A 575,506-nucleotide genomic window follows, 5' to 3' on the forward strand; every position below is an offset into this window, starting at 1 on the left:
AAAAAATCATGAAGGCAGGGCTCCTGGCTGGCTCCGTCGGAAGAGCATGCGGCTTTTGGTCTCAGGGTCATGAGTTCGAGCCCATGTTGGATGTAGAGATTTCTTAAGTAAATATTAAAAAAAAAAATTCACAAAGGCAGAACTTTGGTATAATTTTATCAGAACGCCACCAAAATGTGTCTCGCTTACTATGGCATAGATTTTCTGGTTTCCCTTAAGCAGTAGTTCGATCACTTCAGTAATTGGGAACACCTCCGTTGTTACATGCAGCGTGGGATGTGTGGTCCGTGTGATGGTGGGAAGAAGCTGGGAATGAAAACCATGGAAGTGCTGAGTATTTAAAACTAATTTTATGAAAACATTTTTAAGCAGCCTTTGGTCTGAATGAAGCCAAGATTAGGCAGCACTCAAGCTCTGAGAGCCCTGTGAGGCCCAGGTGATGGTGCAGGCTTTGTGGCACCCTGTGGAGGGGGAGGCTTGACCAGGCCGAAGGTTGACGGAGGTGTCAGGAAACAGAGCTCCTCTCCAACACCTGGCACTGTGTCCCCGCACGGCCAGCGGCCTTTTCATGCTCCACCAAACCCTCCCTTGAAAGTTTTGGAACCAGAACAAAGTTTGTATCTCTCCAGTCGCTTTGCTGAGCTTGAGTGCTGAGAGGAAGAAGCCAGATTGATGAGCTCATATTGATGAAGATGATAAAGGAGGATGGTTTTCACCAGGACTCCTTCTCTAACCTACCTTCCTGAGATGCTGTGGGAAGAAAAAGCCAGAGGAGTGCTTTCGAAATGGGCAAAATACCGGCATATAGCAAAATACCGGTATAGCAATGTCTGGAGGTAGTGGTTTAAATTTATATTTTCGTCTGGCCGGGGAATTATGATTTTAACTTTTTGTCTGTATTAAATAGAGTAAAATTTCAAGGGTGACCACAAAGGAAAAGAAAACTTAGAAAAGATAGAAAAAGTGATTAAAAGTGGTTTCTGTGGGAGTTGGGAAGTGTGGTAACTGGAGCAGGTAATTTTTTAGTGTTTTGTTCTGTAGGTTTAAAATTTTAGAACCAGCCAATTAGATTACCCAGTATTTGAAAGATTCCCACTTTATGCAAACAACAGAAACATAAAAGGCACGTAGTGGGGAAAATCTGATGAAAATAAAGGGACTTGAAATCATCCATGGAAATACTTAAAACTTGAACAAAGACATTAAAAAAGACAAAATGAGAGACCATCATGTGTGAATAGGAAGAGGCAGTATTGTAAGAGTGTCAGTTTTCCCCATATTGAAGTAGATTTGACGCTATTCCAGTACAAATCACCCCAGGGTTTTTTGTGGACTTGGACATCTGATTCTTAAATTTATTTGCGGCAAAGCCCAGGGTTGATGAGGTACTGAGAAAACAGGAGGAGGGAAGGGAGAAGAAAGCAGGGTTTCCCTTAAGCCCGGCAGGGCTGTAGCAGGTAGAATGTGGGACTGGCACCAGGATGGAGGAATTGACCTGTGAGGTTAGAGATCAGGTTGATTCAAGCATCTGTAGAAACGTGAAGTATTTCAGCTCAGAGAGCCATGAGTCTGGGAAGAAACTGGCCTGTGTAATTAATGGTTCCAGTGTTACTGGTTACTCATGCGGAACAAGACGACGAATCTGCTCCCTACCTCACACCAGAGACAATTCAGCCTCATATATGAAAGGACAAACGGTAACTCTTAAAAATTAAGAAAATATTTATATGATTTTCTGTTTATTAAACAACTCTCCAAAAATGCATTAACCGCACTAGAAAACATTGATACATTCAACCAGGTTAAAGATGAAGCTTTGTAGCTGTGTGGGATGGCTCTGAAGAGACAAAGTGACAGGGCACAGGTGACAGTCGCAGCCCGCACAGCCTCCCGAGCACTGATATCTGGGATAGCAGAAGTGAAGTCCGTGTTGCCAAAGCAGAGCCAGAAATTAGCAGCAGACATGAGTAGGTGTGTCACAGAAGGGAAACTTGAATAGTCAACAAAGAGGTAAAAGTGGAAATTAAAAAAAAAAAAAAGCCAAAATGAAATAGCGTTTCACAACTGTTAGATTTGGGAAGCTCTGTCAAGCGCTTACTGTTGGAGCTCACATGTGCTGTGGGTGTGGATATAAAATAACACAGCAAATGGGAAAGTGCGACCTTGTGATCTGAATGCACGAGTGCCCCCTTGTCCCAGCGATCATGAGGGGACTGTGTGGAACATGGTTTTCTAAGTGCGATGTGAGGAGGCCACGCATGTCTGTTGCAATGAAGACTTCTGGCCGCTGACTGAGGGTCGGGGTGGGACATGCGAGTCTGCATTTGGAGCCAGCCCGTGTGTGGTTCTGCTGCCCACTTTGAGAGCTGCAGGGTGTCAGGACGTGTCCTGGGGCACACGAGAAACCACTGAGCACCATCAACAGGCTGCAGCTTAAATGGTGGCACACCTGTCCCATGAAATACAAACAATGAGTGGACCAGACAGGACTGTGTGCGAGTGTGGATCTTGGGAACGTAGTGTTGAGTGAAACACCACTTGCGCAGAGCACAAGCAAGCATCCCTGTACATGGTTAGTCATGTATTTTGGACCTTGGGAGTGAAGGCTCCCAACTCTGCGTGGTGTTCTCTGGGCCAGGCGTGGAGCGCGGGGTGGGAGGTGAGGGCTGGGCCGGGACAAGTGCAGACCGAGTGCTGGCCAGCTCCCGAGGGCCGTGGTGAGTGCCAGTCCGTTCGAGCATCCGCACTTCGGAACTGCGGTGGCTTTACAGCAGTTTCGTTAATGTGCTTTGTCTGGTTAAATAATAATAAAGGAACAGTACGGAGAAGGTGCGTGCGTTGCAGAGGTAGACGATAGCGTGGTGATGACGGAGGGGATACGAATATTTTTGCCCGTGTCAAGGTCAGGCTTCTTACTCACTTCAGATATTAGCTCTCTTTCCACTTGCAAGCATGTAGTTTGATTACTCTGCAGTGACCGATTTTTCCATGGGGGTATGTGCCATGGGAGGAAAGACAAAGCCAATTTTGTTTCAAGATAATGTTCTTGAAAAAATAACTCACTAAGGAAATTGTAAAAAGGCTGTGTTACACTGTGTCAAAATTGTGTTGTTTTCAAATACATCTTGGAATCCTAGCTTTAAAGTGGGAAATGTAATAAGGGTTTCATTTACCAGGTGTGATCATAAAACAATAAAAGGAGCTTTCTTGTGTTGCTCAGAATCGGGGACTGAAGTAATTTCAGATCCAGGAGACGGTCCAAAAATTGTGCTGTGTAACGGCCACATACCAGAGTAAGAATGTTTACTCCCACAGTCTATTTTGCGGAAAGCATTTATTTGGTGGGTCAGTTTTGGTATATTTGTTTAATAATATAATCATCTTTAATAGCGCATGTGCATTACAGACGTTTTCCAGCTCTGAATTAGTTCTCAGTAAATAATAGCATCGGGACAGCTGTGTGGCTCCGTCCAGTGAGCGCCGACTCTTGGTTTCAGCTCAGGTCGTGGTCGTGGGGTTGGTTGTGAGATGGAGCCCCGGGCTCCCCACTCAGCTCAGGCTCCCAACCGCCTACATAAATAAATAAATGATTAAAAAAAAAACAATTAAATATCCTGCTGTAAACTTCATTCTTCTTCCGTGACAGAAGTAACTGTGTATATTCTGTGATCAGTCCCTCAATGTCACATGAAACTAGAGGCAGCTTTCTGGTGCTATAACTGACACAGTCTACCCCAAACGTGTACCGTGAGAAGTGAGGTAAGTTTTGGCGCATTTGTCCAGGAAGTCATTACCACAGTCAGGATAATGTGCCGGTCACCCGTTGGCTCAGGCCTCTCTGCAGCTCACCCCTCCCGCCCCCGTGAGCCCCACCGTCCCTGACCGCCAGGCTGCTTTCTGTCACTAAGGGGAATGTGCGTTTCCTACAATCTTACATAAACTCACTTCGGTAGTAGTGCTGGTTTTGGTCTTCCCCAAAAGCTGTTTGAGGTTGAGTCGTGTTCTTACGTGGCTTAGTCCTTTTCATGGCGAGTGTCTCAGCGTGTGGATGTGTCACATTGCTCCGCGTCCCTGCTGGTGGAGGCTTGCTTGTTCTCGGTTTCTGGCTATCACGGATGAGGCTGGTTGGATACTGGCGTGCTGGTCCTGTCTGCACGGACTCCGTCGTCTGCATCGGGCAGGCTCACTTGGCCGCGTGGAGGGAGTGTTTTTCTTTGTCAGAGACTGCCGTGCAGTTCCCATGGGGGTCCTACTGGAGACTCCTGGCTTCTGCTCTGACCCTCGGAAGACCTCGGAAGTTCTCTTCTTCCTTCACACCGAGAGCAAAGGTGGACAGACTGAAGTCAGTGACTCTTCTTAGATGCACTAGAGAGAGGGGAGGGCCAGAGACTCAGGCAGAGGTGAACAGTCACCCAGCGCGAGAGGCAGAGGTGTGTGGCGCGGGAGCCGGTCGGGGGCCTGAGGATGGGCATGCGGGAGGGCTGCAGCCCCCGGAGCGCAGGCCGCGGGCCCTCCTGGGTTCCTATGGTGGAGATGGACAAGATCCCCTCATGTCTGGTCGGGGAGGCAGGGAGGACAGCTGCCACCTGCGGTCTGACACCACAGACACTTCCTCACCAAGGGAAAGGCCTCGCCAGAGCCGTGCCCTGTCCCTAGCAAGGGGAAGGGGCCTGAGAAGTCCTCGGAGGGCACGGCTCCCTGAACACGGACAGGCCTGTGTGAGTCACAGCAGACCCGGATGTGGCAGGAGGCAGCTGTGGGTAACATGCCAGAGGCGCTGTGGGAAAGGCGGTCGCCCTGGAGGGACAGATGGGAAACGGGCGCAGAGCGTCTAGAGAAATCCTGGAGGAAAACGCTCACAGTGTGAATGGCTTCGACAGACCCAACCTGGCCGGGAATGAAACCCTTGAGACCCCTCTCGGGTACATCGATAGAAATGCTCCAAGCAGAAAAGCGCGGGGAAGTAAGGGTGGAAGAAGCGGAGTGTGGGGCAGCGGCAGGACGGGGTGGGGCGTGGGAGGGGAGGGAAGGGAGCAGGGGAAAGGCTTGCTATTAGAGTTGAGAATCTTCCAAAAGTAATGACGCAATCCGAGCCCCAGATCAAGTGAGCGAGTGCCCAGAAGTGCAGCCCTTGGCGCGCGGTGGAAGTGCCGGCTCTGGGCTGGGGGTCCGGTGAGAGCTCCAGCACCCGCGGGGTGTACGGGTGACCTAAGTATGGGTCCGGAGAGAGGAGGCAGACGTGCCGGGTGCTGTACGCGACGATGGGCCACCGACCGCGGCACCGAGACCAGCGATGTACCGCACGTCGGCTTCGTGAACTTAAGTTACAATAAGGCAGAGTCTGGAGGACACGGAGGACAAAGAGCAAAGTCGAGCCGCAGCGGGCGCAGCTCGGCCGCAGAGGAGCCACGCGCACTGCAGAGGCGGGGACGGCTGGAGGGGACGGAGCCCGGTCTCGGATTGATGGACAAAGACAGCCTTTCTGCTCCCGAAGTGTGCGAGGGGGGTTGTACACTTGTCCCGCGGCCTGAAGTTTTCCGAATTCACCTGTTTTTTATAACAGATTTTAAAATAGATTCCATTGAATTGTCTGCAGAGCGGCCCTGTCGCTCCCTTGTCGTGTCTTGCCGCGTTGGCTGGAGCCCAGCGCGGGGTGGGAGATGCTGGCGGACCCCCCGCCACGTGTTGTGCGGACGAGAAGACACTCGGCTGTGCCACGAGCTGCCACGGCGGCAGGGCTTACGCGTGCGCTCGCTCCGTCGGCGGAATTCCGCAGCGGTTGTTGAAGGGTTTTCGTCAGGAACGGATGTGGGGATTTTCTCTCAGTGCTGTCTTTGTGTGCTTACTGAGATAATCTATGATTTTCTTTCGTAGTTTGCTGATACGATGCTTTCTATCGATGGATTTATAGGACGCTAAACCAACCGTGCATTTTGGGGATAAACCCTGTTCTGTCCGTGCACTAATTTTTATGTTGCTGGGCTTGATTTGGTATTGCTCTGCTGAGGATTTTGGTGTCTGTATTTATGAGAGATCTTAGTCTGTACCTTGTGTTTCTGGACCATTGCCGGGTTTTGGCATTCGTGTAATGCGGGCTCATGGGATGAGTTTGGAAGATTCTTCAGTTTTCTGGAAGACTTTTTGTAGAGTTGCTATTATTTCTCCCTTACACGAACTTACTGCTGAAGTCGCAGCCTAGAGTCGTGTGTGTGTGTGTGTGTGTGTGTGTGTGTGTGTGTGTGTGGAGGTGGGGGAAGGTTCTTCGTTATAAATTAAGTTATTCAGATAAGAGGTTATTCCTAGCAGTTTTTGCCCGAGTAAGCTTTCATAGTTTGCCTGCCTGCCTGCCTCCCTCCCTCCCTTTCTTTCCTTCTTTCTTGGTTTATGTATTTGAGAGAGAGCACAAGCAGGGGGAGTGGCGGGCAGAGGGAGAAGCAGGCTTCCCGCTGAGCAGAGAGCCTGATGTGGGGCTCGATCCAGGACCCTGGGATCATGACCTGAGCCGAAGGCAGTCGCTTCACTGACTGAGCCCCCCAGGCGCCCCCATAGTTTGCTTTCCAGGGCTGCATGCCCAGTGCTGTGCGCCCTCTGCGCCCCGCCTTGTGCCCCCGCACGGCCGCGGCCTTTGCAGCAGCATCTTGTAAGTGGATCCCACTTGAAATGTGGGAGCACCGGCTTCCCACCGAGTGTCCCCCGTGCCTGGCCGCGGGCAGGTCACCATGGCCCGGCGCAGTGTTTGTGCTGTTACTGGTGGGGACGGCCTCATCTGAGCCACGGCCCCTCCCGCAGGTGAACGGTCCGCGGCCGGATGGAGCGGCTCTGACGGGGTGTCTCGGTGGGAGGAAGAGGTGAGGGAGAAGGGCCGGCTCCCCCAGCCACTGCCCGGTCCAGACCCTTGGCCCCGATGGGCTGCCGCATGGTCCCAGAGTCCGCGGATGAAGATGCGGAGGTTTTGGGGGCCATGTTGCTGCCTGTCGCAGCGGCTCTGCATTTCTGGTCAGTCCTTAAAGAGTCTCCTGTCCACGGCCACAGCTGGGCCGTGATTAAACTCCGTGTTTTAAAAGAGCAGCGTGGTTCTGAGCTGCCCCGAGTGCACAGCCTGCGGATGTCTGCCTGGCTGCCCCCCACGTTTCTGCTTTACAGTCTCTCATTTTCCACGATTCTCTGGAAATGTGCTTACCAGCCTGTATCAGCTCTCTTTTCCTCTACAAATGAGACAGACGCTGTTTGTCAAACATGAGTCAGTCACTGAGTGGGTCTCCGTTTCCTTATCTGTAAAGTGAGATTTTTGGATTTCCTGCTGGTTTATTATGCCCATCAGAGTCCCAAGATACGACGCTGTTTGTTCTAAGGGAACTTGCAGTACAGGGAAGGGGATGGGGGAGGTAAGAGATCTCTCCAGCTGTCGAAATCCCTAAATCCCGGGTTCCAGGGGAGTGCAGCGGCTGTGGTAATCAGGAATTTACCTGAAACCATAGTCTGTTGAAGGAGCCCCCTCGTGGGAGGTGCCTCGGCACGGGCCGGCGCAGCGGGGTCCTGGGAGGCCGTGTGGAGCGTGGCGGTGGCAGGCGCCGTCCATGGTGCGTTCAGCCACACGGGAGGGACGGAGCGGCTACGGGTCATTGACACTTCCGTGGTTTTCTGAGTCTTGCTGGGTCAGTGCCCGGTCTCACCTGGTCCTGGGTGGCGTTTGGGTGCAGGCAGCCTGCCAGTGGCCGGAGAGAGCCCAGGTGAGAGAGGCCAACAGCTCCCCGCGTGTAGCGGGACATCTTACAGATAAACAGAATGCTGCTGGATGCTGGCAGCCCGCCCGTCTGGGTTTGTGGCCAGAGGACTGTTCTCTCGTTTTGGTTTCTTTCTGTTTCGCTGTCTGAGGTTGAATGAATCCCTTGGAAACTCCTTGGTTGCGTGGGCACGTTTGTGTGAGCGACTGTGCCTTGTCTTCCAGACTGCACCCGTCCCTTCCCCGCTTAGTCCCACAGGTCCCGAGCTGCTTGTACCTTAGGTCCAGGTCCCCGAGGAGCGCCGGGCCGAGACAGGGGGTCCCATGTATGATGTTTGCACCTGGAGGCATGACAGGGAGCATGACTGGCCTGTCAGGGCAGGACTGCTGTTGGCTTTGAATGACGCCCATCGCCAGCCTTAGAACGGCCGGGAGTGAGCCCCCAGACTGTCCTGGGCCCGGGTCTCCAGCCTTGCCACCGGTACTCACGAGCACAGAACGGACCCATCGCAGCAGCTGGGGTTTTCTTCAGTTGGCCTGACGGCATTTTCATGATGTGATGTGTGCCGTGCAGCTGCCCCAGGCAGGGTCGTGGGGAAGGGGCGTCTTTCCATGGGTGCACCCGTGTCCTTGCCGATTTCTGTGTGTGGGCATGCCTTTTCGTTCTGCGAGGGGCAGAGCGCCGTGTCTGCCTCCAGACTGGCCACCCATATGTGATGCCTTCCAGGGAAGCAGCCCCTTCTGTTGTCTGTCATGGTGTGTGTGGAGCGGGCAGTACTGGGCCTACAGCAGGGACCCCAGGACGCCGTCCTTGTGTTGACCGGTTTCCCCTCTTCTGACTTTCCCCATAAAGATGGGAGCAGAGGTGTGTCCCGAAGGGAAGGTGGGGAAGGGCCGCCGCGTCTTCACGATCCCCGCCCCATGGTGGTCTCCACGGGAAGAGATCGGCGTTGCGCTCACCTGGCGTTTGAGGCCCAGGAGTGCGTTCGAGGGAAATGTGTGTGTGAGAGGTGAGACAGACAGACAGGATGATAGACAGACAAGGGCAGAGACGGACATGCGGGGAGGGGCATCTGAGCCTGGCGGGCTGGGGCGGCAGGTGCTGGGGGACAGGCACTGGGGGCTTGGGGAGTGGCCTGCCGCTGCGGGCACAGGACAGGACTGGAAGGGACGCTCCAGGAGAGGACATGTACTTGGCACTCATGGTCGGCTTCTGCTTCATCGCCTCAGCTCCTGGCACACTCCTTTGGAGGGCTTTTGTTTGTTTGGCATTTGGTAGGTGCACAGTCGGTATTTCCCCAGTTGAGAGTTTGTGCAGGTGATGGTGGGGAGAAACGGGTGATTGGAACTTGAGCAAAAATGGAGAGCAAGACCCAGGTGCAGCTCTAGGATGCCCCAGGCTCTTGAAAGGAGGACACTGTGTGGTGATTCGGGGGGGTGGTGTCACATCACTCATTGGGGTACAGGGCAGGAGGTCTTGTGGCCCAGAGCCTGGGCAGAGGCTCCTAATGCCATCCCAGAGTTAGGACGACCTGCAGGGGTCAAGCCAGACGCAGGGGAGGCAGGTCGGTGATGATGCCAGGACTCTGAGAATGGACACCCATGAGAAGAGGGGTGGGGTGTGTGGGGGAGGGCGGTGTGCCGTTCCCACGCCCTGGACCTCAGGCATGGGGGATGGTGCCCGTGGCACTGGGCTCCCTGCCCCATGTCCTCCATGGCTCAGAAGATGTCCCAAAGTAGAAGCAGCCCCCTCACACCTGCGGACTCCCAGGAGCTCCCGTGCCGGCGTTGCCCCGGGAAGGAGGGGCTCGGAGTCATGGCCCCCAATCGTGGAAATAAACCTTTCAGTCATAAACTATCAAAAAAATAGAGTGACATGCAGATTGAAACAGTCCAAGTCGAGGATGCTTACAAGTAAAACAGTTTTATAAAAAGTCAGTCTACGCCAGCATAAACTCGGGGAGAAGAATCCCTGTTCTCCGTACAGGCCAGCACATGCCCAGAACATTCTTTGTTGGGCTCAGAACACACACTTAGAACTTGAGAGACACTGGCCTGCTCACGGCTGAGCAGCTGCACCTGTGGAGGACACTGGGACTTTAGCCTTCCCGAACCTGCGTGACAGGTGGTTCCTGCCGCCAGGCTGCTGAGCCTCCACGCCTGATGCCCCAAGGAGGCCGAGTTACTGCATGAGAGCTGCCTGCATGGGGGCAGCTGCTGGACTGCCCTCCGTCCATCGGGGAAGCTGGGCACCCGCGGGGGTGGCTTTCGTCTGTGTGCACTCTGGTGACGTTGGACATCGGCGCACCCCTGGGAACTGTGATCCCTGGAAGGACAGTTCCTAGAAGCCGCTCCTGCCTACTGAGGTAGTGTCAAACCCTCAATGTGTGGTCAGGGCGCCTGCGGCTCCCCCTGAAACCCGCCCCATTTCCGCTTCTGTCTTAGCCCTCCCCCGTTCCCGGCCGTTTTCTCCTCAGCACGGGTCCTTCGTAAATCATTGGTACCTGAGTGCTGGGATCCGCGTCTGTGTCCGGAGCACCCCAGCCGGGATGGCCGAGGCAGACCATGGGGCACAGCCCACGTCAGTGCGTCAGCAAAGGGACCACCCCAAAGAAGGAGAGCACGCAGCAGGTGCCTCCCCTAGGAGGCCGCCTCTCCACAGGGCCTTGTCTGTCTGGCCCACTGCTTCTGGAGCAGTTGAATCTGCCCACGGGGCTGGCGGGTGACAGGGCCTTCCAACCGCAGGCCTCATCTTCCAAGGCGGAGTCGGATGCTCTGCCTGCGGGAGTTGCTGGAGTTCAGGTGATGTGCTCTTGGAGCTGCTCAGATGGGAAGCAATTGGTTGTTTAGTTGCTTGGCTTGTTACCAAAAAAGAAAAAAGAAAGAAAAAGCATTTAGTGGCTTTGGAGCATGCTTTCAGTTTATGGCTTGGAAAACAGGATTTTCATCTACGGAAATGTCTACGTGTGATTTCGTACATGAGGAGGTGGTGTCTTCATGAGCCCTGTCACCCGCAGCCACAGCCGGAACCGCGGGGTCTGCTTCCCCTGCGTGGTGGGGCTGTGCGTGGAGCAGGCGCTTGGCCGCGCCGGGCAGAGCGGTGAGAGCAGATGCGGGGGGAGGAGATGCGCTCCCCCCCGGCCGCAGATGACAGGACGTCACACCTAGGAGGCCAGACGCAAGCAAGATGAGCCTCACGGTCGGGGACCCGCATGGGACGCACCAGGCTTTGTGCTGGAGCCAGATGCTTTGAGTGGGTCAGAATTCATGCTTTCTGTTAATTTTCTAAGTCCTGGTGGGGAGGGAAGGGTAGGATGTAGGAAGTCTTGGGTTTGCTTCCCAGGCGCGCGGCCTGGCCGCGTGCTGCGTCTGCAGATGAGGTCTTATTCCAGTGCGGTTCTCCTTCTGACCTTTCTAGAAGGAAAACAGCTCACGGCTCTGTGGCTGCCGTGGCTTCATGCTGCCTGTGGAAGGCTTGTGGTGCTGTCATCGTCCCTGCTTCTGCAACACACTGGCTCCCGAGCCCACAAGGACCTGACAGATACGGCGCTGCTCTCTCTGGGGAACTGGCACCGGTGGAGGGGCCCCTTCTGGATTAGGGTGACTTGTGAGCCTGTTACAGGTCTTGCTCGATACCATACATTTCTGGAGCCGTGCTCCTTCCTCACACTGCGATTTCTAGATGGGAGCCGCAGGAGTTCATCCTACAGGGGCTGTGCCGGCGGGCAGCGGGGCTCCTGGGTCGCCCCCAGCTCAGTGGATGAAAGCGCCGACGCGTGTCTGACATGAGGAGCCCACGCAGCATCGTGTGGTGGAGACACTTTGCTCGGCATGTTTCCTGTGTCCTTGGCTCCAGGCTGAGTTTCAGGACTGAGTGTGGATAAGTCGGGATTAAGTGGCCTGCCCGCCTCCCTTCTCACTGAGCTGGGGAAGGGGCGCTCTGTGGAGATCTCCTGGCTTCTGTGGTGAGAGATGGTCCCACCGAACCCTAGACGACCAGGGGAAGATGGTCTCCTGGGAGATCGGCTGCTCAGGAGAGGGGCTGGGTACGTTCCAGTGACCCTGCCAGGCGACCTGGGGAACGTGCACCCTTTCAAGGGCTCTTGTGTGTTGTGGTAAGAGCCGAGCTTTGTCCCCGAGTCACCAGCAGAGGATGGCAACGTGTGTGAGTCTGGCTGGTGGGCCGCACGGGTTTTCGGTTCATCACCTGGTTCACACAGCGTTGCCACAGTCTAATACATTGAGTTGTTGGTCGGGTTCCATGGTCACTCCTGTACCCCTGATAGTCACGCGTATGCGTGGTTTCTTCTGAGATCGTCCTAGGCGTGATGGTGCCAATGGACGTGGAGTTCCAGAAATTGCTCCCTTGGGGACTCGGGTCATTGCTGACTGTGCATCTCCAAGGTGACGGGTCTTGCGAGAATCCCGTGTTCCTTGCATGTAAGTTCTGTGTCCCCGTACGTGTGTGTAAGGTGTTCCTGGTGCACCACTCTTAAGTCCCTCCAGGGGACTCCCTGGCCTACCACACCGGGCGGCTCACCCGGGCCGGTGGCTGCTGTGCTCTGTCAGCACACGGCAGTAACGGTATCTCGAACGCACTTGAGTCCTTGGTGTTAACCAGAGGCCCCCAATAGCATCTCTTTCTTTGCCTTCAGATCTTGGGCTCCCGGGAACTGCGAAGCTCTGGTTACAATACCTTTGGGTCCAGGAACTTTCTCAGATCCCTGTGTGGGCGAACCCTGGGCTCTCCCTGGGTCAGGAAGAGCGTCATGTGTGTGAGCTCGGGGGGCTTCTGGGGGACGCGTGGGTGCAGGGAGGAGCTCAGACTTCAGGGTTGGCACATCTCAGGCAGGTGAAGGCCTCTGGGGACTGGAGTCCTCATTTGTTGCTGAGGACAGATGCACCTGCCTCTCCAGCTGTGCGGTTTGGGAGGCACACGTGGGCGGCCCACCACTGTTGAGCAGTCGGCCATGGAGGGTTTAAGGTCAGTGTCGCTGAAGCATGACCTCCATTTCCATTCCTGTTGACAACCAAGTCCCGGAACTGTTCACGCAGGAAGCCCTGGGTTGGCTTGGGCACGGGTGTCCAGCGGTCCTTGCGTTTCGTCATTTCCGGGAACTCGGCTCCCCCTCCCCCTTCCTGGTGTTTGCAAGCAGACACCCTCACGCTTGCCGGGCGTGCGGTCTGTCCTGACGGAGGCCTTCCCTCCTCCTGGGGACGCGGCCTGTGGCCTTCCTTCTGTCTTTGCCCTCCGTCAGTGGCCTCGCGCCCTCGCCCCCGCTTTTCTCCGAGGGAGTTTGTTTCTCTTGCTTCTCCAGCACAGGGGCGGATCCCGTGAAATTCGATGCAATTCTTTACGTCCCACCGGTGCCAGCCTTACAGGCCCCCCGCACGGCGGGGTCGGGCGTGCCTGCGGCCGCGGGACCAGAAGCGCGGGCTCCTGACCGCGTGCATCGGGGGGAGCCGCGGGGTGAGGGCAAGCTCATTTCCGTGGGCGTCTTGGGTGCTTCCTCCACTTTAACTATATTTTCAAATAAAAGGGCTTAAAGTCTCCTGAAGGTGAGAGAAAAGTATTTTCCGAGAAATTGCTTTCATCTTAAAAAGTTACTACGCTGTCCCTCCCTTGGCTTGGTCACCCTGGGACTGATGTGAAATTAATGACTTTTCCTAATCACCAGTGGAACACGTGTTACTTACAGAAACACCAGGCCTGGGTCCCAACTCCGAGGGGATCCACGGGAGGGTTCCGTGTCTTCAGATCAAGCTAGACGTCTTGTACACGTGTTCACCTGCTTTCCACTCAGCAGCGTGACGGGAACATGGGCCTCGTCGTGACGTGTTCCGAGAAGGCGCATGACGGTGCCCGTTCTAGACACGTCGTGATCTGTCGCAGTAAATGTTGGTCCCTGTGTTACTGAGCGTCCCTCCACGCACACGTGTCTCTGTGTGTGACAGGCTTTCCCTGCCGTGATCGGCTTTGCCGCCGTCTTAGCGGCTCCCCAGTGGTCCCTGGGCTTTGGAGAATCCAGATCGCCCTCCTGGCAGGTGCTCACAGAAGGGCTGTGTGTGTCGGCGCAGGAGTGCGGTGGTGTCCTTGGTGCGCTTGTGCGTCTGAAGAAGAAATGGCGTGAAGGCCGTGGAAGGAGGGATTCCAGTGGTAATGGAGACGCCCGCCCCCGTTGCTGCGTGAGGCCGGGGCTGGGCGAGGCTGGGGGTCATGTCTTCAACTTTGTGCCCTTGGGTGTTTGGTCCGTTGGGATTCTCTTCGCTGTGTCACCTTGTGGAGGGGTCACATGCCTGTGCACAGCTCTCTTGTGCTTGGGGTCCCGGGTTCCTGCAGCTCCCAACGGAGACCCCATCATGTCTCCATAGATGTGGCCCCAGGCAGTGCTCAATGGCCACAGGGCAGTGTCTGCTGGTACAGCACCGGTCTCCTTAGGATGAATGAGGAGAGGCATGGCCAGGGCCATCGGGCTTACCTTTCTCCCGAGAGGAAGAAAAGATCCTTTCAAGTGCAGAACTCTTTCAAGGAGCACGCTGCGTCCTGCGATCACAGAGATGAAGGGCGTGTCCCCCGATGGGAGCTCCGCGTCTTGCATCCCTGTGACACCTGCCTCCCTGCTCCGGCGGACCTCGCTGTGCACGCGTGCCCCAGGCGGCTGTCCACTGACACCCGGTTATGGTGGGACGTGTTTTGAGTCTGGGGCATGAGCTGCTCTCGGATCTGCATCACTGTCAGGGAGGGGCGATGGGGCGCTAACACCCACGGTTATGATTATGCGACAGACGTTCCCCCCGGCGCCGGGGTCTGTCAGACCAGGGAGACACCTCCAAGGCTGTGGCAGGTGGGCAGGTGACGGAGCCCTGGGTGTACTCCGCCCCGAATCGCATCCGCGTGCAACTTCCGTGAGACAGTTGCCACCGGATGTTGTCGCTGACTGTGGCCAGAAAGACGGGTGCTGTACTTGAGTCCCGAAGTAGTTCTAAATGTTTCCTGTGCGGCACAGCCTAACGACGTCCGGCCCGAGGAGCCGCCAAGTGGAGTCAACTTCGCGGTGACCTCCGCAGGCCCGGCGTGTGGGCCGCAGAAGCTGTGGGCACTCCATTCATGCCTGCCTTTGTGTGGGAGACAGACTTGGGTTCGTTCCCGAGCGCCTTGTGCTTTTTGATGCTGTCCTAAGTGGGGCTTTGAGTTTGCTCGTCAAGGAGATCGCTGGTGGCGGGAAGAAACGCGACTGACTTCCGCGGCTCGGTTTGTGCCTATGAGTACCGAGTTGTTCGTTCTGTTGTGTTTGGGGGTGGAGTCTTTCTGGGGATTTTCTGCTATAGAGTGATGTCCTCTGACACACAGATAATTTTGCTTCTTTCTTGCTAATTCTGATGCCTTTTCTCTCCTTTTCTTGCCTGACTCTCTGGCTGGGACGTCCAGTGCCGCTGGAATGGGGTGGCGGGCGCGGCACCCTGGCCTCCTCCCTGATGTCTGCGGAAGAGCTTTCGGGCTCCCTGTTGCGTACGCCGAGTGAGACCAGGGAAGGCGCCCACTCCCTCAGTCCTCGCTTAACTGTGCAGTCGAACCGGTCGACTGAAAGAAGCACAGAGAAGGCTGGTTCCCGGGGTGGGAGGTGGGAGCCCGGCGGGGGTGCCCCAGGATGCGCGAGCCCAGCTCAGTGTGAGGGCGGCAGCCGCTAGTCCCGCACCGAACACCGGGCCGAGCCAAGAGCACATCTCGGTGCGCTCCCCATGCCCGCGGCGGCCAGCGTGTGAGGGGTGGGGTGCGAGTTACCCCGACTGCAGTGACTGTTCCACTACATGTACATTGAATCTCCACGTCCTACAGCTTTCACGTATTTGAGATTTATTAAAGAGCACGGTTTGGAGAGTTGCCTTATTGCTAGGCACATCAGAACATGCTGTCCTGCCTCAGAAAGACCGAGCAGGCCCTTCCCCCTCCCTGAGACAGGAGACCAGCATGTTTGTCATCCCAGCTCTGGGCTGGCCCGTGGGAGAGGGACAGGCCAGTGTCCTGTCTGAGCCCCCGTTGTCCCCCGTCTCAAGCGGAAGCACAATGATCTTGGCCCACGACGCTTCTCTGAGGCGTTGGCCCCGCCACAAAAGCGTCAGTGTCTGCTTAGACCTGCCCCTGGGTTGTGACGTTGAGGTGGCTCCCCTGGGAGTCTGGCCACCGTGGGCCATGCTTTGTACCCCCAGCAGCGACACCCGTCTCTCCTCCTGCAGGCTGAGCGGTGGGTGGGTCTGTTCCTCCGGAAACCTACCTGCCCTGGTCATCACTGTGCCCTGGGTGGCACCGAGCGCTGGTATTGGGTTCACACTCAGCGTTTTAGATCTGGTCCCCGTGACACTTTAGGGACTGTCTCCCCTCTTTAAGGAGGAGGAGCCATGGCTTGGAGAGGCCAAGAAGGCGGACCAGACCGCTCGTGCGGGGAGCAGCCCGTAAACGTCTCCCCTGGCACGTTCGCCCTCTCCCCGCCCTGGGTGCCAGCTGCACTACGTGAAGATAAATTCCGTTCAGCAGAACGGGCGCCTCCAGCTCAGGCTTGCCCAGCGCGTGACGATGTAGAACGCAGCGCCTGAGGCGGCGGCTCACCGATCCCGCCATGAACCCCATTTTAGAGAATAGGAAGCGGAGATGCACAGGTTAACCGATGGGGCCAGAGGCAGAATGAGGATGTGGCCCCAGCGCTCAGGTCAGCGGCATTTAAGGGACCCAGTGCACAAGTGTGAAATGGCAGGTCTCCGCGCGGCACGTGTGTCCAGGGACATGCTCGCTGCTCGCATACCCTGCGTCCTGGAGCTGGGCCTCGTCCAAGTTCACGGCGCAGAAACGAGCGTAGGGAGCTCTGTGACTTGAGAAAGGACAGGGTGAGCATGTGGGGGAGCGAGGCTGTGCTTCTGTGTGGCAGGCGTCCTGGCAGGTGCGCGGGTGTGAGGACGGGCAGCTGGCACGGGCGGCTCACGCAGGACACAGCGTGGGCTCCCAGGCGGCACCGTCTGGGGCACATTGTTGTCGGGTGGCACAGTCCTGGGCACCGGGCTGTGGTGTGGGAGGGAGGGATTGGGGAGGAGGGAACGGGGTAGCCCTTGGCGGCCTGGCATGCAGAGTTAGGTCGGTGAAGGTCCCAGAGGAACCTGTGGGAGGGCGTCCAGTCACGGGCTGCTCACAGCTTGTGGAATGGGTTTTATGAGACTGACGGAGGCAGGCTGTGTGGACCGGGAGAGCGTCGCACCCAGACCACAGAGTGACTGCCACAGAGCCAGGAAGGGGGGCTGGGAACCACACATGATGGCTTGGCTGCCCCGCTCTGTGCAATGCACACATGTGCACGTCCGTCACACTGGACACCTGCCGGCATGCGTGAGCACACAGTCTACATGCATGTGCACACGCACCACATGTACTCACCACACAAGGCACACACTGGACCACATGTGCACACACACGTGCAGCCACACAACACACATACCAGTGCACATGTGTGCATACACCACATCTCACCATACAGGGCACACAGCAGTGCACAACCAGTGCACACATCTACTCACCACACAACACACACACAAGTGCACACGTGTGCATACACCACAGCACACAGTTGTGTGCACATGTACACAGCACACACAGGCACACATGCCATGCTCACATCCCCTGTGCACACTCAACGCACACGTGCACCACATACTGACCGGAGACACTGAGGAGCAGCAGAAGTCGGGATGGGGCTTCCTAGGGGGCCCAGAAGGGGGTAACGGCAGCCTTGTAGTTGAGGAGATGGAGAAGCCCTGATCCCCGAGCCCTGCTCCTGGGCATACGCACCGCGACCTCCCGCCTGAGTCGTCAGCCTGTCCTGCGCCTCGGGGGGCCCTCTCAGTACTCTCCTAGCCCTTCCTTCTCTGACAGAGGGCCCCAGAGTAGTGCCCCCACTGCTTGAGACCCGTCCTCTTCCTCCAGGCCATGGAAAATACTTAATTGTCTGTTGCACGGGCATCAGTGTTCACTGTTTTCTCTTTCCTTCTTCCTAAACTGCTTGTGGGCCCGTCCTAGCACCGCACAAAAGCAAAGAGGACAATGAGCCCCTGTCCCCGCAGCCGGTTCTGGTGTCATCTCGTGGCCCGCGTCCTGAGATCTCTGCCCCTCTCTGCTTGTCTTGTTGCAGTTTTGTGTGCTGTGCCCTATTTGGTTTGTAAAATCCAAGTCTCAAGGAGACAGGGCTTGCAGCCTCCAAATCTACCCAGGGATTCAATCTCGTTTTTAAAAAGCTGTGATATTTAGAAGTGAGACAACTAAACCGGGGTCTAGTATAGGAGGACACATGTCTTCACGAAGATTCTTAAGGATTGGAAGAGCCAGTGTTGTGAAAATGTCTGTCCCACTCAAAGCAGTGTACAGATTCCATGCAGTCCCTACCAGAATTCCCGTGGCATTTGCTCCCAGAACTAGAACAAACCCTAAACCTTCTATGGGACCACAAGAGACCCTGGAAATTGAAAGTCATCTTGAGAAAGAACAAAGCTGGAGGCTTCATGCTCCCTGAGTTTCAACCATATTATAAAGTCAGAGTCATCAGAACAGTGTGGCACCGGCACAGAAACAGACACGTAGATCAATGGAACAGAATAGGGAACCCAGAAATAGACCCTCAACTCTATGGTCAACTAATCTTCGACAAAGCAGGAAAGAATGTCCCACGAAAAAAAGAAAGCCCCTTCAACAAATGGTGCTGGGAAAATTGGACAGCCACATGCAGAAGACTGAAACTGGACCATTTCCTTACACCACACAAATAGACTCCAAATGGATGGAAGACCCGAAACCATAAAACTCCTGGAAGAAAACTGGTGGTAAACTCCTTGACGTCAGTCTTGGCCGTGGTATTTTGTATTTGACTCCAAAAGCAAAGACAACAAAAACAGCAATAAACACATGGGGTGTCAAACTAGAAAGCTTCTGCACACAACGAAGGAAACCGTCAGCAGAGGGAAAGGCAGCCTGCGGAAGGGAGAGGGTATTTGCACATCATGTGTCTGATACGAGGTTAATACGGAAGGTATATAATGAGCTCATGCAACACAAAAAAGACAATCTGATTAAAACATGGGCAGAGGATGTGAAGAGACGTCTTTCCAGAGAAGACAAACCAAGGCCAACAGACACATGAGAAGACCACTCAACATCACTGTCAGGGAGATGCAAACGGAAACCACAACAAGATCCCACCTCACACCTGTCGGGACGCTGGAGTCAGCCCACAAGCAGCGACGGGTGCAGGCGAGGATGCGGAGAAAAGGGACCCGCGACGGCTGGTGGGAATGCAAGCTTGGGCAGCCACTCTGGAGGACAGTGTGGAGGGCCTCAAAAGGCTAAAAATAGAATTATCCAGTAATCCAGGTTTTGGGTATCTACCAAAGAGCATGAAACACTAAATCAAAAAGACCTCTGTCCCCTTTGCTCCCAGCAGCTATGATGGGGAAGCAGCCCATGTGTCCGTTGAGTAGTGACTGGATGCATAACTTGGGGACATGTACATAGTGCAGCATTTGTTTTATGTATATTGTATGTTATAGAGGATTAATAATGGGATTACATATATACACATACATAACGGAGTACTTGTATTATGTACATTGTATGTTATAAAGGATTTATAATGGAATTACATACACACACACACATATATATAATGGAATATTACTCAGCCATATAAAAGAGTGAACTCTTAACCCTTTGTGACAACGTGGGTGGGTTTCTTGGGCCTTCTCCTAATGAAATAGGTCAGATGAAGACAGATACTTTATGGTCTTACTTATACTGGACTCCAAGACCAAAAAACCCCCAGAACAAACTTAGAGGTGCAGAACGATGGGGGTGTAGGGGGAAAAATGGGTAAGAGGGGAAATTTTTTACAAAATTCGAATATACAGGAAGCATTCCACAGTTTTGGCAAGGAGGCTGCGTATCCAGAAGCCGTCGATGCCCCTAAAGTTAGTGTAAGTTTAACGTGATCCCTGCAGAAACCTCAGCAGGGCTCTAGACGAATTAATCCGGTAGTGAGCAGTGAGTAGGAGCAGTCAGAATGGTTAGGACGGGGAGCACGAGAAGGTAAAACTCGGTAGTAGTTGAAGCTGTGTGGACACGGGGAGGTCCAAGATGCGGGGACAGAGTCCACAGACAGGTTATGGAACAGGCAGGAATTTCACTTTTTTTTTTTTTTAAAGATTTTATTTATTTATTTGACAGACAGAGATCACAAGTAGGCAGAGAGGCAGGCAGAGAGAGAGACGGGGAAGCAGGCTCCCCGCTGAGCAGGGAGCCCGATGCGGGGCTCCATCCCAGGACCCTGACATCATGACCTGAGCCGAAGGCAGAGGCTTAACCCACTGAGCCCCCCAGGCACCCCAGGAATTTCACTTTTTTATAAGGTCAACATTAAAAGATCCGGGAACTGCAGGACCCGCGTGTCTCACCAGGTGAAGTTCTCGGTCATTCTGGGGTCCTGGGTCTTGTACCACGGGTGGGTGCGTGCGCAGTGAGCCCCGCCCCAGGCCCTGGGATGTGCGGTTTGTCTGAGCTGACTGCTGGGTGACGGCCCTCAGAGCCCGCCTCCCTTCTTGTGGCACACAGAGCCCCGGCGGAGGAGTCGCCCTGCAGGCCCGGGGTGGGGGTCTCGCCGCTCTGGGCAGCAGACGGCCCGTCACCCCGACTCCCCAGCGAGCTGTGTGATTTCTCCCGGGGCACGTGCTGCCTGAGGACACACGGACTTCTGTCTGTCCCCGAAGCAGCCAGCACAGGCACTGGGAGGAGGTAGGTGCTTTAGGAACTCAGCGGGATGCCTTCCAGCATGCGTCACGTGCCGGTCATCAGCTCCGTGACATTGGAGGTAAAGAACGAGTGACCTGTGGCACGGCACGCTGTGTCGGTTGAGAGAGGAGCGTGAGCTCCCGGGGGGGCTGTCTGTGTGTAATGGCTCCCTTCCGAGAGTTCTGACGCTGTGCACACCTCTCGCTCCTGCAGGAGCCCTGGGGTCAGTTTTGGCCAGGCCTGTCATGGAATTTCTGAAACCCAGCTTGGCCCCTGACTTTGTGTGGAGAACTGCGGCCGGTGGTTCCGTGTGTGGCGCTCCCGAAGGGCAAGGCAGCGATCGCAAGATGCCGTGCTGGGACTACGGTGTCCCCGGGCCCTGGAGGAGGGTCAGGACCACGGAGAGCAGCTCACCGCTCTGCACTGGTTCTGGGGTCAGGGAGCAGTGGTTCCCACATGCCAGCATCCTGGAGGGCTCTGTGCCTGAGTCCGCCTTGGTCAGGATGCGGGGCTGTGTGCCCAGGGACTGGTCAGGTGCTCCAAAGACAACGCCTGGGTCCAAGTGGACCAAATGGCACTCCCGCCACCACTTCCTGGCTGACTACGGATGTCTGGGGCCCTTCCCGCGCCTCTGTGAGTAGCGGCGTCCCGCTTTCGTCCACGGCAGAGACGCTGGTGCATGGAGGGAGAAGGACTCCCGAGACCTCCCAGTCAGGTCACGGAGCACAGGCAGACTCGGGTCCCGGGCTGGCCACTGCCCCAGGATTCACTGCGCATGGGACCTCCTGCTTTTTCCATCTGTTAATAAGATAATTTCAAAGGAACACAAAGCCCCTAGAAGTGGCATTTCTCTACGAAATCCTTGAACTGCTTTTAAGCCGAAATAGAGCACATCTTCAAAATAGTGCCTTTAGCGTCTGCCTGTGATTTAAAGGACGTGAGGACAGAACACGTTGAAGGGAAGAGCTACTTGTACTGCAGTGAACGCAGAACACGGCCAGTAACCTGCAGACCATCCGTCCTGTCTCATTTCCTTCCTCGTAAAGGCGGCCACTGTTCTGTGACAGTTCTCTGTGGGTTTCCTGTAAATACACTCCTTGGGTCATGACTGCGTAGACATGCCTGTGTTTGAACCTTGTGTGAACGGCTCATGCCGCATGCATCCATCCTCCCCGTACGCTCACAGGCTCGCTCTCCACGACACGGGCTGTTCTGGCCACGCGCGACGGGCTGGACGACAGGCTGTCTTTCTTGCTCAGGGGTCATGTCCCAGTGCTGTGTCCACCTGTTCTGAGGGTCCTGGCTTGGCTGGGCCTGTTCACTGGCTTTCCCATTCAGTGTCTGTCCCCTATGGGGCTGATGACAGGGTGCCTGCATCATGGCCACTGAGGGGTCTGGCTGTGGGCAGAGCTCACCCGTGCCGTGGACAAGATTGTCCACGAGCTCTTGGCCTGACCCCTCTACATTCGCAGGTGGAGTGATCTGGGAGACTCAGAGGAAATGACCAGTTCTATAGGCCCTGACCCAGCGTTCACAGGCTCGGCCTGGTCATGGGGAGGGGACAGCCTGAGGGCGGACACCCACCTGCAGCGCGGCTCGCCAGGCTGCTGTGAGTGTTCCCGTCTCTGGTGGGCGGGCACGGCATTTCTTGTGGGGGTATTCCTGGAGGCTGACCTGCTGGCTTGTCCGACATCACTTGTCCTAACAAGCAGAGCTGGCTTCATGGGGGGCCATCCCACGGGCCCCGCGGAGCTGGCTTCATGGTGGGGGCAGGCCCACGGGCCCCGCAGAGCTGGCTTCATGGTGGGGGCAGGCCCACGGGGCCCCGCCCTTAGCAAGCCTCAGGCTTGGTTCATGCTCTGCTCGAGAGTCTCCGATTTTTGGTATTTTCTCAGTAAAGATCCTGCGCTTTCACCTGTGCTGGGACATTTTGATAACGGGTCCTGCAGTTACGACACAGTGTTCTCAAAGTGGCTGACGAGGTCACCTTTTGCCTTTCGCCCGCCGTATGGGAACGTTGGGAATATTTCCCAGGCCCGTGGCTGTGCCGTAATGCGTTGTTTTAACCTGTACTTCCTTCCTTGTGGAGGTCTTTCCGTGTCTTTGCTGGCCACGTCCTGTTTCCTCTGTTGTGGGGAGTCCCTTGTCGATTTCATATGCTGTGTCCTTTTCCACTGTGCAGGTTTACAGAGTTTTGATGGAGTCAGACTTATCAACCTTTTCCTTGTAAGTTTGATGTTTGTATCTTACTGAAATTCTGCCCTATCTCAAAGTCACGAAGGTCGTTTTCTATGTAATCCTGCAAAAGGTCCCTCCCTCGGCCTTCCGTACACCTGGAGTTACTTCATGTGTAGTGGGAACTGGACTGCGCCTTCACATGTCTCCCACGTGCTTAGCCAGTGGCCCAGTGCAGTGGTCTGTAGAGTTGACCTCAGACACGCACCCCTGCCCGGCTATGTCTGGGCTGTCATCCTTCTGCTCTGCTGTCCATCCGTCCATCCCTGGGTCACTGTCTTGGTTAACCTAGCTGTGTAGTCTGTACCTAGTAAGGCAGACCTAGGGTTTAAGAAAGAAGAGTGATGGGATTTTTGGCTTGCATCTGCCGGGTCTGCAGGTCAGTTTGGGGAGAACTGGTGTTTTGTTTTTTTTTAAGATTTTACTTATTTGACAGAGATCACAAGCAGGCAGAGAGGCAGGCAGAGAGAGACAGGGAAGCAGGCTCCCCGCTGAGCAGAGAGCCTGATGCGGGGCTCGATCCCAGGACCCTGAGATCATGACCTGAGCCGAAGGCAGAGGCACAACCCACTGAGCCACCCAGGCACCCCATAGGCATTTTCTCTTTTTAAAGATTGATTTATTATTTTAGAGAGTGCGAATGAGCAGGGGTGGGGCAGAGCGAGAGAGAATCTCAAGCAGATTCCCCAGTACAGAGCCCAACATGGGGCTCAATCCCGGGACCCTGAGATCATGATCTGAGCTGAAATCCAGAGTTGGACTCTTAACTGGCTGAGCCCCAGGCGCCCCATGGCTTTAATTTTCAAGGGAGATGACTCATCTGTTCATATGGCAGGATTGTAGGGAACGTCCATAAGTCCCAGTGTATCTCTTGCATCTGTGCGGACATCTTTTATTACCCACTTTGATCCTCCGATTCTTTTTTTTTTTTAACCTTTTTAAAGGATTTTATTTATTCTTAAAATATTTTGTTTATTTATTTGACAGAGAGAGAGAGAGAGATCACAAGTTGGCAGAGAGGCAGGCAGAGAGAAAGGAGGAAGCAGGTTCCCCGCCGAGCAGAGAGCCTGATGTGGGGCTCGATCCCAGGACCCTGAGATCATGACCTGAGCCGAAGGCAGAGGCTTAACCCACTGAGCCACCCAGGTGCCCCGATCCTCTGATTCTTTTGTAAGAACCTTTGTGACTGTGTTGCGGCAGATTCAGATAACCCAGCATAATCTCTCCATCCCAAGATCCTTAATTTAATCACACATGCAGAGTCTCTTTGCTCTTTAAAGTAGCATAAGTTCCTGGGATTAGGATGTGGACATCTTTGGGAAGAAGAAGGCATTATCCTTCTCCTCCTTCTCCTCAAAGGACTTAACCCGCACAAAGTACTTAACAACAGATTTGAATTGACAGAATAAATGAACACTGAATTTGAAGATAGGTCAACTGAGATGATCCCATCCGAGGAACAGAAAGAAGTAAGAGTGAACTGAAGTAGAGCTTCAGAGACCATCATGTGGCCAACATAGCTACAATGGGAGTCCACAGGACAGGAGAAAGACGGGGCAGAGAGAATATTCGAAAAAATAATGACCAAACGTGCCAAATTTCATGAAAAATGTGAGTCTCCATGAACTCTAAGTAGGATTAACAGAAACAGATCTGCACCTAGGCACACCTTGATTAAACTGTTGAAAAACAAAGACAAAGAATCTTGAGCAGAGCAAGAGAAAAATGCCTCATCCCATCCTTGGTAGTAGTTGTAGCCGACTTCTGATTGGAAAGTGTGCCGGTCAGAAGGCATCGGGGTGACACGCTCAGAGCGCTGGGAGAAGGGCTCAGCCAAGAAGTCAGACATGAAAGGCCGATAGCCCTTCAGGAATGAAGGAGAACATTGGATAGTCCCAGATAAGCAAAGACTGAGGGTTTGTCACCAGCAGACCTGCCTTGAAAGAAACACGTCGGTCCTTCAGGCCGAAATGAAAGGACACTAGACAGTGACTCAAATGGAGTGCTCTGTCGGTGCAGGGACAACACTGGGCAAAGCCCAGCAGTCTCTCCTGATAAAGACACTCGGCACGCTACAAGTGGAACGTGACTCTTTCATCCCAACGCGGGGCACCTTGAACAACTTGCAGCTAACCTCACACTCCATGGTGAAGCCTGAAATCTTTCTTCCTGAGATTTAAAATAAGACAAAATGTGGGGCGCCTTGATGTATGAGCCTTGATGGTATGCTCAGTGGGAGAGGGCTGACCCGAAGGGCCACACAGCGTGTGAGTGTGTTACACGCGGGGCTGCGGTGGGCAGAGGGCTAGGCATGGCAAGTCCCCCAGGAGCCAGCACAAGCCAGTCGGGGGTGACGGCTGATGGCACAGCACGTCCTCTGCGGGGACCAGGGGTCTGGACTGAGATGCGGGGGACAGCTGGTGTGCTGGCACCGAGCACGAGGTTCACAGCGTGGAGGAGGTAACTTAAGGATGACAGACTGTCGACCCGGCATCGGGAGAGAGAACAGAGCGGCTGCTTCGTTTCCCCGAGCTGACTGCGTCTCCCGGGAGGGAGGGACTGTCTTTCCTGCAGACAGGTCCTGAGCTCCTTGCATGTGCCGAGACTTTGTCTCTTGCATCTCCGGAAGCACCTAGAAGGCGATCCTAGGGATTCTACAGTCCTCGTTTTGGACGTAACTGCCGTGAGCTTGAGAAGTGCCGTATTTCCTGCCAAAGGCTGCAGCCATGACTGTTGAACACTGTGGGCCCCGGGCCTGCGGGAAGCCTCCCTCTTCTTGGCCTCCTGGCCCCGCTCCCTCCTCCAGAGCTCACCACAGATGCCCCCACGGCAGTGAAGGGGGTCGCTGGGCCCTCCTCAGGGGTGCAGGGGTGCCCTCCGCCCGCCGCCCGGCCTGCGGGAGAGGGGTGGCCGCTGGTGGGGGCTGGCTTAGCAGGTGCGGGACAGCGCTTGGGACGGGCTCTGTTCTGGCGGATCCTCTGGCTTTGGCGTTGTCATAACTTGGATCTCTACGACGTTCTGTTTCCCTGATGAATCTGTCACCTCCTCGGGACCGGAGAGCCACATGTTTTTTATTGTCTCTCAGGACTGAGTGTGGTGGCTGAGTTGCCTGCAGCAGGGCTCCAGACATACTATTTACTGGAGAACCTGAGAGGTGGGGGGTCCCTGCGGTGGCTCCTTTGACTGCCTGTCTCAGTGCCCAGCAGAACCGGTGCTGTCGGGAAGAGGGCGACTCCAGGTCAGATGGCAAAAGGGAGCCACGCTCACCTGCCTCTGATGGTACCTGCTCGCTGTATCCCCTCTCTCCCGCTCTCGGCCCCCTTCAGTCCTCCCGGCAGCCCCTCCATTTAGGGTCGGTGGGTCTCCTTCTGGCAGATGAAGGGTTGGAACCCGCAGGCAGGCGTTGGGTCACCTGCGCTGGGCCACGCAGTGAAGGCAGGTGTGTGTGACAGCATCCCATGCTCCCTGGGAGAAAGCCACCTCCATCCCATGGCTAGGGCTGGCGGGGATCTGCCCGGGACCCGGAGCAGAACAGGGCACAGACCTGGCTTTCATCTGGGGAGCTTTCCTCCTTTCGTGGATCTCCCGGTGAGCTTTGGTGTGGCGAGGACTTAGAGCTGCGAGCAAGTCCTTCTGGAGCAGAGCTGAGCAGACTCCCACCTTCCGTGTTTCTGTGAAGCAGCTTGGAGGCTGGTGGGATGAGGGCAGGCTCAGGCCAGAAACAGGGGAGCCTTCGGAATCTGCATGGGGAGAAGGAGGCACGAACAGCAGATTCTGGTCACAGCGAAGGTGGGGGTGTCGCCCTGTCTGGGCACTGGACTGCTGTCTCCTTGACGATGACATGCTTTATTCTGCCCCTACTTGGGAAAGGTGGCCCCTTCAGATTCTTCCCGTGTTACACAGCAGGGAGGGGGCTCCTCGGTGTGTCAGATGGACGCTCACCTTTCCCACCGCCCGTCTGCGGCAGGGTGTGCAAGCTCGTCATGGGCCACTGCGCCCTCGTGCCCGCGACTGTCCCACCGCCAGGCCCAGGGCCGCCGCTCCCATGTACGTTTACCCTGCGCAGGCATGGCTTCTCACAGACGCGCGGGTCACAGCTGCTGGGGGTCGGAAGGGGACCATGTGTGTGGCTGCTGCTGGCCGTGATGGCCAGTACTCATGGCTTCTGTGTGCCCTCGTCACTGCAGCATTTCCCTCCCCCTTGGCCAGCTCTGTCTGCCCACAGATGGAGACCCGCCGTGGACACCAGGACTTGCTTGGTGGAGTGACCTGGAGGTCATCCATGGGGGGTCCGAGCCCCTGCTCACCGGGCTCTCATGAAGCTTCGGTCACTGTGCGTGTCCGTTATGGCTGCATGAGGCATGGTGTCACTGAGAGAGGCCCAGAGGACCCCCCCCCCCGGGGCCACAGGTACTCCGTCCTCTGCCTGTCGCAGCCCTGATGACCGTCAGGGTCCTTTCCCTCCCCAGTACGATCGCTCCCTTTCCTGCTGACCACAGGCAGACCGGGCAGCCACAGCCACTGTGAGACCTGCGTCCCCCTCGCCGGGTGTCCCCCCGAGTTGCAGGTTGAGAAGCACAAATCTCCTAAGCAGGGTCGGGCTTGGTTAGTACTTGGATGGGAGAAGCACAAATCTCGGAGAGCCCAGCGGGACTGCGGGAGCGGGCGCACCCCTGCCCCACTTGGTTCCAGAGGCATGTCTTCTGCTGGGTGGGGACACCCCCATGCAGTGGCCACTGGCTTCGAGGGTCCACCAGCTCCTGGAGGATGGCGCCCGCCCTGTGCCTCAGCTGCGTCTGCGACAGTCCCGCTTGCCACCCTGTCTGACCGGCTCTGTCTGTGGTGGGACTGGCGGCAGAGGGGGCCCTCGGCCCGAGTGCCCCATCCCGTGAGGCCGCTCCGCGTGCCCGGACGGGGTTTGGCTAAGACACCGCGGGCGGGAAAGGCAAACCCACATCCGGACTATGGATGAGCTCCCCTCGGGACGGATGGCTGCGCTTTCCCGGGAAGCGGGCTCTTCTCCCTCACCCTCCTTCCCGGTGGCCTTGCTGGCTCCTATGCCGAGGAGACCCCACAGAGCAGCTAGTGCTCACTGGGGCCTGGGGGCAGGCAGATGTCATCAGCCCTGAACCGCTACCTGGCAAGGCTGGGGTTCACTTTCCAGTACTTTCCTAAGGCCTGGGAATATGCTGGACTCCCATCCACCCCTTGCTAGGCCCAGGGTCACAGCAGGAGCACCCCCAGTCCAGAAGCCACCTGGATTGTTCTGGTCCTTGTAGGACTCCCTCGACATCTGCGGTGCTGAGGGCCTGAGAGCCTGCTCTGCTCTGGGGGCCGGACCAGCCCTCTGCCGCTGATACCGGCTCCACAATCTCCTTCCACTTAAGCTCTCCCCGCCCCTTCCTCTCCTCCCTCCTAGCCCCCCCACTCCTCCCCTTCCCCTCCCTCCCTGCTCACTCCCCATTCCTTCTGCCCCCTGCCCTCTCCCTCCCTCTCTCCTCCTCTGGCTTTCCATCCCCCTCTCGCCCCACTCCACACACTCACACTCTGCAGCTGCTGGACAGTCACTGCCCTGTGCTCCCTCTTAGAGGAGCACAGCCTGACCCTAACCCTAACCAGCTCAGCAGATGTCACTGTGCTTCCCCTTTCAGTCACGCTAAGTGTACGAATGTCCCTTGCGACCAGAGCCCTGTGACCTCAACACTGCCCCTGATGTGCCGGCAGCGGGTAGACGCCTCTGTGGGAGTCACCAGGTCATGCTCGTCGGACCACGGCCATCAGGTCTGATTTGTGCGGCGTTCACTCAGGCTCTGGGACACAGGGGCAGTAAGGCCCCTGGGAGGCTGCTGGGGTCTCCTGGGAGCCCCAGGCCTACCAGGCTTCAGGCCGCAGGGGCAGGGTGGGACCCTTGGGGCAAACCTGGGCTGCGGGCCACAGTCCACACAGGGCCTGGCTCCTTCTTGAGGCACTGCAGCCTGAGGTCAGACACACATCCCTACTCTGCTTAGCCTTTGACAAAGCAGCCTCGTTACCTTCAGTTTGGGTCATCCGAAATGGCTCGTTTTAAGACAAGTGGCGGTGTACCCCCCAGTATCAAGCACCAGCTGGTGGCGAGGACGGCTGATCAGCCAGACTGGCCAGGAGGGGTGGTTCCCACTGTGGGCTCTGCCCACCTCCCCAGGCATGCTGGCCGCGGGCAGCAGATGTATCCCCCAGGAGGCCAGACCCCCGGAACTGCACGCCTCTGGGAAGGCTCAGCTGCTTTACGCCCTCATGCCCCGGATGTTCCCGTGTCTGCTCGTGCCATTCTCCGCACTGTTCCAGCTTGAGACCTGGGGAAGACAGAGCCCGTGCCATGTGCGCGCACAGAGAGGCGAGCTGTGAGGAACGGGCTCCGGACATCCTCAGAGCAGGGCCCCAGCCCAGGCTGCAGGCAGCGGCCCTGAGACCCACCCAGTCTGGAGAGAACCCGCAGGATACCGAGTGAGGACGAGGAACCGGCTGGTCAAACGCCTGGAAGGAGAAGGGTTGGAAGTTCAAAGCTGGGACAAACAGGTCTGGGAGAAAGACAAGTGGATGGGCTTATGGGGTGGACCCGAAGTGACTCTTCTGACCCGTGCCTGCCAGAGACAATCCGCTGCAGGCCGGGGGGGTTCCAGCCAGCTGCTGCCAATCAGCACCGCAGGGCCACGCAGCGGGCTCTTGGGAAAAGCAGCCACGGTGGCAGAGGTGGGGCTGTGGTGGCCCAGCATGGGTCCCTCACTGCAAGGCTGGACCAGCCACCGCTAAGAACACAGGCCAGCTCTGTCAGCGAGAGCCCAGTGCACCGCCCGCAGCACAACCCCAGCACAGACCAGCCAGTGCTAGTGGCACGTGGGCCACGTCACAAGCCCGCTTCCCGGGAAAGCGCAGCCATCCGTCCCGAGGGGAGCTCATCCATAGTCCGGATGTGGGTTTGCCTTTCCCGCCCGCGGTGTCTTAGCCAAACCCCGTCCGGGCACGCGGAGCGGCCTCACGGGATGGGGCACTCGGGCCGAGGGCCCCCTCTGCCGCCAGTCCCACCACAGACAGAGCCGGTCAGACAGGGTGGCAAGCGGGACTGTCGCAGACGCAGCTGAGGCACAGGGCGGGCGCCATCCTCCAGGAGCTGGTGGACCCTCGAAGCCAGTGGCCACTGCATGGGGGTGTCCCCACCCAGCAGAAGACATGCCTCTGGAACCAAGTGGGGCAGGGGTGCGCCCGCTCCCGCAGTCCCGCTGGGCTCTCCGAGATTTGTGCTTCTCAACCTGCAACTCGGGGTGACACCCAGCGAGGGGGACGCAGGTCTCACAGTGGCTGTGGCTGCCCGGTCTGCCTGTGGCCAGCAGGAAAGGGAGTGATCGTACTGGGGAGGGAAAGGACCCTGACGGTCATCAGGGCTGCGACGGGCCGAGGACGGAGTACCTGTCCTCTGGGCCCCTCTCGGTGACACCATGCCTCGTGCAGCCATAACGGACACGCACAGCGACTGACGCTTCATGAGAGCACGGTGAGCAGGGGCTCGGACACCTCAGGAGCAAAGGTGGGCAGTCCTGTCTTCTAGCTTGAAGGAGTCTCCATGCTCCATTCTGGTCCCTCTCCTCCCAGAGTCCAAAGAGCTGGCTCCTGTGGTTCTGCAAGGCGAGTGCACTTTGTGGGCTTGAGACGCTCTGGAGCACAGCTGTGTCTGAGCCCGTGGAGGCCCGGCGGCCCCGGGCAGGAGCCCTGGGCTCTTGCAGCCGTTTCCAGATCCAAGAGGCTGGTGGCTGGGGCAGGCAGTCATCAAGTCCCCTCCTGCTCTCCTGAGTCCCATTCACTGTCCCTCTTTGTGGATGACACTCCCCTGGGAGAGTGCGTTTCTGTCACCAGTCAGTCCTGGGGAAGGAGGCTGCATGAGTCGCCGTGGCGTGGACACCGGTGTGAAGGGTCATGGTTCTCGCCCTTCCCTCTGCTCCTCAGACGTCACGCATCCAGTCACATTTTAAAGAAACAGAATAGCCTTTGGTTACTTTCCTCGGGAAACATACAATTAGTGTTTCCTGAGACAATATGCCATAAACTCCATGTTTTATAAAAGAAATTCTTACCAAGAAAGAGAAATGGCCATAGCAGAGAGCTGCCGTCAGGCTGGGGCAGGTGGGCGTTGGCTGGCTTGGAGAATGACCTGGGTGGACACACGGGATCCTCGGGTTTGAGGAGGTCACAGAGACCCGGACAGCTCATTTCCGAGGTGAGCGGCCCTTCTCTGGCAGGAGTGAGCATGTGCGTTGGGCACCAGCGGAGCGTCCCTTCTGGGGCACACCGAGACCGGTGCACGGTCCCTGCCAGCAAACATCCAGGCTCCCAAACTCAGACCACGCAGGACACGTTACTCTCTGATGCATTTGTGACTTGTTTGAACCTTCCTTACGCTCAGGCCTGCTGTCTTCCTTCCTGGTAACGGTGGCCCCCACTCTCGTCTCCGTTGGGGGTAACTTTCTGCAAGACTCCCTAGCCCCGACCTGAGGGATGGACTATGTCAGCGCTGCCCTGGGGGGTCCACAGACCTGAGATCCGCTGTGCCCTCCTGGGATCGGGCCCTCCCTGCGGTTTGTGGGAAGTGCGGGCAGAGCGAATACCGAGTCGGAAGCACGCTCCCCGCCGCCCTCCAGCCCCAGGGCAGGTGTGGTAGGATTTCAGGCCCCAGTGTGTGAGAGGAACACGTTCAAACAAGCAGTGTCATCTGCAGTCCCGACTAGCCCGCGGGCCCTGGCCCAGCCCACTGGCCGTTCTGCTCCACACCTGCAGGGGCAGTGGAATGTGCAGCCCCTGGAGAGAGATGGGGTTCCCGGATGGACCCTGCGCTGCTGAGCCCGTGCGGAGCCCTGCAGGCCCGAGGCCAGGCACAGCCCATGATGGGCCCACGTTTCACATGTTAGTGAAAATGTGGGTGGGGGGCTCAGAACGTCTTCAGTATTTGCAGTACTTTAACCTTCCAAAACGCTGGGACCCTCTGAGTGTGCGGAGTCCGCCAGCAGCTCCAGAGGCCGGGGCTGACCATTGTCCCCACCCTCGCCAGTCAGATTGTCCGTTGATGTGAGAGCCATAAGGGCAGCTCTTCACCCCGCTGAGCTTGCTGACGCACGTAATCGTAGGAGGACAAAGGTCGTAGAGGGGACGTGTGGTTTCTTTGCAGTGGGCGGGCCCTCTGGGAACTCTCCCTACGCGCCCCTCGGCACTCAGAGACCACCCCTTCGGAGCCCTGCCTGATGAAAGATGCGCAGCAGGCCAGGGGAGCACAGATCTACTCCGTGTGTTTATTCACTTAACGGAAACATTCACTTATCAGATACCACTGAAGGGCAATATACAGAATTTGGAGGCAAATTAACATGTAAATTAATACTTTAAGGTTTTGGATTTTTTTTTTTTTACAAATATTACAAATGTATATCCAGTATTGCCTTTCATTCATGCTTTTTATGTACATACCTTTGCTTAAGAATTACTATATATTAAGTTCATTTGCTTAAAAAATGCTGAAAATTAGCTGAAAACTAACTGGGCACTGCTGGGAAGGTGTGTTTTTTGTTTGTTTTTTATGGACGCATATACTGCAGAGCAGTAGAAACCCAGTGCCGGCATGAAACGAGGCCGTAGAATCCCGATCCTTGTATCTGTATCATCCCTGCAAGTCTGAATGTGCAACGAAGAGTTGGGAAAATAAGGTATTTCTTGCTTCGGGGGCTGACACGGTCTGTAGTCCCCTGCGGGAATGCTGTTATTCTAACTTTCTGGAGACCTGCCCATCAGTGTCCCTGTGGTGGGAGCTCACACTGATGGATGTGTTCCAGGAGTCCAGGAAAGGACTCCACTAAGTTCCCCTGGGCTGAAGTCCCAGGGACCTGTGAGGCCAGCACGGCTGCGCTCAGAGGTACCCAGGCCTGAGACTGGTTCTCGGCTATGCCGGGGAATTAAGAGTGTAGGGAGGAACAGGCACTGACACAGGAGAGGGAAGGGAGGGAGAGGAAGATGAGGGAGAACCCCAGAGGCGGCCCTGCTGGGAGGTACACGGTGGTGGTGATGGGTCACAGGTCTCCTTGCTCCAGGAACTGGGACGTGCCCCTCTTCTCCGGGCCCCTCTCCAACACCCTGTGCATTTTGCATCTGCCTCTGCTTCTACACCCCCAACCCCTCGCAATCCTTTATCTGATTCAGAATTTGTGGGAGACGTTTGACAGGAACGAGCAAGGTCCCCGCGTTGCCAGCACAGCCCTTTGTGCAGGACCACGGACAGCGGCACGCTTGCCCCAGCTCTGGCCTGGGGGGCCCCCAGCGCAACCCCAGACAGGCAGGTCTGTCCCAGCCCAGTGCCGCCGGATGGTGGTACTGCCTTTCCCGAGACACAGAGCTTTAAATCTTTCCCTCTGCCTGCGAGCTCCACAAGAGCCTGAAGCTGGGGCAGCCTTTCCAAGCAGTCCTTCTTGAGCCCGGCTGCGCTATGGCTGCGAGGGCTCCCACCAGGAGAGGTGGTGGGCCAGCCGGAACAGGGACACTGGTTTGCTGAGGGCAGCTGATACTTCTGTCAACAGAGGCCGTAGTCCTCTCTTCCCTTTGGTTTCTGTTAGGAAGGAGCATTTGTCATGTTTTGGGTCAGTTAGATGATTCCATTCGAATGGCTTCTCAAAAAAACAGTCGTAGGACATTTCCCTAAATTAAAAATGTCTAAGTTTCAAATATCTTTTTAAATTTTTTAAAACAAGATACTATAGACAAATCTTGAAATTTATAATCTAAAAATAGCATTTCATCAAAATACTCTATTCTATTCTGGGCATCAATATACCATGAATTGACTGTTTATGGCTCTCCAGACGTGGTAAACACTACACAAAAAAAAAAAATCCTCAAAACAACCGTTTAACTGTATTGATAAGAACAGCTTCTGGTGAAAAGGAAACTATATGAGAAATTACGTGGGAAAAACTCAACATGACGTTTCCGAGGAACAACAAGACTCACAAAATCAGTAGTAACGTGTAGGTATATACAGACTTAAAGAGACCCACAGGAGGAACAGGAGTTAGAGACCTGCAGACCCTCTCGTGGGCAGAAACCCAAACCAAAGAGACCCTCGATCCAGTCCCTGCGGTGAAACCTCGAGTGAGAACGGGCGGGCAGAGCTGCACGGGCGGTGGCTTGCCCCTCAGGCTGCGTGCTGCGGACTGAGCCAGGCGGGAAGCCTCGGTGGTGATCTCCCTGCTGGGAGTGTGTGCCTTGAGGCAGGTGCCAGTAGAGCCAACCTGATCGGGACTTGAGTAGCGGGGCTGGGTAGACATGTAGACGCGGCACAGGACGTGGGAAACGAAGGACTTGGGGCCGCCAGGTGTGAGGCAGCTCAGACGGGCAGCGCGGCGGTCAGGACAGCCTAGACACAAGCAGGCTCCTGCCTCTGCCCCGTGGGTCTTGCCTTTGCTGCCTTAGGGTGCCAGGAGGTGGCCCCAAGGTCACAGGCCCAAGCTTTGCTCTCCTGGGGAAGCCTCCGGCACTGAGGTGTCTGTGGGTACCTCTCAGGACTCTGACTGCCCCTGAAAACGCAGGTTGGCCTGGCCTCCAGCCGCGCTGGGTGTTCCTTTGGGCTGGAAGCAGAGTGAGACCCTCAGGCTCCCCAACGGCCTCGTCTCTGGGCTGGCGCCCCCTCACCCTCCAGCTACAGCACATGCACCAGCAGAGCCCTGCGACCTGGCCTCCTGTGGGTGACCCGGCCCCGCAGTCCTGCCTTGCCTGCCCCCTGTGCGTCTCCGTCCTTGCTCCTGGACACGTGGCCCCCGGCCAAACTCAGCCTCTCAACAGCTTTCCGCTGGCTTGGGAACGCCTCTGGCCCGACACAGTTGTTGTGCGGGGCCTTACCCTCTCCTGCCGGGTGTCCCTGCCGACCTAACAGACGCGTCCCCACGCTGGCGCCGGTGGCTGTGGCTTTCCCCAGGAGGAGATTGTTTGGTGGAGTGTAGGATTTTCTGGAAGGCCAGCAGCCGCAGCTGAGAGCCATCATGGCGTGTCTGGTGTCGGGCAGGTGGTACTGTCCGCGCCCCTGGGGTTGGTTCGTCTGGGTGGTCCCCGCGGTGCCATGGGTGGATGGGTCCATCTGCCTCTGTCATGCACGGTGCTGCTAGGCCGTCTCCTCACTCCAGAAGGGGCGTGGTTTGGAGCGCAGGGGAGAAGCGAGGGCTCAGAACGGGAGCCGTCGAAGGTCCTGGCGGCTGTCCTCTGTGCGTCCGTACTTTCCGGGGGTGGGCTTCAGAGAAGGGCAGGCCGAGTCTCAGCCAGCAGGTCCATCCATGTTTCATCCCGGTAACATGTCCGATGGCCAGAAGCTAATGTAAACCGGCCACGTGATTCCAGCTTTCGTGTCGAGCTAAAGATTAATGTGCATCATCTGTTTGCAGAAACATTTCCCATCTTTCATAACTTTGTTTGAGGAAACTGTGTGCTGTGTGCCCATGTTCTCTCCCAAGAGAAGGCGAATGAGATGTCTGAGCCGTGTGACGGCCCGGAGGAGCTGGTCCCCGCAGCGGCACCCCTGCTTGTCCACAGCGCATGTCTGCGACTCCTGTGGCCTCCTGCTGGTCTCCTTGTCGCATCCGCGATCTCGACGTGACGGGCGGCACACTGCTCCTCCGTTTCTGGGTCTGGGGCCAAGGGGCGGTCCTGCGCTCTGGTCAGGGTGTGCACGCAGGGCTGGCCGGTTGGAAACCCCTCCGGGACGCCCCTGCCCCAGGATGGGACGCTCCGGAGCCGGGCTGCGTGGCCTAGTGAGTTTCAGGAGTGGCTCTTCTGTGGGGAAAATGAGAGGCCTGTCAGTCACATGACAGATGTCAGAGATGAGTTCGTGGTGGTCCACGTGGACAGTTCAAGTACCTGGACGGACCGACGGCGTGGGAGAGGATGCCTGTCTGTGGCGTACTTGGCGCCCGCGGCGCTCCTAGAGAGGGTGCCATGGTCGGGATGTCCCACGCCTGCTTGGAAGGGGACAGAATCCTGCCTCTTGAGGCTCAGCAGCTGCTGTGTGCATTTTGGCCGCGCCAGGCGCTGATCTCCACTAAGCGTGGAGAGCTCGCAGCTGCTCGAGCCCCGGGAAGGGCTGCTGTGGACACTCCTTGGGCTCGCTCTCTGATGCACACTCGAGCTCTCGGAGCGTGGTCTGCGACGTGGTTCCCTTGTTACCTGCTGAGGAGATATGGGTGGTCGCTAACCCGGACGCGGCTGCCACAGACGTGGTCAGCGGCCATGGACGTCTGCCGTGGAGCCCGCGCTGGGTCTGGGATGGGTGTGGTGTCTGCAGGGTCTGTGGCACTTGGTCCTGGAGCCCAAGTCCTGCCTGTGTCTCAGCTAACTGGGTGCTGCTGGAAGGGTCTTCGTTTCTCTGGTCTGAGTTTAGGGTTCTTCAGTACTGCGCGTCTCCAATCCGCTTTGAAGGGAGGTGGAGTAAACACTTATGTGAACGATGAGGATGGTAGAGCGTCCTGTTGGCTTCTTTGGGGAGAGCCCATGGCTTTTCTCTTCGTTGTGGGTTATCCTGAAGTATCGTGCCGGCTTGTGCTACTGAGAACCAGACGCAGTGCTGGGGTGCGGGGCGGGTGGGGGGCAGACGCGGCACTGGGGGCGTGGGAAGGAAGGGACCAGACGTGGTGCTGGGGGTGTGGGGCAGGGAGACAGATTGGGGGGCAGATGTGGGGGGCTGGGGTGTGGGGTCGGGGGGGCAGTGAAGACACTGGAGGTGCGGGGACGGAGAGGGGGTGTGGGGAGCGGCACCCCAGGCACCGCGGGACCAGCTGCACCTACGACCCTTCAGCCTGAACGGAAACTTTCCTGCGGACACACCAGGAGAGATTGGGCCGTGCCCGGGGCCTTCAGGTCTGGGGGAGTGTGGGTCCTGGCAGCGTGGGAACAGCCACGTGAGAAGCAGCTCCTACTTCGAGTCTAGTTGCCCACGGAACACTGACCACGCGTGTGCTCCTGGAGCACCAAGGGCGAGAGCGCGGGGAGCCGGTGAGCACGGCCTGTTGCCCCCGCCGCGCGCGTGCGCGCTTTGCTCCAGGAGCGTGGTGTCCGGGGCTCAGAGAGTCAGTTGGAACTGGTCCTGCTCGGGCGGCTTCCTCACCCAGGTGCCCAGCCCGGCCTTCTGGAATGCCTTGAACAGCTGCTGTTTGACCGACTGGTAGGTGCACGCCCCCCGCTTGGCCTCACAGTACATGGACGGCGTGTCCCCGTGGCTCGGGATCCGCGTGCTCAGCTGGGGGCAGGAACAAGACAGCGGGTGAGCCCAGCAGACAGCAGTGCCGGGGCCTCTGCGCGGAACACGCTCCCGGCCGCCTGCCCTCGGCACCTGCTGTGAACGGAGAAGCCACACAGCGGAGAGAACATGTGTGCCCCAAAGGAGCTTCCTTAACTGCCCACAGCGACCGTCCTGGGCACACAGGCGGGCCGGCTCGTGGTGGTCCCTTCCCAGCATGCGCGTCAGGACGTCACGTTACCCACCCTGAGTCTGTCCAGCATTAGTTACGTGTCCGTCTGACCCCAGTAAAGGGGTGACTACTCCAGTGGGCACGTGCCATCTGGCAGCCCTGACGTGCCACGGACGCACCCGGGCTGCTCGGCAGGGATGTGAGGAGCGGCAGGCGACAGACGTGTAACTTGCCTGCTTTGAACAGGTATGCTGTGTCGTTTTCTTTTGCGAGAGGGTCTGGGACTGCTGTTGGGGTGGGGTTGGGGGGTCGGGGGGATGTCTGTGGGCACTAAAGCAGCATCGTGGAGGCAGGAGATGGGGGCATTTGAGTTCTCCTGCCAACCAGTTAGGAAACCTGTGGAACGGGCTGTCTCCTCTGTGGGGTTTCTGGGCCAGGACCAGGCCAGGCTCTGAGGCCAATGTAGGCAGGGATCCCCCGTGGAGAGGCCAGCAGGCCAGCAGTGCAGGGAGAAGGGCCAGGAGGCCTGGATTCCCCCCGTGGGTTCGGCCCATGTCCTGGAAGAGGTGCAAGGGGCCCTTTTGTTTAGGAAGACAGGATCAGTGGTGTTCTCTGACACGGGTCCCTGCAGTGTGCGGATGAGGGAAGTGTGGATGGTGCCCGGAGTGGGTGGGGAGGCAGCGGAGGCATTGTGCTCAGGAAAGAGCCAGGTCCCGTGGACTCGTGGCAGGCACAGAGGTCGTGCAGGTGAAGGGCCACATGCACAACGTCCAGGGTCCCCTGAACTGCAAGCAATGCTTATCTTAAGGGTGGGTGTGTCTGTCCCGTGCTGCGGGTTGACAGATGTGCCCCACACCCCGTTCCTGTTGGGAGCTGTTGCTGGATAAAGACGGGACAGAGGCACAGCTGCTTCTTGGGTTTCTGTGATCCTGACGCCCGTTCACGTCTGTCTGGTTCTGCCACAGTCTGCTGTGCTTTGGAAACGTGGACATCTAGATCTCAGCCTAAACTCTGGAAATGAGGTAACTGTCCCCGTTTATCGAGGAGGAAGCTCAGGACTGTCGTAGAAATGCACGGCCTTTGGGGTCAGGAGAAGAGCTGTGACCTGTGGCCTGGCATTTGCTCTTGATGTCATTCAGGGGAAACCACTCACCTTCCTCGGTCTCAGCCGGGGTCATACCACATCAGGAACTTTTCTGAACTTCCCTTATGGTGCCCTACGTGCAGCCGCCTGTGCCCTGTCTGTGAGGCGTCTAGGGCCACAGCCAAGTCCTCGGCTGCTGGCTGGGAGCTCCCAGGGCAGTGGCTGTGTCGCACGTCAGCGGGGCCCGGGGTGAGGGAAACAGCGGGAGTGGCTGGAGCCGTGGGTGCCCCTCGCTCGGACCAGTGCGAACTTCCTGGGGGCCCCTCCCTGTGCCTGCCGGGAGCCGAGGGCGGCAGGGCTGGCCTCCCCCAGAGCGGAGCCCTACCTTTCCGTACAGCCTCGCCCAGCGCACGGAGAACACGTGCTTGCAGAGCCGCGATGAGCCCCCACAGCTCCTCCTCCCGGTGGTGCCGTCGATGACTTCCACGTCCGCGTTGCCCATCACCCAGTTCACGCTGAAGTGCGGAGACTTCCCCGGCTGGCGCGCGGCGGCGTGGCTCACCCCTGCCGAGAGAGGAGCCGCAGCGGCCGGCGTCAGGATTCCGGCCCCGCAGGGCCGCCGCCACCGGCCGGCGGGAGACCACGCCTGGCTGCCGCACTGCTGGGAGGCGCCCACACCCGCTGCCCGTTTTCACACGGGCTTGTGGCTTCTGGGAGGTGTTCGTGGTACCAGACAGGCCCCGGGGCTTGTGATTTCGGGGAATGCGCGTGGAGAAGCGAGGCGAGCGGGACAGAGAGCTGAGAGTGTGGGCCAAGAACCAGCGATGCGATCCAGCAGTGGCTCCGGAAGTTTTGAGGCCTTTTCTGAAACGCAAACACGAGGCCCCGGGTTCAGGGGTTGTGCAGGATTTCAGGACGACAGCGGAGCTTTAAGTCGATGGCGGGTTTGGTCACTGGGACGGCACTGGACACTGGATGTCACAGCCCCGGGAGTCCCAGGTTCCTAGCGCAGATGAGAGAAGGGGGCGCTCAGCGTCCCTACTGTGGGGCAGCGGCGTCTGACCTCCGCCCGGCCTCTGTCCCGCCCGCAGCCTGTGACACCGGGTCTGCTGGGGGCCCTCACTGGCTTTCTGCCGGGCCGTCCTGCCTCAGCTGCTCTGCCCGCCATCCCAGCGTGACCTCAGGGAAGGCATGTGAGGCGCGGGTGGGTAGGAGGAAAGACCCCACCATGCCGTCGAGCCCCAGACTTCCTGGCGCAGCTCTGTGCCAGCGGCCGGGCAGAGGAGGGACGCGGGCTCTTGTTCTCCTCGGTGACGGTGATGCTGTGGGATAGTTCACAGCCCTGGACCTCTCCCAGCACCACTGCTCCTCCCACAGCCCCTCCCTGAGCCGGTGTGTCTGGAGCACCCCTCCTCCTGCCGCTCCTCCCCACAGAGACACCCCCACGCACCCTGGGCAGGGCGGCGACGAGGGTCCTCACCGGCGGCTCCCGTGTCAGGAGGGGGCGGCTTTAGTGCATTGTGCCTGCGCCCCCACTGGGCTGTGGGTGTCCCCGGGGGTGCCGGGGTGTTGCTGAGGCCGTGGCTGGCCCTCGGGGGCCTGCACAGATGTGAGGGACCAACCCCGTGTCCAGGGGCGGCCCAGCACCCCAGGCCCTCGTGAGGGCAGGCGTCCCGTCAGCACCGAAGGGCAAAGCTACAGACCCAGAGCCTCCCGCGGTGTCACCACCAGCCGGGGCGTCCCGCTGTCTGCAAACCCACTCTCCCGACTCTGCCACCTGCTCCTGCCACAGCCTGACCCCCGACCGGAATCTCCTGGCGACCTGGGCCGATTCCAGCCGACAGCTTGTCCTTGAAGCAATTCCCTGCGGCAGCTGCCCATGCCGAGAGGTGGGCAGGGGGACCGTCTGGCACAGTGGCCGTGAGACGGCCCTGTTGGGCAGAGGGGAGAGTGGCCAAGGTCAGGAGTGACCAGTCACCAAGAGAGGCGAGGGCCTTCTCCAGAGTGGCAGGTAGCCGTGTCCTCCTACCCGCCCTGCTCCCTCCCCTCTCTGTCCCTCCCTCCCATAGGGGAGGGTCTCCGAGGTCCACGTCACACCTCCCTGGCCCCCTGCATGTCCTCTCTGCTGTGGAAAGTGCCCACTTTGCCGCCGGCTCTCGGCACACGGACGCCTGCTTGGAGAGGCTCGGCTGCAGCCCTGGCAGGATGTCCACAAGCGGGTTCTCCGGCTCCGCACATGGGCGCAGGCAGAGAGAAGAGGCACTGGCTGGCGGACAGCCCCCCGACCGTGGGTGGGCAGCTGCCGCCCCCCCAGCCCCTGACCCACCTTCTCTGGAGCTCGGGTCCCAGATGGCCGGTGTGTGTTGAAGCAGAGAAGTGTGCACGGAGGGAAGTGATTTACGCTGTAAATCACAGTATGAGAATCGTTGATTTCCGAGTGTCAGGGCTCTGTCCGTGACCAGGTGCCACGGGAAATGAGATTTTCAGTCCAGCAACGATCTTCATGTCACCGAGCCTCGGTGACCGGTGGGAAAGGTGGGGTGCGAGCCGCGTTGACTCGGGAACCAGAAGCAGCCCCCATCCTGCCTTGGTGCCTGGTTTGCTGCTCTGCCCCCTGTTCCCTCCTGGGCTCTCAGTAGCGACACAGCGTTTTGTGGGAGGCCTGCCTTTGTCACAGGGAGGGATGAGGACCAGCGCGGGTGTGTGCAGAGTCCCCCCCCCCCCCCCCCGTCGAGGGGATCGCAGTGCCCCACTTGGATCGCACGGCCCTCTCCCAGGCTCATTATGTGCGGGCGGCCCGCCCCCTCCTGCTGTCCTGGCTGTGCAGGAAGTCGCCCGCGCATTGGGGTCGGGGTCCCTTCTGTGTGGAGCACAGGCGGCGTCATGCGTGTACGTCTGTGGGACTACTGTTTGTCCTTGGGGCTTCAAGGTTAAGGGGCCCTTAGTCTTGTCCTCGGGTGAACAGTTCCCAAAGCAACCCGCAGGAGCAGCAGTTTTCCTCTTCCCCCGCTCCTTGCCCTCTCTCTGCTTCCGTTGCCGGGTTCAGTCTGCTGAGGCCCCGCCTTTGCGTTTACAAAATCACGTGGGCGCTGACGACTGACTGCCGCGTTCACACGCAGGGTCGCTGACCTGACCGTGCGGAGTGGTCAGCGCACAAGGCAGGGAGGTCATCTTGCAGGACGCCCCCGTCGGCCTAACCCCGCAGGCCAGACGGTGCAGGCGGCCGGCACGGACTCGGTCGCTGCGGTCGTGGCGCCGAGCAAGGGGAGCTCCCTCACGATTCACATGCCCACGGGCCAGTCCCGCGGCCTGTTCTCCGAGGGAGAGACGGGCAGGCCTGGGCACACGGGAGGCTCCTGCTGCTGGTGTCCGTTTCCCCGCACCTCGGGGTGGCGCTCCCGCTCTGTCCCTGTCCCGCCCCACACGCCCGGGTGGGCCCTCAGCGGGGTGTTGGAACCCTTCGCTAGGTTCCTCCCAGGCCTGTCAGTTTGTCTTCTGCTCCCTCAGTCTGGCCGGGGGAGACACTTGTTTCTGCGGAGCCACATGCACGTGTCTGAGGAAGCTCGTTCGTCGCGTCCTGATTCGTGATTGAGATCTGCTGCACAGGAGCCAAGCCAGGCCTCGTGGCCGGGTGAGGGGCTCGTGCGTCTCCCGCTGGGTTGAGGACAAAAGTGCTTGGGACTCTGGGGATGCGTTGGCTTCTCCTTCCAGGAAGCCACCTCTGGCCTGCATCGACCTCCCCCGTCGGCTGGATGCTGTCCACGGAGGGAGGCATCAGTCCCGGGATCGTCCTTCTGGACGCAGACGTGCAAACCAAGCCTCACGTTCAAGTTCCGGTGCACAGGCTGCTTACAGTCCGAGGTGTCACCTGCCGCCACCCGCTTTCCTCGTCCTCCTGGAGATGGCAGCACTCAGGCGCATTACACAGACCCTCGCAGGAACACAGTGTTACCTTCTCGCCCGGAGTCCGCAGCCTCAGATACCTCCAGGGGCCGATTGGAAATCTCCGTCCAGAGGAAGATGGGAGCAGGTCACAGTCCGCCCCGTGCTCCTCCCAGTTCAGGGAGGAACTGCACGTTCTGAACGCTGAAAGCACAGGCCTGTGTCTGCTGTGCCCCAGGAGGGGAGGAAGGTCGTCTTAAGAAATAAATCCTGGGAAGACTCAGCCCTGTGTATCAGCGACCTTGGTTCGAGGTCACAGGGTCTGTTGACGACACAGACATTGGACTTGTTGTAATTCTCACCGCGGAGCACCTGAGCCCGAGTCTGCAAACCTGCACCTTGACATCCAGGAACGGAACGCGTCATAGTCACGCCAGCCAGCATGGATCCCGGGACTCCCGCCCTCACTGGGTGGTGACGGAGGCCCAGGGTTGCACTTTCCAGTGTGGTTCCCGCCCGTGCGGACGTTGTGCTGTGACCCGGGAGCCCGGTGTTCGTCTCCCGAGGCCGCTGCAGTGGAGCGTGGACACAGTTGCCGGCTCACAGAAAATCACAGAGACCGACTCCCTGCTCACTCTAGAGGCGCGCAGGTGTTGGCGGGGCTGCGCTCCTCCATCCTCCAGCTCCCAGCGGCCCCACTGTTCCTGGCGTGGAGATGCGTCACTTCTACCTCTGCCCGTTTTCACGTGGCTTCTGCGCCTCCGTGTCTGTCTCTCTCTCTTTCCCTCCATCAGCCTCTCTCTTCCACAGATGCATGTGGTGGGGTGTGGGACCCACAGGACATAGTTCAGGACACCCTCTTCATTTCAATATCCTTAACTTAATCACAGTGATAGGGACCCTTTTTCCAAATACAGTAATTTACATGTTTCAGGGATTAAGATTTGGTGTCTTGGGGTGGTCAGTAGTCTGCTTACATCAGCATTATTAGTCGTGAGTTTGGAGCTGGCCTCTGAAGCCTGCGTGCTGACCTCTGCACCACAGTTGGTGGGTGGGGGGTTCCCACTGGCCACAGCCACATACGTGGACATCTCTTCTCGGCCCCTGGCTGGGGAGGGAAGCCTAGCATGGCTCTGTTTGGGGGATGGTGTGGTTGGCCTCTGTCGGGGAAGTTCTCAGATTGGAAACTTGTTGACAAAGCCCAGGACAGGATGAGAGAAAAGGTGTCCCTGAAAGGTGGTGTGGCCAGGCTAGGACCAGACCCATGGCCACTCTAACTCAGTGATACTGCGGTACTTATTCCCACCATCTGGAAGGAAGCCTGATCTTCCCAAACCCCTTCCCCATCGGACCCATCGCCGATAAGATCTGTGCAGCCCGTCTGTGTGCCATAGCCCACGTGGTCATTCATCCTCTGCAGCATTCTAGACACGGCTGGTATCTCAGAGCGGACGTGTGGGAGACCAAGGTCTCCACCAGCATTGACACAGGTACTCTGCTGTTCTGACACACAAGAGTGTCTCCGTGAAGATCATCTGATGTTTGATTTAGTGACTTAGCGATTGACATGATTGTGTGAATACGGTGAACCTGAAGTAGGTTTTTCCTAACTTCGATGAGTTAATGCATCTGCTAACTGGGGCTGCCATTGCCTTCCCCACTGTGCCATTACTGCCACGGCTGCCACCATGGCCACCGCCACCACCACAACCGTTAGGACCACTCCCACCCACGGTGCTTCTGTGCCAGACTGTGGCCACGTTCGCACGGCTCCCATCACTGCGAGTCCCACCGCCACCACGACTGGCAGGACAATAGGCCTCGTTTTGCAAAAACCCGCATGCATCTCTTTTTAAAAAGCAGTGTCTAAGACTTTGTAACATTTCTTTAGATTGCTGGTGGGCCTAAAGTATTTAAAATTTAATTCAGTTTCTCTAAATTAAAGCTACACAGGACATTCAGGAACACGATTTTTATAGGGAGCGAGGCAAGTTTGTGTCTCAGGGCAACACTGCATTCGATGTTGAGAAACGGACAATTCAATACCGAGTCATACGGCGGCAGGAAGGTGTAGATGAGGCCTCTGTGTGTTCTGTGTGTGCCAGACACCCCGTGTGTTGTCCCTCACACACACACAGACACACATGTATGCACATCACACATGCACACACATCGCACATGTACACACACATCACATGCATGCACAACACACGCACACACCACACACAAAACACACGTGCACGTCACACATATACACACACACCACACAATCACACATGTACACACACGCCCACACATTGCACACACATTGCATACACATATCACGCACGTGCATGTCGCATGCACACCACATGTGCACACACCACACACGCATCACATGCACACACATTGCACACACATCACGCATGTGCACACACCACATATGTGTGCACCACATGCACATGCATCACACACGTGTACAATCACACACATGCACACCACAGGCACACACATGCACACACCACACACGCACACCACACACATGCCACACATGAATACACACATCACACATGTGCACACCCCACACACTTATACACACACCACACACGTGCACACCACACGCACACGCATCACACATACCATCACATGCTACACATGCGCACACACATCACGCGTGCACACACACAACACACATGTACACATGAACACACACATGCCCACGCATTGCACACATGTCACACACATGTCACACACACATCATACACAGCTCTGCTGGAAGCAGAGCTAGGGCTATTGTAACATGGACTTGCAGATTTGGAGTAACTAACTTAATTTGGCTGTATTAATGCCATTTTATTCATTTTCATTAGCATGAACATCATTATAATTGACTAATTTTGTAGCTATTGTCTTAATAGAGCACACTTCAGGGTGGCTGTGTGACGTGTGCTGCAGTTTGGAGATGGTGAGTGAGGACGGGCTTAGCTCTTTCTGCCAAGAGATGCTTGTTGGGGGCTCTGTGGGTTCCTGCAAGCTGGGGACACACTGTGGGGAAGACTGGGCTGAGGCAGCCGCCCCACCTCCTCTGCCCGGTTGGCAGGGTGTTGGCTGCCATGGCTGAGAGCTGGTGTCGAGGGCGTGTGTGCATGCCACATGAGGGAAGGTGCTGGGCACCTGCTTGGGTGGCTGGAGTCGCCTCCTCTAAAGACCATTTTCCCCACTGATTTTCAGGGACTTCCTTCCTGGACTCAGTACAAGCACGGCCATATCTGTGAATGTAAGTGATAGCAGTTTAAAATGCATGGGTTCATGCGACAACGCTGAAGGCGGCGAAATTTCCTCTGTGGCAAGGAAAAATCTGAATATTTCAGTTTATAACCTGATAGTGAAATGGTTCTTGGTCCCTGTAAAGCTTGCTGTTACTTGGAAAGATGTGGGACAGGGGGACTTTGGCACAATGTGGTCCTCACGCATTAGTGGCTCTGTCCCTTTGGGGCTATGTTCCTTATGCCCCAAGAGCACCGTTAATGTCTCCTTCGGTGCACGTCTGCTGGGCTTGCATTAGCTCTGCTTCTGTCTGCCTGGACTGTTGTCTTGCCCTCATTTTAATTGGTTAATTTTTATTTATTTTTTAAAAACGTTTATCTACTCATGATTTTAGAGAGAGTGTGTGCATGCGCACAAGAGGGGGAGGGGCGGGAGTGAGAGGGAGTCCCCAGCAGGCTCTGCACCCAGCGTGGAGCCCAACACGGAGCTCGATCCCACGACCCTGAGAGCACGACCTGAGTCGAAATCAAGAGTCGGACGCTCAGCCGGCTGAGCCGCCCTGGCGCCCCTTGCCCCGCTTGTAAAGGATGCGTCTCCTGGGTTGCGGACTTCAGGTCACGATGAGCTCGCGGCCGGCATCTCAGAGACACGGCTTTATTGTTTCCTGTTGTCCGAGAGTCGCTGGCGAGTCTGATTCGGACCCTTGGGAGCTGACATGTTAGTTCCTGACGCCTTTTAGGGTTTCTTCTGTCTTCTCGTCTGGTGACCACTTTCTTGCTGGGAGGACGATTTAAGAACGTACTTCTTGGGCCACACGGTGCCCCTTAGGGGTGATGACTAGTAACTCTGGTACCTCCTTCCCCTCCGCGCCCGCCACGCTCCTTCTCCTGCTTCTGGGGCACATTGTTGCTCGGGTCTGTCCGACCTTCTCGCTGTGTCTCTGACCTCCCCGTGGGATGCTTACTTTCACGCATCCTCCTGGCCGGTCTGTGGTGCCCAGCCGCTTCGTCAGACGTGAGCCGGACGTCCCTGGGAGGCACCTTCAGGTGTGATGGACGATTCCGTCGCTGCGCATGGAGCAGAGAGGTGACCCTCCACGAGCAGGGGCCTCGTACGATCAGTTGACGGCTTCAGGGGCCGAGACCACAGCTGCCAGAGAGGAGGGGGTTCTGCTTCTGCACTCGCCCCGGGCACGGCGGCGCCATCGTCTCCTGCCAGAATTGCCAGCCTGCCGACGTCAGACCGGTTGCCCGGCACACGTGTGAGCCACGCGCTTCAGCTCCGTCTCCTTCCTGTGAGGAGAATGACTGTCCTGTGCGGGTTCTGTCGCCGGAGGACCCCAGCCGGTCCACCATTAGTCCACCGTCTTTCTGTTTTGGTGCCACACTCGGGGGTTTCTTCAGGGGGGTGTTCCGGTTTACTGATTCTCTCCTCAGCTGTGTTTATCTTTATTTTTAAAAAGATTTTATTTATTTGTTAGAGAGGGAGAGAGAGAGAGAAGGCACGCACACACACAGAGGGAGCAGCAGAGGGAGAGGGAGAAGCAGGCTCCCCACTGAGCAGGGCGCCCGATGTGGGACTCCATCCCAGCACCCCGGGATCATGACCTGAACCAAAGCAGACGCTTCACTGAGGGAGACCCCAGGCGCCCCATCTTCAGCTGTTGAATGTGCTACCAACCCTGTCCTCTGGGGGGCGCCTGGGGGCTCTGTCAGTGAAGCGTCTGCCTTCAGCTCAGGTTGTGATCCCGGGGGCTGGGACTGAGACCCCCGTCGGGCTCCCTGCTCAGTGAGGAGCCTGCTTCTCCCTCTGCCTCTGCCGCTCTCCCTGTTTGTGCACGCGTGCTCTCTCTCTGTCAAATCAATAAAAATAAAAATAAAATCTTAAAAAAGTAAACCTATTCTCTGTCACACAAATTGTTTTATTTTCTCTGCAATTCCTATTTGGTTCCTTCCTTTCTTTCTCTCTCTCTCTCTCTCTCTTTCTTTCTTTCTTTCTTTCACTTCTATCTCTCCCCCTGCATGTTTGCTGTTGTTTTCTAAATCTCTGTTTTCCTGGTGAGCATGGTTGTTGGAAAGTCTGTGTCCAGGAACGGTGCTCGCCGATGTCATGGGTTTTCTCCACCGTGTGTCTGCTGGGGTTTGTTAACGTGGCCTCGTCTCGGCCTGTGCCTCCTTGGTTTTCGCTGTGTGCCAGGGCTGTATTTCCAAAGCTTTTGTAGCATTATCTCGATCCAGCTCTTAGTAGGATCGTCTCCATGTGAATCTGGGGACGGAGACTGCTTCAGGCTGCTCTGAGACCCCTCAGGGCCTGCTAATGCAGGGTTCAGACTGGGCCCTAACCTAGTCCCCGTGCGGCAGCTGCAGCCTGACTCTGTGCTGAACCCCGGAGGGTCTCCCCACGTTCTGCCCCCTCCTGGCTCCTGCCCTGCTCCCTGCCCATGATGTCCTTCCCTCTTCCTGCAGGACTTGGCCCTGACACCACCGCCCCATGGGGTCTGGACCCCTGACAGACAGCCAAAGGTTGCATGTAGTCCCTTCTGTGCTTTATTTTCTACGAAGCGTTTTCATTTTGTCTGTCTGTCAGTCTTCCCCGCAGGGTTTCAACCATTTTGTTTGCGGCTCTCTTCCCTGTGCATAGTGGCCCCAGGCACGTCGTCAGCAATCCACACACATTTGCTGAGTCATTAAATAAGTGTAGGGATTGTGTTGACCAGCTCAGTGTTTGGATAAATGAAATGTATCGACGATGAAAGTATTTTCTCTAAATGGTAAGAATTTCAAGAGCAAATTGATTAAGGCTGGTGTCCAAATACTTTTTTGCAACAGTTCCTTAAAATCATGGTAGAAATTAAGTGTAACTTAGCTAACATACAAGTATTGTTGGAAGAACTCTTTAGAAAACTAAAAGAGGTTTTTCTATAATTTTAAATTTATCATAAGCTATATGTCATCTAATTTGCATAGGGAAATCAGTGCTAATCTATGGAAATATCTTATTAAATATTTCTTTCTTGAATCTCGCATTTTAATCTTTGTGCAGAGATATTAGGGCTGTCTTTACATTATTCCAGCAGGATTTATAATGATTTTTTTCTACCAAAAATTCCTTCAAGGGCACAAGAGATTAATTTCTACTTCTAACAACTCCAAGACAAAGGAGCTGCTCAGGTGTATTTTTAAGCTCATGTGTTTTATCCTAAACATTTATGAAAAATTTATAGGTCACTCTGTAATAAACCTGTGCTTATTTTATTTTTATTTTTTAAAAAAGATTTTATTTGTTTTTTGAGAGAGATATAATGAGAAAGAGCATGAGCAGGGAGTGAGGGAGAGGGAGAGGGAGAAGCAGGCTCCCCGCCGAGCAGGGAGCCCGACGCGGGGCTCGATCCCAGGACCCTGAGATCATGACCTGAGCCGAAGGCAGAGGCTTAATGGACCGAGCCCCCCAGGCACCTCCTTGCTTATTTTAATATAAAAATCATGCTGCATTAGTTACCAGCTGCATAAAAACAATCTTTTCTACCACCCCACTGGGTTGTTTTGCCCGATACCATTAATGATCATCAACCTCAAGAATTTCTCCCGAATTCAAGCGGCTTGGCTCTCCGTATCAGGCTCTGCAGTTCACTGTGACAGTACTTTGGAGACTGGAACTCACAGAAACGTGGGCACACGTGGCGACAGGCCTCCTCCTCCATCCCACCCACCACCACTCCCGGAGGAGAGGGGTCTCGAGTGTGGTCGGGGGGGTGTCGGGCGGGGTTTGCAGACCGCTGTTGGCGGACATTTCGATGAACCGTTGCTTGAGACACATGGAGTGTGACGAGGCTCTGACTCCCCAGTGGCCCATTCCTACACCTTCGGGAAGATGCGTGCCGGGGTGGAGGCAGCCGGTGCCCTGCTGGTCACTGTCCCGTAGTTCCCATCACGTGCACGCAACCAGGGGCCGGGACAGCTCACGGCCGGGACATCGATTGCCCTAGTCCGGCTTTCGGCTTTTATGTTTGTCGCGGACCTTGCCTTGGGCTGCGAAGTTGCATCTTCGGTGCGGGGACGCCTGCTTGACGGGGAGCCCGTGCACGCCACGCGCCGCCAGCGGGAACAGAGAGCTTGCGCGCCCCCCGCATCTCTCCTTGTCCTGACGCGGAAACAGGAGACTGACCTCGAGGCCAGATGTGCAGACGAACCCCCTGTGCCCAGCACGACAGCCTCGAAGTCACTTCTACTTCACGTAATGTTTTCCTGAAAAGACGAGTATTCCGAGCCTACATTCTTATGAATTCTCACCACTGGCTCGTCCTCGCCGTGTCGCATGAGGTATTGAATGTGCCGAGAAAGGCCGGAGGCGAGTCCCTTTAGGGGAGCCGCGCTCCTCCGGTGACATGGGGTGCTAAAGGGTCGGGGCGCGGCCGCCGCGGTGTGGTGTCCGTCCTCACGGTCTGCCCAGAAGGCTTGCAGACCCTCCGGCGGGCATCAGTGCGCACCCTGCCCCGTGTCCGTGGGGGACCCTTCTCAGCTCGGCTGCTTCCTGTGGCCCCGGAGCCAGCGGGGCCCCCGCTCGGTGGCGGGGCTGGTTCCGCGAGCACGCGGGCTGCACCCTCTCAGGCGGTTTTGCCAACGGACCTCGAGGGAGTCTCCAGACAGATTTCACGGGCGTGTGTGAATGTGCTCGTCGTTACCGTCCTTACACGCGGTCACACTGTCTCCCTTGTGGGTGAAAGATCCTGACGGTTTCCTTCCTGCCTCTGCACGACTGCTGTCCGAGGGCCACCGCGGGCCGAGCAGTCGCTGCCGCGGAGAGCGTGCGGTTTTGGGGGGGGACGCCGTGGCTTCGGGTCGTTTGCTGCTCTCCAGTGATGAAAGCGGTGTTGTCAGTGTGGACCTAAGTGTCCAGTCAGGTGGTCCTGGCTGTAGGTAGGGCTGAGTGTCCCCTGAGGCGGGGGTGGGAGTTCACACGGGCGTCCGGGGGCTTTGCTTTTAGCTGTGCCGCTCGACGACTTCAGGTGACCTGAATTCCTCTAGCGGAGCTTTTTTTTTTTTAAAATTTTAAACTCAACTGCTTTTCCCTTGTAATTCAGAGTTCCTGTTTTCATCTGTGTTCAAGTGTTCCCAGTTGAACACACGACTTTGGAACAGCTTTGCTGGAAGGGACGGCCAGGCAGGCATGCGTGGGGCCCAGAGGCCAGACGGCAGCAGCCCCTCGTGGGACAGGCGCCTCCTCAGAGCACATGGGGTCCCTGCGGGTTTGCTGCGGAGACTGAAGGTCTCCGAGGTCTGTGGGGACCCAAGCTGGTGACATCTATCCGCACAAACTGGCTGGGACGTTGGGGTCCGCTCCAGGCTTGCACCGGCTGCTGAGCTGGGGGTGCCTGGGGGTCAGTCAGTGAAGTGTCTGTCCTCGGCTCAGGTCATGATCTCGGGGTCCTGGAATTGAGCCCCGCGTTGGGCTCCCTGCTGGGAGGAGAGCCTGCTTCCCCACCTCCTGCTCCCCCTGCTTGTCTTCTCTCTCACTGTGTCTCTCAAATAAATAAAATCTTTTTAAAAAGTAGTATTCTTGGCCATTTTGAGAAAAAAAAAGAAAGGAAAATGGAAGAGGTTGAAACTGAGCCAGAGTAATATTTTATCAGAATTCCCAACATGACCGACGGTCAGAAATGAACGTAGTCGTACGGACTTGGAATTTGAGGCGAATGTTTGCGTCGCTCGTGAAGGCTGACGGGCCGGTGGGAGTCCCAGGGTTGCGAGCGCCTCAGCTGGGGTGGCCTGACCCGCGCCGTCCGGACGCCGATGCTGCCCCTCCTCAGCCGGTGTCGTTCGCGTGGGTGGTTCCCCGGGGGTGACGGTGCGGACACCCAGTCCGTGGTGCTGCAGGCCATGGGACGCGGCGTGTCGGACGGCGTAGCTGCATCCTCGAGCCGAGTTCCAATCCCTGCTGCACGCGCTGTTTCCTCTGGCCTCTGGTGAAGCTCGTTCTGGGGAACCAGGAGAGCCTCTGTGACGTGGACAGCCGCGGTCGCCATCCGCATTCCCCTCCGGAACGTCGAGTCAGTGTACAGACGCGATGGGCTCCAGAGTGCTCGCTGGCCGTGGGACTCGACCCTCACACCGGCTGTGTGCTAGGCGGCCGGGGGTTGGCCGTCCCTGTGTTGCAGCGGGGACACTGAGGCTCCGGAGGTCCGGTGCTGCGCACATGGCCAGTGCGGGAGGCTACGAGCTGGCCGGCTTCGTGCCTGCGCGTGTCCGTGCTGCTCCTGACACGTGCCTCCTGGACGCCTCGTGCGAGGACGGCACTGGGGCCGCGAGCCCTGCAACCACCCGCTTCCAACCCCCCTGCCCTCCGTCAGAGACGCCTGCCGTGAGCGGAGCCGGTCGGGTAAGTCGTCCTGGTGGATACGCGCGTGACGGTGACACCATGATGTGGTCGAGGGTGTGTCCCAGTCTGCTCCCCCCTCCCAGTGCCCGGTCCTCCGTTCGGGAGGCATGGCAGCCCCCGCTTGAGGCTTCTGTTCCTGTCCTTTTGCTCGCTACATCCTAAGTAGCCGGTGGCCGACCCGGTAACAGCGGCCCGAGTTAGGACACATGGGACTGGCCGGCGGGCCGGCACGAGTCCCGTGTCTACGGGGACAGGGTTTTCTTACCGCTGAGGAGGGGCCGGTTGTGCCGGTAGGAGGTGGGCAGCTGGCCGACGTCCTCGGTGCGGTGGCTCATGACGCGGGAGAGGTGGCCTGTGTGGCGCAGACTGCCCACGATGATGCTGTGCAGGTACACGGGCTCGATGAAGTGGCAGAGCAGCGCGCCCTGGAGGCCCAGCACGTTCCACCTGCAGGGAGAGGGCGTCAGCGCGGGCGCCGGGGCGGGTGGGGCCCCTCCACCGCCACCTGTTCGCCCCTCCCCCCGCTGGCCTGCCGCCAACCTCCCCACCCCTCCGCCGCCTGCCCCCCGCATGGCCCTGGCGCCCTGTCGGGCAGGCTGAGGCCGGAGGTCCCGTGGCCGCGCCCGACCCAGTGGAGTGGCCCGGGCCGCTCTCGGCCACGCACGCGGCTGGCGGGGCTCTGACTTTGACGGACGATGCGAGTTGTTACAGGACGGGGAAGCCGTACATCCTCTCAGCGACTCGAAACTTAAAAAAAAAAAGACACTGTCCCCAAAGCGAATCTGAATTTTTCGTGAGGTTAGTGGGCAGACATCAGAAATGGAGTTTATTTCAGTTTTGGGCAAAATAGCTTCTTCTCCTTTTGTCCTCAGCAGTCAGAAGGACCTGTTGTGTCGTTACGTGACACTAGTAAACGGCCGTGTTTTGCTCTGAGGAGGATGTTGATTTCCGACCCAGACCAGACACGAAGGACAAGGCCGTCCTTCTCCGAGATAAATGCCGCCCTGGGCAAGCGCTCTTGCTTCTGCAAGCAAAGATGACAGCAGCATTTTGAGATTTTTCCCCCTAAACTTGGGTGGTACAAGGTCACACGCATCTGTTTGAGGCAGCATTTCGTGGTTTCTGCTGTAAATAACGTGTCTAAAGCCCAGCCTCCACCAGCGGCAAACACTATGCAGCTCATTTCTTACATCATCGTTCTTTTCATTAATTAACATTTCTCTGCTGTTAGAGCAATTATTGTGGTGCCTCTATGCCGTACATTTCTTTTCTTGATTAATAAGGAGTCATTATATTTCCCTTTCCCGAAGCAGTCAATTAACGCGGAATCTTTTCCATTAATTACCGAACGGTTAAAACCAGCATGCTCTACCTGGAGAGCAATCTGCTCCCGGAACCTGTGACACCAATTGCTTTAAAAAGTTCTCTTTAAATTTTATTCCGAAAACACAAGCAATTTAGCCGGCAATATTAATTTGCCTCCAAAGCATTGTGGTGAACGAGAGCCATGTTTTAATCTCATGCAAGAAAAGGCAGCCATCTGGCGGGCGAGGACTGGGAGAGCGAGTCTCCACTCTCTCCATGAAAGCAGGTCATTAAAGTAATGTGTTCATCTACATAAAACTCCAATGGAATATAAAAGGTAATATTTATATACAAACAATTTAGTCCTACCATTTGAACAGTCATTGGTTTTATGAAACATTTACTTTAGTCTATCAGATTTGCATAACTTCACTTAAAAAATAATTGTGGTCATTTCTGTAAATCACATCCTTTTTTTTTTTTTTTTTTAAAGATTTTATTTTTATTTATTTGACAGAGAGATCACAAGCAGGCAGAGAGGCAGGCAGAGAGAGAGGAGGAAGCAGGCTCCCCGCTGAGCAGAGAGCACGACGCGGGGCTCGATCCCAGGACTCCGAGACCATGACCCGAGCCGAAGGCAGCGGCCCAACCCACTGAGCCACCCAGGCGCCCCAATCACATCCTTTCTTTCAGAAGGACTGAAATGGCTGTTCACACACACACACACACACGTGTGCACGCGCGCGCACACACACAGACACACATGAGCGTGTGCGTTTTCACCAAAGCGGATGTCCGTGAGTTTTGGAGGAGCGGACTTTCCGAAAGCAACACGAGATCTTCTCACTGATCGTGGGACCCATCACTTGGTGACACGCCGCTGCCCAGACTCCCGCTCTGACAGGCTAGCCGGTACGGTCGGGAGGCTGCCTGTCCTTCACTTCTCATGGATAAAGTACAGAATTTCAGCAAATTCCTAGATAGGAGGTTTTTTTTTGGTTTGCTTGTTTATTTTTTGTTTTGTTTTGTTTTTGTTATGCGCGCTTTCTATGGAAGGAGCACCGGTGTTTCTGAGCGGTGACCGAGAGATTGGATCCTTCCCTTAAGTCTGAGACCAGTGTTGCAGGCAGTGCCGGCAAAGTGAGGAGAATCCAACAAAGTCACTTCAGCTAGTGTTTTGGATTCCTCCTTTGTGGATTTGCAGAAGCGGGAAGGTATCAAGAAGAGGAGGAGCAAGGTTAGCAGGAGGTCTCTTCGGCCGTGCGAGGTTTCGGTCTTTACACTTTGTTCCCAAGCCCCGCAGAGGCTTTCTTGTGTTTGCGCGTGTGGCTGAACACGGGCTCCTGCAGAGACAGTGGCCGACGCAGTCAGTCCGCAGGCACGATGCTAGGCTACCGGCGGTGGCCGAGGGTTCCGCGGTGCAGGCAGCCCACGTGTGTCCCAGCTCCGATTACGAGAGAAACGTGGATTCAAAGCAGAGAAATGGACATGTCCCCCATCGATAACAAAGCACTTGCCTGAAGCACGGCAAGTGTTGAGCAGTAAAATGAGTATTCCCAGGAGAGACAGTGCCGTCCTGTAGACCATCGGGTACTGGCTTTGAGCAGAACGTCGGGAGCGTAATCGGGGTGGTTCTGATTCTGCGGGATTGTCTAAAAACAAGTAACTTCCATATCTGGCTTTGTCTTGATAAGCTTTAAAATAAAGAGAAAGTCTGCCTCCTCCTCGCCCTGCTGGGGGAGTTTGAACTCATTCCGCTAACGTGATCGGTAAAACCAAATGTCTTCCTGAACATAAAAGGGACTCCTCAGCGTTCCGGATTGAAGAAAATACCGTGCCTTTTGTTCATACGGTGGACATTTCTGCAGTGTTGACAGAGAAAAAAAATCCCATGTCTGGTTTTCAATATAGATAATCCGCAATAAATGTATTTCCATCTGTTTGTCCATCACAGAAATACCCGAGATGCGCAGGAGATGGAGGGAAGAGCTGCCGTCCTCTAACTGCGCAGTTTGGATCTTGACTTCTAAGACTCAGCGGGGACAGTCATAAGGATGAGCCCTACCCCCGAGGGTCACCACCCGTGCCCTGGCCCATAAGACAGGGGACCAGGGTCCCCGTCACGTGTTTCGGACAGTCGGGGTTCTCGCCTGTTCCCGCATCTCCTTGCTGTGGCCCTCCAAGGTGGTGTAACTCCCCTAAGTTACAGGGACGTCTACGGCACCGTCTTCAGGTACGGTCAGAACAGAAGCTTACTTGGCGTGAGACAGAAACGTCAATCAACGGAACGGAACAGAGCCCGGCAACAGTCCACAGCGGGGGATCTGAGAGCGCGCCCCGGGCAGAGGGCAGAGGCGGTCTCGTCAGTACGTTGTGCTGGGAAAACCCGCCGGACCCGGGCGGCGGAATGAGGCTGGACCTCTTCCTCCCACCACACCCCAAACAAACGCCAGACGGATTAAAGATGTGAATGTAAGAGTGGTAGCTTGGATGAATCTTGAAGGAATTGTCCTAAGTGAATGCGTCAGACAGAAAGACAGATACTGCACGATCTCACGTCTACGTGAAATTCAGAAAAGCCGAACTCACAGAAACAGAGTAAAGTGGTGGTTACCAGGGGCTGAAGGGCGTGGGGGAAGAGGGAGATGTTGGTTAAAGCACACGAACTTTCAGTTATAAGATAAATTAGTTTGGGGATCGAATTATAGCACGGAGACTGTGTTTAGTAAGACTGTATTACGTACTTGAAAATTACGAAGAGTAGATCTCGAAGGTTCTTGCTGCAAAAAGGAAGTGGTAACTGCGACGTGCTGGCGCGTTAGCTAAAGCTTCGGTGGCGACTGTGTCCCCGAGTGTGAACGTATCAACGGCACTTTCTGCGCCTTAAACTCCTGTAATACTGTGTCAGTCACATCTCCGTGAAGCGGGGGTGGGGTTACGTGCTTGCTTCACGTTTTTCCTCATCCGTAGGACAGCTTGCCCGTCATCTGAACATATAGCTACACCCGGCTGGGAAGAATCCCCAGACTTTGCTCCACCCGTGAAGTCCAGGTTGGGGCAGGAGGCATGACGGAGACCCAGCGCTCCCTGTTCCGCTGGAATGACCGCAGTGTTGCAGACAGGAGTACTTTCCGGCTTTGATGCATGTTGGGCTCATGTCGGGGGCTCTGAGACTCTCTTGGTGCCAGGTGCCCCAATACTCGGAAATCATGTCCCCGATGCTGCAGTGATTCTGATGCAAGACAGGCCGAGACCCTTCTGCGGCCAGGCGGTCGGCACAGACGCTGGAGTCAAAAGCTCAGGGCAAATCCCAGGTGTGACTTCAGTGAGCTGCATTCCTGTGACCACTTTGCTTGCTACGCTGGACGACAGCCTACAGCAGTGGTCCTCGAAGTGTGGGGTCTGGACCGGCTGTATCTGCATCACTGGGGACTTGAGAGAAATGCACACTCTGGGCCCCACCTCAGACCGACGGACTCAGAAGCTCAGGGCTGGCAGACTGAGCTTCAACGAGCCTTCCAGGGGGTTCTCCGGCTGCTACGCTTAGAGTGCTGGGTCCTATGCCGAGTGTATGGTCATAACGGTAGTGTCTGCTTCTCAGTCATTTCAAAGTCTGCAGGAGAGGTCTTACTCCCTCCCAGTCTGGGCATCGGTACCTGCCCCCCAGTCCCCAGTCAAAAACCTTCCTCTCCCACCCGTTGACCGAGGCGGGTAATCATGCAACATTTGTGCATAAGTGGCCCATCCCATTGCCAGTTATTTTCAGCTGAAAGAAATTACTTCTGCTTAACACAGCGTCTCATCTCTGTTTGCAGAAACCTACCTGAGCCCTGTCCTTTCTGGACCCAACATTTCTGTCTGTAGCTGCCCGACAGACTGACAGTGTCAGTAGTCTCACCAGACCAAGAGCAGCACGGTGACTCGGTTCTTCCGACTGTGTCTCTCCGTTCTCCGTGCCAGCACGTGCGCGTTCTGCATGTGGGGGCCGCCGTTTCTAGGGTGCGTGGGGTTCCCAGTGCTGATTGAGCCGCGGGGGGCAGCGTCCCCATCACCAGCTCCAGGCTCTGGCTGGCTCTCAGAGCTCTGGGCCCCATGGCCCTCCTGAGAGGGGCTGTATTTGGCCCTTGGTTCCTGGAGGACAAGTGTGACTATATTACTCCAGAGAGTGCCTTTTGTTCCTTTTGTGGAGATGGAACCAGAAGGTAAAGCTCTGGCTACCGTGTCGGCGCCACAAGCTCCTTCTGCCCAGAACTGCGCTCCAGGCTGTCTCTTCTCAAGTCCCCAGACACGGTCTCCTTCCCCTCGGCCCCGTCATCAGGACCCCCGCCACGTCCTGCTGACACTACCGTGCATGAGATGTCTGTGGCCTTGACTCACGTGGCAGCTTCACCGACCCCTTTGCTTTCCTTGGACCAAGGTCTTGTCTCCTGTGGGGCCAACCAGATTCCCAAACGGTTTTGCAGAAACCGAGCTTCCCAGCCGTTTGCAGAGCCCGGGGTGGGGTGGCGTGGAGCCGTTCAGATCCGCGTTGCTTTAGGTACAAGAGCTGAGGTGCCAGATGCGCGGGGTTTGTACTGGGAGCGCGTTCCCGAAGTTCCCGCTGGAGCTTCTGTAAGACTGGGTGCGGACTGTGGAGCGGAGCATCCTGGGGCGGGGTGTTGGGAGGACGTCTTTTAAAAGGACCTGTATCTCCAGAATGGAAAGATGAGCAGCACTGCCGCTTGATTTCCGTGGAGCGGGGAGCATTCCAGCAGAGGCCGACCACCAGCAGATCAGGGGCGGGGCCTGCTGGCAGGGAGCTGAGAGGCGCCGCCCACGGCTACGGTCAGAAGGAGGAAGTCACTCTTCACCGTCTGAAATCCGAGTTTAGAAGTCAGACAGTGCCCTCCTCCCCGGAGAACAGCTATAATTTTTTACAGTTCATTTTTATGGAGAAAGTTTTAATCTGTTCATTTAAAGACACATTGCGATCAATAATCAAGCTCAGGTACTTAAAATTAGAAACCATATCTAAAGGAACATTAGTTCCAGAAGATTTACACTTTTATGTGCCGCTCAGATTTGAATCTTGCGTGCGGAGGCAGAGCGCCCTGCTTCGGTTCCCCTCCTTGCAGGAGGCGGCGTGCGCGTGGGAGAGCGCGGGGTGGGCGTCCGCGGCGGGAGAAGCAGAGCTCGCGTTCGGGAAGGCATCCACGACAGTGCTGTCAGCTGTCCCCTCTCCACGGTCTCGCAGAGCTGCGGCACCTGCGCTCTGCCGTCTCTTGGAAGAGGAGTCGGGTGCTCTCAGGTGCGCAGTTACCCTCCTAGTCTGCGCTGCGGGAGGTCAGCCGCGTGGTGGCCGGGAAGCGGCTTCCTCTCTGTCGTGACGCTGTCCTCACCGGGGAATAGGTGGTTGCGTTGTGGGAGCTGACTTTACTGTGACTTGGTCTCGTTGCGTGATGTTCCAAAGACCACACGAGTTGGGCTAAGCGAGCGCCACCTCCCACCTCTGGGGGTCTGGTCTCCCGGGGTCGTGGCGGCGCACACCACGTGGGGGCTGGAAATGACAGCCACGGATTCTCTCTCGGCCCCTGAGGCCCCAGTGTGAGGTCCAGGTGTGTGCAGGGCTCTGGGGAAGCTGGACCAGGGCCACTGTTCAGCCTGTGGTATCTGCTGTGGCCCATCGGGAGGTCCCACCCCATCTCATCTGCGAGCACCTACTGGTGACCCTCTACCGTGAGTGGGCTCTGTGACCCTCGTAGGGGAGTGTGTCCAGGTGCGAAGCCTTCGTGTAAGGACGTCATGGGCTCCATCATTCCCCATAGCCATCGGGGGGAGAGTCCCGGATGCCTGGGAACAGGGAGCCATGCCCACCGACCGCCCTGAGGCCGGAGCTCCACGGACCCTGAGGGCGCCGCGCTGTGCCCTGCTTGCCGAGGGGATGGCCAGTGCGGTGGCCCTGATGGCCGAGTTCGGGCGGAGCGGATGCTGGCTGCTGTTGTCTGTCCCTGCCGGGGTATTGCTACGTTACGTGTCTCTCTTCTATTTTCCCCCTTTTCCTCATGTCTCCTCCCTGCGTTTGACTCTGTAACGGGGAGCCGCTCTCCGAGCTCTGCTTCGGCAGTTGGGCGTGATGCTTGTGTCCTGGTTCCCACTCAGTGGCCCTTTGTCTGCAGGTGGCAGACCCCGAGCATCGGGGCATCACGGGGCGCCCACCGTGGGGAGCTTTGCGGTTGGTTTGGTTTTCCTGCAAGGCCAGTTCACCCGCGAGGGACTGACTATCCCCGACTGAAACCCTGGGACTGACTTTTATCTTCGAGACAGCATTTCTGCCATTTGTACAGAATCTACAGAGAAATGGTTTCACTTTCAAAAGACTCTGACGACCCAAGAATTTCCATGGTGATTGACAACTGTGTCCCTAACAAAAGACACCAGATTTTCTTTTGTGCTATGTTCAGGGTCAGGATTATTTTTAGGGGGAAAAATTTAGGCTGCGTGTGCCCATTCTGAGGCCCTGGGGTGTCTTTCCCCAAGCACGGGACAGCAGATAGCTCTCGCGTGACCCAGGATGCCTGGGTCTGCACTGCTCGGCTCTCCGGCTCTGGGGCCTCTCACCTCCCGCTGCACAGGACGCCCCAGGCGTTACTTTCAAGTGGAGCCAAGCGTGACCTCTGTCGGGCAGTCGGGGGCCCGCGCGCTCTGAGTGAAGCCTTCAAGAACGCGGGCTTGGTTCGCTGTGCTGACTTGCGCAGCACGCCCCGGCGCACAGGCTTCTCCAGCTGCAGTCCCACACCTTCGACAGGAGTTTAATGACAATGACGTCACCATGCCCACAGCTGCCCTTTTCACCTTGGACAGTCCCCTCGACTTAGAGAAGCTGGGCCTACACCTGTGGCTGGGGCCTCTGTCCGTGCTCTCCGCGTCCTGGGTCTGGCTCATAGCAGCCACCCAGACTCTGCGGTTTCTGTCACTCTCCCAGTGTGCCCGGGGCCACCCTGCACTGCCCCAGGCCACAAGACCTCCACCCTCCTGACTGTGGGGCCCTCACCGTCCTTCCACGGGGCACAGGACTTAGGTCCATTGCTTCTGGATGGCCTCTTCATGTCTCAGAGTGGCTGTGTCAGTGTCACGTCCGTGGGCGTTGCCCAAGCCCGGCAGGTGCTCCAGAATTTCCGGAAGGGCCCAGGGAGTGCACACGGGTTGTGCACAGAGGCAGGTGGCGGTCTCAAGGTGATGTGGGAGGGGCCCACCCCGCGCTGAGCACGTCCTGTTGCAGAACCTCGGATCCCAGAGGGGGCCACCGAGGTGGTGTTCCAGGGGGCTGGGGGCCAGGCAGGGTGACAGCCCCCAGTCCTCCTCATGGGAGAGGAGAGTTGCCTGTGCATAGAGAGGACTGCAGCCTCCCTCCGGTGGTGAGACCACTGCCTTCCCTGCATGATTCCCAGGGAAACAGAAGGGCCTCGTGGACGAGCCCCGAGCCGCAGGTGTTGAAGTGATGGAGCTTCTTCTGCAGTGAGGCTCTCGCCTCCAGTGGAGACCTGGGGTGGTCAGGGGTGCGGTCTGTTGCCCCGCTCCCCATTCCCACGGACGGGCCCCCTGCCGCTGCAGGGCCACGGGGGAAGCCAGAAGCCGAGCCGGAGGGCTGAGAAGAGCAACTGGCAGGATAGCAAGGAAAGGCGAGATGTTCTCCGACGGCCAGCATCCAGGACGTGTGTTCACAGTGTTCTACGGCGCGCTGTAAACCACGGTAAAAACTTGAAGCCTTCTGTCACATGTTTTGCTGTAAACCTGTCTTTGCACCATCTCACCACTGACGGTGTGACACGATACCCATTGTGACTCAGGAAGTCGCGCTCAGAACGTCTGTGTGCTCTAATTCATGTCGCGTGGGTGTCTTTGATCCAAAACGGGACACCTGTGTGTTGCCTTGGATCTCGGAGGGAAGTAAGCAGCTGTGCTGGTTCAGGTCTTTGGGTGGAGCCCGCTCCCTTCGTGATTCATGGATGTGGGGGGTTTGCAAAGAGGAGTACAGACTGGCCTTTTGGGTGCACTTCTCTTCCTTGATTAAAGATACAAGTTTACTCACTCGTCTCCGTCCAAGTAGACGCACCTGCACTACGTGGCGAGGTCAGTGCCCCCCAGACCCGCCCCTGTCCTGGAGAACGTTCTCTGTCACCACGTGGATGTGACTCGCAGGTCCCAGCAGCACCTGGGCTAAGAGCCTTGGCCGGTCCCCAGGGAAGCGTGTCTGTCCTGAGAGTAAACCCTGCGGTTTGGGGCGGCACAGACTGAGGCCCGCAGAGGCTGCGTCCCTGCGTCTGCCAAGCCATCTCTGGGGCTAGGGAGGGGGGCAGGCCCCCAGGTTCGGGGTCCCACGGGGCCCCTTGTGCTGTGCTGCCCATGCGGGATGCCGTGGCCGCTCCGGGCACAGGGGTTCCCAGCTGTGCAGCATTCCCTGCTCGCCGATGGGATGCACCTGTGCATGCTGCGTGGGGGGCCCGGGAGCTGAGGGTGTGGGGCCTCATTAGAGGGACGTCGGCGCTTCCGAGAAGCCCCCATCTCCCTGGTGGTTTTCTGCAGTGACTGACGTGAGTTTCTGGATATTTGCGGACAACTGTCTTCAGCAGCTGTTGCCGGCCCCGGTCACCTGCTCCCCGTCTCCTTCATAAATGATCCTGCACAGACACTGGGGGGGTCTCTGTCCCCCGTCCACCTGTCTGTTTCTCCTGCCAGCACCGCTGTGATGTGGCACTCCGGCTTTGGGCGGGGGAAGGCAGCCCCATGGGACCCACGAGTGACCTGTCAGATTCCATGGGGACGAGCTCTCCCGAGCAGGGCAGGTGGAAGCCAGACTCCCTTGGCAGTGGTCGGGGGTGAGCACTGATAGCCCCCCCGGAAATCTGGGTTAGAGAGCAAGTGAGTAATCACTGGGGGAAGGGAGCTGGGTTTCGGGGTTGGCTCTGTAAGGGGAGAAGGACGAGCGTGTGATGACCGCGTGGACAGTTTCAGGCCAGTAGCTGCAGGAACAGGAGGGGATGAAGCTGGAGGCTCCAAGGAAGGCAGGAGCCACGGGTGGGGTCGGATGCGAGCGGTTGTCCCTGTTGCAGTGGGGGCGGGGACAGGTGGGACTCGGCCATGACGGGTAGTGGCCTCCTGCGTGGGATGAGCCTTGTCTGTGCGTCTCCTGCCTTCACACACACGCCTGTTTGGGTTCCTACCTTCATGTGCTCACTTGGTCCCGAGGGAGATGACACACACGTTACTTCGAGTCTCTGTGACTTGAAACATACGACTCTGACGGGTGTGGGTAACAGCCAGCTCCCCCCGCCAAAAAAGGGCACGGATTTGCAGCCTCTGCCGATTTCCGGGGTGTAAACACCACTGCTGCGGCCGGTTTCACGTGACCCGGGTTTGGGGCTGGACCCGCGGTGGGTGGGCATTTTGTGCACCTCCCTCATGCGGACACCGTGCGTGCGAAATGAGGAAACGTGGGAGTAACGTGATTAGGAAGGGTTGAGTTTTGAGTATTTTTTGCCTGTTTTTAATATAAGTTTTTTTAGTTGAAAGTTTTTGTTATTTGACTCTTAAGGACAACTGTGTTTACCAGTCTGCTTTCAAAATTGCCTGATGACCGTTGGCTCTCGTGGGCTGAGTTGGCTCAAGCAGATTGGAGAGCTGAGGGGGTCCTCGTGGGAGGAGGGACGTGACTCCCACGTCCGTGTGCTCAGAGAGAAGATGGGGATGGGGGCAGGAGGACGGTGGGTGAGGGCTTGGAGGGGTGAATGAGGAGGGCCTTGCTACCACACGTGCGGACCGGAGCTCAGCGCATGGAGAGAGGCTTCCCGTGGGGCTGCAGTCCTTCACCTCCTGGGTCGGTTCAGGGAGAGAGCGCCGTCCTTCTGGCCTGCCCAGGGCCATGGCCGTCCCCAGACATGAGCGTCTTCCTCAGAGGCTGTCTAGAATCATTCTCAAGCCAAGACAGTGTCTGAAGCCCCTGGCGAGATGCTAGCTGGCCTTTTGTTCCTCTGGGAGGTTTTATGAGAAAGGGCAGAGCCTGACTTGGGAGCACACCCGGCCGCGGCCAGCGTCGCGAGGGGCTTCTCCCACATTTAACTGGCCTCCGGTCGACGTGTGGGATCCCACAGACAGTGAAGTCTCAGGGCTGCGGCATTAATTCACTTTTTTTCTAGGGACTCAGAGTTAATTTAGAAACCCGATGTGATCTCCGGCAGCGAGAGAATTTCCGTTAGGTGAAAATTACCCCCTTTTTCCTGCTTCATGAATAGACGAGAATATTAACAAGGAGGAATACATTTTCTTCTGAAAGATGAGCTGCTTGACGAATCCAGGCCTTTCCCTTTGATGCAGAAATCGGTGGCTTGATTTATTGTCATTAGACTGTCTGTTGCCTCTGCGGGCCCAGAGCAGAGCTGCAGCTGGGAAGTAAATGGCTCCATTCCTCCTGCAGCCATTGGCTGAGTCCCCGGAGAGCTCGGTTTGTCCCGGAGCCCGGCACATCTGGGGAGGCAGGGACCCTGTGTGTGGGGCCTGCGGTGGCCGCCCCTTGCACTGCCTGGCCTCACCTGCCTGCCCTGCCAGCCCTGTGCTGGGCCTCCCAGGGCGAAAACCTGCATCCTGCCCGTGCTCGAGGCCTGGGGGCAAAGTTCGGGGCGGCGGGGGTGTGCCCAGCCTCGCGTGAGGCGCCGTTTGCGGTGAACACACAGTCCCACCTCACGGGAGTCCACGTGCCGGGGAACCAAGCCTGGGAGGGTGCACCTTCCCTGGCCCCTTGGGGACACGCCACCCGGCCTCCAAGTCTGTCCCCTGGATGGGGACTCTGACCCCTCCTGAGCCTCGGTGTCCCCCCGCCCCTTAACCTCGGCCTCCTGCCTCCTCAGTCCTGTGGGTTCCAGCCCCAAGCCCTCCCAGGCCGAAGGTCTTGGGGGCAGCCATGTGGCTGTAAGTCAGGGTGGGGTGGGCCTTGCCCCGAGACCACAGTGTTCTAGTTCATGGATTACACATTAATCCGTGGATCTGAGGGTCACTCTCAGCAAGGCTTTCCACCACCAGCCTGGTGCTCTGGCTGCCCTCATGGTGGCCACACCCGGCTCTGTGGGGCCAGAGTCCTTCTCACCAGGGGCTTGGACGGCTTCCAAACCTCGGTGACAGGAACGCTCCGCCATGGGGCTGGCGCGTGTGGGGGAGCACGGGAAGGGGTAGTGGGGATGCGAGCAAGGGCCCTCCCTGAACAGAAGGTGCCTTTGAGGGGTACCCGCGTGCCCTTTAGCAAACCCCTTGTCCTCCTGCTGGCTCCCCACCGAGACCCTTCAAAGGGGGGCTTTTGAGGTTCCTTCTAAGAAGAGATTCTCTTACAGCGTGGGAAGGACTTCCAGCCAGCGGCGATACAGGGGATGCATTTCCTGGAAGGTCCGTCAGTCCGTAGGGAACAGGAAGAGGCCTGCCTGACAGGGCGCCCCACGGTCGGAGAGCCGCCCCAGGATGCAGGTGGCCCCCGGGGTGGTGCTCAGCGACGGTGGGCCTGAAAGCACCGTGTGGCTCCCGACAGACCAGCGGGCCAGGCTCGTGCAGCAGGACAGCCCGACGTGGACCGAGGCTCTTCCATATGAGTGTTTGCCGGCGGCAGCTGCTGGGGGCAGCTGACCCGTGTTCAGTGGAGCACTTGAAGCCAGGAGCACGGCCTGTGACCTAGGACACCCCTCCCCGCCCCCACAGATGGCTTCTCCATTCTGCCCTCACTCAGCCCCGCCAGGCCGCAGCCACCCGGGCAGAGGTGAGCAAGGGGCCGTTACCTGGCGATCTTGTCCGTGCAGGACATGGTGACAAGCTGCTCACCCAGCAGGACGCCGTCCCAGGTCTGTACCGCGCTGGGGCCCCGGACGGGGACGGTCCCTTCCCCAGACTCGATCTTGGTGCGCAGGTGCCCGCGGAGCTTCCTGACCACGTGCTTGCTACTGTTCACTAGGAGACAGAGGAGGCCGTGAGCCTGTTGGTGCGGAGACTGGGAGTCCCTTCCTGGAGCCCTGCGGGGGCGGGGCCGGGCCCACAGACACCTGCATGGGACAACCGTCGGGCTGGGGAGGCACAGATGAGTGCCCCGTGGAGGGTGGGGGCTTGTGTAGAGCTGTGCTCCAGAGCGCCCCCTCTAGACCGGCCCCGACTTCCCCTAAAGGCCCCGGGGCCGTCAGTGTCGGAGGCTCTGTGCTCCGGAGGCCCAAGCGCTCCGACGGCCCAGTGAGCGAGCACGTCTGCGCTGCACACGGTATTCGGGGACGCTGAGATGCGAGCGCCCTGCTGTTCGCGTGCTGCGAGATGCTGCTCTCTGCCCCTCTCCCAGCCATCTAAAGATCGTTCTCGCACCACCTGGAAAGGTTGTGGTGGGATCTGGCCTGAGGGCTGTGCTCTGTAGACCCAGGAGAGGTTTTCATCCCGGCTGCATTGTTTTCTAGCTGTGTAACCTAGGAGAGGTTGCTCATGACCGCTGTGATGCAATCCTAAACTTGGGCTAATACTGGTGCCTGTGTCCTGGGCCGTGGGGATGGATGAGCTCAGACAGGCACACTCAGCAGGGCGTCCGCGCTCACCCAGGGTCTGTAGGACAAACGATGAGATGGAGCCTATGAACTGGTCCCTGTGGGCCCTTCATGCCCTCATCCCCTGTTCTGCTTTCCTTCCCAGAGCCCCCTAGCATGCGTGTGTACACACACACACACATGCACATAGACACACACACACTGTGCACCCCACACCCTACAGTTATTTGGAGAAATAGCATGAACAAAGGGAAGATTGTCTTGATTCTCTCTTTCTTTAAAAAGTTCTGTATGTTAAGCCTGGATTATACTGGAATATGTAAGTGGTTAAGTGATTTGCATACAAATGATATTTAATATAGTGATTCCAACATTTATATATGTATGCTGACGTGGATGGATATTAAAGATACTTTCTTTACAAAGTTTCGATATTAGTTTTGAAGTTGTGGAAATAGTATTTCTGCCTTATTCATCCTTACTGAGGCATCAAATAATAACATGTGGATTTATATGTGTATCTTCTTTTACAGATCTCAAAATAATTGACAGGATATTTTCTGTTTCTAGGAACTAAAGTTCTTTCATGAGATTTCCATAGTTTCAAAAGTCTATGTCTTTGGGAGAAAGATCACTGTACTCCTTGCAGGAAGTAAACTTTTAAAAGGGTTCAGGTTGCTTTTTGATCCTCACCAATCAGGTGCTTGATGAGATCCAGTTTTGGGTGATCTATGAGTCACCCACAGACGGAAGAACTGAGAGACCAAGCCTGGGTCTGCATAGCCAGAGATGCTCCATGATGGTGATGGTGAGAGTGCAGATCTCTGTAGCTTCAAATGGTACTAGGAGTCAGATGGTGACAATGACAGTGGTGGTGATGATGAGGGTGGTCAAGAAGACAGTGGTTACAATAATGATGATGATGGGGGTGATGGTGGTGGTGATGGTGGTGATGGTGATGGTGTTGATGATGGTGATGATGGTGATGATGGTGGTGATGGTGATGGTGGTGATGGTGGTGGTGGTCGTGGTGGTGATGATGGTGATGATGGTGATGGTGGTGATGATGGTGATGGTGGTGGTGATGGTGATGGTGATGATGGTGGTGGTGGTGATGATGGTGATGATGGTGGTGATGATGGTGATGGTGGTGGTGGTGATGGTGATGGTGGTGGTGGTGATGATGATGGTGATGATGGTGGTGATGATGGTGATGGTGATGATGGTGGTGATGATGGTGGTGGTGGTGGTGATGGTGATGATGGTGATGATGGAGTGTTGGTGATGATGGTGATGGTGGTGGTGGTGGTGGTGGTGTTGATGGTGGTGATGGTGATGGTAGTGATGGTGATGATAGTGATGTTGGTGAAGATGATAAAATGAACATAAAATAGTTCATATGACTCAAAACCCTTGAACAAACCTTTGCTTGGACCCAACTTTCTACATGGTTCAGGTGGGGTCTTACTGGCCTCATCACCTTAGCAGAGGGAGAGTGTAGGACCTATACACTTCAGTTTCCACACTGTCAGGGACTTGCTGTCCTGTGGGAGAGGTATTTTCTCAGGGAATATGGTACATTTGCCCTCTCCTTCTATTAATTATGGCTTCCTTGTTCTCCCGGTGCTTCAACTGTTGTGCCACTTTTCAGCCCTGAAAGTTGCCTGTTACCTTGTAAGGCTTTACTCAATTCCTACCGACTGCTTCTGCACCACAAACTTTCCGTGAAGTAGACTCTGCACCCAGAGAATGCGCAACGACAGGGAGTCCTGGCTTGAGTTAACGACTGGTCTGTGGGAGGGAACTTGACGTTTTCAGGTAGATTAGTGCTGCCTGAAGAGCCGGCTGCAGGAGGCGCTCCTGAAACCCGTTTGTTTGCTTTTGGAGGTGCGACATCTCGGGCTGCCTTCCCTGGCATGCTCCCCGACGGGTGTGATCCGTCCCGGCTGTGGGCGCCGTTCTGAGTGCCCTGATCTGGTAGAGCCCATCTCCTCAGCTCCTCCGCCACTGTGAGAGGTGGGAGGGAGCTGAAGTTGGTCTGGAGGCGCCGCAGACAGCGGTCCAGCCAGAGGCTGCAGGGGCTGAGTGTGCACAGGCTGCCGTGGGTCTGAGGCGTTGCAGTCTGCAGGGTGCAAATCTATCCTCCCAAATCCATGAGAACATTCTCATCTGCTGCTGGTATTCCCAGACTCATCGCTGGCGTGTTTATCAGTGTGACAGCTTGGGAGATGGCTGTGAAGATGCAGGAAGGGGGTCATATGCTTTCCAGGGTTGTTCAGGTCAATATTGTATTTTTAGGACAGAATCAAAGTGGGTGGACATGAATGGCCATTGCTGGTGTCCATATAGGGAGCACAGCTGTGTCTGGAGAGTGACGTGGGGCTGCTGTGATGCTGGCAGGCAGGAGACCTGCAGATGGGAGAAAGAGGCCTCGGGACAGAAGACAGTATGTCTAAGTACCACATAACCTCTTAACTTCCAAACCGTCTTCCAAAGGTGTGTGCATTGCAGAGGGAACCCTGTGATGCACTCAGCTGCTTCCTGTAATCATGTCTGCGGCGTCCGTCGTGTGCGTCCTGCGGGATGCAGTGGTGATGGTGCTCGTGGTGGCGGGAGCTCGGAGGCCCTCTGGATGCCTGCTTCCACGGGGCACGGACGTTCTCATCTCCTGCCAGCGTCTGGGACCCAGTCGCCAGACCCGAAGGTGGGGCTTTTGGGACGCTTCAGACTTCCTGGCTTTGTGCTTTTGGTCTAATCTCTTGAACTCCCTGACACACAATGAAAGGAGTTGGCATAGAACATGCAAGGCATTTAGCACGTGCTCATAAGCTATGACATCATCATGCTATTTCTCATGGCGTATTGGGGAAGGTAGAGGGGAGAATTCCAAGTACACCATGACAGCCTGGAGAATGGCCCTAAGAACTGAATTTCTCAGGTTATTTAAAAGACACACCACGAAAGTGGCATTTGCCTTAAGGATGCCGGTGAGTCAGAAAGAGGACGCTGGTGGCTCAGCCCTGGTGACGTGCTCTGGATCTCATCAGGGCTCTCTTCCATGGAGGTTCCCCTCAGAGCTGTGTGGGGCCCGCCCAGGCCTGCCCAGCGCCGCTCAGGATACGGCGTCATCCTTGTGGGTTCGGCTTCCTAGAATGGATGGAGTTGCGCCTGGCCGGCAGGACTAAGGACCCACATAGCGCAGGCTGGTCCGTGCCAGTAAGAATCTTGTTCACCTGTCCCCATGCCTGCCTGTCCCCTGCAGATGCCTGACCAGACCCTTCCACACACCTGCCGTTCTCCACCCGGGAGAGACACACCCAACCTGGGCAGGAGGCCATTGGGGGGATTCCCAGTGATATCCAGTCACTGGGAACATGTCAGATTCACAGAATCTGGGGAGGTTTAAAGAGACCCCAGTGTACCCTGTGTGCATCAGAGTCTCGGGCACAGCAGGCAGCCGGGAACAGCGTTTGTGGACATTGCCCGGCTGATGCTCACAGAGGAGTCTGTGTGAACACAGCCCAGTGGGGCGCTCAGCTGCCAGCGGGCAGCACCCCAAACGGCTCAGACCAGTGTTGTGATGTCATTGTTAAAGACTCCAGGGAGGAAGAACTATGATCTAGCTCCGTGAGTATTTTTGTGGAACAGATAAATCGAAGGAATTTAGAATTTCTGGAGTGGCAGGCATCTGAGGAGGTGAGGCCCGTTCACAGCACTGCGCTCTGGGCTCTCTTAGACGCGGACTGGGCCGTAGGGAGTTTGGGGTCAGGGAAGCCAGGGAACCTTTCGAGTGCCGGGACAGCTGGGGCCGTAGGTCCCCGCTGGACGGCCACTATCTGTCTCTGTGGTGGGTGGGAGGTTGGGCGTGGTTCCGTGATGCCAGGGGATCCTGCTCTCTGTGAGTTCCTGAGGTGTGTGCTGCGGGCTGCAGCATGGTCTAGACCCGCCTCGGGCTGTCCTCACCCGGCCGCATGCGGTCTGCCACAGGCGTACGCACGCGCAGTGAGCCTCCTTGCCCGGTGTCCGTGTGTGTGTGGGGGTGAGTGCGGAGCTGCGGCACACGCGGGCGTGCAGAGCGGGGAGGCTGAGAGCTGATGAGCCATCGTGATGGGCACCAGGCAGGGGCTGTGCGGGGTGGTGTGCGGGACCTGGGGAGGTCATGGCTCCCACTCCAGGGCTCCTGCTGGCTCCTGCTGGGGGTGGACCTCCAGCAGGTCTATGGGCCTTTGGGGCTGCATTCCCGGGGCTCCGTGTAGGAGCCTGGAGCCAGGCTTACAGCAGGGACGTGCGGTTTCTCCAAGCTGACTTGGAGGACTCAGACGCACTGACCTCTGGGAGCAGATGGGCCAATAGCCCTGCGCTTCCTGCGGGAGCAGAGGTCCCAGTCCCCACCCCCCCATCTGCCATCCTTCCAAAGCAAAGATCTGTACTGTGGCGGTCTTGACACGCAGAACCCCCCTCGGTGGCAACGGTTTCTCTCCAAAGCGGGAGTCATTCCTGAGTGTCCAAGCCCTCCTGGGCCTGCGAGGAACGCCCCGGGTTCTCTGGGAGGCCCTCTGCACAGAGGACAGTGGGGTGTTCTACCCTTACTGGGCGAACAAGGGGAGGTGACATGAGGCTCCTGGAGGAGACTCGCTGACAGCCCCTCCTGGGGGCTCCCCAAGAGGAAGCGCCGGGACGCCAGGCCAAGTAACCCGGGAGCAGCAGCTCGTGCTCCCCGGTGTACCCGCGGGAAAGGAGGAGGAAATGCTTTGTTCGGTTTCCCCGAGCAGCACCTGCCGTTTCTTGAAAGCACCACGGAGTAGGAGCCATCTGTGTCGGGAAGCGAGCCCCAGGGTGCACGTGAGGATGTGTTTGTGCAGTTTCTAAACCACTGGCTGTGTACGCTGGAATTGGAAGCCGGGAGGCTGCTGTGGGGGCCGGGTGCACAGAGGCGCGGGCCCGATGAGCCGGAGCGGTTCCCCTGGAGACGCGGCGGGCACAGCCGTCCCCACTCAGCCTTCCGGTCCTCAGGAGGAAGCTGTAAATGAGGTAAATTAGGGCCGGCCCCAAATGTTCCGCCAGACCTGTCCTCCCAGACTTGAGGCCTCCTGGGCTGGGTCTTCGTGGTGCCAAATCTTCCGAGAGAAAATGGAGAGACAGTTCTAAGCAGCTGTCTAATGGACCACATTTCACAATTTCATATGGGATGTTGGTTCTTGTAGATTCAGCTGGATGAATACTCCAAGAAAAATGAATCTGTTCCACGTTGTTTCTCCTTCCTTCTCTGAGACTACATGACAGTGAAGCCGTGCCCGCGTGGCCCTTGATGGTGGATACACTTGGGTCACCTTCCAGGCCACCCCAGCCCTCTGTCTGTCCTGGGGCAGCTCCCTGAAAGCCCCTGGGAGCTCATGGGTGCCCTTCCCGTGACTCCCGATTTGATTTGACTCTGCCTCTTCCTTTCCGTAGGGTGTGGCTCTGGACTGAGTTTGTGACCCTCAAAAACTCCTGTGTTGAAGCCCGAATCCCCAAGGGGATGGTGTCTCCCTACGATGGGATTCGTGCCCTTTTGAAAGAGCCCCAGGGATCCCCTTGGTCCCTTCCCCCGGTGAGGACACAGGACAAGACGCCTTCCAAGACCCAAGATGAGGCTGTCACTAGACACCAGACCTGCCAGCCTCTGGATCATGGACGTGTAGCCCCAGACTGTGAGGAAGACCTGCCCGCTGTCTGTAACCCCCAGCAGCCGCAAAGGAAGATAGTGAGGAAAACGTTACTTGGGAGAGGGGAGCCGTGGTCTTGGAGCAGAGGTGGAGCGAAGGAGAAGGGATTTTTCTGGGCCAGGCCGCCACCCGCGTTAGAGAAATAGATTACATTAAATACATGTAGGGTTTCTGAAAGGGCTTCTCCCTGCACCTTCCTTATCTCATCAGAGCCACGAGCAGCAGGCTTCAGAGTGCTTTTCTTTCCTTCCACTGGTAATTAGAGCGCGAGTGCAGCCTTCCATGGGGGGAAATCAGAGGCCAAAAATAAACCTTCCCTATGTGTGTCCCGCCTGCGTGGGTTTCCTGGGATGAATCAGCATCTCCCTCATATTCGTGCTGTCTCACTGCCTACCTGTTTGCCTGGTGCTGCTTCTGGGGCAGGTGTGTGTGTGTGTGTGTGTGTGTGTGCACGTGCGTGCGAGTGTGTGGTGCACACGTGTGCATGGTACGTGTTGTATGCACGCATGCTACTGGGGGTCTCTGTGTGCACATGTGCGTGTGTGTGTGCGGTGCACACATGTGCACGGTATGCGTTGTATGTACACGCCGTATCAGGGACAGTTTCATGGCACTCTGGAGCAGCTGAACGCTTCTTCCTGGAGATGCTGATGTCACTGGACCTGTATGTCGGGGGGATGCTTGTCATTCACCCCCGCTCTGATCCAACCCCCAAGAGGGCGGGTCCTGCCCAGCGCTCCACATGGGAGGTGGTCACCCTGGGGCAACACCTGGCCCTAGCTTTGTTGTACATAAATAACCAAGCTCAGTGTTATTCTGCAAAGCTGCAAACAAAGTTGCAAAAAAATAATTTGCTCGTGCTCCATGTAACTCCTGTCGCCTAGTCCTGGCCTTTCTTCTGCGGACTGGGGCGCAGGCTGCTGACCCATTGAAATGAAGGGGAGTGACCCTGCTCTCCGTGATTCACACTACGGCTTCAGGGTGGCCCTCCTGACCACCACACAGGCTGCCGGGCCCTGAGCGCTAGTGTGGTCAGCACACATGGCCTGGCACGGGGCCTGGCGGAGGAGGGGGGCTGTGCCTTACGGTCCGTGGTGATCTCGTAGGGCGAATGGAGCCTGGCATCTCCGCAGGGGGACGTGCTCACGTAGAGGTGGAACAGCACGTTGTCCCGCAGCCGGTAGCCGCCGCCCTTGGACCGCTCGAATATCGAGTGCTCCGAGTCCTCCCGCCGCTTGCTAGAGCCAGAGAGAGGGTCCCGGTCACTCGTACGAACCGACCAGAGAGAGGCCCACTGGCCCAACACCTTTGCCTGGTTGAGTGTCTTATTTCCCCCTCGCTGCCCCCAGCATGGGGCTCTCTCCCCGCAGGGCCACGTCGGGAGGAGGCGGCAGTGACACGGGCAAGGAGACCTGGCTGGCCCCTGGCGCCCTGGAACGTTGCGTCTCGGGCTGCGCAGTACGCGGCCGGCTCCCTCCGTGACGCTCAGCCACCTCTCCGCATTATAAACCCTCCTCCTGGGGCTCACGGCTCGGGGCCCCCAGGAGTCAGTGCAGCTGCTTTGCAAAGTGGAGAGGGCTTGGCCTCCAGCCCCTGGAGGAACCCCCTTTCCTTCCGCGTGCCCCAGGGTGGTGTCCCTGTTCCCCAGCCCGTGATGGGCACAGGCCTCTGCCCTCGGAAGCCCCAGCCCGAGGACAGGAGGCTGTGTCCACCGCTTTGGCGTTCTGCTGCTCGTGCCATCCCCCGTTCTGCCCCGTTGGTGATGGAACATGTCGGCTGGGTCCTGAGATTCCACAGTAGCCGAGCAACGTCCCCCCCCATGAAACCCCGAGGCACACCACGAGCCTGTCTGCCCCCCGCCTCTGCTCCCGGGTTCCAAGGCCAGCGGTAATTGTTGGTGACCTGGTGCTGTGAGCTGGGTGTTTAGGAAGCGAAACCCTTACCCGTGTTTGGGAGGCCCATCCCTAGCACCCTTGGCAGGCCCGGAGCCGACTCCCCTGTTTCTGAGCAGTTTCCTTGGCGGGACGGCATCCTGAGCCGCCTCAAAAGAGCCTGGCTCCAGCGGCCCGAGCCTGAATTTGCGGTGCCCTGTCGTCCCAGGGAAACACCGCTCTTTGGCGACTTCCTGGCCGGAGGCTGCGTGCGTGTGCCCCCAGATTCAGATGTGGAAGGATGCGTCAGGAGGCAGGGCCTCTGGGAGATGGTGAGGTGGGCCTCCATGAGGGATCAGCGTCCTTATGACAGACCCCAGGACCTTCCCCTGTCCCTTCTCCCCGTGAGGACCCAGGAGACGCCACCAGGATAGGGCGTGTTCCTACGTGTGGGCACGTGTGTGGGGCTGGCCTGTGCTCTGAGGACGCCACTGTCTGGATCGGGAGGTGCTGCTGGTCCGGCGTCACACCCTGTTGCCCCAGGCCGCCCTTACCTCAGGTGCAGCTCCAGCTGCGCATACAGGAAGTGCAGCAGCGCTCTCCGGGCCACGGTCTCCGCGTGGCAGTCGTTCACCACGAGCCCCTGGTCGCTGATGTGCTCGCCGCTGATGCACTTGGTCCCCGAGGACAGCACGATGACCTGCGCCTGCCTCACGTCCAGGCCTGGGGGACAGAGAGGGCGTCAGACCACCTGTGTGGGCGCAAGTCCGCGCTCCCCTCTTCTGATCCTGGAGACCCCAGCCCACGGCGGAGGCCCTCCTGCCCCGGGAGCCTTGACGGTCACCCGTGCCCACGGCGAGAGGCGCAGTCCATCCCCAGACATGGCAGCAGGAGCAGCGCGGCGCCCACCGGGAGGGGAGGAGCCCTGGCGGGCTGCTGGAGGTCACGCTGAGGTTCCACAAGCGGGGAGCAGAGCCTTGCGCCTGGCCATGCTGTGACCGCCCAGATGAACCCCGGAAATCCTGCTGCCACCTCTCCCTCGTCCCATGGGATGAGAGTCGCATCTTCTTAGAATAATTCGCCCGTGGACGCATGTTGTGTGCAGGATGGGGATTCCCATGAGAACGCGCCCCGGGCCGGCCCCTGCACCCCTGCACGTTTACCCCAGAGGTGCTGTCAGGACTTAAGAGAAGACCTGGGACCACGAGTAGGAGTGGAGCCCACGTCTGGGTTCTCTGAGCAGGCCTGTCTCTATGTCCCCTAGCACTTGGCCCTTTACCTGTTTGCCCCGAAGCTGGAGCACATCCCCAGCTCAGGCGAGGTCAAGGCCCAGGGCCTGCAGGACGTGTAGGTGCCTGGGTCCCCGGCTCAGCAGTCTGGACCTCGAGGCCAGGGGGTCCTGAAGGCAAGCGGGCCGGGCAGCAGGACCACCCTCCTTCACCTGCCCCAGAGCGCCCGGCCCCAGGTGTGTCCCTTTGCAGAAGTGCGTTTCAGGGCCGGGGCTGGGGTGTCTGGTTGGACCGCCCCTTCCCCAGGCCCAGCCCAGAGGTGGGAGCGCCCCTGGCTCTGGCCCCGATTCTACCACCACATTTCGGGAGCCGTGTCTGTGCTGCGGATTCTGTTTCCTGAAACTTAAGGCCCGTGTGCGAGCACACACGTCACAGACAGCAGTGAAAGTGGGTGCGTGACCTGATTCAGCGCCACGAGGCTTTCCATTTTCCCTAGAGAGTGACGGCATAGCCAGGAGCCAAGGAGCAGGTGACAGTGCTCCGTCCCACCCTGCACGGCTCCTCCCGCCTCTCCTGCCAGGGTCCGGGCAGCTGTGTCCCAGGCCCTGTGAGCCCTGGGACAGAAGTTTTCACGGGTCTGAGGGGAGAACTAGGAAGCCTAGTTCTAGAACTAGGAAGGCTTTTGTTTGCTTATGGCTGTCCTAAGTGACCCTGGAAGAGAGACTCAGGGTGCCTGAGTCATTGTGATCCTTTAGTGCTCTTTGTATGTGGAAGAGCAGAGAGTTTCGAGGTCAGACTAATGGGGTGGTTTTCTGACTCTGCACCCAGGTTCCTAGCCATCGATGGGGGCACCTGGACATGCCCCTCCCCCCCGCCGGCTTCCGAGTTCCCCTTTCCCACCGCGGACCCGCTGGGGACCACCAGGAGCTGGTGGGTCCTTCACACAGTGGAGCACGATTTGTGTCACAGGACAGTGCTCATCCTGACCGCGGTCCAGGGAGTTTTGTCAACGAAACATCCTCCGTGAGAACAGAAGATGGGCAAAACCCAAGAAGCCTTCAGAACGGGCCCCGGACTCATGACTGACACTCGGCCTGTTCGGGGGTTACCCTGGAGGGCCACAGCCTCAGTCTGTTCTTTGTCCCGCGGGGGGAAGGCGACTGCAGCTGCCTCGCACAAGGAGTCTGGGCCTGGAGGCAAGGATGGCAGCGCGGGATTCTGGTCCCGAGCTCTCCCGCGGCCCCGCTCTTCCGGGGCCCTTGTGCAGTGAACCCTCAGAGCAAGCCCGAGGGATGTTAGTGACCTGCGGCCCGAACACCGTGCGCGTAAGAGGTCTCGTGCCCTGCTCTGCGCTCCGAGGGTTCCAGCTGGACGGGAGCGGGGCGTGGGCGTGGTCTTGCAGGTTGCCGTCCTCGCGTGCTGGTGCGCGAGCAGGTGACCTAGCAGTGGGGGACTGCGTCACGGTTGTCCACGCTTCTCCTGGGGGCTGGTCTGACGCTCCTGTCTCGGTTCTGCAGAAATCGCCACTGTAGGAACAGAAACTGCCGTCCCTTCTCCCGTTCGTTAAGTCTCCTCCGGACTCCGGGCTCTGCCATCCCCAGCACGGTCGCGTGGCCCAGGAGCTGCATTCCTTGCTTACTCGCATTTTGTGCGTCTCACCTCCTGCGTGCCAGCCCCGTGTGTGTGACTCGTCACGTCCTTCAGGAATTTAGTGTGAGTCTGGGGAGATGACTCGGACAGAAATGTGTGCAAACCGGGGTATTGTGTGATACATACCACGTAAGTCTGTACACAATGTCACGGGGACGAGGGCGGGGAGGGGACTGTGTGCACGGCTCCCTACAAGCTGGCTGGAGCCAGGGTTCCTGGGTTCACCGAGTTCTCACAGGCGATGGGGAGGATGAGGGAGGAAGCCAGGCATAGAGGAGGTGGCGTGAGTCTAGCCTCAGGCTGATATGGTAGAACATTCTGGACTATGCAGTGCCACAGTCGTGCAGGCTTGGGGGCAGGTGCTGAGCTGCTCCCTCCAGTGGGGCTGCAGCACCGTCTGCGGTGGCCCCGTGAGATGCGACCCGGCGGGGCACTCGGTTATGGAGTCTCGTGACGTGACTGATGGACAACACGAGCAGTGGTGACAGGAAATGCAGCCCCATAGGCGTCTACAGGATGAGCAGAAGGTGTGATCAGAGACCTCCTCCTGCAGAGCCCCAGGCCCGGTTAGTTTTGTGGGAGAATTCTACCGACCTAGACGTAGCAGCCGATCTCAAGGCTGTTTATGGAGTGTTCCGGAGCGCACGAGGACAGGGAAGCTCCAGAGGGCCTTTGTCACGAAATGCCTGTTATGGATCTGTCGCCCGACTGGGATTGCCCAGAAGGAGAGCAGGTAGCCTCAGTCACGGACATCAAAATTCTAAATCAAATACTAACCACCAAGCTTTACTACGAGGGGGGTTTATTATGCAAATGCAGAAATGGATTCAATTCAGTTAAGATGCAATAGAAAAATAAGATTATGATTACAGACACTGAGAAGGCATCTGACAAAACCCGACTATGTTTTACGTACACACACGTATAGAGAGAGGGTGTGCACACCTACGAGACAGGTGTACACACAGCCCGCCCCCCATGCACGCGTGTTGGGAGGTGCTGAGGGGGGGCTGCTGCGCTCGGGAACGTGGCCGAGCGCCCTCAGTGGCTCCGTCACTCAGCACTCGCCGAGGCTGTTAGCCTGCGCAGCGGGGAAGGGAATTGGAGGTGGGGTTGTCGGGACGGGGAGGGACAGTGTGGCCGGAGAACGCACTGTGATTGGGTATGTGGGAATCCCTGGAGTATCCCGTCGGGGGAGACCAGTGCTAGAGATGCCAGAGAGGCCAGAAAGCGGTAGGTGCAGGTCAGCGCACAGACGTTGTCGGTGTTCATGTGCACCCACGGCAGTGGGTGAGAAATGCTGAAGGACAGACGGCTCCATTTGCTGCCGCAAACAAGACGACAGGAATGAGTTTAACAAGAGACGATCAAAACGGAAATATGAATAATGAATAAATGAATAAATGAAAAATGAATAAAACATTGACTCCCCCCAAAGACACCAACGGAACTGGAACGCACGGATGTCGCACCTTCTCAGACGGGAAGATACGACGTCCGGAACCTTCCCTACAGTGATGGAGATGGTTCATGTGATCCCAGTAGGAAGAGCACGAGGGCTTGTTTTTGACGAAGAAAATGTGGTTGAAAAGTATATATTGTTCTGTTCTTTATTTTTGAACCACGCAAGCTGATTTAGTGGGCAACCCAGGAAGTTCTGGGGGGAGACCAGGAGCAGGACGCAGAGCCCAGGAGATGTCAGCAGGTTACGAGGGCTCGATAGCAAATGGCCCTGGTTCTGATGCAGGCAGTCCCAGCAGGGGATGAAGCCCGGAGTCCAGAAACCGCCCCAAAGTTGGACGGGAACTGACTGCAGGGTAGAGGCAGTGGCATCTCAAACCCGTGGGCTGGGGACACTAGAGACGCTGTCCCGTGACAGAGAGCCGTCTGGAGACCAGAACCGCACCGTTCCTGCGTACCATGCCCCAGGGCAGCTAACAGGTGGACCCGAGGCGTAGATGCAGAAGCGTGGAGAGCGGCGGCTTTGTTCACAGTCAGCCACACCTGGAGCATGGCCTCCAGCAGCTGCTGCGTAAACTCTGGTCCGTCCAGATGGCGGACGGTTATTCAGGGATGAAGAGAACGGAGCCGTCCAACTACTGAGAGACATGGAGGAAGACTGGAGGCATATCACTCAGTGAGGGACGCCGACAAGGCCCCTCGCAGCACGATGGCAGCTGTGCGGCGTCCTGGGAAAGGTGGAACCACGGGGACAAGAAGAGAGGAGCAGGTTCCAGGCCTGGGGGGTGGCCGTGGAGAGACACAGCACAGCCGTTCTCACGGCCGTGAAGCTGGTCCACCTGACACTGGAACCCGGGTCCGTGTCCTTCCTTGTCTGTCCGAACCCGAGGTGTGTACGACACGGAGAGGGTAAACTGTGGGCTTGGGTGGATTAAAAAAGGTGTCAGTGCGGTAGAACAAAACGTGGGGTAATCTCTGCGTACATTTGGTGAGTGGAAAACCCTTCGGACTATAACTAAAAGTCTCAAAGCAGTAAAATTGCTAAATTCAGAGGCAGAAAGTGACTCAGGGAGTTCGCTGTCCTGAGCAAAAACGCCTCTTTCTGTCCCCGAGGAGACCGGCCCCAGGTCCCCATGTGCAAACACAGTCGAGACGAGTTCCGGGGCCAGCGTGAACATGCCTGCCCGGCTGGCCTCTCGCGTCGTCCTCGTCAGCCCGTGCACTTCCGCCCCTGCTTTAGGCGATCTTTGGGAATGTCATTTTTAAAATTTAACTGGGACAGAGCAATTCTGAGCCCATTCAAACCCGTTGCATAGAAATATTCACAATGCAAGCTCTGATTATAGAATTTCTAAAAATAAAACTGTAGGTAAATGTACCAACCAGGTCCCAGAAACAAATATCAGAACCATGAGTTTATCTGAGGGTGCAGTGTAGAAATGAGTTCTGACTCCGTTTTCTAGCGCTGTGCCTGTCGAGTGCCACGGCCCCAGTAATAGGGTTTCCACAGCTTCCCATGGAGATGGCGGCCCCCCTGGATGTAGGGCCGGCGCCCAGAAGCATCCCCAGTAGGAGCCTGTCCCCGCGTCCTGCAGTGCCTGCCACACATGCTGGGGGTGCACAGCGCCTGCCCTTTCGGCTGTCTCCTCCTTGGGCAGACTCTGTGTTCGATTATCTGACTTTGCTGTGAGTCAGTTTTTCCTCTTCTCAGTTTCTGTTTCTGTCCTAAATTTGCTTTAACTCATTTGACCTGGAGTGGACATACAAGTGCCGGCTCAGGCATGTCTCGTCCAGGAGGACATGGGCAAGATGGCAGGGAAACATTTTCCTTTTGGACACAGATTTCTCTCCCTCCAGAGCCTTGGTTTGTGGCCGTCTCACAGGACTGTCTTCTCCAAATACGGCAGGTGCGTTGGCCCGAGGAGGAGACGATGCAGCGTACGAGTTCCATGCGCTGCGCTGGGAGCGGCGATGCCTGGGTGGAGGGCGTAAAGCCATGAGGCGCGGGCGGGCAGGACGCAGCCCGCGCCAGGACCCGAGGCTTCGGGTCACGTCACCCTGTTTCTGCTACTGACCTGAGACTCCAGTCCCGGAGCTCGTCTGCTGTCCCGTATGGACAATGGGGTTAAAACTAGCACCACCGAGGGGCGCCTGGGTGGCTCAGTGGGTTAAGCCGCTGCCTTTGGCTCAGGTCATGATCTCAGGGTCCTGGGATCGAGTCCCACATCGGGCTCTCTGCTCAGCAAGAAGCCTGCTTCCCTCTCTCTCTCTCTCTGCCTGCCTCTCCGTCTACTTGTGATCTCTCTCTGTCAAATAAATAAATAAAATCTTTAAAAAAAAAAAAACAAAACTAGCACCACCAAGTTGTGGGACGAAGGAGCATCGTGTGATGTGTGTAACAGGTGCCAGCCGGGTCCCCTCACAAAGCCTTGGCCTGCTCTGCCGGTGCCACCACAGGCTTCTCCCTCCTGCGCCCGTTGCCCAAGTTATGGTGGGAGCCCCGTGTCCTGTTCGTGTGCGGGCAGGACTCACGTCCTCACTGAGGCCCTCTGGGAGGCGGGCTCTGGTGGCGGGAGAGGGCGCCGTGGTGGTGGTTGTGCTGATGGTTGCGAGGCCCTGGGTGTGCCTCGGGGACCGTGGTCTGTGGGTGAGCAGGCATCCCGGCTGTCCTGGTGTGGGCACCCCCCCACCTCCCGCGGTCCCACAGAGCGGTGACCCCCCTGCGGCGGGAACTTGAACCCTAACACCCAGGGTCCGCTGGGCCGGATGGGCGCGGAGCTGTGAACGCGTCTGAAGGTCCGCAGTGCCTCAAGGCCATCAGCCTCCCCAGCTTCACGTTGCTCCGTAGGAGGCCAAGCCTTGCAGGACATGTTTGTCCCTCCTCCGCACCCAAAGGCAGCGTCTGGTTTTCTGCCCCCGCTGACGTCTTTTGGGCAGTTGACTGCGGGCTTACAGCACAGCTGTGAGAGCACAGAAGAACCCGACACCGGGGTGGGGGGGTGGCTCGCCGTCTTCCGTCCTGCTCTGTGCTTCCTCACGCACCTGCTCACCAAGGAGGGGCCTCTGGAGTCTCAGGAGGGTCAGGCCACTGTCCCTCCTCGGCTGGTTCTCCATGGGGGCCGTGCGGTGCAACTCGGGTCGGTTCCTGTGATCTCTGGCCGGGCCACGTCCACTCGGCGATGGATCCTCCTTCCCTCTCCGTGTTGCGGGGGGCTCAGTGTGAAAAAGGCAGCCTTCATGCTCCATGGGGTCAGGAGTGAGATGCACCCGGCGCTTCATGGTTTAGACCTGACCCTTCCAACCTGAGACTGGATGTCACTGCATCCTGCTCCTGCTGTGCAGGACGCCGGCCCCTGTGAGTGTCAGTGGGCCTGAACCCTCCCCCTCTCCAGGAGGCTCTGCGGCTCTTAGCACCCTCTGGGACCAGCCCTCTGAAGTCCAGGTGACGGCTGCCATCTCCCATCCCCGAGTGAGGCTCTGCCTGTGGTCCTTCCCCACCTTCCCCGTGCCCTCCTGAATGTAAATGGAAAGACCCACTTTTATTTTTATGATCTAAGTAATTGGCAGTCACTCAGGGGAGAAACTGGGAAAAGAGGGTCTGGGGATCTGGGTGCGCCTCCACAATCCCCTGTGCAGATGGGCCCAGCCAGGCCCCTTGTGCACTCGGAGGAGACGCCCTGGCTGTGGTTCAGCTCTCGGGACTCCTCAGGACCGCCGCACCTGCTGTGGGGCCACGGCCGGCTCCTGACTCCGGCGGAGCGTGGCTCGGACAGCGCAGAAGAGGACTTCTCCCCGCTTGGTCCTTTTAGGTTCAGAGCAAAAAGCTCTAAAACACAGCAGAATGCGTGTCCCATGTCATTTCTTGGCACATTCAGATTCCCTGTAAGACAGGCGAGCCCACTTTGTCCACAAGCGTCTGCCGGCCTGAACAGAGCTCTTCTGGGCTGATGACCAAGTTCGACTTTGGAGGCTGTTTTCTTCCCCATCCCGTCTTCAAGAGATGCGCGTTTTTGCTGGGCAGCCAGAAACCCCAGGTGTTCGTGGAGTGAGGAGAGCAGCCCCTCAGCTTAAATCAGAAAGAAGTTTGTCAAAGCCACAGCCTCACAGGCCAGCAGAGACGGGCTGGAACTCAGACAGGCCGGGAGGTCTTCCTTCTGGTTGTTTACTGAATAAGCTTAGAAGTAAATAATTTTGCCGGCAAAGATCATATATCTCAGCACCACGCCCTGTGCATGTGTGCAGGGACCCTGGCCAGGGGCTTGTGGGGTCCACAGCCCACCTCTTGGCTCTGCCCGCCTTCCGGCAACTCAAGGAAAGGCACCTAGCCCCTTCGTCTCCTTGTCTGTATTTCTTAAAAACTGTAATTAAGATTCCTGCCTCTCCCACTTCTCAGGGTTGTAGCAATTAACTTGATTAGTGTGTGCAAAAGTGCTATCCACATTATAAATTTGCATATCAGATGGAAATCATCATTATTAGTAGCTCCTTCAGAGTCACTTTCCCATGGAAACATCAGGCTTTCTTGACGAAGGAGAAGACAGAGCCGTCACTTGACCTCTTGGGTAAACGACGTCCAGTTTCTGGTTGAGGAAGGCGGAGTGAGTGGCACACGCTCCTTCTCCCGGGGGATCCACAGACCAGAGGGCTCCAGGGAATGTGCAGGGACTGGTAAAATCCCGGCACCATGTGGAGGAGCTGTCATGAGGGACCAACCGCGTGCAGGGTGGGCTCGGGGAAAGCGGGCGCTGTCGGCGGGCTCCCCAGGTGACTTTTAATTAAGGGCTGTTGGCTGGTCCCTAACCCACCTGGGTCAAGGAGGCTGGCTTGGAGGAGCCCCCTCCTTCCACTTCCACAGCCCCCTCCTTCCACTGGGGGGAGAGAGGCAGTGTCGGTGGAAACCACAGCCGCACTGGAGAGCAGAGCTGGTGTTTTTCTCACAGATGCGCACATTCAGTATGGAAGCCACATGCAGGATGAAAGAGAGAGACCGACTATGAAGAAACCACAGTCTGAGGGCAGAGGCTCGGGCGTCAGCTGGCGAGGCCCCCAGGGAGCTGTGAGGAGCATCCCCTCTGTAAAACAAGAGGGAGGACGCACCGGAGAAGACAGGGGTCTTGAGTGACATGGATGGCAGGAATTCAGAAGCAGTGGCGTTTGAAGACCTCTCAGAAGTTTCCGAAGTGCCCAAGGACACGGAGGAAATGGGGGGTGGGGGGATGCGCCAGGAGAGGGAAGAGACTGAGGGTCCGGTTGGAGTACTGAAAATTGGACAAAATGTGTGTAAAGGAAGGAGTTTATCAAAGAAATGATATGAGAAAAAGTACAGAAATAGCTTAAACGAATCAGAGCAGGTGCGTAGCTTATGCCTACACACACACTTACAAACGTATAAAACACTCCGGTGGCAAAGAGTGCCTTTCCCCTCCGCAGGCAGGGCGGGGGCATCCGGCCGCGACGCCAGCCTGACGTCTCTGTTTAGAAACATGAGCCAAGAGGTGACAGGAAAATCCTCTCCAGAGGCTCAGGGAAAATAACGTCAAGCGAAGATTCTCCCCAAGCAAAGCTACTCCAGTGGCTGGAGAGCGCAGTCAGCTGTGGCCCGTGAGCGAGAACGCCCGGTTTCTAGCCCGCATGTTTGAAGGTGTTTCCTTCCAGAGAAGGGTGTGGGCCTGTCTGTGGACACGGGGCCCATTGCCCAGCGTGTGTGCCAAAGGCGCTTCCTTCTTTTCCATGTAAGAAAGGAAAACGGAGCCTCTGGAAAGCGCACGTGAGACTCTGAAGCTCACTGTGGAAGCCTAGCGACAACTTTAGGTCAACCCTAAATGTGCCGTGGCATTGAGGCGGTGGTGGCCTCATGCTCTCAGGACGTGGCGCGGGGACAGCACAGGAGCCCCCGCTTCGGGCCGCGCTCGGCAGGGGTGGCCCCCACCGCGTCCTGACTGCGCGAGGCCGTGTCACAGTTTCCAGCGTTTAGACTCAGGACAAAGGACGGAAGCCAGAGGCGAGGTGCAGAAGGGGCTGGAGGTGTGGGCTGCGGCGGTAGGAGACGCGCATGTTGGGGACGAGGCGGCTCGCCGGGCAGGGCAGGGCGCCATGGTTGTCTCTGCTTGAGAGCGTTAAGAAAGAAGAGTGTAAGTGTGTTACCTAAGACTGTGGGCATTACTAACACGGTAACGAAAACTCAAAAAGCATGTCTCGCCAGTGCAGTCAATATTCAGAATTGAAACAAGGGAAATACAGAAGGGCTCGGGCTCCTGAGGACCCCAAAAGAGTGGTTAGTGGCAGCTTCCCTGCCGAGCCGACGAGAGCGCAGGGTCCCTTCCCGAGCTCCTTCTGCTGGAATTCCTACCGGCTCCTGTGTATTTGGGAGAGCGGTAAGAGCTCCTTTATTCGTAAGCCCATGTCCTTGCTCTCAGGGTTCCCCCAACGGCTCCTGGGGGGAAAGCACCTGTAGGCGCCAGGTGATGCGGACGAGCTGGCGTCGCACCGGGAAACGGGAGGCGTCGGGCTCAGGGATTCCTTCAGGATCCACGCGCTTTTGTAACGTTGTGGCAGAAATGGCACGACGGAGAGCACCCTTCCCTCGGGACTGTCCTGTGCACTTGCTCCAATCCGTGAACTAGAAGTCAGGTCAGTGTCGCGTCGACTTTGGGTAAACGGTTTCTACAAACTGTTCTGTCAGTAATTCTGCACACATCTTCCTAAGCTTTTGTTAATCGATGTGTTTGTTAAACCGTCTCTTTCCAGCAAGTTTCAGCAATGTACCCTCCAGTGTTTACAGTCACTAGTTGGTGTAGTGTCACCTCGGACTGCCTCACCTCCTATAACACACTCAGTTCACGCGGGTAGATCACTGGCACCAAACCCAGTGTATTTGCCGGGTGCTTTCCCGTGAGTCTTTGTAAAATGTTACTGTTTTCCAAGGCACGTCTGAGAGTAGCTTTCAAGACTTCCCAGAATCGAGTTTTCCAGAAAAGTGGGAAGATACTGGACCATTAGCTATAGAGCTGGGAAATGCTGGGGAATCGACTTAGCAGATCTAAGAGACCGGGGGTAGGCGATAGAGCCCAGTGAAGGAGAAGCATGGGTCCCTCCCTCTCACCCTCTCCTCCTACTCCCTTCCTTCCCTCTGAGTCGCCAAGGGCTGGCTGACATAAGGTCACAGGTGGGCACAGGGATTCAAACCCAGGAAGCTGATCTTGGCCAGCCCCATGTCTCGCCGGTCCCTGGACTCTGTCCTGACGTGGGGCCTGGGGCTGGGGGCGCTGCCCGGCATGCCCATGCCTCCGGTCAGCGGCTCAGGCTGCCGGAGAGGGCAGTGCCGGTCCAGCGGGAATGATCTTGACTGAGGTGAACTCCTGGCCTTCAGTCTGGAATGTTCCCCTGTCTGCACGGTGGCAGGTGTTTGAAAGGACGGAAGGACAGAACGCATGCGTGGATGCAGGGGGGTCACCAACGAAACGGAGCTGCCTCTGCCATAGCACGTCACCCTCATCGAGTCGTAGCTACCGTTCACAGCATTTCTCACGTCCTTAGCACGTCTACCTCGTAAAGTTGTCGCTGCCGCTCACAGCATTTCTCACGTCTGCAATTCCGGCAGGGAGGTGTTGTCCCTTCCATTTTACTAAGATGCGCCCCCCGCCCCCCGCCAGCCTAAGGCAACTGGTCAGTGGCCTGGCCTAACCTCGGGTTCCAGCCCTGCCAACAGCAGCAGTGCATGGTGTTCTCGACCGCAAGGCAGGGAGCCTGACAGGAAAGACACCGGCCCGTCCTCCCGTGGCCCTTCTTCGTGGGAGTTGAGGCGCGTGCACAGAGCCGGTCCAAGCACGTGTCAGCGGCGTTTTGCTGATTGGCCACGATCGTCACTGAGCTCTCTGGGTCCTATTGCTGGATTTCTCTTTCACGGCTTCGTGTGGAAGGGAGACCCGCCTGTTGCCCACGGTCAGGCAGACACTAAATCTCCCGTCCTTGAGGATGGGATCCCACAGGGAAAACAAGAGGCGTTACCTGTGGTCATGACGATTCCTGCCAGGGCTTTGTGGCGCGCGTGCATGGACGCCAGGCCCACGGTCAGCTCGTGGAACTTCTGCGTGACCAGCTGGGACACGGAGTCTGCAAATTCCTGAAAGACACAAGCACCAGGCCTCGTTGACGGCTGAGCTGGCGGCATCCTGGCCTCCCTCCTCCTCCAAGCCATGTCCCCACATGTGGCATCTGGAGGCCACCGTGTGCACTGTTCCAAGACCCCACGGCCCCATGGGGACCCGTGCAGGCCTTGGTTCTGAGGGAGGAGCCCCCACCTGGCCCTGCGCCTGGGCAGAGTCTGCCTGTGGGAGGCCACAGTGCTCTCGCTCTCCCCTGCCTTGCAGAGAAGCCCGCCTGTGGCTCTCCTTCAGGGACACTCGTGAGATAGAACCCTGAGCAGCATGGGGGCTCACACCCTGGACACTCAACTCCCTGTCTTCTCAGCGTGGGCAAAATGAGGTCCAGACACCCCCCAGTCTCGGGTACGGCTGGCCGAGCTGCTCCCCGAGCTCACCCCAGAGTCTCCCCCTCAGGTTCTGTACGCACGGAGGCACAGATGTGCTCTCTTGAGGTGCCAGCACCATGCACACATGCGTTCACGGAGACACGTGCACACGGTGCGGCCAGAGATAGTGCACCTGTGCACACGCACGTGCACACATGTAGAGACGCAGGCACGTGTGTGGTACACACTCATGCATGTTCACACATGATGCACACATTCGGATGCAGGCACGCGAGTGTGGTGCACACCCACACATGTGCACACACGCTCAGAGATACAGGCACATGCTCACTACACCCAACTCACGTGTGCACACACACACGGCCTGAGTTGATGGAATCCCACTTGTTGAATCTTCCCGTGTGCCCTGCGTCCCTTTAAACCAGCTCATCTGCAATGACAAGGGCGGCCTAGCCCAAGGACGTGGCTTTTGTGTCGTCTTCCTCCCTCCCACCCAGCCCATGGTGGACCATCACCCTCTGCGGGAGGAGGCGGGCCGGGTGGCGGGCCCCTCATGGGCTTTGGAGACAGATCTGCTGTGAGTCGCGTGGGCCCGTTTTCCTGATTTATAAGGTAATCCTCTTAATTTCTGTTGGACGGTGCTCTCGTGAGGATGAAGTGCGTTCGTGTCCCTTCTGTGTTCAGCCCGCTGCCCTGCACTCTGTGGGGCTCAGCCCCAGTGCTGGCTCTCTCCTCCTCATCACCGTCATCACCAATCGTTGTCTCCCTGGGTGCCACAGACACGAGCTGCGTCTTCCTGTGGTTGTGCGTGGGGGGGCACGGGGTTCACTTCCGGGGTGGGATGGAGCTGCCCTTTCCTGCCGGGGGTCCGGATATTGGGCTACAGATCAGAGCAGGTCTCAGGAAGGATGCGGATTTTGTTTCTAGGCGAACCTACTCGTATGGAAACAGGCCTGCATCCGGGGGCCTAGAAACCTGCGTGGAAACAACACAGGTGTTGGCTCCGGGCTCCCCAGTGCGCGGGGACCATGCTGCCCTGGCGGCTCCCGAGGCCCAAAGTCTGGGAGCTGTACGGATGTGACGGTTCAGGCCTCGCAGGTGGCGAGGGGCCCTCTGCTGGGCCAGCTGGACGGGGGTCTTCCCTGGCTTGGCTCCCTCAAGAACCCAGGCTTCTGGGTGAGGAGCCTCCGCTGGGAGCTGTGCAGTCCGTCCTGGGGCTGGCTTGCAGCTGGAGGCCATCCTGTCCTTTGGGACCTGGGCACAGAGGTCCAGAGAGCCGGTGTGTGTCCCAGGCACACCGTGTGTGGGTGTCCTGGGCGGCCGGAGCCAGTGACCACAAGCGGGGTGGCTCAGAGACACAGACTCTGCCCCTCCTGGCTCTGGAGACAGCAGCTGGAGGTCAAGGTGTTCAGGGCCACTCTCCCTTCGGCTGCTCCAGGGACGGTCCCTCCTGCTGCTCCAGCTTGTGGGGTCCTCCCGTCTCTGCCCCATCTGTGTCTCTCTGTCTCTGTGTCTTACAAGGATGCCTCTCGCTGGGTTCAGGGCCACCTGCTCTCAGATCCTCAGGTCGCAGACACATGGGCTCTTGGGCGGGACACGGGCCTGCCTTTTTGGGGCCATGTGCAGACCACTTCCTCTTGTCATCAACTCTTCCACACTCGTGCCGTGACCCAGAGGGTGACAGTTGTCAGGGAAGTGTGAATTTGGGTAATTTCTGTACGTCTCAGATGACCTGACTTCTTCATTTGTGTGGGAAGATTAACTGTGTCATCAGGCTTTGCCAGGCGCCCGGACCATGACCTGAACAGTCCTCAGTCCCCGTCCCTCAAACAGCAGCGGGTGTGGACACAGGGCTGGTAGTGTTCCTGGTGCCCTTGGCCCCCCACCACCAAGGGCAGGTTTTATCAAGTCCCACCTTCAGATGGACGCTGGTGGGCAGGGGTGGTCCGAGCTCGGACCAAAGACACGCGAGCAGGGAGCAAGCTGGTGGGAACAGGGTCCCAGGGTCTGTGGGCTCTGCGGCACCTCGGTGAGCATTGCTTTCGGAGCAGAAGCCTAACTCCGATGGTGTTTGTCTTTCTCTGATGTGTCTCCCTCAGCATCGTACTCTCTGGCTCTATCCGCATCACTGCGGATCTCATTCTTTTTGACGGCTGCGTAGTACTCCACCGCATGTACACACCACCTCCTCTGTACCGTCGTCTGTTGACAGACAGCTTGGCTCTCTCCATACCTGGGTTGTTGTGGACTTTGCCGTTAAAAACACTGTGCTGTGTATCTTCTGAGTTAAAGTTTTCATTTTCATTGAGTTTTCTGGGTCACAGGGTAGCTCTATTTTCAACTTTCTGAGGACCCTGCTCACTGCTCAGAGCAGCTGCACCAGCTGCATTCCCACCCACAGTGCACGAGGGTCCCTTTTCTCTGCGTCCTCACCAACATCTGTTTCCTGCTTTGTTAATTTTGGCCGTTCTGACTGGTGTGAGGTGGGATCTCTTCGTGGTTTTGATTTGTGTCTCCCCAATGTCGAGCGATGTGGAGCATCTTTCATGGGTCTGTTGGCTGTCTGGACGTCGTCTTTGAAAAAATGTTCGTCAGGTCCTCTGCCCATTTTTAATTGGATTCTTTGTTTTGCTTGTTTTTTTGGTTTTGTGCTGATTTGTAAAAGTTCTTTACATAGTTTGGACATCAGCCCCTTGTTGAACATGTCATTTGCAAATACCTCCTCCCATTCAGGAGGTTGCCTTGTCATTTTTTTTTTAAGATTTTATTTATTTATTTGACAGACAGAGATCACAGGTAGGCAGAGAGGCTGGCAGAGAGAGAGGAGGAAGCAGGCTCCCCGCTGAGCAGAGAACCTGATGTGGGGCTCGATCCCAGGACCTGGGGATCATGACCTGAGCCGAAGGCGGAGGCTTTAACCCACCGAGCCACCCAGGTGCCCCCAACCTTGTCATTTTTGTTGATGGCTTCCTTCTCCAGTGCTTTTCAAGGTGCCAGGATCTGGTTCCTACGCCTGGTGTGCTCTGAAGAGCTATCCCAACGTACCTTAGGTTGTCGGTTTTCTGTCTTCATAAAGTGGTTTTGAATGTCCAGGAAGTGATGAGATCGTCAGCGCAGGAAGCATCTCTTTGCTCTGTGTGCCTGACCAGCCCTGGGAGGCTCCTAGAAGAGGAAGTCCCCACCTGCTGGTGACACAGAAAAGTGACTTCATTTGGAAACTAGAGGCCGCCGTCCTTTACGCAGAGGCGCAGAACAGAGGCCTGCGTGCCCGCTTATCCCGCTGAGCCCCACAAAGCTGCTGCTGACACAGATTTAGCAGGGGGACTCGGGGCACACACGTTCCTCTGGGAGACCCATGAGAGGGGTGTCGTATGAGTGACCTGCGCGGGTTTGGTTGTCGAAAGGCGTGGGGCGCCCCTTCTCTCTCCGGCTCTCTTCCTCCTTCACCCCTCCTCTCTTGTCCCGGGTGTCTTGGCTGGGGATCCCCAGGGCAGAGCTCCGTGGAGGCTCCTGGGCCACCGAGCTGCCCACCCGCCTCAGCCCTGTGGTTTCCATGGCCATGAGGTCGTAGGTTCCAGCAGGAGCGTCATGCTCCAGTGTGAGGAGTGAGAGGAATTTCCTATAGAAAGGCAAGTGCATCCTGACAGATCAGAGAAGAGCCCAGGCTGCACCGAGCTCCAGGCCGCCTGGCTGATCCGCCAGGCCTCCCTGCCCCGGGCGACGGGCCTCCGTTTCTTGGGTGTGAGCGTGGAAGGGAGTCTGCTTGGGAAAAGGCCCGCGGAGCCTGCCCTGCCAGGAGCCGCACCCCCGCCCCGCGGTCCCCCCTGCCCTGGGGCTATTTTGGGGGCTCGGAGGTTGATTCAGTGGCGCCCACGAGCCCAGCTGGGCTTTTGCTTCCCCAGTCATCTGTACGGGGCCTTGCGCCTGATTACGTGGGGAGCTGGAGGCGAGACGGAAGCTTGGAATCCACGGAGGGACGCCCACACTTACTGTCTAATTTAACACCAGCCGTTTTTTCCGTTTTAATCACTTGGGATGTGATATATACAGTCGACTTTGGTACCCGCAAACCCGACTAATCAGATTGTGACATAATCCGTTTTCTTCCCCATCTGGCACCTGGTGTGTTCTCGAAGCAGCTCAATTGGTTTAGATCAGCTCAAGTCACTGATTATTTTCATAAACTCAAATTGCAGAGCGTGCCCCGGGCCACGGGGAGTCCGTGCAGCCCCAGGACAGGCGAGGACACATCATTTAACATAACGAGTATTTTTTCAGCACACGGGTCAAGCTATTTTGTAACATCGCTTCCTGAATTAATGTAAGACATTTTCCGCGGCGGCGGCGCGAGCTCACAGACCCCTCACTGTCACCCCAAGAAGCCCCCGCCCTCGCTGTACCCAGGCCTGCGTGCCGTCCGTGCGGGAGCTGTGGGCTTACAGACCCAGCCCCCGCTCTGTCCACAAGAGCATCACAGACTGAGGCCAGTGGACCTCCTGCTCCCTCTCCACAAAGTCCAGGCTCCTGTAGGGGCTTCCATGGTGAGCAGGATTCTCTCCCAGACTCCAGTGACTCCTAGAAGCTGTGTCCTTTTTTGGTACATTCAGAAAAGGTAGTTTTTCTTTTTCTTATGTACGTCATATATATACAATGTGCTTGTGGACAAAGGATCAGTATTTTTATGGACTGGGGGAGTGGGAGCCACCTTGTGGACCATGTGCTGTGACATGGCCTACAACACGTGTCCTCTGGGGGGCTCACTTTGAGGGCAGGAGACAATGTCCAATGGTCTGAGTAGCAAGGCTGCCAGGGGGAGAGCAGAGGCCTCAGTTCCAGATCCTGCAGAGTCCCCAGAGCATGACCCCATGTCCCCCTGCACAGAACCCCCAGCACACGGCCCCGTGTCCCCACCCTGCACAGAGCTCCCGACGCACAGCCCCATGTTCCCCTACATGGAGCCCCTGGCCCCTGGTGGACCCGTCCCACGATTGCAGAGGCAGAAGCTCAGAGAGATGGGGGACCGGCCTCCGTTGCGAAGCAGGCAAGAAGCTGGGCATGACGGACGTGTGTGTGTGCGAGTGCGTGTGCGCGAGTGCATGCACGTGAGTGTGTGCGCGAGTGTGCGCGCAAGTGTGCGTGCGAGTGTGCGCGCGCATGAGTGTGCGAGTGTTTGTGCGAGTGTGCGCGCGCGAGTGTGTGTGTGTGAGTGTGCGCGTGTGAGTGTGTGTGCGAGTGTGTGTGCGAGTGTGTGAGAGAGAGCTCCTCGTTGTGCTGTTCAGCCTGTGATGCCGTGGCGGGTCCTGAAACCTCAGAAAACAACTGAAATCTGACCCACGCGGGAAGTCCTCTGAGATTCAAGCTGAGCACATGGGTGGTGGCTGGGGCAGCGCACGGAAGCCCTCTGGTTCCTGGCCGTGGAGAGCCTGCAGCGCTCCGCCGGAGTCTCACGGTGAGCCTCCACCCCCGCGGGAGTCCATGGGGATCCCAACGACTCGCCCGACTCCAGCCTGCTCCGATCTGTGCGTGAGGGGCACGGACGGGCGCAGAAATGCCCGGGCAGGGGGATTTGGCTTCTGGCTGAATGCTAGTGGTCAGCTGGTGCTTCTGGTCCCAAAGGTAAGTGGGGGAGCAGCCGCATATTCACGAGCTGTGCCTGTTGAAGTGCGGCTTCAGCTTCTGCCTGTGGCCGCGCCCTGACCGCTGGCCCCCTTGACCATGGCAAACTGCCAGCATTATTCAAATAGGAAAAAAACTTTAAATAGGAACACTGAAAGACTCAAACTTTGCTCATTTCCAACACTAATGTTTTGAATGTCATAAATAAATAAAATGTGTTCAAATTTGCAATAGCGATCCTCAGGGTGAAATTGACATTTAGCCAAAGTGGTAAGGATATTAAAATCGATAGATTATGAAAGAGAAAGCCCTCAGTAAATATTTTCCTGTGGAAAATCCTGTCTTTGGGTTCATAATGCTGAAATAGCGGAAAGGTTAGATTTGCATATGGGTAGGGACAGACAGGATCCAGGAGGCAAGGCTGCCCGTCTCCACTGGTCCCTTCCTGGCTCCCTTCATGGCGCTTGCTGGGTGGGTCCCCGCCCCCGGACCATGGTAAATACGGGGGAGTGCCCTGGTGTGTGGGCCCCGCGCATTCCAGAAACAGCACCCCTGGGAGGGGTGCGGCTGACCATGCTCTCCTGCCAGACCCGGCAGCAGAAGGACCCTCCCAGTGGCACGGAGCTGGCGCGCGCCAGCCTGGCTCCGAGAAGTCCTGCTAAATGGGGGATGAACTTCCACGGCTCCGTCTCAGCGTTCCCTGCGTGTCGGTGGACGGGGCGCCTCTAGGTCTCATAATGATTCCTGTTTGCTGACAATGGCAACCAAGCCTCATTAATTTCTAAGTCCAACTGCATAATTCAGATTAGCTGACTATTCACTTATTCTCGATCTCAGATCATCCAGAGGCCAGTAACAAATTTGGAGGAAGTCCTGAAAGCGGAAACAGCCCTTACTGTCACCCACACGGCAGAGGAAGTAGCCGACCTGGAGTGGGAGGACCCGGGCAGGGAGCCTCTCTGCGCGCTGCCGGCCTGTGGAAGAGGCATCTGCAATCACCCTGCTGGCCCCGGTTCCAGTTCTCTGCACGGACCCCTGGCTTGCTGCCTCTGACGTTTCTGGATGACCAGGGGCTGGCCTGGCCAGAGGAAGAAGCGAGGGCTGAGGTGTTGCTCTGGGGCTTGCCCTGCTGTCCACAGTCGGCAGGAAGCTCGGTGAGTGCCCCTTGGGCCCTGGGGGGCGGCAGGCCAGGTGTGCTTTGGGGAGCACTGAGTGCACCGCAGTTGACAGGTGCCAGCACGAGACTGGCCACAGGTGGCTCCTCAAGGGGCTTGCTGTGGCTGAGTTCCCTGCCCGGGCATTTCAGTAGGAGCTGGCATGGATCCCAAGGCCAGCAGGGACGGTATCTTGGCAGACACTGCATTTTCCAAAGATGTCTGTGCCCACGTCGCCCATCCTGCCAGCCATCTTACCACGAACCCCCGAGTCCCTCCCATGCAGCGGTTGGCTGTGTGTCCTCTCCTTGGACACTGTCCCAACACATAGAACAAGGAGGTGATGCTGGCATGTGACCTCTGAGCAGTCCCTAATGCCATGACCTGTGTCTTGGTCCTGGGGTGCTCCCTCTTGGAACCCAGGCAGGAGAAAACCCATGGAGCCCCCAGCCGCACTGCCCAGCTCCTGCTGTGGGGACCAGAAGGACGGCGTCCCCTCTGAGCCCTGCTCAAACGGCAAGGGCGTGAGCAGAGTAGAAGCCCATGTTGTTTGGAGCTGCTGGGTTTTGGAGCAGCTTGTTACGCTGAGGACGAGCATGCAGACGGAGGTCAGGTGTTACAGACCATGGCTGGACCATGTGGGCTTGAAGGTCCTTGAAGTCCTTGTGACCCAGAGTCAAATCCTGTGGTTGCTGCTTACCCAGGGCCTGACTCAGAGCAGTATGTAGTCCTGATTTTCTCTTCTCTGAAATAGGAGTCGAGCCTACACCACGGGGTTGTTTCAGCGGGGATGACACAGCGGTGTAAGGTGCCCGAGGGTGTCCCGGACACTCCCTGCCTGGCTCCCGAGTGCCAGCGGCCATTATTTGCGCCCAGACTCGTGCAGGCACGGAGTTCCTTAGACATGACACGGAGCACCTGTCACTCCATTGCATGAGGGCACAGCCGTCTGGGGTACGTTCCCACACGGTTCGGCAGGTGCGTGGGCGCTGAGGATGCGTTGAGGCAGAACGTCCTGAAACACTTCCCTGAGTCGAGTGCTCTCCTGGAATCCCCCCCGTGACCCTGGTTAACGCGACTGGGCAGGTGCCGGTCTGACCCGTGGCTCTCCCAGCGCCGGGTGCACTAAGGGAGCCCGGCTGTCGGCCGGAGAGCCGAACCGGGAAGCTGCCACTTTGACTCGACTCCATGTGGCCGCACAGACGCCGCATCGTCCGGGACCCAGAGCCGGTCTCAGGGAGAAATCACACACACGTGCCCTGTCAATGCAGGTCGCTTTTAGTGAAAGCATCAGTCGGCTTTGGCCGAGTTAAACTGTTTTCTTGATCTTTCATCGCCTTTAAGTTGTTATTACTTTTCCATTTGGAAGACGGTGTCTCTGGGTTCAGCACGTTTGGGCATCATGTGCTGTCTGCAGGTACGTGGTCCTACGTTGTGGGCTACGTGTCTGCTCACGGTTCTCTGACCTTGGGTTTCTTTCTCTCCGGTTTCCTCCTCGGGCCACATTATCTTGTGACCATGAGTGGCCTGGATGCCTGAGGACGAGAGTTCAGTCTTCCTCATCTGGGCAATCGTAGTGTTAACACAGGCACACAGCGTGCCCCAATCAAAGGGTGTGTTTGTCCCCGGGGGCTTTGTAGGGCGCACAAGGCTTCTGACGTGCTCCCAAGGAAAGCTGGTGTGGAACTGGAAAGGTGTTTGCTGGAGCTGTCACAGGGAGAGCTCAGCTGTGTCCGGACTGGCTCGGGAGAAGCCACCGTGGAGACAGTGTCTTATGCATCTCCCCTTTTCTCTCCTCCCTATACCTGTCCCCAGGGGTAAAGAATGAATCAAAATTTATTGAGCAAGGCACTACTGAACTATTACGATGAAGAAGACAAGGTCCTGTAGAACAAAGCCCGTCCTACAAAACAGGAAGTATAGAACACCATGTGGTAGGTGGTGGCCGACATTTCTCAAGGACTCGGCACGCGCAGGTGTAAGGGCCCAGCGCGTCCTGTTTCCCGTCATCGACATGATTGTCCTGAGAGGCAGTTACTCTATTACCCTGCTCTGCAGATGAGCAAGCTCGGAATGAGAGAAGTCAGCTTCCCTGCCAGGGGCACACGAGTCCCGGATTCACACAAGAGCAGTCAGACCCCAGGGCACGTGCTCAGCTGCTGTCCGGCCTTGAGAGAGGTGGGCAGGGCAGAAAGGACAGTGAATGCTGCAGGCAGGCGTGTGGCTTGTATTTTCAGACCAAAACAAGCCCCTGAGCCTGAAAGCAAACACAGTCACCGAGGTAGGAGGCGGGGATGTGAAATTCTGCCTCTTACACAAATTTGGGTTTCATGACTGTCTTCGCTGTAGTTTGGGGAGCAAACGACCCCTGGTAATTGGAGAAGAAGGACTTTGCGGGTGTGGGGAGAGCCACCTGGGGATGCCTGTGGGTCCACAGACCCCTTCCTCGGTCCCCGGAGTCAGAATTTCAGGCCACGGCGTCGCCTGCAGGCTACTCCGGAATTCAGACGTGCAGTGGAGCTGGACAGCAGTGCGGCAGGATTCTCTCCTCGGCTGAACTCCACCGGCGCGAGCAGAAACCAGGCCATCACCCAGTCTCAGCAGGAGCGGAAGCCCTCACCCGCCCCTCGATCCCCGACCCCATTCCTCGTCCCCAGCACCCCCAGCTGATGCCTGTGCTCAGCCGGGGTCCCGTTAGATCATGTAGCCAGGACCCCTTCACCTCTGCTGTTTCCACTTTCTGATTTCCATGCACTGACCCACCGGCTCGGGGGCCGTGACCCCCACTTCCCAGGCTGCGTTTGCTCCAGCAGTGGTTGTCACCTCCCGGCAGGGTATGAAACCTGGAGCAGGCCTGCGGGCAGCCGTGGGGAGGGACGGCTGAGCCGGGGTTGGGAACGGACCACTTCTCCCTGCAAGAGCTTGGACATGTGCCACAAAACAACAGCCCATCTCATCGTCCTGTGGTCTCTGGTCCCTTAGTGGCCGTCTGCTCCATCCCCACCCGTACCCCATCACTCCCATTGGTCTCTGCAGGCCTCACCCTGCTCATGGCCACCCAGTGACCTCCACCGAATTCAGCTTCTCAAGGAAGACCGTGACCTGTGTGCCTCCCTGTGCACGTGCTGAGCCCACCATGCAAATCCAGGGGCACGACGGTGAGGTTCCCTGCACTGCTGGCTCCCCAAGGGAGTGGGCTCTAGCTGTGGGTCAAGAAGAGAGCTCGTAGCCAGTGCATGGGACAACCTCTCTTATGTACAGTGGGACAGATACGAAGAGACAGGGTTGGGGGCTGGTCACACCTGCAGATACAGTTTTACTGACACGAAGGCACTTTTTGTCATGTATTGTTGGCATTGTTAAGTTCTACATGATTAGTTACATTAAGAAGAAACAGTCTAGGGAAAATGAAGAAAATAATTCTTTAAAAAGAAAGGATCTGCATAGTAAGAAGTGGGGGACATTTATATGAATGGCTCATGCTACGTGCAAAGCAAAGGCTTAGTAATGTCAGGGGCTGACCTTGTTTTGTTTCCCTGTGTCGGACAAATATGTTACAGTCTCTGCTTTCTGCTGTTTATTTTGTGAATTTGCCGTCTGGCTCCGGCGCGCCTTCAGCGGAAAGTGGCTGGAGGCTGAAGGGACTCAGTGGCTGAGTGGCAGGCAAAGGGCCCCTCTTCTGGCGGGTGGGAGGAGAATGGTGCAGACCCCATGGCCCCCCACTGCCCACCCTGGCACCCAGGGACCGGGGGCAGCGGGATGAATGCTTTGTGATTAGGCAGCCCAGACTGATAACAGCTGACTCAGCCGGTCAGGGTTCAGATTGGAATCACACCCACATGTTTGGATTCTGGCTCCTGTGTTCGGGCTCTCAGCCACAGCATGCCTTGCAAGGCCTGCTTACTAACCGAGGATTTCAGAAAAGCCACAGCAAGAGGCGACATGTCTGTGGTTTGATAGTTGAGGGCTGAGGGTTATGTGCACAGATATCTCTGCTCCTGGTTATTGATCAAGTGCATGTGTAGCTATTCATAATTACCTAAATTTTATACGGCCACGAATCTGTTGTACGTATTAAGAGTGGTTACTGCTTCAACAGTCGACTTCAGATTGGAAGACAAAAGGACGTAGGAAGTCAACTGCAAATGCACTGAGAAATGTTGTATTTCTGGTTTTCTTAAACTCGACTTCTGACGTACTCAGGAAGATACTTTGCATCTGGGTTTAATTAGAATCTTGAAAATGTCATTAGTGTGCTAATATGAGGGTGCTAACAGATGAGGTCCTCTGTTTGGGGTTGATTCATGGTTCTTTGAGTTCATCGGGATTTAATAAGACGTAAACAGTAAGAACCATTTCAGCGCACCAAGGGAAGATTCATGATGGAAAAAGTAGTTGTTTCATAAAGGAAGTAATATTTACTTTCCTGGCTTTTGTTAAATTCAAAAGAATTTTAGTTATAATAATAAAGTAATTATTATTACTAAATAATGAAGTATCCTAATTCTTGTTTTGTAATATCACCATTGACATCAGTGTCATACTCACTTATGAATGACATAAAGGACAAACTCCAAATGCCCTTGTCTGATGACTCTCCCCTCCCCCCACCGTTCTTTCTTTATCCTGAAAATAGGTTCTGGAGAGGAGAAATGAAGTAGATGAAAATTGCTAAATAATTTCAAATAGTACATGTAAGGCAGTGACTAAAGCCAGGACTTGGCCATCATTGTGCATTTACTCAAGCTCTCAGAGGTACTCGACACCAGAGAGACATATATGTCCCAGCCCTTTTTACTACACATAACCAACAGGAGAGAGATGGCCCAGAAAATGCTTGTCCTCTCAGGTGAACGTCAACGAACAAGAAAGGCATTGCCCCCATGCCTTGGTCTCAGTGCTACTATGTGCACACCTGTGACCTGGACTCCATTCTGTCACACTCCCTGGAACCAAATCTGGCACCTTGTACTTGTTGGCCAGTGAAGGCCTTTCCCACTTCAGTGGGCCCTTACACTCTGGGAGAGGTGACCGTTCCTTCAAACGTATAGACACCAAAGCAAGGCTACAGGTACACAAAACATTTCTAGTAATTAACCTCAAAGGAATGGAGGCCCACCGATTTCCTAACAGTTCAAAATAATGGTTTTAAAGAAGCTCACTGAGCTACAAGAGAACAAAGACAACTTGATGAAATTGGGAAAACAGTACATGAACAAAACACTGAGTTTAACAAAAAGATAGAAATCATAAAATGGAAGCAAACAGACATGCTGGAGTGGACGAACACAATGACCATTATGAGAAAAGTGCAGCAGGGAGCTTCCACTGCAGACTTGATCAAGCAGATGGAAGTCCCTGTGAATTCAAAGACAAGGCATTTGAAATTATCCAGTCGGAGGAGAAGAAACAAAAGGAGAATGCAAAGAGTGAAAAAAGGTTTATGGGATGCCTTCAAAGGAACAAAATATGTATGTGAGAGTCCAGAAGCAGAAAAGAAAGAAAAAGAGGCAGAAAAGATACCTAAAGAAATAATGACCAACTCATCCCCCTCCCCAATCTAGGGAAGGAAATAGACATCCAGATTCAAGAAGCCATAGGGTTCCAAAGGGGTTAGACATACAGAGGTCTACATGGAGACACATTATAATTATATTGTAGAAATCAAAGACAAAAAGAATTTCAAAATCTGCAAGAGGAAAGTGACTCATCACATATAGGGGAACACCCACAAGATTGTTAGTAAATTTCTCAGCAGAAACCTTGCAGACCAGAAGAGAGTGGGTGACATATTCAAAATACTGAAAGGAAAAAAAAAATGAACCAAGTACTATCCCTGGCAAACAATCCTTTAAAAATGAAGAGATAAAGACTTTTCCAGACAAACAAAAATTGAGGGAGTTTATCACTCCTAGACCCGCCTTACAAGAAATGCTGAAGAGAGTTATTCAAATTAAAACCAAAGTGCTTCAGATAGCAACATGAAAACACACGAAGGGGTATGTCTCACTCCTGAAGGTGAACAGGGTAGACCCACCAAAGATAGACTATGAAACACTGTAATGGGGTCAATGATTTTGTATGTGACCAAAGTTAAATTTTACCCACTTAACACAGCTCTAACTACAAGATATTTTATGCATGTCTTGAGGCAACCACAAAAAAATTATAATAGGTATACAATAGATAGAGAGAAAAAACTTAATGCACATCATACAAAAAAAAAATCAAGTAACAAAGAAAGACAGCAAGAGAGGAGCAAAGGAACAATAACAAAACAACTACAAACCAGGTTGAAAACAAATAATAAAATGGCAGTAGTAAGTCCTTTCCTACCCATGACTACTCTGAATATAAAATGGATTAAACTCCTCAAACAAAAGGCTTAGAGTGGCTTAAGTAAACACACAGCATGCAGTGATGTGCTGCCTCCAGGAGGCCCCCTTTACGGGTAAGGACACACAGATTGAGATAGAAGGGAGGGAGAGGGTATCCCATTCAAATGGCAACCAGAAAAATGGAGAGGTGGCTATCCTTCTACCAGACAAAGTAGTAAGTTGCTAAAAACTGTAATAAAAGACAAAGAAGGCCATTACCCACTGATGAAGGAGTCAACCCAACAGAAGGACTCAACAGTCATAACCATGTCTGCACCCAGTATCAGAGCACCCAGATATATAAAACAAATATTGACAGACCTGAAGGGGGGAGATCGACATCAATACAGCAGAGTAGGAGACTACAGTGCTATTCGTGCTGCTGCTGCTGCTGCTGATACTCTGATGTCATAGAACTGGGCAATAGCAGGAGACTGTTTCCAACAGTGGACAGACTATCCCGATGGAAAGTCAATCAACAGGTGGCTCGAACAACAGTATAGGCCAAGAGGATCCAACAGGCATGTACACAGCCTGCCAGCCCCAAGCTGAAGAATACGCATTCTCCTTGAGCGCACAGTGACCATTCTCCACGGGAAATCACGTATTCGGTCACCCAACAAGTCTTAACACATTTAGAATATAGAAATCATTCCAAGCCTCTTTTCCAACCACAATGGGATAAAACTGGATTTTTTGTTTTTAGAAGAGGGAAAATTCACAAATAAATGGAAACTAAAGAACACATTCTTGAATAACCATTGGTTCAAAGAAGAAATGAAATGGGAATTAAACAAAAATATCTTGAGATGAAAACAAAAGCATAGCACACGAAAACTTCTGGGATGCAGCGAAGCCTGAACTAAGAAGGAAGGTTATAGCAATAAACACTACCAGCGGAAGAAGAAAGATCTCGCACACAGCCCCCTGACTCTACACCCCACCTGGGAAAAGGACAAACTGAGCCTGGAGCGGGGAGAAGGAAGAGATAACACAGAGTGGAGCAGAAATTAATCAAATAGAAAATAGAAAACAATAGATAAAAAAACACTTTTTTTTTTTAAGATTTTATTTATTTATTTGACAGAGAGAAATCACAAGTAGGCAGAGAGGCAGGCAGAGAGAGAGGAGGAAGCAGGCTCCCTGCTGAGCAGAAAGCCCGATGTGGGGCTCGAACCCAGGACCTGGGATCATGACCTGAGCCGAAGGCAGCGGCTTAACCCACTGAGCCACCCAGGCGCCCCAAAAAAACACTTTTCAGATCTGTTTTGGTTTTGTGAAAAAGCCACAAAACTGACAAATCTTCAGCTCGGTTAACTGAGAAGAAGAGAAGGCTCAAATAAAGTTAGAAATGAGACATTAGGGTGTGCGCCTCAGAAATGAAAATGATCCCAAGGGGCTCTACGAACAATTATATGCCAACAAATTGGATAATGTAGAAGAAATGGATGAATTCCCAGAAAGCTGCAACCTACCAAAATGGAACGAGGAAGCTGAATGCCTGGAAAGACCGAAAAACAACATGTGTCATTGTTGTAACAAACATTTCATTGTTGTAACAAACACAGAAATCGAATGTGTAACAAAAAGTCTCTGAACTCTATCTCAATTAAAAAAAAAATCTCTCCACAAAGAGAAGGTCAGGACCAGACGGTTTCACTGGTGAATTCCACTAAATGTTCAAAGAAGAATTAATACCAGTTCCTTTAAAAGTCTTCCAGCAGATGGAACAGGAGAGAACACTTGAGCCTCATTTTATGAGGCCGAACCACCCAGATACCAAAGTCACCGCAAGAGAGGAAGACGGCAACCGGTGTCCCTGAACACTCCGGCAAGGATCCTCGATAAACACTAGCAAACCCAAGTCAACAGCACGTTAATAGTGACACTGACCCAGCTGGGGCACAAGGATGACTCCGCTTCATGTGGCCCTACAAGTCCCAGCCAGAGCAGACGTACAAGAGACGGAAGCGAAAAGCATGCAGACTGGAAAGGAAGGGGGAGACCATCCGCTCGCGGTTGGCATGGTTCTATATGCAGAAAAGCCTGGAGACGTCCCCCCGGTCTCTGTTTGGGTGGTCGTCACGTATGTGATGAAAACGTCAGCATCACGAGTGAAGTGTCGACACAGCCTCTCTCAGCTGGGTGATGTTTCAGATGGGTTCAGAGCCAGTGTGGAACCAAGGTGGCTTGTTGGGGTGTACCCTGGTGTGAGTGGCAGATGGGTTTTCATTGGATTTGGTCTCGAGCTGAGAGGGGTCGGGGAGGAGCACCTCGGACAGATGACCGTGGAGCTGGAGTGTGATGTCGGGGAGAGAGCTCAGTCCTGCCTTGGCCGGTGCTCTCTCGGGGAGGGGAGGCTGGTGGGGCTGCGGACCTGCTCGCCACAGGGTCTGCCGGCCTCTGCACACGGCACGCAGTCTGCACCCCGCCTGCTGTGGCCGGGGTAGGGTCCCACCACCTCCCCCTAAGCCTGGAGTGCGGTAAGCGCCGCTCAGAAAGAAGTGTTTTTCCGTCTCGGGAGCTCAGGTGCGGTACAGAAAGACTGCGTCTGCGTTAGGCACAGGCTGGTGGGTGCCATGCCTCTGAGTCCTTCCCTGGGAGAGTCACTTTAAGGCCATTAGCCCGACTGCCTCAGGACAGGCTTCAGGGCCCCGTGACTGCTGCCCCCCGTGAGCGGAGGGATTTCCTCTCCCCTGGGGAAGCTCGCTGCAACAGCAGCCCCCAGGATAGGCCGCTCTGGCCGAAGACACCTGGTCTGGGAAACAGAATGTGACCGAAAATTCCCACTAAAGGGCCTTTGATCTGCAGCCTACAGGAGTTGTTTTTTCCTTCCTTCCTTCCTTCCTTCCTTCCTTCCTTCCTTCCTTCCTTCTCTCCTTCCTTCCTTCCTTCCTTCCTTCTTCCCTGCCCCCTCCTTCCTTCCCTACTTTCTTTCCTTCCTTCCTTCTTTCCTCCCTCCCTCCTTCCCTCCCTCCCTTTCTTTCTTTCTTTCTTTAGTTCTTAAGATTTTATATTTATTTACTTGACACAGGGACGGAGGGAAAGAGCAAACACAGGCAGGGGGAAGCAGACTCCCACTGAGCATGGAGCCCAATGTGGGGCTCGATCCCAGGACCCTGGGATCGCGACCTGAGCCAAAGGCAGAGGCTTAACTGAGCTGCCCAGGTGCCCCTAGTTGTTTTATTTTCTATCAAATGTAACATTTTACATTCCCTGGCTTTCTCACATACATTAATGAATGAATTTTTGTTGCAATAAAATGTTTAGGGGAAAATAGAAAACATTACATAAATTACTTCTTCAGGATCAATACCCATTCCTTTGTGAAGACTGCTTATCCCCCTAATTAGGCAACATGCTTTTGATCTGAGGCCAAGCTCTGGTCCTTCTCTATGAAGACATTTTCTCCCCAAATCCTAATGTGCTTAGAAACTTGGTAGTCCCCACCCCACCCCCAGACACAATTAGTGGGTGTTTGGCTCACACACATTGTGCCCAAATCCAAGATGGCCTGTGTAGGTCTCCGGCTGTGAGCCGAGGGCGTCTTTCTGGGTCCTGTGAGTGCACCCCAGGATGCCACATGTCATCTCCCCGTGGTGTCGTGTTTCCAGGAGGAGCTGACTCGGGTCTGTGGTCTGTGGCTCACTGGCAGGACGTCGGCAGCCCCCAAGCAAGAGCCTGATCCCCGAATAAGGGTCCTTGTTAAGGGCACACTCTGCCACGGGAACAACTCCTGGCTTTGCCTCACCGACTTGCGGGGCAAGCCAGTATGTTGCTAAGATACCGACATGCTTTGACGGAAAAGTTGAACCTTTTTGGAAAAGTCTGTCACATCCAGAGAAAGGGGGTGGGGGGCTTTCAAAGCAGTTTTCCTTTTCACGAGGCCGGTTTTCTCTTCTTCCCTGTCTTCTCCTGTGCCTTTAAAAAGCCGTTAACAGGTCTTGGGAAGCAGATCTGGTTTTTGCTGTGAACACCTAGGATTTCCCCTTTGCATTTTAAGGCAGTGCTGGGAAGGCTTGGACTCGCCAGACAAACTGTTGAACCGATGGAAGTCTGTCCAGTTTCTGATAAAACCAATTTATTTTTTTTGTTTATGCTCTGCTGCCTTAGACAAAGCTTCCTCTGGAGATGCACATCGTCATCCTCCGCTCCTCTGGTTCATCATCTTTTTCTTTTTTCTTTTTTTTTTTGCTTTGTTTTGCAACTGACAAGGGGAAAAAAACCTGACATCAGCCTTGGAAGATGGCAATGCATTCAAGACTTTCCCCCCTTTCAGATCTGATAAAAATCTTGCCTAAAACCATGTCCAGCCTTTGCAGTTGGAAGTGCACATGGTTTTGCAGCCTGTGGGACAGACTTTCCTCACTGACGCTTCGCAGTGTCGCACGGCTGCGTCTTTCCTGAAACATAAATGCGAAACACAAGACAGGATCTGTGGCCCGGGCAGGGGGCACGGAGCTGGGGGCCCGGGGGGCACCGGAGGGAAGTGCCCACAAAAGGAGAGTCGTAGAGCACACTCCAGAGCGAGCGTCCCGCAGGGAGGACAGCGGGTGGGGTGAGCTGCTGAGAACCGGCTGCATCGGGCAGAAATGGCTTTTTCTCGACGGGGAGGAGTGCGTGTCCCCACTGTTGAACACCAGCGGCTGCTGATGTGACCAGTGAGGTGTGCTGTGGTCTCCCGCTGTGTCCTGCTGCCCAAGGGCTCTCGCAGCGTCTGCCATGGGCGATTGCATCTGTGGGGTCTACTGCAGAGCTGGACCATCAGCAGCGCGTGTAAGACGAGAGGCCGGGAAGGGAGCCGGCGGCGGACGCGCGCACAAGTGACAGCTTTGGTCACTTCGTCCTACTCGCGGTCAGAACGAGCCATCATTCCTGGCGACGCCCTCGCTAGCCACAGTGAGCACGTTCTGGGGGGATGAGCTCATCTGCAAACATAGCCCATGAGGTCTTCAGCTTTCTGGGGAGACGAGTGCGGAGGCCTGACGTCCTGCTTTACAGCGAGCCGTCAGCGCCCTCTTCGAGTTCCTATCGCCAACAGCCAAGCCCAGGGATGGTTTTCCTCGGCTCCTCCTCCCTTGGCTGGAGGAAGTTTCCCTGCTGTTCCTTCTCCCATCCCGGCCTCCAGGCTTTGTTGAGCTCCATGCAACGCTGCAGACGGCCTTCCAGACCGCCTCCTTCCCTGGCCCACCTTCCCCTTCACCTTCATCCCTTGGTAGCTCGACCCCATTCTGACCGACTTGTGTGCCGGGGCGGGAGCGGGTGGGTCTCAGCCCTGCCTGCACATTCTGTTCTCCCGGGGAGATGTAAGACACCCCAGTGCTGAGGCCCAAGCCTAGGCCGATGATGACAGAGTGCCCAGGGCAAGGCCGGGACGTCGTGGCTTTCAGAAGCAGATTCCGGTGTGCAGAGAGAGTAGAGTCCCCGTGGAGCGGGAAGTAGCTCACAGTCTTGTCCGCCAGCAGCATTCTGACTGTCCTCATCAGGCGTGTGTCTCTCATTTCCACGATCTCAACTTCAGCGTCCTTGAAGGCCTGCATGCCGTCCTTCCGTGTGGGCCTCATGCAGAGCCTGCCACCGTGACGGGCCGGTTGGCAGGGGCTGGGGAGCATGGGTGTGACATGGCAGCGAGGGAAGTCACAGGCCTGACAGTCCGGGGGACGACCTCCACGTGCGTCCAGGTCTGGAAATGGATGTGAGGCGTTGGGGTGCTGGAGGGGTGTGGACTTTGCGTGCTGTTTGGACAGCAGTCGGAGTGTGTTGGGAGGAATCGCCGTGTCCTTTCTGGCCTCCTAAAGCCATTTTGGCAAACACGAACGTGAAGCGCCACCGTTTCACGAGACGTCCTGGGGACGATGACAGAGAAGTCGGTAGTGGGAGCGGGCGGACGGCTGAAACCTCGAGTGCCTTTGTTTCTCTCTGCTGAAAGCGCCGGTGGTCGTGGGTCTGTCCCTGAGATTTGGGTAATTTATAGATCAGAAATAGCCAAGTAGGGGAAAGAACTCATGAAGAATTTTTGATTTTGAGTATTACATGAACCTGAAGTACGGGATAATGATAAATGTTTACTTTCTTTTATGTGTTATTTCAGATTACGCTGCAGAGAAGTAACCTCTGGAACATGTAATGCGGAAAGACTACGGCTTCTTTCCAACCGCGGCTTCGGACTTTAGTAGCAAAAATGACTTGATATGTGGCGCATTAGGACACGCTTTCCGTGCGATCAGTAATTCCCAAGCCCAGTGGCTTCGTCGGTACGCCCGGCCTGTTTGCTCAGCCTCTGGCGTCTGGCCGGGGTCCGGCTGCCCTGGTGTGGGGTCGGGCACCCCGCGTGTGCCTTGCCGTCCTTGGGTGAGCCGCTCGGGAGACGCGCTCCCATCACCGTGCTGGCAGGTGGGCAAGCGTGGAGTCCGCCGCCCCGGCGGTCCCAGCAGGACCATGCGGGAGACCGGCGGTGCTGGGGTTGAGAGTCTACGCCTTCCATGCAGAGCGAGGAGAAAGCAAGTATTTACTCACCTGCCAGTCTGATCTCATCTACCTGCGTGGCTTAGTGGGGGCGTGGAGAAGTGGGATGGCTCTGCAAAGGCTGAGTGAAATACTGCCCCTGTGAGGCTGGTCTCTATTTCGTGAGAGATACTAATTTTAGCCTCTTCGCAACACCATCCACAGAGGCAGTGAGAATCTCTCATGAGATTCCCGTAGGGCTGGGTCTGGGGCCTTTCCAGCAGCCCCCAGGGGAGACAGACGCTGGGGCCTGGGAGGCCAAAGGGCAAGAAAGGAGGGATGAGAGTGGGCGCACGTGCCGTCAGGAAGGGGACACGGCCAGTGGAGCAGGGGCCCGCACACCTGCATTCCCGGCCAGTCACACGGCCAGGGGACCGGCTCCGGCTTGCAGTGGGATCTGTCACCTCCCAGGGCATCACCACGCAGCCATCCTTTGGGTCCACATCTGGGACCCGCCCAGGTCTGTGGCCTCAGTTGCGCTGTCTCCCAGGTGAGTTGATGTCGTCAGTCCAGCTCCCAGTTTCTGACTCAGTGGGCCTGGGGCCTTGGCCTTTCCTTCTCTCCCAGCTCGCACCCAGGGGGGCCCTTCTCCTTGTTCCTGGTGAAACACCTTGCCTCCCCTTCGTTGAGAAGCACCTCGCCGTCCCTCAGCCTCCATCCGAGGCCGTGGTGTTGGTGCGCTCTGTCCTCCTGCCCCTGCCCTGCCCGCGCGCTCACAGGTGCCTGCCCTTCCTAACCACAGCCTCTCCGCCCTGGGTGGGGCGATGTCCCCCCAGCTGAGGTGCCGTTGCTCCTGCGGATGTGCGCTCATACGGAAATAGGGTCTTTGTAGCTGTAACCGGTCAGGATCTGGAGAGGAAGCCGCCTGGGGTTAGGGCAGGACTCTGGTGCCTGATGTCTTCACCATACACCGTAGGGGAGGTGTGGACACTGCTTTGCACAGGGGCCAGATTTGGCCTGTGTCGGCCCCTGGTTCTTTATTGCTTCCCTGTCAGCTGAAACCTGTTAGCGCAAAAGCCTGCCAGTGCCAAACCCAAAGTCATGCACGTTTAATAATTTAAGATGAACCCCAATACACCGATTTTTAGCCCTCGAGAGACTGCCTGCTCTCTGTACCCACAAAGCTGACTGGCCGCTGTTTCCCAGATAAGGTGGGTCCTGAGCTGTGGTGCGGTCTTGGCGCTTTCCCACCCAGAGACCGATGCCCCAACAACACGCGACCCGCAGGCTGCCCCGCGACCTCTCCTGTCACCCTCGCTAGTTCTTTCTCGATGGGTGACGGCCCTCCTCGGTGATTCAGCCAAACCCACCGGAAGCCAAGTACTTCCAAACGTGCTCGGTGTGAGGAAGAAAAGGCCAGCGCCAGCAGCATGCCACACAGGCGGGATCTCACGCCTCGGGGGGTGGGATGGGACCCGAGAGCAGCAGATGGAGGTGGCGGTGGTCTGTGGATGGCGGGGTGGGAGCAGCCCACTCGCGCGGGGGCTGCGGGCTTGCAGGGGACTGGGAGGCACGGGCGCGGTGGCCACGTGGTGCGGATCCTCTGTTTTGCTTCCTGCTACCCCTTCCATCCTGCCCGAGGGGTGGTCCTTCCCCTGCTCTGGGGATGGCTCTCCCAGAGTCCAGGTGTCAGAAAATTCTAGAGACTCGCGGACCTGTGGTCTGCCACCATCTGCACTGAAGACCCCTGGCTCCCGTCGGGGCACACAGCCGTGGTCCCAGGAGACACTGGGGCTCGAGGAAAGCCCATGCCTTGGCAGGACAGACTGAGGACCGGAAGGCGTCCTCCTGCTGCGGGTCTGCGCCCATCACGACCTTACCACGCGGCTGCTAGCAGGTGCACAGGTGGGCAGGCTCCTGTGCGGACTGTACAGGTACGAGCCCCCAGTGCCCAGCTCCTCGCCGGCCGAGACACCCTCTGCAGGAGCCTCCTCACTTCCGGACCCCCCGGTGCGAGCCCCAGGCAGCGGCTGGCAGAGGTCGGCTGTGGCTGTCACCGACACAGGGGGAGGCGGGTTCCGTGTGGGGTCAGCTGGAGCCACACAGGCTGGCACAGACTGTGTACTGAGGACACAGGAAGGGCGTGAACACGGGACTGAAAACCAGTGCTGCTGGAAGACAGGTGCCACCGCGGGACACAAAGCGCCCAGGAAGCCAGGCCCCCAGACGCAGGCGGACGCCGCTCCCTGGGGCCCCAGACAGGGGCGGGCGCCGCTCCCCGGGCTCCATGGCGACTCTGTGTCTCCCTCCCCAGGCTGATCAAACACTGGGCGACCAGTTAGAGCCGCGAGCGAGTCCTATGAGGCCGCCCTTGGACGCTGGGACGTCAGGATAGAACTCCCAGCGCTGTATCTTCTGCCACTGACGTTTGTGCCGATGGCTCTGGGACAATACTGTCAGGTGACGACGGTTTTAATTAATGGGCTCTGTTTTTTCAGATCAGACACTTACTACTTTCCGAGCAATATTGAGTGGGATACACAGAGCTCTGACGTTTACCCCTGTGCCCGCGGGTGCAGCCTCTCCCACGGTCAGCGCCCCCAGCAGATGGTGCTTTTGTCATAATCGGGGACCCCGACCCGAACACCTGGCCACCGCCCAGAGTCCATTTACACCAGGGACACACGTGGTGTTGTACGTTCTGTGGGTTTGGGCCGATGTGTGATGACGTGTCCTCCATGGTGGTGTCCCACGGGGTGGTTTCATTGCCCTAAAAACCCCGTGCTCCGCTGTCCAACCCCCCCACTGCCCCAAGCTCTGGCGACCCTGATTTTCACTGTGTCCGCAGTTTCGTCTTTGGGGAATATCATATGGTCAAAACCACCCCGTATGCAGCCATTTCAGACCAGCGTCTTTCACGCAGGGATGTGTTTTTAAGGTTCCTCCGTGTCTTCTCATGGCTTGTCAGCTTGTTTTGTTTTAGTGCTGAATAGTGTCCGCTGTCCGGATGGGCCACGGTCACTCATCCGTCCCCTGCTGGAGGATGCCTCAGGTGCTTCCAGGTTTTGGCGACTCTGAACAAAACCACAATAAATACTTGTGTGTGGGTCTTCGTGTGCGCACACGCTCTCAGCTCCCGTGGGCGAGCACCGGGGAGCGGGACCGCTGGATCGTGTGGCAACGGGACGTTCCGTTTTGTAGGAAGCCCGCAGACCGTCCCCCGGAGTGCCTGCCGAGGCTGCCTGCCCGCCGGCCGTGGGGGAGCGTCGCTGTGGCTCCGGCCGCTGTCAGACCCGGCCCCGGGCCACGCTGGGCGTGCAGTGCTGTGTCCGTGTCTTCATTTGCACGCCCAGTGGCTAATTTTGCCCGTCCAGTGTTCTTGTTGGGGGATCAGCCAGCTGGGGCACTCTGTCACCACAGGTCACCTCGCTTTATTTTTCTCTTTCGAAAGGACGGGATGGGGACGCGGGCGCCTCGTCTTCTCGGCTTTTTGTTTTCTTGGCTGCGAAGAAGAGAGTGGTTTTCTGGAGCCCATGAATGTGGTCCCTCAGAAGCTGGACTCGGCCCGGACCGGATTGCAGCAGACCCATGGCTGGGACTTGCTACGGGGAAACAGGCCGGCGGTGTTCCTTCTGCGCAGCCGGTAACCGCGCCTGGACCACGCCCACCCTCCCCCGCGGCAAACACCGTACCGGCGCCGGAGCGGGGACGATTCCAGCTGCTTCTGGGAAGGTCAGGACTCCGTCCGCACAGGGTCATCAGTGGACGCTGTCCCCTTGAAGGTACTGACAACGACCTTGATGGAAAACAAATGGCGCCGTTACGCAGACTCTGGGAGGCTGACTTCAGCCGCACCCTGGACTGCTCCGTCCGTCTTTGCCTGTCGGCCGCGCAGTGCAGGTTATGGCCTGGGCCGTGACAAACACCGCTCTGACCCGCTGTGCTGACAGGGTCCCTGCCTGCGCCCGGCTCGTGTTGCTGACCAGGCTCTGCTCCCGGGACGGGTTCCGCAGGGCTGGTCTTGTGGATTCTCAGGGCTGGTCCTGGGGGCTCCAGGGGCACAATTAGCTGTGAGTAGCCGCGATGCTCTTTTGTTTCTGACGTAGATTTAAAATTCGAGAACTTCTGTGAAATGTGCCGGGATCAGTGACTGTCATTCCAGCAGCAGGACTCGCTCCTGCTGGCCTGATGTTGGACGCTCCGCTCCTCCAGGGGTTTCCAGCTGCGGGTCCTCCTCCCTCTGCTGCTTTCGTTCCTGTCTCCCTTCTCGTCTCAGCTCAGTGTCTCCTTGATGCCTTCGACCCTTTGTCCCCCGTTTTCACCTGGTTCTCAGTCCTGGCTTTCAGGGAACCCTCCGTGGCCCCCGCTGCTCTGGGGGCTGGCGGGAGGCTGGTAGCCGTGAGAATGCTGTCTGACCCACAACGCCCTGTGAGGAGCCGCGCGCCCCCCTGGAGGCCAATGTGCCCCCGTCTAGGAGAGCAGCCTCGACAGGGCGTTGTCTGCAGCAGACGCCCGAGAACCAGTGCGGCGGAAGGGCCTTCCCGTCCGCAGGTGCGGATGCGGGAGGAAGGAAAACAGGAGGAAGAGAGGAGACTCAGGCCTCTTGCCAGGACATAGGGCTCCACCTGGGTGGCCAGTGTCGGCGCGGCCCCTGTGTGCCGGTCTGCTCTGCGTCGGGGTCGCATGGTGTGGGGACAGATGCGGCTCCTTCTCCCGGTTCTGCCACGCAGCTGCCCTGGGTCGCCAAGACGTGCTGGCCCTTGCGGACTGGGGACTGCTCGCAAGTGCGCCGGCCATCGGCCGAGCCAGAGGCGTGGGGCTCCTGGCGGGGCCCAGGTGCTCGTGGGGGCCTCTCTGACATCCAGCCCGGATGTCTGGGCATCCCACCACAGTCCCTGCAGCGTGAGGTCGACGCTCCTCTGTCGGGACCCGCTGGTCCTGGTCCAGGGCCCGCCCCGCCTGCTGACAGCCTGGTCCTCCGCCCCTGGGACTGTCCCCACCTGGAAATGGTGGAAGCCGAGTTAAATGAATTTCTCTCTGGAGCCAATGGGCCGGATCCTAAGCCTTCCTGAGAGCCGAAGTGTAATTTAAGAAACTGGAAGAAATTATTGAGTTGGTGTCCTAATCCCCCGAGAGCCTCCCTGCTCACTCCGCTGAGCAGCCTAATCCCCGCTGGGGCCTCGACCCCGGGTGGAATCCTTAATTACCAGAATTTCGTTCCTGCTTCGCAGGCTACCCGAGGAGCACCTGTCACTCAAATAAACTTGTGAAAATAAAGTATTAGAATCAATACTTCAACTTGGAGCTGAAATGGAACAGAAAAATAACTTTGCAGCCTGCCTGCCCAATGCCTGGGTGGCTGGGTCTCGCAGTCGCTCTGACTCTGAGCTGAGTCACCTCCAGGCCAGGGGCCACCTCTGGCGGGGTCGGTTCCAGGTCAGGGGTCACCTCTGGGGGCACCTCTGGGTCGGGGGCCATTTCTCGGGGGGGAGCCACCGCAGGTCCAGGAACTTCCCGTCTCTGTATCTTTTTTTTTTTTTTAAGATTTTATTTATTTATTTGACAGAGAGAGATCACAAGTAGGCAGAGAGGCAGGCAGAGAGAGAGAGGGAAGCAGGCTCCCTGCTGAGCAGAGAGCCCGATGTGGGGCTCGATCCCAGGACCTGGGATCATGACCTGAGCCGAAGGCAGCGGCTTAACCCACTGAGCCACCCAGGCGCCCCCCGTCTCTGTATCTTGATCACATGTCTGAGCTCGGCTGAAAGCCCACCGTCTCCGGGATGTCTCCCCAGATTACCCGTTTCTGTAGCCGTCATGTAAAGTGCTGGGGCCGATCAGCTGCTTGTCCTATGCCACGCGGTGTGGGGCGCACGACCACCTCCTCTCACCTCATCGTCCCGGGGAGCAGGGCACGGCCGCTCGCCTGTTTGCAGAGGGGAGGAGGACAGGGAGCGTGCGTCGCCCCACCTGCTGCTTTTCCTGCTTCTCTCCATGGAGGGAGTGCAGTCGGACCCGCGCGCACGGGGAAACACCAGCCGGGGGATGGGGCTGTGTCCGCCCGACCCGGGTTTGTGTGTGCAGAACACGGCGGGGCCCATCACGAAGCCCCAGGACGGGCCTGAGGCTCACCACATGGGTCGCCGCCACTCCTGAGAGTGTGGGTCCGCGGCAGGACAGGCACCCCCATACCCGGTGGGAACGGTCACGGTTCCGGTCACCGCTGTGCACTGCTGGCCCGCGGGGCCTCCCTCAGTCTGGGAAGGAGGCGAGGTGGCCTCGGTGGCACAGGCCGAGCGTCCGTTGTGCAAAACTTTCCCGAGAGCGTCTGGTCACGTAACTTCGTGGGCGAGCCCGCAGCTGTTCTGGGAGGCGTGAGGCCACCGGGCTGCCTACCCCCCCCCCCCGGCACCCTCATGGCGGTGCTGGACACCCCAACGCCTCTTGGGCTATCTGGTGGCGTTGCTGGAATCTGCGAGTCTGGGAGGAAGTCGCATGGAAAGTTCTGCTGGACGACAAAAGGGCAAGGACAGCCTGTACAGCCCATGCGCGTGAGGACAAGGGACGGGGCACTGGTGACTGGGGTTCCCAGTGTGGTAAGCCGGATGCTGCAGAGCTCCACGCAGCGCCTGCTAGTTCCGGGTCCCACTGTGCCGGCCCCTAGGATTCACACCCTGACCACCGTCCCCCACGTGTCCACACAGCTGCAAATCCAGACACCCCCTCAGCAGAATCCCCCCCCTTCCAGCAGTGGCACCCCAGGCACAGGAGGGGAACCCAGAAGGAGCCCAGCCTCAGGACGCAGGTCCCCCAGCTGGACTGATCACCGATGGGCTCGAATCATCTCCCAGCTGCAGGGCCTCGCCCTTTCCGCCTTGTCCCCTGGTGTCTCTGGGACCCCTTCCCCAAGCAGCCCATGCCCTCCTTCAGTCAGCCTGCGTCTAGCGGGGCCTGCAAACAGCGTCGTGCCGGTGTGCAGAGGTTAAGGTGCCTCTCACGTGATCTGAGGGCCCCGGGACACAGGGTCCGTCCATGCCACCTGCTGACACCAGCCTCCCTAGTAGGCGTTTCCATCAGCAAACAGCACGCTAACAAAGGGAGTTTCTTCCAGATATTGGAAGGTTCAGAGTTTCTCCAGGAGAAACCAAACCAGCCCTGCGGTGGCTCTGTGCCTGGACGGCTCTGCTGTTGTGGGGGCCAGACTCCACGTCACGGGTCTCTTCTGCTCCTTGGATGTTTCATTGCTGCTACAGAATTTTCTAGAACGGAGTTCAGCCCCCGTCAGGTGGACGAGGGGAAGGACGTGGGGTGGGGCTGGTGCAGGCTCCTCGGACGGCTGAGTGGTCAGTCCTGAGCACGGACACCCTCCCTGTGACAAAGCCTGCAGAGCAGTCCTGCCCCGCACCTCCCCGTCCCCTGGGGGACGCACCAGCCGCAGGGGATGCGCTCTCACGGGGCCATCTCGGGGGCTCTGAGCAGTGGCTCCGTGGGCCCCAGCTAAGCAGCGGGCGCAGAGGGAGGAGGCCCGGCCCGCACACGGCTCCCGAGGTGTGCACGTTCCCCTACCGCAGCTCAGCGAGCACCACAGTCCTGCTGCCTATTGGCGTGCCTCAGGTCCCCGAGGCCCCCGGCAAGCCATACATCACGGAATATTGATACGGTTCTACCAGACTTCCGCACCTGACATTTGATTTATAGCTTTAGGTGTTCTTTTTAATTCTAAACAGTCAATAGAGGATCAAAGGAAATGTCATATTTGCAGCGTTCAAGCCCAGTGACACCTCGGCAGCCAGAAGGGGGGGCGGCCCATGGTGGCTTCTGCCAGCGAGCTCTTCCCTGCCCGCCGTCGTGGGCTCAGGGTGGCCTGTGCTCGGGCCTGACGCTGCTCCCCGGCTCCCCAACATTTCCCATATTTATCACATTATATAGCAGCCTCCAGAATACTGCCTTCATTTAAGCTTTTCACATCCCAATGATTTTTTATTATTTCCATCGACCAAAATAAATGAAGAAATGTTTTAGACCGCACTCGAAAGCGTGTAAAAATCAATAACCACATTTTAAGACATTTAAAATGTCTTGAATACATTCATTTTCAAACATTTTCTTCTGATCTTTAAATAGCTTTTCTTGGAGCATAACATTTTTTTGAAAAGTCAAATATGGAGCATTAAGGGTATAATTACCATTTTAATTATGACTCAATCATCCTATCTGCTTTGCATAGAAATTAAAGCTTTTATGTCAGGATTTGGGGCACTCACAAATGTTCAGGAGCAATTAATGTTAAAAGTTTAATTTTTTCAAAACCAGGATGAACTTTGCGGTCCTTAATTTCATTCTTGCTGCGACGGGAAAGCGCGGACGCTCCACGCGTCACTTACTGTTGCAGTAAATCCCTTTCCACTCGTGAGCTGGTCTGACGTCGAGGTTTGCACAACGGCGGAGTCTCGGCTCTGCTGCTGGGCTCGGGACCTGGCAGGAGCGACAGCCCTTTGCTTCCTGCCCTCGCCTGGGAGAGGGGCCGCAGCCCTCCTGTCTGTAGGACTGTTGGTGTGCGTGGGCTGTGGGAGGCGGGGAGGTCTGTGGCCTGGGTCTGTACTTGTAGGAGCCTCTCTTGGCCGTAGGATCTAAGACAGTCCCGATCGCTCCGAGGTGCGGATTTTCCTGCCCGGAATGGCCGCACCTTCCATCCTTTCTGTTCGAGAGACTGGGACTGTTTTCATGAAATAGCAAACCAGCGCCAAGGCCAGTGATGCCCCATCCCCAAGTCAACAGCCTGGGCTTAAGGACAGTGACGCCGGCTGCAGCCCCCTGGGTTTCATGGCTTTTAGCTCTGAACACGGAATGTGCGTGATAGATTTCCCATCATGTTGCTGCAAGTGAATCATGTGCTCCTGGCTCCTGAGGCCCGGGCTGTGGGTTTGAGTGTGTGCACGAGTGCACACGCGCGTGTCTGCATGTGTGTAGTGGATGTGAGTGCACAAACGTGTGTGCATGTGCACACCTGCCTGTGTGTTCATGTAGACATGGAGGCACATGTGGACACGTGGGCACAGGCATGTGCATGCCTGCAAACTGTGTGTCTGCACGTGTGTTCATGCGGGCGCGCGCACATGTGTGGATGTGTGTGGACATGTGCACGCAGGCATGTGTACACGCGCACACACCGTATGCATGTCTGCATTATACACATGTGATGTGTGTTCCCGTGGGCACGCACACGTGTGTGGATGCATGTGCGGACGTGTGTGCATAGGCATGTGTACACGCGCACACACCATATGCTTGTCTGCATTGTACACGTGTGATGTGTGTTCTGTGGGCACACACACGTGTGTGGATGCATGTGCAGGCGTGCGTGTGCAGGCATGTGTACACACGCGCACACTGTATGTGTGTCTGCATGTGTGCATGTGTGTTCTGTGGGCACGCACAGCGTGTGGATGCGTGTGTGGACGTGTGCGTGCCTGCGTGCTTGCCTATGCACGTGCTTGCCTGTGTGCAAATGCAGCCTTGCCTTTTTCCTCCCAGTTAAGCCCCCGTCTAGGACTTGGCCCCTTTCCCCCGGGGCTGCCAGCATACAGTCTGGAAGGAAAATCACACTTACGGGTATTTCCAAAACAAAATGAAATGCTCCCATTTCTGGAGTGTCTGTGGAAGTGCCTGTTTCCTTTTTACTTTTTATTTTAGCCTATTTTGTGGTTTGTGTGAGTCTCCCTTGTGCTTACACCTTACTTTTCTTCTTTATTGGGGAAAATGGCGACAGAGGCGGCTGACATGTCTCTCCAGCCGTTGCTGCCCCTCCTCGTCTCTACGGACAGAGCGGCTGTGCTCCCTGAGACTTAATCACTGTGGCTCCCACGGGCACCTCAGCCCGACACGATTGTGGGCCGTCACGTGATCACGAGGAGGCAGCCGGCTCCCTAATGACCCCGTGGCCTAGGTATTCCCAGCATGGTGGGGATTTCACACACTTTTAGTATTTCCAGGAAAGGAAAAAGTTTAAAAAATCTGAGTAAATATGACTTAGGGTTTAATGGCTCTGGAAGCGTTTTCATACGAATAACTTCACTTCTCGGAAGACATCCCTTTCTTGGGCACCACCTTTAGGTCTGGGTGTGGTACGGAAGATTGCAGGCCCTTTGGGTAAGTTGAGTCCCAGAGCAGGGCTGAGTGCTTCTGTTAGCCTGTCTCTGGTCTCGGGGGGCACACGGGCAGTGGGGTGCTGGCAGGACTGGGGCTCTGGGGAGAAGGGGCCCGTTTGTACCCCCGCTGCTGCCCGGCCCCAGGATGCTCCAGTCCTGGCCACACTGTGCCAAGGGTCCCATCTCTCCGAGGTCCCTCCGTGCCCGGGAGACCGGGCTCCTGCTGGCGCTGATCCACAGGCACGTGAAAACGAGGACAGGGAGCCCCCCATCCAGACGGGCGCAGAAAGTCGGCCGCTGGTAAGTCCACACTCTGCCGGCTGGGCAGCTGGAGGTGGTGGAGAAAATACTGTAATTTCGTTAGACGAGGTAAAATGCATGTCGTTTCCCAGTGTTTGTTATTATACGATTTTCACAGGAACACGACGAACAGAAACAAAACCCGTTCACAGAGACTGTGTCCGTCACAGTAACCACGGGCTGGTGGAGGACAGGACCGGCCTGGGGCGGCGTCAGGGTCAGTCTCCCCACAGCACACGCGTGCGGGGAGTTCCTCTTCAATTCGAGCACCAGTTGCTTCTCCCGCCAGATGGAGAGCGACTGCATCCGTACCGGGCCTTGGGAGTGACGTCAGAAAGGGCATCGTCTGCCAGAGACAAGAAACGCTGGGATGGGGGCTCCCAGTTTGGGAACTTACCCGGGGGGCTACTCGCCACTCACTGGTCTGTCCGCTCAACTGGAATGTTTCTCTGTGTCAGGACCCGTTGTAAAGGGGGTGAAAAGTGGACCCGTGTGGCGGGGCGGCCAGGTCTCAAAGTGGCCACACTCAGCCTCTCTGTGGACAAGTCTCACCGTGTGAGTGTCTGTCACATCTGAACTTGGGGAGAGTCAAGTTTCTGGGCCATGGGCGGCTGTCCTTCCCCTGGTGAGGAGCGCTGGGGTCACGCTCCTGTGTCTGACTCAGCCATGGTGCCGCACGCCTTCGGCTTGTCCTCACTCCTGCACGTCGCCATCCCTCTTTGGGGAAGGTGCCACGTGCTTGGATTCGTGGCTGGTTCGGGGCAGCCATCCTTCTCCCTTGCCGGTCAGTGGCTTCCTTTGGGTGGATTCCCAGACTGGAGTCCCTGTGTCTGGCCTGCCACGTCTCCAGGGTGGGAGGCCTGTGCTGGCCTCATGGCACCCTCACTACGGGGGGGCACTGCGTCCTGTCGGCCTCTGGCCTGAGCTTCCCAGCCACCCCCACCAGAGTGGAAACCGTGTGGTGATCTAGTGTCTCCTCCCAGGGGCTGGGCGCCCAAGTATGTCGTGTGGCTCTGGCATCCAGAACATTCTATGAGCAGAGCTGGTCTCACAGTTTTTGTTGATGCAGCCAGGTGGGGTCCCGAGAGGCTCTCACTTCCTGAGGAGAGAAGCCAGAGACTTGTGCGGGGAAGCCGGGACGCGGGCCCGCCACGCCACAGAGCCGTCGTTTCGACTTTGGACAAGTTTGCCCAGAGGCGGAGGGGCCAGCACTGAGCCCTGGGGAGCTCCTCAGCGAGGGCAGAGTGGCGGGGTCCTGGTGGTCACATGCACAACTGAACCACCGTCAGCGGAGAGGGCTTCCCTGGAGGCTTCCCCCGGCTCGTGGGCTTTCAGAGCTGTCGCCAGACCGCTGGGTCCTGCAGATTCATGCCTTTTCCATGACGGGGGAGACTGAAAGGCGGCACTTAGAAATAACACAGACGATACAGCTGTTCCCCAGGGAGAAACACCAGAGCACAGACGTGGGGCAGGAGGGTGAGAAAATGCCCGTGTCCTGGTTTTCGGGCCCCCGGATAGAAGCCTGCGTGGAGTGGGCTGGGTGCATGGGTGTGAGATGCTGCATGTGGGGGCAGAGCCGAGCCCCGCGTCAGCCCACGGCTGCTGCCTTTGGTCCTTCTGTGGGGGCATCATTTACTGTTCAGGGTCACGATCACACCATGACATATAACACACCCACCCCTTAGTCAGCAGGTCTCACTCCGACTTCCATCTGTCACACGACGTATCACATGGCTCTGTCGTTAGAAGCCAGGACACGTCATTCGGAAGCGAAGCCCATCCCATTGTCTGTTTGCGGGCCTCCCCGTGGGATCGCGCTCGCGTGGGCCTCCCCCTGCCCCTCAGCAGGTGCAGGCTCCAAATCCTTCCTGTCTCGCCGTGCAGTGGGCAAGCCCAGGGGAGCTGTCCTGGTTCCAGAGACTGTACCCCAACCTGCGCTCGAGAGAGTCCCATCATCAGCAGGGACCAGCACAGCACCTGCCGTTCGCAGAGGCTGGATGATGCCAACGTTTCAGGGCGCTCCTTCTGACCCAAAATATGGTGCTCTGTTCTCGGGAGAAGGTCTGGCTGTCAAGACCTTCATCCGGACCTGAAAACAGGGCTGGGAGCCCCTGTCCTGCATTGCGAGAGGAAGGCGGTCAGGGCGTGTCGCGGACCCCACCTGCCCACAGTGGGGTGGTTGTGGGGACGGGGAGCCAGAGCAGGGGGCAGCCATGGGGGGGCGAGCGGTGCCATGAGAGCCCGGAGCAGAAATAGCTGTTTTCCCTGCTGTCCCTCCTCAGAGCAGCCCAAACTTTGGGCTCGGGAGACACAAATTGGTCCCTGGTGATATTTCTAAATAACTCAGCACCAGAGAAAAGTGCAGGTCTCAACATTCCTCGCTCTGTCTTTAATGAAAGTCTCTGAAGCTTGGTGAGAGGCGACGGGAGAGCTGGGAATCATTACGGACGGGCCATAAACTTGATTTCCTGCGTTCGGTGCTAAATCTCTCTTTCTGCTGCTGGAAGGAACTCAGCCTGTTTGTACAGACTTTGTGGGCCCCGTCCATTGTGGAAACTCTTTCGTCTTTCCCAAAAAGCTCAGAGCTGCGCGGGGCTCGGCACCAGGGGGACGGTAGTCTGAATCCAATTTCTGTCTCTCTGTCTTCTTCTTCTTTTTTTTTTTTTAAAGATTTTATTTATTTATTTGACAGAGAGAAATCACAAGTAAGCAGAGAGGCAGGCAGAGAGAGAGGAGGAAGCAGGCTCCCTGCTGAGCAGAAAGCCCGATGTGGGGCTCGAACCCAGGACCTGGGATCATGACCTGAGCCGAAGGCAGCGGCTTAACCCACTGAGCCACCCAGGCGCCCCTGTCTCTCTGTCTTCTTATACTTTCTCTAGTTCTTTGGTCTGTAGGGTACCTGGGTTGGTTTTCTCACTGTCTGCTACTTGAGTTCTAGGTTCTGGGGACATAATGATTAGTTTGGGCGCATGGGGAGGAGCTGCAGTGAGGGACGGTGAGGACAGAGCGCGCAGTGTGTCTACTAGGCTGATCTTGAGGTGGGAACAGAAGCATTAAAATGCACCAGCCAAGGAGGTTTAGCACAGATGGCCATCTGGGACTGTTTACGGAAGGAAAAACAGGAGATGGATCCTAACAGCCATTGAGAACTTCATGGCACGTGATGGGGACCAATGTTCTAGGTCTGCAGTGGTGGGGGGTCTAGGACACCTGGACTTGCCACCCCCTCTTGAAGAAGGAAAGATGTTGTACCTGTAATGATTCCCACCCAAACTACTTGAGGAAAAGCATTTGACATTAGAATATATCATTTCCAGTTATTTCAAAATTCAATTTTGAACTTATGTATTTCTTTTTTTCATAATGTGGATGAATAAGATGGCGCCCGCTGTGGCGTGTCCCTGAGACGGGATCCCCCCTGTCTATGTGGCTCAAAGAGAAAGAGTGCGGACGCGGCTGACCTCACCTCAGTGTGCGGGAGTAAGGAAATAATGCATCCATTGGGTCTGTCAGTGGACAGTTTTTAAAAGGGAGTCTGGGCTTGAAAGTACTGGAGGTCAACAAGGGGGGAATGTGCTTTTCCAGAAGCTACTTTTGTCTTGTTAGACGTGTTAATAACGAGAACAGTCAGAACGGCGCCAGGACGGACCCTGTGCGGGCCGTGCCATGGTCACCACCGACTGCGCCGCATGGAGGCTTTGACTTGCTGGAACTACACAGTCAGGATCTGTGGGCTGAGAACCACAATACGTGATGGAAGGAATCAGGGACGACCTGAAATAAGGGAGAGACGTGTGGTGTACGTGACTCGGAGGCCTAGATCGTCCAAGTGTCCGTTTCCACGAAACTGACCTGGAGTTTAAGGCAGTTCCTCTCCAAACACCAGCGAACATTTCTGTAGCTGCAGACAAGCTTATCCTACAGCTCACACGCAAAGGCACCAGTTCTAGAGTAACTCAAACATCCCATTTCACGGGAAGGGGAAAGAACCCCCCACCCGTGTGGAGGTCTCGTGGGAAGCTGCACTGATCCAGGCTGCGTGGCACTGTGTGTGTGCGGAGATGGACAGGCCCGCGGGGCGGCCTGGGGAGCCACGCAGAGCAGCTGAGTGGACGGACGGCCTTTCCACAGAGCTGGGGTAGCCGCGTCTCCACGGGCAACGCCCTTCCCTCCACAAACCCCACAGCGATGTGCGCCTCACACCTCGTACACACAGTAACGAAACGTAGATCGTAGACTTCAACTCTTAGGAAAAAATGCAGGAGGAAATTCTTAGGATCTACTTCAACAAGGCAAGGAACTCTTAGATGTGGCACCAGAAGCATGAGAGAGGGGAAAGCTGGAGAGCGGGTCTCACAGCAGAAGGCCTGCGGGAGACCCACGGTCGTGAGAGAACGCAAGGGAAGCCGACGAGGGAGAATGTTCGCAAGCCCCATGTCTGGAGCACGCCAGTGTCCCGAGTACACAGAGGACGCTCACGACGCATCCGGAAGACAGAGAATCAGAAAGCGACAGAGACGCGTGGAGAACGCCAGTGAAGAGTCGCACATGCCAAGCTGTTTGGTGCCACCTGTCGCTGGGGACATGTGGCCGGGAAGCCCACGAGATGCTCCCACACGCCCACCAGAGTGGCCGCCTCAAAGAGCAGCGACCCCGCAGCGCGCCGGCTGGACGGGGTGGACCCGGGCGCCCCACACTCCGCCGTGGGACGCACGCTGGGGCCGTCGCTCTGAAAATCAGTCTGGCAATTTCTTGTGGCACTGGGGATGGGATCACTGTACGGCCCAGCTGCTGTGCCCTTGGGCGTGTGTCCCAGAGAAACGGAAATTTACGTTCTCACACACAAACACCACACGGACGCTCATAGCACTGGACGCATAATTGTCCCAACCGGGGTCCCCACGGTTGTCCTTCACTGTGTCAGGTTTAAACAAACTGTGGTCCGTTCACACCACACACACCACCCGGCAGTATCAACAGAGTCTCAATCCACGCAGCCACTGGACGGACGGCCAGAGAGCTGCACGGAGAGAAGAGACCGACCCAAAGGCACGTGGTATGACTGCATTTGCGTTATGGTGAGAAAACTCACAATTACAGGAATGGGGGCCATTGACAGGTGCGAGCATTAAGGAAGGGGGTTGGGAGGCAGGCGGGAGTGGCTTTCGAAGGCAGCAGGATGCAGCTGTGGTGGCGGGCGTCCTACACGGCCACTGCGGTGTACTCACGACTCCGAACACACGCACACGCACATCAGTCCCAGGCCTCGTCCCCTGCTGACGGACCTGGACGTCTGGGGAGTGAACCAGGTGTGTCTGCGGCACAAGCAGCCCGAGTGTTCTGGGGAGGGCAGCAGCCGGACCCCAGTTCTCTGACTGTGCGGAGCCCCCGGCCCCTCGGACGTCTCTCCGCACCGTGACACCCCAGCCGTGCTGCCTCTTCTGGTTGCCCGTGAAGAGCCTGTGTGGACGGGGTGCCTGGGTGGCTCAGTCGGGGAAGAGCCTGTCCAGCCTCACAGGGCTTGCAGGACGCGGGCTTCGCTCCCTGTTTAAATATTCCTCTCCTTCGGGAAAACACGTGAGCGTGTTCTCGTGACACTACCAGACCCCAGAGCCCTTGCGCAGTGGGTGCTGTCCCCAGCCGCGTCCTGCCTCTGGCCCCCAACGGAGCTCTGTGCTAGGGCCTCCGTGCGGAGGTGACCTCACCCCTGTGAGCAGGGTGCGCCCCCAGGGTCAGGAGCGCTGAGACGCCGCACTCCCGAAGCCGGGTGCCGGGGAGTGTTGAGGGAGTCGGTCCCCCCCGGGGCACCCGGCCGTGGCGAGGTGCGCACGTCTTCCCGGCTAACGGATTCCGGTACTTGTCCTCTGCTCGTCGGAAGGGTGGTTGGTGAGTCCACTGTCTCTCAGGGATCGTTAGAACGGGGAAAGCATCCATGTTCAACAGTAGGTATGCAAAACTCAAGAAATTCTCATCTTGAAAAATGTAACGCAAACGTATCCATTCTGCTGTCTTGACTATAAAGTTAAAAATGCGGGGAAGAAAATATCACCTTCTTGAGTTAAAGATATGCTTTTAGGGCCTCTCGACACAAAAGGCTAGAAGGATACCAGTTTGTTCTTCATCAGTGACTGACTGAGGAATGGCCTGAGGTCCTCCCGCAGAAACGCCAGGGCTCTTGGGAAGCCCCAGTGCCGACCTGTGGGGGCCACGTGGAATCACTGAAGGCTTTGGTTACACTGAATTAAGGGTGATGGAGTGACTGTGACCGCAGTTACAAGGACTTGTGCCCTGGTTCCATGTCAGTCACTGTTTCCAGTGGCGTGGGGGGCGACCTGACTGGATCTCACACGTGCAGCTGAGCCGCAGCAGAGGGGGAGGACAATGAGGAGGAGTAAAAGGACAAAGAACAGAAAGAAGACTAATCCTCACCCCCGAAGAACTGTGTTGAGCCCACATTTCTGCTAATATCGGTGCTGGCAGGTTCAGGCCCTCTGCTTCCCAGAGCTCACGGGCGGGAGGCGGGCAGCGGTGTGGGACCCCACACGATGAGGAGTTCATCCCTGACGTCACGGAGGGACATCACGAGTGAGTGACAACACAGAATGGCATCGCGGAGTGACATCACGAGTGACATTGCAGAGTGATATCATGAGCGACATCATAAAGTGACATCACAGCAATACCATGGAGTGACATCACAGAGTGACATCACAGAATCATATCACAGAGCAACAGCACGAGTGACATCATGAGTGACATCACAGGGTGATTGAGTGACTCCACAGAGGAACATCACAGAGTGACATCACAGAGTGACATCATGAACGACATCACAAGTGACATCACACAGTGACATCATGGAGTGCTGCCGGAGTGAAACTGGAGTCGGGCAGCTGCCTGGGCTGAGGGGACAGTGAAGGGAGACGATGAAGTATTTGGAAGCTGACTGGCGGCAGAGGCGGTGGGTCTGGGGTTGGGAACGCTGGTTCCCGCAGGGGAATGGTACCTGTGGTGGCAGAGCCCAGCACCTGAGCCAGGGGAGCCCCCAGGGGTGTCGTCCTGTTGGGGCCCCTTCCTGACCCCCGGTCCAGCGGCTGTACTCTGATCACAGCTGGCCTGGCTTCGAGGCTGTGGTGGGGCACGGAAGGATGCTGAGTGGGTGGGAAACATGACCAAGTGTGGTGACTGCGGCAGCTCCGCGAGCAAGCAGGGGTCCTCCGCTGGGGGTGAGAGGAGGAGCGAAGCCACCACTGGTGCAGCGAGGTCCCCGGGGCCTGAGCTGGCGAGAAGTAGGATCACACACGCGCACAGTGAGATAAGCCACTGCTGCTCTGGGGTGAAGTGTGGGGCCCCCGGGATTAGCTGGCGGGGGAGAGCGGCCTGGGCGGACCGAGGGGGTCAGCAGGCTGCTGACACAGGGAAGAGCTGCTCGTGGCCCAGCCTCGCAGGACGGTTCCAAACAAGGGTGGGGACGTGGTGTCCAGGAGGTGTACTGGTGGTCTGGCAGACACCCCATCGTTTTGCCTCCTGCTGGTGGTTAGTCGGGACGGACAGGACAGCCGGGACCCAGGTGCGGGCTCAGAGCACCACGCCCAGGGCAGCTCTCGGGCTAGTCTGCTTGGTGTCTCCCACTGTCCCTGAGGAGGTCGAGCTGTGGCGTAGCGCAGGGGTCTGAGTCACGTGTTGCTTTGCAGATGGTCCAGAACAGGGTGCGGACGGAGTGGAGGGGCTGCCTTGCTGCTGCCCCCCTCGGACTCGCACCGTAGAGCTCGAGCCTGTGAACCTCTTTCTTCTCGACGCTCAACATGGAGCAGCTCTGCAGAAAGGTGGCTCCAGACGCTTGTCACTGAGCCGACGTAGACATACGACACGCTGAGCTCAGACAGCGGCTCCGACTCAGTGCGGAGCTCACACTCGGCGTGTGCGGCCCGAGGCTCCCGTGTGGAAGAGGGTTCAGGCGGCGCGGCAGGATGGCATTTCAGCACCGCGGAGAGCCGCTCGGCCGCCGTGCGCCCCTCGCCTGCTGCCCGTGGAGATGGGAAGCTCGTCAGACTCTTTATTTCCAAATGTAAATCCAGGCACTGACAGTCATGAAAGTGTGAATAAAATAAGGAAACCCCTGCTATTAGCTCTGTGCCAGCAACTCTTCAGGGTTTAAGTAATTGAATCAATTAAAATGTATCGTTTGTTCAAAATCTTTCAGACTGGAAGCAGGAGGCCCCGGCGTTTCAAGGGGTTTAAGCAGGTGTCCACCCAGGGCCGGGGTGTGGGGGAGCGGGCCGGCCGGGGAGCATCCTTCCCAGCGCGCTGGGATCTTACATCCAGGTTTCCAGGCTGGCTGTCTGTCGCTCTCAGACACACACCTTCCATCTCCCTCCTAGTCACGGCTCTGTCCCATCAGTTTCCACCCGAATTTTCTGCTCTGCACAATTGCTTGGGGAACTGAGAGTGCTTGTGGACGGCTGCCTCGCTCTTGTGTGATAGCTCTCTGAAACACTGCGGCTTTGCCCCGTTTGAGATCCACGTGTGGCGGCCCTTCAGCCCGGTGCCGGCCCCGGACTCCACGCGTCAGGGACCGGCCTGGGTACCTGATTTGTGTCTTGGAGACAGGACTTGGCACAAATGTTCCTGGTGTGTTGGGGCAGGCTCGGGCAGGGGCTGGCCGTCTGCAGCTGCTGCCTGCTGGAATGCTCCGGAACGGCGCCTGTGGTTCAGGGTCGTGGGTCTGGGGAAGCTGTGTGGGAGAAGCGATCTGTTTCCTTCAGTTCTTCCTGATCTACACAGATGTCACTAGAGGTTTTCAGACAAAGTGACGTGTCCTCTTCCCTTCAGGGCTACTTTACTCTCTCTGCATTTCCTTGAAAGCAGAAATAGCTGCATAATCGCCAAGTTTTATCCACATTCTTCTGCATCTGAAGGAGATGGGATAGGGACCCCTTCAGCAAGGACTGGCAAGTTGGGTTTGACTGCGCCTCACACTCACTCGATGTCCCTTAGTCATCGGAACAGAAGTCAGTAGTCTGTGGCGTGATGTGTAACATGAGGTGGACCTTCCTGGAGCGGGCCGGTCATAGCCATGGGCTTGGTGATGACATGCTAGGGGCCTGCGGTCTTCTTTCTAAAGTAGCTGTGAGTGTTCATTCCACATACACACATCAGCTCATTTACAGATGGTACAAACTGTTAATGTAATTTGTAAAATATACAAAAAATAGAAGTTAAAAAAATTAAAGAGTAAGGAGACATGCCCCATGAATGAGGGGCGGAGGAGAACTCCCTTAACTTGAGAAACAACTATGAAAAATGCACTGCTCACTTCACACTCCCCAGTGAGAGACCGAATGCTTTCTCCCTACCATTAGGAAAAAGACCAGCTTGTCTGCCCAGACCACCACTATTCAACAACATCTGGGAGGTTCTAGTGGAAACTGTAAAGCCATTACCAGGAAGCCTAGGGGTCCATCTTTATGACCTTGGTGAGACCAGGTCACAAAAGGGAAAATGAGTCATTTGGGCTTCGTCAAATTTAAAAACTTTCATGCTTCAAAGGACGTCATCAAGAAAGTGCAAAGGCAACCCTTGGAATGGGAGAAAATATTTGCAAGTCCTACGTCTGAAAAGGTACTAGTAGCCAGTATATATAAGGGAATCTAATAACTCAGAAGATAAAAGACCCAAATAAAAACAGTCCCAAAGATCTGAACAGGTTTTTCTCCAAAGAAGACGTGTACGGGACTCATTAGAAGACCCCCAAGATCCTGAGTCATCAGAAATGCAAGTCCGAACGACACTGACATGCCATTTCACCCCGACAGGGTGGCCAAGAGACAGGACAGATGACAGCAGTGTTGTCCAGGATGTGGAGAAGCCGGAGCCCCTGTTCACTTCTAGTGGGAAGAGAGGCCAGAAAGTTCTCGAGATGCTAAGTACATTTAGAAACAGCACTTCCCCTGCTGGGTGATACTCAGGAGAAGTGGAAACGCATGTCCACACAGAAATGTGTGTGCCAGTGCTCAGAGCATCACTCAGGACGCCAGAAAGTAGAGGCCTCCCACGTGCTGGAGGGTCCACATGAATGGACGAAGACAGTGCGGCACATCCTTAAACTCGGATGTCATTTGGCTATAAAAAGGAATGAACAACCGATGCTTTGTCCAGATCACGGATGGACCTCGAATAAAAGATGCTGTCAAAGAAGCCAGACCCAAGAGGCTGCAAGCTGTGTGGCTCCGTTTCCGTGGAGCGTGGGGAGTAAGGCGGTGCTGAGAGACAGAAAGGAGATGTGTGGTTGCCAGGGGCTGGGGGAGGGGAGAACGCTAATAGGGTTTTTTGGGGGTGGTGAAACTTCTAAAATTAGATGGTGGTAATGGTTACACAACTCTGAATATACAAAAAACCACGGGTTCACACGCGTTGAAAGGAAGAATTTATGGTATTCCATTTAGCCCAGAAAATTGTTATAATGAGATTAAACTGCAAAGTAATAAAAGCTCTAGACTTTCTTCTTTTACCTCGATGCACCGTCCACACACACCACACATCAGAAACTTCACCACACTAAGCTGATCCGTGCGGGGCCTGCCCGTCTGCCGTGGTCCAGCAAGCTGTCAGGGGTGTTTAGAGGCTCTGGTGCCGGGCTGTGGTGGTGGTTACGTGGGCAGCGGGGAAGGCTTTCAGAAAAACCACTAGTGAAATGGTGAGGCGACAGCACGTGGATGTGATAGGGTTGGTCTGACTCAGAAGGCCACGTGCCGTTCATCCTACTCGCACGTTTGCACGTCAGGGCGGGGAACCCAGGTGCTGCAACCCCGAACCCGCTAGCAGGAAGACCAGAACGCTTGCTGACCTGCACAGGCCTTGTGGCTGCTTTGGGGGCATCTAACAGATGAATGAAAAATATTGCAATGAAAAATGACATGTTTTTGATATTTTGACAGAAGAATTCTCAGGACTCCAAGACCATCCCTGTGTTTACTGCTGAGAGCAGAGGGTAGAGGTGACGAGAACTCCCCTCCCCTTGTTCTACGTTTTGTGATTTTTTGGATGACATCTGGTTAATTAATTCAGACAGGCTACATCAATTTGAGGAAAAACCTCAAAAGCTTTCGAATTCTTTGACTAAATTGACTACTTAAACGTAAAAATAATTTAGGACACTGGAAGGCAGAGCTCCTGCTTCCCTTTCTGTAGGTTTTAGGTTACCCAGATTTTTCCTTGTCCCCTTCCCGTTGACAAAAATAAAAGAAGGTGAGTACGAAGCATGGGACACTGTCGGCAGAAGCAGAGCCGTCTGTGGGAGCCCTTCTCAGACTGGCCCGTTTTCTGGGTCTGGGACGGGGTGTGCACTGTCGACTGCCCACGCCGGCTGCCAGTGACCATCGCAGAGCACAGCCCCTGAGCTCATTAAAGGAAAGTGCTTGATCGTTTCTCTCTCAACTGTTAGGCTCATTACAAGTGCCCCAGACTTAGCTGAGTTTACTCAATTGTTATGAGCTCTCCCCTTGGCTCTGCTTGACTTTGGTGCTGTAATGGCTTACTTTGGAGTCACCCTGTGTTACACAATACTTAGGCGGCTACATTGTGTTGTGGGGAAGGATGAGGTCCAAAAAGGGTCCTTTTAGTTATTGTCACCACGGCCCTGAGGGGTTGGTTCCACTCCTCCCTAGTTTTACCGAACGGTGAAAGCGCAGGTGCCCAAAGTCCAGCAGGCAGTACCGTGTCCACGGTCTCGACTGTGTCCATGGTCTTGACCACGGGGCCTGCCTCCCTGTCTGCACGGTGCTGTGAGCCCAGAGCCCTTCTGAGGGCGCTTTTATCCTTGCCCCCAGCATAGTTTTTCTCTTCACACTGATGAGGGAGCAGGAGGCTGGCTGAGGACAAAGCAAAAGCTGGCACCCTGCACCCCCTCTCCACCCGCTCCCCTCGGTAGTATGTGTCACATTCCTCAGGCACCCCCGACTGCCATAAACGAGAAACAAATAGTTAACTTGCAGAGATCACAATCCTGCAAGACAGAGTCTCCCTTGGTTTACAAATGTCCTTGAGATTTACAACAAAGGAGTTACCTTATCAATAGCCCAATTTCCAGAGGCACATAACTCAGTTCCTCAAGCCCTAATGTCACCCTCCCCTCCATAAAAACTGAAGGAGGCTGAGGTAGAAGGAAAAGTAAATAAAGTTAAATTTCTTTTAAACCTAAATCTCACTAACAAGGACACTTGATAGCAGGAATGTGACATTCCACCAGGAGACTCCCAATTGTCTTTATGTTAGTGCCTCATTAGAGGGAAAGCGGCCTTGGCTTGATAGTAACCAGGCCTTCAATATCCTGACAGTCTTCTTTACCCCATAGCCCTTCTGAACACCCCTTTGTCCTCCCCTACCCAACTCCTGTGTATATAACCAGCCACTCCTCACATGCCTGGCGCAGCATCTCCGTCTGCCCGTGGGTCCTGTCCCCGTGCTCTAATAAACCACGTTTTTGCACCAAAGACATCTTAAGAATTCTTTCTTAGCCGTCGGCTCCGAACCTCACCCCACTGAACCTCACCTAGGTTCAAGAACTTCATCAACACTAATACACAGCTCAGGCACGAGGCAGAGAGTGTGTGTGTGTGTGTGTGTGTGTGTAGCAGAGAAAGGGCACTGAGGAGGACAGATGTGGGGAGCCGGTAACTCCTGGGGAAGGCGGGGCAGCCCACCAGCCAGACACCAGAAGGCCTCATGGAATAAGATGAGAAGGGCATGGGCTCGGGGGCTGCTGCTGTGGGTGGGAAGACCCGCAGTCAGGCCCGCTCACTCCCTGGCCACACCGTGCCTGTGCCCCACACGTGCCTGCAGGCCCCGGCCACGGCTGAACCTCAGACACGATCCGCGCTCCCTCTGTCTTGAGCTCGGTCAGTGGACGTCTCCAGAGACCGAGGCCGAGCCCCCAGTGGTGTTTGCACAAAGTGCAGATAAACTCATATGGAATAGTCGACCCGTCAGGAAGCACAGTGAGGTCACTGGTGCGCGGCCCTGCGCGTCACCTCGGGGCCAGCTGGGAGCCCAGGCGCGAGGCAAGCCTGCTGCTGGGTCCCCTTCCCCGCGTCAGCCATGGAGCGGGACGCACTGTGTGTGCTACGGAGCGGGTGTCCGCGGATGTCCCGCAAGCGGATTGACCCTCAGCTTCGTGTTCCTTAGTGAATGACACGAAGTCGGAGGGAGCTCCGCCCCTCTCCCGGGTCAGACCCGTTTGAACACGCGGCTGGCGTTCGGTGCCGCGGGCCGCGGCGTCTGCCGTCGTCAGACGTGAGCCTCGGGTCAGAAACCGCTTCCGAAGACAAAGAGTGCTCGCCCGTGCCGTGCGCACGCCCGCTCTTTCTCTGTGTGCGCTCGCCGTCGTAGCTCACACCGTCCGTCAGGCCAGTCCGCTGTGCTTCCGTTAAGCTCCGCAGGGCTAACAGATGCGCCTTCAGCGTTTCAAGGTGGATTACTTCCTGCCCTTTTGCGGCTTTCCTCTTAATGTTCTTTCACAAAAGCCAAACACAGTTGCACAGAGTTAAAATTCACTTTGTATTTACTGTGCTTTTCTATAGAACGTGTGGGATTTCTTTGTGCACTTGCCGTGTGTAGGATGTGCTCTCGTTAACAACAGTCTTTGTTGCTTGGGACCTGAGTTAGCCCTCTCTCCTCTGCTTCCACTAGACGCTCAACGCAGCTCAACAGCAGCATAGTAAAACATAGCATAATTATTTGTTTTCATTTCAAACCATTCCTGCAGTTCAGTTCTGAAATTTTAGCATGAGGAAGAATCATTTGGGGGCACTTGTTGGAAATACAGCCCAAGATTTTCTGATTTGGCAAGTCTAGGCGAAGTTCCCAGTATCTGCAGTTTAAGATGTGACACCCATGCAAATGTTATGCTGGGAATACTCGACCACAATTTGGGGAACACATTGACCAGCTACAAGCAATTCTCAAGAGGGAGTTCTTTATCCTGTTCACCTCTGTGTGTTCCTAGCACTTGGCTCATCACCTGAGTCCGAGTAAATGCTCATTAAGTACTTATAAAATGGAGGGATGGATGGATGGACGGACGGATGGACGGATAGATGGATGGATGGATGGATGGATGGATGGATGGATGGATGGATACATAGATGGATGGATGGATGGGCGGACAGATGGACGGATGGATGGGTGGACGGATGGATGGATGGGTAGATGGACGGACGGATGGACGCACAGATGCATGTAGGTGTGGATGGATAAATGGATGGGTACGTGGGAACCAGTCTCTTTGCAAGACAGTTTACAAGCTATTAATCGAGCTGTGCACAAACTCTGTCAGTTATTTACGTCTTTTCTAAACCTAAAGGAACATTTTGATCCATCTTAAATAAGAATAAGTCCCTGCCTAGATAGGATATAGTCTTTCCCTTTTTTCTGATTTTAGAAGTCATCAAAGCAAAAACTGCAATCCTGATTATCTCATTGTTTCTGCCACTAGCTCATTGCTTTGTTTATTCCATTCAGTGCGTGCAAGTCAGAGAGATGTTTGCATCACAAGGAGACTGGCTTCCAAGTGCCTCAACACTGAATTTGGGTTTGAATAGTACTAAATGGGTCTTCACATTGGGCTGTTGTGGTTAATATGACCATTCATAGCATGTTTCCATATATTTTCATGACAAATGTAAACATAATTAACTCTTATTCAAGAGTAATTTGGTTGTAAAATCCAGTGATTTCTAAACGTGTCCCCCATTTAAAGAAACTCCAATATGCAAACATTCAAATTTGTGGAATGCGTATAAATTCAGCACCAATTCATTTCGAAAAGGTTCTTTGCTTTTCCACAGGGTTCAGTGCCGGAGGCTTTCCAGCAGTGGGAGTCCGTAAAACATTTACAGCGCCACTCACTTTGCAGTAGTCAGACCCGGCGCACATGGGATGTGGTCACACCTTATCTCCTCGTCCTGTGCGTCCTGTGGCTGTCTCTCGTGCTCTCTGTGACTTTCCTAATGAATTTCATCAGTTTACCCTCAGTTCATCAGTGTCTTAAGTACTTGGTGCCTAACCAACGCTCTAGGCACGTAGCGGACGTTTCTCTGGTTCTCGCACACCTGCCCGCGTTGCGGAAGCCCGTTGGTGTCTGTTAAATGAATGCTCTCGCTGCGGAGCTCGGTCATTCTACATTACGACGCACGAGTCCTGCACGGCCAGGGAAGGGAAATGAAGGGTTTGCAGGCTCCTTGGTAATTCCTTCTTGTCATAAAGTAAGAACGACCTTTGCAGCTCCATTTAGGTTCAGCCCCTTGTGAGTTACGAGGTGTTCCTCACCGAAAAGACATTTTCCGGACCCCGCTCGCCCTCCAGAGACCACAGACGTTCTCTGGAGCAGCAACCGCGCCTTCTCAGTCTGCCGAGGGTCACCGTGTCAGGTGAAGTTTATCACCGTCCTTCGCGTGAGGAGGAATTACTCTCAGGGTGGTTCAGCTCATCACCTCCGCTCTCCCTCCGCCATGCTCAGTGGCCGTGGCCTTTGTGGTGGCCGTTCCGCCTCCCTCTGCTCCCGTCTCCTGCGATGGGAACAGCATGTGGCCCAGTGGTGGAGGTCCACGGTCCGCTCCGGACCCCGGAAACCAGCAGGAGGAGGTCGTGGGATGGTGATTTTAGCGTGAACTGGGAGAGATGTGTTGGTGAGCTTTGTACATAAGCAGGAGCTGACGTGTACGAAGCCAGTTTCCGGGACAGCGAGGTGAGGTGGGTGCGTGTCGCACGCGTGTCCAGGCACCTCGTGCAGGGCTGTGCGGGTGGACACTTCTCTCCAGATCGAGTTCCAGTTCTTGGCCGCACTGCCGCGTGTTGGGGTCCGGACCCTGCCGCAAACGGAGGTCGCAGCTGCGTCAAGCACCGTGGAAGCTGGATGTCGGCTCCTGCGACAGGTGAGCTGGACGCTGGCTGGTCCTCCCTGGAGCTCCAGGGCGTGGTCTGTCGCCGGACATCAGGGACCATGGCCTCTGGGCACATTCTGGGCACCATTATTCCTGGTGTTTCCTCTCTGCTTCCCAGGTTGTCCGCTGCTGGCGGAGGCTGAGTGCAGGGGAGCCGGCGGTGTCGGCTCTGCCCATGAGTCTCGGGCACTCGGGACAGTCGGCCTCACCCGGCCCCATGTGAGGAAACCCGTCGTGCTGGGCACCTCAGCCTCTTCTCGATGCCTCCTTCCGGGACCCCTGACATGCTGATCTTTGTCCACTGGGACGTTGGTTGGAAAAAGAGCCACTTGTTCTGGGAGTGGGGACCCAGCCCAATGGCCTGCAGGGCCAGGCCAGTGGACAGGGCCGAGCCAGCGGACAGGGCTGAGCCAGCAGACAGGGCCAACGAGCCCCGGAAGGGAGTCTCTGCCCCTGCTGCTATCCCGGGCAGGACGGCTCAGGCCGGGCCCCTCTGCTGGTCGGGGGACGGGGTCCTGGGGCCAGGCAGGAAGGCATGTCTCCTGCAGACCCTGTGTCATGTCTTCCAGTTCGTCCGACTCCTGCCGCGTGGCGTGGGAGCCCGAATCTGTGCTCGTCTTGCTGCTGCTGACACGCACGTGTGTCTGCTCTGAGTCCTCGGTCCAGGTCCTGGGGGAGCCTCTGCCTGCGACCGTGCAACCTGAGCGTCGTTCACCAAGTGCTCTCCTCATGCGGAGACCGTCTCCCACGACGCTCGTTGAGGATGGGGTGTGCTCCGGCCCTGGAAGCCGGGTTTGTCATGGCGGGCATTGTCCTCCGGCCCGAGGGGACACTCCTGCTCCTAAAGCAAGCCCCTTGCTTGTGGGTGGACAGGGACTTTGGTTCTGCAGGCTTGTAACTCCAAGTGCTTGCATGAACTCACAGTTCCACTGAGTGCATGAGTTTAGAAAAATGCATTTTCCCGATGTTGAACTGTGGGGCCATGGTTACTGGTCTGGGACTCTGAGCTGCTCCCTCTCTAAGCTTCGACCTCTCCGCCCCCCTGTGATGTGAAGGAAAGTGGCATTTTGAAGCCAGCCCTTTGCGCCAAGCCTGGGAGGACTGGAGCAGACACTGCATTTTACCGGAAAGACAGCCCAGCAGGAAAGAGTTGATCATCTGATACGTCCGATGGCTGCTGCTTGGCGCTGGGGACGCTGTCTGTGGCCACCGCAGCTCACCAGCTGACTGTGGGCAGAGGGTTTAATGTCTGCCTCAGCGCCCTCCTCTGTGCAATAGGACACGAGTCGCGCTGCCTCCAAGGACTTCGTGAGGCTGGGCTGTGCGATCGTACGTCAGGCACAGCGGCCGTCCGGGGCCTGGGAAGTAACAGCTCCTGACATCGCTGCTGGGTCCACAGCGCCGCCGTTGTGCTCCGTGGCTGAGGAACAGTAAGACACGGGGCGGGGAGCTTGGTGGACAGACGCTGCCAGATCAATCAACTATTATATTAACTGTATTTGAAAATGCCAAACCCAGTGCTGGGAACGTTTAAGCCGACAAACATACTCAAGTCCTGTTATTTAATTGCAACAAACTGGGGCGCCTGGGGGGCTCAGTCGGTGAAGCGGCTGCCTTCAGCTCAGGTCATGATCCCAGGGTCCTGGGAGGGAGTCTGGCGTCGGGCCCCCTGCTCAGCGGGGAGCCTGCTTCTCCCTCCTCACTGCCGCTCCCCCTGCTTGTGCTCTCTCTCACTGTGAAATAAAGAAAATCTTTGAAGAAAATTGCAGCAAATGTGTTTCAGTAAGACGTGAGATGGGTGAGGCGCTCGTGGAAACACACGCTGGACATACCGTGCGCACGTTGCATGTGCCTTGTGTGAACACGTGTCCCGCGAGTGTGTCCTGTACGCACACTGGACATGGCGTGTGCATTGTGCGAATGTGTAATGTGTTGTTCACAAAGCCTTCAGCACCCTCACCAAGGAGAGACATTTGGAAGGTTTTCCCCATGTGCAATGACAGTGAGGTGACCTGACAGTCGTTCTGGGGAAACAATGAAGTGAAGCTTTGGGGGAGTTCCGGGCCAGTGGACGCGGAGGGCGTCTTCCTTCTGTGAAATGCCGCCTTCCTCTCCCTGTGGGCCGTGGGAGGTGTGCGGTCACAAAACCCAGATGCGCAGAGGGTGAGAGGCTGCTTGCGTGATCACAGGCTGGACCCGGGCAGAGTGGGTGCAGACCAGCAGGAGAACAGTTCCAAGGAGGCAGACAGGCTTCCGGAACCTTGTAGGACAGTGGGTCACCCTGGCGTCCACGATGTTCACGTGCTGTGGTGGTGGCAGCATCTGCCCAGGGCACTTATCTGATGCAGGAGAGTGGCCAGAGAGAGCCAGGGTTGCTCTGGGGGGGACGCCTCGGTGGCCGCTGTGCAGCCCGCTCTCAGGAAGGCACCACCGTTCTGGATAAAAGTGCGATTTTCCTCTTGCTTCCCGCCCTTCTTCTCAAACAAAGTACCCACCAAGCAGCCTTCCACAGCCTTGCAGAGCGAGCATGTACTCCAAGCCGCGTGACAATCCAGAAGTTTCCCTCAGGGTCTCCCTTGGTCGTCTAGGATCACCCAGAGTAGCTGAGGGGGAGGGGCTGGCCCCACGCGAGGGTCTGCCCACACTGTACCCCGAGACTGAGACTGAGATGCTTAGTGAGGGAACCTTCACCCTGGCTCCGTCTGAGGCCCACGTCAAGCCTCTTAGAATTCGAGCTGCTGAAGGTGAACGCAGAGGAAAAAAGGAGCCGCGGCCGCCGGGGGACAGAGGTCCTGCGTGGAACCAGGGCGCCGTCATCAGCCCTGGTGGCTCTGCCCTGGGTCAGCATGGCTTACCTACATGTGCATCCTCGGAAGAAACGTTCCCACGGGAGTGAGACTGGATGCTGGGTCTGAGCTGGGGGGGCTGGTTGCATCCTGGAGGGGGGTTGTGTGGCGGGAACACAGCCGGGTCACAGAGTCCCCACCCACGACGCCGCTCTTCAGGCCTCTCTGCACTCGGAGAGGGACGGGGCGGTGTGAGTAAGACAGCTGGCGGTGCCCATGCCCTGCGCCCGCCGGAGCCTCTCCCCGCAGCACCCCCGTGAATTCGCTCCCGCTTCTCGGCTGCACACGGGCTGTGGAGTGTTGGGCAAACAGGAACACGGCCCCATGCATCCGAGCCTCGGGTGGCGGCACGTGGTTTGCTCCTGCAAGTGTTGCTGCCCAGCCCTTGGTAGGAGCCCGCGCATCCCAGCCTCACAACTCTCTGGAAGCCTGGCCCTGTGCGGACGGGCTCGTGTCCCCTCTGGCTGCTGTGGGCGTTGTGATGTCCTAGGTGCAGAAAGGGGACGCCCCGAAGTGCCGAGCCTCCAGCTGTGTCCTCATTACGACGACAGGGAGGGCCGCTAGTGACCACAGCGCGCTGCTCCGAGGTCATGACCGATCGTCGGAACAGCCCTTCGCAGGCACCAGAGCAGCGCGGCAGAGAGGTCGGGTAGCTCCACGGGGAGAACAGCTTTTGCTAAGTGTCTGAGATGTGACGCTAAGGAGGGCATGTTTCTCGCACCTTGGCCCCGGCCGCAGCTGACTGTCTTCTGTCTAGAGGCGGAATCACACAGGCCGCGCATGAGCGTGCCACGGTGCACAGTGCGTGTGTGTGTCTGAGAGACAGACAGATCCCTGGGAAGCACTGATTCGGCTTCATCTTGATTGGTTGGCTTATCTGATTAACGACATTAACAAAAACCCGACATGACCATGTTTCTGCGTCATCCGACTTCGTTATTTCTCAGTGTTGGGACAGAAGACAGCGTCCGCTTGTCCTCCCCAGCGCCGGGCTGTCTGCGGGATTCTGAAGTCTCTCCCCATCCTGACAGACGGCCGTCACTGTGTTTGACTGGAAGGAAACATCCCTGCTCCCCGCTGCAGAGATGCTCCATGACAAGGCGATACCGTATTTACTGGAGACGGTAAAGACGGATGCTAGGCCCCTCGCACCTTCCGGCAACGCACAGGGACTTTGCATAACCATGCTCCATTTTTAATACTTGCATCTCCAAATTAACTGCTAACACCCGAAATCAAGCGTTCCGAGACCTTCCCTGCAGCTCGAGAGGGGAGGGTGGGGGTGCTGCCTGGCCCAGCCCGGGTGCCTTCTCTGCACTCCTTCAGAGCAGCCCCTCCCCCCACAGGGTGTTTCTGCAGTGAAACGAAGTTGTTTCTTTGTTTTTGTTAACCGATGAAAAGGCATCGTGTGGGGCAGGCCCTGGCCTCATCCAGGGGTCGGTGGTCTGTGGCTGGTATTCGTGGTGGTGGTCAGGGAAGGGGGCTGTGTTTCAGGGGCTGACTCAGCCGAACGGCGAGGTGTCGTGGCACCGAGTGGGTTTTCTTCTGAGGCTGCAGAGATATGTGTTTTCTCTCAGAGGGCGGCCTGCGTTCACACGGGGCGAGCGAGGTCTCAATCACGTGGAGTTTGCTTTTATTCATTAACTGAGCGAAGTGTGCGGATCCGTAGGGAAGTGGGGTGGGGCAGGAGGGGGACCGAGGCCAGAGTGACAAGAAGGCTGAGCTGGGCCGTGGGATTGGGATGCGGTCGGCTGGTGCCGACTTGTTCTGGCTTGAATGGTAGCGCAGAGCATTCTGTCCGAAGGTAGTGGTGGCTGCATCGCTGGGGCGCGTTTGTGGCCCCCCCACATTTGTATGTGACACGGAACCCCCAAGACGGTGGTGTTGGGTTCGGGGTCTCTGGAGGGGAGGCAGGGCCCCACGGGGGATTTGTGCTCCCTCCATGCGTGAGGATGCCGCAGGAAGATGCTATCTGGGAGCCGCGAAGTGTCCTCATGGGACGCGGGGTCTGCCACACTGGGAAGTCGGCCTTCTAGCCCCTGAGCTGGGGGTGACCTGTTTGTTGACACCTCGTCTGAGGTGCTCTGCTATAGCAGCCCGAATGGACTCCCCAGGGATGAGCTTCTGGAAGCCTCCCAAGATGCCGAATTCCCCCCAGAGGTTCCCTAGTGAGGTGGAAATCCTGCCCGGCGAGAGGCCACACTCTGTCCCGGCTCCCGCTGAGCACAGCTGTCTACGTCGCAGGCACCCGCCCTTCACGTCCAGCGGGCCCGGATCAGACTTTACTCCTGTCTGGACGGTTTCGAATGGAAGCGAGCGTGCTGGTTCCCTGACAGACAGTGGTGGCGAGGGAGTGCATCTTGGCAGAGCAGGGAGAGGACGAGGGGAGGGAGGCGTGTGTGGGTGCCTCTAGGCCCCTCGCACCTTCCGGCAATGCCTATGAGCTGCAGGGGAAGTCCCCAGAGCCCCCCGGTCAGTGCTTGGCCGCGTTCTTTGGCTCACCATCTCTGTGGCCAGAGTCGTGCTCTGGAGATGGGTTGGAGCCACGGCGGGTCTCCTGCACCAGCAGGTGCCTGGATGCGGTGAGGTCAGGACCTAGTCCCACTCCCCAAGGACACAATAGGAAAACAGCTGAGGAACTGAACTCCTGTCAGACGTGGAAACAAGACAATGCCTTGCTGGTGTGCAAGAGGCCGACCTCTTCCAAGAGACTGACTTGGGGTCCAAAACTGTTCTTCTCGTGGGACCCTCAGAGCTCCAGGACAGATGTCATCCAGGAATTGCCCCAGGCCAGACCCATGGCCGACGGCAGAGTCAGCCCCGGCTGTCCCTTCCTGTGTCCCCGGAGCCCTGTGGGGAGGACGCCTGGGCGTCTGCTGCTGGTTTTGGGTGTCCTCGGGGAAACCAGCGTGGACAGTGTTAAGCCATTTCAAAGCCAAGTGGATATGATTTCCACAGCTATCTGTTTTTAATTTAAGCCTATTTAAAATTTGAGGGCCCCTCCATTGCTAATTTGTTATGGCAATATTAATTAACGGTTCTGCATTACGGCGGTTAGGATGCCACTCGTGTCGAGTGAGAGAGATTAGCAGGACTGCGAGATCAGAACAACAGTCTGTAAAGTGGCCAGAGGCAGCTGGGGGTCACCTTGGGGTTTGGGAGAAGGACGGCACATTTGCGCAAATATGCTGTTAGCTTCCCGGTGCACAGCCGGGGAGAAGGCAGGAACAGTCCCCTCGGCCTCGTTCTGCAGCTAATTCTGGGGGCAGATTCCAGGAAACGGGGCCGTGTGCTGGAGCTCTGAGCCACATGCGCTCTGAAAAGCTGGAACTTAAAAACTGATAGTTCCTTTCCATTGCACCCTAAATCCCCACGGTTCTCATCTCAGCCCTAGCCGCGCACAGGGGAACAGAGCCAGGTGGGGTTACTGTCCCACAAGGACCCCTGGAGGGCGCGGTCCGAGCAGCCCCCGCGTGCACAGGCTGGAGGTACTCCCCCTCTTACTCTGGGGGAAAGACGAACCTTTGAGACATGTGGAAATCGAAACAAAACAAAGGGGATCAACGAGTGCGAGAGAAGCTCCCACAAGTTAGTCTCCAAGTCAGTCCCCATGCTTCCTGAAACCCCAGGAGCTGCTTCCTGAAACCACGGGGTCAGGTACCCACTGTCCTTGGAGGCCAACCCTGTGTGCCTCCTCCTGTCCACCATGGGTGGCACCGGGGAGATGCCTTTCTGATGGGATCTCCTGCTTCTACGAAGTCAGCTCTTTTCATGCTGGGGTGGGAAGTGAAGGCCAGAGACAGATAGAGATTTTGTGATTTTATCTCCTTTTTTATGATGATGCTTCCAGGGAATGAGTATTTAGAGATTATCCTTGACTTCTAATGGGGTTGTGTCCCGATAAACCCCTTGTAAATGGAAAATATCCTCAAGCCAAAAATGCATTTAATACGCCTACCCTTGACCGTCCCAGTGTAGCCTCGCTGGCCTGAGATGTGCTCAGCACGCGGACCTCTGCCCACGGTTGGGACAAATCCCCACCACGGTGCCTACTCGGGAATCCGGTGTGGACGGTCTCACGTAGTGTATCCCGTACGACGCTCACTGTGGAGAGCTGACGGCGGGTATGGGTGCAGGACGCTGTGACCCCCGTGATCGTGGGGCTGACGGGAGCCGCTCAAAAGGCAAGCGTGTCCGGGACGAGACTCTAAACCCAAACTCAAAACTCAAAGAATGGCTTCTACTGAGTGCGTATCGCTTTTGCACCGATGCAAAGCCGAGACATTGTGGAGATGAGCCATCTTGAGTTGGGGACCGTCTGTAGACGCTGACGCGGACTCGGTGTCACTTGCAAGCATCTCAAGGGACCCTGTACTGAGAAGCAGCACCAAGAGCAGGCCAGGAAAGTGGGCCAGCTACCTCCTGGTCTGCCCTGGTGATCCTTATCCATGGATATTTTCACAGTGCACAGTCTGCACACCTGTGTGTGAGTGTTATAGACCATCCCCTAGGTCTGTACTGTGTTTTAGAGAATTTAATAAAGTCTTGGCTTCAGCCCTCTGGATAAGAGACCCGAAGCCAGATCTCGGGAAAGTAAAGGAATGAAACTAGCTCAGTTCAGAGAAATGCCCCGATAAAGGAGTTGGTGAAAATCAGACCTTGGGGAATACCTACGATATTCATTGTTACTAGGCCTACTGCTCTTCAGAACCACCTCCTTCAAACTGGTTGTGGAAGCAAGTACTGTTTGCCGTTCCTGGTGGGGAGGGACCCTCCGCCTGCAGGCGTCCATGTCCTGCAGCCCAGCAGGGCTGGTGCCTGGGTGACCAGCACAGCATGGTGGCCTCTCCAGACAGGCTGCCCACGGGTCCTCAGCTGAGGGGTGCTGCAGAGCTTGCTCTTGCCCAGACTTGTCGTCAGGACAGAGCGAGTCTCCGGCGAGCCCTTCCAGGCCGGCGTGGACCTGGTCTCCAGGCTGAACAGGGCAGGTGAGCTGACCTCCCTGCATGGAAATCAGAAGTGTGGGGTCCCGCTCCGCGCCCCAGCACATACACTCCCCACCGGACCCCCTGTGCCATCACAATCAAATCCTTCCTTCATTCCCCATCACTTACGGGGGCTTCCGGTGTCCAGCAGAGAGCAGTTTGTGCACCGCCCATGGAGCCTTTGGGGAAAGCCTGAGGGACTGTGCTTTTGTGACCCACCACACTCCTGGTTGGTCATTCCGCTCACCTAAGTCCACCCTGTGTGGGGCAGAACCAGGAGTCAGGGCTCTGGGAACGTTAGAATGGCCAGTCCAGCAGCGAGCAGGGCTGCCGTGGGCTCCGGGTCGGGGGGACCTGCCTTTTCTGGGAGCCTGGCTGGGCCAGGGCTGCTGGCTCTCTCTCCTGGCACAGGTGCTAACAGCATAGTTAGGGGATGAAGGGTCATGCCTGTGGGGACATGGAGCCCAGGACCACGAGGGAAGGATCGGGCAGAGTAGGGAAGCAAGGCACGATTCAGACTCTTGGGATCTTTTTTCAAATTAAAGATCAGCCCCTGAATCCAGCCCCCAAATCCAGACCCCGAATCCAGCCCCCGAATCCAGACCAGGCCCAAGACAGGGATTCACATTTAGCAAAGCCCCCAATGAAGCCTGGTCCTGGGTCTCCTGGCCTGCTCGGCCCCACCCAGCCCTGGGGTGCAGGGGTGAGGGAGCAGGTAACGAGCCTGCAGCACGGCAGGCCTCGCTGTGACGGGTGAACCACAGCCCTCTGTCATCCAGTTGGGGTGGGCAGTGGCCGTTAGAGGAAAACAATTTTGGGCCATGGCTCTAGGTGACGAGCTGCATCCTGGCATCCAGTGGCTGTCACAAAGCAGTGGTGTGGCCTGGCCCCTCCCTCCGGGCGCTCAGGGGTCACAACATGAAAGGACAGGGCATCGCGGCCAGAGCTCACTGACAAGCCCCAGTCTGCAGGGGAGCGAGCGCAGGGGCAGTGGGGGAGGGGGATGGGGGGACAGGCCAGGCTGGCGGTGGCCCACTGGGGACCGGGGCAAGGGGCCTCCTCGGGAAGGGGCTGGGAGACACAGCATGGCCGAGGTCGTGGGCAGCCCAGGGCTCACCTGCTGCGGCAGCATCACCCCTTCCTTGGCGCTGTGGGCAGACTTGCACCACAGGGTCCCCAGTTCAGGGACAGAAAGGGGCGACGGCGGACACACAACAGAACAGGGGTGTGGGAGGTGAGAGCAGGGCTGCAGCCCCCACCCCGGGAGGTGCTCGGGGATGGAGTCGGACTCTGAGCTGCTTGGCAAACACCCGGGTTTACCTGACCTTGCGTCCCTGGGAGGCGGGGATGAAGGGCAGGGCAGGTGCCGATGTGGTCTGGACGCCTCCAGCCTCTCCTTACAGCACTCAACTAACCTCCGAAAAATGACGGAGCTGGAGGCCGAGGTAGCAGAGAAACAGGGACGAGGCAGTGGGGGCGGGTCACTGCCCGCCTCACAGCTGTCACCCGACGAGGGAACGGGGAGCGCTGGCCCTGTTGCCGCTCTGCCCCGGGGTCCGCCCTGGAGCCTTTCGCTGGGAAGTCTGCACAGCTCACTCGTGCTCCGTGGCCAAGCCCTCCCATCCCCCCACATGCTGGCGGACTCGCAGCCACACAGGGCCACATGCTCCCTCACTGCCTGCTCCCTTCTGTGCCTGGCCTACGTGCACCGGAAGCGGTGGCCACAGAGCAATCCCGGAGCGTGGGGAGAAATGGTGGTTTTCATCCCGGAGCACCTGCAGGACTGGGAAGGACGCCGTAGTTTCCAGGCGTCAGGATAGTTCCCGCCACACGGACAGCGCTACACGGTGTTTCCCAAATAAGCCGGGGTGAGCCAGGGCGAGAGGCAGACCCACTGTTGAAATCGTAGTGGCCATGACATGACCTTGACATGACCGTGATGCTGGCTCCCAGCCCCCCTCCCCCTGAGCCCTCTGCCACCCACCGGCCGAGCCCTTGGACCCCACCTCCATCTGGCCCAGCTGGGGCGCCAAGGGGGTCGTGCACGCACCAGCCTGCCTCTGGCCTCACTGAGATGAGGTGAGCCACACCCGTGGGGCTCTCTCTGGGCCCCCAGCTGGAGATGCTCCCCGACCGCCCCGTGTCACACACCAGGTGGGCTGCTCTCCTGCCACACTGCCCAGCGGCCGGGTCCCTGAGTGGCCTGGGCAAGACGCCGGGTTCCCTGCTGCTCACCCAGTCTCTGGGGACCAGGGCCCCGCTCCTAACAGGGGTATCACTGTCTCAAGGGCGAGCTTGGCTAACACAGGGTCTGGACACTCTTTACACTCACACGCTCACTCTCTCCAACCCCCAAACGTCAATCCCAATGATGAGGCTGGGAGACGGGGCCCATGGAGGGCGCCGGGCAGAGCCTGGCTTTCCTGGAGGATGCCGCGCCCCAGGGGGCTGCAGTCCGGGCTGAGGGGTCTGCCTGCTGCCCTCCACCGCCCGTCCTCCTCGCTCCTGAAGGACGCCGCCTGCCCCGGCCACCTGCGCCTCTCACCTGCGGCAAGAGGTGACTTCTGCTCCCGCTGGGGACGCGGCCGGGCAGCCGGATGTTGAAGAGAGCCTGGAGGGCGGCCCGAGCCGCCTGACCCTTGGCCACCTTCTTGCTGCGTCCTGAGCCTTCGAACGTCCTGCCGTCCACGCTCACAGCCATGACGAAGCTCTTGGCGCGCCGCTTCTCCACCGGCTCCGCGAGGCACACGTAGCGCAGGCCGGAGCGCAGCTCGTTCAGCACGACCACGGGGTTCCTCTCGCCGGAGGCCGTGGGGCCCGGCCTGGGCCTGTCTGGCCGCGCCGGGCCCACCAGGTCCAGAGGGTGGCAGAGCAGCCGTCCCCGCCGGCAGGCGGACGACAGCAGCCCGGCATCGGGGGGGCGGCGGCCCGCGAAGGCCTCGCTGGGCGCGGCCGGCTCGAACTCCTTGAACAGCGTGTCAGGGAAGTCGGCCTGGTCCGAGGTGAAGTCCGTGGACGGGCCGGCGCCGCTGCCCATGGCCAGGTGGGCCTGGCAGGCGTTGGGGAACTGCACGAAGGACCTCAGGGCCAGCTCGGCCGCCCGCATCTTCGCTTTCTTCTTGGTGGGCCCCGTACCCTCAAACGTGAGCCCGTTCACCTCCACGGCCACGGCGAAGACGGGCGCGTGCACCGGGCCGGTCTGCGACACCGTGCGGTACTGCAGGCCCGGACGCAGGTCGTGCAGCTGCACCAGCGCGTTCTTGGGCGCCACGGACCACGATAGCTTCTTCCAGATGAGCTGCAGCTTGCACAGGGGGCCGCCGTTGCCCTCCTCCAGGGGCCTCTTCCTCTTCACGCCGGGCACGCCGCCTCTGGCCCTGTCGCCCACGGGCAGGGGCCGCGCCTCCAGGTTGCTCACGTTCCGGTTTTCCTTCACGTCGGCGCTGCTGGTACCTGCGGGCGAGAAACACAGCCATGACCCCGGGCCCTGGGAGCTCGCGACGGACGGCAGACAGTCCCGCTGCGCAGCACATCTGCGCCCTGGTGCCCGCACGGCCGGCTGGCCTGGGAGCTGTGGGAACAGCACCCAGAAGTGGGGGCCAAGTGGAAGGACCCGGATTCCCAGGCAGGTCTCTCAGGGACGTGTTTCTGAGAAGAAGGCTGTTGGGGGGGCGTGTGTGGAGAGCGTGGCCCCCACGTGCTGTTGCCGTCCTGCTCTGGGCGTGGGCTGGGACGTGTCAGGGCTGAGGCCAGCTGCCTGCCCTGGGCCCGGGTGACCCTCAGAGTTGCCCTGACCGAACAGCCCGGTGGTCCTGTCCTCCCATCTGCTGTGGGCAGCGCTGAGGGTCAGGGAGGCTGTCCGCACCGAGGGCGGTGGTGTGGGAATGGCGTTGTCCCTGTACAGCAGAACACTGCGGGGCACCCAGCTGTGTGCGTCAGCGGGCTGAACCTCAGGAATGTGCTAGATGGTGAAAGTAGTACACAGGTGAGGGTATCGCTGGTGCGTATTATATAGGCACAGACATTACAGATTGTGGGGTCCTCACACACGGGGTAAAGGTTCCAGATGTTCCTGCTTCCCCGAGACACAAGGAGGAAACAATGCGGGCTCAGAGGGTCACTTCCTTTGTGATTGCAACGGCTCTTTTCTTCCTTCCTTTGCGAGAAATCATATGAAGTGAGTTGAGGAAAGCCATCCTTGGCTACCTGTGGGTGGTGAGTTCATGTCACGATCATTTAACCTCTGTGGACTGGCCATCTTGGACATCTCATGGCTGATAACGTGGTTCTGTTCTGGAAACCTCAGGCATGGATCGCTTGGGGACCAAGGGACAAGAGTCCCTATGGCTCCGCGGGTGAATGTGCCTCTGGCGCGCTGACCCCTCAGGTCTTCTCTGAAATCCTCTGAGGGCAGCCGCGGTGAGCGGGGCGGGCGCCGGTCACAGAGCCTCCCTCAGGCCTCCACTTCGCTGCCCTTCTTCTTCCTAAAACCCACCCTGTGTGGGGTCATGGCCCCATGTTCTAGAAGGAGCTGAGATCTGGGCTTGCTGGTCAAGATGGGAGTGTCCCGGCAACGTTCGCGGCTGCTATAAGGTATATTTTGTGCAGAATCGTCCATTGTTTTCTTGGCTCCTTTGCAGGGTCTCCCTGCGCTGGGCTCTGGGCGGCAGTGAGGCTGCCGAGCGCGGTTGGCCCCGGGTTCCGGCAGACCTGGGAGGCGAGGCGGCCCCCCAGGGCCAGACGGGGCCCGTGCAGAAGTGCCCTGGGGTCAGGAGTGAGTTTGTTCTTGTTAGGCACGGGGAAACGTGGGGTGCTTTTTACACTGGCCTGTAGCTCGTGGGCAGACGTCACGTGGGCTCCCCTCAGTCCCGCCCCGGAGCTGGTCCGCAGGAAGCGTGCTGGGCTCTGTGACCTCGCCCCGTGGGGTTGCTGGCGAAGAATATAACAGAAACGTGCCACGCGCCGGCGCAGAGAGGTGCCCTCTGTGGGGGACATGCCCTCGGGGCTCCTGGCCGGGCCGGACGAGCCGCGGTCCCCGTTTGTGGAGACGCAGTGTTAGGTTTGCGGAGGGGACTTTGTTCCCAGGAGGACACTGAGGGTTTTGTAGGTTAGAGGCGGACGCCCTGCATTTACAGCCTGTTTAAGTAGAAATAATCATCGTCCAAATATCAAGCTCTTAATCTCTGCCTCTTTCTTTAATCACTATGCGTCCGGGACCAGGCAGCCGGGAGCTCCGCCACGGCGGTGTTTGAGGCCAAGACACAGTAGATCAGATTAACCACGCAGTTTCTCACCCTGAACGTAGAGATGGGAAAGAAACCACAACCCAACCCGAAAGCCCCATTCTAGATTGCGTTGAAAATGGCTGTGAGGGCTTTAATTTCTTATTGATTTCCTGCAGGTGGGGATCACCGGGACCGTTAGCGCCCGGGAAGCAGCCAGCATATCAGATGACCTCTGTTGCCTTTCGAGGCGGAAAGGGTTATCTTGGAGGAGCAGCCCTCACGGACGGACGTTCCCCTCCACCCGCACTGACACTGCTTCTCTCCCCTCCCTTCCCTGACGCACAGCAGCCACAGCTGCCGTCTTTACCATTGTCCGTGGCACTGGCCACGGTTATCGGATTGTGGCACAGAGGCCCCTTCTATAATATCCAACAGTGAGTAATAACTGAGGCACAACGTGGGCTTCTGGGCCCCATCCTGGACGCTCCGGCACAAGCTCTGGTTCCTGCAGATGCGCAGACTGGGTTCGGACCCCCGCCGCGGCCGACCACTCCGTTTAACTGGCTGGGGGGTCTGAGCATAGTCGGCAGAAGCGGCAGGAGGCCGGCAGGGCAGCGGTCACCCCGCCAGCTCAGGGTTCCTGTGCACGAGAACCCACGTCCCCTTTGTGTCTCAGGGGCGTGTGACCAGGGGCAGGTCCCTCCACGTGTCCAAACTGCACTTTCTGAGAATGGCAGATGTGGGCTTGAACAGCGCGTGCCTGTGACGGTACTCCGAGCGTGCCCTGAAGGAGCCCGAGGAGGACGTTCAGCCCAAACCCTGACGTGCAGGAAACACATCTCCTTGATGGGAGCAGGACAGAGAGACGCAGACGCTCTGGCACTGTTCCTTGCCGTCTCCCCTGGAATTCCGGGACCCCCAGGAAGCAGGGTAACGGCCTCTGTTCTGTCAGAGTGCATGGGCTCCGGGTGGCTGCGGGCTGTCTCGAGGCTGGTCTGAGCACATCCCTCTGTCGCGGAGCCCATGGGCCCCAGAGTGCAACACAAAACACCCCGCTTCTCTCCCTTTCGGTCGTCATCAGAGCTTCCGTGAGTCAGTGTCCGTCTGGCTCCCGACACAGTCGGAGGGAAAATAGCCTTTGTCTTCTGGGAGGCTCGGTCCCGTAGGCCGGACGGACGGACGCCTGTAGGATGCGCACAGTGAGTCCCGGTCCCCAGAGGAGGGATGGCGCGGGGGAGGGGAGACTGCCTGGTGGAGGGACCCCACCAGCACTGCAGCTCCGGCTTGCAGACCCACGGGCCTGCTCTGGGACACCACACGCCACTTTGTCAGGGCCATCGGGAAACCCGATGCCCATTTGTGGGCATTTCGCCGCCACAATCCCACACGAATTTCTTATGGGACCCCAGTTCTGACTTCACAAATGCACATTTCCTTCTTCCCCAGGGAAGGGGGTCCGTCGCAGTCCCCTCCCCGACCAGGCAGTGGTTTTCACTTTGCTCTCCGCTAGCTAATAGGCTTCCCTACTCCATTGTCAGGTGAGCCAGCAGTGGGGAGTGAGGCCATGCTGTGCAGTACCTGCCCCACACACGCTCCCCAGGTCCGGGCCCCGCGGCATCCAAGTGTATGGGGCTCCTTTCCCAGCCAAGTCTCCTGCTCCTGGGTCCTGTGGGCCACCCCAGACCTCATGGGCGGCGTGAGCACCAGCTCCTCTGTCTGGAGACCACAGGAAAGCATGTTGGTGGCCGAGTGGGGCACACACAGCCTGCTGTGCGGGGCTTCTGTGCAGCTCAGAGGACGCAACCCGTGCAACTTCCCATGTGATCCGTAAATGGGGGTCCGTGAACGCCACGGGCTTCCAGGGTTTGTGCTTCCTGATGACCAATCATGGCCACCGTGGAGATGACGGCTGCCCCTGCCTTGAAGGATTTGACAGAAGGGAGGCAGCCCACCCGCCCGGACTCTCTGTGGGTTCTGGCGTGTAGACCTTGGCATTAGAATGTTTATTACATGATAAAAGTGACTCATTTCTGAAAATGTACTTGTCGTACACTAGGAACAGCTCAAACAGACAGGTCATACTAGGTTGTAGGAATTAGAAAGTTCTTTAATCCTACCCTGGAATTCATTCTTCCAAATAATTGCTCTACGTGCCCGTCCTAACTCTGAGACGTGCAGTGGGTCGGGCTCAGAGCGGTTCTGCAGGCAGCTCACCTCCCTGCAGGGGGCTGGACTGGGGAGTCATTGTTCGGAGAGCCTGTCCCCACTCTCCGTGCGCATGCACTCGGCGTGCAGACGTCAGCCTGCGGGCAAATGCTAGCGGGCAGAGAGGCGGGCAGGATGGGGTGATGGGTCTGGGGGCCTAGGATGGCTCCCACCACCCCACGGAGCCCCCACTGAAGGCTCATATCATGCTGGAAGATTTCTTTTTTTTTTTAATTATTTTTATTTTTTTAAGATTTTTATTTATTTATTTGACAGATAGAGATCACAGGTAGGCAGAGAGGCAGGCAGAGAGAGAGGGGAGGAAGCAGGTTCCCTGCTGAGCAGAGAGCCCAATGCGGGGCTCGATCCCAGGACCCTGAGATCATGACCTGAGCCGAAGGCAGAGGCTTTAACCCACTGAGCCACCCAGGCGCCCCTCATGCTGGAAGATTTCTGACTTGGATCCCACATGCCTTCCCTCAGCAAAGTCCTGCTCTGAGGAAAGTGCTTGCAGCTGTCCTGTGCGCCCACACCAGCCCAGGGCGAGTTCCCTCATCTTCCCTGCGTGGAACACGAGACCTCTACGACAGAGTGATTCTGAGAGTCAGAATCGTGTCCTTCCATTGTGGAAAGTAGAAAAAAAGCAGGTAAATAACTTTGAACTCCATTAGACGGAATGATCGCCGGTGATTCAAAGGCCGCCCAGGGCCCAAGAGACGCAGGGGAGCTACTCGTGGGAGGACGGGCAGCGGGTGTTTCCTGTCTGCGCTCGCGTCGGTCCGTTTCCTGGGTCCGTGAGCGCGTTCTCCCTCTTGGCAAAAGGGGAGGTCCCACACGCACAAGAATTGCATTTTAGTGAGAGAGCGCAGAATTTTACACTGGTGTGGCTGCAGCTAAAATTCTATTCTCCAGGCGAAATATCTCCTCCCAGAGTTAAGTCTGATCACTAGGCTGCCCTTGTGTGTTGGCACCGTCCTTCAAATGTGGACAGGCCACGTGGGGGGGGAGGTCCGTGCCCACGGTCTCACGGCGTCCAGCTCCAGCAGGCAGCTGTGCCCACGTATCGTGCATCTGCATCACCCTGTCTGCTGTCCCCCTTTCTGGGGCCAGCGTCTGTCTGTCCTCTCCAACTAGGCAGCCAGACTTCTCCAACTAGGCACAGCACGGGGCGCTGTTCCGTGCATGTGGCCAACAGTGGCGCCGTCATGGCTGCAGGTGGTAGGACACCAGGACCCGGCCATCTGGTGTGCTACATTTGCATCAGATGTGGGCCCACAGGAGTGAGGCCAGTAGCCAGAGGGAGGCCCTGGTGCTTCATGGGTGAGAAGCTGCGTGGGAAGGGGGTCACTGTGGCACATCCATGCCCCGGGAGCACTGAGAGGCCACGTGGGCCGGCTTGCAGAAGCGCAGGTCTGACGCCCTGTGTCAGACGAAGGTGCTTCCTTTTGAGGACGTGTCCCATGTGGTCCTGGAGATGGTGGTTGCCCCATGTCTGGGTGTGGATCAAGGAGGTTTGGTGGGTGGGTCTTCCTCCATCCAGACCAGCAGCGCAGGGAGTGACCTGTCTTTGGGTGGCCTGGGTCAGTGGTAGGCACAGCGGTGACTGGCCAGGGCAGTGACTCAGGCCCTCTCAGCGTTTAAGGAGAAAGCTTTCCAGAGTTGCCCATTTGGGCAGGAAGCCTTGCCAACGTGCTGCTGTCTAGGACATCTGTAGCAGAAACCCACCCTATCGATGGCCGGCTTCCAGACAGGCTGAGTGTCTCCGGGCACTGACCCTTGGCCCCAGCTCTGCACTTGGCAGTGGGAGCTCAGGCTCCAGGGAGGAGAGGTGCTGAGTGCCGGTGGCCATGGGAAAGCCCGCCCAATGGTGCCCAGAGTGAGCCACACAGGAGCCAGCTGAGCACGCCTGCCTAACCACGACGCAGACACACCTGCATCACAGGCTGCAGGGATAAAGGACACTTCCCCGTCACGCTCACCTCTACCGCACAGGTGTGTGCGTGCACACGTACAGCACACATCACACATAACCACTCCCCGCTCGCCCCACTCACTCCTCTCCCTCCCCCCGAGGGCACTGCTGAGACCATGTCGACGGTATTAGGAGGCACCGTCAGGCCATTGATTGGAGGTTTTCTCTGAACGGTGTTTGGGAACAAGGTTTTCTAAGTAAGGATTTTCCAAGCGTTGCAAAGGCTTTCTAATGTGTAACAAACAATTAAAAGTCAATCTTCCCCATAGGTTCCCACTGGTTAGGGGAAATAGCCAGTTTGTGCATTTACTGCGTTCCAGGCCGAACGTCTTCACACACGGCCCCACGCGTTCTGATCCCAACTCTGTGATTCGGGTTATGCCCGCGAGGCGCTGGGACCCGTGGCGCGGGTTCGCGGGGGAGCAGGGACAGCATGAGAGCCCGTCCGGGAGGTCTCGCCCCATGCGGGGCTCCAGCTACGCTCAGCAGGTCCCAGCCCCCGACCGAAGGAGGCAGATTCTTCGTCTCCGCGCGTTCTCTCCTGAGTTTAGCCGAATTGCTGCGTGCACATGTCCCGGTCAGCTTGGGGCGCGTGTGGGCGCGTGCTTGCGGCTGGCGGACGTGGTCCACATTTGTGAGGTACTTGTACTCACACGGACCGAGTCCTGGAGATTTTCCCGCTGAGACCCTGAGACAACGGACAAGTGTCTGCGAACTTGGCTGAGGAGGGGCCCCGGACGGGTGGCCCAGGGAGCCGCATCCTGATTTCCGCGGGACTCTGGACCCGTCCCGCAACCCTGCTCTGCTCTGCGACTTCGATTCGGGCAGGGACGCGGGACATGCCCTCAGCCTCGGTCCTGTTGCCAGCCATGCGTCTCACCAGCTGATGGCAGAGCAGCGGCTTCGGGTCCCCCCACGGTGCGTCCTGGTCAAGGTTCTGGGGAGTTCGAGCCTTGATCAGTCTGCACCGTCACACTTGGCGGAAGGACGGCCCATCGGTGAGGTCATATTGAAATGCAGGAGGGATCTGTGTGGTCTGGGGTTTGGGAATGTGCCGGTCACGTCCAAGAGCCCCACCCCCACACACCAGCCCTGCCCCCCGCAGGGGTCCCTCCGTGGTCTAAGCAGGGGGCTGCTCGGAGTCCCTCTGCACCGCACTGCTCTGCTGCCTCCCGGGTTCCTTCACGAGCCAGGAATGCCTCAACAGGTAGGCACCCGTCCAGCCTTTCCCTTGTTAAGTAATTGAACAAACTGTGCTCATTTCCCTCCCTCCCTCCCTCTTTTCTTTCCTCCCTCCCTTCCTCCTTTCCTTTTGAAGGGGAAAAACAACGGAAAGAGAGGAGAGGGGTGCAGGAGAACGGATTTTTCCCCCTACAATCCCTGGGGTTCTCAATTATATAGTCACTACAAATGTCCTGCTCCCCGGGTGGGGACGGGATTCCAGGTGTGATAGGATTCTAGGTGAGGACGGGATTTCATGGCAGGGAAGGGATTCTGGGTGGAGACAGGATTCGGGTGGGGACAGGATCCTTGGTGGGGATGGGATTATGGGTGGGGATGCGATTCCCGTTGGGGAAGGGGTTCAGGGAGGGGGTAGGGGAGCGGGAGCAGAGTCTCCTGCTCCGGGAAGCCCAGACAGTCTCCCCATGACTCCGAGGTCTCAGTGTTTGGGGACATTAGAGGGCACCCCTCTGCGCATGGGGAAACTGCTTACTTAGACGGTCTTCGTCTTCTGTGTTCGTGGCCCCGGGACTTAAGTGCTTGAAGGGAGCGATGAAGGCTGACAACATGCTTACTTTGTCTGGAAAGAAAAGAAGAACAGGAAATGCACTTTTGACATCGAGTTTCAGAAAAACTCAATGCTCTCCTACGTTCTTATCACCCAGGGTTCGGGCAAGGGAGGCCAAACGCTCGCTTTGGTTTCAGCCACTTCCTTCTGGTTCAGTCTTTTATTGAATTTCTGACAGCATTTTTATCAAACTCCTCTCTCCATTCAATTTTCAACTTCACGATTTCCATCTTTCTTCTTTTCTCATTTTTGGCATCTCCCCTCTTGTTCTGTGTCCCTCAAAACTCAGCGATCGTCTCTGGGGCAACGACCCTGCCTGAGCTCCTGGGCCGCCGGGCGGGGCGCAGAGGGGAGGTAAAACGAGTGAAGCCAGGAGAAGCTGTAGTTAACGAGACACCGATACAGACACCGATACAGTCGACACCGTTTCTCGAGTGAGCGGAGAACCTGCTTTGTGGGCTTGAAGTGCAGCCCTGGGGGGGGCCTCGCCAAAGCCTGGAGTGCGCTCGGCGTGCGTCTGGGCAGCGGGAGGGGCGGTGGCACAGGAGGGAGAGGTGCGGGCCGAGGCCCCTCTGTTCCTCCTGCAGACGGGCGCGCGACGGAGCAGGGACGGGGCCCGAGAGCGCGCCCTCTGCCTGCAGCCTGGTGGGGGGCGGGGAGGCAACCGCTGTCCTGAGTCCGCCCTGCGGTGGGCAGCTGGACCCAGGGTAACACTGCTCATGACCTACAGTCCCCGCGGTCTCCCTCTTAAACGGAGACATCGGGGAACTGTGGGATGGGAATGCACTTGGGAGACATTAAAAAAGGACAAACAAAGGGGCCGAAGGAAAAGCTCCTTTCTGTAGAGATTCCGCCGACTGAATCCAACCTCAGCTTGTCCACGCGGGAGCCTACTCCAGGCAGAGGAGAGCGTGTCCAGGGACGGCACACGCAGTCCTCCCCATTCTCAGACACCCGCTGCTCCCCTGTGTCCTGGGGCCAAGACGGGGGTTGGCTCTTGTGTCTGGCCTGGCCCCGGGGGCTGAGCTACTTTGCCAAGGGGACGCTTCCGCTGCCAGGAATCCGCTGGCGCTGGAGGGCCGGGTCTTTGGTGCCTCCCGTGCCAGCGTCTGCCTCTGCCCTGGGGAAGGGGGACGGCCGCCTCATGGGCTCCCTTTGTGCACACATCTGAGTGTGACTTTGCGTGAAAACCTCAGCCGGGGTTTCATCTGCAGTCAGCCTTTGGGCGCTCGGCCGGGGGCAATGTGCTCTTTTTCTTGCAATTCTGAGCCTGTTTTCTCTTTACCCAAGCTTTCCAGAGGCCCGGGGAGTTCACACTGAAATCCATTCAGGAGCCTGTTAACAGCTGGCGTTTCCAGTAGGGACGGCAACGATATAATGTTCACTCAGAGAGAACAATAAATAACTCAAATGTAAAACGCCTGCTCTTTCTTCATCCGACGGAACGAGAAGCCGCAGCCAGGGAGGGTGGGCTCTCCCAGGCCCTCTCAGCCCAAGCTAATTTACTACACGGGAATGAAACCTCTTGCTTGAGTTATAATTTCATTAAGGGCACCCAATAATGTTACACAAAGAGTGTGAAGCTCAAGTGATTTAGTCTGGGGCATCTCGAAATGAAATTACATTTTTCTAATAAAGCAGGGCGACCAGCCAAACACCCACAAAAGTACACGAAACCCTTTCAGAGCTCGCCTTAGCAAAATTACGAACTAGTCGAAACTGTTTCAGATCCTCAAAGTCCTTGCGTTCTAGGCTTCCCAGACCAGGCAGACAGAAGCAGCCGACCCGGGTTAGATAAACCCTGGGCACTTAATCAGTTTCTGTAAATCCCTAGCACCGTGGGGCGGGCCAGGCTTCAAGCCTAAAAGAGCATCCGGAATGTCTAAAGTGCAGATCGAGGCAAAGGCCTTGGACAGACATTTCTCCAAGGAGGGCATCAGATGGCCAGCGGACCTGACCCACTCATCTGCGGGGCCATCAGCTCACGGCCGCCATGGGCCACCAGCTCACAGCTGTGCATGGATGGGGCACGTGACAAATCAGCACGTCCACTTCTGGGTCTACACCCAAAAGAATGGAAAGCACGGTCTCACAGAGCTTTCCGCACCCTCGAGTGCCCCTGACACGAGGATGGACAACGCGATGTAGCCTGTGTGCACAACGGAATATTATCCCATGTGACCAAGCTCGAGGCCATGACATGGACGGGGGTGAGCCGGGCCCTGCAGGACAACAGACATGGCGGGGCCCACGCATCTGAGGTCCCTAGAGGAGTCAGACCCAGAGACATAGAAGATGCAATGGGGGGAGCCAGTGGCTGGGGGATGAGGGGACCCGGTGTGTGATGGAGACGGAGTTTCAGTTAGAGAAAAGAAGAAAGTTCTGGAGGTGGATGGTGGTGACGGTCGCACCACAAGCCGCCCAACAACATGCTTGCAAATGGTCAGTACGGCAGGTTTTACCTTCTGTGTGTTTCTCCCCAATTTAGTAAGTCACATTTAACAGGACGTTCAGAATTCTATCTGAACCTCTTTTATGCCCCAGCAACTCCTCCAGCTCAAACACACCAGCCTGCTCAAGGCAGGATGCCTGGAGAGCGGCGAGCCTGTTTGCTGGGCCTACCCGCTCTTCCGGAGGCTCGCCTGCCGTCACCGCCTCTGTGCCAAGAGGGGGCAGGTGGCAGCCTAGGCCCATCATTAGGGAGGATGGCAGGAATTGCATTTTTTGTTTAGAAAAATTACTACAAGAATGATTGGATGCCGGCGTCTTAGCTGGCGGCTGTCTCCTTACACATGGTGTCCGCGTGGGGCTGTGCTGGGCTCACCCCAGTCCCGAGACCGGCTCGTGCGGGTTCTGGATGGAAAACAGCCTGTGCCCATCTACTGTGCTCCCTGCTGGACATCTGGGGTCCACTGAGAGAAGCTGGGTCCCGCCTGCCCTGCACCCCATTGTAAAGTCTGGAAGATGGAGAAGGTGTTTCTGTAGGGGGAGTATCTGGAAGGGGGGCTGGGCACGCCCCACACCAGCTGGAAACAGACCCCCGAGAGCAGTGGCCCTGGACTGTCCTCCAGCCAAGCGCCACTTCCAGCAAAGGCCTGGTGGCCACGGGCCAACCAAGAATTTCCGATGTGTCTCCCAAGCGACCCAGGACATTTGCATTGGAACCTCGTTGCTGTTTGCAAAATAAATGGCCAGGACCTCGCGGGCAGTAGCTCTTCCCGGAACCCCGTGAGATCACGTTTGTCAAGGATATTGATAACCAAGAACAAATACGATTTGCACGTGGCCTGAAGACTGATAAACAGGCCAGAGCAAAACAGCTTTCAGGAATGCTGCCATACTGAGACGCTCACCAGCTTCCAACAGAGATCTCCAAGTACTGTGCTGGGCTGAAGGAAGTCTTACAGACAAATAGTGTGGAAAGAACTCGACACCAGCTTGGGAAAAGGAACTCTGAGCTCTCCCTCATATCATACCTGAAAATTGTCACAAAAGGGGTCATAAACCCAAACGTAAAAGCTTTAATGATAAAACTCGTGGAAGAAAATACTGAGACTCTCAGGGTGCTTGTGGAGGCAGGCTCCTTAGGATGCAGAAAGCACTAACCATAAAAAAAAATAGTTTTCATCAAAATTAAAAATTAAATGTTTCAGCTTACTGAAATTCACTTTTAAGAAAACGAAAAATGAGCCCCAGATTGGGATAATAGATGTATGATCAAGATGACTGATTTGTATCCAGAATATAAGAACTCTTCCAACTTAATAATAAAAGGTAGAAAGATCCAAATTTTTAAAAATGGGCAAAACACTTGAACAGAAACTCGACAAGGGAGAACATGCAGAAGCCAATGATAAGCGTCCCGAAGGGCTCCACGGCACCACCCGTTGGGGAAACGCAAGTTACGAGCACAGACCTGTGTCAGGACACGCCCACCGGGACAGCCCGATGCGGGGAGAGGCAGGGAATCAGGACTCTCGTCCACCAGTAACTCTGGGAGAACTTGGGCTTTATACACCAATCCCACTTCTAGATATTTACCCGAGGAAAAGGAAATACATATGCCAAAAAAGAAAAAGATTTGTACAAGACTGTTTAGGGAGATTTTATCCATTACAGCTCAGAATTAGGAATGTCCTGCTTACCCATCAACAGAAGAATGGGTACATGATTTGGGCTACGTTTATAGGACGGGGAACTATCAACAGTGGAGACAATGGACGTCGTAAAATGTATTACGATACGGATGAATCTTGGAAACATTATACTGAGCAAGAGAGATCTTGGCAGAACGAGAAGGTGCTAATGAACTCCATTTATGTGATGTTCCCCAGCAGGCAGACGGCTCCCTGGAGAGAGGAGTCAGAGGGGTCCTCCCGGGTCAGGTGCTGGCTGCTGGGCAGGCCTGGGGGTTTCTTTCAGGGATGATGTGTTACGTGTGTGTACCGTTTGTCATGAGTCCTAACACGTACAGGCTGCGTGTCTCTGTATGTAAATTACACCTGGTCGTTTGAAAATATTAGCGGAAAAAAAGCACGACGGATGAGAAAGTAAACAAGGGGCAGCAGGTTTCACACGGAGGGGGACGTGCAGCTCGGCCGCTGGCAAGGACGGGGGTCTACCAGGAGGCCGCAAGGGTAAGTGGTTGCGGGCTGCGCGCTGGCTTTGTGTGTGTGTTTGCTTGCTCTACAGATGGGAAAGCTCGGGTCTCTCTAAGAAGCTCTTCTGTGGCAGCAAGAACAATCACCACCTCAAAGGGAGCCCTTTGGAGACCACCCTGGATTCCCATCAGGACATGCGCTTATCTGCAAAGCAGGGGAGAGCCGGCTGGGGGAGGGGAGGCGAAGGCCGAGGCAGGTGCACACGGGGCTGGGCACGCGTGCCACTGGCCCTCGAAGGCTCCATTCACCCACACTGGTGGCATGAGGGGCTGTGAGGGGGCCCTGTTTTTGGGACCCTGCTTCGTGAAGATGACACTTTCCTTTTTTACCAAGTAAGATGAAAATTTTATTATTTTTTAAAATTCATTTGACAGATAGAGAACACTAGTAGGGAGCAGCAGGCAGAGGCAGAGAGGGAAGCAGGCTCCCTGCAGAGCAGAAAGCCCGATGCGATGCGGGGCTCGATCCCAGGACCCTGAGATCATGACCTGAGCCAAAGGCAGACGCTTCACCGACTGAGCACCCCTCCCGCCACCCCAGGCGACCCAAGATGAAAATTTTCAAAAGCGCTCCGGTGCACGAGCCCCTGTTCGTTCCCTGGAAAGTCTGTTCATGCGAAATAACAGTTTCGCTGGAACTTTAGTAAACCCCGTCCTTGCCAACACCTCGTGGGATTTGACCGGGCCTTTGCCTCCTTACAAACACTCACAATGTCATGGCATAGGCTGTTTCTAACAGGTACGTGAAGTGAGCACTTTGGTTCTGCCGTCATTTCAACAGTTTGAAGTTTTGTACGACTTGTGTCTGCCTCTGAGCCACGCACACGTCAGCGCCTCTCAGGTCCCCTTCTCGGAGTTGCGTTTTGCCAAAACACGCAGTGACAGATGGCCTCCCCCGAGCTGACCCCCTTCCCTTCCCACCGGGTGTTCTGACCGGATGCAGGCCCATCTTCCGTGGACGGGGCTTCTGGCTAAACACAAGCGCAGCTCAGCCCGGGCAGGTGGGCCACCCGGGAAGAAAGGAGACAATTAACCTCTGTGTGTGCGGCACGAGAGGGATAGTGTTTTGGGGTAAAGGCGAGAAATTTTTCTCCCAGAGTTTCAGGAACTTGGGTTTTCTCAAGCTGCTGTTCTGTGCGTCATACAAGGGAGTTCAGGCAACATTAGGAAGAAGATTCCAGGTCTGCGTGGAGTTTTGCAGCGCACGAGAAGGCCTGATTCTCCAAGAAGATGAGGCTCTCTTTTGGCAATTTCTGGATGGGTGACAGTCACGAGGGGCCTTGAAAGGGTTCGAGCAAGCAGGTGACCAGCCTGTACTAGGTTTGCCGCTCCTTCGCTGTATGGGCTGGGCCACGGCTTCCCTGGAAGTTTGTGCTGTAGCCCTGACTCCCAGGGCCTCAGAAGGGGACAGTATTGGAGATGGGGTCCTTACAGAGATGGCTAAGGTAAGATGAGGTCACCAGGTGGGCCCTCATCTAGTCTGACTGGTGACTTCTAGGAAGAGGAGAGCAGGACACAGACATGTGCAGAGGGACGACCACGAGAAGACACGGGGAAGAGATGACATCTACGTGCCCAGGACAAAGGCTTCGGGAGACACCAGACCTGCCCACGCCTGCACCTTGGGATCCCCGCCCCCAGGACACGGGACAGTAAAAGTCCACTGTGGGAGCCCCCAGGCCGGGGTGTTGGGGCCCAGCCTGCGCTGACAGCCACACTCACTCAACAGTCCTTTACTGAATGCAAGTAGTTGTGCACTTCCTCCATGGTTTCAAACTCTGATGCCAGGGAAGGCTACTGCAGGGAGACTGCTCCTGGCCAGGGGATCTAGAAGTCAGGCGAGGCATCCTTCGGGAGGTGACTCAGTCGCTGAGACCCAGTAGGTAATAAGAGCGCGTCCTGTGTATTGAACCAGGAGATCTGCTCCAGAGTCAGGAAACCCTTGCTGCAAGGATGAGTGTGGGATTATCCAAGTTAGGGCAGGGAGAGCCAACAGGAATAGAAGTAGCGGCTCGCGCAAAGGCCCTGGGTAAGTGCACCAGCATCTTGGTACCCGTGCCTGTGAGGACATGACGTGTGGCTGTCAAGGACTTGTACGGCACAAATCAGAGGTCTCTTAGGGACGCCGTCCCTTTCTCAGAGTGGTATCCCCAAGGCATGCTGTCCTGCTCCTCGACGCCTTCCCTCAGTCACAGCACTGAGACGTCCCCACGCCAGCTTGTCCACACCCCAGTCTCGGTCTTTAATCAGGCCACCGTCACGGCACTACGAACAGTCTGGCAGACCAGACAGACACTTTGGGCTTGACGCGTGTGCCGCATTCCGGAAGCCTGGCTTATTTTTGGAAGAAACAGACAAGCTCGCACCAGATTGCGCCGTGTGATTCGCGGGCAAAGACACAGATGGTCTGACAAGTGATTGACGGACCAAGGTGACTCTTTGCCACAAAGTGTATTTACGATTTAAATATCTGCATGGAAAGGTGTGTGTTCACATTCCACTTAGAGACACTCACAGCCTTCCAGATTATCTGGCTTTGCAGCCTAGACCCTGTCTTCATCTGATGGTCCGTCTGGGGGTGGAGGCATGCAGGAGCGCGGACGTCATTCCTACAGTAGCCGTCAGCCGTCTCTCTGCTGCGGAACAGCCAGCAGTGTCAGACCTAACGGCCGTCCAGCCTGGACATGGTCTTTGCCACCATCCCTGTTTGTGGCAGAAAGTCCACACCAGGAACGGGTTTACGGTGAGGGAGGGGTGCAGCTGGGACTCTCAGACCCCGAGGGCGTGAGGAAGGCTGCACTTCTTCCAGAAGAGTCTCCTTCCGTTGGAGCCACGAGGTCGGAGTTCGTCAGAGGCCCCCTTCAGCAGACGGCGTGCAGAGCATGTCTGCTCCCCGTCTCCGAACAGGTGTGTGGGAAGGTCTACAAAGGCAGTTGGAATGTGGCTCTGGTCAGGAATTCTAGGAGCGAAATATCTGGAGGCTGGAAATTTCCACAAAATAAAAATGTGACCCTATAGACCTGCACAGGGGCTCCGAGGACTGCAGGCGGAGAACCGGAGACACAACGAGAGTGTAACCCTCTGTGAATAAGACCTCGCCCTACATCGGCCGGCATTTCTTGTCCCTCTAGACCTGTATCTGCTCTACGTGCTTCTTCAAACTTGTCGATTCCTTATGGGTCCTTGGTCTTCCTTTCTTGGCATCCTCTGGCCTCCCTGTCCTCTTTTGTTGGAGACGTGCTAAACCAACGTCCTTTCATTTTACAATGTCACCTTCTGATTTAACATTTGATAGTAAGATCGCCAGATTAGTGTTCTCTGGCCACGAGCATTCCTCTCCTTCCCAGCTCCCACCTTCCTGTGCTAGCGCCTGCCACCCTGGACCACTGCATCTGTGAGGGACTGGAAGCTTCCGGGGCTGCCGTCACGGACTCAAGGTCACCCGATTTTCCGAGTCGTGCATCTGTCAGGTGGAAACTGCTGCTCTGCAGAAATGCCGTGAATCGTGCGTCCACACCGGTTAACTGTACGTGTCCCCTTGACCAGGCCCTGGGAGCCCCGACATCCGGCCATCCGTGATTCCGAAGCGTCTGTGAGGGAGTTTCTCATCGAGACCAGCATTCAGATCAGAGAATCGAGTGAAGCAGGGTCCTCGCTGTGAGGGTGGGCCTCACCAAATCAGTCGAGGGCCGCACAGCCGTAGAGGCGGCGGAGGGAGGGCTGTCTCGGCAGCTGCGGGGCTGGGGCAGCCGTCCTCCCTGCTCTCTCTGCTCACGGGCCTTGCAGCTGCCTCACCGCCTGCACCCCGCCTGGCACGCTCTCCCCGCTCTATGACGGGCTGAGTCGGTCTCTTTTAGTCTCTCGGACTCTGGGGCTCTGTGTCGGTGAGGGACTCTGGTATGCGCTCCTGCCCCCGCGATGTGGCTCTTCTGGCCCACGCCCCCAGCACAGCAGAGCCCAGAGCGTCAGCGCAGTCTGTTGCCTCTTGCTTCCTCCCAGCTACGGGCCAGCCTCGTCCCCTTCCTGGAGCGTGTGGGGACGGGGCGTGCACTTTGGAGCACGCTGTCCGCGGCCGTGGGTGGCAGCCAGCATCCCCAGACCTCTGCATGCGGGGGCGTGTTTCCCCGTCCGAGGGGGGCTCGGGACCGTGCGCAGCAGCCCCACCACGTTTTTGCTGTGGTCCCAGTAGGTCCCAGGCGGTCCCAGGTGGCCCGGCGTGGCTATGACTGGCATTTCCTTGCTGACAGGTGTCCCTGCTTGTGTGATACAGCCTTGGCCATCCTGCTCGTGGACAAAGCTCATGGCTGGGGGCCCAGGGGCAGCGGTGCCCCTCCGATGCCAAGGCCAGCTTTCTCACTTCCTGCCAGACGTCCTACCGGACTGTTTGGGGCGTGTTTCTGAGTCCGTCTGCTTACACCTGGACGAGCGTCTCTGGCCGGAAACCAGCGTTCCTGGGTGTCTCTGCCCCCGTGGGGCCTGGCGCCCAGGGCTCGAGACCAGAAAGCCCCAGCCGCTGCGCTCACCTGTCCCCTCACGCTCCATGTGACCTGGTGCCCAGCCCGACGAGTGGGCCCCCAGCCGCCCCTGCGTCCCTGCCCTGCTCTCACCCTGTCCACCCTCCCCGCCAGCTTCTGCGGTGACCCCCAGTGGCTCTCGGGTGAGATCCTGCAGGCCAGCAGGTGGCAGAGTGCCCAGGACCTCGTGGTGTCCGCGGGTCTGAGCGGCAGGAGAGGCAGGGGGCGGTGGGTGGGACAGGAGTGCACCAGCCCCAGGGGCCCCATTCCCTAAGCAGGGCTGTGAGGCCCACCCTGGAGTGTGTGGCCTCCTCCAGGGAGGTCTATGGAGGCTGCCACACAGGGCTTCCAGGGGACGGCGCTCACGGAATGGAGGGTCCTTCCTGTCCGCAGGCTGAACAGGCCTTTCTGAAGCCCCCCTCGGGGACCCGGCAGGACAGCTGACGAGGCCGACCCCATGCGTCTCCGTGCTTGATGCTGTTGACAGTCCTGACCGCGCCTCGCTGGTGGTGGGGGCTCTGGTGGTCGTGTGAGGAGCGTGGGGAGCTCGCCACCTTCCCTGTGGCCTGTGCCCTCACCCCGTCCGGGGCTCCTCCAGTTTGTACCGCCCGCGCCTCGTGCCGGGCTGTCACCACAGGGCTCCAGAAGAGCTCCTCCTTGGCCAGACCGTGAACTCAAGGGTCAGCAGGGCACCTGGGCAGGGTGTCGGGCCCCCTTCCACCGACAAGTGGGGGAGGTCTGCCCGGTCGCCCGACCTCCTCAGGTCCCTGTCCCCTCGTGTGTGACACGCAGGCATCTTCACGTGCGTCAGGGCTGTGACTGAGACCGAGTGAGGCACACAGGGGACGCAGCACGCGGGCCTGACCAGGAACAGGCTCCCGAGAGCCGCCAGCTGTGATTGGCTCAGATGCCACGGCAAAGCCGGGCCGTCTCCCAGGATATGTCACCTCGTTAGACATTCGGTGACTCCGGGATTCCTGAAGTCAGCTGGACCTGGTATGATTTTCACTTTATTTTCTTATGTTAGTTTTAGCATTTGAGGCATTGAAGTGAGCTTGTTTAAAAACCGGAAATAAGATATCACGGAACCTCCTGGCAGGCCCCCCGTCCCCCGCTGACTTTGGTAAGCCCCACTGTCAACACTCGCGTCTTCCGTGCTGTTTGAAATTTGCTAGTTCCTCATCTCTTCTAGGAATCATACATTCTAGCAAGCACTTGCTTCGAGAGCAGGTCATAGTATTAGGATCTGAACCTGCACGTCTGGGTTTGATGATTGCCCGTAGAGCGGAGCTCCTGGCTGCTGTGTGTAAATGCTGTGTATTGTTTGCGAGCTAAGAGCTTGTCCGCGCTGTGGTGCCAGGCGCGGTCATCTGTGCTATTCTCGTGTGGCGGGTCCCATCCTGACGTCCCACAGCCCACAGCCCTCGCCCCTGTCCCCTCCCGCCCCCGTGCCACGCTGTCCGTATCAGGTGCTGCCCTGGACAGTCTAGGCCACGCGGACCCCGCCTGTCGTTCCTGGACTCCAGCGTTCCCTCTGGCGGCAAAGGGACGTGGAGCACTTGCTGTGCCCCCTGAGCCTAGGACACCCCGGAACAGTCCGGAACAGTTGAGAACGCCCCGATCTTGACTTTCTGTGCGGGCTGCCTCACCGTGCTTGCGGGGCGTGTCCTACTCGCTTGCCTGGCCGTGTCTCCGGCCTCGCGTCGGGCTCATGGGCAGACCCGACTCTGTGCTCATGAGAGGACCCTGCAGTTGGCCGAGGAGCGCGTCTCGCAGGTGGGGGCTCCGTGCGGCGCAGCAGAGCTGTGGCCCTCTGCGGGGTCCTCCTGGTCTTCTCGACTCTGCGCCCTTTCCCTCGTGCTGAGCTCCCGCCGAGGTTTGGGCGTCCAGGCCTGCTGCGGGGTCTCGGCCTGTTCGTGCCCCGTCACGCTGCTCAGGAGCACCCAGTCGTGCTGCACGGGGGCTCCTGCCCCGACCGGCTGCTGACTGCCCAGTGGCCTGTGCTCAGGGGTTCCCTGACACTGTGTCGGGGACCACCAGCCAGAACCGACCGGCTAAGGCTGACCCGTGTCTGAACTCAGGACCGTAAGTGATATCTGAAGAGAGAGCGAGCGGGCAGGTAGGCGCTGCCCTGGGGTGCCCGGGGAGGGAGGGTCCGCAGGCCTTGAGCTTGTGTGTGGGAGGGAGCCGCAGCTGCCGTGCTCCGGTGTCCCGTTCTGGTCGCCTCGAAGCCCGATGGGGAAGGGGAGCAGGAGCTCCGCTAGTGTGAGGAGGAGGAGAAAATTCTGGAAGAGCGTGAGGTGGGGTGTGCCAGGCAGAGGGTGGCCGGAGACAGGCTCCGGATGCTGCTGGCTCACGGTGGTGGGGGGCAGCAGGTTCTCATGTGCTTCCTTGAGTGACGTCCTCAGGGCCGCACCCCCTGCGGGCTCTTTCAGGTGAGAGGCGTGTGCGGGACCCAACACGTGGCTCTGGGTGCCGGGAGCTCCTTACTACTGCGGGGGAATGGCGGGGCGGGCGGACGGCCCTGCGGCGCGGATTTCCTCAGAGGCGTCGCGTGTTCTTCTCTATGGGATTCCGTGAAAACTGCGGCCCGGTTCAGCCGGGTGAACTTAGATCTAAAACTATTCAGTTTTGTTTCAGGAGTGTTTTCCCATCGGATGCCCGGCCTGAGGACACACAGGGATAAGGCACCCGGGTTATCCTCAGCCCCGTGCACCCCCGTGCGGGCGAGACTCACGCAGGATCCGTGTCTGCTGGACGGCGCGGGGCCCGGGGCGAGTGCAGGCCTCCTACGGAGGGGCTCCCAGCTCACGCGCCTGGTCCACGCTCCGCACAGGTCGGCAGTAAGATGTGACAAACGAGTGTTTTTAATTTGCCTGAGCACACGTGTGTGTGTGTGTGTGTGTGTGTGTGGTCAGACCCGGAGGGCTGACCGCTCTGCGGCCGTGTTCGGGGGCAGCGGTGCTGGGCTGAGTCGCTCGGCCTGGCGGGGCACGTGAAGCTCGGCAGTGGGGAGGGGCTTTCGGACCGTTGCTGCTTCAGTGGGAGCGTCTCTGCTCGAGCTCTGGTGAGAACGGAAAGTCTGAGAGTTGTGAGAACACCTGGTCCGGGCAATGCCATCGTCGCCAACAGCGTTAGGCTTGGCAAGGCCGCAGCACGTCTGACCGGGGGCATGTCATCATCGCAGACTTGTGCTGGGATCGCCTGCCCCCGAGGGAGGAGCTCACCCCCAAGATGGGGGCCCCGTGTCAGGGCAGGTTCCCCGTCTTTGCCACGTAGCGCCTACTTCCTTCCAGCAAACAGAACCTACTCCTTTGGGGGGCACTGCTCCTTGCTCCCAGCTGGCTGGTTGGGTGAGGCCACACTCTCAGCTCCAAGGGGCTCTGGTGGACCTGATCCGCAGACCACCCCCCCGCTACCCCATCCAGCTGGAATGGAGGACAGGGTTTGCAGGGCCCAGTGCAGAATACAAGCGCGGGCTGCCATGAGACGAAAGCAGGAGGAATTTCTGAGATGGTGACAGCAGAGCATTCCGCCAAAGGTGGGGCTGTCCCTGGCGTGGGCACCCCCGGCTCCGTTTGGACTGACAGGAGGCAGGCCTGGGTCTCCCGTTTCTCTGATGGGCCACAGCAGCCCCTCCTGCTGAGCTTAAGTTGAGGCTGTGAGGAGCTGAGCTGCAGCGCGGGAAGCCAGGACCTGTAGGCCCCCGTGCGCGGTTCACACGGAACCACGGGGGTTGGGGACAGAGTGGGGTGGGTCCGAATTCTGCCAAAGGACGCTGACTCCAGTCTGACCACCAACGGTCCCAGGAGCCGCGACTGGGTTTTCCGACCCGTGGACCCGATACATCCCTGCCTCCACCGACACTCAGGACTACAGTAGCTGCGCGTTTCTGCTGGCTCTGGCTCGTAGGTGGGATGCGCGTCTTCGCCGTGTCCCAAAGACAAGCAGATGTGCAGGCGCTCCACACCGGGTCCGTCGTAGATGTCTGTGTCGGCCCTGCTGCCGCGGCAGGAGAAGCGTCTGCTTCTGCACGTCTGTGGAAGAAGGCCCTTGTCTGGCTCGTCACTCCCCACCTGCAGAGGACGACGGCTGGAACCCCAGACGGACATGCAGAAATAATTGCTGAACTGGTCTTCCGTCCTCGAACGTGTGATTCTGTTTTAACAGAACTGTCTGCTGCCATGGCTGCCACGTTCACCTGGGGAGCGAGGACACGTGGCTGGCTGCTTGGTCTGAGAGCCCAGAGTGGCACAGGCGTGCGGGGTGCCATGCTAGCCCACTGCCCAGGACACGAACCAACCACAGGCCGTGCAGGAGCCTTCCCTCCCCGATACCACCGCTTCCGATTCCGTGTGGCGTTTGGGGGCATGGCCATCCCTGGGCTCCTGAAGTGCCCTCGATACACCCTCGTTAGTGCCGCTGTCACGCTGCAGGTCCCAGAGAGGGCGTGGCCCGGCTCATGCTGTCCTTGATGCGGGGCTGGGGGAGGCCGGCTCGTGCCTGTGTCACCGCGCATGTTGGTAGGGCTGCGGCCTCCGTGCCCATGGGGAGCCGTGTTGTTACCCTGAGTCCCAGGACCTGGGGATGCGGGAGGCGATCACAGGGAACTGGAGGTGTGATCCTCTTCTCTAAAGCGTGGGAGCCCGGGCCGTCCAGGAGAAGTACCATTTAGCTGGCGGGTTCGCGCTCCACTGGTGTCTTTTGATGACAAATTCTAGAATGCCCTATGTCTTACTTAATTAAAACATAAGCTTTTTGGTCCTAAGGCAGGGGGATAGGAGGCCATCTTTTCTTTGAACTGAAGAAGTGTTTCCGGGAGCTGCCTTTGAGCGCGGTGGTGCCGAGAGGGCCGCACGGGGCAGAGCTGTGTTCGGAAGGTTTGCGTGTGGAGAGCTCCGCCGACGAGCGTGCCTCGGGGCCTGTCAAGCTTCTGGGGACGCATTTCTCCGTGTGTCTCGAAGGCCCTGCCTTGCTGTAATGCGCATTAGGAGTGACAATGGGGACTGTGAGTCTGCGTCCCCCGGCTGAGCGCTGACAGCCTGTCCTTAAGTGTCAAGATGGCCAATAACTCTGCCAAGACACAGACGCTCGTTTGCCGGGCTGTCCTTGCTCTGCTGGCACTCTGCGGTGTCCCCGGGACCTGGCATGTCCAAGTGGGCCAGGCCACAGAGAGCACCCTGCCGGGGGGACCTTGGGCAGCGCGGGCTCTACTCCTGGGGCCTTTGCGTTTAGGGAAAATACATCCGTCTCTAACTCAGCAAGTGCCCTCAGGGGAGGGCTCAGCGGGCAGGGGTGCGGCCCCTGTGTGTGCCCTCTTGGGCCTCACTGCACGTCACCCAAGGCTGCCACAGCCTGGCGTCCTGGTCCGGAGTCCAGGGAGCCCTCTTTGCTTCGCAGAAACCCGTAGGCCCAGGGGATGCCGACCAGATCCCCAGAGGGAAAGTGACGTACGGCTATTTTGAAATCCTGAAATGAAAGCTTGGACTGAAGTCGTGAGGACCCTTCTCGTCCCTGCGGAAGTACTGGATTGAATTTTTATCAGTTCTCTTAGTTTTTGTTTTGATGATTGTTTAAGAACGCGTGGCTTGTTTAAGCAACAGGATGTGCCTCTTTTTGTCCAAATTAGATCTGAGGTCTTAGGAGCTTCGTGTGTAAGTCAGGGACACCGAGCCTGTGCCTCTGCTTCCTCTGTCGCTTGGGGATGACCCGGAGCACCGAGGTGGCTGAAGCCCGTCGGAGGACGCTCAGTGCACCCCCTTCCCTGCGGTCTGAGCCTGCAGCAGCTGCGCTCCGTGAGAGTGAGTGTTGCTATAGCAGGACAAAGTGGAAAGCATCCGTTTTCGTGTATTTCCTGACCTAGCGCTCGCAACGGCCTCGAGTCCATCATCACCCTCCTTTCCCCAGCAAGCAGGCCGAGGCTCTGAGGGAGCACGGGGTTCGCTGGCATCCAGGCCGAGCTGCGGCCTTGCCGGTGAGCACACAGCCCCGCAGAGGCCCCATCTCCAGGCAGGCGGTCGCCCGGCCACGGGCCCGCGTGTTCCCAGCAGGCTGCCGCCTCCGAGAAGCCATGCCCCGACGTGAGCCTGTTATTCCCCTGCCCACAGACGCCGATCACGACTGTTCTTTTCCAAACTGCCCACCTCCCTACGGGCACGGACTTGCATCTTGCCAAACGGGGTGCATGTGCTCCAGGCCCTGGGGGCCGCCCTGTCTCCTGTCAGGGTCTCATCCTGCAGGGTTTACGGGCTCCTCCGGAGGCTGGATGTGGGCTGACAGACACACCCCACCCTCAGGATGCTGTAGCCCAACCGGCTTCCTCCCAGATCAGCAGGTGTAGCTACTGGGACGGCTCTGCCGACGGGGCGGGGGGCGGAGGGCGGAGGGCAGACGGCGGACGGTGGAGGGCGGAGGCGGCCTTGGCAGCAGAGGTGAGGTGAGGCGAGGGTGACAGGAGTGGACGGTGATTGGCTCCCAGCAGGATCCCTTTCTTCTTGTGCGTCTCCACAGGCTCCCTGCAGGGACACCGTGACCTCCCGTGACACGTGTGGCCTTGATGTCTTTCCCATGGACCGGATGGCCTTTCAGCCTCTGGGGAAACTCTCCGATGGTCTGACTTTGGGCCATGCTGACTGGGTGCTGGGAAGCGCTGGCGGGTCTGGGGCACAGCGGTAAAGTGCCGTGTCCAGCCTTCCTGGCTGATCGGACACAGAGCTCTGGGGCCCGTGCCGGGGCCAGTCCAGGGTCCCTGGGCTTGTGACCGTGTGTGCGTTTGCAGCCCCCTTGCCCGGACGCACCAGCCCTGACCCGGGGTTTTGTCACGTGGACAGGGGATGACGGAGGGAGGAGGGCAGTGGTGGGGGAACCCTGCAGAATGTGGGGGGGGGGACCAGGCCCTCCAGAGGACTGGCTTTCCAGGCACCCAGGAGGACCCCACACTGGCCTCAGACCTGCGCTGAGGCCCAGACTGCCGCATGCAGCGCAGAGCCCTGGAGCTTCAGACCTTGCCTTAAATTAAATGTGTTGTTTTACACAAGCACTTACACAGCCCACTAAGTTCACTGATGGGCCCTGAGACCCGCCAGGGATGCCAGCCCTCCGCCGACCTCCTGCTTCCACCAGCGTTTCCAAAGCGGTCCGCTAAGTGCTCTGCATCCTTGAGTAGCAATGAGGGGCGTGTGTGCCATTATGGCTCCTATTTTGCAGGTGAGCAAATGGAGACACAGAAGGGTTGGTGGTTCTCCTAAAATCATAGCCGAAGAGATCGACGCGGGGTTTGCGCCCTCCTTGCCTGACACCTGGATACAAGTCTGCGATCTTGTTCCTCTCCCTGTTCATTCAGGGCTTTGCTTCATGGGTGGGTTTTCTCCTTCTTCTGGCGTCTACCGTAGGCTGGAATCACACCCCCACTCACAGTCCTCTGCACCAGGAGAGGGGTGCAGGCCCTCTGGGCTCCACTGCCCCTCCCTGACCTTGACATGTCCTCAGCAGGATGTGCTGTAGCTGCTGCTTCTCGTTCTCACCATTTGACAAGGTTGCCGGAACTCAGCAAATATCTGTGCGGCAAATAACTGCATGCGTTCATTAGCGCCGGTGCCGAGAGCCGACGGGGAGGGGTACGAGGTTTTGCCGGCGGGCGTCGGGTAGGACAGGCGCGGGCAAGCAGGCTACCAGACGCAGTTTCTTTCCAGAATAAAACGCTTGGCGTTTTTAAAGAAGGAGTGCCTTAAAAACTGTACTAAGCATCTTGGCCCCTGCTAAAGGGGAAGCCTGTGGTGTCTGTAGGGCCGATCTGGAGCAGAGTTGCAGGCCGGCAGCCCCTTACCAGCTGAACAGGCCTGGTTCGGTCAGAGCATCTCTGAGCTGGTCTCCTCTGGGAAGCAGGGCTTCAGGGGTACCTCCACCTGTCGTGGGGGGTCAGGGAAGGTCTGTAAGCTGAAGAGTCTCGTACGGATTCAGGACCACGGACGGCGGGTGTCACGTTCTGTTCGAGTCCTGGGTCCTGCGAGCTTTCCTGTGCGTTTCAGGTCTGCCGTGAGTACCTGCGAAGCTCCAGGGGAAGTTCCGGATTCAGACTCAGGGCTCATGTCCCAAGTAAACCAAGGCCTTCTCTTGGTTTTGTTCTTGTCCCCATTTTGTCCAGACCTGCCCTTCTTGGGCTTGGTGGCCGGCTTGCTCATAGAGTGCTCAGCCAGGGCCGACCCCTCCGGCTGGCACCCGGGGGGCGTGCGGTGCTCAGGAGAAGTGCCATGGATGGTCCCCACAGGGCCAGCAGACACAGGACAGAGGAGAACTCGTCTGCTCGTCTGCGGCGAACAGCAGCTCTCGGAAGTGTCTGCCGTCGTGAGTACGTGAGTCCCGCGCCGCACCCCACCCTGTGGACTCGAGACCGGAAGCCGCCTGTCCCCGAGGGCAGCTGTGGCACCTTGCACGACCACAACCACGTCCTGCTCGGTGCCCACGTGGACAGAATAGTTGTAAAAAGTGCAAAGAACATCGAAATTCTTGTCACTCTATCAAGTCTTCCAAATATATGTGTTTTTATAGAAATATATGTATATTGACCGATCGAGTTCCTGAAGAAAACACTGTGAAAAGCCCAACAAGAAGCCGGCATCGTCATAGGATGCATGACTCCACTTGTTTTATCTTCTAGTAGTTTGGATGCTCTGGGGGAGAAAGATCCACTCCTCCGTGTTTGTGAATTTCTTGGAATTTTCCCTTTTCTATTGCGTGTGCTTGATGCCATGAACCAGCTGCCTCTGTTCTGACAAGGGCGACTGCACAGCCTGGGGAAGGAAGGGACTCGCCTCGAACACAGGGTCTCGAGCAAATGATGGAGTTAAGGGATGGAAGTTGGTTTTAAGCAGAATGAGCAGAAGCAGGGGTTTATATACCCAGAAATGTAAGGCGACATGTCATCTCACCTCTCTGATGTCTATGAATCTCTCCATTTAGTGATAACTCTGATTTAGAGCTCCGTGTACAGAGCAGAACCTCTGCACAGAGTCCTTCTGAGAAAATCAAGTGGAAATCAGTGTACGAGGTCCATCTCCGCTCTCAGCGGAGTGGGCTGAGTTCAAGGAAGACCCAGAGCCCCCGTGGAGGGTACGGCTGTGGCAGACAGGGGGCCCCGCAGGCTGCCGGTGCATGGGGGCACCCAGGGATGCCGCCGGCCCAGTGGCTTTACCGGCTCCTCATTATCCTCTCCACGGCTCTTGTTACACAACCGAGTGAATCACACTGCCCAAGGTTATTGCTGAGATAACCAACGGAAAATGGTAGTTTCCCTCTTTTATCACACGAATCTAAATGTTAACTAAGTGCTTGTTAGCTTTTCACGTTACGTCGGAGGGACTCATTAGTGCCTCCGTCTCTGGGTATGTGCTCTAAGAGTCTTTAGATTAAAGATGAATCAAAGCGATTCAGTCCTGCAAGTTTGGGATTAGAAATCAGTGTCTCTCTGGATATCATCCAAGTGTAAAATGTAGCACAAATTGCCTTTAAAAATTAATAATTCACAAAATCTATGGGCTAAGCCCAGTCTGGCTTGAAAAGATAAGTAAAACAAATATTGTAAAGTCAATTTTTAATAATCTGTGGCATGGAATTTAAGCACAAGAGAAAACATTTAGCAATTAGACAGAAGCATTTGGTGCATGATTAAAAGTGAATAATAATATTTAAGAACCCCGTACCTTCCTTGCTTGCAGAAAATATCACTTAAAGTTCTAATCTAGCCCACAACACAGCTTGTACCGTTTCTTGGTTTAATGAGCTCCTGCCTCGAGATGGTCATGTCTGAGCTGTTACTCTTGTAAGTATTTTTCCATCAGCAGCTCCGTGCAAGACGGGCAAGGAGTGGCGGAGACAGATGTTTGATGAAGGATTGTCAGAGCCGCGCCGCCATGGAAAATAATATAATTAGCTCCGTCACTAGGCTGGTAACCGGTGGTCGGCACATGTATCTAATTATTGAGACGGCGCATTTACATCTGACGGGATTTTGTTATAAGAGGTTTATAAGATTGGGAGTTAAGGCTGCTCTCCCGACTCTGTCTACCAAACAGAAGCTGGCCTCTGGGCTGCGGCTTCTCACGAGGAAGAATAAAATCCCTGATGGGTGCTGGCAGGTCGTCATCTGCCAGAAGGAGGCATCAACGTAAAAGCTGAGGAAACGGAGTAGCCTGAGTGGAACACAGACAGAGAGCGAGCGCGCGCGCGAGAGAGAGACAGCGAGACTGAGAGCGAGAGCGAGCGACAGCGCACACGGTACTCTCGGATGTGAGGGGCAGCCTGCTGCAGAGGGCCCGGCCGTGCACCCAGGTCGGCCGGCAGGGAGTTCTGGAAAGAGGAGGACAAGAGGGGGAGACTGTGATTCTGGAGGCTTCTATCAGCTAACCCGCACCGAGCACCAGAGACAGATGAGAACGCTGTCCTGAAAGGACCAGCATTCCGGGGTCCTCTCTGTGCTGACCTCGAACCGTGCTTCGCAGGGTTTGCACTCCGCATGTAGGTGGACTGAGTCTGTAAGGAGAGGTGGAGGTGGAAGCCGCGTCATCTCGGAACCCCCAGCTCAGAGGCCTGCTCCTGGGCTCTCTCCGTCCATCGTTGCAGTGGCAGAAGCTGGCCTCTAGGGGGGCGCAGGGCTCCCAGAGCCTCCACTGCCCGTCAAACCCAGGGCAGATGAGAGTAGGGGTGCATGGAGGGGATGTGGGTCACTGGGGTGGGGCGCCGGGTGGAGAAGGACGGTGTGGACACTTCCCGGACCTGTGCTGGCTCACTCCAGAGAAAAGGAAACGTCTGCACTGGGGTGGCAGTTTGGCTGTGAACGGAATGTTAGTGTTTCCTGTGTTAAAGCCGAGCCCCCAGGGTGATGGTGTCAGGAGGCGGGGCCTCTGGCAGGCCATGAGGTCGTGAGGGTGGGTTCGCTGGGATGGGATTAGTGTCCTTGCAAAGGGGACCCCAGAGTGCCCCCTCGCTCCTCTACCATGTGAGGACACAGTGAAGACGCTGTCTGTGAGCCAGGAAGCAGGTGTCGCAGGCACCGGACCTGCCGGGGCCTGGATCCTGGACCTCCAGCATCCAGAGCTGTGGGAGGTCCACCCCCCTTCAGGTGTTCTCCTATAGCAGCCCGATGCGCTAAGACAGCCTGATGGTCCAAACTAGTACAGAGCCACACGCCCGCGTGTTCTGTGGTCTCTGTCCCTTCCAGGCTTGTTAGGATTTGGAAATCGAAACCCTAGTTACACTCTGCACAATGGAAATAGTGGATCTCTGGCTTCCAGATCTCAGGTTCTGGCTTCCAGGCTGCCACCCTGTGATGTCACAGAAGCCACCGAAGCCTTCTGCATGACGGCTGGCCAATTTCTAAAAGCCTTGGGAGTGTGAGAGGTCATGAAGGACCTCAGCTTAGTCTTGTTGAAGATCTCTTTTGTTACAGAATTTTATTCTCTTGCTGAATACAAATTTTTTGATACCCTCTATGGGCCAGACATTGTTCTGGGCCCTGGGGATGTAGCAGCAAACAAAATGGGTAAAACTCTTGCTCTGTGAACTCCCGTGCCCGGGCCTGAGCCATGTCGAGTGCGGAGGCATGGTGCTCTGGCAGGATGGCATGTCAGAGGGGGGTACACAGGTCAAAGAGCCACAGCCATTATGTAGCACCGGCAGTTCTCTTTCCTCCTCCCACTGTCAGATCCACCCTGCTATCACCTAAAGAGAACCGAATGGGACACAGCGATGGAAGGTGGTTGGAGGGTAAGGGTCATAGCCTAACCTTAAACCCAGCCAGAATGCTCCTCTTGGGGAGCAGGAAGACAAAGGGAGCATTCCTAGACTGGAAGGGAGGGATGACACATGGTGCACGATCTTATTTCATCCTTAACGGGCTGCCCCTGAGCGCGAACCAGGTAGTCCTGGAATGTGCTACCTCCCCCTGGGGCCCTGGGAAAAGCACATGGCCTGAGGCATCGAGCTCTAATGGAGAAGTTTTAGGCTTGCAGCATCCGAATTTGACAGCTGTTCTGGGGAATACGTCACTCAAGAAGACCAGTTATAAACTAACATCTCCCACCAAAGCTCTGGAAGTTTCCATGGAAATAAAGACTCAGTTCTTGACCTCCACACTTGGATCCAAGGTCATAAGAAGAAGCAAATATGGACATCAAAGTTTGTAAAAGAATCAGGGAAGAACCATGGAGTCAATTAGGTCAAGGAGATCTCACAGCTCTCTGCTTTTCCATAACGTCAGCAGTTGTAGGTGCTGTTGTACTGTAAATTGACTTACGAAGACTGTCATCCTGGAGCTGAGTGAGTCTCCTGAGGGAGCGGGGAGCCATGGTCAACTCTCTCATGGCAGATGAGAAGCTGCTGCTTCAGGGACAGGAGTTCCAAGCCGGTGGCACACGCAGAATTAAACCCAGCCTGGGCAGCCTACCGGGGGGTGGTGAGCACCTGACCACACACGGTGGTCAGCGCCGGGGGCAGTGACCCCACCGACACTGTGCTAGTAACACCGGTGAAGATAGGACTTAGGGCCCCTAGTCATCCAGGAGCCCAACACTTGAAAGCTGCCATGTCTATGTCTGTGTCTGTGTCTATGTCTGTGTCTGTGTCTGTGTCTATGTCTGTGTCTGTGTCTATGTCTATGTCTATGTCTCTGTCTATGTCTATGTCTGTGTCTGTGTCTATGTCTATGTCTATGTCTGTGTGTCTGTGTCTGTGTCTCTGTCTATGTCTGTGTCTATGTCTATGTCTATGTCTGTGTCTGTGTCTATGTCTATGTCTATATCTATGTCTGTGTCTATGTCTATGACTATGTCTGGGTCTATGTGTCTATGTCTATGTCTATGTTTGTGTCTGTGTCTATATATCTATATCTATATCTATATCTGTGTCTATGTCTATGTCTGTGTCTATATCTGTGTCTATGTCTATGTCTGTGTCTACGTCTGTGTTTGTGTCTATGTCTATATCTATGTCTGTGTCTATGTCTATGACTATGTCTGAGTCTATGTCTGTGTCTATGTCTATATGTCTGTGTCTATATCTATGTCTGTGTCTATGTCTATGTCTATGTCTGGGTCTATGTCTATATCTATGTCTGTGTCTATGTCTATATCTATGTCTGTGTCTATGTCTATGTCTGTGTCTATGTCTATGTCTATGTCCATGTCTATGTCTATGTCTGTGTCTATGTCTGTGTCTATGTCTATGTCTATGTCTGGGTCTATGTCTATATCTATGTCTGTGTCTATGTCTATATCTATGTCTGTGTCTATGTCTGTGTCTATGTCTATGTCTATGTCCATGTCTATGTCTGTGATATGTCTAAGTCTGTGTCTCCAACGAGTTGATAGATTTTACCAGCTGTTTGATGGAAGACGACCAGCAGACTCTCAAAAATTGCAATAACAATGACACTAATCCCCTAATGTGAACCAAAGAACACAAGCTAATTATTCAGACTGGAAGGAACCACTGGGCTTGCCTACGGCACTCAAATTTAGGTGGTACTTGGAGTACGAAAGGCTTCGGTATGTTTTCCATGGCCAGACATCAAACTCTGCCTGTAGTTTTCTCCCTCCCTCCAAATCCGTTCTACAGATGAAAAACAATGAAATCTTTTCAGAAATGGCCACTTGCTCTATGGTAACATTAACACTCACCTTTCTGGTATTACAGGAGACAAACCCTATAGCTACACAATCCTGTGAGTTAGAACAAACATGTTTCTCCCACTTTACAGAGCCTTTGAGAGGTGCTCTGACTTCCATAATATGGGCCTCCAGCTGGGCGGGGGGGACCAGGAAGAGTCCTCTCTCTGCTCAGAATCTCCACAGTCTGTCCACGGGGGCAGATCTCCATCATCCGGCTCTACTCACCCCCCAGCTCTGTCCTTGCCTGTGCCTCACCTCCTCCATGCCGCCCCCGACAAGTACATGGCTCTACGTCCGCAGCGTCATGCCATTGGGCATATCACTGACCTCCTCCCCTCCTAGAGTTCCTGCTGTCCATATTTTATCCATGAATTTGAGCCCCACCCATCCCTTACAACCTAATGCAATTCTGCATCCTTGCTGAGGAATTCCATGAGCCTTACAGAGACCTCTCCATCCTCCTCAGTCCTGAAACATTCATGTCCCCAAGCCTCAAGCCAGCCTCATGTGACGCTCTGCAGCTGTAGGTACTGCTCATGTGTGTTCATTGGACTCAAGGTGACAGAGGGAGGGAGGGGCCACTCCTGACTCAGCTTTACATTCTCCTTAGTGCCTGGTGGGGTTCCAAGGGAACAGTAAGTCCTCAAAGACTTTGTTGATTTATCTTAACTGAGAAATGTAGGAGAATATTAAAATTTTTCATGTGACTTGAGGAGTAAGAGGAGTCTACGGCTAACTACCTATTTCCTAGTCTGGCAGATGCTGTTCGTCTATTTGGTGTAAGAAGGAATGCTGCACATCCCAGATGGGAGACTGTGATAGAGCCGTGGTTGCCAGTGTCTGGAGAGGCAGAGCTCTCTGCAGTTTCTTCCTGGTGTTACTAACTTGGGCTAAAGCTCTGTCTTCAAGTGGGGTGTTTACAAACAGCTTGCATATGCCACTGTAGAGTCCGATTAAAACTTGCTCTAATTTTCCTGGATTGTACCCCAGGAAAGTTTCAGACACGGCAATGAAGCCAGCTTCTCCATGTGTTCGTTTGGAGCCCATGTAAACTGAGTGCTTTGTGTGAGGCGAACGTGATAACCACTGCACTATGGAAACCGGCCTGTGCTTTGTATTTCATAATAGTGCACTGGGAGATTGAAAAAAAAAAAAAAGAGAGAGAGATAGAGAGAGATAAATAAAGAATAAGAGGCACAGATGGGGCATGGACAGCTTCTCATCGCTTGTTCCATATGATAGAACTCAACACATCTGGTCTGCCACGAAAAGCATCTTTGCACTAATTTGTTTGTCAGTATCCATTGAGAGGACGATCTGTCATCCTGTCGTATTTTGGTTGCCCCGAGATGTTTGAAGACAAGGCTAGCCACAAATTGTCACTGTGGCCACCCGGGAGTGAGTGGTGGAAACCACCAGCTGTTCTAAGTAACATCAACTGTGATATTTTTAAAGCTGAAATTTTAACCTAACCTCTCAAAGACATTTAGCAGCTGCATGAGAAGAAGCTAATCACTGTAACAGGAGAGTGGATCTGTGTGTGCGTGCATGTGCGTGCGCATGCGCGCGTGTGTGTGTTTGTGTGTGTGTGTGTGTGTGTGTTCGTCCAACGCTTATTACTGGGTGGGAAAACAATAGAATGGCATGGTCAGACTTCAAAGGGAACGGGTCTTGCTCCTGGGTATTTTAAGGCTTTCTGGTCAAAGGAAACACAACACTATTCCATAATTTGTCTTGGTTTGCCGAAACAAGAATTGCCATTTCATTGTGTTGCTTCATTTGATTTCATGATGGTGTGATCTAGCCATGCCCCCCCATTTTCACTTAACCTTATTCACCCTCCATTTCTCAGGACGTATTATGCTAAATGGCATTCATCTGTTTAAATTTCTGTCTCCCCGAGTAAGTTTTAACTTTCCTGGAGCACAGAGACCATGCTTTGTCCTGGAACACAATAGATGCTCAAAAATGTTATTTAGATTGAATTAACTTAAATGTGTGTCTTTGGAGCAACATGTAAAATGTGCTAATCTGTTATACTTAACATGCTGCCATTTACTATTCCAAAGATTTCCTTGAAGATTCCTGTCCATGCACTCCTTTATAAGGTCGCTGTGGAGCCACCAAGGGGTGGACCACACTATGCTCATTCTCCTTTGTGTCTCACAGAGAATGACCAGAGTCTACAAGAAGATGGCCTTTGCTAGAGTCTTCTGAGGTCCCATAAGTTGCCAGCCAATGAAAGCCAGCTTTGCCCTTGACTTGGTGACCCCCCAGCTCTGGCTTTCCTCTCACTCCCTCACTTGTCAGCAGATTAGTTTCTAATTTGAATGACGTGATTGAGTTGGATACATTTTAATCCCCATGGAGACATCACGGGTGTGTGGCACACATGCTGGAACTGACTAGCACATCCTGACGCCCGCCCCAGCTGTCGTCTTCCAGCTGCAACTCCAGGAGGAGGAGGAGGAAGAGGTGTGAGGAGCCAAGTGGGTGTGGGTGCGTCCCCTGCAGCAGGTTATGCAGAAATGCAGAAGCAAGTTCTTACAGCCAGAGCATCACTACGTTCCATGGTTCGGTGGGTCACTTGGCACTGTGCTGGCATCTCCAAAGGCCATGTATATGTTTTATAGTTGATCTAAAGTGACAAAACTAACCTAACATAGAGAATGGGAAACGTGATCTCATGTGTAGAAGAGCCCGTGGTTTAAAACCTGGTGGCTTTCTGGGCTCCCGGGTCAGCATGTAAGGCCTTGTGGCGCAGCAGACAGATTGCCACCCAGGGCAGCAACCCTCCAGGGGCGGGCGGCACTGAGCAAGGGACGTGTGATTCTTCAAAACGTACAATTCTATCATCTGTAAATGAATGAGGTGTTTCAAGTAGAAAAACAAACAAGGAGAAATCTACTGTCCTTCTGGAAATCAGCCTTTTTAATCCTTTGATTTTTGTTTTCATGTTATTTGACTTTACTGTTGCTGTTGTGCTGAGAACGGATAAGAACAGCGAGGACACACATTGATTTTTCCAGGTTTCGATGAAGCTGGAGGTCCTTTCCTGTCCCCCTGCCCACCCCTGGGGGGGGGGTCTTTCAATTTTTTCTTGGTCTCCCCATTGAAGGGGGGGAGGGAAAGGAGCTCAGCTCTGAGCCTTCACCCCGAGGGGAAGGGGCAGAAGTTGTTGTATTTAATACACGGAGCTCACAGAGCCCTGGTTCTGGGACAGGGGGAGGCAGGGTCTGCAGTGAAGGGAGCTGAAGGTCGGGCCAGAAGAACAGCGAGCTTGGTGTGTAGACAGGTTGTTCTGGGTCAAGTCTCATAGACCCACAGTGCACCCATTTGTCCCCGTCATACCCTGATTCTGTCATCAGATGGAGGCAGAATCTTAAGTAGGTTTTGTGTCAGATGAAATACAGAGGTGGCCAGCAACTAAGGTGGCAAAGAAAGAGCCAGAACACTGGTCAGTCCCCCAATAACTCTTGTCCTCAAGTCCTGCCTGTCACCAACAGGTCCGTCCTGGTGGCTCCACCTCTGGTCTCCTGGTGCCTGTAGCCAGCCACTCTCCCAGGTCCTGGGAGCCCTGATCATTCACACATAGAATAACAGTAAGAGTCACCAGTGATGGAACAGATGCTCTCAACAGCCCTGTGAGAAGGTATTATTGTCCCCACTTCATAGATGGGAAGACTGGCCCCCGGGGAGTCATTTGTTAAGTGTCACCCAGCTAATAAATGATTGTGTTGGGAGAAAAACCAGGTCCCTTGAGCCCAAAGCCTGTTCTTTCCCCATTCTGCCTCACTGTAACACAAAGTGTATCCCAGGTCCTCACTGCAGTTTCTTCTCGGAAGGAAGTCCTTGCCCACGTGCAGAGCTCTTCAACGGGTGTTCACACGTCCGATGTTTGCCAAGGAAGCCAGAGCTCCGGTCTCAGTGTCAGCTGTGTCTTTGTGTGCAGTCAGCGGAGTCTGGCTTCATGTTGCTCTTTATAACGATTAGCTTATGGCCTCATCTCATCAACCTGAAGAGCAGTTGTTTGCTTGCCCTGCCACCTTCCCTGCTCCACAGACATACAGCCGATGAGATGGCAGGTTTAAGCCCCAACAGATCATTGACTACCTTACATGTAGATGGTCCAAAATATGACATAAGTGACAGAAACTGACAGAGTAAATAAAAAAAAAAAACAAACCATGATCCAACAGTACGTTGTTTTCATGAAACTCACTGAAGTTACAAAGACATAGATAGATTGAAAGTAAAGGATAGGAGAAGATATACCATGTAATTCTGAATTAAAGTATCAGGAGTGGTCGTAACAAGATCAGATAGAGTAGACCCTGTAGCAAAGAAAATTACTGGAGATAAAGAGGGAAATTACATAGTAATGGTAGGATCAAACTCCTGGAAAGACGTAACTGTCCTAAATGTGTGTGCACCATACAGCAAAGTGTCAAAGTATATGAAGCCAAAGCTGATAGATCTGAGATGAGAAATCAACAATTCAGCTGTCAGCAACGGATGGGACCACCCGGCCAGAAGCCACCGAGACCCTAGAGGACCTGAACTGCACTAGGGACCAGCAGGGGCTAAGTGACATTTACATAGCCTCTCACCCAGCAGCACAGAACTCACACACTTTCCAAGATGCAACAGTCACCAAGATGGACCATGCACTAGGCCATAAAACAAATCTCAACAGATTTCAAAGAATTGAAATCATACCAAGTCTGTTTTCCAACCATAGTGGAATTAAACCCAAAATCAATAACATACATCAATAACAACAGGAAAGTCTCCAGATACCTGGAAATTAAGCAGCGTGTTTCTGAGCAATCTGTGCGGCAAACAGGAAGTCTCAAAGGAAATGAAAATATATAGGGTGTGGCTAAAGCCATGCGAACAGGGAACTTTATAGCCCTAAGTGCTTACATTAGAAATGAAGAAAGTTCTCAAATCAATAGTTACATTCTTATCCTAAGAAACTAGAAAAGGAAGGGAAAAGTAAACCCAAAGCAAGTAGAAGGGAGGAAATAAGATAAGAGAAGAAATCAGTGTAGCTAAAAACAGGGAAACAAAGATAAAGCTGGTTCTTCAAAAAATATCTGTAAAACTGATAAACCTCTTGCTAGACTAGGAAACATAAGAAGAGACCACTGATCCCGGGAATGGTCCCAGGGGCATGGTGACAGATCCTAGAGCTGAGAAAAGGGTAACCAAGGGATGCCATGAAGAGCTTTCTGTCCGTAAATCCAGCAACTTGAATGAAATGGTTTCTAGAAAACTACAGAGTACAGGAACTCAGTCAAGGTGGGCGAGTTACACCTGTATCCTGTGGCCACAGAGGGAAATGAATCAGTAATTAGTAATCCTGCCCCAAGGTCAGAACCTCACACCCCCCAGGAGCGAGTACAGGAAGCCCTCAGCTCTTCTCTTCTCCCTGACGGCGTTTTTCACAGCTCATGATGGTGTATTTGTTGATCTAATCATTTCTTTAAAGTTTTTCTCATAATCCTGTAAATTCCACACTTTCTACCGCACACCCCCAGCACAATGCCTGATTGCTCACGGGACGTCGTGCCATCGAATGAACGAGCGAACAGATACCTTTGGATGATAGAAACAAAATTGTTAGGTTGCCCTATTTAAATTACAGCATGCTCAGAATTTGCTCTAATATGTCAAAACTGATTTGGTTTAGCTTGGAAATGTCTTTGTCTCTGACAAATGTTAGCTGACAGGGACAGTCGCCCCAGCCAGGTAGAGCAGAAGGAAAGAGAGGTAAGAACAAAGCGTATGCCTCCCAGTTCTCAGCATGTTTACAAAATACCTAGTTTACTTCCCTTTTGGTGAAGTCTTAGCTAATTTACTGTGAGATTTACATGTAATACTTCTGCTAAGAATCTGTTTTCATTAGCATATTTTGACCTAGAACGCTCACTTGCTTTTCCCAATGAAAAGTCCCAAATCGTGGGGTTCCAGACCTCTTTAATGAAGGTCGAGATTGTTATTGTTATTGTTATTTGTTATTGTTATGTCCATGCTGCCAGCCTCACGGTGTCAGATCAACAAGTATTTATCTGAAGAATAAATGAAGCCGTCCCAAGGGCTCCATTTCTCCTTTGTCTCTCTTCATTAGTGGTGACTGTCCTTACTGAGTCAGTCACGTGGGGACAGGGAGGGCTGGGGCTGACCATGCCGATACCCCGAGGGCGAGGACAGGTCAGCATGTCCACTGTCTGCCTCGGAACAGGGTCTCCATGGAAATTTCTGGAATGAATGAATGGTTGAGTGAGCAATTCATTTTGAAGGTGGTCCTTGCTAGAGATGAACCTGTCTGGTAGATGGAACAAAGAAATAAGCAAACAAGCAAAAAACCTCCAAAAACTCCAAAAAGTCTTCCGCTTTCTAGTCCAGCTCGACTTTGGTATTTCAACTCTGATGTCAGCTTTGAGAACGGCAATCATCATACTCCAAGAGGGAATAAAATGAGGAGAGGATAATCAAAGTTGTTCGAGGGAAAGGCCAGTCGCAGGGAGAAGCAGGAATGAGATGATCCGCGACCACCGCTCCGCTCGCCGCTTGAGGCACGTCGAGGCCAGCAGGCCTCCTGTGCCCCCAGCGTGTTTTGCACAGAGGGTAACGCAGGACTGAAAATGTCTGTTCTTACAGTTAATGAGCCCAACGGACGCCATATGGTTTGTGATGATTTGAGGTAATTTGAGAGGAAGAGGAGGAAGTAAGGCTCCCAGGGAAGTGGGTAAGAGCACAGACCGCGTCGGGTCCCGGCAACTCCTGTGGCTGCCCTGTGGACAGACTGTGCATTCTCGCATCACAGACATGGAAGCCAAGCCCGCCGGGTTAGGTCGCGCTCTGGGTAGATACCTGGGGGGCAGCTGCCCTGTCCCACGGACAGGGGATGCTTCAGGGAGGAGAGCACGGGAGGCATGAAGTACAATGCCCGGACGACTTAAAGGATGGGTGGCGGGCCGCTCTGTTTACGCGCGGGATGTCTGAAGAACCCAAAAGATCCCTGGAGGACTGTGATGACTGTGAGCGCGGTCTGAAGTCAGTCGGGAGAGATGGGCGGAATTTCCCTTCAGGGCAGCCTCAGTGCACCTCACGTTGCAACATGACTGTTACATGTTAACTCTGACCCTGACTGGAAATGCAATTTTGTAGTCGTTTGTTGGTTCAGATGGGACAGGCGGGCGGGAACGGCAGGACCGCTCTAACTCTGCGGGACGGGGTTTCACGTGCTCAGGAAGAGAACATAGTTTTGTTAAGGGGGTGTCAGGCAAAGAGCGTGAGTTTGGGGTGATGTATTAGCTTGAGAGGAAGGTGGAAACGAGAGGAAATTTTAGATGATGTAAAAGCAGGTGATGTCAGAAGAGTCTGGTATTAGGAATTCCCACTTCAATATAATTCAGAAGTTTCTTATCACTGTTATGTGTTTTTATTTTTGATTTTTATCTTTTTAATTTATTTTTAAAATATTTTATTTATTTATGTGAGAGAGGAAGGGAGAGAGAGATAGAGAGAACGAGCAGGGGCAGGGGCAGAGGGAGAGGGAGAAGCAGGCTAACCCTAACCCTAACCCTAAACCTCCCGGGCCGAGAGCCGAGTTCATGATCCGTGCCATGCCGCGCGCCCTGCTCCCCGCCACCGGAGCCGCTGCTCTGTCCTTGGCTTCGTGGGCCGGACGTCCCCAGCTCCTCTAACCTGTGCATGGCTGTGTGTTGGGCACGTGGGCTCGGTGACCCTTCTGCCTCCTGGGAACCAGCGTGAGCGAGCACAGGCTTCAGAAGAAGGGTCTGGTCTACAGGTCATTCTTCACAGCAAAGTCAGAAGGATGTGCACCCCATTTCCAAAGGAGGGGACAGGACAGCTTCTCTAGCCAGATCGCTGGTGTAGGGCGATGCCGCTAACGACCAGACCACCGTCCCGTGATGACGTCTCTCTTATTAACCAAACCAGTGTTAGCCTAGTGCAGCGGGACGGTCTACAAATTGTGGAAGTCAGCGGGATAGCTCAGGTCGAACCCAGTCATCTCCTTTTCTAACGTGAGTTCATTTTATTATGAAAACACTACTGGACGCCCCGTGCGTTCTCAGACAGAGCTGTTCTTCTGAGACCACTGACCTGTACCAGCTGTCCGTTCACTTTCCAGGAGTTTGCCGTAGAGAATCATCATGAGGGAAGCCTGTAATTTCCTAACAGCCCTATTTTCTATTCCTTATGTAATCATCCCAGACCACTTTTGTTTTAAAGGAATTCTTTACTAATTTTCAATGAAAATTTTGTGCTCAAAACCCAGTAAATGCTGTAGCTTAAAAGTCAGTCATTCAAAGGGATTTGCTGTCACAAGACATAACATGTGACAGTGTTAGGAACGGAGTTGGGTTATTCTTCCTACAATACTTTGTAGTAACATAAACACCTTTATAATAAAAAAAGCATTTACATTGTGAATACTTAATTTCTGTTTTCTAAAAATTTCCACCTTCCAAAGCTTATAGGGAATAGAACATTAAAATATGTTAATGCACACGGATGCATCTAAATTTCCCTTGGGGAGAAGCTACCTTAACTGCCATTTCAAGTTCTACATTTTTGCTCTAAATGAGTGATTTCATTTAAATAAAAGGGTCTTGGGGGAGGAGTCAAGATGGCGGAGAAGTAGCAGGCTGAGACTACTTCGGGTAGCGGGAGATCAGCTAGATAGCTTATCTAAAGATTGCAAACACCTACAAATCCAACGGGAGATCGAAGAGAAGAACAGCAATTCTAGAAACAGAAAATCAACCACTATCTGAGAGGTAGGACTGGCGGAGAAGTGAATCCAAAGCGACGGGAAGATAGACCGCGGGGGGAGGGGCCGGCTCCCGGCGAGCGGCGGAGCAATGGAGCACAACATCGGGACTTTTAAAAGTCTGTTCCGCTGAGGGACATCGCTCCAGAGGCTTAACTGGGGTGAAGCCCAGGCGGGGTCAGCGTGGCCTCAGGTCCGCAGGGTCGCAGAAGGAACGGGGGTGTCTGAGTGTCGCAGAGCTTACCGGTATTAGAACGGGGAAGCCGGCTACAGAGACAGAGCCGAGGAGTGACTCTCAGCTCGGGGTTGCCTTGAACCAGTCGCAGGCTCGGTCAGCTCGGAGCGTGGCCGGAGGCCAGGGTGATGGGAGTCATTGGGCGCTGTTCTCTGAGGGCACACTGAGGAGTGGGGCCCACGGGCTCTCGGCTCCTCCGGGCCGGACACCGGGAGGCCGCCATCTTCATTCCCGTCCTCCGGACTCTACGGAAAGTGCTCAGGGAACAAAAGCTCCCGAAAGCAAACCCGAGCGGATTACTCAGCGCGGCCCCGGGTCAGGGCGGTGCAACTCCGCCTGGGGCAAAGACGCTTGAGAATCACTACAACAGGCCCCTCCCCCAGAAGATCAATGAGAAACCCAGCCAGGACCAAGTTCACCTACCTAGGAGTGCAGTTTCATTACCAAGGAGAGCGGCGGAATTCCAGAGGAGAAGAAAGCAAAGCACGGAACTCATGGCTTTCTCCCCATGATTTTTTAGCCTTGCAGTTAATTTAATTTTTTTTTCTTTTTCAATTTTTTTTTTCTCTTCTTCTGCTAAATTTTTTTAACTTTTACCGTTTTCTTTTTTAACATTTTTAAAATAGTTTATCTAATATATATATATATTTTTCCTCTTTTTATATTTTTTCTTTATTGGCTTTCTTTTTTTAAATAGTTTCTTTTTTTTTTTTTCTTTTTGAACCCCTTTTTATCCCCTTTCTCCCCCCTCACAATTCGGGAACTCTTCTGATTTGGCTAAAGCATATTTTCCTGGGGTTGTTGCCACCCTTTTAGTATTTTACTTGCTCCTTCATAAACTCTTATCTGGACAAAATGACAAGGCGGAAAAATTCACAACAAAAAAACGAACAAGAGGCAGTACCAAAGGCTAGGGACCTAATCAATACAGACATTGGTAATATGTCAGATATAGAGTTCAGAATGATGATTCTCAAGGTTCTAGCCGGGCTTGAAAAAGGCATGGAAGATATTAAAGCAACCCTCTCGGGAGATATAAAAGCCCTTTCTGGAGAAATAAAAGAACTAAAATTGAACCAAGTTGAAATCAAAAAAGCTATTAATGATGTGCAATCAAAAATGGAGGCTCTCACTGCTAGGATAAATGAGGCAGAAGAAAGAATTAGCGATATAGAAGACCAAATGACAGAGAATAAAGAAGCTGAGCAAAAGAGGGACAAACAGCTACTGGACCACGAGGGGAGAATTCGAGAGATAAGTGACACCATAAGACGAAACAACATTAGAATAATTGGGATTCCAGAAGAAGAGGAAACAGAGAGGGGAGCAGAAGGTATATTGGAGAGAATTATTGGAGAGAATTTCCCCAATATGGCAAAGGGAACAAGCATCAAAATCCAGGAGGTTCAGAGAACCCCCCTCAAAATCAATAAGAATAGGTCCACACCCCGTCACCTAATAGTAAAATTGACAAGTCTTAGTGACAAAGAAAAGATCCTGAAAGCAGCCCGGGAAAAGAAGTCTGTAATGTACAATGGTAAAAATATTAGATTGGCAGCAGACTTATCCACAGAGACCTGGCAGGCCAGAAAGAGCTGGCATGATATATTCAGAGCACTAAACGAGAAAAACATGCAGCCAAGAATACTATATCCAGCTAGGCTATCATTGAAAATAGAAGGAGAGATTAAAAGCTTCCAGGACAAACAAAAACTGAAAGAATTTGCAAATACCAAACCAGCTCTACAGGAAATATTGAAAGGGGTCCTCTAAGCAAAGAGAGACCCTCAAAGTAGTAGATCAGAAAGAAACAGAGACAATATACAATAACAGTCACCTTACAGGCAATACAATGGCACTAAATTCATATCTCTCAATACTTACCCTGAATGTTAATGGGCTACATGCCCCAATCAAAAGACACAGGGTATCAGAATGGATAAAAAAACAAAACCCATCTATATGTTGCCTACAAGAAACTCATCTTAAACCCGAAGATACCTCCAGGTTTAAAGTGAGGGGGTGGAAAAGAATTTACCATGCTAATGGACATCAGAAGAAAGCAGGAGTGGCAATCCTTATAGCAGATCAATTAGATTTTAAGCCAAAGACTATAATAAGAGATGAGGAAGGACACTATATCATACTCAAAGGAACTGTCCAACAAGAAGATCTAACAATTTTAAATATCTATGCCCCTAACGTGGGAGCAGCCAACTATATAAACCAATTAATAACAAAATCAAAGAAACACATCGACAAGAATACAATAATAGTAGGGGATTTTAACACTCCCCTCACTGAAATGGACAGATCATCCAAGCAAAAGATCAACAAGGAAATCAAGGCCTTAAATGACACACTGGACCAGATGGACATCACAGATATATTCAGAACATTTCATCCCAAAGCAACAGAATACACATTCTTCTCTAGTGCACATGGAACATTCTCCAGAATAGATCACATTCTTGGTCCTAAATCAAGTCTCAACCGGTATCAAAAGATTGGGATCATTCCCTGCATATTTTCAGACCACAATGCTCTAAAGCTAGAACTCAATAACAAGAGGAAATTTGGAAAGAACCCAAATACATGGAGACTAAACAGCATCCTTCTAAAGAATGAATGGGTCAACCAGGAAATTAAAGAAGAATTGAAAAAATTTATGGAAACAAATGATAATGAAAACACAACGGTTCAGAATCTGTGGGACACAACAAAGGCAGTCCTGAGAGGAAAATATATAGCGGTACAAGCCTTTCTCAAGAAACAAGAAAGGTCTCAGGTACACAACCTAACCCTACACCTAAAGGAGCTGGAGAAAGAACAAGAAAGAAACCCTAAACCCAGCAGGAGAAGAGAAATCATAAAGATCAGAGCAGAAATCAATGAAATAGAAACCAAAAAAACAATAGAACAAATCAACGAAACTAGGAGCTGGTTCTTTGAAAGAATTAATAAGATTGATAAACCCCTGGCCAGACTTATCAAAAAGAAAAGAGAAAGGACCCAAATAAATAAAATCATGAATGAAAGAGGAGAGATCACAACGAACACCAAAGAAATACAGACAATTATAAGAACATACTATGAGGAACTCTACGCCAACAAATTTGACAATCTGGAAGAAATGGATGCATTCCTAGAGACATATAAACTACCACAACTGAACCAGGAAGAAATAGAAAGCCTGAACAGACCCATAACCAGTAAGGAGATTGAAACAGTCATCAAAAATCTCCAAACAAACAAAAGCCCAGGGCCAGACGGCTTCCCGGGGGAATTCTACCAAACATTTAAAGAAGAACTAATTCCTATTCTCCTGAAACTGTTCCAAAAAATAGAAATAGAAGGAAAACTTCCAAACTCATTTTATGAAGCCAGCATCACCTTGATCCCAAAACCAGACAAGGATCCCAACAAAAAAGAGAACTACAGACCAATATCCTTGATGAACACAGATGCAAAAATTCTCGCCAAAATACTAGCCAATAGGATTCAACAGTACATTAAAAGGATTATTCACCACGACCAAGTGGGATTTATTCCAGGGCTGCAAGGTTGATTCAACATCCGCAAATCAATCAATGTGATACAACACATTAATAAAAGAAAGAACAAGAACCATATGATACTCTCCATAGATGCTGAAAAAGCATTTGACAAAGTACAGCATCCCTTCCTGATCAAAACTCTTCAAAGTGTAGAGATAGACGGCACATATTATCAAATATTATCAAAGCCATCTATGAAAAACCCACTGCAAATATCATTCTCAATGGAGAAAAACTGAAAGCTTTTCCGCTAAGGTCAGGAACACGGCAGGGATGTCCGTTATCACCACTGCTATTCAACATAGTACTAGAAGTCCTAGCCTCAGCAATCAGACAACAAAAGGAAATTAAAGGCATCCAAATTGGCAAAGAAGAAGTCAAACTATCACTCTTCGCAGATGATATGATACTCTATGTGGAAAACCCAAAAGACTCCACTCCAAAACTGCTAGAACTTGTACAGGAATTCAGTAAAGTGTCAGGATATAAAATCAATGCACAGAAATCAGTTGCATTTCTCTACACCAACCACAAGACAGAAGAAAGAGAAATTAAGGAGTCCATCCCATTTACAATTGCACCCAAAACTATAAGATACCTAGGAATAAACCTAACCAAAGAGACTAAGAATCTATACTCAGAAAACTACAAAGTACTCATGAAAGAAATTGAGGAAGACACAAAGAAATGGAAAAATGTTCCATGCTCCTGGATTGGAAGAATAAATATTGTGAAAATGTCTATGCTACCTAAAGCAATCTACACATTTAATGCAATTCCTATCAAAGTACCATCCATTTTTTTCAAAGAAATGGAACAAATCATCCTAAAATTTATATGGAACCAGAAAAGACCTCGAATAGCCAAAGGAATATTGAAAAAGAAAGCCAAAGTTGGTCGCATCACAATTCCGGACTTCAAGCTCTATTACAAAGCTGTCATCATCAAGACAGCATGGCACTGGCACAAAAACAGACACATAGATCAATGGAACAGAATAGAGAGCCCAGAAATGGACCCTCAACTCTATGGTCAACTCATCTTCGACAAAGCAGGAAAGAATGTCCACTGGAAAAAAGACAGCCTCTTCAATAAATGGTGTTGGGAAAATTGGACAGCCACATGCAGAAAAATGAAATTGGATCATTTCCTTACACCACACACGAAAATAGACTCAAAATGGATGAAGGATCTCAATGTGAGAACGGAATCCATCAAAATCCTTAAGGAGAACACAGGCAGCAACCTCTTCGACCTCAGCCGCAGCAACATCTTCCTAGGAACATCACCAAAGGCAAGGGAAGCAAGGGCAAAAATGAACTTTTGGGATTTTATCAAGATCAAAAGCTTTTGCACAGCAAAGGAAACAGTGAACAAAACCAAAAGACAACTGACAGAATGGGAGAAGATATTTGCAAACGACATATCAGATAAAGGGCTAGTGTCCAAAATCTATAAAGAACTTAGCAAACTCAACACCCAAAGAACAAATAATCCAATCAAGAAATGGGCAGAGGACATGAACAGACATTTCTGCAAAGAAGACATCCAGATGGCCAATAGACACATGAAAAAGTGCTCCACATCACTCGGCATCAGGGAAATACACATCAAAACCACAATGAGATATCACCTCACACCAGTCAGAATGGCTAAAATGAACAAGTCAGGAAATGACAGATGCTGGCGAGGATGAGGAGAAAGGGGAACCCTCCTCCACTGTTGGTGGGAATGCAAGCTGGTGCAACCACTCTGGAAAACAGCATGGAGGTTCCTCAAAATGTTGAAAATAGAACTACCCTATGACCCTGCAATTGCAGGGCTGGGTATTTACCCTAAAGATACAAACGTAGTGATCCGAAGGGGCACATGCACCCGAATGTTTATAGCAGCAATGTCTACAATAGCCAAACTATGGAAAGAACCTAGATGTCCATCTAGAGACGAATGGATAAAGAAGATGTGGTATATATACACAATGGAATACTATGCAGCCATCAAAAGAAATGAAATCTTGCCATTTGCGACGACGTGGATGGAACTAGAGGGTATCATGCTTAGCGAAATAAGTCAATCAGAGAAAGACAACTATCATATGATCTCCCTGATATGAGGGAGAGGAGATGCAACATGGGGGGTCGAGGGGGTAGGAGAAGAGTAAATGAAACAAGATGGGATTGGGAGGGAGACAAACCATAAGTGACTCTTAATCTCACAAAACAAACTGAGGGCTGATGGGGGGAGGGGGTTGGGAGAGTGGGGTGGGGTTATGGAAATTGGGGAGGGTATGTGCTATGGTGAGTGCTGTGAAGTGTGTAAACCTGGCGATTCGCAGACCTGTACCCCTGGGGATAAAAATATATGTTTATAAAGCTGTAAAAAAAAAAAAAAGAAAAAAGAAAGGATGAATACCCAAGTTTTGTAGCAGCATGGACGGGACTGGAAGAGATTATGCTGAGTGAACTAAGTCAAGCAGAGAGAGTCAATTATCATATGGTTTCACTTATTTGTGGAGCATAACAAATAGCATGGAGGACAAGGGGAGATGGAGAGGAGAAGGGAGTTGGGGGAAATTGGAAGGGGAGGTGAACCATGAGAGACTATGGACTCTGAAAAACGATCTGAGAATTTTGAAGGGGTGGGGGGGTGGGAGGTTGGGGGCACCAGGTGGTGGGTATTGTAGAGGGCACGGATTGCATGGAGCACTGGGTGTGGTGCAAAAATAATGAATACTGTTATGCTGAAAAAATAAAAAAATTAAAAAAATTAAAAAAAATAAATAAAAGGGTCTTATTTCTGTGATGGAAATTCGTCTGCTTCATGTAACTCCGGAGCATCTTGATTTATTATGGACCCTATTCTGTTTCAAGGAGAATATTCTTCTAATGATATTATGCAATAATCCATATATTTCTTAATCTTTGGCACTTTCTATTAATCTCACCATATCTGTGTTCATGCTATTTGGATAAAAGATTAGAAATAGGCGGTAGGTACATTTCTGGATAGACTCCTGTGAGAATTAACCCTTTGTGTCCCCTGCACGAGCTGTCTGTCTCAAGCCACTCGCTCTGTGACCCGACTCCCCGGGGGCTAAGAAGCGTTAAGCGTTTTCTCTAGAGACAGGAAAGATAGTGGATGGTTCCCTGTCCCCTAGAAGACGTGTATGAAGTTTGTGAAAATGAACGTGAGAAATCGCTTTTGTGGAAGATGTGAACAAGGAAACATTTTGCTCTGACCTCGTAAGGACATACACGCCCCGTATAGGCTTAGTTTGTCTGTAATTACGGTCCACACGCCACGCGGTTGTAGTTCGTGTCCATATCCTTAGAGCACATATGCCAGACGTTAGGATCCACTGTCCATCAGGGACATTTATGGACGGACACGCAGCCATGGAAGTCAAACTACCTGCCTGAGCAGAAACAAACGCTTTCCAGTCGGCCACCCACTCTGGCCCTCGTGTCCCACAGCGGTGACTGCCGTGGCCCCAGCTGACCACGTTTGCTCTCCTTCTGTCCCTGTTCTTTATTTTTTCTCCTATAAAAGTTCCCCGCCTTCTGCCCTGTCTGCCCGTTCTCCGGATGGACTGTCCTTGTCATGATAACGGACATTCACACCAGCCCGCTGTCTGTCCCCGACCCTTGGCTGCTCCCCTTGTCCCCTCCTTTGGGAACCAAGCAGCATGCTGGGATGCCAGGGCTGTGAGCCGGCCCCAGCTGGCCGTCGACTCTGCACTTTTGGCACACAGCGTTTTCACACTTTTTAACAGATTGAGGCAAGCCACCCACTTTCCAATCCCTCTCGTCCCCACTGTGCGTGTGTCGGCCGACAAGCACTGGAGTCTGCGACCACTGATGGAGGGAAGGGACCTGGTGCTCAGGGAGACACAGACTACTTGTTAGCTGTGTGGCCGTGGGCCGGTCACTCTGATCCTCAAGGTCTAAATCATGTGGCCTCTGTGGCCGACACTCCTGTCAGTTCTCCACAGTCTGTTCTCCCATTTGCGAGTCCTTTCTTCTTCCCTCTCTGCTGCCATTGTTACAACACGGAGCCCCCGAGCTCAGAGGCGGCTCCCTGGAGCCCGCCAGCCCCCACGTGTGTCCCCAGGTCGTGGCGCGATTTCAGTGTCACGATGATGAATGACTCCAGCCACGGATTTTACTTCCAACTTTAATTTTTAGTTTCCCACTGCCCCATTTACTTGTAACCCACCCCGGAGGCTGCTCTGTGCCCGTGTCTGGAGGCAGGACTCGTGTGTAATGTAGATCAGTCAAGATCATGCGACACTCCCGTCCGGGGCGAATCAGGAACCGAGTGTTAATTGTAAGATACCCCTGAAGTGTTTTCCAGAGCCCCGGGGAAGAAGCACGTGGGCTACCCGGGAATGGGGCTGTTCTGTCTTCAGGAGGACACGTGCTATAGGGCTGGGTGGGCTTCACGTGGTTTCTCGTGCTCCAGCCGAGGCGTTGAGAGACCCAGCAGTAACAATCCCCGTGACACACCTCACATCCGTCCTTGCCAGGGCTAAGGGACTGGACAGCTCCCGCGCCGCAGAGGTCTTCCGTGATGAGACCGTCTACCCGGGTGCCACGGCCGCCCGTGCTTCAGCTGCTTGATGGCATCAGCTGCAGCAAGGCCCTGAGTACAACGGTCAGGTAGACCAGAAGCCAGCCTTTGGGTCTGGGCACGAGATACCTGGTTTCATCTGCTGTGGGGGCGGGGGGAGGGAGACGGTAGGATGAGAAATGCTTCTAGAAAAGCTTTTTCTTCCCGATAAGTTAAATTGTCTGAAAAAAATTGTTTTTTTTTTTTTTTTTGAAATCATATTCCTGTCTACTGTTTTCATTATTTTTCTTCATATGCCCTCCTTTTAACATACACTTTCAAGCCTCAGAAAGAAAGATGCTTGTGTGTGATTAATTTTTCAAAACAAAAGGTAACTTCTCTAACAAAAATTGTTGCAGAAAATACACAGTTTGCATGCAGTGTTTTTTGAGGACAGTGTTCCTAACAGCGATGACAGTGACTAACATCGTTTCCCGAAACCCAGTGTACATCCCGCGTCCGTAAGCTCACACCCGGGCCTCCTTACTGGGTTGGTGGACTCTTATGTATGCAACCAATGCCAACCGTTTTCATTTCTTTCCATGGAATTTTATCTTGTACTTTTTTCCTCTTTGACAAACTCTTAATGTAATAATCAAAAGGGATTTTAATATTTGTTGGAGTGTTGATGCTTCTAATGCTAAGTAACTTATATAAATGATCCCTCATTCTCAAAATTGGCGTAGTAATGGCATTTTAGTCTCTGTATTCTACACAGGACTTGAGCCCAGAGAAACTGAGGAACTTGTTCTAACCCTGTTATTCTGAATTTTCTTTTTACGTGATGGGAATGACAGGGAGTGTTCATTCAATTTTATATCTCAAGTTAGCTTGTAAGTGAATGATGTGGATGCTCAACGTACTGGCCCCACTTAACTTCCCAAAAACAACAAAAAAAATTCAACTAAATGGCAGGTTGAGTTTTAAGCAAAGTATGCTAGAAAAATTCTTGAAATAAGATCTTTCTAAAGCTTTTGCCTAGAGATGACTTAAATACCCTGTGGAGACACAGTAAACAACGAGGGTGAAATCATACGATCGCACGGGACATGCGTCACCGAGATTCCCCAGATGGCCCTCCTCCCCACTGCCCGGACCCGGCGGGTGCGTCCCTTCTTCTGTGAAGCCCTCTTGCGTCGTCAGAGGACGGCCGAGGGCTTCTCCTGGGTGGGCCAGGCACCTGCCGCCTCAGCCGCGTGCCGTCTGCCCCTCCCCGACCGCTCGCTGCCCCGTGGGCTCGCGTGCTGGCCTCAGGCTTCAGTCTACACTGCGGTTCCTCCGGGTGTCAGCGCGGGCTACTGTTCCCTGTTTCAGACATGAAGCTGGCGCCACAGGCCTCGCAGGGAAGGCCACGCACACTGGGCTGAGAGGACAAACAAGCAGAAGCGGGAAACCCGGCCACCCTCACCCGATGGCTCCTCCGCCAGCTCAGATCCTGGCAGGGCTGGCGTGGGCCGCCCTGTGCTGGCGGCTGACAGTAACCGTCTCAGAAAGTGAAAGAAGGCCGTGGCCCCTCTTGAGAATAAGATACTCACGACTTACGAGATTAAATGAAAAGATCAATAAGAACTAAGTCAAACATTATATTGCTTATGATAAAAACACAGAAAATGGAAAAAATTCAGTTTAACACTTTCTTTCAGTCTTTTTTCCCCCCAAGAAACTTGGAAGAGTAACAGAGAATTCGGACCTCGTCCAAAATAGAAATGGACCCAGAGAAGCTGGGGATGGGGAAGGGACGCCCATAGGAGCTGAATGGCAGGCCAGGGACACAGAAGCAAGGAAAACGGGCTCATCCATCAGCCAGTGTGGAGAGGAAGGTGGCCGTGCCTGTACCAGCGGAAGGTCAGAAGCAGCCATGGGATGGAAACCCAGCGGAGAGAGGGCAGATAATGGGGCCTGGGGATAAGTACGCAGAACAGAAACCGAAGTTTCTGAGGAGCCGAGTACAAACAAATTTACAGTTTCAAACTCCAAGGAGGCAGAGACCGAGGGGAAACACACCCCAGACCCAAGCCGGCCTCTCCGTCTTTGTGGGGCTCATTCCTCCCTCTCGCATGGGAGGTTGGGGCAAGCCCAGGGCCCACCACTCCCTCAGCCACGGCTCCTGTGCTACTTCTGGCTCCTGGACTGCGCTGTCCTGGGTTCCTTCCCGATCATACAAGCTCATGAGATCTGATGTGTTCATGACATACTCCAGTTGGTAAAGGCTGTACAGTTGGGTCCATCCTAACCCCTTGTGTGATCCCCTCCCCAATGAAACCAGTCCTGACGTCCAGCCCTGTTCCCAGCTTCTGACTTGTCCCACGACTGGAGTTTGTGTGTGTGTGTGTGTGTGCGTGTGTGTGTGCGTGTGTGTATGTAAGTGAGGAACGAGGGTGACCGTCGGGACAGGACAGTGTGGAAATGCAGGTGACAAGACTCCGTAGTGGGCCGTTCAGTGTTTGAGGGAGAGAAAGCCAGAATCCCACCCGTTTCTTCCTGGACACGATGGTATGAAATCGGACCGTCTGGCCTCCTGTCTCACAGCCCGCGCTCCCCGCCGTGGCACCCTGTGTCCCCAGATGCTGCCCCTGTACTTGTGAAGACGAGAGCGGAATGGGACACACTGCGGGGCACCCAGATGGGGGGCCATAGGCGGGAGACCTGTGGGGTGACCCTTGACCTGTGGAGTGAGTGCTCTGTGGTCCTGGAGCAGGACGTGAGGTGTCCCTGCTCTCCCCCTTCCTGGGCCAAATTCCTCGGGCGAGTCCTTCCGTCTCTTGGAGCCTCTGTGTCTCCATCTCTGAGCTCTTTTCTCCTCCTTGCTTCAGGCGTTTGCTGGGAGGGCACGGACGCGCTCTGTAGGCCGCGCAGCGGTGCCCAGCGGGGGCGGTAACGGGGACAGCAAGGGTGCAGGCGCCTGTGACACTGGGTGCACACACGCTCCCTGCTCTGCTCTGTGCTCTGTGAGGCAGATGGTGCCCTTGTGCTCCCCGCGAAGGAGCCAGCAGAGGCAGGGGTGTGCAGCCTGCACCCCGCCGGGGGCGAGCCGGGCTCCTACGCCTCTCAGTCCGCCAACAGCTGTGCTACTTAGGGGAAGTCACTTGAACTCTCTGAGCCAGAGTTTGTACATTTGTTAGGGTAAGTAGTACTTTCTGTCCGTCTCACAGTGTTCTTGTGACGGTTACGTGTTTCTGTACCTGCGTTCACCTCCTCTAGGCCGTGGCTCACGGAAGGTTCTGGTAAACTTTGCTTTCTCCCACGTTTACACACTTGTTCCTTCTCTTCCTGATACTCCTTCCACATCACTCGACTTATGCCCAGGGAGCGCGGACTGTGTATGCTCTATCCGGCTCTCCTCCTTAATTTAATTGTAGCACTTGGTTTTTTGATGCTTATGACTTCATTAGGGAAATATTTGAAAATTGATTGTTTAATCACTTAATTGTAAAACATGATGGAGTTTCTTAGTTAATTAAAGCCGGTGGGTTAGGGTTTAATTACAATTTTATATGCCAGACTTAGGCAGGGCACCTCACTGGCAGGATTAAACTAGGGGTGTTTGGGTGGATAGGTCGGTCGGGCACTCCTCCGAGCACTGTGAAGTCAATTAGAGCCGCGCAGAGGACACACGCGATGTTGGAAGTTGGGAGAGCAGGATGCTGCTCTGTCTCCAAATATTGGAGATCATCCCAGAAGAAAATCACTTAACCTCTTTGGGTTTCAGTTCTCCCTTCTGTAAAATGGGATTTTTAGATCTCTTTCTAGAGGTGGTGTCAGGACCTGATGGTCTCTCCTGAGGTCCATCGCAGGCAGCAAGCTCACGGCCCTCGAGCTTTAGGAGGAAGAGGCGTGGCTAGAGGCACGTGCTGTGCACTGGATGTCTGCGTTCCCCCCAAATCCACAGGCTGACACCTGACCCCGCCGTGACGGTGTTGGGAGGCTGGAACCTGCAAGACGGGGCTTCCTGTCCTCAGAACACTCAGTCGCTCTCTCGGCTCCCGCCCCTGTGAGGACACAGCAAGAATGGGCATCTGTGAGCCAGCAAGCAGCTCTCGCCGGACGTGGATCTGGATCTCGGGGGTCCAGCGTCCAGAGCTGAGAGAAGCAAGTGTCTCCGGCCTGTGAGGCCCGAGTTCAGGGTCCTGTGTTGCAGCAGCCGAGGTGGCCGAGAGGACGCTGCTGTAGTTCCTGCCGACAGAGCAGTGTCTGGCAGGAATGCCCAACCCAACAGACACCTTCTGCACTTTTGAGTGAAGAGAAATTGTATGTAATTTCAGTGTAAAGAAAGGAAGAGTGAAAAACATACCGGCTGAAGGGATGCTTTTCTGTTGTCACAGAGGGAGAAATCATGGGCTCTGTGGTGTTTGGTACATGACATGTAGTATCTGAACTGAAAACGGGAGCCAGTTGGGAAACATGCATGAACATGTGAGCCGTGTGGAAGAACTTGCATGACCCACGATGGGATACGTGCTTCCTCCCTCCCGGGGCCCCCAGTCCCTCTGAGGAGCCGTCCCTGCTTATCCCCTCCTGCTGTGATGGCAGTTTTCATCGATGTCAGTCATGTGGGTCCGCCAGTGGTGCTCCCTGTGCCTGGATGTCATCACCCAAACCGTGCTGGACCTCGTGCCTTCTGTCCAGCGATGGGACCACCGTGTGGGAGACTCAGCTTCCCCGTCTGGAGCGGAGCCATAAAAGTAAGACCATCACAGAGTCCTGGGGAGCTGACAGGCTCTCACGAACGCAGAGCAGCCAAGGACAGAGCTGCGCCTTCGCACCCTTCATGGAAATACTACCTGCTCAGATGACTGACGTGTTAATAATAACGGGTTTGCCAAAGACGTCATCATTTTCAGGACACGAGCTAGGAAAGAAAGGGGAGGATGCCGGTTTAAAAGGCCCAGAATTCAAGCTCGAGGAGGTCCTGTGGACGTGCTGGCCCACACGGCCAGGACGCAAGCTGCCGCCCTCAGAGATTCAGGATGTGTCTCAGGGGGGCCATGGCAAGGGACGCGGAGGGACAGAGAATCGTCACCAGGGGCAGTGGATGGGACAAGCAAACACGTGCCTAAATGAGCCACAGGGCTGGTCAAGAAACACGAAATACAGAATAGCAACTAAAAGATTAAGTTGATAAAAGGAGCATAACCCACAGTCCTGGGTGTGTGAGCAAATGAAAATGTTATGAAATGTCGGCTCTCAGTGAGACGTGTGCGTCTGGATGTGCGTGACCTATAACTGACTTTTTGTGACCAAGCTCGCGAGAGCACATGGGAAGACACATGTGAAATGAAGGTTTGGCATGAGGGGAGGGTCTGGCTCTGTACCAGTGGCTCCGCCTGCTCCTGGGGCCGACCTGCCCTCCTCCTGGGCGCCACCCAGGTCCTGGGGCTGGTCCACACCAGATGACCCCCCAGAAGCCCCGTCATCTTCCTGGAGGCAAAACTCGACCCAAATACTAGGACAGTATATGATAAGTAATCTGAGTATAACGGTGTTTACAGCCTACACCCATATACTAAAATTAATACGGACGGAACACGGAGTGGGATGAACAATGCCCATGGACTTGTAGGAGGAAGCCTGAGATCGCAAAGAAACTTGGCAGTGGCTGTTGATTGGTTTTGGCCCCGTCCTCTGGCTGGGAGCGTCTGGGGCTCGGGGTCTCTCCGTGGAAGATCCCAGTGGAGGGAGGCCCCCGACACACGTGTGTCACGAAGTCTGGATGTGTCAGCCCTGGAGGGCCCCTGTCTCACGAGTGAAACCGAGCAACTTCTGACTTGACCCTGGTGGCGTTCGGGCTTGAGCGTGTGACCAGCAGACCGTGACTATATTTTCTTAAGATGTGGGGCCGTGGCCCAGACTGGCCCATCTCGGACATTATGGAGACCGGGAGGACTACGGTTCCAGCTCTCCTCTCTCTCAGCAGGGTCGGCTGGCCAGCTGCCAGGGAAGCATGAATACGTTGGTGATGGGCGTGGTTTTCTGGGTGAGGACGATAGCCGGGAGCAGAAACGCAGTTTACCATATGGCTTTCCCATCATTTTTCCATTTTAGGAACCAGGAGCCTCTCTTTAGAGCCCTGGAAACTGAGGTTAACACAGCAGAAATAGCATTGGTCCAACAGAGGTGGTCCCAAGATGCGGTGCTGGCTCCGTGGCTTCCTCTTAGCCTGCCTTTCCCGCGAGCTTTACGGGCCACCGGCCACCGCACGAGCAATTATTAGCCTCAAGGGGAAGGACAACAGACAGAGAAACAATGAAAACAACAGGAGGGGACAGCGGTGGCCCCCCGCAGAGAGATGGCCCCCCCAGGAAAGTGCGGAGCTCCGTCTCGCACGCCCCGCAGGGCTGAGCGGGGAGAGGGTCAGCTCCTCGCCGGGCCAGTGTTTGCAGGACCTCGTCAAGAAGTCGTAGGGGAGACGTTCCAGGGGAGCGGCACCGTGTCCCCTCAGCTCCCTGGCGTCTGACCCTCCCCGGACACCCCCGCTCGGCGTATCGGGTCCCCAGCCCAGCTATCCTGGCCCTATTGGTTTGCTGGACTCGCCCAGCCCTGCCCGTGACCGCACGTGCCTCACACAGCCCGCAGCCTTCCCGCCGCACCGCGGGGAGAGCGCGCTCCTGCCAGAGGCCTTGGGGCCGCTGCGGGGCGCGTGCTCACGAGCCGCGGTCAGGGCTGCGTGAGAGCGGCTCCTTCTTTGATGTCTGTGTCAGACCGCACGAGACAGATCTGTGTCACCTGGAGTGACCCCCACGGCCCGCCACTGTCTCGTTTCCAGGGACAATTTCCCCGTATACTATGACCAGTAACTGTCACTTGCCGCACCTGCCTGCTTCCCTGCCATCATTCTCACTTCCTTTTGGCCAATAGCCCCTAAGTTTTCACTTGTCATACTTGGGCCCTGCGCCCTTCAGCTGCTGGTACCTCTTCTCACCCAGCTCCCCGCTCCACTGTGTGTAAGTATGTGCACTTATCCTTAAAGTAAAAAAAAAAAAAAAAAAATTTAAAAGTCACATAGCCATTGATCTTATCGATTTCCTACCCTTCCTATCCCAAACCTCCCCTGTGACCTCTGTTTCTTCTCATTTAACTCCTTCCATGATGCGCTACTCCAGCAGATCAAGCAGCTTTAGGAAGGATTTCTTTTTATGAAGGATTTCTTAGAGTAGAAATCAGATTCTTTTCCAAAGAGAGTTCCCGATGGAGAAGCCTCACAGAGCCTACGTAAAATTATGTCCTTGTTAGCAGAAATTAAAGGCATTATGTGGAAAGAGGGGACTTCTTAGTGACCTAGCCCTGGGTGCTTTGTGCAAAGTGGCTCCCGCAAGATTGAAATATAGTCGGTATCTCCAGGTCCAATTTCATTTCTATTAGGCACTCAGTGGCTAAATTAAGAACTTTATGGATACCTAATTTAGATAAACCCTTAACTATTAACCTCCAATAATGTCATCATTTCACGGAGTAGAAAAGAAAACATCTGGGTGAGTTCAATTAGCCAAGGGCGTCGGCGCGGACGCCTCTGCATTCTAATTGTGTCTCACTGACCTTGGAGGGAGGCTTCAGCCGGGAAGGGGGGCTCACAGCCGTCACGCGTCACAGAGGTGGACGGGGCTTTGCCTTTCTCAGGGAGCTTCCCCGGAACCTCCGACCTGAGCCAGCCGGTGAGGAGGGTGGAGAGCGGCCTCGCTGTCCCTTCGTCAGGGGGACGCTCCGGGCGCGGGCGTGCTCCGTGCTCAGCCCCGTTCCTTCTCTGCCCTTACAGATGGTGACACACAACCGTCTTTTATCCCATTGTTGTCCCCTATAGAAAGGACATTTGGAATCTCTGAAAAATTGTCTTTAAAGTTCTATCCACCTTGTTTCCTAAATGATGCCTTTTTTTTTCTTCTTTTGGAGGTGGGCCCCGTGCCCGTGGCGTCTGAAATCTGCCTGCAGAGTTCATGCCTCTGGTGGTTACGAGACACCAGTGGGCTGCTACGGCTTCTTGGAACGCGCCTTGCACACACGCCAGGACCCCCTCCATCCCAGCTCCTTCGACCTTTTGTTTTTGACCCTGCTTTGGTTGGGTCCTTCTGGCTCTTCTCCATATGAATCTGATCCTAAAGGGACCAAACAAGAATGAACTGTCTTTACTCTTTTTCCCTCAAAGCAAGTTCTAGGATGAGGATCTGAGTACGGGCAGATTAGTCGTGGACATCATGTGGCCTCGTGAGCGGGGCTGTTTAGGACATTGGTGTGACCCGCACCGTCCACAGGGCGCAAAGACCATCTCATTCTTTCTCCTCTATCCCCAGAGGGTGAGCCTTCCGGATGCGTTCCGTTTGATTCGTGCTCTGCCGGCTTTCGCACAGAAGGGGTGGGGGCTGCTTCTACTGGATCACTAGTTGGTCATTTCGTAAAGCATTTCATGTAATATTACAAGGTGTGCCCCAGGGGAAGAAAGTGTTCTGTCGTGAGCTCTGTCCAGAAGACATGCATTTCACAGGGTGGGTTTATTTTCCTTCAGTACAGGACTGCCAAGGAGCCTTTAATAAGAAAATGTTGAGACTCCCCAGAAGATGAGAATATAGTCATTCTCCAAATTGCACTTGAACACAAACCTTTCAGTTTTTTCCTTTGCTCGAACGGTCTCATGAGAACTATAACAGACATGACCAATCCAGCTCAGCAGCCTTGTATAGGAATGTCCGAGTCTGTGTGAACTTGAGGTGGTGATTCCGTGCAGACCAGTGGGAGGATCAGGGAGTTGACACCCCCAGCTGACACCCCCCGACCTCCAGCAGCCGTCCTCACCAGCGACAATGGGGGTGACAGGCGCCCCCCACTTCCTGGTCTCCAGCATGGCACCACGGATGCCAGTTCTGTGCCATGTTCTGGGAGTCAGAGCAGGTCGACCCCAGGGCCACCAGGGTGTTGTCTCCGTCTCTCCTTCTCTGTCTCCCTTGTGCATCACCCCAGCAAGGCCTCCTGTTATGATCCCTAGGACACGTGCCTCATCTAAGCCCTTGGTTCCCCGGGAATCATGCCTGTGTCCCACGGGTGAACAGCTGAGGGGAGAAGCCTGGCTTTCTCTTTCTTCATGCTGTTCTAGGTCTTTTCCTCAGACTCGAGAATTTCTGCAACAGGAAAGTTGACGACAGTTGTTCTAAAACTTTAGGCCACTCTAGAATCAGCTGGACGGCTTGCTTGCCTCCCCCAGGGCATCTGACTCATCTGACTGCACAGGTGTGGGCTGGGTCTGCCACTGTGTTCCGACCCGCCAGGTGATGCTGATATGGCCGGTCAGGACTCCACTCAGAGAGCTGCTGCTCTGCCCTCTCCTGGCCCTTCCCTTCCCTCCGAGGACTAATGTCTACAGGATGGTGGGCTACAGAGCTCTGGGTCCTTGCTTCCCCACAGAAACTCTAAGTAAACGGCAGCAGACTGGCTGAAACGGCTCTGTGACAACTCCAGAAACCAGTCAGCATCCGCGGCAAGCAAGCAAATGCCCCATTAGGAGAAAGCCACACTCTCGGCCGTAGGAAAATCTGTGGTGTCACTGCTTGCTCCTGTCTGCCGTCCCGGTGCAGCACGGCAGGGACAGAGGAGGCCTCCCGAGTCCCCTTCCTCCTTCAGACCCAGGAAAGGAGTGGAACTTCCCTGCAACACTGCGGTTTGTTTTTGGTGTGTGTGTGTGTGTGGGGGGGTCCCTCAGGACTGATTTCCGTCTCTTCTGTACTGTAACAACTGCCAGCCGATCATTCTGCATCTGAAGAAGCTGTCCTTCAAAAATCAGGGAGAAATTAAGACATTCCCAGATAAAAAAAAGCTGAGAGTTCTTTACTGACAGGCCTGCTCCACCTGTAAACTGGAACGGAGCCCTTCAAGTTGGAGTAGAAGCTGCTAGATGGCAGTTTAAAGCCATACGAAAATACAGAATTCTCCACTGCACGTAAATACGTGGACAAACATAAAACTCGGTGGTATTTCATTTTGGTTCATCAAACCCTCTTCTTTGTTCTTCTGCAGGGTTCGATGTGTTGCTGTGGGCACACGGTACACACAGACGTGGTCTGTGATATCAGTGATGTAAGACGTGGGAGCACAGCAGTCAAGGAGGAGAGTTTTTATACGCTGTTGAAGCTTATGATTATCGTTTAAAATAGATTGTTACGACGAGGATATTATAGGTAATTCCCATAGCAACCATCAAGAAAGTATCTAAAATAGACACAAAAGGAAGTGAGAAGGGAATCAAAACTTGTCATTACAAAAAATCAGCTAAACACAAGGAATGCAGTAAAGTAGGAAATGAGGAACAACGACAACAAAAAAACCCATAAGCCAGATAGAGAGCAAATAGTAGAATATCAGAAATGTGTCATTCCCTATCAGTACCTACTTTAAATGTAAGTGGATTAAACTCCCCAGTCAAAAGGCATAGATTGGATCTGCAGGAGACTCACTTTAAATATAAGGGCACACATAAGCCTAAAGCAGAAGGATTGAAAATGATATTCAGTGCCAATATTACCAAAAGAGAGCAGGTAGCTATCCTAACATCAGAGAAAATAGACTCTAAGTCCAAAATTGATATATACAAGAATTGTTGTAAGAGACAGGGACATTACATAATGACAAAAAGGTCAATTCATCAGGAAGATATAACAATTATAAACATCCATGCGTTAAATATCGGAGCTCCTAAATATTCAAGGTAAACTTTGACAGAATTGAAGGGAGCACAACATTGCATGCGGGAGCCTCCAGTATGCCCCTTGAAAGAACAGTAGAACAATCAGATCGGTGAGGAAACAGGGTGTGCACAGCACCCGTGACCAATGGGACTTGACAGACATGTACAGAACCCTCCGCCCAGCAATAGCAAAGAACACATTTTTGTTCAAGTACACATGCAACATTTATGGGATAAGCCATTGACCACAAAACAAGCATTATGAAGTTTTAAAAAATTGAGATCATGCAAGGTATCTTTTCTTTTATCACAATGAAATGAAACTAGAAGTCAATAGCAGATTAAGACTGGAAAATCCATAAATATGTGGCAATTAAACAGCATACTCTGAGATAACTAATGGGTCAGAGAGGAAGTCACAAGGGAAATTAGAAATTGTTTTAAGGCAAATGAAAATAAAAACACAACATATCAAAACATATGGGCAGCTGAGAAAGCATGCTAAGAGGGGAATTGATAGCTATAGAGATGTACATTAAAAAAGAAGAAAGATCTCAAATCCACACTCTAACTTTATGCCTTAGGGAACAGAAAAAGAACAAACCAAACTCCAAGGTAGAAAAAAGGAAGTAATAAAAATTGGAACAGAGATGAAACAGGGAATAAAAAAATTTGATAGAGAAAGTCTGCAAACCCAAGAGTTGGTTCTTCTAAAAGATCAACAAAATTGACATTTTTAAAGATAAACTGTCTAAAAAAGAGAGAGAGAAGAATACAGTATCTAAAATCAGAAATGAAAAGGGGATATTACTACCAGTTTTACAGAAATAAAAAGAATTATAAACAAAGTCTATGAAAAATTCCAACAATTTGGATAAACTACACAGAATGAAAAAATGCTTAGAAACACATAACTTCACCAGACTGAATTAGGAAGAGGTAGAAATCTGAGCAGATCTGTCATTAGTAAGGAGACTAAGTCAGAATCAAGAACCACCCAACCAGGAAAAGACCAGGAACAAAAAGCTTCACTGGTGAAGTCAAACATTTAAAGAAGAAACAATATTGATCCTTGTCAAACTCTGCGGGAGCCTGGAGAGGAGGGAGCATTTCTTTGTTCATTTTGTGAGGCCAGCATCGCCCTGATCCCAAGGCCAGATGAAGAGAACTCGAGACTAATGTCCAGTAACTACTGATGCAAAACCCTCAGCACAGTTCTGGAGAGCACAGCTCAACGGTGCACGAGAAGGGTGACACGCTGCGACCATGTGGGGTCGATTATCGAAACGCAGGGGTGATTCCGCACTGAACATCAATTGGGAAAATACACCACATCAACAAAATGAAGCTGGGGAAAAAACCATGCTCATCTAATTAGTGCATCAGCTAATAAAGGCCATATGTGAAAATCCTGTAGCTAACGTACTTGATGGTGAGACGCGGAAAGCTCTTCCTCAGGATCAGGAACCAGACAAGGATACCTGCCTTTGCCACTCTGATTTGAAGCACTACTAGAAGTCCTAGCCAAGCACTTAGGCAAGAAAAACAAATAAAAGATATCCACATTGGAAGGTAAAAGTAAAATATCTCTGTTCAAAGACGATATCTTACACATAGACAAGCCGCATATGTAGATCATCTATGAGCGTGTATGGCCTCACATGCAGAAAACATCAATGATTCCACAAAACCCCCCTGTTAGAACTCAAAAGGGATTTGCAACGTTGCAGGAAACAGAATCAACACTGCAAAGTCAGCAGCAGGTCTACAAACTAACAAGGAACAATCCAAAAATGGTGTTGAGAAAATAATTCCACGTACAGAAGATGTTGACAGAGTGTAATGCCCAGGGATAGACTTAGACCTGGAAGACAGAGACTTGTGTACTATAGACCACAAAACAGTGTTGGAAGGAACGAGAGAAGAGGCAGTAAACGGAAGGACATCTCGTTTGTGGATTGGATGTTCGCACCATGAGAAGTGGTTGAAAGGTGCAGTGAAATCCTGATCAAGATCCCAGCGTCCTTCTTTTCTGCACAACTAGACAAACACACCGTCAAGTTCATATGGAATCTTCAGGATAATCTTTACAAAGAAGAAAGATGGGGGTCTCATCCTTACTTAAAAACTTACTACAGGGGCGCCTGGGTGGCTCAGTGGGTTAAAGCCTCTGCCTTTGGCTTGGGTCATGATCCCCGGGTCCTGGGATCGAGACCCCACATCAGGCTCTCTGCTCGGCAGGGAGCCTGCTTCCCCCTACCCCACCTCTGCCTGCCTCTCTGCCTACTTGTGATCTCTGTCAAATAAATAAATAAAAAATTCTTAAAAAAAAAAAACTTACTACAAAGTTACAGTACTTAAAACAATGCAGTCATGGGGCGCCTGGGTGGCTCAGTGGGTTAAAGCCGCTGCCTTTGGCTCAGGTCATGATCCCAGGGTCCTGGGATCGAGCCCCACATCGGGCTCTCTGCTCAGCAGGGAGCCTGCTTCCCTTCCTTTCTCTCTGCCTGCCTCTCTGCCTACTTGTGATCTGTCTGTCAAATAAATAAATAAAATCTTTAAAAAAAAACAAAAAACAAAAAAACAATGCAGTCCTAGCATCAAGACAGAAGTGTGGATCCATGGATTAGAATAGACAGAATTAGATAGTCAGCCCTTGTATATGCAGCCAAACTGTTTTTCAAAAGGCCAGTCCAAACTAATCAGTGGGGAAGATTGTCTTTTCAAAAAATGCTTCGGGAAAACTGGGTATCCATGTACAACAGAATGAACGTGAAACTTTATCTAATTCCATATACAAAAAGTAATTCAAAGTGCATCAGTGACCCAAATGCAAGAACTAAACTGTGCTATTCTTGGAGGAAAACAGAATGAAAGATTCATGGCGTTGGATTGGGCAATGGTTTCTTGGATACGACACCCAACGCAGGGGAAACAAACAAACAAAATAAATGCATTGAACTTAACTCAAAGTAAAATGCTTTGTGCATCAAAAGACAACAGAGTGAGAAGGCAACCTCCAGAATGGGAGACAATTCTACAAATCATATGTGCGATTAGGGGTTTATATCCAGAGTAGTTGAAGAATCCTACAACTGAACACCAAACCAAACCAAACCACACACAAAAACAAACTCCGAAGAATCAAAAAACCAAAGAACCCAATCAAAAAATGAGCAGAGGACTTGACTAGATGTTTGTCCAAACAGGGATATGAATGGCCAAGAAGCGTATAGAAAAACATTAACGTCACTGATCATCAGGGAAGGGCACATCCGAAGTCCCCTCCAAACCCTCACTTGGTTTCCCGGAGTCCACAGTCTCTCATGGTTCGTCTACCCCTCCGGTTTCCCCCATTCGCTTTTCCCTTCCTCCCCCTGATGCCCTGATGTCCTCATGCTAAAGTCATTTCTAATTCATATCCAGCTACAGACTTTGTTGTGGTAAAGAGGTTACCGAAAGAAGGCAGTTTCTGCACTGGAAGCTACGCCTCAACCACGAGCACACAGGCATATTTCATAGGAAAGCAAATGAGAAACATTATGTTCATGTCGTGGAAGGGACCATGTCGTAGCTGGTCGGCGCGCTCCTAAATGGGTGGTTGCAACGTTTCGTTCACTGCAGGGCATTCGGAGTAAATAATGCGGGTATAGTTACTGGGAGGCTCTTCCCAGACAAATTAACAGCCCTGCTGAACTAAACATCATTCCTTCCTAAGTAAAAATTCCCAATCAGCGAGGCACACCCTTGGGACCTGCTGGAGAGAAAGCTCAGAGAACTTTCTAGATCATATCTACTGGAGAGAACAGAAACCTATCTAGGTTCTGGTCCCCATACTCAGCAACACTGGGACAACCCAACGTTAACCTTGCCGCATCCTCCAGGAATTATCTGGTCCTGGAGGAGAAGCGTAAGGACCAATGGGATAGCTTGCCCACCGATACTATCGGCTCGCTTACGGAGACCCATTTCCAGAACATTGCCTTACGGTGCCCACAACCCCGTTACATCAGGATTGCTGTCCGCACAGTGTCCTGGTGCCTTTCTGATCCCAGGCCCGCCCCTTAGACAAACACCGTGCCCGGGCTGCCGGACTGGGGTGGGACCAAGGCTCTGGGCAGGGGCGTTCTTCCCTGCGGCAGCCGGTTTCACAAACCTAGCCCTGCTGATTGAAGGGGTCCCGGAGGCCTTTCCGAGAGCCGCCCCTGGACCGATAGTCAGCAAGATGACCTCCAGCCTGGCCGGACGCAAACAAGATCATGAGAAGCTCTGTCTCACTTCCCCTCCCCCTGCCCAGATCCTATTTAACCCCTCACTGAGTTTGGGGAAAATGGACGTCTGGGCCTTCCCAGGAGAATCGGGGTCTTTTGAGACCCGAGAAGCATCAATTCCTTTTCTTGAAAGGACATTGCTTCTCGTGACCTCCTAGGACATTTTCACCCTAAACAATACGTTTTCCCTGAATAAAATAAAACCAATCAAAACCACAAGGAAGTCTTAAGAGAATAACTTCTTGGCAACAGAAATTCAAAATAACTCGGAAAGACGAAAGACTCCACTTTCGTGCGAGGTCGACGACCATGAGGACTGGTTCGAGGGGCGCGGGCCGCTGCGAGCCCCGTTCTAGAGAGATTCCGATTCCGACCGGGGACGGGCAATGGCGCTTTGAGCTCCCTGCACCCCCCAGGCCCTCCGTCCCGACGCTGCCTCCGCAGAGCTCCTCCGGCCGGGGCGGGAGACACACTCCATTAACCCCTGCACAGAGAAGCGTGTCGCGACCCCTGGGGGGCCTGGTTATGCTCTGACAGATACACGCGCGGAGCCGAGTCCCTACAGGTCTCCACGGGCAGAGCGGCCTGCGATGACGTTTTAATGTCTCGTCGGCACGTCCCACTGCAAAGCACGCACTGCGTGCGCCCTCAACCGCGGCTGCGGGGGTCTCCTGGCAGCGGTGAGTTGCCACACGGAGGCCTCTGGAAAACAGGACTTTGGAGCCTCACGCAGACCCTTCTGTCCCCGATTAAATGACGACTTTATGAAATTAAGCTGCCTCACTTTTTGGTGTCAACGAAGTGCACATTTTTATTGAAGCGACAGAGAGAGAAAGCCGAGAAGTCAGCACCCAGCCTGGGAGCGGGCGGGGGTCCATGTGGGTCAGCATCCCCACGAGAACGTCTCTCCCTTTGTCGTCCATCGTCCCACCCACAGGACCCCTGAGCCAGACCCCAGCCCACTCACAGTGCTCGCCCTCCACCTCGTGCGTGGAGGCCGGAATTTTCCTCTGCATTCCCACGGGGCCCGGTTTTACTCCCTGCTGCGGGATGAATTGTAGCCCCCACCCCGCGCTGGGAGAAGCTCGTGGCAGGCTTTGCCCCCGGGGAATGCCCACGATCGCTCCTTAATGTGGAGTTTTCTAAGTGTGATACTGGATTTGCCAAAGTGGGAGAGACCAGTGCTCGATGGGCTGAATACGAAGGCACGATTTTGTGTCCACTCTGCTGGCGGGTTCGAACGCTAACCCAGAAGTGGTCTGTTCTGCTGCTTTTGATCAGTCTTTACCAGGACAGAGAAAACCGGTCCTTTTTGACTCGACTGAATGGACTCCTTGAGATTCAGAATCTGCCCGTGTCATGGACGGGGTTGTGAGGAAACCATTCCAGGAACCATTTTCCATTTTGGACCTCCATAACATCATGAAAAAGACCTCAGAGCCTAATTATCTCAGTGACGGGGCCACTCGTTCCAGCCCCGGCATCTGCGGGCTGCGTGTCTTGTCCCGTCGTCTTCACAGCTACCCGTGCACTTGTCACTCGGCCGTCCTGCGCTGGCTCGGGACATGCGGTCACTGTAACTCCCGGTCTTCCCGGAGTGAGGGAGGAGGACTGGCACGTGACCCTTTATCATGGAATCCGAGGATGGATTCCTTGCCGAGTGGGGTTGGAGAAATTTCAAGGGCAATTTGTCTAATTCTTTCCCGCAGATAATTTTTTAAAAAGGGAATTTGCCCTGATGAGGAAATGTATGTTTTTAAGAGTGATTCTTTAAAGATACTGCTCTCTCCCACATTCCCCGGCCTCTGATAGACTTTAAATAATTGTCCCAATTAAGCTACAAGGTGAGTTTCTAAATCTTTCTTTCTAGAAGCAGCAGAGATGATGTTTAAATCATTTGAATAATTATTTTACCACTGGGTTTCTGTTTGTCACGGTAAAGCCAGGAAGGCTTTCCTTCAGCTCCCTGCCCAGGTTTCGGGGCACGAGCACGTGTCTTCCATCTGAGCCATCTTGCCGGTGGCGGCCGCCTCCAGGACTCCCCAGCACCGTTCTCCCGGGGCTCCGCAGGCTCTGGTTAGTGTTCACATGGGCTGACTGTCCCCAGAAAACCTTTCAGTAAATGGGAGCCGTCGGGGAGAAGCCGGGTGGGGGATGCTATCGCGGGAACCCAAGTGTGTCCCCTGAGAGTCAGGGGCTGAAGCCTAAGCCGGTGTGATGGTGTGAGCAGGTGGGCCGTGGGGGTGAGGAGGTCGTGAAGGTGAGTGACTTTGTGACAGGCCCCAGGGAGCCCCCTTGTGTCCCACGTGAGGACACAGGAGATGCTGTGAACCAGGAGACAGGGTGTCCCTGACGGACACCCAGCTGGAGGAGCCTCGGGGCAGGAACGCGTATGCTTGACAAGCCTCGGACTCTGTGGTCTGTCGCAGCAGCTGAGCGACAGACGGCCCTGGACCCGCAGATCACAGCGTCTGAGCGAGGCCGGGATGACCCCAGAGACCGGGGCCTCTGCCGGCTTCCTGGGCCGCTTTCTAGCGGAAGAGACGCCAGTGTACATGCTGGTTTCCAGGCCGGGATGTAGGTTTGTGGGGCGGAGCGTTAGCCTGTGTGTGTTTATATACAGTTTTGAATAAAACCGTATATAATATGAATATTAAGAATATTATGTAAATGAATATGAATATTATGTAAATGAGAGAGAGACTTGCAGCCTTCTGTGAGATGCGGCTAGAAGAAGTGTTAGGATGGACAGATGGACGGACACATGTGCAGCTGACCGCAGCCGGACGCTCCCTCCATCAGCTTGGAGGCCATTTGGGGGGGGTCACCCTGGAGCAAGCAGTGCATGTGGGGAGCCAGCCGTGGGGCGCCTGGGGGCCTGGGGGCAGGACTGGGTCTGGGAGGACTGGCTGGTGCTGAGAGATGTGGGGGCGCTCCTGACCGCAGTGACTGGGTGGGTGGGTGGCCTGGCAGGCGGCGTCTCTGAGCTGGGGCGCTCCCCACATTTTGTGACGTCTTTGTTCAAGTGCTCATGTCACAGCCACCACGTGCGCGCCCCCTTGGAGGGGACCTGCTCTAGCTCAGGGCGCAGAGCCCGTGCCGCCAACGCTCTGGCCAAATTGGACGTTGGGGAAGGCTTTGAGCTTCTACCCACTTGGGGACACGGATGGCGCCCACGGCAAGCAGCTAGTCTGGGTTTAGTCACGTGTGTATTTACATCAGTAACGAGTCATTTTATGTCTGATTAACGAGGTGCCTTACAGAGAACCAACGGGTGTCCTGTCCTACGTTTCACGGACGGCCAGACGATGGTCTGAACATGAGCGGCTGAAAGGATTTCCGTGTAGACCCGCCGTGAGCGCGGCTTCGGTCCCTGGCTGGGCGCGGGGCTCCATCGGCGAAGCCTCTGCCTTGGGCTCAGGGCATGATCCTGGGGTCCTGGGGTGGAGCCCTGCATTAGGCTCCCTGCTCAGCGGGGAGCCTGCCTCTCCCTCTGCTGCTCCCTCTGCTTGTGCACGCAAGCGCTCTCTCTCTCTCTCTCTCATGCCCAGGTGTGCACACACACTCTCAAATCAATATATAGAATCTTTAAAAAAAGATGTTAAGAAATAATATAAAATAAATAAAAAATTGGCTTCATCAGCATGTGCTCTTGGAAAGGTATATTTAAGAGAATGAGAAGATAAGCCGCCGTCAGGGAGAAAACATTTGCATGTCACACATCCTGCGTGGGCCCCGTGTGCAGCATAGATAAAGTATTCTCACTCTGTAACAAGAGGAGGGTAATGGGCAGAAAACAGACGACGGATCTGAACGGACACATGGGAGAAGATTGGTGCCATCAGGGAAGCTGGGACAGAGCTGGGCGAGGACAACCGGGTGAGGAGAGCCGGGCGCGGACCTGCGCTTCCCATGGCGCCGTCCCCGTGAGCCAGCGTGCCCGTGACTATCCGAGGGGAAGGAGGTCTCCACGTGCACCGGCCGGGCGGCCCACAATGCTAGCGTACCTGCCCGGAGACACAACCGAGTGCGTCCCACCAGGGGAGTGGGTGAGGGAGCCCCAGGACGGACAGAGGAACCTTCCTGAAGCTCCGGCCGTCATTCTGTGCTCAGCTTTCTCGAAAAGGCCACATTTTAGGGGCAGGAGAGAGACTGGGGTTGGGACTGGGGGCAGGAGGGAATGTTTCCGGGATGAGGAACCATTTCCTATTTTGATGGTGTGTTTAAGGCTGTCTGAGCTGTCAAAGCTTGAAGGATGTCACTGAAGAGGGGGTTTTACTGTGCGTTAGTGAGGGCTCGGTCAGCCGCAGGTTTTAAGAAACAGGCCAGGGCAGAGGAAGCGGGCTGCTGCTTTTAGTCTGAAAATGTCAAGAAAGCCCTTAAAGTGCCCATCCCCCGCACGCTCAGGCCTGGGGACGAGGTTTCCCGCCTGCACGGCGAACCTCGGAGAACGGGGCGCAGGCGGGGGACAGGTGTGGGAGGTACGTTCGTTTTTTTCAACGGTAAAAAGTCATGGGAGTGAGCCGTAGGGGCGGTCGGCTCAGGACAGAAGGACTGCCGGGGTGGGCTTCTGCTGGTGGGAGGCCCCCGAGTCAGGCCCCCGGAGCGGGCAGCAGGGCCCACCTGCGAGGGGCAGCCTGGGAGGAAGCTGTTGCCTCCAGAGCTTCGGTTTGACATCAGCCACCCTGGGCGCCCACAGCAGCGGCCGTTGATGGAAGCGTGACTAACATTCTCTCATATAAATTTTCGTCTTTTCTTTTGTGCCGATGGAGGGGGTTAGGCTCCCAGGCCCGAGATCAAGCTTTTCCTCCTCCGTCTGGGTCAGGCTGCCAACCCAGAGAGCCCGGGGGTCAGACTAGAGCTCACAGCCAGCGGTGCGTAGGCTGGGGCCCTGCAGGAGGTGTGGGCAAGTCACCGCGTGCCTGGGGAGGGTCCAACGGGGGCTGTTCACAGACTCCCCACCTGCGGTCGAGCTGTCTCCTGAGCTCCCAGGGCTTTGTGGGAATGAGAAGCCACCGTTAAGCTGCCCCCTCCTGCGTGCTGAGCAGGAGGCAGGTCAGGAAGTTCTGGGGGCCCAGAGAGACGCCGCCCCGAGCAGCCCCAGTGGGTTCCAGCCGGGCGCTTGCCGGCCTGTGAGCTCTCTGCACAGGTCACCGTCCTCGGAAATGCCACACACAGGTGACGGAGGCAGAGTTCATCTCCTTCTCTCGTGGCCCCCAGGGTGGTGGCTTCCTCTTAGTGGTTAAGTTGATTTACTCAAGGTCACACAGGGCGCAGAGACTCGGGTCGCCATCCTCAGCGGGCGGCTGCGGGGAATTAACCCGCATGAAAATATTTTCCTCGAGGCTGCGCGGCGGTGCTGGCAAGTCCTGCCCCTTGAATCCATTAGACTTTCCAGGACCACATCCCTCGCGGGTACAGCGGTGAATGCACACTTGTGTCTGGAGGCCGAGCACAGGAACCACGACGGGGCTCAGGGCAGGCTGTCTGAGGTCCCGCGTCTGCGGCCCAGACTTGGTTTTGACTGGCAGCTGGGAAGGACAGGTTGAAGCACCGTCCTTGAGTACTGAGTGCAGAAAGGCAAGGGCTTCTAGAGAAGAAGGAGAATGGGACAGGTGTCAGTTTACAAGGTTTGAAGGCTTGGCCTCGATGCTGTCTCTCTCCTCTTCCTGCCACGCTCTGACCCACCCTCGCACACCAGGACGGCTCCTCCTGGGTCTGCATCTACCGTGGGAAGCCAGAGGACGTTCCGCCTGCACATGGCCTCCGCATTGTCCGTATCTGTCCGGACTACTGTCAGTGCTTATCCGCCGAGCTCTTGGCCGCTGATCTGAGAGGTGCACGGATCCACAAAGAACATTTGTGCAAAAAGGCGTTACTGGTTTTCAAGCTTCTGTCCGTTCTTGGACGCAAGCGTCCTTCTGGTGGGACCAATCGCAAAAGAAAAACACACTGACGCTTGGGTTTTCCAGACTTGATCAAGGACCCTGCAGCTTTGGGAGAGGACGTTCCCCTCCTGTGTCTCCTGCTCTGCGCCTGGAACGCTGGGCCGAGGTTTGAGGAGGTGCTGTGGAGGCTGCTTGGGCCGGGCTTCTGTTGGCCGCGCCGACGTACTCAAGCCACCGGCTTCCGTGGCTGGCCCTGGAGCGTGACTCGGGCTGAGAGAGAGGGTGACGTCTCCCTTGCTGTGGGGGTCCAGCCCCCGACCGAGGTCGTGCCTGGCACTCGGGTGGTCAGCCGGGGGCAGCCTGGTGCCCGGGGCACGGAGGGCAGCAAGCGGAATGAACCGTGTAAGCCTTCCTAATGCCGTCCTGGGGCTCCACGCTTGGGGAAGATAAAAATAAATGTTTATGCAAAATGTGAAATCTATGGTTTCCTTTATTCCGTCTTGTGCTTTTAAATAGGACACATCACGCTCGCTGGGGGTGGCTGGCTTCGACCACGCCGCGTCCCTCCCCGGCAAGTGAAAGCGATCCATCTGACGGGGCGTCGAGGACCGCGGTGGACCGCGCCGGCCGTGGTTTTGAACGCTCGCCCAGCGCAGGGCCCGGCACGTCTGTTCTTCTTCAGGGGAACCGAAGGCTCCCGCAGGCGCTCGGCCGCACGCCCGCCGCTTGTGACAGTCGCGTCTTGGCCAGCGGGATTTTACCACGTCACCCACGCGAGGTTGTCAGGATCAATCCCGTCCTCGTTTACCCCCTCAGTTTTTCCTTCTGAAATACTGTGATCACTTGGAAATTCAACTATTTGCGAAGCTGAAAAGTACAAGGAAAACGACACCAAGTGAACTTACAGTCCAGCTAGTTGCCTCTCTGGTCTCCTGCGGAGTCAGACCTTCCTTCAGACAGAGGCCGAGGGGCAGCATCCGTGAGTGCTGGCCTCGGTGTCTGGCCTCTGACGGGAGCTGCCTCCGTCTCGGCCCCGCAGGGAGTTGGCCAGTGCTGCCATGGACGCGGGACGCAGCTTTGTCCGTTTGCCGCACCCACCTGCCTCCGTGGAGCCACAGGGGTCTCGCAGCCCTGGGCTGTTCACCGTCCACACCACTGGACTCCACCCGAACGCCGGAAGAGGTAGCGATCTGTGACAGGAGGGAGGTAGCAGAGCTCTCTGGGGGCGCGAGGCCAGGGGACTTCCTGTTCCTACAGAGCAGGAACTATTGTCCTCCCTCCTCTGGCCCAGAAGGCCCACTCTTCCCTCCTCTCGGGGAGAGGTGGCTGTCGTGTGTCGTGAACTGATGCTGAAGTGGGCGTCCTTGCCCTGCGGTGCAGCCGTCGTGTCCTCTGAATTACCGGATATGGAGTCCTGAGAGGCCGGGAGGTCCCCTGGGACCAGCACCTCCTGATGGCCTCTGCCTTCCTTCCATCCTGGACCCCGTCTGGTTGACCCTTGTGGGGCCGGCTGGCCTTCCAGCTGCGGTCATGCCTATCCCGGACACCGAGGAGCGAGGTCCCTTAGAGCTGGGATGGCAGGCCGGGCTTCCCGTGGGTGTGCCCAGCAGAACAGACGGGGACAAGAGTCTCGTTACTCCTACTCTCATTTAAAACATGTCGCCAACTGCCTTCCCTGCCGATGGTTAAGACCTTCCTCCTGTCGGCAACATGCACGGTTTTTGGGTACTATATCCTCACGTCCTGACTCACTGCCTCTTATGCCTGTGCCTGGTTTGGGATAATTATTTCTTTTTAGTATTATGATCTTAGGGTTTGTTCTAAAGGAAGTACAAAGGATTTTGAAAGACACCTGAGATTTTACTTAAGCTATCTGATGGTGACTGCCAAGTTTTAATTTTTAAAAATTTTTTATTATTTTTGGAAGATTTTATTTATTTGAGAGACAGAGAGTGTGAGCAGGAGTTGGGGGGAGAGGGAGAAGGGGAAGCCAGCTTCCCACTGAGCCGGGAACCCGACGTTGGACTCGGTCCCAGGGCCCTGAGATCATGAGCTGAGCTGAAGGCAGACGCTTCACCGACGGAGCCCCAGGCGCCCCGGGACATGAGCTCCTCTGACTGTACCAGAAACTGTGAAGAGGGCTCACAAGAGAAGCAGGATGACGTGCTCCGAAAGTTCAGGAAGGACGGCACCTGCTCCACCAAGTGAGGGAAGAACAGGAAGCGTCGGAAACAAGTGCTGAGAGGACGTGCCCGGGAGGGAGGAGCCGTTTACTGGGACGAAGCAAACATGCTTCAGGGGGCGTGAGACGGGGTCGGTGGAAGCCCGCGAGGCTTGGGCTTGTCACGGTGGCAGCAGAGGCCTGCAGAGCCCAGCGCTGCGAGGCCACCCAGCCTCACTGCTCCCTCACCGCTCACCTCACTGTCCCGGCCCCAGTCTGGGTAGCGGTGGGAACCCCGGGCCGCTAACACGGCACGTCCGCCCGTCGGCGACCCCAGCAGCCGTCGCCAGTGCGAGCGCGGGGGTGGGGGGGTGGGGTGAGGGGCCTGTCGGCCTTCCCAGCAGCTGGGCTGATGTCACGCTCGAACCGCCACACTCGTCTTTTCACGTCTGGCTCTCGGAAACCGTCGGCGAAGGTGATGGTGGGCATAGACCGGTGTCGCCTCTGCAGGCACGGCAGGGCTACCAAATGGCCCAGGGCAGAGGCCGCTAAGATGTTTGGGTTAACGCAGCAGAACTTTACACTCAGAACGCAAAGCAGCAACAGAAAATCATGCCTAATTCAGAGTAACGTCGAGGACATGTTCCTACAAGTGTTCCCTCAGCAACTGCAGGATCCCACTTACCGGGGCGTGCACATGTTGGTAGGACTGGGTAACAGCCAGAATTTACTATGAACACGTCATTTCAGGCTTTAGCTCTACAACACCCAGTTTTAGTAAGTTTCAGGACGCCTGGGTGGATTATGGGTAAACGATCCCAGCAGAACCCTATTTCTGGACGTCTTCAACTACCATAAGAATGCAGCTTGTTCTCATTATATTTTTCCTTTTTTGGGGTGTGGGGCCAGGGCGAAGTAAAGGGGTGTGTTTTCTGGTGGGCTTCGTCGCTTCACGACCGACGGCTGGTTTATGCCGTTGCCCGGGGGCTCTGGTGCAGGAACCGGGCTCTCTGGTGCGTGTGGCTGCCTGAGCCCGCGATCCGGTTTCACAGCTAGAAGGACTGAACGGGGCAGCATCCTGCATCTCACGGTCACAGGCCGTTCTTCCCGTGAGCGGTAGTCCCCGGCAAAGGCCGTTTCAGTGAAGCCGTCGTCTTCGGTGGTGGTCGCTCAGAGGACCACAAATCCCGTTCCTTCGTGCTATAATTCAACACTCACTTCGTGGTCCTGCCCTCAGAGATAGCCGTTCGGCCTGAGAGTTCAAGGAACACATAAGCATCTACTGAATGTCGGGTAACGAGGTCACGGAGATGAACAAGGTATAGTGTCTAGATCTGAGGCACTTCTTCTGAGAAAATGGATCGAAGCGATGGTTCCAGAACACCGTGGCGAGTGCAGTGGTGGGAGGAGGGGCGGCCCAGCGAGGGCAGGCGAGGAGCGGCAGCAGCCGAACCATCTTCATGGGAATCCTTTCCGAGGGGTTGGTTGGGGTTCCCAGCACAGGGGAGAAGGCCCTCCAGATGGAGGGAAGTGGGTGAGCCTAGTGTGAGGTGTTGGGCCATGGGGCACGGGGACATGTGGATGGAGGGACCGACAGGCACGTGTGGTTGGGTGTGCATGAGCGGGCCCCAGATCAGGGCCTGGGATCCATGGGAAGAGAGATGGGGGTGGGGGGAGATGAAACAGAACAGAAGCAGGGCTCCAAAAGCCTCGTGATCTAACAGTCTAAAATCATTTGAAACAGAGATTAGTTCAGCACATCTCCCAAGCAAATCTTGGCAATCAATTTTCGTGTAAATATTCCTAAATGATCTATGGGGTAATCTTCCCTAGAATTTCTCCTGTGACTGATACTGTGCGTAGTGAGCTTTAGTTTTTAGAATATGTGCCAACCTTTCTGAGACTAGGCAGTATTTGCTTAGTTGGCGTACCTAGGGGACGTGGCCATTCCTGGAGTCAGGGGGCCTCCACGAGGTAGGAAAGCCCTGTTTGAAATTTTGGAGTTGGCGTTCTGTTACTTAAGGGACAAGGAAACCAGTGTGGCTGAAGCTGGGAAAGAGAGAACGAGGCACAGCGGACATGGAGGGAGACCAAGGGAGGCCTTCCCAGCGCTGAGAGCCTTTGCCTTCTTGGGCTGGGGGGTGACAGGACACCTGAGGGCAGATGGCCGCACGCCCAGGGACAGGACTGGTGGAGCAGCCGAGGTGGAGAACGTTGTGCTGAGCCCTGAGCACTGTGTGGGGTCTGGTCACCGGCGCGGCCCCACTGGGGAAGCGAAGCTGTGGCAAGGGAGGACGGAGAGCGGGTTTTAGGGGCTCGAGGGGGAGGACGGAGAGCGGGTTTTAGGGGCTCGAGGGGGAGGACGGAGAGCGGGTTTTAGGGGCTCGGGGTGCCGTGGCCACCAGGAGGCTCTGTGGAGCAGGTGGCGGCGTAATTTCTGGGGGCGGAGGAGCCTGGTGGGTGGGAGTCGCGGCCTCTGGCAGTGGAGCCCGGGGCTGAGTTCCACGAGTGCCGGCTCCTCTGCTGGCCTCTGCGCTGGAGCTGGAAGCTCACTGTCTTCGTCTGTGTGGGCAGCTCACTGTGTCCGTCCGTCTGTCCTGCCGAAGAGGAGAGCCCTTCTCCGCCGACGCGGGGCTGCTGGCCCTGGGCCTCGGAGCATCACGGTGCCAGTTTAGGGGAGCGCGGCCGGGAGGCGGTGTGGACACTCACTGCCCAGACCCCCAACCCGGGCGCCGTCCATGATGCAGTGCGTGTGCATGATGGCGGGGGAGGGGTGGCCATCCGCCCAGGGGTCAGGGAGGTCCACGGGGATGGCAGGACAAACAGCCTCTCCTCGTGGGAGTGTTGGGGGGAGGGGAGGGGAGGGCAGAACCACGCATGTGTGTGGCACATTCCCAGGGCGCCGGTGTGGCAGGAGGTGTGGCAAATCTGACCAACACGCCAATGGGACACGGTCTGCATCCGCATCCAGCCACCGGGGGTGCCCAGAGCCTGCCTTCCCAGGTCCGTCCGAGCTCGGCCTCGAGCTTCCCTGATTCATCTTTGTGCACATTCATCTAAGATGCTGGGATGGAAGGCACTTTTGTTCCCATCTCCTACTCTTGGTTCCCAGACTACAAGCTGTGTACCTCTAGGCCTCTGCTGCCTTATCCGTGGACAGGGAGAGTAGAATTTTCCCTGCGTCGCTGTGGGATTCGGGCTGCACTGGACAGGCTGGGACGCCTGCCCCGATCCCTTGGCATCGCCCCAAGCCAGAGACCGTCAAACACACACAGACCAAAAATAGAAACAAGAGAGCTCGATGCCTTATTTTCCTCATCTAGTTCATATGTAAATATACATATATATATATAAGATTTTATTTATTTACTTGACAGAGAGAGAGATCTCAAGTAGGCAGAGAGTCAGGCAGAGAGAGGGGGAAGCAGGCTCCCCGCTGAGCAGAGAGCCCGATGCGGGGCTTGATCCCAGGACCCTGAGATCATGACCTGAGCCGAAGGCAGAGGCTTAACCCACTGAGCCCCCAGGCGCCCCTTTATAGATATATTTTTAAGTTCCCCTTGTGTGAGAGAGGCCTTAGTACCCGGTGAGAACTCTGCGAACGTTTTATGCTTCAATGATATTTCACATAAATTTGGAACTGAAGTTGCGAGGGACCGAGCTGACCGAGGGAGGGGAAATGTGTGATTAACTCACCTTTTGTGCTCATGCTTTATCTCAAGCTGGAAAGGGCACCGGGAACGAGGGCACGCCTTCTCCAGGCGAGACAGAATGCCGTGTGTTCGCTCCGAAACACACATTTTTGTTTCTCCTCAAATCTAGGTGGAAAATCATTGTCTTGGAGGCAGTTAAACATGACTGAGAAAATTCTCAGCTGCTTTGAAAACAGTGAAAACACTTTGCATTTCCAACAAAAGAGCCGCCTTTTGAAGGTGGGAAATTGTCACCACATGATTAAAGAGCAGCGTCTTCTGAAGTCAGTCACCTTCTAGAAGGAGAGATAGGGGGGCACAGACCCCACGGGGAGCAGGGGAGGAGGCAGGGAGCTGTGTTCGGCAGCCTCAGGACCATGCAGGCCTGCGTGGGGGGCGGTGAGGGCCGGAGGAGGAGGAGGCTGGGGCCCCGGGACAGGGAGCTGGCAGAGGATGGAGACCCTGGGCCCCAGGCCACCCCTCTGCTGGGCTATCTGCTCCTGTCCCCTGACGACACTTCCTGGGAAGGAGCCGCAGCCCGGCTGGCCACCACTGGCAGGGGGACTGCGGTACGCCCGAGCCCGGGCCGTTCGCAGGGTCCTGTGTCGTGGGCCCCTCATAAAACTTGCTGTCCTCACATGCGGGATGAGTCAAGGCCCCGCAAAGGTCTGAGCCGTCTGCCTGACAGCCCGGACAGCGAGGCCCCCTGAGCGCGCCTGGAGCCCGGTTATGGTCCTGCTTCCATGGAAACGTGCAAGATTGGGGGAGACAAGGTGCGGGTTTTAAAGACAGCCTTCTTTTTATAACTTCCCCTTCTTATCCTCTCCCATCTGACCGCCGTTCCCATGGCAACCGGATCAGAAAGGCCATCAGCTCCAGAACTCTTGTGTGCACGGTGGGTCTGGTGCGCGCGGGGACAACCTGTCATCCGGGAGGCGAGGGCACCTCTCTTCCTGCCCTCCCCTGGGCTGGCTGGATGGAAACCACCAGAACACTACCGGCTGTCACGGCCCTCTGTCATGTGAACAGCTCTCCACGTGCTGTGTCCAGCTGGGACCCGTAAGTGCCTGACGCATTACATTCACGAGTGGTAAACGACTTGGAGCTGCAGTCATTTCCTCCCCTCACGGTCAGAGTCGAGTCTCGGGTGCCCCTCAGGACAGGGGCACAGGGGCACAGGGGCAGCCGCACCTTGTGAAACCCGGTATTCTCATCGGATCAACGGGCCTGTTCCTCCTTATTCGAAAGGGCTAACAGACCACGCGTGCAGCCTGACGACGACAACAAGTAGCAAACGAGCACGAGGGGTTCTAGTCTTTTCAATAAAAATATGTAGCCCCAAAGAAAGCGTCCCTTACGCATCCCTTCCTGGATGACAGGTAGGCTGTTGGCTTGTCGGAGGACACCTGTGCTACTCTTCTCTGTGGATCTAGTGACGGTCTCGAGCTGCCTGACTCATGTGCTGGATTTAAGCCTAACTGGGGGTTTCTACAGGCCACAGCGGTCTTTAGAAATGTGAAGACAAGCACAGACCTTCTCCCCGGGGTGCGCACCCCGGGTCTGCTGCTGCGTCCTCCACTCGCTGGAAGGAGCTCATCATTCCCTGGCCTGGTGCGGGGAAGTTAAATGGCCTGTGTGGGCCATCGGCAGGCCCGGGGTCCCCTGCGGTTGGGACTTTGGGTTCAGTTTCTCTGTCCGCTGAAGGAAGGATCTCCCCTCAGCGAACCTTCGGCAGGCTTTCCCAGGGATGGGGGTCTCAGGGATGAGGGGGTGCCTGTGCCAACCAGTCAGGTCTACACTTCAGTCAGGGGTGAACCCTGCTGACCCCTTCTCGCCCTGGAATACCGTGCCGACACCCTGAGCCAAGTCGACAGAGAGGCTGGCGTCCAGGAAGGGGCCTCATGACCTCACACTGAGATGCCACTTCCTTTTCTTGCCCTGGCTTTCGACGTGGGGTCTGAAGGCGCCCACGGCCACATGGCAGCAGGCGTCCGAGAACCTCCCCAGAGGCTGCTCCTGCCCTTCTCACTACCTCCACGTAAGCTACTCAGTGTCCTGAGTCCAGCTGCTGACTCTGCAGCATGAAAATGTCCTCTCTCTGTGCATGGCCATGCTTGTTGGGAAGACCTCAACGCCACCGGCTGATGCGTGTGGCTGCCCACAGGAGTTTCAAGCCCACGCTGTTGGCTCTCAGACACGCACCCTCCCCGGGACCCCCGAGGAGCAGAGGGCTGCATGCAGGTGTGTCCCAGGCTGAGGGACCCAACGGCCACCATGACTGTTCCCAAGGGGCAGGCCAGCGGTGGGAGGTTAGTGAGTGTGGCTGGGAATACAGAGCCCAGTTCTTATGGTGGCATCGGGCAGGAGGCTGGGACCCCATTCAGAGGGAATGGGGTCAGGATTTGGGGTACAGAGGGCAACCCAGGGAGGCCGCCTGCCATGTGGACTAGGTGGGATTGGGGAGAAATACTGACGTTTGATCGACTGCGGGAACCTCTGCCCTGGTGGCTCCTGGGACATGGGAGACAAACAGGGTGACTGTTCCCCTCAGATGGTGTCAAGGATGGTTTGCTTTGGCTCAGGGCCTGGCGAGCTCAGACTAGAGGTGAAGAGCGAAGAAGGATGGGGTCAGGGTTCCCAGAGCCTGGATGGTGGCCCAGAAGCTGTAGTGAACGTGGGTCTGGGTCACTTCTGCCCACCGCTGGCCCTGAGCCTGGACAAGTGACCACCTCCTCCAGCCCAAGCTGTACGTGACAGCATGGGCCGGGCAGCTGAGCCCTGTCTGAGAAGGGGGACGGAGCCGCACGTGATGATGTGGGCAAGGAGCCTCCTCTGAGAAGGGGACAACGCGCTTATGTTTGGCGCCCCTGCACGTGACTATTTAGAAGACGAAATTCATACTCGCTCTTCTCGCGCCTGCCTCTTGGACCCAGGTGCTTGTGCTACCCCAGAGCCGTCCACAGGCCTGCCGTGATCAGAACCTCTGAAGGCCTCTGCAGGGTTTGGGCATGGCAGTCCCACTTCCCGGGCCCACTTTGTGCGGCCGCGAATAGGGGTCTCCCGGAGCCTGTCTACAACAGAGCGCTCGCTGTGTCCCGTAGCCCGTGACCTTCTGGAACTACACGCCCCTTAAAAGAGAATATCCAGAAATGGCGCAGCCTTCACCCGGCGAGGTACGTGTCTAACACGGACCCAGGATCACTCTGTGGCTGTGGACATGCACTCCAGGGCTGACCTGCCTGGGTTCAAATCCCGGCCCTGCTCTGAACGGCTTTGTGACATGCTTCACATCTGCGAGTCCTCATCTCTGCTTCCCACTTAAGTATGAGGACGTGACATCCCCTCAAGGTTGCTTAACCTAAACACGGTTACGGGGTAAGTTTTACATCACGTTTTCTTTACTGCAATGGAAGAGCCGTAGACATGGTACGTTGGACACGCGCACACAGACCTGTTGTAATACACGCATCAGAGTCCCCGGGAGGACTGTTCTCCCCGTCGGTACTGCCCCTGTGAAAACTCACATGGGAGCCTCCCGGCCCCGAGCCTGGCCCCTTTTGAGACCCTGCTGTCCTTTCCACGTGACAGCGAGTTCCCAGCATGGCCGTACCGTCACATTCCTTTACACTCTGGCGACAGTTTCTTGAGGTGATTGTAATGTGTTGCTGTTTCTGGGTTCTTTTTCCTTTTCTGTTGTAAGCATTCTAACAACTAACTTTAATATTCTCATATGTGGTAATCGTGATGAGACACAACTTTAACCTATAGTAAACCCTCTTATTTCTCTCTTATTCTTTTTATTTCTAAAAATCTTACAGGATTTAGATTATAGATTCAAATCATGCTAAGAGTGAAAGCCAAGTAAAATAATAAATTTCTAAATGGCATATTCCAACATTCCCTTCTGCCTCAAACCCTGAAGTTCTTCTGTTCGTTATCTTTCTGGACATTTTCCACTCTAGGTCTTTGGGGTCTAGAGAATCCCGTTACTGGAACTCCAGGATCCCAGCATCGTAAGTTAGAATCACTTTAATGGTAGAACATAATAGTGGTGACTCTCTGCTCGGCAGTAATGCCAAGACAACGTTAGAGTCATTTTGTATCCGCTACACGAATATTTACCGGAAACGACACTAAGTTCTCCAGTGAGCAAGTCATTCCCGACAGCATTTTGCTTGAAAAGAAACAAAGGTCCGTCTGGGAAACTCAGAGATGTCCCTGTGTCCCCGTCACGACACCGGCTCCGAGGGCTCAGGGGTGGTCTCCCGGGATGCCAGCGCAATTCTTAAATACGACCCGTCTCCTTCCCTCCCCAGCGTGGAGGAACTTGCAAAAACAGAGCGAAGGGCAAGAGCGGCAAAACCCAACGGGGTCGGCCGGGTCTCGTGACGTCACTGCGTCTCGTTGGGGATGCTCGTCGCCGGCCGGCAGCTTCCCTGGACACGGCGGTGCCGCGGTGCATAAAGAGGTGGTAGGCGCGGAAGGACAGGGACCGGCTGTTGTTCGGGGATCCCAGCCAGAGCCGAGCCGGCTGAGCCCGGTCCGCTTTCGGGGTTTCTTCGAGTGGGCGGCGTGGCAGCTCCGCACCCCTCCACCCTCCAGCCTCAGGCGGGACACGGGAGTGACCCAAGCGTCAGCGCGCCTTCCTGTTCCACGGGCGTCCGGGTTTTTCTTGCACTGAACGGAAGAGCCTCCCGTGGGTTAGTGACGCAGACACACATCAAAGCTGCTCTCGGGCCTCTCTTGCCCCATTCTGCCTTCCTACTTGCACAGCCGATATTTCTTGTTTAACAAATTGTCCTTGATGTGACGTGTTCACAAGCGGCCCATCGGCGCGGCCAGAACACAATTTCCTGCGCGCTCAGTCACATTAATCCCCGGAGTTTCCCCGGACAATGCTATCTCTCTCCGGCAGGCTTGATTTCCCTCATTCCGCTGCAAAGAAGCAAATCCTGGAAACGCGGTTTTAACAGTGACACACACACGCGTCGGGGCTCAAATTCCTGGTGTGCCCCGTTTTCTCCAAACGCACGTTTGCATGATGAACCATTTGCTAAACACTCGCATGTGAGAGAACTTCAGAATCATGGGTGTCACCGCGTAGACCCCCACACAGAGCTGCCTCATGCCCCCGACGCCGCAACCCCGTCCTCCCGCCGCGCTCTGCTCCGGCCCGCGACGCCCCGGGAAGGCCACCTGCGCTTAAGGGGTAGGAAGCAAGCTGTGTGGTTGTTGAATTGCCCTGGGTGTCACAACAGTGGGTTCTCCTGGCTGCTCATGTGCTGAGGAATAGAAACCTGCCTGTCTGTGCCGGTCGGGGCCGTGTCGCTGGGCCGGTGCGCACACAGGCAGGCATGTGCACGTGTGTGTGTTTGCACACGTGCAGGCCCGTAGGCCCGTCCGGGAGGAGCGTGCAGGCACGTGTGCGTATTTGTAGCTACACTTGCATGCATGTACACGTGTGGAGGTAAGTGTGCATGTAGGTACGTGAGTAGGTGTGTGGTCAGTGTGTGGCAGTCAGGCACGGGCAAGTGTGCACACCAGTGACTTCAGCTCTCCCGTCTCAGGCAGTTCCGGCCTCACCGTGAGGATGAGGAGGAACACCCTGTCCCCTGGCCCACACGGTGCAGCCCCGCCCCCTTGTTGTGACACACGCCTGAGCCAGTGCCGTGACCGTCGTCTCACGGTGGAGCTCGGGCCCTCCCGTGGCCGCTGGGTGTCAGGAGGGAGGCAGTAATGTGCCCTTTGTCCCCCTACGTGCCTCCCCCGCGTGCGTTTACTGAGACACTGTGTGTTGGAACTGGAACCTACTGGAATTCAGGCTTCTGAAGTGGTACCGAAGGAGGGCACATTGGCCTGCTGTCGTGCTCAAGTGTCACCGGTGAGAAATAAAATATGTGACTGTCCCTCCCTCTTCTGGCCGCATCATCAGGTTCCAAGCAGCTGAAAGTCTGAGAAGGCCGGGCAGGGGATGACAACGCACACTGGCTGGTGGGATGTGGGACTCCACAGGCCCTACTGGAGGGAGGGAGGCCACGGCTCCCAGAGGTGTCACGACAGCTGGTCCTCCAGCCTGAACTTTGTCCCTAGACCCGGGGTCCCCAGCTCTAGTTGTAGGCCATGTAGGAGAAACAGCCGTGTGTGTGTGTGTGTGTGTGTGTGTGTGTGTGTGAAGCACTAGTATACATCCATCTGATGCTTTCTGGACGGCACATGACAGAGATCCCATCGGCAGGCTGGGACGTGAGAAGTGAAACCCTTGACTATTGTACTGTTTTCCCTCATTTCCAGAGCGCGATATTGCACAGAGGAAGGAAACTCTAGTTAGGCCCCTGAGGATATTGTCTGCTGAACTGAGCAAAAGAGACAAAGACGCTGCAGACTTGAGGTCAGGAGGGAGCGAGGTCTGCAGGCCTGGTCGGCGGAGCAGGAGGTCGGATCTGTGGGCAGATGTGCTGAGACTGTGACCAGTCAGCGACACTCCCTCTCTTTCTCAGCTTGTGTCTTATTTTGAGACATATGGTCACACAGAGGTCTTACCGACCCCGAGAAGAAGCACCAGGGCAAAAGTAATGACGCGTGGCCCCGGCACTGGGGACAGCGGGGCTCAGTGAGGACTGGCTGGGATACACCTGTTACCCCATGTGAAAGCGGCCCAGAACTGGTAGATATTTCAAGCGAAACCAGAAATCTGGATTTGCATGTGAGGTTCTCACATTTAGAATGCCGAGGAAAGAGCCAACGCTGTTGGAGGTTAGAATGCACAAGTGTATGTGCTGGCTTTGGGGTAAGAAGGGAAGAAAGAGAGAAAACTGAACTTTTTTCTTTTTCTCACCAGTGTAGGCCTTGCCAGCCAGTGTTTCTGGGGCCCTGGGTCCCGGCCCTGTGTCCGGGTGGCTGCAGATACCCCGCGGCAAGGAGCTGGGGCTACCCGAGCCCCAGAGCCCCAGGCAGCAGCCTGGCTGGGTTCCAACAAAGCAGAGAGACAAAAGGCCACTAAATAAACACGCTCCACACACCCCGCGAGGAGGACTCGCATGGCGAGCTCAGAGCAGGCTGGTGCAGGAGCAGAGACGTGGGGCTCGGGGCTGGCGTGTGCTGTAGGGCTCGTGAGGGAGGGGACACGGGAGTGCGGCCTGGACCATGGCCAGCTTGGACCGCCACCGGAGAGGGCGAGGGTCACAGCACGGCAGCCGTCTGACCCCCAAGACGCAGTCGGACTTAAGCAAAAGAACTGATCCATGACGGGCATGGTTTCAGAAAAACGTTCTAAGGACAAAATGTGCAGAGATGTTTGCTGTTCCATTCCTAGTTTCAGGCTGGTACAGACCCACTCGTGAGCGGAGTCGAGGGACCAGAAGCACAGAAGGGGCGTGTGGGCTCAGCAGCCCCTCGGAGCGCACGGGACTCACCCGATTGCACCCGGGAGCAAGGAAGGAGCAGACAGAGGGGCTTGGCGGAAGGTAGAGGTGACCGCACTGTCTGCTGTACTGATCCGACTACTAACGTATCAGCTCCTGAGTTTCCAAATGCTGCAGAAACTACAATGATGGTATTTCCGTTTCTTGACGTGCTTTACGAAAGCATTCAGTGTAAAGTATCCATTCTCCTCTTATGTACAAACACGCATGAGCACGTAACTTCCAAGATATTATACTCTATCAAGACAAGTACTTTCTTCTAAAAGATGCAGATGTTTTCTCACATTTGGTGAAAAATGAAGTATGAAATTCCTGCAGCGAGCGCTGCCTTTTTAGTCTTGTTGAGAAATGACCCACAGCAGCGTGAGGCTGGTCGCGTTTGTTCACGCCCGGTGAGTGGGTCTGAGGGGCCAGTGGTCCGTGTCTGGGCCGCTGCTGTGTGACGTATTGAGGACGTGGGATGCTGCTGGCCAGAGTCTTAAGGAGAGCCCGTCCTCGAGGGCGCCCCTCGGGGAGTGTGTTACCACTTGGTGAGAGAGCGACGACTGCCCACATGCCACCCGTGGAACCGTGGCCCCTGACTGTGCGCTCCTCTAGCCCCCCGACCGCACGTTCTCATCTACAGACGCTGCTGCTGAGGGTGGGGCCGGGCGGTGGGACCCTCAGCCATCAGCGAGCCACAGCCCCCGGGAGATGCTCCTAGCGGCCCACGTCTGCCTGCCTCGGGGTCTGTCTCCGGGTCTACGACCCCAAGGGGGTCCCGACGTGAGCAGCTGTCCCCGAAACCCTTCCTCTCCTAACCGGGCTGCACTGTCTGCTTCCCCCAGTGGGAAGCCCCGGGGTGGGTCTGGGTTCTGGAGGACGTGGTCTGGTAGCTGGTGTTTAGGAAGTGCTTCCCGCTCGGTCAGCAAAGCAGGCTGGGCCAGGGGCATGCTGCGGCCGGCTCCCACGAGGTTTGCACTCCCTGGTGAGGAGAATGGGGAGTCCTCTGCCGGCTTGCCGACCCACTGCTCGGCTTTCGTGGCTCAGAGCCTGGGCGGCGGGCCGGGTGGCTCACACCAGCTAGCTTTCCTTCTTTCCGATATTCGGGGCCACATGAGGGGCCGTGGCTAAATGTCCCCCCATCTGCTCCTCTCTTCGCCAGTGTCATCCCCTGGTATTTTCACCCTGAGCCATGTGACCAGCGTGCCGTCTACTTGTGGGGACCCACAGGTTCACATGACCTCATGTCCCTGGATGGGAAATGACCGGGAATGAGAAGCTTTCTGGAAGCTTCTGTGTGGCAGGGCCCTCGACCTGCCTCTACCATCTAGTGGCATTGGTACCTTCACACGCCTGCCACGTTTCTCTGCACCCTCTGACGTAGGCTTTTCCTGAGCCCAGAGGGGCTGTGTCTCCACTGCCCCTTCCAGCAGCCATAGACGAGCGGGGACCTGTGTCCACCTGCTTGAGCAAACCTCAGGTGTTTCTCTACCACGAGGAAACGTGGGGAAGGGAGCTGTTCCCGGTTAGTAATCCTCGGGTAAAAACCACCCAGTTATTTAAACCTCACCAGTCGCTAAGTGAGATGAACTCTAAGTTTCCCAAACAGCATTTTTTCCAGCCCAGAATAAGAGTCAGGAAGGTGAGACCCCAACCTGGCACCAGCCAGAGGAGGCGCCCACCTGGGGTGCCGGCAGGTCGGGGTGGAGGCTGTGGGCGAGTGGCCACCATTCTATCCTGGTTTCTCTTTCTTGTCACCTCACTTGTCATTCTGCCTGACAAGTGACAGGGCCAATTAGTGAGTATCCCCAGTCCGAGAGCACTGTCCTCCTGGGGGATGCGGGTGGCCGTGCCCTGAGCCCCAAGCCCCGAGGGCACCAGGCCTGGCCTCTCCGGCCGCCACGGCCGGCCTCCCGACTCATCTGTCTCCCCATGAATGCACCCAGCCCTTCCCGGGACGGTGAGCTCAGTGAGGGCTGTATTTCAGGAAAGAGGCAAGGAAGGAAGAGCAGAGCCGCAGGTCCGTTTCTGCGCTCTGCCGTGGCCGCTCAGCTGCGGGTCCTTCCCTGAGCCCAGCACTCTGGGTTAAACAGGGGAGGGGACGCCCCTTGCACGTCTAGCTGGCTGGGGGAACTCAAAGGTGCTGAGGCGTGGGGAAGCCGGCTGTGATTTGTAGGGTGCTACAGGGTGTGTGTGTCTCTGGGCGTGGCCAGCGTCCTACACTGCTGGCCGTTCGTGGTGGTGGGAAGTTCATTTTGTGGTGGACGCGTTGCTCGTCCATTCTGCATGTATTGGGTCCCTGCTTCGGGATTGAGGGAACTGGGCAGAGACAGGGGCAGACAGGGTTCTCTCTGTCACAGGGCTGACCACTTAGTGACAGGGGACACAGAGCACACCGATGAGTAAGCGAGCAGACCCAGGTGTAGCGAGTGTTTTGCATGGGGAGTGGGGGAGGGTGGGGGGGCAGTAGGGACCCGCAGTGAGAGTGAGCAAAGACATACCTCAGCCAGTGAGGGGGCTGCGGGGCCCCCTGAATGTCTGTGGGAGCCCTGACCCCCTAGGAATGGAGGAGACGGGGTCATTGCTGATGTCAGCCATGAAGTTAAGTGAGGTTGTGGGGGCTTCGAAGGGCCCTGACCCCACAGGGAGAGCACCTATGGGGAAAGAGGCAGAGATTGTGCTGACAGCAAGACCCCAGAAGCTGGGAGAGGCAGGAAGGTCCTTCCCTGGAGGGAGCGTAGGCCCACCCACACCTTGATTTTGGACCGCTGGTCTCCAGAGTGGGGGAGGGCGAATGTCTGTTGTCCTGTGCTCTGGGACACGGCCTCACAGCAAGGAGGGACATAGACCGGGGAAGCAGGTAAGTCTGTGAATCAGGGAGAATCATCCTGGCCACTGGTGATGTCCCGGAGCTTGGTGTATCCTTCTAGCAGAGGTGCAGGAAGGTGGGGTCATTGTGAAGGTCGGAAGGGAGCCAGGACTTTGCAGGAAGAGAGGAGGCATTTGGGCTCCTTGCCAAGGGCCCTGGAGAGGGGAGCACGTGAGCTCGCAGTGCAGAACGGGCTGAACCACACTCAGTGCTCCTGTGCCATAGTAGGACTCTGACAGGCCATCGGCACATTTTCACAGTGACGTGATGGGACATTTTCTGTTTCTGTTCAGTAGACTTAAAAATGCATCCTCAGAACGTCCAACACGCCACAGTGACTGCCTCCTGCACAGTTTTGCTAAGTAAGTAATAAAGCTTCCTCCACACTCAGAAAAGTCAGCATTCAAATTTTTGGCTACACAGTATCCATCATTTTTATTTTTGCATTTGATGATGTATCTGTGCTATTTATACAGTCTTAGGTGGTGCAGGTTAGAGAAAAACATAAAATCCCTGGTCCTTTTGCTAATTCATGGGTGGTTGGTCTATTTATTGTTTGTTTCTTTGGGCACATTTTTGCATTTCGTCCGCATATGCTTGGTTGAGAACATGATAGAGTCAGGTCGGAGTACTGGACACGGGGTGCCGAGGGGGGACTAAGGCCAGAGTGGTCTGCGTCTCTGGAAGGCATGAGAAGGAGCTGCGTGGGCGGTGAAGGAACCACATACGCCGATGCTTCCTGGTGATCTGCTCAGGTCCTCCTTGCGGCGTGTCCAGACCCGTTTACTCAGTAGTTAATTGGCTGATTCTCCCACTTACCAAGTATTTACTGAGCCTCAGTGCTGGGACCACAGCCCTATGAGGTGCGTCCTGTCCTTGGTCTGCACTTTGCCCCGTTTACTTGGTCTCCCGTAGGCAGACCTCAGACGCTTGACGGGATGAGCGTATTTTTAGACGGTGTCCATGTCTCCCTCCGAAAATCGGCTTTGGGTCTGAGGTTAATCACCGGGCTTTGATTGAAATAGTGTCCTGTCTGGATCTCGTGTCTTGTTTGTTGTTAAATATGGGCATATTTGCGTAGGCGGTGAATGGAAATGCCGCACTTGTTAGGGGACCTCTGTCTGATTCCTGAAGCTGCGACAGTAATGCGGCCAGCTATGCGTGCCAAGTGTGAAAATAACCCTTTGTTCTGATTTTTAAATCTGTGGACTACAACAGCTCTCGTGGGGACAGTAAGCCACACAGTAGATTAAAAGCCTGTTAAATGTTATTTTCAGCTTGGCAGAGCACCAACTGCTGGGGTGCCTCAGTCCCACCTCTTTTGAAATATGGCAAACGTGCCATAGCCAGGTGACAAGACTGCTGTGCCATTTTAGAGAGACCGAGTCACCGTACAGATACGTGGATTTGGTTCACTCTCTAATTCCTAAATATAAAATGCGGCTGAGCCAAGGGTGTGCCGGGGCTTTGACCTCCCAGATGCCCACCACGTGCCCCAGATTGCCCTAAATAAATTTACGATCTAGTAAAAAGTGTACCATTCTACCCCCTGCCGAACGACAAACTACATATTGAAATTCTTGAGTTACCTCTGGTGAAAATCCCAGGAGCTTTATTGGCTGAGTGGTTTTCTGGGCTTCCTCTTTTTTGTTGTTTAAAATTCTCAACCCAAACACAGGCACAACTTGTATTTCTCTGTGTAGGAAGCCTTGGGGTATCTACTAATTTTAAACAGTTTGATTCTGTTAAAATGGCTTTTAGACCACAGTTCTCACATGATATGGAGGATTTGAAAACTGCTTCTCAGCATAAGTAGTAGAATTGGCAGTCTGAGTCGTATTAAGTCTTACTACGAGATCAATCTTGTAAGAATACTCCCTCAGTTTCAGCAAGTGGCTCTGAGAGCATCACCAGTAAAAAGCAACCAGCTGGAGATCCACAGTAGAGGAAATATCCAAGTTTTATGTCAAATATGTAAAATTCATATCAAGAAGCTCACGTTTACATTTATTTATGAAATCCCTCAGAGAATTTCTACCTCGCTAAGGACAAAGGGAGAGCTCATAATTTCTGAGTTCGCTGAAAAGAGTCCCAGAGGTTATGTTGCCGAGTGAAAATAAATGCAATCTAGTGCCACTGCACAGTGGATTTAAACGTGTACACCTGGACTGATACAGGGAATCCCAGCCCCAGTCTATATTTGGGCAGATCGCGGTCTTATAAAAGATTTGGAGGAGCCTTCAGTCATTAACATGCGTGGGATTTAGAAATGTGTCATGTCACTGGTTGAAAATAAAGACTAGAACTTCATCCTATTGTATGATCTGAAGAAAAGCACATACCTTTCCATCACTACCATCACCCTCATCACTGTCATCATCATCACATTCACCACCATTACCACCATCGCCATCATTACCATCACCATAACCATCACCACCATCTCACTATCATTACCATTATCATCACCACCATCATTGTCATGTCACCATCATGGTCATCACCATCACCACCATCACCATCATCATCATTGTCACCATCACCATCACCATCAGCACCACCATCATCAACACCATCACCATCATCATCACTGTCACCATCACAATCACTATCACCATCATCATCAGTGTCACCAGCAGCATCACTATCATGTAAGTGCATTTCTATTTATGGAGGACAGTAAACACTGGGCTATGAGGAATGGGTAGGGCACATTATTGTGTATTTTGGCTGGTTTGGCTGAGATATGAAGTAGAAACAAATATTAAGGAGTTTTAGAATAGCTGTGTATGACACCATGACCCTATGGCAAAGACTTGGAGTACAGACTCAGAGAACTTTAAGTCCAGTCCGACCTCTAGTGATCACTAGCTTTTGGTCTAAGCCTGTCTCTTATGCTGTATGAGCCTGAGTTTTCTCTCTCATGCATGAAATGGGGTAATAATAATAATAATAATATCAACACTTGTCTCAGAAGTTGTGGATTGCACATGGTATCCTTATCGAAATGTCCATATTGCGAGCAGTAAACCAAGCTCATTAAGGTTAAATAGCTTACACAAGGAAGCGTAGCTCTTACCTGGCAGACTGAGTATGAACTGGAATCTTTTCAATTAGGAGATTCATGCTCCTACCTACTTGTCTATAGTGCCACCATATTATGGGATATTGCACATTTATTGATGTTCTCCACTTTAAAGACTCGAAGAAACTTCGAGATAAGTTTGCAGAAATATGCAGAAAATTCACTCTTTTATTTGAGATGGATTTTAGAACAAGCTTATGTAAAATAAAAGTCCATTTACAAATTGTTTTCTAATCCATTAGTTCCCTCTGTTCTATTAAGTGGTTCTTATTCCCTTTCTCTTATAAATATTCATTACCAAAGTACTCATAAGTTAAATATTATATATTATATAGAATTATGTAACTTACATATATTATACACATCATTATATATAGGTACACACATATGTCATCACCAATTATGCTTTTAGACACTATTCCTTAATCTTTCTTCAACCTGGAATCATCTTTTAAAAGTAACTTGTCCTGTGTGAAAAAAGAAGTATTTATAAATATTACTTTTGCCTTTCAGTAGTTTATAAGTCAAATGAGGACGTTCCAAACACACTTGAAATACATGAGTAGAAAAACCCAAATCTGTACAATCTGACCAAATGAAGAAGCAATGGAGTGTACATTCCACAGACATGGCAGGAGGGGTTGATGTCGGTTGGCGAGGTGGGGAAGGCACCTTGGAGGACGCGGAATCCGTGGCATGGGAGAGAAGGTGCCTGCGGAGGATGGAGAGAGTAGCTAATTTCTAGAGGTAAGGAAATATTAGCAGTGCCCGATCGAGAAACATCAAAAAGTCTCCCGAGACTTTTGTGTCTCGTGAGGTTGTGCATCTGAGGGACAACAGGAGGTCTCTTTCCCTGCGTGTGGTAGATACTTGGAAGACTGTCGTTGTCCACGAAGTCAGAAGGGACACATATCTATGCCTAAGGGATTCTGTAGGTGGCAGTATGAACGAGAGGTGCCTCAGGTACGAAACACTATTGTCTGTAAAAACAAATCGTGAAGAAATCCCAGTGCCCACCTCCATTAGAATGGAGAACTGTATGGCGGTGGCTTGTGTCCAGGACACACACAGAATCCCACCTTTAATGTGACGTGACACAACCATGAAAACAAGTAAGAGCTACATGCAGCAACGTGGCTTGATTCCACGAAAATAACATTGCGTGAAAGAGGGAAACAGAACTTATACACACAAATTTACATGAATCACAGACACAAGGAAAACCAAACTAGATAGGCTAGAGATATGTAAGTGGTAAAACTATAATTAAAAAAGTTAATGGTATTCAGAAAAGATAGTAGGCTCATCCAGGGTGCAGGGGGAGAGTTGTATGGAGAAGAGGACATAGGAGGCCCGGGGTATGGACAGACTCTGACCTCTAGGCTGGGCTGGTTGCAGAAGTGACGCACACCCTTGATGCACACGTTATGCATGACTCTGTGTCTGTTGTAATTTGTAATTAAAAAAAAAACAGTGGTAGAACTTCTAAAAGGAGAGAATTCATTAGTCTCTACTTGACTATGGCAGTGTGTCTGGGATATCTAGTGCGTGTGCTTTGGTAGGAGTTTCACAAAGAGGAGCATGAGGGCCTATGGAAGGCTACAGTGGGGCCACATGGAGGCAGAAGCGCTTTGGGCAAGAATGATAGAAACTCCATTTCTAGTCTATTATGGACACTTTTTTTTTTTTAAAGATTTGTATTTATTTATTTGACAGAGAGAGACACGAGAGAGGGAACACAGGCAGGGGGAGTGGGAGAGGGGGAAGCAGGTTCCCCACTGAGCAGGGAGCTCAACATGGGACTCGATCCCAGGACCCTGGGATCATGACCTGAGCTGAAGGCAGAGGCTTAACCACCGAGCCTCCCGGGTGCCCCTATTATAGACACTTCCAATATTGTTTTTATTTTCAGTTTACGTGCCAGTTAACATATGTTAATGAATCCAGATGTATATATATGCATGCATATAATCATATATATGATAAATATATATTATCACATATATAAATAATCTATATATGTAATTGCACATGTGGAACAGAAGATAGCAGAAAAGTTGTTTTGAAAAATGTTGACAGATATTGGGAATGTATTTCCCTGTTTCTTTTTTTTTTAAGATGTTATTTATTATAACAGATGGAGATCACAAGTAGGCAGAGAGGCGGGGTGGGGGGAAGCAGGCTCCCCACTGAGCAGAGAGCCTGATGAGGGGCTCGATCCCAGGACCCTGGGATCATGACCTAAGCCAAAGGCGGAGGATTTAACCCACTGAGCCACCCAGGCACCCCTGTATTTCCCTGTTTCTTTTTCCATTTTATCTCCTCCTTGACACACAGCCCTGACCTGCACACACACCCACACACACCCACACACACTTACGCATGCATGCGTGCACACATATATACACACATGCACACACGTACAATTGCCTATTAGAAATGCCTTTAGGTAGGTTCTTATAAACATAGTTTTATGTCTGTACAAACAGCTTCCGTTGTTAATGGAAAGTTCTGGTAAACACAGTTTCCCGGTAGTCTGGAGTTCGCAGTCTTCTCAGGCATGCCTGCTCACTCAGTAAGCCCCGGGGGCCAGGGAGATGCTGAATGAGGCCCGAGGGCCCCCACACCACAATGTAAACTCTGGGTTCCTTCTCCCCAGTCTCATCTCCCCTAAGAAAAGTCTTTAATCAAGCATCTGTTTTTAAATATGTTGCTACTAAAATTCAGTAATGGTGTTTCTGGGAAAACGAATTTAAGCAGAGTCTCTCACTGACTCAACACAGCAGAATCATTACGTCTTGATCTGCCAGTTCCCCCAGCCGCACGGTGGAAGGAGCAAATCTCTACACACCAAACACTATGCGGATGTGACGCCACCCCCAACATTAGCTTTTAATAAAGTGCTAACACACAATTAAAACTTTCATAATAAAAGGGTAAGATTTATAGAGTAGAGCCAGAAAGGAGACCTGACTTGAACTCTTCAACAAGTGTCTAACTGTTGTTAGAAGGAATCACTGAGAAAAAGCCATGGAACACCAGAGCCCTGATTTCAAAAGAAAAATACAAATGGAAGAAAATGAATCCTGGAGATTATTAATAATGAGAAAAAAATCAAATTCTCCTGGGCGGTTTTCACAATATCCCGTAACAGAGTTTCTCATAGAACACACAAACACTACAGAGAAAACGAACCAACCTTCCCCTGTGATTCTTCCAGAATTTACCTAGTGAATCAGTTTGATCATTTGGATTTGACCCTTCATAATATCACAAGGTCATTATCCATCCAAACCAAAATAAACACTTCAGGGTACCATTAACTCAGGAAATCACATAATGCCAGTATTTTAATATCAAAACTAATAAGCTGCTCTTCCTCACTGTGGGAGAGGATGGTGTTTACTCTCACCAGGGCCTCTGTCTCCATGAAGAAGGGGCCTCCATATTCCCGTGCCTCAGACACCGAAAGTGACATTCCCCAGGCTTACGTGTGGCCCGCACGGAACGTTGGATTTTATGTTGTATTCTCTAATATTCTCTACCTCAGAATGCTAAATTCCTGTCTCTTCCTGAGTCCAGCTCTGAGTCCATCCCCACAGTCCCTGGCACCCTCTGAACTCACATGCGCCATTGGCTTCCTTCATGTCCACTTGTCTGCCTGGTGCCTCCTGTTGCTTTGGTTCTCTGCCCGTGCTCTGGAGGGTGTTTGACCTCGCCATGTGTTACATAAATCAAAGTCCCATATGTTCGTCTCTATTGAGAGAGGTACAGATCACAGACTTGGCATTCCAGTCCGAATTCTGTTTTTCAGAGCTACCAGAAAAGGTCACATGTCACAAACAAGGGAGATTCCCAAAGTCCATCTTGATAATTCTGGATTAGCTTAAATACTAACTTGTCAATTCAAAATAAGAAATAAATGAGCTTTCCTCATCCTTCCTCATTTGTAAACGCTTACAGCAGAAAAGGGCAAAAACAATTTTTGGATGAGTTGTGGCAAAGAAAGTTTTGGTTAAGCCAACAAAACGAGCATGCTCTACGTACTATAGTGATGCCATAATCCTGTCCCACTGGTAGAGGCAGGTTTGCACATTTAGGTAAGCATGTCCTCATCACCAGTGCAAAGACGTTACGATCTCCAACAAGATTCACAATAATTATACATATAAACCATGTGTCGTGGAAAGGTACTGGATTTGCTGACCTTGAATCCTGGAGACAGAGCCTCTCCTGTGCCTTTTTAAACAGGCGACAAATGGCCTGGTTGGTCAGCATAAACATTTATGCAACAAAAAGGGGTTTTTAATTTGGTATCTGTAGTAATCCCTCTGATTCTCTTGGAATTATCCACAGAATTTGTACAAGATTTTTTTCTAGAGTTAAGTATCTAGAGTTTTCTCCAGGTTCTCAAGGGCAATCTTCTTTTTAAAAAAATTTTTGTTTTTAAAAAAATTTTTAAAAGAACTTATTTATTTGACAGAGAGAGAGATAGCAAACGCAAGTGGGGAGCAGAGGCAGAGGGAGAAGCAGGTTCCCTGCCGAGCAGGGAGCCCGATGTGGGGCTCGATCCCAGGACTCTATCCCATGACCCGAGCTGAAGTCCGCGCTTCACCGGTGCCCCTCCAGGACAATCTTCTTCAAAATGTGCTCCGTAGAATACTCCTATCGTTATCACTGAAAGTTTGATAAAATGAAGGGCCCTGGGGTCCTCCCAGGACAGGATCCCGGAGGTGGAGCTCCCAATTGGCATTTTAATCAGCGGCCCTCACGGATCCTCGCGCGAAGGTTGGAATGGCCTTCTCTGACGCACACGTGCGCACCGGCACCCACGCACCCAAACCCACTTGTGTATCTGTGTCTGCAACTCCCCATAATTCAATTAAAAACAAAACGTAGTGCGTGGCGATTTACAAAGAAGCAATCCCACAGAGGGCCCCAATCAAGACAGCTCAAATATATTGCTCTCCGGCAGTCTGTTTGGGTCCAAGGGTAAAATGTAAACCAGCCCGGGGATTTATGGACTGCATGTCCTTCAGACAATCCTCCATAAATATAATTTCTCCCCACTGGGCATTTCAGCCGGATTAGAAAACAGAATTCAAGGTTTTCTCCACTGACAAGAACCTGTAGGCCAGAAATTCAGCGTCTCAACTAAGGACAAAGCGGCGTGATTTGTTGGTCAGCTGGGCAGAGGGTAGGAGTAAGATTTTATTCTCTTCTTTCTGAGAACTCTGCCTAGCTGCACGGTCCCTAACCCCCTGGTGCCAGGGCGGGCTGCCAGTACGGGCTGCGATAGGGGAGAGCCTAGCCAGGCCTGAAATGAAAACCGTAACCGGCAATCCCAGGACTCGGGCCGGGCCGGGCTGTGAGGTCCCTCTGCCGGGGAGGGTGCCGGGGGCACTTGCGTATGAGGCATCAGGCACTCACCCAGCAGCTGCTGCTTTGACAAAGACGACTACAGCCCACTCGCTGGGCCCCGTCTGGGGGCGGCGGGGGTCTCACGGCAGCCCCCTGTCCGGCTGGGCCCTTCCATGCTGCCTCTCCTGCCCCTGCTGGTCCTGCCCACGGTGCCGAAGACACTTCCCTTCCTGATCATCCCACGCTGCCCTTTTCACCATCTCTCGTGCACCCACAGCAGAAAGAAGACCGAACCGCTACCCGTGCAGAAGCGAAGGGACGCGGTGCACACACCCTCCTCTCCCTCTCCAGCAGCTCTGCCCACCGCAGCCCTCCTTCTGAGTGCTGGAGATCTCTCCAGGCCCTCCTGCTGGCCCTCCCAGCACTGAGAATCAGATGTGGCCGCCGCGGGAGGAGTGAGCCCACAGGCTTTATTTGTCCCTGAAAAGGAGGTAAGTGGTGGCACAGCGCCCTGGGGGCTCCCTGGCCACGGACTCCGCACCCCGCATCCAGCCCACACCCTCACGTGGGACGCCCGAGGAGTCTTCGCTCTAGGGAGCCCTCCCAGGGGTGCCGCTGGTGGGTCAAATCATCCAGGTCTCAGCCTGCGTGAACGCGACATTTATTTTTTCCTCACAAGCTCCGTCCAATAGAAGAGATGGGATCACAGCGTCTGATTGTGGCATAAAAATAATCTTCATGCAGCCAAGGAGGAATTATTTTTCAATAAATTGTGTTCAGACGCCCACATTTTGGGTGGGTCGCAGTCAGGGCAGGGCCAGATGGTGCCGTGTCTTCTCGCTTACCATTGACTCGTTCCCTGTATTTTCCTGCCGCAAGCAAGCGTGGTATCTTAATTATGTTTTAAATAACTTTTGGAAAGACATTAGCGAAGGCAGGAAGATAAAGCCTGAATGGGTCTGTAATGCCACCGCGGGTGTCGGAAGGACGGGCTGGGAGAGCACAGGCCGCCGCGGCCGCGGCCTCCCCCACAGCGCCTGCCCACAAAACAGCCACTTTCACGCGGCCGCGGTGTTGGGGGGTCTATCGAAGAGCACCAGAGATGCTACCTGTGACCTTGGGGGCCCATACTGCCTGCTCCCATTTTCTGCGTGTCATCCGTAGGATCTGGAGAACGTAAACCCACTACAGAGTTCACCCCCAGACCGGCCGCCAGGCGTGAGCCCCCAGTGAGAAACTGCACATCTTCCGGGGTTTGTACCGCATTTGTCACTGGCCACCCGGGGGAAATGTGGCTCCATCAGGTTGCGGGCGCAGGAGGACAGCTCAGAGGGTTGAGGTAACGAGAAGGTGACCAGGGCCCCGATGTAGGAATGGAGGCTTTGTCGCCCCACGGGCCCAGACACCGCCTGCTTGAACGATGACCCTGCCACACCCGCTGGCCTCCGACGCCTGACATCGGGGAGCTCTCCTCACCTCGGCCTGGGCACCATCTCCCTGGGCTCCCCGTCCCCGCCCTTGCTGGCAGGACTCTGTCCCCAGGGGTGTAGGGCTGCTGCCTCAGAGGCTCTCCCTGCCTCCCCCTCCTCCTCTCAGCAGCCCCAGGAGCCTCAGCCCAGCAAGAAGGCGGGTGTTCATTGCACCCTGAGCGCATATCCCAGCACCCGCCAGGATTTCGTGGACGTTCTCCAATACTGCGCGCCTTCCATCGGGAAGGTCTTCTGTGCAGACCCCGAGGCAGGTGCTGGGGCTGTGTAGCGTGTGCAGCCGCAGCCGGATGGGGCGACGGACCTCACCACGCATGTGGAGCTCGCGGGCTGGGGCGCGATGGTCACGGGACCTTGCGGGGCCCAGCTGCAGGGCTGGGCAGTCCCATCCACAGTGGTGGGCCAACCCCGGACTGCTCCCAGCAGCCGGGGACAAGCCGAGAAAAAACAGGGACACTGAAGCTTCATTTTTCAATAACTAGAATTCTCTTTCAAATATTTTACTGTTTACTTTGGCTGCTTGGTCAGAAGATGTTAGGACGTCACAGTCTCATGTTGTGCCCAACATGTTTTTAAACTTGCGCTGGACGCTGCGATCTCTGAGTCCTGGAGCCACAGCCACAGACCCACGCATGCGAGGACACACGACAAGGGCATTGCCTTGCACAGCGCCCGGCCTGCCTAGTTCACCTTAACGGCGCTCTGTCCGTCAGTGACGATGAAGCTGACAAGGGCCACAGCCAGGAAGGGAAGGACGTGCCAGGAATACTGAAGTCAGTCTTCCTCCCCTTCCTTCCTCCCTCCCTCCTTCCATCTTTCTTTCCTTCCTTCCTTCCTTCTTTCTTTCCCTTCTCCCGGCCTCTCCTCCTCCCTCCCCTCCCCTCCCCTTCCTCCTTCCATCTTCCCTTCCTTCTCTCCTTCCTCCCTCCCTTCCTTCCTCCTTCCGTCTTTCCTTCCTTTCATCTTTCTTTCTCTCCTCCCTTCCCTCCCTCCCACCCTCCCTCCTTCCTTTCTACCCCCGTCTTTCTTTCTTCCTTTTTTCTAAATAACTTTATTAACCAATAACTCAAATGCTGCCTCTCCTTTCCAGGAAGTTTCTGGGTTGGGTGGCAGAGTCACAGGGGGTGGGCATTAGGTGGTCTCCCCACTCCCCACAGCCTCTGTCACACACACACCCCACACTGAAGAGCCCGCTGGGCCCACAGTGGGGCCCAGTACCCCTGGCATGGCCGGGCCCTGCTGCCTGCTTCCTACCATCTGTGGCAACAGACAACTTCTTTTATTAAGCAAACCCACACTCTCCTCTTTTATCTCCTTCTGTATGGGTGTGGAATGGTTAAAAAAAAGGTAATAAATAAATTTTAAATTTAATCCTTTTTCATGACTTCTCATCCGTGGTATCAAAATCAGGACATGGTCCACAGTCTGACAATTTTCTAATTGTTCCCTGTTTTTTCTTTTACTACCTTGGTCTGATCATCTGTACGGTCACGTCTTCAGGTAAAATCATGCATGTTGAAACTATTAGGTATGGTCCTTGTCTGCTGTGAGGGTCCTTTAGAAAATCTCTCTAAAATAAATAATGAGTAAATGAATGGTGTAGGGCTATTGGTCAGGAAGAAATTAGTGACACATGGATTTGTTTATGAAAGTTTGAGTTCCGTCGAGTGGCTCATTTCAAGTTCACCTCTGACAACTGTTCTGAAATAGAGAAATTTTGGCCACAGATTTATGATTTCTTGGGGGAAATGCTAAGATGTTTCATAGAAGCTCCCAGAGGTCCAAGTGTCAGGTTTGGGTCCAGTCCCTCTGTCCTCTGTGAACCTGAGGCCAGACACCCTTCCCAGGCCCTTCCATTCATCCCAACCACAGTCATTCAGGTGTGGCCTTCTAGAACATTCTTGGAGCCCCTGTGGGGCCCCTGGTGGCCTCACGTGGCTCTCCCATGGCTGTGTCCCTCTCACAAAAGAAGAAGGTCCACCTTGGGAGGAGGGAAGGTTGCCGTCAAGTACGAGAGACAGGGGTTCCGCTGACCTCTGAAGCCCAATCCTTCCAACAGCCACAGACTGTGCCACTGTTTGCACAGGGTGCAGGCGGGAGACGGTGACCAAGATGGGTCCCACTGGAGGGGCCCCTGCTGGTGATCGGGGGGCCGGGAACACGGCGAGTGGCAACGTTCTGGGGTCTCTGGAAGGCCAGCACTGGGTTCGACTCTGTGCCTTCTGCCTCACCGCCCCGCCAGGGCTCGCTCTCCTGACCCAAGCAGATTCTGTTCTTGGGGCCTTGACCAGGAACGTTAACCCGACATGTGCCCCACGTTGGGTAGGAGTGTCTCTCACCACCGTGAATGCTGGGTTTCCGGCATCAGGATTAGAATCCAGGAACGCACTTTGCATTCAGGGCTCAGCTGGTGCGCTGCAGGGACACTGCCACGGTGGGGTCTTTCCCGGCCCCACGGTGAGCTGGCCCAGACGTGGGGGACGTGGGGACTTCTCTGACGCAGTGACTGTCCATGCCAGGCCTGTAGCCTGCTGGGAGTGGGGGACGGCAGGTGCCGTCGCTGATGGACACGCGGCCCTCCCAGCCCAGGTACGTGGCGAACCAGGGGGAGAAGGGCCGGAGCACGCAGGCTTTCCAACCTGGGAGCGTTCGCTCCAGGCTCCAGAATTTATAGGTTGTGTGACCTCGGGCGAGCTGTGAACTGCTACCTGACTTCACAGGGACAAATCCGACTGTGGACGCAAGCCCGTGCTACCTCCGCACGCCCACCTGCTACACATCGCAGCCCAAGGCCATTACCCCTGAGGACGCTGCCGATGTCCGGTCACTTGAGCCCCTTTGAGGGGAGGCAATATGCCAGATGCCACGCTGGTGATTACGCTTCCTTCCAACTCAGGGACCAGCGTCCTACGTCCCCACCATCCACGTCACCTTTGACGATGGCGCGGCGCAGACGAGCGGGTTGAGTCAGAGACGGCGTGACTCCCGGCTTGAAGAAGACCTGTGACCGTTGCTCCCTGGGGCCCTCATCTGGAAGACGGGGACTCGGCACACATCCCTCGTACACTTGTTTCCAGACCCACATGGAAGCCCGTGTAGTAATCCGAACACGGCATGTGCATGGTGCTCTCAGAAGGGGCCACACTCGTGCTGGTCACTGAGAAATCCAAGTGGATCGTAGGGGTTGTGAGAAGTGCCAGAGGTCCTCAAAGCCCACCCGTAGTGGGTCTGAGCCCCTCCGAGGGCCGTGCCCTCCCTTCTGCCTTCAGGCACGGTAGACGTCTGATCCTATCTCTGCAGAGCCCGGGGAGTGCCGGCATTTCTAGAAGAAAGTCTATAAGTAGCCGGCATTTCGGGGCGTCCCTCGAGGAGCTTGGTCTATAAAGACCCCGGTAATTGCACTTGTTTCCTCCTTTTATTGCGAGCCGAGCATTGGGTGATGAGTGTGTTTTTCAGGCTAATGGCAACAGTATCTTGAAGGAAAATGCCATTCCTGGATACAATGATGCATCTCCTCGACTCCACCAGTAAACACATCCCATCAGGGGGTCGCTAATATGCTTTTATGACCTCCCTGTCAGAGCGGGCGCCATCACCACGCTTGATAAACTCTTCTTTCGGGGCTTCCTTTTAATTTTATTTTTTATGCAATCATGGGAGACCATAACCAATAAATTTGGCCTGATGCTCTCTCACTATTAACTAATCCTGAAGCAGCTCTCTGGGGTCCAGCAGGCACAAACCCGCCGGAGGATGAGCGTGGGATGTTGGAAATGATATCCGCCCTGGGACGGAGGCTTAAAGACCGAGCCGCTACTGTTGTCTTTGCCATCCGAGCCACAACTCGACTAAATGTCATTTAGTGGAAGTGCTGGATTCTGCAGGATTTGCAGATGGGAGTTTGTCTTTAATAAATTCATTGACTCACAGAAGAGGTATTAGATTGTTTGCTGGAGAAAAGGATATGGCAGGGGCACCAGATCGCTGATGGGCCGTTTCTCATTAGGTCCGTGCAGGCTCCAAAGTGCTCAGATCCAAATTAAGCTCCAGAGCCCTTTTGGAAAGCACTGGAACAGCTGTGCGACGGGGAACGGAATTTCAATGTGGTCCCCAATCAGGGGCATCGAGGGGCATCGTTGAGGCCCCGCCACCGAGCCGGACCCGAAGGCACGGCTGTGTGCCTCCACTGGGGGCCTTTCACGTGGTCCCACGGGGGTCGCTCCTGGGCTCCCATCCCGAAAGTCCCAAGAGCAGGAGCTGTTTCTGAGGACAGTTTTCAGCTACCGAGGACAATTACCCACATATGATTCTTTTCAAAATAAAACTGAAATTTAAGAGACATTGGAAGCTAACTGTGGGAGTAGTTCCGTTTTTGAATTTCATATTTATGTACCTGGAGATCTGGGGAGAAGGAGGCCAGGATCGATGGCTCCCCCCTGCAGTCACTCCGTCCCTGGGATTGAAGCTGAAGCCTTCTGTCGTAAAGTCGGTGATAATCAAATCTCATTTTACAGGGAAATCTCAATTCCAAGGTATTTTTTTCTTTTGCTTGTTTTGTTCCACTTGCTTGCGTGTGTTGCCTGGGGGCCGGGCCAGGCCCTGGGGAGGTGCACTTCAAGTCCTGGCCAACGCTGAGCCCAGCGATTTCCGCACGCAGACCACTAACAGGAATGTGTTCTTGTTACGAACCCAGCGAGCATTTACGGAGCGCCTAGCCTATGGGGGGCTTTGTTCTCGTGCTCCGAAGGAACAGCGGACAGAAGGGAAGGAATCTCTTTCCTCAAGGGGCTTTCGTTCCAGGTGGAAGAGGCGGACCACACGCGTGTGCACGTGTGTGCGGTCAGTCCTCTGGAGGACGGGGTGCGGGGCTCACTGGGGGCCCGCACGGTGCGATGGGCTTGGGCAGAGGCCCAGCAGGATACATGTGAACACTGATTGGCCGCTCACCTGGGGGCTGCGAGGCCGTCCACCTACGTGCACCTGCGCTAGCTGCCACACTTCCCAGCCGCTGAACGTGGTTGTTGCCTTTCCTGGGGGAGCTGTGAAGTCCATCCTGGGCACTGCTTCGGGAGAGAAGAGGGTCCTGGGACGTTACGTACAGGGTTGGGATTTCAGTTCAAGAGCACGAGATTTGACGATTTAACAACCCTGTCTTGGGGCAGACGGCCCTTTCCCACTCCCTCCCGAGACCCTCGGCGAATGCAGATGTGGGAGGGCTGGGACAGTGTGCTGTCTGGACAGACATGGGGGGGCTTCCATGTTTTCAAGCAAATGAGGTGGGCTGGGCACCCATGTCCTTACACAGGATCATTGCTGCTCCGCGTGGTACCACCACAGAGCCGCCTACGTGGTGGGCGCTCAGCCAAGAGTCCCTGAATCGGATTCCCCTACAGTTTGCCTGGCCGTTTCCTGGAGCGTTTCCCAGTTCTAACGCACCTGTTTCATCTCGAGCATCGAGCAGTCCGTCGTTAACCTAAATTCCTCGACACGCATACGCAGTGACAGGCCTGTGGTTGCATGATTTTGCATGTGTGTCAGAGGGACATCAAGCCTGTCTCCTGAGCTGGCATCCCTTGGAGGCCACACTGGCATGATGGCCTAGCCAGACGGCCTTTCTTCTCCGTCCTCGAGTGGGGCTCTCCCTGCCCGTGAGTCTGGGAGCCTGGCCACTCCCGGGCTGGTTTCTAAGCTGCTGGAGAGTCCTTCCCTGTGAGGCACCTGCCTGGGATGGTGGGGAGCCCTGGTTACTGTGTGTGGAGCCATATGCTCGTCCCCTGAGTTTGGGGCAGGCCTGGCAAACAGAGCATGATGGCTTGTGACACGTCCTTGAGCATCAGCGCTCGGAAGTGGGTGACTATGGGGAGACGGATGGGTTTGCTTAGAGGATATGGTTTTATCAAGACTGAGAAGTCACAGCCGATCAGGTTCCCCGGCTTTGCCTGCAGAGGGCTTCTGAGTTATTGCAAAAACCCTTAACTCGAGTATAGTTTTGGTTCCTCCGTCTCCTTCTGGCTTCCTTCATTGCCTCCCCTTCTTTGATCCCAGACGCCTGTTTGAGTTATAATCCTCTTGGCTGATATGGTGTGTAAGCCAACCGGGAAAAACACAGCGATATATAGAAATGTGTGTGTTGGATGTTCACAAGGATGGAGTTATCATTTTGGGAAACAGGGAACCCAGCAGCTGTGTGTCTTATAGCTCTTTCTAACAACCATTGACTCTCAATTGCTTTTCAATTATATGCATAAGAAATGAACCTGGTTTTAATGTCTCTTGATGACCGTGTGGTACAGAGTATGTGTTTTTAGTGCCTGGACAGTGTTCCAGGTAACGCTCCCGCTTTGGTGGAATACCGTCCAAGCTGGGCCAGCACCACCCAGCGACCTTTCTGCAATCACGGGGAAAGTTCTGGATCTGCCCCGTCCACTATGGCGGCCACAGCTGTTCCTGGCGATGGAGCACGTGCCCCGGGGCTGGTCAGGCTGAGAAACTGGACTTTAAATATTATTATTGAATTTCGGTCCCACTTGAGTAGCCACATGTGGCTAATAGCTTCCCCCATTAGAGCGGGATTTAAGAGTATCGTAGAAGCCGCCAGCGGGAGATTAGAGCCATAGCTGTAAAAGCTGGAGGCTTGTCAGAGACACAGCAACAGCGGTGAACTTGCAGCTTCAGGAGGAGGAGGGCCATGGGAGGAGCTCTGGGCTCTGAGCCTGTGGGAGGGCTGGAGGCACCTGCCTTCTCCAGGGAGCAGGGGCACGGCCAGCGACCCACCTGCGTGCTCCCATGACTGGAGGCTGTCTGGTGGATGTCCTGGACGTCAGCCCGTGAGCCGGCCACCTGGTGAACTCAGAGGGTCGCAGGGCCCATGGAGTCAGGTAGGACACCCAGTCGGCCGCCGCTGCCAGAGACAGCTGCACCCCCCTCACACCTGCTGGGCCCTCTGGCAGCTATGGCGAAAACACGCGTCACACACAGTGAGGACCTCCTTCCGAGGTCGCCAAATAGCCGACACATGAGTTGATGCGGACCCTGCAAGCTGGAGAGCTCGAGGAAGCAAGACAGCGTCCCAGGTTCCCGGATGCTCCTCGGGGGAAGAGTAGGCTGGGCGCGCCCGCTCACCCCTGCAGCCAGGGTCACCGGGGGCCCAAGGAGAACGTGACCTGAGACCCACAGACAGGGTACCCGGGCCCTGGAGGAATCAGGGGGCAGCCAGGCACTAACTGCAGACATGACACTGGGCTCGTGAGTGGATTCTCCCTGACTCACCCGGACGTGACCTCACCCCTGCACCTTGACTCGCCAGGACGTGACCTCACCCCTGTGCCACCTCCTGGTGCCTGCCCATCTCAGCACTGACGCGCTCTGCGCCCAGGCCTGTTCTCTGCCTCGGGGGAGCATCTGGACCAGCCCCCGACTGGGTGGTCCAAGCCCAAGCCGGCCTCCATGCCGGTGTCCCTGCTGTGTAGACAGTCAGTGCACTGGCCATAGTCTCACCGGTCCTGCAGGTGAGAGCAGCGAGCCTGTTTCTGCACCCACGCTGCTATGCCGGAGCTTTCCCCTTGTGCCGGGCGTGGCCATAGGCTGAGAACCAAGGGCAGCTGGTGGTTGGACACCCAGGTGTGTCCCGCACCAAAGTCCCGCTTCCCCAGAAGGACAGACTCCAGGGTGCACGGGGATCTCTGGCCTGAGGCTGTGCCCGTCTCCCTGCCCTCACTCCAAATAAAGCGCCTCCATCCCACCCTCCTGGAGAAGCTGCTCCAGCCACCTTAAGACCAAGGCAGCCCTCAGAGCTCTTTGATGGCATCCGGTAACCGCTGATGCAGCAGGTCACGGTGACCCCAGCGAATGGGGGCTGCCGGGCTTCCCCGCCTGCTGAAGGGACCATTTCCGTTAGGAAATTTCAAATTCAAAATTTGAGGCTGCTGCTCTGAGTGAGGGACAGATAATGTCACTCAGACACTGTCCTTTGAAGTTACCCTTGCTTTCTCTGCCGTCCTTTCCTGGAAGACGGCAGTATTTTTTGAAATGGTGAATGGGACAGGAAATGGTTCTAATTCATCTTTCTCCGTCAGATCATTTAAGCAAATTAATATCAAAGAGCCAATTTTCTTGGCTTCTTTGTGTTCTTGCTAAAAGCAAGGAGAGGTAGAGAAATCTGGGGATGCTGTAATTCTGTCTGGGGAGAAGCAGTTACGGAAGCTGGTGTCAGTTCCGCGGAGCGCGAGTGTGGGTTCCGGCCCGTGTTTGGTCAGTCGGCTCTCAGCAGGGGCAGGGACGCTGGGACCTGCTTGCTCTTCGCATGGATTGGAAGTTACATTTCTACACTTACTATTTCTCTTCCTGATTCTCCTGGCCTGTGCCTCCTGGCTTTGCTAATGCCACAGCTGTGTCGGGATGCCTGCGTGTTCCCTGGACAATGTGGGGCCTGGGACCCAGAGTAGCTATGAGACCCTGTCTGAGCGCCAGCTCTGTGACCGCCAAACAGGATGGCATCGGGTCTCCGTTCCCCGTCCGAACCACCGACGCTCCATGAGGCGTCATCCCCCTACAACTCCAGCTCCAGCAGGGAGTTCAGAACCCCTCATGCGGCGGGAGCTCCCCGAGTCTCTCCCCAGCCAGTGATGGATGGCGTCGTTCACATCCCTGCCAGTCCAGCCAGTGCGAGGACAACTCAGCAGGTGAAACGCAGCAGGTAATACGTAGTTTGTGTCTAAAGGACCAGCCCATTAAAGAAAAGTATCCCAGCAGTGAAATGGTGGATGCTGGGTTCTTTCTGGCAGATCAGGAAACACCCTGCTGATGACCTTGGGAAACTCAGTCCCTCTAATGTTTTTTATTAAAGATTTATTTATTTGAGAGAAAGAGAGAGAGGGCATGAGCAGGAGGGGCAGAAGGAGGGGGAGAGAGAATCCCAAGCAGACTCCCCACCGAGCACAGAGCCTAACACGGGGCTCGATCCCAAACCCTGAGATAATGACCTGAGCCAAAGCCGAGAGCTGAATGCTTGAGTGGCTAAGCCACACCACGCCCTGGAACTCAGACCCTCTCAACCTGAAGCAGTGGGTTAGCGAGATGAAGTCGCGGAGCTGGTGGTTTACCTGCTGTGTGATTCTACCACAGTCCATACTCCGACGTAAGAAGTAAGACCCCGGATGCTTTATTCGAATCCAACCTGTGATGACTTTTCAAGTCATTCAGTGGCTGCTCTAAACCGCACTGTAAGATCTGTGCCCACCGGCCTGTGCCATGCCGGGGAGTGTAAGTTTGTTTACATTTCGGCACAAATCCCGTGCACGAATCTCCCAGGAAGAAGTAGATACTCCTCTGTCGGGATCGCGGGTTAGGACCTGCACATGCCTGTGTCTGAGAGCCCCGGGAGGAGCCATCTGAGACCGAGCCCGGGGAGTGCCTGTCCCTCCAGCACCCCGCTAGGACCCCCGACACCATCAGATGGCACATGGGGCCTCCCACCAGCCCAGTCTGCTGCTCTCGTCTTAGTGACTTCTCTGCTGCTCTGGTGTCCATTATGTCCTTGGCCCCAAACAACGCCTGTCCCGCAGCATTTGGGACTTTCCATAGTATGTGAGTTAGCAAGACCACAACCCAGCTGTGTTTCTGCCTTGCGTGTGTTTGTAACTCTCCTCTTCCTTTGTTCTCTTGAAAGAGAAGTTCCGGGATATTAGCATAATGGTCACGTGGGCTGCATTCTACAAGCTGGCGATGTCTTTGCAGAGGCCTAAACGTTACTTGGTGTCAGTGCCCATGCTCCCTTTGACCCCAAAGTCTCACCGGGGGATGTCTCCCAAGAGAGTTACGGGTAAGTTCACTCGGGCATCTGTCCCTGAGCATTCACACCAGCATTTCTCGTGGTACCGAGAAATGTTAGCGGAATACGTATCGACCGGAACGAAGTTAGCTTGTGTCCCAACAAAGGAGCTCATGCACAGTTCTCCCTCCATAGTATGTTTACTCGGGACCTTTTACGTACTGTGTCAGGGGTGGAAATTCAAATACTGAATGACACTCACCCTGTGTTTTCTCTTTTGTAATAACTTCGTGTGTATGTTTGCATAGAACACGTATCTGGAAGGACATACACCCCAAATGATACAAATACTAATATCTGGTTGGTGGGGTTGGGAGTGTTTTTCAATTTGATTTTTAGTATCTGTATGAATTGTCTAGATTTTCACCGTGAGCATAAGTTATGTTTTTAAAAACAAATAAAAAGCTAAATATAGCGAAGAAAGAACATGGGTCCTTGTCTTTTTCCACACACGTTAACAAGTGGGTCGCCCGCTGGCCAACGGGTGGCGGGAGCCTCTGTCCCTCGCAAGCCTTCGCCCCCTTCTGACGTTTCCGTGCAGACAGCCAGGAGCACCTTCCTCAGGCGGCTGCTGTGTGGCCGAGGGCTAGACTCGGATGCCACAGGAGTCTTACCTACATTCATTTTGCCTGACATAGGTCACTTTCTCAGGAAGCAGGTGAAAGGAAAACTACTTCCTACGTTCCTGGGTGATGGGCTTTTTGGGATTTCTCAGTGGCGGACACCGTTTCCTGCGTGACGACGCCATCCGACGAAGTTTACGTATTGGTGCATGAGTGAACACACACACATATGTTGGCTACACGTGTGACACCGAGGCGCACCCTTTCCAGGTGGTTCTTTGAACTTTTCTGTTCCCAAGGATAACGCAAGATCACGGTTTAAACTGGAAGGTCTCATCTGGCAGAACATGCTTTGGAAGCGTCGAATGAGTTCGTGCGGGTCTAGCGCTGCCGTCTTCTGTGATTTTGACTGTGACGGTCACAGCGGCACAGAGTCTCGCCTCCGGGGAACTCGGTCCTGCGGGTCAGACGTGCTCAGCGTGTAGAGACCGGGGACCTCGCGTCGTGACGACTGTAGGACGTGCACGCGGCTCCCATAAATTAAGCCCGTCATCCGCACTCTGCGTGGAAATCGTGCGGGGAGTGATGGCGGGCTGTGTTGTGTGACGCGTGTGTCTCCCCCCTCATCCCCCACGGTTTGTGGGTCCCACGTGGCAGCGGGGTGCCGTGGTGAGGGACGAGGCTTTGAAACCCCGCAGGCGCGGGCCTGGATCCTGACTTCGCTGCTAACAACCTGTACGATCTTGGATATCTTTTTCCAATCTCTGTAATTCTCTGTGGGTTTTTTCATGCATAATCCTTAGTTAAAAATGTCTGCCCTGTAGGATGGTTGAGAAAAATCAAAGGAATGCTCGAAAACCACGCAGCCACCTGGAACAATTACACATGGTAATCACGCCGTCATTACCGCGTCGAGAAGGCTGCCGACGGCGCCTTTGCTGGAAGTCTGCGCGGAGCGCATCCAGGTCTGTCCTTTCTCAGGCTCACGCTGGAAAGAGCTGGCGGCCATGCAGCTCACCGTGGTTGACCACCAACCTGTGTCCTGACAAAGGGCCAGGGTCTGGAGCCTCAGCCGGCCGGGGAGCTAGATGTGAGGCATCTGAGCCCTGTCTGAGCCCCGGGACACGCGGGGGCAGGGAAAGGGGCTCTGCGGGCGTGTGGGTCTCCATGTAAACCAGTGTCCACGGAAACACGGTTGTGGACAGGACGTCCTGCTCACCATGGATCAGGACAGTTCGGCTCCCACAAAGCTCCAAGCTCAAGGCCCGTCTGTTTCTGTGACTGGCGTGACTTTCCCGCTTCTGTGTGTACTTGCTCCCCTCCTGTTGCTCTGTTTCCTTGGACGAGTTGGACTCTCACGCTGGCCAGGACCCCCCGGTTTCCCTCTTTTCAGCTATTCTATGTTTCTTCTTCCTTCGAGCTGGTGCACATTAGCTATGAAACGAGTGCATTTTCGGCCCATTTTTCTGTGGCCCCTTTGGAGAATTTCCATTCCACCTCTCGGAACATTTACGCGTCGTGCCTGAGGGGACGGTGTGCCCCACATTCATGCGAGGTTCCTCTCGGACAGCTCTGCGCCTCCTCATGCCTCATTTGTGCCGCTGTCCCCGCGGTGTTTAGGACTCCTCAGTCTTACTAGAGTGAGGATTATCATGTTATTGGTTATAAAGCCGTTAAGCTCTCTTTTCGGGTTTGTTTCAAATCCTGATCTCCCAGCACCACCCAGGGCTGGCTGGCGGCATGTGGCAGGATGAAGACAGAGGGGGTGGGCCACAGCTCCGCCTCCTCTCCGCCTGTGCTCAGCCCCCCTCAGCGGTAGGAGCCCGATTTCCATTAGCGGATCAATAAGGGACGGAATCCAAAGTCAGCCTCTTGGCTCTTCCTGACAGTTTCTGATGTGCATTTTCCTCCAAGGGAGAAGGACGGCGGCTCTGTGTGGGTCTCTGTTTAGTTATCTGGTTTAGAACATGAAAACAATATTTTATCACAGAATTTTTAATTTTCACACATGTAAGCAGAAAGGCGTTACAGATCCTAAAGTTAAATGCCAGCACACTGTGGTGACTCGAGAAGGTCACAGGGCTTAGCGTGGGTGAGCGAGGGGGAGGCTCCCTGACTCCTCGGACTGCTCTGTCTTCCCACTTGGCTGGTCTTGGGACCTGCCTCGGCTTCTGTCTGGCCTCTATCCTATCCGTGCCTGTTGTTACAGGGACCGGCATCGGGACCAAACTCTGGTTCCGACATGCCGGCGACGTGAAGTTCTGTGAACACGGAATCGTGTCCCCCAAGTTTCCAGTGGCCCTTTCTTTCTCAAGAACAACGGATGATGGCGGCAGCGATCACAGCAGCGGGGGCCAGATTCTTTGCTCTGGGGTCGCATCCCCTCTGGAGCCCGGCTAGACCTCCTCACCCTCGTCCATCATCTTTTTAGTGGAATCTCCGCCTCATGCCACCTTCCCAATCCTTCTGGAAACACCTGCCTGTGAGTTACAAGCTGTACTGAGCAGCTTCTGTGCTGTTCTGATCCTTTTGGTTTAATGGTTCACCTCTCCTCCATTCATCCATTCACTCATTTTTATTAAGGTTTCCCTTCATTCATTCCGTACTCACTATGTCTCAGATGGTGTCTGAGGAATACGGAGCTTGGTGATGGGTACATGTGTGAACAGAAGACAGAGGTGACACGCAGACGGACAGATGGTGGACGGCACATACCGCAGGGCCACACCCTGGGGGAGGGCAGGGTTGTGTAGGAGAGGCCAAGATCTGAGACACTCTCCAGCATAGCAGACGCATGTGGTGCAGGAAAACCAAACCCAGCCCTGGGCTCTCTGCTGCCTCCACACTCAAGCCGGGCAGGTGTGTCCATGGTTCTGGAATCACTGAATCCCAGTTCAGCTGAGGCAGCAGCCACTCACTCCCCAGATTCAGAGCAAAGACACAAAATAAGATCCAAATTAGGAGGGTTCCTTAATCATCTCTCTTCCCACCACAAACATGCATCCATTTTCTTGGCTTTCTGGGCAATTTTTCAAAGCTGTTGGCATCCCAATTTTGAGTTTCCACCAAGTTCCTCCAACTAAGCTGGATTATGGGTCAGCCAGACATCAGAGTGTTGAGCTCAGAGCCTAAAAGCTTTGGAGCAATGGATCTAATGAAAAATTTAATATCACCCACTTCCTCTTTCTATTGCCTTTTTGTTTGGTTTCCACAGGAATCTATCTCTGTGTTTGCTGTAGGCAGATGCTTTCTCGTTCACTTAGCCTGGGATTAGGAGGACAGCCCGGCAGGGTGATCGCCTAGAGGGATGTGGCGGGAAGGGGGTGGTAGTGCGTGTGTGTGCGTGCATGTGTGTGTGTGTGTGTGCGTGAGTGCATGTCTGTGTGCAGGGACACGTGTGTGTGTGCGTGTGTGTACACTCGTAGGCAGGTGTGCATGAGGGTGTGTGTGCAAGCATGTGTGTGGGGTCCCTGTGCAGGCATGTGTGCGTGTGGATGTGTGCACGTGTGGGTGCGTGCAGGTGTGCAGGCCTGTGTGAATGTGGAGCGTGTGCGTGCAGGTGTGCCCCCGTGTGCATACATGCACGTGTATGTGTGCGTGTGTGTGCATATGTCTGGGCGTGTGCGGGCGTGTGCCTGTCTGTGAAGTGCGTGGGTGCTGTGGGGCCCTAGGAACCACTGGCTATCCACGGGACAGGCAACGTGGAGTAGAATTCTCTGCCTTCACTAGTGTTTCCAGTCTCAGAATCCGCAGTCTAGCTGAAGTGAGACGCAAAACATAGAACAGTCAAATCTCGGTCTGAGCCTCAAGATGTAAAGATGATTTATGTGCACACGTGTGTAATGCTGTCTTCTTACCCTCCGCTTCACAGCTACCCGCCCACACACGGACGCGCCCGGGCCCTCGTAACACAGTCACAGTGACTTCCGGGAAGGCTGGGTTTCACCAGGACACGCAGGTCAGGAAACCACCCAGCAAACACTTTCCGTGCGGACGCCTGTGAGGAAGGCAGCACCTGACTTCAGTCGCTTCTCTCTCTTGGGTATTTTTGGGGGACGAGGGCTTTCAGGTTCCACCTGTTACGTGCAAACAATCATACCCTGAATTTGTGGAGTCCTCACAACTAAAGCTGTGGCACAAAGTCATCAAATCCCGCCTTTCCTTCAGAAATCTCAGAACTGCATCTGGGGGAAAAGACCTGAGGTCTGAAAATATTATGACACTTTCTGCAATTCTCCCTACTCCGAAACTGCTGGGACACACCCATGCTCGTCTTGCATCATTTACCTGCGGGGTGCACGTCCATGGACAGCCTTGCAATTCCAAGTATTTTAACAGCCCGACATAACCGACCCCAGTTCTGCCACGAACGCTTTTCCTGTGGTGGTTTCTGGTGAGCCTGGAGGAGCCACGGAACGTGCTGGTGACGGAAGGTGGCCTCCGCGGCCGGGTGGCTCAGAAAGGCTGGGGGGCAGTGGGTGCTCAAGGGGAGACCGACCTGTCCTCGGACAGGGGGGAGGGTGGGAGGGAGCACTGGAAGGCAGTGCACGGGGGAGGACAGGGACACGAAGTCCCATGTCCGTGCACCTCACAGAGCACAAGGCTGACCTCCATCCCGCTGCCTTATCTCCCAGCAGGCGGGTGGGTGGGCGGGCGGGCATGAGTGCCTCGTTGGTGCACAGCCAGGGAAGCAGTGTCTCAAGGCTTCCTAGGGCCCCGCATCCCACAGAGGCTCCGCGATCAAATACAGGCTGCCACTCTGCTGTTCGCCCGCCCATGACTGCACAAGTCCTGCGTTAGAAGCATCCGGAAACGTCTAATCTGCTTTCGTTCATGATGATGTGAAAGGGAGGAACCACCTCCTTGTCACTTCCAGAACAAACCCGCCTCAAACTTTTGGAACCTTCAGCATTTGGGGATAATAACCATGTGGCGACCAAAGACACGAACCCGTGCAACTCACTGATTCTCCTGCGCTGCTGCCGCCGCGAGCGAACCCCACAGAACCAGAACGCAATGGCAGGCACCACGCCGTCCCCACCTCGCGGCACCGGTGCCTGTGCAGGGACAGCAGCGCTCTCACGAGGACGGTCCTGAGGCATTTAACCTCCCACGACCCGCACGATAGACACGGACGAGGGGAGGGATGAGGACCCGTGACTTACTTCACCATCTGGGGGTGTCCGAACCCTTCCTCGGTGATTTGCGCTTGAAATCATGCACACAAACCAATCTTCACCCCAGCTGAACCCAGACCAACACCCTCCACGTGGCGGGCAAGAAGCACCCTGTCCGTCGTGGACGGCGCTGGTAACCGGGCCCACCCGTGCACACGCAGGGGCGTTGTTGAATGTATCGTGTTGCGTGATGCAACGCGGCTTAGATGGGAGTTAAATGGGAAGAAGACGTTAGAATATTAGAGGAATTTTCCTCCCGTTTGCTCGAGCATTTCACTAAAAGAGTGGGAGACTCTCGCTGCTGGGACATTTAAGGTTGAGCTGGTGAAAACGTCAGCAGGGTCATGGAGGGGAGGGCATCCCTGCAGAAGCTGGTGGGAGTCAGGACTCTCTGCTCTCATGAGCATTCAGGGTCCGTCATTCCTGATGTACAAATTAGGATTATTCGCTAAGCTGGACTGCGTTGAACCGTACCTTGTACAACTCCCGGAGAGAGCAGGGTGCCCAGCAGCGGATCTTTGCGGCAGGAGCATGCTCACGCCACCAGCACTGGTGGCCCCACTGTCACTCCACTCTTCCAGAGGCAGCCGCAAGACCCCAGAATGCACACACAGCCTCTCACCAAATCCGCAGCACCGCCTGCCTCTGTCTGAGTCCAGAGGACCTGGCTCTCAGCTCCGAGTCTCGCTCTGTTCCCATCATGGCAGGACACAGTGATGGCACATGCCCAGACACTCAGATGCTCCACGAACCACGGGTCTCCCCAGAACCTTCAACTGATATCAAATGATACCAGTTGCCATCCTTCCTGGATCCTTCCTGGAATCTACTTATTCCAGCGCCTGGCCAAATTTCATGGTTTCCCATATATAACCGATGCGCCCTGTAACGTATGCAGACCTGCAAACCATCACTTTCCGAGTCCTTTCTACAAGTCAAGCACTGGGTTAATGCTCACACGTGTGCTAAATTATTTCATCGATTGCTGGCGACAACCCTACAAGGTCAATAATTTCATCCCCGTTATGTGGGTTAGTGAACTACGGCCCAGGGTATTTGTCCGTGGCCTTCCGGAAGTCCACAGAGCTGGGACTGACTTGCCCTTCACGGACCCAAGCTCCCCGCTCTCAGCGCTCCCTGTGACTCTGTCCTTGACTGCTTGAAGTCTTCCTTGGGTAGGAGACAATCTTCATCACCACACAGAGAGACGTTGGCCCTGTTAAGTCAAGAGCGGGACAACAGAGGGTGGCATGAAGCACTGACAGCCTACAGGGGACACGGTTTCCATCCCGCCTGGAGATGGGTGGAAACAGGAACCGGAACCTGGGGTGCCTGTGCTTGCTGCCTGGGATCCCCCGTGGGTGCCCAGCGGAGAGACTGGAGTAGCAGCCCGGCGGGAGCCGAGGGGCCCCTCGGAGGCACAGACTGTTCTTCATCCTTTCCGTTCGCCTTTTTCCTCGGCGCTTCTGAAACCGTGTCCTCGGCTGGACGAACCTCGCGTCGGCCAGTCTGCAGACGCCTCTGTGCCCGCTGAGTCTCCCTCTTCGGGCTGGGCGTCCCACCTCTGTCGCCAAGCATCACTGCCCGTGTCTGCAGCCCTGTCACTGAGGGGGAAGCGAGAGCCGGAGCCCCTGGAGGACATGAACAGGTGACAGGGGAGCGCGTCCGAGCTGTGTCTCTGCTGGCCGCGGAGGGTAGGCCCGGCAGGCTTCTGGAACACTGGCCCTTGGTCTTCCTCCTCCTCCCTGCGCCGTGGCTGCGGGGGCCTGGGGATCCGCATGCTTTGTCCATCCCCGGGCATCCGAGGGCCAGACTCCCCATCTCCGGGCTGAGCGGACGCGGAGAACCCCTGGCTTCCCGCGGGGCAACGGAGCGAGCGCCGGGCGGCTCTTCCACGTCGGTGCGCCGGCGTCCTCGGGGAACACGGCTGGCCGAGCCGATCCGGCCTCCGCGGGCTCAGATTGAATGTATCTCGTCCTCAGATTTATGCACTTTATAGCTTCCGCACATGACTGCGCGGCACAGCAGAGTCATTCCAGCCTGTCATATTTGTCTTTGGAAATTGTAACAAATTATGGTGATTTATAACATCAAACTCCACTCTCGCCTCTCTCCCCAGACAGCGATGTCGCTGACGGCAAGGGTCCGGGCCGTCCATTTGCTCCGTGTGGAGGTGACAGTGAAGCACGCGCTCTCTCCCCAGCGTGACACTTGCTGTCCCTTTGAGGGGAGCCTGTCACCAAGACTCAAGCCATGACCGCACCTTTGCCCCAGGGTCCCCAGCTGTCCCAGTCCTGTCTCCGGGGCACGTGGGGTCACCACCAGCAGGACTGATACCGGAGAACCTCCTAGACTGGGACCCCGCCCCTTCCCCTCTGTGGGTGCCAACCCTGACCTGCCATGGTGGGGGGACCCCCAGACGGGAGCCACGGGGCTTGGGAAGGTCTCCCGCGGGACGCAGACCTTCCTCCACACTTTCTGGTCTCTTACTCTGAGGGGACGCGTGTCAAGTCCACTCCAGAGTTTCCCAGAGAACTCGAGAGTCCCGGCCTCTAGGACCAGGAAGGGGAGCTGGGGGCACGAGGCCCAGGACACCAGAGGTGGCTGGAAACCGCAGGCGGCAGGCTGACCCGTGTCCCCGCGTGGTGGCCTTCGGAGGTGGGGTGCCGGGAGGAGATCGGCATGAGGGCAGGTGGTGAGGATGGGGCCCCGTGATGGGGTTAGAGCCATTGTGAGAAGGAACAGCAGGCTCGGGCTCTGATCTGCTGGCCCCCGCCCACGCCGGTCTGGTACAGCACCCTGCTGCCCCTGGCTGAGCCACCCCACAGACACCGCAGACCCACGGTCGGCAGGCATAGCCACAGAGCGTCCCAGACACGCGCCCGTGCTCCTCTCACATGTGCGTTCCACAACTGAAGGACTGCGGGTCAGGACCGTGCCTCTCAGGAGCCGGAAACGCAGCTTCTCGTAGAGCCGTCCTGGTCGAAATGGGGACACCGAGATGGCTCTTCTTTAGAAACCGGAAGTGGGCTCAGGAACGGCCGTGGCAGCTGCTGCAACGGGATGGCGAATGCGGCGTTTGAGCACTCACCTCCGGTCCCCACGGAGGCCGTGTCACCGCAGCCCGAGGACAGGCCTCACCCCAAAGAGGACTGGAGGTTAAGATAGAGCAGACCCCATTGACTGCATGGGTTCACGTGCCTTGGGTCCGATCCTGTGTCCTCAATCCCGTCCTTGACCCCAGCCACGGGCTGGCCTCTGCAGGTGCTGGTTTGGAGCTGTTAGCTGCATCTCAGAACGAGAGGCCGGTGCTGGCCAGTGTTGGGCAGATCCAGAACCCAGAGCCCATCTCAGGGCAGGATCCTCACAGCCCTTGGTCCACACGCACACACATGTCTGAGCTGGGCCGGCCCTGGGGATGCAGAAACAGCAGGCTGACGCGGAGACCCGGCGGGAGGGGACAGGGACATGACAGGAGGACACATCTCACCCCGGAGGACAGCTGGGGAAGCCCCCGACCTAGGCCACAAATGTAAGGGCTGCGGCGGCCCAGATGGGGAAACTGAGGGAGGCCCCAGGGGTCTTGCTGCGGGCCTGACAGTCTGTGGTTCACGCCCACGGGCTCCTGCCCCATGTTTGGGGCTGGCGCGGGGACCTGAGTCTCTGTGCCCCAAGCCCGCAGTGTCTTCTGAGGAGCTACAGCGAGGGGAGAGGGCGCTGGGGACAGGACCGGAGCTGCCGTTAGCAGCTGGCGTCGGCTCCACGACCGACTTGGTGTGAGACTTTGAACTCCTCGTCCCGGCTTTAATGACTTTGTTCAGCTTCGTGGCACTGATGTTGCTGAGAAAGATGACGTGGAGGCTTGAGTCCTTCCAGGATGTGTGTCTGTGCGCTGTGGCGAGGTCTCAGGGACCGGCCCAGCCTGGTGGGGACCCTCCCGCTCGGGAAGCAGATCGACTGGGATGCTAGCAGCCCGATGCCACTGGAGCCTCGTCTCCGACTCCAAGGACAGGACACCTGGCCCCATAGGGCCAGCCGGAAGTGGAGAGGCCTGTGTCTCCCAGGGTCCCCACTGGACGGCTCTACGTGGGGCGGCTGTCTGACAACAGTGCTTTTATTTACAGGGACTGGATCAAACGAATATTTCTCCTGATAAGTGGGAAGTGTCAAAATGAGCCACACACGTAGAGTGGTGACAAAAGGATCATTTCAGTGAAATTACATAACATAAAGTGAGTCACTGAAACAGCGGCATTAAATACGATTTGCATGCAACATTGCATTGTGCAATTTCTGACACTCTGTGGAGAGGTATTAGGTCTGGAGTAAGTACGTCGAGAAAGCAATTTGCAGAATTTCTGTTCTTTTAGCGGGTTCGAAAGCAGTGATAATTTTTTTTTTTTTTTTTTGTAGCTGACAAGTGAACAAAAACGAATAATTGAATAGCACCATTTTACCCAGAAGGCAGGCCGACAATTAACGGTGTAGCAGGCAGTTTGGATTTTGTCTCGACAGCGGCAGCTCTGGATTTTTTTAAGCTGAGAACTGAAGTCAAGGCCCCTATACTCCACAAGAGAAGAAAACAGGCTGGTACTTTCAGTTCAGCATGCCTGGCTGGGATGTGTGTTCTGGTCCCTAAGGGAACGTCTGCGGGCCCTCAGTTGGGAAGGGCGTGTCCAGCAGGGACAAGGAACAAAGAGAAGTGCCCAGCGGCCAGCCCGGTCAGAGATCCAGCGTGAACAAGGTCAGTGCATGCCGCTAGGAAGCTCAGGATGGACAGCCACCTGCTGCCGTCTGGTCCCAGGATAAGATTCTCCCGGTGCATCTCAGAAGGAAGGTCCCACCTCGGACATGGATTAGATCTGCCGTCATGGCCCTGAGTGTGGCCGACTATCTCCCACATCGTGGTCTGAAGCCTAGAATTTGGTTTTGTGGGCGGTTGCCGCTGTGTGGACGAAGCCAGGGTTGACAGCTGTGAGGCGTGTCCCACCCGGGGCAGATGGGGCCCTGCATGCACAGGCTTGTCTCCGCGCTCCCGTCCCGGAGGGCGATGGTGTCCGCAGTCAGAAGGGCGTGGGTTGGCCACAGCGTGCTGGAGACGGAGACCTGGGATCCTGGTGCTCTTGTCGCTGGTCCCTCTTAGGAGACCGCCTGTCAGGTCCTCCCGGTGCTGAAAGCCTAACGTCTGGGCATGGCGTCCTGGGGGGTGTCTGAGCACCAGCTGAGTCCCCCCACCCCAGTCGTCAGTGTGCTGGGGACACGCATTGAAATAGCTGTCCCTCCTGTTCATAGCGCACGTGGACGAAGAAGCCTGTCATCCAGCCGTCTGTTTTTGATGGTTCATCGTGTCCGGAAAGACATCAGTTAAAGCCCCCGCAGGCCACTCAGACTTAACTGAAGGTTGGGTCAGACGTCCCAGCAGCACCAGACACTGCCGGCCACACCGCACACGAGTCACCTCCGAGCTGCGTGTGGCCCCCGCGGCAGACAAGCCGAGTTCGCTTGGAAAGAAACTCGAGCATCAGCAACTTCTTTCTTCAGTGGACGAAGGGGGCTTCCGAGGCAGGAAGTACCCCCGACGAATGGTGGGGTGGACCCCTGTGTCTCTGTTCTTCTGTGAAGGGGGTGCCGGGGGCAGACAGGTTTTTGTAGAGAGAGGGCAGGGCAGAGGGAGAGAGACTCGCAAGCAGGCTTCCTCACATCCAGAGTGGAGCCCGACACGGGGCTCGATCCCACGACCCTGAGATCGGCACCTGAGCCGACCGAAACCAAGAGTCAGACACTCAACCCACTGAGCCCCCCGGGCGCCCCAGGAACTTCTCTTTATCTCAAGGACTTATCTCTTACAAAATGGGGCTTTGCTTGTTTCCGAGGAGCCCACGAGCAGTTCGTGCTGAAAGTCTCGTGGCCGAGGGGACAGCACGTGGGTCACCATGCTGGCGATTGGCCTTCGGATATGGGGGTTTCCTGTGAGAGCAGGGCTGGCCCGTGGGGGACTTAGATGGGGAAGCTCTCGCTGTCCCCGCATACGCATGTCACCCTCCTGGTGCCCTGGGCTTGAAGTCCGTATAAGTGGTGTGAGGGTAGAGGGAGGTGGGCCTGGCCTGGGACACTGGTGACCACTGCCCCCCAGAGCTGGGGGACCAGTGCCCAGCAGCACGGAGCTCTCCCACTGTGGCACACGGCGTGGGAGGCCCAAACGCCGGGGCCTGCCCTGCCCCTGGCTCCTGCTCCTTCCCCCGCAGCCTGGGCCAGGCTGGGGGCGGCAGGTGGTGTGGGGGTCCTGCCCTTGCTAGTTCCATTGCCCCCTGCAGATGGGACTCTGCTGTGAGCCTGCACGTCCGCGTCCTGCTCGCTGGCAGACAGGCCCAGGAAGGGCTGGAGTCCGTGCAGATGGGGGTGCTGGCCACTCGGGCCATGTTCCCAGGAGACACGGCTCTGTCCCCCCACCTTTAAGACAAGGGGCTAATCCCTTCCAGGCCTCTCTCTGCCCATTTAGGTAGACGCCAGAGTCTCCTTAGAGAGGCCCCTCACAGCCCGAGAGAGCTAATGATTTCAGGGTGGAAACAATGCGGCAGGGGTCAGCGGGTCCAGAACCCATTACCAACCTGCTGATAACCATTCCAACGGCCAGGGTCCTGACAAATCACTCCCGCAAAGCCAGATAAGCCCTTGATATCCATCACCCTAATGCTGTGCACCCGACGTGGAGAGCCTGCTGAGGCCGCTGTGAGGGGAGAGCCTGTTAGTGCTGGCCATGGTGTGGGCGTGGGGACCGGGTGAGCCCGCCGCTGGGCGGAGCGGGGACGCTGGACCTGCTCCAGCCTCTGCTGGGGGACTCGGGGGTGCACGGAAGGTATTCGGGGGGGGGACGCTGGGCCTGCTCCCAGCCTCTGCTGGGGGACTCGGGGGTGTGTGGACAGCACTGGGGGGGGACGCTGGGCCTGCTCCCAGCCTCTGCTGGGGGACTCGGGGGTGTGTGGACGGCACTGGGGGGGGACGCTGGGCCTGCTCCCAGCCTCTGCTGGGGGACTCGGGGGTGTGTGGACGGCACTGGGGGGGGACGCTGGGCCTGCTCCCAGCCTCTGCTGGGGGACTCGGGGGTGTGTGGACGGCACTGGGGGGGGACGCTGGGCCTGCTCCCAGCCTCTGCTGGGGGACTCGGGGGTGTGTGGACGGCACTGGGGGGGACGCTGGGCCTGCTCCCAGCCTCTGCTGGGGGACTCGGGGGTGTGTGGACAGCACTGGGGGGGGACACTGGGCCTGCTCCCAGCCTCTGCTGGGGGACTCGGGGGTGTGTGGACAGCACTCGGGGGGGACGCTGGGCCTGCTCCCAGCCTCTGCTGGGGGACTCGGGGGTGTGTGGACAGCACTGGGGGGGGACACTGGGCCTGCTCCCAGCCTCTGCTGGGGGACTCGGGGGTGTGTGGACGGCACTGGGGGGGGACGCTGGGCCTGCTCCCAGCCTCTGCTGGGGGACTCGGGGGGGCGTGGACAGCACTGGGGGGGGGACGCTGGGCCTGCTCCCAGACTCTGCTGGGGGCCTCGGGGGTGCGTGGACAGCACTGGGGGGGGACGCTGGGCCTACTCCCAGCCTCTGCTGGGGGACTCGGGGGTGTGTGGACAGCACTGGGGGGGGGACGCTGGGCCTGCTCCCAGCCTCTGCTGGGGGACTCGGGGGTGCGCGGTCGGCACTCGGGGGGGACGCTGGGCCTGCTCTCAGCCTCTGCTGGGGGACTCGGGGGTGTGTGGACAGCACTGGGGGGGGACGCTGGGCCTGCTCCCAGCCTCTGCTGGGGGACTCGGGGGTGCGCAGTCGGCACTCGGGGGGGATGCTGGGCCTGCTCCCAGCCTCCCCATATGCTACCCCGTGCTCCTTCTCCCTCTGGCCCACACCCTTCATCTCCAACAAACCCTCAGGGTGAGTCCTGGGATTCTTGCAGGGAATCCTCAGCCGACCGTGTTCTGGGGTCCCCAGTGTCGTCACAGACCCTTGACTGTGTCAGCGAGTGTCTTGAGCAGGTCCAGAAACAGCGAGGTGTGCGAGAACAGATGTCAGTGGGGGGATGAGCCCACGTGGGAAGTCCCCGGGCTGGGAGCAGCGACCCCTGCAGAAAGGGGGCAGAGAGAGCCGCGCCCAGCTTCCTCAGCGGCCCCCCTGTGAGGGCGACGGAAGTCATGGTTTGGATGTTTGAGGGCTCGCTGCTCCCTCTCTCCATCCCCAGTGGTGTACCCGTTGCCCACACAGCAGCATCTCAGTGCTGCGAGAGCACGTGCGGGGAAGGAGACAGGACAGCCAGGAGGAGCAGGCGCCCCGACCCTGACCCCAGGATGCGGCACACTGCCTGACACCCATGCTGGTCTGATGGCTTTAAGAGGGCAGGAGGGAAGCGAGCAGCCCTGCAGGCAGCCTCAGGCCCTGCTCCTGAGCTCACCGTGGCCCTGGAGCAAGGGCAGCTCCGTGTGCGGTGAGGGTCATGCAAGAAAGCAAAACAACCCAAACCGAATTTGTTCTGATGTTCGTAGCCACCTCCGGTGGTCTCAGAGTGAAAGTGCTGGGGGCCCTGACTCTTCCATCATCCCTCCTGTCGTGGAACGTTCTAGCTCTGTCCACGTGACCGCGGAAGGGGTCGCGGTGTCCTTGAAGGCGGCTCGAGGTATAGGAGAGGCGGAAAGCACTCAGGGCCTGTCTCTATCTGACCTGGTGGGTCCGTCCCACTCAAGCACACAGGGGACGAGGCAGAGAGGAGTCGAAGCAGGGCCTGGCTTCCCAACCCCACACAGGCCCTGGTGGAAAGCGCTTCTGGGCCACCCACTCTGCACCCACGGGGCTCACACTTTCCTTGGGAATAGGAGCTTGCAATCGAGAGCCTCGCCGAACAGAGCAAAACATTTTTGTAAGTGGCTGGAGGGGACATGGAGGCGAGCACACGGCCTCACATGCCAGCAGGACTGGAGGTGTCCGTCTCTCTCCAAGGGGCCCCTCCCCCCGGCACAGCCGACTTGGAAAACACACAAGTGCATTTGGCTTGTTTTCAATTCCTTCCTGTGATCCGTTTTCCAAGCGACTCTCTTGCTTTGTTCTCCCTGAATCCCACGGAGATGCTAACCTCAAAGCAGAAAGTGCCCTCCTTACGGTACCTTTGACCGAAGACAGAGCGTGGCGGCTCCTTCCTAACAAGGCTCACTCTTCTAAGAGCTTCAGTGCCGTTGTCCTGGATTTTGCTGGCTCTGGAAACACCCCGGCACCACTGCTCTTTGAAAGCCAAGAAAATGCGGCGAAATGTTTCTGCGGCTGACAACTTTATGAAAGGACGCCCCAGCCACGAGCTGATTAAAGCCGATGGGCTCGAATGGGCAAATATGGCACTGTCCACGCGGGGCATCCGTCAGGCTAAGCCTCAGGTTGTCACTGTCACAGCGGCTCGCACGGGAGTGGTATTAATGGGGTGAACCTGGTGGCCGTGTGTGGCTGCAGGGTGCCATGGTCGTGCTGGGGTTGGCCACTGGGTGCTTCCAGCTGGTGGAGATGCAGCCGAACAGCCAGCTGACACCCCACGCTGCAGATGGGAAGACTGAGGCCGCAGGCACTCAGCATCTGGCAAGAATTAACGTGGCTGAGAGGTGGCACATCTAGGACTCCAGGCTCAGCCTTCCAGCTCAGAGTCCCTCGCTCTGCCAAGCTAGAGCAAGACACATGTTGGGGACAGCCACATGAGCTCGCATGGGGCTCAGGGCTTCAGCGTCCTGTGTTATTCCAAGGAGAATGTACAGGAGAAGAGGCTGTTACAGGTTGGACGATGTCCCTAAAACTCATGTGCTAGACTCCTAACCCCAGGACCTCAGAAGGAGACGGTATTTGCTGACGGGGTCTTAAGGGGGTGACTGAGGTAAGACGAGGTTGGTGGGATGGGACCTGATCTGATCTGACTGGGGTCCGAGGAAGAGGAGAGCAGGACACAGACACACACAGAGGGACGACCATGTGAGGACACGGGGAGGGGACGGCATCCGCACACCCTGGAGGGAGGCCTGGGGAGACACCAGCCCTGCCCACGCCGGCACCTCGGGCTCCCGCCCCCGGGACGCGGGACAGTGACCGTCTGCTGTTGAAGATGCCCGAGCTGTGGTATTTGTCCCTCAGCCTGAGCTGACTAAGGCAGCCTCCTCCCCAAAGGCTTCATTTGCTTTGAGAAAGGAAAGCACGTGACCCAGGATGAGGCCTGGGGGCGGGTCCTTCTGACCAGACTGTTCTCAGTGATCTTGGGGATGCAAAGGCAGGAGGGTTCACTTGAGTAAAGCTTGTGGAATTCACACGCTTTATACTTTCCCTTTCTTGATGCCTCCGTTCTCCGGGCCCCACTAATCAACTTCTGTTCACCAAATGGTTTTTGGAAAACAAGGAGGGACGTTGAGGTGTCCGGATGGCCTAGCACTCCTCTTACTGATCAAGTCAGTGCAGCGAATGACTGTCTGGCTGCCCTTTCGGGATGCGTTACTGAGTCTGTTTGGAAGACGCTGCCCTGTTCGCCCCAGGACTCCAGGGCAAGGCACGTATCTGCCGTGGGAAGCAGGGGTCTCTGTGACCCTAGAGAGTCACAGGACCTCAGACATAGGAGCAATCCCAGCGAGGGCCAGACCCAGAGCTCTTGTTCACCGGAGTCTAGACAGGGTCCTCAGGGCCTCGTCCTCCTCAGCCAGAGGCCACACAGCCTATTCACAAGTCAGAGGATGCGCGGAACACTCTGGAAGCCAAGTGAGAGTCCCAGTAGTCACACACCTCCCGCTTCAAACACATCAGCCCCAGAATCTGGTGGTTCCAGGAAGCGGGCTTCCTGGACGCTGGAATGTCCGGAAGAGAACAAATGAACGGACTTTTCTGTGCGTTTCTAGAGAGAGGACAGTCTCCCTAAGCCGGTGCCCACCTTCCTTCTCAAAGTTGTTCGCGCCAAGACTCCCTGGTCATGCTTTTCCTGACACGTTTTCTCATTCGCCAAACAGCCTATTAACAAAAGCTGAGACAACTAACGTCATTCCTCACTGCTTGTGGCCACAGAGCAGACATGCGGATGGCTGGAGTCAAGCAAGGAAGCAGGGGCACCTGCCTCCCCCCGTCCCGCACCTGTCTCCGCCCGCGTCTCAGGAGCTCCAGGCTGCTGGAGCGGGGGCCCACTGGGTCTGCAATTCCTCCCTGGCATGGGTTCTGGAACTTGTTAGGGTTTTACTATTATTTTTTAAAGCAAGAAGTCTCTCTTCTGATAACCGGGAAGAAGAAATAGAGCAGGAGTGCCCCGCTGGGCTGCAGGGCCCTGGGGGTCTCTCTTCCCAGTCCCCCATCAGCGCCGTGGTCAGGGGCTGGTCTGGAGTCTGGGGACAGGGTGCCAGCTCTTCGGGGGAGGAAGGTACGGATGGGCACCCAGCGGGCGTTGCTGGACACGGCCCAGAAGCCGCCTCGGGCAGTGGAGGACGGAGCCGCTGAGCGAGCGGAGAAGCCCACGCCGTGGCCAGGCCCACCCCACACCCCACCGGGGGGGACGGGCACCCGACGCCCCACCGGAGGTGAGTGTACAGGCGGGGCCATGGGGCCCGCTGGCTTCCTCTTAACCTGGGCCGTGTCCTTCACACACAATGGCATCGCCCGCTCCTCTCACCCGGTCGGGCCTCTCATGGGCAGGAGGGGGCTGAGGCGGCACCGGCACTTCTGGTCCGGATGCTCCCCCGTGAGAGGGTGATGAAGCAGGGCCCGAGAGGTCACCGGGCTCGCTTCACACGGTGACCCAGTGTGGGGGCTCGGGGTGGGTGCGGGGCAGCAGGGCGGTCTGCTGGGCGGACGGTCAGGGCTCCCACAGGTATGGATGGGGGACAGATTCCTTCCGTTGGTCACTCATCTGTGAAGAAGACAAGGAGGGGAAGTGGGAGAGGAAGACCCTGACCCGTCTGACCCGGCGGGCGCCCTCCCCGGACAAAGGGTCGGATCCGGGTGGTCTTGGCAGGTGCTCCTGTGGGCCTGAGTGTTCTGCGTGTTTCCGTTTTTGCACGGCCCGAAACCCAGCCGTTCCTCAAGTCGCTGTTGCTCGCTCAGCAGTATCTGTGGCGGGGCTGGGGCAGACGCTGCCCACAAGCCTGTCTCCTCCGGAACATCCCGGGCTGCACGGGGCCGGGCCATAGAAGGCCTAGCTGGAGACCCGCCGCCAGGGACGGGAAGGAAGCGCGGGCCGTCCTGGGCCTGGCCAGGGTGCTCTCGCTCACTGCCAGCATCGGGAAATTCCTGTTTTAATCATTAATTACCAAGTAAGTGTCACTTTGCTGGTACAATATATGCAGTGATTTCTGTCATACATTGGCATCTCTAAGTCATAAATTGCTTAGTTTTAGCTGCTTTGAATTGCAGCGTTTCCCCCAGCTCCACGGCACGTGCTTTTTGGACGGGGTTCAAACTTCTCCGGCTTCTGAGCGCCGGCAACCAATTATGCAAACACCGGGTTCTGCGGGTTGGGCCGCGAGAGGAGCTGCCGCACACCAGCGCGGGCCTGATCACAGGAGAGAGGACTCGGGAGCGGGAAGAGCACTTTCATCAGAGAGGTGACTCCAGCCAGTCTCCAAGAACACGTCGTTCCCACTGTTGAAAACGGAAATCAAAGGAAAATGGTCTCTAATAGGCACGAGAGACCACGTGAGGCATCTGAATTATTCAGAAACGTCCCGGCTTCTTCTGTTTGATTTCAAACAGGCTATTCCTAGAGGAACCCACGGCCCTATCTACCCAGAGGCCTAAAAATACACGCCTCTGAGAGCATGACTCAAGTAGGTTCAGAATCAAGGATGCTTCTGCAGCGCCGCTGAAAAACGTGACTTCTCTTCTCACGAGCACGGCGACGGCCACGGGAACAACGGGCTCCCGGGTCCATGCACGTGCGGAATGGTTGTCCCACCTCCCAGCGTGGGCCTGGATGCTCATTTGTAAGTGACGTCCTTGCTCGCAGAGGATCCCTGGAAGGTGGACAAAGGGTGGGCAGAGGCGGGGTCCTGCCCTCTGCAGGGGCGTGGGGTGCCGGCTCTGCAGTCAGGACCTGAGTCCCTGGAGGGAAGCGTGGGCAGCGACTCAGTGGGTGGGTCTGGGTTCCTCCCGGGAGCCCCACAGAGCCAGGAGCTCTGTGCCCCACATCCTCCGTCCTTCCGGTTTTGTGAGACAGGATGCGGCTCTGTCTCTGCCAGGGGGCCCCGGGCTCTGGACTCCCTGCTGCCCTCCTCTGTGTCCCCAACCCCAGGGTGGCGGCTTCCTGCCTGGGTGTTTCCTTCCGGCTATCCACCCTCCCTGCCAGCGCGGCCGCTCCCTGCTTCCAGCACCTCCGTTCAGATGCCGGGAGCGCGTTTGTTCTCCTGTTGGAACGCTTACAGCCAGGGCCCTCTTCCCCGGTCTGCGCTGGAGATGAAACTTCACCGAAACACCAAGCCCAGAGCTTCTGCCCTGTTTCCCGCGGACCAGCATCCTCCCGAAACCCAGACAGGAAACTGATGCCCCTTTCTGCTGCGGAGACTCAGATCCTCCTCTCGCTCGTGTGCCCGGCCCGAACCCCAGGCCAGCTCTGCTCACTGGGCCTGCCCATCACCTGGATCCCTCGAAATTTGTCCACACGCCTCCATCCGCAGTCCCTGAGCCATGACCCGTGTCCACATGCCTCCACCCACGGTCCCAAGCCATGACCCGTGTCCACATGCCTCCACCCACGGTCCCAAGCCATGACCCGTGTCCACACGCCTCCACCCGTGGTTCCCGAGCCGTGACCTGCATCCACACACCTCCACCCGTGGTCCCCGAGCCATGACCCACGTCCACACACCTCCACCCACAGTCCCAAGCTGTGATCTGCATCCACACACCTCTACCCACGGTCCCCGAGCCATGACCCGCGTCCACACACCTCCATCCACAGTCCCTGAGCCATGACCCGTGTCCACACGCCTCCACCCACGGTCCCAAGCCATGACCCGTGTCCACACGCCTCCACCCACGGTCCCAAGCCGTGACCTGCATCCACACACCTCCACCCGTGGTCCCCGAGCCATGACCCACGTCCACACGCTTCCACCCGCGGTCCCCGAGCTGTGACCCGCGTTCACACGCCTCCACCTGCGGTCCCCGAGCCATGACCCACGTCCACACGCCTCCACCCACGGTCCCAAGCTGTGACCTGCGTCCACACACCTCCACCCACGGTCCCTGAGCCGTGACCCGCGTCATGTCACATCTTATCCACCCTCAAAGCAGGGCTGTTCTGCACCTTCCTTCCACCTGAGGGATGGTCCCAGTGGCTGAACACCACCTCTCCTCACACCTGATTCCCGAGAATTCCTGTCCACCCAGTCTGTCAGCTCCTTTCCTTGTGGACTGCCCCCACCCCGCGTCACTAAAACCTGGGCCTCTCCTGCAACCTCAGCTTCACGTCCTGCTCTGGCTGCTGCTGTGCTTCCCAACGTGACCTCACGTTATCAGGACACCATCTTCCCCTCCCACACAGGCCCCTCCGCACACCTAACGCTCTCTCCTCCGTCCTGACGTGCAGGTGAGGACCCCTCGGGGGAAACAGGGGCCACCAGGTAGCCCCTCACCCATCCTTCCCTCCACCCGGCTTGTGTGGGGTGCCGCCTCCAGGGCTCCTGGCACCCGTCTAACCTGCCACCCCACGCCCCAGGTCTTGGCTCATGTTTCTTCATGACCATCATCACCCCCTCACGTAGCACATTATCCTGCTTATCCCGATGAAATACAAGTCTCATCCTGCCACGTGCAGGCCCATGTTTGACGGATGGCTCTTGCCAGCATGCCCAGCTCTGAGATCCCGCCGGGCCCGCGTTCTCGCAGGGCTTCCCAGCCCTGACGCAAGACAAGCATGGTCTGGAGACCCACCAAACGCACAGCGCCTTAGCTAAGAGCAGTGTGTCTATCGTGCACCTGGCGCGGCTGAGAGGGTTGGTCTCAGGCTGAGTGTTCTTATCACCAAATATTAATAAGGAGGCCTGGAGGGGATCTGGGAGGTGGTGGGTATGTCCCCGGCCTTGGCGGTGGTGGCGGTGTGTGTGCGTCCCCAGACTGTCGGGCTATGCACGTCAAATCTGTATGGCTTTTATATGTCAATTATATGTCAATGAAGTAAACCAAATAAATAAATGTTGTAATGTCGTATCAGAGTTCAGCAGAGAAGGAGGAAGGCTTTGAGGCCAGCATCCTCTCTGTCGGGGGCCCCGGGGCCCTTTGTAGAAATGCCCGTGGTGCTGCTGGGGGAGGAAACGCTGGGTCCGCAAGGCTGCCACAAGGGGACGGGTTCTGGTGCGGAATTTTGGGAGTGCTCACCTCCGAAGCTGGTGCTGGACAGACCTTGAAATGCCAGCGAGCGCTGTGAGGCCCTGTGTTTCCTAGGATTCCGCAAGTGTCTCTGGGTGGGGGTGCCCGGGTGGAGGTCACAGGCCGGGAGTGTGAGGTGCGCTCCCCTGGGAGGGCGGGTCGGTGTCAGAGCACGCACTCCCTGCGGGAGGTGGCCCGCCCGCTGGGCCAAGCAGAGTGTCACATGGGTGCGAACGCTCAGTGGCAGAGTCCAGGTGGGATCGTGATGGAGGGCGTGAACCGTGAACTGGTGTCAGACAGGGGACAAGAAAGAGGCCAGGACAATAGACCACACTCGGCTTTGGGTCTGCTGCACATCGTTTTAGATCAAAGAACGTTCCTAGGATTCTCTGTAGATGGGACAGATGTTTTCATCTTGGGGCAGAAAGTAAATATGACAGGCCTAGGAAAGCGAGACCAATGACATCAGCGGCCGTGGGAGGTCTGCCTCCTGCAGCCGCTGATCAAGCCTCTCTGCCTCAGTTTCCCTATTTGCACAAGGTGAGGAGGGTGACGGGAGGTTGTCACAGGGCTGGAGAACGCCTGAGGGATGGTGTCATTCTGCACACGGGGCCCAGTCCCCGAGGTCACCATTCTCGAGGCTGTGTTCTTAGTTTCCTGCTCCACAAAAAGGTCCTCGTCCCTTTTCCCCAGAGAGCAACCCGTCCTGTGCCCTCCTCTCAACGTCCGTGGCCCCTGAGACGGTAAGAGGTAGCCAATGAGTTTGTGGAATGAATGAATGATCACTGCTACAACGGGGGACTTCCCCGGGCGTGCACACGCACACACACCTGCCCCCAAACACACACACAACATGGGTGAGGCAGAGAGAGGAGCTCTTCCTGCATCTGGAGGACATTAAATTTTGTTCAAACTTCATTTTTAGAGCAGTTTCAGGTTCTTAGCCAAACTGAGGGGAAGGGACAGAGGTTTCCCACACGCCCCTGCCTCCCCCAGTCACAACCCCCCACTGTCAACACCTGTCCGATGGTGCATCTGCTACCACACCCACACGTCACTGTCACCCTGACTCTGCCGTGGACACTAGGGCCCCTCTTGGTGCCGCGCATCCCCAGGTCTGGACACACGTCTGTGTCCTCGGTGTCCACAGTGGTCTCACTGCCCTAAGACTCCCCTGAGCCCCACCTGCTTGCCCACCGTTATTTTTTCCCATCTCCCCGGTCGTGCCTTGTCCAGAGGTCCTGGAGCCAGAATCCTACCGTCAGACCGTGTCTGTCACTGAGTCACGTGCATTTAAGGTCCCTCCACGCAAGAAATTAAAATGTAACGGTGTTATCATTGGTCTTTCTGTTTATTGAGTTTAATATGGTCAATATCTGTTGACTCAGCATCTTGGGAAGCTCTGATTCTGTCCCATATATGCAGGGCGACCACTGTTTGGAGGCCCAGGGACAGACCTATGGATACCCCTCCTTCCAGCCTCCTTTTGACTAGCGTCCCCTTGGCCAGTCAATGGAGCCCTAGTTTGGAAAACAGGCGCCTCATCACCACAGACACGAGTCACTTGGAAAGGACAGGACTAAGAAATTCTTTCCGGCAACCCGCATTTCCTTCCCCAAGCTCCCGCTCTGGAGAACAGCAAGCAATCCGGAAATCCTGACTGCGTCCCTCGCTAGCTGTGCAGTGAGTTCACTGTGGGAAGGATGAAGCACATTCCTTCCACTAAGCCCCCGCCCAGCATGTCCGTGATGTCTCCTCTGTGGTCGTGGATGGCTGGGCAGCTGGACGACGTACAGCTCAAGTCCTCCGTTCGATGAACCGGAATCTGAAAGTCGTACACTTGGTGCTTACACGTGTTCTACACATGACCATTCCGTGTTCTGTGCAGAGCCATTTGCCTGCTAAAATCTTTAATGACACTAATGCTGTTTGTCCTTTTGTTTAAACTTTGCTTACATAAGACCTATATTCTTTCAAATGCAAAACCCGGTTATGGCGATTTTTAGGAACAGAGGGCGGTGCGGTCGTGATGGACTCACATGCAGGAAGAGAAGAAGAGAGGTAAATACCAGACTCCCATCAGGAAAGGGACCAGAGCCCTGAGTCGAAGGCATACGATGTGAGTGAGAACTCATTCCCGTTCAGGCCTTAGCCTGGTGCAGAGAACGGGCGACTTTCCGCGGAGAGGGAGTGAGGGCTGCGTGCTGTCACCAAGTCAGCCAGTCTAAGTCCTGGTGACCAGAGGTTCTTCTGATAATCACAGGAAGTCTATGGGCGCCTCTTTTAAAAAATATTTCATGTATTTATTTTAGAGAGAGAGCAGCATGCAGGCAGGGAGAGGGAGAGGAGAGAGACAAGCAGACTCTGTGCTGAGCATGGAGTGGGGCTGAGACCAGGGTCCTGGGGTCACGACCTGAGCCAAAATCCAGACTCGGACGCTTTGTGGACTGAGCCACCCTGGAGCCCCACGGGTCCCCTCTTGAAAGAAAGCCAGACTCACCATTCTGTGTGTCCATGTGGAAACCGCGGTCGGGTCCCTTGAAAGCCCACCCATGGACTTCCGAGCGCTTCTCGAAGAAAACCGGACGCGACCCAGCGCGCTCCAGGTGCTCCCTCCTCCCACGTTCGTCATACTTTGGCACGTTGGCTCCCTAACGTGGCACATGCGTGACGCCAGCCTCTGCCTAGACAGCAGGAGAGGCTCCCAGACCTGGTGTCGCTCCGTGGCCTTGGCTTGGCCTTCCAAGTTCCCACAGTGCGACCCCCGCTCACTCCTGACCCACTGCCCTCTGCCCTGCCCACTGCCGCCTCTCAGGACACGGCCCTGCTCTGCAAGGATAGAAAACAGTCCTGGGGGGCACCCCACCTCTGCCCCGGCACCCCCAGAGCACCTTCATGAACGCACCTCATGTCGACGCATTAATGATGTCACTTTGGTCAATGACACAAGGACGGGCTGAGCGTTTGGAAGGCCACATTCCGCCACAGCTTCCCCACGAGGACTTGCACGTTATCCCTCGCACGGCGGGGGCTCAGTGAGCATTTGCTGAAGGGATGGCATCCTCTCGCATGAGGAAATGGGTCCCAGAAAGGTTGTGTACCTCGTCTGACTCCTGGCTGGTTAGCAGCCGGACAGACTTCCGTGGGGTCCCCGTCAACATTTCTTGAAATGTGGACTTTTGAACCCCAAATGACTCCTTTTTAAAACTGATGAACTAGATGGACGAAACATGCGTGTTAGGGTCATGGTTTGCCTTGGAGCTCCCCGGCAATGTTAGTCCCCCCAGAGGAGTAAGTATGAGTGACGTGATGACCCGGCGCCCCTGGGTCAGGAAAGGGGTCAGTGGAAGGAGGTGAGAGATAGAGACAGAGGCAGAGACAGAAAACCGGATCTCGAATTTATGTGTGGACTCATCTAGTGCCTGCAGTGACTGTGTCTTAAAGGTGTCACCTGGCACAGGGCTGGGCCCTGCACAACCTGTCTGGGAAGCCCAGGCGGGCAGGGCACACACGGCCAGGGAGGATCGGCGGTCCTGGTACCCGGCGCGTGGGGCTGGCACGGCGACATCGGTGACACGCCACGGGGCCAACAAAGCCCACCTCTGGGCCCTCACGCGGCCTATTTTTCCGTTTCTAATTTTGCTCTTAAATTCTATTCCGATGAACTGCAGAGGAGGAGGCCTGAGGAAATGAGTATTTTTACCTTAGCACCTGTCTGCCTCTTGGAAACTAGATGTATGCGTTCACCACATCTTCAAATCAGCTCAGGGTTTAATTGCCTATAAATCTGATCCTCTTTACCTCGGTATTCTAGACACGGAGAAATTATGTTCTGAGAATATCAGGGTTTTCCCCCTTAAAATGCACTATGCTGCTGGTTCTTATAAGATATGATACTCAAGACCTTTTTGCAAATGACTTTTTGAAAGAACGGTAGAATTGGGGCTGCTCGTGTTTTGTCCCTGCATTTCCATGTACTGCCTTGGGACATCGGGAATTACTATTTAAGTCAGAAAGGAGGCTAAGAATATTTTACATCGTTCGTCATTGTTTTCTTCCTGGAATACATTACTAAATCACTCCAGAAAAGCGCATTTTGGAAGCGAGGGTTCCTTCTGCACATAAAAACTTCACAGGCTGGCCCGTAGCAAGAATGAGCTTTCTTTTCTCGTGCACATATAAACATCTACATATTTTTAATGTAAACACTAGTATAACTTATATGCTTTTACTTTATTGTCTTATTTTTTAAAGATTTTATTTCTTTTAAACAATCTCGACCCCCTATGTGGGGCTCAGACTCATGACCCAGCGGTCGACCCTCACACGCTCCACCGACTGGCCCGGCCAGGCTCCCCGACTTGTGTGGTTTTGATGTGCTCCGTTACGAGGTGTTCAGTTGTGAGGTTTCATCTTCTAACAGTGCTTTTGGGTGCTGAGCGGGCCAGCGCCGCGGGGTGTACGTGCAGTGGACCTAGGCTGGGATCTGGGTGCAGACGGATGCGTTGCTGAGTATCAGACACGCGGGTTCACTGAGCTGTGCGAGGCGCCAGGCTGTCCCGTGTGGGCCCGCTTAGCCGTGACTGCGTTGTCCTTGACTCCTCTCGCTGCGGTCGGTACCACACAGTAGGTATGCAGTGGGGCTTCCAGCGGCCCATGGAGGTGGGGGCTCATGTGGGGGCTCATGATGTGCGCGGTACGGCCTGTGTCTTCCCAGAGGCCCGTGCTGAGGCACTGCGTAATTACCCGGGGAATGCCTGCTGGGGCCTTGTTCCCAGGTACCTGCCTGCAGGTTTAGCGCTGGTGTTGTTACCCTTACAAGGGAATGGCCCCAGAAAGGCCGCACTTGTGATGGGGACGGCCGGACCAAGCTCACCCAGGATGAGGGCGGGGCGGGGTGGGGGCAGACGGGGGACAGTGGAGGGCAGGGGTGCAGAGCGGGGGCACACGCCAGCCTGTTGACGCTTCTGGGAGGGTCCGCGGTGCTCTTCTTTGAGAAACGTTAGCCACACGGTATTAGTGACGAAAGTGAAGAGCCAGGCTGGTTTCATCACATAATTTAAAAAATTGTGTAAGGATCACTCTGGGGCCATAACTCGGAACAAACATCCAGTGCGTTTTGGGTGGGAAATCTCCCTTCTAGATGTTCTAGATGATCCAAGTTTGGGGTCTCCTTAGTTTAATGAGTTAAATCAATTCTGTTTATTGATTCCAATAAATCGGCACGAGTAATGTGCAAGATCCGTGTTTCCAGGAAGCGCTTCGGATGTGCCCCTGGCGAAGCTGCGTGTACAAGAAGGAACGTGTCCTGAGCTCGCTCCTCCGTGCGCCCTGCCCGGACTTGCCCGGTCGCTCGTCCCACCCTGCGGGAGACCCTGGCCAGCTGTTCCTGCACGGCCGCCTTTCAGAAGAGCGACTTTTGATCTGTTTTTATTTTCTTTAAGCTGGTGTGGCAGGTTTTGTTTGTGGTTTCATAAAGATGTGTACAGGGGCTGGCGCGAACTGTAACTTATCCCAGTCCTCTCTGTCTTCTCGGGTATTTTCTCTCTGTAAGTTTAGGAAACAACAGTCGCCGTCCAAATCTGCAAACCGGGGGACCTGGAATGTGTCCTGCTGAAGGTTAGCGAGGAGTGGGATTGCTGTGGGGCCACTTCTCGCTCGCCTGTCCCTCCCCAGGCCCAGAACTCCGTGCGGGCGCCACATGCACACGCTGGAGAGAGAGAACTCGGGTGTCTCCCCCGGCCTGCGTCCCGGCGTGGGGGGGGATTACTGCAGAGACAAAGGGGGCGGCTGGCTCTGATGCTGGCTCTGGGGTGTGGGTCCCCGGGGGACGCCTCCAGCCTCCTGCCTCGAAGCGAGCCTTTGGCTCAGAAAGTCTTGGGCTGATCGTGCTCTTGGTGGAGCAAGGAGAGAGGAGCGAGGGGCCTACGTGCTTGCAAAATGAGAGTTTTCAAGAGGACGTGAGTGGAAGGTCGGCCAGACCATGCTGGAGGCCCGTGAGCTCCCGTGGAGGCGCCTGGTGCTCCCACTTGGGACGGATGCCGACGCGTGTGGCTTTAGGAGAGAAAACCGTGCGAGCAGGTGCAGGAGAAAGAGGAAGCAAAGGGACCTTGCGAGGTCGCGGGGCCGCTCTCACCGACACCCCCGTCTGGAGGCTCCCACAGCAGACGGTTACTGTCCTGCATCCTGGGGGTGGGAGGCTGAGGTACATGCGTGGGCAGGGTTGGTGTGTCCCGAGGCCTCTGTGCTGGGTGTGCGGATGCCATCCCCTCCCCGGGTCCTCTCGTGGCCGTCCCCCTACACGTGTCTGCGTCCTGATCTCCTCTTCTTAGAAATCACCAGTCAGACTGGACTGCGATCCGTCCTGGGGACACCAAACTATCTTAGTCACCTCTGCAAATACAGTCTCATCTGATTCTGGGGCTTAGGGCCCAAAAAGAATTTAGGGGACACAGTTCAGCCAGGGACAGGCTAGTTACTATCCAGCACGTGAAGGAGGGGCCTATGTCCGTGCTGTGGATGGGAAGCCAGGGCTGGAGGGGTTTCCGGGTGCATGCCACGCGGGAGACGCAGGGATCTTGCGGAGCAGAAGAACAGAATCCGGGGAGAAAATCTGGGAAAGTCGTATTTTAACCAGCAACCCCGGTTTCTAACTTCCCTCTACAAAGGATTAAACCGAATGGGTTTTGTGGATGAATTAAGGTTATTGATGGAGCAGAATGAATCAATAGCAGTAAAACCTTCGTAAGTCATGCTAATTAATTCACCCCTCGTGGAGCGGCCTGCGCGGGCCTGGGTTCTACAGGCAGAGCCGCTCTGCTGCTCCTCTTTTACTTACATAGAAGAAGAGGGTGGAGAGAGAGAAGGAGAGGGAGGGGGAGGGGGAGGGAGAGGGGGAGGGGGAGAAGAAAAGGAGGAAACGAGATCGCGAGTAGGTTCCCGGTGCTCCAGGAGCCGCTGTGCGGCAATGGTCAGGCTGCTCAGCTCGGCAGGAGGTGGTTTGGTTCTGTGTCGTCGCGGCTGCTGGTTTCCTGGTGGGGAATGGTCGCGCTGCTGGTGCCAGCTCGCAGGCTGTGATCGCGGGCAATAAAGATGCGGGAGCCGTGCGTTTGGCAGCAAACAGGTAGAGGGGGTGTAAGCCGCACGGGGGTGTCACGTGCCCCTCCCCTCTGCATAGCCGTGTCACCCTCATACTTGTGCTGAGGTGTGCTGGCCCCGCTGTCCCAGGGGCCGCTCCACACCTGCCCCTGGCCTGGCCGGGCCGAATTTCCCTCCTCCCACCTGATGCACCTGCCTCCACCTCAGGGTAGGGCTGGGGGAAGGCCGGGGAGGACGGGCAGGAGGCGGGGGGTGGGTGGGAGGGGGAGGTTGGGCTGCAACGGTGTTGGGCTGGGGCCAGGCCCGGCTTGCGACACACCCTCCTTCTGTCCCTCCCTCCCCCCTACCCCCCCTTAAGGCCCTGTTCCCGTGGGAGCCCAGTGTTGGGGAGGGGGGGCTGGTCCTGGCAGGGGAAGTGCGGTGCGAAAGCCCCTCCCACATCCCCCTGGGGAGGCTCTGGAAGGTTCTGGAAGGTGTCCAGAGGCCCTGGGAGCTATTGGGTCGGATTTCCCCGGGACCCGGTGGTTCCTGGGTGCTGCTCATGGCACGCAGGACGGAGCGAAGGGAGAACGCGGGCCTGCGGGAGCGGCATCTGGGAAGTTCCAGAGTGTCCTGAACACTGTTCCTCCAGAGCTGGGCTGGGCTGCGGGCTGGGCGGCACCCGCAGGCGGGAGGCTCCCGTGCCGTGTGCGCCCTGCCCACCCTCTCCCCACGCCCTGTCTTCACGGACATGCTGCGTGTGGCCCTTGGGGAGTGACGTCCCAGGTCTCCACACGTCAGTCAGGCACGGACTCAGACGTGGTTCGGGCTCCATTCTGCTACTGAGAACTGTGGGGCCTGGGGCAGTCACCCCCCTGGGTCCATCTCCTCGTGGGACGTGCGAATGACCGGAGTGTGCACCCAGAGCCAGGAGTCGACAGGGCGAGGCACTGAGCACAGAGCTGGGCTCGGTGCCGGACTCCCAGCCAACAGCCATTCATTCCGTTCCCTCGACAGGGACTCTGAGGGCCAGGCCGTCCCCACGACCCCCCAGACCTCCACCGTGGACTTCACAAAGCTACTCCAGAAAACGTCAGTGGAAGTAACAGTGTCGGCAGCGTGCCCCGTGGAGGGGGACAGTCGCCCCGGGAGGGAGGCTGCTGGTCGCCAGGAAGGACACAGTTTGCCGGCAAGAGTGACCCTGCACGAAAGCCGCAGGGAAACCTTAGTGTAGACACGTTCCCTCTCCTGTTCCCTTCTCACGGCAGCTCTGGGGGACGGGAACCACGACACCCATGATGGACGTGACCAGAGTGGCTGAGGCCGCTCACCCAGCATCTCCCAGGGAGAAGACCGTCTGCGGCAGGATGGGGACTCGACCCCGGGCCCTCCAAGAACAGTGGGTTTCAGGCACTCCGAGAGTTTTACCGAGTCATCAATAAATACTAACAAACTTTTCTTGGCTCAAACTTTCTTATTTTTACTCAGTGAATATGTGTTCATTGTAGTATTTTTAATTAAAAAGATGTAAGCTCACGAGTGGCAACTCGGAAACAAACACGGAGAGTGTGTGTTGCAACGACCTTGAAGTTAAATTTCCCAGCAGTGTGGTCTCGCGTGGGGTCAAAGGTCACCACAGTCGTGTGCCCCCACCCGGTTGCCCCCACGGGACTTTCGTGACGACCATTTCTTCCAAGTGCTGATTGTGCTCAGACCCTCCTGTGAGAACGCAGCCCTCCACACGCACGTGCACCCACGCCGCTGCGGGGCCGAGACCGGGGGTCCGTGGGGAGCCAAGCCGTGAGCCAGGCTGGAGTTGGGAAGGAGAGGTCATAGCCGGCAGGCGGTGGAGTCCGATGCGGGCCACGGGCAGAGAACTGGTCGAGTCAGAGCCGGGAGGGCTCCGACCAGGAGCCAGGCTGGTGGGCAGGCAGAGGGGGAGGCTGCCAAGAGACAAGGCCCCAGTGCCCTGCGCTGCCTCAGTTTACCCTGCTTTCCAGCCCCGCCTGGCTTGCGTCTGCACGGCGCACCCCCTTCTCTGCAGCCCGTGGTGGAGAGCAACGCAGCGAGCTTGCCCCACTCTGGTTTGCCCTGTGGACCCAGACGCCCGACCACCCCAGCGGAGCACACAAGACATCGTCGGCTCCCTGCTGCCCAGCGGGGTGAGGTCCGGCTCACACTCCCTCTTGCAGCTGGGCCCTGTAACGGCGGCATGTCATTACAAAAAGGGGACGATGGGGTCCAGCAGGACACACGTGACCCCGCATTACTCATCACTTTGCAGGAGAGAAGGTTGCTGACCACATCTGAGACACGGCTGTCCAGCTGCCACAGGCAGACAAGGCACCGTGTGTTCGGTGGAACAGGTCCGTCTGAGTCACACCTGAGGCCATCACCCCAAACACCCCCATACCCCGCTTGTCTACGAGGAGCACAGATGCTTCCAGAGCAACCGGGAGAAAGACTGCGGCTCAGCGCTGGCCGAGGCGGGAATGTTGAGAGCTCCTTGAGCGGGGAGTGGTGACAACAAGATCTGCTCCCGTGGCTGGTGGAGACCTTGACTCTGGGGGACAGTGCTAACTTCACCCCGAGTGCAGGAGCTCTGAAACCAGCCAGCGTGGGTGCCGGCGTGACTCCACATGCAGCGGCACCCTTGGACAGGCTACGAGTCTGCAAAATGGGGGTAGTTTCTGAGTATTTAAAGTATCTCCTCGTGGGCTTATCTTTTTGAGTCTGAATGACTCTGTGTGTGTGTGCGCGTCGGTGTGCGGGTGTGCCCATGCATGTATTTCTCTCCTTAGACTGTCACACGATGCTGCACTTCCAGACCGACGGTGTATCGATCCGACCAGTCCGTCCGTCCGTCTCTCAGTGCTCAGCACAGTAAGCGCAGCCCCACCGGTCAGCATCCCGGATTAGGACCATGTTACTCACTCCGTTTCCTGGACTTCTCCTCTGCATTATAACTGGAACTTTGTACCCCTTAACTCCCTTTTTCTATTTTGTCCGTCCCCCACCCACTTCCCCTCTGCCAACCAGCACTTTGTTCTCTGCATTTAAGAGTCTGTGTTTTTTTACTGTTTGTTTCGTTTTTTAGATTTCACATATAAGCGAAATCGTGGGATATTTGTCTTTGTCTGATGTACGTCACTCACCATCACACTCATCCGCATCATCAGCCACGTCCCTGCCCACGGCTGCGGGATGTTCCGCTGCGTGTACGGACCATCTCTCCTTCACCCACTCATCTGCCGGTGACGTCTGGGCTCTCTCTGGAGTTTGGCTGCTGCGGATCGTGTGTCTCCCCACATCTGGGTACACGTGTCTCTCTCGTTAGTGTTTTCGTTTTCTTTGGGTAAATGCCCAGTAGGGGAATTACTGGGTCACAGGGTAGTTCTACTTTTAATTTTTTTGAGGAACCTCCGCACTGTTTCCCGCTGCCCCCATCTGCATTCCCACCTCGTGACGGCAACCAGACAAGATAAAAAAACGAGGCGTCCACACGAGCAAGGAGGAAGTGGACATGTCAGGGTTTGCGGATGACCTGATTCTGTACGCAGAAAACCCAAAGACGTGGCCAGAAAACCATCGGAACTGATGAGTGAATTCAGTTAAGCTGCAGGATGCATAATTAATATACAGAAACTCGTTGCATTTCTGTACATTAACAAAGCAGCAGAAGGAGAAACTCAGAAAACAACCACATTTACAGTTGCATCAGAGAGACTAAAATATGTAGGAATAAATGTGACCAAGAAGGTGAAGGACATGCACCCTCTGGAACATACAAAACCCCGATGACAGAAGTAGAAGGTGACACAAAGGAATGGGAGACACTCCATGTGCGTGCGGTGGAAGAACCAATATTGTTAAAATGTTCATCCTCCCCCAAACAGTTTAGATCTAAGGCAATCCCTGTCAAAATACCAAGACCCTTTTCCGGAGAACTAGAGTAAGGGATACCGAAATCTGTCCAGAGCCACACAGACCCTGCAGAGCCAAAGCGGCACTGAGAGAGAACCGACGAGCGCCGCCACTGCGGGTTTCCGGAAACGCTGCGAGGCGGTGGCGGTGCAGACAGTGTGGGACGGGGGCAGACCAGGAGCCCGGTGGACACCCCAGAAATAAACGTGGTTGATTCATCCGCCACGAGGGAGGCGAGAACAGCCACACAGGGGAGAGCTGCGGCCCGTGCACAGTTTAGGACGACGCCCTCGCCGAGAAGCCCCGCACCACTCCGGCTGCCGTGGTCACTCCGAGGCGGAACACGGCCTCCCTCCCGCCGGGCCCTGCCCTCGCCCATCTCGGCCCACAGCGCTTGGTCGGCTCGGCAGGTGCACCGATGGGGCGTGGGTTGAGATTGGGGTCGGCCCCCCTTATAATCAGCTGTAACGTCTGCGCCGGAGAGGCGGGCAGCCTGCGCCACAAGACTGGGGCTGGTCCCGTCTCACCCGCCTGCCGGACAGGACGCGCACCCTGGGGCAGCGGGGACCCATCTCAGCCGTGTCCATCCCAGCCCATCCCGGGCACGGCCATGGTGCTGGGGAATGGCATGGTCCACGGCACAGAGCCGCTGTCCACGGAAGGGGCCGCTCAGCCTCTTGCCGAGTGTGGGTGCGACAGGGTCAGCGCCAGATGCACAGGGATTGCCCGTCACGGAGCCACAGCGGTGGACCCCACCCCCGGTGGCGTGTGCCCCTCCGTAGGGAGCGAGTGGGTTCTCTTGCTCCTGCGTGTCCTGAGTGACCTGCGTCCCTGTGTGTATTTGCTCTTTGGGGTACCTGACGACGTCATCCAGCCACCGGGACCCGCAGAGCCATTAAGAAAAAATAAACCCATGCATTCTTTTTTCTGGTGGTACACTTTCCTTCCCTGGAGAATAAGGACAATCATAGTCAGTAAACTGACTGCCAGGCCTGCGTTAAAGGTGAGCGGCGGACCTCTGTGGCCCAGCCCCCGCCCCGAGGCGCACAGGACTTGTCCTCAGGCTGCCCCAAATCCAGGCCGTCATGACGCTGGCTTTGATCAGACCATTTGCATGGTCTGGCGGGGCCTCCGTGGCTAGCTTCATAACCACGTGTCTGGTCAGACTTAGCACGTGTAAGAGACTTCCCAGCTCAGCTCACCCTCCTCATTTCAAGAAAGATCCACCACGAGCCCCTTTGGCGGCATCCCCCCTCCTACGGCCGAGCCTGCTGCCTCACGGCATTCCCAGACAGAGCCACTTTGTACTCCTCATAATCAATATCCCTGTTTCCCGGGAGCTGCAGGGTCCTGTCTGTCAGCACCAAGTAATTGCTGGGCTGTGCTTTAATAAAGGGACCAACGATTCGTTGGAATGACAACACCTGTGGCGTCCTGCCTTAGATCGACCGATGGAGCCGAATTCCGCAGAGGCTGCATTTCAACATCAAACACTCCAGAAAGTTCCTCCCAGGAGGCGAGGGAAGAATGGCACACAATAATGTGTTGCAAGGGGTCGCCGTCCTCCAAAGGCTGGCAGAGTTTTGTATCCCGACGGGGCCTGTGATGATACGAGTGCGGTCTTCAACATCTACAGAGCATCTACAGCATCTACAGCATCTACAGAGCTTTACGCAATGCGAAGGGCTCTGACCTTTGACCTATTGTTCAAGCCTCCCCAGGGCCTGGGGTGCAGGACACAGCAGCGTTTTGCAGACAGGGACAGGTAGGTCTAAGAAAACAGATGCCCCACCAAGATCAAAAATGGCGTCAGAAAAAGGGCCTGGTGTCCTGCCCCCTCCAGGCTGTGGTTTGCCACTCTTGGGCCAGTGACGAGATAAATGAGGCGGCAAACGGCCCTGGCCAGAAGGACGCCAAGGCCATGCCAGGCCAGCAGGAGCAAGTGAGGCCACCTGGTCTGAGGGCCACAAGCCCTGGACCTGAGAACGAGATGTGTCAGAGGGACGGGCAGGAGCCATCCAGCTGCCATTCTCTGAGGCGCCAGACCTCGCTTTGCTTCCAGATGCGGAGGCTGTCCCGGGGCAGAGCAGGACGTCTCGGTACCTGCTGCTGCTTGCAGAGAAGGGCTTTGCCCCGATCCCAGTTTCTCACCCACCCACCTGAGTCCCCAGCCTAGCCAGCAGCTGGTGACCCGGACTTTTCTCAGGACCTCTGCCTTTCAGGTGTGAACCGGGTCTGGTTTTGTCCCTGAAGGCCGGGAGTGTGGGACTCCCCCTCAAGCAGACAATGGATCCCTGACTTCCCCTTGATCATTTCATGGCAGTGAAGCAACATCATCATTACTATGACGGGAGGAAAAAAGCATGTTGCACAAACATGATTTCTATTCAAAAAGTAGCTTGGGTTTATAAGTAGCAGAAAGAATACATAAAATCCCTCCTTTATTAACTCGTTAAAATGTGAAACAATAAATAGCAATGAAATACAATGTAATCGAATCAATATATAAGCCAGGGTTGTTTTTAATTATGACTTAAATTAACCAGAGTATCTCTGTTGTGGAAGAATTAATTTCCAAAACAAAAATGAAGTCTATAAAAGTACACTCAATTACATTGGGGAATTGCAAATTCTCTGTCTTCTGGCACTCAAAAGATTTTGCTTTAAATTCTGGTTAAAATTATTATAGCTACTTGTATATTCATATCCCCTACCAAGGGTTCTCATCTGCTTTCTTGTTTACACATAATTTGGCTGTACAATTGGTTTTCCTCTAAGCAATGGTATTGACCTCAAAAAAAAAAATAATGATTTCTGGTATGAAGGCTCCTGAGTATTAATTGAATTTTTTGGACCTCCAGGGGTCCCCTTGGCAAGAGAAGGAGCTGCTGAAGCTTTCCTCTCATCCGGGAAACAGGAGAGCTTGGTTTTGTTTGTTTTAGTATTTTACTTTCTTGCTTATCTTGAAAAATAATTTTGAAAACCACTGCATCCGTGGGGCTAATGATGGGTACCTGGGTTAGGGTTCAGATAGAAGAACACGTTGTGAGTGCATGTGGTGACACATTTGGTGCGTTTGCTGGCTGGTTTTGATTTGCGTTTGGCTCTTTATCCCATGACGGATGCTTACAGAAATGCAGCAGCCCCCGGGGTCAGCATGGGCCCACGGAGGGCACCCATAAAGGGGAACTCGCACCAATACCTCTCTTGTCCCTCAGCTGAACAATTTGGAACCAAGCGTATTTTTTTCTGTGCTAACCACTGTGAGGACAGGAAGAATTAAAGTAGCTCCAGGAAACCCTTGCTCATGAATGAGTAGACTGTGGGCCAACTACCACAGTGAGCAAGACCGCACTGGCTCACCAAGGCCCACTTCCAGACTCTCCGCATCCGCCAGCCAATTCAAAGACCTTAGGTCACGAATTCTGCCCTCCCCGGGCGGCCAGCTGCCTTGAAGGCCCTATGGGACAGTCCGCTGGCCCAGGCCCCCAAGCCTACAAGCTCTGCTGCTCCCATTTGAGATCCCACAGAGGCCACATCAAGGGAGCAGAACTCTCTTCTGTGCAGAACTTAGCTGTGCTGGACCAGCACGTCCTCTTTTGGTCTTTATGGGGAGTTCAATGATCAACACAAGAAACCCAACGGGTCAAACAATGGGTAACCACTTGCAGATTCTTAGCAAACATCCAGCTTGGTGAGACGGAGACTGGCCGGATGGTGCTGCTTTTGAGGGTTTGCCTGTGGACCACTGAACACGACTCCCCAAGTCCATCCTTTTATAGTAACAGCTCAGTGGGGTGAAGGTGGGAAGGTCTTCCTGTGCAGGAGACCATGGAGGGAGGCAGGGGCTTCAAGGAACGGCAGGAGGCAGGAGGGCGCGAGGCACAGATATCCGCCTGCCCCCCTTTGGGTTTGGGCTCAGTCTGTCCGGGTGGGGGCTGGGAAGTCTGCCGGGCACGGGTCCCCGCTTTGACCAACAAGGACAGACACGGTGTTTCATTCTGAAACATGGCTGCATGTTTAAAGACAAATCCAGGCTGCTGAATCAAATGACAAAATGTTAACTTCAGACATGAGAATATTGGGGTGGGGGAGGCATGTGGAGGTAAGAGGAGTGACTGTCTTTGCATAATTGTGAAGCACACGGCTCTATTGTGGCATCAGCCGGGACCCGTGGGTGGGGCGGGGGACGTGCGCTCGGTGCACGGAAGGTTTGGTGAGAACGTGATGTGCAGAGCGAGACCAGCCCGGGGGGAGACGGGGCCTCAGCTGTGTAATCAGTGTCCAGGCTGCCATATGCGGGCCTGGGGGGCTCAAACAGCCTGGGACCCCAAGGATATTCCTCCTCGTCCTTCTCCTCCACACTCTCCTCCTGCCTCTTAATACTGCAGTTCAATCTGCGACTCAGCTTGTATTGTTCATGTGTCAAAACGGCATTTTGTGGCCAGACAAGGTGTCCACAGTGAATTAGCTGCTTGCTAATTAATCACAAGTTGGAAAGGCCCCCAGAGTCCACCTTGATTACCCAAACATGCACGGACCACCCAGTGTTTGCACGGGGCTGGAACAGAATATGCAGGGAAGCAGTGCCGCGTGGCGGGAGGACAGTCGGGCACGGGGCACACGGGCTCCAGCTCCCGCCTGCAGGCAGACCGGCCATCAGGACCTGCGCTTGGAGGACGAGCGCTCCCACCCACCCAGCACACACGGACCGTTTGCTTCCCAGCCTGCTCATTTGTAATGAACGTGGTAGAGGATGTCGCCGTCATCTCACAGTGACTGAGCCCAGACCGGAGACGTCTGAAAAGGACGGTTCTAAATGGCAGTGTGTTCCAAGGCCTCATCTCTCTTCCTGCCATGGGATCCCCTCCTTGGGCCAAGTCCCCAGCAGATGTGACACCACATCTCTCTGTTAAATGCTTCCAGAAAATAAAAACGGCTGAGCCCTCTTCTGCTCTTTCCAGGATAGCAGCCAGTCACTTTTCTTTTCTAAATCTACCAGCACTGAACAGGGAAAGCCATCTTTCTACTCCAGGCTGCTGGTGCCAAAGCCAAGCAGGTCTGGGGTTTTCCCAGGTTCAGTTATAAGAGGAGGAGCCGTGCCTGGCGTCGCCCTCGGGGGACCATCCCCCATGTGCTCCGAATCGGTGTGATTGCACCTGACCATGCCGCTTGGGGCCCCCCATGGTCTCCCCTGACCACTGTCCTATCACTTCTTCTCACTTTAGGGCTGACAGCGGATGCCACTCCACCGCTTCCTCTACTGTCATTTCTACAATGTGCTGACTTCCAACTCTCCAACTTCAAAGCGTCTTTGATTCCAGGTGCTTCCCACCAGCAGCCCAGCCGTGGAAATGTGTGGGGCTCTGGGCCCTGGCCACCAACGGATGGCCCCGGGGATGTGTGACCTGCAACCATGGGTCTGGCCACAGTTCCTCCAAACACGTGGGCACAGCACTCTGTAAGCTTCAAGAAGGACTCAAGGAGAGGCTGGGAAGGACCTGCACAGTGGGGGGAGGCCAGAAGGGGCCGGGGGGGGGGGCCATGGCGCGGTTGCTGCTGAAGGAGGGAAGCAGTCAGCCCCACACAAACTCCACGGGGACCCACCTCCTTGCAGCTACCCTGCAGCGTCCCCTGGAAATTCCACCCTCAGGAAACAGTGCTGTGGGGCACTAACGTTCTAGACCCTTGAGAATGGGGCCGGACCAGCATGTCTTCTCTAGGTGCCCCTGAGGTGAGTGGACCCGGTGCGGGATGGGTCAGGCTGAGTGCTCTGCCCTGGGTGTTTCGAAGGCCACGGGGGTGGAAGGATGGGGTCATGGGCAGAGGCTTTGGCCAAGGTCAGCGCCGTGTGTGGTGGGCACTTCTCTAGTCAACATGGGAAGGCTCCTTCCCAGACACGGGGGCCCTGAGTTGCCAGCTTTGTGGGAGAAGTCAGCTCTCCTCTAGACAAAAGAGCTCATTAGCGAAGTCAGCACCAGAAGTAATTCTCAGCCCTGAACAGAGATCTTCCGGCATGAACGTCGCAGGCAGCTCTGCTCTATGCGGAACTCTTGGCCGCAAAGCCGGCATCCCAGTGGGAAGAGGCTCTTTATCTCCATTACTGACCCACAGGGTCTGATTATTCCTGTGTTCTAAGGCACATCTACTAACAGGCTTTGGTAACTTCCACTGGGGTATTTTTGATCTGCTCTGTTCTCCTTTCGCACAAACCTGAAACGTGCCCAAGTTCTGGGTTTGGAAACGTTTCAAGAGCAGGGATGGTGGACCGTGTCTCTGGGACTTCAGCAACAGGTATCCCCAGGCCAGCGGCTTGCCACCGCCAGCCCAACCATGGGCCTCGAATCCCAGCGGCCTCCAGCTCTCCATCCACACTCAGCGGCTGGCTGTCCCCGGGCTTAAAGCCTCCCATCCTCACAGGTTCTGGGAATGAAGGAATGAGCTATTGCCGTGAAGGCTAGAGTGTGAATGAACTAACCGTGGCAGGAGGGGAGAAACCCGGCCATGCCTGCTTACGTTCCTGCTTTCCATGAATTTCCTTCCCTCCCTTGAGGCCCCAGACCCCTGTCCTGTTCTCAGTAGTCAAGAATGACAACGGTCACTCCATTTTGCCACACTGATTTGACATCTCATGTTTATGGGATTCTCTGTATGTATGTAATTACATTTGATTTTCTCCTGTTCAAAAAAATTACCAAATCTCCCCATCCTCATTTTCTTGAGAAAGGTCCTCGACCCCCCGCCTGGGTTGGGCTGTGTGTGCGGGGGGCCTGGGAGTCCCATGGGGTCCTCGGTGGTAGAGAGTGAGCTCCACTGGGCAGACGCTGGGGCCAGTTTCCGAGACACTGTGACCTGCATCCAGGGCTGTGTGTAGACAAGTGGGGAACCAGCTACAGTGGCACTGGGAATGCTGCTTCCCTTCCTTCTTTCTCGTCTCCTAGAAAGGCCTCTGCACCCGAGGGCATGGTCTGTCCTCTCCAGCGCTGTGGACGGTCAGCTGGTAGAGCCCGCCCTTCGTGTTTACCAGTGAATGTCTGAACCCAGAGGGATTCAGGGTTCCCAGAACCTCCCATGTTATTAACTCCCTGTCTCTGACTCAGTCTCCGTCTCCGTCACCCCGTGTCAGGAGCCCCACCCTGTCCTGTCTGATGAGGCCGTAGGGTCGTGTTGTGCTTGTCCAACAGGACCCCGCAGATGTCTCCGCACGGGAGGCTCCTTAGAGCAGAAACGGGGCTTAGCACAATCTCGTCCACTAGGCAGCTCGGGCACCTCCTCAGTGACAAATCATTACAGTGAGAGAAAATCTGCTCACCGGTTAGTCTCAGAAAACGCAAGACCGCGTTCTCACAGCAGATGTCATTCACCTCACTCACGAGCCCTGGACACAGGGCCCCCCGGTGCCCCCCCCACCCCGGGAAAGTATGTCCTGTTCCAGGTCTAACTCTGCGTGTGGAGCACCGGCTCCCTCCTGTCTGCCTGGGATTCCTGTGCTATGGGGTGATCACTTCACAGTGACCTGTTCAGGAATAATTGAGAGAAGATGCTGAGAGTGTCAGACACCAGACGAGAGAAGTAAGACCTCCGTGACAGCAACAGGCTCGGACTCTCTTCACTTCGAGAGCAGCAAGCCCCCCGAACCAGCCCGCCTCCTCGTGCAGCTTCTCTGCCGACCTCCGCGCCTGCGTTTCCCTCTTGGGGTTCAACGGAGTCGGGCACACCACGGATCCTCCCTCGATAGTCTTGAACTTATTTAATTTACATTAAACATTCTTAATTTGCAAATGAAAGGTAAAAATAAATGAAAATAGTGATGATAATTAGGACAATCACAATCTCCAAAGTGCGTTCTATTGTATATGATTTCTGTGACGTATTAGTAAGTGAGAGCTCAAGCAGGGAGGGTTTTGTCTTTTTAAGAGTTTGGAGACGTCTCCCTTGCATTGCGGGGCGGACTGTCTGCGTATTTCCGGGGGGGGCTCAGCAGTGTCCCCAGCAGTCGTCCGCGAGCCCCCGGGGAGTTTTCCTGGGAGCAAGGCTCTCTGTATCTGTCTTTCTTCCAGTGGCGTGCTCGCCACAGCAGCCTGGGAGCACTCGTCCCACTGGCCGCTGGCCGGAGACCGAGCACCTCTTGAACGTGGCCCCGGGGCTCTGAGGCTCAGGCCTCCATGGGACGGGGTGCACGCAGAGGGCTGGGGCCTGTGCACTGACCGGCTAAAGGCACGCTTAGTGTCGCGTGTCCGCTGACTTACACGCACGCGGTCACTGCGACACGTGGTACATCTACGTGCCTACGCAGCGCCATGTCCTTCTCCTACGTTTCTGCTGGAGACTTCAGAGATGGAACCATTTCCGTCCCAGCCCCCAGGAGTTGATGTGCGCACCCAGGTTTGCTGGAAAGGGTTTCGGCGAGGATGCTCGCTGTGAGCCCATGCCGACCGCTGGGTGTCAAACGCTCCAAGGGGGCAGAACACGGCTCCGTGCAGGCTCCCGCCACTTGTCAGCCCCCCTGCCTGCCAGCACAGGGCTCTGACGTGCTCCAGGGGGCCTTGGAGGCCGCTGGAAACCTCTGTTCATTTCCCTGGCCGACCAGAGGGCTCCTTTTCAGAACGAACATTTAAAACAGCTTAAGCCCCTGGAGCAAGATGAAGAGTGTTTGAAGGCCGCGAAAGAGCAGTCTCGCAGCCCGCGGCAGCGCTGAGGTGTTAAAGCGGTAGAAGGGGAGCTGTGGGACGCTGGACTTAGGGATCGCACCTCTCAACCCCTTCACCGCACCGAGGAAACCACGGCCCTACGTGTGGCTCGCCCGTGGCAAGCCCGGTCCGCCGGTTCGATCACCCACTCACCCGGGAGACACTGATGAGCACCGGCCCCCTTCAGCGCCGGCTGGGACACAGCGTTGTGGGGAAGAAACTGAGGATGGTCAGAAAGCTCTGAGCTTAAAATCTTTAAAAAAAAAAAAAAAAAAAAAAAAAGAAGGGACGCCTGGGTGGCTCAGTTGGTTAAGCAGCTGCCTTCGGCTCAGGTCATGATCCCAGAGTCCTGGGATCGAGTCCCACATCGGGCTCCTTGCTCGGCAGGGAGCCTGCTTCTCCCTCTGCCTCTGCCTGCCACTCTGTATGCCTGTGCTCGCTCTCTCTTCCTCTCTCTCTCTGATAAATAAATAAAATCTTTAAAAAGAAAGCTCTGAGCTGCTTCCGACCCTGAGTCGAGGTTTGCAAGGTGGAAATGAGGCTGACACTCATCCCGGGAGCTATTTAAAGTTAAGAAACACTCTTGTGCATGGCCAGTCCATGCCCGTCCGTGGGGTTGACCTAGGAAAAGAGCCGTGGGGACACCAGACAGGTCGGAGCTCCAAGCGATGGGAAGCATCAGGTAACACAATGGGACTCTGGGCTCACCCACCCATGAGACCTAAGAGCATTTGGGAGGAACCAACACCAATGGAGCCGCGTGCCGACGGCGGGCTTGGCAGGTGAGAGGCTTGGTCCAGAGCTCTAACTGCAATCGTGGTGGGAGGTTGAGGCCCGAAGTCAGCTGTCATGATGGGACTAAGGTGGGTCAGACCTTTGTTCCAGCCTCGCGCGCTTTTCCCACAAGGCGGTCAAGTCTGTGACGGATCTGTGAAGACTCCGGACAGCAAAGAAGTTGTCCAGCTGAGAGGACAAAACTATCGGTAGGGACCCGTTTTAGAGCATTTTGGAGCTGACGGGAACTGACTTCAGAGTGGGTTATTGGAGCTCTCCATCAAGATCAGAGTGAGTCTACCCGAAACTTTTAGGGTCTACTTTGGGGGCCTTACTGCGTGGAGCAGACAAGCCTCCAGGGGCATTTTGCTGTGTGCTCTGACCCGTTGCCTGGTCAATGTTCCTTCCAGGTCCCCCACAGCGAGTGGGGTCTGCCCGTGGCTGGGAAGTCGGGATATGTGGTTGGAGCTTCCTTGGTGTCCCCTCGAGACTCGTCCGGATGGTAGGAAAGAACCCTTACTTTGGCACAAGGCAGTGGGATTATTAGATTTTGTGGGCTGCTGAGTTGTGTGTATTTTTAGGGTTTTTGCCTTCTAAGATTTCATACCCACAAGCAACAACGGTAGCTGAAATGTCGCTCAATGACAATGACATTCTCAGGCAAGGAGAGAAGCGACAGCCGAAGATTCTAGTATCACTACTGCTCTCCTTGTGTCCACGTTCTCAAAAAATCCCAAAAAACAAAAACAAAAAACACAAACCATGACAGATTTGTCTCGTTTGGGGACAATCAGCTCAAGTATACAGAGAAGTGAACTGTACACGAGGAGGGTCCCCCCGCCTCTGTGCAAGTGTCATTGGTCAAGAAAGGATTTAATAACATAACCGTAGCATCAGCGGGTAGGAGAGTCGCATCTGGCTCGAGGAAAGAAGGCTCGTTTCACAAATGTTTATGCGTTCCACACGTAAATGTGCAGAAACACAGGCATGAAGCCTCGTAGTGGTATCGGGCAGGGCCAGGGCCCAGAACAGGCCAGGCCTTCTGGGCTGCGGGGTGGGCCCAGGGATGGCCAGCGCTGACACCAGGGCACTGGGGATGGTGATCGCCAGGCTGAGGGGACAGGAGCGGGTCGGCCAGCACCGGAGCACAGCGCAATGGGCTAGAGGCCCTGGGAAGACCTGTGGATTCTTGTAATAGGGCCGAGATGCCCACGTGGTTCAGGAAGCAGAGACGGTGCCTGGTTGACTGTAGCGTACCGGTCCATGCTCCGTGCCGTCGGGGGCTTCTGAAGCCGAGTGAATGGCTTCTCTCAGTGACAGGACCTTGAGTTCGGGGTAAAATGAGCCTCTGCCCTGTAGCTACTAGACCCCGCACGGTTCACGGGAACCACCAACCACAGAATTAAGAAGTTGTGATTACATAAGCAAAGAGCACCGATGATTATACATTATGCTGACTGTGACTTTCTTTTGAAGGGTTGTAAGGCTTCATTAAAATCCTACAAATGACAGTAATGGAATGAAAATAAAGCCTTTCAACTTAAGCCCACTGGGTTTTTTTTTTTTTTTCCATCTGTGTATTAGCAAAAATAAAGCCAACGTTTAGAGGACTGTGATAAAAAAGTTTTTTAAAAAGTAGAATCTATTTATTCACTTGAGAGAAGTTGAGAGAGCGCAAGAAGGGGGGTGGCGGGCAGAGGGAGAAGCACTGAGCAGGGAGCCTGACTTGCGACATGAACGCAGAACCCTGGGATCATGACCTGAGCCCAAGGCAGACGCTTAACAGACTGAACCACTCAGGCGTCCCATAAAAACTTTTAAATTCACCTTTAAAGCATTTCCCCTTCACCTGGTCTTGCTCAACAGTCCACAAGGAGCCAAGGGAACCAGCAGCCCATGCGGTCCATTTCTTAGAGTCGCGGTGCTGAGCTTGTCCTGTTTCCCTGAGATCCCAGTAGATAAAGAAGCTGAATCAGGCCCTGGGGGGTAGGCATAAGGGATGGAGCCGGAAGCTCTTGGAGGAGGTGAGCCCAGTGGGACACCATCGTAAGGCAGTAGGAGCTGGCTGCACGGAGACCGCTGAGCCCAGTGGTCAGTCCATCACGAGGGTCAGAATCAGCCATGGCTCCCCCAGTGTGGGCCTGGTCAAGAGCCAGCACCTTGAAACTGAACTTGGAAGGAAGTGGACCAGGGCGGGGACACCCTACAGCCCACAGGTGGGGACGGGGGAGCCATGTCACAGAGTCAGAACCAGGGCGCCGGTCCCCACAAAGCCCAGCACCTCTCCCTGCGAGGCCCCGCGTGCTGCTTGCACGGCATGAGGGGCGTGTGTGCAGGCTGGGCTTTGAGAGAGCAGGGGACACGTGACCCACAGGGACGAATGGACGACGTGCTCAACACACATCTCTCTCCTCTGCCGTGTAGTCCAAGACTATAACACGGGGGTTAACAGAGAGCTGAAATTAATTCAATGGCACAGAATCACTCATTAGAGAGAGGGCATGAGCGAGGGTGGAGAGGCAGAAGAAGAGAGAGGGAGGGAACCGGAAGCAGGCTCCAAGCTCTGGCACGGAGCCCAGTGTGGGCTCCGACCCACGACGGTGAGATCATGACCCGAGCCTGCATCACGAGTTGGGCGCTCAGGCGCCCCTAAAACAAATCCTACTGATAAACTTGGCACGTTCTGTGAGCTAATCGTGCATCGTAAACTTACAGTCTAACTTCAGGATTTGACTTGGTGCTGATAGGCTTCCCCCGGCTTGGGCTTGCTGGGTGAAGGGTACTGGGGCCTGGGGGTATGTGGGAGACAGATGTCAGAATGCACTGATGGCCTCACGGTGTTATTATCAGGGCTGCAACCACAGCCCCCACTTTGCTGGTCTGCAAAGTGACGTCGATAATTATCCAAATTCATAGGGTGCTGGGAAGACCGAGAGAGAAGAGAGAGAAAGTGCTTGGTGCATTGTCCGTCTCAGACGCACACGGTAACTCCCAGCAGAACTAACGTTGTTGTGTTGCTAGTGCTGCGATCCCCACTAAGACCTTACTCGCAATCCCATACGTGACGCACTCCCGTGCCCCAGCCCTCGTAGTCCACTTTCAGCGCCCCGGGGGATGAGGGTTTCAGGAGGGTGTGCTCCCAGGTGACTCGGGCTTGGATCTTAACACGCCATCACGGTGCCACAGAAGACATCTGTGGGTCCTGCGGAAGATGGACCCTAACACCCCAGTGGGAAGACGGCTGGCTTCCCCAGGGGTCTCGTTGAGTCCCCATGATAAGGAAAACAGACCTCATGACAGAGTGCAATGAAAGCCAACAAGCTACGCTCTCTCCCGCCATGTGGGCAAATCATCCACAGGAGCAGCCGACGTTATCAGCCTGTTACTAAAGGGGATGCTCAGTCGGGGCAAACCGTGCCCCAATTTCTCTTCCGTTACATTCAGACGTGGTGTTTTCAGTTTCCGAGCGAGCGGGTGCTGCCCCAGGAGACTTCTGGGATAGAGTTTCTTGACCCTGGTATGGATTGTAGATACGATGTGAACACAGTAGTACACATGAACGCCTGCTGGTTTGGCGTGGGCGGCTGGTCGCGGGAAGTCACGAGGAGGAAACGGCGCGGCACAGAGGGACCGGCAGGACGAGCAGGCAGCTCAGAAGCAGGACCCCGAGGAACGCTCCGTCTGCGGAGAGAGGCTGCGCTCGGGGCTGAGGCTGCGCTCGGGAATGCGCCCGCGAGGCTCGGCGTGAGGCAGGAGGCTAGCTCCCGGGGATCGGCCCGCGATGGCTCCAGACTGGTGGGCCGCGGTGCTCTGCTCTACACGCCAGCCTGTTCCGAGCAGCAACGGGATAGGGGGCCCCAGTGGGAACAGACATGTAGCCACGTGCCGACGGGAGGCTCAGCTGGAAGGAGTCCGAGCGTATCTCCACTCCCACCTCCTGTGCGGCGACCACGTGTCTTGGGCGGACCCGCGAGCTCTCTGCACCGCCGGCCCCTTGTCTCTGGCCCTGTGACCCCACCGGCTCGTCTGTCCCCGGTGCTTGTGAGGAAGCAGCAGCACCGGGGTGAGGCGCTCAGGCCGCGGTGCCCAGAAGAGGTGAGCTGCGGTGGTGGGGACCGCGGCGACAGCAGCCATAACCCGTGGCTGCCAGGGGCTGTGGCGGGGTCCTCCTCAGTCACAGACGGCTTGTTTATTGGGAGAAATAGTGTCTGCCCGGGAGGCCGTTCCCCACGGACCAGCCTTCGGGCGGCAGCCACGGCGGTGGTTCCTTGAGGACTCATGAACGCTCTCTGCTTTCATCAACGTCTCGTCTCCGTCTCCGCAGGAGCGCCCCACAGGGGACCTGGGTCCCGCAGGTGGTAGCGGGGAGAGGCCGATCCGGGAGGGGCGGGGAGCCGGGCTGCACCTCCGAGCAGGGGAGACGGAGGATCTCACGAGGGTACGAGGCGGACTGGCCTGGTTAGCGCTGCCGTTATTTCTAGAACGAAGGCCTGCTTTCTCCCCTTTGAGGAGGAAAAACACAAAACCGCAGGTTTGGCCGTACTCCGGGTCCTGCCTCTGCCATCATTCTGCGAGCGATGGCCTTCTGTAGGATGAGGTCCTTTCTCTGCAAATACCTTCGGGCGCGCCAGCATTGCGGTCTGGTGAGATCCCCGCCATGCGTTCCGTGTCCCAGTCGTCACTGCTGTGGAGTCTGGTTTTTGAGGGTCACAGTTACTCACAGGTGGAAATCACATTCAGAAATTGTACCTTCACTTAAGCCCTGACAGTCTCTCCCACCAGACGGTCAGTCTCGGTGGTGAAGGTGGGAAGTGGTCCCTGGGAGGCAGGTCTTCGAGGAACTGGCACATTATTTAGAGTCTGGGGAACTTTGGGGACCCAAAGGGCACACGGAAACCCCTGAAATCTGTACAGCAGTGTCCACGACTGTTTCATAGTTTCAGAAAACCCGTTTGCTATAGATGGCCCGGATTCATTGCGTTTTATATATTTGCATATTGAGTTTGCTCAGAACACCTTTGGGGACCTGGACTAATGGACTCAGGGTGATCGCTCCCCAGTGGACACAGTGGTCTGGTCCTTGTCTTGGGTGTCCCTGTTGCCTAGGAAGTAGGGGGCACAGCACCCACCATAGCTGGGCCCACGCACCCCTCCTCCCTAGCGGGACTTCAACACTGCTGGCAAGGGCACGGAACACTTCAAGTACAAAAGTGGGGCTTCGCAGAACGCCAGCGTTCACCCATGTCATTACTCGGAGTGTTTGCCTGGTGGGCCTCATGCAAAGACCTTTCGTGCAAATACACAGACTGAAACCTTCAGTAGTGTGTGTGTGTGTGTGTGTGTGTGTGCACGCATGTGGGTGTGTGGTGTGAAACGATGTTTCCCAATTACCTCACCCCCCTCTGGCGCCCCACCCCCACGGTAACAGCTGCACAGGCTGCTGGGGGCTGGGTGGGGAGGCAGGTCCGTTGCTAAAATCTCTTTAGGTTTTACAGTAAGGAAGAGACTCGTTTCACTTTCAAAAAAGTCTCCAGCAAGATTATCTCGGGAATCAAATCGAGACACATACAGACATCGGTGTTTCTACAAACAGATGTGCAGATACTATAGAAGACCAGAATGTACATAAAATAGGGATTTTTTTCAGCTGATGATTTTGAGACCAGCAAACACAGGAGAAGCTCTGAAAACAGAGTGTAATGGCCCTTTTGTGAGGGACATTTGCATTTACAAAGGGAATCTGTCCCCCTCTCTGTACCTGCAGGAGGTACAGGATTGTCTGAATCACCAGAGACTCCCCTGCTTGGTCCTTGGAGGAGACCCTCCTCCAGCTGCATAACAGCCTGGCCTTGTTTGTGGGGCCTCTCCCAGTGGCCCCCCTGCACTGGCCTCCAGGGCCCTCTTCCACTTTAGCTGAAGACTGAGACTGGCCACCTGCCCCGTAGCTCCTCCTGCATTTCTCCTGTGTGTAAATGAGACGTGCATGTTAACATACTTCTGTCTGTTTTCACGTTGTTAAACTGACTTTTGTCACAGCAGCCCCAGCTGAGAACCTGGAAGGACAGAAGAAAGATGGTTTCCTCCCCATCGCTGCACACACACACACACTTCTCTGACACTGAAGGTCAAAGCTAAGGTTGCGAAGGGCAATGGGGATCATGTTAGGGATCACGGCGGGGAGGCCTGTGGATACGGGAAAATGAGGCTGGTCCACATCCACGGTCAAGTCCAAAGTGAAAGGGGCGTCTTGTTAGCACCAGACCCCCACGGAGCCTTTCTGGAACAGTGATGGGAGCCACGTGGAAATCCACAATGGGTTTTATTAATTTTTTAGCAGCTTGTTGGTGAGGTTTTTCTCACACGGAAATACGTAGTATGTTCTCCTGACTGCTCGCCTCAAAGGGCAAGAAATCTCAGGGAGCTACCGATGGCGCACTGACCCTCGCCTCTTGTGAGACTCTGGTCCTTTTGGGGTTACTCGTCTTTAACAGAAGAGGGTGTGACGCCAGTGACTGCCCCAAACAGCGTAGGGTGCATCGTATTTGAGTCTAGAGTCAAAGGTCACCGGGTCCGGCTGGTGACCCGTTCCTCGAGGACGACCTCTGCGTACCCAGCTCGACTACACCGCACTTCCCTGTGACCTGTCCTCCGCGCTTTGCTGCCGAAGCTGGGCATTTACCCTCTGCTCCGTCTGCCCTGCCTCCAATACTGTAGCGAAAACTCGGAAGGGTGCGGGGAAAGGGCACGGTACCACGGTCAGAGAACTCAGACGCATATTTTTGCACAATTCTTTTGTAGTAGCAGAATAAACCTATTTATATAACGGAGTCATGCTAATAAACAGCGCATGAAGTTTCCTACTGGGAAAACGACTTAGAGGTGATGGGAGCGTCAACCACATAAAAACCTGCAGAAGAGGCTGTTTTCAACCTGGTTCCAGGGGAAAAGTCACCCGCTCTGCATCTCCCCCGTCTTCGCGCTCGCCGGCAAATCCAGCTCTGCGTCTGTGACCTGCTGGGTCCTGGGTCACCTCATTCCCACCGGTCAGCGGTTCAGAGCAGATCTTCCGAGGCCTCCGGTTGCTAATTTAATTGGGGCCTGGGATGACATGCAGCCCCTTCCCCCCAACGATGCCACTGTCCCCTTTTATTAGAGACGCCGCGGGCTGGGGCGTGGCGGTCCGGCAGACGCCTGTTTGCCCTTTCTTGTGTGTGAATTTCTGATTTGGTTTGTGTGGACGGAGGTGTCTCCCTCCGGCAGCGGCCGTGCCCCTTTGCAGCTGGAATGAGCAACACGTCCGCACTGACTTTGTCTGCGCAGGTTTGGTCCGGGGGAAGGAAATGCACCTTACAAGAATCACAGTATTTTCTCAAGCGACTGGATCCGCTGCACAGAGGGGGCTCTGGTTAGTGACACTGGATGGCGTACTTGACACCGGCCGAGGGAGTAGACCCTGGGTGCTCTCATCACGCCCACACCGTGAGGACGGTGACTGTGCGACGAGGGAGGCAGTAACGAGGGGATGGTGGCGACTGTTCGCCGGGAGTGCGTGTCTGAAGCCAGCACGTCGGAAACCCTGCACACACGATGTGTACTTGTCCGTTTTGTCTCCATCAAGCTGGAAACAGAAGCTGTGGGAAGCGACCCTGCAGCCACGGCCAAGTGACACTCCAAGGATCTGCCACGGAAGGAGGCCCTCACCTCGGAAAAGCCTGGACTTCCCGCTCCTGCCGGCTCAGAATCGACTGGGATGCTGTGGGCTTCACGCGGACCCGGGAGCGAGCAGCGGACTAGGACGTGGCGGGGCGGCGGGTGGCCGGCCCAGCGGGCGGACATCTTCAGTGGGGACAGAGGGGCTCGGGGACCCCAGGAGCTTGCAGGGCCTGTGGCACTTGGCCCCGCCTCCCGATTCGGAGCAGTGTGGGCCGGGGAGGAGGCGCTCAGCTCTGACACTCCTTCCCTGCATAGGAAAGGGTTTAGCCCGGGAGGCAGCAGGGGAAGAGGTTTGGGCGAGGAGCGGGGCTGGGACCAGAAGGACCCCGGACGGAGGCTCTGTGCACCAGGCAGACAGAACGGCAGACGAGGGGCAGGTTCTTTCTGGGGGAAGATTTCCTCCCTCGGAGTCGGAGGCTGAGAGGTGGCAAGAGGGACTGTGAGGAGGAGGAGGCAGGCAGGACCCCTCTCTAGGAGCAGAGCAGGAGAGAGCCAACAACTTCCATGAGGGGACACAGGCTCTTAAACTATCCAACCATTTTGGTCTGTCTGTGACAAAATGTGGGCACATAGACCAGAGCTATTGACGAAGAGTGAAGTTCTCCATTGTCTCCTGATTAAAGAGGCTTCGCGGGGTAGTGAGAATCGTGAACTTAAAAACAAAACAAAACAACAAAAATCTATACGAGATGTTAACTGCTCACAGGCGCCGTTTTGTTACTATGAAACCCCTGTTAAGTTGGGACAGAAGCTGGGTCAGGAGCAGCGGGACCCAGGGGCACCCCCCAACCCCCGCACCCTGCCCCAGCCTAAGCCTGAGCCAGAGCTGGCCACAGGGCCGGGCAAGACTCAGGTGGGAAGAGCTTCCGAAAGGTGAGCGACGGCTGCTTTCAGCCCCGCTGCCTGGCCAGACGTTGGCTCAGGGAGCAGGATCCTGACTCAGCCAGCCCGCGGGCTCCCCAGGTGCCAACCGGCGGGGCCCCCCAGGGTCATGCCTCGCACAGGTGCCGGGTCCGTGTGGGGGCTGTGGGGCCCTGAGAGGAGCTGACACGGTCTCTCCGGCCGAGCCCCTTGTCTTTGACGTGTGAGGTGGGACCCGGATGGGTGAGGCGACGGACAGGGGCACATGATGACAGCACGTGGGCGTCCGTGGCCCGGCCTGAGTGATGGGGCATGGCAGAAGGAGAAGGAGGAGCAGGGACAGAGCATTTTCCACGTGCCCCACTCTTTGTTTCAGGGGCTCCCCCCACGGCAGAGCTGATGAAGAGTCAGCGGCCCTGTGCTTGGGCTGTCCCAGAGAGTTCCCGTGTAGTTACCAGCAGCAATTATGGACTGTGCAGGGAAGTGGCTCCGCAGACTGCAGTTACCTTCAGCTAAGGAGGGAGGGGAAGAGGGAGGAGGAAGTGGGAGGAGGAGGAGAAGGGAAGGAGAGGGAGGAGGAGGAAGGAGGAGGAGGGAAGAGAAGGGAGGAGGAGGAAGGAGGGAAGGGTACCAGGAGCCCTTCCTCCTGCCACATCTCCTGCTGCTTTGTCTGAAGCCGTTTAGCAGTGTAGACAGTGCCTGACAACCCTGTCACATATTATATATAACTCTGGGTCGAGCCTGAGTAATGGCACCCTCTTCTTTCCGCCCCTGTCAGTCGCCGGGCTGCTCGTGGCGAAGGCGGCAGGCGAGAAGGAAGGACAAAAGCCTCTGGTTCCCGGGAGGAGCCTTGGAAGGCCCTGGGAAGGATGCGGGCTGGGGCGGCACGGGGCTCCGAGCTCTCCTCCCACCGAGCCTGACCCTCGCTCCCAGAGAAGCGTGTCTCGGATTTGTTCAGGTCACAGGCGTGATGGAAATGAGCTTCTGCGCGGCTGCTTCCCACATCCGGATTTAATAGACTTTTTTCCACTGATAAAAGACCACTAATGAGTTCATTTTCAAGCTATAATAGCTAGTTCTACTGATGATTGCTGGAGACCCGCTGGTCACACTGGGTTCTGTCCCACTTTAACCATTGATGGCCCTGGCGTGGGGCAGCCCGTGGGGGGAGGTGGGGGCCCGCGGCCACTTCTGTCTCTGTGCCTCCCCGTCCCGTGTCTGGGAGGCTGGCAGGCCGGGCGCTCTCAAAACTGCTCCATCCTTCCACCCCTTATGGGAAGGCTTGTGGCTGTGGGAACCCTGGGGCGTGGGCCGGCTTGCCTTCCGAACACCGGGCTTCTCAAGACGCATCTGTGCGATTTTGCTGCCCTCCTGGACAGGGCCTGGAAAAGGGACTTCCTCCGGCCCAGTTCATCTCTCCTGGCACACACGGGCCCCCAGGAGTGGCTGGAATGTGCACGTGAGGTTGTGAGCACAGCCAGGGCTGTTGTGTAGGAAATGAGCTTGTCCCCCTGTGTCCACAGTCATTATAACGCACGCAATTAGCCAACAGCCTCTCCAGGTGTCTGGCTTAAATACACTTCCCGGGCGTTTAAAGGCGAGTAATTAATAGCTGGGTTGCTCACAGCCTCCGTCTGCCCTTTTCATTACGAGTGTAGCAGGACGCCTTCAGACTGGTGCCTAATGCGTCCGTTTATTATAATTTTGTTTTTAGCTATTTAAGCAAAGGTGCCCGGAGACCTTCAAGCTTGGGCAGCCACCAGCTGAATTGGATTGCTGAATTTATTATTATTATTATTATTATTACCTCCTATTTTCCTTTTTAAGATTGTTTTATTAGGAGGGGCCCAACAGGTCAGAGACATTGAGTTGCACGGAGATCAGCTGTGGTGTGCGGGGCTAATGGCTGCGGTCCGCCCCAGGGACCTGGCTGGCCTGTGTGGGGGCGGGGAGCCGCCTGGGGGGTGGGGCCGGGTGTTGTGTTGTTTTCATCAATGTCTCTCTCGGGACCTAGCTGGCCAGACCTCGGGAGGGGCCGGTGGGGGGCACGCTGTCAATGCAGGATTCACCAAGGAAACCCTAAAGCAAAGCCCCCCCCCATCAAACCCAGTTTTTTCTGCCACCCAAGCTAGAGCAGACACCAGTGAGTGAATGAATTCACCACCGCTCACACCTTCGCAGACTCCGGGTTTCCAAGGAAGGGTCATGGTTCTGCATGTGTTAGGAGGCAGCAGCCCTTGGGCACGGGGGTGGGGGTGTTGGGTTTGAAGAGGAGAGAGCAGGAAACGACATGAACGTCCCTCTGTCTGTCCCTGGGCTGGCCTGCTTGCTAGTCCTTCAAGGTTGCTCTCCTGGTTTTGTTCCCAGCTTCCCAGGAGCCCCTCTGGACCCGCACCCTGTCGCTCCTCCCTCCAACACCCCACTCTCCCTGCACGCAGGCCTCACAGGGCAGCAGCTGACGTAACGGATTCCCACGTGCTCCTCTGTCCCGCACCGCCAGTGGCTCCGAGGCGTGGCCAGAAACACCCTCCATCCTCCTCCCTTCCCTACACTCTCTCTCCTCCTCCCTTCCCTACTCCCAGCGCGGTGCCAGGCTTTTCACAGACACTCGGTACACATCTTTGCAAAGAAGGGAAGGCAGGTCTGGAATTCCAGGAGTCGGCGCTGCCCTTCTGGGTCCAGCAAGCGGAGAGAAGGGTCCGCACACCTATAGAATGGGAGGAGGTCACTTGAGGTCGGGAGCTATTCTTGGTTCTGGTCCGCTGAGCCCTCGGGGCTGGTCAGGGGCAGCCCCGCGGGAGAGGTGAAGCCTCCGTGCCGAGAGACCCCCTGTCCTCCAGGAGCTGCCGGACCAGCTCACTCCTGGGGCATGGCGAAGTCAGGGGCTCTTTCTCTGCACGTCCTAGCAACGAGGTCCCCGATCGTACCACACGCTCATCCCCCGGGGGATGTTTTCTCCTTTTAGGATAAAGATTCGGAGATAAAACCAACAAAACAGCAACGAGGATAAAACCAAGCGGAATCTTCCCGCACGAAGCCGCCACCACCGCCGGGTCCACGGCCGCACCCGCGTTCCCAGGACCCCCAGAGCTGCTCTGGCCCTTCACGACTAACATCTCTTGGTGAGAACATGCACCGTAAGACCTACGCTCTCAGCAAACTGCAAGTGTGTGACACAGTGTTATTGTATTTTTTAAGATTTATTTATTTATTTATTTATTTGAGAGAGAGAGAGCGCGCCTGCGTGCGTGCAGGACTGAGAGCGGGGGAGGGGTGGAGGGGGAGAGAGAGAGAGAGTCTCAAGCAGACTCCATTCTGAGCTCAGAGCCCAACGTGGGGCTCAGCCCCACAACCCTGAGGTCGCGACCTGAGCTGAAATTGAGCATCCGACGCTGAACCGACTGCCCCCCCAGGAGCCCAGCACAGTATTATTAACGAGTCCTGGTGGCATGTCGGGGTCCAGGAACTTACTTATCCCCTCACTGGGAGTTTGTGCCTTGGACCAACACCTCGTCATTTCCGCACCCCCAGCCCCTGGCCACCACCGTCCCACTCTCCGCTTCTGTTTTGTGCTGCACATGTCTGCGGGGTCGTGCAGTCTCTGTTTTCCTGTGCCTCCTCTCGCTCAGCGTAAGGCCCTCCAGCCTCATCGTGGTCGGGGCACGTGGCGGGATTCCCTCCTTTTCTGTGGCTGAGGGACACTCCCTTGTGGGCGCGCACGGCAGTTTCCTTACCCATCCCTCCGTTCACGGACAGCCGGGCTGTTTCTGTGGTATCGTAGATAATGCTGCAGTGAATATGGGGGTGCAAACATCTTTTCGAAGTTCTGACTTAAATTCCTTTGATATGTACTCAGAATCTGGGACTATAGGGTTTCTTGGGGGCGTGCTGACAGACCATCAGACTGTATGCACGAAACATGCATAGTTCCCGTGTGTGAAAAATAAGTTGTATCCTGCGTTTATTTGTAAAGCTGTCAAGTTCTAAAACCTACCAGAGAAACACCAGGTACAGGAGGGATGTGGAGGGCCAGCCTTTGTCCCAGAAAGGCTGAGAGAAGTCATGCCGCACACCTGCTGGTTCTTGCTAAGTCCATTTCCAAGGCCCAGATGGAATGGCCTAGAATGGCCTCACGTTAAAAGCGGCTGATCCTTCCTTTTCCCTCCGGGCCTTCAGAGTGCCGAAAGCCCGTAAGTCAGCCGGCACCCCAGCCGCTGCTGAAACCTACACTACACTGCTCCCCTTTTGATGTCCTCTCGGAACAAATGATTTAAGATACTGGACAGTACTGGGGGGGTGGAAACACACTCCTTTTTCTTTGGAAATCACCTGTCTGGATGATATTCTCTTTCCAATAATTGATTTTCTCCCCTTGCAGCCTCACTAATCAAGACCTAACGACCCGAGCTCCCCACTCTCCTGCACAGCAATCCAATGGGGTCCTTGAAGGGTAAGAACTTTCTTTCTTCCATGACTCTGCCACTCCTGCCCCACGTGCACCCCAGTCCTCCTCCTCCGTCCTTGGAAACAAGACTGTCCTCCTGCGACGTTCTAAGACGGGCACATGACACGTGCATTAGGCTGAAGGGAGAGAAAAAAAAAACTTTGCCTTTGGTGCAATTTCAGCCCAGATGCAGGATTCATTCCAGACGACCTTAGGTCAAGGTGACTTCATATAGTTTCCTGGCAAGAGATTTTTTTTGTATCTCTCTTATCCACTTTCTCTTCTGGGAGAAATCCTTGCACAGGTTAAAAAAATTAATAATTTTATGAACACATAAATAAAGACAATGTCACCCTGGAAATACCAGGCCCGCCATCACCGCACACCCGGGCTCTCCCGTACCTTGGGGACATTTTCCTTTTTCACGCTGTGCCGAGCCTTGCCTGCCTCCGAACATCACAAGAGGTTAACAAGGGTCACAGTTCAAAGAGTGACAAAACCTGTGGCGATTCCTCAAACCCAACCTGTCAGAGTTCAGACGGTCTTTCCAGTGCTTTCCCCAATCACTCCATCTGCCTTCAGAACTAGGGGGGCCTTTCTCTAAGGGATTTTCTGTTGGCTCATCCAGCTTCGCACCGGATTGTCTGCGGCTCCCGCTGCAGGCTAAGTTCCAGACGGGCTGTGGGATGGGGATCTGCATGTCCGCGGGTCTCAGGAGGGCTCTGGGGTCCAAGTGCTGAGGCCATGAAGGAAGCAGGGGTGGGGGATGTAGGGCCTCGCACAGGCGCCAGAAGCCAGGGCTCCTGCACTAGTCCTCCTCCGTGCTCAGGTGAGGCAGCTCTCCTTCAAGCCAGAGCTGCCGGCTGTCAGCCCTTCTGGGAGCTGGGGGCATGCCAAGGTGTCCAGCAGATTGACTACTGGTCAAATCCCATAAGAAGTAGAAGGTGCTCATTAAATTTTGTTGACTTAAGACAATGTCAGCAAATGCTCACTAGCGATCACCCACCATCAATGTTGTACGCCTCCACAGCTCCGAGGAGCTGCCGTGACTGTCTTTGAGTACAGAGAGAACGTCGGAGCTGACGGATGTTAACAAGGGGTCCGCATCAGAAGCCAATATTGGAGCGGGTTGGTGTGAACTTAGAGATTATACTGTGAACCTCTAGATGATCCTGCCTGAGGCTCCGCACTTAGACCTGAGGTCACGCAGCACACCATGGCACCTGGCTGAATCCAGCCAGCCTGTCCATTTAGTTTTGATTTGAGTGTGTGCACATGTGTGGATGTGTGTACAGGCATGTGTGCACACGTATGCACGTGCACATGCACGTATGTGCATACACGTTTATGTAAGCACGTATACGTGTGCATTGTACATTTATCTTATCACCCATAAGCTAACAATTTTTTTTACATTTTTAGGTGGCTGCATTAAAAAGAGCCTACATGATGTCCTGATTTTGCCTCTTGACCTACAAAGCTGTAAGTATTCACTCTCATGCTCACCGAACCCTCTGGTTGGAGGGGCTGGTAGCTGAAAGGCATCGTGTTCTCAGGTGCAGGAGCATCTGAAGTTCCGGTGGGGCCACTGGCAACGAGTGGGGAGCAGGTCGACACGCGGTGCTGGGCTCCCGGACTCGTCCATTGTAGCCTGCACAGGAAGCGACTTCCAGCACGTCCAGCATTGCTGTCTGCACGGGGTTGAACATGCAGCTCGTTGGGATGTACGTCCCAGAGAGAAACGTGACTTTGCTGTTTCCCTTGTATCTCCAGAGCAGGAATGTGAGAAAGAAATACTCAAGGAAAGGCACTTCTAAGGGATCGTTCTTGGGAATCTTGTGGGCAAAACTGGTCATAGGTGTCCTGCGTCCTGGTCTGTGGACTGAGCTGAAACCAGGCTATGGAAAGCGTTGGGGCAAAATGTAATTTTTATGATTACTCAGCAGGATGTCTTCCCAAATTTTCCTCTTCTTTCCCTCGTGACTGTGCAGATGCCAATATCCATAAAGACCCTCTTTAGCCTCAGGATTATTTATCATTTCACGGTGAAACTGGAAAAGTCGGTGGCAGCAGGGCTCAGGAGTTAGAACTTCAAGGAACATGGTGCAGCCACCCAAAACAAAAGGGACTTTTAAAGCAGGTGTTCGTTTTAACGAATCCTGATTCGGGTAACCCACGGACACTGGAGTGCGTCCGGATTTGCTGTCGTCTCATTCCTCCACGGGGTGAGACCTGACTGGCTCTCAGCTTTGGTGCAGCCTTCAAAGGTAGAGCTGAGTAGACACGACTCTTAATAGCTGGTTTCTGCCATTCGATGAGAACACGCCGCCTCCGTGTGCCGGCCCCCCGCCCGGACAGGCTGCGGCAGCGCCCTGTGTCCCCTGAGCGCCACACGCCGGTGGTGAGCCATGCGCGGGGGCTCTGGCGGATTCAAGGAGTTCATTTCTCCAGGCTTACAAATTTGATTACTACAGAGTACAAAGCTATTAAAAATATGACCTTTCTATTTTTCACACCTTGGCAAAAAGCCAGATAATAACTTTGTTTGACTCGGTTAGTATGATAGAGTGCTTATTCAGATGGAAATAAAATGACTTTTCTTTACTGGAAATTATACCTTCAAGTCCGAATGTCCATCATCGATGTGGCGCACAGACAGACATGTTAATTCGGGCCTGAGAGCTGCTAACAGAGTAGAACCTTTCCATTTTCTTGAGGGGAAAATGTGTATTTTTGTACAGATGTCACCAACTTAAAATTGTAAAAGGTAAGACTATTGTTTTAGGACGAGTAAAATATAAAAAGGTGATTATACTATATCACGAGAATATCAAACCACAGCTTTTATTGCAGTTTTAAGAGCAAAATAATATTTTCTCCTTAGACCACCATCTCCTCCTTGGGACTTTTGAACCAAGCAAAGCAAATACATTTGGATACATCAGTCCGGGTTTTAATTTGAACATCATACAATTTTTAAAAAGCAGATTTTAATTTCCTAAATTCTGGATCAAATTCTGACAGTTACTAAAACTTGGAAGTGTTGCTATTAGGGTTTAAGTGACAGAAATGAGTGAACAAGTGAATGAAACAAAAATGTTGGGATTTTGTTGTCTAGTGTTAGTAGGATAAGAAAATAGGTTCTCTCCATGTGCTTCTGCAGGAAGAAAATGTGTTATTTCAGGATTTTATGGAAGAATTGTATACAAATGCCCTTTTTTCCTTTAGGGGTAGATGAATACCAGATCTCTAGGATTTCATGTGCTGAGAGAAACCACATAGTAGAACCTCACTGCTGGCCCCTTTGAGCTTCCATCTACCAAGATGGGTGTGTGGCAGATGGGTAGAGAAAAACAAAAAATAATGTTTCATTTTTATTTTTTGCTGTTGGGACATGTTGCCAACTTGAAATGGTGGAAGGAGGGAGCAGAAGAGAGTTCTGGAAGGAATCAGAAGGCATACTGTGCCCTCCAGGTCCCCACTGGGTGTGCTCTGCCCCTCCTGGCCACGTCCATGGAGGCGCCCTCCCCTCCTACGGTGGCATGTGTGGGCTCAGAATGCCTTCCTCCCACCAGGCCCTGTGGCCCTCTGACTGTGGAGACATTGTTCAGACCCAGGACTCACTGGTCTTTTTTCAGTTGCAGGCGCGACTGAATGGACACTCAGGGCCAGAGGTTTGTGCCGTCTCCCTCAGAAAGGGGTCCTGAGGAAGGTGCATGTGACACTTCTCATGGTCACACCTCAGCTAGAGTGTTTTTTTCCTAGTCCCACACCCCTAGGTGTGGTGGATCCAAAATGTTAGTGACCAAAGGAGTCTTTGGTCTCAGAGAGCATGGCCAAGGTTACTCTAAATAGGAGGCTAAGACCTTTTCAGCTCCTTAGTCCCTGCACATTTGTCAGAGAAGAGGTCATTGCCCTGAGTGCCAGAACCCACCCATGTGGAAACTGGGGTGCTCCCACCCACAAGACACCGATGTTGGGAACACATAAAATTCACCAGCACTCCCACACCCTTCATGTCTGTCATTGGAAAACTGTGGCCCCAATACGGGCAGACCACCAAGGATGGAACCCTGTGGGGGTGACGATTCAGGTCATCCCACCAGTTGCAGTCAAAGTCTCACCAGGTGGGGGGCTGGCAAAGTGTAAGGGAAATTTTACAAATCTAGTGGAGAAGGAAAATGAGACGTACACATTTAGACTTTGTAATCTGCTTCAGAACTGAAGACCGAGGCAGCTATATTTTAAGCTGATTAATTACACCTCTACCCCATTTTTCTTGCCACCATATAGGAAAGACAATGATGGTGGCTTACATTTCAGTAGAGGACCGCAGTGGGAGTGCACAATCATCATTCAAAAATACCTCTGCCGATGGCACTCTGTGTTTCCCTTGTGTTGAAAACGGGAATGTTTCATCCAGGAAACAGCAACAGCAACAAACTAACGAGGGTGGCAATAAATGAGCAGTGCCGGGGCTCTCCGCCTGCCCATCCAGATGCCTTCTCCGCCTGCTGCCCTGTGCTCTGTATCCTGGCAAGCTGACCTCCGAGGGTCGCCTCACCTCTGGGTTCTGCCGGCTCTGGCATTCGCACTAGCAGACTTGTTTCAGGGGACAGTGCTGGTGACTTCCTCACTGGCCTCTGCTCAACACTTGCTATACATCCTGGCTTCCTTCTGGATGCCTCTTCTCCCTTGGCACCAGAGCCTCTGAGTTCGGATAATACCACCTTCCTGTCCCTGAAGAAGTGGCTCCTGTGTATTACACGTTCTGGGCTCTTCACCATCCCTGCCGGGCCCTGAACATTTACATTTCCTTATTTATCTCTTAAAGAACACCTATTGCCTGCCCAAACGGGTATGTCTGACTCCTAGTCTTTGTTCTAACATGTGCCCACAGACCAGTCATATAATTGCTCTATAAATTTGAAGAAAAATGGACTTATATATGAGCTGTTTTTAAATTTAAGATCTCATGATTCTAACTTTATTTAAAAAATATCTATCACCATTAGTATCATCTCTTTTTAATATTCAACAACTAGACATTGTAATTGTTTGAAGGATATTATAGTATTTACTGTTAATCAAGTATTTGGATAGTCATGTAGTGGCAACAGACTTAAGAGAATGAGAAAACCCTGTTGATCCTGAAAACTCATATCCTTATAGGAAACACTGATATAGTCAATCAAAAACCATTTTTGTCATCATTTTTCAAAGTAATTTTTAACAACAAGTCAGTTTTTCTAGACATCAATGCCACTAAGTTTTAAAATTAGGTCACAAGAAATGTCACCTACCAAGGCTGAGATAGTTAGTGATTAACAGTCATTCAATGAATTAAATAGGCAGGATAGGGGCTTTGCTTTAGTAAAGTACATTGCATCAAGTCTAATAGCAACAACAAAAAATTAAAACCACTAAAAATAAAAAAAAGAGTAGGCAGGACTCCTGGCAATGTCCACTTTAGGGGACAATCAAATACTCTTTTCAAAAAACAACTCTAAAATTGCCTTCCTTGGGTGCCTGAGTGGCTCACTGGGTTAAGCATGTGCTTTCAGCTCAGGTCATCACCCCAGTGTCCTGGGATCGAGCCCCACATTGGGCTCCCTGCTCAATGGAGAGCCTGCTTCTCCCTCTCCTCCCTGCTTGCTATTTCTGCCTCTGCCTCTCTTTCTCAAATAAATAAATAAACTCTTAAAAAAATATGACTGCTTTCCCCCCACACTCTGCTGCTGGTGGAGGTTCTGCCAGGGTAGGACAAGTTGTGAAGATCTGGAGCCTCTTGATTGTACTCAGTGGTTCAGGTAATTTGGAACAATGGATGATGTGAAATTGTCAGCAAAGGAATTAAAGTAGTTCATTAAATCATTTAAAGAGAGAGCCGAGAAATGAAAAAGGCAGGAAAATAGTAAAATGACACAGGCAAATCCAACCATATCAATAATTGCATTAAATATAAATGGTCTAATCACCCAAATAAAAGGGCAGGGATACTCAGTGCAGATAAATATGGATTTAAATATAAGCTGCTACAAGATACACACCATCGATTGAAATAAGTTAAAAGAAAAAAGAATGAAAAAATACATACAATGCAAACAGTAGCCCAAGAGAGCTACATTTGCTGTATTACTAATTGATAGAACAATTCAGTGGAAAATTAGCAAGTAAGTAAAAGACTTAACAGTATAAACCAATTGAACCTAATTTACAAATATAGATATTCTACATAATAACTGTGAGTTCATATTCTTTTCAAATACAAATGAAACATCTGATAAAACAGACAGTATGCTAGGTTATAAAACAAATTTCAATAAATGTAATAGGATTGAAACCACACAAGGTATATTCTTGACTACAATAGAATAGAAATCAGTGAGAGAAAGAAACCTGGAAATCCCCGAATAAGTAGAAGTCAAACAATGCACATCTGGATAATCATGGATCAGAGAAGAAATCACAGGGGAAATTAGAAAAGACTTTTAAGTGAATGAAGGCAGAAGTATCACATATTAAACTTTCTGGAATGAAGCTAAGACAGTACTTAAAGGTCAATTGATAGTTTTAAGCACTTCTATCAGAAAAGAAGAAAGTCCCCAAATCAGTAAGCCAAACTGCCACCTAAAGAAAATAGAAAAAGCAGAGCAAAATGAAATAAAGTAACACAGAATAAAGATTAGAGCAGAATTCAGTAAAATAGAAAGTGAACAGAAATCCAACAAAACTGACAGGTCTTTAGATAGGCTGATCAAGGGAAAAAACACAAAATCCTCAAATTACTGATATAAGGAATGAAAGAAGGGACATTAAAACCGATGTGTAGAAATTAAAAGGATCATAAGGGAATTTTATGAGTATCTTTATCCCTCAAAATGGACCACTTAGAGAAATGGGGTAATTCAAGGAAATGCACACATTGCTAAAGTTACTGAACAAGGAACAGAAAACCTGAATAGACCTATAACAGGTAACAAAAGTAAACTAAAAATTAAAAAGATCTTTCCACAAAGAAGTGTCTAGGTTCAGATGGTATCACCTGATTCTATTAAATATTTAAAGAAGAAATAATTGCCATTTTCCACAAAAGCTTTCAGAATATCAAGGAAGTAGAAGCAACTATTTCCTCAGCCAATATTTCCAATGTTTACGGATGCTGAGTACAGAGCTATGGCAAGAAAGAAAACGATGGACCAACATCCTCACGAGTACGGATGTAAAAACTATAAACAAAATATTATCAAACTGAATCCTGCACCATATAAAAAGGACACATATATCAGGACAAGGTGAGATTCATGCTTCTAATACAAAGTTGGCTTAAAATATGAACATTAATTAGATAATGCATCATACTAATCAAATAAAGGTCAACAATTGATCACCACAGCAAATGTAGAAAAAAGAATTCAGCAAAATCTGATACTCATCCACGAGAGACTCTCTCAGCAACCATGAGTAGAACAGAACTTTGTCCATTTGAGAAAGAACAAATATGAAACCCACAAATGCCAAAGTTTATCATCATGACTGAATGCTTTCTCATCAGGTCAGGAACAAGGGAAAGATGGCCGCTTTCACATTATATTCAACAATAAACTCAACATTACATTGCTGGGTCTAGTTAATGTGATAAGCACAAGGATACAAACAAAAAACAACCAAAAACTAACTAATAAATCAATCGAGGCATCCAGCATGGGAAGAAAGAAATCAAACTGTCTTATTTGCAGATGGCAGTATTGTCTCCATAGAAACGTGATGGAAATGGTGGAAAAAGAGTACTAGAATAAGTGACTTTAGCAAGATTATAGGGTACAGGATTAATAGAGACACATCAATTGTGTTTTTATATGTTAGTAACAATCTCTGTTTATAAGAGCAACAAAAAATAAATAATTAGGAATAAATTTAATAAAAGGGCACCACTTGTATGCTGGAAGCTACAAAACATTGCTGAGAGAAATGAAAGGATATCTAAGTAAATAAAAAGATATTTCATGCTTATGGATTGAAAGACTCAATAATGTCAAGATAGCAATTTTTCCCAAATTGGTCTATGGGTTCAGTGCAATCCCTCTTAAATCCCAGAAAACTTTTTTTTTTTTTGGTAGAAAAATACAAGTTGATCCTAAAATGCATATGGAAATGAAAAGGACCTAATAGCAAAAATGATTCTGCAAAATGAGAACAAAGTTGGAAAACTTACAGTGACTGACTTCAAACTTAGTATAAAGGCACAATAATCTAAAGTAGTTGAATAGTACTGAGTGTTCAGAAATAAATACTTAAATTTACAGGGAACTAATTTTTACCATCATGCCAAGACAATTTGATAGGGAAAGGATGGCCTTTTCCATAATCATATGATTACTAAATGCAAAAAAAAAAAAAAAGTACTGAGACTCTTACCTCACACTACACACAAATATCAACTTGAGAAGGATCATAGACTTAAAGATAATAGCTGAAAAATTAAAATTGCTAGAAGGAAACATAGTAAAAAAGCTTCATTAGTTTGAACTTGGCAGATAATTCTTAGATACAACACAAAAGCACTATCCTTAGAAGGAAAAACTTAAAATTAGACGTCATCAAAACTTGAAATTTTCACGTTTCAAGAAACACCATTAAGGAAATGAAAAAGTAAGCTTCAAATTGAAAGTATTTTGATTTTTGATATCATATTTGATAAAGGATTTTATCCAGAATATATAAAGAACCTTACAACTAAAGAACTAAACTTACAACTAAATAATAAGACAAAATCCAATAAAAAATGACAAATTTTGAGTACTGATTCCACCAAAGATGACACACAGACGGCAAATAAGAACATGAAAAGATGCTTAAAGTCATTAGTCGTGAGGTAAATGCAAATAAAATCATAATAAGATAGAACTACTCTCCCAGTAGAACGACTCTGATTAAAAAGACAGGGGACACCAAGTATTGGATAGAATATGGAGATACTGGAAACCTCGCACATTTCTGTCGGGAATCCAAAGAATGTACAGCTACTTTGGAAAACAGTTTGGTAGTTTCTGAAATCGTTAAATACGTTCTCGCCGTCACGCACAGGAGTTGCACACGGAGGAGTCTGCCGAGGGGGACAGACACTGCCGCAGCGAGACACGGGCAGGAATGTCTGTGGAGGCTCTGTTCGTTACGTGTGAGAGCTGGGGTCAACGAGGATGTCCGCCAGTGCTGGGGGGTAGAGAAAGGGGGCATCTGTCCCGTGAACCCCTCCGCAGCTGGTAAATGGGGCTTCAGCACGCAGGGTGAAAGCCGGCAGAACGAGACCCTGTGCATCGCCTGATTCTATTTACACGAAACGTCCAGAAGAGGCAAACAGAGAGAGTGGATTGGTGGCTGCCTGGGCTGAGGGCGGGAATAGGGACTGACTGCGAGTGGGGGCAAAGGGACTTTCTGGCTTGGTGGCAGCTGAGTGGCGATGATGGTTGAACCCTATACATTTCCTAAAACACTTGCACACTCAACGTGGTGAATTTCGGAGGCGCATGTGCTATAGCTCAGGTGCGCTTCCACACAGAGTGCGATTGACTGTGGTTGGAACCTCACGTAAAGCTTACTCTCGTTGACTCGAGCAGGAGAGTCAACAGTGTTACTTGGGGAACGTTTTGTTATGAACCAGATTGCACATAGCCTCCGTGAGCCCATGTCTTTGTTACTAACCATGGGATTCCACTCTAGGCAGCACATCCCCCCTCTCCGCAGACTCCTCTGCCCCCAGCCCCACGTCCCCCCACGGCCTTCTCTGTCACGAAAGAACCAGCAATTCCAGTGGAGATTTCCTGCTCTGTGGACGGGTCTCGCGTCTGCTGGCCTAGATCGGAAGCTCAAATGAGAACCAGGGACCAAGCTTCTTTTATCCTTAAGGGTATCCGGCCTGAGGCAAAGACGCGTCCTAACGCCAGCTGGTATTTGCAGAGCACAGTAGATGAACGATGGCCTCTGCTCCCCGAAGAACGCTACTGTCCTTGTCATCCTACACGGGACTGCATGCAAATGAAGGACAGCAAGGGGCTCGCTCTGCCCGAGGTAACTCGGCTAGCGGAAGATGTGAGAACCCAGACAGCCTCCACTTCTAACCACTAGAGGCCATTCCAGATCTTCCCCCATGCTTTCCGATGGAACCCCAGGCACCCCTTGCTTTTCTGCAGGATGGCTTTCCAGCAGGTGATCTGACTCACACCCATCACACACATGGTCGAGGCCCCCTGGCCCTCCTGTCCACAAAGGGAGGTGGGGCTGTCTGGGAGCTGGTGGTTTTCCAGACGGCGCTGACAGTTCTCCGCGCAGCGGAGCACGCACAGGGGAAGTCTGTAATCACAGACCAAGTGAATCTTCCCGAGGTTATGACAATCCTCTACCTTGGAAAATAACATTGATTGATATGTTTTTAAGAGACTGACATATGTAACTCTTTATTAAAAAATTATTAAATAACTCCTTGAAATAAAAAGGCAGTCATGTAATTAATAGTTACGTACCGTCTGACAGCATAATTATTCATTACCAATATGCAGGAACAAAATGACTTCTAATTTCATCTTCAGAGCCTGGAAAGGTAGGAAAGTACTTTAAAAGGAAGTAAACTATGAAGAGAAGCTAGCTTTTGTAAGTGTTGGGTTTTTTCCTTGACTTGGAATGAAAAAATCTAAAGGTTAAATGACAGGCGATGTCATGCTCTATGTATTTAAGGAGAGGCAAGTGACTAATTAAAAAAATGTATACCTCAATAAAAATAACATAAAAATATACACGGAGAGAGGTTTCCAGCACTTTATTCCCACTGTCGATAATTTTTTTGAGCCCTCTGGAAAAATGTGAATTTATCTGCATCTGCTCAGAATTGGCGAAATACCTCCGTACATTATTCAGAATTAATGATGAGTCCTGAGACCTGAGTCCCGAGAGACATGTTCCTAGCTTGTTTTCTGTGATACAAAAAGGAGTCTGGTGTAAGAGAGGGGGTTTTTAGGGACTTAACTCAGGAGCTGGGTTGAGCGGTTGCACTGGCCTAAGTGAATCCTTTACCCTCATTCGGGTGAAAACATCTTTGTCCATGAGTAACTAGGACTGGCGGTCAGTGTCACGTCCAGACCGAATGACCCTTCAGCAGTGGCTGGCGTGTGGGGCTGGGCCAGCAGGCCAGAATGCAGGGACTTAGGTCTGGACCTTGGGCCACGGGTCGGCTTGACGCAGCTGTGGGCATGTCTTGCCGAGGAAACAGGACTCGGGAGGGCTGGCTTTGTGTGCTGCAGTGACATTGTGGGGCCACGGACTGGCACACATTGGGAACCCCACGTGCCTCTTCAAGGATCAGGGAGCTGTGGAGAGTCCGGAGCAGAATCAGGTCGGCATTTGGTAAGACAAAGCCAGCGGCGGATGCGGGTGGAGGGGCGCGGATTTCCCGCACGACTCCACACCCGGTCCGAGTCTTCGGCTTGTCTTGACCTTCAGGTGTGACCTCCTCTCTGGACTGCAGGCTCCTTCTCCTCTACCTGGGGCTTCTTCTCCGTGGACCGCTTGGGGCTGGCTGCACAGAGAGGGGTCAGGCCGCCTTCAACTCAAAACTGCCCATCGCTCCTGGGATTTGGCGGCCAAACCTGGGCTCAACAGGGAAGAGTGACCTATGTGTTCTGCCGGCGCCGTGGGGAAGGGGGGAGGGTGGCCAGACTTCCGGGATGTCCTCCCCGCTGTGACCAATGATGCAGATTCCCGAGGTAGCCTCTGTATTCAGAACCTGCCCAACCGTACCTCCCGGCTAACGAGCTTCTAGGGTCTGCTCTGTTGATTCACCTCTGTCCTCATTCATCAAAGTCCGCGGCCTGCCTCCTCCAGGACATCCTCTCCCTGCCGCGGCCAGTCTCCCCTCCTTGCCTCACGAGCTGGCCCCCCGTGCCGGGTCCCCCCACGCTCTTCCCCGGTGGCCCCTGTGCCTCCGCGCCGCACACATGTGGGGGACACTTGGCATGGCCGCCGTCCACTCCTCGTCTGGATTGTTGGCTCTGCCAGGACTCAGGCTAAGCTTATCCATTTTAATAACTCGACGTGTGCAAGAAGGGGTCGGCCAGGTTTGGATTGATTTATCGATTCAGAGGTGGCTTTTCTAGCCAGAGTGACTGAGGATTCGAATCCTGGAAGATTGTGTCACAGAACTTGAGACCTGAGAGGACTGGGGTGATCACGAGGTGCCTGGCTCCGTTTAGGGAGCGGGGCTGATGCGTGAACGCAGGGCTGCCCTGTCTTCAGGACACAAAGCCCCATTGGCTCTTTCTCTAGATCACTTTTCTGTCTCCATTTGTCTGTCTCCCTATGGCTCTGCTGGAGGGGAAAGGGCACAGCCCAGGGTCTAGTAAAACATCTCTGACTCCAAGCTTCGATCTCAGTCTTTGTGCAGACCCTTCCTCCAAGTATAAAAACACAAGCCTTTCCATAGAAAATGTTGTCCACAAGTCCAGACCCACAGGCAAGGGCGTGGCTACCCAATGTCAAATTCCTAGATTCCTGGGGGAGCGGGAGGGTTCAGTCGTGAGAGGAGATGAGGACGTCAGGACACTGGCTATTCCCCAAGACGAACGCGTGGGGAAGGGGAGGGTCTTCCCTTCTCCTCTTGTGCCCGACTGACCAGCGGCTTCTGTGCCCTGCCAACCCCCTGTCCCCCGTGCACTGGCTAACTAAGGGAGATCTGTATGGGATGCAACTTCGCAGAAACCAGTTGTCTTTTTGACCACGCTTCTTCTCAGTGAGGTTTCTCCTAGTGTTAGAAGCATCGAGACCTGCGTTGCGGCCCCAACGCCCCATGTGGGCAGGCTTCCTGACCTTCCTCTCCGACCCCCGCTGCTCCTCTCTCCCTCTGCTCCCTTCTGTTTGGGTCTGGTCACACGGTGTGGTCCCTTGTACGTAGCTACATACTGGGTCTGTAGCAGATAACACCGGAGGACAGACGATGTAACTCTTAACAGCGCAAACCCGGCCCTTTCCACTACACCGTGCTCACCCAGAGCGCGGGTATCCGGCGCCAGCGGGCTCTGTCCCCACACCTCCCGCTCCCACTCTGCTTGCTCGGCGGGTCCCTGCAGGCGCGGGGGCAGCATTCGAAGCTGGGGCTTACTGAGTCATCTCCATGAGGAAGAGGCTTGCGTCCGGGGCCCACTGTGTGCACCACACTTAGAAGGACACTAGTTTACGGCCATACTGATTTTCATACACAGTGGGAGCCTATGGGAAGAAAGGACAACTGAGCTGTGCAGGCCGGTGGTGGACGGTGGGTGGGCTCCCTTCCTCCGGTGAAGTTCCCTGGACACTAGAGAACCACCAGGCTCAGCCGGCAGACTGGCTAGGAACTGGGGCGCCTCCTTGCAGACCGTAGGGTGCCAGGCCACAGAGCAGGTGGAGCGGGTGCGGACTGGCCGCAGCAAGGAGGAGCCCCGCAGGCAGCTGCGCACCCCGCACTCCTGCACCGACCCCTCCTAGCTCAGCCCAGACCTTCTCCCGGTGGATTCGAGGCCCTGGACGGCCAGCAGCCCACCTGTGCCCAGGTTGGGTCCTGTGTGGCTGCGTCCTGGGGAGGGGAGAGGTGCGGCGCGTTCTCCAGGACGCGGCTGTGCTTGGAGAGCCCCGGCGAGCGGGGGCAAGAGCGATCGCATTAGGAAGCTGCGTCGCAGCCTTCTGTCTGCTCCTCTTGGTGCGCTTAGGGGAAGGAGGCACTTAGCGCACGTCGTAAAGGACCAGCAGGGCCTCATCAGCGCGTTGTGATAACGGAGCGTAAATCTCCGCGCGACGGGTGGCTCCGTGATTGATCGTGTTCTGCCGACATCAGGCTGCATTGTCACCGGCCGCTCGCTGCTCAGCACTTCCTGGGCTGTTAATTATTGCTGCGTGGCTCTAAGGAATGTTTTCCAAACGTTCTGGAATTCTGCAGTGAGGGCAGGGGAGGGTTTAATAAACCGCTGTTCCACATGAGAAAGACAAACAGATATTTTAAAATGGGGAAATAATTTAATTACACATTTCCCCCCCCAGCTACTGTGGACAAGAATGGATTTCTAACATGCCGCGGAGCGCAGTGGCGATTCTCAGCCAGGTCGGGGTCTAGTCTGGTTCTGCGCTGGAGCCAACAGGACCCCTCCGCGGCCGGGAGGTGAGCGGGACGGAGGGCAATGGGCTGGGATCCCGAGCAGCTTCCGCAGGGACCCTCCCGTCGTTAACCAGCCCCGCAGGCGGCAGTGGGCACGGAAAGGCTTCACCGGCCGTTCTAGTTCTCTTCTGCAAACAGTGTGCCCATCAGACTCCCTCCAGGCCTGCTCCTGGCTCTCCTCCTCTGGACGCCCTTGCCGGCCGAGGCTGCCCCAGGGCCCTTGTGCTGGTCTCCAGGGGTGTCCATGCTCTTCTGGGCTGGGGCTTCCATTCCACATCCATCCCTGCTTCTCTGTTTCATGGCAGCACTGGGCAACCAGCCAGATTGTTGCTTCGTTTCCTGAGGACCTTGGAGACTGCAGTTAGGACAGAGCACGGCAGAAAAGTGCAGAATGTTTACGTTCTTGGGGCTCCACCATAAGCCAGATGGAGGCCACCGTCCTTGAGATGGGTAAGTTCCTTCACGAGGTATCAGGAGACCCCACGCCGGCTCTCACCAGTGCTCTTTCCAGTGTCCTGGAGTGTCCTTCGGTCCGGTGCAGGGGGCTCCTTTGTATTTGGTAAGTGTTGCTTTTAGATCTTCATTGTCTCTCTTAAGTCACATAAAGACCCTGACTCGAGAGCCTCCCCTAGGTCCATGCCGCACCTGGGCCTGGGACACTGTGCCACATCCCACTCTGGAGTCCTTCCCGTGGCTTCTGAAAGATTTTTAAAATAGTCCTTTGCTTATTCCTTCTAATGGGGTCTGTTTAGAACCACCCTGGTGCTCTGGTATCCGCAGAGGGTTTTTTTTTTTTTTTTTAAGTTCTTACTTATTTGTTTATTTTAGAGAGAGCGTGTGTGTGTGGCGAGGGGCAGAGAGAGTCCTAAGCAGACTCCACACCTTGCACGGAGCCCAATACAGGGCTCGATCCCACAACCCTAAGATCACAGCCTGAGCCAAAACCAAGAGCCGGAGGCTTGCCAGGCCGCACCCCTCAGCCTCCCCCACCCCCCAGTGGGTTCTAATGCGCCTTCTCTGTGTTTACTTGCTCTTCCCCTCCAGCCAACCCAGCAGGTCCTGGTACCTCCCCCGTGTAGCCACAGGCAGCCATGTATTTCCCTCCGTGTTCTCTCCCTGCCCTCTACCACTGCCCATCTCCTCCGAGGCCCAGCCCTGCCCTTCCCTCTCTGAACGGCTCCCTGAAGCTCTTCTGTCCCAGATGGTTGCCACTCTTCTCCAAGCCCCTCTGGGCTTGCGATCTGGGACACACAAGGTGGCACAACCAAGTTCTTTCCAATGACTCCAAGAGGCAAGGAGCTGGGAAGCACGGCCAGGTTGTGTCTGCCATGTGCTAGGGACCCCGGAAGGCAGACGGCGGGGCTGCTTTCCAGCGGCTGCTCTGTGATCCCACTGGGGCTGGCACTCACCCCAGGAAGAGCTGGACGGTGAAATAAACGCCACAGAGAGTGGGAGTAGGGGAGACAGCATGGTGAGGACAGAGGGGCTGACCTCCCCTGTCCAGCCCCCATCCCCTGGCGTGTCCTGCGTCAGATCTCCGGGGCCACTGTGTGCTGCCAGCCGAGTCCTGCCGCTCAGGTAGAGACATGACCAGTCCCTAGGGAGCTGGCCGTCCTGCCGTCCCGTCCAGGCTTAGGAGACTCTGTCTTCACACAGTCCACAAGTGCTCGCGGTGGGCCTGCTCTGGGCGCTGAGGGCTCTGGTCCGTGAACGAGGTGGGTGGGGCTCCCATTCTGGTGCTGGGGGGACACAGGGTTCGAACGCTCTGGAGAAGGAGACAGAGCACGCAGAGGGCCGGGGAGTGGGCACGTGGCTGGTGGCTGGTGGTGCTCCCCTTCGTGTCCGGGCGTGTCCTGGGACGAGCAGTGGGACCGTGTCCCACCCCTGGCAGTGCTCATAGTAAACCCCCAGTCTTGGGAGATGGGTTGCTAGCACGTTAGAACAGAAGAGTCGCCCTTGGCCTTTACCCTGGCTCAGCTATTTGGGTCTGATCTGTGGACGGTACCTCTGAGTTCAGGAGGAGGAAAGGCTTCGTTCGGTGAGCAGAAGCCGGGAATTGAGGAGGGGACGCTGGAGCGTGTCCGTGCAGTGCGTATGTCCGCGGGAGCTGCGGGGAAGTCCTCGGGCAGCCCACGCGCTTCCACGGGGAGCCCCAGGCCGGGCTGTGGCATGTCCACTCCTCTCCCTTCATCCTCTTGTGGTGCTCACCAAGCACCGGCCATCACCAGGCGCCGAGTGTCCGGCCAGCAGGGAGGGAGGCGCTGCCCAGCAGACTGCCCCTTTCCTGCGGGGGCGCGTCACACCCCCCGTGACCCTGTGGGCCCGAGCCAGAGCCTGCCAGTCTTATTCCAACCTCGCACAACTCTCCCAGCCCACCGTGTTAGGGGGCGGCAAAGCGCACTTGCCACACAACCGTGATGAGCCACGGCGCAAAACCGGGCGGGAAGCACGGGCGGATGGATGGATATGGAGACAGACAGAGACGGACGAGTCTGGGGATGTTTTGTCTCTCACGGTGACTTTCAGTCAAGGGTAACACAACACGAGGTCAGCCCGCAGTCGGTACTCTCCATCCCCCTCTGGCTGCTGCGCCTGGGAGGGTGTGAGGCCACTGTGCGTCCTTACAAAGCAGAACCCGTCACGTACGCGGGGACTTGTGACAGCAATTGTGCGAATGGAATCAGATTATTATAGTTACTTTGGAAGTCATTTTGTGTCACAGAACTTCTAAATAACAATTACTCTCTGCTCTGAAACAGCTACCGGAGGCGTTGCCGTGCTCATCTCGGGGGCAGGGCCGGCCACACGGGTCCTCCAGGATTTCCGCAGTGGCAGGACCGGAAGGTGTTTTAATGAAATGGAGTTGGTTTCCAAAGTTATAAATCTTAGAAATGTAATTGCTTTTAGCCAATACCTAAGGTTCTATTAGGGTCATAAAGAAATCTCAGTGGGATGAGAAACCCGTGATTGCATTCAACAGGGAGAATCACAACCTGGAGCTTTCCAGTCATGCGCACACTCGGGCACACACGTTCACACACACACACACACACACACACACACTGCCGACCTTGCACTTGCCCATATGACTGGTCCTACGCAGAGGCCGTGGGGCTGAGACGTGGCCCCCTTGGAGACAAATCTACTGACCCGTGGCCGGGAGGTGACCAACCACAGACTCTGAGAAGTCCGAGCCTGACAGCAAACCCTCCTCGACCTGTAGAGAGACCCCTTCTGCTCCCGCACGGAACGGCTCAAGTGGCTTTCTAAGGACCAGACACCTAGCAGAGCAGCTGCCCCCTGAGGCCCATCCTGGGGTATCCCGATGGCCGTCTTACACCGCACTGGCCGGAGTGATTTCCAGAACACTTCCACGGGAAGCTCTCTCACTGGGTGCTCTCAACAGGCACACAGACCAGACCAGCCTTCCCACCATCCTGACGGCTCAGGGGGCCTGGCAGTCCCAGGAGGCACGGTGATGGCCCCAGGACTGCGGTCCAGCACAGCTGACTCTAGCCGGCACGCCTCTGTGCCCAGCATCAACTCGGGGGTCCTGCTCCGTCCTCTCTCCCTGTCCCACATCACTGTCCAGCACGGTCTCCTGAATGGGTGTCCTCCTTCCACACCTGCTGTGTGTGGACATACGTGGTGCCACGCCTGCTCCTGAATCATTCCACATGGTCAGTGACTACCCTCCACAGAGTCGCTTATATTTTAGCCCCAGTTGCAGCAGAACGTGACTTCGGCAGGTTCTGAAATCAGGGCACAGACACAGCACATCGGAGATGTCTGGTAAAGGAGAAGCAGCAACAGGGACACTCTGAAGTTCTTCGTGCGCCCGGTCAGGTCCGGTTCAGGCAGCCAACGCGTGATCTCGAAGGTCTGGGGGTTCTTGGCCCTGTTGTTCTAGGAGAGGGGCTCATCGGTGACCCTTCACAGTGAGTGCACAGCCCACCGGTCCCCAACCAGCAAGCTTCTTCCGTGTGGCCGGCCCCTTCCGTCCAGGGGCTTCCTGCCTGCTGAGGTGTGCAGGTTACAGGTGTAGACGGCGGATGGAGCTGCTTCTGCCAAGTGTGGACTCACACTCAGCAACGTTTCCTGAATGCATGTTCACCACTGTGTCTCGGGCTACTCTGAGAGCTCCCGAGGAGCAGTCTCCACCCGAGTCTCCTTGTTGACAGGCTTTAACAAGGTGTGTGCACATGGAATAAAAATGTTTTAATCGAATTCCTTTCATTACTGGAACAGCCAATACTGGCTAACTGAAAACAATATAAATGTGCAAACACTCATTAATAATCCAGCTTTGACCATCCCTAATAAGCTCATCATAAAAACCAGTCATTACTTTTCAAAACAAACACTTCTTCATTTTTCTGGTCTGTGTTCGTTCTAGACAATGTGTGGCCGCAGCTGGAGGCAGTTAAGCAAAAGAAGCTGCATTTACAGAATCCAATTGCGTCAAAACCCTAGAAGGTGAGTATGAACTCAAACGCTCCTCCAGGATCCAACACATATTAGCTCAAACACGTGTGTCTGTAGAACTCGACGATCAGGATGTGCACTGGAAGGGTTTACGGCATTTTTACCGCCTTGCATTTATCCTACACTAACACCTTCTGGTTAAATCACCTGTGGTCGCTAAGGTTTAAGAATAAACAGAATTTTAATAGGTCATACGGAGACAGATCATCTCCATTCATTATTCAAGCTGCTTCCCAGGATGCAGTGTTCCTAGGCAGACTCATCCAGTGACGAGGATTTGGAACCCACCTGTCTGCAAGGTGCTGGGCATGGAGGAGGGAGCTGGATGGGGGCAGGGCCCATGGGCACAGGTGGTACCTGGGCTCGGCAGGTGCCCCTCACAGATGGCTTACGGACCACCCGAGGGACCTCCATCTAAGACAAGGGGAGCCCTTAGATCGTGTTCCCCACACTTACCAAGAAGCCCTTACATCCACTTTGCCCTCAGAGAGAACCAACCTAAAGGTCCCCCTCAGATATCCCCACCTCTACGATTTCCAGAGAAGAGCGCGCACGTTCTATTCGCTGAGACCTGCTCCTGAACGGGCAGCGACCATCCCCTGAGAGCCTCGCGCCGGATGCCAAGCCCTCCGACAGCCGGACAGTCTCCTTCCCCCGAGCAGAGACGGCTGGCCGCGCTTCTCTCGTCACCAGGCTGCTCCTCCTTTCTCTGCATTTCTCGGGGGGGAGTTCTGGTTGCTTTCATCTTCCCTGGATTCCCTCGGAACAGGCTCCGGCTTTTCTCTGAACCTCTCTCTGTTTTCATCTCGGACGGTTGTCGGTGTTGGATTCAAAGGGCCCCTCCTCGTGCCCGGAGGCCTCTGAGCGGGCAGATGCACCGTCGGGCGCGCTGTGGGGAGGCCGGCGTCCTGCGAGCGGATAGGGGCTGCGGGGCTGCGCGCGAATCGCCGCTTCCAGCTCCACGCGTGGACTTGCCACCGTCCCCGGGGGCTGTGCGGGGCGCCCGGTCATCAGGTGGCTCCGGGGGAGCAGCGGCCAGGATGCCGGGAAGCCGGGAGAGACGGCGGCCAGCACGGGTGGCGGGATGCCTGCCCGCCAGGAGGGGCTGCCCGCCGCAGGTGAGCTCGTGTCCCTGTCGTGCGGTCAGCAAGCTCTGAGGGGGAGAGTTTGGACTTACTCAAGGAGCGTGTATGTATAAGTAACCCCGACCAACAGGTGTGGCTACTTTTGTTCAACTTTTGGCCCTTAAAGGCAAAGGCCTTTCTTCTGAGCCGTCATTACGAGGTAACGCTCTTTGGGTGTGGAAAGGTCGTGGTGGAAATCTCTGACGGGACTGGGCGGAGCAGGTGTCGCTGAGTAAAGCCCTTTCACTCCGAAATAGGCAGATGCTCTCGTAAGGGCCTCTCCCACGGGTCAGAGCAACGCCGCCGGCGGGGGGGTGCACCCTGTTTCTAGGGAGCCCTTTCTTTTTCTTTCTTTCTTTCTTTTTTTTTTTTTTTTAAAGATTGCATTTATTTGTCAGGGAGGCACATAGAGAACAAGCACAAGCAGGGGGAGTGGCAGGCAGAGACAGAAGCAGGCTCCCCGCCCAGCAAGGAGCCCTATGTGGGGCTCGATGCCCGAACCCTGGCATAAGGACCTGAGCTGAAGACAGACGCTTTACCGCCTGAGCCACCCAAGCGCCCTAGGGAATCCTTCCGATTCTGTATCTTGCCAGTCCTGGGGGCAGAAAGAGTAGAAATTTCATGAACGGTGCTTCTACTGTGATGCTCGTGACAAGCGTCATCCTCTAAGGTACATCTTTCCTTGATCAAAGCTGTGACCCCCCATGGCTTCCTCCACTGGGATCGCTGGGAGAAGGGGCCGGGCTGATGAACCCTGCTTCACTCTTGCAAACAAATGTGCTTTGCTTCCATGGATGCTAAAGAGTTTTTCTCAAGTAATTACACTCTGTATAGAGTTTTAAGGTTTTCAAATACTTTTACACAAACTAACTCATTTTTTCCTCCATGATACTAAAAACTGAAACACAGTCCATGGCAGAATGTGGGGAAAACATTCCATGAGGCAACCTCGCGTCCTCTGTCCAGTCTTCTGATATGACTAGTATCCCACCCCGAGGATGTGGGTATCATCTAAATCCAGTATCATTCTTGGACCCCACTTTCCGACGATGTTGTGTTAATAATCTCTCTCAGTAACTTGCCTCCTTCCTAAGCTGGTCCATCAGAGGACACAGATTGTTCCAGCAAAGCAAACTGCCTACCGGCCCAGGATGCCCCCTCGCTCACGTTTGCTACGTCTCTCAAGATATTTGGATCAGAGATGCCAGATGGAAAGACAGAAATTAAAATGGCAAATTTGTGTGTCTGGTTTTGAAAGAAAACTGGGAAGTATTTTTACAGGGTGAGCAGGGACAGTTGGAACTCCTTCCACCAGCAGATAAAGCCTAGAAGTTTGGGGACAGAATGGGTCTTTGGTGACCCTGGAGGTTGTTGTTGACCCACAGGAAACTCTGCAACAAGGAAGGAGGTTGCTCTGAGCCTGGCGGGAACTTGCAGCAATGACAGGTCTCCTTTCCAGCTTCAGCGGCTGCCACGATACTTCTTGAATTACCTGTCAAGATCAACACCTAATATGAACGAGGCAACTTTTAATCATTCCAGGAGAGACGGGCGACAGATGTAGATATAACACTTCAATATACGGAAATAGCCTTGAAATGTCATTAACTTTGGAATTAACAATGAGCCTTGATTGTTTGAGAAAAGGTGACATATTTCCCCATTTAGAGTTTGGGACAAGAAGTTAATTTAAATGCCAAAAGTACATATATTTGAGCAACTTGATGTCAAATAAATCTTTTAACATTAATATAAAAATGGCATTTATAAAAGCTATAGTGAATATTGCTAAAGGCGCTCTTTCTTCCACAGTTTTACTCAATTGAGACCTTATAAAGCTCACCCTATTGTTCTGCCATCATCAGTATTTTTTCTTGAGTCAGTTATAGAGAGGGGATTAGCTTTTGAGCTCACGTTTCTCAGGCGGTGAGTGTGGGATGAACACTGTTGTTTATGCCCCAGATGCTTGAGGCAGCAGATCATTTTACTGTCCTCATGTCCCAGGTCAGGAACGGAGCCTTTGGATCAAGGGTTTCTCTGAGGTCACACACGTAACGAACAGCGGCTCCCGGTCTAGCCCATTCTCCTGGAAGCTGCCAGGCCCAGTGGCGCCACTCCGCAGTCTGCTCCGCGTCTGCGGGACGGAGCAATCAGACCGACACGGAGCCCAGAGAATGGGAGAGCTGCCAGCAGGGAAGCGTCTTCTATGTGTTTGACGCAGTCGCTCTGGGTTCTGGTGTTTCTTATTCCCGTTTCCACCTTGGAGGTAATAACGTGCCCTTTTAATTTTAAACCGAGGAACTATGGTAACTTGCCCACAGTCACACAGTTTGCCCATCGGGAAGGAGCTGTCCCAGTGGACTCGTGTTTTGGATGATTGGGACAATTATCCTTCATTACAGTCAAGAGTTTTTTGCAGCTGGGGTGGCGACAATCTTAAAAGTCCATCTGATAGTTAGAAAGTTCTGGAAGAATGGGAGGAAGCATGGCCCCGTGGACATGGTGGTTTTCCTTCCTTCCCTCTGTCCTGGAGTGCTGCTCCCCGTCTGGGGCAGCTCAGGCTGTGGTTGCTGGTGACTGGAGCCCTGGGACACGCCATCAGCTTGGTCTGAGACGCCCTGTTTCTCCGCATTGTTTCCTCCCTCTTTGCCTTTCTGAGCCATTTGGCCCCTAGACTAAATATTTCTCATCAATGATCAATGATCACCAACGTGAGGAAACACTCACTCTACACCAGAAAACGGGAGCTGTGGGTACCACACTGACTGCTCCCGGTGCCCCAGATTATAAAACATTAGGAGCCCAGGAGCACGGTCGAATCCTCAGACGTGCCCTTGGAACACAGTGACCTTTCGTATGTCTCCTTCAGAGCGAGACCACAGACCCCACAGGCTGCCAAGTTCGGCAGGGTCAGAACATCTTACCCCACTGATTACGCACGCTCGGGTGCCATTGGGCACTGTGCTTACACAGCGCCAGTGATGGGGAACTCACTGCCCCCAACATGCCTTTCCTGTTTCTCCCAAGGAAACCTGTCTGTAGGCAGTCTGCTGGAAACTGTTCTTCTGGAAGAAATTCAGCATGACTGTCTTGAATTTTATGTTTGGTAGTCATGGTCTGACTCCTCGGATGGACAGGATTAAATTTAGACTCTTTCTGAAAGGCTCAGTTTTTGAGGGAATGTGCTGGATGGAGGGTATTGCTTTTCCCCTTTCGTGTGATGGCCGCTGGTGAGGTTAAAAGGAGCCTGATGAAAGGTGCCAAGTGGGCAAAACCGCAGCTCCGCCTCTGGTAAAGTTTGGAGGCAGGCGCCAGACCCTGCAGTCCATCAAGGCTGAGGGGCTCAGGTGGCCTCTTAACATTTGACTTGAATCGTGAAGAAAACAGAATTAAGGGAGAAACCGCAAAACTGTAGCTGCTCTACACTAAATGGGGACATTGAACCAACCTTTGCACAAAGGGCCAGGCTGCAGCAAGACCGTTCCTGGCTGGAGGCCCCCGGCGATGTGACAGCTGTGTGCCCCTAGAACACGTATTACGTGCAGTTGCACACACACGTGCGTACCTGCAGACTATCAACAGGGGGGTCCTCTGACATGCTGGTGAACTGTAACAACACATGTTTTCCACCTTTGTATGTTGGCTGAAAAATACATTAGTGAGAACCTAACTTTTTACAAGGAGACTAATGGTAGTACTAAAGTTGAGTAGAAAGTGAAAAACGTAAGAAGAGCTTTCAAGTTTTTTTTTTTAAATTTTTATTTATTTATTTATTAGAGAGAGAAAGAGAGAGAGCTCACAAGTAGGCAGAGAGAGAAAGAGGAGGAAGCAGGCTCCCCGCCGAGCAGAAACCCCGATGCGGGGCTCAAGCCTAGGACTCTGAGATCATGACCCGAGCCGAAGGCAGAGGCTTAACCACTGAGCCACCCAGGCGCCCCAAGAAGAGCTATCAGATGAGGCCATGTAGTCAACAGCTCCCACCAATCGGGCAAAAGCTGCCATTTATCCACACCTGACAAGATAGCAAGATCCTGAAACTCATTCCTAGCTGAAGCTGATGGAGGGTACACGCGCAGAAGAAGTTTCACTTCTGGGTGAAAAAAAATAATTGTTCCTATCCTCATGCTTAGATGCTGTTGCTGACAGGTGAGAATCAGCTGAATTCAGAGAAACTTCAGTAAATCACAAACACCTATTCAATGGAAAAGTACCCATATTTAATGTGCTCGCCGTGACTTACCAGTGTTGGTGCTCATTCTGTTATTCGGCACCTGATATAAAATAATTCAAGAAAATAACTCTTTGGAAGCCTAAACCTACCTCTGGCATTGGCAAGGAATGAGATTATCTCCAAAACAGTTACAGAAGATGGTATGTTTCAAGCAAGGCCACGCTATGGAGGGGGCTTGCTCACGTCCAGCCCCTGGTACAAACCCGCAGGGACAGAGTTCACTGCTTCCCGCAACGTCCTAGAAACTAATGGTGTGAACAACCGAGTGCTTAAAACTACAGAGTGTTGTTTAAGCCACGGTGTTTTTTTTTTTTTTAAAGATTTTATTTATTTACTTGACAGAGAGAGATCACAAGTAGACAGAGAAGCAGGCAGAGAGAGAGGGAAGCAGGCTCCCCGCTGAGCAGAGAGTCCAATGCGGGACTCGATCCCAGGACCGTGAGATCATGACCTGAGCCAAAGGCAGCGGCTCAACCCACTGAGCCACCCAGGCGTCCCCACGGTGTGTTTTTTAAAGGGAGGAAAGGCTCGTAATTTCTTTCCAGAACACAGGAGCTCTTGGGTTTTATGCTGAAAATCACAGTTGAAAGAGCAGGCTGAGCTCCATGTTATTAGCTCTTGGGAGGTGTGGGCTCAGACAGGGCAGCTCCTTGATGTTCCTCACATCTTTGTTTTGAAAGCACTTCCACGGAGAACTCTGGCCCCAGATGCTTCTGAGCTCCTGCTAATTAAGCAGCCACGGACTCTACCTCCTCCTGCTTCCCCCATCAGTCAGCTAAGACACTATAAATGTTTTCAAAAATCTGCTTCGAATGGTCGTGTATCATTATACACTTCACCTCGGTACAGACAAATTTGACATTTATTACGGTTTGTTCTTGATTTTTTTTTTTAAGACCAGAAAGTCTTATTCCCCATTTTTGTGTCATTAATGACATCTTTTTTGATAATTTGTCTCTGAAGCTTAGAATCAAAATCAGGACTTGCATGAGATCATAAACTCACAAAAGAACATTACATTTGTCCATATTCTTTCAAAAACACTCAGAGCGATGCTTGGTACAAAGCAGGTGCTGAACAAATACTTGTTGCATGAACCATCAGTTCCTATCTGTTAACTATGGATATTCTTGAAAACAGTGAACTTGGCCCTAGGGAAGGAACGCAGGCCTTCTCAGTTTCCACGTCTGTGTGAGGTGAGTTAAGTTCTGGTAAAAACCATCAATAGCTAAAGGGAGCCGCATGCTCATCTTGGCAACTTTATTTAAATATTTTTATATTATAATTAAGCATTCCCCAGTCCTCATTTCTCAGATCATACATTACTGCCAATCAGATCATTGGATCAGAATTAAAACACTGTGTTGATATAATTTATATGAAGTAAACAAAAGCAGGGGGACGCACATCTGTTAGAGTTGGCCTCCCATCCATAAATACCTTGACCTCTTCAAAATAGCGGATGAGTTCCAGAGTATCGCCCATGAAGAGGCACAGCCCCGGTCCCTTGGCTGGGAGCCACACGGACACTCAGTGGGAAAAGCGAGGAGGTTTAGGCTTCCTCTGACTCTAGGAAAATACCGTCCTGCCTGGCCCTTCCCTTATTCGGTCAACAGCAACGTCAGCATTAACTGGTCACCACTGTGTGCAAGCCCAATTATCGCACGCAGCCCTCTAAACGAACAAGGCTATAGGATCTCTTCCCCACCTGACAGATGGGGAAACTGAGCTGTCTGCATACTCAGGCCACAGAACTGGAATTTAAAACTCAGCTCCAACAAACGCTAACCTGTCTTTTTTACCCGATGTGCAACAGCTAAGGTAAATCCTGTCCGAACATACAGCACACGCAGGGTGAGACACAGTCCTGCGTGCGGCACCGCAGTGATTTCAAAGGGGACATGCTGAAATCGACCTGCTGCGGAGATTTCGACGTCAAGTCTGTGCAGCTGCAAACTTAGCCACCTGGAGGCTGAAGCTGAGTGACCCTCCTTGTCCTTACTTTGTCAACACTACAACCGTCTCGGGCTGAATCCCTTAGATTCTCCCAGACCGGAGAACAGGGCCGGGTCACCGGGAGGGGCTCATGGATTATGTTGTGATTTTATTCCCCAAACACAGTGACTGCGCCTCCCAGGAGGGGCTGGCATATGTAAGTGAGGCAGAGGAGGACAGGGAGGACGGGCGCCTCCGAGAGCGGCTGCGAGGGGCGTCAGCACCACGGACAGCTGCTCACCCTGCGGCTCTCCCTCCTGGTTCCCCCGGCTCTGCTCGCCACAACCTGCAGAGACCCCACCTCGTGCATGGCCAAGCCCAGTTCTGAGAAGCACTGGGAGCCGGGGAGTGGTAGGGAGGAAGGTGCCCTCCCCGAGAGCCACTGCGAAGGCTTCCTTACACCAGCTCCCCTCGGCTCAGGAGACGCCAGTGCTCCGGTTACCGCAGACGCAGGGGTGGCGACAGCCAGTGCAGGGAGCTGGGCTCTCGTGATGCCGTTTACACAGGCGGAGGATAAACGATCAGACTCCCCGCGTCAGCCGCAGAGAGCTCAAGCCCCATTTTTAAACGCAGGAAGTATTTCTCCAGGGCTCTGATTTTTCCTCCTGCAGGCTGTGGCAGCGTTTGCAAGCGTGCCAAGCTACGCCACTGCTGATTTACTGTGCTAGGAGCAGCACTCCATCAACGTCCCCTGGCTGCCACTGCCACCAAGCTCCCCCTGTCCCCGGGCATCTTGCTTACAGAAGAAAATTATTCACTTGCTTGTATGTTACATGCAAAACAAACTATTTTTAGCTGCCTACATCTATCACCTCACTTGGCTATCAAGGCTCGGGTGGGGGAGCAGAGGGAAGGAGAAGGACAAAGGAGCACAGTGCTCAGGCTTTTCCTTGAAAAAGCGAAATGAACACACGCTGGCAGTGACACAGGTTATCATAGGCAGTGACAGAGAAATGTGGGGCTGTTCCAACTGCTGTCACAAGAGCTTTGTCTTGTCCTGCCTGGCATCAGCCCGGAGTGGACAGTCCATGATAACACTGCCGTACGTGTAATTTTTCTTGCCTGCACAAGAGGAGCTGCACAGAGCTCCCTGTGCTGAACGGTCTCCCACTTTTAGAAAGGGCAAGGAGCCTTTTAAATGACTTTTGGGATAAAGTGGTAGGTGGCAGTGGCATCCAACTCCTCTGTTTGAGGTCTGGGATTTTCATTCTGCTTTGTTCGTGTTTAAGTGTGTGATGAGAGATGGAAGCCTAGAGCTTCTTCAAGTGTGACTCTGCTCTGCTAATTTTCAGTCTTTTTCAAAAATGCATTGAATGTCTCTGCGAACACACATGTGGAAGAGGGAGGCAGGATGTCGGATCCCGGATCCTGGTCAAGTGGGATCTTCACAGGGTTACTGGAGGTACAAGACACAGATTTTTGGCAAGAATCTCAACATGTGGGACTTTTGGTCCAGAAAAGACAAAGGGCCAGACGCCTGCAGGAGCTAAGGAAGGGGTGGGTGGTAGAGGACTGACTTGGTGTCCGCCGCCGTCGCTCCCCTACGTCTGCCTGTGGCTCAGCTCACTGGGTTGGTTCTGATGTCTCGGGTGGGGCTGAACTGGCAGAGAGACCTTGAGGAGCCTGGGCTGAGGGGTTAGATGCACTCGGGGTGGGAGATGCACGCAGGTCTGCAGACCCCGGGGAGAGCCCGGCCAGTGGAACTCTCACAGCCCCCATCCATGCCGGTGGGGGGGCAGCAGATGGTGGAAGACCCCAAAGAGTCACTCTCCAGACAAAACCCTCACCCCTGAGTTCTTGAATTAGGAAGAATATAGCACATACCTGATGATCAAGTCAGATCACAGCTGCTTCTCAACCTGGTCTAAGGGTGTTTGCAAACAAGACAAACTCACACTAGGCTTTTGTGGGCACACCCACTTCACTGGTGGAATGACCCGCCCAAGACTCTGTGGCTTCTGACCCAGCCCTTTGTGGGACCATAACCTGCCTCTTGCCTGCCCAGGCTCCCTGTTGTTCTGTCTCTGTCCCAGCAACGTCCTGCTGCTAACATGCCCTCTCCTCCTTATCATCCATTATAATGCCTGAAAGCCAACGTCCCTGATCTCTCCTTTTGCCGGGAACATCTTTTCCCCACTGCTCATTCTCCTTCACCCATCAAGTTCACTCATTCGCAAAGGCACCACTCAAGCCCACGGACTCCACCCGTGCCTCTGGGAGCCCACCTTCTAGCAGGAACGACAGACGGGAGACCCAGGGCTACGACTGTAGAAGCAACAGGAAGGACACTGTGGGGACAGATGGCCTTGGTGCTGGCCTCGAGCAGGGAGGTCGGGAGAGTCCCTAGTGGCTGTGGTATTTGCGCTGACTTAGAAGGCTGAGTGAGGGTTTGCCAGGCTAGCATGACGCTTGTAAGGGGTTTCCATTAGAACAGATCCAAATTCACTGACATGGCCTGAATTCTCTGCAAATTATGGGTTCTCTACCCGCCTAACCCACACTGGTCCCTATTCCTGCTGCCAGTGGGGCCGTTCTGGGCTTCGTCACCTAGCCGCACATGGATGGAGTCCCCAAGCCCCCACCTGCATGGAGACAGGGTGGACCGGGGGGGCTCCATGTGGCTCTGGTGTCCCCTGGGCATGCCGGCCCATCTTTTGTGTCCAGAAGCAGTGAGTATTAGTCTTACTGAGGAAGAAGAGCGAAAATAGAAATTTAAAGAAAAGCCCCCAATGATTCTGGGTGCTGATTAGTGTGGGGACAGGGGCTTGCCTTTGAAGCCGGTGGTGGGGGTGCTGGGCTTGGGGCCTGGTGGGCTCTCACTGCTGGAAGCTGGTTCCATGAGACCCTGCTTTTGAGCCCACAGTAGGCAGAGAACCTCGAATCTCCCCATCCCTTGGGGAGCAGCGCTCTGGAATCTGGAATCAAAGATATGGGACGTCACCGACCCCTTCTCATGCCAACGGTCTGTCTGCCATCGGCTGGCTTGCTATCCCCAGGCACCCCCCCCACCTCCCCTCTTCTTTGTTGTTCCGTGTGTGGGGAGGCACACGCCGTATACTTCGAAGTGCTGTGGGCTCTCGTGGACGCTACAGGTGTGTGCAGGTGCGACCCGTGCATCCTGCTGCTGTCGGTGGGGGGCTACCCTCCAGGAGCTGCCCCTCCCCGGGATGTGCACATGGAACTCCACGCGGGCCAGGAACGGCAAAGGCCCGTGAGTTTGGGAGGAGAAACCCGCACACCCACCGCCATTAGCAGCTGTGATGCCCGTGGTCACGAGAACGTTACTTATCACAGCTTCATGCTCCTTCTGAGGCGTAATTAGAAAAGATACATACTGTAGGGACCCTTGCCAGGATAAATGAACAGTTCGAGGCTTTTTCATTCCGATGCCTTTTTTTCCGAAACATTGTAAAGAAAGAAGGTTTTAGAGGTCTCTGTAGAAACTTTGCAGGAAGGGTGGCGGGAAGGCATGCCTTCCCTTTGGTGGTGGCTCCCGGGGCTGCCGGCCCCGTGTGAAAACAAAGCAAGACATTCCATTTTATCTAGCTAGGGCGTGTCAGAGCCGGAGGTCCTAGTTTATGATCCTGAAATACCATTAAGCCGATGCAGGAAATTCTAAGTGCATATGTACACATCTTCTTTGAGAGGGATAATTTAGGGAAATCCAACAACATTGGGGTTTAAAGACATACAGCCTTGTTAGCAGAAACCTTAGAAACAAATACTTTTCACAGTTTTAAAAAGCTTCTCTTCCTTCCCTCCCTCCCTCCCTCTTTTTTTCTTTTCTTTTCTTTTCTTTTCTTTTCTTTTCTTTTCTTTTCTTTTCTTTTCTTTTCTTTCTTTCTTTCTTTCTTTCTTTCTTTCTTTCTTTCTTTCTTTCTTTCTTTCCTTCCTTCCTTCTTTCTTTCTTGGAAAATACGACATTTATCTGGCCCCTGGAGCTCATGCCGATGATTACTCTAGGTTCTCACTGTCCCTGCCCTACACTCTTCTCTTTGCTCCCCGAACTAATCCCTCTTCCTCAGCGGCATCCTCTTCAAAGGAGCATTCATCTCTAACCCTTTCTCACAAAACCAGGCACAAAGCGTCTTTCTTCAACTGGGAGCTCCTGGCGCAGGGTGGGGAGTGTCTGGCGCTGCGTTTCCAGTGTTCCCTCCAGCAACCCCGGGCCCCTCTGCACAAATGGAAGCCATCGGACACACTAGGGACACGCTAGCTGGGAACCGGGCAACAGTGTGTTTTAAAAATACTTGTTCCTAGGAAATATTTGTTCGGCTTTTTCTCATGCTACTTCCCTCATTTTTGCAAAATACACACAATTCACTTAGAATCACTGTGCATTCCCCTTCCCTGATCTATTAACTTAGAAAGTACGAGTGTGCCCCGGATGGGGTCTGTGCCAATCTGCAGTCTGGGGACTGTGGCCCTCCCAGGACCGTGGGACCATGGAGTCACCAGCCAAGTGTGATGCTGTGGGAGCTGTCTTCCTATTTCCCGTGCACGTGCAAAAGACAAACCTACGGTTATAATGACTCATGAGGTCTGAGGACAGTTAGGCCGACATCTCGGAAGCCGAGGAAGACTGTTTACGGAGGGATTTTTTACACGTCGTCTGTGCTGGATCTTCTAGCCCCGGGCTGTGAAGTCAGCACCGCTGCCCCATGGAGGACACGCCACGGTCTAGTTCCCAGAGGAAACTCACACGTGGAATGCTTACATGGCGCGTGCCATGTCCCACAGCTTGGGACCTCTTCACTGTGGGCTGGGGCAGCGCTCCCAGCCGACCTTGCCGCAGTACGTTACGGGATGCCCTCATGGGTGGTCCGTAGAGCATCTCCAAAAGGCAGATGCTCGGACGAAGCTTGGAGAGCCCCAGAGAGACAGCCACCAAGTCGTGGACCCAGCCCTCAGGTCTAAACTGGGTCACAGTGACTCAAAACTTCCCCTTCATACTTGGTCAGATCAGCATAATTTCCTCGAATGGAACAAGTTTCAGATAAAGGAGACTTTTTCTTAAGGCCTTTGAAGTGTCGCCAGTGATGCACTTGGTTTGAGACCCTATCATAGATCGGCACCCCACAGATTTTTCGAGGCCCTACAGAACCCTGAGTGCGCCTGGGGCATTCCTGCGGACAGGAAATGGCCTGTTCTGTCCTCTCCTGCACATGCCCTGGCCGGCACGTGTGTGCCTCTGTCTTGACCACAAGGACCTCTCCCTCCTCCTGTCCCCGTTGCTTCCTGGTAGCTGACAGGTGCCCTGTAGGGCGTTAACATGTATCTCTACAGCTTGTGGGGGTTTTACAGGAGATGTGCACCATTGAAGGAATTCTAATTTGTGGATGACTTCATCACAGGAAATAATCCTGTGACCTGGTTCGGACTGCCAGATGCAGCAGGGAGCTCGTCCGGGTTTGATGGGATGAGCGCCCTGGAACCCGGGGACCGAGTCTCCCTCTCCTGGCTTCTCCTCCACCTTCCAGCTCATGCACCGCGGATCTGCTTGGTTTCTGTTGTGCCATCATGAAAATGTGTCCCGACACAGCAACGTGGTCTCTGAGGTCCCACCGCAGTTCTCAGCTCTGCACCTGCACAGATGATGCCTGGAATGGCTGGTGACAGGTTCTGAGAGTGTGTGCCTGCCGACACCCCGCTGTCCTCGGTGCACTCAGGCTCCGCTGGTGGGCGTGGTGTCCAGGCTGACCTGCCCGTGGCGGGGCTGGGGTGCTCAGGAAGTGTGGTCCTGTTGTCTCTGATTACGGACACAACTGCAGAGTCTCTCTGCAGGACTTGAGCCTATCTGATGGGGTAAAGCAGCATCTACTCGCTCCTTTGGGCAAAGGGTGCACTACAGATTCTGTGACAGCTGCTTTGGGACCGTCCATACTCAGCTCTGTCCCACATCCTCTGCGGGGCGCCCGGGGGAACCCACAGCTCCGCAGGCAGGGGTTCATAGAGAGATCTACGTTCTCTGGGAGGATGAGAAGCCACATGGTCTGCAGAAGCCACTGGCCTGGACCGTCCACTTACACAGGAGGAGGGCGCTGGCTGTGCGCGGGGACCTGCTTTTCCTCAAGTCAGCACCTTATCCCGGGAAGTGCAAACACTTCTACAGAGCGCTTGACAAGCCGAGTACTTTAGAGCTTGCGATAAATGAAAAGACACAAAGGGGAGAAGGATAAGGAAGCGGCCTCATAAATACCGCTGGTAAGCAGACCTGAGACACACATCTGCGAAACCACAATGACCTAATGATTTGAGTTTTCCGCACATTCCTCCGTCGTGGACTTCCTGGAGCCCCGCACAGATGTGTCACGAACGGGTCCACCTGTGCCCACAGCCCCTGCTCTTGGCCCCGCAGTGTCCCTTCCTCTTCTAAATTCCACGGGGCACGCACGCCCCACAATGGTCAGCAAGGACCCTTCACAACGGGGGACTGCGGTCCTGCCCTTGCTGCTGCAGCCGTTCTGGGGCACAGGGGCGGGACATCGGCTCCACAGTGGGGGTGAATGCGACGTACTTGAAAAAGACACACACTCGTAGGACTCATCATCACCATGGGAGGGACTCCGCAAGTGGGAAGACCGCCAGCCAATGCCGACAGGGACAGCCACTTAAATCCCGCATGTGTGTGGCGGAGGCAGCCCTCCACTGGATTAGGACGGCTGATGGGACCACCTCAGCCCGACCTTCAAGAAGCCCTCCCTCCCCTGGATGAGACGGTCTCAAGGATGCTGGCGAGTGGCTGTTTGTCCTTGGGGCAGAGGTGAACCACACAGGAAGCAGGGCTCGGTGCCATGGGGTGTCGGGGCGCCAGCGTTTGGGCAGTGGCCGTGGGTGACAGATGACTCTGTGTCGGTGTTGGGGCGGCCCCTCCAGATGGGTCTAATTACACAATCAGCCAATGAGCGAGTCTGATGGCTCCATTAGCAAACCACCCCCTGCCCCCCTCCTAGCGCTCACACCAACAGCCCAGGAGGAGGATCTTGGCAGGAGGAGGCGTCTACACAGCCAGGCACATGAGTTTGAAGGGGAAGTGGGTGCTTGAGGTGTCTACACAGCCGGATGCATAGGCACAGAGACTAGATGGGGCTTGTGGGGGCTGGGGCACGGAGCTGGGAGAGCTGGTGCTGGGGCGCCTGCTTTCTCTCTAGGGGAGCCCCCTCCCATCTTCCCCTCCACGCTCAGTCCTGGATTAGACAGACAACATCACAACCAGTCACTCTGCCCCGGTGACCCGTTACTGTGGACTCGTGGGCACCGCAGAACTTCTTCGCCTGCCTCAAGACCCACGTCTTCCAGGAAATGCTTCCCTGCCCTTTGGGTGAGGGCATCCCCTCCTCTCTGACGGGACGTGACAGTCCTTGTCTCCGTCACTCGGTGGTGCGGAGCTCGCCAGTCTCCTCTGGCCTTCTGCCAGCAGCCGCGTCTGGTATGTCCACGTCAGGCTGAGCCATGATGAGAAGCAGGCCAGGTGGGGGGACTTGGTGGGCACCAGCCTGGGCCCAGAGACAGACAGGGGAAGGGGTGAGGCGGGTGGTGCCTGCAGGGCCCTGGCAGGGATGGGGCCTGGGGTGGAGGCCACTGTGGGGCTCTGCCAGGAGGGCCTAGCCATGATGCTAGGCTCGTCTCGGCCACCTCGGTGAGACAGACGTCCCCCGCGTGTCCGGGTGAGCTGGCGGTGGGTTTGTGGGCTCCGTGCGCCCTGTTTTGTCTTCAGCAAAATGCCATTGAGTTTCTTTGAATTTAAGGCCAGGCCAATGCCACGCACCTAACAGCCTCAGGACGTCCTGATGGAGCTGACGACAAAGAACCGATTTTCTTTTCCTTTGAAACCCGAGTGGGATGGTCTTTAACATGCTTTCTGGTCAACAAGAATGGTGTTTCTTGCCCTGTTCGTGCTCAAGGACGACAGAGCAGGAAGCCAGCTGGGCCCCTGGAGAGGAGGTCCGGGCACCTTCGAGGGCGAGGCGACACGTAGCCACAGTAGCTGTGGGCCTGAGTGTCAGTCTGCTGGCCCTCCCCACTTGCTGACTGCCCTCGACCGTGTCTCCTGACCACACATGTCCTCCCTGCCTGGAGGTCCCCACGGCTCAGCTCAGGCTCCTGGGCCGCATCAGGGCAGCTGAGGGAGGCGCGAGACTTCATGGGTGAAAGTAGTCATGGTCACTGTCCTGGTGACACTACCCGGCTCCCTCAGACCCGTGTCACGCACGACCACTGGCAGGGCTGATCCTAGCATGACCAGCACAAAGAGGAAACCGAGAGCCTGCTCTCTTGCTCAGGGTGGCTTAGATGCCCACAGCACTGCCCATTTGCACGGTGGTCTAAATCTTCTCTCCCTCTTTCCTGCGGGAGCCCCCCTGGTATCCTGTCTTCCGACCCCAGGCTCCCCAGGAACCTCCCTGATTCTCCCCTCTGGAAACCCTTGCATGGGAAAGCCCCGGCTGGTGTCTGCCTCTAGAACCCAGCAGACGCTACCCCTTGGCTCCACGGTGCCAGACTCCCCATCAGGACACCCTGACCCTCCCACAGCTTCACCCAAACCTTAGTTCCTTTCCCCCACCACCTTCCCTCCGTGCCCCACACTCCATCCCTCTGAAAGCTGAGTGGGCCCAGCTTCCGACTCTGCCCAGAACCCCCCAGGTCACCCCACCCACCCAGCCCCGCATACCCCTGCAGCTGCACCCCTGCCCCAGGTCACTCTACTTGTCCAAGCTCTAACACGACCCTTCTGAAATCCAAACCAGATGGTCCAGCTGGTGGCCCTGGAAGGGCTCCCGTGTTGGTCAGAATAGGAGCCCCGGGCCTCACAGTGTCCTACAGGGCCCCATGTGGACGGTCCACACGCTGACCCATCCTCTCCAGCACACTGGTCCGATGTGTGCTGGCCTCCCGCTCCCCACCTCCTTCCCATGCTCCCCTTCGCCCAAGGTCGCCTGCCCCAGGTCCTTGCTGGGACCGCGTCATTCCACAGCGCTACCTGCTGTGCTTCAGCCTTCTGCCCTTGAGTCCCTTTGCCCCGTGCTCGAGCCCTCCCTGGCTCCCCCACTCGCAGAGCCCCCCATGTACACAGTCTTGCTCACTGCTGGCCTCTGCCCACTCCCTCTGGGACAGGAGTCCCATGAGCGTGAGGTCTCTGCTGTCGTCCCGCATGTGTCCTGATAGCGTTTGCTCCTGACACCAGCCCACGCTCAGGGACGAAGCCCGATCTTCGTGGTCACAGCAGGGACCCTGCCAACGGGACATTCTTGGGGCCAGAGCAAGCCGAGCCTGTGGGTCAGAGACCACATCCCTCCTCCGTCTTCCCGAGGCTACAAATCCCCTCTCTGGGGCAGGTGGGGTCCAGACCCCCAGCTCTCAGGGTGACTCTGCCTGTCCACGGAGGCACCCACTGGGACCCCTGGCATTGTCCCTGGCACACCACATTGTGTTTCACGGTCCATCTGGTTACCGTGTGATGCTGCCCGAGGTTGGGGCCGAGGTGACGGGGGCGGTGCTGGGGTTTGTCCTGATGCTGAGGGCCGAGGTGCTGGGGATGGGTGGGCAGCAGCTTTCCTCTTGGGCCTTCTCTAGGGGTGTCCTTGGGGAGCTTGGGGGCCGTAGGCCAAGCTGCTCAACCTGTGACCCCCCAAGTCCTGAGAGAGAGAGCGAGCGCTGGGGCTGGAGGCTTGCCTGAGGCAAACCTCAGTGCCCCTGAAAGCAGGTGCCCTCTGGGAACCCCGAGGCCCGAAGGGGTCTTGGCACCTTCATTCAGCACCTGGACTGAGGGTGGCGCAGGAGGGTCAGAAGCCGGCCTCGGAGCTGTCCGGGTGGCTGTCTGTAACCTCGCCGGGCCCATCAGAAGGGAGCACTTGATCGGTAAGTGGTGAACACCTTGCAACGAGTGCTCAATCGTAGTTGATTTGCTACTGATCAGCCGTTTATTCCAACACAGCCCGTGCCAGAGCGTCCTGCGAGGTTAACCATCAGAGAACGGGGCCCTGACCGCCTCCTGCTCTCCAGCAGCTCTGCCTTACGTCAGGACGCATTCTGATGGACTCTAGAGAGTTCCTGCAAAACCGCGTTAGGAGACAAGGGGTTCCGTGGAAGACAAGTGAAGGCTGGTAGCTAAGTCCCCGGCACCAGTGGGCAGGCTGTCCCGGGAGCCCACAGCCGGGTCTGCCTGACAGCCGGCACCGGGAAGCGCTCGGCGCTGCCCACTTTCCGATTTGCCTCTCTGTTCCTAAGCAGCCTCGTGAGCATCAAGGCGCCAGGCGTGGGGAGGGAAGAGATCCACTTTCCACGTTCACATCACAGATGAGCTGGTGAACTAGCGGGTTCCTTTGAGAGAAGCAGTGGGAGGGGTGAAGCTCGCGCGCAACACAGGATCTCACGGGCCCCATCATCACCGTAAGATAATGCGTCGCTTTAATTTTCCAGGGAACTGAAACGCAGCCATTTAAGAGTAAGTTCTATATAAAGTTTTAAGCATTTTGGTTAATATATTTCTGGGACATTTTACTCCCTTCCTTGCCTTTTTAAAGAGAATAGGCAGAATGACATAACCTTTCCAAGGCACATGATAGCCCATATGCGCATCAATTAATATCCTGGAAAGTAATTCAGAATAATTTCTTGCGGGTTAGTAGAGTATTCCGAACAATTTATGCTTATTGGAGGGTCCCAGACGTCCTCAGACCCTGGGATTCTCAGACCCTCCTGTGCCCATCGCCTGTCATCCGTCGTGGATCCTGAGAGACACAGAGATGGAGGGGGCGATGGCCCTCAGCCACATGAAGTCTATGCTTCCCGATGTCGGAAAGCCCATGGCTCTGAGAACCACATATCCTTGATTGCACACAAGGTCTCGGGTCCTTCGCATTTGCAAGGGGGCCGAGCCGTGTGCGACACGAGCGTGGGATTTGACCCTGTCCTAGCACATGCTTTCTTCATGCGAATGTGCTCTCTGGTATCAAATTAATTACAATGATTATAACTTACACTATTGAAGTAAGGTGCTTGTCATGGGGGAGCATTTTAAATTATTCTCAAGGGTGGTTCCCTGGGGGTGCAAAGGATGCTGGGGTGGCCGCCAGGCCTGGGAGAGGCGGCCTCGGGGGCCGGGAAGGCAGGGCTGGGGCTGGGACACGGAATCCGGGAACTCCTTCCCGAAGTAGTGCTGTCTGGGACTTCCTGCTTCGTCCTGGTTTTGGGCAAAGGGTCCCGTGGAGTGTGGGGGGGGGGGCCTGCCTGCGGCCACGATGCCGTCTTCCCCATGGTGGGCGAGGGCACCCCACACCGTGCCGACTGGTGCCCGCTCGGAGGAGGTCTGCTGCCTCTGCACCTCTGGGCAGCCCATGTCTTCAGATGGGATGCTCAAGCAAGTACGAAAGCAGTGAGATGTTACTAACCAACGCTGGGCGGTGTGTCTCAGCTTCCGCAAGCTGCTGCTGGTCCTGCCACCGGTTCTAGCTAACGGCGTCCTCCCTGCGAGGAGGAGGTGCGGTTCGCCCTGGGGAAGGAGAGCCAGGACGAACTCTCGGAATTTGAAAACTCTGTACGCTTTCATGTTAAAGATTCCTTTCCTCTTTTTAAAACCACAATAAAAGTAACGGTCTCTTCATCTCACGGGGAATTTTCAATCCTGTCTTCTCTCTTCCTCCTTGGCCTCTGGCAGAGTGTGGAGATGGAGCACTGGGCCTGTCGCCCACAGACCTCAGCCTCCGGGACAGACCACATCGCCGAGTGATCCAGCCGAAGGTGGCCTGTCCTCGGCCGGAAGCAGTTACCAAGAAGCACGTCTCAGAAGACTTCCGAGGAGTTAGGTACAGCCTTTCCTGTGTGCGGGGCTCAGCTTTCGAACTCCAGATCCAGAAACCCAGAATCAAGAAACCGGCCTTGTTTGGAGGACGTTGGTGGAGAGACAGCAGAGTCCCTGGAAACCCAGAGACACCACCTGTGTGTGTGTGTGTGTCTCTGTGTCTCTCTTGCTTGCGCACTCTCCTTCTCTGTCCTTCTCTCTCTCTCTCTCTCCCTCTCTTTCTCCCTCCCTCTCTCTGTCTCTCCCTTTCGTGTACTCTCTCCTTCTCTGTCACTCTCCGTGTCTCTCTCTCTCTGCCCCTGTCTGGCTCTGCGGGCTCCCCACAGCACACCCTGGGGACTCGGGTCTTGGAGCCGCGCTGTTCGGGACGCAGCCACAAAGCTGCCCGAGGCCTGCCAGACCCAAGTCCCCCTCCATGCGGGCAAGGGCATGGCTACCGCCGGGCCCTCCAGCTCCGTCTCGTGCATGGCTCCGGGCTTGACGCGCACTGTCCGTGCTGTTATCTTGTGAAATCTCACAAATTCCCACTCCCCTGTCGGAGCTGCCACGGCGCCAGCCAAGTGGGGAGAAAAGGTTCTTCGGAGATTGATTTTGTTCCAGACACCATGGTTCTGTTCAATTGAATTCACTCAAGTTGTGGTTAACATAAACACCACAGAGAGTGGGACATGTCAAATTAGCAGCTTTGCAAATCTCCTGTTAATTGTCAGCCTAATTAAAAAATTGCTAATTATAATGTTTATAACTTCAAATAACTGCTCAGCTATAAAGTACGGCCTGTCAGGTGTAAACAGGGGGCTGGAGGGAAAAAAAAATCAATCGACATCTGTTAATTTATCAGCGGCAGCACACCAGATTGGAAAATGGACGGCCTCTTGCACGGCAAATCCGCGCTGTGATGAAAAGACCGATTCATTCAGCACCTGCTTTAGTAAGTGATAACGGCCGTCTTTATAGCTGCCCCAGGGCGTCTCTGCTTATCAAATTCCCATCCTGTCTGGGACACAACGAAAGCCAAGTGCCCGCACACGAGAGATCTCCAGGAGACACAGCCGTTGACCAAACGCTCGCCCGCTTCTCAGAGAGCGCAGACCCCTGCCACTCGACTGAGGAAAATCGTTTCCCATTCGGTGCTGTGCAAACTTAAAAACGAAAACCTAAAACACACAGAGACACACGCATTCAGATGCCAGACGTGGGGAGAATCTGTCTTCCCTGAAAGAATTCTGGAGCGCTGGGGCCCATCGCTCGCTCCCTTTGGTGAGATTCCTGGAGCGTCACTACCTGCTGGATGCGGGGACCGGGCAGGTGGGAGCGGCAGGCTCTGAGCCCGGCATTCCCACCGTCCGGCCTTTTGTCCACATGCCCGCTCCGGGCGGCCTCGCAGCTCTGCCTGTGCTGGGGCACGTCACCACGCTCTGCTCCTGACCCATCCTGGGCACTGGGGGATCCCCGGGGTGGGGGCCTCCTGTCTTCACCGCCCTCTTCCCCACTCAGCGTCCCAACCTGTGGAGGAAGGACGCAGAGACCCCACGTCAAACACACCTGCTCTTGTCCCTCCCAGGATGCACGCAAAGCCCTGTCTGAGCTTCTTGGAGCAAAATCCTGGGGAAATCCTCACAGACACTGCAGCGAACCCTGGGGTGTTGTCTGCCCTTAACTCACCAGACACTTGGCGAGAACTTTATTTTATGCAGGGAATTATATTACCACAGGTGAGACAAAGATCGCGAGTGATGTTCTGTCCTCAGTCCATCCATGGACTGCAAGGAGGTGGCCCCTGGGTCAGCCACCCGGGATGGACAGCAAAGACCTAGTGGAAGGGGCTTCCTGGAGCCTCTGGGCAACCCCACGTGGTCAGCTAACAGAAGGTCCACTCAGGGCTCCGGATGCAGGGCTGGGGGGGTCTCATGATCACTTTCTTCCGTGTTTCCCGGACCCAACCTTTGGGTCTGACTCCTAGATAAGCAGGTGTAGGGAGAGGCAGGAGGTCAAGGGGAGGGCTCTCTTGCTTCCTGGGGTCTGCACTTCAGGTTTAAATCTGGGGGCTCCGTCGATGGGTGGCCACTTCTTTCTTTAATTCCACATCTGGCACGACCAGGTCATGTGCCGGGTCACAGTGTGGGGCTGCCCGGCGGACAGGCTCCCTCGTCCCTGCTCTGCCAGCCCGCGGCTCACTGCCCCATCAGTTCAGAGAAAGGGTGTGGCAACCGTTGTGGTGGGCCATGTCTGGATTCCATTCCTTCTCCGTTTTTGTGTGGGTGAGCTGGGAGGGGCCCGGGGCCCAGCCAGCAGGGGCCTGGCCTGCGAGGACGGGCTGGCGGATGCAGCTGCGCACGGCGGGCGTCTGGGCAGAGGGAGCCTCCCTGGCAGGGAGCGATGTTTATTGAGTCAACAGCTACCAGCCATAGTGCGCCCGCCATCGCTCCTCCCAACGTCTGCTGGACACCACGAGCATTACTCCCATTTACCGACAAACACTGGAGGCGATCGTGTTCCCAAACTTGCCCTAAATCTACGTGGAAAGGGCACAGAGACATGGCGTGGATGTGGGTCTTCTCTCCACTTCCACTAAACCACAAGGTGGAGAGGGCTCAGAGAACGGGGAGGGGACTGTAGTGGGGTAACAACGGATGCCCGAGCAGGTAAACCCGAATTACAGCCATTTGTTCCCACTCACGTGTGCGGAGCCGAAGAGACACCCCAAACCGCCCACACTGGGACCCTGGAACCTGCACGTGTCACTGTGTGTGGCCAGGGGGGCTTTGCAGATGCGACTAAGGCTACAGACTTGAAAAGGGGAGCCATTTGGGTCATCTCGCGGGCCTGATCTATCGCCCTTAGGAGCAAAGCCGAGAGGAGACTCAGCGAGAGTCCAGGGGGTCTGCCCAGGGCCACTGCAGGGGCCACGGGGATGGTGGAAGGAATTCCTTCCCCGGCCTCCAGGAGCGAACACTGGCCCCTCAGCCGGCCCAGCCATGCCTGGACTTCCAACCCTTGGGCCTGTGAGGTGATAAGTTTTTGGTCAAGAAGGGAGAAACACTGGGTCCAAAGGGACACTGTCCGTTTGCGCCTTCCCCCCGAGGAGCAGCCTCGTGGCCACACTGGGGTGCCCAGGGCTGGGAGCGACGAGACAGAATCCGTGTGCACGCTCTGGTATTAACTGGATTTGTGCTCTGGCTGCTGCTGTCTGCTGCCGTCCAGGTCCAGCGGTTTGACCAAAACACACCTGCTACGTGAGTGGTATCCACAGTACTTTCCCCAAACGCGTCCTGCGCCCCCGTCGCCTGCCACTTGCAGCCTCTGGGCCGTTCACCACCTCCGTGCTTGCGCTTTTCTAGAACGACACGCAGCTAGAATCCTAGTGTGTGGGGCTCTCAGGTGGCCTCGCCCGCTGACGGATACGCATTTAAGGTCCCTGCAGGCCTCTTCACAGCCCGACGGCTCGTTTCTGCTCAGCGGGGATCACGGGCCACGTCTGCACGGACCTCAGTTTACCCGTCCCCTGCTGACGGGCATCTTGGTGGCCTCCAAGTCTGGCGATTGTGAACGAAGGGGCTGGAAGCCTCCGTGTGCAGGTTTCTGTGCAGAGCCACATGTGGTGAGTACAAAGGACCGTGACTACCAGACCGTGGGGCTCGCGGGTGCTGAGCCCGTGAGAGATCCCTGGGCCGTCCTCCAGCGCCGCCAGGGCCCCCGCAATGCCCGCCCGGTCCCTCTGAGTCCTGCACAAAGTGGATGTCAGGCTTCCTTAGGAGGCCGCCGGGCTCAGATGACAGCATCTCACTAGTGACGTCTGCCGGCTCCAGAGCACACGCCATGTGCCGCACGTTTGATGGTCACCGTCCCGGCCGCGGCTGGGGGACCGCTGCATGCACTTGCTTGTCTCCTATTTACTGGCAACAAACCCACGACCGTGAGGTTCCCTGACTTGACGGACATCACAACCAGCAAACGTGGGAAGCTGAGACTCCCATCCGGCTGACTCTGGGGCCGGTGTCCCCGCCGGAGGGCCTCCCTGCCGTCGTGAGCTCTCTGGGGGCAGCTCTGTGTCTGGCTGAGCTGTGGAGGCCCACTGACCTCCAACAAGACGGGAGAAGAGATAGAGAGCGGAAATAAAAGAAATCAGGCTTTGGGTGGGGGTCGGGCACAGAGCCTAAAAGCCCAGTCACAGAATCTGTGGTCTGTCACGTGTGCACCTTGTCCAGGGGGACGCCAGCCCTGTGTTGTGTCATCAAAAGAGCCCGAGGCGTCAGAGCATCTCCCACCAAGGGCTCCTCAGTTCCCAAGGAAACAGTGGATTCATAATTAAAAGAAAAAAAGCTTAGGTCACTGCTAACTTCTGGTTCGAACGTCTTTAATTTTCGTTATTTCCCTTGGCTCCTTCACTTATTGCCCTAGATCGTCCTTTAATATTTAAAACCTGTGCAACAGCTCATCTACAACCTTTGCACCGTTTCCAGCCACTTCCAAAAGCACACGGGGTGGGTCGTGGGCTGATAGCACGCTGGGTCCCGTGGGGCAGGGGGCCAGGAACCCGCAGGAGCCATGGAGGCGGGGTGGTCACAGCAGGTCTGGGGGACGTGCATTTGCGTAGAGTCCAGCCAGGGGAGAGCCAGAGCGGACCCCAGATGTGACCCCACCTGTTGCGCTCTGTCAAGGCCGCTCCTGAAGCTAGAGCCTACTAGCCTGGCTGGCCCCCGGCCAGGAACATGGTGGGGGTGTCACTGCTGCACCTGCCCCATGTCACGGAACCACGGATGGTGAAGAAAGGGACAGCAGTTGGGGGGTAGCACAGAGATCTCCAGCTCCTCTGCCCCGGAAGGGGTTCCCCAACTGCTGTAGAGCAGCGGGGTACAGGCATCTCTCTGGGAGCTCCCCAGAAAGGACACTCATCTGGGGGGCCTGTGCTCCGCAGGCAGAGGGCCTGGACCTGCTGAGAGATTTGCAGAATCTCAGGGCTCACCCCAGAGTATCTCGCGCCTAGGTCCAGGTGAGCGAGGGATGGAGAACGTCCCAAGACAGAGCCAAGCCCATGTGAAGTCACAGCCACCCCCTGGGGACGCACATGGAGAGGAACACACTGAGTCCCCAGAGATGACGGAGGCTGCCCACGAGACATTGTTGGGGGAGTGGTGCGTCCCCAGGCTGCGGCAGACGTCAGGCCCTGGCCGACCGTGCACAGAGCCAGCGAAGCCTCAGAACACAGTGGGGATGGCCGCGGTCCCTAGACGCCATGCACAAAGAAAACTGCAGAGACGACGACGTCAGGAAGGGACCTCGCCAGGGTCAGGACAGTGCAGGGCGGTGAGGAAGGCTGAGGAAGGGGAGGGAGCCGAGGGCAGCTGCCCGCCCCATCCGTGATCCGCACAGGACACACATGCCTCCCTGTCCTCACTTCGGAGGCTCCACAATCTGCCCTCAGGGCCATCCTCCTCGGTCAAGGAGGATGGTCGCCCTTCAGCTCCAGGGACAACTCCCAGCCTCTGCTCAGCGATGGCCTTATCGATCGCTCAGGTCCCTAATGTTCATTCCAAACCTGATCGTCAGCGTCTGGCTCTGTCCTGTTTTGCCAAGGCCCCGAGCACTGGGAATATCTGGATCCATAAAGAGGTGTGATGGGCCGAGACGCCACCACAGTTGGGGATGAACGTTTTCAAGGGTCTGGGGACCCCGAGAGGCCAGCACGGAAGGGCACTGGCCCTCACACGGACTGTTGTGGTCACCTGGCATGGTTAGGAGACGCAGCCACACGAGTCACGTGGGTAGTTTCTGGCAAAGCTGTAGGTGTTTATATACTTTAGGATTCATGACTCTGAGATAGACCCTGTCCGAATCTGCTAAAAACAGAGGGTTTTTGTGGTTGTTGTTATTATTATCAGAGAATTAACGTCTGTATTAGCGGTTGATTCCAGGAAAAGGTTTTGCATTCATAGTGGTTACATGTATGTGAGAAATTCCTTGCGTAGATTGTCCCAAACAGAATTTAGTTTGAAAACCATAGGTTTCACGATCCTGTCTCCCTGGAAAGTCCAACGATACGTCACACATCAGGTTAAGCGCCACACGATACTTAGTGAGCCGGTGTGAGCCGGGACCCGAGATCTGTCCGACTCTCTCACATGTTTTCTTTTCTTTAGGTAACCGGGACCGAAGCACGTGTTTGACGAGGGCTACCAAACATGCCAACATCTCATTTAGTTCTTTTTAAAGGACTGTACAGATATTCAAATTTGGTGTGTTGGGGCTGAATGCGTGTATCATACAGTTTAAGCAAAATGGCACAGAAATTACAAATGGGGTTCTTTGTGAACTTCTTTGCTAATAAAAACGTGTTCATTTTGTAGATAATGCCAGAGATGGGCCCAGGAGAATAAATCATGCATTTATGAACAGCGACTGGTAGAAAGAAGCAAACTAAGCCGTTTTCCGCCTGCACCGGAACCGAGCGACCCTTGTTTTCACAGCTGACTATGCAGAGGGCTGTTTGCCGTAATTGGAAGATACTTGACAGTTTAAGTAGAGCCCACGGTTAGCTTCAAAATAGGCCCCAAATTATTTGTTGCAAGCCCTTTAGATAAATAAGCAAGAGTGCTGCGCGACTGTCCTACAAAGCCACAAATTAGAGGCTTTTCGGGGTTATCCCGAGTGATTTCTGAGGGTGATGATCAAATTCCGATTTTCTTTTGCATCAGTCCTCCCCTCGAGCGTCAGGAGTTCTGTCTTCCCGGCTCAAGGACCTTCTGGGAAAATCATCCTGAAGCCGTCGGTAGAAGAGGTTCTGTGGCCCCAACCACTCGTGCTCCGTGCGGCCCCGCGCTGGCCCGCCCCGCACCGTGCGTTGACCGACCCCGTCCCTCCACCAGGGCGCCCGGCAGAGTCCGCGGCTGCAGTGCACGCGTTCGAGCCTGGAAACCGCCAGGGCCCGCTTTCGGGATGGCCACCTGAACGAGAGGTCAGCCATCCTCACAGATGTGTTAGAGGGGCTTCCGCTGTGGGGGCGGCACCAGCGGGTGCGTCGACTGTGAGGAACGTGTTTGGACCTGCACCCCCCAACGTCACCCCAGGCCAACGTCACCCCAGGCCAGACAGACAGGCGAGGACATGTGGGTGCGAGGGCCGCGGGGACACGGGAATGACCGTTCCCGTGCCTCTCCCAGAGGAGGCAGCTCCACCTCAGCCTGTTTCTTGTTTTGATTTTTCAATGGACTTTCAAATTCTTCAGATGGAAAGGGAGTGGAAGACCAAACGGGGATTTACACGTTCCTGCTGTGCACCCATTTTCCAAATGTTACTTTCCCGGCCCCCGTCTGTCCTCACGGCCCCTCCCATTTCTCCTCTTCGGGGCTGTGGGCATGGCCTGGGGGTGCTGAGGACCCTGGGAGGGCTGCGTCGGCAGTCCCCTCCGCCCTCGTGCTCAGCGCGAGGGACGCCTGCAAGCTCGTGGTCTCTTCTCTGTCTCCTGGGGACTTCGCGAGTCTCAGGTGGCACCACAGGGGCCTCCCGCAGCTGGCCCCAGGGCATGTGGAGTCTGCACTGCTTCTCTGCTGACAAAGCCATGGTACCTGCCTGGACAAGGCCGAGTCTGTCGTCACACCCAGGGTCTCTAGAAGGAGCTGCCATCGTCGCTAGTCGGGTCCCCTGATCACACACGGCGCGAGGCTCCGCTGGCCCTGCTGGGCCGCATGTATAGGCCCTCCTCTGGCCGAGTCTGTCCCCTTCATCCCCGCCCTTGGCGTGCACTGTCAGACGGTCATCTAGCCTCTTAGCACATCCTTGCCGGAGTGTCTGTTCCACCTGTCGAGCTGCGTGACTGCCCCGTTGGGACCAGGCCTGGTGACCTGAAATCCGGGGGTGCCCGACAGCCGTGTCCTTGGATGAATGCTCACCTGCCCGCATAGCCACGTTATTTGGCACGAAGATGACAAAACCTGCCAGGAATCAAGCGTGGAAGGAGAAGCCTGCACACTCTCCTTCCGTTTTCCTTTCCATCTCAGATGGGAGAGGGCGCCCCTACTTCAGGACGGCCCCCCAACCCCTCACCAGGCTCTTCCTTGGGGTGGGTGGGCACAGGGCAGCATGTGGCCTGCCCCTCATGCCTCTCCTCGGGCCCTTGGCTGCTCCCTGCCCTGTCCTCTCCACCTCGGTGGCCCAGGGACAGCGGACGTGACGTCCAGAGTGAGTCCAGACAAGTAAGCTGGAAGGGGCTGCAGAGCAGGGCCTGGGGGGCCTCCCTGCCCCAGCCTGCACTCCTGTGTCACAGCTGGAGCTCCAGCTCTGAGGACGGAGCTTGATTTTGGAGATGCAGGCCTCAGGAAAAGATGCTTGGTCACAGTGACGTTATAGGACCCGCCCTCCGCCCCCCACCGACCAGGCTGTGGCTCTGCACATGCTCTCTGAGCAGGAGACGAACTCTTTTCCGGTCTGAGCCACTTCTGTGTCATTCTTCACACCCAGCGACACTCGGGTCCTCATTAGTGTTGTTGATTGCTCTGGCATTACAGACGAGGCATCTCTGACCTGGGAAGCTGGAAGGAGGGAGGGTCCCGCTGCCAGGAGGGTGGGTGTGTCCTGGACCATGATGTCGTGTGCACGGGGCAGTGATGTCCAGCAGGACATCGGTGCCCAGGCCTCTCCCCTCGGCTCTGCTCTGTGCTCCCTGCGGTCTAGCCAGCCCATACCCAGCAGCTTCCCTGTTTGCGTTCCTGGAAGGGGAAGGTGCTGCAGACACATTGTCCAGTAAGTGGGGCAGGACCCAGAGCGTCACTCAGGTCGGGGAGGGGAGCCTATTGTCAACCTCGGGGTCCCTGCTGTCAGGAGAGGCTAACTGTCTTGGTGGTGGGCAGCAGGCTGCTGCACATCCACACACAGTCCCTCCCAGCCTCCTGCTGGCCCGGCTTCTCCAAAGCCTGTGCCCGGACCCGGGAGCTGGGCACCGAGGTTAAAAAGTCTATGATTGGGGACACCTGGGTGGCTCAGTTGGTTAAGCAGCTGCCTTCGGCTCAGGTCATGATCCCAGCGTCCTGGGATCGAGTCCCACATCGGGCTCCTTGCTCAGCGGGGAGCCTGCTTCTCCCTCTGCCTCTGCCTGCCTCTCTGCCTGTGCTCATGCTCGCTCCCTCTCTCTCTCTAACAAATAAATAAATAAAATCTTAAAAAAAAAAAAGTCTATGATTGTGGCACTGGAGCTCCCAACCCAAAATGTTCCAGAATGAAAAAGCGAATATTTTTCAGGGAACATGTGAGATGCAAAACCAGTGATGGGGCCGCTCATTGTCTGAGGACATCCCGAGGGCCTTCAAACGCCTCGTCTTGGGAAGGACACGTGACACCAGCTGTCTGAAGCGGGAAAAGTGCGCACAACGAGGTGTCTCGTTAGCCCGGCCAAGGGGAACGGAGCCCCGGCCAAGGGGAACGGAGCCGTACCACGTGCTGCACGATGACGATGCTTACTGGGAGGAGAAAACCGAAGACAGAGCGACCCTTCGGGCCGCAGCGTGTGCACCGTAAGACACCAGTGGAAATGCTACAGGCCCGAACGGGACGGAGATCATGGCCCTGCTCCTGCTCGAATTTTCTGAGCACTGACTGTATACAGACCAGGCACATGGCGGGTTCACAGAGCCACACGTGGGGGCTGGTGCTGCCTGGCTTGGCAAACGGCTCAGACACGTCTTGGGAGAAGACGACTGGCCAGTGTCAGGTGTCCCCAGGGCCTTCACTCGTGTTTGTAGGGTGAAGTCCATGACCGTGTCTCCTTTCTGGGGTTTTGTGTGGAATGAGCTCGTATTGTTAACTGTGCCACACAAAGGAAAACAACGTATTAATGATCTGAATTTTCTGTAGGAAAATTTTCAGTCGCTGCCGTCGGGTGCAGTGGGACGGGAGGCGTGAGGGAAGAGGGAAGGCGTTTAGGAGCCGCCCTGCGGGGCGTCTACGGGACACGAGGTCTTCCGTGTGGGTGCTTTCGTCACGTTTTCTTTCTCTTCTTTAGAACAAATGACTCTTGGAAAGACCCAGAGTCTAAATCCTGCGTGTCAGGGCACTGGCGAGTGTGGCAGCCGCAGCAGCTTGCAGTGTCCTGGTTTCCCGCGGGGGAGCGACCTTTGTGCTGAGGCTCAGGGACGCGGTTGCTTGCGCTCAGACCCGCGGCGTTTGGCGTCCTGGATTTGTGCGTTGGCCTTCAGAAAGGTTTCCGTGGCATTCGGTAGGTGGCACTTGTCACAATACGGGCTTGCAGTATCGAGCGGCGCCGTCCAAGCTCTGACCGGAGTTTACATGACCTAATATGGAATCTGGCGTTTGCGATTTGATCGACGGCCGGAACAGTGCCGGCCAGAACGCGCGAGCTATTTGCGGCAGCCCTTTGCCCACATGTCAGCGGGAGAGGTTACGGGCGCCTGCGGGTTTTGACTTCTCGTCTTCAGGTCGTTCTGTGATCCATGTCCTTGACATGACCCGAGGTTCAGCTCTACTCTCTGACCGGCTGCAAGTGCGTGAAAGGAAAATGTGGCCCCAGGAAGTCTGCACGTCAAAGCAACCCGGGGAACGCCCAGTCCTTCGAAGGAAAAAGCCTTTCTGAAAGTTTGCTGCTGTTTGCATGATGGCGTCAGAGTGTGGGCTGGGTGTTGGGTTCAGGGCTGTGTGGACGGATCCTCACCCGGACCCGCCAGGTCGCTGCGATCGGTGGCTCCGGCTCTGTGCCGACCGGTGCGGCAGAACTACCATTTCTGCATCAGCGGGAGCGGTGCTGAGCCCTGTGCCTTGCGCTCGGGGGGCGCTCGTGCAACGGGAAAGGACCGCAGGCTGGCAGTTGGGGGAGTCTCCTGGGGTTGTGACATGCGGCAGACCCACAGCCCGGCTCTGCTCTGAGTGAATCAGAATCCTCCTAGAGGAAGGAACTCTGAACCGTCCTGGAGGAGGACAAGACACACGTTCTCGGGATACTGACCCCGTCTCCCGGAAGACTGGCCCCGTTGGGGGAGGTGTGCACCCGGGGACGCTCAGGCACACAGCTCACTTGGGCAGAGGGCTGCACGTCCGCCCGGGTTTCTGACTCCCAAGTCACGGCCTGGGGCACACGGGTTTCTGGTTACCAGATCCCCGTTGCGTGGCAGGACACGGATGCCAACAGAGCCCCGTAGAAGGCGCGATACAGAACACGCTGGCACACGTCGTTGGGGATAATCAGCAACCCGCTCCTGCCCCGGGAGACAGGGAGACCCTTCGGGGCCAGGATGGAGCCCCCTCTGTGCTGGGCTCGAAGACACGAAGCCTCGAATGCCCGGAGGCTGCCGTGACCATGGTCAAGGCTTCCTGGGATGTGCTCTGGAGCGTGACCGTGGACTCTTACAGACTTAGGTGTTTTCGTTAAAAGCTCATGAAAATTTTACAGTGAGATCTTTGAGGCACGCTCTGACACTACTTTCAAAGAAAAATAGCTCATTTGTTTTAATAATGTATCTCAGAATTACATATGACCATATTAGCTGCCAAACGGCCTGTGGGCTGTCCTCCTTTCTACTTCAGCGGCTCCGGAGTTTGGGGGAAGAAGCAGAAGGTCTCAGGAACGTTTTGGTGACATTTTTAAACTTCTCAGGATCCTGCTTTCTCTGACATCCTCGTTCCTTATTCCCATTTATTATTATTACTATTATTTAAGATGGAAAGCGTATTTGCTAAATGAAGTAATGGCCACCAAGGACTGGGGTGAGGTCAGGGAGAGCCGCGAGCCATCAGGAGGGACTGGGACCTCTCCTTCTTCTCATGTCCTCCTCCCCCAGTAAGACCCCCGGTGCCGTTTTCTGGGGAGGCACGTGGGCTGGCAGACGTCCCCCTCGACCTGTCCACAGAGGAGGCGTCATCATGGGTCACCACCCATGCCCGGGACCCCACTCTGCTCCCGGAGTGTAAAGCTCCGCTCTCCCATGCCCCCCTCGACGCCCCTGAGCATGGCACCCTGAAGACATAAGTCTGGGGCAGAGCAGTTTTCTTAGGAATGGACTGACCTGCGAGCTCTTTCCAAGGGATGCCATCGCTCCCCAGAAAAGGCGAAATGTGCCTCAGGGTGTTTATTTGTAATTTCTATTGAAAGAATAAAAAAATAAAAGGGCAGCTAGGAGCCGGAAACGCGCCCACCAGGGTTCAGACCAGAGCTGCGGCTGGGCTTCCCCAGGTCATGTTTTGGGCTTTATCCCAGACACCGCCTAATTTCTTTAAACGAATTTGTCATTAGAGTCTTTGAGGTAAACTAGCAGAGACAACCGCTCAACACTTAGGCAACACTATTTTTTCAAATTTTAAATTTAAAATACTAAAATGGGTGTAACCGGTTTGTTCCAATGAGGCCCAGCAATTTCTCTAAGTAACAGAACGTCCTGGAATGAGCACAGGTGGACAGGTTTTGTTTCCGGTTAGAGGAGGAAAGAGGTATGTCCGTGGAGGGGGCTGTAGCCACACCAGGGCCGGCAAACTGAGGCAGAGGGGAGCCCGCAGGAGGAGGTGCCCGGGGAGCGCTGTGGGCAAGGAAGACGGAGCGCACATCCCAGACCCATCCCACTTCCACTGACCCCTACAGGGCGGCCACTGCCCCTGCCCCTGCGTCAAGATCCCTGGGCCTCCCCCTGGGAAACCCCAGCTCTGGGCATTCGATGCTCCTGTCAGTTTTGTCTCCAGGAAATAGCACTGACTGTCTTCCCACAGATGGCAGAGAACCACCCTACGACTGTGAACGCGGCTGCTTCCGCCTCCCTAGGTTGCGCAGACCTGCCCGAGGAGGGCAGCAGGGACGCCCAGAGAGCGAGCTGCCCCACATGCGGACGCTCCAGGTTCATCGTCAGCATCAGGAGCGCAGCGGTGATGTGGGAGGTGGTGGTCCCTGCGTGGGCCCAAGTCTCCACCTGCATAGCCTGAGTGGGCCCCTGTCCCTCCATCACCCGCGTCCAGCACAACAGCCCAGGTGCATCAAAGGGAGCCCGGGGGATGAATGAGTGCGGGGGGGGGGGGTTGGGGTTCACTTTCCTCTGCGGCCTCTTGCAGACTCAGCCCCACAGACCTTGGGGAGGTCCCCCCACGGCAACCCCTTCCTGGCAAGTCCACAGACTTCATGGGAGGCACCTTCTCCTGCGGGGGAAGGGGGCGGGGATCCAGCGGTGAGCTGCTCCACTGGCAGCTCTGTCCCAGCCGGGAGTGCCTCCCTCTCATCTGGCATCACAGCCCCTCGCCTCCCCATCCTGTTTCTGCACTGACCTCCCTCCAAATGCCTTACAGCTCACATGTCTTACAGCCGGGGGTATTCAGAACTCCCGTGCTCCCCTGCTCTCCTCGGCCAATGACCCCCAGAGCTATCTCTCTCCCCAGAGCTGTCCCCAGATCTGTCTCTGCCCAAAGCTGTCTCCCCAGAGCTGTCTGCAGAGTTGCCCCCCAGAGCCATCCCTCTAGAGCTGCCCCTTTGGAGCTGTCCCTTGATCTGTTCCCAGATCTATTGCCCCAGAGCTGCCCCCCCAGAGCTGTCCCTAGATCTATCCCCAGAGCTGTCCCCAAAGCTGTACCCCAGAGCTGGCCCCTGGAATTTTTCCCAGGGCTTGACCTCAGAACTGCTGTCCTGAGCTGGAGGTCCCCTCAGTGTCACCAATAAAGCACAGGAGGTCGGTTTTCCGTGCGTCTGGCTCCTACACATGCACTGACCTCGCCGTCATTTTCCTCTGGCTGCGTCAGTCACGATCTGGGACAGCTCTAACAGCAGGAGACACGCCCTGGGCTACATTTCTGGGGAGCCAGATCTCCACAACAAACATGGGGCATTGCCGTTTCATTTTTGCAAAGAGAACTCAGGCCATTGGAAGATCAAAGTCTGAGGGGGCGGTCCTCATCATTTATCCTCAGAGGTGGTGACCACATGTCCCCAGTTGCCTGGGACAGTCCCAGTTTATGCCTATTGTCCCCATGTCATTATTAATAGTGTCTTCTTTCACTTTCCGGAGTGTCCTGGTTTGGATGATAAATCATGTGACCTCGGTCCGTGGAGGAGGCCTGCGGTGTGCACACGGTGGCCGAGGGTCCTCGCCTCCCTCAGCCCGTGCGATCACCAGACACGCCCCTTCCCGAGCAGAGCTAATTAGAGCTCGCACGCACGGAAGCACTAACGAGAGATTTGCTCTGTGCTATTATTTCAGCTTGGATCTGTCCTGACCGAATGGCGGATTGCAGTCAAGGTGACAGGGAATCACTCAAGGGCCGCTTCTGGGCCCGTAAACCCTCATCTTGTGTGACCGGGTTAATTGGGGCGGTTTTATGTTAATGCCTCATGATGGCCATGGAGGGGAAGGTTTCGCTGGCAACACTCACTCGCTCTCCACCCACCACTCTGGATTTCAGGTTTCAGAGCCACAGATTGTGTGGGCCGGCAGCCGGCACGGGAAGTCATGCTCCGGGTCTCTGTTACTTAATGGGCTCCGCACGTGCCATCAAACATGGGACACCTGCCATGTGGACGGCTCGGGGGTCCCTCTCTCCTTCGTCGTGACAGTTACCAGCCTTCCTTTCTGCTTGCCCCGTCCCCCTGCTCCCCTTGCAAATGCCCCAAGACGGGAATCTCCGTCCGAACCCAGGCCGGCCCAAAGCAGGTGCGCTCAGAGCATCGAGCAACATGCTTGACGCAAGACGCAAGCCGTGTCTACACTCCGGGCTCCCCACGGTGCTGCACCCTCTCGGGCTTCTGTGCTTTCCTTCCTGTGCAACATCCACAATTCAGACAACCTGGTGGGCACTCTGGTCACTCCCGGGACCCGCACCTCCATACTCCACCCTCGACCCGCCATCTTCTTCCCATGGAACGTATCCCCTCATCCTCCCAGTTCCAGATGAGCCCATCGAAATCCCCAGCCCACGGAGGGACCAGCTGGCTACCACCGTAACGACTTGCTGGTCCCCTTAACCGGGGCTGGGCCAGGGACCGGCAGGACGGGTGACATCACTCCTATGCTGCTGATGTCACGCAGCGCTGTCCCCTGCGTCGAGGTGCATTTGCGAGGGCAAGTGGAGAACCCACTGTCCTTTCCCAGCAGCACCGCGCCCCGAAGACCCCCCGGGAAGGTTTCACTGTAACCTGCCCTGAGGCTACGTCCAGAGGAGCACATCCTTTGCCAGAGGGAACTCTATCACGAGCACCTCTGGGAGAGGCCAGGCCCCAGGGTGAGACTTTGGGACACAGTAATGTATTTTGAAATTAAAATTTCTCTTCCCTGAACTCCATGACTGGGGACTGCTTCTGCACGGATCCTATAATAATCTTCTCTTTTTTCCCCAGACAGCTGCAGTGTTCCCCCCCGCAACGGTGATGGGTGACTGTCTATTTTGCAGGGGTTGGGACCGCTCTGGAGTCACCCCTTGAAAGTGCCGTAAGAGACGTGGGAAGTGTCCAGGTCTCAGGGCGTTGTGAGAAGGAATGAGAGCCCCATCTCACGGATAAAGTGTGGGCTTTGTGTCGTCCTGACTTACATGAATAAATCAGATGTTGGTGTTGCTCAAGGAGGAAATGTTTACTTTGGACAGCAAAGAAGTAATTTTTGCATCCAGGTCACGTTGGCTGGGATGAATGTCTCTCCAGTCCGTTCCCTTCAGGCCAGAGCGCGTGCAGCATGACTCCTCGAGCTCCTTTCCCCAGCAACTTGCATAAGAAGGTCCCGGGGCCAGTATGGTGGCGGAGCTCACCACGTCTTCCTCGCCGCTCCCGGGAAGGCTGACACTCAGGGAGGCAGACTGACCCAGCTAAGAACATAAAAATCGCCCTAACCCAGGAATTAGGGCGCGCAGATTCTAGTCCTTGGTCTGCAATAAATTCTCTGTGGCTTTGGGCAAATTGTTTGGCCTCAGGGTCATCCTATCTGCCCCAGAAAATGAGGTGAGAGAATCGGGTCACCCTGTGATTCTGCAGTGAGGTGACGCTCTCCAGGACCCCGTGCCTCCCACCGCCGCCGCCACGCTCACAGCGGCGCCTGAGCACATTTACATCCCGTTGGACTGTCTCCCCAGACGCGAATCCCGAGGGAAAGGCAGCAGAAGACCTGTAGCTCGGGGTCAGCAGCGCTGCACGGGGCAGGTCCTCTGCTGGGGGGTCGGTCTGTGTGAAGTGTTCCTACCACAGCACAGCACGATTCGATTAAGGGAAAAAAGACGGACAGATGTCAGGACGCTGCCCACACACAGGTCCCTCTACAGACTTTAGAGGCTGAAGAGAAAATGGGGAGTGAGTGGGTTAGGCGCGGGCCTCGTTTCCCTTCAGCGTTTTCCAGGAGCCGCCAAGTAACACCTAGACTCTGCCCAGTGGGCCGTTGGTGAAGGGGGCGGCTGGCCCTGCCATTCACGCTTTAAGGACAAACACATACGTAGAAACCATCAGCTGAAGGTGTGTTCTGAAAATCAACCGATCACACACGGACGAAAGTGATCCCACCCCAAACACCAAAACGCATCATTCAGTGTTAGGCATTGCTTGCTCCCCAGGCTGGTCACTGTCTTCTGTCCCCGGCCTCCATGAGGTCAGCTGCAGTACCTGCCGGCCAACCCGACCCGGTCTCCACCTCCCGGCCCTGCAGTCCTGCTCCTTCGGGCTCAGAACGTGCTGTGGACGCTCACGGCCACCCCAGCAAGGACAGGATGTGCGTCAGACTGTCTAACGCTGTCCACTGAGGGCGTCTCCCAGGGGGAGGGGGCGGGAGCACGAGACCTGAGATTTAAATGCCACGTATTTACTAAAAAGGACAAATATCCAGGTCAGTGGGTGACAGAGGCACCTTGATGCCAATGGCTCTGTCTGTGTTCAGGGTCGTGGTGGCAAGGGCTGTGGACAGGGCGGGCTCCTGAAAAGTGTGCCTGCTCTTCAAAGTAGGCCCAACTATTTAGGGCAGAAAAAGGATCTAAGAAGCATATTATTTGGAACATTGCAATTAATCACAGGTTTGTTTGAGTGGAAAGAGATGACTAATGCTATATATATAATTTTGTATGTTTTCAGAATTTCTTGTGGGCTATCCATCATTCCTGGTTCAGAGACGAGGACTGGATCTTGTTCAAGGTCCCACACTGGAAATAGGCGGCGTGAGAACGCATAAGGACATGTCTGAGCGCAAACACAACTCACTTTGCAACTTCACTTGCTGCAAAGTTGGGGAGTGATTCTTAGTTCCGAGTTGAACTTATTTCTCAGAACATTAAAGCTGTGTCTTTGCACAGATCAAACTGACCAAGCCGATGGCACTTTTGGATCATGACTCTAGAAGGGGGCACTGGAAGATGAAAAGAAGGAAACCATGTGTTGACCTACATGAACGATCCACATAATTTGTGTGACTGTTGATGTACATTTTTGGTGTCCACCGGCGGGAGGCTGTACGTGTGTGGGTCAGGGAGCTGCGACCCTCCACGCGTTCCTCCACCTCGGCGAGAAGGAGCCCACGGGGTGGGAAGCAGGAAGCGGGATCAGCTCAGTCACAGGGCCACACGTGTCTCCGGCCCAGGATGGCTCCTGGGGGAAGAAAGCCCTCAGTGTTTCTGCCCCTGCATTACCAGTATCGTACCACGGACCCTGACAGATCAAGACGGCCCAGTTCACTGGGTTAGCTCTACCACGGCCTTCCTGTTTTCAAATGGAGGAGGATAGGAAGGAGAGAAAAAGACATCGTGAGCTTCCTCGAGCTCAAGCGTGGGAACAGCAGCTCGGTTTGGGTGAGCAGAGAGATGTAGGTAAGACAGACCACCGCTTCGGGAAATGGTAGAAAGGCCCCACCACGCAGCCCATGCAGCGGGCGTCCCGCAGACGGGACTCGTCCCAGGGCAGAAGCTCTTGGAGCTGCCCTCTCCCAAGACTGGGTGAGGCTGACATGAAGCACACTGTCCGTGGCTTAGGGGAGGAGAAGGTGCGGCCAAGCTCTCAGGAGGGAACACGTGCCCTTCCAGACTTGAAACAGCGTAATTTAATGACCTTTGACGAGGGAAGTAAATTTCTACGTGGTTCTCCAAAGCACAGACGCCCAGTTCCTCCCATGGGATTCGAAGATCGTGAGTCAAAATCCCTGTCCTTCTGAAATCTGTGACAGAAAAACAGGCTTCTTTCTGAGCGTTGGGTTTTTTGTTTTTGTTTTTGTTTTTTTGTTTTTTGAGAAGACAGTGAAAAACGGAAGAGATGATTCTCAGCTACTAAAAGATTTTTTTGAAAAACGGCCCGAACCTCTAGGAAACCCTAAAAATATTTTCCGGAGCTCAGAGAAGCAGTAAACGGGAACAGATTGTCATAAGGTTCCATGTGGAAGTTTGTACGGAAACAATGTATGTGTGTCCGTACGTGTGTACGCGCTCACGTGTGTGCATGTGCTCGCGTCTATCTCTCTCTGTCTCTCTCTCTCAGTGCAAAATGTGAGTCAAATATAGTAACGATGGCCAAGGGACGCTTCCTAAGCTGTCCAGGTTTCCAGACATCGCCAGAAACAAGCATGAGCACAGCAGTTTCAAACAGAAAGCTCTAGACTTCCCTTTGCTCTTGTCCCTTAACTGAAGGCTCGCGTACCCGTCTGCTTTGTAACGACTCCTGGGCCAAACATCCTTGCTGGTTTGATAAACCCTGAATGACCGCGCGGACCCAGAAGCCGGCGAAAGCGGCCAGGCCAGAGCTGCGTCCCCTTTCTGCAGGGTGCGTGAGCACGCAGGAGGGACCGGGACCCCGTGCATGACGTCAAGGCCCGTGGCCAAGAAGTGATGTGGTTTGAGGAAGCCACGGATGAATTCCGCACGACACGCAGGCCCTGAAGGGATCCCAGGACAAGGAAATGCATTTGTCTTCAAGTGCCTAATTCTTGAGAAATTTAGAATCCTCTCTGGAACACATTTCAGCAAATTCCAATTTCCTTACACAACTGAACCCAAGCCATGACTCAAAGCACTAGTTCCATATTTGCTTTCTATTTTAAAACGTGGGCTAACCTTTTCACCTCTGTGTGCAGCAGACTGAGCAGAGGAAAGGGAGGAAGATTTCACAGGTTTTAAACTATAAATACCCACAACTCTTTAGAACACACTCGTATCCTGAGAGCCCGGCACGGCTCTGCCGGCTGGAGCGGGGTGCCTGGTGGGCGTCGTGTCCTTGAACACTGGCTGCGGGCAGGTGGGATGGGGGCTTCGGTCCCAGCGCGGAGGGGCTGACGCGGCCTGGCCCACCTCCTCGTCACAGCTGCCCGCTGGACACGACCCCAGGCCCACTGTCGGCGGCTCCGCCTTCAAGAACCTCCTCTCTTAAGCTTTGTTTCCCATTTTAGTCATTGCACTGGGTCCGAAGGAGCAAACACTTCTACGTGAGACGACCCTCAGTCTTGGAGGGCTGTTAGATTCTCCACTGCCTCTTAGCACAGAGGCTACGCAAGCAGAAACCCCAGCCCCGGAAGCTCGTCAGTCGGGCGAGCGCCGTAACTGGAGGGCTTGGGCCGGGGCCGGGGCATCGACCTGTGCTTGGGACGCTCCCGGGGGCCACACGGGTCGTTGAGTGAACTAGATGGCTCGGTGATAAACCGGTTGGAATTAATCAATTCCGCCTACAAAGGGAGATGATGTGCGGGGAAGTGAGGGCCAAACAGGTTTAAAGTCCTCACAGTTTGAGAGGGGCAGCTGCGCGCAGGCTTGCCGTCATGGGGCTGATGAGCAGCTAATTCGCGTGAAACTAGAGAAAGGTCTAATGGCGTTGGGTGATAAGAGACAAAAGCTGGGGCCGCCGAGGACCCCATCAATCTTGTGGGGACAGCTGAGTGCATGGCTGGGGGACGCACGGCCCCAGGAATGGGGTGGGCTTCGGCGATGGTCAGCAGGTGCGCCGGGCACGCAGTCCGTCTCGGGGGCACATGTCACGTTCAGGACTCGGGGTGTCCACGGGAAGGCTGAGGGTTCCTAGTCCCCTGCACTGGGGTGTCATACGCGCCACCATCAGCATGAAGAACGCCGCTGTTAACACGGGTGAGCATCTGTACGTGGTGCTGGCTATTATGCCCACAGTTAATGGAAATCCCGGACGGTAAGTGTATTGAACTGATCATGACTGGCTAATCATGATCAGGGTCCGAACTGAAGCCGTGATTACTGTTTTTTCCACAGACTTCCATCCTCCCGTCTGCTTCTCAACTGCATTTAACGTGCCTCAACCCAAGGTCTGACGCCCTACCTCCCCCCAGCACCGTCATTTCTATGCCAAGCTGTGGGCCCCGGAGGGAAGCGTTCCCTTTCATCTCTGTTGAAAGGAGGAGTTTCCTGAAATATGAAATATAACCCTGAAATGGGTTATCTAGGAAGCCATCTGCATATTCTTATCATGGCTCTCTGTGGTGTGTGTGGCTAAGACCAGTTAGCAAAATCCATCGCATCACAAAGCTCACATAATAGTAAAGCTGCTAAAAATACTAATAAAAATGAAATAAATGATAAATCATCATATTAAATGAAGCCGTGGAAATTCTCAGGCTTCAAGTTTGGTGCTATGGAAACCCCCTCACCCTTCTCCTTAATTGATCTTGTAAGACTGGATCTGTAAAATAGATTTATAGCAATAAGTAGAATGTGCATTAAAGTATTTAAATAATAATATCGTTCTCTTTGCAAAGGAACATTTTTGTGACAAGGCTGCTCCTGCCAAGAGTTGAAAGACTGGGGTTGGTGGCCAGACTCGATGTTGGCCAGCGGCCACAGATAGTCAGGAATCCTGACGGGAAACCTGGGTCCCAGGGAAGTGCCGTTTGCTTCCACTGGTTCCAGATTAATGACGTTTGAGTAAGAAAATACTAAAGTTACGAGTGCCCATAAAGTGACAGTTCTAAATAGAACAGTTTAAACGTTTGCGTGTCACACGTGTCATTCAGATTCACAGCCTACGTTAAAAGAAAGGCTCTGAGCAGCTGGCACGTTGTGTCTCATAGCGTGATGCTCTTCGAGTGCACGGGGGAAGAATGTCTCAAAGACAGAGCCATTTGTTTTTGAAGATTTTATTTATTTATTTTAGAGAGAGAGGGAATGCCCACGCGTGTGCGTGTGTGTGCGTGTGTGTGCGTGTGTGTGCGTGCACACGTGCGTGCCGGGGGGAGGGGCAGAGGGAGAAGGTGGGAGGATCGGAAACCGACTCCCTGCTGAGTGCGAGAGGACATGGGGCTTGGGGACCCACACGGGGCTCGGTCCCAGGACCCTGAGATCATGACAGGAGCTGAAAGTAAGTCGGATGCTCAACGCACTGAGCCACCCAGACATTTGCTCCAAAGATGGAATCATTTAAAGCAAATCAGTGTTACTTGCTCTTTCCACCTCAGACCCCGAGACTCCGGGCTGTCTTACTGTGGCTGGGAGGCTGGAGCCCGGGAAAGCTCTGAAGCCCAGAAGGGGCTGTGCCTTCCTCCTGACCAGGCGCGGGCTGGGCTCTCCCTAAGCAAACCCTGGGAGGGGCTGCCCTGTGAGCTCTGCAGGGTCGTCCTCCACGGCCTTGCCCACTTCCCTGTACCCTTCCCTCGATGCAGGTCAGGCACAGCCTGGCTCTGGGCTCCTAGACCCCGGGCTGGGCTGCGGAGGGCCTGATGAGCTGCTGCAAAGCCGGAGCCTTCCTCCAGACCGCGCTCGCACGCTGAGCTCCCGGGGCAGAGGCTTTTCCTAAAGGGCGCGCACCTCGTAGGACACGGCACACATCATGGTTTAGAAAAGAGTGCAGTCGAGCAGAAGCTGCGGACCCACGGGGGCCCCCACACCCGTGTCCCTTCTCCCCCAAATCCGCTTATGTCCGTCCTGCTTTCCCAGCCTACCCTTCCCCCAATAACAAAAGAACTAAGGGTGATTAAACAAATGGACCTAGAAATAAGAGATAATTTAATTTCCTGGCTTGATTTGAGAGGGAAATGGGGGCACAGATCGGCACAGACCCTTTCCTAACCTTGTGGCAGTGTCTGAAGCCCTTCCTGACACGCCACGATGTTTCTGTGAGCTTCTGAAGTATTTGTCCCCGTTACCAAACTTAAGGGATGGAGAACTCTTTAAAAATATTTTAAAGTAAAACAATGTAGTCATTGCAAATTGAAGACCTATTCACAAAGACTATATCAAGAACAGACCCGTTGGAAGGAAGGCACCTTACGTCTGCAGTGTCCGCCCCTAAAACCAAGATCTGCAGTGTCTTGTGTGCCTTCCCGGAGTCCTTTACGACACAGGGTCACTCGGGGCACATGACACGGGGTATAAAGAGGAGGCCCCAGCAAACACTCAGCGGCCCACCTTGGAGAAGGTCCGATGTCGGCACCAGCAGGCCTGCCCTGTTGTTCTCACGACACACGTGTTCCATGCTTGGGCGACTGTGACTCCTTTAACCACCTCCTCCTGTCGGGTACCTGGACCGACTTCAGTTGACTTCTGCTCCCACGAGAAGAGCAGCCGTGAACACCCCGGCAAACCTCATTTGTGGCACACATGCCTGTGTGCAGACACAGCCCACACGCGTTGATGTGAGCTAGCGGAGTCCCAGGTCATGGGGACTGGGAATTCTGAGGGACTTAAAGTGGCCATCGAGCAAGATGGACCACGGTTGGGTCGGGGCCCGTACCCACCTCCGACGGGGAGACTCTGCCACTGAGCAAACAATGGTTTGAGGAGGAGACAAGCTTCCCCAGCAGAGCCAGCTTCCAAGGCAGCACGAACAGGCGGTGGGTTTGTGCAAGACGGCAGTTCACACTCATGGCCCGGCTCCTCCCGGGCTCACGCGCTCTGGAAAAGCCCCAAGAAGGGAGGGATTAATTTGCCCGCAGAAGCCCCGAGTTCACGGCTCACGGCACAGGGCCGTGTTGCAGGAACGTGCTGGACAGAAGTTCGCCACTGAGAGCACCTACAAGCGCAGTGACGGCGAGCCTTGTCTGCTGTCTGGTCACATGTGAACGAGCCGTTTGGGATGTTAGCAACTTGCCGCGGATCCACTTCGGGATGTGAGACACACACTGTCGTGTGACGGGGCTGCCACTGGTCCATAGCCGCGGGGCTGGGAAAGCGAACTGCCCTGGGTCCGGTTGTGTGGGGTCCCCCGGGTCGACACGGTGGGCTCCAAGCTCTCCCCCGCCGGCATGTGCCAGGGTCCGAGGGGCTGGCTGTTGGTCCGTCCCTCTGCCGCCGAGGGCTTCTGGAGGGCTCTCGGAAACACGGAAACACCGGAGAGCGGGAGGCGAGCGACACACAGATGGACCTCTTCTCGCGGACCTCGCTGTTCTTCTCACGCCCGGAGCCCGGGCACCGCAGGTCCCGTGCATCATGCCCGCTGGACGCCTTCTGCGATCCGCCCAGACCTCCCCGAGCACAGGCGCTTGGGCTCCCGGCCGTGCCCCCACACGCTGCCCCACACCCCCTCCTCCGCCGTCTTTCTCGGCACAGCCCCCAAGGAGCGTTCCTAAATGCTTACGGGACCCTGGCCGCCGGGATCTGGTGGACAAAGCCTGGCGTGTTCTACCCCTGCCTCCCACCCCTCTCTCCCTTCTCCCCATCCTGTGTCCCCCTCCTTCGGGGAACATGTGCCCCAGACACTCGGGCTCAACTGTGCCTACTCCAAAGTCAGATGCTGAAGCCTGACACCCAGGACAGCAGAACATGAGTGTGTTTGCAGACAGGATCTTCAGGGCGGCAGGGAAGGGAAAAGGAGGCCGCGAGGGTGGATGCTGATCCAGTGTGACAAGGGTCAAGGCAGCCTTGCTGTGGAGGGAGCCCCCAGGCTGGGCTGCTTGCTAAGGGGACCCGAGCTGACGAGCACGCTGGCCCTCACTGTTGGCTCGGGCTGTGCCTCCCTGCTCAGAGCCTCTGTTTCCGTAGAGCCACGGAAAACACCCACTTGCAACCTCCCATTCTGACTGACGGTGAAAGGGTTTGAGTATTCTGGGCCGCGTGGGGTTTACTGTTGAAACGGCCTCGCTGTCGCTTAGGCCGCTGGAAACGTTTCAGGCGCTGCAGTGTCCCCAGCGCATGGACGGCGTCGGCAAGTTCTTGATGAAGGACTGGGGTCCCCTGGATCTCCCCGCAGCTGACCCTCTGCTCTCGGGCTGGAGGCCTTCCCAGCGGCATCTCCGCCCCCCACGCTTTCTGCGTCTGCAGCCGCCGGCCCTCGCCTGAGCCCTTTCTGAAGTCGCTGCTTGGCTGCAGGAGGGCTGCGGATGCCTCTCCCCCAAACCATCCGCAGACAAACACAGACAAACACGGCAACGGGTAACCGTGGCATTCACCGTCAGGACCGTGTAGCCACGGCGCTTTCTGAGGCCGCTCAACAAGGGCCCGGGAATGTCGCCACCCCAGAAAGTCGTGGAAGACGTTGGAGGGCGCCCAAGCAGAGACCAGAGCACGTTCCCGCTTCCACGACGGTCCGGGGTTCTTAAGGCGCCTCCCAAAGCGCTTTCCTCCTCCTTCCACCTGCCACCCTCACGCTGGTCCCCACCCTCCCAGAGTCCCAGGCCTCTGGAAGAGTCTCCGTCCACAGAGTGGGACTAGATGTCCCCACGGCGGGAGTGAAGCTGGCCGGCAGGGGAGGGTCAGGCTCTGCGGCAAGACTAAGCCTCTTATCTCTGATTACGGGACAGACAGCCTTGTTTCCCGCTGAGGGCTGTGGGGGGCATCTGCACCGGGGACTGTGACCTTGAGGGGCCTCAGGAAGGACCCCTGCTCGGGTCTGGGGCCACCACAGTGCTTGTCGGGACTTCTGCCCACAGTCTGCAGGGCAATCCTCTCGGCTGCGGGGATGGGACAAGGCGGGAAGGATGACGCGGGGGCAGCCAGGCAGCCCCATGAGCTGCTTCTGTTTTCTCTCCCCTCATGTTTGTTATCTTTGTCGTGTCATACAAAGACAGAAGTATAACTCAAAACAATAACCCAGCATAACCGGAGGAACAAGGTGTTTTTCATTTCGTATCCCCTCACTTTAAAATGACCTGCAGTATTGGTTTTAGATTAAAAAAAAAATAGTAGAATCATTGCTAATAAAATTCTTATAAATTACACTGAGTCCATCCATTCTCTGACATATTTGACTTGTGTACCAGGGAATAAATGTGTCACAGCCAGTATGCGAATATGACGGCCTCCTTGGCACACAGTGACGCGAGACCGTCACTGCAGAGGAGAAAAGGATGGATGCTTAAATTAAAACCAAATCATCTCAAATTTCTATAGTGATTTTATTGAGAAAATAGAAGAAAAATAACAGACATCTTCAAGTTCCCTTTTAAGAATGGATGTGGGCGTTGTGTAGTCTCTTTGCAAAGACTATTTTATTTTATTTTGTTATTATTTTTAACGATTTTATTTATTTGTTTGAGAGAAAGGAAAGCGAATCTTTAGCCGAAGGGCCTTTGTAGAAGGGCTTCCAGGGCCTTTACTACTTTACAATCTCATGTACATGGCATGAAAATCCTTATATATGCTTGGTTACCTTAGAACAGCTATATTTTTATTCAGACTTAATTTCAGAGTGTTCCTTTAGAATATTCTGTACGTTTGTGTCACGTATTAACTGCAAGGAAATGTTGATTAAGGTTCGTATCTTGGTGGGAAATTCAAAGCTTCTGAAACCCATATTCTTGCGAATAGCAAACCATCCCATGTATTAGTTAAAGTAACATGATATTTGGCTCATTCATTGTCTTGCAAACCGTCAGGTAGAAGACGAAGTTAGTCTTCTACGAGGGTCCGTGGGGTATCAGTAACGAATGTGGTTATCTTGTCTCCTGGATGCTGGTTTTTAGCTTCCGTTGGTCATTACCGGAACACAATCGGGCCTTACGAACTCCGCACACAGCCTACCCGCGACACTTAACAGCACTTTCTCGCCGCTGGGACTTTGCCTGAACACAGAGCACCGCGAACAAAGGCCGTGTGATATCAGGGGAATTGGGCGACCCAGATTCACCTGCGCTCGGCCCGGGGCGAGAATTGCAATCGCTGTCCAGATTGGCCAACCTGGAGGAGATATTTTGAGTACAGGGAGCTGGGTGGATGGTGCTGGACAGATGGACAGGCCAAGCGCACCCCACATTTAGCCCATCTTCTGAAAGCAGACGTGGGGGCAGGAGGGGGTAGCGCAGAAGTGGGTGTGGAACGAGGGGAGGGTCAGTGGCTTCCGCATGGCAGCGGTCCCGGGTAAAGTGTTTTTGGGGGATCGGGAGCCGTGGATGCGTGTCCGTGAGGGTGGGAGCAGAGGCCTGTGCCCCCGGCGCTCCCGTCAGGGGCTGCTGCTGGATGGAGGGCCCGGGAGCCTCGCTCCTGCACCTGGAGGGTGGCTAGCCTGTTCTGCTCCCCGGATCACCATCCTTTCCACGGCTGCCCCTTCAACGCAAGGACAGAACTCCATCACGTGGCATCCCATCACGTGGCTTCCCATCCCGTCGCATCCCAGTAAGTCCCTTAGGCACCCAAAGTGTCTGGTGGGCAAGCGCCGTGGCTAGGCATCTCTAGTGCCCTGAGGTGAGGGCACTTCCTCCTGGTGCTCACGGATCTTCAGAAGAGACCCTGCCAGCCGTTCTGTCCCCGGGGCCATTCTCCTCACCCTACGTCCCCTCACCCTTTCCCCCAAGTTCCCCAGAGGGCAGTGGAAGCACAGCCTGGAGCAGCCGGCCAGCCTGCGAGGTCTTTGAAGACGTGGGCTGTGTCTCGTAGGAAACCGCGGACCCTGTCACCTGCTCTATGCCGTGCCGCACGCACGTGATGCAAGGAGCCTCCCCTGTCACACACGCACACGCGGGTCAGCACACGGCTCCTCCACGCGCCTCCTTTATCTCTGGGGTTTGCCTGACTTTCAGCCCGTGACCAACACGTACGCTGGAGTGTGAGCCCCAAAGTCTGGGAGAAACAGCCCTGTGGTGCCCCGCGCCTCCTTCGCCATGTGCAAATGCCGGGCTGCTCCGCGGCCACATACCGACCAGCCTCCCTCGGTTCCCCAAAGCAGCAGATGACATTTTGGGAAGGGGCAGTAACACCAACTATAGGGGCCAAGCGTGTCTTTGTTAAATAGAGAGATCTGAAACAATCAGATGTCAGAGTTTAGGATGACTTTATTTTTAATATTTTATCTGTGGTTTCTTTCTCTTTCTTATGAAAAGCCCAAATCACTTACTGTCCCCCATGCCAAAGACACACCTTGCCAGCTGGGGTGGGGCAGTGGGACAGGGAGAGGGGCCTCCGGGCTCAGGGCCTCTGGCTTCGTCCTCCTTGACTGGGGGGTCGTTCTCCAGCCCGGGTGCTGTGAGCTTGGAAAATAGAGGCGCGAGCTTCACCCTCCTGCCCTCCAGGGAGAGCAGATTCCATTTCTTGACAGAATAACCATACGCCGTTCCCTGGTGAAGGCAGGACGCAAACACTGTCCTCCCCAAAACCCCGGAACAGCCCTCGGCTAGCCCTCGGGTTGAGAGTGCCGAGTGTGTACAAGCGAAGGCTTGATTTAAAGAGTCGTTTCTAACGTTGGAAAGAGGCACTAGCACACGCCTTGCGAAAGAGCAGGGAGCAGAGGACTGGAAAATACATTTAATTGTGATTAGCTAGCAAAGCTACAAATTAAGGGGGAAAGACCTTTTTCCCTCTGTCTCTGCTCCCTTCCTTCCTCCTTCCCTCCCTCCCTCCCTCTCTCTCTTCCTCCTTTGACCAAGGATGAGACCAGAGTAACTTTACACGAGGGGATCATCAAATCAGGGACTTGTTACGACCGCGCTCAGCTGGAACCCTAGGTGCTCCCAATGCATCCCACCGCGTGAGGAGGTGTGTACCACGTGGGGAGATGGGAGACGAGACCAGGAAAAAGAGACACGAGAGCGCAGGCCAGGCCAAACCCACTGCCCACGAGGGCCCAGGTGACAGTGACTGAAGACGAGCCCCGGTATTTCTCGGGGTGACCAGGATTGAGACTCTCACATCTAGGAGGATAACAGGCCTATTCTTAAGTGCGATCCCCGGTACCCCGAGAGCAGCAGGCTCTGCGCACCCAGACTTGAGAGCGATTAATTTCTGTAACCCACTCTGTAAACGCAACACGTCTGAAACACAGTAAATTATCGCGATCACGCTCGTTAGGTGGCGTTTCCGAGCAGGCCGAGGGGTGTAGGGAAGAGGGAAGGGACCGTGGTGGGAGAAACCAGGGTTTTCCTCTGCAGGCCCCCGCCAACCTGCCCTGTCCCCATGCCTCCTGCGCAGAACCTGGCTCCTTTATCCACTTCCCGGCACCAGTCCGGACTACAACTCCGTCTGCCCAAGGAACGGCTGGGAATCCAAAGGGAGACCTCCTCTGTCCCCACACGCTCTGCCCTGGGGACCCTCTCTTGCTGAAGCCCTGGGAGATGCTGTGCCTTGGCTCCTGCCGCTGGCTTGGGCTGAGTACTCGGGGTCCACGCTGGCGCAGGTGGGGCCCCGGCTTTGTTCCCCCACAGGCCTCAGACAGGGTCTGCTTGAGCAGCAACCAACCTTGACCGTCCGTCCTTTAGAAGGCCACTTGATGATGTGTGACAGTGGACATAAGGAGAGCTTTGAGAAGCAAACTCATGCATGATGCACGGTCTGAGCTGCTTGTCACCAAGCGGTAAGCTCTGGAAGAAAGACGGGAAGGGTACGTTGTGAAGCGTTAGTGGCTGCCTCCTCCGCAGGGCAGGACAACGCCAGATTTTGATTCCCCCCTACAGTGTTCTGTTTTTCCACAAATTCCTGCCACGGACCTCCCGTTCGTTCGTAATCAGAACAGAACGAAACCAGATTTGGAATGCAGGGCGGTGAGTCACGGGGATGCACATGTGTTCACTGACCAGTTACAAGCATTTATTAAGCACCTGCTGTATTCAGGACCTGTTCCAGGTTCTTGAGATACAGTCGTTGTATCCCTAGGGCAATGAAAACATTTGGGTGTGGAGAGAGGGACACGTTTAGGTGAAGGTGGGTTAGGGCTGCAGCCCAGACGGGGCATCCAGAGACTGTCTCCCCAAGGAAGCCATGTTCAGTTCAAGACCCGAAGCAAGTGCGGAGGCAGAACCACGTGGACCTCTGGAAGAAGGACATTTCGGGCAGAGGGAACAGTCAGTGTGAAGGTCTGGAGGCCTGGGACGTTTGGGAGCCAGCGTGCAGGGCTGTGTGGAAGGGACATAGGGGCGGGGGGGGTTCTTTAAGGTGGTAGAAATAGCATGTGAGCATGTGAGCACAAAGACCAGAAAATCCCAAGATGAAGGGGGACTGGTGAAATGGAACATGAAAGAATTTTGGGATGGGAGGTACGTTGGGCAGCATCTCCCCGAACAACAGAAGGGAGAGAGATTTGTATCGGATTCATAGAATGAAGGAAATCAGCTGTTTAGCATAATCTGAAAAAATGTAAATGATCAATAGGTGATTTTTCTCGACTTCCGCATCTCGCGGTGTTCCTTCATCAGCTCTATCAGATGTCAGACACCTTCTGTATCTGATCGTTACCGCCGTGTAGGAGGATTTCAGTTAAGTCGGGACGCGGCCAGTTTAGGTCTGCCAGAAACAGACCTGGCTGCTACTTGCTATGCCCCAGCTTGCAGGCAGATCCGAGGTCTGTTAAATGTGGCCAAGGATGGGTAACCAGCGGCCGTGAAGATCTCACGTGTCGCTCAACTGTAAGCCACGGGTAAGACTTAGGAAACCATCGTGGACTTTTTGTTTGTTACTGTCTATTGTGATGAGACAAATGATCTCAAAGCTTAGCAGCTTAGAAACAAACACTATTACAAAGATACAGTAGTCAAAGCCATGTGGGTGTTGGCGTAAGGACAGGTATGGACCAATGGGACACGGGGCACCAAAATATACCCTCACATACATATACAGACATGTGACTTTCGGCAAAGGAGCCAAAACCATTCAATGGGGAAAGACAGTCTCTTCAGCAAACATTGCTGGGAAATGGATCTCCACATGCAGAAGAGTGAGGTTGGACCCTTACCTTATGCCACATACAAAAATGAAGTCAAAATGAATAAAAAACTCAAATGTGAGACCTAAAACTATGAAATTCTTAGAAGAAATCATAGCGGGAAAGTCCATGATACTGAATTTGGTGATAATTTTTTGGATATGACACCAAAAGCATAGGAGACAGATGTAAATTTAGACACATTAGAGTATTTTTAGAACCTAAAAGCTTCTGTGCATCAAAAGACACAATCAACAGAGTGAAATGGCAGCTGTGGAGTGGGAGACCATATGTGCAAATCACAGATCTGATGAGGAGTTCGTAGCCAGAATATGTAAAGAGCACCTACAAGTCAACAACAAAAGAACAAATAACCTGATTAAGAAATAGGTGAAGGACTTGAACAGACATTTCCCCAAAGAAGACCCACAAATGACTGACAAGAGCAAGAAAATACGTTCAACATCCCCAACAAGCAGGGAAGTGCAATTCAAAACCACAATGAGATACCACATCACACCCACAGGGGTGCTTTTATCAAAAACAAACTCAAAACGTAACAAGCACTGAGGAGAATGCAGAGAAGTTGAAACCCTTGCACACTGCTGGCGGGATTTCAAAACAGTGCAGCCACTTTGGAAAACAGAGTGGGAATTCCTAAAATAATGAAAAATGGAATTACTACTTGACCCAGCAATTCCACCTCTGGGTATATACCCACAAGAACTGAAAGCAAGATCTCAAACAGATGTTCACAGAACACAGAACCCGTGTTCACAGAAGCATTACGCACCACAGTTAAGAGGTGCCCATCACCGCATACGTAGAGAAACATGACGCATCCAGCATCAACAGAGGAATAGTACCCAGACTTAGAGAGAAGATGCATTCTGACACCTGGTACAGCCGGCATGGACCCGGAGGGCATTCCTCTCGGTGACACAGGCCAGACATCAAAGAGACAAATATGGTGTGATTCCTCTCGCGTGAGGTCCTTACTGCAGTTAGGTCCACGGAAGTAGATGGTACAGCAGTGGTTACCAGGGCTGCAAATGACACGGGTCGCCTCCCACCTCCCATGGGCTGGGACTCTGAGTGGCGGAGCGCCGTGCCTCTGCCCGAGGTCTCTTCCCAGACTGCAGGTCTGACCTGGAGCTGGGACCGCGGGGGACCTGCTGCTCTGCTCACCCCCGGGCTCCCGGGGGTTCAGTCCCTCACAGCCCGCAGCCTGCCATGTGGGTCCCTCTGTGGAGTGGCTCACGGGAAGGCAGCCACGGAGCGAGAGCAGGAGGGGCAAGCCCGGGGGAAGGCTCAGTCGCTCCTCGGTCTCATCTCAGAGGTGGCCGCCCACCGCCCACCACTTTTGTCACATTCCATTCTTCAGAAGGGCGGTCCCTCCCCTCCAGCTGCCCTCAGGGTGTGTTTGTTGGGGAGGGGGTCACACAGTACTTCCGTCCTCGGACTCCCTGTGCACCACATGACCTTGTTTCTCTGTTACTCACCCTGGGTATCTGGTGTGGGGGGAGGAGTGGGTGAACACACAACGGCTTAGTCACCACCACGTACTTGTGACTTGGATCTCGAGCGCATCTGGTATACTCCACGCAGTGCACATTGTCCCAGTGAGAGTTGTTGTTTTACAATAAACAAGACAACTGCAGTAATTTAGAACAAATGCTCTAAGAACCCCCTTCTCATGCCTGCTCAGCGCCCTCTTTTCTGGGTGAAGCACCCCCTTATCCTTTAGTGAGCTCCGGCTTCCTTCTTCAAGACGGCCTCATCCCCATAAACCAACCCAACTCTTTCTCCGAGGACCACAGGCATCCGGAGCCCTCGATGGGACACTCCAAGCTGATGCCCACGGTAGCCCCCAAGAGCCGCCGCTGGGACCCGTTACTAGTACTGGGCTACACTTGTTTACCTCTAGCTTTGATCTCATCACCCACCCGCACGTTTCCAATAAATTATTCACTAAAGTTGCTCAGATTTGACTCATGGTGCTCGCAGGCAAAGAAACCAACTTGATATAGTCGCCTTCTCTGTGCTAGGTGCCAGGCTGCGGGTCGAGAACACCAGGATGAGAGATCCAGCGTCCACAGGAACTCCCGGCTCAGCAGCGGGGCGGCACACAGAAGAATAATTAGAACGCGAGCTGGTGAATCCCACAAAGCGAGGGCCCTAGTTGAAAGTGCGACTTCGGAGAGTCAACAGAATATTTTAACGAAGAATCAGTAATTAGATTAAGTCCCAAGAGAAGGGGGAGAGAAGAGAAAGGGGAGAACGAAGACTGGCCCCGCAAAAGGAACAGAATGAAAATTACTTAAGGCTCAGGACTGTTTTTTTTTTTTTCGGTTTCGTTCACGGATGCATTCACTATGCCTGGCTACACAGCGACATTTGGTGACTGTCTGATAAATATACCAGGCACAGGGGCACACCCACCCTGCGCGGCTGGGTGCTGGTGATGGGCGACACGGCATCGGAGGGGCAGCTGGACCAGACCGTACAGCCCTTGAGCCTGCTGCCGGGCTTCGGAGTCAGGTTCAGTGGGTACTGGTGGAAACCACGGCGGAATTTTAGTCACAAGAGTGTCATGATTAACTGTGTTCTGGCAGGTTAGGTTCATAACAGCTTGGAGGACAAGCTTTGTGGGAAAGTCTGGGGGGACAATTCCATTTAGGACGTGACCATGGTAATCTACATGATGGAACAGTAACGACTGCTTTCGTTTCCCATATTTGAGGCAACAAAACTTCATGAGCATCATACATTTTCTGTTTCAACCACAAGCTTCTGTAGCAGCTGAAAAGCAGAGGCTCCTAAGGTCAAGCAGCTGAGTGTCGGTCCGGGACTCACCCTTCAGCACTATGGCTTCCTGGAGAAACACTGAGGAAAGCTGCGACCATATCCGTGGCAACCAGAATGGTCGACAGGCTGGTTTGAGGGATAATTTGGGTCCCAGCAGCAAACTGAGCCTGAGAATTCTGAGAAAGGGGACTTCAGCGGGACCTACGATTTCTTGTGATGGCTCCACGAGTCCCTCACACCCCCTTGCATATTGGGATGTGGGCCACTGGCCTGACTCTGTGAGTCGGGTCGAATGCTCCAGCCTTCACATGTCCGCTTCTGGCTCATCCTCTCTGTTTTCTCTGTTACCTAACTTACGGGTCCACATGGGAAGAGTAGACAGAGATGGCGAGGGTATGGACAGCCGGGCCCTAGTTCCCAGAGGTGCTGAGTCCACACATCACTGGCAAAAGGGTGATATAAATCCTTTTGATTTGGTTCATTGGTGTACAAAAAAAAATAGTTGAAATCTCTAATTTCATTAAAAATTAAAGGACAAACTAGATTGGTTTTTTCCATTATTTAATTAAAATTTAATTTCCCAAACTTCTGCTGTGTTAGAATGGCTTTGACACGATGGTCATCTTGATTTAACAAAATAGTAATTTCAGAGCTTTTGGGCCCAGAGGGTGGCTGTGTTTGAAGGGCGGCATCTGTGTTCTGTGTTGAGCCCATGGCCATCCAGTATAGATTCTGTGACTGGGGAGGTGGAATGGGGTTTGGAAGAATTGCTGGTAGGACGGATGAGGCCAAGGGCTTTGGGCAGGACCACTGCTCTAGCCGGGGCACCGACCCCTGGGAGACGGGGTGGGTGGGGGGGTCAGATGGGGTGGGAGATGCTGAGCACAGTGAAGACCCTGAGTGGTGACCTAAGGAGGGGAGGGCCCAGGACGTGAGCAGGGGACTGTCTGCAAGGACGTGTGTAGAGAATAAGATGCTTCAAATGAAATCCGGACAAAGAACAGCCCCAAAATGCAGGGTGTGATGACTGGGGAGGGCTGTTGAGGGGTCTCTTTTAGGTCAATATTCTCCACTGGATGGTTTACGTATGTCACAACCTAGAGCCATCCTTTCTGAGAAACACTTTGCTATGCCTCTCCCGGATTTCCACTTGAGGACTCCAGCTGGCAACCAGTTCCGTTGCCGCCATCTTGGAGTGACAACTAGAGGCATTAACAAGAGTTTGTTTGGAAGTCATTGGAATTGTGAGACCAAATTTTGGGTTGATGTTCTTTCTCTTAAAAATTTCTTCCCTAGACAGTATGGAATCAGAAAGTTATAAAACACTTCCTGGAAGTATTTCAGTGGTTTAATGCCTGATTTTTAAATGCATATTTACCATTTTATCTTACTTTTTATTTTTTATCTGAGTTTCTGGCTCACACTAATGGTTAACCAGCCATTAGTTTTTATTAGTCAAGGTAAAACGGATGACACCAATATGAGCAGCGAAACATGCTGACCTGCTTTTACTAGATCAAAAGGAGGAACTCACAGAACTGCCTAGCCTTTCTACTTTGTCTTTTTTAGCTAGGTTATTTACTTTGTCTGTGAAAGTGCTGGTGCTTTTTCAACCTGCTCTGGAAATGGAGGAGACTTCTTTCTTCTCCTAAATGGGGCTATTGACTAATGTCCAAGTAGGCTCATTGCATCACCACATTGCCCACTTGATGCTTAGAAGCCGTCAGCTTCCGTGTCTCATGACAGGGTGAGAAATGGATACAGAGAGAACAGGGAGTCAGGGAAAGGCCAATGAGGAGCATGGAAGGTAGGTGTCTCCACCCCAAATCTGATCTGCTTGCCTGCACTTCTCATGGGTTTGTCTTCATTCTGGAAGCCAAGAGAAGGCAAGCCGAGGTGTTTATATATTTTGATGATATGCTGCACTGCAATCTTTTTCCCCTCTCTGGACCAGAACCCAGGTGATGCCCCAGGAGCAGTATTTCAGTCCTTTAAAATCCTCCAAGCAGTTTGATTCCAAAGAAAAATGTTCCCACTCTTCCAGTAGTGGAGCACCGTGTTTCCAGACCTTCCAGTGTAGGACCGTACAGTGGACGGCACAGCTTTACACAGTGATTTGAAGAACCAGGTTCCTCAGATGCTGTTCTTGCTTCATCTGACCTCACAGATCTGGCTCTGGTAAATGAACACACCACAAGGAACTGGCCAGAAGGGCAACACTTGCCAGAGCACCACCCTTTGGGTAGGAGACCATTCAGGATGGAAGGAAAGGCACCTCCTCCTGAATGAAGCACAGGAGACTGGCAGACGGCTAAGCTCCTGTGGCATCTGATGCCATACCTCGTGTGCCTTCTCTCCACACCCCACCCCAAACGAACAAGACACTAGTGTTAGAAGCTTAGGATTTTTCTTATTTCATCAAATGGATACCAAATTATTTCCATTGAAACAAATATTGCTTCTGAAGACATTCTCTCCCTCATTCTCTCTCCTCAACAGGAGTTTTGAAGCTTCCTTTTCAAAGTGTCCTGGATCCCTACACAGTTGCACAGTTCAACCTTGTGACCCTGGTCAGCTGTTGACCTTTCCACACGACACCCCTTTATTACTTTTGCTCCATCTCTACCTCACTGGAGGCAGCTGAGGGGATGCTCTGAGGGCAAGGAAGGAACAGACATACCCCACAATCTTTCAAGTTCTCATTAGCCCCATTTTCTAGAATCTTCTTTTTCCTGTAAACACTGTGTGGCTCAGTGATGCTTCACTTTAACCTCTGGTTTGACGTCCTTTCAGCCCTTGTGCTCTCCTCATACTGTATTTTTTTCATATCATCATTTTGATTCAGTTTCATAATCCTGATTTTTTTTTCAGCTTCCCAATCTTCTGATTTGGGATTTGAAATTTACTAATTTATTAAAAGTGTGTGTTTGAACACCACTCTAGAGGCCCAGTGCCACATGTCACTTTGGAATGCAGAGTGGAGCCAAGGGCACATGCAAGCAATAGTTGACTTAGTTTGTCAACCTTGAGTTTTCCAAAAGAATCATCTCATCTTCTTCTCTGGTTACAAACTAAGTAGGCATCCAGCTCAGAAGGCTGGCATTAAACGAGGACTAAGGTTCTGGTTTCTTCAGCACAGAATTCAGTCTTTCCTGGTTTATCTCCTCCTGTGGAGGAAACCAGGACTGGGCTACATGCATGGAGGGACAGGGACTCTGAATGTCTTCAACACCCTATATATGCTGAAGCTTAAGATTTAGGTCTCTTTGGGAAAAGTGACACATTGACTCATGCTCACCTTAGGGAGGATACAAGATCTGGAAACCACACGGCTCATAGTGATTCTATCTGGGATTCTGTACAGTGCAGGCTTCCTTGTCCCCTTGGGATTTCTGTTTCTCAGGGGCAGATATTCTAATTTAACTTTATATCATTCAGTGCCTTGTAAGAGCAGGAAGATTATAGAAACTGAGGGGGAGACCCTGTGTATCAGGTGTGACATGAGAAAATTGAAGGAGGCAATGAGAAGGGATATTGGATTCCCAAAGCCAAAGTACCAAAACCAAGCTTTAGTCTGGAAAGCACAGTTTGTCCCTCAAAGATGAAGTGATGTGTTTATTTCAGTAGTAGGCAGTGATACAGATTTCCCTTGACTGTATGAATGCTAACTTTACAAGGGCAGAAAAGCATGACTGTATTCCCCTCTGCCCTGCTTAGACCCTAGAGCAAGGCACTCTGCTGGCAAATACTATGGTCAAGACTCATCCATGTAAGATGGCAACTGGGGACACGTACTTATTTCATGATTCTACTTCTCTTTGACTTCCAGAATAATTTTTTTTTACAGCTTTCCTGAGGTATAATTGATGTATAAAGAACTGTACAACCTTAATGTGTACAATTTGATGAGCTTGTACATATACAAACAGCTGTGATACCATCATCCCAATCAGGAAAGAGATACCCAATACCTCCCAAAGTTCCCTCATGTTCCTTTGAGTTTGGGGTGTGTGTGTGTGTGTGTGTGTGTGTGTGTGTGTGTTTTGAGGACACAACATGAGATCTGCTCTCCCAACAAATGTTTAAGTGCACAAAACTACTCTTAACTACAGGTTCCTGGTTGTACAGCAGATGGCTACAACTTGCTCATGCTGCATGGCTGAAATGTTATGCATTGAACATCTCCATTTCCCACATCCCTTCCAGCCCCTGGTAACCACTGTCACGATCTTTACTTCTATGATTTTGACTATTATAGATACCTCACATAAGTGGAATCATGTACTATTTGTCCTTCTACAACTGGCTTATTGCACTTAGCATGGCGTCCTCCAGGTTTATCTCTATTGTCAAAAATGACAGGATTTCCTTTTTTAAAAAAAGTTGAATATAATATTCAACTTATTCCAAGATATGGATCATTTTCATATCTTTGTTATTATGAGTAATGCTGCAATAAACACAGGGATAAAAATATCTCTTTGTGGGGCACCTGGGTGGCTCAGTCGTTAAGCATCTGCCTTGGGCTCAGGTCATGATCCCAGGTTTCTGGGGTGGAGCCCTGTGTTGGGCTCCCTGCTTGGCAGGAAGCCTGCTTTCTCTCTCCCACTCCCCCTGCCCATGTTCCTGCTCTCACGATCTTTTCTCTCACTGTCAAATAAATAAGTAAAATCTTAAAAAAAAAAAAAAAACTCTTTGTGATCCCTATTTCATTTTTTAAGGATATATACCCAGAAGTGAGATTGTTTACATTATTCAATGGTGAAAAATTGAAAGTTTTTCCTTTAAGATCAGGAACAAGACAAGGATGCTCACTCTTAGCCCTTCTATTCAACATAGTATGCAAGTCATAGCCAGATAACAAGAAAAAGGAAATAAAAGAAATCTAAATCAGAAAGGAAGAAGTAAAATGGTCTATATTTTCAGATGATATGATCTTATATTTAGAAAACCCTGCAGATCCCACAGGAAAAAAATTCTGGACATAATACATTCAGTAAAATTGCAGAATACAAAATCAACTACAAAAATCAGTTTCATTTCTATACATAAACACAGAACCACCCGAAAAGGGAACTAAGAAAATAATCCCATTTACTATAATAACATCAGAAAGAATAAAATACTTAAAAATAAACTTAACTCAGGGGGTGAAAGATTTTTACACTGGAAATGATAAAACACTGACAAAAGAAATTAAAGGAGATAAAAATAAATGGAAAGATATCCCATGTTCATGGATTGGAAGACTTAATATTGTTAGAAAGCTCATACTACCAAAATTCATGTGGAACCATAAAAGACCCCAAATAGCCAAATCAATTTGGAGAAAAACAGACAAAGCTGGAGGTATCATACTTCCAGATTTTGAAATATATTACAAAGGTAAAGTAGCTAAATCAGTATGGCACTGGCATAAAGGCAGATATATATACTGATGGGACAGAATAAAGAGCCCATAGACAAACCCACACATATAGTTAACAATCTTTGACAAAGGAGCCAAGAATACACAAAGGATAAAGGGCAGGCTCTTCAACAAATGGTGTTGGGAAAACTAGATAACCAGATGAAAAAAAAAAAAGTTGAACCTTAATACCAAAAGCACAGACTACAAAAATAAAAATAAGTGAGTACTCCATAAAACTAAAAAATCTGCGAAGCAAAGGAAACAACCAACAAGAGGAAGGGGAACCTACAGAGTGGGAAAAAATGTTTGCAAACCATACAACCAAGAATAGGTTAATTCCAAAATATACAAGGAACTCTACAACTCAATAGCAAAAACAAATAACCTGATTAACAAATGAGCAAAGGACTTAACAGATATTTTTTTTCAATGAAGAAATACAGATGGCCAACAGGTACATGAAAAAGTGTTCCACATTACCAATCATCAGGAAAATGCAAATCAAATCCACAATGAGATGTCACCTCACACCTATTAAAATGGCAATTTTCAAAAAACCCCCAAACAATCAGTTTTGGTGAGGATGCAGAGAAAGGAGAACCTCGTGCACTGCTGGTGGGAATGCAAACTGGTGCAGCCGTTCTGGAAGACAGTGTGGAGGTTCCTCAAAAAATACAGCTGCCAAAATGTTGCTTGGCTCCATCATTTCAGGAGGAAAGCATGAGATTTTAGAGGTAGTCTGGTGTCAGGGGCAAAGTGTAGGTTCAAGTTCTCTTTCTGCTACATTTCATATCCTTTTAAGACCTGATCTTCCTTTCCTGCAAAGCAGAAATCATAGCATCTGTGTGCTTGGGTTATTGTGAAGATTCAGTGAGATGATGTGCATGGGCTCTGCAGGACCTGGTCATGAATATTAAATCCTTCCTTCCTTCTTCTTCTTTCAAGAGTCACTTATGCAATCAACCCATCATCCTATGAGCGACATCGAAGAACACCCCGCACTGTGGGCAGATCTGGGCTTGGGACCAGGGAGTGCTGCGTGGAAGGGAGCAGGAGGAGCGTGTGAAAGATGGAAGAAATGAGGTCAAGGCTAGGGAAGGAGGATGGCACCAAGCAGAACATTTTAAACAGGGAGGAATGAGGACGCGTAGTCTCAGGTCCAAATGAACATGTTCACCCTCAATCTCTCGACACCATAGAGCTCGTAAACCAAGAGTGACCATCCCATGGGCACCTTTTTCTCCTGTGCTGAATAAATGCCTGCAGACCGGAGACTTGCTTACGTTCCCACTTGAGCCCATCGTCCAGAGGTTTACTGATCAATATTGTGAGGTGATAGCTCAGACCGAAATGGCTGAGCTATCACCTCAAAATGGCTACAACACACAAATCAAGTGCAGCTAATTAACAACAAAAGGTAGCTTTGATGAGTAGCAAGGTATACTGAAGATGCTCTTGAGCCGTGTAAAATTGTGAAAGTCCCGTCCAGCACATCTTCATAAAAAATGGAAAGAATGTACCAGTTTCCTTGTCATAGACCCTAAATTTCAGGGTTCTTAGCCCTTTGTTGCTTATGAATCTTATTTGGATTTAAAACCCATAAGCAACTAAGAAGGTGTGTGTAAGATTTGCTGCTGATTATGACATTGATGCTGTTTTTCTTTCTTATTGAATTTTACTTTTATCTTATTTTATTTCTATTTCAACTTTTTAAAATTTTGAACAGATTTTTTTTTGGTTGGTGGGTTTTTGTTGTTGTTCTTTTTGTTTTTTGGTGGGCCGCAAGGCAAAGTGTATGGAACCATAGTGAAGTTCGTTGAATGATGGAGTGTTAACCTCCCGAAGAGGGAGGACACCTGAGAGGGTTGCCCTGAGCAGTTCTGATCCGAGGGAAGCTATATTATGTTTTTATTAGATGGAATGACTCTCAGTCCCTACCTGATGACATGGGCTCCCCAGGGAGAAAGAATCCTGAAAGTATCTTTAAAGATGGGCAGTCTGGGGGAGTTCCAGTGATGCTCCAAGCTCTTTGGAGTTTTCTGTCCAAAGACGCAGGACTGCATGCCTGGTTCTCGGAGGGCAGAGCCGGACGTGTGCAGACGCTCACCTCCTTCCCCTCACCTCACCCAGACCATTACCTCAGCAGCTTGGCTGTGTTATTGAGACATTTCAGCGTGAAATTTGTTTTTCCTCACTGAACTTTAAGCAGAATTTCAAGTGCCAAGTCTCCAAAGCCAAGTGGGGCTATTAAGAGATAATTACTAATTATGCTAATTTGAGAAGTAGCTGCCTTTTCCTTCCCCGGTCATTTTACGTGCAGCTCTCCCAAGAGAGCCGTCCCCTCCATGTGTTAATCGCCTTCCCTCCGAGGTGCCTGGTGGAGGACAGTACGTCCTGAACCTCCACACCCCGAGTCTGGGGCGGTTTACATCCATCAGAAAGTGAAGCGAGACTGGAGATCTTTTAGGACCTCCGATGTCCTTGACACCACTGATTTATGCTCCTTATTAATTTGTCCCATGACGACAATATTTATTGTCCTTCATACTCAGACCAGAAGGGTACATTTGGCTTCTAACATATCTTTTCTTTTCCTCATCATCTCTGAATCTTTATAATAAATCCCAAGTATCAGGTCCCTAGTAGTGTCACGTGACACCCAATTAAACACTATGGGTTTTATGAGTCTTGGATGATTCTCACCCTTTCTCTTAAAAAGTTACTACTTAGAAGAAAAACGAGTAATGGATCTCTGGGGTTGGTGTTGGTCACATAAACACCGCTTCTGCAATGGGCACAGCCCACATAGAGGAGAAACCAGATCAACGGGCCTGAGGTGACATCTGGGAAGCTGAACGTTCATGTGGGCCTTGGAGAGGCCCCTTTGCCCCTGGGTTCACTGCACCCATGAGGAAGTGGGGACACTTGCTTCGCAGGGAAATTCAGGAGGCCTGAGGGAGTCATACATCAGCCTTCCTTGGGCAGGAGCCCAAGGAGAATGTGGGGTCACCCATCCATGGGCTCACCCCATCACCCACCATGCTCCCACCTTCAATGTTGCTTTGATTGGCCATGAAAGCCATCCTGGGACTTGGACTTTGCTCCTTATACCATTTCCCAATCTGTTCAGACCAGCATGGGAAGAGCAGGGCCTTCCACATGCTCCAGGAATGCTTCCAAGATGCCCAGGGAGGTTGCAGGGCACATACAGCCAAACTAAGGGGCCCGAGCATGGAAAGCATGTCGCTTGTTTGGAAGTCAGCTCTCCGGGAGCGCGCAGCTGGTGGCTGAGGGACAGTGTAGCACCTGAGGCCGGTCCAGTGCTCCCTAGGCCCCTGAAACCAGCTGGGGCACCTTAACCCCACCCGGGGTCCTCTGGGACATTGGCTGGCCCGGGTGCTGTGGCTGGGCTGGATCTGGCTCCCCCTGCCTCCTGTCCTTTCTGCGGGGAGTTGGCACGGCCACTTTCAATGAGGGAAGCCAACAGGCGCCAACTGATGTCTGAGGCGCACGGCCGCACTGATGGGGAGTGTAGGGCGTGTCCAGGCGCCCCAGCTCCAGGCACAGGTTCATATCCTGCCCTCTGACGGAGAATGCATTCTCCCAGGGGACCCTTTGCTGAGGGTTTCCCACCCTTGACAGAGAAGAGAGGTGGTCATGGTAAGGAATAGGAGCTGTTTAGAGCTGATGTTCCAGCTGTGTGATCGTAGGCGAGCTACTTAGCTTTTCAGGAACTCAGTCTTGTCCTGCATCACACGTCCGGTAAATGGGGACGTGACTGTTACTGGGCCCTTGACCCTGAGGAGGACCCTGATACCCTTTCCATAGTGGTAACTGAGAGAGTGTTTCCTCTGTCTGTTTCACTACAGATGTGCAAGCGTGACTTCCTCCTCTGCGAGGGACTGAAAGTGCCGGCCCCAACGTTTCTAGGTTATTCCAGATGGAGGCTGACTTCCTACAGCTGCTGAGAATTTAGTACGGTTCTGAACGGCGCTTTCGTGCCCCCAAAAGCATCCCGATAAAAAAGTAAAGCTTAATACATTCTCTGGGTATTTTAACCACGTAAACTTAGACTGATGCTTAGTTTTTATTTCCAGGATTTTCAAACTACCCATTCTTTGTGATGCGCCAAATGTACCCATTAACAAATTGATTTCCATATCATGTATAGCTCGGATCCATCAAGACAATCCACAAAACAATAATGTCCTAAGCTGTGTCTAAAACAGATGTTCCAAACTCATGTCCCTAAGTTCCTCCAGGACAGAAGCCTAAGGGACAATGATTATTTCCTTATTTATAACTGTATCTTTGCCCAGCTCCTGACACACAATGGGTATTTGAAACAGCTGCTTTATACTAACTGGTTATTTTCCAAACAGAAATAGAATAGTTTTTCATCTTGTAAAAATTAATATTTTTGGAAAGAATTCACATGGCTCGTATGCAGGCAAACATCACATATTTTTGATGAACTCTGTCTCATACAGTGGGAAGAAATTGCCAGGCATATTACATTATTCATTCCTTTCTTTTCTTTTCTTTGCATATGCTGTGCATGAGGAGATGTGTGGGGGACCTCGTGGGGTGCCTGTGGGGAGCTGGAGGCTGCCCGTGGGTGAGAACTGAAGGAGCTGGGAAGGCTCCCCTTCTCCCTTCTCCAGAAAGATCTCTCAGTCTTGCTGTGGATGACTAAAACCACATTATAATGATGACACTGGGTAAAAACTCTTCCTTCTAGCAGACAAGCCCCTTAGTCATGACACCGTGTTTTTCACCATTTCTACTTCCTTGTGAAAGTGCATCATGTGATTTCCCATGTCAGCTGGGTGACATCAGGTTTTAAGAATGACCAGTCAAAGAAAGAAGTCTAGTCGGAAGGAGACACGTGAAGTCAGGGCCTGGCCACGAATACTGAGGCAGAAGCCCCAGGACACCCGGGAGGGGATACACCTGGAGACGCCGGCAGGGGACGGGCCACCATAGGAACGTGGCTGATCTGTCTCAGAGATGCTTTAAGCTGAAGGGCACAGAGTCCCCAGGAAAATAGTCAGTGTCCCTGGCCAACCCTCACCTCACGCATCACATGGAGCTCTCCTGGCCACGGGGAATCAGGAGACAATTGGGTTGAGCCTTATCAACCTTAGGATTTCAGAGTTGGATGAGTGGACAGCAGGACACGGGGCACACACCTAGAAAAGAAGAGTCTGTATGGGGGAGATGCCTGCGGCAGGACTGCTGGCCTTGGGCTTCCTGCGGATTTTAAGGAGCATTTTTAAGGCCCCAGATCTTCTTTCATTTGGCCAGAAAGATGGGAATTAAGCGTTTCAGGCGAGGGGCTCTATGAAGAGACTGTAAGTCCACCTCAGGGTCGTTGCAAAAGCTCAGTCAATGAGGATGTGGCCAGGACTCGATCTACTGGTGGTCACTGAGCACCTCGCGTCCCCGGTCTCGAGGGGACATGAAGAGCTGAGATCACCCTCTGTCACGTTCAGGCTGTCCATCCACGTATGATATTTACTGACCCCCCCCCCCCAAGCCCCGGGAACAGGGAAGGTCATGGAAGCACGCACAGGACAGGTGCATACCACGGAGATAACCACAACACAGGCGCAGCTCGCACCAGACACGCGGTCAGCCAGTGGTTTACACAACGTGTTCCCTGGAGTTCCGATGGTTTTCAAACCTTCCTGCTTTCCTTGGCATGCAAAGACGCCACGTGATTTTGGTTAAAAAATATTCCACTGCCTAAAAAATATTTGATGAGCATCCGGAGGACAATGTGTGTGCAAAAAAACCCTAAGAGAAGGAAGGTTCTCTTTGAGTGGGAATGCAGTTTAAAAAAAAAAGAGAGAGAGAGAAGAGAAGAGAAGAAAATATAAGCGGTTTGTATATAAAATCGGAGGCGAGGATTTGGAAGCGTGCGGGGTCAGTGCTCCAGGTCCTCGCTGCTGTGTGAGGAAGAAACGCCAAATACATCGGCGGTGTCTATGCCAGCCCCACAAAGCGCCACAGTCCGCTGCGGGCTCAGCATCTCTGTCCAGAAGCCGGCCGGAGGCATGTTGTTTTTTCAGGCTAAATGATAATCTTTGTTCCATTTACTGAAAACTAACGCTCAAATAATTCACCTAGCGAGCTTTTCCAGTCTGCATGGAGCCTTTACTCTGCTGGTCAGGGCTGGCTTCCCGGACGTGCACTCGGAATGTAAAAACGGTATCCTCAAAACTCAGCCTTCAACGGTAACACCTGGCTGTGGGTCCGATAACCTACTTCTTAACGTTTTCTATGTGAAGAGCTGAATTGGCTCTTAATCTGCTGGTTAACAGGAAGCCTCCAGCCTGCCGTGTGGCCCTGGCATAGCCACGGCAGCCTGAATGGTAGGAAGTGACCCCACAGAGACTGTGCACATTTTGGACCTGGCTCTGTGTGGATGGTCCGTCAGAACCAGTGAATTACAAACCAGATGCTTCATGGAAACCTCGATGCAGTCCTTTTATAACCGTAATATCCCATTAGTTACATACGCTCTCGAAGGTTCCCGAGTCAAAGAACCTAACTTCTTTCTTCCTACGGTTTCGCGCCCCGCTTTACGGCTTCAGTAGAAGACAAGACGTCTGTAGAGCAGCCCCTCACGTCTCCTTCCTTGCCTCGCCTCGCAGGAAGACACTCGGCACTCCGATTACGGCCCCTCTCCCCCAAATTCTTTCATTCAATCTGGAAGTTTATTTTCATTTGCGAAGTTTCACCGTCTCTCTGACTTTTATGGTAATCATAGAATCTTCTCTCTGAAAGTAAGTGGTGTTTAAGGAAAAAATAAAACCCACTAAATGGATTCTCTTTGCTATAGGATTAATAGATTTTGATTAACTGATTGGGAAACTTCCACGGTTATTTCATATTCAATGTAATAACACAATTCTTTTAAAACTGTGGGTGACAATTGACCCAAAGATCCAGGAAATGTAGGAAAGTGCTGGTATTGTGATATTGAATGAATCCTATCCCAAAGGATGCTGGACAGGAGTGAAATCACTGCGTGGGAGGGTGACCCAGTGCACCCCCACTTTCCAGCACTATGTCTCATTTTTGCCTGGCTCTATTCTTTTTAAAAGTGTCCCGAGAAGAAAATAATATAATAGTTCTTATTTATAAGCAGTTGAAACTAAACATATTAGTTTTAAGCAAAAAAAAAAAAAAAAAAAAGCATTACTGGAAGTAGGGGACCCGTAGAGTGGGCAGAGGCTGGGGAGGCGGAGGAAAGGAGGAGGTGCTCCGTAAGGTTCCAGAGTGGGTGGCGGGACAGTGAGGCTGATGCCTCCCCCCTCCTCCCGGTGATGGACAGAGCTCTGGACACCGATAAGCGCTGACTGTGGGCTACGCTTTGTGGAGGCCCCTCCAGGTCCAGTGCGCACAGAAGTTAGGCCATGGTCCACCTGCTTTCCCAGTCAGAAAGGGGGCTCAAGAGTCCACACAGATGATAGAAAATAACCCGAAATCTGAGAGATAGTTCTCTAACACGGCTAGTGACAGAAACAAAGAAGGTGTGAATGGGTCTAAAAGATTCTGATTCTGGGGCGCCTGGGTTGCTCAGTGGGTAAAGCCTCTGCCTTCCGCTTGGGTCATGATCTCAGGGTCCTGGGATTGAGTCTTGCATCAGGCTCTCTGCTCAGCGGGGAGCCTGCTTCTCCCTCTCTCTCTCTGCCTGCCTCTCTGCCTACTTGTGTTCTCTCTCTGTCAAATAAATAAATAAAATCCTTATAAAAATATTCTGGTTCTTAGAAAGAAAATAGAAGCTGTAGATCAATTAAATATCATCGTACAGATTACTTAGTAGCAACTTCCGTTGGGAAGGAGTGGGGGAAATGCTCAGCTGTGCTCAGTTATGTGGGCCTTTCCTCAACTTTATCCCACCGAATGCTAACGTGAGACTTTACTATATGGTCTCCAAAAGTTAGGTCTAAAATGTTACACAAAATTTTAAAAATAATATGAGTTACATTGTACGCTTCTCCTCGCCTTTGATGTTATCAAGAAGCACCAGGTCTGAGAAGCCTTCTAATAAAACAACTGGTTAAATTTATAAAAATCAAAAATATCCCATTTTTTTTTTAAACATGCATCTTGAATGTTGCATGAATCTCCCCACTCGGAACTTTTATTTTCCTCCGTTCCACAGGAGAAATGACCTGCTATAAAATATTGTCAGATTTAAAATTAACCAATCTCTGAGTATCTATCTCTTACGGATGTCCAGGGTCTATTGGAGAGGATATGATAATAAGATCTTAGTTACTTTAAAAATCTAGGAAATAACCCTCAAGTTCACATGTGCCTTGGAGGACAGGACGGTCCCCCCAGCCTTCTGGATTCACACCAGGACCTGTGGGGCAGGCACTCCCCATACACCCCAGATCCTTATGAGTGTGTTTCCTTGACACGTTCGTGTCGTGTATTCCTGACCTGCCGTCCTCTGGCAGGACAACAGGCGGGCCTCCCGACAGGTATACAAAGCCACATTCCCCATGTTCCCCGCCTGATTAGGTGGTCAGTTTGGCATCAGTTTCGACCTTGAAAGTTTGCTGAGCTCTTCTCACTTGTAGCTCTCCTCATTTGAGCTCACTTTCTGAGCTCTTTCCAGATTGGGCTTATTTCTCTGTGATTTGGGGGCAGAAACATTAACATATACAGTGATGGTGGCTGGGGTGTGGCCCCCACAGACATGATAGGGGCCGTTCGGAGGCTTGGGGAGCAGTGACGCCCTGCGGTGGCACGCTGCACCCATGGGCGTCCAGGTTGGACCCTGGCGGTGTGCTCGGCTCCCCCACCAGTGGCCCTCCATCTCCTGCTTCCGTCCCCTTCTCAGACTGGCTCTAGAAAAGTCTCCAGGCTCTCCCAATATATGTGCACGCCAAGGATGGCTTCGAGTCGATTTTGCGAAAACGATTAAAGACATGAAAGCTGTCTTCGACAGATACAAAGCAGGCACATCGAAGCCACAGACAGAGCAGTAATCTAGCTCTTGGGAAGACACAACAAGAACGGGAAGGAGAAAAGAGTGTCTCGTGGGGGGTCTGGGAGCATTTGGTGGAATTATGACACTGTTTAAGGTTGTTTTGTAGGCTGTGGGGTAGGTGACTTTAACTGTCTCTGCTGGGAAGCTCACAGGCATCCTAACTAGCCCCTCCCTGCAGATGGACCCCGGCCCTGCTCAGGCAGACCTTCCCGTGTGATCACCCTTGTTAGGAAGTCATTGGTAGAGGCCCGACAGTCCACTTGTGGCAAATCTGGGGACAGCAACTGATATAACAGTGAAAAAGAGGAAGAGATGAACAGTTGTATTTGTGTTTGCTTCGAACTTGCATGAGCCTGGAGCCTCTCAGCCTTTGCTTGGTGGGGATGCGTCTTATCTGGAAGGTCACCAGAAGGCGTAGGATGCCCATCGCTTTTCCTTGGTGAGTCCACATTAAATACTACGCACTCGATGTCCCCATTACATTGATGACAACGGTCTCAGAAACACTGCTCCATTGCGAAACTCTACAAGACCCACAATTATCAGAGCCGAAAGCCAGCAGCAGGGCACTGATGAACAGACCTAAATTCAGACTCGGGAGTTTTCCCTTCCTGAGCTAGGACGGACCCCAGCAGAAGACGGAACAGGACAGTAATTGCTTCTTTGTTATTCAACTTGTGTAAAGAATTAAAGTCACCAAAAATGAAAACAACAAAAAACGAACCAACAAAGTGAAGGAAATTGAGTGAAGGGGTTACAAGAGGTAGAAGTTTATTATGTGTTTTAGGGCCAAATAAGTCTTAACGTTGATATAAAAGAATTCAGAAAGAACAAGTGTCAAAAATTAACTTAAAAGACATAAGCGTACGATCAGAGTATTCTCCAAATGTGCCTGTACATTGTTTTCCTCTGGAAATAGGAACATTTACATTCCGCGACTGGCCATGCTGTCTTCATACGTGTAACACGAAGGGCAGAGACACGATCACACACATACTTGAAGTCACTCAGATTAAGAGCAGTTTTTGTTGTAAATTGACAAGGAGCTGGAAAACAGTTTTACAAATAAAGAAATTTATGCTTCGCTATTGCACCAGCGGGGAAGTTCACAAAAGCCCAGTTAAGCCAGATGCGCTGCCTGCTGTGTGTAACCCGAGTCCCACGCGTAACATCATTGAGATGCTGTGTTCCTGGTAGACCGAGCTCCGGGTCCCAGGCTCCGGTCCCCTTCCACTGCAATGCAAACTGCCTTATCATTTCTCAGCTCTTCCCTTGTCCCTGTTCCAGATCCAGAACCTCCCTCAGTCTGTGTGACCAACCAGGGGCCGTCCAAAACCTCCACCCAGTCCTCCATATTCTCCAGGTTCAGGCAGGAGGGCACATCCCATTCTCATTTCTGGAGGAAAGTGAGCGAGATTCATTGGCCCGAGATAAAAAGAAAAAAGTCACAAAGAATTGGTGATTTGTTAACAAAGGGATTGGAAACACAATGGAGATCCTACCCACATGGGTTGAGGTAAAGTGGTGTTGTAAATGAGACTATGATGATGGGAGGAGTGATTTCGGTCCGCTGGTGTGGAGTGGAGTTGTGTGTATTGGGGGTTATGCTGTGGGAGTGCATTGTGCTTCCATACAAGGGTCTCAGTGATTTCATTGTTTTGTTTTAAAGTTGGAGTTTCCAGAATCGGTGGTCCGATGGTGAGTTCAGATGTCCTATCAATGATTCTGTACCCAAATTTGTTTCCAGAGTCCGGATTTCATCCGTTTACTCAGTGAATTTAAAACAGGGCCTATATGTTTACCTGTGGCTTCACTTTGATTTTGACTTTGTTTCTCCAGCACAGAACCTGAGCCAGCTTAATCTAGGAGATTGGAACGGTGAACTCATCCTTTACGCATGAGAGTAGATAAAACACATTCTGTACACAAACACACAGAAACACGCACACGAAGTGAGGCAGAATGCTTTCATTTTAAATCCAGACGCAGAACAACCAAAAAAGTGTACTTAAATCTGATGAACTCATTTTATAATATTCAGATTTAGGTCCAGCACATCACAGAATGGAGAGTGTGTTTTATTTTCTTTGCAAATAGTAAATAATTCGAAAATCACAACAAACAAGGTGATCATCTAGACTTATCTCTCCGTGTGTGGTGGTGTGTATGAACAGCAAGCTGGAGGCTTTTTTTTCCTATTTGTCATTTGAGAGAGAGAATTTAAAATGTCCTTGTCTCTAATCTTATTTCATTATACTCCTTACATATTTTGTCTTATGCAACGATTTATTTTGGAATTTAATCTACGTGCTATATAGACATCTGGAAACCAAAGATGCTGACGTCTGGGTTTGTTCAACGGTCTCTACGGTTTCTTTAATTTTCAAATCAGAAAATTGTGTTACTGACACCACTTAGGCAAATGAACGCACAGGGGAGGATATATAGACACAAATATTTGCATAGATGTGTATTTACATATATACAAACATATCCACACAGTCATTACGATGTTAGGAGCTGCTTTTACGGTGGAGATGGCAAGTACGAGACCCTCTGTGGAGCCCTTTCTACCACAGCTCTGTGTCACGCCCGTCACGGGCGTTGACAACACTGCTCTGAGAAGTTCCCACAGGAGGATCCCAGGGGCAGTGACCTCCACAGGGCCTGAGAACACGGGATCAGGTGCCCCTCCACCCTCGCCGGGAAGTCCCCGCCTTCCAGGGCCCTGTGTGTTGGGTTCCACCTGACGGCAATGGTTCCTCCCGTTGAGGACCTACATTTCTGGACTCCAAGCCTTGCTCTTTCGTGCCTTAGGTTCCTGAAATAGCTGCTTGTCTCTCTGGGTCCCACTCCCCTCATTCGTAAGATGAAGATGGTGTCAAGCTAATGATACCCTGGGATCCTATGCGTCTCCTGGTAGGAGAGGGATCCCACCGATCCTACTCCAGTTGGAGAAGAGCGGTCCGTCCGTGGTGTAGATGATCCTCCCCCACTCCCCCTTCCTACAGTCATGCTAGTTTATGTGAACTAGAAATGAGGCTCTTCAGAGGGCCAGGAAAGGAGGAACCCAGGCAGGATAAGGTAAAATTCACTGAAGTTTGTACCATCATATCGGGTGACAACACTCATGACAAATAATGGAGAAAACCATTCTGGACATTATTTAATCCAGTCTGATGTTAGTCTAATCATACAAGTGTAGACGATCTGCTAAAGACGTCATGGCTCATATCCTGGAGCTATGACGGTCATGAAATGGGACCTATATTCTCTGGCTTGCATTGAAGTAGACATGAGGTTTCTGCAAAGAGAGCCCTGATAACCCACAGAATGCTTTAGTTTTCAAGAAATGTCTCCAAAGGTGAATAGAATTGTGCTCTTCTGTCTTTCATCGGCTGGGTTATTTCCCCCACAAATTCACATGTGCAAGTCCTAACACCCAGGACCTCAGAATGTGACCATACTTGGAAACAGAGTCTTTAAAGAGGTGATTAAGGTAAAGTGAGGTCACTCGGTGGACCCTGATCCGATCTGATTGGTGTTCCTCACAAGAAGAGGAGAGCAGGACGCAGACACGCTCAGAGGGACGACCACATGAGGACATGGGGAGGGAACAGCATCTGCACGGCCAGGAGAGAGGCCTCTGGAGACACCAGCCCTGCCCATGCCTGGACCTTGGATTCCCCAGTGCCAGGCCCTGGGGCACTGGGGCTGGTTGTTGAAGCTGCCCGGTCTGTGCTGCTTCACCACAGCAGCTCTCACACATGAATACCCTGTGATCTAGACTTTTGTGTGTAGTTATTTTGATCAATGAGTACAAAAAGCCCCTCCTATTCTAAACTTTATCTTAAAAGTTCATTTATAGGGGCGCCTGGGTGGCTCAGTGGGTTAAGCCGCTGCCTTCGGCTCAGGTCATGATCTCGGGGTCCTGGGATCGAGTCCCGCATCGGGCTCTCTGCTCAGCAGGGAGCCTGCTTCCTCCTCTCTCTCTGCCTGCCTCTCTGTCTACTTGTGATCTCTCTCTGTCAGATAAATAAATAAAATCTTAAAAAAAAAAGTTCATTTATAGGTCACCTAAACATGACTGATGAATACATACCCACATGTAGAGGGGTGGGCGATGTCTCTGTCTTCAGATGTGAAAGTTGGATATTTGCAGATGGAGGAGATTTTTGATATCAGTGAGAAGAACCCTGATATGAGCAATAACATTTTAAAATGGAAAGAAATGAGTCAAGTCCATTTTGGGAAACCAATCAGCTCAGCCTAAACACCCAAAGAAGAAAAAAGTCGAATGAGTCGAGGGATTTCCTTCACTGCCTGGATTAAGGGTTAGACAGTTTGCTGGTGAAGAGGCATGGATGCTGAGCTCTGATTTCTGCTGGCTTCAATTTTATCAACTCTTACTTTTATTGTTTCCCTGATGTCTGAGGTTGGAAACGTTCCTAAGTCTCATTGCAGATAAATATCTAGACTTAAAGACTGCAGCCAGCATTACTGCTGCCAACGTAGGCAGACCAGCGCTGGAGCTTGGGTGTGGGTTCTACACATGGCCCCTGCCTAATGAACAAGTACGAGATGGAAACAGAGACAGAGAGTCAGAGATAAGGTCAAAGTTCTCTAAGAGGTAAGACAGGGGAAAGATAAGAAGCAGACCATCTACATAGAAGCGAGAGCAAATTCAGTGATGGTCATCTTCTTCAGGACATAGCATGTCCATAGTATTGGGTGGATGTGGCAGTGGGAACACCTTCAAGGACTATTTGGATGAGCTCTGTGCCCTACTTTGTACGACCTCCAGGCAAAGAGTGCTGTGCTCCTCGATGCCATGTTGGTTTCGTTGGCTTTGGCTTGGTGCTGGAATTTTGTATAACACAGACACATGAAATGCTTGTTCCTAGCAATGGTTAGCCAAGAAGCAAGATGGCAACTGAGTTATTGGACAGTGCCAGGAGGAGCTGGGGTGGAAGATTCGGGGATAGCCATGCACCCTTGAGGCAGGTGTGCACTGGGGCGTGAGCTAGAGGCACAGGAGAGAGGTTGTGGAAGACTTAAGGACAGGGGACATGGAGCTCTGAAGGCCTGCTCCCCAAGAAGCATCTTTGGAATTTGTATGGACCTGAGGGTTTCATGTCCCTCCATCCACATGCATATCCACAAGCTTGCCAATCATCAGGACAGCTGGCTTGACAAACCATAGAGATGTGCCTCCTGAGCTTCTGGGAAGGCAGTTTTGGGAGCTACTTCTTCAGTGTGGACCACAGAGAAGCCAAGTGAGATGTACCTTCTGACTCTTTTAGGATATTTTCAGAGCTTCTGTTACTGCTATGACTGCCGTTTGCCATGATGGTTGACATATAAAAATGCCCCACAAATGTTCGCTGCATGAACACATTTGGATTTACATAGCAACAACGTCAAAATAAACCAGACAGGAACCTTTAGGAATCTGCAATCTAACTCTAATAATGGATTCTACGGCAACTGTATCGATGGCGTACAGCGAGACAGCCCCCATACTGAGCTATGGGAGCACAGAGCTCCTCGTGATCCCGTCCCAGAAGTCACTACGCACACAGAACAATGCCTGCCTCCCGCACCAGCAGGTAATCCTACGTCGTCATCATCACCGCAGACCTGGCTTCTGAGTGTCGTCCCCTATGCCCTCGCCCATGTTTTGTCCCCTTACGTAAACTGCGACAGCTCACGCGATCCATGCGCAACCCCCTCAAACATGTTCCTTTCGACTGTAGTGTCCTGATTATTTCTTTAAGCAATTCTTATTTCAAAAACAAAATCAATTTTCTCAGTGGGTTTTAATTGAGTAGCTATTACATTTTGACACTGAGGGAGAAATAAAAATGTTCAAACCTAGAGAGGTTTACATTTTAATAAATTAGTTTTTACACTGGAGTTTCACTTGATGTAATAAAAGAAATATAATCAAAATCCAGTTTTGTAAGAAATGCAATAATTTTTGCATTAAAAAATTTTCTATAGAGCCTAACAGTGTGTTAGGGTCATGATAGCCTGTTTTTATCCTATGCTTTGATTTTGCATTTGTATGTGTATAACCCATAGACGACATAAGCCCGGAGATGAGGACCATGCCAGCCTAAGTTTCTTGTCAACTTAAGTTTCAGCTCCTGACTCCTTGACCTTGATGAAGACATGGTCCTTCCATCAGGGACAGCCCTTGTCTGAATACATATAAAATGTTTAAGGCAAAACTGCAAGCAAAATAAGGATGCTTTTAAGTCAAGTGCCCTTTCGGCTTTAGAGGGCACAGAAAATAACATGTAGGAGGTGAATTCTGATCAAGGCACAGGAAGGAAGAGACAGAAATTATTCTCTCCTTGTCTCCCTGTCTCTGTCGTTCTCTCTTTGATAACCACCAGGCTTTTGTTTCTTTCTTATTTTGTGACGGGACAGGATAGATCATTTTTTATTAGAGACAAAGACAGAAATATTTATTTCACTTCGTGTGAGATATGCACAAAAGGATATTTTAAAAGAATGATGTTTTGGAACTTTACGATTGATGAATGTTAACCTCGGGACCATAAGCATGGCCCACACCAAGAATATTTTTTCACGCTCTCAAGGAGTCTGTGCTCTCAGTTTACTCACGATTTTTGTTTTCTGTATGTGATTTTATAAATGTCTGTCTAAAAATGTGCACGTAGTAGACATTTGCTGCTTCACAGTTAGATAATCTTCTAACATTTTGAAATCCCTCACGTCAACAAATGCTTATGTGTATGGTGGACCCTCCCTTGAGCAATGTAAGGGGCAGAGGCCCCAAGCCCCGCCCAGTTGAAAATCCTCAGAGAACTTCTGACGTCCCTAAATCTAATGACTAGAGGCCTCCTGTTGGTAGGAAGCCTTACTGATCACCTAAAACCCTGAGTTTGTACCTTGTTTGTGTTGAAGATTGTATTCATGCAGCAGAGTAAGCTAGAGAAAGAAACTGTCATCAAGAAAGTCATCAGGAAGAGAAAATGCACTTACGGTATGGCCCTGTATTTATGGGGAAAAAATGTGGGTACAGATGGACCCGCAGAGTTCAAAGCCCCGTCATTCAAGGGTCATCGGTATTTTAAATCCAGACTCAGCCCTCTCTGTGAGTAGATGGCTTAGGCGTAAAGGAGGACTCTATACCAAAAACACACAAACTCATTTTTTAATGACGTGAATTCTATTCATTATCTACATATAAAAGGCCAAATTATAATTTAACTTCCTTACAAATTGGCTGAAAAAACTCAGGTGATTACATAAAATTATATGAACTCTCAAATTTGTTAGATCTAAAATAAGTACGATCCTAAACGCTTAGGAAGTGAACATTTCCCTGAACTTCAATCAGGACCGAATCGGCAGCCGCCTCCAGATGCCCGGGTCCACGCTTACTGCATGTCAGGGCGATCTGCCCAGCGCGGGGTCTTTCAAGGGCCAGCAAAGCGAGGGGCCCCCCACCCCCACACTGCTGTCTAGGGCTTCTCACAGCTACTGTTTCTGCGAGGATTTTCCCTGGGGGTACAGCAAGGATTTCTATTGCAAAATTATTTTTTCTCTGGAAAGAAAATAAGCAGCATCGAGTCATTCAAAAACAGAAAATGTATGCTCGGAGCGCAAGTCTGGAGTGAAGGCCCTTCCTGCGGCGAGTCGGCTGGAGACTGGCCCGTCCTTCCGGAACCTCCACGTCCAGGCTCAGTAGGAGAGCTGAGGCGCACATCAAGCTGTCCTTACGTCAGCGGCTAAAGTGACATCCAGGTTTTTATTCACCCGAGGCACAGGAAAAGGTGGTACTTCTAAATACTCGTTCACCCAGCACCCAGATTTGCCAAAGTCTTCTTTTGTTTGGCCTTCTGAGCTTGGGCGCGTCTGCTGCCTCGGCGCCCGGCCCCACACGGTCTGGGGGAAGGAGAGCGCGTGTCTCCTTTAAGGACACGATGCTTTCGCAGCCTGGAGCCCAGCGCAAGAGTAGCATCTGCTCCCGCCAGGGTTGAGTGAACCCAGCCAGACTTGGGGTGCAGAGGAGGTCACACTCTATTTTGCTGACGTTTCTGTCATGTTTATTAAACTGCACTTTTCCAAAAGCAATTAAACTTTTAGGAAATACTGCATTAATTTTAACGAGAGGGAATCTGGATACTTCCTACGGACTGACAGAATCTGTTTTTTAATCAATTACTGGTGTCCCAGGCAGACGCTCTGAGCCACCCTACACGACGCCCAGGTCCCGCTTTTCAGAAACGGTGACTCCCCCACTTTTCATTGTTTTGAAGCAGAGAAGGGACTCCGCTCGGGTTTGCATTTTCAACCAGTGACAGGTCACGTTTCAGAGAGCCCAGTCCCCTCCACCCCGTTTTAATGCCGCATAGAAGACGTATTTGAGAAGCCGTGTAAGACCCTGCAAAACGATGAGGCGGGTCTTCCGCCCCTCAGCTGCGGGAAACCAGAATCAGGGGTTTCATCTGAAATAAATGGAGCAGGAAAGACTAATTAAACCTATAAAATTCTCCTAAGCACATCCTGGTCAAGGCGTTTAAAAGAACACTTTCTATCACGTGCAAATCATCGGGAAGTGTGGGGCCATCGCTCAGGTGTAAGCTCCCCTCCCGTGCAGGGCAGACTCCGGGAAAGAGTTTACTGATCCATTCCGAGCGATGTCAGTTTCCTTTTCTGTCCAAATGGTGAAGAAACAGCAACGGAAAGAAACCTCGATCTCTTTCATAAACGAGTTCTCCGTAGGCGCCGTTAGAACCAGGCTCCGTGGGACAGAGGCCACCGGACTCTAGCGGAAATGAGAAAGTGAGCAGGGGCTTACCCTAGAAATAGTAACTGTCCTGCCCCCACCTTTTGTCTACACTGGCTGGACTTTTCTCCCTAACCCCTCCAAGATTTGGATCCTCCCAGGAGTGGAGACAGAGCTGTGCCTTCCGGCCGGAGGCTGGTTCCTGGGAGTCTTCACGTGGGAGCGGGATTAGAGCTGCACACGCGGCCACTCGGACCGTCCCTGCACCAGGGGCTCGGCTGAGACACCCTCAGTCCTGGATGTCAAGTGTGCCCAGCGGAGGAAGAGCTCTTGTCATTCCACCTCTCGAGGAGTCAAAAGAAATGACCTTAGGATCTAAGAGCTACCTGAGCATCGATATTATATGTCTTTTCCGTCCTAAACATAAACGCTACTTTTCTTTGTTTATATAAAGGCTCCATTCACTGGACACTAGTTCTTAATCAAGCACGAAGTCGCCTCTTTTGTGCAAATGTAAAATTTATGTTACCTGTTTGCTATTTTTTGAGATAATGTAACATTAGTTATTGATGATTTGTATAATTTAGAACAGATAATAGTAATCGTGTGTGTGTATACACAGACACACAAATGTGTAATACAGAGCCCCCTCACTAGCCACTTTCTCACCAGAAACCAGATGCTAATTGTATTCATTCCTCACCAATAAAATAATAGAATAAACTTAGTTTTGCTGCCCTTCGTACGCAATTTCTATAACTAGAATAAAAGACGACTAAGTGCCCACAGAGAGTAGAAAAGACCCAGACCCTCAGATTAACTTGTTTTCCCCCAAATATTTATCAGTCTTCAGAAACAAAACGAAACAAAACCAGAAAACCCCACCACCTTCTATCTTTACAAGTGATCAGGTTTACTTTTGGGAAAATCAAAGACCCCTCGAAAAGCAGATCCATGCATTTCTGGGTTGTGATTCTCTGATGGGGTTCCTGGGAACCAGGTCCGCTCACCAACCAGGAGGCAAGAGGCGCCTTTGCTGGGAAGTCGGTGAGGCAGAGCCAGGCAAAACCCAGACGCAGTAGCCTCTGTACCCCCGTTCCTTTAAATAAAACAAATGGATCAACAGAAGTTTAATCGTGGGAGGGGGATGTGTTGGGACCGAGGCAGGCACGCAAGCGGGCACAGGGGTCTTCACACGGTTCTAAACATGCCCTCCTTCCTGCTTCCTAAAGCCTCACAAGTGCAGCTGATTTACACGTGGACCGGGAACCGGAAAAACACTCCCCCACTTTCTGACAGTAATGCCCCTTTATCGGATAGTGCCACATTCTTCAGTGAATTACAGCATATTAATAGCTAGGAATAAGCAATTCTCTTTGCCTAATGAAACACTTAACGGCACAGACTTCTGTATTTCAGTGGGAGGAAAAACATTTAATTGGAGAGATGGGGTTAATTCAGGTTCACTCTACTTAGAGATCCTTAACAGTGCGAATTCAGACGGGGCCTTGCGGGGCTGTTTCTCCTTGTAATGCAACACCACACGGCTACAGCTAACACCCATAGTCGGAATATTTTGTGAAGGACACCCATGCTTTTCATATTTTGCTGGGCACTCACCTTTTTAAAAATTCTTTTTTAGTTTAGAAATGGCTATAAGAAGTGCTGCTAAAATCTTGCTTTTACTATCTAGACATTTATCCTTTCAGAAACCTTATTTGCTGGTAATTAAAAGCCCAGTTAGCCAAAGCAGCATCTATTCAGAAATAATATTTTTACATGATGGAAGGGCAGAGTAGTCTATTTATTTCTGGTCTTATGAATTGTTTAGAATTGTCCATATTGCGAAAATGCTAACATTCATTCTCCAGCATCTTAGAAAAGGAAGCAGGCAGACCTACAAAATGCTCTAACGTTTCCACCATCTCTCCCGGGCACACAGGGACACAGAGACGCAACAAACACGTACGTGGTTTTCAAACTGAGCACTGAAGGCTCTCGGGGCGTGGGCCATCCCTCCATGCCTCCAGTAAGAAAAGTACGATTTCCTTATTCTGCGTTTCCTTACATAATGCTCTTCTGGGACTCCGCTTGGGCCGTCCCTGGATCACCACTATTTAGATACGGATACGTGGACCTCCTATTTTTATTCTAAATTCAAGTTCACTCATCATATCTAATGCCCTCGAAGCAATCTCATATCACCACTGTGACACGGGTCACTAGAAAGCAGAGGCACCAGCACAGATTGTAAGGGGGGGGGGTCCCTACACAGTTAGAGGGTGGCCCTTCATTTGATCAATTTAGTTTTATCACGGCATCCGTCCTTCCTCCCGAGCTGTCAGACAGCAAGGCAAGTGGCAGCCCAGGGACGCGTGGCGCTGCTGCGGGGCTGGGTCGCCAGCGGCCGGGACGAGGCACCGTCCTGTGGTACCCGGACGGTGACGGGAGGAAGGGGCCCACCGCCTGCCCACCTCCTCCTTGACACAATCTTTCTATGTCATTAATTTTTCATGGACTCGCGTTTCACAACAAGCCTGCGTCTGTCGTCCATCTGCTGCACTGACTCGGCTCCTTTTGCCAACTTTTTATCTGCATCTCACCACACTCAGCCGGCGGCCCGCGCTCCGCCGGCCACTCTCACGGGCCCGCACCTTGCCTGGCTGTTCCCAAAATCCACCTCCGGTTCTCTGCAACCGCGTGACCCCTCACCCTGCAACAACATCTGGATTCAAGCATTAACTTACTTTGCTACCAAATGCCTCAAAAAAACAGGAAAAAAAAGAGAAAGAAAAGAAAAAAAAAAAAAGAAAGGTCATGTGCTGATGACTGGATCCAATTCGCCGACTTCACAAATGCTTGTTTACAGAGCATTTCAAATAGTTTCCCAAAGTCCCTTCCCTTTTTCTGCCTGGGGACCCACAGCCCTTGCTCGGAACCCCGTCCTGTTTGCCTCCGGGAACCAGCTAAATGTGTGTCGGTTCCTGACCCATCTCCAAACAGGCTGGCATCTAGAACAGGTTTTTTAAACATTCCTAGGACCTCGAGTCACTTTTGCACATTGTGCTCCTGGTCGAGTCCTAAAGATGGTTTATTTACAAACTGCATTTCACGCTGAGGCACAGCTTCTTGGGGGACAGTCACACTCACGATGGAAAGAGCAACACAAAAACACGACACAGCGGTTGCGAATGCGTCCACGCAAGCCCTCGGACTCGCTCCCGGCACGCAGCCAGCGGCTGATGTGATAAGATCGGAAGAGCCTGATCTCCACAGAGCGTGCTGTCTCCGCGAGTCCCCGCCTCTTACCCACCTGGCTGAGCTGATACTAATGTTAAATAACCTTAAACCTTTACCTCTCTCTCTGTGGGCTTAAATGACGGATCTTTGGTAACATTCATGCACCCGGGTTCTCGTCTGGCACGGGAGACGCTGCTCCGAGCCCTTAATGCAGACTTGGCTGTGCCCGGTCGCCTCGCCTCATTCCACCCAGACCTACAGAATCCGGGGCTGCCTCCCCGAATCCCCCACGAGCAGTGAGCCCCAGGGGCATTTAGTAGATAAAGACACTGCACAAACTACAAGTGTTCCCCGTGTTTTCAGACAACACGTCTCTCACGTATCACACGGCGCACGAGCATCCCTTAGCCACCCACATGTGTAAAAATCACACAGCTTCCTTCTCCTTTACACGGTTGTTTTTTTTCTCCTACTTGAAACTCAGACTTTGACATTTTTTTCATGTGTGCCAAAAATGTAAATTATTGATAAATCATTTCTAAGGGAAAGTCCCAACTAAAAAGTGACACACAGAGAAAATACAGAAATGCATCACGCTGGACCCCGAGAAGAGAACGGGAAGAGACGGGGGCAGGGGGATGTTTTCTCTGAGCATCTTCCTTAAAGTTTGTTTGGGACACAAACGCAGGTCCTGGCTGGTTCGGACCTGGGACGAAGACTTTTGGGGGCTTCTTACAGACGCAGACTACTCCCTGTGTGATACAGGGACCACAAGCACCGAGTGCCAGGAAAATATCTCATTTCTGAGGCTCTGAATCCTACCTACGACTACTGCAAGCATTGAACCAGTCCCACGCTGAAGCTGTAGCTATGGTTTTAATTTTAAAACCCTTCGATTATTTTGACAATACTAAGGGAAGTTAAAAGAAAAACCCTATCAAGGCCACTTTTGGAGTCTGCATGCGGAAACCTGACAGCTTTGCACGGCCCCGGGAGCTAAAAGTTAAGATGCACCTTCAAAAATCAGCCTCGTCCATGAGCACAGGGGGACAAACACGTACCATGGGCAAACAAGGCGAACATTTATTCTAATTTACTTATTCCCAAGCGAGAAGAGCCCTTTGCTTTGTGTCCATGATCACTGGCTCTCTTTAGTACTCGGGAGAGCCTCACCCAAATTCCTTCACAACCGTCAATAGGCACATGGATTTTAAACTGTGACAAATACAGAGTTTTCATAACTGGACGAGCTTAAAAGCCGAGACCGTTCTATTCAACGGCTGTCGTTGGGATGCACGACTGTTAGAACATCATTTAAATCCACCATTTTTCTGGGTCCGAGAGAAAAACAAGGGTCTGTAGTAACTAAGAATTACACACGTACTGACCTATTCCCAGCAAGTGCCAGTAACGGTTTAACGTGTCCCATAATTGCTGTTTCCTTTTTAATTTGCTCACTTACATTTATAGTATTAACTTCTCCCTAAGAAGTGAACATTTAGCATTTTGAGTCGATTCTCCTACCCAGGGAGCTGCCGGCAGGTGTCACAGATGTCACCCTACACGTGAATCCACGAGATGTAGGAATTAGCACACGCAACCTCGTGAGCTTTCCCTACCTCCGTTTTTGGGTATGAAAATTAAGAGACTTGGTTTATTCACAGTAACCAAGGCATAGAAATATTTCACATAGAAATTTCACTTTGAATGGTTGTAGTTAAGTTACTAGCAAATGAAGCCTTTCTTCCGATTTCTTGTTTTTCTTTCCAAAATTGGATGCTTCCTAAGCCAGCATGGCTGACATTTAAAGGTAAGAAAAATGAATTTGGAGAAAGGCACTAATGTCTGTCAGCTTGCATTTTCTTTCTGTAGAATGCCGTTTTATTGTGAAATATTAGTCCGTACGCTTCCATTTGAATATACGAGACAGACTAAACAAAGCTACTGGGAAACATGAACACTTAGAATTTACAAGACAATGTTTCCTTTTTTCCTCTCTCAAAAGTTAGAGTCGTCATTCAATTCTGGGACTTCTCCCCAGATCTTGCTGTCACTTTCTGTTGGCCTTGTTTTGGAAGGCACCAACAGATCCGTGTCAAGATGAAATTTTCAGGCAGCAAAGTGGGCAGTCGGCATCACTGGGGCAGCTCTGAGGGTTCAACCAGAATCACAGAATCCCCCATTCCAAAGCCCAGGGCTCTGACACCTCCCGGGAAGGTGTCCGCCGCCTCTGCTCCCTGCGGTCCCGACACGAAGCTGTCAGCAGGGACGGTCTGGTATGGGCATGGAAGTCTCCGAGCCGTCTGGCTCCTTCCTATTATTGGAAGAGCCGTGAAGGGCTCCAGGAATGTTTGAGAGCAGCCGGGGACGGCTGTGGCGGAAACTTATGTTAGCTCACTGCAAAGATGAACATTCTCCGGGCTGGGAGAGCCACCCCCACCGTAGCTGACAATACATCCTGCAGCGGGAGGCTGGAAAATCTGATCCGCTTCCTCCCTGTCTGCCCCAATGCTCAGTAGGGCTCCGGAGTCACTCTTTTTTTTTTTTTTTTTTTAAATCACATTTCAAATAATAATCAGAGCTGAACTTTCCCCAGCAGACTCATCACAAGGAGCTGCTGAGAGCAAGTTCCTCCCCGGGAAAAGAAAGAAGGGGAGGCACTGGAGGAACCCTTCCCCGCTCCTCAGACTGTGCCAGCGACCGACCGCAGTACTGTAGGGGATTTTCCCTCGCCAGGAGTGGAAGCCCTGGGCTTGGGATGGGATGCACTAAGTTCCCAGCCGCGGTCCCCAGAACCTTGGTGAGGGGCGCGAGCAACCTGTCATCCGGCTGCTTTTTCTCCCTTTCTGGTTTGCAGGTTTTTTTTTTTTCTTCTTTCTTTTTTTCTTTTTCTTTTCCTTTCTCCCCCCCCCCCCCCCTAAAGAGCTGTGATGCCATTTGTCTTTCCAGGTTTTAATTTCTGCGTCCCCCCACCCCACCCCAGGACCAGCCCTGGCTTTCCGCAGGTCCCAGTGTTTCTACAACACCCGGTACCCACCGACTAAGTAGAAACTGTCAGGCAGTTTGGAGACGTGATTGCCTGTGCTCTGCCCACTCCTTCCTCCAAGACGATTTGGATGGGAGAGCGGGCACCAGGTCTGTCCCTGCTTCTGGGGCTGCTGGTTTCTGGGTTTCCTTCAGCACCGAGGGCTAATGTCGCCTCTGACGGTCAGAGGCAGAGCCGGGCTGTGCAGCGCAAGTCCGAGGGACACTGTCCTCCAGCGAGGAGAGCGGTGGCCCCTCGGCCGCCCCTGCCTGTCTCCTCCCGCGGCGCCCAGCCCAGGCTTCGCGGAGCCCGCAGCTCGGTCCCCGCCGGCTGTGCCCTCGGAGCTCGCCGAGGCCCCCAGCCCCGTACAAAGGGATCTGAACTCTGGCGCGCTCTGCTTGGCACCGAAGCCCGCGGCGCCCGAAAGTAAAGCCGGAGCAGCCGGCGGCCCCCAGACATGCGGCGCGCGGAGCAGCGCGGAGAGCCGCGTCCTTACCTTTCCTCTTGGACCGCCGCCGCCGCCGCCGCTTGGACTTGCATTTGAGTTGGCCGCTCAGCCCTCCGGACGCTCTGCTGGTGCCCAGGACCGATGCCATGGCCGAGCCCCGGCGGGCCGCGCGGGCGAGGAATCCCGTCTCCAACACGCTCACCTTTGCCGCTCCCGCCGCCGCTGCAGCTAAAGGGCTTCCGCAGACCGGGGAGCGGCTCACTTCGGAGGACCGAGCCCTCGCGCGCTCCCGCCTCCTCCTCCCGCGCCGCCCTCCGTCTGCAGCTGGGCGCGGAGCCCCGGGAGCAGCCCGCGCCCCGCGCCCCGCGCCCCGCTCTGTGCCAGGACGCGCCGCCGCGGGCAGGAAAGGTGCGCGGCGGGCAGGGCGCTCGCTCCCCAGCTCCCCTCGGCTTCCGGGCGGCCTCTCCGGGTCTGCGCTCCCCGCGCGCGGCTCCGACTTTGGCACCTCGGCCAGTTCGGCGGCAGCAGCCACTTTGAAGCCAATCACGCAGGGAGCCTGTCTATTTGCTGCTGCGAAGTCTAATTAGGCCCAATCACAACTGTCTTCTGGCTCTGACATCAGCACCGCCGGCCCCTCGCGGCCGCGGCCAGCAAACTCGGCTCCCGCTCGGACGGATGGAGCTGCCAGGACCGGGCGGCGGGGACAGAGACCCACCGGCGGGCGCGGAGCGCGGAGCGGCCGGGCCGGAGCAGCCTGCGGGGGCCGCTGGTTCCCGCCTGAGACCGCGACCGGAGCTTCCCCGCGCGCTCGGAACGTCCAGGGACGGTGCCTCCCACCCAACTAGTTAATTCATGCCAGTGCGCCCCGCGCCGCTCCAGACAGACGGAGACCGCGCCTCCGCAGAAGGGGTCTGCGATGTGCGCTTCCCTGGAAGCTGTCAGCCTCTTGGGGGGGGGGGGGGTTCGTTCCCACACCGCGCGCTGGTTGGTCTGTCTTCCCCCTCCCTGTCCTTTGACTGTTCCCTTTGCCAGAGAGAGAGGTTTCACGAAGACTGAAGTGTCGGGATCTGAGTCTGGTTTTTAAGGACAGGGATTTTAATGGGTTGCTTTATTTAGGTGACAATGAAATGAAAGGCAGGGAGGGCTTTCATCGGATGGTTTTATTGCCAAATATAACATTCGGATGAAAGAAAGTCATGCTTACCAGGAGGTGGCTTGCAAATTGACATAGTTTCCAACAGTTTTTTTTCCAGGGCTCTCCTATTGTGTCAAGACTATACTTGGGGAACACTAAAAATCTAACCTAAGATATAAGAAGAAAAATAACCAAGGCATCATTATTGCCTTTTGCAAGCAAGTCCCATCAGCTATTAATTATAATACTAATGGTTTGGAAAAAAAAAACCTCACCCGCAAAGTCATTAGCAAGTGCTGTGTCATATGTTGATATGGAAATGGCACACAAGTATTCCTGTGTTATTTACTACTTTATACACAGTGTTTCCAAGCTCTTTATGGGTTGGAAATGTCTAGAGAATTTTCTTTTATAAGAAAAAATAAACCCCCAGGGAACATGGAAAACAATTAGGATGTTGAGATGTGTCATGTGGGGAGTTAATGGATCAGAACTCATTTTTCGTTGGTGAGAGAGGAGAAGACATGTGATTCCAAACATGAGCTCCCCTGTCCTGACTTTGGGCAAGTAAATGGTGCCTCAGTTTCCCCATCTGTGAAATGGGTGTCACGAGGGCATCAGGCACATGACTTCGTTCAGACCTGAGACTCGGTATGAACAGTGACTGGTACACGCTAATTACTTTGTGACTGTTAAGTAAATCAGTCCAGTAAATACTTAGAAGAGAATGAGTGTATGTCGCAGGTGGGCCTCAGAGAGGAGGAGCCTTAACTTTCCGCTCATTCCAGATTGATCAGGTCAGTGGAGCTGAGCCCCTCCTCTGTGCCTCACTCCACACTTGCACGCCCCCAACAGCACAGCTACATAGAGCTGCTGGTGATTTGTCCCCGATGTCGGGCAGGTGCAGGGCTTCCCCACCTACTCTCCGAGACGTAGGAGATGTTGGAGAGCACAGGCCACATGTGGAGACGCGGCTGGGGCCCTCTCGGACCCCCGAGCTCCCTGCAGCTCCCCTGCACGGACACGAAATTGCCCACTGAAAACTGCTCTCTGAGCTCGGACACCTAGGGAGGGTGTTTTAGGCAAGCCCCACAAGCCAGTGCACCGTCCCCTTCAAGCCTGTCCACAGCCAGCGTGGGCCTTGCTCACACTCGCAGCATCACATGAGGCAAAGGTGCTGTCCCTGACCCGCGTACGAGCGGACTCCTGCTGTCTGGGCCCCCGGCTGCAAAAAGACGAGAATACAGTTGCTTCTGCTTATATGTTGCTTCCTACTTCGGTGTGGGGGAGGGGAGGTCAAAACCTGGATTTTAACACTTAGTGTAGATTCCAAGTTGAGCGTGGATTAAGATAAAAGTGTTGGCCAATCTTACCTTTCTTTCTTTCTTCTTCTTCTTCTATAAAATATAAGACCTGTGGCTCTTTTTTTTTTTTTAAAGATTTTACTTATTTATTTGTATTTATTTGACAGAGAGAGACAGAGTGAAAGAGAGAACACAAGCAGGGGGAGTGGGAGAGGGAGAAACAGGCTTCCTGCTCAGCAGGGAGCCCGATGCAGGGCTGGATCGCAGGACCCTGAGACCATGACCTGAGCCCAAGGCAGATGCTTAATGACTGCGCTACCCAGGCGTCCCAATCTTAACCCTTCTTGAGGTTTCTCTGATTCGTTTGTTGGCTTGTTCATTTATTTATTTTGGTGTAGTTTTGCAAACATGCTTTGGCATAGACATGTACTGTCTTCTCTATTTATTTTGCATAAGGAAATTCCTTGCAGGCGAGGCGGCCTGGTGGGAGAGCCCCAGAAAAGTCTACCCATCGTAGGAGGAAGGGCTTCTGAACAGGTTCATGATTGCGAATCCTTTAACTCAAGGGGGCCTCACAGTGAGCCCTGTCCACAGTCTGTTCTTCTGATGAGCCTCTTGGCTTTCTGTCTGTTTCCTAGAATGCTTCATTTGGCACAGTGTGGCAGCCTCCAAGGACAAGCAGAAGTTGGAAGAGGAGCCAGAGCCAATGTCACCCATCAGGAGACGTCACTGATGCGTGTCTCCAGCCAGTCTGAGCCAGTTCCTGCCCTACCCACAGAACAAAGAACTGGGCAGGAGGCTCCTGGGACAGCCGGGGCTGCCCAGAGCCAGGTGTGGGCCTGCACTGACTGGTCGCTGGGGAGCTGCATGAGGGACGGAAGGAAGGGCTGCAGAGAGCCTGGCAGGAGGGAGTTTGCTGGCCCAGAAGTGGCCTCTGTGCCAAGGAAGGCGGGTCCTGTAGCAGCTGCATGGGGTCTCCCTGGATCATCCCCCCCTTGTGCTTGCAGGAACGCTACCAGCACAGAACCTTCGTCTTGCTTCTTCCCCGTCCCCCTCTCTGCAGCCCGCACGAACCACGAGGGATGCCACGTCTGTCCCTCACTGTGGAGGACCCTCTGCTCGGCGCGGAAGAGCTCCCACAATGACCGTGGTGGTCGTTTGCCCAAGGAGCAGGACTACACTGACGGCTTGTACTGCAACTCGTTTGACAAACATGAAGACCCTGTGAGAGCGGGACTGAAGCTCAGTTGCTTTCATGAGAGAGGATGTGGGGGCTCAGAGAACTTAGGAAACTTGCCAAGCGTGGCAGGGGTCAGATCAAAGGTCTACACATGGGCCATCAGCTGGCCAGCCTTGGGGGTTTACCCCTCTGTTCTGCTAGTTTTCACTCTGGAATGGGAGACTGGTGCGTTTTGTGAGCCTCTGCATGCCTGCTGGGAGATACTGACCCTCCATCAAACGGTGGCTCTGAGCTCCACTGTTAACGTGTGTGTGACTTTTATATAAGCAGGGCTCCATGACACGGGAACCAGCTCCTACCTATGCCCACACCCGTACTGCTACTTCTGCAGCTGGATAGCTCTCTGGGCTCTGCGTGTCTACAGGTGTCTGTGAAGATCCAGATGTGGGCATGCACATGTGCGTGAGAGGGGCTGGTCCGCGGCGCTTGCTGGGGCTTACACCTGTGTATGTGTTTAACACTCGAACCTTCCGTGTTTATCTTTCCTTCTCAGAACAAGCCCATGCTGTGGGCAGGAAAGGCCTCCTTGTCCTTACCTTGCCCCTGGGGTTACCAAGGCTCTGACAGTTTGGCATGTCTGGACCAAGGTTGCATTACTAGATGGAAGAACAGCCAAGACGCAGCTGGAATGTTCCAGCGTGTTCTAGAAGGAGCCCATCTCAGAACTCTCAGGCTCACTCAGCCGTGGGGCCTTGTTTCTGCAGAAGAGGAACGGGAGTCCTGCCACGGGGCGTGTGGTGCCAGCAAGCATATCTTCTGGTCCAGAGGTAAGTCCTTTCACTGCCATCCCTGCGTGTTGGCCTCTGGGTTTCTTGGCCAACATACAACGATTCCTCCTCTTCATTCATCACAAAGTCTATATTTCTGATCAGTTCAAAGTATAGTTAACTTGGTTTCTTCTAGGTTCTCCAAAGCAGCTAAGAACACCTGGGAAACGAACATGACTTATTTAGAGTCCGAATTTTGGCTAATATCCCCTCCACTATGAGATGATGCCCGCTAGGTGGGAAGCAGCAGAACAAAGGGTCCCCCGGAGATATTTATGTCCGCTGACTCACGGCGGTCTCATGGACGGCATGAAATTATTCCCTTCACAAACAGGGGCTGGACGAGAGCACTTTTATCCTCTTTCATCTTCGCCCGTTGTTCTTAAATTTAAATAACTCACATCAAAGAACTTGGACATGAGACCTGAAAGTATTGGAAAATAATGTATCAAGACAACAGCTGCTGTGACACGGGCATCGGCATTCACATGCCATCCCAGGGCGCGGAGGGACGGCGGGGAGGCCCGCGGGCGCGGGGCACGGTCCTGAGTGTGAAGACGCTCTAGGTACAAGGCTATTACGAGAACTATTTTCCCTTTGTTCTTTTCCTCCCTCTGAATCATGCCTACGGTTCTCGAGAACACCAGACGCATTCTTATCAGTTTCTTGAATGAACACAGCGTACAGCGGGTTTGTGAATCTCTTCTTTAGCTCTCCGTGTGAGGCTGCTGGTACCATCTCTCCCTCTCTCTTTCTCTCTCTCTCTCACACACACACACCCATAGGCATTCTTCGGTCAGATAATTTCAGCAAGCAAAGTTTTCTTCGTGGGCCCCTATCACAGATTTTAATTCCGACGTATGTCTGCTGAAGCACATCTTCGGGCTAAAACTGACTTGAGTTCCGTATTAATGTTTAAAGGAGCACTACTTGGAAAATACAGGTAAAGAGAAAAAACTGTTCAGAAGTTGTCAGCACGAGACCCGATTTGGGTTCTACTTTATGCCGCACTGTGTCCGGTGTTGGAAGTCGCTCGCCTCTCCCGAGCGGTTCCTATAAACCGAGCAAATACAGCAGCACGGAGCTGCTGGGAGCAGCTGATGAGAACGAGGGGCTGAGCTCCTTGTGAAATGGACCCTGAGATGCTGGCGTCATCGGCGACGTTTGCTATAGCCTTCAGCACGCCGTGCCTTGGTTTTAATCAGCGACTCGCCACGAGAAGATGGCCTCTCCCTGCATGGGCCCCGCAGGCACTGGGACCCAGTCGACCCCGCAGCACAGGTGACCGAGTCCCCGATCCCTCCTGGGGCTGATTGTAACCTTGACCCCCTTTCCTGCACATGCAGTGCTCTGTAGTTGGGCCTGGCGGCAGCCGGACAACATCCACACACGGGGCTGGTGATCTCTTCCACGTCTGCAGGGGTGAGGTGCGGCACATTACTTGGAAGCACTTGCGAGGGACCATGACCTCCTCTCCTCTTCAACACCGTGGATAGATTCAGTTATGCGCACTTTCACTTCAAATGCCCTCCCTTGCTAGTTTCTGAAGTGTGAAACCTTAACGTTTTGTTGGAGCATAAAGAATCACCATTATTTAAAGGCCTTATGCATGCACTCCCCATCCTAGAGCTTCCCTTGGGTCCTAAATCAACACAGCCCCAGCGGCGAGTAGAAATGCCGGGTATGTGCACATGTGTATGCTTCTATGTTTCAAATCTTCTCCTGGAACCCATGATTTTCAAAAGGAGCAACGTGGTGTCCCCAGAGCGCCGTGTGACAGCGAGAAGGAAGGAAGAGGAGACACAGATGGGATTAATGGTTTGGGGCATTAATCAGGGTAATAAAGTGAAGGCGGATGAACACGTGTCGGGAATATGTTTCTGTTGCGGGAACGGTGTGGGCTCATGGGACGGATGTATGTTCATTCCCTTCCCGGATGTTTGAGGTCCCCACACTTCACTTCCTCCTGCGGTTTCCGGGATTCTCCCACGATCCGAGATGCTGGCCGACAGGTTGGGTTATGAAATCCTGCTGGTCAGTGCCTGGGCCTTTCCCCTTCCTCTGCCCACAGCAATCAGGAGCAAGCGTCCAGAGGGGTCAGGGGGGCCAGAGAGGCTAGGGGGGCCAGAGGGGCCAGAGGGGCCAGAGGGACAGCTGCTCATCCCACTGTTCATGTGCTCTGAACGAGGGTCTTTGACCATTTTATACAATTTTATTGTATAACATTTTAAAATTTTGTATAAAAATTTTTAAATTTTAACAGCTTGCATTATAATTCCCAACCTTTGGACAAAGCAAAGAAGCTAGAGTGAGGAAAATACAAAAGGAACATGGATGTGGGTTTGAAACGTGAATGGAGACCACCCACCTCTGCCCTGACCTTTTGGAGAAGACCCTGCACGAGTCCTCCTCCTGCCTCCTCCCTCTGAGCTGACTCGCTCGCCAGTGACATGGGCCGTCCCAGCAGACAAGCTTGTGGGCGACGGGGGCGTCCCTGTGAGTGGAAAGCACTTGATAGGATCCTGTCACTGCAGAGACAGTCCCCAGGAAAGGTAACCAGACGTATTAGCAAGAAACATAATTTGGTTAGAAGAGGTTTGTGCAGGGGCGCCTGGGTGGCTCAGTGGGTTAAAGCCTCTGCCTTCGGCTCAGGTCACAATCCCAGGGTCCTGGGATCGAGCCCCGTATCGGGCTCTCTGCTCGGCGGGGAGTCTGCTTCCTCCTCTCTCTCTGCCTGCCTCCCTGCCTGCTTGTGATCTCTGTCTGTCAAATAAATGGATAAAATCTTTAAAAAAAAAAAAAAAAAAAAAAGAAGAGGTTTGTGCAAGCAGCATGTGACAGACTTGCCGCCTGGCTGTCATCTGTCAGCGTGAGAGGCACCCTTGTGGGTCGGGCGTCTGAGTTTCCCGAGACGCACCATTATCCTCATATTCGCCAGGACCCTAGGCCTGTGCAGAGCCGTGCCTATGCCCCACTCCCCACCAGACAGTCAGGCCCACATGTGCAGACAGCATCGCCCTCCCCCACTGCCACCCCGAGAGTGCGGAAGCCGGTGTAAGGCAGGTGCAGCCCTGGGCACGGAGGATGCTCGCCCCAAACTGGAAGCAAGTGAAGGACAACCTGCCCTGCTCGCGCTCCCTCCGACAGCCTGGCTGTCAGCCCTGCAGTCCCGCGCCTCGGACGTTGTCACCGCACAGACTGCCCTCCCGGGCTCAGCAGTGGATCTGCCCCATGGCTTCTCCCTCACCGTTGTGTGTTTATAGATCGTCCATGACTCCCACATCCCGCCTTGGGCTGTGTCACCCCGGCGCTCCCGTGGGGAGATACCCTGTGGGCCGGACTCCCCGCCGTGCTGGGAGGGGCACCTCTTCTTGAATGCATCATAGCCAAGATCGTAAGGCAGGATTTGTGGAAGTTATGGGAACAGTGGAGAGCTGTGTGCCGACGCGGGAAAACCTGGTCTCACACTGCACCTCACAGGCCCGCAGACAGTGCTGGGGCCTGGGCAGACCGGACCCTGGAAGGTGCTGAGAGCTGTGTCCAGACCATGAGCAGCAGAGGGGTGGCCCTCGGTATCTCGCCCCCGCCGAGGCCTGGCCTTCTGCTTCACTGTGGGAGGGGGAACGCGGCTCTGCCACCTGTTGCCCACTTGGACCCGTGCCTGGCCCGTGTTAAATGACATGTGTGCACTTGTTCAGTGAGGGTGCGAGCCCGTGATGTCATGGCAGCACCCCCACAGCGGTGCTGGAGGCTGGCTTCTCAGGTCAGTGCCAAGGCCCTGGCCTGTGTGTGCCTTTCTCCGGCGGCCGGGGTCTTCTGCTCCCTGCACGCGGCCTATGCTAAGTGTGAACCCGGACAGAGAGGGGCCCAGGGGATGCTGTTGCTTCGCTAACTCCTTAGTTCATGCCTCCCTGGGAGGAGCCTTCTTTTCACCACAAAGTGTCTTGAAAAGGTATTTTGGGGAAGTCATGGGAGAGGCAATTGCAGTCTTTGAAGAGGGAAGGATGCAAAAGGAGGTAATTCAGGAGCGTTCCAAGAGAAATGAATGAGTGAAAGGGGACTCTTACAGCCAAACAGGCATGAACAAAGGCCCCGAGGGGCGCAGACCCGAGGCCCATTCATGCGGAGATGAGCACGATCCTGACCTGGGCAGACTTGCATTCAGATCTCCCTTGCTCATTGGAGTGGTGTTTGTGAGACTCGGGAGGCCCTGATACTGAGCACAGACCTACATGAGATCACCCCACTTCCCCTGGACACTCAGGGATGGCCTCTGGTCCTCACCAGCCAACCACCATCCCGTCCAGGGAAACAGGGGCTGTCGCACACGGTCCTTGTGAATTGCAGTTCGAGTGCAGTCGACGGATGTGACAACAGCTGATGCTGGCGGCTGAGGACACAACGCAGGTGTGACCATGCAAACGCTGGTGGCTAACAATGCCGGAGAAACTGCAGGGCAGGGCCGTATTGAACGAGTGCGGTGCAAATTGAGCTCCCGCGCAGAGGTCAGGCATCCCCGCCGCGCGAGCCCCTGTGCTCCTGTCCCCGGTAATCGGTAGTGGCAGCAGAACGCCGAGGCGCGGGTGGCGGGGGCTCAGCCCTGTTTGTGCCGTGTTTCTGTGCAGCACGGGCTGCTGATCTATCCTGTCAGCGACCACCTCCTGGTGCACAAGACACCACGGAAAAGACCAAGCCTCCTTGTCTGGAGTCAAGAGGCCTGTCATTAAAGCAATATGAATTCCGGGGCTCTCCTGGAGGAGGACCAGAATGCACAATCACTTCGGGCTGTTATTAAGGTGTTTTCAGCCTCTCTGGGAGTCAAGAAACAGTTTGCAAAAAATGAAGGGAAATATGCTAATATTTTTTTTTTAAAGATTTTATCTATTTATTTGACAGAGATCACAAGTAGGCAGAGAGAGGAGGAAGCAGGTCCTTGTGGAGCGGAGAGCCCGATGTGGGGCTCGATCCCAGGACCCTGAGACCATGACCTGAGCCGAAGGCCGAGGCTTAACCCACTGAGCCACCCAGGCGCCCTTGGTGTTTGTTTTAAAATGGGAAGATTTGAGATGCAATTTCAAAAACTTAATCTTATATCTACGACTTGCCTGTACAATGGCATGTCACTAAGCTTGACATCAAACTTGAATAATCTTGATATGTGGGTTTTCATGACTTCTAACATTATGAATATATTTCTATTTTCCCAAAACTATGTGAAATTTTTTTTAAAGATTTTATTTATTTATTTGTTAGAGAGAGAGAGAGAGGGAGGGAGCGAGCATGAGCACAGGCAGACAGAGAGGCAGGCAGAGGCAGAGGGAGAAGCAGGCTCCCCGCTGAGCAAGGAGCCCGATGTGGGGCTCGATCCCAGGACGCTGGGATCATGACCTGAGCCGAAGGCAGCTGCTTAACCAACTGAGCCACCCAGGCACCCCTAAAACTATGTGAATTTTTAAATTTTTTTTTTAATTTTTAGAGAGACAGGGACAGAGGGAGGGAGAGAATCCCAAGCAGACTGCATACGGAGCAAGAGCCCAGTGCGGGGCTTGGTCTCACGACCCCGAGATCATGACCTGAGCTGAAATCAGGAGTGAGACCATCAACTGAGCCACCCAGGTGCCCCTAATCTGTGTTTGCTTGTTTTAAATCAAAGCCGAATATTATTAAGCGCTGCCATCATCGTACTTTTACAAGGAACTCTCAATTTTATGACTGTGATGCCCACTTACTTTTCTAAAAATTACTGTGTTAATAATTCAATATATTGCTTTTTAGAAGCTTTAAATCTTTAAGTATACTAGGAAAACAAATCCATTAACGATAGAGTGACTCTACCAAACACAACTAAAACACTTGAACAGGCCGGCGAGGCCCGGCCCTTGAGCCGATCACCCTCTCCTGATGGATAGCTGCGACCACATGCAGTGATCGGGTGCCCAGTGCCAGCTTCCCCCTTGGGAAGGTGGGTTTTCTGACCTCTGAGAGGAAGGCCAGTGGGGCCCCCAGCCCTTCCCTGGGGCCAGCATGTGCACGTGGGGGAGCCCCCACTCTCAGGCCCCTGCTTTCTCCACTGGGTCACCGTCCAGCCCCCCTTTCTGCCGCTCTCTGTGTTCTGCACATAACAATCCTTGCTGATAGTCGGGCATATTCTCACACATTCCTCTAAACATTGATTTGCCCACATAATTAAGACAAATATTTCAGCGAGGCACACAGTGTAATGTTCATTAATGAGCATTAGTTTTTTTTTTTCAGGGTTTATAGGCTAAAGGAGTGTTTGTTGGAACCAAGAAGAGCCTTGATGGAAACCATTTTCTATGGTAAACAATACACTTAGTTTCTACATTACGATAAGAGGTGTTTTGTGAAGATTTGCGGACCGCCGTCCGTGTTTGTCACAACTATTGTGATGTTATGTGGATTATGTGACACTTGCCTGAGGGGCCTCTGCTCCCCGGACACGTGTCTGCCCAGCCAACGTCCCCCCCAGGGCGTGCAGGGTCACAGTGCTGCTGTGATGGTCTCAAGAGGCAGGTGGCCCCCGGAAGGTATTTGTTGGTTCACCCCGATGTGTAGGTCCAGGAGCAGCATCTGAGGGAACGGAAGTCAGCGACAGGGAAAGACCACACAGGCTCGACGGCCAGCGCTAGAACCATCCTATCTTGGACACAACTTAAAAGGAAGTCAGATTTATAATTTTAAGTAAATTTTGCTCCTCCTTCTCTTCTCCAAATAATCTCCTCTTCCTCATCACATCAGCTCTCGGGTTTTATGAAAATTTAGAACTGAAAGAAACCTTAACCGATCAGCTTAAAGCAAAGAATTTTCAAGCGTTTTCAAGCCTGTGTTCACGTGAAGGGGCACGGGAAGGCCAGTGAGAGAATCTGCAGTCGGCAGGACTAGTACTGGGGGCAGGGCTGGGCTCTGCCGTCGGTGCCGCCTGGCCCTGAGGAGGCCTCCGGGCTCAGCCTTGCTCCGTGTCCTCTAGCAGCGCAGTGTGAAAACGGCTGATCTGCTCCGTCCATTGCGCAGCTGGGGAAACTGAGGCCCTAGTTCAAGTACATGAATGACAGGATGTCTCTCGGCATCCGGTCCCTAAGTAGGTCATCCAAGAAGCCAGAGCTATAGTCTTGTTTCCAAAATGTGTGATTGATTTTTCTGTCAAAATCACCTTGAAACTTATCTTGTGAAGCTTTACTTCAGCGCTCGTAAGCTGGGTGGCTCCGTGCAGAGAGCGCCCGTGCACGTGGTTCCACATGTGTTTCTCCCCTGGGAGCTCAGCTCCTTGTGCCCGTGTGGAAGGGGAACATATTAGCGAGGAGCACAAAGCGTCTACTGACAGGAGAGGGTGCGCTGTTTTCCACGAGACCTGCCTCAGGGGAAGCTAGTTCTCTGTGCCCAGCCTTCTCGGGTTTTATCGGGCCCTGAGCGTCCCGCGGAAGGGCCAGGTCTGAGTCCAGCTCCCAGCCTCCGCCCCATCCCACCTGAAAGGGAATAACCGAGAGGCTCCGTGAGGGCCACAGCCCAGGGCAGGGAGCTTGGAAAGAGCAAGACCTAATCTGAACCCCGGGGCTGCACAGTGTCCCAGCAGCACATCAGCTGGGCTCCTGGGTGACAGCAGGGGACACATCTCAGAACTCGCCTAGGAAGGTCTCTAGGGATATCGGACGATGACAGAGAAGACGGAACAAGGACGACAAAACGCAGTAGAAGCTCCTGCCTCCCAGCAGGTGCGTGTAACCCCGACCCGGGAAGCCCCCGCGGGCAGGGCACCACGTGCGTCTCTCAACAGCAGAACCGCACAAGGCGCACCGACAGACCAAGTGACAGGTGAGGAGACGGAGCAGTCAGGGAGCCGGATCTGGGTCTGGCAGAGTGGATGGACGCAGCGAGCCGGGAGAGTGAACCGTTACGTGCTGGGACCGCAGTGGAGGAAACAGGACCCCACAGCCGTGCCGGGGAGTGCTGGGAGCAGAGGAGGGAGATGCTCGGAGCGGGTCACGAAGGAAGGCCGGAGACCGAAGCACTGACAGAAGTGATGGCCGTCTCTGATGGGCTGGTGATGGGGGAATCCTGGGGCTGGGGAGATGCCAAGAGAACCGTCCAAAACTGAAACACGGAGAGAGAGGGAGAGCGAGCGAGAGGGAAAAGACAACAGAATATGTAAAACTGGTCCCACTGTAGGACAACAAGTCCGGGTGGGCAGGCGAGGAAGAGCAGGGGTACCAGAAGGGACAAGAGCCGGTGACCGCAGGGACGAGAGCTAGATGACCGCAGCGCCGGGAAGCTCTTCAAGCTCTGAGAAGGATAAAGGTAGGAACGTCTACACCCGGCTTGCAGGTAACCCACAGAAAATCAAAAATGAAGTTTTAAAAGAAGCTGAGATACGACCGTCCTCACCTACAGAGGCACGAAGGCACGAGTCCCACCGGACTGCCCTTCGGAACCTGGGAGAGCAGGAGCGAGGGGTGAAGTCTTCAAACTGGGATAGACAAGATTCCATTGAACCTAGAGCTCTGCATCCAGCGAAACCATCCTTCAAAACTGAAGACGACAAACCACCGATCGGGGGAAATACTGGCAAAACACGTGTCTGATAAAGGACTGACCCCAAAATGTGCCCAGAGCTCGTGAAGCTCCGTGGTCAGAAAATGATCCGGTTACTCGACAAGACAGCTCTCGGGAGAAGAGATACAGAGGAGCCCCCGAAGAGAAGCTCGATACCGTATCTCATCAGGAAGCGCAAATTCAAACAGCAAGTAGACACCACTGCATGCCCGTCAGAAAGCCCGAGTCCAGGACTTTGACACCAGCAGGAGCTGCTGAGGATGTAGCACCACAGGGACCCTCACCCATGCCTGGGACACGCAGGCAGGGGCAGCCAGTCCGGGGGACGGTCTGCTGGCTTCCTGCAGAACAAAATGTCCCCTCACCACACGACCCAGTGACCGTGCCCCTTGAAATGTACTCAAATGAGTTGAAGATTATGTTCATACAAAAAAGTGCACGTGGATATTTCCAAGCAGCTTTATTAAAAATTGCCAGAGCTCGGAGCAGCCGAGCTTCCTTTAGCAGGTGACGGGTACGTACACCGTGGTCCATCCAGACAATGGAACACTGCTCGCCACTAAAACAGAAAGAGCTGACAAGCCATGGAAAGACGTGGAGAAAACGTGAGAGCGCCTGACAAGTGGAGGATGCCAGTCTGGAGGGCTTCCCACTGTACCGCACTCTGGGGAAGAACTGAGGGGCGGTAAGAAACATCAAGAAAATCGAGGAGCTGAAGGGAGGGAGGGGTGAGCACGCGGGATTTGGGGGCAGTGGCACTACCCTGTGGGACACAACGGTAGATGCATGTCATTATACACGTGTCCGAACCCCTAACATGCATGACATCAGGAGCGGATCCCAAAGCAAACTAGTGTCTTAAGTTTATTTAGTTTTTTGACGTAATCTCTATACCCAAGGTGGGGCTTGAACTCACAGCCTTGAGATAAGTCACGTGCTCTCCCGACTGAGTCAGCCAGATGCCTCCAGAAGCGAACTACTGATTCAGTTAATAATAATTAATGATTCATTAATTAAGCGTATTGGCTCATCAGCTATAACAAATATGCGAGTCTAATGCGTGACACTAGTGATGGGGGTGTGGGGCTGGGAGGGATTCTGCGGGGACCCTCAGTAAAAGTTTTCTATCAACATAAAACCTCTGTAAATATGTCTGTTAATTACAATATAAGAAGTTTTAAGGACATAAGTGAAAAAACCCATCTCACTCTAGAGATAGCAAACGTATCTCTAAATTCAGCGACCAGGCCTATTCCAGACCCCAGAAGGGAGGTTAAATGTGGGAGCAAATCACACAGGGTTGAAAAGAAGAACACCTTTGTAGAAGGAGACATTTTTCAACACACGCTCATGTTCTATCACGAGGGAGATAATTCTTCACGCAATCCTTCTGAAAAGAGTCAGTCTGCTTAAGATGGGGCCTATTATTTCTGGGTCCTGGACAGTGAGTCCTCTTGAAAATGAAAGTATTTCAAATTAGGCATTTATTTAAAAATATTATGTAACAGCAATTATCTCGACTGCTGGTAGATGACACCAGCCGTCCAGGAATAGCATCGCCCATGGACTCCTGAACGGGCAAAGTTCATCGATTTCTCACAGCTCAATTTCATATAAAAGTCGTTCGAACTACAAGAGGTTTCAGTTAGCGGCAATAATTTTCAGGACTTCACAGCTGGAAACCAGAGAAAATGGCAAGAAAACAAATTGGTGTCAGAGATTTGCAGACATTCAAAACACCTTACACAGACGTTCCGGGGGTCACTCCGTGGTCAGGTCTGTGCTGGTAACGGGGTGAGTCTCAACCCCAGCTCCTTACCCCGGTGTTAGGGGGAGAGCAGGAGCGCTGGTCTCAGCGACAGACGAGGTCAGGACCTTGGGCGGGTGGGGCTGGGGCACCAGCGTCTCTGGGGTTCCACCGGCGAGTGACAGGCCGAGACTGAGGACCACTGTTCCACAGCCTCTGTGCGGGGCGACTGATGGCCGGACGACAGCCTTGAGTCCCACCGTCATCGCGTTGCACAGGAGGGCGCGCCGGCCGCTTTAGCCTACAGGGCCGCAAGACCAGACTCGCCGGTCCCGCAACGATTTCCAGTTTTGCAGTTTTGGAAAATCAAAGTAGTGCTAGTGTCTTCCTTCAGTTAAATAGACCGTGAGGAAACCAGAACAACTACTGTGAAAGCGTTCTGGTCAGGGAAGCTTCTTAGGGCTCCTCACACCCCCAGACTGGAGTCTTGTTCAAGGGTCATGGTCTGACCCCCAGCACTAGCGGAGGTCAGCCACTCAGACAGCAATGGAGCAGTGGAGCAGTGAGGTGTCCTCGCCTTCTGCCCGTGGGAGGCGTCCCTTCCCTCCACAGGCACAGGCTCAGCACGGGACAGGTGCTAGACACCTTAGGTCACGGGATACGGGATGTCGACGTGCCTGAACCGCGGGGTTTCCTGTGAGGCCTGTTGGAAGTGAGAGTAAGGCCTGACTTGGTGGCCCGTGGCAGGAGGAGAGAGGCGGGCTGCGCGTGGACCGGCGTGGGATGGAGAGTGCGGGGCCGGGGCTCGAGCTGAGGGACGCACGCTGGGCTTCGACGGAAGAGAACACGCGGCTTTACGTTGTCTGTCAAGAAAGGCTCCGAGCATGGAGGTTGTCTTCCGCTCTACCCTTGGGACGTAAAGGGTTCAGGAGAAGCCTGTGGCTCCCAGCAGGCCACCCGATGCTCCTTCTACTTGACTTACTTTCAAAGGCACCCGAGCCTTTTTTCCTTACTGGAAAGGTTCCCGAAGTGACAGCCCAGCACAGGCTCAACATGACATCCCAGAGGACCAGGCAAGGAGGCAGCCTTCTAAAAATGGCAGCAGGAAAACAATACACTACATCTCTACAGAAGCCGAAAGCTTCCCGCCGGTGCTGTGGTGTATCACAGTTTCTGCAGCCGGTGAGGAAGTCCCTCCAGGATCTGACGCCAGCCTCAGGGGGGTACGAGGCATGTTACTCCAAATTCTTTCCCACAATGCAAAATGGAAATTCTCATGCCTCCCATCTAATAGGATATGGATTTTTAAAAAAGATTTTGTTTATTTATCTGAGAGAGAGAGTGCAGGGTAGGGGCAAAGGGAGAGGGAGAAGCAGACTCCTGGCTGAGCTCGGAGGCCAACGTGGGGCTCAATCCCAGGACCCTGAGATCGTGACCTGAGCCCAAAGCAGATGCTTCACCGACGGAGGCCCCCCAGCACCCCTGAGATACGGCTTGTTTTTAATGCTCAGTGAACACCCAAGTGTTCAAAGCCCCAAGCAGTTTGCATCACATTCATTTTCACTTTTCCCTACACTGTATTTGGAAGTTTCTTAGTAAAAATGGAAAAACAAAATCTATGAAAGAGAACTTTCTAATCTCTCCATAGTTCATAGTAATTCAAACCTTTGAAGAGAAAGACACGATTTCTGTAAACCTTGCTCTGGGCCTAATACATAGTATTGACTTTAGATACATACAACTTTGGGGTTTTTCCTCCTAATTTTTTTTGGCTCTGTTTTTCCTTGCAAGTTATCCATCCAAACGTTCTCCAGAAAAAAAAAAATAAATAAAGGTGAAATTCAGCTGTCTGGCTCTCTCGGAGCTGTAACCAACGGTGTTCAAATCAAAACTCTGCCGTGCGGGGGCCTTACGCGTGTGGTCGTGCAGGTGTGCTCAAGTGTAGGTTCCAATCCCGCCCCCTCCCCCGCCGTGCTCCGTCAGGTGAGGATGACACCTCCCGCCTTCTAGGGTTCTGGCATCATCTGTGTCTCACGGAATGAATCATAAGGTAAGTTGGCAGGAATCATGCTCTTTTCTGAAGACAAATAATTTCCTGATATTTTAAGTGTCTCTCCTGGTCACCAGAGGGTGCGCACCGCTGCTCTCCTCAGCTCTGTCTTCTGGCTGAAAACAGACCACGGGGTGAAGCTGATTTTCTTTTCCATGTCACAAATGCATGGCTGGGACGGACGCTATTTACCGTCTCATCAGCCGAGTGGGAGAGGAGACCGTCCCTTTTGGAGTCAAGGGAAAGGCCATGCGGCTCACGCTGACCTCCGCCAAGTGTAATGAATGGGATCGGGGCCGCGGACAATTATGGTTCTACTGGGTTTTGCAGAACACCGGGGTCATAACAGTGGGATCATTATGCAGTAGGAGCGCGATAATTCAAGCCTGTTTGCTCGAGCCGCGCCAGAGCGAGCTGCCGAGGTCAGCGGCGGTTACCCCAGTCAGACGCCGGCCTGGCAGGCGACGAGGCGCGCACGCAGCGGACTGTTGGGTCGGGGGAGGGCTGCGGAGGTTGTGATGACCCTGCGAGCACCTATTATCTCCTCACTTGTGGGAGAGCAGGATGAATCCAGCTTTTATCTCTGAAAAGCAGATTTTTGCTGAAGCCCTGAGTGGGCCACGGAGAGGCAGGAATTCTTGTGTCTCTCCTCTTGGTCGCCGGCCCCCGATGTCGCAGGCGCTGGAGTGAAGTACCTCAGTCCTGTCCAGAGGGGCCCTGTGCCGGGCTGGCGCTGGAGTTAGGGATGCTGAGGACTTCGGGTTTGAAGGACGAGGACCCAACGCGATGGAACAAACACAGCCGAGAACAGCTGGACGGAATGAAGGGAGGACGTGGATACGGGGAGCGCCGGGATGGGTCAGGCATGGTGTCCGCGGCTCGGGAACCTCGAGGTTCATGGTCACGTGTACGCGACACGCTGATTGTCTCACCTGTGCATCATGATTAATGAGTTCTTCCCCGTGAACGCACGCTCCCCTCTTCTTTGTCCTTGAGTAACCCGGGGGGGGCTTCCACAAAGCGACCCACAGTGTTTCCCCAGCGGAGCTCACCTCCCAGCTCACTGCCCGGCAGAGCCGTTTGGCAACCTGCTCGAGCCTCAGTGTTCATGAACCTCTGACCCTAAGTCCCCAGGGGCCGTCTGTCTGTCATTGGGTCCCAGGAGGAGAAGAACTATCGGTCTGGCAACAGCCATACTTCTCAGGTTCTTGTAATTTATCCTGAAATCTGTTTCCCACCTCTGCCTCCAAACCCTCCCTCTCCCTCACTCCCTCTCTCTCTTTCTTTGCCTCCCTGCTCCCCACCCCATGCACACACACACATGCACACACGCACACACACCAGCCTCCTACATGCAGACAGTGATGCTCATGAGGGGCACGGAGCCAGCCCCGAGCAGCCACAGGGGGTCACTGCCGAGCAGCCCAGGCCCCGCAGCGCAGGATGGAAGTGCTCCTCCTCCTTCCTGTGCCCACAAAGACAACCTCTTAGCTCCAGAAATACTCTTGCTTTGACTTAGGATGATCTTTTAAAGAATAGTGGTTTTTTTTTTTTTTTTAATTGAACCAAGGATATTGAGAGGGAATCCATTCCGGAGGATTTAATAAAGGGGAACGAGGCTCCCAGCGAAAACAGCAGCCTTGGTGGCTGGATGCCCAGATGTTGAGATCCCCCGAAAAAGCTGAGAAAAAGTGCCAAGGCATTGGCCTTAGAATAAGAAAGAGAGTCGTTGTATTACAAGCCAAGGGAATGCTTAAAGAGAAGTTCGCACAATCAACTGGAAGTAACACCACAATGGGTAGTGAATAAATCTGAAAAGCATAATAATAACTATTGTGCCTGGCCTAGTAAGGGGAAATCAAAATTTGACAAGCTGGACTGAAGCCCAAGGTGTGAGAGAAAATTATATTTTCTTTCACTCTTTGGTTTAATCTACTGAATCGAAAGAATGGTGGGGTTCACCAGTTTGACAGGTGTATTTGGTCTGGGGTAACCGAGTTCTTCAGGAATTAACACACTCACACACCCCCCCACACACGTATTCTTAGCAATAAATATAGCTTTAAAATAAAAGAAAAGAGGAAATTCACTCTGGGCTAGGAAGGTGGCTAGGTAGGTTTCTGGGGGGGTTTCAGTGACCTAGACTGAGTTGTCAGTCGTGCACATGCGGACGAGGGCTAATCGTCAGGAAACGCCTGAGCGTCTGCGCAGGGAAGACGCAGACGCCACGTTTGTGGGCCGCACAACCGCCCCACCAGAAGCCGCATTGCCCAGCATGGAAGGCGACGGGCTGCCCGGACATGAGAGGTTAACTAATAACTCCCAGTAACCTGAGTGAGTTCTGATCGTTTGGGTATAAACAAGACGAGTTAGGAATTTAGGACGCCCGTGACAGGAGCAGCCTGCCAATTCTTCAGTCAGGGGGTGAGTTTCCATTAATCCAGGAAACATTATTGAGCATATAATAACCTTGCTTAGAAAAATGGCCTTCCTTGGTGTTGTAGATTTATGTGTTTGGAGATGGAGTGATATTTCAGGCAGACAGGCAGGGGGACGGGGCTGGTTGTGAGGAAGTCACTCCGGCTTGCACGGAGGTAAGAACTAGTAGGAGATCAGGCTAGATGGGCAGGGAGGGGTTTCTGTAAGGCTCTTACGAGGAGAAAGATTGAAGATTTTATTTTGTGCAGCAGCCACTGAAAATGTTTTAGAAGAAGAATGGTTGTCTGTTGTGAACATGAAGACGACCGCCTGCTTCAGAATTCTCAGTGAGATCCCTTCTATCTTAAGGAATCTTTTCTGACCCACCTTCTGTCCTCCGGGCTCTCCCATGTGCCCTGAAAGGGAGGGACCTAGAACAAGCTGTGAGCTCAGGCACACACCAGGCCTGAGCTAGTAGGTGCTGCATAGCTGTCTTCTGTTGGCTCGTGCTGCCACAGCAGACACTCCAATGCCCCAACGGTTTACAGTGCAAAAGGCTTGCTCTCTGTCCCGTCACCGGCCTGCTGCAGGACCCTTCCCAAGACGGTCTTCCTCATTCTCAAATCTAGGGTCATGACCAGCCCTCCCGGGACATGGCTGTCTGTGCTCATAGCTGAAGGAGAAGCCCTTGTTCAGACGGGGCATCTGTGGGTTCCAGTCACCTCCCATTGGCCAGGGCAAACATGGCCAAGCCTGAAGTCAAAAGCATGAGAAACATGACCCTGTGCCAGGAAAAGCAGAAGATCGTGGGAGTGGGGTGGGCATCCATCTACCTGGAGGGAAGATAAACATCTCGGATAGGGGGATGGACAAAGAACAGAGAATTTGTATTTTCCCCAGACGGTTCTCTATCTTCTCCTTTTCCTTCCCTGGCTTAGGCAGGGGAGGCTACAGGGAAGGAAGGGCCTCTTTGTGTGGGAAAGTCGGGAAGACATGGTGTCGGAGCCCTCAGGCAGGGGCTTCTTCTCCAGCGGTTTCGCGGTGGTAGAGAATCTTGAACGTGATTGCCTTTAGGATGGGACCATGTGTGCTCCAGTCTGCCACAAGCCAAGGCTACCCTTCCTGATCTCATTTCTGCCTTTCCCTGACCCCTTGAAGGGTACCATGGCCATGATTCCTAAAGGGAAATGCTGTGAGTTTGCAGCTCAGCCCAAAGACAATCTGTAAAGATCGAATCAGAAGACAATAGCAAGTCTACAATTTCATGATAATAATGACGTTAAGTGCTGGAATCCAGAGTCCCGTGCAGAGGCAAATACGGCCTGAAACCTGAGAGAGGAAGGGGAGGTTACAGTGTGCGTGCCCTCCAGTGTTGCGATGACGGGTGATGTCGATGACAGAGTACAGTACCTGTCAAAACAATCTTGTCTAATATTTTATGACAGTTTCATGGCTGCATTGGTGAATAATCATATCCAGAAAAATATAAGAATTCTGTGTCAAGTAGTTTTGAATTCTATTAATGTCTAAAATAATTGGTTATTCTATTCTAACCGTACATTTTCATTAATGCTAACTTGATTCTCTGTGAAGAGCCCAATAATACAGAAGCGACATTTTCATGTGTTTAGAAGTTGTAGGGATGGTTTATTGGTAAACATACAGCTAATATTATGAGATGCTGGGGTATTTTTCTATTAAACATTGACCAACAATTTAGTCTTATGAAAAATGCACAAACTGCCCAGTGATCCCTGTGTGTTGGACCATTTAAGTCTTTGTCAGATAATCTAGAGCCAAGTTTTAGATCTTATCCACATTTTTAAATGTTATGAAAAACTAAAATAAACATTTCATGAAAAACATAGAGTCTTTTTTGTTTGTTTTTTTCTACTCAGGTGAAGAATGTTAACGCGATTATTGGAAACCCTAAATAGATTATTTTTAAAACTGGGTGCAGAAATGTATTCTCCAAAATGTCAAATATATTTTATAGGCATTTCCCCCATAATTTTCTCTTACAAAAAAAAAAAAAACAGAATTAAATTTATCAATATCTGCTTTTTTTTTTTTTTTTAGTGGACACACAAAATCACGAGAAAGATGATATAAGGTTATTCCTTTTAGAAGATCTTTAATCTTTTCTATAGTGCTCGGGTGAAAGGGATTTCAGGAACAGGTGCTTCTCCCTTCATTACCTGAGGTTAAAGGAAAAGAAAGAAGAGAGTGTAATAAATCAGACCCACGAGAGGCTCTCCTCTCTGACAAGGTAGGCATTTTAAAGAGCTACGTGAACTTTTAGGTCAATAATTTACAAATACTACCCTGAACTTAGGGAGACCTCGGGTGGTTTTCTAGTGCAGTAGTTGCCCTTCAGCTTCACAACGGGGAGAGTTTACCATGTACGTAGAAATGATCTCAGGTGATGGGAGCCGCTCTCCCATTCTGGAATTATTCATCATAAGTAAGACTAGGTCCCCAGCAGTTTTTATGTAGGAAACAGGAAGGAAACTTGTAGGAAACTCCAGTCAAAGAAAAGGAAATCCAACCACACACATACAACTTCACAAAATTCGTACCTCAGATAGCTTCTGAGACATGTGTAATCTGGATGTTTGAAGTGATGGAACGTTTGAACAAGTGGAAGTAGCTTAAAACCTGATTTTCCTGGAGTGAAATTAGTCTTTGAAAGAATCATCCAGTGGAGCATAAAATTAATGCTACCTGTTACCTTGGGAAAGGGGTCCCAAGGACTGGAGAAAGACTCAAACCAGGGAGGGGGACAATGGGGAGGAGGCGATGGACGGGAAGGAAGGGGATGGAAGCCTGGTTAAAGAGCTGATCCAAGTTCCCAGGAAGTGCATGAACTTGACCTCAGCATCCACACCCGGGCCCTGGGTTCTCACAAGCTCGGGGAAAGGCAGGTGCTGACTGCTAAGCTCCCAGCATCAGTGGGAGGAGGTTCTCTGCCCAGGAGACAGGTCCTTCCTGTCCAGATGGCTGTCACTGTCACCCATACCTGCCCTGGTGGCCGCCCATTCATGGGGGCCTCAGGGAGACAGCACGGGAGTCAGAGAAGCTCCCTCGCGCTCCGAGGTCACCGTTAATGATCAACAAACTACACTGAGTAAAATGTCTTTAAACTAAGTGAGGTTTTGGGGCGCCTGGTGGCTCTGCTGGTTGAGCATCTGCCTTGGGCTCAGGTCATGATCTCAGGGGTCCTGGGATCGAGCCCCGCATTGGGATCCTTGCTCCGCGGGGAGCCTGCTTCTCCCTCTGCCTCCGCCCCCTCCCTCTGCTTGTGTGCTCTCTCTCTGACAAAAAAATAAAATCTTAAAAAAAAATAATACATGAAGTCAGGTGTTGACGGGTTGACCAAAAGTCGGGCAGAGACGCAGGGGCTTGGCGCTCACTACCTCAGGGCCGGTGACAGGCTCCCTGACTGAACCATGGGAACCACGGGGACTGACGCTGCTTAGACCACCCGTGTGGCCCTCCAGTTGGCTGCTCCCCGCGTCTTTGCAGAGCCCGAGGCTGTGCTCGGCACCCCGGCCGGCAGAGGGACAGAGGCCGCCTGTCCTCCCAGTGCTCCTGGGGGCCATAACCTCAGGGCCTCACTCTGCACAGTGACAAGTCATGAGAGCACAGGACCCAGACCTGTCCTCTGAGGACCGTCCCAAAGGAAGAGAGAGCTCAGCGGTGAGCTGGGCACAGGGAAGCGACTGGGGGAAGATGGGGCGGGTGAGGGCACCCGAGAGAGGGGGCGTCTCATTGGAAAGCGTGGAGAAAAGATCTGGAGGATAGCCGCTGCCCTCAAAGGACAAGGGGCAGACACTGAGGACAGGGAGCGACCCCCTCATGGTCCACTTCATGTGGGCAGAGCTGCTGGCCCCTGGGGCACACAGGTGGCCTTTAGCCTGAAGCCCTTACTAGAGCTCCTGCGACCCCCACCGTCCTCCATCCCAGTGGCCGCTGGGTGGGTACGGTCTTCCGTATTTTTTACCTGTGGAACAAACAGCCTGCCCCAAAGTCCTGATTGCTCTGTTGCAAGAAAACCAGGGCCTGACCCTCACCTTGAACAGACCAACAAAGGCAGCCTCATGCCTGCTGGACTTAAATGCCCAGAAAACCTCATGAATTAATTGCATTCTGTATCATTAACCTCGAGGTCAGAGTAGTCAGCTCCGGTAAAAGCTGATGTCCAAGATTGAAACAGGTGAGAAAGGACCCGGGAGACTACGGGAAGCCTCACGTTACAGCACCGTAACCCCCTCCCCCCGAAACCTCAGGACTTGAAAACGATCGAGGCTTGTAACTTCTCTGGGGATCACTCAAATATAAACGTGTTTATGCAGGTACCTACGTGGACGCATATGCCCACATGTGTGTGCACACGCTTCCCACCTTCTGCTGTGAGAGCGACTTCCAGAAGCTCCGTGTCCCACGATGAGAAGACCCTCTCGTCACTGACCTTGCTGTCTGTGGTTTCATCGGTTTATCTTTTTAGACGATAGTATAGGTTACTAACGTTTGTAAAAGTCCAATTAACCAATGCATGTGTGATCTCACAAAGTCCTAAAACTGGCTGTTCTTTGCGCAGCAACTGAACCCCACGGACAGACACCCAAGCCTGCAGCAATTTGCCGCGGGGATGGGCTGTCCTGGGCTGCTGCCGCGTGAAAGCCTTTGCTCGGAGACTAACCGTTGGTGGGTGCCTGACCCTTCCGGTTCCGTGATGCACCCGCTAACCTCACCTACGAGTCGAAGAGCCCGTGTCCCTCTCTGTGCCCCTCCTCATGCAGCCGTGGGTCCGCAGGGGGGATGGTGGCTTCAGAGCAGCAGGGGACGTGCTCGTGTTCTCTCTGGAAGCCCCGGGAAGCACCCCGAATCAGGACAAGTGAGGGGAATTGCAAAGGGATACCCTGCTTTCTGAGTGCAGGCCCCACATCCTGCATTGGTGTCAAGGGGACACGCTCTCTTTGGTACCAGGGCTCCAGAGCCCCACGTGTCCTCCACAACCTCAGAGGTGTCTGGTTTTGGGGCCCTCCGCTGTAACTGTTGCCCCGAGGGGCCCGACAAGCCTCCCACAGTATGGAGTGGGGTGCGGACTCATATGGTATGACTCAGCGGATGGCTGGAAAATTCCCCCAGGCTCCCTGGGAACCAAGCTGTGGGAGTGCCGACCCAGCAGCCGCATCGCAGAAGCATTCAGTGGGCACTCCCTCAGGGAAGCCAGACTGCCACACCGTCCCGTCTCCAGCCCCTTTTGCAACTAAATGTCGTTCCACATCCCAGTTTCCTTGGAGGAGACATCAGCAAACTACCCTGGGGGCGGGGCTTCTGGAGAAGGTTCTGCTGATGGGAACGAAGGGGGGACAGATGCGGGCCCCGTGCACGTCCACCCTCCTTGCCTCGGCGGAGGAACTCTGGCCACAGGAGGACAGAAAACCAGACCCGCTAAGAACCAGGATGGCGGCAAGAGGTAAAAAAGGCAGGTCCACAGTGACTCAGGGAGGACCCCTCCCCTGCTTCAGCGCCTCTGCCCCAGTCCAGGGCTGGTCCTCCCTGTGTGGATGGGATGGGAACACTGGCCTCCAGGAGATGCCACCAAGCTTAGAGGGAACCATGACGATCTGAGGGTGCTCGGCGTCCACGCCTTCCACAGCCCCCATCTGGTCACTCACTGCTGCATTGGGGGAAAATCACCCCAAACAGTGGCTCCAAGCAGCACACATCAGCTACTGTCCACAGGCTAATGTCGAGGACCCGGGAGCCACTGGGCTCGTGCTGTGGCCAGGAGCGCTGCCTCGTTGGGGAGCCTGGCCGTTGGGGGACCTGCTTCCAAACCCACTCAGGCCGGTGCTGACTTCCTCGCTGGCTGTGGGGAGACCCTCGTTTGTCCGCAGGCTGCCCGGCCCTAGGGCTGGTGCTGAGAGAGCGAGGGAGAGAGAACAAGGAGACAGACGGGGGGACACAGCGAGCGCGCCCCAGACAGAGGCACCCGTTGTGACATGACCCCCGTGGGACCTTCCTGACCCCCGTCCTCACTACGGCGTTTTCAGCCACCGTAGGTCCGCGCATGACCCTGGGAGCTAGATGCCTTCGAGGACCATCTTGGAGGCTGCCTGCACCGTCCCCAGAGGTGCTCAGTAGCAAACAGGATGGACTCACTTGAAGCGATAAGGAACAGGAGGTAAATAGAGCAGGGACAGCAGCAACTTCCGTATTACTATGGCCTGGACCACGGCTGCCCAATGCGAGCAATGCAGGCCACGAATGTGAGCCACTGACACGTTCAGACCTTCCAGTTGCCACAGAGAAAGTCACAGACTCCGATGACGTTCCTGAGTTTTTTGAGCCTTGATGTTTTCACCTATAAAATGGGAATGTCCACAACGCCACCTCCTAGGAAGGGCCCCTGTGGGAAACAAAGCAGTTGTCAGCTGGGCAGTGCCTAGCCTGCTGAGCTCCCTGATGCCGGATGCAGGGGTGCAGAAGCTGCTTGGCTCGCGGTCACCGTGGACTCGGATCTTGTTCTCACTGGGAGACAAGCGAAGCAGCTGACCTGGGAACAAATCGGCCTGACGGTCAGCTGAGTTCTTGACCTACTAACGCTCCCAGAGAAGTTAAATGATTTGATGACCGTCATTAGCCCCCAGACGTTTAAAATACCATCCTTTTTTCTTAAATCATGCCTTCCCATTACGATTGCATAAACTATCCCATGTGTAAGGAAGGGCATGGAAATGAGGTGCCCAGAACCAAGCCCCTATTGTTCTTAGGGTGTTTGTTATTCAAGACATTGCAGTTGGATAAAAAACTGGTCTCCTGAACGCCAATAACCATGGAGAGCAGGTGGGTCTTGGAGTATCCGTTTCTTACATGGTGTTCGGGATGCAATTTTACGACACTTTGTTCTGGTGACTGTGTGTGTGTGTGTGTGTGTGTGTGAGAGAGAGAGAGAGATGGGGAGGGAGAGAGAATTTTAATTGAGGGCAGTAATATTACTTAATCATCTTTTTTATCAAGTGAGTTTTCAAAATATATTTAAAATTCTCACCTCTCCACTTCCTTTATGGCATATTTGGTTTTATGCTGAACTGAATTCAGAAGATTCTATTAATGAAGATGGTTTAATGCTTATGCATTATTATAATGGACCCCTTTGTTCTACGGTTTCTCTGCGTGTCATAGACGAAGTCATTAATCAATGGGAGCTGAAAAATAATTGTCTAGTTCTTAACAATCGTCTATTGTTGAAACATTTGGAATTTTAAGATAAAGATGTACTAGGCTGTTCTGGAAAATGGTTTAAGATTACCCTTCATGGAATTGTGGACATATTGTTGGACACGCCAAGCAGCTGACCTGGTTTTCATGCATTTCTGAGTCCCGTTGTTCAATGGCCTATTCAAATTGCACTGGAAAAGTTGACTTCATTAATGTCAGGAAATAATGATTTTGTATTTTTTTTATTGAGCTGCTGCGATTATTAAATGCAGAAATATCACAGGATTCTTTAGCATTTTAAAGTAGAAGTGCGGCATGTTAATAATCAGGATGGCAAGTTTTCATGATTTAACATCATTTTTTGTACGTAGCACTCGCATCCTGGATACCTGCCATAAATAAGAATCCTGTATCTCTGAGTGATTACTATTCAGCAAGAAATATATGACTACACCATGCTGTTTTAGTAGCTCAAAATTAGATGCCTTTCTCATTGAAAATGCTATAATTTGAAATGTCAATAAATACATTTCATGCCATCTCATACTATAACAGATTACCACTTAAATCTGTCAAGATTGAAGTCTAACTCAAAGCCTGAAAGAAATGTGAATTCTAAATTGGGGGAAGATGTGTGCCTGACTTTCTAATGTAGCTTCCCTTTATGTAAAACACCCGTGTCGTTGCATATTTATTGGATTATGACTCTGACTCTCCCCAGACAGTGTTCTCACCGACAGTCTTCGGTCATATTTATTTCCGGTATACCAGTAACCTATTACAGACTTCAGTGAATAATTATCCAAAGGCTTTGTTGGATGAGTGCCTATAACAGATACTGTTTCTGAATCAGAGAGGAAATAGCTGTGTTCCTCTCAGTCCCTGCCCTCTAGGGCGATCGGCCTTAAAGAGCCTCCTTCACTTGTCCCCAGCAACACAGCACTCTCTCTGGTGTGTATCCAACGAGCCTTCGCAGCGTGGTCACACGGGAGGGGCACTTGGCTTCAGCGGGTCCCTTCCATCACTATAAAGACTAGGAGGGAGAGGCCTCTAGAGGACGCTGGTTATTTCCACAGGAAGATTCGTCTGTTGGGCGGCTTCTTTGGGCCAACCACCACGTACATGTTATCCCAGCTAAGGGGAAGTGTTGTCACAGCTGCCCAGGGACGCTCACACAGTCAGAGTCTGAAGCCGTTCTGTGCGGGTCTAGGGGCTGAGCCCTCCAAGGCTGCTGTCCCTTGTTAGGCACAGGTGAACTCCTGGCAGAGCCTTTGGCCATGGTCGCAGAATTCAGTTTATTTTCCACACATCCGCTGGCCGAGCGACTGACAGCCACACTGAATTCAGGGCACATAGCAGCCAACTACATACGTATTTGATGGGATGATTAAGTTTGAAGGGAAAAATACATTATGTGGCACAATAAATACTCATATGTAAACGTGTTATGAGATGTGCATGTGCATGCTGGCCTTTGCGACAAACAGTGGGTGTGAGCCCATGAGCAGCAGGTGTGAGAAAAAACTCACATTCTCATACCTCTCACTTCCTTTTTCAGAAATGGCGTGGTCTGAGTGTTTCTGTCCTCCCCAAAAAGACGTGTGTTGAGACCTATCCCCCAAAGACGAAGGTGTCAGGAGACACCAGAACTAGAACAAATTACCCTAAAATGTGTACGGAACCACAAAAGACCCTGAAGAGCCAAAGCAATCCTGAAAAAGAAGAACAAACGTGGAGTTATCACAATCCCGGATCTCAAGAGCTACGAAATATCTAGAGTAACCAGAGCAGTATGGTCCTGGCCCCAGAACAGACACATAGATGGATGGAAGGCAACAGAGAGTCTGGAACAAACCCCTGCTTACATGTTTCATTTAATCTTTGACAAGAATCTCTAATGGGAAAAAGACGGTCTCTTTAGCAAATAGTGTTGGAAAAACTAGACAGTCACATGCAGAATGAACCTGGACCACTTTCTTACACCACACACGAAATCAACTCAAAATGGATGAAAGACCTCAATGTGATACAGAAAACCATCAAAATCCTAGAAGAGAGCACAAGCAGTAATCGGCCTGATAGCGGCCATAGCAACATTTTTGTAGACGTGTCTTCTGAGACAAGGGACACAAAAGCAAAAATAACCTATGGGGACTGTATCAAAAGAAGAAGCTTCTGCCCAGCAAAGGAAACCATCAGCTAAACTACGAGATGACCCACTGAATGGGAGAAGACATTTGCAAATGACGTACCTGATAAGGGGTTACTATCCAAAATCTATAAAGAACTTCTGCAACCCAACACCCCCCCAAAATTTAAAAATGGGCAGAAGACATGAACAGACATTTCTCCAAAGAAGACCTCCAGTTGGTCAAGAGACACATGAAAGATTCTCGACATCACTAACAACCAGGGAAATGCAAATCAAAATTACTATGAGACATTACCTCACACGAGCAAAAATGACTAAAACAACACAAGAAACATCAGGTGCGGGCGAGGACATGGAGAAAGGGGAACCTGGTGCACTGTTGGTGGGAAAGCCAGGTGGGGCAGCCACTGTGGAGACAGTATGAGGGTTCCTTGAGAAGTTAAAAACAGAACTACCCTATGATCCCAAAATTGGATTACTGGGCATTTACCCAAAGAAAATGAACACACTAATTTGAAAAGATATACGCATGTCTGTGTTTATTACAACATTATTTACAAAAACCAAGGTATGGAAGCTTCCCAAGTGTCCATCCATAGACGAATGGATAAAAAGAGGTTGTGTGTGTGTATGTATCACTCAGCCACAAAAAAGAACGAAATCTTGGTGTTTGCAACAACATGGATGGACTTGGGGGATATTATGCTGAGTGGAATAAGTCAGTCTGAGACACATAAATACCATGTGATTCTACTCCTGTGTGCAGTCTAAGAAACAAACTAAATGAACGAATGAAAAAAAAAGAGACAAACGAAAACAGACCCTTCACTACGGAGACCACACTGTTGGTCACCACAGGGGAGGTGGTTGGGGGATGGGGAGAAGGGCAGACTCTCGTGTGAGCACTGGGGAACGGGCAGCCTGGTCCGATTGTTACGTCGTGCACCCGAGACTGATACGGCCCTGGATATTAATCATACTTTGATTAAAAAAAGCCTTGAACCAAAGGTCACAGAGTAACAAATGCGCCCCGCCTCCGAGTTAAGAAAGTAAAACTTCCACTGCTAGGAGTGAGCGCGCAGGAACTCTACACCTGTCTCCATCGGGGCAACGTGTGGGAAGCCGCTCCGGACGGTCTTGTATCAAATGCAGAAAGACGCTGAACGGTAGCATGCGGAGGTCGCCACAGTCATTCTTCCAGATAAAATACCATCTTCTGCGGATCCGGGAGTTTTGCTGTGCAAACGAGCGGGAGCCCGTCCTCAGGCTACGTGGAAATACCTGTCAGGAGTAAACGGATTTAAAATTCTTCTGCTTAATGATTAAAAAGAAAGCAGAGAGAATCTAATGTATCTTTTATTAGAAATTCTTCCAAGTGTATTAATGTCAAAATCATATTGATCATGTGCAAGGCACTTTCTGACGTCAGAGGTCGGTGATGGGTCCGCTGGGCTTGGTTGAACTGTGTGGCCGCCAGGCCCGGGACGCGTCCACACTCTGCTCTCCAGTGCTGCACGTGGGGGCACCGGGCTCACCGCACCGGCATCTGACTTAGCAGAGACGGGGGTGTTGCGTGCTGACTCTGAGAACCCCTTGTGAGAGCCTCACCCCTGTGCGAGGCTGCGATTTCGGGTTGAGATCCCGAGGATCCCGAGGACGGAAGGCGAGATTCCCATGCTCTGGAACTTCCTTCCGCGGGGGATGATTTGGAAGCACAAATTCAAGCTGTACTTAAAACAGAATCCAATGAATAAACACAAAAAGCAAACGAACAATGAAGGAGAGCAAACCCAAGACCCTTTTGCAGATCGTAGGTCCTGAGCACGGGGCTGTTTCTCTGGATGCAAAGGGGGGCCCGGTGTTCCCGTAGCTGGGTGCGGTGATATTCCAAGCTTATTCAAATTGTACTTAGAAGGAAAACTCTACTTGGGTCTCCGAATGAGGACTTTTTCCCCCGATACTTTACTGGGCAGGGACATTCCTCAAATGGAAAATCCCCTTAGACTTATGTGAAATTTTAAAATAGAAACATAAAAATTTATAGTAATAATAATGATGCAAATCTAATAATTTTTAGTCTATTTACTGCTGTTTAAGAATTTTATATGTTTTGTACTCCTTTCCTAGACGCATGTCGTAAATAAAAAGCTTGAAAGTGATTATCGTCCAGCTGGGAATATGTGGAAACGTAATTCAGTTTTAGTGTCTAATACGGGACAGAGAACGCGTTAAGATCAGTTTAGTTTTATGTCCCCTTCTACTTGCCTGGCGCATCTACAGTGACTGGGAAATCCATACTGGAGTAATGAGAGAGACAAATGGCTTTGTTGAGAGATATTCTGCTTTTAACAATGAATGTTTCTGGCGAGGGATATTTTGCATTTAACAATGAGCATTTCGGTGAACTCATAGTCCGTCTTACAACTAGATGACTCTAAATTAGGAAATGTCTCCTGCCCACCCAGTGAACTAGGCGACTGTCTAGTTTCATGTGACCTTACCTCTTGACCCCATCTCTGAAACGAACGATTCTCCCCCATTTATTTTGGGCACTTGTCTCACTGGGATTTCGTGTTAGCCCTTGTCTCATTTTTGACATGGTACTGTCTCTCTTCCCCACTCTGCAGTCCGGACAGGTCACAGGGCTGGACCAAGGCTGAGGAGGAGATGGAACAGGGCTCTTTGCAAAGGCTCACATTTGGAGAAAACAACAAAAAATCAATTGCTGAAGACGTGGAGAGGCCTCCTTGGACTCCAGACCCACGGGTGGGAGGTGGGCGTTTTCAAGGACAATAAGCTTCCTGTGAGCCCGCAGGGTTGCTCGTGGGGCTGGTGAGAACGAAGCCACTTTGAGCGAGTGATGTCGACCATTTATTTGATCTGTGCACAGAAGCATGATAACCTGGAACCCGGGTCAGTCAATAGCCAGCACCGTGAGTCCCACTGTCCAGCACATGGACAGGGATGCAGACTCACGGGGGTTAGCCTGATGAGGATGCAAGTGAGACTCCTTGACTCTGTCTCCAAGCTCCCCTGGCGGGAGATGCCCCTTTCCTCCACGTGGGCTCCAGAGCCTGGACTAAGATGAATGTTGGAGAGGCAGACAGAGCCTCTTTCCATGTGCAGTGTAAGCGTTTCTTAACGAAGGGCATCAGCTCCCGGTGGGGGAGGTAAATACATGCAGGATTTTGTGTGGCTCCGGCAGGGATCCGGAGGAGAGTTTGCTGGGTGATGGGAGCTACCGATGCTTCACCAGTGGCAGGAACCCCAGTGCTGTAGATGATGGTCTCTCCTAGCTTCTCCACAAGCCTGTGAAGTGAGATCTGGGGCTGGCTCACTTTCACAATGATGGCACCCAGGTTGCTCCGTCCAGGGACCAGCTGCCACCTGCAGGGCCCGGACGGCTCAGTGTGTGGGGTCCAGGGTTTTAGGGATGCAGGGGGAGGGACGGGCAGGCAAGACAGCTGTGGACAGAGCCGGCTAGAATTTGCCACAGCCACGTGCAAACTACTTCCAGCTCATGCTCAGCATTGCCCCTCTGCTGTCCCAGGGCCCCTCTGCAAGGATGTGTGAGGAAGCCCAGGATTACATCTGCCTGAACCCGAGCCAGCCCAGTGGGCTTGGATCCCACCCACACGGGTGTGTCCACCATGGAGGGGACAGAAACAGAGGCTGAGATTCTCAGCGGTGGCAGGGGTGGGACAGTGGGCGCCAGGAGACAGCCATCGGGGGCAGAGCCCACAACCTTGAAGACTGTTCCAGAGAACCGCTGAGCAGAGTCAACGTTTCCTGTGATCGCACTTTCCCAAACATCCTTGAAATACTGGGCAGGGGTAGGGGGGTGTTTTCTTGCCAAATCTTAGCCCTTGTACTGGTAAGAAAGATGATTTTTCTCCATTTGCCTGGGCTTCTTTTGTGAGTAAAACTCTGGTGTCAGCGTAGGCAAGACCACGGCAGGAGCATGGGGAGGATGTAGGGGTGGAGGGAAATGCCACGTCCTTGAGGTGGGGCCTCTGCCCTCTGCGCCCAGGCAGCTCCATCCGCCATCACGCTGGGTTATGTCAGTAGCATAAGCCCAGGGTTCCCGTGTTCCTACAAAACCACACAGTGGGGGTGCCTGGGTGGCTCAGTAGGTTAAGCCTCTGCCTTCGGCTCAGGTCATGATCTCAGGGTCCTGGGGTCGGGCCCCACGTTGAGCTCTCTGCTCAGTGGGGAGTCTGCTTCCCCCTCTCTCTCTGCCTGCTGCTCTGCCTGCTTGTGATCTCTCTCTCTCTCTGTCAAATAAATAAATAAAATCTTTGAAACAACAACAACAACAACAACAACAACAACAAAAACCCACACAGTGCCAGGTAAATGATAGGGGTTATAAGAAAATACAGTTTGGAGGCAACCATGGTCGAGCTCCATCTACCACTAATTTGCCATCAGCCCTTGATGGCCTGAGTTGGGCCGTTGGTTCTGCCTTCGGCTGAGTGATCTCTTAGAGGCCCCCCCAGGTATAAAACTGGGAAGAGGGATTCCAGCTTCGTCCCTGTCAGAGAGACACTGTCCAGGCCCCTGTCTTCTTCCTCACGTCCCCCACCTGAAGGACATGATCATGTCCAAACAAAAACTAAGCCTGACTCAGGCGAATGGAGACATTCCTTGAAAAGTCTACTGCAGGAGGGAGCAAGGTCTACCTCAGCGACCATCAGCGTCACAGGTCAGGCAGGGGTGTCTGGTCTTGGGGAGCACACCGCTGGGTGGCATGGGCCGCGGCGGCTGGGGCTGCTGTGCCCGGAGAGGGCCAGCATCCTCGTTGTGGTCCGCAGACTCTCAGAGGGCATGTGGGGAGGATTCTTCTGCATTCTGACACTTGCTGGAGCTCAAGGGCGGGTCAAGGTCAAGGGAACCCCCAGGGAAGAGAAGCACAGCTGAGGTCTGGTGAGTTCACGTTTCATCCTGATAGGCCCATGGGGCGGGCAGTGCAGCTGACCCTCAAGGAGGCAGAACCTGGGGCTCGGGGATCTGCGTCTGGCCTGGTCCCCCATACAGACAGGGCTGTCCGTGACTCTTAGCTACGTCTTAGAGGTTAGCATGAAAGGGTGGGGCTGTTAACTGTGGCTGTTTCCCGGAGCCCAGGGCTCGGGCCAAGGTCAACACTGGCTGTAGAGCTTGAGGATGAGATCCCTAATCTGCCCAACTGTGTCCCCAGCTCCCAGGGGAGACCTGGGTCGGGTTCTAAAGGCTGAGGCTGGGGTCCTGATGCACAGCGTGTGGAGGGGCTGCCCTTGGGGGAAACCCGAGCACACGCGCAGGCCAGCCCTGGAGAGAGCCGGCAAGGCTGTGGGCTCAGGGGCTTAGCTCCGGTCTGACCCACGAAGCAGGGGCCGGTGGCTTCGGGAGCCACACGGTTGCCTCTCTGGGAAGTCAGGGCTGCTGTCTGCCCTTCCAGCTGGGTTCTGGCTGTGGCCACCCCTGGAGGGGCGGCTCTGACCCGCCGAGGGCACCCTGAGGGGGCGCAGGGGGCCTTCCTCCCACAGCTCTCGCTCAGGGCAGCCGGCTGTGGCACACCTGCCCGGGTAAGCGCGTGGGGTGGAGACCGGCCACTCTTTGGTGCAGGCTGGTGGCAGCACGTGTGGAATCATGGCTCCGTTACTCGGGTTTCTCTTCTTTAACCGGGCCGGCGCCTCCCAGCTCAGTGCAGAGACCAGCACGCCTAACTGCCACAGCCACGGCAGAATCCAGCATGTTCTGAAAGGATCGTATCAGGCGGTTGAGACAGCAGCAGAAGACGTGTTTACGGATCAGGAAGACATTCAGTGTATGTCCCCAAAGTGTGTGCCATGGCTGTGTTTTTTCCTTTTTCTGAGTAAGGCACACTGGGGTCTGTGCTCCCTGCACGGGTCATTCCTGCCCGGAGGGTTTGGACGTCAGGCGGACGGAGATTCAAACCCGTGCTCTGGCATGACAGCTGACAGTTGGCCCGTCTGTTACCACTGCGGAGCCTCCTGAAATTAAACCGGGAACAGAAAGTACTGTGAGCATCACTGAGCGCACAGGGGATGTCCCGCACACGTTGGGACCCCGCATGGGGCCCACGCTCTGACTTCTACCATTTGCTTAACCAGGACACCTTGTCCCTGGACACAACTGCCCTTCACAACAGGTGGGCGTCCTCCAGGACGCCGGCCCCGCCTAATCTACCTGTCACATCCCTCTCCTGTGAGCCGTCACAAGGCTCATGGCTCAATGACACGCTGCGGTCATGACAATTATTAAAGTTTCAGTCCACGCTGCACACACATGCCCTCCTTCACGATGGCCCTTCACGAAGATTTCCGGATTGTCCCAGAGGAGGTAACCGCTGCTGAAGGCAGGGCTGTGTATCGTCTGATCCATCCATGAAATTCCTTCCTGTTCCTGGTGATGAGCTTAAAGACAAAGGACAGGGACACAGGCCAGGGACTTGAATTCTCAGCCTCATGAGATAATGTGGAAAGGGTTGAGTCTGCGAACTAGACATCAAGCAGAAAAAAATACGCAATTTTATCTTAAGTATAATAACCGTATTGGGCGAATTCAAGTTACTTTGTAAATAATATTGTGGCTGCCTAGGGATAAACCCCTAAAATAGGGATTTCCCTGCTTTTGGTAAGTTGATGGTACATTCCACAACCAAAGTCAAAAGAAACAAAAGAAAAGGAACAGAAAAAACTCAGGGTGATTCCAGAATGATTTTCATCATGAATTAAATTCAGGAGTTTTTTTCTTAACAGACGGTGTATAATAAAGGACACATTTTGCGGTCTTAAACAGATGACAGCAAAATCAGTCATTTTGCGAGTTCCTTTTTCTTTCTTCTAAATTATGGCTGTCAGAATAAAAGTTTAAAATATGGTCAAATATCAGATAGGGATTTGAACGGCCCCGTGTCTACCATATTTAGATATAATTATAATTTTTCAATACTTTATTAACAACAAAGTCATATTATGATAGCAAGACATATTAACATATTTATAATTTTACCCTCTGTGACCGGCCGATAACTTGCAGGTTCCCTCATTTGAACAATCTTTTGTTTCAATGTAACTCCCTTCCATTGCTAACAACACCGTTGACCTGGTGTCAGGCAACATTATCTACTCCGTAATTTGCACCAATAGTCTCATTGTATTTCATTTAGCAGAATGCTTATCAGGGAAAGACAGGAAGCGAGGGATGCACGGCTCTTTGTGAAATAAATGGAAGTAACAATAATAAAAAGATCGGGTGTGGGGAAGCAGGGTGGGACAGGTGACAGAGAGCCCGGTATTTACTCGCCCGACGGCCCAGATAAAACCAGACGTGTCGCCGTCGTGCCCCCGTGAGGGGCGGCTAAGGGCTTGGGCGTGTGAGGGTCGTGACTGATGCCTTAGTCTACATTTTAGCCGTTTCTAGCTTTGGGATTTGAAATGAAACGGAGACAGTTGCTTCAAGTTCCTACCGAAGGTGGAACAAAGAAACGGGGGTGGTTATGAAATTGGAAGTCTCGAAAGGAACTCTGGAAATGTGTTAATTCAGTGACCCTTTGCCCAATACCTCACTGGCGGCCAGCACTGGGAAAGACCCTCGCTGTCGTGGTCCCCAGACTCAGGTTGCTGGCATCTCACATCGATTTCAGTCCGCCTGTGGCGGGATCTCGTGGCGGCTGGAAGGTCCAGCTCTGGAGGGAGGCTGCAGGTGTTCAAATCCTGATCCTGCTCTCTGAGGCTGAGCGTCCTCAGAGCAATGCATGGGTCTCCTGCTGCCCCAGTTTCCTCCTTTGTAGAATGGGGTAATCTCAGGGCCTTTATCACAGGCAAGACACTGAATATGCAAGTGGACAATAGCCAGGCCATGTGGACGACAGTGCTGCCCCGTGGTCTGTGGGGCCAGCCACAGCCTCTTGCACAACGGGTCCAGATCTGGAGTTGACCATCATTGGTGGCTTTCCTAATTGTTGCTCCTGTTGTAGGATGAACCAGAGAGGGACAAGTATGCTTCCCTGAGCCGTTCCACGGACGCCCTCTCCTGCAGCCACCTCCACGAGGGCACGCCCTCCCTGGTCCCTGGAAAGTGCCCCAGGCCTGCCTGCCTTCGAGGGTCTGTGATGATGGCCGTGCCCACTGCTCTAGCAAGCTCTGGTGACCAAACCCAAACAACAAAGCTAATTTAAAAGTTGCTGAAAGCTCCTCGCGGCAGAATGAGGCACCACGGTGGCTTGGGTGGTGGGCAGAGCAATGGGGAGCTGAGGTGGTCCTGGAGTGAGGGAAGGACACGCACAGGGACCTGGGGGCTGAGGGGTGGGAGTCAGCCCTCGAGAAATTCCCAGTCTTTATTCTTTCTGGCACCTTCGAACTACAGGCTGTGTGACCCCTTCTTGCTCCCAGGGCTTCATTAACTTTTCCAAAGACGCCCCTGTGCTTGGCATTTGTATGAAATCATGACAGAGAGACGGCAGCCCTGATCACAGACGTCACTGCCAAGGAAGATGGAGGCCAGCTGTGAGTGATAAGAATGACAGAGACGGGGGCTTTCGGGACTGGAGTCCCCTTGGTTGGAAGTCTCGATCCAACGTACATAACTCTCAAAGGACAAGGGGATCCCAACTGACATTCAGTTAATCGTAAAATTAAAGAAAAGCATAATAAAAAACAAAAAGAGAGAGAGAACCAGGTCCTATAGGACTATCTTTCACACTGAAACCAAAGCTCACAGTTTTCTGCTGGTTTACAGGTGTGGACCTTTGAAGACTTCATGGTTCTCCATTGCTGGGTGTTAGTCCCTGTTGCATTCACAGCCCAGAACTCATTGTTGACAGAATGGCCTTCGAGTGTTCCATATTAATCAGCACAAAATGATAAACAATCTGAAATATTGTGATGAAATCTTACAAGACCGATCGGTTATAGAAGGGACAGAAGCTGCATGCACAGAAAGCTGTGGTCGCGCACGTACGTCGGTGCATGTGCTGGTGAGCAGGTACTTAGCTGGGGTGAGTTACTTTCCCCGGAGCGGCTCTGATCTCTGATCTCGGTTACAGCGCCACATTGCCCAGACAACACTTGGCATTTTGGAAAGATTTTTTGGAGACAGAGATTTTATTTTGTTTTTTTTTTCCCTCCATGAGTAAGGACCGGGGTCAAAGTTGGAAATGTAAGCTTTCGATATTATTCCTAATTTTTTGGTGACTATACGTGGTTGCACTCAGCAGTGGTCATCTGAAGACTTTTTTGGCACTAATTTTAGGAAATGCCAGTGCAATTAGCCATGTTGTGCGGTCAACACGAAGTGACAGGGGCTGTAGGAAGTGGCTCGGGAAAGCTCTTATGACCCATGATGTCAGACCCGGTTCTGTCATTTATTACCTCAGAGCTTGTGCAATGATTGTTTATTTATATTTGTGAATCTCACTCGCTTTGTGAGAATGGAAAGTAATAATGGCCTTTCAGGAGTCATTTGCGTCAAATACTGAGATGTGCCTTCCTCCGTGCCCAGGTTACGTAGGTATCGATGGCTGGTAGCAATTTTGATTATTATTGTTATATGTGCGAAGAGGGTGAGTGTTGTTGACTTTGTCCTTGGTCCAGCGCTCGCTACTTTAAAACCTCTGTTAATGTAGCCTGGTTAGACTATCAGGCGAACACGGTGAGGTGTTTAGGCTTATGAGGTGAAATCACTTATTTCAAAGCTCTTAGACATTAATATTGCCTGCATTTGTGATCTGAAAGGGAAACAATTAGGGAGTCATGGGGTTTTTCTGCTGGGAGGGACTCCGATGCTTGGACACCCACCACGCCCCACCCCCAGCCACCACGAGACCGAGGAAAGACGGAGGGTACATAGACCAAGAAGTGCATCTTCCAAAGTCCCACCCCTAACGGCAGCCTGTGTGGGGTAGGGTTAGAGCAGGAACCCCAGTCTCCAGGAGGCCACTCCAGGGCTCACACCTTCCAAGACAGAGCCTGTCTCCTAAGCTCCTAAGTGTTACAGGTGTTAGAGCAGCCCCTGGCATATCAAAAACATGATAAAAAAGTTAATTACACACACCAGCCAAGTAAAAAAAAAAAATCTCAAACTGTAATTCACAGTAGAATCTTTGTGGTTTCCATGGTAATGGGAGGTTGCGGGTTTTCAAATAGAGCAATCTTGCACAAGAGATGTATTTGGTGATTTTCCCGACATCTCATAAGTGGTTAATCAGGCCAGATCCACGGTGACGTTCCCGGGAGCTGAATGCCAGCGAGAGAAGCAGGCCCCCTTCCCGCCGATCCCAGAACGCCCCCGCCCAGCAGGTGTGTGAGCTCTGCTCTGCTCTGGGCCGTGCGATGGTGACACAAAGGAGAGGCCAGCTCCCCGTGTTCTGGGAGCTTACGGTCTAGGAGAAGGGACTTGCTCTCAAACCTCCTTTCTCCGGTGCTGGCGTTTGAAGAGCTGCGTAGACGAGGTCTGTGGCTGCATCCATGGTACTCGGTCATGCTACCAACCGCATCGCAGACAAAACCCAAGACCATAAACAGACGGCTGCCGAGGCCCAGCAACAGAAGAGGCACCAGCGCTTTCTGTCACGAGGCTGGCGATTATTTGCTTGCACGGGCGTTGTAAGGCTTCGCTCACTGCTGAGCGGGGTCCAAGATCCAAAATCCCTTACACTGTTCACTTTCGTAGTTAACAATTACTGTGATGAAAGTCAAGAAAGACAGTCAATGTGTCTCACTTAGCTTCAGGTAAGAGAACGTCTTCCAACACAAAGTGGCAAAGACCGTGTCCTAGAGGGAGCTGTGTGGTTCCCAGGAGTGAAGGGTGGGCTGGACCTCGCTGTGGAGGAGAGGCCCGCGCTCACAGCACGTCTCCGCTGCCCAGAGTCTCAGGCTGGTTGTTCAAAATACTCTGTGAAACGCATCATTGAACCACCTTCCCTTCTGCTCAAGACATGTTTGTCGACCTCCTCTGCTGAGGACATGCTCTCCATCACAGCTGTCTGGGTGTCTGGGTGACACTCTGCTCCCACGACCAGGGCGTGATTTTTTTTTTTAATTTTTTAAGGAATAATACTGGGGACCATTAACAAAGACATGAAAAAAAGTGTAGAATTTATCCCTGAAGAAGTCGCAGAATGAAAAGACAGATGGTGGGAAGGGATAAAAAAATGGAAATACACACACTGAGAAGTAAGCGAAGGTGCGACGAGCAGGGCTTTCCGGGAGGGGGAGCGGAACCCCGGGGGGAGCTGGGGTTTTAGGTTGCGCTGGAGGCCACCTGGGGCGCCTGGCCGGGGGAGTTTCCGTGTCCCGTGGGTACTGTGAATGTAGGCTCGGCACCTGCTGGAGTCCTCCTGGAACAGTCTTGCTGCCGCCCAGGGCCAGGGTCAAGGGTCCGGAGTCTGGTCGTGCCGGGTGGGACGGGTGCCCTGGGCTTAGCTCTTCTCACCCTCTGGCTGAGGACACACAACTTCCACTCCCACATCTAGGTCATCATCCCTCCGTCATCTCAATGTCCTGACTTTGGAGATTTGACAACAAGCTGCTTAATAAATCATCTTATTTTGGGTTGTGGGTTTCCATCAACTCCTCTGGTCTTTCCTGGTACAGAATTATGTCACCTGCGAAGACGAAAGGTTTTATGTCCTTCTCTCCCTGCGTAGCTGCAAACCATGCCGGCCGGCGTCTCCACCACGATGCCGAAGAAGGAGAATGAGGCCACATTTGTCTTTTTCCTGCATTTGGGCTGAAAAAAAAAAAAGGCAAAACCCACAAAAACCACAATGAGCAGTCACCTCAGATTAACGAGGACAAAACTAGCCAAAATATAATGATCAGAAACACGATGGCACGTGCATAAGGATTCGATGCCGTTTCTCGGGAGCCTTGCTGCAAGCCTGAGCTGGAATGTGTCCACTCGGGGGGCAGCTCACACTGGCTGACCTCTGAATTCCCAGAGATGATTTTTATCCTTAACCGTATCATTGCAAGATGTATAACATATCCAGCTGAAAGAGTTAAGCCTTCAGAGTTAATGGGTTATAAGCTAAAAGTTTCCTAATGTTAAAGAACTCCTATGTTCCTGGAATAAAGGGGATCAGAGGTGTCTGCTTTTTAAATGTTTATTTAATTATTTTATTTTATTTTTTAAATTTTCTAAAATTTTTAAAATTTTTGTTTTTATTTTAAGATGTGTTAGCGCTTCATGGGAGCCTAGATTCTACTGCTGACACGTTGTAAAAGACAGGCATTCGAATTCGTAAGTGAACGTGGCCCTTGGTGTTATTTTTTTAGGTTTGGGATCAGTATTTTCCTTTCACATAGAATGTTTTTACAAAAAATTCTTTATGCTCTGGAATAATATGAATGGCATGGGGGCTTACCGACGTTAAATACTTGGTGGAATTCCCGTGCAAATCTTTCTAGGCTTGGTGCTTTTCTAAAAATATAAAGGTGCTCTTCACGCTGTCTGTCTTATGGTAGCTTATATTAGACTTTCTCTAATGGGATCAGTTTTGTTAAATTGTATTTTGTGGAAAAGTTTTCTTTTTCATCTGTATTTTCAAATATGTTTTTATAGTGCATATTACTCTCATAATTAAAATTCAACTTTAGTGTTTATTTCTTAGTATTTTTTATGTTCTTGATAATTAGTGTTTTCTCCCCTTTCCCTCTTCTTTATTGGGTTAGCTATTCTTTTTTTTTTTTTTAAGATTTTTTATTTATTTATCAGACACACAGAGAGAGATAAAAAATAGGCAGAGAAGCAGGCAGAGAGGGGGAAGCAGGCTCCCTGTTGAGCAGAGATCCCAATGCGGGGCTTGATCCTAGGACCCTGAGATCATGACCCGAGCTGAAGGCAGAGGCTTAACCCACTGAGCCACCCCGGTGCCCCTGGGTTAGCTATTCTTTTTGCTCTTTTACTGAATTTTCACTGATTTAACCGTTACATTGTTTCATTTGGTCACTCTATTTTCGTTTTTTCATTCCTTAACTCTTCTTTTAATTAATTCCTTCCTTTCACTTTTTATTTTGTCTCTTTTTATAGTTTCTGTAGTCGAATGATCAATTCATTTACTCTTTTCCCATTTCTATTTAGAAAGTCCGAGTCCGCGACGAGTCTCCTTCTGCGTAGGGTTAGGTGGACCCCGCGAGTTCTGGTGTCACACTCTCACGACGGCTGTCAGGAGGTTCTGAGACCCTGGCTTGGATTTCCCATCCTGCTCCAGCCGCGTGATGTGCCTGTACGTCCCCGTCCGTGCAGCGCCAGCCCCTCTGAGATGAGTCTGAAAGGGAGTTAAAGGGAGGTCTTTCTGCTTCTGGTTTTGCTGTCAATTTCAATTTCCAATGTTTTTGCATAATGGCCAGAGAATGTTGTTTTCATTATTTTTACTCTGGAGTATATTGAAGCTCCACTTGCAGGTTAAGTGGGTCCACGTTGTGAGGATGTTCCACATGGACTCCGATGCTCTGAAAACACCGTGTTACCTCTTTCAGTTTAGGGTTTGGTTTATGGCAGTAAGAGGTGCTTATTGATTTTTGTTACGTCTTCTCTGTTCTTTTCGTCCACCTGCGGGGTTCTTTTTTTGTTTTTTGTTTTTTTTAAAGATTTTATTCATTTCATTTGACAGAGAGAGATCACAAGTAGGCAGAGAGGCAGGCAGAGAGAGAGGAGGAAGCAGGCTCCCTGCCGAGCAGAGAGCCCGATGCGGGGGCTTGATTCCAGGACCCTGGGATCATGACCTGAGCCGAAAGCAGAGGCTTTAACCCACTGAGCCACCCAGGCGCCCCCACCTGCGGGGTTCTTATGACTGAGAGAGATACATGCATTATAAACTTTGTTGCTGCTTTAGTCACGCACATCTATTAATGACTGTTAAATCCCATGGTCGCCTGCACCTTCAGGGGTATACAGTAAGCGCCTTTCTTTGCCATCTGTGCTTCTCTGCGTTTTTCCCAGCGCGTGTTGGATATCGGGGTGCGACACCTGCTTCATTGTTATCCGGATTTACTTGGCATAACTGTGCTCTTTTTTAACTCTTAATTTCTCTAGAATGTTCTTGTTCATGTGTTTCCTGGGTAAGCCCAGTGCTGGATCATCACCGATGCCAGAAATAAGAAAGAATTTGGACTACAAATTTAATAAGATTTAAAGGGTGGGAGGAATATATTCTGAACAGTTTATGCCAACAAATAAGACAACTTGGATAGAAGCAACTTAACTAACGAAAAATAAAATCAACCGAAACTGAATCAAGACAAGCAGCAAATATCAATAGTCTTATGTCAATCAAAGAAATTTAATTAATTTGTTATCAAAAACCTTCCTAAAGAAAGCTCCAATTTAAGTGGTTTCACTGTGAATTCTCTCAAAGATCCAGGAAAGGAATAACACAAATCATATCACATATTTAAAAAATCAGAGCAAGAGAGAACACTTCGCAATCAGGCAAAATAAAAAAACTTTAAGAATATATTCCCCATGAACAATGACCTAAAAACTAAAATCACTCATAAGCATAGTTGCAAAAATCATTCCTGATAGATTATCAAACCAAACCTGACAATAGATAAAATACAATAACTCAACGAATTTAATCCAGGAATATAAGTTTGCTTTAAAATTTTGAATTTAAATATATTTTGAATTTAAGTAATATAATATACCATATTGAAAGAATGATAGTGAAAAGCCATATAATCATTTCAATAAATGCAGGAAAAGAGGTTGGTAGAATTCAACATGCCTACGAGTGTAAAGAAATAAATACATAAATAAATAATAAAAAGTGAAAAATAAAAACATAAATCTGATCATAACAACTTTCCTCTAGAAAAGTAAATAAAATTAAATATAAAAACTTTAAAAAAGAACTCTCAACAAAATTTTCAAGGAATTTATTTAACCTGCCAAAGGTGAATCAGTGAAAAGTTTAGCTGACTTTATGTTTAATGATGGAATACTAAATGATTTCTCCCAAAACCAGGAACAAAGAAAAAAACCACTGTGTTAATCATTTTACTGGGGTCCTAAGTGATACTGAAATATGAAATACTGAATACTGAAATAATGAAAATGAAATAATGAATACTGAAATAATGAAAAATATTTGAACAGAGGTATTAACCCTACTTTCAGAGCATTTTTAATCCAGATAGAAAATCCTGAACAATCTACAACAAACCTGATAAATAAATAATTTAATTAGAATATTTCAGGATACGAGGATGGAAGAGCCAATTGTATTTTTTACAGGAGCAGCAAAAACTGACCAATGAAATTAGATAGAAGAGTCCATTTGTAATGGTTTCCGTAAAGATTAAGAACTTGGGGGAAGTTAGCAGAAGAGGTGTGAGATGTTCACATTAAAGATTATAAAATACTAACGAGATCAATCAAAGAAGACCTAGATGAAGGGTGGGCGCACCATGTTCATGAACTGGGAGAACAAATCTCCCAGGTATCAGCCTTCCAGAAATTGATGTTCTGTGCATTTCTAACCCAAATATTGGGATTCAACATATAAAACTGAATCAAGAGAAACCAGCATATCAAAAGGTCTCTTATAACTCAATAACAAAATTACAAGAAACCCAATAAAATGGGTCAATAACGTGATGGGACATCCCACGAGGGAGGATACCGAGTAACAGGGAGTTACCGTTGCACCCCAATGGTGTGGCTGTAACTGAAAAGCCAGGGGTTACCCAATATTGGTGAGAATGAGAAGCACCGGACTTACTATTTCTGGTTGGTTTGTAACGTACAACCATTCCTGGACAGTTTCTTCTAAGAATAAAAAGGCATCTACCATATGACTCAATAATTTCACTCCTGGCTATTTACTTGAGACGTGAAAATGTCAGTCATTCACGGAAGCTCTATTTGCAGTAAACGCAACAGGAAGACAGCTGAGGGGACCACCAGTGTCACACAGGAATAAACTGTGATATAGACACACAACAGCTACTCGTTATCCGTGAAGAAAAAACCTACTGATAAATGCAGTAACATCGACGACTCTAAAAACCCAGTGTGCCGAGTGGCGTGCATTCTGACAGAAGATTCCTGTTGCGGCAGTGCCTTCTCTGTTGAAGAAGAACCCGAACATGGTGGATGGTGGTGGTGGCCGTGGGGACTGTGGGGGTCAGACGGACCTGGAAGGGAATTGCCAGTGGCCAAAGCAGCGCTCTCAACCTCAGACAGTGTGGGTCACACAGCTGCACGTGGGCGGTGGACGCAGACGTCTAGGATTTCAGGCCTGGGTGTTGTCAAACAGAATCTAGAACCTAACACGGAACACTTGGAGAAAGGTGCACGGCTGTAACAGGTGAGCGAGCAGACGATGAGGGAGAAGCCAGGTGGAGATTTAAAAGTCATCGCGACCCAGGGATGAGCCTTGCCACAGCTGAATCTAGGACATCCACAGGCAAATTAAAACCAGATTCGAGTCACAGTAAGGAGGAATTCACGAAGCACAAGATGAACCTGAAGAAATTTTCAGAATGTGTGTGAGAGAGAGAATCGGGAAGAAGTTAAGGGACGTGAGGATTTTGTAAGAATTTTAGCAGCACCATAAAGAGAGAGTCCGCGGGAAGCAACAAATCCAAGAGGGCAGAATGTCCCACTCCTCCTGCAGATGGACATCTCCATGTGCAGCTAGTCAGGACTCCCGAGGAGAAAACACAAAAGCAAAGTGACATCAGACGGGTCACGGTGGCACTGCTGAGTAAGAAGGAAGGGTCTTCGCTATAGCCAGGGAGGCCCATCATCGCCTGGAGAACAGCCCTTCCTCTGGTGGCCAACTTCTCAACTACAGAAGTGGAAATTGGAAGACAGGGGAAAAAAATCTTCAAAGTGCTGGAAAAAAATAAAGTAAACTAAGACTTGTGTACCCAAACACAGCTTTCGAGCAGAAGGAAAGAAAGAGATGTACAATCAACAGAGGCTGGGAGAGTTTTCCTCCAGGGGGTTCTACACCAAAGGAACTTTGAAAAAAGGGGCTTTGGAGAGGAAAGAATCATCTCCAGGAGGACGGTCAGAGGCACGAAGAAATGTCAAGCAAAGAAAGCACACATTTTAGCCTCGACTATATGTATGAAATAGCAGGGTTTCAGTGTTGTGGAATTTTTGGGGGGAAAAAAAAAAACCAGAACAAAAATATGGCTTCAGAATAGTAGGCTGGTTGGGAGGATCATAATGAAACCTACAAAGTTCCTGTGGTTTTTGGGTTGTTTTTTTGTTTTTCTGCAGGATATACAATCCTCACAGTATACCTTGTGCAGTTAATTATATGTGCAAAATTTCAACGTAAACTGCAAATAGTATAGAAATAAGGTAAAAAAAATTGATAGAAAATGCAGACAAAAACAGATAAAACAAACAAAAAACCCGATAAAATGAACAAGGAAAGAAGAAAAGGAACATAAAAATAGGACAGAATGAAAGGCAAAGAGAAGATGTAGGAAAGTCGCTACCAGCAATCCCAGTAAGTGTAGGGGAATAAAATCATCCAATTAGCAAAATGTTAGATTCCATGAAAAGAGTTCATTTTTCTGATGTGTGGAAGAGAGAAGCCTGAAACAGAATAATGAAATTTAAATGTGTGGAAGGGGTTAACCAGGTGAAATCAGCAACAGTAGCTAACCCCAAACCTGTTATTAATTTCAGATAAAATACACCTTAAGACGGAGGCAGTCTAAAGATATGGATAATTACAAAAGTATCATGAGTGTCTCATCAATAGGGAGGTCAAAGTTTTGACTTGCATATACTGAATAAGGATTTAAACCACATGAAGCAAAAATTGAAGGTGTCATGAGAAGTAGAATTGGCAATTCCACGCTGCTCATAATTATTGGTTCAACCACATCAAACATTAAAGCAGCACACATGCATGCACACTATAAATATGTTAGCTTCCTAGCAGGGAGAAATGTTATCAAAGCTAATGCTATTTTGTCAGAGAAAGGACAGCTTATGTACATTTGTTCGTTAGTTCATCACCTTGGACGAGACGGCATCATTGGCTTTTGTAAGACAGAATAAAGAACTTCGGGCGAGATAATCACGAATTGATAAAAGACTTCCATTTTTTGGGCATTTATTTAAAAGTTTAAAGAAAATAACTCACGCACATAGTTTTTATTCATAATAAGGAAAAAATAACAAAAATACACCCTGACCATCTGGTTAGACTCACAGATTCTTGTGCTGCCAGAGTTCTGTAAAACTACGCGCCATGGCTCCGTCTTTCTTGGTAGGAAAGATGAAGGTCACGGCACTGCTGCCCATCATGAAGATGGGGAACACCACAAAAAATGAGAAAGTCGGGGAAGAACTTAAAAATGTGTAGTTAGTGCCTGATTTCAATAAAAAATGTAAGGTTGAGGTATTTGGGGTGGGGGGCTATTATTCTATTGTTGATCCAAGGGTTATTTAGGAGAATTTCTTAATAATTCGGTAAATTTTATTCTACTCTATCTATCTATCTATCTACCTACTATTGTCTAAATGCCTGTGTGAAAGGTCTTCAAGTTCTGAACCAGCAGCGTGAATGTCAAGCACACATAGTCTTCAAAGAAAGAGACTTGAAGCAAAGGCAGAAACCACTGTTTCTTTCCACAGAACAATCTATACTTAGTAAAATGGTCCACAGATCTTAGTAAAACTGAAGATACACAGACAATGTCCATAGTTTATTTCATCTACTTCCCACAGAAAGGAAAATTGATGAGAAATATTAAGGCATATTAGGGGAATTTCACTAAGGTTGGCCAAGAAGATTTTTTTCTTGGGATATATCATAATTCAGTTAAATACTTCCCTAGGGCTGCATGTTTGGGCTGTTTCCAATTGATGTCTTTGTAAATGATGCCATAATAGACATACTTGAGAATGTATATCCTTGTACGAGTCTCTGATCAGAAAGGGGAAGTTGCTTTCTAATACTGAAATGTTGATTAAAGGATTTACATTTTAGAAGACTGTTGACAGACAATCCCAAAGGAATTTATAGTATTCTAACACTTATATTCTGTACAGCAACATACGATGGCTCTCTTTTCACTCTGCTTTTGCCACAGATTAGTGTTCTTCTTTAGATCTGTTTGATGCCCTTTGTTATGTGAATTGTGGGATCTGGTTTACTTTTGCATTTGGTTGCTTATAAATGACATTGTCCACATTTACATATATTTACTAAGCTTTTTTCCCTCTTTAGATATTTCTGTTTATTCCTATTTTTGTGTTCATACTTCATTATTTTTTGGTAAGGGTCTTTGTATATTAGGGTTATTAACTCTGTAATTCTTTTTTTTTTTAATGGAGGATATTAATTTTTTATTTATACAATCTGGGTATTTCTTGTTACATTTTTTCTTACAGTGCCTTTATTGCTTTTATGATCATAACAGCCATAAAATAATATGTACAGTAAAAGTCATATTTTGGAGGAATATTATGACACTGGAAATCTGCATAATATAATTTTTAAATTAATAGACTTTATTTTTTAGAGAAAAATAGAGCAAAATTTTAGGTTCGGAGAAGCACACAGTTCCCAAATCCCATCCCCCACCAAAACACACACCCTCTCCACCAGCATCCACATCCCGAATGATCATAGTCTGCTTCTTAGGTCATTAGCCACCAAAACCCGTAGTTTATATTAGGGTTCACTCTTGGTGTTGTACCATCTGTGCTTTTTGACAAATTTATAATGGCATGTACCCACCATTATCATACGGAATAGTTTCATGACTTCAAAATGCCCCATGCTCACTCATTCATCCTTCCCTCTCTACCATCTCCCCATACGACTGGGAGTCCCTGAGGGCCACGATCTATTATCTCCATAGTTTTGCCTCTTCACTGTGTCATATACTTGGAATCATATAGAATAACACCTTTCAGATTGCCTTCTTTCACTTGGCAACATACATTTAAGTTTCCCCTGTGTCTTTTCATGACTTGATAGTTGATTCATTTTTTATCACCGAATAAATACCTTCATGCAAATGTATCACAGTGTTTGCCTGTTGAAGGCCATCTTGGCTGTTTCCATGTTTGTGCAGTTGTTAATAAAGATAAATATTTGTGTGCAGGTTTTGTGTGGACATATGTTTTCGACCTAATTTAGAAATACATCAAGGCATGAGATTGCTGGAGCATACTTGCTTTGCTAAGTTTCATAAGAAACCACCCAACTATTGCATTTCCACACTCGGTGAATGGGAGTTCCCGTTGCTCTACATTCTCATCAGCGTTTGCTCCTGTCAGGGTTCTGGATCGTGTCCATTCCAGCAGGTGTGTGCTATGGTACCTCATTCACGGTCTTCAATCGTAATTGCGTGGTGACGTATGCTGAGCGTCATCTCATAAGCCAATTGGCCATCTGTATATCACCTTTAGTGACGTGTCTATTCAGATATTTTGCCATTTTTTTAAATTGGGTTGTTCTTTTTCTTCTTGTTGAGTTTTAAGTGTGCTTATTTTGGACAATAGTCCTTTATCAGATACGGCTTTGCACAGATTCTCTGTCAGTCTGTGACTCGTCATCTCGTTCTCTTGACAGTGGCTTTGGGGAGCAGTTCGTAATTTTAATGAAGTCTAAGTTCTCAGCATTTTTGTCATGGATCATGTTTTTGATTTTGTACTGAAAAAGTCATCACCAAACCCAAGGTTGTCTAGGTTTTCTCTGAAGTAATCTTCTAAGAATTTTATAATTTTTCAATTTATATTTAAGCTTGTGATCATTGTTTTTCATGAGGATGTCCAATTGTTTCAGCATCATTTGTTGAATACACTATCCTTTCCCCATTAAATTGACTTTGACTGACTTGACTTGACTGTATTTGTGAGTCTGTTTCTGAGCTCTACATTTTGTTCTCTTTATCCCCTTGTCCATTCTTTCACTGTATCATTTACTGTAGCTTTATCGTAAGTCTTGACGTTGGGTGGTGTCAGCAGTCCAACTTGTTCTTCAGTGTTTTGTTGGCTCCTCTGGGTCTTCTGCTTCTCCATATAAAGTTCAGAATCAGTTTGCTGATGGCCACAAAATAACTTGCTGAGAGTCTGGGATTACTTTGAATCTGTACATCAAGTTGGAAAGCATCTTAATATTGAGTATTCTTACCCATGAACATGGGATATTTTGCATTTAGGTCTTCTTTGATTTCTTTCATCAGAGCTTTGCAATTTTCCTCATATAGATCTTGTACACGTTGTATTGATACCTAAGTATTTCACTTTTTCCGTGTGCTAAGGTGGGTGGTATTATGTTTTATTTATTTATTTATTTTTTTACCATTTTTTTTCTTTCTTTCTTTCTTTCTTCTTTTTTTTTTTTTTGGTATTATGTTTTAAATATCAAATTCCAGTTGTTCATTGCTGGTATATAGGAAGTTGATTGACTTTTGTACAGTAATCTTATATCATGCAAACTTGCTATAACCCATATTTGTGCCAGGTTAATTTTTGGTGGGTTGCTTGAAGTTTTCTACATAGATGATCATGTCACCTGTGAACAAAGACAGTTTTATCTCCTCCTTCCCCAAAGGTAGACTTTTTCATTTCCTTTTCTTACAAATCGCATTAGCTAGGACTTGCAGGCCATACTGAAAAGGAGTGGCGCAAAGAGACATCCTCCTTGCTCTTGATCTTAGCAAGTAAGTTTTTTTTCCGTGAAATGCGATCTTAGCTGTCGGTTTCTGTAGATGTTGTCTAATTTAGGGAAGTTCCCTTCTATTCCTAGTTTGCTGAGACACAATATAATTTTAATGTAAAACATTGTACAGTTAGCGTGTACAACTGGATTCTGGTTTTGGGAAAAGTATTTTACACGGGGGGAAAGAGCGGAAAGGAATACACTTACAGTTCAAGGTAGTCATCGTTGGCTGGATAACGAGTATTTTTTTTTACACATTTTTGTATTTTCTAAATTTGCCTCAATGGACCTACGTTGTTTGCTGTAACAGAAAAATGAGAGTATGAGAACGGACGAGGCATCCAGAGAGAATGGCTTGCGGACAGGAGAGCGGAGAGAGGCCTTAACTCTGTAATTCTTGAAGCAGATAACAGAGGGAGCGGGGAGAGGGAGACAGAGAGAGACAGAGAGGGAGAGAGAGAGAGTTTTAATATGATTTCTCTATGCTTAGTTTCCTAATAAAATTATATGTAGGCCAATGTGCAAATGGCCGTATTTTAAGTGGACTCACTCAGAATGGATTTTTTTTTTATCATATTTACCTAGTATTTTGTTCTTTAGATGTTGGTTATTTAATGAAGGGCCACCAATGTTTACATCCAAAAGAACTGTTGATAGTGGTTTACCTGTATCGGATGATTTATTCCAAGATTAACGCAGGTATTTCTCACCGTGCTACAAAAAAGCACAGATTGCACCAATCCGTTTTTCTGTTTGATTGTGTAGAACGACTCACTGACAGAACCCGTTTGTGAATGGCATGTATCAAAGAGGCATTTAGGAAGGGAACATTATGGCACAAAGTACTCTTTATTTTAGCAGAACTTTGTAAATCTGTGAGCTCATGGTGCCCCCTGTTCCTTCTGCTTCCTCCTCCTAAGGCACCTGTGTTCCTGGAGAAATCCAGCAGCCCCATGGGCCGGGCGCTTAGTGACCTGGAGGGACCAGCACTGAGCATCGCCCAGACAGGTGAGGGCTCAGAACCTTCAGCGGGAAGCTCGGTGCGAGCAGCCGTAACTTCTCAGGTGTCCTTATGTCAGAAAGGGCCCAAAATAAAGGGCACAGGGGAAACTGAAAAAGAGCCTTATGGGACCTAGAACGTTAGCAAAACTGTTGTGTCGAATCAGCCCACGACCGTACAGGTGAGTTGGGATTGTAGTGTGATCTTTTCCTTATCTGAGCTTGAGTTTCCTCATTTGTGGTGATGATTCTTTCCCCCTTTTGTAAGAGTTTGTTAATTTAGGCTAAAAGGCCATCCTGCTGGATTGGGGGACGTCCCCTCCCCCAACCCCGTCCCATGCTCAGGGTGTCTCTTTGCATCTACTGATTTGCATGGACTTGACTGTATGACAGTTCGAAGGAGAGACCTACAGATACCCACACGCTTCCTATAGATTGTGATTCTCTGGAACGCTCTGGCCTATCCAACCGTCTTACCAGGAAGAATGGAGGGGAATTCGGTTGGAGGGAGAGTGGTGTGGCTTCTGGGGTCCCTTTTCTGGTCTTTGTACACACCGAGTTTGTGAGAGGGGACAATAAACCGATTGTTGCCACTGTCACGGCGGTCTGCAACCGACGTTTGTGTCCCTCTGAATGCAGCCCCATGTTGCCCCTGGGGAGTGCGAGCTGTGGGCTGCTTGGGATGGGGTAGCCGGGCTGCGTGCAGGCTCTCGGGACAGAGGAAGGAGCACTCCGGCAGCACCCGACACCCCGCACACCCGGAGGATCGCGCCGATGACACTGACCCGCCGTGGGCGCCACACGCCGACAGCAGCCGCCCCGCTACCTCCGGGGCCCAGGGCAGGCGCTCCTCCGACGACTTCCGGGAACCGCTGGACACACACTCTGAAGGGCTGTGATTAGTCGTAAGGACCACAGTGCACTGTGTCTAGTAACCGCTGGTGCGGGTCCCGGGCGTTTGGCTGCATATTATACCTGAGCAATGCCCCAAAGCATTTCAACCTCTCGCGCTTTAGTAGCCTTAGTTGAGAACCAGGGTAACCCCAGAAACCGTCGCTAACGGAGCGCGGGAACCGACCCTGGACACGCACCGGACACTGATGCTCCTCGGCCCGGGCTGTCCCGCGGCTGGAAGAGCTGGTGTTGCAGCGAAGGACACACACAGACACGTCCCCAAGTGTGGGCCCCAGAGGGTCTCAGGGCACCGGGCAGAGCCTGGAAGAGAGCCGCGCCGCGTTCGAGGGGCCGGTCAGCATCTGCCGGAGAAGCAGGCTCCCAGCTGAGCCTGCCCGGCGGGGATGGGCGCGGACCGGGGAAGAGCCGGCGCGGGCTGCGCAGGGCGCTGGGCGGACCGGGCTGCGCGCTCGTGTGCGCGCGTGTGGAGACGGCGAGCGTGCGTGGGTGCTGCTTCCCGCGCGCGCACCCCGTGGGCCCCACGCGCGGCCGTCCCTTTGCGCGTGCATGCGCGCTCATGAGTGGGCACGGGTGCGCTCACGAGGGAGCGGTCGGGTCGTGAGACCCCGGGGGTGGGTCGGGTCCAGGCCGCCCGCGGTGCCGAGTCCGCGGTCCCAGCGAGCGGGGAGCGGTTCCGAGTGCGAAGAAGCCGGAGGAGCGCGGTCCGCGCAGGTGCATCTCCGGGGACCGAGCCAGAGGCGCGCCGCGGGGACACTCGCTGCCGCTCTCGCTCGTGGGTCTTCGAGGACATTCTCAGCAGGAAAAGCATAAATTAACGTGTTTTCTGGAGACCCAGAGACAGTCTGTTGTGATTCCTTCACACGGTAAGCGCCAGCCACCTGCTTCAGGTTTTCATTTTCTTAATATTTAATCAGTGCTTAAAAATTAATTTCTATCCCGGAAAAGGCAGAGCTTCCCCCGAGGTCCTAGCGGGTTCAACACGGTAACACCGGAGGAGGCGAACTCCCGGCCTTTCCCCCCCGGCGGTTAGACTTAAGGAGACACAGGGTTTCAAACTGATAACAATGGAAATTAAAATGACCCTTTAGTTTTACTTTTTACCAACACCACAGTTCTGTGATTTCATTATATTCATAGAAAGGGGAAGGTAGAAATGTCTTCCATTAACAATTTATAGGCAATGCAATAGATCTGTTAACTGTGAGAAAATGTCAAATTAACGAGAATAGAAAAGAAACTATCTTCCGATGTTTACGATGTTCAGCGTCTTGATAATTACATAATAAATAGACTAGATGTTTTTAGTATAGAACTTTTTCAAATATTTTTTACTATCTGTAAATCATGCTTAAATACCACAGCTTCATTTTTTTTTTATTACAGAGTAGAAAGATAGTATAATTCTACCTTTTATGAAGTTCTGGAACAACTTTATGATTCACTTAAAGAATCGTAAACTTGAGGTATCAGGTGTGTTCGTAGAAAAGCCCACGGCCGGAAGTCAGGTGTGATGTGTCCAGTCCTGGTTCTGGGTGTCCCAGGGTCAAGGGCTGACCTTTTTAGGTCTCCATGATGGGACTGTTATGATGAGTGTGTTTGGGCCAAACAGACTCAGATCTCTTCCAAACGTGAGGTCATGGGATTTCTCTGTGCGTCTAGGACTCGAGGAACTTGTGAGTTTCTGCATCCGTACTGCAGACATCCACGCAGCCCTGTGCAATATGGCCATTTGGCTTCCGTGCCAGAATGGAGAGTGGACAAAGAGGAAAGAGACATCACTGTTAGTAAACAACTTTCTCTGCAATCTGTTTTTCCTGGAAGTCAGTGACTGTGATGGGAAGCCAGGAGAAGCCGTCTGAAGTGCTGCGGCCATTGTACAAAGGGAACAAAGGGACTTGCTTCCTCTGGGGAAGGGACTGGAAGGGATGAGCAGTAGAACTTGGTTTAAAATGATATGATCACCTGTATTGAGATAATTTACATAATGGAGCCAGTACTCAGTTGCGCATGCTGGCTGGGGTCTGATTTCCACACCATGGGACTGTTTTAAGCACAACCCTGTACGTTCACTCCCCCTGTGACCACACGAATGGATTTGCAATCCCAGTTCTTGGCCCAAAGGAAACATGCTGTCCCTTACCAGGAGGGCAGGAGGACTGCCACTGGGTCAAGAGACATGGCCGGGTCTGCAGGAGGCAGGACCAGTCCTGGACTGGACTGGTGGCTCTTCCTGAGATGGGATTACTAAAAGCCAGAGCCAGCCAGGGATGCGGTGCTGCCACGAAGCAAGGGTCCGAGGTTTAGGTGGCAAGAGCGCAGGGCCCTCAGGTGGCTCTGGCGGGAGGCCACTGTCACTCAAAGGCGGGCACTTCAGCATGTGTCCCAACTGCGACCTCCTGCAGACGGCAGCTGGCCTCATCTGGGCCTGTCCTCCCAGCCGACGAGCACCACGGATGAGCACCGTGCTGTTTCTGGTTTTCTTCTTTTCAATCCCGCTGAGTCTTACTCTTTCCTAATGTAACGAGGAACTGTGTTATTTGGTATGTTACTATGTTTACACGTGCTACAAAGTACAGCGCTGCAGGGAAGGAGGATGGACGGTCCTCACGGAGGGTGCTGGAGTTCCAGGGGACCGCTTGCTCCTGTCGGGCGGCGACTCTAGATATAAAGCTTCGTCGTGACTCTGATCCTTGTCGACACCGGTGTCCTCCAGTGCGGATGTCAAGAGAGCTGCTTGCACAGGTTGCACAGGGGTGAAACAGGGCGCTCTGTGGGAAAGGCCCCTCCCTAGAACGAGCCACGGCCCATATGCGGCAGCAGACTCGCTGACTCCCTCTGCTCCTGGTCCCTCTTTTCCTTTTTAAAAAATTCTGTCTGTGGTTCTTTCCTGCAGTTACGGTTCTAGCTGGAAACAGATATAAACCAAGGGATGAAAGGGGTTGTCTTGCCCAGCAGAAGAGTATGTCTGGACATTTGGTTTAACATGGTTTATAACACTCATAAAATTTTATTGGTTGTAAGGACCTGGATGTAGTCCTTTCCAGGTTCTTGTCCCCATCTCTGGCACAGGCCTTGACTGATCACTAAGGGACAGCCTCACTGGCATTACCTTTGCTGTCCCTCGTTCTGTTTCCCTGGGAGAGAGGGCCAGCCCAGGTCTGACACACCTGTGGTCACAGCGCTCCTACCTCCCCTGACCTCAGACAACAGATCATGCTATAGGAGTAGAACTGTGTCCTAGTCAGAGCAGCCCTGCCATTGACACCCTGTGGGGAGCCCTTGGCCAAGGAGCCAGTAACACAGGGAGCTCAGAAACAATTGCTCTCCCTTTCTCCCTCCAGCGGTCTGTTCTGACAGGTGGGGGAGGTTCAGCGGCTGGCTGGGGGGCTGCTGGGGCCACCTGCTCATTACTCAGCAGGGCAAGACTCTCAGGGTTTTCTCACTGTTTTCAGAGCTCATTCAGAGTTCTAGGGACAATCCCATCACTGATCAATTTAAAGGGTGATATGGTTTCACTTATTTGTGGAGCATAACAAATAGCATGGAGGACAAGGGGAGATGGAGAGGAGAAGGGAGTTGGGGGAAATTGGAAGGGGAGGTGAACCATGAGAGACTATGGACTCTGTAAATCAATCTGAGGGGTTTGAAGGGGCAGAGGGTGGGAGGTTGGGGGAACCAAGTGGTGGGTATTGGAGAGGGCACGGACTGCATGGAGCACTGGGTATGGTGCAGAAACAATGAATACTGTTACGCTGAAAATTAAAAAAAAAATAAATTAATTAAAAAAATAAAGGGTGATATGGAAAACATGCTGAGGATATGTGGCAGAGAACGGACAACACCGACATGGAAGCTAGCGTACCCAAGAAGACACTCGAAACGCTCATCCCCTTTCTTGGCGCCCAGCCAGATCTTCAGGCCATTTATGATGGTTGTGACCATCTACAATTCATTTACCATAGAACTTAACACGTAACACATAACGTATAACTTAACACCTCATCTACCAATTCACTTATCATACAACTTAACACACAACTAAAATGCCATATTGAAATCGGGAAGGTCAATGCTTTATTAGTCAAGCATTGTTGAGACATTTTTACATTGACAAATAAGTTCTGTGAAGTAAAGGAATCAGTAATTGAGTGACGTTTAACCACCATAATGTTAAACTACCTTTGCATTTTAGAGATTAATATGATTTGGTAATGAAGTATTTTATATGTACACATATATTATACATGCATGTATCACACATATGCATACATATACATACAATACACACCTGGATATGTACATGCTATACATACATGTATACTGTGTTATATAATATATATTATACACATATATAATTGCATATATAATATATATACACATAAAGTGTATGCTATACTTTGTTAATAGCTTATTATTTTGTTGTTTTTCTAATGAGGCGTATTGGCTTATAAAATTTCTTTATCTTTTAGGGACATCTGGGAGGCTCTGTTGGTTAAGCATCTGTCTTCGGCTCAGGTCATGATCTCAGAGTCCTGGGATCAAGTCCTGCACTGGGCTCTCTGCTTGGCCTGGAGTCTCTTTCTCCCTCTCCCACTCCCCCTGCTTATGCTTTCTCTCTGACATAAATAAATAAAGTCTTAAAAAAATAAAATTTCTTTATCTTTTAGTCCTCAGCAAGAATTATTTTTGAGATCATGTTAGCCTCATAAAATAGATGTATTGGAAATGTTCCTTCAGCTCCTCCCAGGGAGATTTTATGTAAGAACAGAATGGTGGGTTTGCTCAATCTTTGGTGGAGTTAACTTTTCAGGTCAGCCCTCCTAGTCCTACCAGGTACACCGGTGGGAAGAACAACTCAAAGACCTGTGCTAATGAAGGCAAAGAGAATCAAGTTTCAATACACTCACACAGGAATAATTTGCCAGACAAAGTTATTTCTCTGGCTTCATTTTTGGTGATGGAGCATTCAATTCGATGCTCCCTGGGTTATAATGGTCCATCCACTAAGGATTGGGCAAGTTATTCTACACGTTCTTCTTCCTCCTCCTCTTCTCCTTGTTCTTTTTTTTTTTTTTTAATTTTTTTTTATTTTTTTCAGCATAACAGTATTCATTATTTTTGCACCACACCCAGTGCTCCATGCAATCCGTGCCCTCTACAATACCCACCACCTGGTGCCCCCAACCTCCCACCCCCCACCCCTTCAAAATTCTCAGATCGTTTTTCAGAGTCCATAGTCTGTCTTCTCCTTGTTCTTTTCCTCCTCCTCCTTCTTCTTCCCCCTCTTCTTCTGCTTTTCCCCTCCTCCTCCTCCTCCTCTTCTTTTTCTCCTCCTCCTCCTCCTCCTTCTTTGTAAGCTCTATGGCCAATGTGGAGCTTGTACTCATGACCCTAGGATCAAGAGCTGCACTCTCTGTTGACTGAGCCAGCCAGCTGTCCCCATTGTAAAAGGCTCTTTGTTAACATGTATGTATTAGCCAAGGATTGCTTAGATACAATTTCTTTCACTTAGTTTTTATAGCTTTACTAGGGTACAATTGATACACAATTATCCACATATTCTAAAAATAGACTTTGATGAGTTTTGACATAGGTTGTATCTAAGAAACTATCAACACAATCAAGATGATGAACATGCATGCTGCCTTCCACAATTTCCTGTCTTCCCAACCACTTATCCCCAGGTAACAATTTCTGTTGTTTTTCCTAATTTGCTCATCTACAATTTTATTAAATACTTTCCTTTCTTCCTATCAGTATGGACACAACGGTTTAACAGATTTTCTTTTGAGAGTCAGTGGTCATAGGAAGACCTTGTTCCATGAGGCATTGGATTTTTTATGTGTCCCACATTTTCACTTCTCTCTTTTGTGTTGCAATCTAGAATGGAGCGAACATGCTCTACTCAGCCAACTGTTTGTTCCCAAACTGGGGAGCATGACAGTGTGAGGCAGCATCTGCTTTCCTCTTGGATAAGGCTTACAGAGGCTGAATTTACTGGATGCTGAAGGTCTGGTTTGCAGATGTTGACATAAGAACCAAAAATATAATTATTGAAAATCAGTTGATGGCTTTTTCCGTATGTCAGAAAAAGGCAATATAATGTTTCTCATAAATGCTGATCTGCCTACTCAGTAATAAAAACAGATGTTTTTCTCTGAAAAATTTCCAAATAGAAGTTTCATATATTAATGATGTGCCTATAAACTCAGGGGGCAAGCGCCATAGGCTTCCTTAGACCTTTGACTGCCGAGTCACTAAGAATCCAATTTTAATTTTAAGTAGGATGACTTTGCTTCCATCAGAACCTCCTCTGGTCCACATCTTACTGAGATATAATTAGGATCAAATATCAAATGCTGGATTCTGGGTGAGTTAGCCTAGTTTCTTGGCAACTAATTATTCCACTGGGTTGATTTTTTTCCAGATACATTCCTAGGTCTGGTTCTTTCAAGTCCTCTGAACATCCTTTTGGAAATGGCTCAGTTGGTTATAAAACACTAAAACCAATGTCATTCTCCCTAAGCTATATCTTAACAGTTCGAGTCATTATTTACCATATGTATTCATTTTTAAGTGAAATACATTATAGTTCCAAGGAGTCCATTTAAGTATTTAAGAGATTCCAAGGCTAGTGTGAAAACTGTACACCTTATAAATTTATATAGGAAAATGAACTCAGATATGAAGATGGGCGTGGGAGCAGAGTGGATAAAAGAAGGAGAAGATGATGTGGGAATAGAGAGAAGCAGCATATTGAGGGGAATGAACAAAAATGATGAGGAATGACATCAGAGAAAACTTGTTACCTGATCAAGTAGGAGAAAGAGTTCCTTTAATCACATCATTTTTAAATAATCTCTTCACTCCAGATAAGATAGGTTTCTTTTAAAAATACAAGAAACAGTCAAGAAACCATTCCTAATCTGGCTTTTTCTAATTGTGCAGTGAAATCCTACAGCACACAACCTACAACCTTGAATATATGTGGAGTATATTTCAACTCTAACTAATTTAAAAATGTAGACTTATTTAATACTTGAAGTCAGAGATGGGATGCTTACTGTTTATGAGTAGGCATTTCCCCACGCCCCACAACTTTCCACACCATACTATGAGGGTTCTCCAGAGAAGATAGATCACTTGAATTGTTTGATGATAATGAAAATAATTAACGTGCCTAATTGTGAAATGAAGTTTTCTGTTTTGAGAGAGGGAAATGGACAATGTATATCTTAGTTAAGATGTAGAAATATAAGAAGAAATTCCCTTCAGTGATTTTTGGTGCTTGGTTCTATTCGTGCCTACTAGGTACACTCAAATATATTTATTGAATTCTAACTGTGGTTATCAATACTTCTTTAATCCCTCATTGGATTTTTTGATGAATTGCTTCTTTTCTTTCCCTTTTTCTTCTGCCATCACAGCTTATCCTTGAAACACCTCAGTCCATGTGCACACATCTGTTTATAACTTAGTTATCTGTACTTTCACTTTTTTTTTTTTGGCAATGATCCAGGAAAACATAGTTATTCCATTGTTCTCAACATTTCTGTGTCATTTAAAAATATATATATACCCTTGAGGTAATACATGACTGAAAGATGCCTTTTAAATTAATGTGAGATTATTTATTAGGAAAATATAATCCATTTATATTTATTGTCAAACAGAAATTCTTTACATGAATCCAGTTACAGTGTATTACATATTCTCTTTATTATACATTTTTTTGTTGTTTTCTTATTTGTCATTGCTTATTGATACTGACTGATGAATGTTATTGTTTCTCATATCATATCCTAATAGTACTAGCAGACCTCTAAATTTGTGCAAATACATTTAAACTTTATGTCTTTATCAATACCCACAGTATAGACTAATTTCTATGACTTCCACTGATATAAACGTGCTTTTATTTCTTTCTTACTTCCACCCTAACTACCCACAAATATCTGTGGCTTGTTCTTTATGGCCTTTAATTTTAGCTTTAATTTAATTTTTTTGACATTAAATATTTTAACTTTGTATTACTTATCTTTAAGAACATTCTAAACAGTTACAATAAATTTTATAAAACACATTATCAATGATCAATGATTATTTTAATTTAATTTTGAATTTTACTAGAGTTAATGATTATCTCTATTTCTTCTACTTCATATTTTCTTCTTTTTAATGTTTCTTATTCTTAAATTCTGTTTGTTTGTTTGACTAATATAGAACTTAAGCATGCATAGGAGACATGTTTTCAGAATCATTAATATACACATGTCTTCTGTTGTATGTACTTCTAGTAAACTTTGAGCGCTGACATTCTTGTTATCTAATTTCAAGCTGGATGAATGTCCAGAGGACTCAGTAAGCCTGGTGTTTGTGGGCTCTGGTAACAACTGGGACTCATTGTGTGGTTCCTAGTGGCCTCCTCTGAGCATGGCAGGAGCCTTTCAGTTCCATGGGAGAACTCCATTACGCTTGCTTTCTGTCCCATGTGTCAGCGAGAAGAGAGCCATGGGTGGGAATCCCTTGAGAAGGTGAAACTCTGGCTCTTTTTTGCTTCTTTCCTTGGAGTTCCCCTAAAAGAGCTGAGTTTCAAAACAGGATGCGGACAACGTATAGGAATTCAGAATGAGGCCAGCTCGAGGGCAGCTTTCCTAAGAACAGGACTGGGGGATTCCTACCACTCTCTGATAGGCAGCACAGTGTGCCACTGATTTCCAAGTATGCAAAACTGGAAATTATGGTCATTTGAAAGATTGGCCTTCAAAAAGAAGAATGGAGTTAAGGTAGAAGTTTTAAATTCTGGGACTTGGAACTGAAGAATTAAAAAAAAAAAAAAAGGAAAGAAAGAAAAAGCACTATGCTGGGGCGGCCAGGGGGCTCAGTCAGTTAAGTGTCTGACTCTTGGTTTTGGTCCATTCATGATCTCAGAGCTGTGGGATTGAACCCCACATCAGGCTCCTTGCTCAGCAGGGAGTCTTCTTGGAGATTCTCTCCCTCTTCCCTGTCCCCTCCTCTCTCTATCTCTCCTTCTCTATCTAAAATAAATAAGTTGTAAAAAAAGAAAAAAGCACTACTCTGATGGATAAATTCTCAAGGCAAGGTTAAATGACTTTGTCTTCATTTTACTGCATTCACCCCTCTGACGCAGAGGTCAGATAAGTCACAAACCTGTGTGTGGGACTCCAGTCCTTGTCAGATGTGTCACCACCAATGAAAACTAACTGATTTCATATCACCCTTGTATCTCACTCCTCCATTAGGGACCAAAGTAAAATTTCTCATTAACTCACTGCCCTTTATCATGGCATTTCATGAACTTCCTGTATTGGCTATGTAGGTATCTTGCATTATTTCTTCCTCAAAAACTTTTGGTCTTCATGTGCATATGGAACACACGCGTGCACTCAAGCACACACAGATGCACACTCTACCATCTCCACGCACACACATATGTCACTCTGCTCTCTTTTCGAGCTTCTGCAATGTGACTGGCTGTAAACCAGCTACGACCTCATAATGCACCATCAAGTTCATGTCCATGTTAGGACTGCCACATTATGTAATTCTGTGTGAGGCCATCTCTTATTTCATTATTTGTCCCAGGGCATCAAGTGCAGGGCTCTGCATAGAACAGATTCTCAATCATTGTTTGTCAATCAATTGACTGTGACTGATATTTTAGGAACCCGTTGAGGAGCATGAGCACAATCATAGCATCTTGGGAAAAGGGTAGGACGTGCCCTCTGGATGGTTTCTCTATATGAGGTGTGGGTTTACACTTTTCCTCAGCATTCTTATATAACGAAGTATGATGCTTGCTAAAAATATAAGATTCAGAGATTTTTTTTTTTCCACTTGGATTGGAGCTGAATTGCTTTGCACATTCTTTGGGGAAACGACTAAAATCCTGTTAGTTAGCATGATGAGTCAGCTGTCTATATTTATGATATAGGCTTTATGGAGTGCATATATTTATTAGGGAATGATACCTGAGGGAATAAGGAAATCAAGACGGATGTCTCAGGTTGTCTCTGTGAAATAGCTGCGCCACTTACCTATTCTACCAAATTGGGAAAAAGTCATGCAAGCATGCAAGTTAATTGTTTGGAATTTTGAGTGCGGGAAATCTGAGAGAACGAGTTTTTTCATTTTTCATTAATTTTGCTTGGTGTAGACATGATTCAAATGCTAAGAATTACATTTATATCTTTTTTTTTAAAGATGTTATTTATTTATTTGACAGAGAGAGAGAGAGAGATCACAAGTAGGCCGAGAGGCAGGCAGAGAAAGAGAGAGAGGAGGAAGCAGGCTCCCCGCTGAGCAGAGAGCCCGATGTGAGGCTCGATCCCAGGACCCCAGGATCATGAGCTGAGCCAAAGGCAGAGGCTTAACCCACTGAGCCACCCAGGCGCCCCTACATTCACATCTTTAAACTAGATACCTGAAAGCCATTTTCAAGTATCTGACACTCTCCATCTTTGCACACTTATTTGTTAGGTAAAGGATATATTTCTGGTTCCACATCAGGCATCAGAATTCATTTTAAAGGGAAAATTATTGTTTGGGCAAATATTTTCTAACCTCGGTGCAGATCGAGGTAAGACCCCAGGTGTCCCCCAAGGAGTCAGGGCAAAGGGATGTTTCTCAATATGACAAACCGAGTTACATGCACTTACTGCTCTGCAGAATGGAAGAAGTAGGCAAGAGAGGGTGGCGGATCCCTGGGCCCACGAACGAGAATGATGGGGGACGGGACATTACCTGTGTGCAAAGAGAGAAAGCCAAGTGGCCAGTACGGACTTGGGAAACTAGGGCCACCCGACATGGATAGGTGCCTTGCAGCAATTGCGACCACACTCAGAGCGCCGTGGCTGTCAGCGCACTCCTCCAACCTAAGCACTTCCAGCGGGTCAGCACTGTGAGCTGCAGGAGGCAGATCTGGGCCATGGCTGGGCATCTTGGAGAGTGTGCACAGAAGTAAGGACTGGGGTTTCCACCAACGGAAGAATGGGGGATGCAGGCAACCCTTATTTACATCGCAGAGGACTACCTAAATACAACTGATGCTTCTTTTGGTAACTGAGAAGAGTATCATCCTGTTGAAACATGTTATGGGTTTTAGCATCCCTGTTCAGTCAGCACCCTCTACAGGGGAGGAAACATGGCAAGCTTTGCTCAGGGTACCAATGGGCATAGAAGAGACACCGTATACCCACACACAGAAACTAGAAAAGGCGGACAGGATTCAAGTTAAACAAGAGGAGGTAACCACTCTCGGGCAGGGCTAGGGGAAGAGTTCTTTGAGAAGCTGGAAATTAAGGGAATGGGCTTGATTTCTAGTGGGAAGGGGTACAGGTAACTAGACAGGTCTGCAGTGGATACACCACATGGAGGTAGGACACACCCTTGTTACAGATGCGATCAGTTAAATGTTTCATGTTTTTTGATATTCAAGTAACAGGAGCTCTATAAACCTAGATGACTATTTACTGGGGGTACAGCTTTCTTTGGGCGCTTGAAGCTTGTCAGCGAGTGCCTGGATTCTCCATCCTCTCGTGACCCTACACAAACACATCGAGGCACTGGGATTGTGCAAGGAAGAAAAGCCACAAAGGAAAAGCAGTCCAGATATCATCTGTATTTACACATTCACTTTCTTTGGGCATAATTGGTAAAGTATAATTTTCTTCCCGTTCAACATTGCCTCGTTTCCAGCTATTTTTAGGGTGGTGCTTGGGAGCTCCGGGAGCGAAGGCTCAGTCCTGCCTCTTACAGCTGTCTACCAGACTGACAGGCTGGCCGAGTGCCAGGTGAGGCAGGGCCTTGAAATGGAGATGCGTGGGGCTGGAGGGGAGCCGGCACCGAGGTCTAATGCAGACGTCTTGCAGAAGGATGGCTTTCTCTGTGGATCCTGTGGCTGTGTTGGAAGAGGAAGCAAACGTCTGCCCCTCAGTAAATAACATGTAAAACTCCTGTCTGTGGGAGAGGACTGGCTGATCTTTTGGAAGAAGGACCTGGAGGGTTCCTTTATATGGAAATTTCTTAACAGCTGTTCTGTACAGTTCCAGGGAACTGTTTCTTTTGTATCTCATGCTACCTGCCCGAGAATGTTGGGGGCGGGGGGTGGCAGTTCTCTGCATGCTGCTTTTGATAGTTATTTTATTTTCCAAAGGAGCAGAGCTTTGATAATATCAATAGGCATAGATTAACTTTGGAGAAATGAATCCATGACTAACATCGTAGATGAACATTCTAGGGCTGGACCACTAAACAAATTTTTATCTTTATCCATTCTTTATTGTGTTCATTGGAAAAAAAGGAACTAATCATGAGCAGAATTTGACGAACACTTGGCTTAGTGGGAGAAATCAGGGCCCATCATGGAGATGGATGCAGTGGGCTAATCAGTCTGCTAGATGAGCTACGAACTTCCGAGTCAAAGCTAAATTCCCAAACACGCATTCTGCACAGCACTTACCATTTAAGAAAAAAAATACACACACGTATGCAAGGGATACATTTAAAATTCTGCTGCTGTGCCACAGTATGTTGAGCAAATACAGCCGGTGTATTTTCTACCACTGGGGATTTAGGAATGATCCAGCACAACGTTAATTCTGAATGTGGGCACTGAAAAGGCGGTCTATTTTTCAGCGTATAATGCATAATGGGAGATCTTTACATGTGTAGTACTTGCATATTTACTTTGTGTTTTAAGCTCTTTCATATCTGTTTGTTCTATCAAAGCTGATAGGGTTCTCTGTACTCCACTCCAACAGATCTCTGTGTTTTAGTGAGACTGTTTCAAATGGTTTTGAAACCCTGCATTAGATAAATTGTCATTTGGGGAGTTACTGTTTTCTTTTACTATGTTTTTTTTGTTTTTGTTTTCTGTTTCCCCCCCCGATCTTCTCTGTTGTTAGTTTTCCCTTTCCTCCATGCTAGAGATGCGGAAGAAATACAAAAGTATTTCTTCAATTATTTAATTACCTCATGATCAAAATCACACTTTGGCTTCCGTAAGGGGAGAGATTTTATTACCCCGTTATTACTCATGCTGTTCCTTATGTCCATACTGAAAAAATAACTGGTCTTTCTAAAAAGTTCTTTTTAAAATCGTCTGATTTATTTACTGGTATTTTGCCACATTTGAAACACTGGCCCAGGTTTATCCTTAACATGCTTTCCTTGTGTTATCACAGTCTATTTTTTTGGTCCTAGGTTAGATCTAAATTAGTTTAGTTTATGTTTGAATTGTTTATTGTCCAATATCTTCATAGTTGAAATAGTGCTTAAATTCTTTTATTTTTCCCAGGAAGGACAGGAGAAGAGTTTATAATCCGCACGTCATTGTTCCTGATGTTCTTGTCATTGGTTACCACAACCCACCAATGAGAACTTGGCTGCTTACAAAATTCTGAAATTCATGTTTTTTTACTGCAAGTTGTCTAAAAATGATGTTCACCGCCCTTTAAAAATTAGAGCTTTACAAGATTATGAAGCTACTGTGATCTTTATTTACACTTTGGAATTTTTAAAATGCATATGCCTGTACATTATTTTAGTTCGTTTTTATAATTAAATTTTGCCCTATTTTTCTGTCATTTTATTGGAATTAGAAACAATCAGCACATGGTAAGTTTTTTATGGTTTAGAATTTTGCTTTGGTTTTGTGTTCTTGGTCTTGGCTTCTTTTTCAGTTTTTCCACATTTTTCCTCAGGTTCAGTGAATAAATATGCAACTTAGACCTCTTGTCTCTGCCGTCCACTTTTATTGGCTCAGAATGGTACTTGCTTTTCTTTGTGCTTTCTGTCTGCTAACGTGGTTTTCTCCATGTCACTGATTTAACTGTGTACCTTTTGGTTTTATATTTTAACAAATTTCAAAGTGAGTTGTAGTCATTACATTTTCAGTGTTTTTGCTCTTCTCCTTCTCTGCCAGCTGTGCGTTCTCATGGGCTCTTGCCCGTGGACGTCTCTCCCACCTTCCCTTCTCACCTTTGGTTTACAGACACCGCCTCCTATTACGTCCAGTTATGGGCCACTCACCTTTTTTTCTAGATTTCCCCTGGCTCCTTCAGGAATTCACCTTCTGTTGCACTATGTTGTCACCCATCTTTAAAATTCTCTATCCCTTGCTGTGGTGATATCATGGTGACATATCACTGAAGTCCCTCCTCCTGAGTGCAGGTGGGACTGGCCACTGGCTTTTAGCCAACAGAGTATGGCGAAGGGGGGGATGCATGTCACTGTCTTGGTGGTTGAAGAGGGACCTTCTGCTACTGGTCTTGGAGACACTGGCTAGCAGGTGGTGGGGGTCTGTGTGCAGAAAGTGTAGGTAGTCGCCCCTGCTGAGCAGTCCCCAGGGACAGCCAGAGAAAACATGACCCCAGTCTCCACAACCGCTGAACTGAATTCTGAGGTCTGGAAGAAAATCCAGAGCTCCAGGTGACACACCTTGGCTGCAGTCTCGTGAGACCCAGAGCAGACCCACCAAAGACGTGTCCAGGCTCCTGACCACTGTCCCTCAGTGACAGAAAGCAACATGCTTCTTCTGCTCTACTTTGAAAGCTCTTCATTGCTGGGGCTCCTTATTCATTTTTATAAGAAACCCCATGGCCAAAGATCCCCATTTATTGTGTAAACAATTACTTTGCCTTCATCATCACTAAAGAAGCAACAGACTCAGAACCAGAGGCTCGTATTTTGTAAAAATTTATTTGAAGGTAAATACATATTTTTTGTCTGTCATTTATAGGAGCTCTTAAAGTTGTTTTCTAGCATTGTAGAGACTATTTTCCATGCCTGGAAAATATTGGTGATATTAGTCAAGAATATCTAGTTGGAGCAATTTTGATTTACAACTGAGACTCAAATCTTTTCTTCTTGTGGGCATCCCAGAAGACCTTTCTAAAGCTGGTGACTGAATAAATTAGTTGGCTGATTGTCAGCATAGGGGAAATATACATAAAATTTACCCCCCAAATAATAATCCTCGTGTCGTTTTTTTCCTATTTCCTGGCTCACTGCCACAGTGAAGACCCTAGGGCCCACGGAAGGCTATATTTTTGTTTTAAATGGATATTCTGCTGTCAACAGGACTGTAGTAAGACATCCTGGGGGAGGCAAGTGATGTAGTTATGTTCACTCTGTGTTCTTCTCTTCTGTTCCTGAGATGCTTAGTAAATAATCTCTTAGGAGGTACCTGGTAGTGCAGGTCTGTACAAGCTGCCAAACAACGTGGAACTTCCCACTTAGTGCTCCATGCATGTTTGCAACTCTCTCTGGGACGGCAGGGAGAGAGAGCTCCTGCTCCCCTCACCAGGCCAGGATGTGCATCCCCCAATGGGAAGCTGCTCTCAGCCACCTGCGATGGGGCCACCTTCCCAGAAGAATCTTTCTGAGCCCACAGAACCCACTTGTCACCTGCATGAGTCAGTTTGGGCTGCTGTCACCAAGCACCCCAAACTCAGCACATAAACAAGGGATATTTACTGTTTCGCAACCTGGAGGCTAGGAGACCAAGGTGCAGGTGTGGGCAGGTCTGGTGTCTCCCGAAGCCTCTGTCCTGGGTGTGTAGATGCCATCCTGTCTGTGTGTCCTCACGTGACCATCCCTCTACATGTCTGTGTCCTGATCTCCTCTTCTTATAAGGGCACCAGTCAGACTGGATTGGAGTCCATCCTTGTGACTTCATTTTACCTTAGTCACCTCTTTTCAGACCCTGTCTCCAAATACAGTCACAGTCTGAGGTCCTGGGAATTCGATTTCAAGATATGAATTCTGTGGGGACCCAATGAAGCCCATCCAGTGTCTGCTTTGGGTCCTCCAAGACAGTACTGTCCTCCTGTGTCCTCTTTCATTTGGTCTTCCTGACTTCAGCCTGGTCTGATCCTGGTTTAAAACAATAGTATAGAGATAGAGGGAACATACCTCAATATCATAAAGGCCATCTCTGAAAAGCCCACAGAGAATATCATTCTCAGTGGGGAAAAACTGAGAGCTCTTCCCTTAAGGTCAGGAACATGACAAGGATGCCCACTCTCACCACTAGTGTTCAACAAAATACTAGAAGTCCTAGCCTCAGCAATCAGACAAGAAGAAATAAAAAGCATTCAAACTGGCAAAGAAGAAGTCAAACTCTCTCTCTTCACGGATGACATGACGCTTTATATGGAAAACCCAAGACTCCACCCCCAGATTACTAGAACTCACAGAGCAATTTAGTAATATGTCAGAATACAAAATCAATGCACAGAAATAAGTTGCTTTTCTATACACTAACAATGTAACTGTAGAAAGAGAAATTAGGGAATCAATTCCATTTACAACAGCACCAAAAACCACAAGATATCTAAAAATAAACCTAACCAAAGGGGTAAAGGATCTGTATTCAAGAAACTACAGAACTTTCATAAAAGAAATTGAGGAAGACACAAAGAGATGGAAAAACATTCCATGTTCATGGATTAGAAGAATAAACATTGTTTAAAATGCCTATGCTGCCCAGAGCAACCTACACATTCAGTGCAATTCCTATCAAATACATTTGACATTTTTCACAGAACTGGGACAAATAACCCTAAAATTTGTATGAAGTCACAAAAGACCCTGACTCACCAGGGGAACGTTGAAAAAGAAAACCAAAGCTGGGGCATCACAATGACAGACTTCAAGCTCTATTATGAAGTTGTGCTCATCAAGACAGCATGGCACTGGCACAAAAACAGACACATAGATCAATGGAACAGAATAGAGAGCCCAGATATGGACCCTCAACTCTATGGTCAACTCATCTTCGACAAAGCAGGAAAGAATGTCCAATGGAAAAAAGTCTCCTCAATAAATGATGTTGGGCAAATTGGACAGCTATATATAGAAGTATGTAACGGGACCATTCTCCGATGCCACACACAAAGATAAACTCAAAATGGATGAAAGACCACAATGTGAGGCAGGAATCCATCAGAATCCTAGAGGAGAATGTAGGCAGTAACCTCTTTGAGATCAGCCACAGCAACTTCTCTCAAAACACGTCTCTAAAGGCAAGGGAAGCAAAAGCAAAAATTAACTATTGGGACTTCATTAAGATAAAAAGCTTCTTTTTTTTTTAATTCTTTTTTTTTATTTTTTTAATTTTTTTATTTTTTCAGCATAACAGTATTCATTATTTTTGCACCACACCCAGTGCTCCATGCAATCCGTGCCCTCTACAATACCCACCACCTGGTGCCCCCAACCTCCCACCCCCCACCCCTTCAAAATTCTCATCGTTTTTCAGAGTCCATAGTCTCTCATGTTTCACCTCCCCTTCCAATTTCCCTCAACTCCCTTCTCCTCTTTATTTATTTATCTGACAGAGAGAGATCACAAGGAGGCAGAGAGTCAGGCAGAGAGAGAGAGAGGGAGAAGCAGGTTCCCTGCTGAGCAGAGAGCCTGACGTGGGGCTCTATCTCAGGACCCTGAGACCATGACCTGAGCCAAAGGCAGAGGCTTAACCCACTGAGTCACCCAGGTGCCCCAAGATAAAAAGCTTCTGAACAGCAATGGAAACAGTCAACAAAACAAAGAGGCCACCCACAGAATGGAGGAAGACTTTTGCAGATGACATTACAGACAAAGGGCTGATATCCAAGATCTATAAAGAACTTATCAAGCTGAACACCCAAAACTCAAATAACCCAGTCAAGAAATGGGCAGAAGACACTTCTCCAAAGAAGACATACAAATGGCTAATAAACATATGAAAAAGTACTCCATGTCATTAGCCATCAGAGAAATACAAATTAAAACCACAAAGAGATATCACCTTATACCAGTTAGAATGACCAAAATTAACAAGACAGGGTACAACAGATGTTGGTGAAGATGTGGAGAAAGAGAAACCCTTACACTGTTGGTGGGAATTGAAGCTGGTGCAGCCACTCTGGAAATCAGTATGGAAGATAGGGAGGTTCCATGATGTTAAAAATAGAGCTACCCTAAGACTCAGGAATTGCACTACTAGATATTTACCCCTAAGATACAGATATAGTGAAAAGAAGGGGCACGTGCAGCACAATGTTCATAGCAGCAACGTTCACGATAAACTGTGGAAGGAGCTGAGATGTCCTTCAACAGATGAATGGATAAAGAAGATGTGGTCCATATATACAATGGAATATTCCTCAGCCACCAGAAGGCATGAACACCCACCATTTGCATCAACATGGATGGAACTGGAGGGGATTTTGCTGAGTGAATTAAGTCAAGCAGAAAAAGACAGTTACCATATGGAGTCCCTCATATGTGAAACATAAGAAATAGTACCGAGGACCATAGGGGAAGGGAGGAAAAACTGATGAGGAAGAATCAGAGAGGGAGACAAAACATGAGAGACCCTGCACGCCATGCAACAAACAGAAGGTTACAGAAGGGTTGGGGGATGGAGTAGTGGGGGATGGGGTAGTGGGGGATGGGTATTAAGGAGGGCACGTGTTGTGATGAGCACTGGGTGTAATACATAACTAATGAATCGTTGAACACTATATCAAAAATGAGTGTACTACATGTTGGCTTACTGAACATAAAAAACAAAAACAAAAACACCCCAAACAGCCCAATACCTAGAGAGGCTCACAGACCTGTTGGTGATGAATTTGAACAAATGGGGGTTTCATGGTCTTTCTGCTACTTCTCTAAGCTCCCTTCAAGCGCCGACGGCAGGTGTGTGTTTTTATGATAGAACACACTCCTGGCTTCGGGAAGAGGCTGTGTCCTTGGTGTCTCCCTATGATTCTTTGGAACGGGTATGCATTTGGTGTGGAATGGCACACAGATGTGAAGACATTTATCTGTTCGTGTAGTCGTGAGATGCACAATGAGCAGGTTTTCTTTAAAAAATCATGACTTTTTATGTTAATGTAACTGATTATAATATCAATAAAAATACGAGTGTTCTTGCAACGAACTTTGGACAAGGCGGCATAACCAAATGCACTATTCAGTCAAATTCCTGTTTAAAAAAATGGGATATTCAATCTAACCCCTATTTTTAGTATAATACCAAAGCCAAGGAGGATAGGGAGAATTAATTTATGGAGAAAGAAATTATTACGGAGAGTATCTGTATCTTGAAAACTGTATCTGTTTGCAGAGACGTGGGCTTCTCTTTAAAAGCATAAGCTTCTCGAGATCCCATTAGGCATGCATTTTTCTAAATAGCTACTTTTAAACTTCATAAACAAGCCAAACAACATATGGAATGATTATGATTTGCGTAAAATATGATGTGGGAAATGTCCCACAAATTATTTCTAAGTTTGTTGCACACATTTTTTGAGGGGAAACAACAAACTCCAAAGGAAAGAAATGGGTTTGATTTACGGTTACTCTTTTCCAGTTGACCTCCCTTCTAATAAGGATCTGGTTTTCCCCTTCCCTCCCTTCCTCCCTCCCTGTTTCTTTCCTTCCTCTGTTCCTCCTTCCCTCTTTGCTTCCTTCCCTCTCTCCCTTCCTCCTTCATTCCCCCCTCCTTCCCTCCTTCCCCTTTCCTTCCTCCCTCCCTCCTTCTTTCCTCCTTCCTTCCTTCTTTCCTTCCTTCCATCCTTCCATCCTTCCATCCTTTCTTCCTTCCTTGTCTTCTTTTCTGTCTCTCAAACCTGGTTTTCTAAGACCCTAGGTTGGGTCCATGAAGTTCTGCACATCATTTATTTGGAGTAAGATGAACCTTTCTGGTCCCAGGTGGTCTCCAGGACGTTCCTCTGGAACACGTGTGTTGCCCCGCACATCCAGCTGTGCAGTGATCTCTAGCGTGGTGCTGGACACACTCAGGAAGCATCAGAGCAGAGTCCACAGTGTTGCTCTGGCCGCTGAGAGGGGAGCTTTCACCTGGGTTGTATGACAGCGTGCATCCTGTCGTCCCAGGGACAGGGAGAGGAAGTGGTCTCTGAGTGGGCATGACCCGTGGCAGCACAGGGATACCCCAGTGCCAGTGTGGACTCCTCTACCCTTAACTTGACTCCTTCCACTCAGACAAAAGTCCACACACACAGTTTTTGCATCACTACGTATCCTGTGTTCATGGACACCCTGGAGGGCGTGGGTGACAGGTGGGGTTGGGATGGACAGACCATATCCAGACATGTCTTCAAGTTTATCATGTTGTGTCCCTTCATTCGATCGGTCCCTCCCTGGGCAAGCACCCTGGTGGGCTGCTGAGTGTTGAGCGCCATCCCAGGGACAGCATCACCCCAGTGGGTAAAACATTCTGTTTATTTTATTTTCTTACAGTGAGTATACATTACTTTGATAATCAGAAAAAAAACACACAAAACGAAGGCATGTCCTCTGTGAATTAAGAATGGGTATTCATTATAAGATTTGACTGTAACTTTCTGGAGGGTAAGAACTTTTTTCTCTATCATTATATTCCATAAAATGTCTCACTGAGTACTTTCCATAAATTGATTTATTTATGTAAAGTAGGCTGCATGCCCAACGTGGGGCTCGAACCCACGACTCCAATCATGCACGGTCTGCCGACTGAGTCACCTGGGTGCCCCTCTCGCTGAGCACTTCTACATGGGCCTTTAGTAAATATTCTTGAATAATTAATTCTGAGATCCAAAGATATTAAATATTATTCACTAGAAGACCTTTCATTCCAGTGAAATATGTGTAAAATAAATGAATGCCAATGAAAGGTAACAAACATTAGTTTTATTTTAAAAAGTAAAGAAAAATTTTAAAAAAAGATTTAACATTAAATCTTGGGATGGGATATGGCGAAACCATCACTACTTACAAAATTCCAACTTTTTAATAGAAATACATCTTTTTACCTATTACTGTACTGTTTTTACCTTATCAGTGTTTTCAGATGTAGTTCTTTAAAATGACCCCTTGGAATGTGTTACAGGACCTTGTGTGGAGGGTCGCACTGCCTCCAGCTTTGGTGTGAGGAGGGAGCGGCGAGTGGAGGGATGTGTTCTGTGCGCTGTCTCCGTGTTTATTTAAATCCAGCCGTGTCGGGAATTGCCTAGCAACACAGTGAAGAGACAGATTCAGGACGAGCAGCAGACGCCGTGACAACAGTGAGGAGGAGATCCCGTATAAATGAGCATTAGAACTGCTGATTTTTTTAGGGAAAAAATATAAGACAAACTTTCAAGTTCTGTCTGCTACGTCGGCTCAGAGACCCAAGCCAGGGATGGCACCTGCCACATCCCAGGGTCAGCTAGACGCAGGTTCACCACCACCTCCGGTCATCCCGGCAGTCATCCCTGTTGGGAACGACCAACAGTCGTCTGCTTCAAACCTGTAAGGAATGGTGGGAGCGTGTCCACACTTCTCCCGGGACCTCCCTCTCCCATGTGCATATGCATGCAACATGAACTTGTTTGATGAACATATGTACATCAACATTATGGACGCAGACACATAGCCGGAAGATAGATAGATGGATGATGGATAGACAGACAAGTATTTAGAGAGAAAGGACTCATGTGATTATGGAGCCTGAGATGCCCCAGGATCTGCAGTCCCCAGGCTGGGCAACTATGGGAGGGCTGGGGGTTCACCTTCAGTCTGAGTCTGGCTCCAAAGGCAGTAGAAGACCAATGTCCCAGCTCAATGACAGAAAGTCAGAATTCCTTCTCTCTCAGTCTTTTTGTTTTATTCAGACCTCCCACAGATTGGATAAAGCCCACCACCCTGGGAAGGAAAAGGTCTCTATCAGTCCCCAGATTCAAATGTTCATCTCATCCACAGACACGGATAGACACCTCTGGCATCATGTATGACCAAATGTCTGAGCACCCCAAGGCCTGGTCCAGTGAACACATACCGTTAACCATCATTATGGATGGAGAGATAGACAGACAGACAGACAGACGGAGAAACAGGGATAGATGTGGGTAGATACGCATAAATATGGATACAGAAAGCAGTGTGGAAGTGACCCAGAGCTCTGAGCAGCTCTCGTGTTGACCATCTCCGTATAGGCTGGAGATTCAGTGACATTTCAGGGTTATATTTCCTAAATTACAACTAAAAAAAAAAAAAAAAGGGTTTTAGACTCATCCATAGAAATTTGAGAAGAAAGAAGTAGTTTTCACCAATAAATAAACACAGCACAGCACAATACAAAACCTTAGGAGAAAAATTGGCCAAAGACAGTTACTTTTCTCTAGTTTTCCATGACTTAAAACAACATTTTCAAGATTTTCCCCTAATACCAGGATCATCATAACATTTTTGTGAATTAGAATGGTCTTAACCATTTCAGTGCTCGGTGATTCCAGAGGAGGCCAAGTGACTTCCCGGCTTGTCATTTCAGAGGGAGTTTATGTTGGAACATTCCCGAGAGCAAGGTTCTACCCCAGGATTCTGCCTGGATAACACTGTCGTTCAAATGCAGCTACGCACATGCACACTGGGATTTGCAGATGGAGATTTTCTTGCCATGTACAGTAGGAGAAATCTAATAGCAGGAACTATGTATCCATATAACATATAACATAACAGATATGATCTTGAACATATTAGAACATATTATAAGTATGTATTATAAATTATTTATTATAAAATATATAAATATAAGATGTATGTACAGTACAGTAGAATGCAGCGTAAAGTATCCTGGGACAACCGGAATTTCTTGATTTCACAAAGCAAATGTCATGAATCTGACATTTTAGAAACCCTGTTTCTTCCTTAACTTCGAGTGTAAGTAAATTCAAAATCAAAGGAAAAATAACATCTTAATTTGGATTCAAAGACATTCAATCTGTCTCAAATGGGTCATTCTTTCATAGGGTTATGCATTCTAAACTTGCAGATAAATGTGTGGAGTGATCCTTTCCGTTAGGAACCAATTTGTCCTTCACAAATGCATCACCACAGGTTCTGTTAATTTGCTCATTAGGCCTCCATATGGGGCATGCTGTGCCGAGAGACAGATAGAGACAATTTGGAGTGAATCTGTTATGTAAATCTGGGCGTGCGGATGAAAAGGAGAGCCCAACATGTTGTGGCCTGTATTTCCTTCCACTAATAAAATCCCGAGTTCATTCGGGAAATGTCTCTGGAAGCCTCCCAGCGAAGACCCGCATTTCGGGGCTCTCGGTTCTGGAATTGTCCCAGAAGGGGACCTAGGAAATCAAATCACGTGAAATCAGCATTTGCACACCAAAAAGGATCACTCAGGGGCGTTTCCCCAGCGTCTGACCGGCATAGCTGTTCCGTAGAAGTGGTCAGTGGGTTTCAGGCGATATGAGGAAGTTGTGCAGAGCGAGTCCAGCGGAAGGGCTGGGGCTTCTCGTGGCGTTATTTAAAGGCAGATGACTTTCAAGGTCAGGAAGGGACTATTTGTCCTCAGAGGTTTTAAGCAATAAATTGAGCATTATTCAAATAGATGTAAAGGAGGGCGTGAGGAAGGGCCTGAGACCAAATGTGGCTGCGCAAAGCAGAAAGTGATTAGTAGAAATGCGGCGTCATCAGGTTGTTGAATCAGCCGTCGGCTCTCACAAGATTTTTATTCTGTTTTCCAGTCATCGGCTCACTCTTCCTCCACCCCTTCTCCCCTTCCTTCCATCGCGGCCGTCAACATGGTGAGTCTCCAATTCTTGTTTGATTTGTACCAACCACCCCATTTCTGAGCCCCATTATCCTTACTGGCTTCCTCCGGATCCCCTCCGTGCTTATAGGTCAGGGCAGATCTTACCTGTCTTTCATGTCCGAAGTTCTAGCCACTTCTAAAGCCCTCCCCGCTCCAAATGTCAGAATTCTCAATTTACTAGATGATTCTGAACAATCATTTTCTCTACTCATAATTTATCCCATAAATACTATCTTTTATTGTACACCCGTTTCTCCTGAGTCTCATTTCTCCAGTTAGAGATGACACGTTCTTTGAAGTCTGGGTCCAGTCTTCAGTATTATAGTCCCCAGAGATACACAAGATCTTAACAATTAATTAAAAATAACTTCCTGGTTACTAACACTGCCTAGCACATACCTATAGAAAACTCCATCCAGCAACAGCAAAATACATATTACCCTCAAGAACAGACCTTGAGCTTAGGAAGAGAGGACATAAAACCAGCCTTAATAAATTTAAAAGACTGAAATATTTAAAAAAAATATGTTCGCCGACCATAATGACATGAAATTAGAAGTCAGTAACAAAGAAATTTGAGAAATTCACAGAAATGTGGATATTAAACAACACCAAGACATTCTTAAATAACTAATGGGTAAAATAAAAAAAATTACAAGAGAAATTTTAAAATACTTTGAAATTAATGAAACGAGGATGCAACAGACAAAAAGTTATGGCATCAAACAAAGCAGTATGTGAAGAGGAATTTACGGGTGAACGCCTCCATTGAGCAAAAGTAATGATCTCGGATTGGTGACCTAACCTTCTACCTGAGGACACCAGGCAACGACAAGCAAACTGAATGCAAAGCAATCAGAAAGAAGGAAACAATAAAGATTAAAATAGAAATAAATTAAACAGAGAATAGATAAATGGAGAAAAGCAACAAAACCAAAAGTTAATGATTTGAAAAGAGCAACAAAATGGATAAATTTTAGGAAGCCTGAGCAGGCAAAAAGAGGGAGGGAGAGAGAAGGCTCAGTACTAGCACGGGGAATGAGACGGGGGTCTTGCTCCTACTTCCTAGAAATCAAAAGCATTATAATGGGATTCAGTAAGCAGCTGCATGACAATGCATTAGGTGAGCTTGATGACACGAACAAGTTACTGGAAAGGTACAAACTACTGACACTGACTCGGGAGGAAACAGCATCTGAAGAGACAGAGATCAGAAATGGCGTGTGTAATCAAAGAATTCACCAAGAAGAAAACCCAAGCTCAGTTGGCTTTACTGATAAATTCTACCAAATATTTAATAAAGAATACCAATTTTTTTCAAAGTCTCCTAAAAAATAGAAGAGGAGGAATACTTAGCAGCTCATTCTGTAAGATCAATGTTACTCTAGTCACAAAACCAGGCGATGACATAAGAAGATCAAACCAGAGAGCAGCTGTACCTGAGGAGCAGCTGTACCTGAGGAGCGCTGTACCTGAGGAGCAGCTGTACCTGAGGAGCAGCTGTACCTGAGAAGCGCTGTACCTGAGGAGCAGCTGTACCTGAGGAGCAGCTGTACCTGAGGAGCAGCTGTACCTGAGGAGCGCTGTACCTGAGGAGCAGCTGTACCTGAGGAGCAGCTGTACCTGAGGAGCAGCTGTACCTGAGGAGCAGCTGTACCTGAGGAGCAGCTGTACCTGAGGAGCGCAGACATAAAAATCCTTAACAAAATGGGGGCAAAACAAAACGACCAGGAACCTATGAATGGGTTCTGGGCCACGACCACGAGGGATTTATCCCCGCATGGCAAGGTTGGGTTAGCGTGCTAAAATCAATGAATGCAGGACAGCAGATCAACAGAATGAGACATAAACGTAAAACCTCATAAATTATCTCAACAGGCACAACAGCAAAGAAAAAAATAATTTGGTCTAACAAAGTTCAACACCGTTCATGATAAAGCAGCTAGCCTAATAGGAATGAAAGGGATTTCCTAGAACTCGTAGACGTCCTCCATAAAACACTCAAAGCTCAGCTATACTTAACTCAAGGGACTGGTTGCTTTCCTCATGAGACCAGAACCAAGACAGACCGCAGTCCCAGCACTCCTTGTCAACGTTAAACCAGATGTGGGCAGGGAAACTGGGACCAACAGAAACAGAAGCATCGTACTGAAAACGACCTCTATTCACAGGTGACACGAAAGTCCTACAAAACCTATTAAAAAGTTACTAGAGGGGCGCCTGAGTGGCTCATTGAGCATCTGCCTTCAGTTCAGGTCATGATCCCAGGGTCCTGGGATGGAGTCCCACATGGGGCTCCCTGCTCAGCGGGAAGCCTGCTTCTCCCTCTCCCACTCCCCCTGCTTGTGCTCCCTTTCTCGCTGTGTCTCTGTCAAAAAAATTTTAAAAATCTTAAAAAAAATTTACTAGAACTAAAAACGACTGATGGATGTTTCAAAAAATCAATGATGGTTCTGTGCACTAGCCAAAAATGAAATGAAGAAAAACTCCACTACGGTAGCATCAAACACCTGAACAAAATGTGTACAAAAATTGTACTCTGGAAAGTGCAGAACACCTCTGAGAGAAATAAGAGGTTTAACTACGTGGATGGGCATCTCGGGTCCATGGAGCAGAAGACGGGGTGTTGCTGAGATGGGGTCCTGGCCAAGCCGACCGGGAGAGCAGAGCCGGCCCCATCCGGAAAAGAAGACTAAGCAGGCAGACTTCCATGACCTGATTCCAGGGCTTGGTGAAAGTCATGGGATTCGAGACGACAGGACAAGCACAGAGTGATGGAATGGAATGGAATAACACGGGATAGGGGCAGAAATGGTTAAGGTGGAGAAGAAAATTTGGTCTGAGTGGTAACTCAAAATCCAAGTTCTGAGAAGAAACACAGAAACTGAATGACTGATGCGTGTGATCCAGATGGAAGGGGAGATGGCGGGCTCTGAGGCCCCGTCCCCCCACACGTCCAACAGGCCGCAGTCTTCACCTCAGGATGAGGCGGTGGGCCCTCCTCCTTCCATCCCGTCCCCTCACCTACCTGGTGCCTCTCACACAGGAAACCTTTCCTGAACTTTCCTCGGTCATCCCCGTGCTCGGTGGCCCCTTATCCACAGACCTGACAGTTGGGGGAAGCACAACAGAAAGGCATCGAGTGTCGGCTCAGGGGGCTGGATGGTCCTGGACCCTCTCTGGACCGTCTGGGGCCCTCAGCACTGCGGGGGCCATGGGGAGCTCAGAAACGACAGCAAAGCTACGTTGCAAGTGTTCTGACGCGCCCCCGCAGGACCCCCGAGCTGTGGCCTTGCAGCCCACCCTGTGCAGGTCCCACGAAGACAGGTCCGCCCTGCTGAGAGCGTCCTGAGCACCGGAGCAGGAGCGACTACCCGGCCTGAATCCAGCAGTGGCTCCCAGCTAGTGTGGCACAGCCGGTGCTGGGCTGGGTGGGTTCACGGTGCTTCTCACGGCCACCACCGAGACGTACCCAGCCCCGCGCTCGGGCTGGAGCAGGGAGGTCTGAACGTCCCGCGCAAGGGTGTGCGGAAGGCAGCCCAGACCTGAGAACTAGAAGCTCCGTCACAGCGAATAAAAACAGACGTGGGGGCGCTTGGGGCTCTGTCAGTGAAGTCTCTGCCTTCGGCTCAGGTCATGATCTCAGGGTCCTGAGATCGAGCCCCGCATCGGGCTCTCTGCTCAGCGGGGAGCCTGCACCTGTCTCCGCTCCCGGCTGTGCTTTCTCTCTCTCTCTCTCAAAAATAAATAAATAAATAAAATCTTTTAAAAAATAAAAAATTTAAGCAGACTTGGGGTTGAGATCTGAGAGAGTGAAACGCTGCGTGCCCGGGACGCAAGGTGGGTGAGGATTCGGTCCGGTGGGCGTGCGGGCGGGGAGGGGTGCGGGCGGGCGGGCCTCACACGTGTGCACACCTGGAAAACGCCGGAACTTGAGGCGCTGTTGGTCACGTCGGTCTTCCTGGGCCCCCGGTAGCGGGATCTGCTTCTGGCCCAGAGGCCTGACCCGGGACGGGTTCTCGCTCCAGAGGAGCCGCGTTAAACGGCAGGTGTCTGACTCCGCGCTGCCCTCCGCGCTCTGCCCGGTCGTGCGGCTCCAGGGAGACCTTGCGGGACACGGATCTGCTCTAGAAAGTTCAGGCCAAAGCCCATCGCTGTCCGCCGCCCGGTCCTTCACCAGGGGAGACGCGACCCCGCCGCGCCGCGCCCCGTCCTCTGCGGCGGCTCCTCTCAAGCCCGTCGTCCCCTCCGGCCCGCGCGGCCTCTTCCTCTGCCCGTTGGCGGCCGCCCTCGCCGCTCCACGCTTCAGGTCGCCTTCCGCCCGCGACCCGCGTCCCACTCTATCCCGTCTGCGTCGCCTCCCGCACGTCTCGTCGGTCTGAGCGCCGGGTGCGCTGTGCCGGCTTCCCGGGGGCAGCTGTGGGCGCCTCCGTCCCCGCGCCAGGAGCGCGGCACCAGCTGTCTGTCTCTGTCTCTGTCTCTGTGTCTCTCTCTGTCTCTGTCTCTCTCTGTCTGTCTCTGTCTCTGTCTGTCTCTCTCTGTCTCTGTCTCTGTCTCTCTCTGTCTCTGTCTCTGTCTCTCTCTGTCTCTGCCTGTCTCTCTCTGTCTCTGTCTCTCTCTGTCTCTGTCTGTCTCTCTCTGTCTCTGTCTCTGTCTGTCTGTCTCTGTCTCTGTCTGTCTCTCTCTGTCTCTGTCTCTGTCTGTCTCTGTCTCTGTCTGTCTCTCTGTCTCTGTCTCTGTCTGTCTCTGTCTCTGTCTGTCTCTCTCTGTCTCTGTCTCTCTCTGTCTCTGTCTCTCTCTGTCTCTGTCTCTCTCTGTCTCTGTCTGTCTCTCTCTGTCTCTGTCTCTGTCTGTCTTTCTCTGTCTCTGTCTCTGTCTCTCTCTGTCTCTGTCTCTCTCTGTCTCTCTCTGTCTCTCTCTCTGTCTCTGTCTCTGTCTGTCTCTCTCTGTCTCTGTCTCTCTCTGTCTCTGTCTCTCTCTGTCTCTGTCTCTCATCATCGACCGTGAGCTTCCCCGGCAGGCGCGGGTTGGGGCGTCCGTGGCGCGCAGCCCGTTTCTGACAAGGGCACCGACGTGACCTCAGCGAGCGTCGGGGAAGCTTCCGCCCCAAGCCGAGCGGCGGCCGGTGGGACGTCGGGCTCCTGCCGTCCAGCCGTGACCGTCCGCCCCGGAGCGAGGCCGGCGCCGGTTCGCAGCGACGCGGAGACCTTGATCGCCGCGGGGACCCGTGAGCTCCGCGTGGAGTCTGACGGCGACCAGGGCGGACACGCTGGGACTGCGGCGGCCTGGGGGGCAGACGACAACCAGGACGTCCGCGGGACAAACGTCGGGTGGGACAGAGCGACAAGCACCGCATTGGTGGAGACGGAGGGTCGTCAGGGGCTGGGACGGGAGTTCCTGCCCGCAGACGCCCAGCGCAGATCCGCGTCTGCTCACGGATACGACCAGAACGCGCAGGCACCACGAGAACGAGCTGCAGGTTTGGGGCCGAATCAACCACTAACAGTAACAGCCAGTCCTTACCGAGAGCTCGGTGTGTGCCGGGAACGATGCTAAGCGCTTGACAGTACCAGCTCCGCGGGCCCAACTCTGGGATTTGGACATAAGCGCTACCCCTACCCTCATATGTGAGAAAAGGGAAGAGCAGAGAGGGTGGTAACTTGATCACACAGCTAGTGAGCGGCTGAGCCTGGAGGAGAAACCAAGGCGTGTGAGGCTGTCTTTGTGCAGTTAGCCACGAGGTCACTGACGGCGACTCTTCCTGGTCATGGACACCTGCAGCCCACAAGCTAGATGAGCACGTGCGGGTGTGCAGCTGGGGGCCCCGCTGCCGCAGTCCCACGTGTTACCGTCCTGTTGGTCCTTTTTCATTTTTGTCATTACTCTCCTCAGTGCTTCATGGTTAGCACAGCCAGCTCCTCTAGAGCAAATGCAGGTCAGAGTCGGAGGAGTGCGCCTGTCCGTGACGTTATCACCCGGAGGTTTTCAGCGTCTTCTCTAGTCACTAGTCAAATTGTCCTGGGCCGTGTCACGCATCACATCCGTGCGTGAGTCCACAGCCACGGCCACGTCTGAGCGTATGACCCCCGAGTGCTGACGTCTCGTGAAGAGCTTTGAAACAAGGAACCTGTGCCACCTCAAGCTCGTTTCTGATGATTTGATCTACCGCAGATCCTAGGAAAACGAGCCGACATTTCTTAAGAAACAAAGGTACAGTTAATTCAATGCAGAATGGAAAGTTAGGTCTTTGCTACAAAGCAATGAAACTATTTTTCATGTCTCCATCAGAAACATTGTAGTTAGTGCAACTAAGAGTCAGGGGCAGGAGGTGAAGTCACATTAAAAAGGTTTTTTATACATCAAAAAAGTTATATTCTTTTTTTTAAGACAAGGGTACAGTGAGTTAACATGAAAACACGTGTGAATAAATTACAAAAATTAACTTTGCCCCCTGATGATAAGAATTTGAAATGTAAAAAACTGAAAACGGGTCCAAAGACGACACACATACCTATCAACAATTTTCTGGAAATGTTCTCAAGCTCTGAGAGAAGGGTGCTTTGAGCCCTGAAGAGGAAGGAGCATGTGTTTCTTTCAGAATCGACATTCTACCACACAGAACGCTTCCTGTCGGGAGAGCTTGTGTAGACGGCGAGGACAGGATCATGCTGGCAGGTGGGCAGACAGATGAGCCAACAGGGGAGCCGACAGGTGTGTGTGGCTCTGTTACTTTGGATCTGACTGATAGCATTCTCCCTGTTCCCTCATGGTCTCTGAAACATGTGATTTTTTTCACATCCCTATCATTGTTCTCTGGTCTGACCCCCGAATTAGGATATTGAGAAGGTCACAGAGACCTGAAATCCTTAATCACCATTCACGATTCCATATTCTGCCTGTTTTTTGTTTTGTTTTGTTTTACCTTAGCTATTTTCAATTGTTACATGTGACTTTTTACTGAATAGTTCTTATCCCTAAATTATTCATCGAAGGGACACATGACATCTGCTCTGCTCTGTGTTTCCTTTATAAAGCCTCCCACATCTCTTTCCTTCCTCGTCTCCATTCCCAGGGATGAGACATCCATGACTCCAAGCGCGGACCCCTTCAGCACAGCACGCGCTCACGGTAAGCATGAGCTGACGTGTCCACTAGGATCCAGGTTCTCCTCTGGGCACAAGAGGCAAACAGATGGGTACAAGTCACTCCCCGGCTCGGGAGAGCTTACAACTCAGCAGAAGAGAGAAGCAAATAAACACACACCTGTGTAAATGTGTATATACCACACCTTCACCCGTGAGTGCATACAGAGAAATACGCAGCAGGGCAGGCACGTGTGTGCACATGTACACACACAGCAAACCTCTCACGCACATGCACACACACACACCTAAACGCCCATTCAAACATAAGGAAGCCCCTGAGCATGCACACATAATTCCACACGCACACTCGCACGGAGACCCTGCGTGCTCGAACATGCACACACCGCGTGCTGCCTGTCTTCTCACAGCACCTGCATGCAGGGGAAGATCTTGGGGTGCAGAGGGGCGGCACACACGAGCGTGATGCCCGGTCCCCGGCACCGTGCTCTCACTCTGTCCACCGAGTCCTCCTTCTCGAGGGCCCACGGCGCTTCTCTGTTATTGTCATTTCCGAGCTTCCTGTACATTACCAACCATTTAAACTGCCCCTTACTGGAGTTGAGCTGTTTCACGCTCTGGCCCTGAGCTCCCTTTCCAGATTGAGCTTCTGCCATCCCTCACATGAAAGCCTGGCTCCTGGAAGACGTTCTACGACTGTGGAGCTCGGGTGACATGCGCCCTCGCCTTCCCACCTGTGCGGTACTGTCCCCTCTCGAACCTCCTCGTCTTTCCTGCGCTCAGGTTGTCATGGTACCGAGGTGGCTCAGACGAGGGCATGGTGCCCAGCTCGGCTTGAGACTCTGGGGATCTTCTTGCCTCTTGTCCTTTTTGATGTCTCTGCACCTTCTGTCTTTCCTGAACATGTTCCTTCCGTTACACACAAGGGTGGGCTTCAGAATTTGCAAAGGAGAGGAGCGACCAGAAACATTTACTTGAAAAGTGGCCTGGAGGTATGGGTGGGAAATCATTTTCCGTCTGTGTACAGTGCATGGAACCTTATTGGGGATCTTCTCCGAGTCCCTCGCTGTGCCCCGTGCAACCGTGTGTGACGACAGACGTGTGCTCCGCACCGTTCAGCACGGAGCTGGTAGGGACAGGTGGCAACTGGGCAGTGAAACGTGGCTGGCCAGTGTGACCTGGTGTGATGGAGGAACTGGGTCTTTCACCTTATTTCGCTTTAATACATTTAAATTTAAATGTAAATAACCACATGTGGTCCATGTCCTTCCAGAGGGACGGCTTGTCATGCCGTCGCTGTCTCAGGAAGGACAGGCCCTCGCACGTGTCATCAGATGTCGATGTATCAATACAATGAAAAGGAGTCTCCTTCATTTCTCGCCCTGCCCTGTGAGGGAGGAGGAGCGGCACTGGCATTCCAGAAGCAGGCGATGGATTTGCTGGAGACGCAGCACCACAGCCAGCAAGGGACGTGTTGATACGCGGAAGGGTGGAAAGTACGAGGGAACAATGAGAGAATAATTCACAGAGCAGTTGTGCAAAATTAATTAATTCATTGATAATTCAGACACTTTCTGAGTCTCTGCTCGAGCGGGGGCTACGTTGTCCGGAGCCAGAAGGCGGCATGTGGTGTGGACAGACGAGGCAGTGGCGGAAGCAGGGCTCACGTGATCATTGCTCATGTTCTCAGGGTGACAGCACGCCAGGGTCCCAGATGGGGGGAGGCGCCCGTCCTTCACTCACCGTCTCCGTGACAGCCAGCTCGGCCATGTCCGCTCTCTCATGCTCACCACCGGGCATCGACAGGTGGCCTGGACTGGGAGACCCAGAGTCTGAACACCACTCACATTGTTGGGAGGTTCTGGGGGTGCCATAAAGGGACCGCAACCAGCCTGCGGATGTGGGCAGGGAGACCCTGGAGCTAAAGCCCCCACCCCTGGCTGCCACGTGACGGGAGGAATGCAGCAGGGGCGTCCACACTTCCCGAAGGGCCACAGATGGTCCCACAACCAGGGCGCCGGTCTGTCCCGGAGGGTCTGGGAGGCCCCTCCGTCCCCGCAGAAGCTTGGTGCTGCACTGTGAAAGCATCTCAACACCTGAGGGTCAACAAAGCCAAGGAACAGCAAGAGAGAATCGGACACGGACGTGCTACAGGGTCGGTCAAGGCCCATGGGCCAGGGAAGGCCTTGCTCCCTCCGGTCTGCTTGGAGATCGCCTGCACCCAGGCTCTGGCTGACCCTCCTTGCAAGTGTCCGTCCCGCAACACATGCCCCTTGGTTTTTTGTGTTTTTGTGTGTTTTTTTTTTTTTTAATTTAACTCCCCATTCCTTTGGTACATTGCTGTCACAAAACATTGTGATTCTATGTTTTCATTTCCCTACATGGACAGAGGGTCCACAAGGAGAGGTGAGCTCTGTGATGCCCGTGGCTGTGTCTTCAACCTTATGCAAAGGGCTTAATAAACATGTGTCAGATTGTGTTAAACGCCAAAGGAAATGTTGCTTCAGTCTTTAACAAGACCCTGTGTGTCCATACGATCCCAAGGAACCAGAGTGCGAGGGATGAACCGTGTCCAGTTCTGAAGCCTACTGGAAATGGAAGAAGCCTTCCAGTGTAAAGCACGGGACACTTCCGGACGACAGAACGTGACAGCAGGAGTATATTTGTATGGGGACAAACATGTAAGGGCTAGCAGGAAGATCTATCAGCCAGCTCACCCAAGCCAGGAAATAACACCTGTTTCCTAAAAAGCTGGGTTCATGCCTGGAAGTGACAGTTACATGTAATAGTTGGAAAAAATTCAAGGGAAATACACAGACACACGCACAGGCATGTCCCACACAGAAGTCACCTGAGTCTTGGTCAAGCTCCCATCCTGGGACAGACATGACAATCCTCGTCCTCCCAGAGTTTGTGTTTACTGTAGGAGAAAATAAAACAAGTGACGTCTACGGTAGGTGGAAGATGAGCACACGCCAGAGAGAAGAGGTATTCTCGATTTTAAGCAGTATGACTAGGGGAGACATCACAGAAAAGTTGGATTAGTGACGTCCAGAAGCACTGAGGAAAGAGAAGCAAACCTCCAGTAAGAAGAGTTTTCAGGGACAGGGACCAGCAAGTGCAAAGTCCCTGCGGCAGCAAGGCCCCGGGCAGGCTGGAGGAACACATCTGTGAGTTGGGGAAGCAGGCAGTCGGGGCGAGGAGCCTCACCTCTGAGCTCTCTGGGCCCCTGGAAGAACGGCTCCCTAATCACGGACCCCAACCAGAGGTCCAATGTGTTTCAGAACGCAGGTTTTCCCAGATTTTGAGAAAGGTAACTAGGAAAGGTGATCAGGGAACTGATTAAGTAGTGAGTGAGAAAGGTAGGACACACCTCCCCCAGAGGGGCTGGGACAGTGCCCTGTAATTACTGACAGAACCGCATGAAAAAACGGACATTCTCGCCGAGCGGGGAAAAGACTAGAAAAAGCTTCACTTTGGTTCAGGTCCCGATTTGCTACCTCGCAGGTCTGGGGTGTGCATCCAACTCTGAGTGTCTGACTTCCGAGGGACTCAGAACCAGGGAAAGGGGGTCGTGATGCTGTCCTTCTGCTGCAGCACAAGTGGGACGAGGTGCAGTGAGGGTGCTGGGGTGCAGGGAGCTGGGCGGACGGAGCCAGGACGGATGGAGCAGGGACGGACAGGTGCAAGCCCCTGCAATTGCCCCACAGCTCTGCAGACATGCTGAGTACAGATGCCAAGCGGATCAGGTCCGCACACCGGCTTCACCAGAGTGCGCCGAGCGTCCCGTGTCCTTGTGGGACTGGGATGACTGCAGAGCATTTTCCCATATATGACGAGTCCAGGGTCCACTCCTTGGACGTTTTCAGTTCATGCATTGAATTAGGTCTTTTCCCAAAGTCTTTCCTTTTGTGGAGGGTCCCCTCAGAGCACATGTACAAACCATGTAGGAAAAGCGTCTCGTAAGGCTTCCATGTTTCCCCCAATTTCCTGAAAATTCCTTTTGTTGTTGACATTACACCGTGGCATGTTGGCATTGTAGTATCTGTGGACTGTTAAATTAATACCTACTCCAAGCACGATAACAGTTGTTCCCACGCTATCTCATCTCAACAGCTAATTAAAAAGTGATATCCGAAGCTACCGGAGCGGTTCTGTGCTCAGCCAACCTCCGGCTGCTGACTTCATTGTAACACATGCTTACGACTCAGAGACAATGCAGGGCTTCACGTCTCCCACGTCCCCAGCACAGACCACATTCTGCTCCGCTTCCCTTCCCTTTTCTGATTGCACAGCTGATAATCCCAACATTGTCCCTACAACACAGCCTGGGTGACCAGGTCCCATTGCTTGTCAGGAAAACGAAAAGCATCCGGTCTTTTGTCTAAGGGCTGTGCATGGCCACTCAGCATCCTCTCCGCAGCGGGAAGGGGGTGCATGTCCCACGGCCCCAGGATGTGACCTGTCCTTGACGCTCTCCCAGACGGCCACTTATTTATGTGTTTCTGGTGATTCAAAGTAAAACAACAGGACCAGTCTCTTTGTTCTAAAGCGATTACACAGGTTTTTGGATCAAGTTGCTCTTTACATGGAAAGGAAGTTTGTGGAAGGAGGCGTGGAGGAGCGGGGAGAGGCCCCGCGTGTGGTCTGCGGTTGCAGGCTGATGTGCACGCCGGGGCTGTCTGTTCCTGTCTTGCCCCCGGGGGTGGTGTCTGCCCTGACAGTGTCTGTGCCTGCTGAAGGGCACCCGCAAGGATGTCAGCGGGCTGCTGCTCTGCCATGTCCCCCGTGCCTCCCGGCCCCCTGCTGCCCCGTGGGTGCCTTCCTCGCCTCTCCTGGGCGAGCTGAGGTCCAGGAGGAGGGCACACTGTCATGTGTGCTGTGTTTCCAAGCCCCAGTCAGGTACGCTGTCGGCCACACGTGTAGTGCTTTCGTACCTCCTCGTCAAGTAATCAACAACACTCACTTCTTCACAGGACCCGTCCCCTGCTTCGGTGTGGGACCGTCGTAACTGCCCAGTCACCTTGGATGTTCAACACCGTCTGTCGCCGTCCCGCGGTTCCAACAGGGCTGCAAATCTGGGACAGGAGGGGGTCCGCGTCAGCTCTCAGGGTGTCCTGCAGCCCACTCAGGCCCGGGGCTCCAAGAGCCCTGATGGCTTTGTTCTTCTCCCTGAATTCCTCGTCGTGAAACATTCCCACCAAGAGTCACCGCTTTGATGACAACGGCAGCATAGGGACCGAGCAGATACCCGCCACAACAGAACCGCCTGTCCTGACGATGTAAGTGCTAAAAGTAGCAGGACCAAGGACACAAAACCACGTCTCAAATGTGCCTGGCAGTTTCCGAGTCATTTCTCAGCAGTGGCACGCTACTTAGATATTCTGAAATAATGTACAGTTGAGATGTTTCTGATACCCTAAAGGCCTGATTTTCTGTAATTAATAAATAAAGATTTCTAGAATGAAAACAAGTGAGTGCACATTATCCCTTCTGAATGACCAGTCTTGTCCGTAAGCCTCAGGTCAACACCGTCTCCGTCACTGGGATGCGCGTGAGGTTAGGAAGCAGGAAATCTCCTCGTACTTTTGAGTGGCCTAAGCAACATCACTAGCATTTCTTGACTCCTATTTTCCCGTAAGTACATTTAAAAACTTAAATAATGTTATCTATCGTGCGTCTTTGAGCTGGGGGGTTTTGTATCTTTTTGAAGCCCTCCGTGTTGTATTATGAACATGTAAGCTGCTGTGCCCTTCCCGGTAGACGCGGGGTTAGGGAGTACGTGGGATCTTCAGGGGAAAATAAAGTATAAAACACTGTTCGTGCCCTCTAGGAACTGTTTTTGAGGAGTAAGATGAAAATCAGTGACAGAGTAAATGCCAGAGCGCGGACACTGTCACATTGATGTCGCAGGAGTGGTGCAGATAAGGCGTGCGTCAGAGGCCAAGGCCAGGGAGGAGGCCATCGGGTCCAGAAAGATTGCAGGGGTTTTGGGAGGCAGGGGCACGGGAACCGAGCCTGCCCGGTGCATCTGGGGAGCCCCATGGCCTTCAGCAAATGCTAATTACACAGCGCAAGAATGCATAGATGCTGTGCAAGCAAGTGAAGGAAGGCTGGGCCTCTAGAACGGAGAGTGTTAAGCAGGAAATTGGTGAAGCAGGTGACAGGACAGGCTGACTAGCCAGACATGGGTGTGAAGGGACCCAGGACTTCAACCAGGCGGGGAGGGCTCCTGCCCCCAGGAGCAAGGGCAGGCGGGAGAGCTGCAGAGCCTAGGGGCCGAGTCCCCGCAGAGGCCGAGTCCCCGCAGAGGCCAGCACTCCCTTCTGGCCCCTCCACCTGCCACCTGTGCCTCCTGTTCCTGGAAGTCACGAAAGTTCGAGGGGGAGGGACTCCCATGGATGTGAAGCGGAGCAGGTGCGCCGCCTGCTGAGGGAGGGGATGACGGCAGGGGAGCACCTGAGACGTGCTGGGCACAGTGCTTACTCGGACTGCGAAGGCTTATTTTGCTCCATATCCTGTGGCGTCAGTTTTAAAGATCAGATAATGGAAGCAGAGGCATGTTAAGGAACTTCATTATGATTGCTAAACGGCTTACTGGAAGATGGGATTGTGAGTTGTGTCTGATTCCGAGTCCTGGACGTTTCCACTGTCCATCCGAGCTGCCCGAAAGAGCGGTGTCTAGTATGCGGAAGGGACTCTGGGCAAACCCCTCTTTGCTGGATCGAGATATGTGGCAGAACACGGACATGGGGCAATACAGGTGACATTTTGTAAAGAAACTTGGTCTTAAATATGAACCCGACTGTCTGGTCCAGTGGCTCCTAAAGTTCCCTCTTGCTTTCTCGGCTGTGATGATGGTGCTCCCAGCAAGCATTGAAGGGCATGGTTACTTCTCAGAGCACAGGCGCTGCTGTCAATCCCCAGCCTGGGTTCAGAGCTCCAGAGGTTGGCCTGGGAAGGCAGAATGGAGAAGGGAGGTTTCCTTCAACTCCCCCAGGCTTAGAGATGACAGGAAGGGATTCCTGTTCATGTCCGAAGTTGCACTAGGGACATACCTAATATACATGTCCGTGTGACGTACACACGTATGTGCATACATAGAGATACAGATCACAGGTGATCCCAAAGCTGGGTTTGGTTCAGTCTGTGTAGCAGGGAACCTACACGAGGGCCCTTGACCTACAGAGATGGAAAGGCTGGAAGTACAAGACGGGCGGGAGGCCAGATACGGGCAGGCAGCTGAGTCCTGCCCCGGCGTCCCTAGGTATGTGGCACTAACATGCCTTCACACACACTGGGTCTTCAAATGCTGAGCCGTGCGGCTCCCCGTGTATTAGGAGACTTTTTGTACACTTCTCAGCTGATTCTTTGAACCAAGAATTAGCATTTCAAAGGCAGGGGCTAGATATTAACCAGAGAGAAGTGATCTGTGTCTATCACATATAACATTAAATTTATGGACATTTTTTAGCTTCCAAAAAATGCTCTCATTAAAAATAAGATCATGACCCAAATTGACAATCAAAAGTACATACTTTCACTCAGAGTTTGCTGATCTCTGTTCCTCATGTTTTACACAGGGACAAATGATCACAGGCTTACTAGCTGAAGAATGCTGAAGCCCACCCATTGGGCAACAGAACGCCGACTGGTTACCAATGAGCTCCCAAGTTCAAACAAGGTGTACAGAACTTTAAAAAATATTAAAATGTCTAATTGGAACCCCCAGTTAAACTGACTTCTTCCTACTAATTATTTTACAAAAGATAAAATGATAGAAAAACCACCTCATTGAATATGGGTATTTAAGATCATTAAATGTCAAGGAATGGGCCATGCCCAGTTAGTGCAGAATTCGACACGTTACGTACTGCTACGAAGGGGCTATAGGATGGCAGTCAAGGTGACCCATGATCTCCTGTCATCAAACAGACTTTAAATTCTTTCCCAGGGAATTAGAACTTTGAGAAATATTTTTGTTAAGGAGCATACAGTTTTGCTGGAACTCGGAGACCTCTAGACTCCAATCTCAGCTTTGCAACGTAAATGCAGGAGATGTCCCTTCACCATGTGTGGGTGATATCATCAACAGCAGAATGAAGCGTTTGGTGAACATTTAAGCTCCCTTTTTCTGAAAACCCCATACTACTTCCTTCTTTAAGGAACAGCACCTGCCTCCTTTAGGGAAATGTATCCTGCCTTTGCTTCGACCCCATAATTTAAGTGGGCAAAGGCCTGGAAACTACCTGGTATCCTAACATAGATCACATAGGAAAAAGAGTGCAGACTCACAGATCAACCATCTCATGGAAGGAAAGGAAGAAAAATACAGAAAGAACCCAATCCTCTCATTAAGAGGAGATGAAAACAGAATCCAAGTTTACGTATTTATTCTTTGTTCTACGTAAATACACATGAGCTAGGTGAGAATGAAATGCATACTGTTTTCATCTTTTGGCAAAGACGTAACCATTCTCCAATGACACGTTTCACGTGTGTTTGTCTGTGTGCGTGTAAAGAGTCTGGAATCCACAATCCAGTTAACTTGATTGAGAGATTTCTGGACTGGGTGAAGCCTAAGAATTTCCATCAATATTCTGTTTCCAAGGGATAATGAAACAGGTAAGCCTCCACGAACCCTGTTACCTTAACAATGTCTTACTTTCATAGACGGGGTCACTGCCATTGCTATCGCCATCGCCATCACCATCACCATCTTGTTCAAAGCACTGTTCCCACAACAAATCAAAGTTATTGCTCCATGGTCTCTCGCTGCTTGAGCTGGTCCTACTTACTCAGCCTTTCCAAACTGCGGAACTTCCATTAATGGCATAGAAAGTGTATTGTACTCACTTCACGGAGTTGATGAATGGGATCAACAACTTAATAGAAATGGAGCTCTTGTTACTGTGCTTGGTGTCTGGTCGGTACTCAATACATACGAGCTTTTGTAGCCGCCACTGTGTCACCTCCAAAGACCAGAGCGTGAGCATTCCCAGCTTCAGAGGATGACACTAAGCAATTCTGGAAGACAATCGAATTTAACATTTTTTTTTTTTTTGAGTTCTGAGGGTCAACAATGTCTACTGGGAAGAAGATTATGAGAATACCAAGATGAATTAATTTTATTTTAATGTAAGTCATGTTTTAAATGGTGGCTCAGGAGCTAGCTTTTCCCTGAAGAGAGAATTTGGGAAGGAAGGAAAGAAGTAAGGCAGTACTCGAGATTCTTGTCCTGTGCGTCTCCTCCCTGGAGGAAGTGAAGTGAAGGAACGTCCTGGTGGGGACTTGCTGATAAGTAGGGAAGCCAGTGATGAATGAGGTCTCTTGGTGGTCAGAGCACTGGCTGCGGGTCATGTCATGTGATGTATAAGGGACGTCTCATCATCCAAGCCCTGGTGATGTGCGTCTGGTACGTAAACACTGTAATCCGGTCGGAGCACTCCCTGTGTATCACTTACAGAGTCTGGGCAGGTGCAGCCTGGCACCTTTAAGGAGACATCTGCTGGTGTGTATGGGGGGATGAGAAGGCTTCAAGGTGCTGGAAAACCTCTAGTCATCAGAGGTGGCATAGCCATAATGAGGGTTCAGCAGTGAACTCAGAACTGCATCACTATAATTCACTGCAGGTACAAAATTCACTGTTGTAAGAACCACTTAGTCTCATTTGGGGGCTTTGAAGTGAAGAGGCCATAGAGTTAGTGTCAAGATGATGATGATGTCTTGGGCATGGGACCTATGGACACATAGGTCTGCCTAAAGTCTTTCTTCAGAAGTGAAGAGGCCATAGAGTTAGTGTCAAGATGATGATGATGTCTTGGGCTTGGGACCTATGGACACATAGGTCTGCCTACAGTCTTTCTTCAGAAGCTCCTGAGAGAGAAGCAATCACCAGGGTTCACTCCCTGGGGTCCTTCATTTGCAGCTGACAGACCGGCAAGGGGAATAGTGCTCATAAGTTTGGGGCCAAAGCCTCAGCCATGATTAAAATGCTAACTTCCCATCCTTGGACCCTTGAAGGTAGGGGTGCGGGGGGCAGGTAGTGTTTGTTGACCAAGGAAGAGATTATGTATTTCAAGGTCTGAGGGCCGTCCCTGATAGTTTTCCATCCAGGATCTCTGCTTCTTCATGAGATAATTTTGAGAGTGATGGGTTTGCTTGTTTGTTTTTCCAACACATTAATTTCACTCCATGATCTTCTCGCTTCCATGATTTCTGACAAGAAGTCTGATGGAAGGAAGTCTTTGTTTCTCTGCAGGTAGGATTTTTTTTTTTTTTCCTCTAGACTATTTCAAGAACTTATTCTTTGTCTTTAACTTTCTAACTCTCGGGTATGATGTGCATAGAAATGTTTTTCTTCCTTGTGTCCTTCCTTCCTCCCTCCCTTCCTTTCCTTTCTTTTGGTATTTATCCTGCTTGGCGTTCTCTGAGCTTCCTGAATCTGTGGTTTTGTGTCTGTCATTAATTTTGGAACATTATTATTTTTCAAATATTACTTTCTGTCCTTCTCTCCTTCTTCTTTTGGCCTTCCAATATGGGTATGTTAAACCTTTCCAATGGTCTGCAACTATCGGATATTTTTCTTTTCCTGTTTTCATGATCTTTGTCTCTTGGAATTTTAGTTTACAAAGTTTCTATTACCTTATTTTCAAGTTCACTGATTATTTTCTCAGTTATGTCCAGGCTCCTGATGAACACATGGAAGGCATTTTTATTACTATTTATTTCTAGGTTTCATTTTTTTTGTTTGTTTGTTTTGTTTTTTTCTTGGAATTTCCATGTCTCTGTTTACACTGGCCATCTTTTCTTGCACAGTGTCCACTTACCCATTAGAGCCCTCCGTGGTCAGTCGTAGCTGTTTCAGTTCCTGGTCGGACACCTCCAACACTCCGCCACGTCTGAATCTGGCTCTGATGACAGCTCTGCTTCTTCCTACTATATTTTTCTTGGTTTCTGTTTTTGCGCCTTGTAACTTCTTGTTAAAGTCAGCCATAGTGGATCAGGCAATAATCTAAGGTACCTAGTCCTCTGGGTGAGGATTTAGGTAACCTTCCTAAGAGTTGTGCTGTTTAATGCTTGCTGGAGTGACGGATGCTAGAGAATTTCCACTCTTGGTGTTTTTGTGCTTGTTTATTTGTTTGTTTGATCTTCTATCTAGCTTTCGTCTCCCTGAGAGTCCTTCTCAGGGCATGTCAGTGTCATTCTGTTATAACCACTGTCATTATGCTAAGATGCTACTGATGTTCCAGTGTCTCAAGTTTGAGGCCTTTGCTAGCATATAGTCTGTTCCTGGCTCCCGAATCCTTATCTAGCAACAGTATCCTGATTTGCTTGAAGCCCTAGGCATGGTTGGCCCCATTTGTTCCCTGCTTGGATAAGACGAGATGGGAGGAATGTCTTCCATCCTTGGGATAAGGCTCTGGCAAAGTCTTTTCTTGGGAGGGCCAGCTTTGCCATGGAGATAATTCTGGGTGTATTTCACTCAGAAAGGTTAACTTTTCTCTTTCTCCTGGCAGAGCCACACGGGGATGTTCTTGGATCTTCATTGTGACCAGTCCATTGTGTTTCTAGAGGCCAAGCCTGGGAAGAGTGGAGTTCCCCTCAACACACTGCCCTAGGCACTTCTTACTGTCCTGCCTGTCCATACTCAGTTTCAAGCAATTCATCAAAATTACCACCGACATACAGTTCCAGTAGCTTCTGCTCAGCTAGCTGCTCTCAGCTGCACCTCGCCGAATGTGCCATCTCTCCAGATTTTGTACAGATGTTTCTCTTGCAACTTCAGTCCTCTGATGACTTTCAATTCTTTGAGCTCTCTCTTGTTTTAAGGACAGGTGTGATGCCTTCTGAGCTCCTTCATGCTGCAACTGGAAAAGACTCTTAAGTTCTTGAAAGATGACAGTGACCTAATATGCTTCCCATTCCAGGAAAGAGTACCATCATCTTTAGTGAAATCATCAGTAAATATTTAATTAGTTGAATTAGAGCCCACTGTCAACATCAGTATTAACTGCAGGTGGCATAAAAATACAGTAGAGAAATATTTTGATTCTAAGTGTCTTTCTCTGCTGTTCACAGTCCTTTATGCTTTCTCTGAGTTCTTCTCATCATTTGTTGTTGTGTGGATTGGATCAAGAAGTAAATTCCTTCAAAAGATTAAAAAATAGTAAAACACACACATGGCTGGTTTTCCTTTCAAGATATCGATCAAATTCAGAGGCTTCATGGAGCAGGAGACTAAAACACAACACCAAACACTTTGAAAAGCAAAATGGATTTTCCCCCCACACTTTTGCACTGTTGAGGAACCAGAGTTCAGACTTCAGATTCTGCCTGGTGATCTAGCCAAGGAAAGCCCACCTTGACTACTGCTGAAGTCTTGGGGGAGAGAGACCCTTGGACCAAGGAACTGGAGAAGACCATCGGGGTTTGAGCCTTTCCTGGCTCATGTCATTCCCTACTGGACTGAGGTGAAAAATCCACCTGTTGAAGAAAAGTGCCACCATCTGTAGCCTTGGTGTGTTTTTATACAATGCTTGGCATGTGACCTAAATCAAGAGAGATGCTAGAAAAGAAACCCACAATAGACCCCCTTTTCCAAAATAAAGACTTTAAAAATAAGCATGATTCCTATATTCAGTATCTGGGGGGAAAAGACAGGGAAGATATATAAAGACATGAGAATCCCACTAGCTGTGTTTTCCTTCAAGATGTTTCAGTGCCCTGCTAGGAAATGAGAACTCGGTGGTTCTTCAGACAGGGACAACTTTCTTGGTTTGAAAAGCGAGGGTACTGGTACTGTCCTAGCTGTGGGAGGAGACTGTGACCCCCTAGCTGGTTTCTTCATGTCCGTCAGTCAGACTTGGTCTTCAGGTCTCTGAGAGGGGATTCCATCGTCAGCCGGTGACAGCAGGTGATGTTTTTGCTAGGTCCCCGCCATGCCCCCATGCCAAGAATTTTGGTGCTTGCGACAGTCCATGTCTTCTCCACCAAACTGAACAAAGTCTGCTGAGTAAGTGAACGAATGATGGACGAGATCATGCAGACGCAGCGCCTGCCCAGTATCTTCTGCCCTTCAAGCGTGCAGGACATGGTGAGAGGACTGGAAGCTAGGACTTTGGTATGTCTGAACACAGTTGATGAACTGAGTACGTGTGATGAACTTCATGGAGCCGCACAATGGTTTTGGTTTCAGTGAGGAAGGGGCGGCTGAGCTCGGATGCTGGTTTTGGCATTCTGTTTTTCTGAGCCCCGTGGAGAAAGCCAGGATGCCAGGACGGGATCTCGACCTTGAATCACCCCACGAGGAGCAGGAACATGCTGACTCCGGCTCTGGTGGACAGTGACACCACAGTTTGGGGAAAGGCAGAGTTTACCTTCTTCAAGGTAAACCTCGGGAAATCAAAGCCATAGTCACACTTGTCCCCCCTTCAGGTTTAGGAGGCTCAGTCATGATGGCCTGGGTCTGTATTCCCACATTGCTGTGGTGGCAAGCAGACAGAGCAGCATTCGTGAGAGGCCACCCCTGCGGAATCCCCACGGGGTCAAGGATGTGCTGGGGAGTGAGGGGCAGATGCTTTGTGAAGGCCAAAGAGTGAGTTTCCCAGCAATGAGCGGCTTGGAGAATTCAGTTAGTCTTAAATACGCACACGTGCATATATGTTATATATAATATACATATGTTATGAGTAAATACGTATCTGACAAATATGCTACATGTAGATAAAATTATATATATGTTTATATTTCCTTGTATACTTGATCTGGGATACATTCTTCCATATTTATTTATGGCTTTGCCATAATTTAGGACAATATATATTTATGCCTGCCTATCTTCATTATCTATCAATCATCTGTTTTTGGATATTAAACCCATGCAGGCTGGGTCTCCTAATACCCTGGTTTTATGGATGGAGTTTGAGGCATGAGCAGTGGGTGAATTACCCAGGTTCATGGAGCACATTTCATCGGTGAAATCTTATTTGACGCCGGCCAATGTAACTGCACAGCCTGAATGTTTTATGGGAGTAGAAGACAAAACAGAGCAAAATTCTGAAGTTAGTGAATTCTTTATAGGACTATCAAAAGCACACATAGTCATGACAAGTCACGGTAATTATAAAATGATATTCTATATTAAACGTTGTTAGGTTAAAGCACTTCACCAAGCGATGAAATACACTTAGTTCCTGGTCTCCCGGAGTCCCCTGTGACCTTCAGTAATAAGCTGTCAGTCACAATGAGCAGAAAATTAAAGATTCCACATCTCTAGAGACCAGAGCCGATTTGGGAATGAACCCCAGGATTTGCCAAGGAAAGCAGGGCCGGTAAACTCACTAACAGAGGCAGAGCTGGAGAGGGAGGCAGCAGTAGGGTTATCGTTTCAAAGTCTAAGTATGAATTTCACACCAGAAGGGCTAAAAGGGGGTTTCTTTGTCTGTGTGCGTACACGGGACCTACCTATATATTTCTGAGCTTATTTAAATCTTTGTCCGCAGACACAGTTTGAATAAACACAGGCCACGTCACATTAACATAATCTAATTGCCACAGCTCACTTCTCTAAACGGCTTTGGAAACACACAAACTTGATAATTTATACAAAGCTTCTTGAGAAGACTTTAATGGGCTTTTTATAAGCAAATAAACTAAATATGCTGGAGTTTTCTAAATTGCACTTCTAAGGCAGCACTCAAATCTGTAAACAATAAAGAAAAACCCTATATCACATTTCATGCATTGGCTAACAATTTGTGGGGGTCTGAAGAGTTTAATACATAGACAGATTCATAAAACGTTTATAGAAATAAAAAAATGTATTCTTAACCCTACAGTGAATGACCTTTGTGATTCATTTTGGGGATCATTTCTTTTCTGGTAAATGTATTATGGATTATAAGCATAAAAAATGAGTGGAAAAATTTGTATTATTCATTTTGAAGGCTCTTTTTATTAAGAGAAGAAATGAAATTCAATGAAAATCATTTTGCTGATAATTATAATGAAATATGAGGTGCTCTGAATATATTCTATTGCAGGCAATACAGAAGAAATGGCTTTATCTGCTTGATGCCTGATTTAATGGATGGGCTCCACAAGCTTGGTCTTGGCTCATTTCTACACACAGTCATCAGAGTGATCGGTGGTGAGATTGCTTCCAAAGGAGGTTTGGTCAGAAAGAGTGGGAGAATCCCGGGCAATAGTGTTTTGGTTCCCAAAGGCTTCACCACTCAGGAGTTGTTACTGGACTGCATCAGTTAGCAGTGACTGCGTGGCCAGTGATGTAGTCCAGACCAACCACATCGGTGGCCGCAGGGAGGGGAGGTCTGTGCCACCGCCAGAGGCCAGGCGGTTGCAGGAAGTAACAGTAAGACGGAGTCAAATGTAGCTAACTTCAAACAGTGCTCAGTGATTCAGATCCAGACTCTGGCCCATCACTTTTTCTAGCACGCCTAATACAGTCCTCTTCCTTTTCTTAGAGATTAAGGAGGGTGCCAAAGTAGGCATGAATACGTGAGAGTAATAGTGTATTCATGAAGACTTTATTTTTATATTTTTAAAGATTTTTTAAAAAATTTCTTTTAGAGATAGAGAGGGAGAGAGAGAGTCGTGGGGAGGAGCAGAGGAGAGGGACATACAGACTCCCTGCTGAGCTCAGAGTCTGACCCAGGACTCTATCACATGACCCAGGGATCATGACCTGAGCCGAAATCTAGAGTCTGACACTCAACCGACTGAGCCACCGAGGTCCCCCATATCAGAGACTTTAAAAACACACTTTGAGATGAGATTTAGTTCCTGGGACCTGTTAGGAGGAGACCTGTAGGTCCGGGCCTTGGGATGAAGGTTTCCTTTACCGCACAAGTGTGGTGAGCACAAACTAAGGACTGTAGAGCCCATGGTTGGTGTCCTGTTATAGGCACAATACTGTCCTTTGGAACCCAGCTGATCCCTTTAATTGTAAAGGATGGAACTGAGGATCTCTTGGCAGGACAAATTAAAACCCAGAATGCACATTTTTCAAAACCAACACAATTTTTAGGGAATTTAGATGGTTACAGATCAGATACAAGCTGATCTCTTACATATTTTTAATCTAATACTTTAACAGTGAGACTTAAAATGCAGAATGATAATCTAAAGGCCCAACGGAACTTTAAAAAAAAAATGGATTTTATTGTTTTCATTAGCTTGTCTTTCCAATTTTCCAGTTGGAACACACCTGAGCCATTAAAAAACCAGCTTTTACATCACTTTACATGAAACCATAAACACCAGTCATTAAGCCCAGAAACCTAATTAGTGATGACATTTGGATTCAACACCCAGAAATTCTGAATGTGATCTTCAGGTGTTCTTAGCGACACCACCACATGACATCCATTGAGCATTTACTAGATGTGAGTCCTGAGTGAGGTGGGTCCTTTCCCCAGTACTCGAATTTTCTCATCTGCAAGGGGGATCATAATAGCCCTATACCGTAGGGTTGTGCTATAGGTTGTATGACTAGCATACAAATAAACCAGTCTATGCGAGTGCCAGGCACATCTGCGCCTGCCCGTCTGCTGTTGGCGGCCACTGTGGAAAGTGAACGACGTCACCGAAACACTAGCAGGCACACGGTGTGTGAATCTGGGAATTCACATTCAGTTCCCTCAACCCTACTCATACTCCATCCAGATCCTGGCGGGAGATGTCAGAGTGGTCTGTGCGTGTGGCTTGTTACGGAATTCCACTAAATGTAAAATGCCTTCCTTAGAGGGGAACATGGAACTCATGAAGTCCCAACACCAAGGTAATAGGATTTCATGGTCAAAACCTTCGAGGGTGATTTATAAATCAAGAGACACAGTAAAGGGAAATGCCATACTGGGTTGCTGGGACAAATCACCCTTATAAATTCTCACACGGGTAGTCTGGGCTCGGTGACAAGGCTTCAAACCAGTTGAAATTTACTGGATTTGTGTTATGTGTCGGGAGTGTGTCATTTCAGCCCTTTTGGACATGCACTAATGAAGATAAAATGGCTGGAAATATCTGGGATGGGAGGACTTAGATTTATGACAAGGATGGTGCCATCCACTTACTAATGATTTGAAATATATGAATGTTATAGGCATTTCTGCCTGATTTGAAAAACCTCAAATGAAAGCCAAAATCATCGCTTCTGTCTGTGTACAAATGATTTAAAACATTATCAGATAGATCCTTCTGGAATTCATGTACTATTTAAACCATGAAGAAAGCTCCCAAGAACATGAATTTACTAATGACCTTCTAACGCATTCAGTCTCCGGTCAAGATTTTGGAGCTGTCTATGCAAATGTGACAGAAAATTCTCCTTGCTTGAAAGTAATCAGTACTCAGAAGATAACACATTTCTTTTATTTCTACATAAATTCCATTTTATATGGTTCGATGTCTGGGTTACCAGAGCTGAAGTCAGACAAAACGGAGATATGACCAACGTTTCTCGGTAGGAATCTAAGTCAAATTTGCATAGAGTTAGCTGACACGGAATTAAAATGTCTATCCAGCCTTTAAAGTCCAGTGAGCAATAAAACCAAAACCAAAACCAAACCAAACACATATGGGAAGGAACAGGGCATGGCCTTTGTATGATGAGTTAGACGTGCTTCAGGGTCGCTGCTGTGCACACACCCCACCGCCCCGCTCCCAAGCTTCTCTGGCCTGTTCCTACGTGACTAATTTAGAACAGTTGAGGCGTCAGGAATCGATCAAGGTGGGAAGTGATTAAGATTTGTTCTCTTCTTGCATTTTAACTGTAAAACAGGATTTCATGCATTTCAAATCCTATTAGTTTATTTGGTCTAAGTGACCTTCCCCATAACCTTATTCAAATGTAGGATGCTGGGTTGTGTTTATGATTAACACGCAGAGCTATGCCGAACATGACTTGTAAACCTATTTTCTGATTCAAATTTAGTAGATCTAATGAAAAAAAGTACCTTAGGCTTTGCAGCTGCATCCATTTGTACATGCAAATTCAGTAATTGCTTATATAAATTGAGTAAACTGTACATGAAAACAAGCTGTTAAATGTTCAATTAATCAGTTTGCAAAAATCTCCCAATGTTCTTGCTACCAGCAAACTCTCTCGGAGATCGTTCATTGGAGCTGGAGAACGGTCTCGTATTTCATGGGCACACACGAGGTTTCTTTATTTCCTGTCTGCTGGCTCTGGTTCACTCATTCGACATTATTTTGGACACCCCAAGAACCAAGCACAGAGACTCTGTGATGGAGAAGACAGATAAAACCGTGGTGTGCCTCGGCCATGTTCATTTTCCAAAACCAAGTAACCACAAGGGAGGTAAACAGAGGCTACTTGTCCCCTGGCTGTGGTCTTCTGTGTGCTCCTCCCAGGTAGGCAGGTTGATGCGACGGGAATAAAGCAATGTTGAGATCCAGTTCTTACTCACAAGACTTACAATCTGCGGAAAGTTGTTTGTGTTTCTGACAATTCCCTCATGTGGTTCCAGCTCCGCTCACCTGCTCTTCCTTCCCATGTGGAGTGGCCGTGACACCCTCATCCGCTGCCCTCCCTGCTCACCGGCGGGAGTGCAGCTGCTCAGATCTGGGTGTGCTCGCAGATCACTAGGGGACACGCACATTGAAGGGATGGCTCCCCCTGGGCAGGTCGGGAAGGGGATGGAGAACCCGGTACCCAACGAACTTAGACGCTGATGTTCTCTGTATGTGGGCAACACGTGGAATGCCCGGGGCACTGCTCGGGCTACACTCTACCCATCCTGGCCTTCACATCTACACTGGCCTTGAAAGCTGAGAGTCTGGTTGGAAGGAGCAAGGCCCTCGGGGCAGGTGCACACTCAGTGCAGGTGCACACTCACGGCAGGTGCACACTCAGGGCAGGTGCGCACTCATGACAGGTGCGCACTCAGGGCAGGTGCGCACTCACGGCAGGTGCACACTCAGGGCAGACCAGAGCCACCTGGGTCAGGGAAACCAGGAAGGCAGGGTTTACAAACCCTTTCCTTGATCCTCACAGTGATTCCTGTGCTTGGTGGCCACCACCCCAGCGAGGCTCGGGCATGACATTCAGCCCTGCACCTGCACTATGGAGGCTGCGAGAAGGCCCTTTGCTCTTCCCAGAGACGGTCTTTCCCCAGCACTTGCTTGCATCATCCCAGAATCCTGTTCAGGGCCCACATCTGAAAGGAGGGCTCAGAGTCCGAGAGCCACTAAGCAGTTTCCCAGTTTCCTACGCCAAGTCAATGCTGGAGCTGCAGTTCTGGGTTCTCTGCTCGGAGCTGGTGCGAGGCAGATTCCTTCCACTACCATCGTGCACAGCCTCCTTCCGCCTCCCTCCACGGCCGTGCAATTACTGGCTTGGCGCGGGAAGGCACATTATGCAGAGAAATGAAAGAACATTGATTTTATCAGCTGATATTATTTAAAACATCAATATTTGGCATAATTCATGTTTCTTGAAATGATGACCTATTCAAGAATTTGGATTTTTACATTTCTCAGATTTAATGAAGATATAGTTCAGTGGATACAGTATTCTATGAAAGTTCTATTAATATGTATGTGTAATAGGAAAAAAATGTCTTGCCAAGTGCTCAAGATGTGTATTTGGATATGTGGTTTTTAAAATCCTTTCTAAAGTAGAGAAATAATCTATTCCTAGCATTTGGGCCAAAAAGTTCTGAGAACTATTTTTCTTAGCTACTTCTTTTGGGATTTGAAGAAACTTTATTTTCTTAAAAGTTAAACTGAAAGGATGAAAGTAAAATGGTATTCTCCTTTCTGGACAGTTTTTCCCTTCCCTGTGCATGTGACCTTCCTAAAGCAGACGAAGAGCTTTGTCTCTGGGATTCTAGAAAGGCAGGGAGAGCCAACCCAACTTACTGCTGGGGGGCGGGCAGGATGTATGGGGTGCCCCCAGAGCAGACATCAGAACCGTGTTTCTGGGAGACCTCCCTCCTTTTCCTCCAACTTCTCCAGACAGTATGGGAAGAACGTTGTACATTAATGGAGGCAGACAAGGTGGGATTCCTTTCACGGTGTCCAGAACGGTGAGATGTCTTCTGAGTAATTGTTGAAGGAACAGGAAGGGCTGGTGGGGACGTGGAAAGTTGGTGGAGATGCAGGACGCTTTTCTAGTCCATGAAGGCGAACTGTGAAGGAGGCAGGTGAGCCATTGTACCTGACCTCTGTCTTCAGTGACAACTGGTGTGTGACATTCAGACATGGGCACATGACCCCCGGCAGTGAAGACTGAGGAAGAAAACCCTGCTGGGGCTGGGGCAGCTCCAGGAACGCAGCCCCCACAGCCTGGCTGGGCCCCCACCGCCCGTGCCATAGAGGATTTGAGCATCAGAGGCGAAGGGTTGCTTGGGGTCATCCTTACTTTGCACCTTTAGGACTGAGGCCCTGTTGTGCAAGGCTCCTCCCAGCAGGCACTGATGAAAATCCAGCAGGTACAACAGGAAAGAGCCTGGGCAAATTCACCTCTCCTTTTCTCACGGCCTCTCTCCCACATGTGTCCTCTGCTCTCACGTCTCTTTCTGTCCCCAGGGCCAGGTTCCTCTATTCCCGTGGCATGGTCTGTCTCGGACTTCAAGTCATTGCAGTGCCTCCCATGCAGTGTCATCAAACCCACATGCAGACCTTTGTGGCTCCCCTGGAGGCCCTCCCGGAGCCGGCAGGAGGGGGCCTGCGAGCAAACTGGACGGGAACTCCGCCTGCATGCGGCCCTGCTATAGTTTCCTCAGGAATAGTGCCTGCATGGTTCATATGGGGGTTTCAGTCCTAATGGCCAGACGATGAGGGGTTTGAATACAGTCCTTGTTTAGAAACCATCCAGCCATGCCATGGTAGCCCCTCTCTCTGTCCTCGTTAACCGTGGTCCCTGAGTAAAATAAAATTGTATTAAGTGCATGTTTCCATTTATGCATTTGCATTACATATTGGAAGATTATATTAACATTATGAAGTATTATGTAAAAGAGATTTAGATACATATACGTATAAACAAGTGCATTGTTATTATTAATTAATTATTAATATTCAAGCGGGCTGTGTAACGAGGGATACTACCAAGCATAAAGAGAGACATCACACAATAACAAAGAGGCCCCTTCATCATGAAGAAATACCATTCCTAACTGGGTATGCAACTAACTTACCCAGACACTCTGAGTAAATCTGATAGAACTGCAAAGTGAAACAGGTGAACTTGAAGTTATTTTTGGAGTGTTCAAATCCCCTTTTAGTGACTGACAGAATGAATACAAGAAATGATGGTCCAGAAGCCCAGAATGATACTAGCTTATCTAACACGTATGTGGGGAACCGTCCGCCTCCAAAACAGAGTGAGAAACATGATTTTAAAGTGGACCTGGAGTGTTTGTTAGGACAGACGACCTTCTTGGCCATGAAACAAATATCAACATATGTAAAGGGCATTGAAATTACACTAAGTGTGAACACAACAAAATTAAACAAAAAATGTCAGGAACACAAAGGAAAATATCCAAATATTTGAAAATTAAACAACACTCTTTTACATAATCCAGTGGTCACAGGAGAATTCTCAGGGAGTTATAATATATTTCAATCAAATAAAAATGAAGCAGAATTCATCAAATTTGGTGAGATGCAGCTAAAGCAGTGTCGAGAGGAGAATCTAATGCATTAACTGCTTATATTAGAAAAGAGAAAAAGTCTGAGATCAATGACATGAGTTGCCAAATTATGAAAATAGAGATAGAAAAGCCAATTAATTTTAATGGGAAAAGGAAGTTATAAAGATAAGACCAAAAGCCAATGAAATAGAAAACAGAAAAGGAGAGAAAATTAGTGAAACTAAACTTTGTAAAGATTAATAAGATTATTAATACTCTAGCTAAACTGATTAAGAAAAAAAAGAAATATACAAGTTTCTAATATTAGGAATTAAAGAGTGAGATCACCATAGTCCTTCATATCATTAATTTTTTTTTAAAAAATTACAATAACTGTAAGGCAATATAATGAACAGATCAATAGAAAGTACTAGTCTCACCAAGAAGAGTTAGATAACCAGAATCACCACGAATCCACTAAAGAAAGAAAATTCCGGTCCCACGTCTTCCTTCATAAAATCTACTAAAGAATTTGTGGAAGAGGTAAGATTCATTCAACACAGTCTTTTAAAAAATAAAAGACGAGAGGACAAGTCTCATCTTATTGAGAAGACTAGAACAATTCCGCAAGCAAAAATCATACAAAAACGTCATACCAACAGAACCCCACAGAACCACAAGAATAGAGCCACACGGTCCATTAACAAAGTTGGAAAACGGAAATCTAGCGGTGTGGGAGGAATGCACGAGGGCCTGCTGGGATTCATCCCAGAAGTGTAGGATTCTGTCAGTGTGTGAAGTTTAGTCCCTCCAGTTCCTTATAGCAATAGATTATCAAGAAAACGTATATGATTATATTATAAGATTTGGACCAAAGATGGTTTTTCTGAAAAAACTCTCAAGAAAGTAGGAAGAGAAGGCAACTTTCTCAACCTGATAACAAAACTTCCTTGATCTGCGGGAAACACACTTAACCTTGGAAGGACCCCCTAACGTTAGAAAGGTGGTGAGAAGAGCCACTATTCAACACGGAGCAAATAAGCAAAGAGATAAAGCAAGTTAAATGTTCTCGTTTGCTTTTCTTCTTTTTTGAAAGCATCGAGATTGGACAGGAAACATGAAAGTGTCTTTTTGAAAGAGAAAATTATTTTCAAAGAAAATCCAAAGATCCTGCAAAAATGCTACCAGAATATGTAAGTTTAGCAAACTATCAGGTGTCAAAATATAGACACCGATAGTATCCCTACACTACATATAAAAAGTTGAAATTGAAATTAACACAATGCATTAAGAATAGCATCAAAATTATGGACAGCTTAAGGATAAAGCTATATGTGCAAGATTTCTTTCTTGAAACCCACAAAATATTGCTGACATAAATTTAAAAAATCTAAGAGACTTTCCTAAAGAAATATATACCATATTTATGGATATAAAAATTCAATCATGTAAAGTGGTTAATTATCACAAAACTGATTTATAGATTCAATGTAACCAAATTTGCAACCGTCTTTTCCTGTTGAAATTTATAAGCTATTTCCAAAATTTATATGGAAAATAAATAACCAGAAATAGCCAAAATGATTTAAAAAAAAAAAAAGCACTGCCTGATTTCAGCATTTTCTGTAAAGGTAGAATAATTAAGATAGTGTATATTGGCATAATGATTGGTATATAAATCAATGGAACAGAATAGAAATAATACTCATTGATTTTTGGACAATGAGCAAAAGCAATTTAATAAGAAAGGATAATCTTTCAAATGAATGGTTCTGGAACAACTGGGCATCCACTCATACAAAACAAACTATGACTTAAAACTTATACATTGAGGGCGCCTGGGTGGCTCAGTTGGTTAAGCGACTGCCGTCGGCTCAGGTCATGATCCTGGAGTCCTGGGATCGAGTCCCGCATCGGGCTCCCTGCTTGGCAGGGAGTCTGCTTCTCCCTCTGACCCTCCCCCTTCTCATACTCTCTCTCTCAAATAAATAAATAAAATCTAAAAAAAACCCAAAAAAAACCTTATACATTGAACTATGAAAAAAAGGATAAGTTAGACCCCTTGTTTTTTGAAAGACACTGTTAAAGGAAAAGACAAAAGACAGATTAGGAGGAGATATTTGTAAAACACGTCTGGTAAGGGACTAGCAACAAATAGTGTCTCTACATTATCTGTAAAAAAGGGAATCCAGTGTACAACGGGCAAACATTCGGACACTTTATCAAGGAAATGTGGATGTTCAATAAGTGCATGGAATTGTGTTCAGTCTCGCCAGTAATTAATGAGTCGCAGATGAAAGCCGCACTGTGATGTCACTGAAACAGACAAATGATGACTGGCCACACGAGGTGTGTGCTGGGAGGCGGCTCTCCTACCCATCGGTGATGTAAATACAAGATAGCACAACCCGCTGTGAAAACAGTGGGTAATTTCCTCTACAACTAAACATGACCTTATCACAGGGCCCAGCAATTCCAACACCCGTATTCACTCAAGCAAAATGAAGACCGGAAAACAGGTTCCTGTGTATCATTGAGCACAACGGATTCAGTCACGGTCAGCAAACTGTGGGGAAAACAGCGTCCAGCGATCCGTCAGTAGATAGACCGACAATGGCACCATCATCTCCTTGCACGAGACCTGGCACGACATCAGGACGACTCATTCGGCAGTGTTCGTGAATCTCAGGATGAGAGAGAAACACCAGATACTGAAGACACACGAGTTAGATCTTAGCTACAGGCCACTCGGAAAGAGAGACAGGGCTCCGACCCGTGTCTTCCAGGGACAGGGAGCAGGGACAGGACCACGCCAGGCGACGGGAATGTTACCTCTGCTGCGGTGCTGAAAGTCTGTAAGTCTGTTTGTCAGAGCTCACGGACGTGTACTCGCAAGGCCAGCAAATCACACTTGAAGTAGGAATTTACTATTTGTCGGGCATCTGGGGGGCTCAGTCAGTGAGTGTCTGCCTTCAGCTCAGGTCATGATTCCAGTGCGCTGGGAATCAGGCTCCCTGCTCAGCGGGGAGATGCTTCTCCCTCTGCCTCACCTCTGTGCTCATGTTCTCTCTCCCTCCTCTCTCTCTCTCTCTCTCTTTTTTTTTTTTTTTTAAAGAATCTACTATTTGTCAATTATTCCTCTAACAAGCGGATTAAAAGGAAAATGACATTCTCAGGGGACCGCAGGGGATGGACTACAAACCGAGGACCGTACCTGTGGTGGGAGGTCAGTTGGCGGCTGTGAGAGCGTCCAGACTCACTCCCGCGTCTAGGTAGATGATTCAAGATATGCTCTAAGGTCATGGCTCTCCTGGACCTTCACAAAGACCAGCTCATTTGTATGGACTCAAGAGAAGACCCTAATTCCTTTTGTCAGTGTCCCATTTTAGCAAAATGAGCCCATAATGTCATCTCTGTGTAAGCACCGCACTTCTCCCGAACGCCCCCACCCGCGAACAGAGAGCCCTGTTAGGAGCTGCCGAACCTGGGCCACAGTTTGGACGGAGCTCGCCGGCTTCGGGAAAGCTTGCCTGGGGGGCCTGGAGACGTCTGCCTTCTCACGCGGCGTGGAAGGACATAGGACTGCAGGACAAAGGAAGCAGACAGCCGGTCTCTTCCTGCCCACTGGGACTTTCAGACCTTCTTGGTGATGGACTCAGAGAACGATTTTCGTCCTGGGTTTCATTAAGGGCGACTTGATCCTCCCCTTTCCCCCCAGTTTTATTCAGAGTTTTTGCATGAAATATTTTTATGAGCCAGTATCTTCAGTGAGTCTGCTTTACTCATTCTGGAATCCCGGAGTGTCCCGGCGTATTTATTATCCACGTTCGTCTTCAGCCTCATCCGTCCATGCGGGTGACGAGCGGCGGTCCCTGGTCCCCTGACGGCAGCCGCATCCCACACCCAGGAGGACGCCTGCGGTCGGGCCGCACGTAAGACGGCTAATGGGAATTTAATATTCTCACAATTGTGTTTGCCCTCACAGTGGCCCGGAATTATTTACAAGCAACCTCACATCTCCCTAAATAAAACAGCTCTCCTAATGAGCTGGAGAGGAGCCGCAGTCCCAGGTCAGCCCAGGGGACAATTGCTGAGTACACAAGCCCAGCGCCCGGGGCCTGCTTCTTCCTCGCGTGCGCTTACAGTTCCTCAAACGTAGGCAGAGTCAGAGAACCACTGCTCCCCGCCTCCTGCCCTGCGGTCTTGTCTTTCTGATGTCGGAATTCCCGGGCACATGCCCACCGCACGCTGCTTGGAGAACGATAGAACCCGAGGACCCCGTGGCCCCTTACAGCGCAAAGCCAAGGAAGCCCGCCTCTCAGAAGCTGTCACGGCCCCAGAGGGGCGTCCACGGGTCCTGGGGCACCTTGGGTGTGTGGCTCAGGAGTCTTTGGGAATGCTGTGCCTTCTCGTGGAGTCACCCTGGCTTCCTTGCCACACAGCAGGGAAACCATCTTAGGGGTGCTGCTGCAGAGAGAAAGTGGCTTCAACCTAGAGGAACGGACCGAGCTTCAGCCTGTCACTTAATAGATGCTCTTCAGTCCGCTTTCCTGCCAGTCACCACACAGGGTCAGGTGTGAGAACTTACGTTCAGGCTCCTGCGCAACGGCCACATCTAGAAGACGCGTCACGAGTCGTTGCTCCCGCGGTTGCTGTCATACTGGATGTACATCCTGTGAAATGTTTGTTTAAACGGCATCTGTCATGCCTTGAAGCCTATAAGAGTAAGGAGACAGGCACTATACTTTTTTGATGGGGGAATCATACCAGGAAGCTCATTATTGGTGGTTTTGGGGAGAAGTGTGGCCAAGACCACGCAGACTCTATTACTTCAAACTTCAGTAGGTGAACAAATATGCACGGGGCATAGAGGTCAACGTGCGGGGACTTGTCTGTGACCACGGCATCGCTCTAGCCGCACGCAAGCTCACCCCGACTGCTGGGGGACCCTGGGAAGGGACCGCACTCGGAGCCATCGTCATTGCTTATCAGCCGCTGGCTGCTCGCTCCCACGAGGGGAGCACACCATGACCGTGCGACCTGTCACAGACCATGGGTCTCCGTTCCTGAAGGACTAGGATTTCTCTGCACAGCACCAAGTAGAAAGAATGGAGCATGACCTCCGTCCTGGCCTGCTGGGGTGGCTGTAACAAACACCAGAGAACTGGGGTCTTGTCAACAGGCGCCACGTTCCCACAGCTCTGCAGGCTGGAAGTGCAGACCTCCCGGGGTGGGAGGCCAAGGGCGCTCTCCGGGGTCCGCTTTATAAAGATCCAATCCCTTCACCTGGGCCCTGTCCTCAGGACCTTCTCACCTTCTCGTGACACCATCACCTTGGGGATTAGGATTCAACATCTGAATTAAATTTTTCTTTAAGTTTTACATTCGATTTAATTAACATACGGTGTATTACTAGTTTCAGAGGCAGAGCTCAATGACTGGGCCGTCGCCTCTGTACGACACCACTGCACGCTCCATCCAACGCTCTCCTTAACGCCCCCTACCCCAACCCCTCCCCTCCAGCAACCTTCAGTTTGAATTTTGGGCATACCAACATTCCGTTGCTTCGCAAGCCTGACCCAGAAAACTTTCCAAAAAATTGACTTAGAGTGAAAATAGGTGAAAAAAGTGGTATTGTGTTTGTCTTAAAATCTTTTTGTGCTCCTTTAAAATGTCACAAAATCTTTGAAAAATAAATTTTAAAACATATGAGCCCTTTTCTTATTACCAGGAGACACGATGCCTTCTCCCTTCTTTCTGCTTCCCATGTGGCCAGGACCAGGAACACAAAGAGCACAGCAACCATGTTCTGGGCGAGTCTCGTTCCTTTCAACAGTTGGCATCACTTCTGAATTGGGTTGAAAACTAGTGGAAACCCGGTCTCTTAGATTCCCTACCATAGAAGTAAAAATGATCCTGGATGTCAATTAGAAATCACACTGGAAAACGCCCCAGGCTTCTCCCTTCTCTTGCTGGATTGTTCTCTATGCGGGAGCTTCTGTTTTGAACATCTGAACACGCCTAGAGCTCGCCACTAAAGATTCTCAACCCGCAGGCGAGCAAGAAACAATTTAACAAATCGAAGGGAGGTTTTTCCCGTTACAGTTGTATTTTTTTTGGTCAAAAAGAGATCAAGCACTTTCTCAAACGTTGTGAGAGCACCTTCCTTGCCGGCATAAACCTCCATGAGCGGGGTATCTTGCGGAAGATGTCTGGAGAAGAAACCACAGGCACGTTGACATCCTGATCATGACGCAGAGTGAAGCCTGTGCACTCACCCGCTCGCTTACGCAGACCTCGGGTGTGCCCGGGCACGAGGACGTTGTGCGAGGCGGTGGGCTGGTCTGCACTATGACGCCGCATCTGTACCGGAGAACGAGCCCTCTGGCAGAGCCGTCGAAAACCGCGGTAAAAACGCAGACAAAGTCGTGTGTTAATCCCGAGACCTGACGGAACAGAATGGAAAGGGTGATTCACAAGCTCTTTGGGGGAATTCGAGTCCCTCTAGCATTGGTCACGTGTAGATTGGTCTCAAGCATCAGCAGGGACTTGCCAGGTACGAATGGCTGATGTACGGAGCGGAGGCTGTGTGTGCCACGACCCACACGGCTGACTCGCGCTGCGCAGGGTTCTCACAAGGCACAGCGGGATGCTGGCCGTTTCTCAGGACTGAGCCGAGCCCGGGGGCCCTGAGGGCAGCCGCATCCCACAGATTGTACTAAATACACTCCACAATCGCCACCAGTTAGGAAACAATATCAAGGGGCACCTGGGTGGCTCGGTGGGGTCTCCTCAGTGAGGCCTCTAATTGCGGGTCTAAGCATCCCACAGGGGGCTGTCGGGACCGCCACGGAGATCCAACTCCATTCTGCTAAATAAAACCGGTGGTTTGGAAAAATTACAGGCCCATTGGCACCACGAGGACACCCTGCCTGTTGACAGTGAGAAAAGGGAAAATATTGGATTGGCGGGCACACCAAACCGGCGAAGGCCTCTTAGTCGGCCCAGCATACGGTGATCCTTCGGAAAGGCAGCGAAAGCGAGTGCTGAGTCAGTTCTGACTGATCCAGCCCAGGGTGCTGGCACCGTGGGAGGCTGCGGCCCTTTCTCTCTGAACAGGTATTTTGAAACAGAATGAAGTATTCTACTGTGCATTCCTATTCCTACACATGCGTCCACAGCCCGGCAGACACTCAGTGGCGGAACTCAGTCATGCGACAGGCTCGTGCGGGCCTGCAGGGTCCCGGCCGAGGAGGACGGGGCTACCCGCGTCGTCAGAGCTAAAGCCTTGCTTCGTGGTGTGTTTTGTTCTCCTCTCCGACATGGGCCTGGGATTTGCAGTTTCGGAAAGGAGGTCTCCTTACTCGAAAATTCTTCTTTCCCCTTAGTTGTTTTTGATGCCGAGGGGAAAGGAATGTGCATGGCCCAGACATCTCCCGCCTCGTGCGTACACAGTGCCCTGAACTTACCCTGGGGGTCAGGCCTGGGGGCGTGAGCTCCGGCTTCCCCTCCAAGGCAGGAGAGCAGGAACGGAGCACGAGGTCAGAAGCCACAGTGACGGCAGGAGCTCGGCGAATTCTCTCAGGGCGCGGCGGGGGGGGCCCGTCTCTGGGGACGACCTCAGGTTTCCCCACTTGTGGGTAAGTGTCCTGGGAATGGAGGCGTCACACGATGACAAGGACACGGCCTCAGGCTGAGTCTTGGTCCGTGGTGGAGGCTCAGGCCTGGCCTCTCGTGACAGACTAGGTCTGTGGTTTCCTCTGCGTGACTGTCCTCTGCGTATGGAAGGTCACGGGGGTCTCCTCTCCCCCAACATCTGATTTTCGTAGGATTTTTCCTGCCTGTCCTTGGAGCGCTCTTCTGGTCTCCGCGCAGACAGTAAGCCGCTCCTGTCTTCTCCGGCAGCTCACAGGTGACGGTCTCTCTGCTCTCCATGTGGGACAAACGAAACGACGCTAGATTTCAGGGTAGGTTTTGGTACTATTTTGCGTGTTGTATTCCTGCCTCCACGGCATCGCTGGGTTTCCTGGCAGCTCACAGAGCTTCCGCACAGTTTTGAGCTCCCCAACAGCCAAGCAGCAAGTGGAGATTTTGAGGGGCTTGGTTGCTAGAAAATTGTTGTTCCTTCGGGAAGTCATGCCTCTTGACTCCTCCCGGTTCCTGACGTCTTGTGCTATCATTGTCGCGGCACGTAGCGGTCACCTCCTCCGCCTCCACCAACTCACTCACGTCAGCTCTGACGGGGAGTCTGAGCTCTCTCGGGTCGAGCCCACGGACCCACCTGCCCCACACTCCTTGTGTCCTCTTCGGGAGGCCTCTTAAGAGCTTTGGCCTTCCCTGTCCGGCAGCACGGGGCGAGAGCCTGACAGCCTCTGGTCTGCCTCCCCGCGGCCGAAGCTCCGTGCTCACCTGTGCCCTCCCAGCCCCACAGACCGGAGCCGAGCTCTGCCCACCAGCCCTCTGCACAGGCCACTCTCTCCACGGTCAGGGGTGCACACGAGGATCCTGCCCCTGGGTAGGGTGTGGGTGAGGCGTGCAGAGCCTGGGGTGCCCTGGGCCCCTTTGAGGGGCTGCACGGGTGAAGCAGTCCCTGTGGCTCGAGGGCAGGCCTGCCTTTAGGAACCCTCACGGCCTTCAGTGGGCTCCGCACCCCTCTTGTGTCCTCACCTGCCGTTCCCTCTGTTGCTCAGGGCCCCCAGTCGTGCATTCACAATCCAGTGCTCTGGCAGGGCAAAGGGCGAGACAGACGGGCTCCCAGGGTGATGCCCGTCTGGCGGGGGAAGCTGGCTCGAACTCACGTGCCCTCACTCTCCCTCACCGCCCCTCGGCTGCGGTGCTTGGGGAGGAGGGACACTCGCAAAGTTGGACTCTCTCTCGTCCTCTCTCCGTGCTCATGTGGACTTCCCGGGGTGTGTAGAACTCCTCTGCTTCCCTCCAGGACCCCATAAAGGCCACTGCTGGACTCCTCGCCCACAGATGATTCTCCTCACTTGTGTTCGTTCTGGGGGAGATGGTAGAAAACTCACAGTGACGTGATGGTGACGTCACTCCTATGTGTGTCTTTTCACTGGAGCCTTTGGAACCGAACCAAGGACGGATTTCCGCAGAGGAATGACGTCAGCACCGTGTGAGTGAACTATCCTAACCACAGGAAAATCACAAGAGAAGTGTGTAAATGGTAGTGTGTCAGGACAAGGGACTTTGGGGCTCACGTTAACACTTGTGTATGGATGGATGCAGCCATGGTGTCCAGACGAAAGCTTTCAGGGAAATCGTTTCCGGGAAAATTAAATTTATATTCAAAAACGTCATTTGGAAGACAAAATAAAGTTTACAGATCCTGCCTTAGGAGAAACGGGTAGCCTGCGTCCTCAGCCTGGCTGGGTTCCATTGGTGGGCTCGGAGATGCCCTGGTGTCTGCTGTCTGTGCCAAGGCCTGTGACAGAGCCTCTCCCAGTGCTGCGGAAACACTCAGCCACGGCCTGGATGATGTGGTCTCTTACCTTCTTACCTCTGTACCCCTATTCAGCTCAGCTGAACAAAGCGTAAACTAAAATAAACTCATGATCCTGTCACATGTTTGTCTGTATGATCAAATGTTTTATACCCAAACTCCCAAATAAGATTGAGGACAAGTCAGGTGGCCTCCATCAGATGGGGGGCAAGTCAGGCGTCCTTCCCTCAGATGGAGGACACAATCTGTTCCTGATACTGGAGAAAACGGGCCCAAGGCTGACTCACGGTGACATAAATCCGGTCTTCTGTCCTGTGTATTCATAATGCTCCCCACGTGTCTGCTTGACACATTCCTGTTTCCCAGACTTCCTAAACTCTCATGAGACACTCTAGAAATGGCACGCACAGTCAGCGGTGTCCTGCATGCGGAACTCCTGTCCCAGCAGCCCCATGTCCATGTCTTAGCTCACACCGAACATCACTCTGAGGCTATTCTCGAGCAGAAACCTTTCCCGGACAGTGGCTTTACATCCTCAGGAAGCAGCAGTGTCCACGCCAAAAACACTGGTCTTCACAATCTTCATAAAACCAGCCTTTCCTTCCTAAACTCATTTCATCAGCTTGAATGCTCTGTCTTATATGACCTACTGTCCACGTCACCACACGTGTTCATCAAGGACTTTGGCCTCCTCGGTCCATAACCTTCTTCTTGCTCCAAGTGTAGCCACTGCCCTGTATGATGTCAAGAGCCTGGAGATGTAGCATCTGATACAGTCTTAGGGACTTGACCAGACATCCCCAATGGTCACCTCACCCACCCACCTGCCTTACACAGTCAAACCTCTCTTCCCTGCAGACCACGTTTCTCCCATCACAACCTTCTGCTCAGTCTACGGAGCTGAGTCCGTCAGACACTCCTTCATCCTGGTTTCTCACCTCTCTCCTTTCTTCTTGTTCCTCTAACGGACTCACCACTCACATTTGTTTTTTCTGATTGCTCTGGTTAGCTCCTTGGGGGCCACTTCTGGGAGTTAGAGGAGGGGGGAGAGGGTCATTCACACTCCTACTTAGTAAGTCCTCCCTCAGCTCTAAGTTGTCATTTTTCAAGGACAGAAATGGAACCGCTGCTCTGGCAGGGAGAAACCTCTGCATTGACACACCTGGTTTTCTCTCTTGTGCCTTTATCATGACAACTACCCTGAGTTTTCCCAAAACCTTGTTGTGGGGACTTAGATGGATCTGCGGTGTCACATGCAGACTGAGGAGGGTCCCGAGCGAGCTTCTCCTGGACCATTTCTTCGGCCTCCACATCACGTTTCCCCCCCAGGCACACACAGCCCGTAGCACCGCTGCTTACCGACAATCTCGGCTACAGCCGTCGTGCTGGAATGTTACCATATGCTGGGTTCTTGATCACCGCACATGAGGCGATCATGACCGTGACGGGGAGAATGTTCTCCCACTCATGTCACAGAGGGGAGGGCTGGACCTGGTAGGTACTACCACGTGCGTACATCTAGCTCCTAAGTCTGGCAGAGTGCACACGGGGAGCCAAGTGTGACCCCCAAACTCTCCACCTCTCTGCTGCTCTGCATTTCTGACGGGAACATCCTCGGCCTCCTGGCAATCCCCAAGTGTGTAAACACAACACGGCGAACACACAAAGCCACCTCGCTTGGATTCCAGCATGGTGGGCTTGTCGGTCACGGAGGCATCTGCACACAAGCGAGGCTCACGGTCGGGGCACAGGGCTTGGCCTGACTAGCACAGAACGTCTCCTCTACTGTGTCACGTTTGCTAATACAGTTGGAAGCGCCAGTGTCTTTAGGGGGAGATGCACATGACTGCAGCTAACTAGTAAGAATTTATCAGATTCATAAAACTGGCACCTGCAGCCGCTGTGCCCTGGGCCAGGCTTACATAAATGTTTACAAAGCAGGAAAACTCGGGCAGTGCCAGAACGTTCTAGTGAGTGAAAGCCCTGGTTCCCGCAAGTCCCTCCAGGTCCTCGAGAGCTTCCCGACTAGTCCCTCGGGGCGCAAACCAGCAGAGAAGCAGCTGGGTGGTCAAGGCCAGGGAAGGCCTCAGTGTGGGCTGGCATAGCTCTGTGGACCTGATGGGCCAAGATATGGCCGGAAGTGCAGGGGCCGGCCTCTCCTCTCCTGTCTCCTTCCTTGAGGGTGGGATGAAGGCACCTGCCCCAGAAGGAGGTGTTAGACGTGTTCAGTGTTTGTTTCTCTAATTAGCTTTGTTCGTCAACAACGTTGTGGTGGAAATAGAAAATATCAGTTACATTAAATTACCCCAATAACTTTGACCTGATTTCCGTTCCCAAAAGGTTCTATCCTGAAGGTGACCACAGCCCCTGAACCTCATGAGTAAGGAGGTCTGCGCAGTGGTGTAATCTCTGGGGGGCCTGTCACCACTGCTCCTCATGCCAGCCCCTCCCTTGCAAGAGTCACACATTGTAACTCTCTATTTCTGGTGTGGTCTACGCGTGCGTGAGTCCCCTGGGAGGAGCACGGTGTGGGCGAGGTCGAGTTCGTCTTGCCTGAGTCTCCTGCTCCTCCACAGGTCATCCCTTCCTGAAGCTGAATCTTTTCCTCATAAAATGCATGATGCAGAGAGCTTTTGGGGGGAAACTCATGTGACAGGGAAGGAAAATGCTTTAGAAACTCCTTTGTGGGGACGCCTGTGCGGCTCAGTCAGTGAAGCATCTGCCTTCCGCTCAGGTCATGATCCCAGGGTCCCAGGATCGAGTCCCGCATCGGGCTCCCTGCTCTGCGGTGAGCCTGCTTCTCCATCACCCTCTGCCCCTCCCCCGCTTGTGCTCTCCCTCTGTCAAATAAATAAATAAAATCTAAAAAAAAAGAAAGAAACTCCTTTGCGTCTGGCAGTAAAAAAAATAAATAGATTATTTTGGAAAGTTAAGACGGGCTTAAAAATGGTAAGTTGTTGGGTAACTGCAAAACAAAACAAAACAAAAATAAATAAAAGGGATGATATCATAGAGAGCTGAATATCTACAGTGCAGAAATAATTGTTAATGCATTTGCCCTGTAGTTTGAATGGAAGAAATGCAACATGTGGAGAATCTGATTCTTCAGTCTGACGGCCCCATAATAAAGGAGATGCTCCCTGACCCAGACGTCAGCTCTGACCTTCCTCCCCATCTGTGTCCCCTCTAAGTACCAACTACCCGTGCGTGCAGTTACCCACCAGCGTCTCTCGCTCTGTATATTCACGGACCTCGGCATATAATTATTCATTGTGCTGGGATGACCTGGTCCAGAGAGGAAAATTGATGGGGTCACCGACGTGATCCACATGAAAACATCTCAGACATTTGAAAACCCCACCACAGCCCGGGGAGACATTGGGATTCTGTCCCACCCAAGAGGTGTGTAAGGCAATGGTTGGCTCAGGTGTGGGGTTAAGTCTCCGGTGAGGAAGACCAGAGCACCTAAAATCCCAAATCCCCTCTGGTCATTGGTAAGAACAGAGTAAGGGCCCCGGTCACTCCTTCACATGTGGCCACGGAGTGTCTGGGAGTGTGTCCGGGGGCTGGGCAGGTGGCATCACGGGCGACCCCACCCGCGAGGACTGCTTCCTGCGTTTAGGAAGATGCTCGGGGCCACTGTGACCCCGGGATCAGGGTCCGTTGAGGGAACAAAGTGGGGAATGACTGGGGCAGGAATTAACATGGGCAAGTGGCCGTTCTATCGGACGGTGAGTCGGGAAGGTCTCAGGAGTCGCACTCTGGGGCCACCCCAGAAGAACACACTTACACGGGACTTCCTCTGAAGGAGGGCAGCTGGATTCCTGCCTGCCCCCTTGTTCTTACCTCGCAGGCTGGGCCTGTGCTCCCTCGGCTTGCAGCCCCCACGCAACCCTCTGCTCAGGGAGCCATCTCTCCCCCTCAATGAGCTCCTTAATCTCCTCCACTTCAAAGAACGCTTAATAGTTTCACTAACCTTTCCGAGGACCTAGCGGGATCCTGGGGTATGGGCGCCTCCTGCTTCCCTCTTCAAGGCAAATTCCGTTTCTGCAGCTCAACATGACGTGAGCGTCCGTCCTGCCCGACGGGGGAGCACCCGGGTCTGCTGCACCCCGTGCGGCGAGTTTACTTGAAAGTGCGGCCCCCGTGTTTCAGAATGCTGCACGCTTCGGGGTGTAGAGGAGATTTTGGGGTTTATACCTTCAAGGGCTTCCATTGTTTCGTGTTGCTGAACACAGTGACGGCTTTTCCCTCCGTTTTTTCCCCCCACCTCCCTTTTCATGTCACGGCCGCCTCCGTGCGGCACAAACACCGAGCCATGATGCTGAAGAAGCCAAAGGAAAACAAACACGTGAGGCCTTTCCTGCTCCTGTGAGGGGCACAGTTGGTATCTGAGTCCTTTGACTTTACAACGTGAAGCAAAAGAAAGCACTCATTCCTCTCGCTAATCAATAGTTTAAAAACCGATCGCTACCCTAAACATAGCAAGAACGAGTCGTCCTTTTTGCCTGTAACTAGTCATCTTGAACACAGTCGCTTCTCCTGACCTCTAGTCATTACACACCGTGTCTCCACCGTCTCATTGTGGAGTCCTTGCTGGGATGGGTTTACCCGTTATCCCATTATCTGACCAATTTCTCCTGGAATTGTCTGACACTGTCCCTGCCTCTCCCTGCCTCACGATTCAGTTACATTAAAGCTGCCGTGAACTGAATATGAGTTATCCGGACTTAATTCCACTTCTGAGTTTGGATTTTTTTAAAAACAAGGACAGAGATATGAATTTATCCCCGCCACATTGTCATAAACACAAATTTCTATGGTTTCTGTGGTTAAGTCCAGGGAATCATGCCTTACTCCCAACAGTCAAACACACATCTAGCTTTCTTCACTATCACTGCCTAAGAAAGAAGCATTTACTAACGTGATTTTAACTATGCAACAACTATTTGTGCCACCTGGAAATTCACGTCATCTGAATCACCAAATACTAAGCACAGACATTTTCCAAATCAAATACGCGGGGATCATTGGGAACTGGACGAGACTGACTAACCATTTCTCAGTGCTGAGCAGTGAACACAACAGGGTTTACCATGATTCAGTCTGAGGGAAGACTACTTTGGAAGAAGCGGCATTAACTTTGGATCTGACCCTTGATGCTGTGATAGAAAGTACTCCAAGTTCTTGGTGGGGTACAGCCAGCCCTGCCTGCCTCTGGGATCTAGACTGACAAGAGGAGGTCCGCACAGGCTCTGGAAGCTTCTGGCTGGGAGGGACACGTGCTTCTAGTCCCCAGTCAGAGATGGAAGCACCGTAACATGGACGTACCTGTGTTTCCCGGGGCGGGAATGTCGACATTGCTGTCTCACAGGGGAGGGAGCTGATGACTTCACACACGGTACCAAGGCCAAGGATGGGCCCACGGTGATTTTCTAGCCATGACAGTTGGAATTTTCCCGGACCTCATTTTCTCCATCCTTGACCACAGGGATGCTCATGTCTGTCTCGGGGGGTGGCTGCAACTCGCTGGGACGGCACAGCCTGCAGCGAAGAGGCCGCTCTGATTGCCAGACTTCACTGGGTGGTCTGAGCCACGTAGGTCCCTTATCTAATCCTGACGTCGGTGGGTTCTACTGCAAACTCCATTTCCAAAGGAAGAAAGTGCAGCTTGAAGCTACATCATAATTTGACTGAGGTCAGCGTAGATCGGTGAGCCTGGGGTTGGGTCCCGTCCGCCCCACCCTGTGAGGGAGGCTTAGCCACATTTCACCAGGATCATGGTTCCTCTCGGGGCTCCAAAGGCTTCCACTGTCATCCGTGTGGGCTGTTCCACCACTAGGACTTCTTCCGGGTTCACCCTGTTCCCAGCGGACTCCTGTGGCCGGCCCTCACCCGGCTGAGGGCAATGACCTTTCCCAACAGACAGACTTTGGGTTGGTCTCTGCTTTAGAAAGGAGATCCTACTTGGAGGAGATGGATTAAGCCAAAGTCTGCATCAGGATTGCATCAGGGGTGCGTGGCAAAGACAGAAGTGGAGATTCGTAGGATGAATTGTGGACATTTACTCGGTCCCTGGAGAGACCAGGCGACGTGGATGAGGAATCCTCAAGGGCCATCTCACTCCATTCCTGGAGCCTGTCAGCCCTGTTTGTGGAGGAAGAACCCATGTTTTCCACTTGAAATTCAGCGTCCTGATTTCACCTGGAAACTATGGTAACCATGTAAGCCGTAGAGAACCTCCTAAAACGCACTCATTCCTACTTCTTGGACATCTGCAGACTCAAGCAGACGTAGACATGAGCTTCGATTGGTTTCTGGGTGTTTCTTCTGCTGTGGAGATCTGTCAGCCGTCTGCCTCCTCAAGCTCTCACTGCGGCGCCTGCGAAGCCATATTTTTAGCTGGACTCTTCTGTGACAGAGAAACCTGCTCAGTAACACGGTCCCTGAGAAAGCATGTGTTCTTCTCCTGGACGGTCTCTTCTTTCCACGTGTCCATTTTGGAATTCGTCAACATTGGACACTAGGCACTGGACAATGTACATCTCTCTGATGTTAACTAAATATCATCTTTGTTTATAGTATTTATATCTTTACACATGTATGCAAATTATATTCCGGTAATTTCAGAGAAAGTCCTTCTTGATGCAGCGTCTGTCTCAGTGGCTTTTGGAAAGCAAAGTGGCCCTGCTTCAGCTGGATGGCTGTTCCTAATGGTGAGATGAGCTCTATCAGATACAGAAAGCCAACCAGTCCAGACACGGAGACAAATGAAAGGTTTCTGCGGTGCGCCACGGAACGGCGATTACAGAATGACCTTCTCCTTTTCTGAAAGTTCTCCGTTAACTGGTTAGAATCAAATTCACACCAAAAAATGGGTTTTTGGGGACGCCTGGGTGGCTCAGTTGGTTAAGCCGCTGCCTTCAGCTCAGGTCATAATCCCAGCGTGCTGGGATCCAGTCCCACATCAGGCTCCTTGTTCTGTGGGGAGCCTGCTTCTCCCTCTGCCTCTGCCTGCCACTCTGTCTGCCTGTGCTCGCTCTCTCTCTCTCTCTCTCTGACAAATAAATAAATAAAAAATCTTTAAAAAAAATGGGTTTTTGTAATCAACATACTATTTTCATTTTATTAGAAGTATCCTGAGTACAATAAATGCTTATAAATATATAAGCATACTACCATTACCATGTGATGAACTAAATGCCACACCACAGTGTGCTAATATCTGCATTCATCTCAAGTTTGTATCAAACACACAATCATACAATTTACATTTTATTTTTCTCTCATATACTGAAAATATTTTTTTTTTAGGCTTAATCAGCTCAAACTTCTTATGTTAAATACCTTGGAAATATCATAAAAGCAGGGCTAGAAGTCTTTAAGAAACATTTTTCAGCAATTTTTCTATCTTGATTTTTTTAGAATGTATTAAATTAGGAACTGGTACCATATTCTTTTTTTATGAGTTATAACTGACACATAACATTATGTTATTTTCAGGTGTACAACACGATTCAGAATTTTTATCCAATGCAAAGTGATCACTAAATCCTGTTACCATTTGCCACGAAAGCTACCCACCCCCCCAATTTTTTTTCTTGTGATGTGAACTTCTAGGATTTACTCTCCCGGCAACTTTCCAGTATGTGCTATGGAAGTATTGATTATAGCTATATATTACGTCTGATGATTTATTTGGAAATGCGCTTTTTACCCCATGACCCCCTTCACTGGTTTTACTCATCTGAGCCCCACGACACTAGTGACCACAGTTCTGTCCTCTGTATCTGAGCTGGTTTTTTTTGTAATTTGATGCATTTACTTGTTTTGTTTCTTAGATTCCACAGGTAAGTTAGACATGCCAGTGTTTGTGTTTCTCTGCCTGACTTACTTTACTTGACATAATGCCCTCAAGGTCCATCCATACTGTTGCAAATGTCAAGATCTCATTTCTCCTTGATGGCTGAGTAATATTCCATTGTATAAATACACAATGTCTTCTTTATCCGTTCATCCATTAATGGACATTTAGGTTGTTTCCATGTCTCCATGTCTTGGCTATTGCAAAATGCTGCAATAAACATGTGGGGCACCTATATCTTTTCTCAATAGTGTTTTTTGTTTTCTTCAGATAAATACCTAACTGTGGGATTGCTGGAACATACCATAGTTCTGTGTCTTGAGGAACCTCCACACTGTTCTCCAGAGTGGCCACACCAGTTTGCATTCCCACCAATGGTGCGTGAAGTTCCCTTTTCTCCACAAAGAACTATGAGTATATTCTTATTAAGGAATTTTGAAGGCATCTGACATTAAGAAATATGCTAATTTTAAAAAGTTAAACATCGATGTTTACCTTTTATATTAAAAATAAACATGACTATTCATTTTGTGGAAATTCGTCTGAATGCAAAGCCGGGTGTATCTGAGCCCAAACACAAGGGTGCCTCCATTTCTGCTGACTGCAAGGGGCCCTTCATCACAGCCTGACGCTTACCTCTGCTGCTGGCCAGTTCCATCATGGAATGCACCAACCTTACATCTCCAGGAATTTAAGGAACGGTGTGGCTGAATTCCTGGGAGACTGAGGTCCTCGTGGGACTTTCATGTTTAATCGGATGGTATTTCTCTTACCATTTCCCCTACCTACGTCTGCATCTCCTCCATTCTCTCCAAGTACTCCCACAAAGCGCTCCATTCTCCCATGATGTCTTTCCTGGCCTTGACGCTGGAATACAGACACAGCCCTTAGAGTCAGACTCATGTGTCAACTGTTTGGAATCCTGGGTTCCTGGGATCTGCCACACACCCACGGCACCTGCATCCCAGGGAGGGGCAAGCATTCCTCCATGATGCCCACACTGCAGAGTCCTTTCGTAGCATGCTTATGCATATGTGGGAACTCGTCCCTGCCGGTGTGGGTGGCTGCCAGTGTGAGCAGCCATCCAGCTGCTGCTGTCACTAGTTCCCAGGGCCTGATGATGTGTTGTCTGACATGGTGGAAAGACTTTTACAGATGTAGTTAAGGACATGGACATGGAAAGAGAGAAATTATCTTGGGTTACCCAGTGAGCCCATCTAATCCCAGGAATCCTTAAAAGCAGAGAACTTCTCTGGCTGGAGGCAAGAGAGGCTGGCAGAAGGGAAGTGAGACACTCCAGGGGAGAGCCTCTTGACCCCCAGTGCTGGAGGGAGTCACAGGAAAACCTAAGACGCTTCCAGAAGCAAAGACCAGCCCCATAGCTGAGAGGCAACAAGGAAACAGGATCTCTTCCTGCAAGGCTGAGGAACTGAGGTCCACCAACCACCAGAAAAAGCCTGGAAGCAGATGACACTGCAGAGTTCCCAGCAAGGACGCGGAGGGAACACGTCAGGAGCACAGTGCACGCTGTGGGAGGTTTCGGAAGGATGTCTTTTATGCTAAAATTTACACCTGCCATGGGACACAGGCATCTGCATACTAAGTCAGGATTTTCTTATGTAAGTCACTGAGGGTTTCCACAGTCTGTAGTCTGCTTGATGGTCTGGTCTGGACACCTGGTCTCCCAGCTTCTCTGTCCCCTGCCCCTGCTGTTACTGCAAGGCTGCAGAAGCTACCTTAGGCACGGGGTGTCAGAACACCCGGTCCACCTGGTCACACATGCCTGCCATCGCCTAGAACTCTCAGTTCTGCCCTCACGTGTGGCACTGGGTGGCCAGTCTGGGTGGCCTGCTTGGGCTGTCTCCATGCCAGATGCTGACACAGAGAGGGCCATCTTCCTGAGAATAGCTAGGACCAGTGGTCACCATCCTTGACTTCCTTGCTTACCTTCTGCCACCCATCATTGCTGTGGCTATTTTAGGGTTTTTCCCAACCAGGCCCAATTAGGCTTTGGTATTTTAACAGGAAGCACAATATTTCGTAACATTAGGACACTTAGGGATATTTTATCTCCAGAGCAAATATGTTGCTCAGACCACAGTATGTACGTATCTCTGGACGTCAAGCCCAGGACTCTGTCGCCACGACGAATGTCTCCAGATGATCCCGAGTCATCGGTCTAGACCATGCGAAGCACGGTGCAGGGGTCGTGTCACACGGTCCCTTTGGACTGTATGGCATGGTCTCCCAGGTTGGCTGGAAGGTCTGTGCCAGTCTGACGAGCATGGTCCGTGCTCAGTACAAGTGGCTGAAGGCTTGTTAAAGTGTGTCACTCTCCCCCCACAGAGAGTGAACCACCTGACATTTCCAGTAATAAAGAAGGTGATGGAGCCTTTATGGTCCTGACAAGCTCGGATGCAGCCCCCTCCCTGCCCTGGCAACTTTTGCCATAATAGCCACAGCCTGTGTTTTACTGGGGGGGGGGGGGGGTAGGTACATTCTAAGAGATGCGTCACTGAGGTTAAGCAGGAGATATTTATGTCCCGAACAGCTTGCCTATGGGGACCAATCCCCTAAAATTGGATTTTCTCTCTTCTTTATTGACAAACAATAAAATGGACAGTTAAAAATCAATTGGATGTTTGACCCACATGTAAATGAAATAGACCTGGGTCCCTTCCTGTGGGAACCGTGCCCTCGGGTTAGGGTGGAAATTGCTTTGTCCTAACGTGGCAGACCATCTCCTGTGATGAAATCTCATTCCAATTCTCCACAGAGACAGCCGGGGTTATTGGTCTGTACTCTCTTGTAGGATTGATCTCAATTTGTTCTTCCCCTTCAGCCTTGATATTATTCCCGTTCATGATTTACAGCTCAGAAGCCAAGTGCACTTTCGAGTCTGTGGCTGATGAACAGGGTAAGTAATGAAGGGGCCGGGCCGCTAGAGACAGCTGGTCCACCTGCGCAGTGCGGCACTGTGCCCGCGGGCGCTGCCGGCGCGGACCGTGGACGGGGAGTTCCTGAATGTGTTCTCTCCTGCCTCACTTACAACAATGAAACCTGCACATAGGGGTTTGGAAGAGGGAGAAAGGACCAGAGAAGAGAGAAGAGACAGAAATGAAAACGAGAACAGCCACCTCAACGTTCAGTTACTCCAACCCCCGGCCAATCTACCCGTGTTCACCGCAAATCCTGAAACCCGCCCCCACTTGGATCTGTACTGTTGGATTCATCCTGACGAAATGACCCCCACATCTATTTGCAAGCACGGGTGTTGGAAAATTCTCGTTCAGGCGTCTCTCGGACACCTGGAGAAGTGGTGAGCGTGCATGAAACCTGAGAGAGTCGAAATTATTTGGTTTTATTTAGTTGACTTCATTTTACTCTCTCTGAATTATTGCCATGAAGAGAATTATGTTTCTCAAAAGATATTTCTTTTAAGAATGTGGGCAGGAGAAGAGCGAATTTTAGGGGGAACGTCAATGTTTCTGACTTGTGTTTGTAGAAGAGTGACCTGTTTCTTCCTTGCGCTGCAAACTGAGGTCTGTATTTGGAATTCTTAGGAAAACGACGAGGTCATCGGCACGTTTACACTTGACGAGGGATGGTTGGCTACTTGCAAAACAAACCAACCCAAAACACATTCCTCAGAAGCACCAAAAAGGCCATCCCTCACGAACTAATGATGCTGGTCTCCCTCGCGCGCTGCGTCCAGTGGCTGTGGGCTCGCCGCCACGAGACAGCCCTTCTCCCTCCTGGAAGCCACGACTTTGTGGTGATTGATAAGGTGCATTATTTTAAGTGCATAATAAGCTTGCGGCCATTCCGGCTGAGTGGAGCTCTCGAAGCGGAAGGTCATCACCACCGCCATTAGGAAGGAAGGAGTTTCTAATGACGAACCCCTTTAACCGGGCTCTGGCTGCACTCAGGGTCAGTCCCCTTGGGAGTCCAGCCCTGCCTCAGCCAAGAGGGCCCTGTGATGTGCCGAGGAGGCTGCTGCTGTTCGTGTATGAATGCCATGAGCTCCATTTCCATGTCGCTGCAGCCGTGGGACGCGGGCAGAGGAGGTGGCCCGACTGATGGAGTGATTTGTCAGGCGCTTAAGTGGCCATGTCTGGCCAATGCGACATCTTGTGGAGGGCTATTTTCTAGGCAACCATGAGCCGCTGGTTTGTTTAATTTCTCTCCTCTTTGTCCAGGCCAGATCTACAGAAGTGAAGTAGCAGAAAGACCAAGACAGAGCCGACCACAGAGTCAGGCGTGAGCGGCTTTCACGATGCAGGTGGTCCCTCCTGGCCTGCCACACGCATGGGTACCCCGTCAGAAAACGTGGGCATTTGGGGTGGGAGGTGAGGAGCAGTGGGCTGTGCTCATGGAGCGCAAGTGCAGGGGGAAAGCCTTGACTCCTCGTTGGGCCAAAACTTTGGGATGAGTTGAACTTGATCTTCATGAAAGAGATGAGCAAACGGAGTGTATGCCATTGAACAATCACTGAGGCCAGCACAGAAATGGTTCCAACCAAGGTGAATTTCAAGGGAATCCTGAGTGTCAGAGGCTCAGACCACCCCCTGAACTCAGACACGGTAAAGCAGGAGGCTGGCCATTGAGGCAGGGACGGGGAGCAGGGTGCTGGGGGGCCAAGAAGTCACCTCTTGGCAGAGATCTGGGAGCTCTGGGAGAGCCAACACCAGAGCCACCCGACGCACATCTACAGTCAGGTCCTTCCAAAGATCAGGGCTCCAGTGGAGGGAGGGGCCCCTGGAGGGGGTGAGAACTGTAGAAATGGGAGACGGACAGTATTATTCAGTTAAATAATCAATGCTACTCTTTTTTTTTTTTTTTTTTTTTTTTGGTTGTGTCAGGTTTTCAGAAAAATTGACAGGATAACATGAAATTACCATATACCCTTTCCTGGCCCTCTGAGTTTTCCCTATTACTAACATCTCTCATTATTGTGGTACATTTGTTCAGCCAATATTAATACAGAATTAACTAAAGTCCCTAGTTGATGTTAGGGTTCACTCTGTATTGCACGTTCTGTGGGTTTGAACAAACGTATAATGACATTAATCTACCATTGTAGGGTCAGGCAGAGTATGCTCACTGCTCTAGAATTCCCGTGCTCCCCCTCCGTCCTTCCCTCCAGCCCCTGGCAACCAGCGATCTTCTTCCTGTCCCCATAGTTCTGCCTTTTCCGGAATGTCATATGACCGGAATCATATGGTATGGAGACTTTTGGACTAGCGTCTTTCATGTACTAATATGCATGTGAGCTTCCTGCTCACTTTTCCTGGCTTCCAAGCCCGTTACCATAATATCTCATTGTCTATTTATCCATCACCTACTGAAGGACGTCTTGGTTGCTTCCAAATTTTGACGATTGTAAGTAAAGCTGCTCTGAACATCTTTGTGTGGAATTTTGTGTGACTATATTTTCAATTCATTGGATAAATACCAAGGGGCATGATCCTGACACATACAGTGAGAGTTTTATAAGAAAACACTTCTTAAGGTGTTTGCAAAAAAACTAAGTCTTCCAAAGTGGCTGCACCATCTTGCATTCTCCCAGCAACGAAAGAGGCCCCTGTTTCTTCATATCCTTGTCAGCATTTAGTGTCGTCAGTGTTTGGGATTTTAGTTATTCCTAAAGTGTGGGGTGGTATTACACTACTGATTTAACTTGTAATTTTCTATTGACATATCACGTTGAGTAACTTCTCATATGTTTATTCACCTCCTACATATTTTTGATGATGTTTCTGTCTATCTCTTTTGACCATTTCTTTTTTTCCCTTTGCCCATTTCTTAAGTTTTTTTTTTTTTTCAAATGTTGGATTTTAAGAGTTCTTTGTATATTTTTGACACTGATCCTTTATCAAATATATTTCTTATGAATATTTTTTCACGGTCTTTGGCTTGTCTTTTTCTTCTCCTAATATTGTCATTGCAGAGCAGAAGATTCTAATTTTAATAAATCTCACTGTATCGATGACTTCTTCCATGACTGTGTTTTCAGTGCTGGATATAAAAAAAGTCAGGGCTGTACCCACAGTGTCTAGGTTTTCTTCTGTGTTATTTTCTAGTGCTTTCATAGTACCGTGTTTTACGTTTAGATCTACGATCTGTTTTGAATCAGTTTTGAAAAAGATGGAAGGTCGGTGTCTAGATTCACTTTTTTTTTTTTTTTTTGCACGTGAATATCTGTCCGTCCGCTCCAGTACCACTTGTTGAAAAAGCACGTTTGTTCCATTTGAATTGTCCCTGCTCCTTTGTCAAAGACCAATTGTCTATAATTACCCGAGTCTGTTTCTAGCCTCTCCACACTGTCCCATTGATCTGTTAGTCTATTCTTCCGCCAGCACCGCACTCTCATAATTATGTGGTTTTGCAGCAAGTCTTGACGTGAGGCCGTGTGCGTCCTTTGACTTTGCCCTGCTTCTTCGATATTGTGCTGGTTATTCTGGGCCTTCGGCCGCTCCATACAACCTTTAGAGTCCACAGTCAATATCCTATAGTGACCTGCTGGTGTTTGGGTTGGGATCGTATCGAACCTATAGATCAAGTTGGGAAGAACAGATACCGTGACAATATCGAATTGTCTACTTTTTCTTTTAGCTTGTGTTGTGGAATGAATTCTACCTCCTCTCCCCCAGATTCATATTTTGAAGCCCTACCTTCCAAGTGATGGTATTTGGAGATGGGGGTCTTTGGGAGGTAATTAGGTTTAGATGAGGTCATGAGGGTGGGGGCCCCGGTTGGGGTCAGTGCCCTTACGAGATGAGGACACACCAGCTTCGTTTCCCCTCTAGGTGAGGACTCAGTAAGAAAGCAGTCATCTGCACACCCGGGACAAGCCATCACCGGAAGTCGACCCTGACGTCCAGTCTTCAGCCTCCAGAGCCATGAGAAATAAGGCCGCCCGGTCTTCTTTCAGCCCTAATGAACTAAGGCAACTTGCGTAGAGACCAATGTGAGCTTCATAAACGGAATTATTTTTTTTTAACTTCACGTTCCCTCAGTGAATTCTATACAATTATTTTAAATTCGATTACTTCAGACTTCTTTAGGCTTCTACACTATGCCACATTAATTTCTGGCAACTTTCACATGAATTATAGTGATACCAGTTGATTATTATTCTTCGGTGTACATTTTTTTCTGAAGAGAATGTTTGAAATACATACAGGGGAGCTTTTAACAAGAGAAAATGGTCAAGTAAAACAGTGTGTCCAAGAAACACATGTTCTCATTCCTGGAAGGACGTATCATTGTGTTACTTTGATGGAGATTCTGAGTTTTGTCTACAGAAGATACAGATATTCAAATGTCAGTGTAAGCACCTGAAACTAGAGTGTCTTTACAAAGAAAATAAATACTAATCAGTTTTGAAAATAAAGCGCTACTGATAATAATAAGATGTTTTAAAAATTATTTTCTAATAGATTTGCAAGAACATTATAGCGACATTTACCTTTTAATGGAAATAATTTGACTTCCAAGACCCAATGATATGGATTATTGCCACTTTGTGCTGTGCCTAGTGAGTCTGGCGTGTAGATCATGGCAGAAATGAGATGGAGACTATGATCTGGCACCTGGAAAGACCAGCTAGAGACACTCAACTCTACTTCCATCCTCTTTCCTGGAGAGCATGGCAGACTTTCCTGACAGCGAATGAACAGAGGCAGGTTGTAGAGGAGAATGAACTCACCCAGGCCAACATCATGAAGCCATGGGGACAAGGTGGGACTCAGAAGACTGGCTTTGCCCCCACTGATTCAGAAGCACTGTAAGTAGATAGAAAAAATGCACCCACTGCCCTGGCTCAATCTCTTAAACTAAAATGGGATTCACCCTTCCTCCTTATCTCAATTGTATGCCATTCTGTTAATATTTACTTTTTAAGTACGGCTTTTAGCATTCATATTGTTTCTTTTTCTTTATTTTATTGTCACCCGTTTAGTTAATCTGGTGATCCTAGTACTTTCATAAGATGTGAGTAAGCATTAGCTTGACATTTAGACATTGAGCTGTTTGCTGCATAAGACCAAATGGGTTAATAAGGAGAAGACTTGGCAAATTTATTCAAGACCATTTACTTGGAGAAGTTTTATTTTTTTATTATACCACTTTTCCCCCTTCTTTTTATGTCACTTAACTGGTACATTTTTAGTGCCATAAAAGTAAACAATAAATATATTGCTACATTGTATTTTTATGGTTTTAGCTGTCAAAGTTTTAAAGTGTTGCATATTTGAAAGCTAGTCCATTTTGCTACCTTATCAGTCACAAAAATTATATTACCATAATGGCAAAAAAAGAGAACGGTATGAAGGGGCTGGATTTTCATTCCATTTAACAATGTCAGCAGCAGACTGGATAGGTATTCAGAGTCAAACCTTGTTTTTGCCTAGTGAGCCTGAATTGCAGCAGAAGTCGGTGTAGAAACAAGAAAAATAATATAAAGAAGATGTGAAGACTTGAAAGATGGACAAGGAGAAATGAAGCGTGCAGAAGACTCACATCCATCAGCCCCTGTCCCCAGGGACTCAGTTCCACTGGGATTTGCTTGAAATTGCCCCAAAGCTGCATGTATCCCAAAGGCAGTATTATTCTTGAACAAACATGTACTATTTGTTACTCCAATTTTGATAGCCATTAGAAATAAACCATTTTAGTATCATAGTAGTATTTTTACCTGATTCAGAGTATCTCTAAAAATATATCCACATGTGAACCTCCTGGAAACAAACATTAAACATATGAACTCTGTTGCCAGGCAACAAATTCTTAATCAACTCATTCAAATAGAGGTCAGCATATCAACTTCTACTATCTCACAGAAGTCGACTTTGGGAAAAATACATGCATCATGGAGAAATTTGTTCAAGCCAGGAATTCATTTTGATTTTCAACGAAGTATAAATGTTGCCCTGGGTTTTATGACATTTCAACGTATTACATTGTTTGGACAGACGCCATTTTTACATAAATGCATCTGTGCCCTAAGCCATGATAATATTCTATAGAAGGCAACGTTGAGAATTTCCTATGGCTTAAAAGTTGCTTAAAATCTCCCTTCTCCCCTACACTTTGGCCATGCCAGTTCTTTCCGATTTTTACCACCCGTGTTGTGGGTGGGAGAAGCGAAGTAGGAAGAAAGAACAGAGAAGAGCTAAGTGTTAAACAAAAGAAGCAGGAAGATATGATGGTGACTGTCCCTGTTTCTAGGAGGAATTAAAACACACACCTACAGAGCAGTTTTCTCATTTCTGTCACATTTTCTTTTATTATTCATAAAAATCCCACCAACATTAATTCCTGGATTCAATTTGCAGATTATGAGTGTGGATGAGCACTTTGCCATTGGAGGAGGGGTCTTTTCTCCACCCGTGTGTGCCCCGAGGGGTCTTCGACTTGTCTCGCCCAACCCCGCGTGGTGGGGGTGTTGTCTCGCGGTCCACCCGCAATGTCTCCTTAGCGCTCTGCCACACATGGAGACGCCGTCCTGCTGGTGCCCGAGATACCACACAGAGCAGAGACAGCCACACCAGCCGAGGTTCCTCTTGGCCAGACAGGCCTGGCTGACGGCCACATTCTCCACGGACACATTAAGGATTGCCACAGAGGAACAATGTCCAGCTGAGCTCGCTCCAAACAGAATTCATAGTTGTTTTGAGGCGGCTTGTTATGTAGAGGAAGCAAACTGATAGAGAAATGAGTAGCTGGAAGTAAGATGATGATTAAAACAAGAGCAAATAACAGAAAACACGTGACCTTGGCTTTGGGACAAGGCAGTGAGTGGAGGCTGGGGACAGAGACCAGAAGAACAAAGGGCAAATGATGCATGGAGGCTGGTTGGAAATACTCCATATGAAGCCCAGGCAAGGTGGCCTGCATTACGTGCAAGGACAACAGCTGGGACGGCGACTGCTCGGTAACCTGCACTGCGGGAACCGCACGGATGCGCTTGAGAACCCCGCCAAGGTGACGTTCAGGCAGAACGCTGGCACTGGATGTCGGCTTTCTCCGGCCACCTGTGAGAAGATACAGGGAGCGTGAGGTGGCATGATGGAATGAAGGAGCAAATTATTCAGTCTTCACATGGGAGGTGGGGGGAATATAGAGGAGGCAGGTCTTGATGGTTTAGAAAATAAAGCAAGTTCTCATTCCCAGTCTCCGCAGCAGATAAAGGGTCCCGGCAGGGAAGGAAGCCCGGCCGTGGGGCTAGAAGTGAAGGCAGGCCGTGGCACTCTTTGTTAGGACGTCTGCTGAGTTGAAGGCGGTGAGCGGGGACCCCAGAGGACGATCTGCAGACTCTCTCGCAGGACCGCTGCAGGAAAGGCTGGAGAGAGTGGGCTCTGGTGGGCTGCTGAGGGCATGGCTTTGGCTGACCACAGAGGACTAAGTTGTGAAATACAAAAATCCCACACAATTTTAGGAGAGTTGTGCATGGAAATGTGACACCAGTTCTTGGATGGGAGAGCCCTATGGACCCTGCCATCTGTAGGCAGGAAGCCAGGTGAGAAATGTGCTATGTGCAAACACACCCTCTTCCTGTGGAAAAGGAAGGTGTCTTAGAGGGTGGAGACAAGAGCCCAGTGGGCCAAACCCAGGGTGGGAGAGGGAGGTGGAGTGGCGGGAGGAGACAGGGGAGCTGGGCTTCCTGAGACAGGATGGACTTGAAGGTCCCTCGGGGGCAGCCCTGCTAAGGACGTGGCAAGGCTTCAGAATTACTGCTGACCTGGAGCTGCTGTCTCCATTCCTGTGCTCCAGGAGGGTGCCTGTGGCAAGGCTTTTGTCCCCATGTCTCACTGTTTCCAGGAGCGTCATATGCTGCGTGAAGGTCAGGCAGCCAAGCTTTTAAATCCTAAGTCTCTACCTCAGGAGGGGACGCATCCAAGAATCTGCACACGGGTGATGAGACCCTGGGCTGTGAGCTTGATGCCATGTGAGGTGGGACATGGGGGCCTTTGGCCCAGGCAAGTAAGTCGGCAAGTAAATGCCCCCAAAGTGTATAGAGCAGGGAGAGATGTGGTCCAGGGTGTGTGTGGACTGATGGGTCTGACCCATACCAAGTCAGGGCTTGGCCGTTCCCAGCGCTGGCCAATGACAATGAATGGGATATTTGGTGCAGACACAGTCTAGGACAGTGCTTCCCCAGGGGCACATGCAGCCACCAGGCTAGCATGGTCCATGATGGACAACCCATGGGTTAGTCCCACCCACTGTCCCAGCTGACGGCCAGCCAGGGACCAAATATACGAGTGAGGTCACAGGGCAAGTAAATGTTAACCGTGATGCCGTGAGTAAAACACACTCTGTGTCACAGCGAGAGCTTTCGAACAAAATGCTCCAGATCCCCTGCAGGTGTCCGTGCCTATTTCTTTAAAGACTGTCATTCAGAAGTAAATGTATGCTATTTTTAACATGTAACATGGTGAGAAATACCGTCTAGAACTTGTTTGGATAAAGATGCCATTGAAGTGTATCCTAGTCCAGACGAAAAATGTGTCTGTCTGTACCTCTTGGGTAGAATTCCTGGACCTTTTGTTCTTTGGTTCACTCACAAGGTTCGACGTGGCATATGTAAAGAACAAGGATTTACTTTAACTCTGTTCCAGTTCTTACTGAAAGTCTTCATTTTTCTTTATCCTTATTCACGTGAAGACAAAATTTATGTTTGAGTAAAATGTGCTGTTCACTGCAACCTTTGCTCGTGTGCTCATGCAACTCCAAGTATGACTAGAGATCTATGATGCAGGGTTTTGCTTTTTTTTTTTTTTAAAGCTCTTACTCTGAGATTCTGAAAACTCTTAGATGGCTCCGTCACTGAGCATTAGACACATGCCTCCAGTGCGCCTGCCAGACGGACACAGCTGCCGTCAGCTGGTGACATGTCTTTCCATCACTTGTCTCTAACTGTAGTTGTTACTATCATTCTGGGAATGGGGCAGTATATACGGCCAATGGCCCTAGCTGAGCTGTCCCTGAAATGTGTGATTTCCGTGTTCACAGGCCTTCCATGATGGGTGTTGGCATGGTTTCTGGAGCTGACAGTGATCTGGCAGGGAACGCACAGCAGCAGATGTTCCTAGGGACTTCTCCGCATGGACCGTGAAAGGTAGGCTGCGAGGCACAGATGTGGTCGCATTTGTGTTTTGGGGGTATTCCCCCCCCCAACATGATACAGAAACATCACACCCTTTGGGAGATAATAGCACCTCTGTTACGAAGCGTCCCATTCCATTGGAACCATGTGGGGAAGATCTTGACTTGGTTTCCAGCTATAATGGAGTGACTGGTATAGGGTCTGGCCTCCCTCTCCTGACAACCATGAAACTGGATGGAATGGATGAGGTCATTGTTGTCAGGCTTTGGACAAAGTCCAAGACGGCCAGCCGTTTTGGAAAAGGAGGCTTATGGGGTGAGCACCACAGTCACAGGTCTTCATGGCAGGAGGTCAATGTCCTACTGCAGGACATGTGGAGCCCAGGCAGAGTGCTGTGATCCCACTGAGCTAAGAGGCAGAGCTCAGAGTTTGGGGCAGGTTGGAAACTTGAATGTGGGAGGCTTCCCTTGTCCCAGGGAGTGAGGAGCTGTGCAGAGCGGTTCCCAGAGCCCTGTGCCCGGAGTGAGGGAGAGCAACGCATATTGGGAAAAGGGCTGCTTTGAGGTGAACAATGGAATGGCGAGTTCAGGTTGGATAGGGTCTGTTGGAGTCTTGGCCGAGCTAGAGTGGAGAAAAGTCACCATCTCATGGCAGGTCTGGGCATCAAGATGAGACACAAGGAAAGCCCTTGTAAAGGTAACACGTGGCAGCGTTGGTCACGGCCAGGCAGCAGCTCATGAGGAAATGACCAAACCAGGCCTATGTGTCACCGAAGGCAGGAAAAACACAGTATATACCACAATCTGTGATACTTGGCTAAAGTAGTGTTTAGAGGGAAATTCGTAGCATTGAATGCTGATATTAGGAAAGGAGAAAGCTTTGATGTCAGTGAGAAAGTGCCGATCTTCATGAACAAGACGAGAAGAGCAAAATGACTGTGAGGCGAGAACGGGTAAGGAGATAACCTGCCCGGTGGAAATGAAACAATAGCAAAATTACAGAATCCAAGAGTTGGTTCTTTAGAGTGATCAGCGAAACTGATGAATCTGAATTTTAGTGATCAACAAAATAACAAGGAGGCATGAAGGAACGACTAACATCGGGAGTGACGGTAGGGGCATCTGCATGGCTAGTAAGCAGGAATAAGGGGAAGATGGTTCTACAGCAGCAGATGGAATACAAATTCCCTCACAGACAGAAATGTCCTAAACTCATTTCAGAAAATCATGAATGACCCTGAATCTATTACAGAAATTAAATGATAAGTTAAAACATTCCCCACAAAGGAAGCCTTGGTGTATAGTTTCAGGGATGAAATCTATCAAACATACAAGAAAAAATATACATATATTCTTATGCAAATCCTTCATGTTGTAATGCTAGTATTTACCTGACATTAAACCATAAAGACATTATAAGAAAATGAAATTACGGAGGATTATCCTTCACGAATATGGACTCAATAATTTTAGTAGGATTTATTTTTTTAGAGCAGTTTTAGATTCATAGCAAAATTGAGAGGAAGACACAGATTTCCCATATGCCTCCTGTCCTACCCCTAGCACAGCCTCCCCCACTATCAACACCTCCTGCCTGATGGTACGTTTGTTACTGAGGTTGAACGCACACTGACACGTCATCATCACCCTGACTCCATCGTTGACACTAGGACCCCTCTTGGTGCTGTGCATCCTAGGGGTGTGGACAGATGCATAATGACATATCTGTATCATTATAGTACCACACAGAGTAGTTTTGCTGACTAAAAATCCTCTGTGCTCCAACTATCCAGCCCCCTTCCCCCAACCTCTGACAACCCCCTGACCTTTTCCTGTCTCCATAGTTTTGCTTTTTCTGGAATGTCACACAGTTGGAATCATACAGTCTGTGAGCTTTTCAAAGTGACTTCTTTCACTCGATAATAGGCATTTTAGTTTACTCCACATCTTTTCATGGCTTGATAGCTCGTTTATTTTTAGCACTGAACACTATTCCACTGTCTGGATGGATCACAGTTTATCCTAGACTCAACATCTTTAAGGAAATACGAGCATATGGAATCCAGCAATACGTAAAATAACATCACGACCAAGTGGGATTTATCCCATCAACTCAAGATTGCTTCAACTTTTAAAAATAAGTCCATTTAATTCACCTTGTTAGCAGATTAAGAAAGAAAAATTACCTAACCATACTAGAAATGTAGAGAAAAAACATGAACAAAACTCAATATTCATTCATTAAAATTCCTCTTAGAAAACTAGAAGCATAAGGAAGACATGTCAGCCTCAAAAATCTACAGCTCAATCATGCTGTGTGGTGAAGGACTGAATGGTTTCCCCTGTGATCAGGAACGAGACAAAGGCATCTGCTCTCGCCAATTCTATTCTGCATTGCGTGGATGCTGTAGAGAGTACACTAAGACAGGAAAAACATTTTAGAAGAATAAACCCAATTTAATTCAGAGATGATGTAATCTTCTTAACAGAAAATTCCCAAGATTTTACTCTTACAACTACGACTACAATGACGACAATGACTAACAAAACCATCCAGCAGCGACCATCAAGCCTGGCAATATTATAGTTTACTAGGTCAATATCAGATGTTATATTCCAATGTATTTGTTCTGAAAAAAGTAGAAATTGAAATTCTGCCGGCAGAAGCATTTACAAAAACATCTTAACATGAAACACTTAGGGATAATTCTACCAAAATGTTTGGAATGTGTGTATACTGAGAAACACCAAACATTGTGGAGAGAAATTCAAGAAGATCCAAATATATTTAGAAATACACCATAGTCATGGATTCACGGATTCATGGAAGACTCAATAATGTTAATACATGATTCTCCACAAAATTAAAATATTTGAGTAGTTCCCATTAACGTTCCAGTAGGGGTTGGGTGTCTGACTGGCTCAGCCCATACAGCATGTGACTCTTAATCTCAGGGTACTGAGTTCAAGCCCCACACTGGGTGTGGAGCTTACTTACAAAACAAAAACCTCCAGTAGGCTTTTATTTAGAAATTAATAAGGCGATTCTAAAACTTAATGCAAAGAACCTAGAAATAGTAAAAAATTTTAAGCGGAAGACCAAAGGCGGATTACTTTATAGACATAATATGAAAATCTATTGATAAAGATATTACAGTTTTTGTATAAAAGCAGATGTGCGGGGCACCTGGATGGCAGTCAGCTGAACGTTGGAACGTCTGGTTTCAGCTCAGGTCTTATCTTGGGGTCCCGGGATGGAGCCTCGTGTTTGGGCTCTGTGCTCAGTGCAGTCTGCTTGAGGTTCTGCCTCCCTCTCCCACTTGTGCTGTCTCTCCGTCTCTCTCTCAAATAAATAAATATTTAAAACAACAACAACAACAACAAAGAAACAGATGTATAAATTAAAGGAAACTGAATAGGGAATAGGGAATCCAGAAATAGACTCAAACATCTGTGGCCGGTTGCTAATCAGCAACAACGTCATTCTAGTTCAATGGAGAAAGAATTGTGTCCAAGAAATGGTCATAAAAAAATTATCTGTATCTATCGATCTATCTTTATAGTATATATATTTACTATATAGATACTGTATAGTAACTATATATCTATATATAGATACTATATATATAGTACTATATAGACACTATATAGATACTGTATAGTATCTATACAGTATCTATATAGTACTATATATATATACACCTGTATAGTATCTCTATAGTATACATATACTATATACAGTTTACATATATAATTACATATATGTAGATATATAGATATAGTATATGTTAATTTCATATAAAATATAATTTATGTAATACATAAATATAATTACATTGTATATAAATCAACTTTAACTTCGTATCATAAAAATAATTTAAAATGATCATGGCTTAACATGTAAGACCTAATTAAATAAAAATTCCAGAACAATACATAGGAGAACATCTTCATGGCTTTGGAAAAGGCGAGAAAAGGCTTTTGGTTTGACCTAAAAAGCAAAAACCACAAAAGGAAATTCAAATGAATTGAACCTCAACAAAGATATTTATTTTTTTTTTATTTTTTTTAAAAGATTTAATTTATTTATTTGACAGAGAGAAATCACAAGTAAGCAGAGAGGCAGGCAGAGAGAGAGGAGGAAGCAGGCTCCCCGCTGAGCAGAAAGCCCGATGTGGGGCTCGAACCCAGGACCTGGGATCATGACCTGAGCCGAAGGCAGCGGCTTAACCCACTGAGCCACCCAGGCGCCCCTCAACAAAGATATTTAAAAAACCCCCAAATGCTCTTCAAATGTCACTTCTAATGAAAGAAATGACTAGCCACAATATAGGGGATAATATTTTTAAAGCATTAATCTAATTAAGAACATACATATCTATATCTAGAATTTATAAAGAACCTTTCCAATTCAGTAAGAAGGTATACACCATGATGATTTAAATGGGCAAAAATTTGAATCGATACTTCATAGAATAAAATATACTAATGGCAAATAAGTACATAAAGAAAAATCCAGTGCTTTGTGAAATCTCAGCTAAAATCACAGTAGATTGTACTAAATACACTCCACAATCGCCACCAGTTAGGAAACAATAGCAAGGGGCACCTGGGTGGCTCAGTAGGTTAAGCCTCTGCCTTCAGCTCAGGTCATGATCCCAGCATCCTGGGATCGAGCCCCACATTGGGCTCTCTGCTCAGCAGGGACCCTGCTTCCTTCTCTCTCTCTGCCTGCCTCTCTGCCTACTTGTAATCTCTGCCTGTCAAATAAATAAATAAAATCTTAAAAAAGAAAAGAAAAGAAAAGAAAAGAAACAATACCAGATCTTGGAGACTATGTGTATAACTGGAAATCTCATGAATTGTGACTTGGAATCCACAGTAGTTCAGCCGCCCTGGAAAATAATTCAGCAGATTCCTTTAAAGTTGAACCTACATTTACCATATGATTAACTTATTACATAATAAAACAATATAAGTCAAAACATTATTGACAAAAGACTTACATTTGAGAGTTCATGACAACTTTATTCCTAATAGCCAAAATTGGTAAAGAAACTCGCTATCTATCAAACTGGTAAGTGGATGAATAAATTGTAGCTATAGTCATAGAAAAGAAACTATTCAGGAAAAAAGAAGCTGCTGACACGTGAAACAACCTGGAAGAATTTGGAAAGTATGATGCTAAATGAAGGGGTCAGGCATAAAAGGATACATATTGTATAACTTCATGTATGTGAAATTTTGTACTGTAGGAAGTTACGGTGATACAAAGCAGATATATGGTTGGTTAGGCCCAGGTGGGACGGGGTGGGGGTTAACTGTAAAGTAGCAGGATGGAAACGGGCGGGGGTGGGGACCAAAATGTTCTTTACTATGATTGTGCTGGTGGTCACATGGTTGGATATGTTGTTAAAACTAATCAAATTATAAACTTAAAATTGATTAATTTTATTATAGGCATATTATACCCCAATAAACCTGCTATAAAAAAATAAATAGAAATAAAAACTTGGTTGGAAAAACAGAAGCTGAGATAAAACATTGCTAGTAACCTTGCACTACAAGAAATGCTATAGTAAGTTGTTAATGTGAAGGGAAATTACACCAGATAGAAACTTGTATGAACAGAAAGAAATGAAGAACAAATAAAAACTAGAAATGGTAAATATGGACAGACATATAAAAGGCATTTTTCTAACTTCTTCATTTTTTAACATGAACACTGACTCTGTAATGAAAATACGACAGCAAAGCATCATTGAGTTTATAACGTAACTAGATTTAAAATGCACGGCGGCAATAGCAGAAAACAAGGTCTAGCAGAACTGTAGTAAAATGTTAGAATGTTCCCATACTCAGTGTGAAGATCATCTGAGATCAGCTGAAGTTTTATGCTGTAAACTTAAGAGCTACCACTAAATTATAAAGAGGAGTAGCAGTTAAGTCATTTATTGAATAGGCAAGATTAGATCCTAAAAACCCTTGACTAGTTCCTATAGGCAGGTAAAAATAAATAATGATTGAATGAGACAAAGGGAAAACAGAGCAATAGAGTAGATTTATATCCAGCTCTTGAAAATTATACCTTTAGCAATTAGGAGGTGGAGACTGTCTGCTTGGACAATAGCGCAAACTAGAAAAGATTACTCAAAAAAAAAAAAAAATGGTTTGAGTCATTCTATACCTATTAAATAGATTAAATTCATCATTAAAAACTTTTCCACAAAGAATGTTCAAGTCCAATTTCAGTGGCTTTACTAATAGATTTTACCAAATAGATAAAGAAAATACATCATTTTACACAGTGTTTACCTGATATATATTTTGGGACATTGTTAAATCCATTTAATAAGGGCAGTATTACCTGACACCAAAATCATACATGTATACATTATAAGAGAACTACATGCCAATATTTTCATGAATATAGACATAGAAATCCTTAAGAAGAATTAGGTCATCTAATCCAGCTATCCAGTTAAAAAGACTGAACTATTACGAGCTAGTTTACCTGAGGGATGCAATTTTGACTGAACACTTGAAAATGCACTGACTATAATCTACATATTAATAGACTGCTAAAGAAGATCTACATGATTTTATCAAAAGCTGCATAAAGACATTTGAGAAAATCAAAACTCATTCATGATAAAACCTCTCAACAAACTAGAGGCGGAAAATTATTTACTCAACCTGTTAAATGACATTGAGGAATGATCTACAGCTAACATCAAGCACAGGTACATTTCTGGTAAGTTATGGTACAGGACATGGATGTCTGTTCTTGTTACTTTAATTCGGTATTGGAAGCAAGTTTCTAGCCAATGCAACATGTCAAGAATAAGGAATGATATTTATAAAGATCATTTATAATGAAGTAACTGTAATTGTACATTGCCTAACTGTATACACAAGAAAATTCTGAAATTTACAAATTACGAGATATAATAATTACATTTAACTAAGTTCTGGGACACGAGGTGACTATAGAAAGATCGATTGCATTTTCTCATATTTGCTGTAAACATTGGGGAAATGCCGATAAAAATAACATTTACATCAGCAGCAAAAACACCAAAAACTTAAGAGAAAGTCTTTAATTAAAGATAAGACATCACACACCAAAAAGCCCCCAAACAAACAGAAACTACAAAATACTGTTAGAGGGAAAGTACAAAGACCTTAGGGCTGGGGAATTGTACCAAGTTCATGAATTGGAAGACTCAGAATTGTTAAGATGTCATTTTCCATCAATTCATCTGCACAGTCAATGCAATCTTAATAAAAATTTCAGTATGCTTGATTTTACAAGATGACAAGATGATTCTAAAATTTATATGAATTTCAGATCACCTAGAACAGTTAAGACAAGCTTAAATAAAGATAATAGAATGAGAGGACATACACTATGGAGAAAGAAATTAGTCCAATGGACTAACTGTGTGGTCCAAAAACAAACCCATGTTTATTTGGTCATTTAAATGACAACAAGGGCTCCAAAACAGTTCGTTAGCTGATAGTAAGACCTTATAAAAATTGCTGCTGAAATAATGGGACATTGATCTGAAAAAAAAAATTTACTTAGACCCCCTACCACTTGGGTAAAGGAATAAAGTAGACCAAAATGCAAACACCTCCAATTACATCTCTTCTAGATGAAATGACTGGAAAATACCTTTGAAACTTTCAGTTTGGAACACAGTTTTGAATAAAAGCATAGACAGCAAAAGAATAGGACACATACAAGCAGAAAAAGTAAATTTACCTTATCATAATTACACATTTCTACTCACTGAAAGAAACTATAAGAAGCTGAATTGCAAATCATAGATATACGTAGTACATCTGTTAAAGGGCTTTTATCCATAGTATGTAAGGAAATATTACTAATTAGAAATAAAAAGGAAACCAATCTATAAAAATCGGAGAAAAGACTTGAATAGGTAATCACAAAAATAGACATAGAAATGGGTAATAAGGAAGTAAAAAGTATTCAGCATTATTAATCGTCAGAAAATTGCAAATAAAAGCCATGAGATATTCAGTAGAGAGCTAAAGTTAAAAAGACTGAAAACACAAGTTTCTTATATTTTCTAGTGCCTTCCGAAACAGGAACGCATACATTTTGTACTTCGCGGAGAACGATGGGAAACACTTGTCTCACCCGACGGACAACACTGGCATGTAATAATTCAAGACCGTAGGTCATAATGCTCACCCCCACCCCATATTCTTTCTTTGGATTTTGTATTTTATTTAATTCCCGTACCTGGAAGCTTGTTCCCTTTAGTCAGACTCTGTGGACAGAAATGCAATCCAGGCTGGATTCTTATCACAATTTACAGCCTCGAATGCCCCCTCCGCGCAGTCGCCAGAGAGGTCCTGCCCCAGCTCAGATGTATGTCACGTCTCGCGCAGAAGACAGCACGGGCGCCGCGGCACCACCAACCTTGGACTAATTGCCACAGAGAGTCTCCGAGCTAACACAAGTTCCCCCTGACGTGATGAACTCCAGGCGTTCTGGGCCCCGGGGCCGTGCCAAAGCGCAGACTAACTCCCGCTGGAGGCCGCGCCTGGAGCCGGCCACCTCGGCCGAGACAACGGAAATGCAGAGCTTTGCCACTGCGGCGGGGAGCGGGAGCTTTTCCCGACTGGGCTGCGCGATTGCCCCTCCACTGGCCTTGTCGTCTCCCCGCGACTTCACGTCGATGAGGTGTTGGGGGAGCGGAGAGGACGCGCGGTCCCCATCGGGAAGCAGGAGCGGCGCAGAGACAGGGAGCGACGGCGTCGGGCCGCGCAGGCCGCCGCTCCTCCGCGGGCTGTGCGCGAGCAGGGACCCTGCGACGGGGAAAGTCCGCGTTCTCGCCGAATCCTTTCTTTCCCGTCCCGTTATAGAGAGCGCAGCAGATATGGGCCCGAGAGTAAAGAAATGGCTTTTCTGGCACAGTCGCGGTCAACGCCCAAGGGTATGACGCACGGGGAGATTAGAAAGAGAAACACAGACAAGAGGCCAATAAAAATAACGGATACAAATAACGATGCTGTTGCTTCAGTTTATGGAACAGAGCGAAGAAAAGGCTTTTCTAGAAGAAAAAACGGTACCTTGACATTCTCCTAGTTAACCCCACGCGGGGCATGTCGGAGGGAAAAAGCGCTCCCGGATTCTTTGTGGCTTTTTATTGACGCGAATTATCGCTCAGTGGCCAAGACGCAGCCGAGCGCAGTCCCTCGCTGGGCAGAAATCTGTATGATGCTCTACATTAGGTATCAACGTGAGATGACTTGGACAGGCCGGTCAGAAAAGGCCGGAGGGCACAGGGAATAGGTTACAGCCGGGGGCGAGCGGACCTGCGGAGAAGACGATCTCCCCCGGCCCCCAGCTGTGTGTTTCGGGGCACAGTGACCCAAACAAACGGTGGTGGCAGTTTGTACAAAAGACTCAGAAGTGATTCAGTGCCTGTGAACCGTGTTGTAAAATATTTGGTGACAAAATACAACAGTTACAGATCAGCTGGATAACTGAGGCCCCAAATAAGCCCACTGTGAGCACTTGGTTGTGCGACATCACGGACAGAAGCAGGAGAAAGCTGATGGCACACTCACATGCGATGCAAGGCTTCTGCAGATAATGACAAACATTAGGGTATTGTAGGATGTGGGAGCTGGCAGTAAAAAAAAAAAAACCCAAACCAAAAAACAAACAAAACACAACAGAAAACCCAAAAGAAGAAAAAGAAAAAGAAAAAAACAAAAACAAAAAAACCCTTCGATGTTGTTAAACCCACAGGCTCCTACTTTTTCTTTAATCCACAGGATCCCATTTTTGGTGTCATTTTTACATAAAATATTCTTAGATACACTGGCTTGTGGTGTCCGTATTGATCAAATGGGTCATCTCTTCCAATGGCGCCAAAGGTCACTGGAAACAAGTAATTTTTAAAAAAATGTTTTCAAGTGTGAGTTAATGAGCCCTAAAGTGGGTTGGGAGGCTGTGAAAATGTTCGGTGAATTCATCAAGGAACTTTTGTCTAGATGATTCTTATAAATCCTCCCCCACTCTCCCTTTTCCATCCTAAGAGGAGCTTAAGCGGTCAGCTGGTTGTCAGCACAGGTAGCAGAGCAGGCTTTACAAAGATGGCAGTGGGCCAGCGCGCTGACCTGCATCCAATCCGCTGGCGAGGGCAGAGGGTGGAGGGCCGCCATCTTGGCCAGAGCTTTTTCTGTAATCTTTAGATTTATTTGTAATCTTAGAACACTGTCAGTGCATTAGAGGGCTGCCAGCGCGTCCCAGCTTAAGACTCAAGCGTTCTTTACCAACCTTGGCCTGGAAATAAAAGCAGAGCTTTTTGGGATTAAGATGTTAATGGTTCACTGATCCAAAGAGATTATTAGGACAGTCAACCCACATTTCCTGTTTGGAGAGTAAGATGCAACAGTGAACTACTTTCCGATGTAGCAGGAAAAGAAATCTTGTTGCCATAGCTCTAAAGGATGGGTTCTCAGATTTTAATGTTTTTACCCTGCTGTGGCTACACTTTGATCTCTCTTACCTTGGGTTTCTCTGTCAAAGTAGCCCCATTGACCTGACTCAACATGTCCGTGGAGCCCATAAAAACACTCTACGCATTTTGTCTCTTATTCTGTGCATCGACCCTAATAACTTGAGTCTGCTGCACTTTTTTATTTATATTAAAATATAGAAGCAATTCCTGGCTTTATGACCACGTTGGCTTTTGCTTTATTTATTTATTTTCCACACTGGGTGCTGGGTGTCACCTGGAGTGCCCACGGCTGGTTACATCAGTGCAGCCTGCGTGAAGACTCACTCCTGGGGGCAGATCATTACCGGTGCTTTAATCCTTTGGAACAGTTTTTCAATACTGTTTACACCAGGGACTTCCTTGTACAAATCCTCTTTACACATACAAGAATAACACAGGAAGGAACCCGTTGTCTCTGATCTCTGCAAAGAAGGAGTGCAAGCGGGAGCCCTTAGGGGGTTTTCCCGTCTTTTCAACCTACCAGGACGAGATGATCCGAAGATGTCTGTTCTGCCTGACGCACCATCAGTCACACGACGGCGAGGCCATCGATCACGCTGTGGCAGACGAGCAGGACCGCAGCGCCGTCCCAGAACAGCGCTGGAGCCAAACACAGCGGGTCCGCACTCCTGAAGGACAACGTGGACCCTTACTGCGCTGCCTTTTCCAAACGGTCTCAAACGCGGTGCCTGTGTGACTTTGGTCCGCACCGACTGTGAGAATGTTTCCAGACTGTCCACAGGGAACTTCCCGCTGCAGAGACCCTGACTCTCATGAGCATACCCAGTGTCTCCGCGGTATGTTGTGCACGTACAGGACACTTTCATGGGTGTGACCTCACTAATGCCACCGTGAACACAGGAAGGAAGCCTGGGGGTGGCGAGGGAAAATTGAGGTTCTTGCCCCATGCAAGGTCCCAGATGGAAAGTCTGGTGAGCTAATACTTTGTCCAGCTCTGCCGGTGGTCAAAGTCTGGGGTACACGTCCAACGGTTCACTGGATATAAACGCACGACGGACATCTCGCTGGTGCAGGGCTTAGACGAGGCTGGAGACCAACCGTCCTGAATGCCAAGAAATTGTTTGCACAAGTTTTTTTAATTTTCTGGGGCGATTCCAGCAATTAAAATAGGATTCTTTTTAGGGTCTTGTGCTGTAGTTTTTCTGGTTCTATTGTTCTCATTTAAATAGAAACATTCTACTGGAGATAAAAGTGAAAGCATTTAATCTCTCTTCTTATTACGAATAATTTCTTACTTAAAAAACCATTTTATGCAAGATTAAATTGAGAGTAATGCATTTTATTTATTTGAAGTATGATTTGTTTTATTGAGGTAAAATTCATGTAACACAAAATTCACCATTTTAAGCAAAGTGCACAACTCCATGGCACTTAGTATACTGACAGAGCTGTACCAACCACCACTTCCGTTTCTAAAATGCATTCGTCACCCCAAAAGAAAATAGTCTACCCACTAAGCAGTCCCTTCTCATCTGTAACGCATTTTAAATTTGATATCAGGGATGAGCTACAGAAGGAACATTATACACCTTAGCTGAAAATTTTTAAATGAACAAAGAGTTAAGAAAAACAAAACAGAAGTGGTTAAAACAAAACAAAACAAAACAAAAACCTTAAAAATATCCAGACTAGGATCAAGTGCTGTTTCAGGCAAACTTGAACCAGAGGAATTAAAACTTGACATTCGGTGCTCCCGGGGGGCTCAGACGGTTGAGCACCAGACTCTTGATTTCAGCCCAGGTCATGATCTCAGGGTTGTGAGATCGAGCCCTGCGTCGTACGTACTCTGCACTCGGTGTGCAGCCTGCTTGAGATTCTCTTTCTCCCTCTCCCACTACTGCTCCACTCAGGTGCTCTCTCTGTGTCTCAAAAAATAAATTGATGGGGCTCCTGGGTGGCTCAGTGGGTTAAGCTTCTGCCTTTGGCTCAGGTCATGATCTCAGTGTCCTGGGATCGAGCCCCGCATCGGGCTCTCTGCTCAGTGGGGAGCCTGCTTCCTCCTCTCTCTGCCTGCCTCTCTGCCTACTTGCGATCTCAGTCTGTCAAATAAATAAACAAAATCTTTAGAAAAAAATAAAATAAATAAATTGATTAAATAAGTAAATGAAAATAAAAAATAAAACTTGACTTTCATAAAGCAAGAAAGGCCAACGGCACTTATGTCTGACAGGAGGAGATCATCAGTGACGAACCGAAGGTCAGATCCAAGTTCAGGAACAGAGATGTCAGGTACCATCAGCATGATGAGAAATAGTGCAAAATAATGCTTTTTAGATGAAGAAGTGGAGCCCTCCCAAGAGCTCCTCAGAACAATGAACACTTTTCTGAAATTATTGCAAGATATAGTGCAACAGGAAAGTATCTGAAAGACAGTTTTGTGGTAGAGCAACATAAGATGCACATTTATTGTGTTGAAACACAGAGAAGAGAGTGAAGTTTGTAAGTCAGAAGGAGTTATGAGAGAAAGCCAGGCAAAGCAGTCCTGCTCATTAGGTGAGCTGTGTGGTCAGCTGACATGCCGGGGACTTGGGAGGTACCGCATGACCTCTTGGGTTCTTGCCAGGAGAAGCAAGAGAAGCAGCTGCGAGTGCTGGCATGGTTTTGCTTATCACAAGCTCTGCGCTCCTGTTGTGACTTGCACTCCGGTACGCACGAGGGAGGAGAGGAAGCCAGACACAGGCATCCAGTCCAGGGTGAGTGAAGCCCGCACCAGAAGGCCAGGGAGAAAAGTCCAGGATCCTGTTGCAAAGAATCAAACAAAGGCAAAAGTTTAGAAATGTCAGATAAAAAACGGGCATAAACATCTACTTGAGTTTATAACTCCTCAATTACATATATTACTCATTAAAGTGTCTTAAAAATGGACACAAGCCTTACTAAAAAGATGATATCCATGATTATTACCTTTGAATGGCATCCTTGAAAGTAAATTACTGGCCTGCCAGAAACCGCTTTTAAAATTTTTGATCCATATACTAAATGACGATCCTGGAAGTTTTTTACCAATTTGTAATTACATCAACTTTATTTTTTCACATGTACATTTTGGTTTTTGCTCGTCTGCTTTTAGTATGGACTTTACTTTTCAGAGCAGTTTTAGGTTCACAGGAAAGTTCTGTAGAAAGTAGAGTTCCCAAACACTCTCTCCCCAGAGCCCCCACGATCAGTGTCCCCCACCAGGTGGTATTTTCTGTAAACAATGAACCAGTGTACACGTGTCCCTACCACTCTGAGTCCAAAGCTCATATCAGGGGTCAGTCTTGGTACTGTGTTTTGGACAAACGTGTAGTGACGTATAACCACAGTTACAACATCGTACAGAATAGTTTCACTTCACTAAAAATACCTTATGTACCGCCCCCCACCCCCACTGCCCCAAGTTCTGGCAACCCTGATTTTCACTGTGTCCTCAGTTTCGTCTTTGCAGGAATATCATACTGTTGAAACCACACCGTATGCAGCTGTTTCAGACCAGCGTCTTTCACACAGGGATGTGTTTTTAAGGTTCCCCATGTCTTCTCATGGATTGTCAGCTTGTTTTGTTTTATTGCTGAATAGTGTCCGCTGTCCGGATGGGCCATGGTCACTCATCCGTCCCCTGCTGGAGGATGCCTCAGGTGCTTCCAGGTTTTGGTGACTCTGAACAAAACCACAATAAATACTTGTGTGTGGGTTTTGGTGTGGATATGCGTTTTCAATGCCTTTGGGTAAACACTGAGGAGCACAATTTCTGATAGGATAAGAGTAGATTTAGCTGTATAAAGGGCCACCAACCTGTCTGTCGCACCCTTCTCCATTCCACCAGCAGTGACTGAGTTCCTGTGGTCCCACGTCCTTGCCAACATTTGGTGTTGTCCGTGTTTTGGACTTTAGCCAATCTAGTAAGTGTGTAGTGGTACCTCAGTCTTATTTTAATTTGTATTTCCATGATGACATATGACGTGGAACATTTTTGCATAGGCTTTTTTGCCATCTGTATGTATATTTTAATGAGCCGTCTACTCAGGTCCTTGGTCCATTTTTGGATTAAATTTTTGTGTTCTAATTATTATTATTATTATTTTTTTAAAGATTTCATTTATTTATTTGACAGAGAGAGAGAGAGATCACAAGTAGGCAGAGAGGCAGACAGAGAGAGAGGAGGAAGCAGGCTCCCTGCTGAGCAGAGAGCCTGATGCAGGGCTCAATCCCAGGACCCCGAGATCATGACCTGAGCCGAAGGCAGAGGCTTAAACCACTGAGCCACCCAGGTGCCCCTGTGTTCTAATTATTGAGTGTTAAGAGTTATTTGTATATTTTGGATAGCAGTCCTTGATCAGATACGTCTTTTGAAAATATTTCCTCCCAGCCTGTGGCTTGTCTTCTCAGAGCACAAGTATTTAGTTTTAATTAAGTCCAACTTATCAATTTTTTTTCATGACCGCACTTTCAGTATTATATTCAAGAAGTCATCAGCAAACCCAAGCATGGGTAGATTATCTCCTGTTATCTCTAGGAGCTTTATAGTTCCTTACATTTAAATATATGGCCCATTTTGAGTTGACTTTTGTGAAGTTAGGTAGCTCTATGTCTAAACTCGTTTGGTCACACGACGATTTCCACTTGCTCAGCACCATCCGTTGGAGACGTTGTCCTTCCTCCGTTGTGTTGCCTTTGCTCCTTTGCCAAGATCAGTCGGCTCTATCTGTGCACACGCGTTTCTGTATTCTCTATTTTGTTCTGTGGACCCATGTGGCCGTTTTTTTCACCAACCCGCACCATAGCATCTTCTAAACAAAATTTACTGGGGTAAAACCGATACACAAATAACTACAAAGTATCTACAACTCTGTGAGTGTGGCCAGTTAGCATACATCTGTGATGCCATCAGCACGATCAAGGTAATAAACATCCACCATCTCCAGGTCCCCTCTTACACTCACCCCTGTGTGTGACAGGAACACTCGCCATGAAGGCCACCCTGTTAGCACATTTTTAAGTGCACAGCACAGCGTATATAGGCTCCATGATGCACAGGAGATCTTTACAACTAACTCTTCTTGTATAACTGCAGCTTTTTACCCATTGAACACTGACTCCCCATTTCTCCCTCATCCAACCTCTGAGCACCATCTTTCTGTACGCTGCTTCTGAGAATTTGCGTATTTAAGATTCCACATGTAAGTGAGATCATGCAGTGTTTTTCCTTCTGTGATTGGCTCATTTCGCTTAGATTAATGCTTTTAGATTTATGAGTATTGTCGCATATCTCGGAAGAGGGAATAGCAGGCTGTTCTGACTATGGTAGTGTTACAGCAGATCATGACATCAGGTAGTATCAGTCTCCAAATTTGTTCTTCTCCTTCAGTATTTTGTTGTATATTCTGGGTCTTACTCCTCGCCATATAAATTATAGAATCACTCTGTCTATATCTACAAAATGACTTGCTGGGATTTTCATTGAAATTGCATTGAATCTGTAGGTCAAGTTAGGAGAAACTGACATCTCAACCAGACAGTATTAATTAAGGCTTCCTATAAATGAACGTGAAATATCTTTCCATTTACTTACCTTCTTGAACTTATTTAGCCAATGTTTTATAGTTTATAACTTTTTTCATATAAATTTTGTTAGGCTTTAAATTTTTTTTTTTAATTTTTCAAAAGATTTTTAAAAAATTATTTATTTGAGACAAAAAGAGAGAGAGATACTGAGAGAGAACACAAATGGGGGGCAGGGAAAGGGAGAAGCAGGGAGGGAGGGAGAAGCTCCCACTGAGCAGAGAGCCTGTTGCAGGACTCGATCCCAGGACCCTGAGATCATGACCCAAGCTGAAGGCAGAGGCTTAACCGACTGAGCCACCCAGATGTCCCTCATATTATGTTTTTAATTTCAAATTCCATTAGTTCCGTGTTGGTATCTAAAAAGAGAGTGACTTACTCTTGCATATTCACCTTGTATCCTATAATCTTGCTATAACTGCTCATTAATTCTGGGAGTTTTTTTGTTAATTTTTAACATTTTCTACATAGATGAACATATCATCTGCAACAAAAAAAAGGTCAGTTTTATTTCTACCTTTCTAATTCTATACCTCTTATTCCCTGCCCCCCCCCCCCCTTTTTCTTACTGAATTAGCCTTCACCTCCAGAAGGACGTTCATGAGGAGTGGGAAGAGGGGAATTCCCTGCCTTGTGCTTGATCTTAGAGGGAGGGCTTCAAGTTCCTCATCATCAAGTATTATATTGACTGCAGGATTTTGTAGATATTCTTTATCAAGCTAAGGAAGTTCCTCCTTTTAGTAGTTTGCTAAGAACTGTTACCATGAATGGGTGTTGAATTTACTCAAATGCTTTCTCTGCATCTGTTGATATGGTCATGATATATTTTTTTTACCCTGTTAATATGATGGATTACATGAATTGATTTTCTAATGTTGAACCACTCTTCCATACTTGGGATATGAAAACTCATTGCCAACAGGAAATATTAAAAATAGTAGTAACTTAATTATTAGTAAAGACAAGCTATTTAATATAGCTTTGCTTAGTTTGCAAGTTACTGTCTATACATTGTAGCCACTCTTATGTTGGATGGTATTCCTCATTGCAAGTACAATTTATGAACTAAGGAGGCTGAGCTTTTTTTTGGCTTTTGTATGTTTGTTATTTTTGTTTCACAGAACTTATGTGGTTTTCTTGCCATGCAGTTCTAATTTCTGTTAAATGTCATCAAATGTGTTGATATTGCTATTGGGATTCTATAAGCTGGGATAATGTTCAGCAAGTCCTAACAAGTTCTAGACCGATCTCATATCTTTTATCTGTGAAATAAATCAATTAAACTCTGATTTCTTTGGTCTCTAAAGTACTGGAGTTCTCTGCCTCATTTCTGTTCTGAGATTCAGGTACAAGTGGGACGCTTGCTCTTCCGAAGATCTGGCATAGGAAAAGATTGGACAAAAACAATTTTGTAGTGGAAGTGGTTTTGCATCATCTTTCTAGGCTGTGCCCTAGTGAAACCATGCTTACTTTACCCTAATTGTCTGGAAAGGGCAGGAGAGCATGTCAGCCAGATTTCCTCAGAAAGCGATCTTTTTTCAGTCAAAAGAGAGCGACAGAACTCATAGATAACCCCTACTCTTCATTCATTCTTTACTTTTTTTTTTTTACTGGCATTAGTCATCAATAATTCTTTCAAGAAACTATAATGTGTGCAGTTGTTCTCAAGGTAAGTTAGGAAAATCCTTAATATAACTTATAAGCATTGAAATAGCAATTTCTTTCCCAATGCTTATTCTAAAGAAATAATGATATGTGTAAATATACATACAAAATCATGTTTATGTAGCCATTATATGGAACAGTAAAAATGAAAAGCGATATAATGTATATCGTCAGGAGACCGGCTACCTTGGCTCTGTGGAGCGTCTGACAGGATCATGAGCAGGTATTTGCAAACATTGCTAAGAATATGAGAAAATTCTGAAGAGAGCATATTAAGTAAATAAAGATATCAAAATATTTGCACTATTATTGTCGTTCCTTTGTTTTTTAAGAGGAAACTATTTTTTGACTTCTTAAGTTTTACCTTTTTTGTTCATTAATTCTTAATGATATCATGGAATTTCAAACTTAATAGGAAATTTGAAGTCATCACCCACACAAATACGGTTATTTAACTCATGTGTGAAAAAAACGGGCCTGTGTTGAGATTGATCATAAGAAATGTAAAATGACTAATAACTCCTTCTGTTATTGGCTTCTGTGGTGCATGGACAATAGGATGAAAATCCCATGTTTCTTAAAATAGATCCAACATTTATATTACATATGACAACACTTTCCAAGTGTTTCAGTCCCTTGAGTCGCCTCAGCATGTCTTGCATCAGAACACACCTTTTGGGGGAAGAAGTGCTTTCCCCCATAGATGCAGACATGCCAGTGGGGATGACCTCCGGCTCCCTGCTTCCCAAGCCTCAGTTTTCCTGCCGCGGCTCAGTCAAGCAATCTCTGATGCTCCTTCTTTCTGTCGCCTTTCAGGACTCATCAATTTCTCACTCAAAACTCGCTTTCCATACAGCTGAGTGGGCAAACCAAGGTCATTCCCACTCACATCCCCCACTCACACTTGGTGATCTAAATTTAATACTCAAGATGGTCTGTTTTCCACAAAAGGCTTCAGGGTGGGGCCAATAGACTCACCCACAGTCAGAATCTCGCATAAACAGCAGCGAGGATGTGAGAAACAAGCTAACCCCTGGAAACCACAACCAGAGAAGGGGGAGAGTTAAGGGATGAACGTAACACACACACACCCCGAAACAGGGGCTAATTGGAAAATGATGAGCAGCCGTTCACACCAATCTGTGCATCTGTAATTTCCTCTAAATGGTTCCTTTCCTAGGCAACAATTTGTGGATAATGAATTTGTTTTTAAAATCGCAGAACTTCATTTTGGGGTGTACACACTTTGAGAAGCTACCGAAGACAGTGAGATCATGCAAAAAAAAAAAAGAAAGAAAGCATTTATTCAGAAGGTGTCAGTGGCATGAAGCGGCAACAAAAAAGCTACAAGGAGAAGCCCTCCCAAGCATTTGATAGACAATCCGCGCTGTCCTGATCCGACTGCTGTTGTTCTTTGAGGAGCCTGAAGACACGGAAGGCAGGGTCTGTATCTTACTCACACTGGGAAGGACGCAAGGGAGGCTTTTGTGCAACATGTCTCCTTCCCGGGTCGGACTTCTCGGTGAGCCAGCTGATGGCTGGCGGTGGTGCCAATGAATAAAAAATAACAATGATAATGACCCAAACCAGAGAAAAACACTGGCCTCTGTCACATTTACCTTCCAAGAAGAACAGCTCATGCAGGACCAGAGACCAAATGAGCATGGAAATGCTTGTTCTCCTGGAGTCCTGAGTTCATTTAACTGATAAGCACAGCGACGCCCCAGGTGCTGAAGGAGCAGACCCGAAGTCGCAGGCTGTTCAGGCATAACTCGAGATTTGACCAGAGCCTGGCCGCAGAGCCTGTGCACGTTTCCTCGTTATCCGTGTGAGTGCTTGTCTACTTCCCTGACTTTTACTTCGTGGAGTCAGTGACATATGCAAAGCTACAGAGTATAAAAGGTGAAAGCAAGCATCTTTGGTCCCATCTATCCATGTTCCTCCTCAGAAGTAATGGGGTTCCTGGGGCGGCTCAGCAACTTGACTGTCTGCCTTCCTCTCAAGTCATGATCCCAGCGTCCTGGGATGGAGTCCCGCATCCGGCTCCCTGCTCAAGGACGAGCCTGCTTCTCCTTCTTCCTCTGCTGCTGCTACTCCCTGCCCCCACTCATGCTCTCTCTCGTTCCCTGTCTCTCTCTCAAAGAAAGAAATAAAATATTTTAAAAAATAAGTAACAAGTTTTACTACTTTCACATTTGTTTTCATTTACAAACATGCGTAGACTCACATTCACTTGTTTCTACTCAGTAATTTTTGGCTGTCTCTCTGTTTCAGTGTGTACAGCTGCCTCTTTCTCTTAAATGCTCCCCACGGGGCACTCTGTTTTATTGATGTACATAACGTATTTAACACATCTTCCGCTAATGGGTGTTTATGTCTTCTCCAGTTCGTGTGTGCAAACCACGCTGCCACAATTTGTACATGCCTCATTTCCCACAGGTGGGAGCAGAGCCACAAAATGCATGCTGGGTCGGGGCGTCTGCACACACTGGCACATGTATGCACCGTGCGAAACCACCTTCGTTGAGTTCTACTGCTTTATCTATCCTCTCAAACAATAGAGAAGATGATCTATTTTCCTATTCTCTGATGTCTGTCTGTCTGACCATCCATCCGTCTCTCCAGGCATCCACCTTATCTATCATCTATCCCTCCCCCCCTTCTCCCTCCCTCCATCCACCTATCTATCGTCCATCCATCCCTCCATCCCTCCATCCATCCATCCATCCTTCCACTTTATCTTTCCATCCCCATGCATCATCTGTCATCGTTACCACTCAACTTGGTGAAAGATTGTTTCTCAATTGACTCCAAAATTTTATTGCTATTATTAAAAAGGAGTTTGAGCATCTTTTCATGTTTAAGAAATGGTGAGTTTCCTTTTGAGGAAACACGTATATTTAAACACAGTAAATACACACACCCACACACAACTGTCTCTGTACAACTAGACACGCACGACCCTACACATAGTCCTACATGTGCCCGTTCGGCGCTCACAGCGGCTCCGTGCACACCAGGCAAACACACGCGACTGCTCCCCTCCTGCGGGCCAAGGGAGCGCGGGAAGGTCTCGGCCCCTGGCCTGGGCGAGGACACGTGTCTCCCCGGAGCGCGGCCCTGGGGGCGGGGCGTGGGCAGCGGCTCCTCGCGGCAGGCGGCCTCGAGGGCGCTTCCTGCCGAGGCTACAGCGGCAGGACGACCCGCGGACCTCCAGGGCCAGCCTCGAGGAGGGGCCCCTGGGGCAGCGCAAACCCGGCCGCGGAGAGAAGCCGTCAGGAGGACGCAGGGCGCGCCCGCGGAAGCCGGGGTCCAACGCCGGAGCCGGTCCACAGGGGACGCGGGCGCCCCGGGAGTGGGAGCCCCACGGACGCGGCCTGAGCAGGGACGGCGGAGGCTGCCCCGTGCCGCTGGTGAGCCTGTCCGCCGGCCGGGGCCTGGCTGTGGTGGGGGGTCTCTGGGGGTGGCTTCTCCGGTGCGGGGCCGGGCCTGGGGCCTGGGGCCTGGGGCTTAGGGCGCGGGCTGGGGTGTCCAGACCCATGCCGGGGTCTGCAGGCCAGAGATGCCGGGCTCGGCCCTCGGGGACAGGTCCGAAAGCCGGGGAGCCTCATGAGCGCGCCAAGCGTCGCCTTCAGGCTCGGGTGTCCCCGCAGCGGCCTGGCTCGTGGCGGCGGCTCCTACCTGCTTCTGGGCGCCGGGGCCTCCCGTCCGCCTGCGCGGCCGGCTCCAGCCGCAGCCTTTGACCTGGGTCCCGGGCGGCGCGTTGGGTGTTGGTGGCCGCGGCGCTGCGCCTCCCGCGGGTCCTTTCAGCTTCTCCAGGTCCTCGCCAACACCTGCCACTGAAAGTTCACTCTGGCGGCTCTGTTCCCGGCGGCTGTCGGACCGCGAGGGGCCGGGCGCTGCATTTCTCTCCTGACTTACTAGATCCGGCATCGTTTCCTGCACTTGCTGGCCGTTTGCGTGTCTTTGGGTCTTGAGTGGAGTTTGTGTGTGGTTGAGGGAGAGGGGCGCCTTCATTCTTGGCTTTGCGTGGACAGGCGGTGATCCCAGCACCGCTTGCTAAAGAGACTGTGCGTTCCCGCTGGATGTGATGGGCGTCCCCGTCAAAATCAATTGCCCATGGATGTATATGTTTATTTTTGAATTCGCAATTCTGTTTCATTGGATAAGATTGTCTATTTTTATGCAAATACCATATTTTCTTTTATTGCTGTAGCCAGCTTTTGATTCATTTCCAGAATTTTGAAAATGTTGATTGTGAGAATTTTTGCCATTTTTTGGTTGCTTTTATGAAGATGCAAACTTTCAGAGGTCCTTATACTCCCATTTTCATGGATGACCAGTTTAGGTGTTTTTTTTTTTTGCATATATATGCAAAATCGTTGGACATTTCACTGTGTTTCAAACTTTTAGCACTGTGAACACATTCTCCTCTCCCTCTCTCGTTTTCTCTTTCTGTTATAAATAATAAAAGTTTGTCTGATATCAAGCTGTAACCCTGGTTTTTTTTTTCTCCCCTTTCCTTTCCTCTCCTTTCCTCTCATCTCCTTTCCTTTCTTTTCCTTTCCCTTCCTTTTCTTTTCTCTCTCTCTTTTGTGTGTGTGGTTGCAATGACTTGTGATATCTTTTATCATCATTTTAATTTTGGAAATGTACCACAATTGGAGACATCCATCCCATTTGTAAAAAAAATTATTTTGCAGTATAATTTACATAGAAGTGCAAACATTATAGAAGTGGGCATTTCAAAGAACTTTCATAATCTTGGACATTTGTGTAAATGGCATCCTGTTCAAGAGAGAACATTCCCCAAACTTTAGACTCTGCCCTCAGCTCCCTTCAATTGTTGTCATCTTTAAGGGTGACTTTAATGTTGACTTCTAATGCTGTAGGTTTTACTTCCCTATTTTTTGGTGTCGTATATACGTTGCCTACTCTGCGTTTTCTCTTTCATGACTTACTTTGCTCAACTTCATGTTTGGGATGTCGTCTCATTGTTATACATACACCACAGTGCATCCGTCTTCTACTGGAGGGCACTGGGTGGTTTACATTTTATGGGCATTAGCAGTAACTTGCTAGGATTTGTTTGTCTTACGGTGCATGTATGTTTCATGTTTAGACATCTGTTTATTGGGGTAACCAAGAGTGTGATCACCGCGTGTGAGTACGGTATGTTCCATTTGATCCGGTGCTGACAACTGCTTTTCCAGCAGTGTGTGTCTCTAGCACCTTCATGTGCTCTATAATACTGAACATTTGTATCTTTTTAAAAATTTAACCACTCTGGTAAGTGTTGTTATATTTTATTGTGTTTTTAACTTGCATTTTTCTTATTGTTAATCAAGGTGAGAATTCTCCTGTGCTTTTTTCTTTCTTTCTTTCTTTTTTTTTTTTTTTTTTTTTTTGCATTTTTGAATGTTTTTGCATTTGGCTTTTCACATCTTTTGCCCAGTGTAGGTACTGCAGCATTTTCCTTGTTTTCCATAATGATATGGAGGCATTCTTTCATGTTGTGGATGAGTCTTTTGTTGGTTTTATGTTTACATCACAAATGTCTTCTTGCATTTTGGGTTTAACTTTATGTTACTTTTATTATGTTTGAATAAACAAAAGTTCTTAACTTTAAAACGGTACTATTTATCATTTTTCTTTGTTAGTGGTTTTCTTTTCCCATTTAAGGGATATCTGCCTAAACCAAGGTCACTAAGACATTGTCCTACATTTTTGTTAAAACACTGATTTTTCTTTGACACTTACATCTGCAAACTACTGACTTTTGTTGACAGGGTGCAGTGAGGACGAATTGAGTTTTGTTCATAGGGTGAGGCAGGCTTTTAGCTTCCTTTTGTCTCTGGATGTCCCGTTATGGTGGGGAGAATTCTCAGTGGCCTGGGGAGCTCCCTGGCCCTGGTATCTGGTATAATTTCTTCTCCTAAAATATATGGACAATTATAAGGATGATGAATTTTACTCTTGATTAGGTTATGGTATAGCATAAAGGAAAAGTAATATTTCAGATGTCATTAAGGCCCCAAATCAGTTACTTTGATTTAATTAAAAGGGAGCTCATTCTAAGTAGATCTGATTTAATTACATGAGCCCTTCTAAGGGACTTGGCCCTTTTTGAAGGGAGAGATTGAAAGCATGAGCAAAATTCTGCTGGCCTTGAAGGCGTGAGCTGCCATTTTGGAGAGGGGCCCCTATGTGTAAGAGCAGCAGATGGTCTCTATCAGCTGAGGGCCTGAGTTGAACAACCACAAGGAAATGAATTCCAGCAACAACCCTGTGTGCCTAGAAGAGGACAGAGAGTCCCCACCCCTGACCAGTGCTTCTAGTGCAGCCTTGGGAGGGCCTGAGCAGAGGACCCAGCACAGGACCCAGCTAACCTCTACCTGTGCCCACAAAAATGGTGAGTAATATATTCGGATTCTTCTAAGTGACTGAATGTCTGATAATTTCTTAAGGCACCAAAGAAAACGAATGCACTTTTTCACAGAAAATTACTTACTGAAAAATGTACTGTTTTTCCCACTGTATCTGGCAATGCCTTGGTCGTCCACCCATGTAGGTGTGTCTGGTTCAGATTCACTGCTGAGTTCCGTTGGCTAGTCAGTCAGTCCTGGTGCTGATGCCATGTTATCTTTTTACAACAAGTCTTGATAGCTGGCAGTGTTAGGTCTTTTGGGTGTGTCAAAATTCCCTTGGTAGTTCTTGGTCCTTTGTATTTCTGCTGAAATTTTTGATAAACGCTGATGTGTGATTGGGATTGCATCAAATCTACATAAATATCTGTAATGCTATATTTTAGCCACAATTTCATATTTTTATGTAGTATAAGCTGATTCCACACCATGTGATCACTTCTTGGCCTTTTGGCTAAGATCAAGTGTGATCCCACACCAGGTGTAAGAATGCAATCAATATATTTCCGTTCCCTCCATATTCTTCTCTTAATTTCACTACTTAATTTCAGTGAGAAAAACACATTTCTTACTCTTTACCATTTTGCTCATATTTACTTACAGTTTTCTGATTTATCGTCTTCAGCTCCCGTCACTCCGCTGTTGGGCGTAACGGATGATGACACCCACTTGCTTGCAGTGCACTGTCTCCCACTGCCTTATGTCTTTCCTCAAAACTGTTGTATTGTTTCTGTATTACTAAGGCTTATGACATGAACATTCTGTTCTTTACCCATAAATAACATACTCATTTTGGTTTGTCTTATAGTAAGATAAACTCCTTACCATTGACGTTTCTTTGACAGTGTTTTTTCCACTTGTCTTTCATTAGTTGAATTTTGTCCTCCAGCACGTGTGTGTGTGTGTGTGTGTGTGTGTGTGTGTTTTGTCTTGAAGTGTTTTATTTTATGGCTCTTTACCTTGAGTTACAGTTTGGCTGCTTTTAAGACTCTTGGTTCACACCTTCTTTCCCTGCATACTCTCTACAACGGGAGTGTCACCATCTCCTAGAATTAATTTTGTTCTGGAGAAATCTGAGGTCAGACAGATCTTTGCTCCTTTTGGTCACCCCTTATTGGACAGCTTTCCTCTGTTGTCTTTGTGGAGCTTTGCCGCTATGTGCAGGAATTACAGATGGTGTTGGGGTTATCTTTCACTTTTATTAAATCGAGATTTTGCATCTCTGATTTTCCTTGTTACTGTGCGGTAATATTCAAGTCAAGTGAAGATAAAACAGCACTCCTTCACTTTAAAGCTAAGAAGTGTCTCTCTACACTGTGTCCGTGGTTTGTTTCCACGGGGTAACAGTGTGTCTTTACAGGTGTATGTCACACTTCTAGTAGCGTTACACATGAATCAGCAGCATAGAGAGCATCTTGTAGGCAACTAAGTCAGAGAATGTGATTTTCCACCATTTACTAAACCCTGGATTTGGAAAAGTAGGTATGACAGTTTCCTTGGGTTAATAGTAATGAAAGCAGCGGCAGGTTCCATGACCACGCCCACAGCAGCTAACCAGCAGTAGGTAATTACCGTGGACAGAACAATGTATCAATCACTTCGTGTGGATTGTCATATTCTGTTCCTACAACCGTGTTCTTCTTAGGTACACACTGGGGTCTAGTGAACACCGTGTGGAGAGAAGTCGTTCAGCTGGCAAGTGATGGAGCCGTGCTGGGACCCCAGCCCTCCTGAGGGTGCGCTGCCCTGGCCCAGGGACTGTTCTGCTGATGGGCTCTTCCTGTCTCATGTCAGAATTAGGCATTGTTTTCTGTGACTCTCCAGTTCCCCTGGAGTGGCACTATCTCTCTGGAGGCCAGACATGCTATCCGCAGAGGGTCTGCCACCTGCTGTAGAGTTTCATATTCTCATCTATTCCACACTCCCCTTCTGCACAAGCCCAGAAAACACCAAAAACTGGGAGCGAATCAGACGTCACCTTTGGAATTTGGGACTCAGGTCGTAGCTAGAGTGGTGTGGGATTTGAGAAAATGACTCTGTGAACCTGGGTAGTATTTAAATCATTTGAAAATTAGTTTCCTCTTCTGTGGAGCTGGGAATCCTTGGGGCTTTCTATCAGTCACCTTCAGCACACTCTACGCACGTGGCTAGAAGTGGCGTTGTCAAAGCCAGCCCTAGCAGGGACACTGTGGTTCGTACCTCAACTGTGTCCTTCCTGTGGTTGGGAAAGCAGTTTTTATGTTAGGACAGGGTTGGATTCCAGGTGCTTTTCTGGCCTGTCATTCAGGGTACTCAGTGCATCCTTTGGGGTTATTGGGGAACCGCACAGGACCATCCCTGCGTAAGGGGGCCACTTCTAGGTTGTGGGATATGCAGAGAGATGGCAACATCAATCACGTCAGGCTGCAGTTCTTAAGAGCAACCGGCTTCCTTTCTTCGGTGTAATTGCCAGATCACAGCCCCAGCACCGGTCCCATCGGTGTGTGACAGACACCTTAGAATGGAAATCCCACGACCCAACAGTAGCAGCACCAACCACCAAAACATTCATGGCTTCATCATTTGCCGAATTGATTTAATTTAGGAAGGACACTTTGAGTGAAATACATCCGAACAGCTATTCACTGATAAAATCAGCAAAGGTGTGGAAGTGCCTTCCAAGGATGAGAAGCAAAAGACCAGTTTAATCAAGGTTTTGACTAATGATCCCAGAAGATATTCTAGTAAAAGTTTCTGTATACACGAGAAGCTAAAGGTCTCAAAGTGGATTTCTTCTAGCCACATCTTTCTGAAAATCAGGTCCCATGGAAATCACTTTTCAGATTTCATCAATAGATCATTGCGTTTCTCACCCTAAACTGATGTTAAAATTCGTCGCCATGTGAAGCAGTTGTCTGTGCAGAAAATTTATAATTTAATTGTTGTATGACTACTGCAGTGACCAGATGCAGTTATTGGAATTCTATTTTCAGAAATGGAAACATTTTAAAATTATTTATATTCACACTGGCTACAGTGTGTTCTATATTGACGGTGAGCCATTTTCAAGACCATCAACCCACCCCCTTGGCAGGGTTATTCTAGATTTGAATTAAGAACCAGAAATGGTAGGAAGTTCTTCAGTGATCCCCACCAGAAGGATACTGCCAGACCTCAGTCTTACCTGGTCACTCTTAGAGGAAGGAACCAGAGCCCGGGCTCACCCTGCCTAGCTTGGGCAGTTTCCAGGTGCTCTGGAGAAGACCCCCATGGAAGATTACTCTTGCTACACGATATCCTTGTATTACTGGAAAATCCCTCCAGGACATCTGGCTGAAAATATTATCATTTCTATATGATCAAAATGGTTCTGTTATGATGATCAATCGAGACACATCTTTCCTTTTTTTAATGGTTCAGTAGAACTTCATAGGAAAAGAGCCATACCAATAGAAAACAAACAAAACAGCTAAAAATCAATAGTGAGGCAGAAGGCTGGGGCATGGGACCACTTGATGGGGTGGCAGATACATGGTCAAGAACCTCCTGGAGTTACTCTAAAATATGTTATTATTTAACTTATTTAAACAATTAACTCACCCTCCCTCCCTCCCTTCCTTCCTGCCTCCCTCCCTCTCTCTCTCTCTTTCTCCTTCCCTCCTCCCTCTCCCTCCCTTCCTTCCTCTTTCTTTTCTTTTCTGGGAGTTTAACATACATCATAGATGGGGCTTCTATATAGCATTTCATTTTTGATTATAATTTTTATTGAGATAATTTTAAATTCACAGTTATTTGTAACAAAGAGTACAGAGAGAGATCAGATGCATCCATTATCCATGTGTACCCCATTTCCCCTAGGGGTGGCTGTCTTTGCTGGGGCTGCCTTAACCACTGACCGGGTGGGTCACAGATGACAGACACCTTGTGGTTCAGGAGGATCAAGGCATCGGCAGGTCTAGTGTCTGGTGAGAACTGGCTTCCTGGTTCACCTGTGTTGTCTTCTGGCTGTGTCCTTACATGGTGGGAAGGTGCAGTCGAGTTCTCTGGGGTTTCTTTTACAAGGGTGCTAATCCCATCATGGGGACTCCACCCTCATGACCTAATCATGTCCCAAAGACTGTCACCTCCCAATACCATCACATCTGGGGTACAGTTTCAATATGTGATTTTGGGGGGGGGGACACAGAAATTCTGTCCATAACAATAACATTTGGCAAAACAATAGCATGATGTCAGAACCAGGATATCAGCATGGAGACAACCTGGTTATCTTGGATTTTCCAGTTTTATTAGACCTCTGTGTGTGTGACTCAGCTCTATTCACTCTGCTTACACATCCAGGTTTTCATTTCCACCAGCACAGTCATGATGCACACGTGGCTCACTCTCACACAGACTCTTCTGTTGTCCTTGTCGAGCCACACCAAATTCCTCTTTCCTTCTCCCCACCTCTGTCTCTGCCTCCCCATAACCGCTAACCTGTTCTCCAGTTTCTTAAGGCTGTCATGTCAAAAATGTGATGTCAGTGGGCTCATGCATTATGGAGCTCTTCGGGCTGGCTTTGTTCACCCAGCACATTTCTGTTGACGTTCATCCAAGTGGGCATATCCCCCATTTGTCCTTTGATTGCTGAGTGCTCTGTGGTGGGCACACGCCACTGTTTATTTAACCTTCGTCCCTTGAAGAACAGATAGGCCACTGCCAGGCTTCGGCTACTGTAAATAAAGCTGCTATGAACATTTTGCATAGGTTTTTGTGTTGAGTGTAAGTTCTCAGGTCCTTGGGATAGATGATCGTGAATGCAGCTGCTGGTCCGTGTGGTCATTGTGTGTAGTTTTACAGTAAACTGCCACTCTGGGCTCAGGCTGCCTGTACCACCTCCCATTCCCACCAGGCTCATGCTGGCTTCTGACATTGTCAGTGCTAATGTTTTGGGCCCCACTCTGTTTGGGCCCAACTCTGATGGGTGAGTAGTGACAGAAGGTGCTTCATCCGCATTTCCTGAGAGGTCATGATGTTGGACATCTCTTCAGGTTGCTCCTGCCTCTTACCCATCTTCGAGTGCGATAGTTACCGTTAGACTTTGAGTGCTCTTCCCATGTTCCAGGAACCGGTCCTCTGATGCGTGTGTGGTTTGAGGATGTTTTCTCTCAGTCACTGGCTCGCCTTTTCTCTCATCACCCCACTGTTTGTGGAACGTAAGGTTTACATTTTGGTGAGGTCCGTTTATCAATTTTTATTTTACAGCTTGTGCTTTTGTGTCACATTGAGAGCTCTCTGCCTTGCCCTGGTCCTGAAAATTTTATCTTTTCCCTAAAATTTTTATAGTTTCAAATTATACATGTTTATGATCCATTTTGTTATTTTGTGTATAACATGTGCTTTTTAAGGTTGAAGTTTATTTATGTATTCATTTTGGCTGTGGCACCATTTGTGGAAAGCATATCCTTCTTCCACTTAATTACCATTGTGCCTTGGTCAGAATCATTTTAGCTTACACTTGTCCTATTTCTTGGTTCTCTATTCTGCTCCATCCATGATGTCCATCTTTATCTGCAAATACCATGTTTTCCTGAGTACTGCATCTGCATAGGAAGCCTAAACCTCTATTATTCGTTGTCAGTATTATATTAGGCGTACTCGGTCTGTGCCCTTACATAGCAACTTGAGAATAAACTTGTACATGTCTACAAAAAGCTTCTCTGGAATTTTGATAGGAATAAATCTATAAAACAACAACAAAACAAAACAAAAAAATACCCCTTACAGATCCATTTTGGGAGAGCTGGAATCTTCGTTGTGCTGAGTCTTCCAATCCCTGAGCATGGTATGTTTCTCAGTTTACTTAGATGTTCTTTCATTTTTCACCACAACTTTGTAATTTTCATTGCCATTATTTTATAAAGATATTACCATTCTTACCATTAATATATTCTCTGTGAGATGACAGCATGTAGTAAAAAAATTAAAGATTTTAACCCAGAAGATAAATGGACCAAGTACCTAATCACTTATAAACACAGGAAAAATACATGGTTGACAACCACGTGGCTTAAAATCTTATTTTACTAGGAATCACAATGTACATATTTAAAAAGGGGCTATCAGTCCTGTCTATATATTTTTAAAATGGTATTTCTGAATTTAAAAAAACCATGCAAATGACAATCTTTTGTTTTGTCAATGGGTATGCGACATAAAATATTTTTCTGAATAGTCATTATTTTCAGTATTAATTCATGGTCCTACACATGTTCTTTAGTATTCATTCAATCAACAGATTCTTGTTGGATGACTACTATCCAACCAAACCATATCCTAGATGCTGGGATATAGTAGCAAACTCCAAATTCTTATAAACCTTCCATTCTAGTGGGGGTATATAGAAAATGTACAACTGATCTTATAAATGTACAGTCTTACTGTATCTCAGAATCTTAATTTGTTGGGTGCCTGAGTGGCTCAGTGGGTTAAATCCTCTGCCTTTAGCTTGGGTTATGATCCCGGGGTCTTGGGATCGAGTCCCATGTTGGGCTCTCTGCTCGGAAGAGAGCCTGCTTCTCTGTCTCCCTCTGCCCACTTGTGATCTCTGTTTCTGTCAAATAAATGAATAAAATCTTAAAAAAAAAGAATCTTAATTTGTTTTCAAGAAATACTTTGTAGAGTGCATTTTCATAATTCAAGTATATTACTATTATAAAATTAATGATATACCTTCATTTCAATAATATAACACACTACATATATAAAGCTTTAATTATAAAAGGAGTAAAGATAGAGGAAATAAGTGAAAGCAATGTCATGGCATGTGAGTTTATTACTCTCTAGGTTGGCAAGTCCCAAAGCATTGTGCAGGAAAAGTAAACACCACTGTCGCCATCCATAACAGTGTGGAGGTGGCATGTGGTGGCTCTGGCCATGTTCAGCTGATGGCAAGACAACAAAATCTAAACGCAGGCCTCCTGGGCTACAGTAAACTATTACATGAAGAGTCTCCAAAGAATTTCATCTACAACAAATGTTTGCCTCCGAGTATAATATCAGATACGTATAAATGCTGTGACAAGAACGAAAGCGAGCTAAGGGGTAGAGTGGGAGCTGTGGCCGAGCTTGATGAGAACATCTCCCAAGAGTCGACCACATGGAACTAAGGAACCAAGACCTGGAAGAAACGTGTAAGCACCAGTGCAGGGGTCTCAGGCATGGGGCACAGGAGAGCAAAGTCTCTGGTGTGCAGGTGTGATTGGCCTGTTTACACAACAGCAGAGGTACAGCCCAGAGAAAGAAGGAGGAAGAGGGAGCAGGTAAGGAGATGGGTGCGGACCCAGAGCACTGTGGGCCGAGCAAACGTTCTGTTGTAGAGCGCACAGGCTGCCCTGGTTTATAAATCTGAACACGTAGTGAGCCCCTACGCTGACCCAACTATCAGCCAAAATGCCTGGAGATTGTTGTCAATAAAACGTGTTTTATCCTCATGTGTCTTTATGTTCTTGTTGGGAGGAAAGGGAATGGAAAGTCAAACAGATACACAGATCTGGAAAAGAAGTCCCATATATCTTCCTGGAAATCCCAGTAGCGGAGCCACAGGGTGACATGACACGGCAGACCGTCACCGTAGATGCCGTGAGAAACATGCGCCTGGCTCAAGAGGGTGAGCTGTGAGAAGCGTCGAGCAGCTGAGCAAGCGGTAATGGAGGGGTTGAAGGGTGGTACCAGTGAGGAGAGGTCAAATTCAGAATTGGAAAGTAGACACAAAATGTATTTTTTTAGTGTGTTGCATCTGGGTCTTGGAATAAAGAATGGAGTCAATCATGATTCACAGGTATTGGACTAAAGTAATCAAATATTTAGAGATGCCATTTACCGAAAAGTGAAGCACCGTAGGAATATGGTTTTATTGGAAAACAAGAGATGCATTTTGGATGTTTTAATGTGTGAGGTTAGTATACAGTTAGAGGAAAAAGTTCATGGTTGCATATTTTTGTCTTAAATTCAGTTTAGACATCTGAGCTGAGGTAAGCTAAATTTGGAGCAATCAACATATGGATGAAATCACTGGGAGAATTAGCGTAGCAAGGGGAGAGGTTTCAGGATCGAGAGCTGGAGCACTGTAGCATCACGTGATCAAGAAGAATTAGGAAACTCCAGAACAGGTGACTGAGAAGGAACAGTCAGCGAAGGATGGGGAAAAATACACGAGCGTGTGAAAGCAGGGAAACCAAGGGAAGAAGAGGTTTCAAGGAGGTTTAAAATGATACTATGTCAGGTATTGCTAGAGAGGCCATGGATGGGGACTTCACGTTGAAGATCAGATGTAAAACTATGGAAGTTGGCAGTGACCCTGATATGAGACACTGATGGGGATAAAAGCATGATTCCGGGTGGGGGTGAAAAGCAGATGTAGACTGTGCTTTCGTGTAACTATGGTGGCGAAGGCAGGAGAAATGTGGAGTCATATTGAGACATTGTCTCTTGTCAAATACAGGTTTTGTTTGGTTGGTTACTTTCTTCCTCTCACAACTGGGAGGCACTTAGCGTACTTCAGGTTGCTGGGGGTCATCTAGCACACAGAAGTAAGGATGGTGGGCGAGATACACTTGTAGAGCGGGGTTGTTGGGTAGGAGACCTCATGAAGCTTCACATCGTGTGAAGGCGGGTATCTGGCTTACAGACACGGGTGGGGCGCGAGCTGGGGGGATTCTAATCTACAGCTACTTTCATTGATGTACCTAGCAAGGTCATTGTCTAAGAATGAGAAAAGGCAAGGAGTTTTGGAAAGTTGGTGTTGATGGGGTTTGGGAAGACAGGTGAGGTTGGGTGGGGTGAGGTCAGAGCTGAGGGCCAAGAAAGATGTCTTTTGTGTAAAAGGTGCCTTATTAAAGCACAGGGACAGGACCTGTGGCCCAAAGAGGGGCTGCACGGAGGTTGTTGTGAGGAGTGGCTGGTGATCTGCTGTGGGGACGGGGAGGTAAGGAAAAGGCAGATTTCAAAAGAACTTTCGTGTGCTAAAGGAGACTCACAGGTAACCCTTGTCAAGCTAAGGTTGTTGACCCCTTAGTAAGGCATTGGCATGAAGACAGGTGGGAGCTTCTTGGAGGAACATTGCTCACTTCAAGGATCTGTCAATGGGCTGTGGCTTATAAGGACATTTAATTGTATCTACATTTCCTTCTGGAAGCTGGGTTATTGATTGAAATACTTTGTTCTTGTAGATTGCTAAGACATTTGTAAATTGAGGGAGACTCAGGTCCTACAGGACTGTGATCTCTATAGATCAGCTCTTGTTTTTCCTTTCCTAAGCTTTAGGGCAGCCAGGAGTGCCTCAGGAATGTCACATGCATCCCTTGGCAGTGGGGGCTGGGTTTCTGGGGTGTCAGCTTCTGCTTTGTTCTTAGCTTCCTTCTGTTCCCTCATCAGTGTGAGGGTTGATTTTATGGGTTAAAACGTGCCAGGCCCAAGGAATGCCCAGAGAGCTGGTAAACAATATCTCTGGGTGTGTCTGTGAGGGAGTTTCCAGAAGAGATGAGCATTTAAATCAATAGAACTGAAGACCTTCTAGAATGTAGGTGAGGTTGGGTGGGGTGGAGTCTGGAAACCACAATGCAGAAAGAATTCTTGAGGCATCTTTGGTGCAAAATGGTGGTTCATTAAAGCCCGGGGACAGGACCCGTGGGCAGAAAGAGCTGCTGCCCTGGGGCTGTGAGCGGTGCAGGATTATATAGGACGGGGTTGGGGGAAGTGAGGAAAAGGGAGGTTTCAAAAGAACTTTCATGTGCTAAAGAGGACTTGCCACTGTCAAGGTTTTTCCCTCTAGCAAGGTATGAGCATGAAGATGGGAGATTCCTAAAGACTGTCACTGTGGCCCACCGGGGAGTGGGGGTGGGGGAAGGCTGTGGGGTGTCAGCTTCTGCTTTATCCTCAGCTGCCTTCTGCTCCCTCGTCAGAACCAGTGAAGAAGATTGGGTCCTCCCCGGCGTGGGTGGGCCTCGTGCTGTCTAGGGAGGGCCAGCGCAGAGCCAAAGCAGGAAGCTGGGGCCTCTGTCTTCTCCTCCCCTGGAGCATCACTGCTCCTGGGTCTCAGGCCTGGGGACTGGACGGAGCCCCACCCCTGGCCCTTTCGGCCACAGCTTGAGCACAGCAGATTTCCAGCCTCTGTAACTGCATGAGCCAGTCTCTGTCTCCTGATACAGCTCTTCACAGACACACACATCCTATGGTTCTTTTTCTCAGGAGAACCCTGACTAGTGCAGCTGGGTAGAGTGGGAGGGAAATTTGACAACGACACTGTGAGCAGAGAGTTAGGAGTTCCCAGAAAAAGAAAGACTTAGCTTTCCTGACACCAGGGAAATCATTTTAGGCCCATTTTAGTCCCAGATCTGGGCCCCACACACCTCTTGCAGAACTTCCTAGGAGGTGTCAGGATTACAAAGAAATGCAAAGAACTCGGTTGTTAAGAATAGTTAAGGGAACAAAGGGAATGCAAAAACTAATGAGGGCATCTTGCTGGCCTGGAAATAGTGTCACCATTCCAGAGAGGATAAATCAGTGGGAAACTCCAGTATTGTTTCAAAAGTAAGCAAGGCTTGACAGGGATGGAACTAGAGGGTATTATGCTAAACCAAATAGGTCAGTCACAAAGACAAATACCAAATGCTTTCACTCTTGTGTCTAATTTAAGAAACAAAACACATGAATATAGGGGAAGAGAATGAAAACTAAAATAAGATAAAAACAGGGAAGCAAACCATAAGAGACTCTTAACTCTAGGAAACCAACTAAAGATTGCTGGAGGGGAAAGGGAAAGGGAAAGGGATGGGGTAAGTGGGGGATAGGCAGGGAGGAGGGCATGAGATGGAATGAGCACTGGGTGTTCTATGCAATTGACACATCACTAAACTCTACCCTAAAACTAGTGTACTATATGTGAACTAACTTGAACTTAATAAACTCTTGAAAGAAAAGAAGAGAGAGAGGGGGAAAAGCAAGACTCTGCATTCCTGTAGGACCTGAGACAGCAGCCCAAGACCCCACCCTGTTTATGTGAGCGGCCCACAGGCCCTTCCTCCTGAGTCCCTTTCCCCTTGGAGCAAATTCCACCTGCTTCATTATAATGTTTAAGCCTCCACCCCAGGAAGAGCCTAAACCACTTTAACCTAATGTAGGGTATCGCATGTTTTCTAAGTCTGCTTGTGCAACCTTGTGCCATGACCAGGTTCCTCTTTCTGAATATTCACCCTAAACCCTAAATTGAAGGAACCCGCATCCCTATTCAGGGAGTCACAGCTTTGGGAGTTATTCCTCCTTGACGTCCTTATTTGCTGCAAATAAAGTGTCCTTTGTGTGACAGTCCCAGGGCTGCAGTCTCCAGCAGTGCTGCGTCCAGAAGGGAGCTCACATTGGTTGGGTGAGAGTATCACACTCTTCAGGGAACCGGGAGACTCTGTCGTCGCGTGTAATCACGGTGGTAGAGTGGGTCACAGACGGTATTTTTCTCACCTGCTTTAGCGTACATGTTGCATGGGTTCAGGACAAGATTGTGAAAGTGTTTCTCAGGGATCCTAGCAAAAGAGGGCAGAAACAAAACAGTTGAAGATGCATGAAAAGGAGAGTTGATAAGCGTGGTTCATTCCATCTAGTCTAAGACTGGAAAGATGATTAAAGCCAGCCTTTGGAAGACCGGAGAAAATGACAAAAAGCAGACCTGCCAACTGAGAATTGTTCACTCACAAGAAACTACCCCGGGAAGGAATTTGAAGTCTGGCTTTGTGTCTGGGAGTACTCCCAGGCTCCCACCCAGCCTTGGATGGAACAAAATGCAGCTTCAGCGGCAGGGGTTGGAGAACTCATTATGTGGCTGGCACAGAACGCCAAGCAGTTTGCCAGCAAGAGGTAACAGATTCTATTTGGGTGAGACACAAAATCCCAAAGCGTTTATTCGTGGAAGGTGGAGGACTGCGTTCAGATGGGAGCGGCTCCCCACAGCTCTACCAGCTGCTGTTGACAGACTGGGTTCAGGCGAGCAGCAAAATCCCGGCTTTCCTGAATGAATTCTGAGGTTCGGAGTGGGAGCTGTGGGCAGATCCCATAACTGGCCAGCGGGAGAGCCGGGGACGGGCTGAGCGAACCTGTGAATGAGTTCCTCACGCCGTCACCGTGCGTGTGGCAGAGGGTGGCAGCCCTGTGAGACTGGGGCATCTGAGCATCACCGCCTACGTCTCTGTGGCTGTAGAGTCCTCAGTCACAAGGGATGCTCCTAAGGAGTCGGGAAGAAGGAATGGGAAGCCGCGGCGGCATGACATCCTGCGCCAGGAGTTGTACGCAGGGGCCAGGTAGATTTTACAGTGTGAGTCAAAGCATAGTTCCGAAATAAAGAAGCAGCAACCCTCAGAATAATAAAACAGAACCCCAAGTTATCTCATATGTTATTTATCATTAGATCCTCAACCAAAATCCCTAGATAGGCAAAGAAACAGAAAGGTGAGACTCATACTTATGAAAAAAATCAGTGGGAACTGGACCCAAGTGGGCAGATGCTGGACTCAGCAGACAAAAACTTCAGAGAAGTTGCGACTCATATGTTCAAGGAATTAAAAGAAAATGTGTTCACATGATTAAAGGAAAATGTGTTAATGAACAATTAGGAAAAATAAAAAGAGAAATGGAATCTATAAGAGAGAACCGAATATTAATTTTAGTGCTAAAAATTACAATAGCTTAAATGAAAAACTAATTGATCTCAGGAGTAGATTTGAGATTGCAGAAGTTGTCAGTGAATTTGAGCATCTATAAATAGAAATTATATAATTCAAAGAAAGATCCATGTGAAAAAATATTGATGAGGAACATGAAACACGTAAGCATACACATAAATGAAACACTGGGGAAGACAGCAGAGGGAATGGAAAAAGTATTTGAAGAAGTAATGGTCCCAAATGGAAACACATCAAGGGACCTAAATGAATCCCATGCAGTATGAGCACAAAGCAAACCACACCTAGACTCAGTACGGTCAAATGGCTGAAAGACAAAAAAATGGAGAAGAGCTTGAAAGCAACAAGAAAGATGGGACCCATCATGTTTAGGGACAATACAATTAGCAGGGATTTCTCCTCATAAAAACAGGTCATCAGGCAGCAGGAGGAGTCATTCCAAACAGTGAAAGAGAAAAATAAAATGTTCAAGATTTTAGATCCTGGGAAGCTGTTGTCAAAAACAAAGGCAAAATTAGCTCATTTCCACATAAGTAACAGCGGAAAGCACCGTTGCCCGCAGCCTAACTTACAGGAAAAATTAGAAAGCAAGCGAGGGTGGTGGTGAAGGCACGCGGTGTCCAAGACGTGGTCCCGGAGACCCTGCATATCGCGTGGCCGTGGACACGGGCGGAGGCCAGTAAAGACTGAGCTGTGGACGGGGCTGGGTGCCGCGTCCAGCACGCGAGGACCGGCCAGCCTGACACACAGCAGTGGCAGGATGGGAGCAAGACCGCGCCGGCCTCCCGGCTGGTGCAGGAAAAACGTATGACAAAGCTGAGCATTTTCGTGGCAGAAACACGCAACAAACTGGAAATAAAAGGAAACGAAAAATACCTAAAAGTAACAAAGTTTGTACATGAAACCCTGACAGCTGGCGTTATCCTCAGTGGTGGAGTGTTTTGAACATACCCTTCTTTGATCAGACCGAGAAGTTTAATTTGATTTTCAGATTCTAATTCTTTGTTGTTAAGTATTATTAGCTTTTGAGTTAAATCAGTTTCATAGGAATGTTTTAAGGAATTCTGTATGTGTGTATATGCAGATATATAATATAATACTCATGTATATAGTATAATATAATACACATGTATGTAATATAATATAATATAACATAATATAATATGCATGTATATGCGAGTGAGACTGGCTTCCAGTACTTCATTTCTATCCTGTCTCTGTTAAGCTTTGTAATCACATTTTTGCCAGTATGTAAAACTGATTAGAACGTATTTAACAACTGTCTATTCTCTGGGCAATTCTGTGAATGTTGGTACATTCTTCTATTAAAACTTTGATTAAATGCACTAGTATAGTGTCTGTGGCCTCGGTTTTCTTTGTGGGAATATTTTTAATAATTAATTCAACTTCTTTAAAATTATCTGATAATTTAGATTTCTACCTTTATTTGGTCAGACTTTGTGAATTACAATTTTTTTTTTAAAGATTTTATGTACTTATCTGACAGAGAGAGAGACACAGCGAGAGAGGAGCACAAGCAGGGGGAGGGGGAGAGGGAGAAGAAGGCTTCCCACCGAGCAGAGAGCCTGATGCGGGGCTTGATCCCAGGACCCTGGGATCATGACCTGAGCCGAAGGCAGACGCTTAAGGACTGAGCCACCCTGGTGTCCCATGAATTACATTTTCTAATAATCTCTTTAATCTATACTCCTACATCATTGCTATTTTCCGTAACATATTATTATCTTTTTTGACAACTTTGAAATTGATTATGATATATGTTATCAATTGTAATATTGATTATTTCCATTTTCTGTTTTTTTTTCTCTTTGATCAGTATTTCTGGGGTATTTATCAA

The 575,506-nt window shown here is 52.1% G+C and overlaps 1 protein-coding gene across 1 annotated transcript; it reads right to left on the reverse strand.

Annotated features, from left to right (window-relative positions):
- Positions 1–32,080: 32,080 nt before the first annotated feature.
- ADARB2 (adenosine deaminase RNA specific B2 (inactive)) lies at positions 32,081–403,302 on the reverse strand. The gene is made up of 10 exons (XM_047742639.1): positions 402,878–403,302; positions 150,988–151,074; positions 142,417–143,324; positions 85,583–85,697; positions 73,790–73,958; positions 72,451–72,602; positions 64,919–65,087; positions 52,087–52,268; positions 38,704–38,882; positions 32,081–37,062 (listed from the first exon to the last, which is right to left on the reverse strand). Exons 1-10 carry the CDS (start codon positions 402,975–402,977, stop codon positions 36,886–36,888), a joined length of 2,238 nt encoding a protein of 745 aa, XP_047598595.1. The 5' UTR covers positions 402,978–403,302; the 3' UTR covers positions 32,081–36,885.
- Positions 403,303–575,506: the final 172,204 nt, after the last annotated feature.

The sequence above is a fragment of the Lutra lutra genome, chromosome 8 (genome assembly GCF_902655055.1).
Source record: "Lutra lutra chromosome 8, mLutLut1.2, whole genome shotgun sequence".
Taxonomy (NCBI): domain Eukaryota; kingdom Metazoa; phylum Chordata; class Mammalia; order Carnivora; family Mustelidae; genus Lutra; species Lutra lutra.

What these genes read in the sequence shown, in the direction of transcription:
- ADARB2 (XM_047742639.1), bottom strand. Translation starts at nt 402,977, where the DNA reads ATGGCATCGGTCCTGGGCACCAGCAGAGCGTCCGGAGGGCTGAGCGGC. An exon ending in GCGGCGGTCCAAGAGGAAAG is followed by an intron (nt 151,075 to 402,877) that starts GTAAGGACGCGG and finishes TTTTCTTTCCAG; the next exon opens with ACAAAGTAAGCATGTTGTCA. An exon ending in GGGCGAGGCTGTACGGAAAG is followed by an intron (nt 37,063 to 38,703) that starts GTAGGGCTCCGC and finishes TCCTGCCCCCAG; the next exon opens with CTGAGCACGCGGATCCCGAG.